The 576,716-nt window shown below is 41.1% G+C and overlaps 2 protein-coding genes across 2 annotated transcripts; both read right to left on the bottom strand.

Moving 5' to 3' along the window:
• Positions 1 to 129,146: 129,146 nt before the first annotated feature.
• On the bottom strand, positions 129,147 to 192,328 carry LOC126253223 (uncharacterized). Its single transcript, XM_049954409.1, has 4 exons — positions 192,193 to 192,328; positions 191,932 to 192,098; positions 129,497 to 129,849; positions 129,147 to 129,254 (listed from the first exon to the last, which is right to left on the bottom strand). Exons 1-4 carry the CDS (start codon positions 192,233 to 192,235, stop codon positions 129,161 to 129,163), a joined length of 657 nt encoding a protein of 218 aa, XP_049810366.1. The 5' UTR covers positions 192,236 to 192,328; the 3' UTR covers positions 129,147 to 129,160.
• Positions 192,329 to 266,759: 74,431 nt separating this feature from the next.
• On the bottom strand, positions 266,760 to 484,531 carry LOC126251849 (condensin complex subunit 3). Its single transcript, XM_049952524.1, has 24 exons — positions 484,326 to 484,531; positions 484,065 to 484,247; positions 476,037 to 476,174; positions 445,874 to 445,961; positions 425,354 to 425,581; positions 422,003 to 422,144; positions 419,067 to 419,258; positions 397,978 to 398,088; positions 397,597 to 397,810; positions 383,580 to 383,741; positions 363,112 to 363,252; positions 361,845 to 361,955; positions 349,427 to 349,532; positions 346,779 to 346,954; positions 332,220 to 332,337; positions 322,268 to 322,473; positions 322,014 to 322,178; positions 314,058 to 314,390; positions 313,353 to 313,451; positions 312,958 to 313,059; positions 293,699 to 293,797; positions 272,855 to 273,052; positions 272,150 to 272,262; positions 266,760 to 266,968 (listed from the first exon to the last, which is right to left on the bottom strand). Exons 1-24 carry the CDS (start codon positions 484,440 to 484,442, stop codon positions 266,839 to 266,841), a joined length of 3,672 nt encoding a protein of 1,223 aa, XP_049808481.1. The 5' UTR covers positions 484,443 to 484,531; the 3' UTR covers positions 266,760 to 266,838.
• Positions 484,532 to 576,716: the final 92,185 nt, after the last annotated feature.

Raw genomic sequence — 576,716 nt, 5'->3', positions numbered from 1 at the left:
AGTCTTCGCGATTTTTAAATGATATTTACGTTAGGAAAAATGCTAAATTGCAGTAATTTCCGAAAAGTTGTGAAACATACTCGGAAGTATAGCATGCTTACGTATGCACACTGCACTGTATAAATGGTAATTGTTTTGGTAATTTTGCATTTACAGGTTTTGTGAGTGTTGTGATTATCTTGTTTAAAACATTTTTTATATAAATTGTATATGTGAAAATTGTTATTGAAAATTTAGGTTTGTGAGAGCTGTTATGTTCAGTACTCAGGCATGTTGTATCATTTTGGGAACTAAATGAAAGGATTGCAGGTACTGTTTGATTAGTTTCATGGTAATTAGGAGTGTTTTGGGTTATTGGAGGTTATTTTGTATTACTTGCTTGGGCATTAAATATAAACCAAACATGTCTTCTGAAGATAGGCAGGTCTGTGAGGCAGTAGTTGAAAGAAAAGGGATAGGACAGGAAGACAGGGATGATTCAGGAATTAGTGATTGTGGATTGTCATTAGGAAGCCCATCAGCACATTCAACTAGTTACCCTGAGACACCGGGACAAGCGATGAGAACTAGGCCAGTTTCAGAGGATGCAGATATGCGGTCGATGTTGGCGGCCTTGCTAAAAGAAAGTAGAGAGAGGGAAGAAAGGTTACACAAATCAGTAGAGAAAAATAACGCATCATTAGAGAAAAATCTCAGAAAATCACTAATGGAAGATTTACAAACATCGTTAGAGAAGAGTTCACAAGAAACGAGAGAATCATTAAAGGAAGAATTACAAGAAAATAGAGAAGAAGGAAGAATATTCCGAGAAGCAGTAGAGAAAGGTTTACAAGAAACGAGAGAATCACTAAAAAGTTTACAAGAAAATAACGCATCGTTAGAGAAGCGTTTGCAAGAAACTAACGCATCATTAGAAAAGAATTCACAAGAAACCAAAGAAAGCCTGGAGTCATTTAAGGAAACTATAGCCCAAGAGATCCAAACATCGCAAATGAAGATAGAATATAATCTGAAGAAGGAGATGCAGGAATTGCAGGAGCGACTGAAGATGGACATCAACGAGAAAGAGAAGATGCTACAGAAGAGCATAGACCAAGTCCAGGGAGACGTGGAAAGGGTGGAAGGAGTTAACAAAAAAGATAGAAGACGATATTGAAGAAACGAAAGCCGAATTGGGAGAAAGGATCACCGAGGTGACGCAGATGCAGAAACAATGCAACGAGGCGGTTAAGGGGATAGGAGATAGGCAAAACCAACTAGCTGTCAATCTGAGAAATGCTATAGCCGTACAACGAGAAGAGGATAACAAGAGGGTTGAAATGGAGGTCAAGCAGTTACAACAGGGAGTGCAGCAATTGGAAAGCAAGACAGAAGAAATTGATAAACGAATTAGCAATGCCACCTTAGCCGTTGGGGGAGGTAAGGTCGTTACATTGATGAGCAGTGATAATCGGTGCATCCAAAGTAATACAGGGCAGAAATTTAGACCGAAAGGAGGATTGCACCCAATGATATTTATGAAATGGCTAAAAGGAGTTCTCCCAGCACATCTTAAGGACTCAGACAAGATTCAATTTGTAATAGATAGGATGGAAGGTGAGGCCTTCACTTGGGGAGTCAGGAAGAAGGAAGGGACTACGAGTTATGACCAATTTGAAGAGGAATTCTTGAAGAAATACTGGTCCAAAAGCCATCAATGTGCAGCAATTGAGGACCTACTCCATCGCAAGTCACTTAGTACATGGAGGGGAACGTTGAGAGAGTTTGCTGAACATTTGTGGGAATTGAACGAGACCTTGGAACAACCCCTGAGTGATGACGTAATGATATCTGCAATAAAAAGAAGAATGAGCCAGAGAATGCAAGAAACTATATCCGGGAGCCTAATTGAAGATAGGGAGGCCTTGATGAAGATACTGGAACAGTTGGAATCTGTTCGACCACAGGGACACAACCAACCTAATGATCAAAACCGAGGGGGAGGTAATGACCCAAGGAATCATTTCGGTAATTCGTCTAATTATAGAGGAAGTGGTGGCGGTCATGGATACAGGAACCATGGTGGTGAACGTCAATGGAGAAATGATTGGAGAAGGAATGAAGAACCAAGAGATCATGAGAGAAGATGGGATAGGCGAATGAATGACACGGTGCATATAGAAGAGGAGGAGAGACCGGAAAACTGAATGACACTCCAGATGAGGTCCGATCGGGAGTGAGACCTACGAGGACCAGAATAAACCTACTAAGACACGACGATGGTGGAGACCTCAGAGAAGATCTACTGGAGGAAAGAAGTGGGATTCCCAAAGAACCCAGGTTACCCATGATAGGGATCAAGTTATGTGGACTGAATATCGAGGCATTAGTCGATACAGGAAGTGAAGCATGTGCAATATCCAAAAGGTTATATGAACAGATACTAAAAGCAAATGTTAGCTTGCCTAGTTTCCCAGTGAGTGAAGTGAGAATCGTGAACGCGTTGGGTGCAAAGAGTAAACCTATTAAAGAACAAGTGTTAATTACATTCGAAATAGAGGGAGAAGAATACGAAGCAACGTTTTTGGTGGTGGATGGATTGAACACATCGATTATTTTAGGGATAGATTGGTTGAATGAAGTTGATGCAGTAGTGAGTTTTGATGAAGGTACTATCAAAGTCAAAGGAAGAAAGGGAGAAGAGAAGAGGTTGAAATTTGCTGAGGGGAATGCAATCGAAGAAGGGGAAGAGTTCAGAAGAATAAATTTGTGTCACGAAGAGGAACCCACCACGGGATACGGGGAAGAGGAACCAGGAGCAGAAGTATTAATATACCTTGAGGGACTAGCACGAGAGGATAGACATAAAGAGGACAAGATCAGAAAAAAATTGAAGGAGATTACGCACCTAGATGAGAGGACTAAGAAGAAATTAGCTACAGTATTATACAGGCGTTGTAAAGTATTTTCTCAACGGCCAGGCATCATGCAAGGAGTGGAGTGTAAGTTAAAGATAAAGAACCATAAACCGTTCAATATAAAACAGTATCCCATTCCCCAGGCGAAACGAAAAGCAGTAGATGAAGAAATACAGAGGATGATGGACCTTGGGGTTATCGAACGGGCCAATAGTCAATACAACAACCCCCTATTTGTTGTTGATAAGAAGGATGGAAAAGTAAGGATAGTTTTGGATGCCCGGACGGTGAACAAAATCATCGAACCGGAGAGGGACAAACCAGAAACTATAGAAGAACTGATTCAAAAATTCCGAGGAGCAAAGGTGCTTAGTAGTATCGATTTGACTGCTGGGTACTGGCAGATACCGTTGGCCACAGAGTCTCGCCAGTATACAGCATTTACTTATGGAGGAAGGTGCTATCAATTTAGAGTGTTGCCATTTGGACTTAATGTGTCAGTGTCTGAGTTTATAAGAGCGATGGATAAGATACTAGGCGAGGAGTTACTTAAGAAGGTCACCGTCTACGTAGATGACCTCTTGATAGCAAGCGAATCGTGGGAAGAGCATTTGGATAGACTGGATGCAATCTTGGCAGCTTTTGAAACCGTAGGGGTAACTGTAAATCTGGACAAGTCGGAATTTGGCAAATCAAAGATAAAATTTCTGGGCCATATAATATCCGAGGAGGGTATCTATCCTGATCCTAGTAAAATGGAGGCTATTAAAAAATTTCCGGCTCCTCATAGTAAGAAGCAGTTGCGAGCATTCTTTGGGGTTTGCGAGTTTTATAGAAAGTTTGTCAAAGGACCCATGCTTAATGCACCGAGTATGAAGGAATTGACCAAGGCAAGGATGCCGTGGCATTGGAGTGCAGAGTGCCAAACCGAGTTTGAAAATATTAAGAAGGCACTATATAATGCAGATATATTGTACCACCCGGATTTTTCTAAGGATTTTTATTTAGGAGCAGACAGCTCTGACTATGGACTAGGAATACATTTGTACCAAATAGAGAAGAACGGAAATGGTGAGAGTGTGAGAACAATAGCATTTGGTAGCAGAAGTTTAAATGCTTGGGAGAGGAAATACTCGATTACGGAAAGGGAAGCATTGGCAATTGTGTGGGGCTTTAAGCGTTTCCGGTATTATTTGGCTGGGAGACATGTGAAAGTCGTGACTGACCATAAGGCCCTGACATTTCTGACTACAAGTAAATTGAGGCATAGCAGACTAACGCGATGGGCCCTGGCATTACAAGACTATGACTTCGAGATAATTTATGAACCAGGAGCAACACATATAATACCTGATGCTTTGTCAAGATTACCAGCTGACTCAAGAGGAATGTTGGTGGACAGGCCGGAAGGAGAAGGAGTTAGAATTAACCTGATGAGGGGAGTACAGTATGAAGAATTCATAAGGAAGTTCCTAAGGAATGTGCGTAGGGAACAGAACGAGGACGAGAAATTAAAGACAATTAAAAACAAATACAGGTGTGCAGGAGAGGAAAGAATTCGCATATTTTATTATATTCACAATGGGATACTTTATAAAAGAAACAAGGAGAGTGAGGAGAACTGGAAACTCTGTGTGCCTGAGCATGTGGTAGAAAAATTAATTTGGTATACGCACTATAGTAATGCGCATTATGGACCGAAGAAGTGTCTGGAAAAGTTGAAGTTGGATTGTGCTTTCAACAACATGGGAAGGCGTATACGTAAAATACTGAGTACATGTGACACCTGTCAGAAATCTAAGACGACCACAGTACAGCACAAAGGATATATGCATCCAATTGTACCAACAACAATTAAAGACATAGTTGCAGTGGATCTATTTGGGCCACTTCCTGCCTCACGAGGGAATTACACACAAATCTTAGTAGCGGAAGAACTGGTTTCCAAATACATAAAATTTTACCCGTTGAAGAAAGCTACTAGTAGAGCCATCATTAACCAATTTGAGAAAGACTATTTCCAAAAGGTGTGTATACCTAAGCGAATATTGAGTGATAATGGGTCACAGTTCAGGTCAAAGGAATGGACGGAGATGCTAAGGGAGCACGGAATAGAGCAAATTGCCATTTCTAGGTATAGGCCAGCTTCTAACCCAGCGGAACGAACAATGAAAGAGTTGAACCGTTTATGCGGAACCTACTGTCATAGGAAGCATGGTTCATGGGAAGAATATCTGGAAGAATTTGAGCGGGTTAGGAATCACCTCCCACATGATTCTACAGGGTTTGCACCATGTGAAGTATTGCTCAATCAGGAACCCGATAGTATTTTTCGTGAGTTGGTAGTCTACCCACCAGGGAGTTCATTGACCTGGGAAAGAAAGTTGGAGCTGGTGGAATTAAGTATGAAGGAGAAGGCTAGGAAAAGACAGGAAAGACACGACAAACTAGTGAAACCGATAACTTACCGAGTGGGAGACCTGGTATTAGTAAAGGTTCATGCTAGATCAAAGAAAATAAAGTCTGAAATACATAAGTTTAACCACGTTTATAAAGGACCATACAGAATTATAAAAATTGGTCATCCCAACACTGTGGAATTGGAATATGCACGGACAAAGAGAGTGCATGGTAAAGAGCATGTGGAAAACATAAAAAGGTACTACTCGCACGAGAGTAGAAGTAACCCAGATGAGGAAGAGGGACTCGACTAGGGCAAATGAATGAACTGAGAGTGTCTAAGCTCCTTGAAGTAGTGTGTAGGACATGATTAGGACAATTAGCTGTAAATGGACATTTGGAAGAGGGAAGTGTTTAATTACATTGTGTTTTGTGATGTGTTACAATTAGAGTTGCATATTTCGTGTCGAAGATTGTCTCAGAATGAATATAAAACCTGTAATAACTAAAATGGTAGAGTAATAATTCATATGGTCTGTGTTTAGGTAATAATTTTTGAGTATATATGCTGTGTGTGTTGTCATTTTGAGATTGGACTAGAGAGGACTATTGCTGGTTGAGATGAAAAATTGTAAATTTGGACAATGCCATTTATGTGATGTAATAACCTTTTTGTAGAAACTATTGTGGAGGCAGCCCACTACCGGAGTCTAGGACTATTTTAACAACTGTAAATTCATTAATTATTTGTATTGTATGTTCTGTTCAAATGTAGCCATGTTTTATTTAAATCCCTTGCCAATTCTTTTTCACCTGCGGTTCAAAAGAAGTTTTTGAGGGCGGGGATGTAAGGGGTCCGCAGGCCCTTACTGCTAAGTTTGCGCTCACACAGGTCGACAGGGCAACTATCGAGTAGTGTGTGCAGGGCGCGAGAGCTAGAGGGGATTCACCGGAGTGCCGAGTGCTGCTTGGGTAGATTCCCGCGAGGCGGGAATAACTGGGCGGAGAGTAGTGTGGAGAGTGCCGAGTCAGGGTGTGGTAGGTTCCCGCGAGGCGGGCAGAGCTGTGCAGAAGCCAGCAGTTGAATTAAGGCAAATTACCAGCAAAAGGGAGTGGCCATCGCCGTGGTTTAACCCCTTTTGTGTTAGTATTATACGGGAAAGTGAGAAAGTTTAATTACAGAGTGATTTCAGTGATATTAAGTGCCGTTATTGAACTTCCGCGTCTACCGCGCCGGCATTACTTGGATTACAGTGATTGGATGTTGCGTGTGACGATTAAGAATAACTAAAGAAACCTGTGCTGAGATTAGCCGTCATTAACAGTGTATTGACGAAGGCAGTGGCTGTCTCCTTATTTTGTGCTTTTGCTAAGAATATAGATCTTGTTTGTGAAACTGTGTTGTGTCCTTCTTACCACCAAACAGTACTTATTACAGTATTTGCTATTTGCGAAGGACAATACGGAATGTAACATCCCCTGAGCAGTCCAATCCGATTGCCAGCCCATTAGGTACACGGTCACATTAATCAGTTATCTAATTTTGGGCTGCTATTCAGATCCCGAACGAGCGGATGAAATAAAAGGGCATGTTACACCCCTCCTGGGCTTACATATCACCAACATAATGCCCGTCCGCATATGGCGAGAGCTTCTGCTGCTTGTCTTTGTGCTTGCCAAACCCTGCCATGGTCATCAAGCTCGCCAGATCAATCCCAATTGAGACCGTTTGGAGCATTTTTGTCTGGGCTCTCCAACCACTTGGGATTTAGACGACCTAATTCGCCAACTGGACAGAATTTGACACGATATTCTCAGAAGGACCTCCAACAATTGTAGCAATCAGTTCCAAACCGAATAGCTGCTTGCATAACGGCCAGATGTGGACCAACTCAATCTGTGAAGCTCTTTCTTTGGAACAAGTCATCCAGTTTTTCTGAACCTGTAATAATTTTTTGGAAGTACCGTACACTGAAAAGCCAAAGAAACTGGTACACCTGCCCAATATCGTGTAGTGCCCCCCACGAGCATGCAGAACTGCCACAACACGATGTGGCATGGACTCGACTAATATCTGAAGTAGTGCTGGAGGGAACTAACGCCAAGAATCCTGCAGGACTGTTTATAAACCATGAATCCTGCAGGGCTGTCCATAAATCCGTAAGAGTACGAGGGGTTAGAGGTCTCTTCTCAACAGCACGTTGCAATGAATCCCAGATATGCTCAACACTATTCATGTCTGGGAGTTTGGTGGCAGCGGAAGTGTTTAAACTCAGAAGAGTGTTGCTGGAGCCACTCTGTAGTAATTCTGACATGTGGAGTGTCGCATTGTCCTGATGGAATTGCCACCGGAATGCACAAAGGACATGAATGTATGCAGGTGGTCAGACAGGATGCTTACGCACGTGTCACTGTCAGAGTCGTAACTAGATGTATCAGGGGCCCCTTATCACTCCAACTGCACACGCCTCACACCATTACAGAGCCTACAGAGCCTCCACCAACTTGAACAGTCCCGTGCTCACAAGCAGGGTCCATGGATTCAGGAGGTTGTCTCCATAGCCATACATGTCCATCCGCTCGATATGATTTGAAATGAGGTTCGACCGATCAGACAGTGTTCCCAGTCATTAACAGTCCAATGTCGGTGTTGACGGAACCAGGCGAGGCATGAAGTTGTGTGGCTTGCAGTTATCAACGGTACACGAGTGGGCCTTCGGCTCCGAAAGCCCAGATCGGTGATGTTTCGTTGAATCGTTCGCACGCTGGCACCTGTTGATGGCCCAACATTGAAATCTGCAACAATCTACCGAAGGGTTGCACTTCTGTCACGTTCAACGATTCTCTTCAGTCGTCGTTGGTCCCGTTCTTGCAGGATCTTTTTTCTGCCGCAGTGATGTCGTAGATTTGATATTTTACCGGATTCCTAATACTCACGGCACACTCGTGCAGTGGTCGTACGGGAAAATGCCCACTTCATCGCTACCTCGGAGGTGCTGTATCCCATCGCTCGTGCGCCGGCTGTAACACCACGTTCAAACTCACATCAAGCTTGCTAATCTGCCATTGTAGCATCAGTAACCGATCTAAGAACTGCGCCAGACACTAGTTGTCTTATATAGGCGCTGAGGACCGCAGCGCCGTATTCTGTCTACATATCTCTGTATTTGAATACGCATGCATATACCAGTTTCTTTGGCGCTTCAGTGTACATGTATGTCACATCTACCGAGTTCCGTTCCATTCAGATAATACCTTTGTGGTAAGTCGTTTTCTTCTGTCTTAGAGTGTATAAGTTGCAACGGTAGGCCGTGTCTGAGGCATTTCACCTTTTATTACATTGCTCCAGCGGTGACACATCTTGTCGAAGAGGGCCAGAATCCCTGGGCTGTTGACTGGCCAGGATTAGGTTCCTTTCAGATATATGCTGGTGCAATAGCTCCACACTTAACAACCATATACAACAGCTCGCTCGACGAAAGACAGGAACGACTGGAATGTTGTACAGGTCAAACCAATATTCAAGAAAGGTAGTAGGAGTAATTTATTAAATTACACGCCTATGTCATTAACCCCGATATGCAGCAGGATTTTGGAACATATAATGAGTTCTAAATTATGAATTACCTTGAAGAGATCGATCTATTGGCACACAGTCAACACGGATCTAGAAAATATCGTTCTTGTGAAACACAACTAGCTTTTTACACACACGAAGTGTTGAGTGCTATTTACAAGAGATTTCAAATTGATTCCGTATTTCTAGATTTCCTGAAGGTCTTCGACACCGTACCTCCAAAGCGGCTTGCAATCAAATTGCGTGCTTATGGAATATCATCTCAGTTATGCGACTGGAATCGAGATTTCCTGTCAGAGAGGTCATAGTTCATAGTAATTGACGGAAAGTAATCGAGTAAAACAGAAGTGATTTCTTGTGTTCTCCAAGGTAGTGTTATAGGCACACTGCTCTTCCTTATCTATATAAACGAGTTAGAAGACAATATGTCTTAGGCTGTTTGCAGATGATGCTCTCGCTTATGGTCTAGTAAAGTCATCAGAAGATCAAAACAAATTGCGAAATGATTTAGCAAAGAAATCTGTATGATGCTAACAAGGAAATTGACCCTAAATAATGAAAAGTGTGAGGTCATCCACATGAGTGCTAAAAGGAATCCGTTAAACTTCGGTTATATTATAAATCATTCAAATCTAAAGGCCGTGAATTCAACTAAATATCTAGAAATTACAATAACGAACAACTTAAATTGGAAGCTCACTTAGAAAATACTGTGGGGAAAGCAAACCAAAGACTGCGTTTTATTGGCAGAACGCTTAGAAAATGTAACAAATCTGCCAAAGAGATTGCCTACACTACGCTTGTCCGTCCTCCTTTGGACTATTGTTGCGCAGTGTGGGATTCTTACCAGATATGATTAACGTAGTACTTCGAAAAAGTCCAAAGAAGAGCAGCACTTTTGTATTATCGCGAAATATGGGAGAGAGTGTGACTGAGATGATACTGGATTTGGGGTGGGCATCATTAAAACAACAGCACTTTTCGTTACAGCGGAATCTTCTCACGAAATTTCAATCACCAACTTTCTGCTCCGAATGCGAAAATATTTTGTTGCCGTCGACCTTCAAAGGGAGAAACGATCGTCATAATCAAATAAAAGAAATCAGAGCTCGCACGGAAAGACATAGGTATTCGTTTTCTCCGCGCGCCCTTCGAGATTGGAATAATATACAATTATTGTGAAAGTGGTTCGATGAACCTTCTGCGATGCCTTAACTGTGGTTTGCAGAGTATCCATGCAGATGTAAATGTAGATTATTGTAAATAACTGCAGCTTCAAAAGAGCTCAACTAATCAAGATTTATTATTTTATTGTGAACTTTAGGTCTACATGATAACAGATGTTTGCGGGCAATTGAAGTGAGTTACGCTATTATGTAATTTTTGTTCCTATGTTAGGGAGCATTAACGATTTGATTTTGAGGAAGAGAGAGATGATTGAGAATTTTTTGAATTCGGAGGATAAGCCTTTTTTAGGTAAATGTAGTACATTTTAAATCTTTGTTTCATTGTCTCCGTTCTCAGAATAACACGGAGACTCGTATCCATTACTTCCATACGAACCGCAGCATACAGTGTGTTCAAGATGAATAGAAAATATTTTAGAAGATGGTACTATAAACTGTTTTGAATAAAATATTCCATACAACAAGTATCTAGTTTTTATGCGTTAGAACATAACAAAAGAAATATTCGCAGGAGGTGTTAAGCAAAGACAAATGATTAAGTACAAAGTTGATTTTCAAAAATTTCACCTCCGACTTCGACGTACTTTTGACCACACTACTTGTAGCTCTGCCGAGGTAGTCATGGTGTCCTTTTATGAGGGCTCCACCATTCACTACCCGAACGATCAACTCGTCTGTTTTGGTTACTTTTTCGTTGTAGACTTTGCCTTTCACCATCCCAACAGCTGAAAATCTAGGGGAACAACATTATATCTGTCGGTCCAACTTCCGTGGAATGTTAGATTTTGATGATGTGTCACCTGACGATTATAATACGCTGGAAGAACATACACGTCCTTGTAGCCAAAGGAACCTATTTCAATACTGCTGAAAGCTTGACGTCTAGAAAACAGTGCCCTGAAGACAATGCACAACAAGTCCAATCAACAGATTGTCCACGCCACACATTTACAGAGAAGCGTTCTTGAAAGTGGTTTTCTGCAAAGGCACACGGGTTTTTGTGGACTACCAATCTGAGTAATGCGTGTTATTGCCACGTCACGAGTGAAAATGTCTCATCGGTAAACAGAATTATAGGGATTACATGGTGATTTGCAATTAGACAACGACAAAATTCCTATCGTCTACCTTCCTAGTTTTCTCGAAAGTGCAGAATCTGCTGTAAATGATAAGGATAGAGGCCGCGCATACGTAATGTTCGTCACATTTTTGTGTGTGGAAAACCAATAAGCTTAGGAATTCTATGAGTTTTTGCTGAAGGACTACATTCCACTTCCTGAATAATGTCTTCTACTTCATCCCATACTGTCCTGCAGAGGGGGTCAGCATGGCGGATGTAATTAGATCTCCCGCTACAGGTTGCGATGACAAGGCAAGTCGATTAGCAGGGCACACACGTTCATGGAGTCAGGTGAACGTCCACCGACAAATCATAGAAGCAGTACACAGTAGGTTATTTATTCAGTGATTAAGGTACAGTGGTTGTATTGTTGTCTTGCTGTGCTCAGTGGTTAGAGACGGACGCTGATCCTGGGGTGTTGAGAGGGTGCTGAACGCAACAAGCGATCTTTGAAGACTTGACTAGTTAATAACGTTGCCCTGCCAAGCACGCATTAGCGAAGATAGATAGTTCTATGTTCCATAGATCATTTGAACGACTCTGTTATCGATGCCGGACCAGTCAGTTTACAGGATATGTATACATGATTAGTGTTAACATTAATGGTCACATTATTGTTTTTAGTCCTATTCATGCAACATTTTTTTCTTTTTTTCTACTTCTGGTTACCAGTTTTTAAGTATAAATTCGTCAGTGGAATAAAAACAGTTGCCCAGGAGAAATGATTTTAAATTAGGTTTTAAATTTGCTTCGCTGCCTATCGGACATTTTATGTTATTGATCAAATAATCAAAAATTTTATTGCTGCATGTTGAACTCCTCTCTGAGCCGCTGATAGCTTTAACAATGGTAATAAAGGTCATTTTTCCCTCTAGATTTTTAGGTAGTGCATCACCGTTCTTCTCAAATTGTGACTGACTATTTATGACGAATTCCGTAAGTGAAATTATGTAGTGTGACGGCGCATTTAAAATGCCTAGCTCCTCGAAGAGGTACCTACATGACGTCCGTGGATGAACACCACATATTATTCTTAGTGCTCGTTTTTGTGCAATCAATACTTCCTTTATAAGTGATGAGTTACGCCAGAAAACTACTGCGTACGACATTACTGAGTGGAAATATGCAAAACTGTCATGAGGTTGATAAGTTTGTTTCCAAGATTAGCAAATTACACGAAGCTGAACTTAATTGTTTGAGAAGCTCACTAATATGCTTCTTCCAGTTTAAGTTTTCAGCAAGATGTACACCAAAAATTTGGAGCAATTTACCCAACTTATTGACTCCTGCTCGTGTGCTACGTCAGTGTTGTACAGTATTGAATGTGTTGCGGTTTTTTGTTTTGTTTTTTTTTTTTTTTCAAAATTTATGGAGTGTCCGTTTTCAGAGAACCACTTAATAATTCTTTATAAAATATCATTTATCAACTCTTCTGCAGCTTTCTCTGTAATGGGATTTATTATCACAGCTGTAACGTCTGTAAAAGATAAAAATTCCGCTTGCTGAGTGTCATGTAGAGGGTCATTCGCACATATATAAGGTTAGGAGTGGACCCGAAACTAAATCCTGTGGAGATCCCTTTGTGATTTTTTTTTCTCTCCAGTCACTAAAATCTTCTGTCTTTCGGACAATGACTACATTATTCAGCACAATCTTTTTTATTCTGTATGATTCAAACCAGATGTATGTAAAAGGAAATGCCGTGTGGCTAGGGCCTTCTGTCGGGTAGACCGTTCACCTGGTGCAAGTCTTTCGAGTTGACGCCACTTCGGCGACTTGCAAGTCGATTGGGATGAAATGATGATGATAAGGACAACACAACACCCAGTCCCTGAGCGGAGAAAATCTCCGACCCAGCCGGGAATCGAACCGGGCCGTTAGGTATGACATTCCGTCGCGCTGAACACTCAGCTAACCAGATGTGTGTAAAGCCACCACTTTCATAAAATTTGACTTTTCTGAGAGAGTAACATGATCTACATAATCAAACGCCTTGGAAAAATCACAAAAAATACTAACTGGTGATATTTTATTATATCGGACTTGTACTATTTAATGAGTGCAGTCACCCTGTCAGCTGTCTGGCAAGTGACGAAGCGCACTGTCGGCTCCAGGCAGCGGGTTGGCACGCAGCTACAACGGTCTCTGCAGAAGTCGGTCACATTGGCTGGCACATGCGCGTCTCAGTATAGGAAGCACTCAAGTGTGCAGAGTTGAACCAAAGTCCACGGCTTAGGATGCATGGTCAGAGACCAGCAGAGGGAAGTCTGCAGTAGCAGAGTGTGCCGCACAGGGCACGCGACGCCTCGCCAGTTGCTCAAGCCAAGGTGTGGACCACGCTTCCCCAGCTGGGAGACACCAGTACAGCTTCCAGCGGCGTCAGGCCTAGCCGTAGCATGTAGTTCCGCAGCTGGCGGAGTTGGCGCCTCGTAACAGCAGCTATATTACCCATTACAGGTCGACGGCTGTCGTGAAGTACCTCTCGAAGCTGGCTAGGTGCCGACAGACACTGCATAGCTGAAATGGGCGGTGTTTGTGGTGGATCGACTCACCACTATTTGGCTAGGCCATCACTCTTCGTCGCATAGACCAGTGAAATGGCCTGGTGCCGGGTACGGACGTTTGGTAATCCAGGTCATCTTTGCTGCGGCTTGGCTTCGGTACTCTTCCTGAGTCAGCTTGTTCGCAGCCCTGACAGTGGTGTCGAGGCTGAATATGTGGTAACTTGTTCTACAGTAGGGCCTAGGAAGAGGTTCTTGCTGTGTCAACATAGCGCGCCTGTAGTTACACGTGAAAAAGGCCTTGCCAACTTCAGTATGCTTCACTTCTCTGAGTCTTCTTGCGCCATCACCTGGTGACGCTTTCTGTTAACTCGGCCACGACTTTCAACTGCCAAGTGAAGATGCAGTGGCGCAACTACACATCTGGATGCTCATATAAACATGACTGCTGGACATTGCAGCACGCTCTCACATTTTAGTGAAAATAAGAGTAAAAACTCCTCAATCTGGCACTCTGCGATTACAAAACGTCTACTGTGCTCTCTACAAACAGCAGAAGTGTTTCCATTACAAAATCCGTACACCAGCTACCGTATCAGTATACTCAGTATTTGTAAATACGTGTGGCTTCCTTAAATGATACAGAAGGAATTGGCCATTATTATTGTTTACAGTTTGGTGACATTTTGCACACTTTGCCTTCAAGACAAGAGGAAGATCACTGTCTACATACGATTTCGTAATCAGACTTGAAACATACATGTATGTAATATACAGTATAAAGGAGATATTTTAATCCGTGTTTCACAGCTTTTTAATTAAAATCCACAGTGCCATACAAATTTTAAGGCAGGTCGCGGATATAGTACCAACAAAAGTCACTAGATCGCGGGCCGATCAAAAGTTCGAAGAGGACCCCAACTGTGACGTAAAGAGTTCGAACAGTTCGAATCGTGCCCAAACAAAATCCTACACGAAACAGCGAAAACTGAGCTGCACCGTAGAAGAATAATTCCCCAAAAACAACGAAATATTAATCGGTAAATGTAAAAACTGATGGCGCAACTAAACAACTTTCCACACGGATGCAGACACATTCATTCGTCCATTCAGTTGACACCCAGTGATTCAAACATGCCCTTCGATTTAGAACGATTACAGTTTCTCAAGCGGCTTGCATTCGCTATGAGTATCAACAAGGCACAGGCACAATCTGTTTGTGTGGCAGGTATCAAACACCCGGGACAATGCCGGGCACAGCAGCTAGTAACCAATAAAATTTGGACGCATGCTATATGTAACGTTTAATTTAAATTAGTCTTTACTACCACCCTTGAAACAATTATTCTTCCCCCTGAAACAACCTGTATACAAAGATCCTGATAACCGAAACGCTATGACCACTGCACACCACGAGACTGAATGCCACTTGGTGGTGCTGCGGCCACGAGACGCGATAAGGAAAACATACAATCGTTGGAGATAGTGCTGGAGAATCATTCTATCGACATTACAGGTCGCAAATGGGGTACTTCATTAGCATGAGCGACTTTGAAAAGGTTCCGATAATTATGGCTCGTCGCTTGGGAAGGAGCACTTCGAAAACGGTGAACTTAGTCGGCTTTTCGCTCGAGCATCTATGGAAAGTGGCTGGAGGATCAAGGCGACAAGGTCCTGGACATTCACGTCTCATCAGTTTGTTGAAAATATGGTTACGCGGCGGACGACATCCACGAATTGCCATGTTGAGCCAACGACATCGTCAATTACGATTGCAGTGTATACGAGGTCATGGAGCTTGAATTGATGACCAATGGAAACGTGTCATCTGGTAGGATGAAGCATATTTCTTGCAACACCAAGTCGATGGTCGTTTGCAGATATGCTCTCACCCAGGCACACGGCTGCTTGAAACAAACACTACGTACAAGCGCAGGCTTATGGTGGCGGTATTATACTATGGGTGGGAGATATTCGCCTGGGCTTCCCTAGGACTTGTGGTAGTGATCGAAGGTTCCAGGACAGCAACGGTCTACATGAGCGATACTGCATCCGCTCACGCTTGATGTCTTCCCCGACGATAGAGAACTGACGTTTATGTCCTGGCCACCAAATTCGTCTGACCTTGACTTCGCCGGAACGCATTTGGGACAATATAGGGCGCGATCTCCATGCCTCCAAACCACCGACCTGTAATTTACGGGAACAGATTCACTTTTGCGAATACTTTTAGTGCCAAATACCTCCGGAAGCCCACGAAGAACTTATCGAGTTCATGCTACGCAGAACTGCTGCTGTGATTTATTCCAAAGCTGTGCCAACACGTAATTCTTCAGATGGTCGTAATGTTATGTCTCATTAGCGTCTACACAGGATGTTTCAATGTTTTGCATAAAAAATCTAGTGGTGATAAATCACGTCATGACAAACAACTTTTGTTACAGATAAACTGTTCGCTGACGCTTCCCGGAGACGCTAGGCGTCATTTTATTGAATTCGCCGACCCGCAGACGACGATATTTCACCAAACTAGCAGAACAATAACACCTTAAGAATGAGTATATGTAAGCGAATTAAAATATCTTAGAAACTCAGCCCACCCCCTTTCACTCGAAGGAGATGACTGGATTAAAGGCACTGCATACGAGAATGAAAAGGATGTTAATGTTTAACCTCCCATAGACAACGAAGTCAATAGAGACTGAGCACAAGCTCGGGTTGGGGAAGGATGGGGGCAGGAAATCGGCAGTGCCCTTGCAAAGGAACCATCTCGGCATTTGCCTGAAGCGAAATAGGGAAATCACGGGAAGAATAAATAAGGAGGTCCGGACGCGGGTTTGAACCGTCGTCCTCCCGAGTGCGAATCCAGTGTGCAAACCACTGCGCCACCTCGCTCGGTACTGCATATGCAGGGGCCGTAGATTGGTTTGGCCCAGCCGACTCGTAGGGGCATAACCAATTATAAAAGACGCCTAGTGACGTCAGAAAATCCCAGTGAACATTTAGTCTCTAATAAAACTTGTTCCTCATGACATGATCTGTTACGCCTAGACTTTTGATGCAAAGACTCTGAAACATCTTGCATACAGGGTGATTCTTATTAACGTCTAAAATCTCCAGAAACGATGTGGATGGCGCTGAGACAAGTAATTTAATATAAGACACAAGACGCCGAAAATGTCGGCAAATACGCCAAAAGTGGACATCAAATGTTGAACATGTGAAGTCACCAGGTGACGTACCTCCCCGCACGAGCAGCGTTTGTGCTTGTCGATCCTACACACGCCAGCAGAGGGCAGTGCCACACATCGCGCAGATAGGCTACTCTGTTTTCGAGCACCTTTCGTAATTGTGATCTGTTGTAAACGTAGAAGTTACAGAATTATTGTCCTCGATGTAACCAAGCAAAAGATGTTCTTATTTTGTCTTTCCTTTTGCCCCCTTATTTTAGACACTATTTTGTAAAGAACGAGTAGTTCATTTACTGGAAGCAAATTCTTATTTACTTGTGACGCAATGTGATAGATTTTTGTTGTACTGTACTTTGCAATTAGCTAGTGAAGGCCGCGAGACCAGTAAATAAAATAATGAATATTAAGTGAATATGATCTCATAAGTTTCTAATGCAACGCAAAAAAATACTGCCTGCCAGGCGCAAGACTCGAACCCTGAGCCCCACGAGCTAAAGACGCGCTTACAGGCCCTGAGCCACGCCGATGTGAATACTTCATATGGGTTTGCATGATCAGGTGTGAAGGACTGATGGGCTCCACCGCTGCACGTACGGCGAGGTACGTCATCTGGTGACGTCACATGTTCAACATTTTTCATCCACCTTTGGGGCATTTCCCGACATTTGCTGCCCCACGTGTCTTATATTAAATTACTTGTTTCAGCGTCATCTATGTCTCCAGAATGAGATTTTCACTCTGCAGCGGAGTGTGCGCCGATATGAAACTTCCTGGCAGATTAAAACTGTGTGCCCGACCGAGACTCGAACTTGTCATCTATGTCTCTTTGGTGTTTCTTAAACGTTAATAAGAGTCACCCTATACACACAATTTCCTTCAAAAGGCGTGCTTAGTTAGTTATTTAGTTAATTCCATGTGTCACGAATCGTTTGCAACATTTCAGTCGAAGTGATTACAAACGAGTCATTTGCTAGCTGCATTACTAGTTACTATTGTGAATGACTAAATGTTGGCAATTTACAGATAATTAAATAGCACAGTGGCTTAAATTTAATGAAGGTAACATACTAGTATGCAAAATTGCTAATGTTACTAATAAAATATAGCTAAACATAAAATAAAAGTTAAGTAAGTTCCCCATAGTGAACAGAATTCACACACTTAACATATACACTCATGTTTTGAACTCATAAACCATTCACACACAGAAATCTAGCTCAACTCAAGCACTCTATTTGCTATTCTGATCTCATACTTAAACATGGCAGTTACCTACATAGGTTTATTGCTTCCTGCTCCAATTTTCTCTGTTGATTAGTGTCATTTATCGTCAAAATAATATATTTTATTTGTAAGTGCCGGTAATAGAAGTATAATATTTTCTCTACTGGCTGCGAGTAGTCCCCAAATATTATTTGGAGATTCACTATTTCGACGGAGTTGATGAGACTGACTCCTCTTGTGATCTAGAAATTCTCCTGTTAACTTTTCGTACATTCGCAATGCTTATGAAAGAAGCGAATACAGCATAACCTATTTTTATCTGTTATTTTCCGTTTCTGATATTCACTTTGTATTTATTTTCACCTCTTGAACGTTAATGAGATGTCTGAATTAGATCGGCATTTGGACCACACGCCATGATTCTGGAGTAGTATCCTTTGCTTCGCCGTTTTCGGCTTCACATTTATTCTTAGATAGTGACTGGTGAGATTGCAGCTGGAGACATCTCGCTGGAAGCTTATTAACTTGGCATGTTGAGGTGTACCTTTAACATTATATACCTCCTATCAGTAATCTGGAGGTGATGGACAATCCACTCGGTCCGATTCTGCTTGACTTGTCTATAACGCTGCTGCAGCTGCCAGTTTTTTAAACAGCAGAACCGAAAGAAGTCATCAGGAAAACTCACATCTTTTTAATTTCCTTAGAGGTCTTTCGCACTTCGGCGCAAAGTATAAATCTCGTTATCTAGAGCTACTGGACTTTTCTCTCTTCTAGATAGAAAGAACGATTTCTATTAGAGAACAATTAAAGTAAGTTTGTGGAAGAAGAAAGATGTTTTCGTCTAGCGACTCGAGTTATAACGGTTCTTACGAAGTGGATGGTCTTCAGTAATAAAGCTACTATTTTGTAGGGTGTGGCAATTGAAGGAGAATAAAGGTTTCAGAAGGTAGTCAGGAAAGAAGTAGAGTTAATCATTCCAAAATGTACTTTGTCAGTGCGCATATGGCAAATGAAATGAAAAAAGGAGCTGACCTTTGTGCTGTATGCGCTCTTGTTAGATAGTCACCTCACATCGCCTTTTCGCCGTTATAACTCGGCAGGACCTTTTTGAAATATAGATCTCGTACTAATTGTAAGTTATCGTGATAAGAGTTCGATATTTTGGAATTTTCAGATGTTGACTTACCTTAGCCATACGAAAGGCTAAACAAACACACCTGTATTCTCTCGCCGAACTTAGTACCACTGAGGTTCAGCAACACATAGGGTTTCACATTTGGTGTTTCTCCCAAAAGCTGTATTCCTCTTCCAAGTATAGATCTTCTTGCAATTAAGATCCTATCACAGTCATCTTCATTCAACCATTTCAGCAATTAGCCAAGATAACTATCGGTAACATCCGTTGTTCCACGGCTCTGCCTAATCAGGGTCGTTTAAGTACGTGCGAAGTGTATGAACTGTCCCATACACTTGTCTTATGTAGGTGTTGCCGACCACAGCGCCATACTCTGCGTGTTTACATATCTGTGTATTTGCATACGCATGCCTATACGAGTTTTTTTGCCGATTCAATGTATGTTACAGTAACGCATTACACGCCGTGAGAGAACTAAAGCTGCATACATTTCTTTTACTTGCGCTGAGAACAGCCATGTTCACATTACAGTTTCTTTTTCTTTATTTAGGACGAGTACAGTCACTGTCAAGAATGAACAATATTTTTAAATTAATAATTCATATACAGGGCGTTTGGGAAACGTTTATAGGATTTCATAAAACTATATCTTCTAGTTTTATAAAGGAAGAAACGTAACTTAACCTTCGGAGGCAAAAGTGTATTTCGCCGGTTAATGTGGCTGCCAATAGGGATCTCCATGGTGTAGCCAGCTCGCTCGGTCTTTACGAAAAGTGTGTGGAGTCAAGATGGCGGTAACATAGCAACAAAAAGCATTTTGCGTTCCCTGTTTCATCAGGTTCTGTTCAGTTGCAACGGTTCAGCGAGATTTTCTTCGAAAGCACGGAACTGTACCTCCTACAGTTCAAAACATTCGGCTATGTCACCAGCAGTTTTAACCCTAATAATGTGCACCTATGAAACTGTCACAAGAACTATACAACAGGGTCACAGTGGTCCTTAGTAACTTGCTGGTGAAAATGCCTGAATATAGAACATTTTACAATGAAATTGGACTGTCTTATACAAAACGCATTTTATTTCGCCACTGTCAGGTATTTTCAGTCAATATTAGCATTAATGCATCCAATATTCGAGGCAAAGAACAAACTGTTTTGGAAGGTTTTCCATGGTCAAACTTTAAAGTGATCCGGATCTAAGGATTTTAATCACAGATTAATTAGATGAAAACGCTATTCATTAATTAATTTCACATACTACACAAATATTTAGAGATGTTCTCAGTTATTCATAAATTGAGTCACTCATTATTTCCACCCTCCTGGAATATGAACAACTAGCCAGTCTCTTCTATTAGTGACAGCTGTGTTCCAACAATGGCCATTGTCACTATGGACGACTGTATTTTATTCATCATTGTCTGAGACTCGGCAGGCTATTCAGTTTCGGCATTGTCCACAACTGCTGCACCAGCTTCAGAAACACATACTTCAGGAATGTCACTTAGGTCACTAACATGTTGTTTTAACAATGCTTCCCATACAGCATCTCCCAATAACGTCATTTCAGCCGGCCGCTGTGGCCGAACGGTTCTCGGCGCTTCAGTCCGGAACCGCGCTGTTGCTACGGTCGCAGGTTCGAATCCTGCCTCGGGCATGGATGTGTGTGATGTCCTTAGGTTATATAGGTTTAAGTAGTTCTAAGTCCAGGGGACTGATGACCTCGGATGTTAAGTCCCATAGTACTTAGAGCCATTTGAATAACGTCATTTCTATGTGCCATTTTCACATAAATGAACTTAAGGATACAGGGTAGTTTTCCATCTCAATATTACGTAAAAATCAACGCCTATTTCATTCAGGCACAAATATGGTTTACATCTTTTTTGTTGATATCAGTGATGACTGGGTGTTGTGTGATGTCCTTAGGTTAGTTAGGTTTAAGTAGTTCTAAGTTCTAGGGGACTGATGACCATAGATGTTAAGTCCCATAGTGCTCAGAGCCATTTGAACCATTTGTTGATATCAGGTAATGCAGCACACTTTCTAAACATATTAGAAGTATTTTGAATATTTTTGAACCCGCTTAGGGTTATTAAAAAAATTACAAAGAAATTGATGAATTTTTTTTTTCAAAAAGCTTCCTCAACTTGAGGTACCATTAAATCCAATGTTATACTTTTGAAGGAGACCAAATTTTTAGCAGATATGCGTGACATGATGGCTGAGGTACCAGACCTATTTAATTCCACCTATTATGTGTATTACAAGGATAAAAAATATCACATCTTTCAAGATTTATAACTTTTTCCTAATAAAAATGTTATTTTTCTATAATTTAGTTGATTCTGTAAAAAAGCTTAGGTCTACTACATAAGTTACAGAAAAAAATTAGAGCAGTGCTTCATAAACTTTAGGAAATACTTGTGCCTGAATTCTGAAAAATATAACATTCCTGAAGCATAGTCTTCATACTGCAGCATTTCCTCATCTTCAAGCGTCCTCTTGGCATTCCTTTCAGCACTTCTTGCTTCTTTGGTAACTTGAAGAGCGAAACTTTCAGCTTCATGCACCCATTGTCTGTCACACGCAAGCAATTGATCTTAAATGTTAGAGCCATATTTTATGCCTAAATTTCTCGGGACTTCCAACCTTCCTATCACTCCATCACTGAAACATATTACTGCGTCCAGTACACCAACTTTTAATGTATTTAGTCCTACAAAAACATTCTTGCGTAATATTTCCCATATGCAATGGTTGAAACTTTCATTTGTATTCTGAGTGCCCCCATGAAGACATTTACTAAGCAAAACAGAGTCACCCAGGTCTCTAAAAATTGGTTTTATTTCATTCATAACAGGCTCAGGAAGAGAATGCTTATGATGGTATATTTAACCTCTTTCTTTTGCTTTTTGATATCCACACCAAGAATCTGTTCGTTCAGGGCAAAGTCCGTGAACAGGGTGGTCATCTGTGGACAACTTATGAAAGTAGGTGGCCCATATAACTTTTCTCATTGCTGTAACATCATTCAGAGGTACAGTTCGTCTAAAGACCAGTCCACAATAACTCTGAAGAAGATCTATTTCAGTTTCTGTCAATCTGCCTCGGTCAGACAGAGACTTTGCATCACATAGCAACTTTACTTCATTTCTCTTCGTAGTTTCCTCAATCTAGCGCCCATCCTCTTTTGCACATGTCCACAACACTCCAGTTTCTTTACCAAGGTATCACCAAAAACATTGAACTCATTAATTTTATTGAAAGCTTAAAAGTCCCCATCACTTAAGTACTTCGTATATCTAACGTTATAAACGGGCACCGACATCTGAAATATTTGTAGAGCTCCATCACACCCCATACCTCCACTGTAACCACCATAATTCTTAGAACACTTATGTTCAATATGTCCTTCAGTGATACCATGGCAGGTGTGGCAGCACTTAGATAAGCACTCAACATCAACACCTTTTCCATTCTCCAGAGAAGTAGCACTTACAACACCATTCAACGAACGATGGCCTCGATGTTGCCATGTCCCATCAAGTGCAACAGCAATGACCTTGGTTCCACCAATATTTACAGTTTCTTCTATTGCACGTTTCATAAATGTTTCAGAAACAACCGTCAAGGCACCTAAAAGTATTTTTATATACTTTCTTAACCTACTGGGAGGAGGAGGAAGGTCCATCAAACCACAAAACGTTTGAGCAGCCTTGTTTTTTTTTTTTTTTTTTTTTTTTTTTAGCACGCATTTCATACACTAACTTCAAATTCACATCATATGAATTATGCACAATGTTCGAAGGCATTTTAGAGGTAGATTTATTGCAGGATCTACACAGAACAACAAATTTTGACGCTAAACCCTTCCTGCTACTTTGTTGCTCAGTTATTTCCAGACAGCCTACACCATTACATTGTTTACATTTCGCCATTTCCTTTATCAAAGAAGATAAGATGCCCATATCAACAACAACAAATCCACTACAAACAACGGCATTGTTAACAGAAAAATTTGAGTCAACAGGATGCGTGCCATGTGGGAGTTCCTTCCCTGAAGAACTGATACATAGGCTACTTTCAACAGTGTAGCCTGCTTTGTTTGTGTACTGGTTACCAAGGAATTTCCTTTTATTGGATTTCTTGATGCGTGGCATAGTTCGTATTGATTGCACACTAAGGGATATGAACTTCCACAAATATATGTAGCACTGGGGCAACAAACATTCAGTAACACGTGAACAAACTGCTTCAGCGAAACAAAAGTAAATACTAGCAAAGATAATCATTTACAGACACTAGGAACCTGCACTGTTACCAACATATACAATGTGTCATACGTATAATCGCTGGAAACAGAAAGTTCATAGTTCTTTTCGAACTAACACTGGTTCCTATAACAGAAATAAAGGAGGCGGGGTGGCATACATGACGGTAACTTTAAAATTTGGTATATATATATATATATATATATATATATATATATATATATATATATATATATATATATAGGTCATTTTTCATTTGAAACCGTATAATGTATATATCAATGTAATCAGGTAACACTATAGAATTTAATAAAGTCATAAAAAATTTCGATTTTTTTTTTTCACCATTTATAAGTACCCTGTATCCTTAACTCTCAGCGATGGAACAATCATACAATCTATACTCTAGGGTCACAGCGACCCTTCAAAAACTATTTGTGTCATATTAAGTAAACAAAAATCTATCTCAACTTTGAACGTCCATCCTCTACTAGGTCTCACTACATTCTAAATTTACATTGGTGGCAGCATTGTTGCCAAATCTCCATAACAAAATAAACCGAATATGTCTATAAAAAGAAGCCGAATTAAAATAAGTTCTATTATTAAAATAAGGTCCATTTTTTAATTTGGAATCTTCTGGACATTATAATAATACAAACAGTTAAATGTGAATGCATAACATTATTTGAAGTACATATCCCTAATAATAAAGAAACAATGACTGCATTTTTAAAAGAGGTAGGCACAACTGCATGAATTTCAAAAGCTTTTAGATATCAAAATTCATAATTATTGCATCCATTACAGACAAGATGACTATCTTCGCGGGCCATTGTAACGAGAATTTTAGAACATTGAAAAGCTTTGCGTCTTTATTTTGATTCAAAATACCTAGAGAAGAGGCTAACTGCGGCAGAAGAAATTCACCAATCGCTCAATGACAATTTTTTAAATTTATTTTTGGCCTATATTTCACCAAAATTAAAAGATTAAAATAAGCTTTTCCAAAGTGGTAAAGCTGGTATTACTGACTTACAGGAAAATATGGTAGAAGGGCGGAAAGAAATGTTGCTTTGCTACATGGACCAGCAGTATGTCGCAACCAATAAATTGGATAACTTTGACCCCAACAACAAGTAAAATTTCTTCCTTACAGTCAAATGCATTTAGGAGTTGAAGTACTGAAGGCAGTTCAGAAACCACAAATACGAAATGAACGGAATGTCATGATGACTTTTACCGCAGGTGTAGGGATTTCATGCAGACCGGATGTTCAAAACTGAAAAACATACACTCCTGGAAATTGAAATAAGAACACCGTGAATTCATTGTCCCAGGAAGGGGAAACTTTATTGACACATTCCTGGGGTCAGATACATCACATGATCACACTGACAGAACCACAGGCACATAGACACAGGCAACAGAGCATGCACAATGTCGGCACTAGTACAGTGTATATCCACCTTTCGCAGCAATGCAGGCTGCTATTCTCCCATGGAGACGATCGTAGAGATGCTGGATGTAGTCCTGTGGAACGGCTTGCCATGCCATTTCCACCTGGCGCCTCAGTTGGACCAGCGTTCGTGCTGGACGTGCAGACCGCGTGAGACGACGCTTCATCCAGTCCCAAACAGGCTCAATGGGGGACAGATCCGGAGATCTTGCTGGCCAGGGTAGTTGACTTACACCTTCTAGAGCACGTTGGGTGGCACGGGATACATGCGGACGTGCATTGTCCTGTTGGAACAGCAAGTTCCCTTGCCGGTCTAGGAATGGTAGAACGATGGGTTCGATGACGGTTTGGATGTACCGTGCACTATTCAGTGTCCCCTCGACGATCACCAGTGGTGTACGGCCAGTGTAGGAGATCGCTCCCCACACCATGATGCCGGGTGTTGGCCCTGTGTGCCTTGGTCGTATGCAGTCCCGATTGTGGCGCTCACCTGCATGGCGCCAAACACGCATACGACCATCATTGGCACCAAGGCAGAAGCGACTCTCATCGCTGAAGACGACACGTCTCCATTCGTCCCTCCATTCACGCCTGTCGCGACACCACTGGAGGCGGGCTGCACGATGTTGGGGCGTGAGCGGAAGACGGCCTAACGGTGTGCGGGACCGTAGCCCAGCTTCATGGAGACGGTTGCGAATGGTCCTCGCCGATACCCCCGGAGCAACAGTGTCCCTAATTTGCTGGGAAGTGGCGGTGCGGTCCCCTACGGCACTGCGTAGGATCCTGCGGTCTTGGCGTGCATCCGTGCGTCGCTGCGGTCCGGTCCCAGGTCGACGGGCACGTGCACCTTCCGCCGACCACTGGCGCCAACATCGATGTACTGTGGAGACCTCACGCCCCACGTGTTGAGCAATTCGGCGGTACGTCCACCCGGCCTCCCGCATGCCCACTATACGCCCTCGCTCAAAGTCCGTCAACTGCACATACGGTTCACGTCCACGCTGTCGCGGCATGCTACCAGTGTTAAAGACTGCGATGGAGCTCCGTATGCCACGGCAAACTGGCTGACACTGACGGCGGCGGTGCACAAATGCTGCGCAGCTAGCGCCATTCGACGGTCAACACCGCGGTTCCTGGTGTGTCCGCTGTGCCGTGCGTGTGATCATTGCTTGTACAGCCCTCTCGCAGTGTCCGGAGCAAGTATGGTGGGTCTGACACACCGGTGTCAATGTGTTCTTTTTTCCATTTCCAGGAGTGTATATAATTCTGATGATGATTTACTGCCATTGCTTGCAGTTTTGACCCCTAAAAGGGCTCTTTCAAACAAATTAAGAGGGAAAACGTCCTCTCTTATATGTCTTATGTCAAAACTGGCAAGAATAGTCTCTCTAGATCATGCTAAATATCTACTACAAATCTCTTATGACTGGAGGAAACTTACTGTCGTAAAAATAGACGAAAGTATTGAGAACTGCTCAGAAGTGGACGTATTTTGGGGGGAACATAGTCAACACAAAAACTTTATTTGGCGAGAAAAAATTCCCTGCCCTTCGAGAGTTTGTGCTCTCTTGTTTATCCCTCGCACATTCAAATGCTGGCTGCGAACGACTGTTTAGTAAGATGAATCTTATAAAAGTGAAAAACAGGAATAGGCTCGTTACTTCCACAGTAAATGGATGCTTGCTTGCCAGCCAGTGTGTGAGCATGAAGAAAACTCTTTCAAGATAACCAAATAACGAAGTAATTCTTTATATAATTTTATAAACTATATTCAACAGCATTAAAATGTGGAGAAGTTAACGTGAAATAATTGGAGACACCTATTTTTATGTGGTACCAGCATACAGCGCCGGCCGAGGCCGGACACGCGCTCTCCTCGATGCACTGCTACAATCATAACAGCGCTCTAATTCCGTTATTCTTGACGATAAGAAGGCAAGTGAGAAGGAGGTTAGAAAAGGGTTGAAATTATACTTTAAGTTTATTGGAAGTTGCTAAATGCTTTCATAACGAAATATTATGGGATAAGTAAGCTGCGCTCCTTTTCAAGCAGAAGCGCGTTCTTAACGCATTTCATTATTTCCGACGTCATATCTCCTGAACTCCACACATCACAAAAAGGTTTGCATCGCCCCCTTTCCCAGAAATCCTGAAGATAGACCTTGCCTGAAGATGGACGTTGACTGTGGATATTGTATCACAGGCACAGTCCCTTTGATGTTCAGAGATGTCAATAAACCCGCCCAAAGATGTAAACAATAGTGCGTGAGCAGCGCCTGTTAGACGGAGGGTGTCCCAACAGCCGAACAGTTTAAGTCATTCCACGAGGGAGGAGGTACACGGCTCGTGTTGTCTGTAAATCAACCATGCCTAGACGGTCAGTACCGCCGTTCGATCGCGTCCACATTGTTACTTGTGCCAGGAAGGGCACTCAGCAAGGGACGTGTCCAGGCGTCTCGGAGTGAACCAAAGCGATGTTGTTCGTAGATGGAGGAGATACAGAGAGACAGGAACTGTCGATGACATGCCTCGCTCAGGCCGGCCAAGGGCTACTACTGCAGTGGATGACCGCTACCTACGGTTTATGGCTCGGAGGAATCCTGACAGCAACACCACCGTGTTGAATAATGCTTTTCGTGCAGCCACAGGACGTCGTCTTACGACTCAAACTGTGCGCAATAAGCTACATGATGCGCAACTTCACTCCCGGCATCCATGGCGAGGTCCATTTTTACAACCACGACACCATGCAGCGCGGTACAGATGGGCCCAACAACATGCCGAATGGACCGCTCAAGATTGGCATCACGTTTTCTTAATCGATGATTGTCGCATATGCCTTCAACCAGACAATCGTCGGGGACGTTTTTGGAGGCAACCTGGTCACACTGAACGCCTTAGGCACACTGTCCAGCGAGTGCAGCAGGGCGGATGTTCCCTGCTATTTTGGGGTGGTATTATGTGGAGTCGACGTACGTAATGGCTGTACGATACGTGAGTGCCATCCTCCGACCGATAGTGCAATCATATCGGCAGCGTATTGGCGAGGCATTTGTCTTTATGGACGAAAATCGTGCTCCCATCGTGCACATCCTGTGAATGACTTCCATCAGGATAACGACATCGTTCGACTAGAGTGACCAGCATGTTCTCCAGACATGAACCCTATCGAACATGCCTGGGGTAGATTGAAAAGGGCTGTTTATGGACGACGTGACCCACCAACCACTCTAAGGGATCTACGCTGAATCGCCGTTGAGAAGTGAGACAATATGGACCAACAGTGCCTTGATGAACTTGTGGATAGTATGTCACGACGAATACAGGCATGCATCAGTGCAAGAGAACGTGCTACTGGGTATTAGAGGTTCCGTTGTGTACAGCAATCTGCACCACCACCTCTGAAGGTCTCGCTGTATGGTGGTACAACATGCAAGGTGTGGTTTTCATGAGGAATAAAAAGGGCGGAACTGATGTTTATGTTGATCTCTGTTCCAATTTTCTGTACAGGTTCCGGAACCCTCGGAACCGAGGTGATACAAAACTTTTTTTGATGTGTGTATTTGCTGTACAGTGTTATCACGCAGCAGGTGCATTCAGTGATTTATGTATGTATATACTACGTGCAAAAGTGTTACGAATAGCATTAGTAGTAAAAAAGTGATAAATTAAAAGTCACGTCTGATGTTGAACGCCAATGTAAGCAGAAGCTAGTTTTTGACACTTCTAAGTTTCTTATCACGTCATATCCCTCTGAACTATATGTCGTATGTGATATAATTTTGCAGGTGCATTTAGTGACGTTTTTAGATAATGTCTGCAAAGTGGGTTGCGAATAGCAGTAAAAATAAAGAAACAAAAAATTAAAAGATCATGGCAGATGCTGAAGATTGGCCACATAAACAGTGAAAATGTAGTCAGCAATTTTGTGGGGCCTGTCAGCGAAAGTTTCGTAAAAGTTTGAAGTTATACGTAAAGTTTGTTGGAAGTGTCATCATTTTCGTGTAATGGATGAACAAAGTTGGAATATTTGAGCGCCATCGGTTTCTAGACAAATACTTAGTTCCTAATTGTAAGACTTATCGTGTTAAACTTAACTCACTCTTAATGAGTAGATTATAAAAACATGTTAAATTTCTAAAATCGGTCAATAATTACGCGAAATATTGCAAATGAACTTTTTGTTACCCCTGGAATCCGTTAGACAGGACACCTCAACAAAAACCAGGACAGACACCCAAAAACGGATTTTATATTGTAGATAGTAGATAATTACGATCCCTTAACGAAACGTACAATAATTTCGATGCAATTATGCGCTCCAGTAAAGCTGAATGTTTGGCAACGCTGTTCCAGAGTCAGACTGAACCTAGTGTACCCTTGTAGAGTTATGACAGTGGTTGTTTACGTAAGCGGAAATCCACAGGTGGCCTCCGTGTGCTCATTCAAGGGACAGAGCGCATCTAACATAGCGCTCACATGTGTACTCACCGTGCCACTTCAGAACTGTCAGCTATGCCTGAACACACACACACACATATATATATATATATATATATATATATATATATATATATATATATATATATTGTACTATAGTGAATGGAAGGCAACTATAGTAAGTGATTGGTAGGCAATGGCGAATTGGAAACCTTTACCGAGGGATAACGTTTTCGTGCAGCGAAGCATTGAAGCTCAGACATGTCACGTCTGTAACCACTGGATTACCGAAATAGTGTTTAGAAGTATCCAGCAAATAGCCGTTCTTAAAAGGACTGCAACAAAGTCAGTCGAAACGTCGGCAGTTTAGTTACTTTAGTGTTTTATAACGATGCGGCCTAATACCCAAAATTATTTTACTCAAAATAACATTGACCGTGGAAGCCTAGAACTTACACCTATTGTGATTCACCAATCTCAAGCAGTTCACAATCCATCACACTGCAATCACCAACCAGACAACCTCAGAACCAGTACTTTCAGTATCTTCACGTCATAGCAGAAACGAAGATTACTGTCATAACGAGTAGCAGCAAAGAAGCTGTCCACACTTTGTATAAAACAATTTTATCTTATTTTGAATCTGCATTACTAAGTGCCTAATCCGGCTCATGGTTAATGGTGCACGGTCCCAGTTGTAGGTTAACAATCTAACTCCTTCCAGGAGCAACAAAAATTTGATTTTCAATATTTCATATAGTAATCGTTGTTGCGGTCCTCAGTACAAAGACTGGTTTGATGCAGCTCTCCACGCTACTCCATCCTGTGCAAGCCTCTTCATCTCCGAGTAACTACTGCAACCTACATGCTTCTGAATCTGCTTACTGTATTCATCTCTTTGTCTCCCTTGATGCCTCAGAACGTGCCCTACCAACCCATCCCTTCTTCTAGTCAGGTTGTACCACAAATTTCTTTTCTCCCCAATTCTATTCAGTACATCCTCATTAGTTCTGTGATCTACCCATCTAATCTTCAGCATTCTTCTGTAGTACCACATTTCGAAAGCTTCTATTCTCTTCTTGTCCAAACTGTTTATCGTCCATGTTTCACTTCCATACATGGCTACACTCCATACAAGTACTTTCAGAAACGACTTCCTGACGGATCTATACTGTATGTTAACACATTTCTCTTCTTCAGAAACGCTTCTCTTGTCATTGCTAGTCTACATTTTATATTCACCCTACTTCAACCATCATCAGTTGTTTTGCTTCCCAAATAGCGAGTCATCTGCCACTTTTAAGTGTCTCATTTACTAAACTAATTCCCTCAGCATCACCTGATTTAATTCAACTACATTCCATTATCCTCGTTTTGCTTTTGTTGTAGTTATTGACCGAACTTCAAAATTTAAAATGCTCGCATAATCTACTCATTAAAAGTTATAAACTTACGTTAAAAGAAACACTGTAAGACAAGTATTGCAGTTAGAAATTTTGTATAAGTCTTGAAGCAGCGCGACTCACCGCATGCAAATACTCAGACTACATTCATCTAGTATTTGAGAATGAGAACACGTAAGAAATTGCAACAAACTTTACACGTAGTTTCATATCCTCACGAAACATTTTTGCTGACATCTCCAACAAAATGATGAAAGGAAAAAAGGTTATCGCTTCGTATATGTTCGCTGTTTATGCAGTAAAACGCCACATCGGGCTAGACGTTTTATTTTGTTAGTTCTTTACTACCAATTCTATTCGCAACACATTTTGCAGACAGACATCTGCCTAGTTAGCAGGAGACCTGGTCTCAAGTCACAGTCGTGGTACAAATTTTAATACATTGCTTATGCTTCCATCCTCATCGAAGGTAACTATGTTGTCGGGCAACCACATCCATCACTGTCCGCAGCTCGTGATTTGGATTTTTAGTGTCGTAACTTCTAGATCGCGGTATCCCGGGTTTAGTTGCCGGCAGGGACAGCGATTTTCTTCGCTTGGAGCCTGGGCGTTTGTGTTGTCCTAATTATTTCATGTCATCTCATCTTCATCAACGCTCAAGTTGCCAAAGTGCCGTCAGGTAGAAAGATTTGCACCAGGCGGCCGAACAACTCCAGTCGCGATTTACTAGACAATACTGTCATATAATTATTGCATTTCATCCATCACATTGTAATATACAATAGGACATTCCCCGGCGGCAACGTAAAACTTCCTGTTTAGTTCCATTGTTTTGTGTAGCGTTTGCAATTTCATTTTTATCGTCGGATATCCTTCACTATCGACTAGCCATTCACTCGGCAATTTTATCTCTGCTGCTGTCTCACTTTGAGTTGCGTTAAAATAAATGAAAAAAATAGAAGCATCTCTATTTTGTCTTCTCCAGGAGGATGTTGAACTGAGATACGCAAAGAGAGTTGCACTCATCCCTTTGTAACAAACTGGTTTATATAAATGGTGAGTTTCAAAATATTTTGATGTGGTGTAGATTAATTAACAACCAATAAGTGATTTTATATTTAAGTTGCTGGGATGATGCAGAAAGAGAGTTATTCAGAAGGAACGAAAATATTTTTTCCGCCAGTTGCTGTAGGTTATATGAGAACATATGATACTATATGCGTACAAACTACACTTTAACTCGGCTACCGAAATATATGGTCCAGTCACATTAATGTGACCACCGCCTATGTTCGACATAAAGGTGCAATGACGCTCACAGACTGGAGATGGCAGCACTAGCAATGAAGAGTATACAAAGCTTGTCGGAGGGATGAGCAGCAACAATGCAGCCGTTGTCGCAATGCGGAAACGGATCGATTCATCTGAAGTCCAAAAGAGCACCATCATTGGCCTTCGGGCTAAGGGTGGAAGCATTTCCGAAATGGCTATGTCTGCACACTGTTCGGTGCTGCCGTGATTAAATACACCGTGCATGGCAAAACGGCGCTATCCAAGATTGGCGCCGAGGTAACTGTGGTGCACCACGGGCCATAGATGACAGGGGTGAACAACGGCTGCAGTGATGTGTACGGGCGAACAGACGAGCAATTGTTAAGCAACTGACCATCAAGATACACCAAAAGGCTACCAACAGTGTCTCCTCGACGACCGTTCAGCAAACGTTACACCATATGAGCCTCCGCAGCGAGCGCCTGATTCATGCACTCGCGCTGACTGGTGATCATCAGCGACGGAGGTTGGAATTTGCATCCTAGTACTGCAACTGGACGTCTACTAAGTGGCTACAGGTGGCTTTTTCAGATGAATCGCGTTTTGTGTTCCATCGGACAGATGGCCGTTGGCGTGTACGGCATGAGGATTGAAAGCAAACACCTTCCATGAATTACGATCTGGGGAATGTTTTCGTGGCATTCCCTGCGTGATCTCGTCCTTCCGGAAGGCATAGTGGATCAACACAAGTACGCATCTATTCTTGGGACCACGTCCATCCCTACATGCAATTTGTTTTTCCCCGGCACGATGGCATCTACCAGCAGGACAATGCAACGTGCCACAGCTCGCAGTGTACGTGCATGGTCGAAGAGCACCATGATCAGTTTACTGTACTCTCCCGGCCACCAAGGTCGAAAAGTCCTAAACAAGGGAATGATTAGGGTGTGACCCAAGGATAACGTCCTCAAAGTTTGCAAAGAAGGAGGGCATTTACATCATTCCTAGAAGAGGGTTACTAACTATTCCAAAGAACACTGAACCATTTCAGCTGTATAGTAAGAGTATGGATGAGTGGAAAATATAGAGGCATTCGAATATAGTAACAAAAGGTAGTAATAAAGAACTGGAAGCAGAGTTTTCGATAGACTGGTGAGGGGCGCGCTACAACTTTAATACGCTTCACTGCTGTGGTAGCAATCAAAGCGTGGCGAAAACTTTGAATAAATTTTGTTAGTTGGGCGCTGTATCCAGTTAACTGAAAAAATAAATGTCATTTTCTAGCCGTATTCCTATACGTGTGTTTCTTCTCCTGTCTACCCTTTTGATTACCATAAGTGTTTTCTATGCATTTTATTGGGGTGAGCTCATACAGTTGATAACCTGATTGCGTTTCATTGATTTAATGGACGAGCTGCAGCTCTTCTAGACTGGAGTAGTCAAAGTGCCTAACGAAGTCCCGTAGGCTGGTAGCCGTGGAATTTTGAATGTGGAGAGAGACTGACTATCCTAAGATTCAATCCATGAAGTATAGAGACAGTCAAACAGCAGTAAGGCTAGTTTGTATGTTTAGCAAGACCGATGATAGGTGTCTCAAGTGGAGGTGGCATCCGAGAACGGATGCGGGGTGGGAAGGAGCGGGTACATTACATGTGCACACAAGAACGCTAACTAGTGAGCTGATTATGACTACGTAAATAAGACTGTGATTACTGGGTAAGTTTCACACTTAAGTAGAATAATGAATATTTCAAAAGCTTTAATACGAATATTTCATACTGCTTGTTAAACGTTGGCTGTCTTTTCATGTACAAGCGACAAAATGATCGGTGTGAGAAACTGACCTGTCACAACATGAGTACGTTTTTCATTGCTGGATCGTGAGGCTGGGATCTTTTCGCATTTTACTCCTTCTGCTGGGAGAAAAACGTTCTCCCCCACCCCGCCAAAAAAGAAGTTCAGCCCATGTGTTCCCATGATCCAGATTGCATTTCTGTATCATTTACAAAATTCCTCTATATGTGCGTCACAAAAAAGCGTAACAATGTCATGGTACTATAGTAAGAACAAAATATAGTAAATGTCTAATTTTTCAACTGCTTTTCAATGCACATAGTATCCGGTGAAATCGACAAATAAGTGATACATAATTTAATTTCATTTTGAATGATACGAAAGTCTTGACTTCTTGTCTTGAGACTCTGGCGTAGTTGCTAGGTGTTCGCTGGTCTGAAAGTACTTGCAGCGATAAAAGACAAAATCGCATTTATACATTGAAGTGACTAAAGTCTTGGAATAGTGATATGCACATATACAGACAGTGATATGCACATATAAGTATCAACGTACACAAGGCATAAAAGGGCAGTGCATTTGCGGAGCTGTCAGTTGTATCAGGCATTCACGTGGCCGAAGTGATTATGGCCACATGACGGGAATCAACAGAGTCTGAAAAAGGGATGGTAGCTGGAGCTAATCGCATGGGACATTCCATTTCGGAAATCGTTAGGGAATACAATATTCCAAGATCCATAGTGTCAAGTGAGTGCCGAGAATACCATATCTCAGGCATTACCTCACACCACCACAGTGCAGCGAAATTTGGCGTTAATGAGCTACGACATGAGACAACCGATGAGAGTGCCTTTGCTAATAGCACGGCGTCGTCTGCAGCGCCTTTCCTCGACTCGTGTCCACATCGGTTGGACCCTAGACGACTGGAAGACCGTGGTCTGGTTAGACGAGTTCCGATTTCAGTCGGTAAGAGGTGATGGTATCCAAATTGTCAACAAGGCACGGTGCAAGCCGGCGGTGGCTCCATAATGATGTGAGCTGTATTTACATGAAATGGTCTGGGTCCTCTGGTCCAACTGAACCGATTATTGACTGGAATGGTCAAGTTCGCTAACCTGGAGACTATTTGCAACCATTCATGAACTCCATGTTCCCAAAAAACGGTAGAATGTTTATGGATGACAATGCGCCGTGTCAGGACATTCTGGACAACTCGAGCGAATGATTTGATCATCCCGACAGTACGACTTGAATCCCATCGAACATTTATGGGACATAATCGAGAGGTCAGCTCGTGCACTAAATCGTGCGTCGGCAGTTCTTTCGCAATTATGGAGGGCTTTACAGGCAGCGTAGCTCAGTATTTCTGCAGGGGCTTCCAACGACTTGTTGATGCGTGTCATGCCGAGTTGCAGTACTACGCTGGGCAAATGGACTTCCGACACGATATTTGGATGTATCCCATGACATTTGTCACCTGGTTGTAATAGGTGACGTCAAATTTTGTCGAAGAACGCATCTTACAGCACATTCCAATTATCAGGGCTTTCCTTGTAAAAGCGAGAAAAGATACGGAGGCAGAATTATGCGACTTTTTGTCTTGTCGTCACCATAAAAAGAACGATTTCGTCCAGACTCGTTAAGAACATTAAAAGATTTTTGCCTCTACTGCACGATGGTAAGGTATGTCTACAAATACTGGGTCTAAGTCCCCAAGCTAAAGATCTTTGAAGTGGAAGTGAGTGACACCCCTGGCTCAATACGAAATTCATGCAATGTACGGCATGATGTCGCCAAATTGCCTGGCGGGCTTTCAAAAACTAGTCGGCACACGGACCATGATTTCGAACATCAACGTAGAGCGTTTCGAGATCAATGTGATGCTGAACTCTCAGAAACGATACGACTTGTGCATGAGGTACGCGATCGCAGCACGCTCCATCGGCATTTTTCGGCACTAACTGGTTCGCAAATCACACTGTTTACGAAATGGGTGGACGTAAAATTCCTGAGTTAGCTCTATTAAGAAGCACACTTCCTCCCTTCTCCATACGCTAGTCACACTGTTCTGTCTGTAACATACATAAATAAAAATTTCAATATTCATGAACATGGTAAAGGCAAATAGTAAAGTAGCGTGTCCAGTCAGTAACGACATCGGCTTCTAAAAGTTTCATTACAAATAATGTGATGTAGATTTACAATAGTTCCCCACGTAATATAAACATTATTTCATCATTCTCACTTTTTAGTAAAACCTAAACGTCATTCTTACTCGATCACTGTTCCTTTTCAGTAGCAGAATCTTTTCAACATGTGAAATACAAAACTTGAAACAACAAAGTGCAAAAAAGATGTTACTGCAATTAGTGAAAGCTATGTTGTAAATAAAGGCAATCGAACAAACTCATTCCTCAGAAGCAGCGCACTTTTATGTACACAAAGTTGAATATTGTAGAATATTCTTCAAGTCAACTAATAAGAAAGCGCGAAGGTTAGTAAAAAAAAATGTTTTCATCCAATGCGATGTGAACCAACGACACAGCGTGTGATAGCATTACTAACTACCGAATCCGGAAATGCCTCACAATCGGTAAATGTATATTGGAATTGCATATCCATCCTAAATTCCTTGCCCCCCCCCCCCTCCATCTCTGCCCGTCTTCTCATCTCTCCCCTCTCTGGTCGTACATCTCTTCCTCCCCCCCCCCCCCCCCATCTCTCTGTGCAAAACCTCGTGGCACCTCTCTCTGTCCATCTCCTCGTCTCCCCTCCCTATGTCTACTTCCGTCTGAATGTTCATTAAGGTAAAATCTGAAGTTAAATCGTCAAGAACTTTTCACGATTTGTGGTAACTACGCTTCCTCTTTATATATTACAAAAAATATGTAGCCTACATCTGTTCAAACGTTCATTAGAGTGTCGTCTAAAAAGTCAAAGTGAAGGCAATTTCTTTTTTGTTTTCTTTTTCATGCCAATAATTCTACTATCATTCCCAATGAAAAAAACAACAAAAAATCAGCTAAATCAGTCGAGCCGTTCTCAAGTAAGATCTTTCACAGCTGATTTTAATTTCCGACTTTACTCGGGATTTCCCGAAAATTTTCTTTCATACAAATCTTGCCCTGACAATTACGAACACAACAAAGACAAAAATCAACCAAATCTATCAAGCCATTCTCAAAATGGTTCAAATGGCTCTGAGCACTATGGGACTCAACTGCTGAGGTCATTAGTCCCCTAGAACTTAGAACTAGTTAAACCTAACTAACCTAAGGACATCACAAACATCCATGCCCGAGGCAGGATTCGAACCTGCGACCGTAGCGGTCTTGCGGTCCCAGACTGCAGCGCCTTTAACCGCACGGCCACTTCGGCCGGCTAAGCCGTTCCCAGGCAACGATCTTTCATACATGCGGCAACTGATTTTTATTTGTATAGATCAGCGTCTCCACTCCTCACACAATACCAACCACGCATGATCAATGACCACACTTCGCATCTTAACATCTCCTGAAAGCCTTAATCGCAAATACCTTATTAACTGACATTGAATTAAGGCAAATTGTAGGAAGAACAATGCCTTTTTGATAGATCTTCAAAATTCTGTCTCCTTAAAACACCATACTTTCATAACACGCAAGTTATAATAATTCTGTAATCACCAACATGATGTATCCCATCATTTTATTACAAAAAAATACCGCAATTAATGACTGGTTTTCGAAAGATCCGTAAGTTGCTGGTGTCTCGATGTCTCGATATGACATGTGTCCATTTGGGCTGATTGAAAGACAAAATGGCGCCTCGCGACTCTGTACTGAAGAGAGATGGCGGCATCTGACCTAGGTGACGTTCTTGCATCTCTCTAGTTCAGAATATCTGACATGCTGGGTATTGTACTGGACGTTCGGCAAGACTTCCCAGCGTGCTTTTTTCATGCCTTGTATCAGAAACTCGGCACACTCAACCTGCCAATGCACGGTCCGTGTGCCGACGGCTTAAGCATCTGCCCGATGCACGATCGTGGATTCGCAGGCGTGCGTGACACAAAAGGCGAGGATGGCACAGCCTGGTACAGCAGTATGAATGTCTGTAGAATGAAGTTTTGTCCACGGGAGCATCGTTTTAGCTTATTTATTGAATCACTTTCGTACGTGTCACTAGGCACAGCAGTTCGGTGCAATGAAGCATGTGTACCATAAAAGAGGAAACTGTCGTTGGAGGTACGGAGAAGTTGGAGGTAGATATGAAGATTAACGGCGACTCTGAGGCTCGCAGCTCGCGCCGCGCCACCTCACGTCGTCAGGAAGCACGGCTGCGGTCATCTGAGACGAAGGCCGGCGCGTAGCCGGAGCGGCCGCCTGCCGCGGAATCAGCCGCGCGCCAAATGGCGCATGAATATCAGCCGGGCACAAAGGCGACCGCCCAATGAGGCGTGCCTGCTACCCGCGCTGCACGGCCGGCCGCCGCGCCCGGAATAGGCCCGTGCTGTCCCCGCAGGAAAGGTCCCGCACGGCAACATACCTTCACACTAACACCACTTTATTTAGTAACCTTTCGCCACTCCTAGCAATCAATCGCATTTTCATAAAAAAGCTACCCGATGTTTTGATGATGATGGTGACAATGATGAAGGGGATGAGGAAGAGGAGGAGGAGGAGGAAAAGGAGCAGGATGAGGAATGGGATTTCTAAGGGACAGCGTAGTTTTTGTTCCCTTTTTCCCTATCAACAGCAAAGTTTTGCAGGTAATAGAGGACAGATTCGAGTGAAGGACAATGACACTGCGACTGTCACACGAAACGACTTATATTAAGTGGATTGGGTTGTTTGGGGGAGGAGACCAGACAGCAAGGTCATCGGTCTCGTCGGAATAGGGAAGGATGGGGAAGAAAGTCGGCCGTGCTCTTTCAAAGGAACCATCCCGTCATTTGCCTGAAGCGATTTTAGGGAAATCACGGAGAACCTCTATCAGGATGGATGGACGCAGGATTGAACAGTAGTCCTCCCGAATGCGAGTCCTGTGTGCTAACAACTACGCCACCTCGCTCGGTACTTATTAAGAACAGTGACCTACACGAGGTCACAGAAGTCATGGAATATCGTGTTAGACCGCTTTTTGTCTGGTGTAGTGCAGCAACTCGACGTGGAATGGACTCAACAAGTCGTTGCAAGTCCCCTGCGGAAATATTGAGGCATTTTGCCTCTATAGCCGTCATAATTGCGATAGCGTTGCTGGTGCAGGATTTTGCGCACGGGCTCACCTCTCGATTACGTCCCATAAACGTTCGATGGGAGTCATGTCAGGCGATCTGGATGACCATAACATTCCCTCGAAATATCCAGAATGTTCGAACCAATCGTTAACAATTGTGGCTCGGTGACATGGTGCATTGTCATCCAAAAAAATCCATAGTTGTTTTGGAACATGAAGTCCAGGAATGTCTGCACACGGTCTCCAAGTTGCCGATCGTAACCATTTCCAGTCAATGATAGGTTAAGTTGGAGCAGAAGACACAGCCACACTCACTATTATGGAGCCACACCACCATGCACAGTGCCTTGTTGATAACTAGGATCCATGGCTTCGTAAAGTCTGCGCCACACTTGAATCCTACAATCAGCTCTTACCAACTGAAATCGAGACTCATCTGACCAGGCCACAGATTTCCAGTCATCAAGTCCATGAGAGGCGCTGCAGGCGACGTCACGCTGTTAGCAAAAGTTTCGTTGTCTGCGGTCATAGCCCATTAACGCCAAATTTCGCCATACAGTCCTAACGCATATATTCGTCGATCGTCCCATATTGATTTCTGCGGTTATGTCAAGCAGTGTTCATTGTCTGTAGCACTGACAATTCTACGCAAATGATGTTGTTGCTGGTCATTCACTGAAGGCCGTCAGCCACTGTGTCGTCTGTGGTGAGGGGCAATGCCTAAAATTAGGTATTCTCGGCATATTGACACTGTGGATCTCGGAATACTGAATTCCATAACGATTTTCGAAATGGAATGTCCCATGCTTGTGGCTCCGACTTCGATTCCGCGTTCAAAGTCTTAATTGCCATTGTGTGGCCATAATCAAGTCGGACTTCTCACATGAATCGCAAGAGTACAAATGACAATTCCGCCTACGAGGTCCCCTTTTGTACCTTGTGTACGCGATACGACCGCCATTTGTCTATGTTCATATCGCTATTCCATGACTTTTGTCGCCTCAGTGTAAGTCTACCGCTACCATATGATGTTTCTGAGGAGTATTTCTAACCTGTAGAATTCTCAGGCGCCCGGCTGGGTCACGTTGTAATTACTCCACGATATTTCCAAACATAATTGTTGCCATCTTCTGGTGGTCCCCTTTGAAAGCCGCTCCGCTCCTGTTGGCGACCTACGAAACAGGTTCTGATAAGAGGTTAGACATTTGTCTTTAAATAAGTCTTGGCTATGATGATGTCATATTCCACCAGATAGTTTACTTCAAAATCCTGATTACACTTTCACTACTGGTTACTGTATTCAAATGTGTTAGTGATGACAACAGTTTTTAGAGCGACCCTCAAAACACGTACACTTCCTACCATCCTGACGACCAACTGCGTCGTCTGCAACGAGACGTCAAGAACTTCGTAAAACCTCCAGATTCAGGCTGTAGTTGCTATTCTGTTTTTTGTTTACAAGCTTTTGAGACAGGTTAATATCCTTACAAAAACTAGAAAAATGTGGAACTTACAACTTGAGAATAATACTTAGAGTAAGTATTGACAATTATTTACGGCAATATTATGTTTATAAAGTGTTGACAATGGTACACTTAATTTGCCTCTGGCGTGTTTTCCAGTTTGATTGTCAAACAGGTGTTCTGCAGTTTTGTGTTTTCTACGAATAGATTACATCTGTTTTACGTTCCCTGCCAGGATTTACAAATAATAAAAGTAATTTTGGTGTGAATAGTTTGGAAAATCAACTATGTTTTTGAATTCAAAATTACGACGCAATTTTCATATTTCAAATTTGGCTATTTTCTGTTTTGGTAGTACTGACAAAAACTAGGAAGCATTTCATTGTCTCTGTCTCCTAAGTTTTCGGATGAGGCATAAAGTTCCAAAAGATGATTTAATTAATAATTTAACAATATTGCACAATCTGTATCGTTCAGCTTTTGGTTTGTTATTGAAATTAACATGTCTATTTCTGTGTTGTTAATGCTCGGATGTTTGTTTTCATGTGATATGACTTTTGACTGTTTCAGAATTTATATTTTCTCGATAATTGCACTGTTGCAAATTTGGTTGTAACCCTACATTGAAGATAATTTTCGATAAGCTATAAAATCCATTTTATGTTTCTTGTATATAGAACTTGCATGGTGTCTACAGTTGTTATCTGTCGAAATATTGTGTGAACAGGTTGTAAAGATGAACTAGAAAGTTTTACTGAATCTGCAGAGACCATCTCGATAATGTTGCACGGTGTGTAACACCCTCCAGATGCTCAGTCCGATCTTCAGTTAAATGCAGCCATCACGAGATTTTTGAGAGCGCCAAGAATGAAGTTGTGTTTCAGTTATTTTTTACGAAAATGGAATAGTAGAATTTAGAGCAACGTTATGCAGTAAAGTTTGATGCTAAACTTGTGGAATCTCAGAGTGTGACATTTGAATCGTTTAAACACGCCTATGGGGAACATTCCTTATCAAGAGCACACGTTTACCGCTGGTAAAAACCGTTTTTAAAAGATCTAGAACAGGTTGAACATGAACTTCGCTGAGGTAGACTAACTTAAAAAACCGACGGAAACATCGGCGACTCAGCATCTCCACTATATGGTGAGCAGCTGTCTGTATTTGTCGGAATATTGCCATTATTCCATCCTGAATTTCCAACGATATTGTCCCCTTCAAAGTAATTGTCTTGCCGTACTAGCAAGGGACTTGGTAGACTCCTTGTTGGCGTAGGCCTATACCCGGGCCGGTGAAACATGTCACTTGACAGCTCGCGTGTGGTTGGCTACACTGAGATTGCGAGGATGCAATAGCTGCCACCGCCCACGTCCACAACTCCAAAGTACGTTTTGCAAATGTAAGCTACAATCAGCGTTTACACATAGGTGCAACAAAGTATGTTTTTCTAACAATGGAGAGAACGACGACGGAGACTAAGCGTTTGATAGTATATTAAACCGTGAAATAAAAACACCCGAAGTTAATGACAATATCTGCGAAATGTCACAAATGGTTCAAATGGCTCTGAGCACTATGGGACTTAACATCTTAGGTCATCAGTCCCCTAGAACTTAGAACTACTTAAACCTAACTAACCTAAGGACATCACACACATCCATGCTCGAGGCAGGATTCGAACCTGCGACCGTATCAGCCCCGCGGTTCCGGACTGCAGCGCTAGAACCGCACGTGCGAAATGTCGTTCCAAATTGTTACAGTGATAGCTTCATGTAAAACGACGTATAATAATGTAATCTAAGTATACCAAAAAACACGCTATCCACACTCATAGAAAGAAATAAAGCAATACATGCATAGCCTGTCCGATTGCAGAGAGAAAAAGAATTCATTCTGTACACATTTACACTCACCAATTTACGATGTCAATGGCGCAATTCCATCCAGTTCTTCTTCACTGTCGTCGGAATCGGCGCCAAAACCGTTGTCTTCGTCATCATCATCGTTAAGAGAAATCATTGTTCACTTTAATTTATAATGTCTGTGCTTCTATTATTAGTGTAGCAACATGGTCTACTTTTTTCCTCCAAGAGGTAGCGTTTACAGTAGCAAGACCTTCACGTAGCAGTCTTTCCACTTTTTTTATAGTAAAAGTCTTGTTGTTACTTCTAATGTACGCCTTGACTTCACTCCTGACCAATTCAGTTGGATTAAAAGGACAGTGATAAGGCGGTAGCCTAATTACCAAGTTACCCTGTTCGCTTGAAATTTCATCTGCAACGTATGTAGGCGTCACAGGCTTATTTTCTTTCACTAGCGAGTATAACAGCAGCTTTGTCATGATCATGTCCGCAGCAATGTCTCTCGCCTGCAACCACTGCACCATTGTTTCTTTACGGTCACTAGTGGTGGGAGTTTTATCTAAAATCACGGAATGGTAAGGTGCATTGTCCATCACAAAAACTGTCGGAACGCTAAACTGGAGCAACAAATGTTTAAACCACTGTAGAAACCATGGGTGGTCCATATCCTCATGATAGTCACCGGTTTTTTTCGATCGATTCTTCAGGCACAAATCCGATTGAAGATCCTGCATTGGCCACAGTTAATCGGGATCCTCTTCCTGTTGGCTGATGACTGCTGCTATTCGGAGTATCATCTGTCCAGCATTTCTCAACATTCTCCAGCGTTGACACAGGTTTCGTCTAACCATGTGACTGAGTGTATGTCCTTTCCTACAATTTTGTGTAAGAAAATGGTACGAGCTGCAACGACACGAGCCTTTTCTAGTAACAGTTTTCGTCCATCTAACTTTTTAAAACGGATGCCCATACTTTTTAATATCACCTTAAGTCACGTTTTCCCCCCTGAGAAAAGTTCACTTTCTTTTAAAGAAATTAGCAACATCGCTATTGTGGGTTATTCTTTCCTTTTATAGTATCCGTATATGTGCCGACGAATTGCATCGGACTGGAAAGAATCAATATCTGTAACAGGACGAGGCTGCTTTTTTTCTTGTCCAGAGTACTTAAAAACACACTGTTTCTTCCACAGGGGCTTTCTTCTACACTGTTTACTTCACTGTCTCGTAAGGCTTGAAGTAGCACCCCTTTCCTTATAACTGTTCTTTCACTGAGTCTAAAACTTTATCGGCAGGAATCGACGTATGCCCATGAACAGAAACAAATTCTTTTTCTTGGTCGTAAAACTCACGCGTCCTCCTTAGCAATTCCAAAGCCTGACTAACGGCACTCCACGGCGCAACGGATTGTCGCTTGGTGAACGACATCGTTTTGGTGACATTGTTTAACAAACAAAGACTGTAGTCGAGGCGGTGACACAACACAACAGCAGGAGTTCGCGAACTAGCGTACAGTGTTTACATGGTAGCCGGCAACGTGGTAGCGTCGACGCCGGAACCGGCTTTTGTTCGGTGCTGTTATTGTTCAGAAGACGCGGCGCCTCCCGTTCCTCCCTTGTTTGTTTGTTATACTACCAATTCTACGGCGCTTGGGGAGTGACCTTGAAGTGACATGTTTCAACGGCCAGGGTATAGATAATCTTTCACAGAGCCTAGTAGTGTCGATGTTTTAGGGGGTGGATAAATTGCACATTTGACATTGTCACTCCAAGATAATGCCGATTTTTCTGGAGGTATTGGCGACAAACGCGACAAACGCGACACACGCCAGTGATTTGTGCACGTCTTTTTCTTCCTGCTGTTGTCTGGATACAGGCTGTCTAAACGCACGTCGTATCTGCTTGCTGGCGTACCCATTTCTTCGGAAAGTCACCTCGAGGTGCTTCAGCCCATTTGGAAGGCTGTCTTGGTCGCAGATGGATCGTGCCCCATGAACATTTGTGCGTTTAATGCTGTGAGTTGTGATGACTACTGGAGGCACGCACATATAGATCAGCGTTTCCGTTTCACTTGGACGTCAAGAAATGGGAGCGCCACCCTGTTCCACCTCCACGGTAAACTGTATGTTGGGGTGCAGCGAATTCAGGTAGCAGAGAAATACACTCCAGCTCTTCCATCCATGTAGCCAGATGACAAACGTGTCATCCGCAAAATGATAGAAACAAGTTCTGTTTTGTTGAGCATGTTCCAGGACCTTCTCCTCGAAATCCTCCACGAACAAATTCACAACCACCCACAGGGGACATCCCATGGCGACGCCGTCTGCCTGTTCATAATAATTTCCATCAAACAAGAAGTACGTTGAAAAGAATACAAGTCCTTCAGCGGTGCCCTGGTGAGGAAGGGCACCAGACCGAAACTTACCAACAGATCACCGTCGTTGAGTCGAAGTTCTAGTAGATGCTGTACAAAATGAATGGAATTGTGTGTGTAATGTTCGAATTTCCCCACAGATGGGCTGAGGAGGGCAGTCAGGTGTTTGGCATAGCCGTATGTTGATGATTCCATATTGCTAACTACGGGACGCAGTGGAATACCCTCTTTACGGCCCACGATAGAAGAGCGGTGCCGTGAACATAGACGCCACTTAATCAGTCCAGACCAACAAATCAGCTGTGGCCGACGGCAGTATAAAAACTGCCCATACGATGGACTACAAGAAAACCAAAATACTTAGGCAATCTTCCTTCTTCTGGGAATGCGTGATTAAAGCGGCCATTGAATCTGCGTTCAAGGTGGTCTAATTCATAAAGATATCAGCCTACGGTTAAGTCAGGCGTGGAACCCTGCACTTAGACTAGGAAAAGAAAAGCGTTCCCATACCCCGACAACGATAGCGCTGGCATTTGAGAGCAGAGCTCGGAGCCGGGCGCCGCTACCCCCACAACGACCACCATCCACTGCGGCGGCGGCACGGATAGCAATAGGAGAGAAATTGTGGAGGGAGCAACAGCCAGCATATGTAGGAAGCCCATGGGAGCGGAGTAACATTCATCAGGGACCACCTGAAAATGGCCGGCCGTGGTGGCCGAGCGGATCTAGACGCTACAGTCTCGAACCGCGCGACCGCTATGGTCGCAAAAATGGCTCTGAGCACTATGGGACTTAACATCTCAGGTCGTCAGTCCCCTAGAACTTAGAACTACTTAAAACTAACCAACCCAAGGACATCACACACATCCACGCCCCAGGCAGGATTCGAACCTGCGACCGCAGCGGTCGCGCAGTTCCAGACTGAAGCGCCTAGAACCGCTCGGCCACCTTCGGCCGGCGCTAAGGTCGCAGGTTCGAATCCTGCCTCACGCATGGATGTGTGTGATGTCCTTAGGTTAGTTAGGTTTAAATAGTTCTAAGTTCTAGGGGACTGATGACCTCAGAAGTTAAGTCCCATAGTGCTCAGAGCCATTTGAACCACCTGAAAATGGCAATAAGTCTGTTTGCCAAAATATAGTGGAGTAATTGCGACATAACCCGACTGGACAACACAGCAACTTCTATTTTGGGAAATATGGCTCTGCAAGTACTGCATGTGTTAACACACAATCCTTCAAGCAAATGATCTCGTGGTTTGCGTGATCTTGACGTGTGGGAGAACAAAAAACTCTCCGTATTTAGATGTTCCAGCTGGGTCTAATACCCTTGTCAACAGCGGTCGACCAGGTAGTTGTTAACATAGGAAACATGCGACCATCGAAGGAATGACGCTGCATGGTCACTTGTCAAGTTTGACAACCCCCGTTATTCCTCAAATGCCGATGGATATTTCGCTAGTTGGGATTGTGGTATAAGCGTAAGATTTCAGGAACTTTCAAAGAAATAAATCTTACGGTATCACATCACACGATTTTGGTGCACAATCCGCGTCATCTGTATGAGATTTCAGCCATTTCAGAAACCTCTGCAGTGAGAGACTCGATTTCTCTTCGACAAACTGTTCAAACCAAGTACATTCAGCGTTTCCAATGTCTAAATGTGATGATGTAAAAACTGTTACCATGTTCCAGTAATGATCATAGTTATTCTCTTACCAGGACATCTTAAAAATAGCACCGTTCAATCACGCCAATAGTCTAAAATTCACGCCCATCTGTGAATAATTGCGACTGCAGTGGATACTCAGAAATCCCTAGAGAGTTTCTACACCGCAAAATTTAATGTTTAGATTGTTTAAAGAACATTTAAAATCATATATGATGATGATATTTACGAAATCGTGGTCAACACTCTGTTTCTAAGGTATCTGATAGTCAAACTATCGGTGCTTTAAATAGACGGATTGCGTAAAAGCGAAATATGACCAAGTTTCTCCCCAGTCTCCCACACTTTATTTTCTTTACAATTTGCGTATGTTACAAGTACTTAAGATATAATAAAATGACGTCGTAGATTTCTCTAATAAATAACAGACATTTTTCATTCAACGTTGCAGGCTTACTAAGCTAAGCACCTAAAAATGTAAGAAAAGCCGGTAACGAGAGAGACCGTCTGAAATTAAAAACAACGGAGCGAACCAGAAACCATGCAGACATATCCCTGACACAGACACAGAATTGGAGACTGTTTCGTATACCATCATGAAATGAAAATATCATTTCTATAAAACGAGCTGCAATATGTGTAACGTACATAACCAATTCAGTTTCTTCTTAAACTGTCTAATAAATGTTAGAAAATACGCATCGAACAGATATTTATACTGATAAATATCTTTTGATTATACACAATGTCCCAGGTGGTAATGTCCGTCCTATCTGTACCAATGTCTAAATGTGCCTCTGCGTCATGCTAAACGGCGAGCATCTCAGGGAATTTTGTCAGCCTTCACTGAGGAAGGGTTTAACGAGACAAGAGTTTGCAAACTGGCGGATGGTCACCACTGCTAAGTCTCTAACCGTCGCCTTTGGGTATGAGTCGGCGACCACTGGTCGTCACGATGGTCGACTCTTATATTAGAAATGTATCAATAATAATACAGTGCAGTGGTCGTCAAACTGCGGCTCGCAGGCTGTATGTGGCCAAAATCAAGTACTGAGTAGTTTAAGTGTAAGCATCCTGTATCCGTGCCGCCCACGGTTCTCAGCCGTATTTTATAACAATACCAGCGACCCGGCCTGGCTTCACATGCGTAGCACTAAGTATCTACGACCGGATAACTTGTCTGGTGGTAAGTTCCTGTGGGACCAAACTGCTGAGGTTGTCGGTCCCTATGGTTACACACTACTTAATCTAACTCACGCTAAAGACAATACACAAACACCCAAGCACGAGGGAGAACTAGAAACTCCGACAGGGGGGAGCCGCACGACCCGTGACAAGGCGCCCTAGACAGAGCGCTACCCAACTTGTCTAGGGTAACCGTAATTTTGTTTAAGGCACACTGCGTAGAAGTAGGATTAAAAATCAGAGAACAACGCAAGGTAACTGAATATCATCCCTTTCATATAAATTAAACGATTTATACATTCATAAGAACTGACGACTCACTTTTTGTTTTGTTTTAGAATCTAGTACCATAACCACTTTTTTTTGGCACACCCGAAACACACCGAAATATACACTCAAATGGCAGCGTATTCCTTCAAAAAACGAAAATATTCACTTTTTTCAAAGCACTTATTGAAGGCAATCAATTAAAATACAACGAAGTCATTTCGACAAAAACAAAAGGGTGAAATCAGAATAACGCATATGAAGGAATGAGGTGTTAATTTTAATGTGCCCACACATTCTTTCCTCCGTCACTTCTACGTCGTGGAACATCTAAATCCATAGAAGTGTCCACAAAAATAAAAAGGGGGGAATGGCAACCCATCCAACGCCTTGTCGATGAAAAACAAGATACAACACATTAGAAAAAAATTCACGATAACGGGGCATCCTGAGCCACATCGAATGGGCGGTGGCCATATATTGGGAAAAGGCACACGGATCTGCGTCATATCCACTCACCATCACGTAGTGGACATAATGTCCAACAAGCCACATGATGGTATTGCTCTGCTGTAAGTGACTGGTGGTGGGGGTTGACATGTTAAAATGGTGCGACAGATGAATAAGGCAGAAACCTTAACCCGAATATCAGGGAGGCCCAAACCTCCCTGCAAACGGGGGGCGCGCCATACAGAGTGGCGCCAGATAAACCTGCCAGTTAAATTTTGCAACTTGCGGTACATCATCGCAGTAAGTGGAAAGATTTGTGCAATAAAATAAGCCTTACTTAACACATACGTTTCCATGGCCCGAACCTTATGAAGAAGTGAGAGGGAACGACGCTTGTGTTCAATGATTGCACCCTCAATCTTATCCGTGACAGACTTCCAGTTTATCGTAGCCACCTTTAGCGGACAACCGTCAGTTATAAAACCCAACTATCGATATCGGGTGACCTTAAAAGCCCATGGAATTCCAACAGCGTCAAATCCTCGCAAACTGAGTAAACGACATTTCTGGTCATTAACCCACGCTCCCGTAAGACGACAAAAGGCATCCAAAACTTCCTTCAACAGTGGTATATCATCATGGGTACAGAGAAGAACCATAACGTCATCGGCATATGCACGAACGGTAAACCTTTCACCCAGCAGCGACGAGCCACCCAAACGAGCAGCTATAGTTCGCAATAGGGGTTCCAGAAACAGCGCATAGAACGACATGGATAATGGACTACCTTGAAGGACGCTCTGACACACCACGATGGGGGAAGTAAGACGGCCATTTACGTCAATTGACGCCCGAATACCATTGATTACAGAGCTAAACATTCGTCGTGCAGCATCGTTAAAACCAACAGTCGCCAATACTCGCATAAGGAATCCATGATTAACGCAGTCGATCGCTTGGTGAAAATCAATGAGAAGCAAAGCGCTTGGCACGGAAATGGTGGAAGCAATCGAAATTAAGTCACGACATTCAGCAACGGGAGTCAGGAGAGTACGACCCGGAAGACAACTTTGATGGCTCGCGATGATGGTAGTCAACAATACCGATAGTCGGCTATTGACCGCTCGCGCCACTATTTTATAATCATAGTTGAAGAGCGTTATCGGGCGGACCTGATCCACACGCAAACGTCTCGGCTTTTTGGGGACCAGGACAATTTTAGCAACCTTAAAGCTGGGCGGGATAAGGTCTCCGTGGAACACTTCGTTCACCATGGTAAGTGTCCGCCCCCGGTAGCTGCGTGGTCAGCGCAACAGACTGTCAATCCAAAGGGCCCGGGTTCGATTCCCGGCTGGGTCGGAGATTTTTTCCGCTCAGGGACTGGGTGTTGTGTTGTCCTAATCATCATCATTTCATCCCCATCGACGCGCAAGTCGCCGAAGTCGCGTCAAATCGAAAGACTTGCACCAGGCGAACGGTCTACCCGACGGGAGGCCCTCGCCACACGACATTTCATTTTACCATGGTAAGTTATCGTATCTCCTGTTAGGGGCCAAAATCGAATATAAAAGTCTTTCGGAAGGCCATCGGGGCCAGGCGATTTGTGGGAGGGAGAACGAGCCCGATATCAAGTATATCATCGCGATGGAATACAGAGAAAAACTCTTCCTGGAGAGCTGGCGTAACTACACTATCAAGGAGGGAGATGAAATCAACAAATGGTGGACCGTCTGAGTCCACTTCAGTATAAAGCTCGGAATATTACTGGTAAAGTTCACGCATGATATCAGATTGGGAGGACCACTCACGCCCATCTAGAGAACGAATGGTAGAAAGACACGTCCTTTGAGATCGCTTGTGATGCCGGAGAAGATGATAGAGAGAGGTCAACCCATCCTGTACGATTGAACGAGGCTGGGAACGCAGTCGGACACTATCCATTTGCCTATGTTTGAATTGGAGAAGTTTTGCCTTCACACGGTGGACGTCGACTATCCTCAAGGGGGCATCACGAGCATTATTGTAATGATCGCAAAGTACTGCATAATAAAATTCCCTAGTGTGCCTTATTTCAGCCCTTTTTCAGCGCTAAAATGCTTGAGTGTATTTCGAATCCGGAGTTTAGCAAAGGTAACCCACCATTCTAGAAGGGAGGAATAACGCTCCTGGGACTGGGTTGTCCGCCGCCATACGTCTGCGATGATATCTTCCAGCCGGCCGGTGTGGCCAAGCGGTTAAAGGCGCTACAGTCTGGAACCGCGTGACCGCTAGGTCGCAGGTTCGAATCCTGCCTCGGGCATGGATGTATGTGATGTCCTTAGGTTAGTTAGGTTTAAGTAGTTCTAAGTTCTAGGGGACTGATGACCTTAGAAGTTAAGTCCCATAGTGCTCAGAGCCATTTGAACCATTTGATATCTTCCAGAGAGAGGTCCGTGAGATGTAGAGTGTTTAGCTTCCATAAAGGGCGCGAAAGATGGACCCGCTGAGGGACGTGGTTAAAAGTCATTGAAACGGCACAGTGATCAGTGAAACTGGCAGGAATTACATCAACCGATAGAAGCTGACTACATATGCAGGCAGATAAATAAAAGCGGTCCAATCGGCTACTTGAAGTGGCTGTAAAAAACGTAAACCGCACCAATGTAGGATATATGCAAACCCAAGCACCCTGGAGATGCAAGGACGTCACCATATCATTAAGTTCACGACAAAATGTATAATTCGGGGTCTGATCTACACGGTGTAAGATGCAGTTAAAATCGCCCCCTAACAAAACCTTGCGCGGGTTCCGTCGGAGTAAATAAACAACTTCCTTATAAAAGCTGGTTCAAATGGCTCTGAGCACTATGGGACTCAACTGCTGAGGTCATTAGTCCCCTAGAACTTAGAACTAGTTAAACCTAACTAACCTAAGGACATCACAAACATCCATGCCCGAGGCAGGATTCGAACCTGCGACCGTAGCGGTCTTGCGGTTCCAGACTGCAGCGCCTTTAACCGCACGGCCACTTCGGCCGGCCCTTATAAAAGCGCGCGCGATCAGATGAACGACCGGATCCAGACGGAGCATAAAGAAAAATTAAGGTGAGGTCATAAAAACTACAGCCTATACCGCGACCATCATCTAGTGTTTCGAAGTCCGTCAGCGGGATTCCATCTCGATAAAGCAAAGCCATACCGGTAGAATTTTAACGCGCGACATTGACAAATATAGAATATCCAGGAAGACAAAACACTTTAATACCTCTTGAAAACACACGGTATCAGCTTGGGAATCGTAAATAAACTGGCGTAACGCAGCAAGCCGTGACAAGGCGCCCTAGACAGAGTATTCCTCGGCGTCCGTTGGGGAGGACTAGAATTATACCTTCTTTCCCCCGCCTCCGGACGTTGAGACGGACGTGTTAGTGCTTTTTCCTTGGTGTTGTTTTATTGACATTACATGTGGTAACGGATGCAGGCGTATCCATTTCTAACCCTCAATGTTAATAGGATACGTTTCTTTTTACGACGCGCCGCGGCATGTGCAGGTTGAAAACGCTGTTTCACACCACTCTGTGGAAACTTACACTCTTGATGTGGAGGGGTTGGGGGCACGTCAATCTCCGATTTGACAGAGAAGCCATCGCCACAGCACTTATCGGAAATCGGGGAACACAACTCAGAACGACCAACAGCAACATCATGTACAGAAGAGACAGGTAATGCAGTGCCGGTGTAGGGTGGCATCTCTTGAAAATCAGGAAGAGAACCCGTAGAATCCTGTTGCTCTACCGTCTCGGGGTGGAGGAGGGGTGGTATTGCACTAGAACACTGTAAAGACTGGCCAGCAGGCGACGTCTCTGCGGGAACAGCGGAACTCGAGGGAAACGTCACGTCGACGGGTGAAGTGGGGGACGCAGATTCAACGCACATTTCAACATCAACAGAAGCAGCTACATCCTCTCTGGTAATACTGGAATCACAATTAACATCAGTAGACAACTCATTACCGCCAGAAGGTGCACCCTTTGTCAACGCCGTGTCAGGAGAACGAGACTGGAGTGGGGCGTCCTCGAAATCTGTACCGTCAGTCCGCTGACGTTTGACTTGCCCTGCAGTAGCCGTGCGCCGCGTGCGGGACCACGCGTGCTTCTCAAAACTAACGGAAAATGTTGTGTGGTACGAGCGTGAAGCTCTGGAGCGGCTGGCCTGCACGAGCCGTCGTCCCCTCATGGACAGAGGCAGCACTGGTATGCGCCGGTAACGGTGGAAATTCGCGGGGAGTAGGGGGTAATGTTGCCCCTACATCGCTTAAAGCTGGAGACTGACTGACAGCTGACTGCGAATATACTACGTTCGCTAACTTAACGTTTTTAATACGAAGTCGTTACAGAGAAAACATGTTCCTTCTTGCCCTGCATAAGCAACATGGATTCGGTAACCACAAACAGTTAAGTGGGAAGGAATATTCTTTTTAACGCACATGTCGACAGTCCAGATACCATTATAGCATTGGAAGCGATGTCGTGCTGACCAGCGTTCCCATCGGACATGCCGTATTACTCCAAACGGAAGCAACGCTGTTTTAAGAAATGAATCGTCCGCTTCAGGAGGAAGGTTATAAATTCGAACCGGAGTATACTGGAATGCCGCATTTTCAAGGAGGACTTGACTAATGGAACCATCGCGATGTGTAAACAACACTTGAGAACCAACCCGGGAGAGAAGTCGTTCTACTTGAACGGGATCATAAAACTTCACAAAGAATGCATACAAATGAGAATCATAGTAAGCAGTATCTAACCTGATCAGGTGTAACACGGATAATATCATCCAACCAACCGTGAATTTCTAAGGAACCAGGTTGAACATGGCGCGTAGTCATGTCAAAACTGAAACGAACAGTAGCTCGACGAGGAACAGATTTAGGAGACTCGACAGACACCATGGCGCGGGCAGAAAACACCGCCGCCAAGAGGAAAACGACAACAAACTCCGCTACGCAACTACGATGTGACTCCGGCCGATACACCAACAAGACTGAGTAGCTTCGACACAAGCGGCGCTGCGGCACAGGTGGAAGTTAATGACAACCCGCTCGCTCGACGCGCAAGGTGACACTATCATTAGGCCACCAAGCCCAGCTTCTAACTCTACTCCACAGTTAAACATGAAGTACTTGCTTCTGGCGTATGTCCACATCACTGAGACGTGAATGCTAGGTTAAAAGACAGCTAGAAAACCGGAGTCCAACCAGAATTGGATCCTGCGACCTTTCGGTTTTCAGGGACGCAGTTTACCGGTAGACCATCAGCCCGAATCGAATTCTACTCATACTGCGCTGTTGCCTGGAGCTGTGGCAGCTGTACCGCTAGATGGCTATGCCATCGTTTTCACAGGAATAGCGGACTTTAATTCATTAAAGTTCTTCCTTTTGAATCACTTTACCCGTTAGCCAAATCCCTACTGTAGTCCCTGAGATTAGACGAGACGTACAGACAGAAGCGAGGAGGGAACCTCAGTTTATGTATATAGCGAAGAAGATGATCTAGCAACTAACAGCCAAATCCAAAAACCTCAACTAACGTTCAGAACTTCAGGGTGTAATTTCCATGCTAACTAAAAAAAAAAAAGAAAAGCTACAGAGACGGTAATATTTTAAAACGTGTTTAATTTTAATTGATGTTTGTCAATTTGGATGTAAACCGAGTAAAGTTGGCTGCTTACCTCATCGGCAGAGGAGTAAGTAACGCAACCACTGTGGGGTTAGAGGCTGTCAGGAGGGGAATGTTGTATTGACTCCAGCCCTGACTACATCTAGGCATGTATGACTCTTACCAGTGTACTGCTAGCCACAGACTTGGGGGATGTTTCCAGAATTCTGGAAACATCCCCCAGGGCTGTGGCTAAGCCATGTCTCCGCAATATCCATTCTTTCAGGAGTGCTAGTTCTGCAAAGTTCGCAGGAGAGCTTATGTAAAGTTTGGAAGGTAGGAGACGAGGTACTGGCAGAAGTGAAGCTGTGAGGACGGGGCGTGAGTCGTGCTTGGGTGGCTCAGATGGTAGAGCACTTGCCCGCGAAAGGCAAAGGTCCCGAGTTCGAGTTTCGGTCCGGCACACAGTTTTAATCTGCCAGGAAGTTTCATAACGTTTAGGAATTTCGTATTCAGGATGTGTAAGTGGTAAGATTCTGATATCGTACGTGAAACATCCTACAACCATATTCAGTTCAAAAATAAATGAAAGCTTATTTAATTAATATCGTCACTACAAAGAAAATGTTTAACTCTTGTAAGTGGACCTGGTTAGGAGACCTTGTTCCTAATATGGCCCGTAGCCACATCTTGTTCATATCAACATTCTGGGGCATGTAAATGGCAGGAAAACTGTTTGAATACACTGCAAGAGTTGCAATGTAGTTTTAGTTTAGAAATGAGTGAAATGATATGATACTTATACTCTTATAATTACTTGTTTTTACAAACGCTTCATATAGAACTGTTGGTACTTACTGCTTATTAGCTCTTCAGACTATTAAATTTAATCAGCAATCAAAATTGCTCTGACAGCAGCTTTTGGCCACAGCTTGCTGAAGATTTTTCCGAACAAACGTCTATTAATTGTCCTGTTTTCTTCCCTTTCATTCTAATCATTGCATTTTCAATGAACACATGAATAATGATTCGTGAAAATGGTTTAGCTCATTTAAATCATTTTTTACACGTGGGGCAAAGAAAATTTTGCACTTTGTCTTTGGGTGTCAATCCTACACAATCTTCATGCACAAATTTCATACTTTTTTGGGAAGTCCCATTTCGAATATCTTAACAGCACACGTGACAAAACCAGCTAACCTCTTGCAACACTTTCTTAGATGCAGAGCTGCTGCTTACTTCAGTGGAGTCTTTATTTTTGCATTTTTTTCTGAATATTCTTTACTGACAGTGAAATTTTTTTGCTACGTGTATCTTCCTTAGACCCATTGCTTTCGTTGGTAGCATTTTTCTTTCGATTCTGCGTGAACAGTGCCTTACATACGACCTGCGCCTTGTTATTTAATGCCTTCTTCCGTCGTGTTTTGGTTATTTTTCTTCAGCTTTCGGGTTTGCAAAATTTCCTTGAAAGAACAATCGAGATCTTCAGCTGCGTCACTATCTTCAAGACTGAAATCACTTGAACTATCCTTTACTGAATATGCCTCGCTTTCTAATGAACTGGAATCAATGGACTGGCGTCTCTTTTTTCGGGAAGCCTTTGGGACTGATTGAGTCTCTGGCAGTTTCCCTGTTTCAGGGGCAATTGTCATGTGCTCTTCTGGGTCATTCCCCTCTGATAGACGAGAGGGAGCAAATGCAGTGTCTGGAATAGCTTCTGGGTCAAAAGGATAAATCCCTGTTGCACGGAGCCCAGACATGACATTTACTGGGATACTGCTTTTAGCCACATCTTGGTGATGATTTTTCCGAACACACGCCTATTAAATTACTCTGTTTTCTTCCCTTTCATGCGTATACCAGCACAGCTGAACTTCATCATCCCAGTAAGACTCAAACGGCTTGAATACTGATTTATCCATGGGTTGTAGCTCATGTGTTGTGTTGCTGAGCAAGCAGTAAAGTCTGATATTGTGCTCTTCAGCAACGTCACAAATATCAAGGTCCAAATGTGACGATGTTCCACCAAATATCGAAATAACATCTTTTTCAGGCTGTATTTGGCAAAATGATGTATCCATTTGATGATTGTCGCAGTATTCATTGATCCCTATCTGTCATTTCTACTGCTGTCCCAGGTGGCAAATAGTCTTCCCATTCTGACTTGCGTCGCTTTCCTTTCAAAGGCATCATAGAAGCAATATCCTGTCCAATTGCATTCCCACATGAGACAATGGTAACATTTCCCCATGTTCTGGGGCAACAAAGTGCAAGCGTTTCTCACCTTTCTTCGCTAAAACTTCACGAGACTTGTGGAGTGAGAGGCGACATCCCTTTTAGTCCATATTGTAGATAAGGTGGGGTTTGTCAAATAACTCCAATTCGGAAAACACCATTTTCAGTTTCTGAAAATGATCATTTACAATAATCTTGTTTTAGCTTTCCAGCTCTTCCTGGATTCAAGTGTTGTGCCTTCCTTCTTCCAATGTCTGGCTATCTTTGTAGGAAAAGTTTGAGCCACTTGTGTCCAGCCAATCTCTTCATCTCATTAAACAGATTCTGCACACTATTCTTTTCACAATATACATATACACATTTTCTGGGCACTTTTGCTGTAATTGGATACCCAACTTCAGCGAGTCGAAAAATTCTTCGGCATAGTTCTCTTCCTGAGCTTCGTCCAAACAGGTTTTTGGTTGTTAGTCCAGAACTTACGTGGTTGTGTAACGCACGTCGAGGAATCCTGTATGTTTTCGAAGCGGGTGTGACAGGCATCCCTTCAGCAACAGCTACCATAACTCGTTTTAAATTATCTGGATCCCATGTTGCTCTTTTTTTTCTATGGCTCCATCTAAAAACAAACATTTCCAGTCAGCCTGACGTTCCTGAATCAGGGATGTAAAACTGTGATTATATATATTTTTTAAAGTACCTTACTTCAATTATAGCTACTAAAAATTATTGACCTAAATGCAGAACGCCCTGTCACAAAGATTACCAAGCAGTGATTTGAAATGTTTTCTTTTGACTTTTCTTGCAACGGCCACAAATAGGTCAGTAAAAATGTATAAAATAATTTATATTTAATTTAGAGATAGTAAATACATGCTACATGAGGTTTTCCAGGAGACGCTAAAATTAAATATGCATTGTCGTTATGCACAGCTCTATACAACAGGGTGCCTAATAAGGCCCGCCCGAGCCTTGTTTTGACCGTAACGGATGGGCCTTGTTGGGAACAACCAGTTTCAAACACGTGTGCGTTTATTGTTTAAAAACAAACTCCTTGTTAGGAAGATAATGCCACTATCTTAATACAACACAATTTTCTGCTCATAAATACATATTTACTAGTAAAAATTATTCATAACCGAAACGATTGAATTAGACGAAACGTACCTTGAAAATAAGAAGCAGCCCTCGTTCGTTGAACGCCGTAGCACAACTGAAAGTAAAATAGCCGGAACGAGAGCGGGTGCGGAAACAGTTGTTGCCTTGGCCACTACATGTCACAAGCTACTATATACTACCGAAGACATTTAGCGCTGTTTTCAAACTTTCTATGCTAGAAAATGAGAGTGGGCCCTATTAGGTTTTCATCAGATAACTATGTACAGGTCACTTACTTCTCATAAATTACAGGCCAGTGTTTTGTAGGTGTGGAGCTGACGTCCTGCAGCGTCCCACATGTATTCCATTGGAAGGCATCACTGTGACTTTATTATCATGCTTCTGAAACCACTGCAGCACAATTGGTCCTCAACGCCCGAATCATCGTGGTGACCATATCGATAGGTCTGCTGTCACCTCCCTATTGTTAGCTGCAAATCTAGGAGTTTACGGGATGTGGAGCTGAGACGTTGTCCGTGCATCTGGGTAGGATTAACCACTAATACGGGCCATCAAGGTGATAGAAGTGGACGAAAAGTGACGAAGAGTAGCGGTTTTAAGGGCAGAGGGAAAGAGTGCCAAGGCAAGTGCCAAGGAGAAAAACCTCTGCGACAGTCTGGACGGATAGTAAGAGCAATAGCGGATTTCTTGCTAACTGCGAAAGATCATGTAAGGATAGGTTATGTTACTAGTGCGTATCATATCTAGATACCGTGTCAGAGCTAGTGTTCATCATAGTGAGGTCGGTCCCGTCTGGCAGCACAGTGCACTGATGTGAGCCTACAGCTGCGCCGTGTCAATGGTGACTTGGAGCTGCATCAGGCTGACAGCTCACTGGTGTTCCGCCTCTTCTCTTACTGCATGGCGCATTTTTTCTGTAGCTGGTTTTCGAGCAGGGCTGCACAGTGGGAGACCTGCACTATGTCCTCTTCGGTGAGCTGCATGCTGCTTTCTCGCACTTTCGCGATTAGTGCTGCTTTCTTCTCTTCCTTGAGCAAGTCATCCACGTGGCTTGTGGCGTCGCCGCCGTTGCCGATGGGGCGACGGGAGTCTTCGTGGCGCCCTTCTCCTTCGTTGCTGCTGGAGTGGTTGCAGGGTCAGGTACCCTTCCGAAGATTGTCTTCTCGGCGACGGCCTTCTGCGATGGTACAGGAGCGGTCGCCGGGGTAGGCGTCCCTGTACATGGTCTGAGGCGTGTAGTTGTCTCATGGCCTCCAACTTCTCAGCAGCCAGGGCAACTGTGAACAGGGTCCTCTCTGCCGTTATGGTGGCTTTAAGCGCCGCTGTTGCCTCCTCTGCGACGGTGCGAAGGTCATCGCTCATCGTCTTCTCTTGACGGGAGGTGCTTCCCGACCGATCCCTTCGGCGGGTTTTCCCCGCTGTCGGCGGGGAGGATTGCTTCCGTGCTGTCCCTCTGCTATGCCGGGCTCGTCTTCGCCCATCGACGTCGTCGTCTTCTCCGTTTATGCGTAGTGGAGGCCGCAGCATCCACGCCGCCGTCGGCCCGCCTGAAGCTTGAGAAAACTGGGCAGCCACACCAGCTGGCGACTTGTGGCTCGCCATATCGATCGCAGGTCGCTGAAACTTCTCTGTCGCGGTCACAAGTGCGGCTGTCGTGCTCGCCAGTGCACTTTACACACCGCGCTGCATAGCAGCAGTACTTGGCCACATGGCTCTCGCTCTGACACGTGTAGCACTTGGGCTGAGGGTCCATGCCGGTCGGGACAGCTTCCACCGTCACAGGGAAATCCAGCAGCTTTCGCAGACAGAAGACGTCACTTGCGCCGTCTGCTGTCTACACCGCTATGGCAGATAACGGCGGTCTCCTCCTGCTGGTCCGGTTATGCAGCCTTCCAGCTGCATTACCGAACCCTGTGCGTAACAGCCCTTCCTGGACTGCTGTTTCGTAACAGCACCAAGGCACCCCTCTCAGGAGCGCTTTGGCCGTCTATTCTCGCGCCGGTGGCGCATCAGCGATATGGGAGGCCACAGCGCTCTTGATTGCCCTGTGGTCGGCCATGCTCCTCGCTTGGACACAGATCAGTGATTCTCTGCTTCATTTAATTACTTTCCTTACCACAACGTAACCAAGCGGCAAGTCAGTTTCGCGATGGGCAGTGGTCACCAATGCGTTTAAAATGACGAAGTACCTGAGGCGTGGCGCCTTATATCGCTCCTTTCTAGAGCCTGTGTATCGGGAGAATGACTCATGCGCGCACAGTGACAGATGGTCTGAACCGGGTTCGGTCGATTATGCAGTTCTAATTTTCGTCTACTAGAGGACAGTAGCGGACAGGACTAAACAGAAAGAACTATATTGTAGTTAAGAAGTTTGACCATCAGAGTCCAGTAGTGCACAGAGACATTCACGAAAAAGGTCAAGAGAATGTTTTTGTGAATTGTTCTCTTTATTTCTTGAAGGCTTTTTTGTTTATTTATGTTTGTACAGTTTTGTATACGCTTTTAATATGTGAATGATGCATGAATGTGGTCTAAAGTAAATATGTAGCTCATTGCTCTACTGATGAACGCAGTACAAACTAGTGTGAGAAAGTTTTAAAAGAGTGTGAATGCAGACGAGGGGAATTTTGTATCATAAGAAGTTACGTAAGTTTATGGTAAAAGGAAAGCTAATTCGAGTGCAAATGAAAATAGTTAATAATGTAAAGTATAAACAAAATATCAGAATGTTAAATATTTATTTCGGGAAGAAGTACAGTTCGAAAATGTGTTATTTGTTGGTTGGTTAGTCACGAAAAGCGCGGACTAACGCGGAGAATAATGTTTTTCAATTGGCCTTAAAGAAAACTGACCAATCAGAACGGAGTATTCTTCGCGCGTCTTTTCTCTTGGAGATATTGAATGCTTACGGCAGTCTAAGGAATCGGAACCCAGCCTCTCAATGGTACGGTCGCGTGTAGTATCAGCTCCGAAGGAAGTTATAATTTGCCGGTTTTAGTTGTGCTAATGTTTCAAAAAAATTTTTTAAGTGAAGGCATATTGTGTATGAGAAAAAACAGTAATCCCGCGTGCCATATTGAGCAGATCGGTGACTAAAAACTCATTTGACACAGATAAACTTAGACTAATAGTATGACGAGCACTTTCATTTAATAACAATCCGTGCTTAGTAGCTGTTCAGATTTCGGGCAATACATTATCATAAACTTGCTAACGTGAATGAAAGGGTTTGTGCATGACCATGTTAAGATTAGCATGGGCTTGGCAGTGAACGTGTACATCTCAAGGTTCAAAATATACCGAAGATTTGCCAGTATTTCCACCTTTCATTCAAAATTAAGACCACCTCCCAATTCTTAGAATAGTACGTTGTATGCAGCCTGGTGGGAGTTGCAGCACGGTAGGTTTCTGTACGGCTTTCCTAGCGGCGATCTACTGCAACGAGTTCACAGGTAGGTGCAGGTAATGGAAGAATGTAACCGCGCCGACGCATACCCCCGAACTTCATGAAGAATGCAGTAAATCCAATATCGAAACTTCTAATGCTGGAAGGTGTAAATGTTATACAGTCATCGATTTAATAAGTCATACGTTCCAAATGATGACACAAATTATTTACAGAATTGGTAAAAACCGAGCTCAGGGACAATCGGTTTCAAAAATGTTCATGTATGTATGAATTCCTAAGGGACCAAACTGCTGAGGTCATCGGTTCCTAGACTTACACCCTACTTAAACTAACTTATGCTAAGAACAACACACACGCCCATGCCCGAGGGAGGACTCGAACCTCTGGCGGGAGGGGCCGCGCAATCAGTGACATGGCGCCTAAAACCGCGCAGCCATAATCGGTTTATATTTCGTAGAAATGTAGTGTCACGCAAGGCAATGTTGACCCTGTGACATATTCTTGGAGGTAGGTTAACGAAAGTCAACATACATTTATAGCACTGACTTAGAAAAAGCTTTTGACAGTGCTGATACATTCTTTAAAATTCAAGAAGCAACAGGGCACCTAGAATTTGTACAGAAATAAGATGCAGTTGTCAGAGTCGAAGAACAATAAAGGACATCAGTATCTGAGAAGGCATTGAGTCAGAGTTGTACCCTACTTTAATGCTATATGCATTGAAGCACCAAAGAAACTGCTATAGGCATGCGTATTCAAATACAAAGATATGAAGAGAGAACACGGCGCTGCGGTCGGCAACGCCTATATAAGACAACAGTTGTTAGATCGGTTACTGCTGCTACAATGGCAGGTTATCAATATTTAATCGAGTTTGAACATGGTGTTATAGTCGGCGCACGAGCGATGGGACACAGCATCTCCGAGGTAGCGAAGAAGTGTGGATTTTCCCGCACGACCATTCACGAGGGTTCCGTGAATATCACGAATCCGGTAAAACATCAAATCTCAGACATCACTGCAGCTGGGAAAAGATCCTGCAAGAGCATGACCCACGACGACTGAAGAGAATCGTTCTCGTGACAAAAGTGCAACCCTTCCGCAAACAGCTGCATATTTCAATGCTGGGCCATCAACAAGTGTCAGCATGTGCACCATTCAACGAAACATCGTCAATATGGGCTTTCGGAGCAGAAGGCCCACTCGTGTACCGTTGACGACGACACAACACAAAGCTTTACGTCTCGCCCCGGCCCGTCAACACCGACATTGGACTGTTGATGACTGGAAACATGTTGCCTGGTCGGACGAGTCTTGTTTCAAATTGTATCCAGCGGATGGACGTGTACGGTTATGGAGACAACCTCATGACCCTGCATGTTAGCAGGGGACTGTTCAAGCTGGTGGAGGCTGTGTAATGGTGTGGTGAGTGTGCAGCTGGAGTGATATCGGACCCCTGATATGTCTAGATACGACTCTGACAGGTGGCACGTACGAAAGAATCCTGTCTGATCACCTGCATCCATTCATCTCCATTGCGCATTTCGACGGACTTGGGCAATTACAGCAGCACAGTGCGACACCCCACACGTCCAGAATTGCTACAGAGAGGCTCCAGGAACACTCTTCTGCGTTTAAACACTTCTGCTGGTCACCAAACTCCCCAGACATGAACATTATTGAGCATATCTGGGAAACATTGTACCGTGGTGTTCGGAAGAGATCTCCACCCCCTCGTACTCTTACGGATTTATGGACAGCCCTGCAGTATTCATGGTGTCAGTTTCTTCCAGCACTACTTCAGACAATAGTCGTGTCCATGTCAGGTCGTGTTGTGGCACATTTGCTTGTTCGCGGGGGCTCTATACGATATTAGGCAGGTGTATCAGTTTCTTTGGCTCTTCAGTGTACAACCTATACACTAAGCTGTGAAGGAAACCAAAAATAAATTTGGAAAGGAAATTAAACACTGAGGAGAAAAATAAGAAACTTCGAAGTTAGCCGCTAACATGATAATTCTATCAGAAACGGCAAAGGACTTCGAAGATCAGTTGAACAGAATGGATAGGGTCTTGAAAACAGGCTATAAGATGAATATTCACTACAGTAAAATAATGGTAATGAATAGCAGTCGACTGAAATCAGACGATGCTGACGGACTTAGATTAGGAAATTAGAAACTAAAAATGGCAAATGGGATGTGTCATTTGTGCAACAAGATAACAGATGATAATCTAAATAGAGAGGATATAAAATGCAAACTTGTAATGACAAAACAAGTGTATTTGAAAAAAAAATTATTAAGGAATATACATTTAAGTGTTATGAAATCTTTTCTGAGAGAATTTGTCTGGAGTATAGCCTTATGTGGAAAGAAAGGTGGACGACAAGAAGATATTAACAGCTTTTGAAATTTGATTCTTCAGAATAATGCTGAAGAATGGACGGATAGAGCAGATAATTAATGAAGAAGAACTGAATTCAGTGTGAGAGACCGGATGGATATATTAGACAACTAATGAACAAGAACTGAATCCAATTTCAGGGAAAAGAAATTCAAGGCACAATGTGATTAACAACCTCTTTCTAAATGTAGCAGCAAAAACAGGATTAAATACATGCTGTCTACTTTGTTTCTCGGTCTCTCTTTTCCGCAGTTGCAGATATACACGTTGTATAGGTTAGTTACCGTCTTTTGCAGCTGTAATAAAAGTCTTATTAAGACCAGACGCTTTTCTTCTTATTCAAAAGCATCTTCAGTGATCAGGATTTTTGTTGTTTACTTCATTCTTCTTCCACTTGTATGTATTGGGGTTTTGAACATAGCACTTTCACAGCACAAAATATATACACATTTCTGTGTTGAGAAGTACCAGTGACCTCTTGCCACACGAAATGGCGAGAGACAGTGATACTTATCAACACAGAAACGTAAATTATTTTGTGCTGTGAAACTACTGTGTGCAAAACCCCAACATATAAAAAGAAGAAGAAGGCCGGCTGGAGTGGCCGTGCGGTTCTGGGCGCTACAGTCTGGAACCGAGCGACCGCTACGATCACAGGTTCGAATCCTGCCTCGGGCATGGATGTGTGTGATGTCCTTAGGTTAGTTAGGTTTAATTAGTTCTAAGTTCTAGGCGACTGATGACCTCAGAAGTTAAGTCGCATAGTGCTCAGAGCCATTTGAACCAAGAAGAAGAAGAAGGAGAAGAAAAAAAGAATGAAGTAAGCAACTGAAAACCTGACCACTGAAGATGCTTTAAAATAATGCTAAATGCGTCGGGTCTTAATAAAACTTGCATTACAGTTGTAAAACAGGTAATTAACCCATAGAATTTGTACAGGATTAAACGGCTCAGTTGAAAAAACATGAGAATAAATTTAAAATGTCATTTCACAAAACTTTAAGCAACTAGAAGTACCATCAACATCCTTCACTGAAATTAACAGAATTATAAAAATTCTAAAAACCAAAAGCTTAAGTAGTGTTGATGGAATTTGAAACAGAATTCCAAAACGTTGTTCCGACTTCATAAGTAATGTCCTTAGTGATATATGCAATGTATCACTGGCACAGCAATTTTTTTGGACAGGTAATGTGTGGTAATATGTCACTGATAAACGTCTTCATAGGAAATGTGAGAAGACAGACTTAAAGTCATAGTCCAATTTCCTTACTGACATCTTTTTCGAAAATATTCGAAAAAATAATGTACTTAGGAGTAGTCTTATACTTAAGAGGAAACAATTTACTTAGCATACCATATAACCGTTTGAATTCCAGAGGAGATGTTCAGCTGAGAATGCTATTTACACAGTCACTCACCAAATAGTACAAACCTTAAATAGTGAAATATCACCACTTGATATTTTTTGTGATCTTTCCAACGCGTCTGGTTGTGTCCCTCATGTTACCCGCTTAGAGAAACTCAAGTTTCATGGAATTGAACGGCTTTGTGCACAATTGGTTTGAATCATACTTAAGGTATAAGACTGCAAAAGGTTGTGCGGAATAATTCAAACAATACCGGAAGGGTGGAAAATTTTAGTGACTGGGGGGAAATCGCAAAGGGAGTCCCACGTAGTTCAATTCTGGGTCCACTACTTTTCCTTGTGTATGTGAATGACCTTCCACTTCACATTCGACAAGCAGCATTGGACTCTTTGCAGACGATACTAATGTTACACTACATCCCATCAAAGAGAAAGCAACAAAAGAGATGGTGAATGATATTTTCGGAAGAATTAGAAAGTGGTTATCAGAAAATGGACTCTCCCTAAATTTTGAAAAAACATATTGTTTCAATTCTAGGCAACGAGTCATACCAACGACTGAAGTAGCACTTGAGAAGGAGTCAGTAAATAAGGTAGAATGCTCCAGATATTTGTGTATACATATTGGTGGAAGCTTAAACTCGAGGAAGTATATTACTGAGCTTCTCCAACAATTAAGTTCAGCTGCTTTTGCACTTCATATAATTTCTAATCTTAAAATAAACAAATCAACCTACTGACAAATTCTGCATATTTCCTCTCACTAATTTCTTACAGAGTAATTTTCTGCGGTAACTCATCACTTAAAAAGAAAGTATTGATTGCCCAAAAACGAGTAGAAAGAATAATCCACTCAATAATTTCTTACGGTATACTTTTCTGCTCTATCTCATCATAATATGTGTTCACCCACGGACGTCATGTAGACACCTCTTCAAGGAGCTATGCACTTTAACTGCACTGTCACAATTCACATATTTCCTAGTGAAATTCGTTCTACAAATAATCCATTACAATTTGAGAAGAAGAACAACACTAGAGGGGAAAAATTACCTTTATTACTCATTAATAAAGCTGTCCGTGGCTCAGAAAGGAGTTCAGTTTGCAGCAACAATTTTTTTTTCCATTTGCTCAACAACAGAAAACATCTGCAGATAGCCAAGCAAGTTTTAAATCTACCTTAAACTCATTTCTCCTGAGCAACTAACTCCTCCTATTCCGCTGTCAAATTTTTGTTTAAAAACTGGTAGCCAGTAAAAAAACGAGAACAGAAAACAAGAAAAAGGTAAATCTGTTTTTACGTACAGTTGCAAACGTAGGACTAAAAAAATAATGTGTTTATTAATGTTAACACTAATCATGTATACATACCCTGTAAACTGACTCCTTCCGTATCATTTCGATGAAAGGATGGCTCAGATGACCTATGGAACATGTAACTAACTAAATAACTAAAGGAAGAATCATCAGCTCGTGGTCTTGTGGTCAACATTCCTGACTCTCGATCACAGGGCTTTGGGTTTGATCCCCGGCCGGATCAGCAATTTTCTCCACTCGGAACTGGGTGTGTGTATTGTTCTCAACATCATTTCATCATTTCCGCACAAGTCGATGAAGTGGCGTCAAATAATCAGACTTGCATCAGGTGGCCAAGCTCCCCTGAAGATGACTCGCAGCCATATGTGCCATTTGCAAATTTCACTAAACGAACATATTGGTTGATATGACACAGTCTGAAGCATCAGGAAATAATTAATTTGGTAATGAAGGGAGGCAGGAGGAAATAGGTTGCAGTATTTATGCAGAGATGAATGGACTTGCGCAGGATAGACTAGAATGCAGAGCTGCATAAACCCAGACTTCAGACTGAAGACAGCAATGACCACGAATAATCCTCACCTTGTACCTTCACAAGATGCATATAGTCCTTTTTTCAGATGATACGACAGGAGCAAAAACAAGTGCCCGTCATCTTACATCAACTTAAGATAGTGAAATATTTGAAAATATGAAGCCAAATGGTTTGTCATTGAATTTTGACAATCAGTAGTTACAGTTCAGTACTTTTCATCGAACACCGTAAGTTAAAATTACACTTCATGTAAACAATGAAACAGAGAAATTATATAGAGTACAACTTTAGAAACAGTAGATAGATCATAACCGAAAGAGGAAAACTGACAGCATAGATTTAATAAGGTCTTTATTCCATATATGTAAGTAAAAGATAGGTTTTCTAAAATACGAGAGTTGGAACTTCAATAGTGGCTACTATTTATTTACAGCTCATACAAAATAGATATGTGTTTCAAAGTTTTACTGACCTTCAAAGTAGTCGCAAGCATTGTGTGTAACCCGTTGCCAGCGATGTGGAAGTCGTAGGATACTCTTAGCAGTGCCAGTTGCGTTGGCAGTACGAACAGCGCGGTCTATTGCCCGACGAATTTGTAACAGTTCGAGAGCTGTGAAGTGTTTCCTTAAGTTTAGAAATCGAGTTGAACTTACGAGGGCTTAAGTCAGGGGAGTGCAGTAGGTAGTATAGCACTTAGCAGCCCCATCAGTCAAACAAATCAGTAACAGATTGCACTGTACGTGCTTGAGCACTGTCCTGCAAAATGATGGTCAGTTCCTGCAGAAAGTGTCATCATCACTTCAGTCTCTATGTTGTTCATTTTTGGAATACAGATCTGGAAGTCCACGGTATTGGTGATAAGTTGAGAAAACCGTCCCGAAACACAGGTGCTGCAAAACGCCACTGTTTCCTGCGCATGTAGCCCGACATCAATATGGTATATGATCACCATGCACACGTGCACAGGCCGCACATTAGGTTGGCATACTCTGGATCAGGTGGTCGAGCAGCTGCTGGGGTATAGCCTCCCATTCTTTCACCAGTGCCTGTCGGAGCTCCTGAAGTGTCGTAGGCGTTTGAAGACGTGCAGCGATACGTCGACCGAGAGCATCCCAGACGTACTCGATGGGGTTTAGGTCAGGAGAATGGGCAGGCCACTCCATTTGCCTGATATCTTCTGTTTCAAGGTACTCCTCCACGATGGCAGCTCGGTGGGGCCGTACGTTATCATACATCAGGAGGAAGGTGGGGCCCACTGCACCCCTGAAAAGACGGACATACTGGTGCAAAATGACGTCCCGATACACCTGACCTGTTACAGTTCCTCTGTCAAAGACATGCAGGGGTGTACGTGCACCAATCATAATCCCACTCCACACCATCAAACCACGACCTCCATACAGGTCCCTTCCGAGGACATTAAGGGGTTGGTATCTGGTTCCTGGTTCACGCCAGACGAAAACCCGGCGAGAATCACTGTTCAGACTATACCTGGACTCGTCCGTGAACATAAACTTAGACCACTGTTCCAATGACCATGTACTGTGTTCTTAACACCAGGCTTTCCGGGCCCAAGTAAGCAAACTGTTAAACGTCGCATCACTGAGATCTCTTTATGCTATAAGCAGAGCCAGTTTAGGTTAGCGCGGGGTTCGTAGCACTTAAGACCTGCGAGATCCCAAGGCAGCAAAACGTTCTTTCTTTTAAGAGTACTATTTTATTTCAATGTAACATGTGATGGTTTTATTTAACTAAAGTACTAACGAACACTATGTACTCTCATTTTTAATCATATACGACTAAAAATTAAAAAAAAAAACATTTATCAAGACAATAAAACTGTCCATCACAGTTGAGTTTTATTAACTCAATTCACATAGCAAGGAAAAAGTAATGTTTACACAATAATCTGTAAAACGTCCCTACAAGAAAATTGTTAACCTAATGAGGTGGCCATACAGTCAAGTGTCGAGACTCTCGGATTCGACGCCACGTCGATACGAGATCATTCCGCTAGTCAACCACAATGTTGTTTCAATGCAGTTACTCGCACTTATTTAGGCAATGGAAGAATACGAAAACGCACGTCTACATTAGAACACTGATGCGCAGATGGATTTGAACACTAGTAGATCCACCTGCGCATTCACCCGTTTAGCAGGGATGGGGAAAAGCGACCGGTTAAACCGATACGGGCATATTTGTTCTGAATAACCGGAATTTTTCGGTACTTGTTTCGTAACGGTTACAGCGTCCACCTGGTCGCAAGTTTGTTGTGTCTCCTCCCGTTTGTAATCGTTTACAGCAAATGGAACATTGTACTTCAATATTGCCGCACTTCGTTAAATACTTTAAAACTAGTGATGGTGCCATCTGCAATACTGACGTTTTTGATGATTTTTGAGTTGTGGGGCGCTCAACTGCGCTGTCATCAGCGCCCGTACAGAGTCCCAATTTTTACACAGTCCAATTTGTATATAATCCAATCTAACCATTGTCACGACTGATGATAATGATGATGACGACAACACAAACACCCAGTCCCCGGGCAGGAAAAATCCCCAGCTCGGCCGGGAATAGAACCCGCGATCGCGTGATCCAGAGGCAGCAACGCTAGCCACTAGACCGCGAGCTGCGGACATTACATTGAAGTGCTATATACTTGAAATAACAACTGAACGCTTACTTTTGTTGTTGCTTCAGGCTGAAAAATTTATACCACTCAAAAGCGACCTTTCGCTCTCGTCGTGGCCACTTTTGTCACGAGAACGATTCTCTTCAGTCGTCGTGGGTCATGCTCTTGCAGGATCTTTTCCCAGCTGCAGTGATGTCTGAGATTTGATGTTTTACCGGATTCCTGATATTCACGGAACCCTCGTGAATGGTCGTGCGGGAAAATCCCCACTTCTTCGCTACCTCGGAGATGCTGTGTCCCATCGCTCGTGCGCCGACTATAACACCATGTTCATTCCCTTCATTTTCACCATCTTTACTGGAGACAGTAAGACCGATTTCTACTACATCCTCATCCTCATATCGATCGAAATCTCTTACTTTTCCTATCTTCACTAGAATTTTTCAATATTTGTTTAAAATCTACGTTTATTGCTGGAAATACGAGCAATAAAAAAAAGAACAGCAAGGCGCTTATTAGAGAAACCGTTTATTTTTGGCGTTTTTGACAGTCTGGTTAAACCGGAGACGGGAAAAACAGTATATCCAAAAACCAATAGTTTCAGGTATAACCAGCGAGTTCTCGCTCTTGTCTTCAGTACGTGGGAAGTGAAAGGTAACCACTGTTACCATTAGGCCTACTCGAATTACCAGCAAGCAGAACTTTAATGTTGCCCGCCCATGCAAGGGCTAATCTGTACAGACTGTCTTGAAACTGATTATAAATTATTACTACCTACGTTCAACAGTAAAATTCCTCATAAACTTTTAAAATTTAGTCCTCTGGATAGAACACGCAATATAGTGACACAGGTTGTGGAAGTTTGATCAACGCTTGTTTAGTGGTGAAAATTGGAAACCTAACACTGCAACATTGGCGTATCTGAATGTGTTAAACATTGAATCAAGGATGAAAATTTTGCAGAAATCGGTAGAAACATGATAGAGTACACTAAATTTTCGCTGATCAGGCCTCTCAGTAACCCGACCAACATCCAGCCTCTAGTCGATCAATCAGACGCGACGCATACAGCAATGAATTTTGACGTGCTACAATGTTGCTAATTACAATGTTAAACAATGCTATACATCCTTCACAGTTCAGTATCATGACCTCTAAAAGAAGACACGTTATGCTAGACCTCAAGCAGAAACTCGTAATTAGAAATAAGTTGAACTGACTTTCTTCGCAGAAAGCCATCGCTGCTGAGTAAAATGTTGGACGAGCAACTATTTATGACCATACTTTAACAGACGAAGATATAATCAAAAGCGTACAGCAAAATAGTGATGAAAGTGATGAAGAAGACATAGGAGGAAAGAACATGAAGATATCACACACAGCTGGTGCTGAAGCTGCAGAGATCTTCTTGGAGTAAAATACACAATAGTCAGAAACGTACAGTAATGCTTGTAAAGCCGTTGTGTGATAAAGCATACTTCCGTCACGTATCATCATGGCGCCAGCTAAGAATTTAGGACATACTTCATAGTTAGATACTACCGTATATGTACACACTCATGGACTAAATTTTCTGTGAAAATGAATGTATCTTTGGATTTATTAAAGTATAATCCCTATGTGCACTAAATTTAAGACAGCCTCTCAATAATGCGGCACTTTACCTTATCCAAATGTGCAAGGAACGACCGCATTAGCAAGACTCGACTCTACTACAAAGGCGCAATGTGGCAGAACTTCAAATTAGTGAAAGAAACCGTAAACGTAAACAATTATTAACCTTAACTAAAACTAATGGTTGTCGGACTTTGGGAACAATGTGACCGACCTACTGTTAAATTCATATAGTTTCGGGGTGAATGACGAAAGAGTTTTGAGATTTCACGACGAACTGCTCGGGTACACTTGCTACTATCAGTATCAATTAAGTGTTCTTTTTTCACACTTAAATTGATAAGTCAGTCTGTCTGGTGGGGTATGACACGAGTTTGATTTACAATGATTTTTTAAACATGTACGGGGCAGCTGCCTTCCGTTTCCCCTCGTTGGGTACATCCTTATACGTGGGTGTATCAATAAACAATTTTCAGGCGAATTTTGTTAACAGCGTAAAGCAAACAGTCTCAGTGTGGAACACGACGTATGAATAAAAGTCTTGTGCGTGTGGGAGGGAGGGGGGAGGGGGAGAGGCAGTGCCCTTGACAGTGTGGGACACGTAGCGTTAGTCCAGTCAATGGAGTTAGGGGAAAAGTTCGTATAATCACAAATTTTCTACGGTGATAGGTAGGAGTGCCAGAATCGACATACCAAAAATTTAGGGAAGGCAGGTGTACGGATGGTACACCCCAGGTGTTACATGCTTCACCCACGGTCCCTGCTGTCGAGACATCTTCGCGGGTACCGGGCGCGGTTGGGCCACCCTCTCCCCAAGGGGAGTGGCGGGTTCAGCGGCGTTCGTGGCGCACGAGGCGGAGGGTCAATGTGGAGGCTGGCCGTGTGGCATCGCGCACTCTGCCTGTGAGTGGACATCTGGCCGCTCCTTCAGCAACGTCCGAGCAGGCACACGGGGGGAGGGGTTTATTAGTGATTGGGAGCTCCAACGTTAGGCGGGTGATGGAACCCCTTAGGGAAATAGCGGAAAGGTCGGGGAAGAAGGCCAGTGTTCACTCTGTCTGCTTGCCGGGGGGTCTCATCCGAAATCTGGAGGAGGCCCAGCCGGCGGCGATAGAGAGCACTGGGTGCACCCGAATGCAAATTGTTGCTCATGTTGACACCAATGACTCCTGCCGTCTGAGTTCAGAGGTCGTCCTCAGTTCATACAGTCGGTTGGCGGAGATTTTAATTTGCCGGATATAGACTGGGAGACTCAAACGTTTATAACGTGTGGCAGGGACAGAGAATGCAGTGAAATTTGTTTAAGTGCATTATCTGAAAACTACCCTGAGCAGTTAAACAGAGAACCGACTCGTGGCGATAACATATTAGACCTTCTGGTGACAAATAGACCCGAAGTATTTGAAACAGTTAACGAAGAACAGGGAATCAGCGATCATAAAGCGGTTACTGCATCGATGATTTCAGCCGTAAATAGAAATATTAAAAAAGGTAGGAAGATTTTTCTGTTTAGCAAAAGTGACAAAAAGCAGATTTCAGAGTACTTGACGGCTCAACACAAAAGTTTTATCTCAAGTGCAGATAGTGTTGAGGATCAGTTGACAAAGTTCAAAACCATCGTACAATATGCATTAGATGAGTATGTGCCAAGCAAGATCGTCAGAGATGGAAAAGAGCCATCGTGGTACAACAATCGAGTTAGAAAACTGCTGCGGAAGCAAAGGGAACTTCACAGCACACATAAACATAGCCAAAGCCTGGCAGACAAACAAAAATTACGCGAAGCGAAATGTAGTGTGAGGAGGGCAATGCGAGAGGCGTTCAATGAATTCGAAAGTAAAGTTCTATGTACTGCCTTGGCAGAAAATCCTAAGGAATTTTGGTCTTATGTCAAAGCGGTAGGTGGATCAAAACAAAACGTCCAGACACTCTGTGACCAAAATGGTACTGAAACAGAGGACGACAGACTAAAGGCCGAAATACTAAATGTCTTTTTCCAAAGCTGGTTCACAGAGGAAGACTGCACTATAGTACCTTCTCTAGATTGTCGCACAGATGATAAAATGGTAGATATCGAAATAGATGACAGAGAGATAGAAAAACAATTAAAATCGCTCAAAAGAGGAAAGCCACTGGACCTGATGGGATACCAGTTCGATTTTACACAGAGTACGCGAAGGTGTACCGTAGGTCTCTAAAAGAGCGTAGCCTTCCAAAGGATTGGAAAAGGGCACAGGTTATCCCCGTTTTCAAGAAGGGACGTCGAACAGATGTGCACAACCTATATCTCCTATATCTCTAACGTCGATCAGTTGTAGAATTTGGGAACACGTATTATGTTCGAGTATAATGACTTTTCTGGAGACTAGAAATCTACTCTTTAGGAATCAACATGGGTTTCGAAAAAGACGATCGTGTGAAACCCAGCTCGCGCTATTCGTCCACGAGACACACAGGGCCATAGACGCGGGTTCCCAGGTAGATGCCGTGTTTCTTGGCTTCCGCAAGGCGTTCGATACAGTTCCCCACAGTCGTTTAATGAACAAAGTAAGAGCATATTGACTATCAGACCAATTGTGTGATTGGATTGAAGAGTTCCTAGATAACAGAACGTAGCATGTCATTCTCAATGGAGACAAGTCTTCGGAAGTAAGAGTGATTTCAGGTGTGCCGCAGGGGACTGTCGTAGGACTGTTGTTATTCACAATATACAGCAGTGTGTCACGTAGCATAGTATCATTAATATCTCCGAACACGAAGCCCACATCCAGCGCAGCAGCAAAAAAAACTTGGTCTGGTGGAAAGTTACAAATGATATGATCTTGTTTCTAGCTGATAGATCTGCTGACAACCATGCTACTTACATACTGACGTCGAGACCTCCCTTAGAGAACTAGTGTGTCTCTGAAGTAAAGCCCCTTTGCCACCGTCACAAACCCCTTTGCTTACTGAAAAGATAAAAGGAAAAGGAAAGAGAAAAATCTTAGCATTTAGTTGCCTCCCAAACTAAAATGAAACATCAGCAGTTTCAAGAGACATGAAGCATACCCAAGTCTCCGTTAAACGCATTTTAAAATTTCTGACACCCCTGTGCCTAAAAGTGAGAGAGCTAAAGAAAGTAATCAAAATATCCACGGGTGTGCTGCCGGTCGATAGTGTCCAACGGGCACAGTATTTCGGCGATCATACATGTCGCCATCATCAGGTGAACTGACGGACTGAGCTCCTGTGAACGTGCCGGCACGGAGATCCGTACGCTATGGCTGCTCAGAGGGAACTGGGTTCGGTCGCGGCGGCGGCCGATTTAAATACCCTCCGCCCGCGGCGCGCTCCCTCCGCCGTCCGCGCCCCGCGCCACGGTCGCGCGGTGGAACAGATTGCGACGGCGTCTGAGATGACGTCGGTGTGATGGCTCTGTCCGCCGTGGTCGTCACAACTATACGTTTGCTCGGTTTACTCTTGATTAACCCAATCGCTGGTTCCCAAGCCTTGCTAAGATTATAGCCAGTCACGGTTTATGAGGTCGTCATTGGTGCGAATTTCGATGGCCTCTCTAACAACGCTGTCCCAGTATCTCGACGTCTGTACCAGAATCCTCGTGCGGTCATACTCCATGGCGTGATTTTCCGACAAACAATGTTCAGCGACCGCCGACTTGCTCGGATACATCAGTCGAGTGTGCCTCTAGTGTTCACGGCATCGATCCTCGACGGTACGCATCGTCTAACCAATATACGACTTGCCACATTGACACGGAATCTGGTACACGCCGGCCTTCCTCAAACCGAGGTCATCTTTGGCGCTCCCCATCAGTGCACGAGTTTTATTCGGAGGACAAAACACAGTTCCGACCTGGTGTTTCTTCAGAATGCGGGCGATTTTCCCCGAGAGTGCGCCTGTGTATGGAATAAATGCAGTGCCTACCTCCTCCCTCGTGACTTCATCCATCTCAACAGGTTGTGCTGCAGTGGTTGGGCGGAGAGCAAGTTGCCACTCTGAGTACCCATTTTTTGGAAATACAGTTCTCAGATGTTCCAATTCCTGGGGTACACTCTGTGCGTCGGAGATAGTGCGCGCCCTATGTACTAGAGTTTTAAGTACCCCATTCCTCTGTGAAGGGTGGTGGCAGCTGTCTGCGTGCAAATACAGATCAGTGTACGTTGTCTTCCGATACACCCCATGACCTAGGGTTCCGTCAGCCCTTCTCTTGACCAAGGCGTCAAGGAAAGGTAATTTACCCTCCGTTTCAGTCTCCATAGTGAATTTGATGTTGGGGTGTATGGAGTTTAGATGTGTAAGGAAGTCAAGGAGTTTATCCATAACATGTGGCCAGATGACGAACATGTCGTCCACGTAACGGAAAAAGCAAGTAGGTTTCCATACGGATACCTTTCCGTTTCCATACCGTGGCGCGGGGCGCGGACGGCGGAGGGAGCGCGCCGCGGGCGGAGGGTATTTAAATCGGCCGCCGCCGCGACCGAACCAGAGAAACAAGCAGTTCTGGCCGGGTTTTGCAGGTTTTCCTTGGCCGCTAAGGTAAATACCGGAACTGTCCCCTACAAACTCCTGCAAATAAATTCCCAATTGGGAGAAATCCCCTCCCCCCTTCCTTGCACCCCAGCAAAAAATAAACAGTGCCAAAACAGTACAACTTTAACCCCATGGCTGAAAAGAGCTCAACGCACGCTCTATAACAGCCCGCCCTTCTCCATCTGAGAAGGGAATGAAAAGTGCAAAAAAAAAAAGAATAAAATAAAATAAAAAAATAAAATGCGACCGAACCCAGTTCCCTCTGAGCAGCCATAGCGTACGGATCTCCGTGCCGGCACGTTCACAGAAGCTCAGTCCGTCAGTTCACCTGATGATGGCGACATGTATGATCGCCGAAATATTGTGCCACCGGCAGCACACCCGTGGATATTTTGATTATCAAATACGCCGGGAGAAACTCAAGAATCACTAAAGAAAGTACTTTCTTTTTTTTTTTTAACATGTCCACAGCTCGCCTCTTTCCCTCACCACCAATTTAATGTAAACACTATATCAATGCAGGTGAATCTTAGAGCAAGCGTATGTTCCCTACACTTGACTCCACAAGAGGGTTTAGGGGGGGACATTAAAAAGCTCTCTCATCCATTCCTCATTTAAAGGATATTTGTGACGCATACAAGCCGTTATGGGGCTCAGCAGTCGCCTATCCCATGGACAGACCTTCTGAGAGCCTTCTATTACAATCATTTATGTGTCTGAATAACAAGGGGCAGAACACGCACTCTAGCGCTGTAATGGAGTCGTTCTCTGACACCAAACTATTCAGTAGAAACAAGTAGACAACTTTGGCTCCAGTAGCCACTTTTCAATCTGGAGTCACCTGTCACTCCCCCTAAAATTATCCAGCCAGATGGGTGCTCGGCAAGGCAAACTAGACGCAGTATAGACAATCTGTTCACAAATGGATGGATCACATTACCAACACGATCTAGCACGACGCTGGAGCTTTCACCTGGTCGTCAGGCCAACTATGATTGCAAGTTGTATTCTGGTGGAGTAACAGGTGTTGCTCTGCAGTCGGGCACAATAGGTCATCCCTGCAAAGGTACAAGCGGCTGCACGTACAGAAAACTTTGCAGCCTTTTGGGTGGTGACAGTGAAGTGATCCGCAGCTATTAAGGAAAGCAAGACGAGATTTAACAACAATCCTGGAGATCGCTAAAATAGGCTTAGTCACTTTCAGGAAATGTCATTTAACCATTAACAACTAACGAATGGTGCTTCACAGGACACGTTCGTAAGGTTTGCAGTCCTTCTGTCAACATTATTTTAAACATTGAGTCGGAGAGGTGCAGTCGGAATGATTTTGCTTGAGGTAAAGTTTTATGCGTGATTTTCTTTACTGTCGTTCTTAACAGTACAGCATTAATAGCGATAAGTTCTGTATAGCATGTTTTATTTGTAGATTATTTCTGCGTCTTTTGTTCTTTCTCAGGGCGTCACAACACCAATCTGTCAGTTGCAGCTGATCCATAGAAGGTTGAAAGTACGGTCAGATAAGGAGGGTTTTAAGTTATAAACAGAGAAATCTGCTTGTCCTGTTTTTAATCATTCACTATCTGTTTTTAACTTTCCTAAACAGAGAATGAGGAGCACTATTTCAAATTTCTGGACCCTGATTTTAAGTTTGCCATACCCGAGGCATGTGGAAGAATGGTTACCGACAACACTGCTATATTAAAATGTGTTGCTCAAAGTCCATGGGAAACAAAGAGAACTTGTCCACTCCAGTTTCAATAAGCCTTCTTGTGCATGGTTTATGGGTCTATTACACTGCTGCCTTTAAAAACATTAGATGTGATGTACTATCATGGAATTAGGCTGGCTACCAGGGCCATTAAGACCAGCCCTATTCTCAGCATCTGTGCTGAGGCAGGAGAGCCACAGCTTTAGTGGCGACTCCTCATGATGTGACATGCCTGTAAGTGTAAAATACCATACACGCCACTGATACCTGTTTTTAGTCTCTCTCCATCTCTGAAAGAGATGACGGGCTACATCAGGGTGAAGCTCTTTTCAGATAGTTACCATTAATGTTGTAGTGCCACAATTTATTTTTAATCTTGGGTTCTTATTTGATTAACACGTAGTACCTTATGCTGGTGGGCAGGAGAAAGATGTTCTTACGCTTATTACTTAATCCCAGCACTCGCCTTACAATTGAGGAAAACTTTCCTGCAGAAATAAACCTGATCTGTCCACATGCTTTCTACAACTTGACTGTGATATTAATAATTCCCATGACATGAAGTCATCTCTCTTCTATTCCAACTAAGATGGTTCAAATGGCTCTAAGCACTATGGGACTTAAGATCTGAGGTTGTCAGTCCCCTAGACTTAGAACTACGTAAACCTAACCAACCTAAGGACATCACACACATCCATGCCCGAGGCAGGATTCGAACCTGCGACAGTAGCAGCAGCGTGGTTCCGGACTGAAGCACCTAGAACTGCTCGGTCACACCAGCCAGCTCCAGCTAGGACAATGATGTCAGTTCTCTCTCTCTCTATGCTTCATCATCCCACGTTCTGGCTGGAATAGTGGATCTACAAAGGATCTTGTTTATTTCTTCATTGTTTACAAGTGACTGGTGAAATATGTGTGATGTACCTTCGAGAATGACATGAGGAGCATACAAGTACTTGAAGTGTGGGTAGTTCAATGAGAGTCACCACGGTGGTGGATAGGGAGGAAAGTGTGCGTCCCCCCCCCCTTTCCCCTCAATATTTTCTGAAAAAGAACTGATTTTTTAGATTCTTAGTTGACAAAAAATTACACGACTGAATGAAATGTCCAAGCTTAACTAATTACACATACTAAATGCTCTCATGCAGTAAGAATTAATGGTCTGCAGGATTTACTAACGTTCCAGTAAATCAAATCTATACTTCTGTTGTTCACTAAAAAGACATTATTCCAAGTTTTAATGAACTGTGTTGATACGTCTACAAGTGGTCAAGGAAGGGGGTAGATAAGAACCAATCTGTTAGGTTTTGCTGTAAGTTTTTAGGAGCAGTGGCCTGGAGGCACACGGATAACAACTGAACTCCATGCAACAATCACTTACAGTCTGGTGTTGGTATAATAATAAAGTTATATTCAGTGCGTGTGTCAAGAGGAATTTCTGTGAGGAGAGCTCAAGTCAGTTCATCCATACTCTTTTTTTTTTTTAACACAATGGAATGATGGTGTGTAAATATTTATTACAAAATATATTCCAGTTTACTGAATTTTGCCACTATATGTAGTAGAACACCTAGTTTGGAGGAATTTATGAAATGTTTTGTAAACTGATCTACATATAACATACAGCCTATTAAGTTCCACAAAAAGGTTTGTAGTTCACTAGCAATTTACCCTTCGTATCTTTGCCTGCATTACACAGTAAAAGAAAACAAGACAGTGTGTATTTTTTTAAGGTGTTCTTGTAAAAGCATAGGTCTGTACTTTAAACTGTGAAATACATTTTGGTTTCTAGCAGATTATTTTCATTTTTGTTAAACTGGTTTTAGTAATCAAACTAATACAGTATTTAAGAATGCAGAGACCTGTTACTGTTTCACTTAAATGACTGAGCCAAAATTTTGCATGAACTAAGCTGTTATTTAGTTTGAAAAACAATTCAACTTTAAATAATTCCCATGGCTGTTTAGGATGCAAATATAATAATAATCACACACACACACACACAGTTGATAAATTTAAACGTTAATTTATATGACTTTTTGTACTTGGTAATCACAAAATACGTTGTAATCCAGACTTCCAAAAGCATGCTTTGGAAGTTTTATGTGCCAGTGAAATATATGGTCTCAGGCATCCAGATTGTTACAAAAAGTAAAGTGGTTTTAGATTAGAATTATTTCAGCCTTTTTTAAGGGAGTCTCACATTTAGACCCCCTTGTGATCTATATCCTGTCTCTGAGTCGACACACCTCCACACCCCCTCCCTCCCACTCCCAGTAATTTAGTGTTGGTGACACCCATGGCGCAGTTGAAGAGTTGAAGGACTGAGGTTTGTACTGAAGGGGAGATTTCATGGATCTAGGATTTTTTTTTTCATTTAGACATGCCATAGCATAGCTCACCAAACAACAGAACAACCTTTCAACAATTTGCCTGCAAGAGCAATGAGGTCTTTTGGGGTCTGCATCATGGTATGCCTTTTAGAGATAAGAAAAGTTCATATCAATGTTTTGCATCAAAATGGAGCATATCACCAGGTAAATCTCTTAAGAGGCTAAATTTTGTGTGATCAAAACTAAAAAGAATGGACTTTACATGCAACATATTAGGAAAGCACAAAGATTTTATAATGGTACGATATTATGTAGCACAGCCACTATTGTTTCGCACTACTTAGAAAATAGCAGCTCTGCCACAGCACTTGCAAAGAGCTTTAGAAGCTGGCAGAAGCTAAAACACTGTCACTGCAATTACGACAACAACCCTGTTTATGTATTTGGAACTGACAATATAAAAAAAGGACAGAGGTATTGCAGGATAAGCTGGACATAGATTTGTCTTACCATAAGTCTTTAGAAGTAGTACACCGGTACAACAAATGAGCACCTAACCTGTATAAATACCCGTCATTTCTGGCCAAAGGTATTCCAGTCTGTAAGCACAAAGGACTACATCAGATGAAACGGCAATATGGTTCTGTAAGCACCACGAGTTTGGGCTTCTACCACCATTGGTCCAACTGCAAGCTCAAGGTCCAAATCCTTGGACTTTGTGCCTTTCTGCTATGAACCACCTTCCAGCTCATTCTGGCCACGGCAGACCTGTCACATGGTGGTTGTTAGAGACCTGCATGTTGCAGCCGCACACCCTTCTACACTGGTGCGGGTTGTTCTGGAGCAGAGCAACTTTCCTGACAAAGTTAAGTTTCACTTCTGGGGGCTGCAGCACTAACACAGCTCACCACAAGTAGAAGCACCATGCATAGCTAGTGCATGTGCAGCTGCAAGGACTCCAGGCATCAGCATTCTTCTGGTTGCTCAAGTCACAGTTGACCTCTGGCTACATGCTGGCTCAGTAGTCCTTCACATGCTGCCCTCACCATGTGCCAAATGGGTTATGGTCACTGTGAAGCAGCACTGCAAGTGCTGCAGTTCAAACTTGAATAAAATGTTTGTCTACTGATGCTGTTTTCTTGTGTTATCAATGGCCAACACCCTGAAAATGATCCGCCACCGCTACCCCCAACCGTACAACCACAGAGGCCATCTACCCCTGACCACTACAGTTGTTGTAATGGTCACCACATGCAGTATCACATCACAGCTGCAGCTCACACTGTCAGCATGGTGGAATGAGTGAAGGTACTGTTCTGTTTCTCCTGTTTTTGTGTACAAAGGATGTGGGCTCCAGATGGGACTGTCACTAAAATTTAAAGTTAGCATTTGTGAAGCAATTAGAACCAGGTAATTAGTCAGAATTTCATGACAATGTCAGGGAGTGCTCCGCAGTGTCATCAGGTGCTCGCAACACAACTTACTAGGACACAGTGCGTCATGTGCTGAGTTTGTATCAGTAGAGTATTTTGTGTGTCACCATTATGGCCATACTGTTGGGAAGAGTACAGAGTCAAATTGGTTAATGATGAAGCTTCTGGGTGTGAGTTAGTATGCTATGGTTATGAGTGTGTAAACTATTGTTTTGTAGTACTGTTTTTTTGTATACATGGTTGTGTATTTTCATTAAAGGTACAACAACAGCAGAGTCCAGGACATAGGTTGTTACTAAGCTAGAGCTGATTACGTTGTGAGTTAATTATATAGTGCAGATGTCCACAGATAATGCAAAGCTGCAAAGGGAACTGGCAGCTAGAAAGGAAAAGGAGGTATTAACTAAGCCAGCTAATCCTCTAATACATTCGGATGCCATTAATTTGGTTACTCCTTTTTCTGGCAGGTCAACTGAGGCTGCAATGTTTTTCTTGGACATTCAAGAAGCTGCGTCAAAGATTGGTGATTGGGTGAATAGTCAGCTATTCCAACTGGCAAAGATGAGTTAGATAGGAGAAGCGAAAGCCTTTGAGAGATGCACAGAAGGCATAAAAAAATTCACAGACATTTGAGGAGTTGAAGCAGGGCCTCCAACAAGCTATAATACTAGAACACTGCAAGATTTTTCCCTGGAATACAGAATGGAGCAATGAAAAGTTTTAGAATATGGGAAGTAAATTTGCAGACTTACGAGCTGTGGTAAAGTGATGAAGCAGAGCATAAGGCACTAGACGCTGTCCTGAGGGAGGGGCCTGCCACCCGACAAGTCTACGAGGGTTCAGACAGGTTCACTGAAAGACCTATATGCAGCCATCAGGGTGGCTAAGGAGTTAGAGAAAAGTGGTATAGTGACAAGCATACATGATAGGCAAGTTGTGTTTTCCAATGAAATAAAGGGTTAAGGGTGTGGACGATCAGAGCATGCGAAGACACAATGTCATCAGCCTCAATGTGAAAAATGTGGTGAGGATGGACGCTGATGACAGGACTGTACAAGCAACAGACAGAGGAGACAAGGGGTAAGTGGACAAGCATTAGACACAATTGGGAATGTCAAGTCTGCCAGGTGGTGTTCTGACTAAATTTTGAAGCCACAGAAACATATGCAGAGGCAGAGTGTGATGGAGGAGGAATTGTGAGAGACAAGAAATAAAAATTTCTGTTGGATACTAGGTTGGTTGGGTGGTTTGTGGGATTGAATGGACGAGACAACTAGGGCCATCGGTCACTTTTACCATGAACTTGAAACACCCACAAGGAATAAAAACAAGCAATGGAGATGACAAGTGATGACAGCACAAGAAAGACACAGACAGACCAGACAAAAGGAATTAAAATCACACCAAGTGTGACACTGGTTCGCTGACCATAGACACAAAAAGAAAAAGCCAACCACCAAGAAATGCACTAAAAACCCCAGTCTAAAATCGTAGGCTAACGGTCAGACTCAACACAAAAAAACTCAAAACTAAATCTACCATCGCAACATCATCTGATAAAAGTGCAGGAAGCATATCAGGCAGCACAAACGTCTGCCTGAGCGGAGTTAAAAGCAGGCAGTCCAACAAGATGTGGACCACAGTCAAAGCTGACCCATAGCGACATAAAGGTGGGTCCTCTCGGCACAATAAATAGCTGTGCGTTATCCACGTGTAGCCAATGCACAGCCAGCAGAGCACAACAAAGTCCTTGCGAGAGACCCACAAGGAGGAGCGCCACACACCGATAGCCTCTCTGATGGTCCGAAGTTTGTTGGGTGAAGGAAGAGCATGCTATTCTTCACCCCAGGTGTGAAATATCTTCTGCTGCAAAACTGATCTGAGGTCACTCTCTGAAAGGCTAATCTCCAAGGCTGGTGCACCGACAGCCTGTTTGTCCAGCATGTCAACACATTCACTTCCCGGGATGCCTACATGACCCGGGGTCCACACAAAGACCACAGAGCGGCCACAACGGGCAAGAGTATGGAGGGACCCCTGGATAGCCATCACCAAACGAGGGTGTGGGAAACACTGGTCGCTAGCTCATAAACAGCTCAGGGAGTCACTACAGATAATGAAGGACTCACCTGAGCTGGAGCGGATATACTCTATGACACAAGAGATGGCGACCAGCTCGGCAGTGAAAACACTGCAGTCAGCTGGCAATTAGTGTTGTTCATAATGATCCCCTAGAGTAAGAGCTTAACCGACACGACCAGCGACCACCGAACCATCAGCATAGACAATGTCGGAGCCTTGAAACGTGGCAAGGATTGAAAGAAAGCGATGGCGGAGGGCCTCAGGAGGGACTGAGTCCTTCAGGCCCTGTGCCAAATCAAGCCAAATGCACAGGCGAGGCACACACCATGGGTGTATACGCAGAGGGGCCCAGAAAAGAGGAGGAAGAGGAGAAGAGCTCTGACACGAACCGTGATCGTACACCCTGACCAGGGCCGCTGTTCCGGAAGATGGACGACTGACTGAGAGAACAGGAGATGATAACTGGGATGCCCGGGCAAGCTACAAACATGTGTAGCATAAGCGGCCAGTAATCATTGGAGCCAAAACCACAATGGAGGGACACCTGCCTCCACAAGTATGCTGTTGTCAGGGCTTGTCCAGAAAGCTCCAGTGGCAAGTCGGATCCCGCTGTGAAGGATGGGGTCCAGCAATCACAATACGGAAGGGGATGCTGAACCATAAGCCAGGCACCCATAATCTAGATGGGACTGAATTAACGCCTGGTACAGCTGTAGAAGGATAGACCGATCGGAACCCCAGCTGGTGTGAATCAAACAATGAAGAGCATTTAGATGTCGCCAGCACGTTTGTTTAAGCTTCCGAATATGAGGCAGCCAAGCCAACTGGGTATCAAAAACCAACCCCAAAAACCACAGCAAGAAGTTCGCCATCAATCTAAAGCCGTGGCTCAGGGTGAACAGTGCGTCGCCGGCAGAAATGCATAATGCAGGTATTGGCAGCCGAAAACTGGAAGCTATGCGCTACAGCCCAAGACTGTGCCTTTCGCATAGCGCCCTGCAGCTGCCGTTCAGCAGCTGCAATGAGTGTGGAGCCTTAGTATAGGCAGAAGTCGTCAGCATACAAGGAAGCTGAGACAGACGTTTCCACTGCCGCAGCGAGCCCATTAATTGCAATCAAAAATAGGCAGATACTTAGGACAGATCCTTGCGGTACCCCATTCTCCTGAACTCAGGAGGAACTATGGGAGGCCACAACTTGCACACGGAAGGACCGAAGCGACAGAAAATTTTGTATGAAAATTGGGAGCAGACCCCGAAGACCCCAACCATGAAGCTTAGAGAGGATGTGATGTCGCCATGTTGTATCATATGCCTTCCGCATATCAAAAAAGACAGCGACCAGATGCTGACGGCGGGCAAAGGCGATACGGATGGCTGACTCCAGGCACACCAGATTATTGGTGGCAGAGCGGCACTTACAGAACCCACCCTGAGACCGAGCCAGAAGGTCCCGAGACTCAAGTATCCAGCTCAACCTCCGGCTCACCATGCTGGAGTGCCTGCCTGCGATCTTTAATCACCTCAGCGATCTCAGGCGACCACCAAGGCACAGTCCTCCGCTGAGGGGACCCAGAAGAACAGGGAATGGCAGATTCTGTGGCAGTAATGATGCTGGTGGTGACCGAGTGGACAACCGCATCAATGGCGTCATTGGAAAGAGGCTCAATAGTGGCAATGGAGGTGAACAAGTCCCACTCAGCCTTATGCATAGCCCATCAGCAGGAGCGTCCAGAAGAGTGACGCTGTGGCAGTGACAGAAAGATTGGAAAGTGGTCACTACTGCACAAGTCGTCATGCACATTCCATTGGACAGATGGTAATAGGCTAGGGCTGCAGATCGGAAGGTCGATGGCTGAGTACACGCCATGCCCCACACTGAAATGTGTGAAGCCACCATTATTTAAAAGAGAAAGGCCGAGCTGTGCCAATACTTGCTCAGTGATTCTGCCTCGGCCTGTTGCCACTGATCCACCCCACAGAGGGTTATGGGCGTTGAAGTCGCCCAGTAACAGAAAAGGTAGCAGCAATTGGGCTATCAGCGCTGCCAGGACATGCTGCTGGACGTCACCATACGGTGGAAGCTAGAGACTGCAGACAGTAACAACCTGAGGCGTCCACACCCGAACAGCGACAGCGACAGCCTCTAAAGGTGTTTGTAGAGGGACAGACTCGCTGTAAAGGGAGTGAAGGATGTAGATGCAGACGCCACCAGATACCCTCTTTTAAGCTACCCGGTTCTTATAATAACCCCGATAGCCACAGAGGGTGTGGGTTCGCATCACCGGAAACCAAGTTTCCTGAAGAGCAATGCAGAGGAAAGGTTGAAGGCTGAGAAGTTGTTGGAGCTCAGCAAGATGGTGGAAAAAACCGCTGCAGTTTCACTGGAGGATGACATTGTCCATGACCGAGAAAGGCGTGAAGGGACCGAGGAGGCAGATTACGCCACTAGGTCACCTGCTGCCACCGATTGAATACCTGTGCAAGTGACATCCATTGTATCTGAGAGTCCAGCGAGATCTAGGTTCTCAGCAGACGCCAGAATCTCTACCTCGCCCTCAGACGCAGAGCTTGTAGGTTGCGGTGGGGTGGGTGCCACTGCATGTTCCTTCGTCTTAGAGGTCTTCTTCTTGGACTTGTCTCACTGCTCTTTGGGTTTCACTCGCTGGGAGGGCTTCACTGATTCAGGATTGCGAAGCCCTACAACCAGCTGCTTGTGGGCACTTATGCCACTGCCGGGAGTCATCCTTCCCACTTGTGGAAACCTGGGAAGGGAGGGACCCAAGGGATCCCTTGTGAGCAAGAGGAGCCGAAGAAGTTGGACACTTCTCCGGCATACAAGCAGGGACGAGCATCCCTGATGGGTGGGGGGGGGGGGGGAGGGGGGGAGGGGTGTTGCTCCCAAAGTAGGTGGCACAGTAGCAACAGTGTGGGTAGTGTGCCCCCCCCCCCTCCTCCATGGGCAATGGGACACGTGGACTTGTACGGCTCAGTGAGCCGACTGGAGTTCGCTGAACTGATGGGGCTATCACGGTTGTCGCAGCGGCGGCATATGAAGAAGTCATTTGCACAGGATGGAGTTATTCATATTTCCTCTTAGCCTCAGTATAGGTTAGTCGGTCCAGGGTCTAATATTCCATGATTTTCCACTCTTTCTGTAAGATCCTGTAGTCTGGTGAGCAAGGTGAATGATGCTCTCTCCGCAGTTGACACAGATGGGAGGTGGGGCACATGGAGTATTGGAATGTGATGGGGGTCCGAAATCTCAACATGTGAGGCTGGAAGTACAGCGGGAAGACATATGGCCGAACTTCCAGCACTTAAAGCACCGCATCGGGGGAGGGATATAGGGCTGGACATCACAGCAGTAGACCATCATCTTGACCTTCTCCAGTAATGTATCACCCTCAAAGGCCAAGATGAAGGCACTGGTAGCAATCTGATTATCCTTGGGACCCCAGAGAACACGCTGGATGAAATGAACACCTTGGTGCTCTAAATTGGCGCGCAGCTCGTCATCAGACTGCAAAAGAAGATCCCTATGGAAAATAATACCCTGGACCATATTTAAACTCTTATGGGCTTGGATGGTAACTGAAACATCCCCCAACTTGTCACAAGCAAGTTACTTCGTGACTGGGCAGAGGATGCCGTTTTCATCAATACTGACCCAGAGAGCATTTTGGACAAGCCCTCCACCTCCCCAAACTTGTCTTCTAAATGCTCTATGAAGAAATGAGGCTTCGTTGACATGAAAGATTCCCCATCAGCACTCGTACAAACTAGGAACCGAGGCAAATAAGTATCACTGCCTTACGCTCCTCCCACAGTGTGGCCAGGGAAGGGAATGATTTGGGATCATATTTCTGAGCGTTGAATTGAGCCAGAGAACACTTAGAAACTGCCGGCAGCTGGCCACACACACTTCATTGCAGGTCATCTGCCCTGATGCCACCCATTCTGACCAAGGGCCCTCTCCACGGGTGCCACCCAGCTTCAGCAAGCGCCACCTGGCAGGACGGCCATCGCCAGGAGTCCCGATGCCCCAGGGAGATAAGCATCTACTCCTTGGCATACATGGGGAGTTAATGGCGCAGACATCAGCAAAGCAATCCCTGTGTTGTTAGGGGGCTACAACCAACAGGGTACATGGCAGCCCCACCACAATGGACTGGCTACCATGCTGGATTTTAGGTGCAAGGAAGTCCATGGTCGTCGTCTCCGCAAAAAAACAACACTGCACAGTGCATGGTGGAAATCACACCCAACAGATGGAGATCGGGAGGGATGGCAAAGTGCTGACGAGAAAGTTGGCTAAAGGTCTCAATGCACTATGGACACAATGCACCATGTAAGGCACCCTTCCCCAATTGGCTCACTCTTCAGAAGAATTTGGAAATATGGAGGTCAAACCAGAGAGGGGACCATCACAAATAGGCAGAAAAGTTTGAGACTCCTTTTAGTCGCCTCTTACGGCAGGCAGGAACATGGCGGCCTATTCTAACCACCGAACCCGAAGGGGGGACACTAGGTTGGTTGGTTGGTTTGGGGTATAAAGGGACCAAACTACAGGGTCATCAATCCCTTTTTCCTGACGCAAACAAGGTTCAAGGTACAAAAACCCCCAACACCACACCTAAAAAGAAAACGAATGGAATGAACAAAACACGGGGAAAACATATACCACAAGGAAAAGTAGAAGAGGGTATTAAAACCATAGAGCATATGGTCTGGGCCGGCTGATCACAATACTAAAAGAGGACGAGCCAGCCACTCTGCAACACATTAAAATGTCCACCCCAAAAAGACAAGGTGAGATGAACCCATGTAGGGAAAAGGCGACCACCAAGACAAACAAATTCAAATAAAGTGTGACCGAGTTAAAATGGAGGGGGGCTGGCGACCTCAGAGAGAAGGCTAAATGCCCACCCTTAATGGTACGATAAAAACATGAATAAAACGTAAAACTAAATATGCTGTTGAGGCATTGTCGCCCAACACCGAAGCTAGGGTGCTGGGAAGGTTAAAAGCCCGCCAAAGAGCGGCCAAAAGTGTGCAGTCCAGCAAGATGTGGACGACAGTCACATGCTAACACAGTGGCACCGAGGTGGGTCTTTGCGACGAAGGAGGTAGCCATGTGTTAGCCACATATGGCCAATCCGGAGCTGGCAGAGAACCGCAGAGTCCCTGCGAGAGGCCCGCATACAGGTCTTCCACACATTCATAGTCTCCTTAAGGGCACGCAGTTTGTTGTGCATACTAAGATTATGCCAGTCCATCTCCCAAAGCTGAAAAACCTTGCGGCATAATAATGATCGCAGGTCAGTAATAGGAATGCCGGTCTCCAGAAGCGGATCCCGTGTAGCCTGTTTGCCCAGCCTGTCGGTAAGTTCATTTCCTGGGATTCCTACATGGCCTGGGGTCCACAAAAACACCACAGAACGACTGCACCATTCTGGGGCATAGATGGACTCCTGGATGGTCGCTACCAAAGGATGGCGGGGGTAGCACTGGTTGATAGCTTGTAGGCTGCTCAAGGAGTCAGTACACAGAAGAAACGACTCACCAGGGCATGAGCGGATGTGTTCAAGAGCACGAGAAATGGATGCCAGCTCTGCACTGAAAACACTGCAGCCATCTGGCAAGGAGTGCTGTTCAATATGTCCTCCACTGACATACGCGAAGCCAACATGACCATCAGCAATCGAGCCATCAGTGTAAACCACTTCATGGTCCCAGTACATGTCAAGAATCGAAAGGAAGTGACAGCAGAAAGCTGTGGGGTTAACGGAGTCCTTAGGACCATGTGAAAGGTTCAGGCAAAGCTTTGACCTAGGTGTAGACCATGCAGGTGTACGTGAATGGACCTTGAGTATAGGTGGTAAAGGCAAGGGCTCCACTTCAGACAGAAGAGATCAGACGTGAACTGCAATCTTAAGCCCTGGCCTGGGTCTCCAATACGGGAGATGAACCGCTGTGGATGGGAAAGGGAGATGGTCATTCAGATGCTCAGGAGAACTATGAATGTGTGCAACGTAACTGGCGAGCAGTTGTGCACCCTAACCTTCAATGGAGGGACTCTGGCCTCCACCAGGATGCTGGTCACTGGACTCGTCCTAAAAGCTCCTGTTGCCAGTCGAATGCCACAGTAGAGCACTGGGTCGAGTAAATGCAACGATGAGGGCGCCGCCAAATCATAAACCAGACTCCCATAGTCAAAGCGGGATTGAACAAGGGCTCTGTAGAGCTGCAGCAGCATAGAGCGATCCGCACCCCAGTTGGTGTTTCTCAGGCAGCGGAGGGCATGAGGTGCTGCCAGCACTTCACTTCAGCTGACGAAAATGAGGAAGCCACGTCAATTGGGCGTCGAAAACCAGTTCTAACTATCGATATGTCTCCACTACAGTGAGGGGATCATCATTAAGGTAAAGTTCTGGTTCCGGATGAATGGTACGATGCTGACATAAGTGCATGACAAACGATTTTGTGGCTGAAAACTGGGAGCTGTGGGCTAGAGCCCATGATAGCGCCTTGTGGATGGCTCCCAGTAGGCGCCGCTCGGCAACACCAGTACTGGAGGGGCAGTACAGAGTGCAGAAGTCATCTGCATACAGAGAAGGTGAGATCACTGGCCTGACAGCTGCTGCTGGACTGTTAATGGCCACTAAAAATATAGATACACCCAATACAGAGCTCTGCGGGGACTCCATTCTCCTTGATATGGGGGGAACTATGGGAGGCATCCACTTGGACATGGAAAGTACGGAGTGATAGTAAATTTTTGATAAAAATGGGGAGCCCCAGAGACCCCACTCATATAATGTGGCAAGGATATGATGACGCCAGGTCGTGTTGTACGCTTTTCATAAATCAAAAAAGATAGCAACCACGTGTTGGTGGCTGGAAAAGGCTGTTCGGATGGCAGACTCAAGGGAAACTAGATTATCAATGGTAGAGCAACCCTGGCGGAAACCGCCCTGGTATGGAGCCAGTAGGCCACGTGACTCCAGGATGTAACACAACTGCCGACTTACCATATGTTCTAATAGCTTACAGAGAATGTTGGTGAGGCTCATAGGCCGATAGCTATCTGCATCAAGCGGGTTTTTACTGGGTTTGAGCACTGGAATGATGATGCTCTCCCGTCATTGCAACGGAAAGATGCCATTGCATCACATCTGGTTGAAGATGACGCAGAAATGTCGCTTGTAGTCGGCCGAGAGAGGTTTGATCATCTGACTGTGTATCCAGTCTGGCCTAGGAGCTGTGGCAGGGCAATGTGCAAGGACGCTGAGGAGCTCCCACTCTGTAAATGGAGCATTATAGGGTTCACTATGACATTCAGTGAACGAGAGGGCTTTCCTTTCCATCCGCTGTTTGAGGGTGCGAAATGTTGGGGGATAATTCTCTGACGCGGAGGCTCGAGCATAGCGCTCAGCAAAGTGCTCGGCAATTGCATTTGCATCGGTAGATAACACGCCATTGATGTTAATGCCAGTAACACCTGTTGGGGTCTGGTACCCACAAACACGTCTGATCTTCATCAAGACTTGGGAAGGTGACGCACGGCACCTTATGGTCGAGACGTACCTCTCCCAACACTCCTGTTTCCGCCTTTTTATAAGCTGTTGAACGCGGGCACAAAGCCATTTAAAAGCTATTAGGTTCTCTAGGGAAGGGTGCCACTTATGTCGCTGTAGAGCTCGTCGACGCTCTTTAATGGCCTCAGCGATTTCCAGCGATCACCAGGGTACTGACTCCCACTGGGGGCACCCTATGGAACAAGGGATCGTGATTTCCGCTGCAGAAAGATCGTTCTAGTGACCTGCTCAAATACCACATTTATGGTACTATGTGGGGGAGATTCAGTGGTGACAGCAGAGCTGAAAGCTTCCAAGTCTGCCTTGTTTAAAGCCCATCTTGGTAGACGTCCGGGGGATGCGTTCAGGGGTACTGCACCATCTGGAGTAAGATATACATTTCAGACAGTTATTTCCTGTGTCGTCCCTATCCTGACAGCCACAGCTTCAAGAGGGGTTTGAAGAGGCACAGGTTCACCGCATACTGAGTTCAGGTCATATACACAAACCCCACGTGACACTCGATTATAGTCTCTACAGTTCTTGGAATATCCCCTACAGCCCTGAAGGGCAGGGGTCCCCACTGCCGGCAACCATGTTTCCTGGAGAGCAATGCAGAAAGCAGGTGTAAAGCTTAATAGTTGCCGTAGCTCAGCCAGGTGGTGGAAAAAACCGCAGCAATTCCACTGAAGGATGACGTTATCTTGAGGCTGGGAAGGCATGAAGCATGCAAGAAGGCAGGTTACGCCTCAGCGTCACCTGCTGCCACTGATTGAGTAGTTGTATCCGTTCCTATTGTGGATGAGTGATCAGTGAAATCCAGGTCCTCAGGGGACACTGAGATCTCCACCTCATCTGCAGATACAGATGCAGAACTGGTAGGGAGTGGTGGTGTTGGGGCCACTGGAGGGTCCTTTTTCTTAGTAGACTTCTTTATTTGCTTGACCTCTCGCTTCTCTTTAGGGGCCTGCTGGGAGGGCTTCTCTGAAGTAGCTTCAGGCATGGAGGAAGACCGTGAAGCTCTTCGTCCAGCAGCTTTTGGCTCCTTTAACCAATGGCGAGTGTCCACTGAAGCATTAGTGGAGACCTTGGGAGAGAGGGTCCCAAGGGACCCCTACAGCATGAGAAGAGCCGGAGGAGGCTGCTGCGTCTCTGGCTGGGGAGAGAGGAGCGATGTCCCCTGCGTTTGGGGGTGGGAGGAGATTTTCCCCCTACCACCAAGGGGGCAGTTATATTCTGGAGGCCTGGAGGGCCCACTGTTTGTGGCACAGAGTGTGGTACAACTGGTACTTGTGATGGCGATGGTAATGTAGCTGCAGGGTATGTGGACGTCAACCAAATGGGGTGTAATCGTTCAAATTTACGTTTAGCCTCTTGGTAAGTCAACCGGTCCAGGGCCTTGAACTCCATGATTTTCCGCTCCTTTTGGAGTACTGTGAAGTCTGGCGAGCAGGGGGAGTGCTGCTCTCTGCAGTTGATACAAGTGGGAGGAGGCGCACAGGAAGTATCTGGAGCAGTGGATGTCCGCAGTCTCGACATGTGGCGTTGGAAGTGCAGCGGAAAGACATACACCCAAATTTCCAGCACTTAAAGCACTGCATAGGGGGAGCAACATATGGCTTAACGTCACAGCAGCAAACCATCACCTTGACCTTTTCAGGCAATGAATCGCCCTCAAAGGCCAAGATGAAGACACCGGTAATAACCCTGTTGTCTTTGTGTCCCCTTTAAATGCGCCGGATGAAATGAACACCCCACCATTCTAGATTGGCTTGGAGCTCGTCATCAGACTGCAAGAGGAGGTCGCAATGGAAAATAATCCCCTGGACCATGTTGAGGCTTTTATAGGGAGTGACAGAAACAGGAATATCGCTCAGCCAGTCATAAGTGAGCAACGCCCAGGATTGGGCTGCGGATGCTGTCTGAATCAAGACTACACTGCTTCTCATCTTGGACAGTGCTGTCACTTCCCCAAACTTCTCCTCAAGGTGTTCAACAAAAAATTGAGGCTTCATAGGTAGAAAGGAGTCACTGTCCATTCTGCTACAGACTAAATACCGAGGCGAATATGCTCTCTTCTTTCTGTAGCCCTACGTTCCTCCCATGGTGTAGCAAGGGAGGGAAACGATTTAGGATCATATCTGTCAGCATTGTACTCGATCTTGCCCTTCTTAGAGACTGCTGGCACCGTAAAGTCACCAGCAAGAGATGACTTAGTCCGCTTCATTGCAGGTCATCCACCCTGATGCCACCAACTCCAATCAGGGACTCTCCCATGGGCATACCCAGCCACAGCAAAGGCCACCTGTAAAGATGGTCATTGCTGGGAGTCCTGATGTCCCAGGAAGACAGGCATCTACTCCTTGGCATACATCGGGAGTTTACAGCTCAGGCATCAGCAGTTCGATCCCTGTGTTGTCAGGAGGCTACCACCAAATGGGTACATGACAGCCCCACTGCAACAGACTGGCTACCATGCTGGATATTGGATGCAGAGAAATCCAATACTGTCATGGGGGCGAAAGAGGGCAGGAGACAATGGAAGAAGATGACATACCCCACCCAAATAGTTGAATTACAGGTGGTGATGCAAAGCCATGACAAGAGGCTCAGGAGATCGAATCTAAGGCCACTATGTATAACTCATGCACCACATAAGGCATCCTTCCCATATGGCCTGCACTTCTGTAGAATTTGGAAAGTGGCAAGTGAAACCATAAAATGGAACCTGAACTTATAGGCCCAAAAAAAGTGAGACTCCTTTTAGTCGCCTCTTATGACAGGCAGGGATACCTCAGGCCTATTCTAACCCCCGGACCCGCAGAGGGATGTTAGACACAAAGAAACATAGGTCGTGGCAAGTCTGGACCTCTTAATGAAGACGCAATTAAACCCACTCTAGTTTGTGCTACTGGAGGACAGTAATGTAAAATCCCTAGGTTCAGCAGTATTCGGTTTTCAGGTTGAGACGGATCAATTTCAACAATATGTAGAGCAGTACCTTGTGTATGTTTACGTTACTGTGCAATCCTGGTGTTAGACTTTCTCCTCAAACAAAAAGTCAAAACTGACCTTCAGTGATGCACGGTAGAACCTAGAGGGACAATATGCCACCTATGGAAAGCTGTCACCAATGGAGTACTGTCACAAGGTTCATTCAGACCAATAATATAAACTGTGGGAAAAGGACACTGGAGTTAATTTGTGTGATATGGCATCAGGAGGCAATGGGAAGGCACTCTGAGTGAGAGTGGAGCCAGAGATGCCTACTGATATATTGTGCGTGCTGGACCCACTAGATGAAAATGATGTATTGAATGCATCACATTGTTTTGGGTGAAGACACATTGTACACATACAGGGGTAGGATGGCAGGAGAGTACTACCCGTCAATTTTTACTCTATTACATATGAAGGCAGAACATGCAAAGGGAGCAGACAGGGAGGAAATGGAAAAGTTGTTACAGGAATTCAAGGACCTATTTAATCCTCAGGGCCCATTGTCAGCAATGCCCATAACACGATATACAATTCCATTGAGGCACCAGTATATAAGAAACTGTATCATATATAGCCTGGCATTTACAGCCAAGTATGAGGACTTCATTAATGAGCAGCTAGCCAATTAAAGAGCACTAGTCCATTGGGGATTAAGTACCACCAATTAGAGGTGGTTCCAGATGACTGGCCAAACATGGTGTTCTCAGTTTCCTGGGGTTATTACCAATACCAAAGATGCCATTCTGATAAAAAAAGAAGTCCATCGCAACATTTCAGCTGTCATTTGATGTGCTACTAAGGGGTTTGAAACCTCAACAATGTATGGTGTACCTTGATGATATAATTGTGTTCCCAAGGCATATGATCTGTTTACTTCCTCATGGGTGATCAGCCCAATGTAGAGCTGTTTGTTGGGTCACCTTCCCCTTGGTCCAATTGGCCACCATACCCCAGGTATATGAGGTTAGCATTTAGGTATGTTTTTCCCACCAGTTCTCAGTTGGCTGATTATGTTGGTTTCTCACTGGGTGATGGGGTCACAAAAATACTTATGCCATGCAATTATGGCACCAATTACAGCAGATGATACGGAGAGTTTGACACTACAAGAGAAACATCTAAGTAGGATTACTGCCATATAATGAAGTTTATGGGAAGAACGGTAGGAAAAACCACAAGAGATCAAGTTAAAAATTAAAGAATTAGAGAAGAGACTGGGCAGAATAAAGCAATGAGTTTGATAGTTGAGGAGCATCAGCTGAGATGGTATGGGAACATTAAGAGAATGGGAGAAAAAAGAATAATGAAACAAGTATTTAAAATGCATGTGTAGTGAGGAGCTGGATGAGGAAGAACCTGTATCACATGGGAGAACAGGGTCAAGAAATTGGGACAAATGAATCAAAAAACAGTCATGGAAATGAAGAGATTGTTCAAGAGAAGAGTGGAATGCAAAAATAGAGCAAGGCTACCCTGACACTAGAAAGCACAAGGAAACAGAATAAGAAGAAGAAGAAGAAGAAGAATATGAAGAAGCCATGTACAATAGTTACGAAAGTTTTTAAAAGGATATGTGCCATACATTTTACGTTACACACTGAGAAGTGTCATTTTGTCCTGGAGGAGGTTAGTTATTTTGGACACACAATTAGTCTAAAGCGGATGAAGAACGACCCAAGGCTCATATAAGCAGTAAGAGATTTTAGAACCCTTAAGACAAGCAAGGAGTTACAGTCCTTTTTGAGGTAGGTCAATTGTTTTACAAAATTTATGAAGATGTGGCAGATCTTGCATGGACACTTAAGCAATTGCTAAAAGGAGGAGTGAAATTTGTGTAAGCAAAAGCATCAAGCCATATTTGAGAGCTTGACAGACAGTCTGATCTTAAGTACAGTGTTGATTTTTCCAGACTATGAGAACAAGTTTGTATTATCATGTAATGCCTCCAATCAGGCACTGAGGTGCATTTTGAATTGAGTAACAGATGGCAAAAAGCATTCTGTGGCTTATGCTACTCAACAGTTAAATAAGGTAGAAAGGAATTCTTTCGCAGTGGAGAAGGAGATGCTGCACTTAATACACAGGATTAACTATTTTCAGTGTTTTTTGTATGGCAAGAAGTTCAAGGTGGTAACCAACTACACAGTACTGAAGTGGTTTTGGGAGTTGAAAGATTCTTCAAGCAAACTCACACAGTGGGCCTAGAGACTAAGTGAGTTTGAATATAAAGTTATTCATAAGCCAGGCAAAAAGCATGGGAATGCAGATGAAACAAGCAGGACGATTACGGTGGTGCAAGCAATGGGCTATGACCTTGCAGAGTGGCAGGCAGCACAAGCTGCTGACACTAGTGCAAGCTGTACACAACACAGCCACAGTTCACTGTGCATGATGGCCTCTCATGTAGGTGACATAAGCTGGGACCACATGTGGTAGTAGCCACTAACATGAGAGAAAAGATGTTGAAGGAAGCACACAACCATGTGCTATCTGGGCAAGGGTGTCGTAGGGTGATGAAGGGTGGCAGTGTGTTACTGGTGGAAAAAAAGGAAAGTACTTTATAAATTGTGTACTGTATGTGCAATAAGCAGATACAAATCATCAGCAAGTACCACCACAAAGGTTGCCAGAGGCTACCAAACCTTTTGGAATTATAAGAATGGGTATTCAAAGAACTTTTAAGTGGACTCCAGCAGGGAACAACTGTTTTAATGATTATTGACGATTTCTCACAGTACATGGAAATATTCACCATTCCTCATCAGCACATGACTACAGTGGAGCATGGTGAACAACTAATTGCTGAGTTTGGCGTCCCTGAAACAGTAATGACAGACTAATGTACTAATTTCAAGTGAGCCCTGGTGAAGCAATTATATTACTTGCTACTGATTCAGAAACTAAGAACTGCAGCTGCAAGCCAGCAGTAAAACGGAATGCATGCATCTTATGATTGGTGGAATGTTGAGTTACTGTGTCAATTCTCACCATAATAATTAGAATACTTACTTGTCATTTGTTGTCACAGCATACTGTTCAAAGGTTTTCACTAGCATTGGGCTATCTCTCTTGTGAGGTACTGTATGGAAGGAAGAAGCCTTAAGCGTTTGACGTAATCAGACCAAGAATTGGGAAAGATGGGAAAACACCAAGCTCCTGGAACAATAGGAAGAAGTTGGGAAACATACAGGAATGTTTTCACATTATAGGATAGGACAAGGGGTGATGTCAAGCCCATATACCCTAATGGGTGAACTGAAAAACTTTATTACACGATACCAAGTGATAGAAACAAAGTCACCAGCAAATGTGAAGCCTCAGTTGCCAAGTATAACAAAGGTGAAACTTCCTGGCATATTAAAACTGTGTGCCGGACCGAGACTCGAACTCGGGACCTTTGCCTTTCATGGGCAAGTGCTCTACCTGGTACTGGGACAAACCAATTTCGACTCAAGATGTGACTAGGATATTGAATTTACGACTATCTAGTCACATCAAAGATATATTAATAAATCTATCAGAAGATGATCTAAAAAAGTATCTTTCTGTGTTAGACACCACTGACATGGCACAAGAGAGACAAAAGCAAGCAGAGAGCACAAGAATAATCAATTGTCTCCGTGCAAACATGAAAACCAAAATGCTCATTCCAATCAAGGAAATGATAATAGGAGGAAGTATGAGCAACGACAAGGTACAGGTGGACTGCCAAACAGAAATGGGCACACGCAGTTTAACAGAAAACAGCACTATAATGAGAGATTTAATCCAAGTTATAACAACAGCAGAGGAGGAATAACAGAAATCAGTGGACTAATAATAACAACAGTAACAGTAATTATCCAGTACAGTGGATCCAGAGCACAAGACCACCACCACCACCACCACCACCACCACAGGATAGTAATCACACTTATCCTAATGACAGTAGGAATTCAGGACAGAATATAAACCTCAACCAAGAACACTAGCCTGATCCAAATCATAACGTAAGAATTGTCGAGATGACAAATGAAAGCTATTCAGACCCCTCGCGGTCGTCAAACTAGAATCGACCCCAATAAGCTCCCAATTGTTGGTTGATGGGCAGAGAGGGGACACACCTCTTGACAAAAACATGAATACATAAATGCTGAGGTACAAAGATGGTATCGACATGCAGAAAGATATTCTAATGGAACCACGCAGGTGCAAGAGCACAGGAGTTTAGATGTTGCAAGCAATAGAGCACTTATATGTAGCATACCTGTGGATACATATATCGACACAGGAGCACCAGATAGTGTCCTGAGCTATGATTTGTTCAAAGCCATAAGTAATGCACAAAAATTGTCAATGTATACAGTGCAGTACTGTAAGGTGTCTGGAGCCATTGGTGCAAAGGCACAAGTATTAAGTACCAGATGCAGGTAGATATTTTCGTATGAGAAGAAGCCATGCAATGCTCTTTTCTTGTGGTTAAGGGATTAACGGTTGCCTGTGTCCTGGGGTGTGACTTCTTATGTAAAAGAAAGGCAAATATTGACCTATGGAACAAAGAATTAAGCATAGTGAATTTAGGTAGGTGAATTGTTCTGCATTTCGTGATTAACTCCAAGGTGTAAAAATCGGATTATTTGGATTTCGAGCAAAAAAAGCAATTGATTCAGCTATCAAATGGTTATTTAGATTTTTTTGGGGGAAACCAGGTATAATTAAAAGTTATTCATACATTATTGAGGTGGATCCCCACAAAACATTTTGTCACTCAACTTACTCTGTCCTGTGGACGAAAAAAGATGCAGTTACCAAAAAAATAAGAAAAATGATACAATGGGATAAAATGGGGTATAATAGAACCATCTTTATTGCCATATAGTAGTCCATTAGTTACTGTGGTGAAGTCGAGAGGGAAATTTAGGTTGATGTTGGACACCAGAGACATTAGCAAGATTGTTGCACCTGTACACACAAGGTCCGAGAATTTGGAACAGCAGATACAGAAATTCTATGGAGCTAAGTATCTAACCTTGACTTAAAATACAGTTACTGGCAGATCCCACTTTCAGAAGAATCCAGAAAGTACACTGCATTTATTTTTGGAGGCAGAAGTCATCAACTTAAGGTACTACCCTTTCAGCACAATGTGAGTGCAAGAGTATTTGTAACCACTTTCGATACAGTGTTAAGACCAGACCTACTGACACAGTGATCACATATATGGATGATCTGTTAGCAATCATCTCTACGTGGGAGGAACATGTTGACATCTTAGAAAGAGTGCTGAGAAAATTTGCAGATGCTGTGGTAACAATCAATCCAAGTTTGGGATGGAACAAATAGGGTTCCTAGGGCATACCATCTCTCTCCCCTAGGAATAGTTCCCAATAGTAAGAAAATGTTGGTAATTGAGAATTCTAAAGGCTGAGAACAAAAGGTGTTTATCGGCCTTTTAACATTTTTCAGAAGATTCATGCTGGACAAATTACTTAACAGCGATGCTTTACTGGGCCTGTTACATAAAAATACTACATGGTTTTGATCAGATAAATGCCACAAAGTTTTTGAGTGTATTAAACAGGCACTGATAAATTCAAACATACTATACTACCCTAATATGGAGAAGGACTTTTGTCTTGCAACAGATGCATCTTCCTATGTATTGACAAAGAGGGGGAGGGGGGGGGGTGTCTGTTTCAAGTAGAAGAAGGAGCTGGCAACAACAAGATCAGAGCTATAGCTTTCGCCATCAGAGTTTTGACATGCTGTGAGATATCTTACTCTGTTACAGAGTTAGAAGCTTTGACTGTCATGTCAGCATTAAGGAAATTTCATTATTATGTTTATGGAAAACAAATAAAAGTATTTAGTGATCATGAAGCTTTAAGCTTTTTATTAACATGCAAACTATCACATGCAAGATTAGCTAGGTGGGCTCTAGCCCTGCAGGAATATAATTTCCAGATAAAGTACATAAACTGAAAGGACAATGTTATAGCAGACACTCCATCTAGACTGCCACAGGGCATACCATAATTAGTGGAACTAGTAGACCGAGTATCAGAATACAAGATATTATCAATAAAGAACCAGTCACACAGACGTGAATATTTACACCTATGCAAAAACACTTACAGGATTCTGATCCCGTCTGGAGGAAGATCAAACAGTTCGTAAAACAGACCCAAGCAGTAACTTAAGTCCACATTACAAGGTAGAAAATGATGGGCTTTTTTATAGGAGGGGCATGAATTTGAAAATCTGGTGTGTGTGCACCCCCAACGAGTGCACAGAAGATTTTGTATGGTATACGCATGATGCTTAGGGTCACGTATGAATCGAAAAGTGTGTAGCCATCATTCAAAGCTACTTTTATATTCCAAACCTCAAATGCATCATACATAAAACTGTAAGAACTTGTAAAGCCTATCAAAAGGTAAATTTAATCAACAGATCATGCAAAACTGAGCTCCAATCCACTGTTCCAGCTTATCCACATCGGTTAACATCTGTGGATGTTGAAGGACCCCAACCCACAGTGAGGAGTGGAGCCAAATATTGAATGACTGTCTATGATACTTTCACCAAGTGTCTCAAACTTTATACCATGAAAACCACTACAGCGAACCCAGTAATTAAAAGAATCTTCAGAAATTATACCCCAAAAGTCAGTAAACAACCCTGCCATTTTATTTGATAATGTCAAATACTTTACTAGTTTCAAATGAAAACTGTTCCTTGAAGAACAAGGCATCAAGCACATTCTAGTTGCCAGATTTCACACAGAAGCAAGACCAGTGAAATAAATATTCCACGAGTTCAATTGCTTAGTATGCACTTATGCCTCTAAACAACACACCAGGTGGTCTGAATTGGTGCCTGTATTAAAAGCATATACAAAAATTATCACATCCAGCGACAAGTTACACACCCAATGAGCTTGTGTTTAATGTAATTGAATCAAATTAGTGGTTAAGCCATTGCCAAAATTACCAAGATGAAACAAATCAAGAGATGAAAAAGTGAGAGAAGCTCTAGTCAGTTTGACTAGTTGCACTCAACAGAGGAAAGCAAAATATGATAAGACTGTGAAAAAGACTTAACTACCAAGAAACCATCCTAAGTCATCCTTAACAAATAAGAGAAATAAGAAGTGGCAAATTCTGTATGTAGGACCTTACAAAATCATACATATTCCACACAACTGTAGCTATATGCTAGTAAATGTGGAGACAGACAAGATAAAGTGCTTGTATCCGTATAAGAATTTTAAAATGTACATACAATGAAATTTGTACAGTAGATGTAGAAAAGTTCTTCTCTTCTTATTTGTTAATATATATTAAGTATTCAATGAATCTTCATCATTTGACTGTAGTTGTAAGTTCTCATTGATTACTGCATTATTCATGAACAGTTTTGTGCCAATTGTGCAATGTATTTGTGCAGATAAGTGGCATTGGTCAACTGGACATAAGCCCTAATCATTTTTAGGGGACTTAATCGTATATTACCTTGTAGAGTAGTAATTATTATTGAGGATTAGGAACTCGATGAGTAAAAGGGACTTTATGTTTGTACTGAAATTTATTTGCTTACTATTTCCATTTCAAATGTAATTTTAGTTCTTTGATAGATATGGAAGCTACACTCCTGGAAATGGAAAAAAGAACACATTGACACCGGTGTGTCAGACTCACCATACTTGCTCCAGACACTGCGAGAGGGCTGTACAAGCAATGATCACACGCACGGCACAGCGGACACACCAGGAACCGCGGTGTTGGCCGTCGAATGACGCTAGCTGCGCAGCATTTGTGCACCGCTGCCGTCAGTGTCAGCCAGTTTGCCGTGGCATACGGAGCTCCATCGCAGTCTTTAACACTGGTAGAATGCCGCGACAGCGTGGACGTGAACCGTATGTGCAGTTGACGGACTTTGAGCGAGGGCGTATAGTGGGCATGCGGGAGGCCGGGTGGACGTACCGCCGAATTGCTCAACACGTGGGGCGTGAGGTCTCCACAGTACATCGATGTTGTCGCCAGTGGTCAGCGGAAGGTGCACGTGCCCGTCGACCTGGGACCGGACTGCAGCGACGCACGGATGCACGCCAAGACCGTAGGATCCTACGCAGTGCCGTAGGGGACCGCACCGCCACTTCCCAGCAAATTAGGGACACTGTTGCTCCTGGGGTATCGGCGAGGACCATTCGCAACCGTCTCCATGAAGCTGGGCTACGGTCCCACACACCGTTAGGCCATCTTCCGCTCACGCCCCAACATCGTGCAGCCCGCCTCCAGTGGTGTCGCGACAGGCGTGAATGGAGGGACGAATGGAGACGTGTCGTCTTCAGCGATGAGAGTCGCTTCTGCCTTGGTGCCAATGATGGTCGTATGCGTGTTTGGCGCCATGCAGGTGAGCGCCACAATCAGGACTGCATACGACCGAGGCACACAGGGCCAACACCCGGCATCATGGTGTGGGGAGCGATCTCCTACACTGGCCGTACACCACTGGTGATCGTCGAGGGGACACTGAATAGTGCACGGTACATCCAAACCGTCATCGAACCCATCGTTCTACCATTCCTAGACCGGCAAGGGAACTTGCTGTTCCAACAGGACAATGCACGTCTGCATGTATCCCGTGCCACCCAACGTGCTCTAGAAGGTGTAAGTCAACTACCCTGGCCAGCAAGATCTCCGGATCTGTCCCCCATTGAGCATGTTTGGGACTGGATGAAGCGTCGTCTCACGCGGTCTGCACGTCCGGCACGAACGCTGGTCCAACTGAGGCGCCAGGTGGAAATGGCATGGCAAGCCGTTCCACAGGACTACATCCAGCATCTCTACGATCGTCTCCATGGGAGAATAGCAGCCTGCATTGCTGCGAAAGGTGGATATACACTGTACTAGTGCCGACATTGTGCATGCTCTGTTGCCTGTGTCTATGTGCCTGTGGTTCTGTCAGTGTGAACATGTGATGTATCTGACCCCAGGAATGTGTCAATAAAGTTTCCCCTTCCTGGGACAATGAATTCACGGTGTTCTATTTCAATTTCCAGGAGTGTATGTCAGATTTTCAATTCTCATAGTTATAAGTATTTACGCTGAAATCATGCTAATAAAATCAGGAAGAGACTTTTATGAAAACAATGGAGGAAATGATCACACGTGTAATGCAGTGTAAACAGCAAATAGCATGAATCATCTATGATGCTATGATAGTACAACATGTAGCATCATTTGTTTTAGCTGTGTCATGCCATGTGAGCACATGTACCTCCTTAGTTGTGGCCTTATGATCTAAATTTAACTTCACGACGGGATCTGCGGTTCACTACTTAGGTAAAAAACAAAAACGTGTTTGGTGCTCCCACAAAGAAAAATATAATTACAAAAATATGACTTGCTTTGAAAATGAAGGAGAAATATTGTAAAGTCAGACCAGAGTCTTGTTACCAGTCTTAATGGTCTATTGACCACAAAATGATATGGGATGTTGTAAGTAATAACAAGGAAACACAAATAAATATGTATCTATATGTTCATGCAAAAGATGTACTGAAATTGTGAACTGTGGCACATAAAGGAACATACAGCTGCAAAGTCATTGCAACCAAATGTGCTAAGCTGACACGAACTTTAAAACAAAGTATGTTGGTGAAAGCAATTAAAAAGTGAACATTTGTGGTAACGGTGACTGTGAATTAACTATGGTTAGTGACAAGAGCATGTAATATTGAATGTTAGCCATACTATGTACAAACTGTGGCAAGACATCAGTATGCACGGAAAAACACAAGACGTTAAGATGGTGATATGAGTGTAGAACCAAAATGGTGAAGTAAATGTGTTTGGAATGGATGCGAGTTACAGTGCATCAACAATGTAAAATTCTGCTTCGCTGCAGACTCCAGCTGAAATGAACTGCGAGGGGGTGTGAGTGGAAATGTTTGTGCAACCCTGTGTAGGATGCAAACTGTCAATATAGACAAATGCTTATTAAGTGCCTATGTTGTGACATGCATCATAATTTCACATACATAATGAATTAATAGCTGTTTTACTAACTATATGTGAAACATTTGTGAACAGACTTACGCTGTACGAATTAAAGCAACCATGTTTTGGAAAATGAAGACACTAAATGCTCACGCAAGTGTAATGTAAGAGACAGTGACAGAAACTGAGCCTGTACGGAACAATAAATAGTAGATTAATTGAATTCTACCCTGCACCAAAATAACATCTGCCTGTAGTCAGAATCCTATACCATGTTTAAATTTATTTTCATGAACCTGTTCATGAGGACTCAATCTGTCATGCTGAGCGTCGGTGCGGAGAGAGTGAGCCTTCACGACTCCACCTGGCAATGTTCCAAACTAGCAGCATTATTTTTCTGGTTCAGACTTCGAAACCTGAACGCGTGTTCTGGCCGAGCATTCACCTCACCGACAACATCCCTTTCCAGCCAATGCACTGCCACTCCAGTCAGCATACGACGACTATGACGATGCATCAAGACAATGGCATTTAAGAAAATATTTATACACCACTGTGCAGAAGCTCATAGAAAAAATTGGACTTTGACTATTTAAGAACTTTTGGAAACAAATAACAAAAAACCTTTAATTAGAAAATGTAGTGGTCACCTTTGTGCCCACATTAACAAATTTTGAATAAACCGCCAACACAAAACAAAAACTAAAATCAAGAAAAATTAAATCTTAACACTGTAAACTGAAAAACTGTTATCATGTGGCATGTAATGTTATGCGATGTAGAGATTATATCTTTTGCATTATTCGTTATAGTATTTTCAATTCTGTTTCTGTAGAACTGTTTTAATTGCAACTTGACATATGGAAAACAAAAGCATGAAATGAATGAAATGAGTTATATAGTCTGCCTTCTCCACCACAGTTTTCTGTCAGCCCACATCCAAATGGAGGAGCATCCAACAAAAATTAATCCCCAGCAAACTGCAATCTACAGACTATACTCAATTGAACACATAACTATGTAGAAATATATAAAGATTTTAATCATTGTGACTATGTAGTACCAATGAAATCAAATCTAGATTCAAAGACACTATCAACTCAAATATTTTTCAAAAGTTGTGTATGAACATTGTAATGTATGTGAATTTTTGAACTTGTGGATACAAGAACTCATATTATTTGTGTAATAAAGTGACATTGAACGCTTAAGTGCACTGCCACACACAAACCATGAACCAGTGTGCTCCTGGCATCACAGTAAGTGAAATATCTGGACATTAAAGACTGCGAGATTTTTGTAACTTATTCTAAAATGTCTGAAGTGTACAGTAATCATTTTTTATCAGAGACATAGTCTGAACAAAATAGCTACCATCCCTGACCACTGCAATTACAGATAATAATATGTTTTCTTGTTCTATTCAAGAAATGGTTGTAATAGCCACTACTACTTCTGTCTATCTTACTTCTGTTTTCGCTGTTATTAAAGAAAGAGTCATTTACGTTGAGGAGGTGTGTATGTTGCAATTGTTAATATATGTATGCTTGCCTACAGAAGGCTGACTTCTATTATATAGAAGTTTACCTAATTTACAGGCAGCTTCGGTGTCGCAATATCTGGACTCCAATGGCACTACTAACAGCCTTTACATATGACCAGAATTTCTTTTGGTTTTGTGAAAGATCATTTGACAATATTCTACTACAGTAGTCACTGAAGGCTTCATGAATTGCTCTCCTTGACTGCCACATGCACTTCATTCAGCATCTCTATCTATTGCTCTATGGATTGTTTTATACCTATTTTGCAATAGTTTCTATTTCTTTAGAATTTTCTTTACAGTGACTGTATACCATGCAAGATCACTCCCATTATGAACTGTTCTACTGGGTACATATCTACACATCTATCCAGTGCATGATCAACTATTCCTTTGAACTAGAGCCATAGTTCTTCTACATGCTGCTGTCCTGAGCAAAAAGTTTCAAGTTTCTCACTGAAATATGACGCTACTGTTTCTCTGTCCAGTTTGCTGCAAATATAAATTTTTCTGCTTGTTTTAGTTGCCATTTGTATTCTGGTATTCACAGTTGCTATAACAGCCTCTTGGTCACCAATACCAGTTTCACTGTGTACTTCCTTAAAGAGGTCGGGTCAGTCTGTTACCATTAGATAAAATATATTTCCATCATGAGTGGGGTTCTGAACTATTTGTTCTAGGTAGTTTTCGAAGAAGGCATTCAGTACTGTTCCACTGGATGTCTTGTCACACTCCCACATACAAAACTGTAATTTCCACAACTGGATGTTGCACGATTTAAGTCTCCTCCAATGAATACAGTAGAATCTGGTGGTCGATAGAAGGACCCTACAATAATTTTACGCCCACCCTTTATGCGAATCTTGTCCAAACAATACCACATGTAGCTTCGATTTCTATCTCAGTGGATTTGACTTTCTTGTGTATTGTGACAAATACACCACCTCCATTTCTCATTAGTCTATCCTTTCAAAATACACTTAAATTTTCCCCAAAAATCTCAAAACTATCAATTTCATGTTTCAACCAGCTTTCTGTACTTAGTATTACGTGAGCTTCACTGCTTTTCAGGAGCACTTCGAATTCTGGCACTTTGTTCTGAATGCTTCAGCAGTTTACTACTAAGATTTTGACACTCTTGCCTGCAAGGAGCATTCTTTTAGATCTCAGACTTACACTTCTGGGTCTCCTACAGCTGTCATCTGGATTCAATGGAGAGTCACACAATCTAAAGAAACTTTGTGTGCACTCCACACACATTCAGCTACTTGGGTATCAGCCTCTGATGTGTAGTGCACACCTGACACATCCAGGAGCACTCTAAAGTTTTCAATCCTATGGCACAAGTCCAGGAAGTTGCACCTAGCTTGTCACAGAGTTTTTAGAGTTTCTGGTTCAGTTCTTCCACTCGACTCAGAAGCAAGTGGCCACAATCAGTACTGGGGACAATGCTGCAAATTGTAAGCTTCATTGAAACTCCATGTGCAAGGCTAGGCTCCTGAACTTTCTCTGCCAGTCACAGGAATGATCCAAATATGACCTCAGAGCCTAGACGACAATCAACATTTGTTCAAACAGGTGCCACAATCTGCAGTTGCTTGCACCTTCTTCACTCAATGGCTGCCGAAATAACCTCTTCAACATGTTGAATGAGGTCCCAAGACATACACAGTGAGTACACCTTATGTTCCTTCCTGTCAATTGCTACTATTTTCTATAGGAGTAGCATTATTTGCAATATGCTTGAACTGCCAGCGATTAATAGACTGCTGCCCTTTTGCATCTGCTTCCTTTTGACACAGAACAAAGCAGATTTCCCCTCAGATTTTGGGGGAATCGGTACAACACCCTGACTCCTCCTTGGTCGCTGTCTACCCTGTAGACCTGTAGAGGACACTTAGAACTACCACTGACATGCCACTCATAGTAAAGTCAACAATTAATGACAGATCCCGTACTTTCTGCAGACGAGACACAATCAACAGGAGAGGATAGTACTTTAAGTAACTTTGGTACCACAGGTCTCGACCGATATGTGAGCTCTTCCAACACACTGATTTGCAGCAGCTACCAATTGTTTGACAGTAGTTGGGGTGATTTCCAGCTGCTTATGAATAGCAACCGACTCATCCCCTGCTTCAGAACAAGCACAGTGGTGCTGCATGATGTCTGGTGCAATATTTTACAGAACAGTAAACAAAGAACTTTATACTAAGTTTCTGATTCTCTTTTAATTTATGAGCCCGACATACTCTAATTATTTTCAGTAGTCTTTTGGAATTTAAGTACTCTACAGACAGAAATGAGCTATCTGTTATAATAACAGGAAACTTGTTACAAGTTTCACTATTTCTCTGAAGCACTTTTCAGGTTATGATTACAAAGAAAATTTGACAGGAATGTTAATTAATGATAAATGTAGCTAATGTAAAATCCTATTAAAATAGAGAACTAATGTGACACAATACGTTACTCATTCACAGCAACTGTAAATTATAAACACCGATTTATTATGAAACACGTTTATTACTTTGTCTTTAAATATGTCTGCTTGTGTCTGTATATGTGTGGATGGATGTGTGTGTGTGTGTGCGCGAGTGTATACCCGTCCTTTTTTCCCCCTAAGGTAAGTCTTTCCGCTCCCGGGATTGGAATGACTCCTTACCCTCTCCCTTAAAACCCACATCCTTTCGTCTTTCCCTCTCCTTCCCTCTTTCCTGATGAGGCAACAGTTTGTTGCGAAAGCTTGAATTTTGTGTGTATGTTTGTGTTTGTTTGTGTGTCTATCGACGTGCCAGCGCTTTCGTTTGGTAAGTCACATCATCTTTGTTTTTAGATATATTATTACAAAGTAGGTTATATGAATTACACAAAACACACATAGGTGAATATGTAATTGTTTATTGGCAGTTAAATCTTAATACAGAAGATGTAATTACTTTTTGGCAGCTAATTCTGTCTGTTAACATCTGCCTTGTGTTATTTTAACATCCTGAAGATTCTACCTCATTACACAATGTTCAGGCAAATGCCAGGATGGTTCCTCTGATAGAGCACAGCCGATTTTCTTCCTGATCCTTTATTCAATCCGACCTTGTGCTCCATCTGTAATGACCTCAAAGTCAACATGACGTTAAACCCAATCTTCCTTCCTTCCTTCCTTCCTTCCTTCCTTCCTTCCACAATGTATGAAACATAAATGTCTCAGTTACACAAATAAGCTATCTCTCAGTTCACACTGCACTCTGTAAACATGAATGACAGGTTACCTACTCCTTTATGATTGTTTTGGTTGGTAGGTATTGATAATTTAGATTCAGTCTTTTGGAAATTCTGACGTTAAAATGTGTAAAAAGTTGATCTCGTGCATACAAGTAAATGCAGAAATGCAGCTTGTTAATACTGCAAAAATCTTGGAAATAATAGTTTATTCAATATTCATGTAAAACTAGTGAAAATACATGTTTTCAAAACAACACCTGAAGGTGTAATCAAATATCAAAGTCAAAATGTTGTAAATCTGCATTTGAAGCATAACCTGGTACAATCTGTGATCTACTATCAATCAAAATCTGTTGCAATATATTCATCTGTGACAGGATGAACTACAGAAAAGCTTGGACACAAGAACGGCACACAACAAAGTGGGCAATGGCTGCTACTGGGTGTCATCTCTAGTTGATCAGCAACCCTCAGCAGCAGCGAGAAGTGACACTATTCCTAGTGTCAACATCCTAGGGCCAGCCTTCAAGAAACGTATGGCATGGCCAACAAATGCAGTGACCACAACAATTTCAGCAGGGAGCCACAGTATTTAAACCCGACCAAACCAGCTCGTCATCATGGAACAGCTTAGACAGTTGCTTGATGCCCAGTCTGTGACAGACAGCACCATGCTGATGATGCAACTGTTTCTACCACTGTCAGGCCCTGAATACCTGCCTGTCGCCTGAGCACCAGGATGCCCAGGCAACTTGGTACCTTATCATCTCAGGAGTACAAAGTGAGGGCCCAGGCATCAAACTTCAAATTACTGCCACCTCTTAACATCACACACTTGCATTTGGGCCAGAACGGCCAGAGATAATGGCCGTGTGTGTGTGTGTGTGTGTGTGTGTGTGTGTGTGAGGTGTGCTTGTTTGTGTGACTGTTTTCACTGTCTCTGCTTTGCTATTGCTCGCGCAACAACTAATATATTAGATAAAATATGTTGCTACAAAAAGAGCCCTGAAATACTTTTTAGGGGTGCTGTGCTGTGACTTTCTTTGGATCATTAATTTTCAACAAAACAAAATATATTATGTTCTTATTATTCTGCATCTGGCTTTCTATAAAAAGAACATTGTTTCGTTACTGTAACTCACTATAAAGTTCATCATATCTTCCTTATTTCATAGTTATTGAAAAGGTTACTGAAAATTATTTCGTTATCAATACTGAGGTTACAGTACGCAATGTTTGTTCAACATCAAAATGTTGCAGTGGACTTTTGTTAACAGTAAAACACCAATAAGTACCACGACTAACACGAGAACATGAGACTATTATCAGAGAAAAAATGTTTTTACTATAATGTTTGCCAGACCAGAACTACGCACAGCAAGATTTCTTTTATGACATGAAGGTAAATTATCTTTTTGCACTGTTAATAATATATCATCCGGAGCCCGCATCCACCTGTAAAACAAATCATAAAATCTGCTGCTCTGCCCTGCAATCCCGAAAGCTGAAAGAAATAATTTTAGTTCACTATTACCTGTCCGCTTCTTTGCAGTATGATTGGTTTCATTTAATGCAGTTTGAATGCGCCGCGGCAGCAGCTCGTTCATTCGTAGCACAGCTCTGCACCACAAATAGTATTTAAATAGCTGAAAATGTCTTAAAAGGATGGGATAAAATACCAGGCAAGCTTATTACAAATCATAATGCAAGTTTTCACTAAGTAACTCTATTCAAAACATTTAGACAGATTAAATTCTTACACACCTTTACAAATCAATACCTAATGGCATCATTCTCTCAATCTTGACAAAAAATGCTACACAAGCATACAATATAGCATCACAGGTTCTTCCTACTCACATAACTCCAAAAAGATGACAGAGACATTAATGCTCGGTCACTACTACTTATAGGTTGACATGTTTTCATCTTTGTTTGATATATTAATAAGTATCGTCTGTGGCGGTTTCAGTACTCGCCGACACAGATATTATCTTTAAAAAAATCAGTACATAATTCTAAACAAGTATAAAACATGACACATAATGGTTTCCCTTTATTACATAAAGTTCACACAATCATTGTACACGCAGAAATAAATGCCAGGAGACGTTACATTGCCTTCTTTTGTGCCAGTCTGCAACTCAATATGACATCCCTCTGTTTTTTGATTGCCTTCCAAACCACAAATGCTCTGGCATCCAAGCACATGGAATCAACAATCTTGGCCGTGCGCAACACAAGGCTTCACTTGTCCATTTCCTGTTTCCTCAACGCCATCCCTGCCACAATGGACCCCTGCCCCATAATTCTGCACCATTTCCAGTATTCCTTTTCTTGGCTAAAACTCAGCCCCACATCCTGTTCCTTAAATGCTGCCTAAACCATGGAATCCCCCTAATGGTCTAACCAAAAAATTCCTTTCTCTGGATCACACCCCTCCTTTCACAATGACCTTCACCTTTTGACACTCTTCCTGTCCCTCTCCATCACAAGCCTGGTATTGCAAAACACACATCTCCAGGGCACAGGTATCCCAGAACCACCTCTGCTCTCTATGCAAGATACTGCAACTGTGCAATCCCTACTTCATACATCTCATCCCTGAAATTGAATGCCTTGCACTCCAGCACCTGGAAGAGCATTTCAGACACCATCTCCATAATGTATCAGTCGACTGACATCCTACTGCTGCCTTGTGGCACCACTATCCAACCCCTATTCTACTCACAGTGCTCCTCCTCGTTAACCCCTCGTAGTACCTAGACCCTGGCTACCTGTCCTTTTCAACTTGCTTCATCCCCCAAAACTCTCTGCCAACACTCCACTAAATTCAGAGCTGAAACAATCCCGGAATACTGTCATTAACTTTTTCAACAAAAACATCAGCCCCACAGAAGTTACAGTCCTATCCAAAACTTCGTCTTCAGCCCTACACCCAATTTAACTATGTTGGACTCGTCAAAAAGCTGTACTCTACTTCTCTCGATCCCAGCAATGGAAACACTTCTTTGCTACCAATCCCTCCAGCCAAAGTCAAACTAATCCATACCATGAACCCTGCTTCTCCCAGTTCATACCACCATCCAACCATGATCTTCTCCCTCCCACCTAACCACCCTCTGGTCAACTTCCATGAATTTCTCACCTCCAACTTGATCTCACCATCCTTCCCCAGGTCCCTTCCTCAGAACACCACAGAAGAAAGCACAGCCACACATAGCCTCAAAACAGATCCTGATCCAAACAAACTACCTGCAGACAGAGGTTCCACCACTGTTGTTATGAATCACAGTGGCTATATGGCAGAAGGAGTCTTCAAACTGTATGACTCCACCATCTATAAACTCTGCCAAAGTGATCCCATCCCAAAAGATCAACATAACCTCCAATCCCTGCTTAAAACCTTAGGCCCTTCCCAGAGCCTCTTCCCAGAATCTATTTCCATCCTCACTAAAAAAATAAAACCACAAACTCACCTTCTACATGTGTCTCAAAATCCACGAGACCAAAAATCCTGGACATCCCATTGTAGCTGGTTGTTATGCTCCCTCCGAAAGAATTTTGGCCCTCATTGGGCACCATCAACCAACTGCCCAAAATCAAGCCTCCCATGTCAAAGATAACAATCACTTCCTTCAACAACTCTCCACCATCCCCACCACTTTACCTCTTGGATCCTTACTCATCAATGCTGTCCCCACTTCTCTATACACCAACATCTGTAATGCCCATGGTCTTGTCACTATTTAACAATACCTCTCCCAATGTTCTTCAGACTTCATATCCACTATCTCTTTCCTCATACACCTTACTAACTTCATCCTAACACACAACCACTTCTTCTTTGAAGGGAAGGTATACAAACAAATCCGCATCACAACCATGGGCACCTGCATGGCACCCACCTATGCCAACCTCTTTATGGGTTTCTGGGCCATCTAGAGGAAACCTTACTAGCCTCCAAAAATGCCAAATGCTTGGTCTGGTTCAGGTTCATCGATATCTTCATGATCTGGACTCAGCACCAAGGCATCTTATCTTCATTCCTTCACAACTTCAAAACCTTCTCTCCTATTCATTTCACCCAGTGCTCCTCAACCCAGTGTGCCACCTTCCTGCACTTGACCTCAACCTCTCTGATGGCATCATCCACCCTCTATCCACATTAAAGACACTAATCACCAACAGTGCCTTCATTTCGAAAGCTGCTGTCCTTTCTGCTTCAAAAAATCCCTCCCGCACAGCCTGGCCACCCATGCGTAATGTATCTGTTGCGCCAAAAACTCCCTTGCCTAGTATGCTAAGGGTCTCACAAAAGCTTTCACAGACAGACACTATCCCCCAGACATAGTCTGCAAAAAGATTTTCCATACAATATCTAGCAATCCACCCACCATCCGCAAGAACCAGCTACAATGGAGCACCCCCTCAATCACCCATTCCACTGCAGAGTGGAACAACTGAACTCAGGTCCATGACCTGCCCAATACATGCACCCAGCACGTCCTATTCAGCCCTGTCACATGCTTATCTTACTTCATCAGACGCCTATGAAAGCAGCCATGTCACATACCAGCTCTGCTGAAATCATTGCACAGCCTTTCATATGATTACCAACCAGTTGTCCACCATGATGAATGGCCAACCCTGAAATGTGGCCAAAAGCGAAGTGTGGCACAACAAGCAGGTGATCATAACATGCTTGATTTCAATTGCCAGGTAAGAGTTATCCCTATAACACATTCTGCACTCCAAAAATGATCCCGGCTTCAACCTACTGTCCCCACACCTGACACCAACTGTTTCAGTCCTCTCACCCTATCGCCTCCTCCCAACTGACATCCCCTCACCCTCATTGTGCAGCACACTTTGCCAATGCACCCACCGGTCTTTTCCCCTTCTCTGTTCCTCTCCTTTTCTACTGCCATTACCCTCTCCCTACCCCACAGCCTCTCCTCATTACCCACCCCACTTTGGATTACTGCTTCCGCTTGATGCTACACAGTTGGATTCTAGCTGGAAACAACGGTCATGTGTGCATGAGGTGTGCTTTCTTGGGGTAAATGAGTATGCGTTTTCCTTTCTTATGGTAAGTTAGGTAACTTCTTCTTCTTCTTCTGCTTTTACGGCCTCATTGGACCACTTCAGTCAATCATTTCTGGTCCTCTTCTTTGGTATTTTCCCCTTCCGAGTGGCCCAGTATCTCTTCATTCGTTCCGATGCTTTTCGTCGTTCCTTATCTGTAAATACCCTTTTCATTGTATGTCGTTTGTCAATTTTTGGTTTAAATCTTATTTCTGTGTCCCTCAACTTCTTTCAATTTGGCGTTTTGTTCTGCAAATCATCCAGAGTTATTTCCAGTTCTTCCATATCCTCTCTTATTTCCTTAAGCCATCCTCCTTGTTGTTTCAAATTCCACAGTTTCTCAATAATTTTCCTTGATAATCTGGTTTCTGGTGTCCTCAGAATGTGACCACAAAAAGAGATCTTTTTCTTTCGTATAGTATCAGTGATGGGCTTCAGTTCTCTGTATACCACTTCATTTGGAACTATCCGCCATTGCCCAGCTTTTTGATATTTCTTATTTATGCATGTTCTAGCAATTCCTCTCTCTACTTTTAAAATTTTGTCAATTCTGTTTTTCTGGGTGACTTTAAAAAGAGTTTCACTTCCGTATGTAACCTCTGGTTGAACCACCGTCTTGTAATGTTTTAATTTTGTTTTAATTGATATACATTTTTTATTGTACGTAGACCATGTTAGTTTTTGAGCTTTTATCATTTTATTAGTTCTTGCTCGCCATGCAGGTTTCTCGTCCAATTTATGTGTTATAATTTCACCCAGGTATTTAAATTGTTTCACTATTTTAATTTCCCTATTGTTCACTGTGATGTGATCTATTACAAGTGGATCCGTTACCATTATTTCAGTCTTTTCAAATGATATCTGGAGTCCTAATTTTTGTGCTATATTTTGTAAGCTTGTTATTTGTTTCGTGGCTTCCTGAATATTATTAGCTAGTAATGCTGGTCATCAGCAAATCCCAAGCAATTTAGGTTTATTTTATCTTTCTTAGTTCCAATTTTAATATTCATAGGATTTTCCTTGTACATAGATAGATTATTTATTTTTTTTTATTTTTTTTTTGACAGCTGTAAAAGTTTTGCCAAGAGTGAGAAGTGTGGGCTTTATTGTAGTTTCACGACTGGTGGGTTACAATGTGAGATTTGTCAAAAATACTGGAGATTCTCACTAGGAATTGCAGGAAATGTACCAAAAATAAGTTAATAGAGAAGCAGGAGCTTCAGATCTGTGCCCTTAAGTGCATTTACAAAACGTAAGGGAGGAACTAGATAGGATAAAGAGAGAGGAGGAGGCTGGAGAATAGGAAATGGGAATTGGTAAGAAAACTGTTAGGTGAAGGATATATTCAGACAGTTTCACTTGGTACAAATACATTCGACCAACTTCAAGAGTTTAGAGGACAGGCATGCTAACTGTTGCTGCCCCTGACTAGTACCTGTAAACAGTCATCCACATCCCTGACCATCCTTGGTGGAAAGACTAAGCTGTTACTATCTCCACACCATGCCGAGCTGCTGACAGATCACCCGAGCACATCTCTTCCATCCCAATGACAGTGCTTTGGTAAAGAAACGGCCTCTGTCCTTGACAGCAAGACCTGTTGTATGGGTTACAGGGATCACCAACACAGTCTGTTCCCCCCACCCCCCACCCAACATTTCGGTTACATGAACCGGACGCTGCAGGACTACATCTGCCATGGATCGCTGAGACAGCATCAGCACGTTCCAAGGTCCAGCGCTGCACTGTTACTGGCTTCAGTGCTGACACAGAGAAGTATACGCAATTGTGAATCTTAATGTAATCAATTATTGTTCCACTAAAGCTGTATTATTAGTGGCAAGTGTGCCGACCGGCCTGCTCCACTGCACTTCACACTCCGTCAAACAATGTAATAAATTCTTTTTCCACTAATGCTATATTATTAGTGCGAAGTGTGCCGACTGGCCTGCTACACTGCACTTCACACTCCATCATCCCAGCCACAGTAGTGCTCTCAACCCAAGCCTCTATAGACCTGCTGACATATCAAAGCACTGCATGAAGAGGTCACCAAATGTTGTGCAGGAGCAGTTGAAGTCAGTGAAACTACACTTTTAATTATAGTTATCTGTGGGTGCCCTAATTCTGGTTTCAGAAATTTTTCACAAATTTTAACACTAAAAGGAATTTGTGCACAGACATACATGTTAAATATAATTACAGACTATTTAGAAGCACTAATCCACTAGTGAAAGGGACGTTTTTAAACCTAATTAAGGACAGCATGGCAATGAGTTTATAGTGCAGATAACATAGATGATAAATACATTGCTTTCCTCAACACACTTCTTATGCTATTTTAAAACTGCTTTCCATTAGAAAGTTTAAAATAGCATACTGTCACTAACAGGCAACCCGGATGGCTGACTAATGGGATAAAGCTAACATGCACAACAAACTGGAAATTATATCAAAATGATAGGAATAGTAACAGAGGAACTGCAGGAGTCCATTACAAACAGTACTGTAAGGTGCTTCAAATATCATAAGGAAGGCAAAAAGTGTGCAGTATGCAAACAGGACAGCTAATGAAACTTTATGGCAGATTAAAACAGTGTGCCAAACTGAGACTCCAACTCGGGACCTTCGCCTTCCGCAGGCTAGTGCTGTGAATTTTGGAAGGTAGGAGATGGGGTACTGGCAGAATTGAAGCTGTGAGAGTGGGTCATGCTTGAGTAGCTCAGTTGTTAGAGCACTTGCCCGTGAAAGGCAAGACTTCTTAACACTTTGCGGTCTAGCTGCGGGCTATGCCCGCAGTCCCTGTTGTGAGCACTGCCGACGAGTGATGAGCTATGCCCACAGTGATGTATAAAAATGCATAGAAAACAAACTATGGGTTATACTCGCAGTTCGTGTGTTCCGTTACACAGTGTTATGGTTTAGTTATGCGAAAAATCCGCTAGATAGCAGCACCAACTGGAGAAATGTTCGTTTCTATAGATTCTGTCACATCCATGCATTAGCAGTGGTGGCAAGATGTCACAGTGTAGACGAAGACTTACAGATGAAGAAATTTTGGATGTTCTGTTCAATGATTCGGGTCCTGAAGGAGAACTTAGTGACTATTCTGAAGATGACAGAGATACTACCAGTAATTATAACATATTTACTGGAATTTAGATTGTGATACGTTGAAACATGTAAGAAACAGTAGGCTGCTCATACCCGTTTACTATGTATATTTCGAGTAATATATTTTAGACTTATAATGATAATACAAGTTTATCCAGTTGTACATATGACATTTATTTACAGAAGAAGAGTTTCAGAACGATATTGACTTGACATTTCAGCAGGAAACACGTCCAATAGATCACAAATTTCGGTATGGTAATTGTCTCACTCCCTCTCTGTGCTTATAAATAATCAGTAGATGTAATAAAAGTAAACAACTTTGGCTGACTTGGATGGGATGACATTCCTGTGTCTGCACCTCCTATAAGGAACACTGTTTATGGAGAAGTTCCAAGAGTTACAGTTCCGCTTGATGCTACATCAACTGAATTTGACTTTTTTGAAAACAATTTCAGCAGGAATATGGCGAAGCTTGTGAAACAAGAAACAAACAGGTATGATGCAAATACCATTTCAAACTTGAGGCGTACCAATCAAATCAAGGAACACAGTTTGTGGTTGCACTGGAAACCTGTTACTTTAGCAGAGGTTTATAAATTTTTTTCTATAGTAATTCACATGTGCCTGGTAAAGAAGTCATCCATAGCAGATTACTGGTCCGCAGCTCCCATTCTTCACTCCACATCTGCAGCTAGACTGATGTCCCGAGATCGTTTCAAGTCAATTTTAGCAATGCTGCATATAAATAATAATGATACATACAAACAACGTGGACAGCCAAATCATGATCCTTTACATAAAATCAGGCCATATTTTGATTATCTTCTGCAGAGCTTCAGAGACTCGCTAGTGCCAAGTGAGAACTTGACCACAGACGAAGGAATGTGTGCCTTTAGAGGCAGGATACATTTTAGAGTCTACATGAAAAACAAACCAGAGAAGTATGGCATCAAACTGTTCTTTATGTGTGACTCAAACACTGGTTATGTTCTAAATATGGAGATTTACACAGGCAAAGGTGATGACTTCACAATTATTCCATTGTTTGAACGTCTACTTTCACCCTACTTATCTAAAGGTCACACTGTTTACATGGATCGGTTTTATACTAGCCCTAAAGTTATTGACTTCTTATGGAGCAACGACACTTTAGGTGTTGGCACTGTTATGCTAAACAGAAAAGAAATGCCTAAGAGTTTGGAAAAAGCTGTACTGAAGAAAGGTGAAATGACATTCAGACATAGACCACATATGATGGCTTGTAAGTGGAAAGACACCAGGGATGTGGCAGTGTTGTCTTCAAAACATGGAGCAACAGTATCTGACGTAACTGTCAGGGCTAAAGGGGGCCATATAAAAAAAATTCAAGCCTGATGCAGTCCTTGATTACAATATAAACAAGACAGGTGTTGATCAAAGTGATCAACTTGTTGCTTACTATCCCTTCAAAAAGAAAAGTATGAAAAGGTGGAAGCAGCTTTTCTTCCATCTTTTCATTCAGGGAATAGTAAACAGCTACATAATGTATAAAATGTCACACAGACAACCATGTTCTCTGCATAAATTCATGTCTGTGATTGGAGAAAAACTGGCTACAATGGCAGGGGAGGAACAAGTGGGAGTGAACCCTTCGACTGCAGGCAACAGACTAACTGGGCATCATTTTGGAAGAAAAATTCCTCCAACTGACAACAAAGCGAGGCCATGCAGATCGTGCGAAGTGTGTGGTGACAGGGATAAGAAAGAAACTGGAAAGTGGAAGAGGAAAGATACAACTTATTATTGTGCAATGTGTGATGTTTCGCTGTGCATGCCAGAATGCTTTGAACTATTTCATACCAAAGCCAATTACATATAGAAATGATTTATAGAAAATGTAATGTAATTTAGTTGTGTACTGTAAATTTTTTAAAATAAATACCTTTCATTTTGTTTTTGTAAAACATAATCCAGTGCCATATTTTTTCTACCAACAATAAATCCTACTATAAGATGTTTATATTTTCCTAGTTTCAGCTATCAGCTTGTGATAACAGTGTAAATTTAAGTGAAGTTAGTAAGTATAATGTGTTACTTCATTGTAAAGTTTAATTTACAGTGGTAAAAATGAAAAAAACTGTAATGATTTATCTCTAACCGTTTCTGAATTATGATTTTTTGAAAAACGACAAGAAACCCCAGTCTTGTGTACTAGAATATCGTACTAAGTCCCAGACCTTAAAGTGTTAAGTAATAGAACCCAGTACGTTGTCCTCGATGGTGTGTGTTCATCAGAGGTGAGGGTATCATCTGGAGTTCCACAGGGAAGTGTGGTAGGTCCACTGTTGTTTTCTATCTACATAAATGATCTTTTGGATAAGGTGGATATCAGTGTGCAGCTGTTTGCTGATGATGCTGTGGTGTACGAGAAGGTGTCGTTGTTAAGTGACTGTAGGAGGATACAAGATGACTTCGACAGGATTTGTGATTGGTGTAAAGAATGGCAGCTAACTCTAAATATAGATAAATGTAAATTAATGCAGATATGTAGGAGAAAGAATCTCGTAATGTTTGAATACTCCATTAGTAGTGTAGCGCTCGACACAGTCACGTCAATTAAATATTTGGGCGTAACATTGCAGAGCGATATGAAGTGGGACAAGCATGTAATGGCACTTGTGGGGAAGGCGGCACTGGTAGAATTTTGGGAACATGTGGTTCATCTGTAAAGGAAACCGCTTATAAAACACTAATACGACCTATTCTTGAGTACTGCTTGAGCGTTTGGGATCCCTATCAGGTCGGATTGAGGGAGGACATAGAAGCAATTCAGAGTCAGGCTGCTAGATTTGTTACTGGTAGGTTTGATCATCACATGAGTGTTACGGAAATGCTTCAGGAACTCGGGTGGGAGTCTCTAGAGGAAAGGAGGCGTTCTTTTCATGAATCGCTACTGAGGAAATTTAGAGAACCAGCATTTGAGGCTGACTGCAGTACAATTTTACTGGCACATTTCATGGAAAGACCACAAAGATAAGGTACGAGAGATTAGGGCTCGTACAGAGGCATATAGGCAGTCATTTTTCCCTTGTTCTGTTTGGGAGTTGAACAGGGAGTTGTGGTACGAGGTACCCTCCGCCACGCACCGTATGGTGGATTGCGGAGTATGTACGTAGATGTAGAAGGCAAAGGTCATGAGTTCGAGTCTCGGTCCGGCACATAGTTTTAATCTGCTAGGAAGTTTCATATCAGCGCACACTCCGCTGCATAGTTAAAATCTCATTCTGGAAACATCCCCCCAGGCTGTGGCTATGCCATGTCTCTGCAATATCCTTCCTTTCAGGAGTGCTGGTTCTGCAAGGTTCGCAGAAGACCTTCTGTGAAGTTTGGAAGGTAGGAGACGAGGGACTGGCAGAACTGAAGCTGTGAGGGTGGGTCGTGAGTTGTGCCTGGGTAGCTCAGTTGGTAGAGCACTTGCCCGCGAAAGGCAAAGAACCCGAGTTTGAGTCTCGGTTCGGCACACAGGTTTCAGTTTTAATCTGCCAGGAAGTTTCATATTACCGCACACTCCGCTGCAGAGTGAAAATCTCATTTTGGAGGACAGCTAATTCTCACGATAAAATTAAAACAGTATGGTCAGTCATCTGGCCAAAAGCACAAGATGGAGGATATAAACTCAATATATAACAAAAATGTTTTTGTTCCTGATAATTCAGATAAATGTACAGAATTTAACAACCACTTTCTGAATACCATAGATGAATTAAACAAAAAGTTAGTTTCTACTGGGAATCATCTAACTCCCTTAGAAAATGGCTGTACAACACTGCTACCTGAAACACATCTCAGTGACACTGACAAAAGATTGAGACAATAATTAAACTGTTGGAGACTAAAAAGTCTTGTGGATATTACGAGGTATCTAGCAGGATACTGAAGTATTGAGCTGTTTGCAACAACGTGAAGCTTTGTACAGTTGAGGCAACTGTGCTGCTGAGATCTTGCACGTCGTACCTTTGACACATATCAACTTGTGATGCAGTGTTTTACACTTAGCACAAAATATCCTACCCTCCTTCCTACATTGTGAAACTATGTCATTGGTTTAGGTGCAAAAAAACACCGTTTTGTACTTCTCAATTTCTGTTTTCATTCAGTGACATCAGTCCTTTTTTTATATCCTTGGGTCTAATGACAACATTCTTTACAGAATATGCAAAATAGAGTGTAATTGTTACTGTCTTTGGGTAAAGTTTGTTTCTGACCAGTAAAGATATGAAGGTCTGCTGCCGTTGAAAGTAAATTAACATTTTATCATTACACTGGATTTTCTGTGAAGTAAGTGCTGCATCTATTTCCATTCCTACAAATCCCATCAACTGAACTATGTCCCCATCAAAGACCTGTCTGCTTCAACACGAATAACACAGCATCAGCAGATATTGTCAGGAAAAGTTCTGAATAGTTTTGGTGCTAGTACACAACCACAAGCATTTAAGTCTTCACAATGCTTGGATGCGATTACTGCAATGGATAAATGAAAAATTGTGTAATCCTTAATTTGGAAAGTATGTGTGTTTAATACATTCCAAGTAATCCACGTGACCTTGTATAATTCTATCTGTGCTGTGAGAATTCTGTTGGTTTTCTCTTGTGTGTCAGAGATGACAGCACTACTATCATTTAAATACTTTGGCTCTCCGTCTAGGCAACCACGAAAAATGTGTGTTTATGAATGGTAGATATCTGTGACTCATGATCAGTTGGTTGCTAGAACTCTTCCCAAAAATGAGCCCAGGTCTCAACATCTCCAGAAAATGCCTCAAGTTTTATAATGGGCAGTCTGACATTAGCTGGTGAAGTTCTGGTCATGGAAGGTTGTTTATCATCAACAGTAGTGTGACCCTTGGTGTTCATCAATTTCTCTTATATGTCCTGTAATGTGCATCATACGGCATGCTTGACTGCGACTATATATTCATCACATTGGCTGTGCCATCAAGTAGATTGTAGATTTTTGTCATCAGTGTCTGTTAATGTACACAATAATTCCTGTAATTGATCTATAGAAAATCTGTCATCTCCAAAGGGGGTTGCATCATTAAAGTAGTGTATCTCATTCAAAATGCATGTAACATTAGCTCTTGCTCTCACCTATACCCATTTCAGATGCTGTAACTGATTACTGGTATCAGCATTTTCTGAGTCGGCCACCGTGAGGTGATTGGAATTGTCTGAGCAGGCCAAGATAGTACCTTTTTGCAAAACAACTAACAGATAACAGCATCAGTCATAAATAAGCAACAGGCATAGTGTAAAGATCTAATAATCCATTGAAGTATCAATGGAACAGTTACAATGGCAAAACTTCCTGGCAGATTGAAACTGTGTGTAGGACCGAGACTCGAACTCGGGACCTTTGCCTTTTGCGGGCAAGTGCTCTACCAGGAGAGCTTCTGTGAAGTTTGGAAGGTAGGAGATGAGGTACTGGCGGAATAAAAACTGTGAGGACAGGGCGCAAGTCATGCTTGGGTAGCTCAGATGGTAGAGCACTTGCTTGTGAAAGGCAAAGGTCCCGAGTTCGAGTCTCACCCCAGCACACAGTTTTAATCTGCCAGGAAGTTTCATATCAGTGCACAGTCCGCTGCAGAGTGAAAATGTCTTTCTAGTTACAATGGCAATTTAGTGCACAATAATGAAATCAACTGTGGGTACTAATGGAACTACAAAAACGTGATGATGTAGGGTGGTTAGAATTAGCAGTATATGTAGTCAGTCATCATCGAAAATCTTGTTACTTAGTGTGACAAATTAATGCAATTTATTCCGTGAGGGTGGCATCTGATATGGTCCTAAGCTCAAGGATGACAGGTGTGCTTATATTTGTGCCAACAATGTTATAACAGTAGATACCTCCACTAATGTGGGAAGTAATTCAACAACCATTTACTCCCACATTACCACTGCTTGTGCTGGCCTGTGCAGGACAGACCCTTGGTGCTTGTGGGGTCCCCCTAAGATTTGTTGGAAGCTGAGGCACAGAATCTTACTAGCTATGATTTTATGTTATTGAGGGGGTAACTAAGCCCAACTGTAGTTCATAACCGGCAGTGGTGGAAGTCTGATATGATTATTTGTGCCCTGCCATGATTTTATTAGGAAGTGTGACCCATCTGTTTTCATGGCATGAACTAATTTCAGCACCATGCATGTTGCCACTGAGTCACCTCTACTTCACATATTAGTAGTCTTCTAAGAGCAAAGATACGTCATCTGGTCCATCCCAATATACTGCTGAATGTACAAGCCCAGATGAGTAAGCCCATTAGATAATACGCGCATGGCCACAGACCCAGGTTTCTCAGGGTTGAGCACAAAGTTCTACATCTACATCTACATCTACATCTACACTCTGCAATCCACCATAGGGTGCATGCCGGAGGGTACCTCATACCACAACTAGCATCTTCTCTCCCTGTTCCACTCCCAAACAGAACAAGGGAAAAATGACTGCCTATATGCCTCTGTACGAGCCCTAATCTCTCGTACCTTATCTTTGTGGTCTTTCCATGAAATGTGCCAGTAAAATTGTACTGCAGTCAGCCTCAAATGCTGGTTCTCTAAATTTCCTCAGTAGCGATTCACAAAAAGAATGCCTCCTTTCTTCTAGAGACTCCCACCCGAGTTCCTGAAGCATTTCCGTAACACTTGCGTGATGATCAAACCTACCAGTAACAAATCTAGCAGCCCGCCTCTGAATTGCTTCTATGTCCTCCCTCAATCCGACCTGATAGGGATCCCAAACGCTCGGGCAGTACTCAAGAATAGGTCGTATTAGTGTTTTATAAGCGGTCTCCTTTACAGATGAACCACATCTTCCCAAAATTCTACCAATGAACCGAAGATGGCCATCTGCCTTCCCCACAACTGCCATTACATGCTTGTCCCACTTCATATCACTTTGCAATGTTACGCCCAAATATTTAATTGACGTGACTGTGTCAAAGTGCTACACTACTAATGGAGTATTCAAACATTACGAGATTCTTTTTCCTACATATCTGCATTAATTTACATTTATCTATATTTAGAGTTAGCTGCCATTCTTTACACCAATCACAAATCCTGTCGAAGTCATCTTGTATCCTCCTACAGTCACTTAACGACGGCACCTTCTCGTACACCACAGCATCATCAGCAAACAGCCGCACACTGCTATCCACCCTATCCAAAAGATCATTTATGCAGATAGAAAACAACAGCGGACCTACCACACTTCCCTGTGGCACTCCAGATGATACTCTCACCTCCGATGAACACTCACCATCGAGGACAACGTACTGGGTTCTATTACTTAAGAAGCTGAATAGTTTCTAAAGCCTACACTCACATAAATCTCTGCTGAGCTATGGCTGTGGGGCAATAGGAAGTGAAATAGCATGTCAGACACTCATCAGAGATCATTATAGCTTTTTAGCTAAATTTCAAATGCTTTGACCATCTGCTTTGTCTTAGAGTTAGGACACCAAGTGAAAAGGAGCCATAGACAGATTAGTTATGTCATTCCTTTGACATAAGGGAAAGAACATGGCAGATATGAATTGTGGTCTGTTATCTTACACTATAATGTGAGGTGCTTCATCTATATCAAATATAGTTGCCAGTGGCCATATTGCAGCTCTGGCCATTGTTGACCGCACCTGGGCAACACAATGAAAATTCTGAAGAGTTCCCACAATGAGTAACTACACAAACCCCATGAATGCATTTGTATCTTGTACTCATTCCTATAGATTACTGAGAAGGGTGGGGTAAAATCCTAGAGTCGACTGATTTTGTGTTCATAGTTGGCAGGCCTTGTGCACACCTTTGATATCTGGATTAATGCCTGGACAAAATACATCATTCCTTGCTAATCCCTTCATCCTAGACATCCTGTAGCGTACTTCATTGAAGAATAGTACGGCATTTGATCAGGAACGCCACCTAGTATTTTAAGACTCTTTTGTGTACAGCAATAGTACACCATAGCTCTGATTTAATCTGAGGCATGCTAAAAAGTAAGTCTGTAGTGTCATATTCTTAACTTTAGTAGGGCGTTCTGTCCATCTGTGACGTATATAATAACCTACTTTTACCACAGTTTGGTCCTGGTCTATTAATTTTGCCACATGAAGACCATTATTTCCAAAAACTTTGTGTCTACGAAGTAAATCTTTGAAGGAAGGAAGATACGAACTTAACATCACAACAACAATGATGTCATTAGTGACAGAGCACTATCTCAGATTAGTGAAGGATGAGAAAGGATATCAGCCGTGACCTATCAAAGGAACGATCCCACATTTGCCTCAATCAATCTACGGAAATCACAGCAAACTAAAATGTAGATGGTAAGGCAAGGATTTAAACCATCGTCCTCACGAATATGAATCCATTATGCTAACCACTGTGTCACCTTGCTCAATGCCAAAACTTCAAGCCCTCATTGCCTCATTCCCATATTATAAAATTAACGGTATAATCAGGATCAGTGGTGAGTATGGAAACAGTGTGATCGACACTAGTCCATTGCTTATGATGCCAAATAATGTTTCCTACAGAAGTCCACTTCCAAACAAGTTCATATCACAGAGCTGAACCTGCAGGTTCATCACTTACCACTCCTCATGGCACATGTTTACTGCAACCCCCTTGGCTTTTTACCACCAGCAGCAGAACTAAGGGCCATGAAACTAATACTATCATCATGAAAGTCCAAGTACATATCAATACTGCTGGATTCATCTTTATTCGTCACTGACCATATATATACAATGGAATAGGATTCATCTTTTATACATAATTCTGATATACAGTATACTCCCAATTATTCAGGGTAATGTGGGGAAGAAGACACATGACTAATTGAAAAACATGAGAAATCAAGATACTTTCAAACACATATTCAGAATGCTGTCTACTGGACAGGCAGAAGTGGCATCATCGGCGGCAGATATCTGCACTAGCTCAGGTGCAGCTTGGCACATTCATCTTCCGCTGCTGGTATGGCTTAGTGTCTGATGAAAGAGCTTAAGTTTTGTAGAGTGGCTATATATCTGCCATGTTTGAAGCAAAATGAATATCAGTTTGCCATTTTATCTGTAGTCAAGGACGTTGTCTGCTGTTTCACCCTCTTGAAATTGACTTTGACTAACTTCACATAGCTCACACTAGCATTATTTATTTTCAAAAAAACAGTAAACAGGGGAGATTTCTGTGCACACTGGCTGCAACAAGGAAAGTTTTAGTCAAAATATGCATTAAGTTATTGATGTAGATAAAACTGCAGGACAACTCAAAACATTTTCGTCCACCCTCAATAATTTCTTTTTGCTCGCAAACTGAATATCATTCAACACAAAATGAGCAGGCACCACGTGAAGATTATTGAGTAAACTTCAAAATGTGCATTGCATTAGGTAACAGAAATGGTATTTTCTTTGCATGAAAATATGGAGAACTCTGTCCGAACAGGCCTCAGAAGGCCCAATGGAACTGACCAACCGCCGTATCATTCTCAGATGATAGGTGTCAGTGGATGTGGATATGAAGGGGTATGAGCCACTAGTTCATAATCAAGTAGCTCCTCAATTGGCCTCACATAGGCTGAGTGCATCCCGCTTGCCACTAGCGTATAGCAGACCCAGGTGGTCACGCACCCAAATGCTAGCCCAGCCTGACTGCACTTAACTTCAGTGATCTAACAGGAATCGGTGATATCACCATGGCATGGCTGTTGGCAAATAATGTAAAAGCAGTATAATTATTAAATTATAGACTTACTGTGTGATACTGATGACTCATTACGACTATTATTATACAAATTGTCAAAAGTTCACTTTCTGGGTCCTGGTTATGGAATTTCACATTCTTTTTGTTGTTAATGTTGTGGAAAATTAAAGACAGTTGGGATTGCCTTGGACAAAAGACACCTCTGATCATTTGTGTCATCCACATATTTCTCTTCAAAGTGATCTGAGCAGACGTAGCTTGTTATAGTTCAAAACAATGTCCCGTTTCATATTTTCTGCCCATCTTTAAATTAGTTCATGCAACTGAATGCTAAATACACATTAGACATGTTTAATTTATATTTCACTGAACAAACTGCAAAGATAAATTAAAGGATTCACCAAATAAAGCAATTCACTTACCACACAGACAAACGACAGACTGGCTCCTCTCAATGTTCTGACAACTGTCAACATGGCGGCTGAATTAACACTGTAACTCATGTGTTAGCCATTCTATGAAATTTAAACTCATTGCGTCGGTCACTGCCCCTTGCGGCCGGCAACCTGTACAGTTGGTACCCCTGTGCAACGCATGTGCTTTTTTTTTATGCATGAATAATCCGCTAACCGAATATTCCACACATGAATAATCGGGAGTACACTGTACTTAATTACAGGCACAATTACTAACAGTTATTCACACATTTTGAATTTTAACATATCTTCACAATTGGTACTTAAAAAATTCTGTCATATTATAAAGTAGATTTTTCAGCCCAATAAATACAAATTGACCATGCTGAGAGTGGTGGCTTATTAAAGATTTTTAGAGGGCTAGCTCTGTGTGAGGGGGCTACTTTTAGCAGTCTCTGTCTTGGAATACCCAGTTTAATTTTCATCAAAGAGTTGTTCTGGTGAATCTCCTCTGATTTGAAATTATTTTACATTCAGTTTAATGTGTAGCAATGATTATATACATATACAGAAACACAGGCTTACAGTTGTGACTACATTATGGTTTCTTGACAGAGGTCAAGCATAGTCTTTCAGTCCAGCCCCACACATTTCTCATGTGATTTTTTTTTTATCTTCTATATATCACTTACATGTGAAAAAAGTCCCCATACCAGCAGTCCATAAGAACTGTGGGATTGGAACAGTCCAAAATATGTCAGTCTTAAATATTCGGAAGTGCTAATAACTATGTCTCTTAAGTTTACCCATGATATTCTTTTGCAAATATGACTGATGTGTCCTCTCTGTGTCAACTTTGAGTCAATATAGAATCCTGTAGGTTTAATTGTTCTGTTTCCTATATTTTTAGATAATTCTAACAGAAAATTTGCTAGAGGAGAACCATTTCACTGCAGATTCTTGTGATTCCAGTGACATTTTTTTGTAAGACTGGTGTGTCTTGATGGGTTGCAGTTATTCTTGTGTCATCTACATATGTAGTAATGCGGAACATGATGTGGCAAATTGTTGATTGCAATTATGAAAAAGAATGGTCCGAGAACTGATCCTTGTAGTACCTCTGTCTCAACAAATTTCGTCAGAGAACATATGTTTCTTATAGAGACACATGATTTCCTGTTAATCCAAGAATGAAGCAGTTACTTTTATTGGTGTATTATGTACCATATAAAATTCAGCTCCTCAAGCAATGTGGACACTGGAGATACAAAGTAGGTAATTTACTGCACCATAATTTGAGCATTTTTTTTTTAGTATTATTTGCTGGTCTAGAAGACCAACAAGATAGGATTAATTGAGAAATGATGAAAATTCACACAAACTGCAAGTTTTATCAGAGATTCATTCCAGTGAGAGTGTCATGCAGATGCTCCTCCCTTCTCTTGTGCCTGATATAGCAAGAAAGGGGTATCGTATTGGTTTATTTTTAAAATCTGAAGAGCACTCTTTCCAAGACAACTCAAACTAATATAATTTACTACTGCATATACTTCACAATATGAGTAATGCAGTTAAATAAAAGATACTTGAATTTATGAAGGAGCTTACTGATAGTTGCTCTTCATAAACACTATTTACTACTGGAACAGGAGAGGGACAATGGCAGTTGGGAATGATGCACCCACTACCCTCCACCACACATCACGAGATGACTTGCAGAGTAGACATGTAGATGTACAATGACGAACCATGCCAAATTAAGGTACAAAGTGTTTTAAAAACATTTAGAAAATACGGAATAACAAAAGAAGGAGCCAGTGGTGATATGTTTCATTATGATCATGTCACAAATAAGCTTTGAAGTTTTCAACCAATTATAGTCATGATAGACGCAAATCTTTCTATCATTGCTGCTATTCCTAACATTCTTTATGTAAACGGATTTTATGTGTCATGTAACTGTTCTGCATTACTTTCTTTCAATTAAATTATATGCAGTGTATCAGAAGTTGCTCCCTAAACTCCTTCTCAGAATACCTTCAAGATACAGCACTTCCCTTTTCAGTACTGAAAAATAAATATTGTGGTAAAACTATGTAACATAAGCAGTTGGTCTTGGGTTTGGAAACTGATTTACATTTCTTTCCCTAACAGTTTTCCAATCATAAAGTACAAGAAAATCCTAAAAGATTATAGATTTGTTTCCAAACCAGAAATTAGTATTTACTGTATTACCGAAATTGATGGCAACAGATTCACAAACTTGGCAATTTATTAACAATTGAATAATATCACCAGTGTCTCATCATATGAAATATTATTGAAACTATCACTCACTACCCTCATTACTACAGGCAATAATCAGGAAGTAATTAATTTGTTTCAGTTTCATTATAAGCAGATGAATTATATGAATAATAATTATAACTGACTGAGAAATATTGTGTGACATACAGTTCTATTGTATCACTTAGTATTGGACTGTTTATATTAGTAGTTCCCACACCTTCTGCTGGTGCTTTTCTACCTCTCCCCATTGATATTTCAGGTAAGAACACATCAGTCAACATATATACAACATTTAACATCACTATCTCACTACCCTTCCAGATGAAATTATAATCAGCAGAAACAAGCACATTCCCACAAACATTTATTGAATCATTGTAGAAAGTAGACAATAGCTGATCATTTACATCTTCACAATCAGTAGTATTGGAGGCATCACTCACTTGATAATCTGATTCAGCAGCAGCCTTCATGAATATATTCTTTGAAAATGTCACATAATCTGATCCATTTTTCAAACATACATACTTCGTTCTTGTTTCTGTTGAGTCTGTGGAAAACTTACCTTTTGCAACAGCAGGTAACTGAACTGTGAAAAAATCCTCATCTCCTAACAAAGCATATGGAGCAACACTCAAATAAGAACTTATATTATTATTGCATGTTTCTTTTGATATTTTCCTAACACATGTTGCATTACTATTAACTAGGTATTTTACTTCCTGTGAAAGAACACATGACCCACAACCCATGCTTAACAAATTTTGAGGTAGTTCAAAATAGCTGCTGTACCTGAGAGAAAAGTCTGAACCAATGTTCCATATCAGCTTAATTGGTTCCCCATACATGTACTGACTGTTCCTGATTACTGCATCTGATGGCAAGTTGGCATCATTGTAGAAACTGTTTTTTCTCTCCTTTTGTTCCACCAATGCATTCAGGACTGGGAGTGAAACAATTTTCTTCATTTCAATGAAGTATTGGCCCAAGTAAGGTGAATTAGCAGTAACATAGCACAGAAGATGAAACCATCCATTTTGCAGAGAATGTAGGTGATGCTTTTCACATGCAAGTGAATCATAATCTGACTGCACCTCATTGTTTGATGTGCAAATGAAGACTTCTTTGTCATGCTGACTGCAATCCTGAAAAATTCATAATTATTGTAAAAAAAATATAATAATAATAAATATAAGCCGTAATCTATGGCACCTAAGAAATAAAAATTATGAATGTATTCAACAGAATCATCTAGTCTCCTAAAGAACACCATTCTGGAATTCTCAGAGTATAGACATTACATTGTAAATACATTACTACACTTCACTGAATTTTAATACAGTTGGTGTGAAGTGATGTGTGTAAATACCAAAGCAGTTTATGGATGTAGGTCATCAATTCTGTCTGTGACAGTTGTGAAATGAATCCCGCAAAGCACTATTTGTTCAACAAGTGCTATTTTTGTTACATTTGATTAGTATTCTTAAACCCTTCTACCAACTACAAGTGTCAGTTGTCCTAAACTATAAATGGGTTGTTCTACACTGAAATTGTTACTCATCAACTTCAGATAAGGATTGCCTCCAACTTTGTCATACTTATGACTTCCTAACATTTTGCTCTTTTTATACCAAACAGACTTGAGTTTCTCCTCAGATTTGTTTTCAAAAACATGAATCTACAACACAGTGCCTGTACCCACCAAATTGGTGCTTTATCTATATGCCAAACTACTATCAGAAGCAGCTTTCTGATGCTCACCACAAGACTATCATCGATATCACAGTCAAGCAACACAATGAGGGTGTGGTTTCAGTTCTTAAAATAAGGAATCAATTTGGCACCAACACCTAAATCAGGCACAAGTACATAACAGCAATCTCAGAAAGGTACCAGTTAGTTGAATGTAGTCAATTACAGTCATTGGAAAAGGAATGGACAAGGTACAGGGACACAGTACTAGAAGTGGCTAAAGAATGTCTTGGAACAGCAGTGTGTAAAAGTAGGATGAAGCAAACAGATTGGTGGAATGACACAGTCAAGGCAGCCTGTAAAAGGAAAAAGAAGGCTTATCAAAAATGGCTACATACTAGAACTCAGGTAGACAGAGAAAGTTATGTTGAAGAAAGAAACAAAGCCAAACAGATAATTGCAGCATCCAAGAAGAAATCTTGGGAAGACTTTGGAAACAGGTTGGAGACTATGGGTCAAGCTGCTGGAAAACCATTCTGGAGTGTAATTAGCAGCCTTCGAAAGGGAGGTAAGAAGGAAATGACAAGTATTTTGGACAGGTCAGGAAAACTGCTGGTGAATCCTGTGGATGCCTTGGGCAGATGGAGGGAATATTTTGAAGAGTTGCTCAATGTAGGTGAAAATGCGATCAGTAATGTTTCAGATTTCAAGGTAGAATGGGATAGGAATGATGATGGAAATAGGATCACATTTGAGGAAGTGGAGAAAATGGTCAATAGATTGCAGTGCAATAAAGCAGCTGGGGTGGATGAAATTAAGTTGGAACTCATCAAATACAGTGGAATGTCAGGTCTTAAATGGCTACACAGGATAACTGAAATGGCCTGGGAGTTGGGACAGGTTCCATCAGACTGGACAAAAGCAGTAATCACACCAATCTTTAAAAATGGAAACAGAAAAGATTGTAACAACCACAGAGGTATCTCTTTAATCAGCGTTGTAGGTAAAATCTTCTCAGGTATTGTTGAAAGGAAAGTGCGAGTATTAGTTGAGGACCAATTGGATGAAAATCAGTGTGGGTTTAGGCCTCTTAGAGGTTGTCAGGACCAGATCTTTAGCTTACGGCAAATAATGGAGAAGTGTTAGGAGTGGAACAGGGAATTGTATCTATGCTTTATAGATCTAGAAAAGGCATATGACCGGGTTCCTAGAAGGAAGTTATTGTCTGTTCTACGAGATTATGGAATAGGAGGCAAACTTTTGCAAGCAATTACCAGTTAAGAGTTGACGGTAAATTGAGTTCGTGGCTCAGAGTAGTTTCAGGGGTAAGACAAGGCTGCAACCTGTCTCCACTGTTGTTCATATTATTTATGGATCATATGTTGAAAACAATAGACCGGCTGGGTGAGATTAAGATATGTGAACACAAAATAAGCAGTCTTGCATATGCGGATGACTTAGTTGTGATGGCAGATTCAATTGAAAGTTTGCAAAGTAATATTTCAGAGCTAGATCAGAAATGTAAGGACTATGGTATGAAGATTAGCATCTCCAAAACGAAAGTAATGTCAGTGTGAAAGAAATATAAACGGATTGAGTGCCAAATAGGAGGAAAAAAGTTAGAACAGGTGGACGGTTTCAAGTACTTAGGATGCATATTCTCACAGGACGGCAACATAGTGAAAGAACTGGAAGCGAGTTGTAGCGAAGCTAATGTAGTGAGCGCTCAGCTAGATCTACTCTCTTCTGCAAGAAGGAAGTCAGTACCAAGACTAAGTTATCTGTGCACCGTTCAATCTTTCGACCAACTTTGTTGTATGGGAGCAAAAGCTGGGTGGATTCAGGTTACCTTATCAACAAGGTTGAGGTTACGGATATGAAAGTAGCTAGGATGATTACAGGTACTAGTGGATGGGAACAATGGCAGGAGGGTGTCCACAATGAGGAAATCAAAGAAAAACTTGGAATGAACTCTATAGATGTAGCAGTCAGGGCGAACAGGCTTAGATGGTGGGGTCATGTTACACGCATGGGAGAAGCAAGGTTACCCAAGAGACTCATGGGTTTGGCAGTAGAGGGTAGGAGGAGTCGGGGCAGACCAAGGAGAAGGTACCTGGATTCGGTTAAGAATGATTTTGAAGTAATAGGTTTGACATCAGAAGAGGCACCAATGTTAGCACTGAATAGGGGCTCATAGAGGAATTTTTTAAGGGGGCTATGCTCCAGACTGAACACTGAAAGACAATCAGTCTTAAATGATGATGATGACCTAAATCCACACCTAACTTGATATCATCATCAGCACAGCGGAACAGGCAGCTGTATGGTTTCTACTTGAAGCAACTGAAGAAGTATTTCACATAACCTATTATATTCTCATTTGAACAAAACCTACAAAACTAACCATCTCTAGCAGGACAATGGCAGCCATAGAGGAACTACGAGAAGTTCTCAATATCATGGTGTAACCGGCCAACAAAGGTAACACAACTGTGGTCCTACCTCATCAGGATTACACTCAGAAAACAAGGGGCCTGCAAGAAAACTGTGCATACCAGACAATTGACACTGAACCCACCAAGAGGGGATCGAGGAAGACAATGGCCGTTCTCAAAGAATCTGGCTTGCCAGATGAGGTTATTACCAGGCTTTGATGGTGAGCAACAGATCCTCTGAGATTTTATGGACAGTCTATGCCCCATTGTTAACAACACTGGTACTCCAACATACTCACACTCTAAGCACCTGAAAAATTTGCTTAGCCCTTATGTCTGGAGGTTGTAACGGAACATATTAAAGGCTTTACTTTACCGAAGTATGCGATACCCTCCAAATTCAACCAGTTTAATGAGTATTTATGATTATAGAAAAGTTATTGTGTATGTTAACAATGATTGCATAACATGTCTCCATAAACAGTCAACCCATTAAATTATACTGAATAACTGACCCACACAAAAGTTAATATCACTTGATCACTGATACAGCAAATGTCATCATGTAAAAACACTAAGTTCATCTTAAATAATTAATATGAAGTACGAAAAATAGTGGCCAACTTAGGTATTTTGGATCTCCTTAAATAAAAATCACCCAGTGAAACCTATTTGTTCACTAGGAGCGTTTTCACTCAGTATTCACGTAATCAATCATATTTTAGACGAAAACCAATGTAATTCTTAATAATTCATGTTACTTACTTATTTATGCAAATTAGAGAAGTCAATTGACAAACTTCTAAAATACGGCCTTTTTGTAACAAAGAATTATTCTGTCAAGTCAACAAATCTGTCTGTCATTTTAATAACATGTTAAATTATGTCACTCGATGCAAATTAATAACTTTTCTGCACAAATTATGATAACAGAAGTACATGTGACTTATAAACTATATCTCTTTTTAGTAGTTCTTTGACAATGTTATAAATACAGGCAGTCGGAGGCAATCGGGGGCAGTCGAAATGTCACTTTGGTGAGGTGTGTTTCTATGTTATTGTTTGAGGTGGATAAACAATGCTAAGAACATGTAAAGGAAGTACGACTTTGTGTTGTGTTATGGTCTTTGATGGTCTGTGGAATTAAGATAGCCACCAAAGTAATAAATATTTGATGTTTACATATGTGTTGGTTTCGTTTGTTCTTTATCATCAAAAGCACATAAAAAACACGGGACCTCATATTTTTAACCCTAGACAACCAGATTTAGAGCATCGAGACACAGCAGCGATCCAGCAAGCAGCAGCGATTACTACAATGCATTTTAATGGCGCCAACCTAACATCAAGTGCTAACAAGCTCCGTAAATGGGAGTGAAATAGTGTGATTACAGCAATTAGCAATATCAACGACTAGGCGACAATTTACAAAAGTGGGGGCTCATCCGGGATCTTTAAGTGCATCGATGATAATAGTGCAGCGATAAATTTTGTAAGTGCTTAGCACTCCAAAAAAAGTTTATTTGTGCAGTGTAGCAACAGTGAAAATATGTCAAAGTGAAAAACAAAAAAAAACAAAAACGTGTGTTTGTGCGACTACGAAAAACTATCATCACACCGCTCGGAAGATTAACGTCTGGATTATGTCAATGGAATTCATCAATCAAGACTTCAGCTTCAATAAAACCGAATAGATGTGAAGAAAGCCAACAAGAACACCGCTCACGACATCATAGCATAGCTACATAAAGCAAGGTATTTTGTTGTTGTTGTTGTTGTCATTTACAAAATTAATAGTGAACATGTCTGTACCTGAGAGTGATGAGATCGTAGGAAATGTAAAAATTGAACCAGGGGATGGTGAACAATTAAACTTAACAGAGTGGCTAGCAGAGTTTGCAACTCAAATAAGCTCGCAACTTAAACAATCGAGTGAACAAGTAAGTTTGAAACTTAAAGAAAACACAGATAGACTGGATAAGTTAGGTTTGAATTTTGATCTATTAAGTACTCATCTCAATGAGAAGTGTGAGGAAATTAAAACTACCCTAAGTAAGGACACTAGAGAGCAGCTGATACACTTCAGAAAAGAATTTCAAGTTAAAGTTGAAAGCTTAAATGAAAACATACAAGCTAACACAGACAGCATTGCTGTCATCTACAACAGAGTAGATACTGAAGTTGAAAGATTAGATCAGAGAATAGACAAAACATCAGAAAACCTTAAACAAGAATACAATCTGTATACCACTAATGTAGACACAAAAGTAGAAAATATACATACTAAATATACACAATTGGAAGATGCACTGATGTCAAAACAAATGTTTTACAATCAAAATACAATGTATGGGCACATCCAAGTGAAATGCTTTCCTGGTGAAAATCTGCACCCTATTGACTTTATTCACCAATGTAAAGATATGTTTGTTGTAGGAATGTCAGATAACATAAAAATTAAGTTAGTAAAACGGTTTCTAGAAGGGGAGGCCCTATCCTGGGCAAATGGGAATAATGATTCTTGGAATACTTTTGAAGAGTTTGAAGCTAAATTTATTTGTAAATTTTGGTCACAGTCCATACAAGCCAGATTAAAGTCAGAATTTCTAAATGGACCAGTGTATAGAGGGAAAGTAGGGGGAATGCAAAAATTTTGCAGAGATCAATTGAAAAAAACTTGCTCACTTGAATAACTCTTTTGATATTATGACACAAATTGATGTTTTAAAAAGAAGATTACCAGAGAGACTGCAGTGGGAATTGGTCCATGGACCAGACGATTCAATGGAAGAGTTCCTGAAATTTGTAGATAGATTAGATAGGGCCTTGGAAAGAGAAAATAACCAAAGTTTTGGCTCTGGCAACAACCAGTATGGGGGGTGGAACAGGAATGTAAATAGAGATTATTATGGGAGGAGAGACTTTGAAAATTCTGGAAATAATGCTCCAAATAGGGGAGATAGGAGATATGAAAATGATTTCAGAAACAATACACAGGAGGGAGGATGGAGGAGAGATAACAGGAATGATAGAAATAGGTATTGGGGAAGAGAACAAGATAGAAGTAGGTTTGTTGAAACTAGTGAACAAAACGACAACTACAAACGGACAGACCAAGGGAACCAGCCGGGAAACGGTGGACAGTCCCACTAGATGTCCGTAGTTTTGGGGCTAGACAATATTATGACAGGACAACACATAACCGAAACTGGAAAAGGAGAGGATACAATGTAAAGAGTAAATACCATGAGAATACTGATGTTGTTAGAATGAATAAATTAGAATTTAATAAAAGGTTTTGGGATACTATGAGTAAAAGTGATACAGTTAATAAAAACAGTGTTCAAGCACAGGTAGTTAGTGAAAGTGCAGAAGTTGAAAGTATTGCAGAGTTCCATAGTTGGGCTGAAAAAGATACTGGTGTTAATAACAAGTCAGACACACCACAAATAGAATCTATTTTGGGGGGTTTATTTGATACGAAGGGGGATGATGAAGTGTTTAATGGAGCCAAAGACACAATTGCTGAGATTCAGATACATAGGGGGGAAACTGAAGATGGGGTTGTTGTGGAGAAGGAGGAAGAAGTAATAGAGGGACATTTAAATGATGATCCTAAATCAAGTGATGTTATTGATGAGAGTGTGGAGGAAGAAATAAAAGTATTTGTAGAATTGAAAAGTGATGATGAGATAAAGGTAAGCGATGTGACAAACATGGGTAATAATGAGGTTAATTTAAGTGAAATGCAGACTAGGGAATGTGTATCTGAGGACAAGCTATTGCCTATTGGGAACTATGAAACACTAATCTATGAGAATGGTAATAATAATAATATTAAAGAAAATATAAAGGGATTGAATGTAAATGTGTGTTTTCAAGAAAAAGAGGAAAAGTTGTTAGAAGTTTTGTGGAACAACTATGGAAACTGTATAAACAAAGATGCATTTTGGAAAGAATTAGCAAAGGTAAGTGCAACCTTGTATCCTACATGGTGGACAAGAATTCGTAGTGGACTTTATAAAAAATGGGGTGAAAACAGTAGTTTGTTAAGTGATAACACAGTGTTAAGAGGAACAGATGAAAACAAAGGTTTATGTTTAAATGTCAATGCTTTGCAAACAGAGAGGGATGTGTCTAAGTGTAGGAAAGAGACATTAGACTTAGGAACTAAAGAAATTGAAAATGATGTATTATATGTTAAAGCAAATATTGACATTTGTCCATTTGAAATAAAAGAAAGCCCACATCCTAATGCTTATAGACCTATCTTTCCCAGATCAAGAAGGTTATTTGGATTAAGAAACATCACTGAATTGAAACCATATAAACATGATTAAGCACATTTCCCTGTTTGAATACAGTTACTTACCCATTTTCCGTAAAGCATGTTATCAGCAAAGATTTTTACTGGGTGTGTCAAATAGCAACTACCACTCATCCTATAGACCCTGGAAAAGTTCCAGATCTCTGAGAGAATGTTTATATATTTTTATTGTCACTATTGAATATTAAATTTGGAGACATCTTCTTTACTTGCAAGGGGCAAGTTTAACCATGCACCCAAAGAGGTGACAAACATTTATTACTTTCTGTTTGTATTGTTGAATATGGGACATACTTGCACCAAATATAAAAGACAATGTAAAAATTTGTTGTGCAAGACCCATCATTTTGTTACTATTATTTACTTAGGCATAAGATTTGTGTACAATTTTCTACAGCTAATCAGATGTTCACCAAGTTTGATGTTTGTGTTATGTTGTGACCAATTTAAGTGTGCAATTTTGGTATTCATATGTTCTCGTACTATCTTGACTATGTGTCTCAATGGGAGACAAGTTTTTTAAATATTTTCTTTTTTTTAAATGCATATTATATTCATACAAGTGACTTCTCTAGTGTTTGTGTTTATATATCATGTCCATACTTATAATTATGTTCTTTGTTTTCATTTCCTTTATGTGGCTCAAAACGAGCAGACAGTTGCAATATTTTCCTATAGACATCTGACCTGTCCATCTATGTAATATATTTATGTTCCTTCTATTATCTTGATTATTCTGTGACTCAATGAGAGCTGACTTTGAAAAAATTTACATATTTTTTTATATATCTTAACATCGCATGTGATACATTTGTGTCTGTTTTTGATCATTTTCCATGTGGCTCACTGGGAGCAAAGATTAACAATTTTTTTTACTTCCATATATTACTAAATATTTTTATTATGCTGTCATACTGAGAGCCATAACACAAAGTGCATTTGAAACAACACAACTAAAATATTTGCAGGAAAAAGTCATTTTGAAACGGTGTAACGGTTGTTGTATACATACACATTATGCATAGTAAAACAAACAAAAAATATTAAAGTAGTACTTTTCCAAATTTTAACCATTTGACACATTTGTCCTAGTCGGCTAATATCATTAATATTCTGTAAATGATATTACCCGAGGGGGGTATTGTAACGGAACATATTAAAGGCTTTACTTTACCGAAGTATGCGATACCCTCCAAATTCAACCAGTTTAATGAGTATTTATGATTATAGAAAAGTTATTGTGTATGTTAACAATGATTGCATAACATGTCTCCATAAACAGTCAACCCATTAAATTATACTGAATAACTGACCCACACAAAAGTTAATATCACTTGATCACTGATACAGCAAATGTCATCATGTAAAAACACTAAGTTCATCTTAAATAATTAATATGAAGTACGAAAAATAGTGGCCAACTTAGGTATTTTGGATCTCCTTAAATAAAAATCACCCAGTGAAACCTATTTGTTCACTAGGAGCGTTTTCACTCAGTATTCACGTAATCAATCATATTTTAGACGAAAACCAATGTAATTCTTAATAATTCATGTTACTTACTTATTTATGCAAATTAGAGAAGTCAATTGACAAACTTCTAAAATACGGCCTTTTTGTAACAAAGAATTATTCTGTCAAGTCAACAAATCTGTCTGTCATTTTAATAACATGTTAAATTATGTCACTCGATGCAAATTAATAACTTTTCTGCACAAATTATGATAACAGAAGTACATGTGACTTATAAACTATATCTCTTTTTAGTAGTTCTTTGACAATGTTATAAATACAGGCAGTCGGAGGCAATCGGGGGCAGTCGAAATGTCACTTTGGTGAGGTGTGTTTCTATGTTATTGTTTGAGGTGGATAAACAATGCTAAGAACATGTAAAGGAAGTACGACTTTGTGTTGTGTTATGGTCTTTGATGGTCTGTGGAATTAAGATAGCCACCAAAGTAATAAATATTTGATGTTTACATATGTGTTGGTTTCGTTTGTTCTTTATCATCAAAAGCACATAAAAAACACGGGACCTCATATTTTTAACCCTAGACAACCAGATTTAGAGCATCGAGACACAGCAGCGATCCAGCAAGCAGCAGCGATTACTACAATGCATTTTAATGGCGCCAACCTAACATCAAGTGCTAACAAGCTCCGTAAATGGGAGTGAAATAGTGTGATTACAGCAATTAGCAATATCAACGACTAGGCGACAATTTACAAAAGTGGGGGCTCATCCGGGATCTTTAAGTGCATCGATGATAATAGTGCAGCGATAAATTTTGTAAGTGCTTAGCACTCCAAAAAAAGTTTATTTGTGCAGTGTAGCAACAGTGAAAATATGTCAAAGTGAAAAACAAAAAAAAACAAAAACGTGTGTTTGTGCGACTACGAAAAACTATCATCACACCGCTCGGAAGATTAACGTCTGGATTATGTCAATGGAATTCATCAATCAAGACTTCAGCTTCAATAAAACCGAATAGATGTGAAGAAAGCCAACAAGAACACCGCTCACGACATCATAGCATAGCTACATAAAGCAAGGTATTTTGTTGTTGTTGTTGTTGTCATTTACAAAATTAATAGTGAACATGTCTGTACCTGAGAGTGATGAGATCGTAGGAAATGTAAAAATTGAACCAGGGGATGGTGAACAATTAAACTTAACAGAGTGGCTAGCAGAGTTTGCAACTCAAATAAGCTCGCAACTTAAACAATCGAGTGAACAAGTAAGTTTGAAACTTAAAGAAAACACAGATAGACTGGATAAGTTAGGTTTGAATTTTGATCTATTAAGTACTCATCTCAATGAGAAGTGTGAGGAAATTAAAACTACCCTAAGTAAGGACACTAGAGAGCAGCTGATACACTTCAGAAAAGAATTTCAAGTTAAAGTTGAAAGCTTAAATGAAAACATACAAGCTAACACAGACAGCATTGCTGTCATCTACAACAGAGTAGATACTGAAGTTGAAAGATTAGATCAGAGAATAGACAAAACATCAGAAAACCTTAAACAAGAATACAATCTGTATACCACTAATGTAGACACAAAAGTAGAAAATATACATACTAAATATACACAATTGGAAGATGCACTGATGTCAAAACAAATGTTTTACAATCAAAATACAATGTATGGGCACATCCAAGTGAAATGCTTTCCTGGTGAAAATCTGCACCCTATTGACTTTATTCACCAATGTAAAGATATGTTTGTTGTAGGAATGTCAGATAACATAAAAATTAAGTTAGTAAAACGGTTTCTAGAAGGGGAGGCCCTATCCTGGGCAAATGGGAATAATGATTCTTGGAATACTTTTGAAGAGTTTGAAGCTAAATTTATTTGTAAATTTTGGTCACAGTCCATACAAGCCAGATTAAAGTCAGAATTTCTAAATGGACCAGTGTATAGAGGGAAAGTAGGGGGAATGCAAAAATTTTGCAGAGATCAATTGAAAAAAACTTGCTCACTTGAATAACTCTTTTGATATTATGACACAAATTGATGTTTTAAAAAGAAGATTACCAGAGAGACTGCAGTGGGAATTGGTCCATGGACCAGACGATTCAATGGAAGAGTTCCTGAAATTTGTAGATAGATTAGATAGGGCCTTGGAAAGAGAAAATAACCAAAGTTTTGGCTCTGGCAACAACCAGTATGGGGGGTGGAACAGGAATGTAAATAGAGATTATTATGGGAGGAGAGACTTTGAAAATTCTGGAAATAATGCTCCAAATAGGGGAGATAGGAGATATGAAAATGATTTCAGAAACAATACACAGGAGGGAGGATGGAGGAGAGATAACAGGAATGATAGAAATAGGTATTGGGGAAGAGAACAAGATAGAAGTAGGTTTGTTGAAACTAGTGAACAAAACGACAACTACAAACGGACAGACCAAGGGAACCAGCCGGGAAACGGTGGACAGTCCCACTAGATGTCCGTAGTTTTGGGGCTAGACAATATTATGACAGGACAACACATAACCGAAACTGGAAAAGGAGAGGATACAATGTAAAGAGTAAATACCATGAGAATACTGATGTTGTTAGAATGAATAAATTAGAATTTAATAAAAGGTTTTGGGATACTATGAGTAAAAGTGATACAGTTAATAAAAACAGTGTTCAAGCACAGGTAGTTAGTGAAAGTGCAGAAGTTGAAAGTATTGCAGAGTTCCATAGTTGGGCTGAAAAAGATACTGGTGTTAATAACAAGTCAGACACACCACAAATAGAATCTATTTTGGGGGGTTTATTTGATACGAAGGGGGATGATGAAGTGTTTAATGGAGCCAAAGACACAATTGCTGAGATTCAGATACATAGGGGGGAAACTGAAGATGGGGTTGTTGTGGAGAAGGAGGAAGAAGTAATAGAGGGACATTTAAATGATGATCCTAAATCAAGTGATGTTATTGATGAGAGTGTGGAGGAAGAAATAAAAGTATTTGTAGAATTGAAAAGTGATGATGAGATAAAGGTAAGCGATGTGACAAACATGGGTAATAATGAGGTTAATTTAAGTGAAATGCAGACTAGGGAATGTGTATCTGAGGACAAGCTATTGCCTATTGGGAACTATGAAACACTAATCTATGAGAATGGTAATAATAATAATATTAAAGAAAATATAAAGGGATTGAATGTAAATGTGTGTTTTCAAGAAAAAGAGGAAAAGTTGTTAGAAGTTTTGTGGAACAACTATGGAAACTGTATAAACAAAGATGCATTTTGGAAAGAATTAGCAAAGGTAAGTGCAACCTTGTATCCTACATGGTGGACAAGAATTCGTAGTGGACTTTATAAAAAATGGGGTGAAAACAGTAGTTTGTTAAGTGATAACACAGTGTTAAGAGGAACAGATGAAAACAAAGGTTTATGTTTAAATGTCAATGCTTTGCAAACAGAGAGGGATGTGTCTAAGTGTAGGAAAGAGACATTAGACTTAGGAACTAAAGAAATTGAAAATGATGTATTATATGTTAAAGCAAATATTGACATTTGTCCATTTGAAATAAAAGAAAGCCCACATCCTAATGCTTATAGACCTATCTTTCCCAGATCAAGAAGGTTATTTGGATTAAGAAACATCACTGAATTGAAACCATATAAACATGATTAAGCACATTTCCCTGTTTGAATACAGTTACTTACCCATTTTCCGTAAAGCATGTTATCAGCAAAGATTTTTACTGGGTGTGTCAAATAGCAACTACCACTCATCCTATAGACCCTGGAAAAGTTCCAGATCTCTGAGAGAATGTTTATATATTTTTATTGTCACTATTGAATATTAAATTTGGAGACATCTTCTTTACTTGCAAGGGGCAAGTTTAACCATGCACCCAAAGAGGTGACAAACATTTATTACTTTCTGTTTGTATTGTTGAATATGGGACATACTTGCACCAAATATAAAAGACAATGTAAAAATTTGTTGTGCAAGACCCATCATTTTGTTACTATTATTTACTTAGGCATAAGATTTGTGTACAATTTTCTACAGCTAATCAGATGTTCACCAAGTTTGATGTTTGTGTTATGTTGTGACCAATTTAAGTGTGCAATTTTGGTATTCATATGTTCTCGTACTATCTTGACTATGTGTCTCAATGGGAGACAAGTTTTTTAAATATTTTCTTTTTTTTAAATGCATATTATATTCATACAAGTGACTTCTCTAGTGTTTGTGTTTATATATCATGTCCATACTTATAATTATGTTCTTTGTTTTCATTTCCTTTATGTGGCTCAAAACGAGCAGACAGTTGCAATATTTTCCTATAGACATCTGACCTGTCCATCTATGTAATATATTTATGTTCCTTCTATTATCTTGATTATTCTGTGACTCAATGAGAGCTGACTTTGAAAAAATTTACATATTTTTTTATATATCTTAACATCGCATGTGATACATTTGTGTCTGTTTTTGATCATTTTCCATGTGGCTCACTGGGAGCAAAGATTAACAATTTTTTTTACTTCCATATATTACTAAATATTTTTATTATGCTGTCATACTGAGAGCCATAACACAAAGTGCATTTGAAACAACACAACTAAAATATTTGCAGGAAAAAGTCATTTTGAAACGGTGTAACGGTTGTTGTATACATACACATTATGCATAGTAAAACAAACAAAAAATATTAAAGTAGTACTTTTCCAAATTTTAACCATTTGACACATTTGTCCTAGTCGGCTAATATCATTAATATTCTGTAAATGATATTACCCGAGGGGGGTATTGTAACGGAACATATTAAAGGCTTTACTTTACCGAAGTATGCGATACCCTCCAAATTCAACCAGTTTAATGAGTATTTATGATTATAGAAAAGTTATTGTGTATGTTAACAATGATTGCATAACATGTCTCCATAAACAGTCAACCCATTAAATTATACTGAATAACTGACCCACACAAAAGTTAATATCACTTGATCACTGATACAGCAAATGTCATCATGTAAAAACACTAAGTTCATCTTAAATAATTAATATGAAGTACGAAAAATAGTGGCCAACTTAGGTATTTTGGATCTCCTTAAATAAAAATCACCCAGTGAAACCTATTTGTTCACTAGGAGCGTTTTCACTCAGTATTCACGTAATCAATCATATTTTAGACGAAAACCAATGTAATTCTTAATAATTCATGTTACTTACTTATTTATGCAAATTAGAGAAGTCAATTGACAAACTTCTAAAACACGGCCTTTTTGTAACAAAGAATTATTCTGTCACGTCAACAAATCTGTCTGTCATTTTAATAACATGTTAAATTATGTCACTCGATGCAAATTAATAACTTTTCTGCACAAATTATGATAACAGATGTACATGTGACTTATAAACTATATCTCTTTTTAGTAGTTCTTTGACAATGTTATAAATACAGGCAGTCGGAGGCAATCGGGGGCAGTCGAAATGTCACTTTGGTGAGGTGTGTTTCTATGTTATTGTTTGAGGTGGATAAACAATGCTAAGAACATGTAAAGGAAGTACGACTTTGTGTTGTGTTATGGTCTTTGATGGTCTGTGGAATTAAGATGGCCACCAAAGTAATAAATATTTGATGTTTACATATGTGTTGGTTTCGTTTGTTCTTTATCATCAAAAGCACATAAAAAACACGGGACCTCATATTTTTAACCCTAGACAACCAGATTTAGAGCATCGAGACACAGCAGCGATCCAGCAAGCAGCAGCGATTACTACAATGCATTTTAATGGCGCCAACCTAACATCAAGTGCTAACAAGCTCCGTAAATGGGAGTGAAATAGTGCGATTACAGCAATTAGCAATATCAATGACTAGGCGACCATTACAAGGTGTTCATATCATATTCACAACTCCAGGCAGTTTGCTGGATGCCTGAACAACTTTAGGCTTATGAGTACTGACATCCTTGTGAGCTTTCACGTTGCTTTTCTTTTACCAGAGTGCCTTTACAAGAATCCTTAGAACTTATTTGCCAGAAATTTGACACTGACAAGCAACCTTTTTCAGGCATGTCTCAATGTCGACATACTTTCTTACTGAAGGTGCCTACTACAAGCAGATCGAAGTAGTAGGCATGGGGGTCCCCATTTACCAGTTGTCACTGACATGTATATGAAACATTTTGAGGAGGAAGCCCTGGAATCAGCCCAAAGGAAACCTACCTTTTCTTCTGATAAGCAACAATGTCTTTGTCATATGGCCACATGGAAGAGAGATGCTCGATGACTTCTTCACACGTCCCAGTTCCATACAACAAAACATAAATTTTACCATGGAAGTCTGGATGTCCTGATAACAAGAAAGGGGACAGCACATTGGGAAGACCTATGCCTACACAGGGACAGCTGCTACCACCCTGTGCAGAGGAATGGCAAGCTAAAAATATTGATACATAGTGCTCGCTCCCTTTCTGACAATGAGACTTAACCAAAAACTTTAACATCTGATGATGGTATTCTGGAAGAAGGTCTACAACAAGTGGAAAATTCATAGAGTCCTACGTTCTACAACCCCTTTACAACTGGAAGAAACAGAAGAGAAGTCTCAGGAGGATGCAGCTCCTGCATTTATTCATTTTTGTGACAATTATCTGGCACCAAGCAAAGGCAGTCTTCTGTCTACCAGCTAAAACATAGGCACTGCTTGGTGGAGTCAAAGATGATCTCAGACTACAGAAATCCAGAGTCTATCACATATAGACGAACATCAAAGAAATCAGAATACCTAAAAATAACACTTTTGTAAAATTAAGTTATCTTGAGGAATACCCTAACAAGTAAGTCCATACAATTGATTTACACTGATAATTTTCACAGCTTTTACAATAAGCACATAAAAAATGAGCCAAAAATATTAACTACCAGCTAATTAACAGTCAACTCCATATTGCAATAAATTTCAGAATTCAATTTCTCCAGTTTTGTAGTCACTTCATCCATACAATTAACTGCAGAAACAGTTTGTAAGTTACACACTATCTCATATGAGAAGACAACTGTAGCCATCAATAGACATCTTGAATAATAACTGCTTGGTTGCTCTTGTAAAGTTTCGTAGCTTAGAAGCCACATCACCACATTAGATATTTTAAATCAGGGCATTAAGCTTGCGAGATGGGCAGGACCAAACATTCTTTGTCTATGAATAAATGACGCAGACAGCAATTCATCAGGTAAACATGCTTTCTGCTTATCTGACGAATCGTTAATTGCATCAGTATTTTGTAGGTATTTTCTGATGCGCTTTACCTTAGTGCAGTCTTACTGTGTTAATCATAGTGACTACAAACTATTCAACCTAAGACAACTCTCAGCCAGGTTGCTATGAGGAATAGCTGTGTTATAGAAGTCATATGGCCTCCTTTGGTACTGACAGCTTTCTCAGCACATCCCATCTACAACTGAAGTCACAAATGATAACATTGGAGTTTGGGTTTGTTCTGTGCACCTACATTAGACCTTCACCGACAGCCAGTGGGCATTCAGTAGTGTTCTGAGTGCTCTGCTGTGAATGTCATAGTCAAAGTGAGCCCTAAACTTGATCATAGTGAGTTATTTAGTGAATTATTATTTAGTTTGTAGCAAGTTGTCACGGCTGGTAGTGATAGTAAGCTAAAGTTCTACACAAGTGAAAGAGATAATTTGTAGAATACATGCTTTCACCGAGTGTACAGCATTTATATGTGCGAATCGCAACTATTGCTTGGAAATGGCAACAATGTAGTCCCCATATGCATGTCAACCTGCACGAACTGCCATTGTTCATGGATCAGCCTGTAGTCAACCTTAGCTAGCAGACAACGCCAACTCAGTGCTTCTATGCAGATGTAATGGAAGGAGTAAAAGATCACAGAAATATTATATGTAATGGAGTTTGAAATAGATTAAATATATTAGTATGTTCAATGAAGATTTGGACATGTTTCTGAAACATATTAATATCGCTTAGGCTATACATGTCTTCCAACTTCTACTGAAACAGCTACTCCCATCAGCCACCTTGCTGAGTCTTCTTAGGGAGAAAGTTTAATGAATATAATCTGAGAACTAGTTGTCTAACCAGTGAAACTGGATAACTATTGGCCACATGCATGAGTGAATTGGAAGCAGTGGCTACCACTTGTTTTCCTTTTACCATTAAGTTTTTTTATATTAAAGGGAAACATTAAAATATTTATTTTTATTTATGATGGTGGTGATAGCCTACACAAAAGCAAACAAGTCATGGACATATCTTCATTCAATGAACCAAGGAAATTTGAACATAAAATGTACATTTTCTTTTGTTTACAGTATAAATGAACTTGAAGACAATATCATGAAAAAGGAAGGCAATGCAGATGAAGAGGAAATCAGATGCACAAACTGCAGAAAGAATTTGATGGAGTTTTGAATCTAATTTGAAACAAAGCATGTGAAATACATGACTTTCCCCTCAGAATTATTGAAATCCATAGGAAACTTAAAATAACAAAACTATTACATGTTCCTTGTAGGATGTTAGAGACGAGCGAAGTACCCCCAGTAAATTTCTTGTTCCATGGCTCATTTGTACAATTAATCATAATGATACGGAACGAGTCATTTTACACTCACATACTACATTCATTTGAAAATATGACTACATGCTTACCAATTACAAGTTTTTAAAAAAAATAAAGATGTGAACTAGTAATCCCTACCCACCTCCTTTTACACATTGCAGTAGCAGAAATTCTTCTACAGAATAGAAGGGGCTGTCAAGGAGAAACTGTTGTGACTCGCCGATCATTCAAAGCGCCGCCGCGCAATTACGCGCGTCCTCTACGTGCGGCGCTATCTGCCTGCCATGCAGCAGCTGCGCCACCTAAGCGGCCAGCCGAGCAGCGGCCGCTAGACTGGGACTCAGTGCTCATTCGAATGCTAACGTGTACACATGTCTTGCTTGTCAACTTACTCTGTGACTTATATGTGTTGTGTCGTTCTGAAATATATGTGTTAAACTTGACATTATAACAACTGGCGACGAGGTAGTGGATTTTTCCTTTTCACCGTTGACCCACAGGTTTCCATGGCTACTGTCGAGCAACTATTGCAAAATCTCCTTGAACAGCAAATGCTTCTAACAGCGGCGATTCGCGATTTCGTCGCGGCGTCAAATGCGGGACGTTTCTCGTCGTTGGCTATACCTCCTTTTCCTCCTTACGATGAGACGGCAGAAGACTGGTCTGATTATGAAAAACGTCTTCGACAGCACTTCTTGGCATTTGATGTCACGGACAAACAACCATGTAAGTCTCTGTTCCTTTCCTGGATTTCACCTCAAATGTATCGGTTGTTGTCTCAATTGGCTCCTTTGAAGGATCCTGCGTCTTTGTCCTTTGCTGAAATGTGCTCACTTCTGTCTGTCTATTTTCAAAAGCAAACACATGAGGTAGCCTCTCTTGTTGCCTTTTATCATTGTCAAAAACAGCCACATCAATCCTATCGCGCTTGGGATGCTGAACTTCATGGCCTCAGTCGAAAGTGTCAATTTGTTACTGATGTTCACAAAGAATCCTATGCCGATTCCATGGTACGGGGTGCTATTATCCGGTCGGCGCCTGACAAAGAAGTTCGGCAACGGGCCCTTCAGTTGGCAAATCCGACTCTAGATGAAGTTCTCTCCATTGCGCAGGCTTTTGAAATTTCTCGCGCTGCTGGGGCGCAAATCGAGGCGTGGGGTGATGTCGCGCTCCCACGCGCAACCTCGGCCTAACCATAAACAACCCGCTAAGAAACTGCTGCAAAACCCCCGGCAACATCCTTCATGTCCGCGGTGTTTTACGAAACATTCACACGAGGATTGTCCCCAACGTTGGGCTGTGTGTCACAATTGCAGAAAGAAAGGTCATGTGTCTTCCGTTTGTAAATCCAACCGCATACATGATGTTCATGAACATGACGCTGATTCTGATTCTGTGTTGTCTGTCAATTGCACTTCTTCCCTTTCAGGGAAGTTATTCCTCACTGTCCAAATCCTTGGTCGAGATGTTCGCATGCAGGTGGATACCGGTTCTGCTGCCACTATAATTAATTCTCAGACGTATCTTCAGTTGGGTTCTCCACTCCTGTCACCTGTCACTCGGCAATTACGGACGTACAATAAACAGAAGATTTCTCTCTTGGGACAGTTTCATGCTGAGGTATCTTACAAATCCGTTGTTCGCACTGTTCCCATATTTGTGGTCGACCAGAGCAACGCAGAAAATCTTTTTGGTTTTGATGCCTTTCGCATTTTTGGGTTCTCCATAGATGACTCTGTCAATATTGTCTCTGATGCTATTCCTTATGCTCAACTGGATTCCTTGTCGATGACATTTTCGTCCCTTTTTTCTCCTGGGTTAGGCCATGCAAACGACTTTGAAGCTCATATCACGCTCAAACCCACTGCTCGGCCTAAGTTTTTTCGGGCTCGGCCCATTCCTGTGGCCCTTCGTGATCAGGTAAAACGGGAGTTGGATCGTCTCACTACTTCAGGGGTCTTGCTTCCTGTCACTTCCAGTGAGTGGTCCTCTCTTGTCGTTGTCGTTGCTAATCCAAATGGTGATATTCGTCTCTGTGGCGATTTCAAAGCCACTGTAAATGCTCAATGCCTCATCGACACTTACCCTATGCCCCGTCCTGAAGAACTGTTCACTAAACTTTCTGGAGGCCAGTATTTTTCTAAAACTGACCTGTCAGAAGCTTATCAAATTCCTCTCGATGCTGCTTCCCGGCAGTTTCTGGCCCTTAACACGCCTTTCGGCCTCTATCAATACCAACGCTTGCCATTCGGGGTTGCTAGCACCCCTGCTCTCTTTCAGGGATTCTTGGAACAATTATTGCTCCCTGTCCCTGGGTGTATCAATTACATGGACGACATTGTCACTGGCTCCACCACTGAGGAACATCTTCAAAATCTCCGCACACTTTTTCATGTCTTACAGACTGCCGGTCTTAAGTGTAATCTTCAGAAATCACAATTTTTTCAGGCATCTATCACGTACTTGGGGTTTCAACTCTCTCAGGATGGTATTCGTCCGCTTCAGCAAACTGTCGCTGCGATCGATGCCCTTCCTTGCCCTACATCTGTTATGGAACTGCAGGCCTTCTTGGGGAAAATAGCATACTATCACAAGTTTTTACCGTCTGCGGCTTCGGTGGCTCAGCCGTTGCATCGCCTGTTGCATAAAAACGTGCCTTTTCACTGGTCCGCGTCATGCGATGCGGCTTTCCAGAAATTGAAGACTATGCTGAAACAGGCCCCATGCCTGGCTATTTATCGACCTGGCCAACATCTTGTTCTTGCCACAGACGCCTCTCAATACGGGGTCAGTGCAGTCCTAACGCACCGTTTTTCTGATGGTTTGGAACAACCCATTGCTTATGCCTCCAAAACGCTAACGGATGCCCAACAAAAGTATTCTCAAATTGAGAAAGAAGCTTTGGCCATTATTTATGCTCTTCATAAGTTTGGTGTTTTTCTCTATGGCTCAAAATTTTATCTTGTTACGGATCACAAACCACTTGTTTCCTTGCTTCATCCATCAACATCACTTCCCGACAAGGCTGCACACCGCCTCCAGCGTTGGGCGCTTTACTTGTCTCATTTCAATTATGAGATTCATTTCCGGCCAATGGCTCAACATGCAAATGCTGATGCTCTGTCTCGCCTTCCCATGGGTCCTGATCAGGCATTCGATAGGGACGAACTTTTGTGTTTCCACCTGGATGTTGCCGAGCAGCGGGTTGTGGACAGGTTCCCCATCACTGGGAACAGGCTGGCGGCTGCTACGGGTTCTGACCCTACCCTCTCCCAGGTTTTACGCTGTATTCAGAAGGGTTGGCCAGATCACCCGTCCGCTAAGACTTCTGATCCGTTGCGGAACTACTACACTTTGCGCTACCGCCTCACGGCTAGGGATGGTGTTATCCTCCTTTCCACTGACAATGCTTCGCCGCAAGTTGTGGTACCTGCGTCTTTGCATGCTTCGGTCTTGCACCTCCTTCACCAAGGGCACTGGGGTGTGTCTCGCACAAAATCTCTGGCGCACCGTCATGTGTACTGGCCTGGCATCGACTCTGAAATAGCACACATGGTCGCTGCCTGCGGCCCTTGTGCGTCACAGGCCACTGCCCCGAAGTCATCTTTGTCACCGTGGCCTTCGCCTGAGAAGCCCTGGGAGCGCATTCATGCTGACTTTTCGGGACCCTTTTTAGGTACTTTATTGGCTTCTCGTAATTGACGCCTACTCTAACTTTCCTTTCATTGTCCACTGCACATCGCCTACCACCGCGGCAACCACCAGTGCTCTCACCCGCATTTTTTCTTTGGAAGGCCTCCCCTCTACTCTTGTTAATGATAATGGTCCGCAATTTGCCTCTTCCGAATTTGCGGATTTTTGTGCTCGTCACGGCGTTATGCATGTCACGGCCCCGCCATTCCATCCACAATCAAACGGTGAGGCTGAACGACTGGTCCGCACATTTCAGGCTCAGATGTGGAAACTTCTGACTTCTTCTGCTGCCGATGATGCGCTTCTCCAGTTTCTGGCGTCTTACCATTTCACCCCCATGGGCGACCACAGCCCGGCTGAGCTCTTGCATGGCCGACAGCCCCGCACGTTACTTCATCTTCTGCGGCCTTCCACCTCACAGCCGCGGGTGCCTTCACTTGGCCAGTTCACCGCCAACGACCTCGTCTGGGTACGGGGATATGGCAGGCAGCCAAAATGGAGCCCGGGCCGCATCTTCTGACACCGTGGCAGACACTTGTATGAAATCCAGACGGACACGGGTGTTGCAGTGCATCATTCGGACCAGCTTCGGCCTCATGTGCCGGCAACGCCTGTTCCGAATGCTGCTACACCACCTTCGGCTCTACCGGACGCTCAGGATCTTGGCATCTCTCAATACTCACAACGCAGCCCTCTCACCGTCATCGGGATGCCAGCACAAGAACGGACGCCACCAGGAGACATGCCCATGCAGGAACCGGATGACAATCATCTGTCAGAGCAAATCTACTCGCCTCCTCCTCCAACGGACGCCGACACATCGCCCATGTCTCCTGTCATATCAACTGGACTTGCCGCAACGGACAGATTGGTGTATGGGGCCCCAGCAGATTCGACCCCTACGTCTCCTGTCATCTCGACCCGTTATCATCGGGGACACTTCCGTCCGTACGGGAAGCCTCCTCCTCAAGACTTTACGGAGAGTCAAACAACGCCTATGGACGTTAGCCATCTCCAGGACACACCCATCAAGACCAGTGCACCGAGCGAGGTGGCGCAGTGGTTAGACACTGGACTCGCATTCGAGAGGACGACGGTTCAATCCCGCGTCCGGCCATCCTGATTTAGGTTTTCCGTGATTTCCCTAAATCGCTCCAGGCAAATGCCGGGATGGTTCCTTTGAAAGGGCACGGCCGACTTCCTTCCCCATCCCTCCCTAATCCGATGAGACCGATAACCTGGCTGTCTGGTCTCCTTCCCCAAACAACCCCCCAAGACCAGTGCAACAATTTTAAAGGGGGGAAATGTGTTGTGACTCGCCGATCATTTAAAGCGCCGCCACGCAATTACGTGCATCCTCTACGTGTGGCGCTGTCTGCCAGCCATGCAGCAGTTGCGCCACCTAAGCGGCCAGCTGAGCAGCGGCCGCTAGACTGGGACTCAGTGCTCATTCGAATGCTAACGTGTACACATGTCTTGCTTGTCAACTTACTCTGTGACTTATATGTGTTGTGTCGTTCTGAAATATGTGTGTTAAACTTGACGTTATAACAAAAACGTTTTTGGTTTCTTTTCAAATTTAATCTGCTGTCTATCAGACATTTTATGTCCCTGGATAAGTGATTAAAAATGTTGGTGGCAGGACTGTGCACCACTTTTTGTACTAGAGACAGCCGTAATATGGAGTAATGAATATCATTTTTTTCTTCCGGTATTGCAATTACGTACATCATAGTACTTTTTGGACTGTAGTGGATTATTTACAACAAACTTTGTGGAGGAATAAATTATCATGAAGCAGTAGTCAAAATGCCTAACTTATATCTACAAGATGATCATGGGTGAGCACCACATATTATTCTTATAACAAGCTTTTGAGCAATAAAAACTTTCTTTCTTAAAGATGAGTTGGCACGCAACCTTATTCCATAGTACATTATTGAATGAAAAGACACAAATATGTCAGTTTACTGATTCATCTCTCCCCAAGACCTGCAGTGATTCTAAGTGTAAATGTGACTGAAGTAAATTGTTTTAAGAACTACAATTTTTTTTTTCCACTAACAAGGGGAGGCCGCCAATTGTGAAATTCAGATTCGATTCATACTGCGCATAATAAAAGCTCATGGCCAGAGGTGCAATGTGGCAAAGCACCAAGATGCACTTCTCAGCCGTTGTCAAGAAAATCGACAGTTAAAATAAACCGTTCGGTGAAATACTCTCTACGATTATCAATTTTCTACAGCGTCGTGGCGCAGCGGTAAGCGCTCGGGTTCGTAATCCGAAGTTCGCTGGATCGAATCTCGCGCCATGCAACATTTTTTTTATTATTAGTTTTTTGTAATTCATTGCTTATGCATGTTGGTGAAGGCGGATCGCTCTCCAATTGTACCGCCTCCATTTTTCCGTTTGTTTAACTGGGTGTACCAAAGCTCTCACGTCCGCACTGATTTTCGACGATGTTTTAACTTGCGCTAGGGACCGCATCTACCTTCTTTCGAAGTTAGCAGGCAACTACGCTGTTATGCGGCGGCTCGTTTCGGCCCATTCAACATCTGTCCTTCAAGTGTAACGAGCGAGTAACGGAGTTTATATTTCATACCTGCCACAGCACATTTGTGTTCGTGGTGTTTCTATTCTAATTCGAACGTTTGACTAACGCTATACATATTCGTTTCGGAATATCGTTTCTACGTCTTCCGTTAACTATACGTGCTTAACATTATGAAGACAATTAATAACATTTGTGAAATACAACTTTGTTTGCGGAAAACATAATGATGTTCGAAGTTGCCAGTTTTTCCACGACAAACGACTTTCAACAACTTATTATATGTATAATTGTTGCAACTGATTGCCGGGAATGTGTATGTGTGTGTGTGTGTGTGTGTCTATATATATATATATATATATATATATATATATATATATATATATATATATACACACATTTGAATTACAAAAAACAAATTTAAAAAAAGTAGCATGGCGCGAGATTCGATCCGGTGACCTTCGGATTTCGAACCCGAGAGCTTACCGCTGCGCCACGACGCTGTAGAAAAATATTAATCGTAGAGAGTATTTCATCGCAACGGTTTATTTTAACTGTCGATTTTCTCGACAACGGCTGAGAAGTGCATCTTGGTGCTTTGCCACATTACACCTCTGGCCATGAGCTTTTATTATGCGCAGTATGAATCGAATCTGAATTTCACAATTGGCGGCCTCACCTTGTAAGTTCTCGTCAATATGAACACCAATTTTTTTAAGTTTCTACTTGTTATTATTACTTCACCAGTGTTACACTTAAATATCACTGGTCTAGTACCTCTAGAAGTGCACAGCTGAATATGTTGTGTCTTTTGAAACAGAGTGAGACTATTCACAGGAAACCACTCAATAAAACTTTTCTTCTGTTGCTATTAAGTGTGTTTGGATTGATTAAAATACTAGTCTCATCTGCCAAAAGAACTAATTCTGCTTGTTGCATATTAGAAGGAAAGTCGTTTACATATTCTAAAAACAATAAGGGGCCTCAGACAGAGCCTTGTGGGACCCCATCAGTGATTTCACTCCGGTTAGAATAAGCTCCACTGTTTACACCAACTAAATTAATAGGTACAACTTTCTACCTTCTTTTGGTAATACGTCGTCCATTGGTTGGCTATACCATCAGTTCCATAAAACCTCGGTTTATTTAGAATATAGACTTAAAGAAAAATGTAATAGTTCCATTCCAAGGTGTGAATATTACACAGCCAGCAACTGAACAAGTTGTGATTGCAAACTAAAAACACAAATTATTGACACAATGAAAGACTGGTAGAAAAAGAGGATGAGCAGTTTGGATTCTGGAAAAATGTAGGAACACATGAAGAGATTGTAGAAAGAGAAACCGATATTTATAACATTTTTCAAACCTAGTGAAAGCAAAACACATGAAGCGAAAAGTTATCTACAACTTCTGCAGAAACTAGACTGCAATTACAAGAGTAAAAGGACAAGAAAGGAAAGAAGTCGTGGAGAAGGGAGTGAGGGTTGTAGCTCATCCCCAGGGTTATTCAGTCTGTAGATTAAGCAAGGAGTAATAAAATCAAAAGACAAATTTAGAAAGATAATTCAAGTTCAGGCAGAAAACACAGAAACTGCTGAGACTTGCCAATGACATTGTAATTCTGTCAAGGAAGACATGGGGTTGGATGATCAGTTGAATCGATTGGGAAGTATCTTGAAAAGAGATTGTAAGATGAATATTAACAAAAGTAAAACAAGGGTACAGTATCCAAGTTAAATCAGATGACGCGTAGGGAATTAGATTAGAAAATGAGACACTAAAATTAATAGATGAGTTTTGCTATTTTGGCAGTAAAATAACTGATAATTGCTGAAGACAAAAGAATCTAAAATGCACGCTGCCAATAGCAAAACAGCATTCTGGAAAAGAGAAATTTAATAACACAAAGTGTTAGAAAGTATTTTCTAGAGGTATTTGTCTGGAGTGTAATCTTGTACAGAACTGAAACACAGACAATAAATAGTTCAGACAAGAACAGAATAGAAGTTCTTGAAATGTGGATTTTGAAAGTGGGTAGATCAGATAACTAATGAAGAGGTATTGAATCAAACTCAGGGAACAAAGGACATTTATGGCACAGGGTTCAGGCAGTAGGATACAGCCTGAGGCATCAAGGAATCATAAGTGCATAGAACAGACAAGTGTGGAAAGCTGCATCAAACCTAACTTTGGGCTGAAGACCATAACAATAACAATTAGATGGAGACATTGCTGTGCAGGTTCTCCCCAAAACAATCTGTCATTTTCACTTTCAGGCTCAAACATACACAATGATCTCAGCATCAACTGGGTGTTAAATCTCAACTCTTGTTCATTCAAAGACTGTGTGATTCTGCTAAATAGGGCCAAACTGCAGGAAACGGTCCGTGACAGGAGCAAAAACTTCATGTGGTCATATGGCAGGAAATGCGTTCCAAGGAAGGTGCACCCACATGAAAGTAGAGTTAAAAGATTTTTGATAATGACACAGTACCAGCAACAGGCAGTTGGCTTGCCAGCAAGGGGTAATCCAGACAACCATGTGAACCATTCTCCATGACAGCTGTCACAATCTTTATCATTTACAACATGTCTAGGCCTTATTACCTATGGACTTGCAACCACAGTGACGGATTTTGTACTGGCACCTCACACAAGCCACCCAAGTGCTGGGATTTCTGTCAGGCATCCTTTTCATACATGAGGCTACTAATGCGAAAGACCTGCCTCAAACTACCCTGCTACCCCCCCCCCCCCCCCCCGTCCCCGTCCACCTGAGTGTGCCCTCCCCACTTCTATCTACCTAGACAACTGCTTTCAATAATCAATATTTAACGATCAGTCTTTCCACTATAGTGGGCTTGTACAGTTGGGTGTCTGTGTGGTTGTGCATTTACTTTACTACGAAAAGACCATGAGCTCGAAAGCTTGTGATAACTGTTTTCAGCTAAGTGTTTCTGTGTGCGACACGCCACTCCTCCAAAGATGAGTGGTTGCCTTTCCCTTATTTTACATATTTTTCCATCCAGGAATTTCCTTTAATGTTATTAATATGTTGTGAAAGACCTTGACATGAAAACTCAAATACTTTTCTTTGTTTTATAAAAAATAATTTCCTTTAGGCCATAGAAGTAAATTTATTTTGTCAAATGACTGCCAGTTTTGATACTACGCACTATATCAGATGATACTACGATCAAAACAACATTGCAGTTCACAATTAAAACCTTAGGAAATATTTTTATAAAATATTTTTCTATATGATAGCTAAAGTATGGTACAAAGTGCGGTCTTATGATACAGACAGTACCTTATCTCTGGCACACAGTCATCAAAATTGTTTTCCCAGTTAGGTTTGTCAGTATACCAAGTCAATGCTTAGCTAAGTCAATGCTTAATCCAGTCAATGAAGATCAAAAATGATCGAATAGGGGGAAAAAATCATGTAGTCACAAATATTGTACAATGTTAGGAGGAAGTGTCATAAATAACATACCAAAAGTCCTCAACATTGGGATGTGAGCATGGGGTTTGGGGGGGGGGGGGGAGGGGGGGGCATTTAAAGATCAGTTTTTCATGTATTTCCTTTAATAACTCAAACTGCAGCTTCTAACAAAAATGTTTCCCAATACAAAATTAAATTACATTAGATGTCCTGCAAAAAAGGTACTGTTTATTTTTTCCTCAAGGACTAATAGCTCCTGTGTTGCAGAGGATGGAAAAAACGCATATAATTTTTAAAAAAATTACTTTTTATTGTTATATGAAGTGGTTTAAGAACACATATTAAATGTGTGTATGACATCTAAGTGCAACGGAGGCATATTATGGGATAATGTGTGTTCTGGAGGTGTAACTGGGTGGAGGGTAGAAGCGCAAGGGAAGGTATGTTGCTGAATTGTGGTCATGCCCTTCCCTCCTTCATAGGTCTGCAAACTGAAGAGGGAGTAGGTGATCCACACTCTGTACACGCCACTACGTCAAGAGGTGAGTCAGCTGGTTGATAGAAGAATCCAAGTTTATGCCCACCATGTGGTGCCCCATAACATTTCTGTTAGAATGGCCATGGCATACCATTAGGCTCTTCAAAGTATGGAGGACAGCCACATGAACAAAATTCAAAAACTATTTTAGCTTAGATGCACTTTGTAAAAATAATACACTGACCAGAGGTGTGTCTTTGTATAGAGCAAGGCCCTACCTGTGTGTGCACCCTGAACAGTGAATGAGTACCTACACTTGCTGATGGCGTGCACTATTCCAAGCTGCCACCTACTGAGGGTACTTTTGAGGGCCCGCCACAGAATACACAAGCAGACCAATTGAAGAATATAGTAACAGTAAAGACATGAAGGAGACTGGTTGATTATGGGTGGAGGTCCAAATTAGAAGTTATTGTTACATGGTTGCAAATTTTAATTGTGTAAGCTCATGGAAGAAAATACAGTATTTAAAATAAATGATTCACATAGCTAAAGATAGCAGAAACCTCATTCTCTTTCAGTGTGGCATTCGCAGTTCGGAAAAGAAGTTACCGAGCACGGCGAGAAGTTACATTGGAACTGATTAAAAGGTCCAGCTAATAACTGTTATTAAAGAGCAAGGGGGGTTACAACCGGTGTCAAGTATGGTGAGGCACAACAGCACTAATCAACATAACAAACGCCTAAACCACGGACACTGAATCTTGCCCAAACAATCTTTCACATAGTTTCAATTTCTATCTCGGTGGATTTGAGTTTCTTCTTTACTGCAACAAATACATCAGCTCTATTGCTCATTAGTCTATCTTTCTGATATATGCTTAAATTTTCCACAAAAATCTCACTGTTATCAACAGTTTAATCATCTTTCTGTACCTAGTATTCTTACACTTGTACTTCCAGGTTTCCTCTAGCTCTGTTTAACAACACTCGGGTAGATTTGGAGATTCACAAAAATGAAATTATGTAGTTTTGTCGCTAATTTGGAAAGAAGGCTTACAAGATCTATATTTGCATTTTGGAATGTTTAAAAACAGAGAAAGGTCAAGAAGAGTGAAAAATAGTATTAACAATAGAATAGTTGAGTTTCTGACATTCCATAACTGAGGAAATGGGTCATTTCGACAATGCATAAAATATTTTCATATCTGACTTAAACATCTACATCTGTACTCTGCAAGGGGTGCATGGCAGAGTGTATGTCCCACTGTACCAGTTAATAGGGTTTCTTTCTGTTCCATTCATGTATGGAGGAGGGAAGAATGATTGTTTGAATGCCTCTGTGCATGCAGTAATTATTCTAATCTTATCCTCACAACCCCTATCTGAGCAATACATAGGGGATGTAGTATATTCCTAGAGCCATCATTTAAAGCCAGTTCTTGAAACTCTGTTAATAGACTTTGTCAGGATAGTTCATGCCTATCTTCAAGAGTCTTCCGGTTCAGTTTCTTCATTACCCTGTGACACTCTCCCACAGACTAAACAAACCTGTGACCATTCATGCTGCCCTTCTCTGTATATGTTCAAAAACGCCTGTCAATCTTTTCTGGTATGGGCCCCACACACTTTTCTAGAACCAGTTGCATGAGTGATTTGTAAGCAATCTCCTTTGTAGACCAATTGCACTTCCCCAGTATTCGACCAACATACCCAAAGTCTACCACCTGCTTTAACCACAACTGAACCTAATGAGTTGGCTGATTCAAACAGTGACTCACTGATGTTATAGTCAAAGGATACTAAGTTTTCCTGTTTCATTAAGTGCAAAATTTTATATTTCTGAACATTTAGAAAAAGTTTCCAATCTCTGCACCACTTTGAAATATTATAAATATTTGGCTGAATATTTTGTGCTCTATGCACAGCACTCTTGCAATTTTTACTCATTTCACTGAAATCTACTGTAGGCACTTAGCACATGTGATTTCTATTTTATGTACAAATTTTCTGCACATAGCTTTGTGTCGCTCTATAGATTTGTCATTGGTCTTTTTGACTTTACAGAGGTTGATTTGACACTTCTTCCACTTCCTAGATGATTTTGGTCCAATACCCATGCTTTTGTCTGTTCTGCTTCCTGCTCTTTCATTCCCTTGAGTTCCCTCACCAGCTGAAGTATGAACTTGTTTCCATTTTCTTATTTGTTACTATTTTGCAGATGACCCACGTCTTTATTGCCACCATTTCCAAGATATTGTAAAAGGTACGCATCAGCCATCTCCTATATGCAATCTCTGTAGCATATTTACAAGTCATATGATCAATCACATCCATCCCACACTTAGTTGCATTGTAGAATGTTATGGTTTCAGGTTTCTTCTTTCCTTCTCTGCTTATTGCTACTTCAGCATGCAGTGTACTTAGAAGGATGACATTTTTATTCTTACTTCCTTGGTACACAGTCATGGTGCAGTATCTATGGCCAGTCTGGTGCAAGATGGTGGTGGAGTGTATTTCAACATTTAGCTTCTTTACCTCATGAGGGATTTCACAACAGTTCTTGTTCGTTGTATCAACTAATGACTTTATTTTCTTTGAGCTTCTTAGCAAGTTGAAGAGACCTGAAGTTGTCTGTCATCATGTTTCTTCCTTGATTTGCAAATGGCTCCATGAGACACAAAACACGTAGTCCCAAAGTGGTTACATCTCTTTATGTGTGTTCTCTTTTCAAGTTACGAGAAAGCATTACATATGTACTTTTTTGTTGCATTGGCTGTAATCCACTATTATTTGAGAGCACATTTGTCGGGTTTGTTGGGCATTAGTTGAATGAACCCACGTCTTGTTTTGCTTAGTAATGGTTGTTTGTCTATGGTCATATTTTCTCCATCGCAGTAGGAATGAATACTTTTTTTCTATGGACTTTCCCCAAATTTCAGATACAAGAGTGAATTTGTTGGCTACTAGGTATTCAGTCCAGGTTGATTTTTCATCAAAATGGAGAAATCTGAAAAGCTCCACACATCTGCCCCTAGATAAAAGTAGGGTCCAAAAATGCAACCACAAATCACCCGTAGACATACCAAGCACTGATGACAGAGTCATTTACTCATTAGCAAGCGTAAGTAGTCTGTCTTCTTCTGTCCTTTGGAATGTTTACAGCAGACCTCCTTCCAGAGTAAGAACAATTGGCAATCTCCCACTCGGTTCCATCCTTAGTGACCACCTGTTAAGAGGCATTCAACCACAGTTTCTGTGACAAATGATGTGAGGACTGATGAAGATCTGCGCCTGAATTTTCTCCCACTAATCCCACCTCAATCAAAGTGTCTTCATAAAGTGTCCTTGATACAAAATACTCATGTTCATCAGTGAAGTCAATTTCCAATTCATCATTGGAATTCTCAAGAGATGTAACATTGCTCCATCAAAAGGTCCCTGCAGCTGAGATTGTTCAAAAACATCTTTCATACATGAAGAATATATACCGAGCGAGGTGGCGCAGTGGTTAGACACTGGACTCGCATTCGGGAGGACGACGGTTCAATCCCGCGTCCGGCCATCCTGATTTAGGTTTTACGTGATTTCCCTAAATCACTCCAGGCAAATGCCGGGATGGTTCCTCTGAAAGGGCACGGCCGACTTCCTTCCCCATCCTTCCCTCATCCGATGAGACCGATGACCACGCTGTCTGGTCTCCTTCCGCAAAACCAACCAACCAACCATGAAGAATATTATCCAAACGACACCGTATAAACTGTGGCACACTTGAATATGCACTTTTTTTTATGGTTTTAGGGCGCACAACGTCAACGGTCATTAGCGCCCAGACTACTTTAGGAATGCACCGCGAGTCACAAGTTTAAAACAGCAACGAAACGGAAAACACGATGAAAGACATACTGACAGGCATAGGATTAAAAAAGAAAACAGCATAATCAAATGTCCTTTGAGAGGGTTGTCAAAATGATAAAATGAAGAACGCGAGCAGCTGCTCGTGGGTCATCCGCTAAAATGGCTGAATATGCACTTGCCAAGATGCAACAATGAGCAGCAAAACCTCCACATGATGGTTGACTGTTGCCACTTCATCATTGGATTGTCTACTTATGTTCAGAAAAAATGACAGTGGTGTCACATTGAGCCCCCTCTGCCATTTTAAGTAATCAAATGAAATGGCCAAGAAAATATAAACATTTTGCATATTATAATGCATCATTGTAAAGAGAAGAAAAAATTAGAAAAAGTCATAAGATTTCATGAACAAAGTAAAAAAAAAAACTTTATATGAAACAACCAAAATATGTGTCAGGAGTCATTTTGACCCCTTCCACCATTCTTGTGTTAATCCATCCACTACATGAGAAGGAAGACTAACAAAATGTCAGCTACTGCAGAGGAGTGTCACTTCTACCAATGTCACACAAAATATTATGAATAATTTTCCTGAAATGAGTTGAATAAACAACTGGAAGAATATAAGGGTCATTTTTGAAAGGGAAGATACTGCACAAAACACATTTTTAACTTATAACCGATAAATTGTCAAAGAATGTTAAACAGAAAACCCATAATACTATCATTTATTGCTTCCAAGAAAGTACTTCATTCTGCTGATAGAGAAATAATCGATAACATCATTGGAGAACGTATTTTTAAAGCAAAACTAGCATATAAAATTTGTGAAACTCTAACAACTACAATTTGTAAAGTGAAATTCATGGGGAAAATGTCTCACCGATTTCAAATTAAATCGTGTGTTAGACAAGGGAATGGCTTATCACCTTTACTGTTTAACTGTGTGTTAGAAAAAATTGCAATGATCTGGAATTTTGAAATAAAAACAGCAAAAAATGGAACCAATAATTCTGATAAGAAAACAAACGAAATTAGGGTAATCTGTGTAGCTTCGCAAATGATTTTGTGACAAATTCAGAAGATCTGACAGAATAAATCTTCTGGAATGAACAGACAGTAGAGCTGGACTCAGAATTCTATCTGGAATAAAATTTCATGACAAATATGTAAAATGCACCACAATACACAGAATTACAAACAGGTAAAAATAGAGCAAGTTAGTATATTTAAATATATTGAAGTAGCTATACAGTAAAATGGACTAGAAGAATTTGAAACAGGTTTAAGAGTTGGAAAAAATGGAAAATGCATGTGGTTTATTTAGTATCTGTACTCCAAAAACCATCCCGTTGGCACAAATGTAAAGTATATGATCCAGCAGCTCTGTATCCATCTCAATGTCTGCTGGCAGGGATACTAAACTTTAACTAAAAATACAAGTAATGCACCTCTAGAAATACAAAACTGGAACAGTATGCCATTAACAATTTACAATGAACAGAACAGAAACACTTGAAAGGTGAAATATTGGAAAAATAATTGCTGTAATACCAACTACAGATGGTTGGAAAATGAGATCTTCCAAAATACACAGCAAATATCAGAAGTAAAACCAAAACAAAGATTAATCTTCTTTAGGCACCTCTCCATAATGAATGAGTAAAGTCTATTGAAACAATGGTCCTGTACATATAGACTGTTTTGCTGCGAATCACTCGATCGCATCCACTTGTTACCGACAACAATAGCTAAGAAGGAACAATTCTTGAAACACAGTATTTGTCCCCATTTTGCAAATTTTTAGAAAATAACCCCAAAAAGGTCCCCTTCCTAACCTCTACCAGAAGGTATTCAGAAAAGGATAGCAGTGTTCTAAATGTAGCGATTTTTCACATGGCCAGTGTTATTCCTCGTAATTGATATGCACAGGTTCGGCTCTGAGATATAATGCATGCAGTAACTACCATGTTTTTATATTATTTGATCTTGCATATTTCGACACTTTTCATTCATTTTTAAGCATTTTTCACCCATATTGCATACATATTTTAAGGTTTTTATGATACATATAATCCAGTCTCTAGTTTATTTATTTATTTAGCCATCTGTGAACATTTGAAAATGTATGGATGTTGTCAGTTTGTGTACAGTCATATATTTATACAGTTTGCTGTTACATGTAGTTAAACATTGTGACTTATAAGTTATTTACAGTCCTTATCAAAATATTACATTTAGTTAAATATTGTGAAACAAGAGTTATTTACAATCATTGTGTACTAAGGAATTCACTTATAGTGTAAAAGCAGTGATCCTGCAAACGCAATTTAAGATTTTTCCTAAAGTGGTACATGTTATCTGTTTCTTTTATTTTTTGAGGCAGTTTATTATACAGTTTTACACCTTCATACAAGAAGCTATTTTGAGTCTTATGTTTATTCTTCCTGTCTAGGTGAAGACAGTGACTTGTTCTTGTACTATATGAAAACTGCTATTTGTGCTATAATTTTCTATGTTTTTCTTTATGTCTGCTATGGTTTAGAATATAAATTCACAAGGAACAATTATAATTTCTAATATTTTGAAAAGTTATCTGCAGTTGGCCCACTTACTGCTTTTTGTTATAATTCTTACTGCTCTACTTTGCATTTTAAATACTGTTTGTAAATTCTGAGCACTGTTTCCCCAGAAAATAATACCATAACTGATTACTAAATGAACATAACTAAATTAATTATGTCCACCGAAGCAATTCCTAATTGCTTTGTTTATACCTCAAACAGAAAAGAAAAAGGCTTCTTGAGCTTTAGCAACAGACAAGCAATGGGAAGCAATACTGGATACTTTTCGAGTACACATTGCTCAACCTAGATGAACACTCTCACTGATTTACATCTAGATGCATCCCATTATAATACTAATTATGACAACAGTCTTCATCCAAGTGTGGTTATGAATAATGGGTAAATTACGTGTGTATTACAGTGCCCTCAAATTCAACCCAAACCATTGTCAATAGTGGTATCATGTGACAAGTTAGCCTATACGTTTCTTGACAAACATATGCAAGTACAGTTTATGTCCCCAAATGACATATTTGGTGCAAGAAATATCATGCGTGAGAATTACATAAGAACATTCAAAGTACAATGGCAAATTTACAATTGTTCATTATCACTACCACCACCGCCAAAGGCAGACCACAAATTTCTTCAAATTTGTTTCACGGAAAATTCTGATGAACAAATCAATCAATGGTGTCAATTCAATATGGGTAATAAAAAAGAAATTGTCACTGTATTACAAATTCCATTCTATCAACACAACAAATTATTTCAATTGTCCAGAACTGTCCTTAAACAAATACCAGCTGATTCAAGCTGAGAAAACATCCGCTGGCCACCACAAAAGACAGTAGAATGCACCAACTACTGATGAAGCTGTGACATTTATAGTTGGCAAAGAAATCTTCTAAAACTGTTTCCAGTAAAACACATAGCTTATGACAGAACTGTGCTAAAACCAAAGCAGTGGACTGTATTTCCTAGATGCACCCAGAGCTACAGGCAAAACTTTTCTCATTTCATTTATTTTAGCAACCATATGATCATGAAAAGACATTGCACTGCCAATCGTATCATCTGGAATTGGGGCACCTGTTTTGGATGGTAGCCCAACAGTACAATCAACACTGAAATTGCCACTGAATATGCAAATCAATGAGATATCAACATGTCATATCAACAAAAATTCTGGAATGGGTAGTGCTCAAATCATGTCACCTCATTATGTGGGACAAACATAATCTACCACTCAAAAAAGGTTAGGAAGCACTTCATCATACACAGAGATTTTAGGGGAAATTACGAAACTTCTCTTTGGTGGGACACTCATTTTATCATCTAGCGATTTTCAACAAACTGCACCAGTTACACTGCATTCAGCAGCCACTGATGAACTTAATGCTTGTCTCAATCATCAGTTTTGAAGCAAAATCTGCAGAAATTCACTTTAAAGGACAATGTCTGTCTACAACTACAACACGACACATCTGCTGAATGTTTTAGAAAACAATTGCTGGATACTGAGAATGACAAAATAACAAACTACGAATTCACACAATATATCACAGTGCCAACAAACTTCTGTAAAATCACAGTAACCACAGACAAATTGACTAACAAAGTTTTCCCAAATATTGCAGAGAATTACAAAACTGATCAGTGGCTCACTGCATGTTCTATATTAACAGCCAAAAACAGTGATGTCAAAGCCATCAATTTCAGCATTCAAAATGAAATACCAGGAGAAGCAACAATGTATCAGCCATCAAAATGAAATACCAGGAGAAGCAACAATGTATCAGCCATCAACACTGTAATGAATCAGTCACTTTATTTGCCAGGTATGCCGCCTCACCTTTTAACACCAAAAATTGGCATGCCTATCATTCACCTCTGAAAAATAAATCCATGGTACAAGGCTTTCAGTGAAAAAGATGACATCATTGGGAGCTCCTATGTTAGGCTAGTGATGGAGCCCATCAGTGATACAGTGGGCAGGTTGGGATAGAAAGGCGATGTCAGGTTGCGATAGAAAGGCGATGTCCTCTGTGTTTTCTTTTTAGAGGCCTCGTCTGAGATGTGGAGGCTCTGTCAGCGGCAAGTGAGCAGACTGAATGCACTCAGCTGCAAATTGTGGTTCACGTTGGTATGAATGATGCCTGTCGCCTGGCGTCAGAGGCCATCTTCGGTTCTTACAGGTGGTTGGCTGCTTAGGTGAAGACATCTATCCTCATTCAGGGGGTGGAACCAGAGCTAGTATTCTGCAGCATAGTCCCCAAAATTGATCGCTGTCGTCTGGTTTGAAGCTGAGAGGGAGCCTTAAACCATAGGCTCAGATGATTTTGTGGCTATCTCAGATGTGGATTTCCCAACCTCCACTATTGGATGGAGAATTGTAGGAACTCATTAACAGGTTAGGCAGGCACTACATGCAGGAAGTGGTTACTAGGATAGCAGACAATGTATGGCGTGCACATGTTGGTTTTTTAGGATAGAGAAATCTCTCCACAAGCTTGATAAGATGCATTCCGATTAAAGGTAGCTTTCATCACAGTGTATAGGAGAAATAAAATGTTTATTTAGTATTAGTTAACTGTAGAACACATAATGGAAAAGTCCCAGAACTAGCCTTGTTTAAAAACAGTAACAATATTCAGATAATACTAGGGACAGAAAACTGGCTGCAACCAGATGTTAATAGCAATTAAACTCCAAACTTCGATTGGACTATGTTCAAACCATTGTAAGTACATCTGCTAGCCTGCAGGTGGCATATGCCATCATGGGATCAAAATTAGTGTCATCTTTCCAGCACCAGCAGGGTATATCGCAAAGACAAGTTGAACGCTGGTGGTGGAGACACATTTATAGCCATAGCAAAATAAAGCTAGAAAATGTTGGTGTCAGAGGCCCAGCCTATGAATGGGTAAAGTCATATCTACAAAACAGACACCAAATAGTTGAAGTCTTGCACAAAGAAGGAAAAAATTTAACTTCCTATCAACCAGAAAAACAGTGTGTTAAATACGGTGTGCCGCAGGGTTCCGTACTGGGACCAATCTTGTTCTTGTTGTTTGTAAATGACCTGGAACCATCCAGCCCTAACTATAAGTACATTAAATATGCCAATGATACAAATACACTTATCAAAGGAAAGACCCTAGAAGAGCTCCAAAATGAAATAAAAAAGAGCACTTCACATGTATCAGAATGGTTCGCAATGAACAACTTAATAATAAACACACATAAAACAAACACTACGCATCTACACACAGTGCAGAATAAACAGCCTTTAACTGCAACCATAGAACTGTTAGGCAAAAGACTTGAAATTGTAAATAGCACCAAATTTTTGGGAGTTTGGATCCAAGATGACCTAAGATGGCAGAAACACACACAACACCTATGTAGTAAATTAAATACCATTTGTTATACTATATAAATTCTTGCTGGATGCACATCAATGCAAGCCATAAAAAATATGTACTATGCCCAAGAAGAATCACTACTAAGATATGGTTTAATTTGCTGGGGAAATTCACCACCCAGCAAAAGCTGTTTTATTGCACAAAAAAGAATTATAAGAGCCATGGAAGGCTCAGCACCTCGATCTTCATGCAAACCCTCATTTAAAAAGCTTCATATTCTTCCATTACCATGCCTATATATCCTAGAAACAATAAAGTTTATAAGGAAAATCGTAAATGAAAATAGCAAGATTGCTCCAAAAAACCAAAATATCCATTCATACAACACAAGGAATAATCAAGATTTACATATGCAGTTTTCACATACAACACTAAAACAAAAAGGACCCTTGCAAGCAGGAAAAAAACAGTATAACAAACTACCCAAAAAAATTAAGGCAATAATTCGTACGCATAAGTTCAAAACTGCAGTGAGTGACTACTTGCTACAGAATTGCTACTATAGTGTTGATGAATATTTATCTACAATGTAAACATGTGAAAAATTTAAATAGTTTATACAATTAAGGCCAAAATAAGAAATGTGTACATGTAGATATATCTGTGTATTATATGTGGTCTATTACATATATGTGTGTGTCTGTATAATCAAGGCCGAAAATACGAAATGTGTGCGTGTAAAATTTATTTGTGTATTTGTGAAATGTTATTCCCATATGTTAGAGATATATTGCTATATACTGAAAACCATACAACATTTTTTCTGTTAAACTTATTTGACTTGACCTATATCATTATGTACCCCTGTACAGCGTATAATTCACAGGACCAATAAATATACGAGGGCTATCCACAAAGTACATTACGTTTTGGAATTAAAAATAAATAAAGTGTTGGAAATTTTTTTATTATATATAGATGAAAGACACACTTAAATACTACTTTTCAACATAGTTGCCATTTAAATTAAGGCACTTATTGTGGTGTCACCGCCAGACACCACACTTGCTAGGTGGTAGCTTAAATCGGCCGCGGTCCATTAGTACATGTCGGACCCACGTGTCGCCACTGGCAGTGATCGCAGACCGAGCGCCACCACACGGCAGGTCTCGAGAGACTTACGAGCACTCGCCCCAGTTGTACGACGACTTTGCTAGCGACTACACTGACGAAGCCTTTCTCTCATTTGCCGAGAGACAGTTAGAATAGCCTTCAGCTAAGTCCATGGCTACGACCTAGCAAGGCGCCATTTGTAACATTGCATGTATTTAAAGAGTCTCACTTGTATCGCCACAATCTCCAGATGTCTCATCAAGAACGATGTATACAAAGGATGGATTAAAAGTTAAGTAGTCCAGAAGCTATGTACTTTTCTTTATAACATTCATTACGTATCCTGTTTCAGACCTCACTCCATCCTTCGTGAGTTAGCGCGTTCATCTTGGCCGCCTCTTTCAATTAGTGTACGTAGTGTTGGCAAGTCTGCCGACACTACACTTATCATAGCGATGGACGAGCTTGGAAATTCCTTCGTCGTTAAATTCGGCTGCCTGTGCCTTCAACCACGTGGTTACCTCTTCTTGAAGCTGTGCGTTGTCATCAAAACACTGCATAGCCAACCACTTCTTCATTGCTGGGAATAAGTGGAAGTCGCTCGGTGCCATGTCGGGATTGTACGGCGGATGAGGAAACAACTCCCACTTAAAAGATTCGAGAACTTCACGAGTGGCATTTGCCGTGTGGGCCCGGGCGTTGTCGTGAATCAGCAAGATCTTTGAGCCCAACTTTCCCCTGCGCTTGTTTTGTATTGCTCTTCTGAGGTTGTGCAGAGTTTGGCAATACCTTTGAGAGTTTATTGTAGTGCCTCTTTCCAGGAAATCCACAAAAATCACACCTTTTCTGTCCCAAAAGAAGAGGTAACCACATGGTTGAAGGCGCAGGTGGCCGAATTTTACAACGAAGGAATTTCCAAGCTCGTCCATCACTACAATAAGTGCCTTAATTTAAATGGCAACTATGTAGAAAAGTAGTATTTAAGTGTGGCTTTCATCTGTATATAATAAAAAAAATTTCCAATACTTTATTTATTTTTAATTCCAAAACGTAATGTACTTTGTGGATAGCCCTCGTACAATACAATACAATAAAATTTTGGCGGAGACAAATGTTAAAGGTGGATCAAACACTATCATCAGATACTTTTATAGATGCTCCTGCCTCAACAGCAGTAGTGGCTGAATATTTAAGGGGAAACTTGAAGATATTTCATGTAATTTTCCTGGTTGTATTATAGTACTAGTTGGAGATTTCAACTTAACAAATGTAGACTGGGAGACTCAAGTGATTAGGACACTTAGTTGGGACAGTGAATTGTGTGAATTGTTCTAAATGCATTATCTGAAAATAACCTTGGGCAGTTAACCAGAGAACTGATTCATGACAATAACATCTTAAATACACTGGTGACAAACAGATTCGAACTTTTCCACTCGGCGTAGAATATGGAATCAGTGATCATAAGGCCATTACCGAGTCCATTACAATATCGCTGAATACAGCTGTAAATAGGAATACAAAGGAAGGTAGGAAAATCTTCCTGCTTAGCAAAAGCGGCAAGAAACAGATTTCAGCTACCTGAACAGCCAGCTAGGAAATTTCATCTTCAGCACTAACAATGGTGAGTATCAACGGATGAAGTTCAACAGTATTGTACAATATGCTTTTGACAGGTATGTGCTGCGCAAATTTGTGAGCGATAAAACAGACCTGCTGTGGTTCAACAGCCATGTTAGAAAGTTGCTACGAAAACAAAGATAGCTTCACCAGAAATTTAAACACAGCCAAAACCTCAAGAGCAAGCAAAAACTTAACAAAAGTCAAAACTAGCATAAGGAGAACCATGCAAGAAGCATTTAGCAATTTCGAAAGTAAAATTGTATCCATCACCTTGACAGAAATGGTTCAAATGGCTCTAAGCACTATGGGACTTAACATCTGAGGTCAACAGTCCCCTAGACTTAGAACTATGCAAACCTAACCATCCTAAGGACATCACACACATCCATGCCCGAGGCAGGATTCGAACCTGTGACCGTAGCAGCAGCACAGTTCTGGACTGAAGTGCCTATAACGTTCGGCCAAAGCAGCCGGCTCTTGACAGAAAATCCTAATTTTAACTCTCATGATAAATCAGTAAACAATCAAAGCCATCTGTTGAGACAATGTGACCGTAATGTTACTGAAACACAGGATGAAACAGAAAAGGCCAAAATACAAAACATCTTTTTACAAAACTGTTTCAGAGAGGAAGATTCTTCCTTTACATTGTCACATCAATGACAAAATAAAAGATTTCAAAGTAAGTGACCACAGCACAACAAAGCAACTGAAATCACTCAACACAAAAAAGGCCATCGAACATTGTGGAATACCAATACGTTTCTACATAGAGTAAGCAAAAGAACTTGCTCCTCTTCTAGCAGCAGTGTACCATATGTCTCTTGGGGAGAAAATGTTCCTAATTATTGGTAAAAAACACAGGTTATTCCTGTTTGCAGGATGCGTCGTCGAACAGACACATATATCTCTGATGTCAGTCTATCGTAGAATTTTGGAACATGTTTTATATTTGCCTATTATGACATTTCTGGAGACCAAAAATCACCTCTGTACGAATCATAATGGATTCCAGCTCACACTGTTTGTCCACAAGACACAGAAAGCAGTAGATACAGATGCCCAGGTAGCTGCTGTGTTCCTTGATTTCCAGAAGGCGTTTGATGCAGTTTCACATTGCCACCTAATGCATAAAATATGTGTGTATGAAGTATCAGATCAATTGTGTGATTGGATTAAGAGTTTGTAACAAACAGGCCACAGTATATCATCTCAATAGAGAGAAGACACCAGACACAAACATAACTTCAAGAGTACCCCAAGGAAGTGTTCTAGAACCATTATTTTTCACAATATATATAAATAACCAAGTAGATAACCTTGGTCCTGAGGCTCTTCATAGATCGTGCCATTATACACAGAGAGCTGGCAACACTAGAAAATCATGGTGAAATGAAGGTGGACATGCAGATGATTGAAGCTTGGTGTAGGGAGTGGCAACTGACCCTCAACATAAACAATTCTAACATATTCTGCATACACATAGATAGAAGGACTCTATTATTGTATGAGAACACGATTGCGTAACAACCACTGAAACATACTCTCAGTTCGAATATAATAAACTTTCTTGAGACAGAGAAGCTTCTGTGGATGAATCAGCATGGTTTTAGAAAGCATCACTCCTGCGAAACTCAGCTTACCCTTTCCTCACATCATATATTGAGAACTATGGATGAAGGGCAATAGACAGATTCCATATGTCTAGATTTCTGGAAAGCATTTGACATTGTGTCCTATTGCAGGCTGGTTAACAAAGGTACGAGCATATGGCATAAGTTCACAGATATGTGAGTCGCTTGAAGATTTCTCAAATAATAGAACCCAGTATGCTGTTCTCAGTGGCGAGTGTTCATTTCATCAAAGACAAGGGAATTGTCAGTAGTGACCCAGGGAAGTGTGATAGGACTGCTATATACATAAATGATTTGGCTGACAGGATGGGCAGCAATCTGCTGTTGTTTGCTGATGATGTGATGGTGTACAGTAAGGTGTCAAAGTTGAGTGACTGTAGGAAGATACAGGACAACTTAGACAAAATTTCCAGTTGGTGTGATGAATGGCAGCTAGCCCCAAATGTGGAAAAATGTAAGCTAATGGGGATGAGTAGGAAGATCAAACCTATAATGTTCGGATACAGTATTACTAGTGTCCTGCTTGACGATCAAATCGTTCAAATATCACACACAGATCTGTGTGTGTGTGTGTGTGTGTGTGTGTGTGTGTGTGTGTTGAAATTCTGTTTACCCCCCTATATAACTTTCTAGTTTCACCGTATACCACTCAATTCATGATTTTATGTTCTCCTAAATTTTTCTCTGCTTCCTCTACAGTAAAACTCCAGACTGTTCTGGAAGTTACATGTTAGAAATGAAAATACTCAAATATACCCAACACATACAGTGTCTTAATGGTATGAAGCATGTGGTTTGTAAACAGAATATACTACTGGTTCTTCTATAAATGTGCAAGATCATATTTGAAAATGGAATATTGAACTGAAAGAGGAGAAATGGCTCTGAGCACTATGGGATTTAACATCTGAGGTCATCAGTCCCCTAGAACTTAGAACTACTTAAACCTAACTAACCTAAGGACATCACACACATCCATGCCCGAGGCAGGATTCGAACCTGCGACCATAGCGGTCGCGCGGTTCCAAACTGAAGCGCCTAGAACTGCTCGGCCACACCGGCCGGCCGAACTGAAAGAGGAGAATTACCACTGGGTACCTAAACAAAACGTATTCACAATGTAGAGATCTGAATAGGAGACTTACATTTAACTCTATCAAGTCCTGGGATTCTTCAAGTGTGTAGTGTACGATTATGTTATAGCAAATGAAGTTTCCTGTACATAAGAAAGTTGTCATTGTTTATGACTTTAGGTTACTGTCTAATGGAATGAATTTCGTGATGATCAATGAAGATACCAATGACACGAAATCACAATAATCCTCTCCCACAAATATAGTCTCCTCTACAGAATATACCGTATCTATCAGCACTCATTCACTTGACAGTAAGTGGTGTACCAACGGCAGATCTAGGAGCCCTGTACAGGTGATGCACAGATCAGGGAGAACTCATGTTATTAATACTCATCTCCATAACTAACAAATCTGAGGTGCTGTCTCCCACTGAAACTGGCCCACTGAGATACACTTCACTGTTGGGAGGCCTACTGTGTCCCATATCAGAGGGAAACAAGTGTGAAAGTGTTATTTAACTGGCAGCAGTTTGAATGTACGACAAATAATGGTATCCCTTAGACAGCCAGTTACTGAACACACTATTTATTAAGTGTTCTATCTATCCATCCCCCAGTTTCCGTATTTGACTGTTGAAGACTTCCGGCCAAACTGTAGAAGATTCAGTAGAATATGCTCAAACTAAATTTTAAAAAATACCAGTTTTATGTACTTTGTTTGATTTATTATCTAGAGCACAATTTACTTTTGGAGTAGAATTATTTGCTGGTTCAGAAAATTTCTCCTCATCGGACAGGAAAGCATCAAAATGACCATTTGACAAATCTTTTGTAAACACCTTCGTATCTCCTTCAACAAATAGATTACTGTTAAAATAATCTACAAAAAACATACACAACATTCCACTTACTGCAATCAGTTCACGCAGTCAACACATATGTTGAAGGCTGAATAATATCATCATTATGCTCATTCTGTGTATTGCCATTAGCACTGCCACTATAGTGTAATGTGACTGAAAATTCATTCCAGTGATTTTCAACAAAATTGAAGATTTCACATGCATTATTCTGACCATTTCCTCATGTGAAACACAAAAAAGGGGAGGAAATGAAACAGTCAGGCTTCATTGCCAATAATGGAAAACAATATGTCATTGCACTTTGCCCATTAATATTTATCACTTCTACAGCCATTTGTAGTGCTTTCACACATTACACATTGAGTGTAGAGAGAACTATTGTGTACTAAGCAAGAGGTGTACATCAAATGCTGCGAGGGTCTGCCACCACACAGGTGCAACCACTCGCCTGGTGTGCCTCAGCTCAATGCAACAGCCTCCAGATGGCACTCACTAATACAGACCTCTTTCTGATTTTGTGCCCCTTCCTTTAGCATGTCTTGCACATCCACCAGTTGTGTGGACAGCCAATAAAGAATGCTATCAATCGCAGACTACATCACTCACACTTTGTGCTGGCAGATATGGATGTTCTACCGTCAACAGGCTTGGCACAAAGTGCCACACACACGTAGACAGTTCCAGGACAGCAATTAGTACAGACAGTACCTGCAGTCAGCTCAGTACAGTACTCTAAAGACTAAACTAGAACCATTGACAGGGCATCTGTGTAATTACATTCTGTTCCAAGAACAATATTGTAGACAAGAAACAGCAAAGTTATTTAGATTTCATCATATTAGGTTTAGGACATCAAGTGCCACACATCAAAATGTACCAGAGTTAAGTACCATTTTGTAACATACTCTTAATAAATGTAATTTGTTGTTCCTAACTGTATTGCCAGATCTCTTTTGTAGTGCCACCCCATCAAACAAGTGTTTACCTGCAAGCATACAACTCAGCTACCATTAAAAAACCATAACAAGGAAACAGTTTTCTACTGCCATGGATGTTTGGGCTGAATTAATAGTAGCAGTCAGTTATTCAATTCACAGCAAGCACAAAAGTCCACCTGGGTGTACTCCTCCTTTACACAAATACCAAATAAAAAGATTATAATAAAGTTGTTTACTTTAAACTCTTAAGTGCAAGACTAGCAACATCCGGACAGTATATTGTGTCAGTCAGCCACAATCATAAAAAAATGAGAATTTAGACTGCCCCGAGGGTAGAGGAACAGTGCAGGAGAATAAGCCCTCTCTCCATCTCAAAAGGCTGTCACCCTAAGTCCAGGTTCTGTGCTTCCACTAAAGCGTAACTGACATAATGGTCATAGGCATTGTTGATTCCCTTTGTTGTGGGAAGAGTCACATTCAAATCCCTTTATGCACCAGAATTACTTTCTTCATTCATTTCAAAATAAGAAAAAAAGGTAACAAGCAATCCACAACATAAAGCAAACTCGAGTACACAAAGCACTGGTAGTGGTTACAGTGCAATTGTTTGTGCAGTTGGCAACCCCTACCAGTCTCTACAGTTCAAAAAACTCCCCATCTAAAACTGCCACAGTGTAGTGTCCACATAATACAGTCTCCAATTGCTGTTTACCAACAAAATTATGAAGTAGTAAACTGCCAATACCTATCATATTCCACGAACAAATTTTTCTTGCTCCATCACAACCTGGTCCACAATGCAACCTACATTGTCAATTAGTTTGTAGTGTTTGCCACACTTCATACCCAATTTATCCCCTTGCGTATTGAATTACAGAAAAATGGTTTCTTGGATAGTACCTATGATGCATAATGAATATTCCCTCTAAATTTCATGTTTCTACAACCAGTGATTCGTGCCAGGCATTGAGCTGCACTACTGAAATGCAAATTTATCCTCATTGTAGGTTGAGTGTTACAAAACCTTCTGTAGTGGGCACCTTCATTACATAATGAATGTCCTCTCATACTTTCATATTTTTAAGTGTAATAGTTTAGACTGAGAATCAGAATGACAACAAAATTTTGAATTCCATTTAATACCTTTCGAGACTAAGTTTCAAAAAATCTGCTCCTAGAGAGCATCCACACAGTGTGGCCTCAGCAGCCAAAGACTGTGGTCATGTGTGTGTGTGTGGAAGGGAGGGGGCGGGGGGGGGGGGGGGGGGGGGCAGGGCAGGGCTATTTCCGATGAAGGCCTTGTTGGCCGAAAGCTCACTTTCTGACAGTCTTTTTGTTGTGCCTATCTGCAACTCAGCATCTCCACTATGTGGTGAGTAGAAGTATCTTTTTCATAATACTGTTGCATTCTGTGGGTATTTGGTGTATTTTTGTACAAGATGCTGCAGGGGTGTCGTGTGGCAGTTGAGGACCTCATTCAGTTTACTGACATCAACGCAAGTATTTACCAGGAGTCTGCAATGCCATACAGTATGCCACAGAGTCTGCCATGTCTGTCTGTCTGAACACGCTAACCTCCAAAACTACTTGACAAATTTTCATGGGATTTTCACAGGTAACTTGAGCATAACTTGGAACAACATATAGGCTTTATTTCATCAAAATAGGATCATAAAAAAGAAATGTTTCGTGTTTTAAAGCTTTATCTAAGACTGCTGTGTCTGTATGTTTGAACAAGCTAATCTCCAAAACTAGATGATTAATTTTCTTTGGGTTTTAACACGTAATGTGTAAGCTTTATTTCACCAGAACCGGATCACAAAATAAAAGACATCATAATTTAAAGTTTTATCTAAATTCGTCTGCTCAGCTTAGAAGTTCGGACATTCAATCATCATTGCGTAGCACACTAAGGAACCAATAGACGGCACTTTTAGTTTCGTAGTATGTTCAAGAACCAAAAGATGGCACTATTTTTTTTAACTAAGTAACAGACGTATTTTCCATAGTTTACATCGGTGACAGAACTAAATGCAGCAATCTTATCTTTATGAATGCAAACTAACAGACAATTTACTTGGCTAGGATATATGGATTTACTGATTTCACTTTGTGCATTAAAATATTTATGACAGTGCTTTGCTTCTTTCAGTAGGGTTTATTTATATTCTTTGCTCGTGAAAACAAATTTATTAAGTTTGCTTCATGATTTGGGTACCTACTGCCCAGAAAATGATTAAGTCTTTCTAAACACACCAGAATGGCTAAAAGACTGATGACTATGCAGTCTCAAGAATCTAATGAAGATCATGAGGCATGATTTGCTGTTGCCTGAGAGGATTAGGCCTTAATGTGCTCTTTGCAAACTCTTATTAGAAGTGAGGCACAATGTACCTGTGACCGAGAGCATCATGCATTCTCTCACTTCTCAGACTCCTTCATTCACGGAGGCTTAAAGTTACTTAATTCCAACATAACATCATAGAAACGGAAATTTTGTCAGGAAGTGGCACAGACAAGCGGGTTTTTATACCCTGAATCCTGCTTATTCCAAACAATTTACTATTTCGCTTTAAACTTGTACAATTCCCAGTCAACTTATGTTACGCTATGACCATAAAAAAAAACACAAGCCCAGACACTGCATGTTGTGCGCATGTGTGTCAGTTGCTTTACACACAGCCAGAACCACATGGCTCTTGTAATGGAACTGACAAATAGACGTCATTTTATTTTATGATACACTAATAGATGTCACTTTATTTTATTATACACTAAAGTCGTGTTATAAAAGCTTTTGCTTAAGATAATACTAAGTTAGGTGTTGCGATCAATAATCGATATTGGAATTGTATGTTCTTTGTAGCTTATGACCGTGATCTTTGGTCTACTACGGGTCTTCGGCCACTTGTGTGTTGGCCGCGGTTGAGTGTAGTTGTGCATATAGTTCTTGCAATAAATGTGTTTGATACAAAGAAACCGTGGAATACTGCGTCATTTTTCGATAGTCCAGTAATAATTAAAAAACCCGCACCTTTTCTTGGACCCAAAGCAGCCAAGGAATCATCGCCTAGACAACAAGAAGCCACAAGGACAACGCAGACACAGCAGCATCAACAAAGGAGACATCATGGCCAGCTCTACTAGATTCCTTTACAGCCATTAGCCACACCGTAACGGTGTCCTTATGGAGTTAGCTTTTCCTGAGAAGTAGAGCCAGTTCGTGACAACTGGTGGCTCGTCCGGGATCTAGTCATTTATATGTACTGGATTGACGAAATCTGTTGTGCAGAAGTCTAATGACCACGTGGTACGAAGTGCTATACATGGAAGGCATGGGAGACGAAACGAAGCAGTAAAGTGAACTGACCACACGCGTGAGGACCAAGACTGAAAAGATAAGTACATTTGTTTAGTGCTGTTTTTTTTTCCTTTTATTATTTTGTGTGTCTGAAATTTCACGAAGATGACCATTGTGAAAGAGAAAAGTGGTGCGGAATCTGAACAGGAGTGTGAAAATTTGTTAGTCTTTGGGGACGTAGACATACCGATAAAAACGGAAGATGAGTCAGTTAAAGAAACGGATCAGAGTCTTAATTCCTCAGAACGTGAGACGTCGGACATTAAATTACTGTTACAAATGATGAATCAATCGTTAGTTTTTAATCAGACTGTTGCAGCCCGCTTACAAGCTAATGAAGAACAATTGCAAAGCACGAATCAGACTGTTGCAGCCCGCTTACAAGTTAATGAAGAACAATTGCAAAGCATGAATCAGACGGTCGCGGACAATTTTCGGGTTATAAATCAGAAAGTGTCGCGTCTGGAGGGAACTATGAACAAAAAATTTGATAATGTCTTAGTTTGGGGTAATAAACTTCGCAACGATATTTTAAAGATAGACAAGAAACTTAGCAAGGCAGAAACAAAGATTTTAGTGGTAGAATCTAAAGTGGGAGAAGTAAATTCTAGTCTGAGTAACAAAATTCAGTCTGTAAAAAATGAACTGGTCACAGACAGAGAGGAAAATGCAAAATGTTTTGTTAATGTTAATAATCAAATAGATACAGTTTGTGTAAATGTAAAAGCTATGGCAGTAGATCTTGAAAGTAGAGTAGACTCTAAACTAAATGTTGTGAATGATAAAGTGGAAACAGTCAGTAACACAGTAAAACTCCACAAGATTGAAACTAAGACAGATGTTAGTGAATTAAAAAGTACAGTATCAGAGTTAAACCAAAAGTTTGAAATATTTAGCAATGATGTAGCTAACAAAAATTTTTCTATGAACACATGTACCTTATTATCCAATATTCCAGTTAAAAACTTTTCTAATGAGTGTAGTTTGCATCCTGTTGACTTTCTGCAGAGTTGTAGAGACAACTTTTTGCCCAATATGAGTGAAAGTTTCAAAATTAAGTTTGTTAAAAAATTTTTGGAGGGAGAATCTTTGTCATGGGCCAATCAAAATTTTTCTATGGACATGTCTTATGCAGAATTTGAAATTGAGTTCTTAAAACGGTTCTGGTCTGAAACTGAACTAGCCAGGATAAAGAGCGAGTTCCTAAAGGGGCCAAATTATAGAGAAACACAGGGGACTATGAAACAGTTTTGTAAAAATCAACTGAAGAAACTTGTACATTTGAGTAAACCCTTCGATGAGCTCACACAGGTAGATGCTTTAAAGAGAAGGTTGTCAACAGATGTGCAATGGGACCTAGTGTATGGACCAGATGACAACACTGGACAATTTCTAAACTATGTGGACAAGCTTGACAGGATTATAGACAAAGTGGGGAAACCAAAAAACTATTTCAATCACACACAAAGAGGTGGAGATCATAGTTGGGGAAACACTAATTCAAACAGGAGGGAAAATAGTAGGCCCAACAACCATAGTTTCCATCATAGGGAACAAAATAGTCACAATATTAATAACAATCTCCATTCAAGGGAAAACTATAATTTCCATTCGAGAGGACAATCTGGGAACAATTGGAACAGAAGTAATTACAGGGATTCTGAAAACAGGAATTGGCGTGAACATAGTGTCACCAGGGGTCAAAATGCTATGGGAAGTCCTGAAGCAAAAAACTAGTGTACGCTCCATTGTCGGTCCACAAGGTAGGGGCGAAAAGCATAGATAATAGAAGGACCAATAACAGTGACTACATTGCACCAAGAGATACATCTCAAGTAATGAGTAGTTATCTTATGAATGTGTACTATCCTCTAAACACAGTACCTGTTAAGAATGAACACATTGATTGTAATAAAGAGGCAGAGAAGATATTTAACTTAGTTGAATTTTATGAATGGGCAGAAGCTTGTAGTTTGTCAGAGGACCTGCAGATTAACGATTTATATAATCTAGGAATTGATGCACTGATGAGGGAACCAAGTGAGCAAATTGTCGACGCTGATTTAACGGGCAAAGAATTAAAAACACCTGGGTGTGAAAGCAACGTTTTAAGTTTTCGGGAGAGAGAGGTTGATGATTGTAGTATGTGGGGAAATGAAGATTTAATGATACATGATGATGGTGAAAAATATTTTGTTTGCTTGAAAGAGGAAATGCAGGCATTAGGTGTTGTGGGAGATACTGATATGCATGTTGTAGATGTACCCAAAGATGTTATTAACGGTTTAAGTGGTGTTAATGCCAGTGTCACAACCAATAGGCTCTGTAATCCAACATCTTATGAAGGAACCTGGGCAGTTGATAAAGATTCCCTGAACAGTGAAACTGACTGTGCAAGTAGGCTACCATGTACAATGAACAAAGGTGAATTATTTCTTTATAATATGTGGCTAAATAGTGATGCAATTAAAAATGATAGCAATTTTAGAAAAATGATTCTTAATATGTCTCAAATTTTATATCCTGATTGGTGGAAAAACACTAAACATATTATTGTTGAGCAACTGAAGGATAAATACCTTAGTGGTGAACAATGTTATATGGGTGAAAATATTTGGATTGAGGAAATTATAAATGCAAGTGACAGTGCTAATGATGTGTGTGTTAATGTAATGACCGTAGATAATAAAGGTGACAGTAATATAGGTACTTGTAAGTCAGAAAGTCATTGTTTCAGCGAAATTCAAAACGATTTATTGTATGAATACGTTCAGCATGAAAAAGGTGGTGACATAGGTAGTCCGTTCATTAGAGCAAAAGTTGGTACCTGGGAAGGCAAGTGCCTTATAGACACAGGGAGTCAGGTGTCAGGAATATCTGAAATTCTAAGAAAAAAGCTGAAGTGCGAGAAAGATTACATTGAAATGCCAGTCATTGGGGTGAAAATAAGAGGGGCTACAGGAAAACACAGGAAAACTGTGAAAAGACAAACTTTGTTATCTTTTACAATTGAGGGAGTCACATTTACACATGGATGCCTAATTATACCAGGACTCGGTGAGGACTGTATTCTCGGGATGTCATGGATTCGGAGTGTAGATGCAAGATTTGATTGGGGAGGACAAAAAAATTATCATAACAACACCAAATGGGGGGGGGGGGGTGTATCTCCACCAAGTTTGTCAGATCAAATACAGTTTTGTGCCCTTGAAAATGTTTATTATTTGTTTAATATGTATTCACTGTATGAAGTGTTCGCAATGAATTTTCTGTGTAATATGGCAGCCATGTTAGTTTTTGATATTTCTGTATGTTTATGCAATTTGATTGATGTTTAATAATTTGTGTACTTTTAGTTTGTGTAACTCTCACACCACACTTGTTGAGATGTCATTTAAAATGCAAGCCACTAATCTGCACTAAATCTGTCTTGCAACAATTAAGTTTTTTAAATTTGTTACTCTTAAAGGCAGAGTCCTAATTACTACACACTTAAGTGCTTGAAATGTCCAACTCTACAAGGAGACAATCATTTTCAGTAAACCACATGAATTACTGTATATTTCTCTCTCAACCACTGCAAATGCAAAGGCAGTAATATTTTTTAATTTTGATATATACATACCATACCAAAACTTTCATCCATGATTCTACCTTTGCACTTCTACTGTAAATATGAACCCTCGTAACAAACAATTGAATTTTTTATCCTTGGAGTAATGTCTCTGTGATAAAATATTTTACACCCAATATGTTAATGCATTTGTATTACATGTTTATAGAATTTATTAGTATTTAAAGAATCTTTTTTTGACCAGTTCACATCTGTGTAGTATTACTCAGACAGATACTGTAAACTTCTCCCACTAGATAAACATTACCAGAAGGTTAATTATGTATCCTAACCATGTACTTACATATAAACATTATGTAACCAAAAGGTGATCTCTGTATATGATTTTTAGATAACATGGCATTATAGTCAACAAAGCAATACAAACAGCTAAGCTTTGAAAACAGACGCACTGCAGGACTAGCAGGAATCAGACCTTTTAACGGACATCACCTATGTGCAGATGGTCAATGTGGGACAGACTGAGAGTAGTGTGAAAAGTGGGTACTTAAAGAAAATAAAACAAGCCTGCCTGCAGTTAAAAGTTACAGTCTTTCAATGGTTTCATGTGAAGTACTAAAACATTATGGACTCTTCTAAGTGAAAATTGTGAATCTTCTTTCGTATTTCATTTACTCTAAGGTTAAAAAATTGTATGTTTTCCTTTACTAAGTATAACAATTTCAGTGTTAGCATAACTCAAAGGAAACAGTCCTATTAAAAATTTTAATGTATTTAAAAACATATTCTTGGCAGTTCCATTATTCTGTTGTCAGAATTTTGTTCGCATTTTCATACGTACAAAATTCTTGGTGGGCTATTGTAATGGAACTGACAAATAGACGTCATTTTATTTTATGATACACTAATAGATGTCACTTTATTTTATTGTACACTCAAGTCGTGTTATAAAAGCTTTTGCTTAAGACAATACTAAGTTAGGTGTTGCGATCAATAATCGATATTGGAATTGTATGTTCTTTGTAGCTTATGACCATGATCTTTGGTCTACTACGGGTCTTCAGCCACTTGTGTGTTGGCCGCGGTTGAGTGTAGTTGTGCATAGAGTTCTTGCAATAAATGTGTTTGATACAAAGAAACCGTGGAATACTGCGTCATTTTTCGATAGTCCAGTAATAATTAAAAAACCCGCACCTTTTCTTGGACCCAAAGCAGCCAAGGAATCATCGCCTAGACAACAAGAAGCCACAAGGACAACGCAGACACAGCAGCATCAACAAAGGAGACATCATGGCCAGCTCTACTAGATTCCTTTACAGCCATTAGCCACACCGTAACGGTGTCCTTATGGAGTTAGCTTTTCCTGAGAAGTAGAGCCAGTTCGTGACACTCTTTTCGATGTTAGTGACGCAAACCAGCTCTTTGTTCAAACAATGTATACAAAGAAGCTTTTCAAGTCAAAAATAAATACACTGTCTCGGGCATGAGCATAAATAAATACTGGGCAAAGCTGTGTTTCCCAGCTAGTATAATCTATGCAGACATCTAAGAAAAAAAAAAAAAGATACTCAATGTAAAAAGGGGATTTTTTTTTGCAAGAACTCAAGCACTCAAAGTTATTTACTGAGCTGGAATAAACCAACCTTTCTTATTATCAATATGCCTCTTGTATAGAAAGTAGAGATTGGTATACGAAGGAAGTCTGGAAGAAGTAAAAATTCCAATAAAAATTACAAAAAAACTTACACAAAGAGCATCGGAGCCCTCACAAGTGGTGACTGCTCCAAGAAAAACCATGCATTTAGAAACAAAGTCTCAAGCCTTACATCAAGATTCAAATACAAAGCTGAAATATTTTAACAAAGAAGAAGACATGTCTAAAAAGTGTCAATTAGGGAGCCTGATATTTTCAGACACTTACTGACAATAAGAAACTATTAGAACAATGAAGAAGAATTATATTAAATCGAAGCTTTCAACTTGTACAGTTATAGTAACAGTGCTGCGATATTGTACTGCAGTGTTAACAACTACAGAACATAAACATTAGAGATACAATGTCTACACCGTACACAGGGCATCTCTCCCACAAACAAATACTGCTCATCATTTCTTTCATGCAATATCCAGTGTTGATGGAAAGCAGTGGTTTGTATCCCGTTTTAAACAAAGTTATTTTTAAAACAGAATTTCACATGCCCATTCAACAGAGCAGCTGAAAATTAGTTAAGTGTGACATTCATTTTATCTGCATGTATTAACAGGGACAGTAAAGCATGAAGAATAACCAGTACTCCAGCAGCGACAGCACTGGTTGGTTAGTTTGTGGGGTTGAAGGGACCAGACTACAAAGGCTATCAGTCCACGACAGCACTGTCCTGGCCTGTGCTGACAGCTACAACTACCTGTCAACACTGTTCAGTCACTGCGAACTGCTGGTTATTCTTAGTGTATTACTGTCCCTGGTAATACTTACTGATAAAACAAATATCACACTAGATGAATACGGGACAGCAATATCAAATGGGCACATAAAATTTTGCTTTACAAATAATTTTGTTTGCAACAGGAAACAAACCAACACTTTCTGTCAACACTGGGCATCACTTGGAAGAAATAATGAGCAGTATTTGTTTGGGCAAACGCTAGAGAAAATGCGCCAAACAACTCTTAGGAAAGACACATGGTATACTTAACAGTTATTTGTTAACCAAAAATTTACCTGAGTTAGCCCATGCTAAATTAATTTTGAACCAAGCACAAAGAAATTGAGATTGACAACAGCATTAAATAAGAGGCTGCCAGGCTATTAAACAACAATAAACAAGTTTTCCATAACAACGTATCGAGAATATTTAACAGGAGGAAACCACCTCAATTAAAATCAGGTGCTGTTCATAAAAGTAATTATTAACTGCAACATCTCTTTCCACACTCCCATCGAGAGTGAGTTATAACAGAAGATTCCGTGACTATGACTGTGTTCATACACTGCCAACATTCACAAGCACCTCAATGACGGTTATCAGCATTTGACAAGCTCTGTTCCATCCCAGCACAGCACCATGTCACAGTGCAATAGTCCGAGACCAATGACACAGCCAGTAGCTACCAATGCATCTGCTACACAGCTCACCCAAGAGCCCAATGGGTCTTATTAATATTAAGCTGTAATCAGTGAAGTCATTATGAATTATGATGCAGTGTTAATGAATGGCTTGCGATTTTCCCATGATTTATGAAGTGCTTGAGTAGCTACACTATTAGAGAACACTTAACCATCATTATTACTTATTTAATTTATTTACAATAACAATAACAAATTACTTCATAAGTATTGTTTTCACAGATGAGCAAATGATGAAGGAGTCATTTATGCAGATAATACTTCAACAATTAGCCCAAGTCACACAAAAAACAAATGGAGAAAATGAATCATAGGTTGCTTGACTTGACATCACACGTAAACAGCAGGATGGATCACTTAGAGCTGAAGAACTACACCTTAACAAAGTAAAGTACCTAGATGTGATATGGGAAGTACATTTGCTAGAAGTGATTATCAGCCACTTACCATGGAGAGTAAGGTACAAACTTTTAGGCAGTGACGATGATATGATGGTGAGCCTGCATGACAGCAAGGTCTTTAGCACCCGTCCTAATGTAGTGAGTGTGATAAAGCCGCGAAATTATTAAAATGGAAGTTGCAAATAAAAAGTTAACCAATGTCCTAAAAATGACTGGAGCAAGATCAGTAACTTATTAGGATATCTGGAACAGGTATAAATGGTAGAAAGACAGGCAGAATGATGGCAATCCAACAATAATAGCAATAATAACAACAGCCTAAATACTACATACAAATGATACTGATTACAATAAGGGATCATGAGGAATGACATTACCCATTTAGGAGACTGTAGAAGCAATGATCAGGAGTATAACAGATCAGCAACTAGGTGTAGAAAAGAAACTGGTAGCAGGGAACACCCAAATAGAACATTCAATAATAACAACACGATTACGGAAGGAGAAAATGAATAACCTCCCATGAAGGGTCATGTCCCTAGAAGCATTGGAAAATGAGCCACATCAGTAACTTCCAGATTAATTCATTACAATTACAAAAATAATTTGATAGAAGATCTATGAGAGGAAAATGAGCAATCCCTCAAAACGTATGTCCAATCAAAAATCAAGCATTTAGTAGGACATGTACCAATACACAAAATTCTAGATTCAGGCAGTGAGGTATGTGTAACAGACCAGAGCTTCTTGGAACAAAAAAACATATTACATACATTTCCCGGACTTCCCGTAAGCAGAGTCAAGGTTATTGGAATAATGAGAACCACTGTTAAACTGGTGCAAGAAGAATTATCAACTACATTTATTCTAAATGGATACACATTTGACTACCCGATATTCTTACTTGTATGATTAAACAATGGAAACTCCAGGAAGGCATGTCAACACTGTAGGAAAATATAAATTGCTACTTATTGTAATGATGATGCATTAAGTTGCAAACAGGCATAATAAAAAGACAATTACACCACAGGTTTCGGCCACAGCCTTCATCATTGGTTTCTTTAGGTTAGTTTCATCAGATAGTCTCTGAACCTTAGTCCCAACTGCTCTACAGTACTTTTCTCCAAATGAAATAGCTTAAATGACTTGTTATTTAACTCCAAGAGTGGGTTCACCCTTTCATAGAACTTGCAAGGAGCTCATTAGGTCTAGCCATCATCGTCCTCAGTGGACACATCTGAATGCTCAAATACTTGTTAAGTGAACAAAAGGAAACAATGTAATTAACATTTGCACAACAGAGGTCCAGAGAACTCGGAAAATGGATAGTATGGTATGGTTTCAATGGTATGGAATAGCATGGTAATGTTGTTATAATTATCTTTACGACCAATAAAGTAGAGAACGTAGTAACAAACGGGGGAAAAATTTCAAGAATTGATCTGTGTTAGCCAATGAAATGAATGAAACAGAATTCTGTGGTTAGCTTATTTCAAAATACTTGCTTATGTTACATTTATCAAAGCATGTGGAATTGTCATAGCAGTTTAAGGACACTTTTGGTAGTTAAAAATTTAATACGGATTGCATAGTTACTGCTACTCAAGCTGAAAGAGAACTTACATAACTGATGTTGAATCATTATTGGCTGCTGTCAAAATTCCTATAACTAACTGCAACTATTCTATTTTCCTCTCTTACTCTGCTGCTAAGTGTCTATAAAATGCCATTCAACTGATCAGATAAAATACGAGTCTTCTCTCAAGGGCTGTTGGTTGGTTGATTTGGGGCATAACGGGACCAAACTACAGGGTCATCAGTCCCTTTTTATTGATGCAATCAAGATTCAAGGTACAAAAACACCCAACACCACACCTAGAAAGAAAACGAATGGAATGAACAGAAAACGGGGAAAACACACCACAAAGAAAAGTAGGAGAAGGCATTAAAAACATAGAGCATATGGTCTGGGCTGGCTGATCACAGTAATAAAAGAGGATGAGCCAGCCATTCTGCAACACATTAAAATGTCCACCCCAAAAAGACAAGGCAAGATGAACACATGTAGTGAAAAGACGACCACCAAGACAAACAACCGCAAAGAAAGTGCGACAGAGTTAAAATGGAGGGAGGGTGGTGACCTCAGAGAGAAGGCTAAATGCCCACCCTTAGATAGTATGATAAAAACCCCTCTCACGAATAAAATGTAAAACTAAATCTGCTGTTGAGGCATTGTCGCCCAACGCCGAAGCTAGGGTGCTGGGAAGATTGAAAGTCTGCTGCAGAGCGGCTAAAAGTGTGCAGTCCAGCAAGATGAGGATGACAGTCGTATGTGAGCCACTGTGACACCGAGGTGGGTCCTCGCGACAGAAGAGGTAGCCACATATGGCCAATGTGTGGCCGGCAGGGAACCACAGAGTCCCTGCGAGAGGCCCGCATGAAGGTCTTCCACACATTCGTAGTCTCCTTAAGGGCACACAGTTTGTTGTGAATACTGAAATTATGTCAGTCCGTCTCCCAAAGCTGAAAATCATTGCGGCGTAATAATGATTGCAGGTCAGTTACAGGGATGCCAACCTACAGAAGTAGTTTCCATGTAGCCCGTTTGGCCAGCCTGTCGGTAAGTTCATTTCCTAGGATTCCGACATGGCCTGGGGTCCACACAAACACCATAGAATGACCGACTGTTCCAGGGCATAGATGGACTGCTGGATGATCACTACCAAAGGATGGTGGGGGTAGCACTGGTCGACAGCTTGTAGGCTGCTCAAGGAGTCAGTACACAGAAGAAACAACTTGGCAGGACATGAGAAGATGCACTCAAGGGCATGAGAAATGGCTGCCAGCTCTGCACTGAAAACACTGCAGCCATCTGGCAAGGAGTACTGTTCAATGTGTCCTCCATGAACATATGTGAAGCCAACGTGACCATCAGCCATCGAGCCATCAGTATAAACTACTTCATGGTCTCAGTACATGTCAAGAATCGAGAGGCAGTGACAGCAGAGATCCGCAGGGTTAACTGAGCCCTTAGGACCAAGTGAAAGGTCCAGGAGAAGCTGCCTAGGTGTACACCATGGAGGGGTACATGAATGGACCTTGAGTATAGGTGTTAAAGGCAAGGACTCCACTTCAGACAGAAGAGATCAGACGTGAACCACAATCTTAAGCCCTGACCTGGGCCTCCGATGCGGGAGATGAACCGCTATGGATGGGAAAAGGAGACGGTAATTCAGATGCTCAGGAAACTATGAATGTGTGCAGCGTAACTGGTGAGAAGTTGTGCACGTCTAACCTTCAATGGAGGGACTCCAGCCTCCACCAGGGCACTGGTCACTGGACTCATCCTAAAAGCATCTATTGCCAGTCAAATGCCACAGTGGTGCACTGGGTCAAGTAAACGCAACACTGAGGGCACCACTGAACCATAAAACAGACTCCCATAGTCAAGGCGGGATTGAACAAGGACTCTGTAGAGCTGCAGCAGCGTAGAGTGATCTGCACCCCAGTTGGTGTTGCTCAGGCAGTGGAGGGCTTCAGGTGCTGCCAGCACTTCCACTTCAGCTGACGAAGATAAGGAAGCCACATCAACTGGATGTTGAAAACCAGTCCTAAGAATTGATATGTCTCCACTACAGTGAGTGGATCATCATTAAGATAATGTTCTGGTTCCGGATGTCTTGTGACACCTGGACAATGAAGAATGGAATGGCCAGCAATGAGTCCTGATCGAAACCCCCATCAAGCATTTGTGGGACAAGCTTGGCAGACATGTTCATGGTCATCCTATTCAACCACTGACTATCCAACAACTTTCAAAGGTGACCTCCGTAGAGTAGTATAGAGCATGCCATTGTGAGAGTTCTCTCCTTCTTGAAGCGATCTTCTTACTAGTTTCGGAGGGATCCTGCCATCCATCAGACTTCTCCTGTGAAATGACTACTATCACGAAGTAACAGGCACTGATGGGTTCACAAACAAGGGTTTATTATTCCAATTACAATTTGGTTTAACTTCCAGTTGACAATAACTTTTTACAACCAACAACGAGAACAGACTGTCATTACACTTCTGAGTCAAATTTGGTTGTGTGTTATCTACTGGTCTCCCCAGTTACCAAGTCTCAGGATCACATAATTTTGCCACAGATGGAGCTCCAAGCATGCCGCACTTCTCAGCAGATGTTGAGCACCAGCCCGCTCTGATGTCACGAGTAGCCATCTGGCACCCCTGGAAGATCTCCAACATAAAGCACCATACCAACTCACACACAACCTAATTTACTTTTACCTATAACTATTATCACGTAAACCCAGCCACTCATAATTCAGTACTCAGCCTTATATATATTTCTGTAAACACCAACACACATGATCTCGCAATCTCAATTCAGCAGTAAGTGTGCATATCACTAACTCCCAATGTCCACCATATGTTTTTGCTGATAAGATAACAAATGAATACAGTTGTTGAGCAAAACTGCACGTGGATAGAATGAGATGAAAATATACAATAAAGTACAGAGATACAATCCAGAAGGAAAGGGAGAGACCTATAAAGTAGACAAGGAAAATGGTAATCCTAAGATGATGCGGTTATATAGTGCTCGCTCTACCTTTTCACTTGATGCAAGTTAAGAGTCCCTCCCTCTGATGTTTCACCAGTCCTGTGAAATTCATTGATTCCGAGTCTGTAAGCTCCTCGAAGTATTGCTTCCATATTTTTGCCTCTTTTTCCACTCCCATTATCCAATTACAGTTTGTCCCCAATGATTCTATGATGTGACCCATGAACAATGGCAATTTGCGTAGGTCAAGATGTGGACAGGGACTGCATTGTTGCCAGTTCCAGGCGACAGGTGCACTGCACACATACACATGCTTTACACTTGATGAAAGCATGTACCCTGCAAATTATGTCTCTCATGTGCTTGCGTAGAATTTGTCGCTTGCCACTGACATCAGCCATGATAACTTGCAACACATTGAATAACAATTCACTAAATAACTCATTACAATCATTTTCAGGTCCTCACACTAGCTACTACATTCACAGCGGAGTACTCAGGACACTACTGAACACTCATAGGCCGCCAGAGAATGCAAGACATAGTTGCACACAACAAGCCTAAACTTGACTGCCATTGTTTGTGACTCCAGCTATTGTTATCAGTGCAGTGTTTTGCAGTATTCTCCACCAACAAAACCATTTATGATCTACCCACTATGAATTAACACACAAATGAATTACAGACCATGACTGCGAGTGGGCACTGATTTGTAGAAAGTTTGTGCCGGACCAGGATTCAAGCCCCGGTCTCCTGCTTACTAGGCAAATGCTCTGACCACTAACCCAACCAGACACAGGCATGATAGGGTAGTCTTTGCAGTTGCCACTGTGTCCAATTATGGGTCAGAGCATCTGCCTAGTAACAGCAGGCCCACATTTGAATTCTGGTCCAGCACAAATTCTCAACGTTCCCTATTGATTTAAATCAACGCCCATTCACAGCCAATGACCATAATTCTTTTGTCTCTTTAACTCATAGTGGCTGGTACATCAAAATGGTGGGGCTGTTCTTTCAAACAAACAGACACACACACACACACACACACACACACACACACACACACACACACACACACACACACACACACACACACACAACAGCTAATGATCTCTCCAGTGCTTATGCACACCAGGCTTGAACTCTTACGGGATTCGGCAAAATGCCGCAAATAATGAGAATAATCGGCTAGTGGCACTCCACCAATAGTGTGTGGACAAGTTGAGAATTTGGGTCTGATGAGAAGCTTGCTAGGGTAGCCCATGCAGTTACGATGACTGCTGTGTGTAGATGGCTTAGTGGTCGGGGCATCTGTCTAGTAAGCAGGAAGCCAATCCTGGTCCAGCACAAATTTTCAACTTCCCCCACTGATTTAAATCAATGCCCACTTGCAGCCAACATTTGTAATTCCCTTGTGTCTTAACCAAATTTTGTAGATGACACAAAAACAGCTTATCCCCCAAGACAACTGGCAGTTATCCACTCACTTCTAGAACGTGTATGAATATTCTCTAATGAATCTCTGTATTCCAGATTCCAAGAGTATTACCTTTGCCATTTAAAATGGGAAAAGCCATCTGACACTGAACCAATCAGTTCAAAACAAGTAACAATGCTATTTGCATATAATAAATGGCATTGTTTAAACAGTGACATGTAGCTGCCTTCATCTTATTGTAGGAATTAAGCTGTATTTTCACACAGACACGGTCTCACCCTGTCAGTTTTCAACACAGCAGTATTTATATGTTATTCTCGATAAATAACAGTGCAGTGACATAAGTAACATGCTATCAGTGATAGATGAAAAGCACATATAAATGACTAAGCAGACGCCTTGCTGCAAGCTGTGGTTTCTGTTAATGTTACGATCTCATGTATCACATATAAGCACATACAGGTCTATTAATTCTGTATTATTTCATTTGTTATCCTGTTCCATCTAGATTTTTTTATGGCTAAAAATTTTGGCATTTCAAAACAAACACATGAATAATGTTGATTCATCATGATCCCTTGATGTTCTCTGCCAACAATAACATCTGCAAAACCATATACTTTCTTATTAACAGTGACACAAGTAATAAAATATATCAGAGTGTAACAGTTGAATGGAGCGATTTAAGATCTTGATCCGGTTTGTAGGGCTGAAATTAGACTCCCAGTTTTTCCAAATAAAAGCAGTACATGTGGGCTTTATGTGTCATTACTGAATCATTCGGCAAAATGGGACACAATCTTGTGCTAGAGGGATGCCTGATTACAAAATATCATTAGGATTTTAACTCTCACACTTCTATGCAACATTCATCTGTGGTGAAATGATCAGCATATAAATTTAGTTCCTTACTCAACATTTAATTTAAAATCCCTACACAAAATCGGAATACAAAATTAAAATTACATAAAAGTAAATTTGATAATCATATCAAAGCTGATTTAAAAGACGCTGGAATTTCTTACCGGATCACTACAACAGATATCACAATTTTCCGTTAAATCACATAAAGCTGGGATAGCTTCATTGTAAGCTGGATGATAACGCATTCGTTCTTTATTATAAATACTCTTAATTGGTGCTTTGCTCCAATCAATTGGTCGATATGAAAGCGCTGTTACTTTTTCAATGCCTGTAACAACACACAATCCCATACGTAACACAAGAAAATGGAAACACGACCAGGTTATTTTATAGTTTTATGTACTACAGTGGATAATACTCACAAAAATAAAAAATCATAAATCCATAAACTGTCTCGAAATACATTTTTAGAAGACTGACATTTTATAACAGTTTTGGACGCAAACGTTTTCTTCCTTAATAAACTCTCTACAAATGCAGAACTGTCCTCAATGCGTCGTTGCCTAGCAACGGAGATTCAAACATACCGCGAAATATTACCAAAGAAAACTAGCAACGAAGCAAAAACTACACACCAACATTCTTTCACGATAAAGATCGATTTACACTTGTCGGAACGAAATGGGCCGGAACTTCGTCGGAACATCCCACAATGCATTCAGTTAGTTGGTTACTTTCCATGGATCATTTTGCATGATAAATCGTCATGATGTGTAACGAGTCATTTTACATTAGTATTGAAAATTAATTTGTACATCTATTTGTACTCTTAAACATCACCGTATAATTTTTCTTATTTTTTTTTTTCAAATGGCGCTATTTAAGCAATCCATCAACACAACGGATTGAGAATGGACGGAACGTCAAAGTTTCTGGAGAAGTATGTTTTGACGTTGACCAGAAGAACGGTGATGCAGTCTTCTTAACATCGTTAGTTTCGGCCAATTCACATTGGTCTTCGCGTCACGTCTCGGCACAGTCACGTCAGGATGAACTCCATGGAGTAAAGAATTTTATACTTCCATTGCGTATTCACTCTGCCTGTCATATCACATCAATTCACATAGCCCAGTATTGAAAGGTGAAAGTCAGATTCTGACTTACCATCTGTGATACCAAAAGTCTGTCTGTATTGGAATTCTCGGTAAAGTTTAGTAATGGAAAAGCAAACTTCATAACGTATGTTCTTGAACAAGTTTGTGTGGTAAAGTGCCGAGAAATGAATTAACATTTCAAAAGAGCGACATTTGTTTGCTAGTGAAAATATATACACACAGACACATCAATCAGTACTTATAGGAGAATAAGTAGAGCGTCTTTATCTCATCCATCATATTTTTTTCTTACATAATGATTAACGATACACACAATTGTATTTTTCTCCTTTCTTAGAGATGACTTTTTCACTTAAAATGTCGTTTATGTTATCAGCTTACGATATTTTTATACTATGTAGGCATCAGATCTGTTCTGTTGCTGTAAAACGAATATAATTTTTAACTTTCAGATATTTGATCCCACTCGTGGAAGAACGCTCAATGGTAAAATTATCCAAGTTGCTATGGAAATTTTCCATTTTTGCCACGAAAGCAAAGCACAATAAGACACAGATTAAGGAGAAGTACGAAATCCACTACCATTAAAACGAGTGAGCACATCGAAATTAAGTTACTTTCCTATGTTAGCAGGCTATGAGACAGCCAAAAATTCCTTTCGAAGAAAACTAGGCGTGACACGATGTACCGTTACAGCCTATATGAATGCCAGCAGTTGAAACGCAGTATGGACTGTTTCGACGTGACGTGACGGCTATTGTGAACTGGACTTTAACTTGTAGGCCATTTCACACTAGCTATCACATCACGTCAGGTCAAACTGTTCCACAATGTATTTAAAATAGCGACATTCAAACGGGTCATTAACGGATTGTCACGTAACGTCGAGACAACTAGGGTAGAAAGATTTGACGGTGCCATCGCCCGCTAGCATCGAAAGTTGACCTTCTTTGGTCACTCTCACTCATTTTATAGATAAGACTAACATAGCTAATAGTTGCTGTAGAAAACTGTAAATAAGAGGTTGTGAAGCAATCTATACTAACCAGTCACTCAGTTATTCCATTAATATGTTGGATCTAGAGTACCTGTGTGACAAACAGAATTTTTAAGTTAGTAATAATATCCTTGTACAGATCACCAAAGGGTAACATCAGTGTATTTCTAGAAAAACTGGACATGCCGTTACATGTATTTAGAATGGCAAAATGGTTGCATTATGACACTGTAATAAGTGGAGATCTGAATGCGGATTTTGATGTAACAACACACAAGCATTGTGCCACTGTGCTGAAAAATGTTCTACAACTGTGCAATTTACATTTTATCAATAACAGACCCGCAAAAAATGAAGCAAGCCTTGTCAACATTTCTGTCAATTTTAAACTACAGAAGAATCATGTCATGCAACAGTATTTGCATTTTTGGACCATGAGTCTGTATCCTTAAGTTGTAAAACTAGATTCTCTGCTCATAAGAGTAACACTGCAAGGCCTTCCCCAAAAGTTGTAATTACCAGGCCTGTAACAAATGATAAAATTGTAAGGTTTTGAAAGTCCCTTGCAAATAGAGACTGATTTGGCGAGAGTTAGGGTGACATGCATTACAGCTTATGTAATGATTTGTCAACAAGGCTAACACTTGAAAGGTTCTTTAAAGTATTTTTGAAACTATTTAATGACAGCATTCTAATAAAGCAATGCAAAATAATTGACAAAGGATTCCAAACCAAGGCCACAAATAAACAAAATCGATGTTGTAGTGAAGACCTATCAAATCTGAAAAATCAAGTTATGTTGTTGCACAATGTATATAGAAGTCTCAAGATTGACAATGCCAGATCAGTCTACCTTTAATATGGGTATGAGTATAAAAAAATCCATTGTGGAAGCGAAAAAAGCACACAATTTCAGCAAAATTGGGAATTTCACCAATAAGTGCAACGCCACTTCAAAAATAATAAATAGTAGTGCTAAAAAAGAAAGAAACAAGAAAATTAATATATGTCCCCAAAAACTAAACCAGTTGAGGAGGTAGGAAATTTTATTATGAAACCTGATATTAGTTCATCAGAGATTCTTGCAAAAACTGTTTGTAAATACCAGCTAATACACACGTCTGCCTTCTCCAAGGTCTCTCCTACTCTTATCATAAGAATAGTAAAACAGCTAAAACCATGAAACAGTATAGATATATATGACATATCTTGTAACATACTAAAGAAAGTAATAGAGTGTATTGTGTATCTCTTAACGTATTGTATAAAAAAGTGCAAAGCTGAGGGACATTTTCCTGATGAGCTTAAGGTGTTTAGGGTAGTTCTAATACATAAAAAAGGAGATACAGGCTCACCTTCAAGATACAGGCCAATTTCTATAGTCCTGGCTTTTTCTAAAGTACTGTAATGTGTAATTTACCAACAATTATATGCTTACTTTGAAAATCTATGAATCACAGTATTGTTTTAGGGAAAATTTGTCAGCAGTTGATGTTATAGACTCTGTTGTCAAATACATCAAGTTTTGAGGATAAAGGCTTTTCTCAAGCCACTTTTTGTGATCTAAGTAAAGCTTTGGACTTTGTAGTGCATACACTCCTTCTGGAAAAAATTGAATTCTATGGCATTGAAGTTAACAGCCTTAAACTATTGAAGTCGTATCTACTGAACTTGTCTGTGTTGGCAAGGAACTGTCGAGAGTAGAACAAGTTAAGGTAGGTGTTCCCTAAGGATCTGTATTTGGTCCTTTTTTTGTTCCTAATAATGATCAACGATCTGCCATCATTTATAAAGTCTAGTACAGCTCTAAATGCAGATGGTACAACCTTTCTTCATTGTAGTAATGATATCAGCAGCCTTAAAAGTTATGTTGCAAAGACAATGGACCAAGCTTCCAACTGGGTTAAAGCAAATGGCTTCTTATTGAATGACGATGAAACACTGAACATGTTTTTTTGTCTGAAAGACAAACTTCTGTCAGATGATCTGATTATGTTAAGTTCTTGTGGATATATTTAGATAATAAATTATCTTGGAGTCAACATGTACAATCTATTAGTGGTAAGCTGTCAAGAGTAATTTATCTGTTAAAGAGACTTATGGATTGTGTACCCGAAAAATATCAAATAAATGTAGACACTCTTTGATAGTTAATATCTTTGGAACAAAATGACGTAGCATTGCAATTTTGCACGGTAGCATAGTCCATTGTTTCTCAACAGATCTTGGTGCACGTTTTCCAGCAGATGACAATGCAGCAGTGAATGAAGTAAGCTTGTCATTTGAGCAACACAAGATCAAATTGGAGTGGTACTGCAAAGACGAAAACATGATAGAGGTACAACAGCAATGGAGTAATGGGGACTACTGCAGATAACCAATCTATTATCTATGGCTCGAAAGTAAAGACATTGATGTCTATGAGTAAAGGCTCTAAAATAAATACATTAATATCCATGAGCAAACTATGATGTCATTGGTCAAAGCTGATGGGTTGTATCCCTTTCTTCAGTTGACCCGCGTGATGTGTACAGAACTCGGCCACCAACAGCTACAACAATTTATCATGTTGGGGATAAATTTGAAGCTGACGATAATACTTAGGATGTGCATAAGGCAGGTCTGTCGACCAAGAAGGGATGTCGAACAGATGTGCAGAACTACAGACCTATATCTCTAAAGTCGATCAGTTGTAAAATTTTGGAACACGTATTATGCTCGAGTATAATGACTTTTCTGGAGACTAGAAATCTACTCTGTAGGAATCAGCATGGGTTTCGAAAAAGACGGCCGTGTCAAAACCCAGCTCGCGCTATTCGTCCACGAGACTCAGAGAGCCATAGACACGGGTTCACAGGTAGATGCCGTGTTTCTTGACTTCCGCAAGGTGTTCGATACAGTTCCCTACAGTCGTTTAATGAACAAAGTAAGGGCATATAGACTATCAGACCAATTGTGTGATTGGATTGAAGGGTTCCTAGATAACAGAACGCAGCATGTCATTCTCAATGGAGAGAAGTCTTCCGAAGTAAGAGTGATTTCAGGTAAGCCACAGGGGGAGTGTCATAGGGCCGTTGCTATTCACAATATACATAAATGACCTTGTGGATGACATAAGAAGTTCACTGAGGCTTTTTGCAGATGATGCTGTGGTGTATCGAGAGGTTGTAACAATGGAAAAATTGTACTGAAATTCAGGAGGATCTGCAGCGAATTGACGCATGGTGCAGGGAATGGCAATTCAATCTCAATGTAGACAAGTGTAAAGTGCTGCGAACACATAGAAAGATAGATCCTTTATCATTTAGCTACAAAATAGCAGGTCACCAACTGGAAGCTGTTAATTCCACAAATTATTTGGGAGTACACATTAGGAGTGATTTAAAATGGAATGATCATATAAAGTCGATCATCGGTAAAGCAGATGCCAGACTGAGATTCATTGGAAGAATCCTAAGGAAATGCAATCCGAAAACAAAGGAAGTATGTTACAGTACGCTTGTTCGCCCACTGCTTGAACACTGCTCAGCAGTGTGGGATCCGTACCAGATAGGGTTGATAGAAGAGAGAGAGAAGATCCAACGGAGAGCAGCGCGCTTCGTTACAGGATCATGTAGTAATCGCGAAAGCGTTACGGAGATCATAGATAAACTCCAGTGGAAGACTCTGCAGGAGAGACGCTCAGAAGCTCGGTAGGGGCTTTTGTTAAAGTTTCGAGAACATACCTTCACCGAAGAGTCAAGCAGTATATTGCTCCCTCCTACGTATATCTCGCGAAGAGACCATGAGGATAAAGTCAGAGAGATTGGAGCCCACACAGAAGCATAACAATCCTTCTTTCCACGAACAATACGAGACTGGAATAGAAGGGAGAACCGATAGAGGTACTGAGGGTACCCTCCGCCACACACCGTCAGGTGACTTGTGGAGTATGGATGTAGATGTAGATGTAGATGTAGAAAAACATCAACAAGTGAAGTTCCCAGCGCTGCTGCATTGCAGCATTTTACTAGGTCACTGCAGAAATCTGTGAAGCAGGGTACACATGAAAGGGGGTAAGGCGAACAAGTGTACAACGAGTTCTGAAGACTGCAAAGTGGACAGTGTACATACGAAGATCGCTGCGTGCTATGAACAAGGACCACCCAGATTGAAGGATGCAGTACTGTGAGTGATTTGTCTGATGAGGCGCAATTCAAACTTAACAGGACTGCAAACTACCACAGCTGCATGTATTGGGTTCCTGAAAATCCTCGCGTTCACGCAGATAAACCGTTAATCTACTGTGTCTTAACACGTAGTGGGGACTGCCATCATGCAGTCTGCTTTGAAAGTACCGTAACCAGTGACATGTAGCTCCATATGCGGGAAACATAGATTTTACCTGCCATCCTAGAGTTGTTTGGAAAGGAAAGATTTTACCTACAACAAGATGGCGCTCTGGCGCACTACCAAAGATATGTCAGAGCCTACGTGGATGAAAATCCATGTGGATGCTGGATATATTGAAGAGGAGCTTGAGTACTCATCACAGTGTACAGACCTTACACCTCTTGACTTCTACATATGGGGGGACCTTGAAAAATGAAATTTATCAACACATGACAGCGACTCTAAACGAGTCATGAGAAATCATCATGGTGTCCTGTGCAGCTATCACACTTGCAACACTAGCAGCCATAGTTCAGTGTACAGTTCAGTGGCATGATCGTCATTTAGCTGCTAATGGGGGTCACTTTAAACACATAAAATAAACATCCCAACCCCCCCCCCCCCCCCCGGTGCAAGAATTGCAATGGTATGTCATTTTCATGGACCCCTCTGTATTGTGTGATGTATTTGTATTTATAAATTTCTGTTTGCAGATAAATATCGATGTTTCGAAATATTGTTTCACTTCTCAGCACATTATCACACAAAGACGATCAAGAACATACATTATGAAGAAGCTTGACTTGGCCATTAAAAAACTTTATCATCATTGGTTTCTCAATTCCGATACTATACTCCGACTTTTTGTATCACAGACCGTAAAGGCCAGGTCACATTGGCCTCACGACATGTGCCATCATGTCTGTAAAACCATTCTGAATCCACTTCAAATGGTGAAATCCACACTGACCATCACACCACATCACATCACATCAGGGTAACATCAAGGTTTCTTTGGAAGAAAGTTGTGATGGCTGACGTCATCGTCTGACCCCAAGCTCATTTCCTCTCAATATCCAGCCATGAGCTAATCTCAATATTTCCTTTTGTCTTGGTTTTTGTGGTTGAAATCACTTTTTGTGTATGTCTTTTTTACTTGTTATGTTTGTTATTTGTAATCAACTGTTTCATTTTGTTGTTTTTTGTTCAATTTATAACTTTATATAATGTGTGGTGAAAGATTAACGGAAGCAGTGACGCAGCAGTCTAAATTCTATGACATGAGTGTAATAAATTACTTGCCGTCTAATCCACTCAACAAATGAAATTTTATAGATATCGGTACCATATTGAATATTTTGTGATGAAGTGCATTGCAATATGTTTGCAATTTGAAGTGAGAAACGGACTCTGGATTGTATCATATTGATTAGTAAGTCGAATTTATTAGTGTTCCGGCGTAAAGTCAAGCGCCGGCACGCCGGTTGGGAAAGTTGAGCAGAGACATCTGTGAAGAAGACATCAACCAATTGTACGCAAACTGACCCCTCTCTAGAAAAACAAACAGACGGCCACTGCCCAGTTGAAAACTAGCAGATCTGTGACTTCCACAGCGGCATCAAGAATAGATACTTGTATAGCAGCTACTTAGGAACTGTATTACTCATCTTGTATTACGAATTATATATACTGAAGGGATTTCTTGTTTGTCCATCGCCCTTAGCTCGCCACACGTCTGTATCTCACAAAGTTAAGTATTGTAATCCTTTTCTTTTGTAATACGCCACATTAATAGTATTTGGTTGAATTGTTGTCTAGCAATCCGAGAAAGCAGGTTTCCTGGCACCCCATATTTAATGAGTAGGCAATATACACTCCTGGAAATTGAAATAAGAACACCGTGAATTCATTGTCCCAGGAAGGGGAAACTTTATTGACACATTCCTGGGGTCAGATACATCACATGATCACACTGACAGAACCACAGGCACATAGACACAGGCAACAGAGCATGCACAATGTCGGCACTAGTACAGTGTATATCCACCTTTCGCAGCAATGCAGGCTGCTATTCTCCCATGGAGACGATCGTAGAGATGCTGGATGTAGTGCTGTGGAACGGCTTGCCATGCCATTTCCACCTGGCGCCTCAGTTGGACCAGCGTTCGTGCCGGACGTGCAGACCGCGTGAGACGACGCTTCATCCAGTCCCAAACATGCTCAATGGGGGACAGATCCGGAGATCTTGCTGGCCAGGGTAGTTGTCTTACACCTTCTAGAGCACGTTGGGTGGCACGGGATACATGCGGACGTGCATTGTCCTGTTGGAACAGCAAGTTCCCTTGCCGGTCTAGGAATGGTAGAACGATGGGTTCGATGACGGTTTGGATGTACCGTGCACTATTCAGTGTCCCCTCGACGATCACCAGTGGTGTACGGCCAGTGTAGGAGATCGCTCCCCACACCATGATGCCGGGTGTTGGCCCTGTGTGCCTCGGTCGTATGCAGTTCTGATTGTGGCGCTCACCTGCACGGCGCCAAACACGCATACGACCATCATTGGCACCAAGGCAGAAGCGACGCTCATCGCTGAAGACGACACGTCTCCATTCGTCCCTCCATTCACGCCTGTCGCGACACCACTGGAGGCGGGCTGCACGATGTTGGGGCGTGAGCGGAAGACGGCCTAACGGTGTGCGGGACCGTAGCCCAGCTTCATGGAGACGGTTGCGAATGGTCCTCGCCGATACCCCAGGAGCAAAAGTGTCCCTAATTTGCTGGGAAGTGGCGGTGCGGTCCCCTACGGCACTGCGTAGGATCCTACGGTCTTGGCGTGCATCCGTGCGTCGCTGCGGTCCGGTCCCAGGTCGACGGGCACGTGCACCTTCCGCCGACCACTGGCGACAACATCGATGTACTGTGGAGACCTCACGCCCCACGTGTTGAGCAATTCGGCGGTACGTCCACCCGGCCTCCCGCATGCCCACTATACGCCCTCGCTCAAAGTCCGTCAACTGCACATACGGTTCACGTCCACGCTGTCGCGGCATGCTACCGGTGTTAAAGACTGCGATGGAGCTCCGTATGCCACGGCAAACCGGCTGACACTGACAGCGGCGGTGCACAAATGCTGCGCAGGTAGCGCCATTCGACGGCCAACACTGCGGTTCCTGGTGTGTCCGCTGTGCCGTGCGTGTGATCATTGCTTGTACAGCCCTCTCGCAGTGTCCGGAGCAAGTATGGTGGGTCTGACACACCGGTGTCAATGTGTTCTTTTTTCCATTTCCAGGAGTGTACAAAAATTTGTATGTTGTCAGGCGTTTGTCATGTTTCGTAAAGATAAAGACTGAAACCTTCAGACACCACAACAGTGGCAAAATGCTTTTCCTGTGAAATATGCATCAATTAATATGTGATTGTGGCACGCTTATTAATTGTTAAGTAGCTACCTGGACAGTGTGTGAACCAGTTTTGCAGGCATTAGTGGTCAATATTTGTGTGGCTTCACTAGCTGAACCCAGAACAAATAAGGCTCTTGAATTATTAAAAGCCAAATACAAGAGGTAAAGAAAACCTATACACCTTGAAGCGACAGGTTTTGAGGGAGTAATGACTATTGCATAAAAAATTGCTCTGAACTGGTAGCTACACTGAAACAAAAGAATTTGTGATGGGATGTGACCGCAGCTGATAACACTGTGCTCCTTTTGGTAATTCTGGATGCAATTTCACGTAACAAATGAAAAAACAGGTGCTTCAACTTTCTAAAATACTTCTATAATGTCTGAAAGTCCACTTCAGTACCATATAATGACATTTTACGGACCCACTCTCATTTTTGTGTTGGATTGCATTTATGTCTTCCTTCTCTAATACGCATGCTCTCCCTGCAAGCTGCAAACCATCTGAGTCCATTAAATGTCACTTTCATACAAATGTGGACTGCAGTATCCACATATATAAGATACTGTATTGTGTTAATGTGCACTTCACACATAAAAGCAGCTGAAAATCATCTTGCGAAAATCGCAGTTCCCATGAAAAAACAGTAGAGGACAGCCATGTGAGTTGAGATCACATGACCTGAATTAAATTGACATGCCATGGCGTGACATACTGTGTGAATACACCTTAACATGATGATGCCATCATGTAGTGGTGCTGCTATGGCTAGTCTGCATTAGCCTTATCTCACTACCTCACTGGCTTCATTAGATATGGGGCTAAGTAAAGTGATGTAATGGCCAATATGAATACACCTTCGCATAATTGTGCCATGACATGACATAGTGGCAGATGACAATGGCATGCAATGGAATGGGGTGCGAAGCAACATCAAGTTTCTCTGGAAGGAGGTTTTGATATTGACGAGGAGAATGGTAGTGTGGTCTCCTTAACATCGTTAGTTAGTCAATGTTCGCCTCATTCACTCGTGTTCTAGTGGTAGATACTTTTGTTTTGCTTATCCTCAGTTTCTATTTTATTATTTTGCTTTGCCTACATAGCACAGTGCAAATATTCAGTGACAACTTAGATATTTTTTTCATTGATTGTTCTACCATAAGACAGGCCAGATATCTGAAATCAAAAATGATTTAGGTTTTATAACAACTGGCCAGAGGAAAGACCTACTCTGTTTATTAATAAGAATTCATATTGATGAAGCAATTTTCAGTAATTAATTTTTTTGAACAGTGAAAAAAATACAGTTGCTTTTGACGTTATGTCGTACATTGAAAAAGAAAACACAGTAGATGTGATAAACAGGTTCTATGTGTTCTCTTACAAATATCGTATGGTGCCTTTCATGTGTTTCTAGGTATAAATTTTGAGTATTACAGAAAATGTCTATGTTTTGAAATGTTTGGATGACACATTTCCCGTTGCCGCACTATTCAATAGTTTAACTTAAGGGGAGCCGGAACGATGAAAATGACACAATTAAGGTTTTTTGATTTTTTCATTATAAAATTATTTGGAGTTTTCTGAATGAAACAAATCAAGTTTCATCCTTCTAAGTGAAATCTAAGTGTGTTTTTTATCGCTGCAAAGTTGACGCACCGCGTAAACAGTTGAAGTGAGTTGGTGTGTCACCTCTGATGATGCCGCTCGCTGGCTGCAAGCAGGGTATCTTTGAGGAATTAGACAGTGTTCTGTTTTCCAACGTTGTATGGCAGGGGCGGGCAGGAATCCTGCACATGTGCGGTGCACTTGCACGCGTGCAGTTAACAGGTGTTCCGCGTACACACAGGGGCAAGCTGGCCACCTGCTTATCTCCCATCCCCACCATACCTTCTCTCCGCTCCTTCCTCTGTAATGCATTTTGTTTCCTAGCTTGCTTTATTGAGTGAATCAATAAGGTTAGTAGGAGTGCTTGAAAGAAATCATGGTTTGAAAGAGTACCTATTACCTACGATACGTTTTATTTAATTATCACAGGTGGAGTTTACAATACGTTTAATATCTGGAACAAAATTTCTAAATACAGACACACACAAACAGTTACGTAAATTTTCATCACTGATGTTTGCTCTTAACCGAGACTTATTAATTCAGCAAATGGTTTTCCAGCTCTCGCTGTATTAAGCGCAGTTTTATAACTTGCACATACTGCTGGGCTATTATTGTTGTCGTCCTGAAAACTTGAAAACAGTGCTCCATAAAATGTTAGATCAGTTAGATGAGAGACATGACGAGAGTAAGTCGCAGATCTCTCGTGACAACAGCAACTACGACAAATTCAAATGGCTCTGAGCACTATGGGACTTAACTGCTGTGGACATCAGTCCCCTAGAACTTAGAACTACTTAAACCTAACTAACCTAAGGACATCACACACATCCATGCTCGAGTCAGGATTCGAACCTGTGACCATAGCGGTCGTGCGGTTCCAGACTGTAGTGCCTAGAACCGCTCGGCCACTCCGGCCGGCCAACTACGACAGATTCATCTGGTATCGTCAGATCAGTCTTCTTAAGCTCAGTCAATTCCCCATCCGCTCAGAATCCGACAATAAATTGTACTCGCCCTTGTGAAATTTATTATAATTGCCTTCAATACTAAACTTCCGTTGACCAGCGAGAATACTGCCACATATTAAACATTTCGAATTTTCATGTCTTTGCACAAAGAAAAAATGATTCTCCCATTAATTTCTAAAATATAGCAAATCTCCACTTCTCCGTTTCTTGAAATACAACGTTCACTACATAGTGCTCGCTTCGCATCAACGTCCGCAGCTTAGCCTGGCACTACACTGTCGCAACCTGCCGGCTGCCGCCACAGCCCCGGTCGACGCCTGCATGCGAGCAGCACACGTGCAGCGCTGTGCGCTCATGAGCCGCGTGCAGCGTTTGCCCGCCCCTGTTGTATGGCTTTATCTCTGACAAGTGACTATTCATATCGGTAAACATAAACGCTATACCGTGTGTGTTGGCATGTGGAGTTTGCTTTGTGTTGTTTAGCTGTTCAATTTTGCATATTTGACGAATTTTGCTTGTACCTGTTTTATGTATTTGGTTTGTGGATATCTGTATGCCCCATTTCAGCAGTCAAGTGTTTAAGAAAAGGCACAATGAGTGGAAGAAGAAATCTTTTGTTGTTTCACAGGGAGATGCTACTGAGACTGCTTCACCGACTACACCAAATGAATGTGATAGAACTTCTTCCAGCAAGAAACTTTGTGACAGCAAAGAAAAATTTGAAAACTATGGAAGTGACAGTAATGATGTGAATGAAATAATTGACATTTCCTTGCTCTCTAATATTTTGAAACATAACGTATTATGCCAAGTTTGCAAAGAAAGAGGACTAGAATTGAAAATAATTTCACACATTGGTTTGGCATGTAAAATGTTATTGAAGTGTAGCAAATGTGCTGCCAAAGTTTCGTTTCTAATTCTAACAGTATTCCTCGCAGTGATAATAGTAGAAAGAAGGTGTATGATATAAATGTTAGGCTAGTGTATGGTTTTCGTTGCATTGGCAAGGGCAGTGCTGCAGGGACAATATTATGTGGAATTATGAACTTGCCAAAACCACCAACCAAGTTTGCATTTTATAATGAATTGGTGGGATCTTCTGCTGAAGAAATTGCTCAAGCAACAATGAAGAAAGCAGTTGAAGAAGCTGTGACAGATAATGGGAATTGTAGAGATTTAACTGTTGATTTAGATGGATCATGGCAACATAGAGGTCATACATCGCTATGTGGAGTTGTGACAGCTACCAGTGGAGACAGTTGCAAAGTAATTGATGTTGCTATTCTCTCAAAACATTGTAGATGTAAGGGCAATACCAAGGACGAACATAGCGAAAGTTGTGAAGCAAATTTTCATGGCACGAGTGGAGTGATGGAAGTAGAGGGAGTGAAAGCAATTTTTTCCAGATCACAGGAGTGGTATAGTGTACGATACACCAACTGTCTAGGAGATGGTGATTCTAAGGAATATAAAGCTGCAGTGTAACTCAAATCTTATGGCAATGAAATTCACATTAAAAGACAGGAGTGCATTGGATATGTGCAGAAGTGCATGGGGGTTCTCCTGTGCAAACTAAAGCAGACATTAGGATCCCAGAAACTTAGTGAAGGTAAGACCCTTGGAGGAAGAAGAAGATTGACAGGTGAAGCACTTGATAGATTGCAGAGGTATTATGGGTGTGCAATTAGGCAAAATACAAGGAGCATTGAGCATATGAGGTGAGCAGTATGGGCATAATTTTTTCATACTGCATCAACAAATGAGCACCCACAACATGCATTGTGCCCCACAGCTAATGACTCATGGTGTAAGTACCACTCAGGAAAGGAATATGCCCATAAAACAGTTTGCCCAAATCTGTAATTGATGTAATTAATCCGATATTCAGAGATTTATCACAGCCAAGTTTATTGGAAATGTGTTTACATGGTTAAACACAAAATCCAAATGAACGTGTGAATAATTTAATTTGGATTAGGATTCCCAAAAGAGTGTTCGTACAGATAAAAACATTGCATTTTGGAGTGTATGATGCAGTGGCAACATATAATGAAGGAAACATTATCAAATGTGATGTGCTGAAACGTTTAGGTTTCCAACCAGGACACAACACCATTTCCACAATGCGCCTAATTGATGAAGAAAGACTAAGAGTTGCAGGAAGAAGAGACAGAAGGCTACAACGTGCAGCAAAAGGGAAGAAAAGACCAGTGAAAAGTAAACTAACACTGAAAAAAGAGGAGGATGCTGATAATCTATTATATGGGGCAGGAATGTATTAAAAATCTTTGGAAGCCATTTCCCGTAACTTTAAAATTTTCATCTTTGAGGAACACTTTCTCAAAAAATGCTAACAATAGATCAATGAAATTTATACAGAATATTGTTAACTTCTTATCCTTCATTTTTATAACAAATTGTAAAAAAATATTGTATAATTCAAGAGCTATAGAAGAAAAAGTGTAAAATTTTAGAGAAAAAAATCAGCATCTGTTTAAAAAAATTGTAAAACAAAAACAAAAAATATTTCTTAACATGGCATTATAACTTTGTAGAGAAATACTCACTGAACATGTAGTCCACATTTCAGAGCAATATGTTTAATGGTTTTAGAAAAAAATGTTCCTTCTATATGCTAAAATTAACATGGAAGAGATGGATCGTTCCAGCTCCCCTTAACATCCTTATCAAGGACATACATTATGAGGTTTGCTCTGCCATTAATAAATTTTATCGTTTCTATCTCTTAAATTATGACACTATATTCTCGTTTTTTGTGTCACTGTTGTTACCATGTAATCCTCACTTTTACTGTTCAGTAATGGGCTTAGTTATGGACCTGCATTGATGTTCCATCTACAGGGCTATTACAAATGATTGAAGCGATTTCATAAATTCACTGTAGCTCCATTCATTGACATATGGTCACGACACACTACAGATACGTAGAAAAACTCATAAAGTTTTGTACGGCTGAAGCTGCACTTCAGGTTTCTGCCTCCAGAGCGTTCGAGAGCGCAGTGAGACAAAATGGCGACAGGAGCCGAGAAAGCGTATGCCGTGCTTGAATTGCACTCACATCAGTCAGTCATAACAGTGCAACGACACTTCAGGACGAAGTTCAACAAAAGATCCACCAACTACTAACTCCATTCGGCGATGGTATGCGCAGTTTAAAGATTCTGGATGCCTCTGTAAGGGGAAATCAACGGGTCGGCCTGCAGTGAGCGAAGAAGCGGTTGAACGCGTGCGGGCAAGTTTCACGCGTAGCCCGCGGAAGTCGACGAATAACGCAAGCAGGGAGCTAAACGTACCACAGCCGACGGTTTGGAAAATCTTACGGAAAAGGCTAAAGCAGTTTACAATTGCTACAAGCCCTGACACCCGATGACAAAGTCAAACGCTTTGAATTTTCGGCGCGGTTGCAACAGCTCATGGAAGAGGATGCGTTCAGTGCGAAACTTGTTTTCAGTGATGAGGCAACATTTTTTCTTAATGGTGAAGTGAACAGACACAATGTGCGAATCTGGGTGGTAGAGAATCCTCACGCATTCGTGCAGCAAATTCGCAATTCACCAAAAGTTAACGCGTTTTGTGCAATCTCAAGGTTTAAAGTTTACGGCCCCTTTTTCTTCTGCGAAATAAACGTTACAGGACACGTGTATCTGGACATGCTGGAAAACTGGATCATGCCACAACTGGAGACCGACAGCGCCGACTTCATCTTTCAACAGGATGGAGCTCCACCGCACTTCCATCATGATGTTCGGCATTTCTTAAACAGGAGATTGGAAAACCGATGGATCGGTCGTGGTGGAGATCATGATCAGCAATTCATGTCATGGCCTCCACGCTCTCCCGACTTAACCCCATGCGATTTCTTTCTGTGGCGTTATGTGAAAGATTCAGTGTTTAAACCTCCTCTACCAAGAAACGTGCCAGAACTGCGAGCTCGCATCAACGATGCTTTCGAACTCATTGATGGGGACATGCTGCGCCGAGTGTGGGAGGAACTTGATTATCGGCTTGATGTCTGCCGAATCACTAAAGGGGCACATATCGAACATTTGTGAATGCCTAAAAAAACTTTTTGACTTTCTGTATGTGTGTGCAAAGCATTGTGAAAATATCGCAAATAATAAAGTTATTGTAGAGCTGTGAAATCGCTTCAATCATTTTTAATAACCCCGTATTGTGAACATGCATCCATTTGATGCTGACTTCATCTACCATTCCACTGATTATTATGAATCGACCTTAAATGACTTTGTTTGTTACACTTTTACATGGTCAAATTCTATAACGATAAACATCACATTATTAGCGGCAATTTTGCAGAAATTATTTTAGTTGCAGGATAGTATATGTACTATTAATACAGTAGATCTCTTAATTGTTAAAGTCAATGCTTTATTTAATCTATAAATGAGAAAAACTGTCTTTGTGACATCCACAAGCCACAGTGTGTAATGACAGAGCTCAGACTTATTCCACTCAATGATGTTCTATTCCACACATTAAGACCAGTGTACTTTACTAGCTCTTACTTTATCTGAGATACTTGTTACAAACCACTAATAGTAAGAGGGCAGAAAGTAGTAACAGAGTAAAGTTGGGTCATTTGGACACATGACATTTGCGATGATTCATTGTATGCATCACAGAACTGAAGCGAAGTAATCTTGGACCCTTGGCAGAACTGCCAAATCTGTACCTCCCTCCTCCCTAAAATTGCCTTTCCGCAATTTTTATTTGGATATTTACAAATTTCATAATTTCTTAAGTAAGCTTAATAAAAATGAAGCATTAATGGAAGATATTACTTCAAATTAACTATAATTTTGAAAAAATTGCACATATGGCAAGAAATTAACAGTATCACTGTAGTAAATAAATTACAAACAGTAAAAACTTCCTAAAAATTGAAGAAAACAAAATCGTATCTTATTGTTTATGGCAACTACTGTACATTGGTTTTATAACTGATGCATAACGAAGAGCAGGTTTTATTTGTTCATCATAAATAATCGAAGTCTACAAATTATTCTACCAGCAACATATTATTAACTAAATTGCACTCCCTGTTTTCACACATACTTAGTCTTAAATGTTTTTTTATTATCTTTAGTTTGCTAAACCTATGTTCACAGTAATCACTGGCAGTGTCATAAATATTCTCAAAGTTGTTTCCATGTTTGGATAAGCATCTCTTAACCCACAACCCATATTTTGAAAAAAAGTCTTCAAAATATCAAAATGGGAGACCTTATTAATTCCTTAATCATTCTATTCACCTGGAGCTTGAAAGCAGATATTTTGTTAACTAGTTCTACTGTATTAAATCCTTGGTGTATTTGACACGAAAATAAACTGCACACTTTTCAAAATAAGATAAAAACTTTTCATTTAATATGTTTCCTGACAGGACATTTAGGTCTGATGAAATTGTGAAGTGTATGTGAGATCTGCATTACATTTGACTTATTAATGTATCAAATAGTTGAAGCACCCTATCTCAGGCAGTTTCTTAGCACAAATTAAGTGTGCCTCTCACCCAGCCAGCCCTCCATTCAACCCCTTCACCTTTCACAAACTCTGCTGCAGAGAGCTGCAAATTTAGAGAGAATCCATTTTCAGATAACCACTTAATAATTTTTGAAAAACATTAACAGAGTCTTCTGTTGCTTTCTCTCTAATGGGCTATATTGTACACGGTCGTCAGTGTGCAAAAATTATTATCAGCTCTCAAAATCAAAAACACTACATCCCTTCTGTTATAAAACCTAACACACAGTTAAAGGACGTGGTTTTTAACATAGACAGGAAGACGAAAGAATATACGAAAAATGACAGTGTCGTCATTATAGGTGGGACAAACGACATCCTAAAGAAATTTCAGGATTTCAAATGTGCCTTAACAGATTCTCTTCATAAGAAAATCCACACAAAAGTTATCTTGTGCACAATTCCGTACAGATACGCTGTACCAAAACTGAACAACAGAACCGATGCTACAAACGAATTCTCAATGAGCACTGCAAAAAATTATGAGCATGTAATGGTAATGGATGTCAATACACTCCTCAGCAGAAGCGATTATACAAAGCATGGACTTCCCTTGCGAATGGAAGGCAAAGAGAAATTATGTAGACATTTACAGCTAGCAGTAGGTGCCAATCTCCAAATACCAGCTCTAACATACATACAATGTGAAGACCTTTCAGCAAATATGACAGTGAAAACACAAGAAAAATCAGCAGCAAAAAAGGAACTTATCCAACTTGATAGTTATGAAAGATAAACGAGGAGATGCAAAAAAGAACTGTACTACACCTTCATCACTCAAAGTCGACACAGCAAAACAAAACTACCATCGACAAAACAAGGCTGTGATACCGGCAAAAGCATCTAACCCAAAAAAAGCAACTGAACCAAGTTCCACACCTGAAGATATTCAGGATACAACAAGAACTGGGCCCTGGAAACCAGAAGCAGTACCCACAGGAGACCCACTAAGGACATCAGCAGATCCAGTCTCAAAAGTATCACAAAGGACATCTAATTTTACATGTATCAGTGAACACCAACAATCAACTACTAACACCTCACCAACACGTGGAAGTTCAGCAATTCCAGTGAGAAGAAATGTAAGGCGACCATGTCATCTACAAGATTTGTTACTCCCAAAAAGACTCAAGACCAAATTAGGATAAGTAGTGCACCTATCAACACCACCTCCAGTAGCAGTCCTTGCAGCAAGAACAGAAGCCACCTCAACATCGACCACACAAGTAAAATGACCAAAGAGATGGAGATCTGCCCCTTTTCACCTCAGGACATTTTCTTATGTCCAATGGAAAAACCAACTCATGTTTCAAGATGAGAATGAAGACTTCCCACATAATTTAAATTCAGGAATAAAGGTAAGTGGCCAACCAAGTACAATCATAACAAACCTAAAATCTCACCAGGTCACTTTTCTTCATCAGAATCTACATTCACTTAGGAATAAAGTAAGAGAGCTGGAAATCTTGCTATCAAGTGAACTCAGAAATGTTAAAATACTTTGCTTAACTGAACACTGGCTGAAAGAAAATGAGTTAAAGACAGTGAAAATAATGGGTTATGTGTTACCGGCACAAACTTGTAGAAATCAGTTTCCACATGGAGGGAACTGCATATACATATAGAAAGATACCAAATTCAATAATTTAGACAATGTTGAATCCTTAAACACTGAGAAAGATTTTGAAATATCAGGCGTAGAAATTCCAGCATTCAAATTAATTGTAATATATTTATATAGATCTCCAGATAGCCACCTAAAAAATTCAACACTCGGCTTGATACATTACTAAACAAATTAGTAGCAAATCGAAAAACAGTTCTTAAATGTGGAGACCTAAATGTAGACTTTAATAAGCGAAGCAATTCAAAATCTGAGCTGATGAACATACACTCCTGGAAATTGAAATAAGAACACCGTGAATTCATTGTCCCAGGAAGGGGAAACTTTATTGACACATTCCTGGGGTCAGATACATCACATGATCACACTGACAGAACCACAGGCACATAGACACAGGCAACAGAGCATGCACAATGTCGGCACTAGTACAGTGTATATCCACCTTTCGCAGCAATGCAGGCTGCTATTCTCCCATGGAGACATTCATGAATATTTTTAAATATTATTTTGATCATGCTTTTCCATTGAAAGCCAAAGCATGCCAAACCACTAAAAGTAACAAGTGGATTACTAGTGGTATAAGGAAATCTTGTGCTAGAAAACAGTACCTTCACAATAGCGCAAGAAGTTACCACACAACTCAGGAGTTCGATAGTTACTTTAAAAAATATAAATCTATCTTAAATGAAATAATAAAGGAGGCAAAGTAACGAGACAATGACAAATACATGGAAGATGCTTCAAACAGAACGAAAGCAATCTGGTAAGTCGTAAAAAAAGAAACCAAATCTTACAAAAATGGAGTTAATAATATAGTATTAAATGCTGGCTTGGAATACATTAATAACCCACAGAAAGTAGCTAATATGTTTAATAACTATTTTATAAATATAACTGAGAAACTACTAGCACAGACCTTTAATAAAAAACAGCATACAGAAACAGGGAAAAAAGTCTCAAGGAAATGAATGTTTCTGTACCCAACAAATGTAGAAGAAGTACAAGTTACAATAAAAAGTCTCAAAATGTAACACTCTGCATGTGTAGATGTTATACCTGATTTCATTATAAAGAAAAGTAAAACCATTATAGAAGAAAGGAATCAAAGATGATATTACCAACTACAGACCATTGGCACTTCTGTCTGTTTTCTCAAAAATATTAGAAAGGTTCTTCAATAAGAGACTAACAGACATCTTAGAGGACAATGGCATTCTGTCAGAATCTCAACATGGATTTAGAGCAAACTGTTCAACCGAATCAGCAGTTCACTCCTTTTTATTAGAGGCACTGATAGCATTATACAACAAGAAACTTACCATGGGCATATTTTTAGATTTGTCAAAGGCATTTGACACCATAAATCATGACAAATTGCTACACAATCTAGAAAATCTTGGCATTAGGGGAACAGCTAACAACTGGCTCAGCTCTTATCTTAAGAACAGGGAACAATATGCAGAAATACACTCCTGGAAATTGAAATAAGAACACCGTGAATTCATTGTCCCAGGAAGGGGAAACTTTATTGACACATTCCTGGGGTCAGATACATCACATGATCACACTGACAGAACCACAGGCACATAGACACAGGCAACAGAGCATGCACAATGTCGGCACTAGTACAGTGTATATCCACCTTTCGCAGCAATGCAGGCTGCTATTCTCCCATGGAGACGATCGTAGAGATGCTGGATGTAGTCCTGTGGAACGGCTTGCCATGCCATTTCCACCTGGCGCATCAGTTGGACCAGCGTTCGTGCCGGACGTGCAGACCGCGTGAGACGACGCTTCATCCAGTCCCAAACATGCTCAATGGGGGACAGATCCGGAGATCTTGCTGGCCAGGGTAGTTGTCTTACACCTTCTAGAGCACGTTGGGTGGCACGGGATACATGCGGACGTGCATTGTCCTGTTGGAACAGCAAGTTCCCTTGCCGGTCTAGGAATGGTAGAACGATGGGTTCGATGACGGTTTGGATGTACCGTGCACTATTCAGTGTCCCCTCGACGATCACCAGTGGTGTACGGCCAGTGTAGGAGATCGCTCCCCACACCATGATGCCGGGTGTTGGCCCTGTGTGCCTCGGTCGTATGCAGTCCTGATTGTGGCGCTCACCTGCACGGTGCCAAACACGCATACGACCATCATTGGCACCAAGGCAGAAGCGACTCTCATCGCTGAAGACGACACGTCTCCATTCGTCCCTCCATTCACGCCTGTCGCGACACCACTGGAGGCGGGCTGCACGATGTTGGGGCGTGAGCGGAAGACGGCCTAACGGTGTGCGGGACCGTAGCCCAGCTTCATGGAGACGGTTGCGAATGGTCCTCGCCGATACCCCAGGAGCAACAGTGTCCCTAATTTGCTGGGAAGTGGCGGTGCGGTCCCCTACGGCACTGCGTAGGATCCTACGGTCTTGGCGTGCATCCGTGCGTCGCTGCGGTCCGGTCCCAGGTCGACGGGCACGTGCACCTTCCGCCGACCACTGGCGACAACATCGATGTACTGTGGAGACCTCACGCCCCACGTGTTGAGCAATTCGGCGGTACGTCCACCCGGCCTCCCGCATGCCCACTATACGCCCTCGCTCAAAGTCCGTCAACTGCACATACGGTTCACGTCCACGCTGTCGCGGCATGCTACCAGTGTTAAAGACTGCGATGGAGCTCCGTATGCCACGGCAAACTGGCTGACACTGACGGCGGCGGTGCACAAATGCTGCGCAGCTAGCGCCATTCGACGGCCAACACCGCGGTTCCTGGTGTGTCCGCTGTGCCGTGCGTGTGATCATTGCTTGTACAGCCCTCTCGCAGTGTCCGGAGCAAGTATGGTGGGTCTGACACACCGGTGTCAATGTGTTCTTTTTTCCATTTCCAGGAGTGTAGATCAGGAAAGGGATAATGTCATTAGGAAAACTGAATGTTAAATATGTTGTGCCAGAAGTATCAGTAATGGGTCCTGTTCTGTTCTTACTTTATGTAAATGACATAAACATAAGCAATGAAAGTGAGCTGTAGTTGTGTCCGGCTCTTCGAAAAGCTCGCCAGGCGGAGTGCTTTCGCTTCGTGTCTAGTGGTTGCAGTGGCGCTTTCGGTTTGGCGCTCTGTTTGGATCGCTACAGCCCTCTGGCAGGAGGTGGAGCGAGTGTACGGTCACGTGACGATCATGGAGTACGTACTGGGGGGTGACCGAGAGAGGTGGTGGCACGAGCGGGGCCCTGTTGTTGGGGGTCGTCAACCTCACGCCACGTGCTTTGGCCGACCTCTTGGCTGTCAGGGGTTAAGTCTGCCCTACCCGAATGTACATGGATTATGAAGCTTAGAAGCCATGTCGCAGGAGATCAGCGCATGGGATCGTATGTCTTCTTATCAGCCATTGAAACCACTGGCAGCGGTTGGCTCTGATGAACATAAGGAAGTGCAATGTGTTCCTGGCGCTGGGGTGGAGTGTAAAAAGTTGAGTACTGTTATAAGTAACAGAGTTATAAAAGAGAAGATTTTCAAGTTCTAGTGAAGTGTATGAGTTTCTTCACCAGTGGTTTTTTTGGGGTCGTCCCACCACAGTTTTCATTTGCCTGCCCGGGGGAATGTGGTAATTGCTTGTTGCTCGGGCCGTTTTCATTCACACCTTGATTGAGTGATTTAGGGTCGGTGTCATGGGTCTCTGTGGTTCGGAGTCTGTGCAGGCACCGCCCTTGCTACATCTACTGGTTTTGAGTGACTCTGGGAGGTGGCAGCTTGTAATGGAAGTTTTGGGGCTGATCTGCTATGGCCCTGTGGACCACCAGTAACTATTCCACCTATTGTGATTTGGGCCCCTTTGCGCATGTCACTCCCTCACCGTGCTAAGAAAAAAGTTTGTTTTTTGGGAACAGCCTTTAATGTGAAGGTTTGTGTGCTGGCTTATGCACATTTATCTTGTAACAAATATAAGTTATGTAACTGGCAAGAGAGAACTATTTTTGCTTAGTACAAGCTAGCTACTTAACCTTTTTGGGAATTGTTCCCTTATTGATATAACAAGTTTAAAATCTTATTGTTAACGTCAAACCTTGCAGTATCCTTTACATAGAGCTACGTTTAAAAGAGTTTTTTAACTCTTGTCTTATATACCGGGTGATCAAAAAGTCAGTATAAATTTGAAAACTTAATAAACCACAGAATAATGTAGATAGAGAGGTAAAAATTGACACACATACTTGGAATGACATGGGGTTTTATTTTAACAAAAAAAAACAAAGTTCACAAAATTCCGACAGATGGCGCTGGACAGCAAAACGTCAGTGACTGTGCATGACAATCGTGTATAAAAGGAACTGTAATGAGAGAGAGAAACAGATGCGCCATAAGTCGCAGCATGTTGTCGTTGCCTGAAAAGGCGATTTTAGTGAAGCTGTATTATCAGAATAAGGAATGTGCTAGTTCAGTGTTACGATCCTATCGCCATAGGAAGGGGATTCGAATGGGTAAAGGTCCGTTGACAAATGCAGCTGTGGCGAGAATGATTTCGAAGTTCGAAGCCACGGGTTGTTTAGACGATAGACCCCATAGTGGCCGACCGAACACAAGGCGTAATGCTGCTGAGACAGTTGAGAAAGAAATGGAGACTGTAGCGGGTTCGTCTATGCACGGGGTAGTCAGCGCTCATGCAGTCGCACGTCGCACCGGCATTCCATACTACTGTTTGGTTGGTACTGAGGCGTAACCTCCGCTGCAATCCGTACAAAATCCATCGGCATCATGAACTGTTACCTCGCAATTTAGTGAAACGGAGGGCATTTACGGTGTGGGCGTTTCAAAAGATGATGGAAGATGACGATTGGTTGAGTAACGTGTTGTAGACCGACGAAGCTCATTTCACGCTCCGAGGGTCTGTCAACACCCACAACTGCAGAATTTGGGCTACCAAAAATCCTAGAACTGTCGTGGAAATTCCATTGCACGACGAGAAAGTCATGGTATGGGTTGGATTTACCACATCTACCGTTATCGGGCCTTTTTTCTTCGAGGAAATGCGTGATTCTGGTTTTGTAACTGCTATCGTGACGGGTGAGAGGTACGCCGATATGTTACAGAATCGCATCATCCCCAGGCTGGCTTATGAACACCTGCTGGAACGTACGATGTTTATGGAGGATGGCGCTCCACCCCATATTGCTAGACGCGTGAAAGATCTCTTGTGAGCGTCGTTTGGTGATGATCGTGTGCTCAGCCGCCACTTTCGTCATGCTTGGCCTCCCAGGTCCCCAGAACTCAGTCCGTGCGATTATTGGCTTTGGGGTTACCTGAAGTCGCAAGTGTATCGTGATCGATTGCTGAAAGACAACATCCAACGTTAATGCCTCACCATAACTCCGGACATGCTTACAGTGCTGATCACAACATTATTCCTCGACTGCAGCTATTGTCGAAGAATGATGGTGGACATATTGAGCATTTCCTGTAAAGAACATCATCTTTGCTTTGTCTTACTTTGTTATGTTAATTATTGCTATTCTGATCAGATGAAGCGCAATCTGTCGGACATTTGTTGACTTTCGGAATGTTTTGGTTCTAATAAAACCCCATGTAATTCCAAGCCTGTGTGTCAATTTGTACCTCTCTATCTACACTCCTGGAAATAGAAAAAAGAACACATTGACACCGGTGTGTCAGACTCACCATACTTGCTCCGGACACTGCGAGAGGGCTGTACAAGCAATGATCACACGCACGGCACAGCGGACACACCAGGAACCGTGGTGTTGGCCGTCGAATGGCGCTAGCTGCGCAGCATTTGTGCACCGCCGCCGTCAGTGTCAGCCAGTTTGCCGTGGCATACGGAGCTCCATCGCAGTCTTTAACACTGGTAGCATGCCCCGACAGCGTGGACGTGAACCGTATGTGCAGTTGACGGACTTTGAGCGAGGGCGTATAGTGGGCATGCGGGAGGCCGGGTGGACGTACCGCCGAATTGCTCAACACGTGGGGCGTGAGGTCTCCACAGTACATCGATGTTGTCGCCAGTGGTCGGCGGAAGGTGCACGTGCCCGTCGACCTGGGACCGGACCGCAGCGACGCACGGATGCACGCCAAGACCGTAGGATCCTACGCAGTGCCGTAGGGGACCGCACCGCCACTTCCCAGCAAATTAGGGACACTGTTGCTCCTGGGGTATCGGCGAGGACCATTCGCAACCGTCTCCATGAAGCTGGGCTACGGTCCCGCACACCGTTAGGCCGTCTTCCGCTCACGCCCCAACATCGTGCAGCCCGCCTCCAGTGGTGCCGCGACAGGCGTGAATGGAGGGACGAATGGAGACGTGTCGTCTTCAGCGATGAGAGTCGCTTCTGCCTTGTTGCCAATGATGGTCGTATGCGTGTTTGGCGCCGTGCAGGTGAGCGCCACAATCAGGACTGCATACGACCGAGGCACACAGGGCCAACACCCGGCATCATGGTGTGGGGAGCGATCTCCTACACTGGCCGTACACCACTGGTGATCGTCGAGGGGACACTGAATAGTGCACGGTACATCCAAACCGTCATCGAACCCATCGTTCTACCATTCCTAGACCGGCAAGGGAACTTGCTGTTCCAACAGGACAATGCACGTCCGCATGTATCCCGTGCCACCCAACGTGCTCTAGAAGGTGTAAGTCAACTACCCTGGCCAGCAAGATCTCCGGATCTGTCCCCCATTGAGCATGTTTGGGACTGGATGAAGCGTCGTCTCACGCGGTCTGCACGTCCAGCACGAACGCTGGTCCAACTGAGGCGCCAGGTGGAAATGGCATGGCAAGCCGTTCCACAGGACTACATCCAGCATCTCTACGATCGTCTCCATGGGAGAATAGCAGCCTGCATTGCTGCGAAAGGTGGATATACACTGTACTAGTGCCGACATTGTGCATGCTCTGTTGCCTGTGTCTATGTGCCTGTGGTTCTGTCAGTGTGATCATGTGATGTATCTGACCCCAGGAATGTGTCAATAAAGTTTCCCCTTCCTGGGACAATGAATTCACGGTGTTCTTATTTCAATTTCCAGGAGTGTATATATATATATATATATATATATATATATATATATATATATATATATATATATATATATATATATATATATATATGTGTGTGTGTGTGTGTGTGTGTGTGTGTGTGTGTGTGTGTGTGTGTGTGTGTGTGTGTGTATGTCAAGTTAAAATCTCATTACTGGCAAGTTGTTAATATCATATCTGGTAATCTCCTTTTCATAAAGAAAATTGTCAAGCTATTTGAAATTGTTTTGATATCATTTTTTTAAAGAAATGCCAGACTTCAAAATTTTTACTGAGAAAGCCTTTTAAAATAAAAGATAACCTTATCAATGTGTGTTTTTTCGCCAGCACCTCCTTGCCCCTACTTCCACGATAACGTTTTTTAGAATAACATATGTACTTAAGTTGTTGTTTGTAAATTGCCTTAGTTGACGGTTCAGACAGTGGTAAAATATTTCAATTTGCTGATGATACGAGTATTCTAATTACAGAAAACTCAGAAGAAACTCTTGTAAAAAATCACAGGAGATGCAACTGACAGGTTAACATGTTACTTTGATGACAATGACTTAATAATAAACACTGGAAAAACTGTATCTATGGATATAAACAAAGCACAAACAAAAAATCTGATATCACCTAATCTAGAGCTATATGGACAGACAATTGACAAAACAGCCTGTACCAAATTTCTTGGACTTCATCTACAAGACAACTTGAAGTGGAAAGCACATATTGAGCAAATGAACAAAAAATTAAGTACTTCTTGTTTTGTGTTACATACATTAAAAAATGGACCAGCTACAACACTCTTCGGTGTGTGTATTATGCAGTTGTACACTCTCACCTCCAGTACAGGATAATGTTCTGGGGAAATTCTGGAGATGCCATCAAACCATTCAAAATTCAGAAATAAATTATAAGAATAATGGAGGGGGTGATAATCGCAAATCATGTAGACCATTGTTTCAAAAAAGGATGATCCTGCCATTTTCTTGCATATGTATACTTGAAAGTATGATGTATTTGAAGCAAAACTTACATACAAAAAGACCACTCATCACTCAAAATCACACAATACACAGCTATGATACAGGACAAAAATTGGATGTACATGTTCAAAGCGCCAACACGAAGTTATTTCAAAATGGTCTTATTCATCCTAGTATCAAACTATACAATGCCTTACCAGATACCATTAAACACATACAAAACATTGGTCACCTCAAATCTAAATTGGAGTCGTACTTGGTTGATCACTGCTTTTGCACAGTAAATGAATACTTGCAAAAAAAAATTTTTCTGTGTGAACCCAATGTAGTCTCATTCAGAAGAATATCTGTATTGTATCTCTCTGTATATAGTGTAATAACATGTATTTAAGTATTCATCATTTATTAATGTATTAGAGTGTGTCATTATGTACAAAGGTATATTACATGCAAAACTGTTAATATTAACATAAAAATCCAAATATCTCTTCCACATTGTGCAGCTGTAGATGATAATGGATCAATAAATCAATAAATCAATCAATCAAATATTATCTATAAAAAATACTATTTCTGCTTGATGAATGGAGACTATTACTTCAATATTTATAACTGAAAACATTTTTTGTAAGATTAAAGACAGGCAATGATGACTTGCATGCACTTCAGAAACAGAAATTTTATCGAAATTGCAAATAATTACTACCAAAGTTTTCACTGGAACACAGAAACAGCAGTACTTCCACACTACATGAAATGTGTCATCAGCTGTAGAAGGAAACGACGAAAATGAAAATTTATGGTGGATCAGGACGCAAACTTGTGTTCCCCACTTGATGTGAGCAGTCGCCTTAATTGCTTCGGCTATCCATGCACGACTCTCGACCAGAACAAAACTTCCACCTGTCGTCGTTCCTACCTCACAACCTGTACCTGTGAACACATTACTCAATGCCCGTAAAGTGAGGAACGTTTTAAGTGAAAGTTGCTGCTTACTATTGGTAGAGAAATCCAATATTGCAGTGTGTTGTTAAGAAGAACATTGTAATAATCACTCAGACATGTATGCATGTCTAGAGAATTAAGAAATACATTAAATGTATTCACTGTTGTGAATATGAGCAACCGTAAGCTGTATAAGGGAATGAGAACATGTATGCATGTGCAAAGGAACACTACCTCATTCTTCTTAACAACACGGGCATTGCAATATCGTATTTATCCAACACTACTAGGCAGCGACTTTGAACTAAAATGTCATTCCCTGTTAGGGGATTATATAATGTGTGTTTGAGTATAAGGTTTGACACAGGAACTACAATATATGGACGTTTGGGTCTGCCCAGAAGTCGTGCATGGATAGCCAAAGTGGGTAAGGAGACCGCTTGTGTAAGGTGGGAAATCCAGGTTCGAGTCCCAGCCCAGCACAAATTTTCATTGTCACCATTCCCTTATACAGCTGATGGCTGTTTTTAGTTGCAACAATGAATACATTTCATGTATTTAACAATGGCTGCAGTTGCTACAGTTCATGTTTCTTCAGACATGCATACATGTGTTATGGAACACTGCTTCGTTCTTAACAACACAGGCACTGCAATGTCATATTTACCTGCGGATGCTGGGCAGCGATTTTCAATTAAAATGTCCTTTCCATGTGGCAATTACATAATGTATGTAGGAGTACAAGTTGTGTTGCAGGAATGATGACTTATGGCAGTTTAGGCCTGCCCATAGGTCGTGAACAGGTAGCCAAAACAGTTAAGGCGACTGTTCGAGTAAAGTGGGAAATCCGGGTTCGAGTCCCAGTCTGGCAAAAATTTCCATTGTCATCATTCCGTTGTACAACTGATGGTTGTTCGTATTTGGCAATAGCAAATACATTTCGTGTATTTCATAACAGATTTAATCGCCACATGCATATTCGAAGGAACTTTGCTTCGTTGTTCTTAACAGCATAGGCACTGTAGTATTTTTCTTCCATACCATTGTCTGACCTCTAATAAATGAAGCACATGAATAACAACAATCGAAGAAAAGGGGACGAAGGGGAGGGGCACTGTTCAACAGCAGTGCAGTCTTGCAAACTTGCGTCTTTGGAGGTAATGGGACACAGAGACTTACGGATATGGGAGATTTGCAGACACATAAGGTTATGTAACAATATGCAGGTGGTAGTAGCTCTAAGTAGTATTGTTTAAGCTACAGACTGCAGCGACTTGCAAGCTCTCCTCCTTGTGACTGCTTTGGATATGAAAGTGTGCGGTGGCTAAGTGTGTATGGCTGCACATTTAATAATTAATGTGTTACATATCAGAAAGAAACATTGCCCGATTCAACGTTTTTTAAATAGTATGCTTTGATAGCAAAATCGGAAGCAAATTTGGTAGTATAAGCTAAGTATGTATATCATTAACACGAATAAAAAAAATCACTATTTTGATTTAATGATCTAAAATCACATCACTTTTACTGTTAATGCTGGTATATTCGACGAATTAATCACAAGAAATATTTTTGTTAATACACCAATGATAGATTGTCACTATAATTAAAAATCTGAAATAGAAACGAACGAACAATGGAGGAAATGGTGTTGGAATGCAGCAAAATCAGTCAGGAAAAATACCAGGTTCTAGACATTACAAAAAAACCACAGTGTTTCTCATTGTACCAATGCTAAATAAACGGTTTAGTAGCAGCATTGACAATCTTTGCTAAAACTGTGCATGATTATTGTAATAAATCCACTGACAGAAAAAATCACAACATCAAGAAGGAGTTGTGTGATATAAACGAAAGTTGGTAGGCATGTTTCTACACCTGAAAGATGAAATCTAGTCAAATTTCGCACCAGTCACATAATAGTGGTGTTAGCAGGTTTGCTTTAAATCTACACTATAATAGCCACAAGCATTAATTACCTTTGAGACTGGGTGTGGTGAGGTATGTTAGTCAAGAATGCCTTAAGGCGACAAAGACGCCATTATCAACACCTCTCTGAGTTTGAATGGAGTCGTGTAATATGGTTACAAGAAGCTGGATGTTCCTTCTACAATAATGTAGAAAGTCTTGACAGGATTGTAGAGAATGTTGATGATTGCTGGCAGCGGTGGTCACGAGAATGTACGGCCACAAGAAGACTGGGCTCCAGATGGCCAAGTGGCACTACAGAAAGAAAATACCACTGTATTTGGCGTATGGCTGTGGCAGATCATACTGCATCTCTAGCAGAAGTTGATTTGCAGTTGGCACGACAGTGACACAACAAACTGTTGCCAATCAGTTATTTCTAGGACAGCTCTGAGCCAGACGTCCTGTAGCGAGAATGCCACTGACTCCAAACAAACGCCATTTGCGTCTTGTGTAGTGTCAAGCAAGAGCTCATTGGAGGGCAGGTTGAAGGTCTGTTGTGTTTTCCTATGAAAGCTGGTTCTGGCTCGGTGTCAGTGATGACTATATGTTGGTTAGAAGGAGGCCAGTTAAGGGCCTACAACCAACCCATATGTGTCCTAGACACACTGGACTTACACGTGGAGTTATGGTCTAGGTTTCCATTTCATGTGATAGCAGGGGTGCTGTCGTAGTTATGCCCCGATCCCTGAATGCAAATTTATATATGTCTAGTGATTCGACTTGTGCTGCCAGTCATGAAGAGCATCCAAGGGATTGTTTTCCAACAGGATAACGCTTACCGACATAGCGCTGTTGTATCCTAAGGTGCTCTACAGAGTGTCGATACGTAGCCTTGTCTGCTTGATCACCAGATCTGTTTCCAATCCAATACATGTAGGACATCAACGGGTGACAACTCAATTGTCATCCACAAACAGCATTAACCATCACTGTATCGATCAACCAAGTGCAATAGGCATGGAACTCCATCCCACAACTAACATCCAGTATATGTGCAACACAATGCAGGCACACCTTCATTCTTGTATTCAACATTCTGGTAGCTACTGGCTATTAATGTACCAGCATTTCACATTTGAAATGGCTTATAACGTGCAGAGATTAACTTGTGATCTTGCAATCTTAATCACTTAAACATGATACCCAGACAAATCTAGTCCCAAAATTTTATTACTCTACATTCATTATTTGTTGGTGCTGCAATTTTTTCTCCATTAGTGTATGGAAAAGAAACAGATAGGAAAAAAGTAAGTAAACTATTTAGCATTTTAAAAGTAATCACTATAACCGTTTCTAGACTCATCCCGCTGTGAGACCAGAGGATCAGTGCCATCATGGAAAAATGTTTGTGGTTGTCTGCAGAACCATGATTGGATCCAGGTGTGTCCCTCTTCATCTGAAGCAAATCAACAGCCATGAATTTTTTTCTTGTTGGTCTTAAAAATATGAAAATCGGATATGGAGAGATCGAGATTGTATGGAGCATGTGTGAGGGCTTCCCAGCGAAATTAGAGCAGCATACTCGAAACAACCTTGGCAACATGTGGATCATGGCAAAAAATACGTTAGTTTGTATGAGGGTTCAACTTAGTTGAACAGAGTAGTCACAGCGACTAACATTACCTCCAATATTATTAATCAGCTGCACAAAGTTTATTCTTGAATACTTTATTATTTACATAGCATGTCAAGCCATCCAAAACTTAGGAACAGCAAAATTACTGGCTGTAGGGGCAAGTAAATTACATATCCACTTCACCTTTTGTGCTTGTTTTTTCCACCATCGCGCCCCACTCCAGTCGTCCATCGGAAGAAATCAAGAAATTCAGAAGGTTTTGGTCAAAAAGCACATTTGTTTCAAAAAGCACTTGCCAAAGTTTGAGAACTTACAATACATAGAACGTCACTGTAGCTGAATATTCGCAACAGATATCTCGTCCGTAGTCATCGTTTTTTTATCGTGCTACTTGGATGGAATGAGACCACACAAATGAAACTGTAACTGCAGCGTGCATTTACAGTCTCAGGTTGAGAAAAGGCTTCTTCTCAGTTAACTATTGTCGTGTTTCCGTGTTGCAGCAATTAAGGGGGCATCCTTGCGGGGACAGGGGACTAATTATGGGCATTTACTGAGTACACATATTTACTTGGTCCCTGAATGGACGATGCTGGTTGTGGAAGCTTGCGATTGGCTCGTAGCACATTGGCTGCTGAGAATAGCCCAACCTCCTTCTCCCAAAACAGCCAGCATATAGTTTATAAAAGAAACGAACATTTAATGGACTAATATGTCGGAAAAGCGATACAAAAAGTGAAGGCGAAACGCTAGAAGGGTTGTGTACAGCCCATTCACCCATTTCGGTAAATTGTATTAACAATCAGTAAGAACAATATCACACTCCCATCAACTAAATTCACAATGGCTACTTATTGTTACAGCGCCCATTACTGTTATGCACCTAATGGTGGCAATTAGCATAAACATTCCAGAGTGGCACTAAGTTAGGCAACTGACAGTGATCACAGAGGGGCCGAATAAAGGTGGAGACCAATATACCGCTGCCATATTTATGTTGTGCAAGGAATCCACACAGGTTGTTGGATAGATCCCCTTTTGCAGCTAGATGAAGACCTGTATCAGAAAGTGAGAGAAGAAAGAGTGGGGCCCTATTCTGTTATTCACCTTGATTGATTCCTAAAGTCTCAGAATTACTCGCCGCGCTCAGCAATGTCAAATCTGCAGTTCTGTAGGTGCACAGACAATCATTGCATGAGAATATTGTTATGAGTATAAAGTCTATTTCTCCAGATTCTGGGAGGGGGCAGGTGCCTCCTCTTGCAAACGACTATGGTGACAATAATTCTGAGCATGTGACAGCAGCTTGTAGTCACACTGTACACTGCAGATTACACATCTTGTCTATTTCTCGGAAAGCATATAATATTGCTTTATTTTCCGTCCACACCAAAGTTCTTAGGCCAAACAATTTGACAATGTTACTTATAGTCCGTCTTGATTGCAAAATGTTTATTCATAGACCAGTTTCGGTTCCTCTAGAACAATCTTCAGATCTGTAACGATAATGATACTAATTTACTATTTCACGAATGCAAACCTTTTTCATCCTATCTAATGAACATCAAATGTATCAGAACATACCTGATATTTCGGTTACAGGAGTAACCCATCCAAACACAGCAACTTTCACATGTTGCGTCACATAAAATTGGTTGGCAGCATGCACATCATTTATATTAATTATAACGCTATTACCGACAGATAGCGTCTGATACATTTGTTACATTACATACGCACTTACTATATTCAGTAGATTTTTGTAATTAACTTTTATCTCTAATAATACTTAATTAAAATCTGTAGATGTCAAGGTTAAAATCTATACTTATCAAAATTAAAAAACACAGTAAAATTATCATTTTCATATGATCTAAAAACAAAGGGCGATTTCTATATCTATGGCGCTGGTGTAGACTTCTTTTCCTCCATGGTCTGCTTCTGTGGTTCCCGCCATTTCGGTGTTGTGCCGCGGTCCGCTCAGTCGTCTGACATCCATCGCTATGGGCAAGAGGGCTGCGCAGGAGGGCCCCGTCAACGACGCCAGGTGCTGCACGCATCTTCCAGCTTCTCCATCATGCACCATCTCTCATCCCTCGGCCTGGACTTCCACATGAAACAGTTGTCATCTTAGTAAGTCGTCATAAATACTAAAATAGGCGTTATGATTGAACTCGCTTTGGTTGTTGAGGATTAAATCCGGATCTTTCTTTTTGTGGGTGTATATTTCAATTTCTTCCAAAATGTTAAGAAACCGGTGTGACACCATAGCTCTAATGCTGTACGGATTTATTTTTCCTTTTCTTTGGTTTTATGTTATTACATTGAGTATCTGTAAATGTGTTTGAATCGATAACCTAAAACTGTATACTGCTTTCTTTGTTAAAACTTTGATGTCATGGTTTGATTCTATGCAATGTAGTATATCTGTCATTTAAATTCTTTGTCTCAATTGGAGGCAGACAAAACTTACTGTATATATTTGGAATTTGTTTAAATAATTTTGTTTAGAACTACCTATATGTGCAAATGTCCTGTTTTAATTAATATGTTTGGTTACTGTTATGTAAACTGCTGACCTTCACTTAGGGTTCTTAGTTAGTTTGTATGTAAAAGGTGTAGTGGTTCCCCTCGGGAACGGAACTGTATAGTGCACGCAAATTGTGGTGGGCCTAGGTAGAAAAGGTGGAACAAGAGTCAGTCGGGGACGAGCTACCAAACTGTGCACTGCCACGTAAATGTTGCATTTTGTGCTGGTTCCGTGAGAGGCTTTTTCTGCTACTTTCTAATGCCTCGGATGGATGGATAAATAGCTGGAACGATTCTGGAATTGGTATTCATCATCGCGACCAAGAAGGGCCAGAGTCCAGCAATGCTGTCTGCAAATCTGCCTACCAACATGCAGTTGCCACCACATTGTGCAATCACTGTAAAGGAGTACTATAATAATGTACAGTGAAGGATCAGCTTATTGGGCGATTTAGAGTGCACAAATATAAGGTAACTTATAACTGAATTTATGTACCTACCTTAATTTTTTCCTCATCATAACACTTCTCAGGTTCCTCTCCGTTTGAACTAAAGTGATTACCGAGTGTCCCTACTGAAAGAACTTTAAAGACCAGTGTTTTGCTAATTAATGCCACTTGAACATAGTAAAAAGAAAGTTAAAGTAAAGTGGCAAGAGAGTGAGTTAAAGTAAATGATGCTTACTGAACATAATTTTCCTATTAAAACTGCTTATTAAAGTGTTGTTGCTAACTTCAAAATTAAAAGTTCTTAAGACTGAGGCTTATAAAGTTTTGTTTGTAAATGATCACATTGCTGCCTGTTGTAAATCGCAGAAGGTGAGTCAGTATCTTGCAAATTTTGTTAACATTGTGTCTCACTGTAGTAAAAGTCGTGAATTGCATTTATGCAAGGTTATATACTCGTTTGCTAAGTGTTTGTCTCTCTTGTGTATTGGAAGTGCATATTAATAGTATAACAGGATCCACAGTTCGTCTATTGTGTTAATGGGAAGACCACTATCTATGAAAACATTAATTTCTTTATTCAAAAGACTGTGAGAAGTAACCCGTTGATGAATTCCATATAACCTTCATTCTTAATAGAAAAGTATTTAGCTGAGAGAGACTTACCCTGTGATCAGTTCATAATTTTGCAGTGAACTAGATTTATAATTTTATGTCAGCTAGGAAAATATTTGAACAATAATACTGAACCTATGTCCAATTAATGATTCTGCAGTGAATAGTAATAGCAATGTTATAAATACCATTCAGTTTGAATAAGCCTTGAAAGTAATAGTGTGTTTTGGTATCTGTTATATTTTTGCAAATAGTTTGTTCTGCTCTAGTTGTTAGTTCCAACCTTAACGTTAACATAGGCAGGTGTCAGAGTTCATTGCACTCGCGTATGGTAAATTATAGGTTGTGTTATCCATTAAAGATACTCATACCTAATTTCTAAAAAAGAATGTTAATCATTCTCTTGCCTAATTAGGCTGGCGACCGTTTTCTTTACTCTCTAAACAGTATAGCTAGATAAAATATTATTTGTTACTGTTTAAATGCTTACGTAATTCTGACTTTCACTTCCGATAAGCCACTTCCATTAGGTACAATACGGTCAACATAACAAAAGTCCTCTCAGAGGGTAACACTGTTCTGTTGCTTTATACCATAATTGCTTTAACAAGATAGTTTTATTTCACGACCTGCCTTCAACTTTAAGAATATGGTATAGCAGTAGCAGACGGGAGTGTTATACCGTCGTTTATGAGCTCTGTGCAGGATGTCTAAATTTTGTTCAATGATCGGCACGAGCAGAGGAGGCACGAGATGTGATGGGGGGCTTTAGGGCTGCAGAGGAATGGCAGGAGGTGTGAGGGATGGGAGGGACTGGGATGTGGCAGGAGGTGGCAGGTCTCTGTGACTGTGTTGGTGCTAGAGGAGGGGCAGTGTGGACCGTGGCCCTTTGGGTGAGTACCCGGCTGGCAGTCAGTAGAGTTGACATTGAAGGGGGAGGAGAGGAGGGATGGGATAGGGAGTGGGCTTGGGAGTGTGCTGAGTGGAAGTAGGAGCCGGCCGCGGTGGTCTAGTGGTTCTAGGCGCGCAGTCCGGAACCGCGGGACTGCTACGGTCGCAGGTTCGAATCCTGCCTCGGGCATGGATGTGTGTGATGTCTTTAGGTTAGTTAGGTGTAAGTAGTTCTAAGTTCTAGGGGACTGATGACCACAGACGTTAAGTCCCATAGTGCTCAGAGCCATTTGAACCATTTTTTTTGGAAGTAGGAGGGGGAGCAGTGAAGGGCAAAGCAGTAGCAATGGTGGGTAGGGGGGATGGACTGTGGATGGGGTGACTGGGCGCACCATGTTATTGTGCTGGCGGCCACAGATGGGGAAGTATAAACAATGGCGGTGGTGGTGGTGGTGGTGGTAGTGGTCGTAGTAGGGGTGGTCATAGGGAATGGAGACAAGAGGACAAGACAGGTGAAGTAACAGTTACAAATGGACAATGACAAGATGGACGAAGGCAGATGCGCTGCTCACTGGACTTGAGGGGCTACTGCGAACGGGGCTGTACTGCAGGCAGACAGGGCCGAAAGCGCGTCTCAGGTGCTGAGCTGGGTCGAGTTGTAGCTGGGCTGAAGCGCTGCTATGGCTGCCAGGGAGAGTCTGGCTGCTGTTCCTGTTGGGCTAGGCCACTGCTGCCGGGGAGGGCTGGGCCACCATCAACTGCTATGGGGCTGCACCGCTCCGCTGCTGGGCTGGACCTCTTCTGCTGCCAGGCTGGACCACCGGTACTAGGTCTGGTACCGTTGCTGCTGCCGCAGGACTGAACCGCTGCTGGGATGGAACTCTGTTGCAAGCGATGACACATCGCTGCTGCTGCTGCCTAATACTTCGAATCGACACAAGTTTGTTTGAGAAACAAACAGAACTAAAGATATTACAAAAAGTGGCTATTAACAATGGGTTTGAAGCCAAATTAGTTAAGGACCTATGTGAATGCAGAGTTAAAAGAGGAAATGGATGCCTAAATAGTGAAATTACGTTAGAAAGAGAGTACAATTCGCGCAAAAAGAATAAATATGCTACCTTGCCATACACAGGCACAATATCAGATAAAATTGTGCAGGCTTTTAAGAAAACCCCTGTTAAAGTCAGCTTTCACACCAATAACACCTTAGCTAAAAGATTAATACACAATTACTATAATACTAACCAATTTACAAAATCAGGCGTTTATAAAATAGAATGTGACACTTGTGAGAAATATTACAACAGACAACAGGGAGAACATTTACAGATAGATTTAAAGAACATGGTAGACAAACAGAAAAAGCACCTCTACGAACACTTAAGGGAAAACAAACATAATGTTAGTAACATCGATACAGCCCTGACAATATTACACGCTGTACCTAAAGGAAGAGTTATGAGCGTTCTTGAAGACATGGAAATATACTAGCATGTCAAAAATGATCCTGACAATCTTCTAAATGACCAAACCGACTTGAGAAATAAACAATTCATAGATAATTTTTACTCGATATTACGATACACATGCTAATAGTAAAAATGACTCTGAGCACTATGGGACTTAACATCTATGGTCATCAGTCCCCTAGAACTTAGAACTACTTAAACCTAACTAACCTAAGGACATCATACAACACCCAGTTATCATGAGGCAGAGAAAATCCCTGACCCCGCCGGGAATGCTAATAGTAGCTCAGGCTTAGGCTCAGGTTAACGTAATAATTCAGTGTATTATGAGTTTTATACAACGACGAATATTAATGCAGGTAGTATGAATTTTATAAAATAACGAACTCCCGTCAAAACGATATTGTACTCTTTTTTTACGATTTATTATTTTACTCTTTGGTGCTGGCAGCGTGTTTTATATGATTGACATAGAGAAGACGTGTTGTATTTTCATATTACTTTCGTTTGCTATGTCGATGTTAATTTATGTATTTAAAATGCATATAAAGCTGACAAAATATTACGCCAGCTGTGTTATTTGAGTGAGGGTGGTTCCATGGAAGCTTGCTACTGATTTGGTAGTACATGAGGTACTGTGTGACATCTCTCTGTGTCTACTAGTTTAATAAAATAAACCTATGATGTAATAACATACATTCTGGACAAATTTAACAGCAAGAGTGGGGAAAAAAGAATACCTACAGTTATGTGTAACGGTGTTTAACCCCTATGTGTATAATTCGACGTATAATCCTCATGTTTATTCATGATTTAAAAAAAATAAATCTCATAAGATTTTATGTATAATGATGTATAACCCTTATGTATGTAATTCGATGTGTAATTCTCACGTATGCATATGATGGTTTAAGAATATATCACGTAAGATTTTACAGCATATTTCATAATCGTGCAACGAGGGCATACTCTTTGCTTCCTAGTACAATCGCTGGACTGCAATGGCGCTCGACACATAGCAAAAAAATATCTGTAATCCGTTTACGCTCCTAAACGTTCATTAGTAGTGTAGTGTGGTCCCAGTCGCCTATGGTGGACTGGATGGCCGAGCGGTAACCTCTCCAGTTGTCAGGATGCTAGGAAATGGCTGTAGAAGCGTCAGAAACGCCAAAGAAACATTATTAACTCATAACATCTTTATTCCTGCCGAGTACAATGTGGCTTGGTGATATCAACGACCTTCCCCGAGTCCTCGCTGACTCGTAGCGATGACACCAGATCGGGCCGCGCAGTCTTGCTAGCGCAGCGCCACGTGCTGTGACGTAGCGGAGGAATGTCCTTACATCGGCCGCGCGTGGCTGGCGGCGCCCGGTTGGGCGGCGGCACGGCTGCGGACAGCAGGCCGTTGCGCGTAGATGGCTCCGGGTTGGAGTCCCCGGCGCTGTCGGCACCAGAAGCGTTCTCGTAATGCGGAGTGTACTCTATCCCACCCCGTCTTCTTCCCTGCTCCTCCTGATGGCTCGTCCGCGGTGGACGGGTGGAACGGGCTGCAGTCCCCCAGCGTCGTCGGCTCACCCGGTTGTGACGGCGGATGCACATGGCCTAGGCCCCACACGGTCTCGACGACGGCTCACTGATGTCAGCATTGGCGGCGAGCGAGTCTGCCGCGATGTCTGCTAATCCTGGGTTGATGATTGACAGCGGCAGCAGAGAGGACCAGAGCTGGTACTGTCCCCTCATGTCTGCTGCTGGATGGGCCGCCCTTACAGCAACATCTCCTTAATACAGATTAACATATCGATCACCAAGCTGAGCACTTCGCAGCGACCCAGTACACATCTAACTGCAAGTCTAACTGCGAGTGCGAGTTCTTTGTTGCTGTCAAAGCTGGCGTATTTAAAGGAAGCACGAGCGACGTCCTGACGTCATGCTCGTTTGTAATGACCGCATTCGTTCCACTTATACTGCTGATTCATCTGTCGTACTCGCCCCTTTGGTGTTCTTGCGACAGAGTTACGTGTTGTTACGGCAGACTTAAGCGAAGTTGTGAAATGCAGTACAGCTGACGCTATACCTCTGTCTTGCACTCTACGACAGTCTCCGTCTAACACAAACCCGCGTGCTAAGCAATTCTCTCTCGCCTGCTGTGTGTAACCAGGCCATTGCTCCTGCACGACGACACATTCCATACATGTGCAATCCTCTTAGCTCTTGCCTCACCTACTGCCTCTGACACTCGTCATAGGCAACGAAACTTTGGCATTATTCCATGTTTCCAACTCTTTACTATTCCGCGACATTACAGTAGCCTGCAAACAGTAGTCTGCTACTGTGGTCTAACGCATTTGTGACTAGTGGTGGTTTAACGACCATGTACATGTACAGATTATGTTGTTTTACGATGTTTGAATATGTGTGCTCGCACTGTGTAACAACGTCACGAGTGTCTTTAATAGTATTGACAACGACACACAAATGTCCATGACTACTGTTGTGCCAATTAGGAAGCCTACCGGGAATCCATCGTCACCCTGACGACATCATCCACATCTCGTCCTTCCTTCAGAAGGTAATTACTGACGCCGTAGAGGGCCATGTTCCTACTAAAACCATCCACCCCCACCGTCCCACTCTCCCTTCGCAGGCTGTCCTCCTCCCCCACGAATGCCGCCGCCTCTATCCCTCATTCCTCGTGACAGGGACACACTCAAACGCCACCGGCAAATACAGCGACATGTACAGAACCTTATTCCAGCAAAGAAACGCCGGGACTGGCACCAGACCTGTACACAACTCAACATCACCCTCAGTATCAACTTTTCCAAGCACTGGCCCCTCCTTCCATCGCCTTACTGATTCCCATTCCGCACTCCATTACCCCCTTCTCCATAACGACCGCCCCCTTCCCGACGACCTCAGTAAGGCCAACCACTTCACTTCCCACCTTTCCGAGGTCTTCTCCATACCTGATGATCCCCACTTGATTATTCTCTTTTCCCCACCGTCATGGAATGCGCTGATACCTTGGTCGCTACACTTGCTCCTAGTCTCCAGTACTTGGGACAGTTGCCCCCCCTCTGACATCAACACTCCAATCACAGCACAGCTGTTATGCCAGTGTTGCCTGGATCTCTGCACCCACCTGCTTTTACAAGCCCCTCCAAATCCTCGAACTTATCCTCCAGTCCAAACACAACATGGCCCCTGGTCACGACAGTGTCACCTACCGCCACCTTAGAGAAAGCCCCTTCTCCTTCCTGACTGTTCTTGCTCATCTCTATAACGTCATCCTCTCTACCGGCTTCTACCCTGACCTGAGGAAGACTTCCCACGTCCTCTTATTCCTCAAACCCAACAAACTCCCTTCTGTCATCTCTTCCTATCGTCCCATCTGCCTCACCTCCATCTTCGAATTCATCCTCTCCTGTCTTATCCATCAGCACCTTAATCAACACCACCTCCTCCCCCTTACCCAGTGTGGCTTCCAACCCTCCTTCTCTGCTGAAGACCATCTCCTTACCCTAGTTTGCCTTCTTTCCCTACAGCTTAACTCCCGTCACTCCACCATTTTTGTTTCCCTCGACCTCCAAAATGCCTATGATCGTGTATGGCATCCCAGTCTCCTCTTTAAACTCCAAACCTATGCCCTGCCTATCAATTTTGTCCATCTGGTCCCTTCCTTCCTCTCATGCCGTCCTTCCTATGTCACCCTCCACAACACCAACTCCCGTATCTTTTATCCCACTGCAGGCGTCCCCCAGGGCTCCGTCCTCTCCCCTCTCCTCCATCTCCTGTACACTGCTGATATGCTCAAGCCACCTCCACCTGTCCTCCTTCTCCAATATGCTGATGACACCATCTTCCTGGCTCTCTACCCTACCCTTCAATGGTCCCAACACAACCTCCAAACCCACCTTGACCAGCTCACCACTTGGTGTAACCAGTGGTTCCTTCATCTCAACCCATCCAAAACCCAGGCAATCATCATAGGCTGCAACACCCGCTCCTTCCGTCTCCATGACTTCTACCTCACCCTTTATGGTCGTCCCATCCAGCTCACCCCCACCCTGACGTACCTTGGCCTCACCCTCGACCGTCAGATCACCTTGACCCCTCATCTCCTGACCATCCAGCAGAAAGCCCATTCCCGCCTCCATCTCCTGAAACTCTTGTCCGGCCAGACATGGGAATTACATCCCTCCACCATCCTCCACACCTACAAATCCCTCATCCATCCTATCCCCTGTCATGCTTCCGTTTCCTGGATCTCCACACCCACCCGCTTTTACAAGGCCCTCCAAATCCTCAAATGCCACGCGCTCCACCTTGCCTTCTGTGTCCGCCTTCCTTCCCCACATGGCTCCGTACGACCTCTCCCCCTTCCTTCACCTCCAGCTTTTCCTCCAACAACTCCGCATCCTTTACATTGTCCGCAGGCTTGATCTGCCAGACCCCCTGGTTTCCTCCTTCCTCTCCACTCCCCACCCATTACCACGCCTCTATCGCTGTATCCCTCCCTCTCTCCATCTCCACACCCTCCATCTCCTTCATCAGGGCAATTTCCAGCACCTCCCCCTCCCAGATGTTGAACTTTGCCATGACATCTACCCTTCCTTCCAACTGTAACCTGGCCTTGTTCCCTCCTCTCTCCTGAGCCCCCCTTTTCCTCTCCCCTCCTTCTCCCAGAGCGGATATTCCTCCTTTCCCCATTGAGTCCCTGCACCCCCTCCTCAACTGTGTCCCTCCCACGTCCTTCCTTCCCCAGCCCTCTTCGCCCCCCCCCCCCGACCGTTTCCCCCCTCTACCCCCATCTCTCATCTCCATGCACCTGGCAGAGCCTCTGTTTTGGTCATTGTCATCCATGTTCTAAGTCAGTGTTGTGTTTGGTGCTGTTCCCTTGCGTGTCAAGAGTGTGATTTTAATTGTGTGCTGGACTTGTACATAGTGTTGCTGTCAGTGATCATTATGGGCTATGCTGTCGATCGATACTTTTATGCTGTAGCCATACTTCGCCTTGTATTCTTTTAATTGTCCCACTGTGAGGGTTTTTGTGCACAATACTTTTTTTTAACATTTTGATCTCCATTTTACAGTCGCCCCCTTTTTTGTCTGTTCTCTTCCATTATGATCCCCCTTTTTTATATTTTTGTCCGCCATATTGTCTCCTTTGTAATTTTAAATGTCTTCTGTTGTATCATTATTGTCTGAAGTAACATGACTACATAGTTAAAATGTCTTGTATAATCGGCAAAATGTCGAGATACATAAAGAATCGGTAAAATAATTTTTAAACATTCTGTATTTTTCAGCAGCACTTGATAATGGCCTAAGGCCGAAATTGCAATAGTGTAATAAAAACTTATAACAGTCACTGGCGTAAAGATGATGTCCTTCAAAAAGTCTGAGAAAGAATAACTGCATAACTTTGTCGGCTCTTTTGCAATAAACACGTATCCTTTTCAGGGTAAGATTTGGAACATTAATATATACCCTATCGCCCCCCCCCCCCCCGTTTTGTCCTTGTATTCTGAGGATGAGGTACATCAATTTTCTCTACTTCAGAATTGTGCCAGATTTCTAGAAAGCGATTGCCAGTCATTCTAATAAACCACAAGCTTAACATTACTGAATATGGCAGGAAATATTGCAGGTTTAGTCATCAGTATCCACTGAAGAGCCAAAGAAACTGGTACACCAGCCTACTATCGTGTAGGGGCCCCACGAGCACGCAGAAGTGTCGCAAAACGACGTGGCATGGACTCGACTATGTCTGAAGTAGTGCTGGATGGTACTGACACCATGAATTCTGCAGGGCTGTCCATAAATCCTAAAGAGTACGAGGGGGTGGAGATCTCTTCAGAACAGTACCTTCCAAGGCTTCCTAGATATTCTCAATAATGTTCATGTCTGGTGGTTGGGGTGGGGGGGGGGGTTGGTGGCCAGGGGAAGTGTTTAAACTCAGAAGAGTGTTCCTGGAGCCACTCTGTAGCAATTCTGGACATGTGGCGTATCACATTGTTCCGCCAGAATGCACAATGGACATGAATGAATGCAGGTGATCAGATAGGATGCTTACATACGTGACACCTGTCGGAGTCATATCTAGCCGTTTCAGCGGTCCCATATCATTTACATGTCCCGCACCATTACAGAGCCTCCACCAGCTTGAACAGTCCCTGCTGACACGCAGGGTACATGGATTCGGGAGGTTGTCTCCATACCCGTACACGTCCATCTGCTCGATTAAATTTGAAACGTGGCTCGTCCGATCAGGCAACATGTTTCCAGTCGGTGTTGACGGGCCCAGGTGAGGTGAAAAGTAGCGTGTCGTGCAGTCATCAAGGGTACACGAGTGGGCCTTTGCGGAAGAGTTGCACTTTTGTCACATTGAACGATTCTCTTCAGTCGTCGTTGGTCCTGTTCTTGCAGGATTTTTTTCCCGTCTGCAGCGATGTCGGAGATTTGATGTTTTCCAGGATTTCTGATATTCATGGTACACTCGTGAAATGGTCGTAAGGGAAAATCCCCACTTCATCGCTACCTCAGAGATGTTCCATCGCTCGTGCGCTAACTATAAGACCACGTTCAAACTCACTTGAATCTTGATGACCTGTCATTGTAGCAGCAGTAACCGATCTAACAACTGCGCCAGACGCTTGTTGTCTTATGTAGGCGTTGTCGATGGCAGCGCCGTAGTCTGCCTGTTTACATATCTGTATTTGAAAATGCATGCCTATACCAGTTTCTTTGGCGCTTCGGTATATAACTTGGGTTTGTTCGGTTCTTATGTAGCCAAGCCCTTGGATTGGTAGTTTTCTGCGGTGTCTTGCAATCATGACTGGTAATTATTCACATACATAAAAAACAGTGAAACGAAGCAAGCGTGATAAACAAGACAGTGCAAAGATAAAAGGTCTCCAACCTTTTCACTTCACTTCCCTACATTCGCCGTTATCAAGCTGCAAGAAATTGACTAATACGTTGGCATGGTGAGACTGTTGCCAGTTCCCTGGACACACCTCTTTTCCCTCGACGGTACAGCGCTATCATGACTGTAGCAAACCTGGCCGATATACAAAGCGAATTCTTAAAAAGACACCTACCCCCCCCCCCCCCCTGCTGCAAAACTTTATCGCAGTAGTTGTTTACTTCTCACTAGTGCATAAACGAGATATATGTCTGCTTGTTAGGACTACATTCAGTGTTACATGGCAGAGCAGCTAAGGTGGACTCTGAAGTGGTTCTGGCACGTTTATTGAGATATGGTCACAAGTTTCGACATGTGTTGAATATCGTCTTCTTACTCAGCAACCGTAACATGGTGCAATCGGCAGTTGTTAGCAGCATATCTGGTGTAATCCCTGATGGACACAATCTTTCAGATATCCCTACAACCAGAAGTCATATTGGTTTAGTTCAGGGGATCTGAGAAGCCCACACATTTTGAAATTGCCTAGAGATGATGTAGTCCTTACCGGACGTTTCTCGAAGCAAATGTTTCACCTGGCAAGCGACATGTGGTGTCGCTCCATCTTGCAACAAATCAGTGGTGTGGACACAGTTGCGTTTTTGCAAGGCTGGAATCACATGTTGCAAATGGACATCCTTATAACATGGAGATGTTTCTGTACATCTAACAGGCCCATGAGATGGCATCTCCTCAAAGAAAAATGGACTGAGAACGAAGAATTTATGAAACTACACTGCACTTTCATACAACCTGAGTGCAGCGGATGTTCCAGCACAATACGTGGTGGAGTGAAACCATATATGCGACAGTTCTGAGCATTCAAAGGACGATGCGGAGTGAAATATGCCTTGTCTATCCCCGGCCACATTTTATCCATATTCATGAATGCCAAAAAACGAAGGGCAAAGTCACATCATTGTAGCGTATCTTGGTGTTTCATCTGGTGCACATTAGGAATTTCTAAGGGATAGCAGTTTAAAATACGCCGCAAAATTTTTTGAACTGTGGACCGGGAGAGAGGCAATTCCTGACAAGGCTCAAGCACTGGCTGCATAATATGGTACATGTGCTGCACAGTCGGCTAGAGCTACAGCAGTTTCATCGACAACAGCAGTGGGAATGGGCCATCTCCCTCTCCCTACTGCCGCGTGATCCACTTGTTTCTTCAAATATCTTGAGCACATTCTTTAGCCCATTTACTAACATGAGGCATCTTTGCAGTTGTTTCTGTTGGCGATATTCCGGTAATGCAGCGCTACTACTGCTGCTGTTTTGAAAAAATAACTTTGTCAGAAGTGCACAGTCTTTTTTCTCAATAGCCTTCGCATTTCGTATGATAAACTTAAACTAGAACAGTCACGTCACAAAAGAAATCAATACATGTCGCCAAGTGATAAACGATATACTGACGTCAAAACAGGAAACATTTCACATTCTGATGGCTTACAGCGCCATATTTTCACCTGGTGGCTAAAAGTGGAACCGTTAACTTTTCCAGCATAGGCTACTCTGCAAGTACACCAGTGATGTTTCAGACCTGTGATGTTTCAGCGTCGTGCAATGTAAACAGACCACAATGCATTACTCAGTACATCGTCAGTTCAGTTATAATCACCCAGTTTGTAATATACATCTAAATACTCGTCAGAGACATCTTTAATATCTCATATAAGTTTTTTGAATTTATTCCTATGTTTAGCAGTGAGGTAACATTTGCGAAAATATTAGTACACCAAATAATACTAAAAATTATGGTTTTCAACAATACTGCTTTTGCATTCAGACTATTACAATGAAGGCTAATTCTAGGCATTAGAAAAAGCAAAGTATGTAACTGGTTGCACAATAGAAGTCGATGTCTGAGTCCATTGAGTGAGAGCTAACAGAAGCAGCAACCAGTAGTAGTATAGTAAAGTACAAACCTTGACAGCAGCGCTTCAAGTTTGTGACAATTACACAGTGATGGCATTCCAACTGTCTGACTAAGAGCTCCTCTGAATACAAAAATCATTGGTTTTTAAAGCACTATTTCACCCTATCTACACTCCTGGAAATTGAAATAAGAACACCGTGAATTCATTGTCCCAGGAAGGGGAAACTTTATTGACACATTCCTGGGGTCAGATACATCACATGATCACACTGACAGAACCACAGGCACATAGACACAGGCAACAGAGCATGCACAATGTCGGCACTAGTACAGTGTATATCCACCTTTCGCAGCAATGCAGGCTGCTATTCTCCCATGGAGACGATCGTAGAGATGCTGGATGTAGTCCTGTGGAACGGCTTGCCATGCCATTTCCACCTGGCGCCTCAGTTGGACCAGCGTTCGTGCTGGACGTGCAGACCGCGTGAGACGACGCTTCATCCAGTCCCAAACATGCTCAATGGGGGACAGATCCGGAGATCTTGCTGACCAGGGTAGTTGACGTACACCTTCTAGAGCACGTTGGGTGGCACGGGATACATGCGGACGTGCATTGTCCTGTTGGAACAGCAAGTTCCCTTGCCGGTCTAGGAATGGTAGAACGATGGGTTCGATGACGGTTTGGATGTACCGTGCACTATTCAGTGTCCCCTCGACGATCACCAGTGGTGTACGGCCAGTGTAGGAGATCGCTCCCCACACCATGATGCCGGGTGTTGGCCCTGTGTGCCTCGGTCGTATGCAGTCCTGATTGTGGCGCTCACCTGCACGGCGCCAAACACGCATACGACCATCATTGGCAACAAGGCAGAAGCGACTCTCATCGCTGAAGACGACACGTCTCCATTCGTCCCTCCATTCACGCCTGTCGCGACACCACTGGAGGCGGGCTGCACGATGTTGGGGCGTGAGCGGAAGACGGCCTAACGGTGTGCGGGACCGTAGCCCAGATTCATGGAGACGGTTGCGAATGGTCCTCGCCGATACCCCAGGAGCAACAGTGTCCCTAATTTGCTGGGAAGTGGCGGTGCGGTCCCCTACGGCACTGCGTAGGATCCTACGATCTTGGCGTGCATCCGTGCGTCGCTGCGGTCCGGTCCCAGGTCGACGGGCACGTGCACCTTCCGCCGACCACTGGCGACAACATCGATGTACTGTGGAGACCTCACGCCCCACGTGTTGAGCAATTCGGCGGTACGTCCACCCGGCCTCCCGCATGCCCACTATACGCCCTCGCTCAAAGTCCGTCAACTGCACATACGGTTCACGTCCACGCTGTCGCGGCATGCTACCAGTGTTAAAGACTGCGATGGAGCTCCGTATGCCACGGCAAACTGGCTGACACTGACGGCGGCGGTGCACAAATGCTGCGCAGCTAGCGCCATTCGACGGCCAACACCGCGGTTCCTGGTGTGTCCGCTGTGCCGTGCGTGTGATCATTGCTTGTACAGCCCTCTCGCAGTGTCCGGAGCAAGTATGGTAGGTCTGACACACCGGTGTCAATGTGTTCTTTTTTCCATTTCCAGGAGTGTATAGGGAGCCTGGTAATCTGCCAGGACTTAACAGGCATTGTTCAATTTGACATGGACCTTTGCACCTTCTTGATGCAACTTGCCAACCATGTTAGGTCCTTTCCGCCCTCCTACTCGTTTGTGGTGCTGTTTATGGTCTTTATATTAACAAACTCATAGTTTGCTAGCAACACAGTTCCGCCAAAAGAAAAAACATCACTTCCTTTCCTATTACAGATATCAAAAACAACGTTTTACGTCACTAGCCCCTGCACTAATGCCCTTCAAGGGGGGGGGGGGGGGGGAATTGTTGCAGCAGTTCTACCCATTTCCCATCTCACTGTAACCTGTGTAAACCCATTGACATTGCTGTTATCAGGGGAAAGTATCAAGCTCGCAGCCAGTTCTAAAACGTGTCTGTTCAGGACCATCCTCTACTGTGATATCTTACAACCTTACAACAGAGTCTAGGTGGCAGATAGAGTTACAAGTTAATTAGCTGCAGTGAAACTTATACTCTGGGCCAGCTGTCAAGGGCGTCTGCATTCACAGGCACCTCTCACTAATGTTTACATCTTGTAACCTAAACACTAACACATTTGCCTGCTCTCTGCGTTGTGTCTGATTTCCTATCTTGGAGTGCTTCCAAAACAATGTACAAGTCAATGTACCATCAGCATATGACGCATTTCCCCCATAGGAAAAATTAGTTGACTGTCCCTTGGCAACAAATTTATAACCTGGCTTCTGCTGTAGTTAAAACATCTTAGTTGTAAATATGACATTAAGAACATTTTGGTTAATCACCTGAGTTCCATTTACTTTTTACATTTTCTTAAGTTCATTTTTCACTTTACTTTTCAATGTACAAGTAAACATCAATGTAAAGTTTTTTCTTTTATCAGCACTTACATGTACATGGCAACATCGATATAAATTATTGGTTAAAAATAATTGTTTTCCACATTATATGTACATATACACATCAGCATTTATTCATCCATTTTTCTTCAAATTATATGTACATAAATACATCATTACAGAAAATTGCATATCATGATTACAAAAATCCACTTGAAAAAGACTATATCATTACTGTCAATGCTGCTAAGGTCGATGAAGCATTCTAAAGTCGATCGTTTTCATTTGATTTCTAATTTACACAATCTGAAATCTACTGTCTGCAGATGGAACTACAAATTCTGTGACAGTGGAGGAGGAGGAGATTAGTGTTTAACGTCCCTACAAATTCTATGTTGTTGTTAGCAGGGAGAACAAAACTTTATAGCTTCTGTGAAGCAGGCTGATATTGTAATAAAAGTAAGAGGTCGAGATATCAGATGAGGTCGATATGTATTAATGTAAGATATTGATATTCTTAGAGTGATGAAACAGCATTATTTGTTTGTGATAGGCCATGTCTTGGTTTCCAGATGATTTTTATTTTGTTTTTGTTCCACCTTCTGTTTTTAAATGTAAATGAGATCCACATTACTGTCACAAAATTCTGAAGTCAGTTTCAGGCTAAAGTCGATCACTGTTATATCACTTAATATGTATCGACAGTAACAGACATGCACTTAATTTTTATTGTGTTACAAAATAGGACAGTGGGTTCTAAATTACACACACACACACACACACACACACACACACACACACACACACACACACACACACAACACTCATTGTCCATGCCTTTCCAAACATACTTAAAACAACAGTATCTGCACAAACAACGTTTAAACAACGGTATCTGCACAAAAAACATATAAATATACTGTTAAGTATTACACCAGAAAGAATAATGATACCAAGGCATCTCTGAGAAACTGTGCTGCTCTTGGAAAATTTCCTCTTCAATTTCTGCTATTTCTTAACCTCCTACTCTAAGATCATCTAAATGTTGTGTGACATGCTCCACTGGCATGTCTAGCCTTAGCTCAGAAAAGTTGCATTTCCTTGGTGTGCATTTTCAACTTTTCGGGCGTAATGAACAGTCCATTAAATTTTGGGCATACAGCGCCGTAATTAAAATTCTTCCACTGGTATTTCGGCTGCGTACCATCCAGCCATCCTCAGAGTAAGTCGCAAAACTGACAATAAGGTGCCAAGCGCGGCCTTATATGTTCCACTGCGGCGGTACGCGCCTGCTAGTCACACACGTTGGTCGGTAGCAAAGAGATACACTTAAACATGCGTCGCCTGTGGCGAAGGCATACAGACTTTCGATTCGCTTATCGATGTATGTTCGGTGGCGATGACACCATGACGACTTCTTTACAGTTTAAATATCCCAAGAGCCGGATTCCATGCTTTGTCCAAATTATTTTGTCAAGGAAGCTATAGAGATTAGATTAGCTAATAATTTAATAAATAGATATAATGGTTTTAATTTGTACAAAGCATGGAATCTGGCTCTTGGGATAATTAAACTGCAGCGAAGTCGTCACGGTGTCATCGCCGCCGAATATACATCGATAAGCGAATCGAATGTCTGTACGCCTTCGCCACAGGCGGCGCGTGTGTAAGCCTATCTCTTTGCTGCCGACTAGCGTCTGTGACTCGCAGGCGTGTACCGCCGCGATGGAGCAAATAAGGCCACACACTTGGCACCTTGTCGTCAGTCTTGCGACTTACTCTGAGGATGGCCGGACGATACACAGCCGAAATATCAGTAGAAGAAATTTTATTTGCGTGGCTATATGCCCGAAATTTAATGGACCGTCCCATTCCCTTATTTGTTATACATGAATCAGTCTCCATGTTTATAGCTGGCACTATGTTTTCCCTGGTCACATTGATTCCCATTATCTGTATCTACATACACACTCCCAAAGCCTCTGTATGGTGTGTAGCAGAGGATACCCTATAGCACTACTAGTCATTTACTTTCCTGTTCCACTGGCAAATGGGGCAAGGGAAAACAGACTATCTATATGCCACCATATGAGCCTTAATTTATCATATCTTATCTTTGTGTTCCATATGCAAAATTGTATGTTGGCGGCAGTCGAATCATTCTGCAGTCAGCTCCAAATGTCGGATCTCTAAAGTCTCTCAATAATATTCCTCGAAAAGAACTTCTCCTCTCCACGGATTCACAGTTTAGTTCCCAAAGCATCTCTCAACACTTGATTCAACCTACCGATAGCAAAAATAGCATTGTACTTCTCAGTTGCTTTGATGTCTTCCTCAATATGACCTGGTACAGTACCAAGCACTCGAGCACCTTTGTTAACAATCTCCAATGAAGCACAGTTTCAAATCCTATCTGGAAATCTGGAGTCTGCGTGGTGCCCTTCTTCCATAGTTTGCAGTACGTCATATGAGAAAAGGGAAAGCTGAATTTCAAGCGAGCAATGCTTCCTAAAACCATGTTGATTCATGGACATTACCTTCTCAGTGTGCAGAACATTTTTTATAGTCAGACTGAGAACATGTTCAATGAATCTACAGTAAACGGATGTTACGGATATTGGTCTGTAGTTTTATGGGTGAGTTTTTCTGTGCTTCTTATATACAAGATTCGCCTACGCTTTTTTCAAGTTGCTTGGGACTTTGTGCTGGGTGAGATATTCGCGATAAATGTAAACTAGGTAAGGGCGAATGCTGTAGAGTACTCTTTGTAAAACCGAATTTGATTCTGTGCAGATCTGGTGACTTATTTGTTTTCAAATCTATCAGTTATTTCTCCTTGCCAGAGATATTTGTTTTTATGTCTTCCATATGGAAGTCTGTTCGATGCTAAAAACGTTGCTATGTTTGTACGATTCTCCAGTGTTAACGATTTATTAAACGTGAAATTCAAAACTTCGGGTTTCGTTTTGCTGTCTTCAACTAGCACATCAGACTGATCAACGAGTGACTAGACAGTAGCCGTAGACCTGTTAGCGATTTTACGTAGGGCAATAATTTTCTTGGGTTCTCTGTCAGATTTTTTGCTAAAGTATGACGATGGTAGTTGTTTGCTTCAAGCATAGATCTTTTCACAGACATACGAATCTCTATTAACCTCTGCTGTCGTCAGCAGCACTCTCTCTTTTGAACTGAGACTGAAACAGCTTGTGTTTCCTCAGCCTTTTCCAAATTTCGTTGCTAAACGACGGTGAATCTCTTCTATCCTTATTCTTCTTACTAGACACAGTTCTCCAAACCATGATTTACGATCTGCTTAAGATTTGTCCATAATTCTTCTGCGCTCATTTTACTGGAACTAAGTGATTTCACTGTCTAAGTGAGATGCTAACAGTTACTTACGTACCATTTGTAGCAGAAACACTCTCCCTGCCTTCATGACTGATTTATTAAGTCTTGTAACCACAGTTTCTATAACACTATCATGATAACTGATCACCATCACTATACTGAAGCTGTTGATAAGGCCCAGTTATAGCTACAGTGTCTAAGATATTCCCATTGTGAGTGGGCTCCCAAACTAGCTCCTCAATACAATATTCAGAAAATGTATTCGAAAGGACTTTGCATGACTGTCTGTAACACCCCCCCCCCCCCACACACACACACACACGTGCAATGAATCCATAGACATCACAGTCTGTGTATTTATGTGTTACTGATTATACATCATCTTTTTCTGACGCCAGAACTGTGGTCAATAACACGCAATTAACTTGGTTTCGCTTAGACCTGTTACATGCGACCAGACAATTTCACTGTCATACTCAGCTTAGACCCGAATAGAGACAATACTATCATCAGCTGCAACGTACACTCCCCCCCCCCCCCCCCCCCTATGGTGTCTAATCTCTCTTTCCCTACATAGGTTCCACGACTTGCTAACTACCTCAGTTTTTTCCACTTAAGGTTTCAGCCAGCTCTTGGTCCCAAGAATAATTTGAATGTGAGGACATACCTGGAGGGCAGTAAATTCAATTACTGAAATTTTGAGAATCTGATGGTGGTATGACTTCCCATTCAGTGTATCGACTAAGTATATCCTTCACATTTGCCATAAATGTTAGCTTGCCTGTACCCTTGACCAGTACATACGTTGGCTTGTCATAACCCAAAACTGTCAAGCCTTTATCTTTCAGACCAACAACCAACCATTGGTCCTGACTCACTGAAGTAGAAATATTATTATTTAGTTTTGCAAACTTCTTAAATCAATCACTGAGAATTTCTCTGAAATCATAGCTTCACAAGTTTCATTATCATATGTGGGCATTAACACAAACTTTTGTGAATATGATCTATCCCTTTCCATAATAGTTGTTCATTACTCAGTTTTGCATAATATCACTTGGATTCATCGGTTAACAGATATTTTTTTTCTATTTTGAAACTTGCTGTCTGTTGTGACAGACTTATCTGACAGAACAGAAACTATATATATATATATATAACAATTCATTAACAGTACCAGTCACAGCTAAGTGCTGTATCTTCTGTTCAGTGCTATAAACATATTCATTCATGTACCTATGAAGCGTTTCCATGTTTTTAAGTAAGGCTGGTTACTGTTTGAAAAACTCATTAAAGTTGATTTTACTACTGTTAGTTGCGCTTTGGTCAACTTAAGCAATTGCCTCTTTCCATTTTGGGCTAAATCAATCTTTGATTTGTAATAAGAGGCATCCTGTTCATCTAATGTCTCAAACAATATTTTACTAATTTCAACTATTAATTTTAGATACCCTATTTCCTATATGTCCCATGCCTTGTTAATTTTCCGGTAGCACCTTTCGAATTCACGAACTTTTTCATATGCCATTCTAAGGCTTGCTCTACAGCTGTACATTCTTGATCGCTTATTCCCGAACTTTTAACTTTTCTTTACAATATCCTACTGATAAATGTGTCAATTTCTCTGTCTCATCAGCTTTTGCCTGAAGTTTCCCCAGTTTCATATAACTGATGATTTTTCCATGTCATACTGTGCGTTTGTACCTTGCCAATAGTATCATAATCCAAGCCCCTAGTTAAAGGGCACGCCACCACATGTCTAGCTTACGGTTTCTGCTTCTTCTACTGATTTCATCATACAACAGAACTTGATCATCCATGTTAAAGTCTTGTGGATTCTGGCTCTTACCATAGTACTTATTATTGTTTTTCTTACGCTATTTATCATAATCCCTGGTACACTGGTTCCTCTGTCTCATTTTATTTTTTAATTCGAGTACATAATCAACATAGTTATAAGTAACACCTGAGGGATCTCTCTGAAATATACTCACTGTGTTACATGTTCTACCAAAAAACAACTTATGTATAATTCATGGCATTAAGGGGTGAGGTATTGTACACAAATATTGCGAATTGAAGCCATTTATCCCAATTTCATCGAGCCCTACTGACATAATGTATCGGGAATTCCATTATAGTATGGTGTAGTCTTTCCAATGCTTCATCTGACTGGAGATGGTAACATGTTTGTACCCTACCAATCCTTAACAATCTGCATACTCTCTTTAGCGTGACACTCAAAAAATTGCTACCATTGTCACAGAGTATTATCAAGTTAATCCAAATCTCAGAATTATTGTTTCCACCAAGGCACAGATGTATCAGAGTCCTGATTTTCTATCAGTTCTGCTACAATTAACTGTGTTAGTGTATCCTGGAATGTAAGTATATATTTATTGTTTCTCTCTGTTACCGTCAGGGGACCGACGATATTAGTATCACACATATCAAACACTCCTTCTGTTATTCATGTTACAACCAGTGGTATTTTTATTTTAATTTGCTTCACCTTTTTTTGACAACTATCACATCTTCTGGTATAATCCTCATTCTTCTTCTCTGTACCAGCCCACAGTCGTGATATCCTAATTCAATCAAATGTTCTCATGATCCCTTGATGACCACCTAGATGTGCATCAAGCAATTCCCGATTTTTCATCGTCAGATACCTCCTGTGGTCCATCTGTGTCGACTATAGGATTTTCCTTGCTTACATTTACCCTGTTTTGATATGAGCTGACTGTACTTCCCTTATCTTAGTCATTGCAAGAGCTAATAACTTATTCTCGTCCTTTTTCTGTACAATTTTGTAGTCACACTCCTAATTTCAATCTGAAATTCATTAAACATGAGGACGGCTAATATTTATGAGCCATTGCAATGGTTTATGATCTGTGCAAATGGTAAAGTTATGACTATGGCCTTTGCTAGGTATCTTGCAGCCCTAGGCAGAGACCATTAGTCTCCCCAATATCCCACCCCCGTCACAATCGCCAACATACAATGGCACAACAATGCAAATCTATTATAATTTTAATCATTAAACTAAGGTGACCAGGTGTCTTCATTTCTGAGGACTGTCCTCAATTCAACTGATTCAGGATAAATGATCTGCAGAGACAAAAACAGAAAGAGGGATCGAGAGAAGTATGGTATCAAGTTGCAACATGATCATAAACCAGCACATGAGCCTTTCTCCAGCACTCAACATAAATGAGTCAAGGTCATGTTTGTTTCCATTTTGTACTCAGTAGCAGCTGCTTTAGTTTTGAAGTAGAGGCACTGTGTTCAATTTTGTCAAAGTAAGTAAAGACTTACTAAGTAACTGTTGCATATAATTTTCAAAACATTTGTTTTAATTTTTCAAATTTTGCATTTTTTTCCTAATTTTCTCAATTTTTTCTCTCTTTAATTTAGAATTAATTTTTTTTCTCCCTTTGCCGGCCCCTAAAATTTTGGCACCCTAGGTGGCCACCTAGTCTTGTCTCATGGCAAAACCAGCCCTGCTTATGACTAAAGACATATTGTCTCAAGTATTTGACTGCCCGAGTGACAACCAGTAACTCACTCTCAATGTATTATAATTTCACTCTGCATTCTTCAGAGTACTGGAAGTGTATGCAGCTGGAAGGTCCTTATCTACCTCCTCTTGGCTAAGAACCATGACAACTGCCTCCTGGTCATAACTATAAACCTTTAGGAAAAATCTGGGGTTGGGTAGTTTCTTTTGTCACTTCAAATTCATTCTCTTGCTTGGCATCCCATTCATATTTAACAGCCTTCTTCAACAACTAATGTGGTGGGTTCTCCAGTTTACTAAACTACTAAGGAAGCGTCTATAATATCCGGTTAATCCGAGAAAACTTTTTAATGCTTTTATTGTATTGGGCTGGGGATATTCCACCACTGCTTTTAGATTGTTTAGATCTGGGTTTAACACATCTTTGGTGAAGACATGTCACAAAAATGGTTCAAATGGCTCTGAGCACTATGGGACTTAACATCTATGGTCATCAGTCCCCTAGAATTTAGAACTACTTAAACCTAACTAACCTAAGGACAGCACAGTACACCCAGTCATCACGAGGCAGAGAAAATCCCTGACGCGCCCGGGAATCGAACCCGGGAACCCAGGCGTGGGAAGCGAGAACGCTACCGCATGACCACGAGCTGCGGACAAGACATGTCACAGATATGTGTGATATTTCCTTAAAAGTTACCTTTATCCACCTACAACTTCAAACTGTGTTGACTCATCCTCTCGAAAACCTCGCACAGTCTGCCATTATGCTTTTCCAGAAATGGACCAAAATTGCTACATATCTCCATAACATTTTTTGCCGCATAAGCCCATTAGAATTGAATTCATCAGTTTCTGGTACGTGAAGTATGCGTAACGAAATCCAATTGGCATTCTTTTAAGATCCTGCTACAGCTACCTTGGCGAGCCCAGCAGAGAGATTAACAACAAAAGTACTAGCCACTGTATGTGGCGAAGACTTGCCTGCTGTCCAAACAGGCAGATTTAAATACGTCCAATACAGGGCGAACCATTGCGACCTGAAAGTCAGGCCTCCACCTGGCTACCACACACTGAACCAGTAGTAAATACTAAATGCAGCCTTATTTAAACAAGTAAGCAGACTGCTGCTGCCAGTTCGTCTCACTTCTCTGTTACCAACGTCAGCGATCGAGAGCTACGACCAGGCCCCGAATTCTGGACTATATTCCCTTCATCATAAGAATAAACCTGATGTAAACAAACACAAATGCGATGATTGGTTAAGAAGCCATAGATCCAGAAACTAGAAAATTTCATATGTAACTGATTTAGTTATTAAAACCGAACAAAATTTACACTTTATTTTTGTTCGGTTTGAATACCTAATTTATCAAATATGTGGTATTTAACTCATACTTAACCATAATTTTTGCAAGAAAAATGTGTCTTCTAGTTTCAAATAATTTTTATGGAGTCGAGCACACTGTACAAATGCTGCATTTTTACAGTTGTCACCTTAACACTGCAATCTGAACCCAACAGATTTGATCTGGAGCAAAATTAACGGACATGTCACGAGAAATAGCAGGACATTTAAGCTGCCAAACTTACTGGAACTACTGCACGAAGCATTGACACGTAACTGCCGAGCAATGGCGAACTGCAGAACAGCACGCCATAAAAGAGGAGGAGGAAATGTGAATTTTTTGGTGCCTTTAGATTCTATTGCTGGTAGTCTCGTTTCAACATAGCAGTACTGAAATATACCGCATTCCTCGGAGTCCGATATGGAAGAAGTCCGGAGGTTACCAGACGACTGGCTGTAATACTTCAGTGACTCCCGTATTTAACTAGACGGTGAAATTCTAGCAGTGCATTTTCACCATGGAGGTAAAAATTTGTTTTGATAAAAAATTCCGCCTTGCGTCGCTTACAGGGGTACTAATCGTTCTGATTGTAGTCTAAAGTTTAAACAAATCACATTTCATTCGTAAGTGGACTTATTTAAGCGCTATTTTCTTATATATACGTAAAATTCTGATGCACTGTAAAGTTTTACAGTATGTTTTTATTTCTGCGATTTGATTTTACATTTCCTATCAATCCAACGCGAAGAGCTCTCTGGAGGTGAGCAACAATACACTTGGTTTTCATTATTTGGTTATTCCCAAGTAACTGAAATGGGGACTACTGTTTTAAAATGCAATAATTTAATATAAATGTAACTACAAGTAGTTAGTTAAATCTTCAGTAAAATGTGTGGAATACCTGTTACAGTGGTTAAATTATAAGCACTTAATGGGTTACGTATTTGTTAAAGCAAAGTTCCCTACGTCCAGGCTATTTAGATCATTACATTAAATCACTGCGTTATCGTGTTGCCCTGTAAATTGCTGTTATTTGCCACACTGAATGTCACTTGGTAGGTACAATTTAAAAACAAAGCAGATGTGTAAACTACAATGGGCCTGGCAATCTTATATTCGGTTCTTTTCCTTCGTAATTTAACGAATCTTTCACTTTGTTGACATGATAGCTGGCTTGTTTATATCATCCCTGCATACATCTATGGGACACCAAAGGAATTAAGGTAAGCTTCTTGCAAACTTGAGTATTTAAAATTTGCATTTGACTTGAAAATGCAACGAATACAAATCGGTGCCTCTAAACTATCAAGCATAGCTTTTGGAGTTCTGGCTTTATCAATTATCGTCACAAACACAATGAAAATGCATAGAAATGGACTACGAAAGCACGTTTTTTTTTATAGCAGATGCTTCTCGGTTATTCGAAGTGCATAAACAAAAAGGAATTAAGGTACTGAGGCCAGAAGCGTCATATTTTCGTGTCGTATTACTGTATCGAATACGCATTTAAGACCAGAAAAACGTTTGAAGTTGCGCTCCTTATGCTGTGTTGTTCACTAAAACAGTGTTAACATTTACTATATTAAAAAAAATATCGCGTGCACACGACAGTGCCGGCCGGAGTGGCCGAGCGGTTCTAGGCGTTATAGTCTGGAACCGCGCGACCGCTACGGGCGCAGGTTCGAAACCTGCCTCGGGCATGGATGTGTGTGATGTCCTTAGGTTAGTTAGGTTTAAGTAGTTATAAGTTCTAGGGGACTGATGACCTCAAAAGTTAAGTCCCATAGTGCTCAGAGCCATTTTGCACACGACAGAAATAATGAAGAAGAAGCAATTGTAAACACTCGTCTGCTAATGTTTCCTTTCGGGGAACCCAAGATGGCGGCAGCGCCCGCCCAATGGCTTCAAAACAACGTACAGCGTCTGTAGCATGGAGAATTCTTACCTCCATGGTCTGTAGGGCCATCTCCCCTTATTCTACCTCTCTGATTTTTACGCTGCCCTTAGCTCATGCCGAAAAGTTACTTTTATTAAAGTCAGAAATTTTCATTAATCTCGCTTTTAATTACACTACTATGTTAGCTAAGATCGAAAGCATGTTACGTTTTCCATCAGATCACCCAAGAAGCGTATCGCCTGAGTTTTACCATTATTTCCTTCTGTTCAAAATTCAAATGACAGTCAAGGCTACATTTATCTCATCTCATCTCTTTTTGCGTCTTTATTACAACTGTTCATATCAGTGTACATTAGTTGGACCAGGTGGTTGGCCAGTGCTTTCCAAGTTACATGCGCCGGTGAAGTTATTGTTCCGTATTATCGCTGAATCGATGTACACGAAACGCACAGCATAAAACGTATCCACATTATCGTACTTACTTGACTGTACTCGAGACAGCTTGGCTTCTGCTCTACATGAAACGAAATCCAATGTTGTTCCACCATACGCTTAAGTATACATAGTGCAATGTTTACATGAGGTTTATTGTTATTACGAACGTAGTATAGCATTTTGGTACATTCATTCAACCATAACAGTATCCCATTAGCCAAATCAAGCATTGAAAAATATTTTCTCTTGTCAAATCCATCCCAAATTTCATCGTTACGTGGGAGATTGTGTTTGAACTAAAGTCACTTAGTTTCCCGTGATCAGCTACCACCCAAAATCTCTTTTTGCGAGGTGCATCCATCTTTTAGGGAACCATGGTTAAAGGAAAAACCAAGACCCTTGTTAAAAGGTACTACTGCATCGTCCTCCAATGTCTGATTTATCTCCTGTTGTAATGCATCTTTTTGTGATTCTGGTATTCTGTGAAGATGAGAGCAAATTACTCGACCCACTGCTTCAGACAGCAATTTTATTTGATGCCGAATTGTATCTGTACATATCAGCTTATCTCCTGCAGATGAAATATATCATCATAAACTGAACACACCTCTCTTATGGACTACTTCTCTATGGTATTTAAATGATCTAACCATAGGTTTTCATCTTACAAACTGGTTCTAGTTCATTTCTCACTTAAGACCTTTTCTACCTTGTGCTAAATTGCTGAACTTCTTCCAGCCTAATATGAGGCATCCCAATGGAAACTGCCTCTTCTTTTGTATTTAAACAAGAGCTTTTTCTTTTTCTAATCAGCACCTCTGGTAGGTACATGCCTTCCAGCAACTCTTGCTTTTCAACAATGCCTTCTCTTTGACTAGTATCTGCAACCTTCACTTTCAAACTCCTTTCCTCATGAGGAGCCAACGTTACTTTAGCCACACATAGTGCCTTAGGTTCTGTAGCATACATCTCCTATCAATGACATGTCTACCTGTCTGTAACATGTTTACTTTCCATTTCCCCAGTGTATTTTTGTTTACTGGCTCCTCTAAGCAATTCAAGGAATTGCAGACTCTACTTTCTACATGTTTTGCAGTTTAAAAATATTTTGTGACTTCCTAAGCTCCTGCTCCTGTGTACTTGCACTTCTATCTCTGCACATATTTAATGGGTCCACTCCTGGCCCACAGAATTCCCTTTACTACATCATGCTTTGTAAACAAGTCTCTACCAATAAAACCAGGATGTAGAATATCCAATCCTCCTCCTACTAGATGAAACTTACGTTGCACCCTTATTTCCCAATCTAAAAGTGCCATCAAATGTGTGTCACCAGACTTGTAATACATTTAATGTTTATACTTTCTTCAGGTCTACACTTGACCTGGTTTTACAGATGTTTCATACTGAGCACATTAATCAGTGCTCCACTTCCTACAAGCAGTTTTAATGGACTTTCTGTACTCTGCAGGCAATTCAATCCTACCAACTCATTTCTACTTTCACAATCGACTTTAAATAGCTTTCTCAATTCAGCTTAAAGCAACTGTAATCTTATGCTTTTTTTTTTTTTGTTTGCCTGCTTTTTATGTTTCACAGAATACTTCCCATTCTCAGTGCAGTCTCTAGCCACGTGCCCTTGTCTACAACACGCAAAACACACAACTGGTTTCACTTTCTTACAAGGCCCTCTATGTCCCAAAAAAATGCAACTTTCGCACGACTCGCTTTGGGCCTCCAACTCTAGACACATGTAAGCTGATTCTACTTTACGAATTCTTTTCTCAAGTTGGCAGTCTTGTGTTAAATGACCTGGGTTTGCCATGTTTTACACTTAATATGACTTCTGTAATCCTTGGATGTGGCCCCTGCACATCCACATGAAAAACACTTAAGGGAAATCTTCCCCATATTGTCCTGATGATTTATCACCAAATCCTTTTTCTTTGATAGACATAATTGCAGATTCTTCCGTGAAAGTTACCTCAATGGCCTCAGTTAGGGGAATGTTTTCACCCCTTGCACACACAACTGTCTGTATGCACTCATCATAAAGCCCCTGAATGCTTTGCTTAATTTTCCTACCAAGGACAAAGATCCACCAGTTCTGATGCTGCCACTGCACCATGGACAGCTTCATGAGGCTGATGTTTAAGTGAATTTACTTCACTGGCTTAGTCTGGACCACAACGCTATAGCATGTCTTTTCCTTGCAGTCCTTTAAGGACAGCACCTGCCACTCTATCTCAGTCGCTCAGCTGCTTCTGTGGTTATGTGTAGTTATGAAAACAGGCTGCCATGGCCGCATGTTCCCTCGTCGTGTTGATCTCCACACATCTGCTTCTTTTTTCTGCTCTTATCATTCCACCTGCTCTCAGTGGAGAGCATAAGCTGTTTCTCTTAAGAGCCTCAACGCCACCAGTCCAGTCATGACATTAGGCTGAATATGGAGCATTTATCCATTTCAAAAATCATGAAGGAAACCCCACACCTGGCATCAGAAAATGCTGCTTATGTTATGTCCTAACAGGGTAGAGGGATGAGGAGATTATAGGTTAGTCAGCGCTTCTTCACTGGTTAGGAGTGATTGCAGAAAAACAAGTTCCAGTAATAGCAGGTTGATTGCTTGTATTAGCAAAAAATACTGTCACACAGCACCTACGAGAGGCGTGAGTTTTAGGACTCGATTGGCTACGTGTAGCAGGGAACTTGAGGAACTCAGGGGTCTAAATAACACTATTTATTTGCAATCAGACTACCACACAAAGGCTAATTCCAAACATAGAAAAAGCAAAGGGCGCAACCAGTTGCTCAACAGAAGGCAAAATCTCAATTCATTGGTTGAGAGCTAACAGAAGAAGATATCAATATCAGCATCATAAAGTGAGAGAAATGGCCTTATCGGAACTTACCAGAGGCTGGTGACAAGTAAGACAGAGCTGGCATCCCAACAGTCTGACTGAGAAATCCCATGAATACACAAAACAATGGGGCTTTAAGGATTTTGGCAGTGCACTATTTCCCCCTATCTTTAGTGGGCCCACCAATTTGCCTGTACTTCACAGGCACTGGTCAATCTAATGTGGGACACACTCTGCCTCCCTGATGCCTCTGGCCAACCTCCTATTCTGTAGGTGGGAATGTTCATGGCCTTTATATTTGCAAACTCCTACAAAATACTCAATTTAACTGTTACACTGCATTAAAGATCTCTCATAAACATGTCTTTCATAGTGCTATTTGTCAAGCTGAAGTGTTGCAAAAAATAACATTGGCAACTGAACCTAGTACCTCAAACTCATCTGTCCTAGATTTTATAATGAAATGTGCATTAAATGTAAAGCACAAACATAGAGACTGTGCTATGCTACAGATCACTGTCACCATAGCCTTTATTTCACATTCACATTTGTTGGCTTTGCCAACTCCTGTTAACACAACTAAGATTTCCAAGACCTTACCAAGCAGATGATAATGTGTTCAGTGTGTACACAAATCATAAATGGAACTATATTGTCAGTTAAAAATACTGAGTAGGGATTTCTCTGCATACAGGACAAGGAGCCACAGTGGAACTTGAAAAAGCTAACAAAATATTTGGAAAGTGTGATTAAAAGGTGAAAAGTTATTTCAATACACAGATATAGCAAAAATTACTTGTTTTCATTTTTGACAGTCCTCTACCAAAAAGGCCAGTTAAGATCATGATAAATTTCTCTATTATGATGCTGAACACGTTACTGCCATTTTTTCCCTTTGTACAAAACTTAATATACACAGCTACATTGTTAATTCAGTATTGGCAATCTTAATTTGCAAACAAAACCTAGATCACAATAATGACACTCTACACTTCACTTTCCACTTCCCTTTCTTTCACTCTATCTTCTACTTTTAGGAATTGTGAAGCATCAGGCATATCCTGGGGCATTTTTACTGCCTTTAAACCTCTTTTGCCTGCTTTGTTTAGTTAGCTGAAGCTTGAGAAAATTCTTCTCATTCCTCCTTAGATAGTTGGCATTCTTTTTTTTCTTTTCTATTTAGAGCAGCTCTGTCTCTGTCAACTGATTTCTTCATGTTATTCATCTTTTTTATCTTCTCTTCAAGATGTGTCTGGTTTTGTGCATCTTTTTGCTTGCCTTCTTTTTCAAGTTTTCTCTTCCTTTCACATACTTCATTATAAGCAGTACAATTTGCATATGCTTGCTGTCCGTATCTGACGAGCTGTGAGTAAATGACGGCATTGTCTCAATGCATCCCTCACTGCCTTGTTTTCTCCTAATACATGCTCTGAAATGCACCGTCATCACTCTACACCCATATTTCCATGTGAGAAAGTAAGAGAAGCCTTAATAAGTTTTGAAACATTTGGATTAATTAAGGATGACGAGTCTCTCTTTGAGATATACTGCTGCCAATAATTCTCAATACCTTTGTTGTCTAAGGCTGGGTGTTGTTTTTCAAATTGCAGAAACTTCCAGTCATCTAACTTATCTTGCCAGATATCCAACAGCATAATTTTTGCAACTTTAACATCTAACTGCAGCTTCTGTTCTTCGTTCTTCCTTTGGGGGTCTGATAACCTAAAACTTTTCAGTGGAGCACTTGATAGGCATGACTTTTTCCATCATGTTTGCAAGCTGCAATGTAATATTTTTGGGCGTTCTTTGTAAACCACAACTCATCGTGTTCTTCCATTTTACTAAGCTCTTCAGTTACATGCCCACTAACAACTAGTTGTTCAATAGGAAGCAGTAATCCAATCTAAAAAGCTCATTATGAAAATCTTCAGAAATAGTTCCATTTTTCCCGAAGCAGAAATCTTCAAACTACGAGCCAAAAAGGTTTGAAGTATCTTTTGTGTTTATGTACGCAATTTATGAATCAATGTGTGTAACTTTGAAAACATTGTGTGAACTTACTGAGCAGTTCTGCAGATCAGATTAGCTATGAAGTTCTGCTTTCATTCAAGATTTTTGAAAAGCATTCACAGTGGAATTGTCAGATTCGGACTCAACAGTAGCAGAGTTCTTTTTAGAGGTGTATGCTTAAGAAAGCAATATTGAATACCTTCCCACTGTTTCAAATTTTATTTGCTGAAGGTTGTAAAGTAAGCCATCTTGTGGTTGTATGCTTCGAAACCTTGTGATATGGAATTTAAACTTAGACTAATCCCTCCAAATTCTTCCCAGCAAACAGGCCACCCATCGAAGTAACAGTAAATATTATCCAGAAATTTGGATGCTTCTTCACCTATAACACTTCAAAGCCTTTATATAGGCATTATATGAATGTTGCAGGTTTCTGATGTTCACAAGTTGTCTGCCTCTCGTCTTCTGGGCACCACTATTTGAAAACCTAAGCATTTTATTTATTGACATTGAGTCTGTCTGATCCCAGCATAAGGCATTTATTTAGGGGCAAGTTAGCTTCAGAAAGTGCCTCAAGTAATTTCTGATGAAATGTTTCACCATCTGCTTTGCTGATAAAGTTCTTAGGTGACACATTTTGTGCAACACTTACCCTAACCAAAAAGTAAAGGGTGTTTGCAATTCTTTTTGCTCTTTAAGACTGAAAGTTTCATTGAAGCTCAATGTGTAATATGATGGAAATGCTTCTTTTAAGATGTGTTCCCAGAAATATGGTGCCAGTGCATCAATTATTACATATCTGATCCTCTTAGATGAACTTGAAAAATATTCAGGAACACCATCAGGGGACACATTCTTTTCATGATTCCACAGAGAAATTGGTGGCCGAGCAGTTCTAGGTGCTTCAGTCCAGAACTGTGCGACTGCTACAGTCGCAGGTTCGAAGCATGGATGTCTGTGATGTCCTTAGGTTAGTTAGGTTTAAGTAGTTCTAAGTTCTTGGGTACTGATGACCTCAGATGCTACGTCCCATAGTGCTCAGAGCCATTTGAACCACAGAGCAATTGGAAGTCACTGATTTCATTGCTCAGATCAATTCAGCAGTGGTGGAACTGTCTTTGGTTCTTAATTTCTGTATTGTTGGCACACATACCATACTTGCAGATTGTGTCTGAGCTGAAATTCTAAATGTAACTGATGTGGTCCATATTTAATTTCCAAGTAACACAGACATTTTGTTGAAAGTGTAAGGTTATAAACTGCCTTAAAACCCGTCCCAAAATTAACACAGCAAGAACATACACAGCAAAGTGCTTAGTTTTCACTAAATTTTCCCCTATGCAGAGAGGATACTTTTCAAACTCAATGTCTTCAAGAATTTGCATTTTCTCATCTAGAAAAGTATATTTTCAAAACTGAACAAAGTATCACAGAAGCAGTTTCATTACTGCAGAAAAATTGTTAACTGGAACAAAAAAAGAAGCAGTTGTAATAGAGGAGTATTTAACACTAAGCAACAGTTACACAAAAAATACAAAAAACACTCAAAAAATCAGAAAGGAACCATATCCCTCAAATTTAAGAAGCCCCTCAGGTTAGCTTTTATATTTTTCATTATTGGAACCCTCCAAAAAGGTAAATGAATGAACATGAACACAGAAACTTGGAAACAAAGGTACATAACTTCTTTCCTTCATAACAAAGGAAAAAAGATGTGAAAAAAATTTAAAACGGTGTAATCATTAAAAAAATATGACTAAAGTTGAGAAAGATGACTGACTTCTCATCCTGAGCATATGATTATAATCACAGGGTAAAGATAACACTGAAACAATACAGCTACATTATCAGTACTATACTATCATTTGTATGGTACACAGCATTGAAAGCAAAGGTTTGTAGTGGCATGAAACAAGTGAATGTTTGTCTGACAGGAGGAGCTGATAGTAAATTCTAACTCCATTGGTCTGAAATCATCATCTGACTTGTATCGAAAGAATAGCTCCTGTCTGCCACCAAGTCAAGTAGAGCTTGGCAGTGGCAGGAGACGAAGCACTAGTGCCATGGACTGTTCTGACTTGCCAATTCATTTCTACTGACAAGGGAACCTCCCCATCGCACCCCCCTCAGATTTAGTTATAAGTTGGCACAGTGGATAGGCCTTGAAAAACTGAACACATATCAATTGAGAAAATAGGAAGAAGTTGTGTGGAACAGTGAAAAAAATTAGTAAAATATACAAACTGAGTAGTCCATGCACAAGATAGGCAACATCAGTGGAAATGTGAGCTTAGGAGCGCTGTGGTCCCATGGTTAGTGTGAGTAGCTGCAGAATGAGAGGTCCTTGGTTCAAGTCTCACCTCGACTGAAAATTTTACTTTCTTTATTTTCCCAAAGTTATGATCTGTCCGTTCGTTCACTGACGTCTCTGTTCACTGCAATAAGTTTAGTGTCTGTGTTTTGCGACCGCAACGCAAAACCGTGCGATTAGTAGACGAAAGGACGTGCCTCTCCAATGGGAACCGAAAACATTTGATTGCAAGGTCATAGGTCAACCGATTCCTCCACGGGAAAACACGTCTGATATATTCTATACGGCACTGGTGACGGCATGTGCGTCACATGACAGGAATATGTTGTCGACCCACCTAACTTGTACACTTGGTGAATGGGTAAAAAGATTCTTCTACCTTGCCCGATTTAGGTTTTCTTGTGGATGTGATAATCACTCCCAAAAAAGTGATGAAAACATAAGAGTTTGTCACATAAACTGAAAATAAAAAATTAAACTTTTCACTCGAGGGAAGACTTGAACTTAGGACCTCTTGTTCCGTAGCTACTTCCGCTAACCACGGGACCACGGCGCTCCTAGACTCCCAGTGTCCTTGATGTTGCATATCTTCGCATGGACTACTCAGTTTGTATATATTACTAATTTTTTTCATAGTTCCACACAACTTCTTCCTGTTTTCTCGATTGATCTGTGTTCAGTTTTTCAAGGCCTATCCACTGTGCCAACTTATAACTAAATCTGAGGGGGGTGCGATGAGGAGGTTCCCTTGTGAGTAGGGCACCATGGGCTCAAGAAAGTAAACTGTGTAACATTTGGGAACACTGCTTTAAGACCAATGTCATTTAACGCAGCTGTTCTCCACAAACATTGTTTCATAAGTGTAAATTGTGGGAATATTGTAAATATGTTAATGCAAAATGTGTGTAAATTAACATTGTAAACATAAGAAATCTGACAAGTGCAATAAAAAATGCTAACAGTAGAAAAATGTGAATTCCTGGAATGTAAAAGCGGGTTTCTACTGTATTTTGTATGTATTAATATAGTATACTTACCCAATAATTACCAAAGGAACTAATGCAGCATCAGAAACTCCATTTCTTCAACTGATTGTCCGCTTGTACACTTTTTAGGTCATCTTCCAAGTAAGTCAACAGAGCAAAGATACAGCACTCGCTGCTGTTCTTTTAAACCAGGGAGCTAAAGTCAGTCTGCTCACTTTTAAGATTGCCAAAAGGTATATAGCTGAATTATCAGTAGAAGAGGCAGCGTTTCTGTGGCTGCAAGTCAATGTAATGAATATTTATTAATTTGCCACACACACATTTGTGATACCCATATTTTAAGACCTTTTTCAATAAACTTGTAACAATTATATGTAAATACATATTCTAATAGAAGACCATCCATACCTGTCATACAAACACCCTTTAGCTTCAACCTATTACATACATGGATCTTGTAACACACACTAGCACAATGTTGGTATTTGAAGGAATAAGAAACCTTTATTGTGTAACAAAATTTTATTTTCTCTCAGATATTTTTCACGTAATCAGATAAATGATTTCAACAATAGACTGAAAAAATCTTTAATGAAAACATTAAAATAAAGAAAAATTATCATTTACAACACAGGCTGCCCTCGACTGCTATCTATCCTCCAGCTGATCAAGATGTTGGTTTCAATATAATTACATCACGCATTGTCTATTACGTCTCTGGTCTGCGATGAAATGAGACCAGAGCACAGCTGAGTTTCACTGAAGATAGGGCTTAATTCAGCGTATGTCAATATCATCATTCAACACCCATTTCAGTGGCAACAGTCGGTAGAGCTGAGAATGTAAACCTCATAATATATTCCTTTCACTAAAATGAAAATATTGTGTTTTTGGCCACTTATTCAACATGTATCAAATTGTGTTAACATGTCACAGTTATTAGAGGTCAAGATGTGCCAGGCAGTTGTCAACAGTAACTGCGACGTAACACTTTTCTCACAAAAATCACTCATCTGAAGTGAAAATGCATTCAGTGAACACAACTGCTACAGTTCATTCTATTTTAATGTTGTACATTTGTCTGGTACAGTAACTTCTGACTGGTATGGTAATGTTCTCTCATTTTTAAAACGCCATGATTTTAACATTTTCTCAATGACAAAGTAGTTTTTTAGATCAATCCAAATTACATCCTATTAATATTGTAATTTCTTCCCTAGAGATTTTCTTTCCTGGATATGACAGCCCTTTCAAAGAAATTTTATTGGGTAAGCAGTGATAAAATAAACCAGTTTTATTGGCACTGACGAAACCTTACATATCATATTGTATAAGCACTGAAGGCAATACAAAGTGCAGCCAATTGGTCAGCTTACCTGGAACAATTTTTTTATTAGTAAAACATTCCTTTTCTTGAAACACTCCAACATGCTTGGCTATGCAGGAAATTGAACACCCATTTCTTGCATAATTTCATCAGCTCTTCCTAGTAATGGAGATCCTGATAATGGAGCATTTTAAAACCTAGCTTATTTGAACCAAATATGCAATGCAGTCTCTGTACCCATTTGTAAGGCACTCGTGTTTTCTCTTAGGCTCTAACACATTGCATTCAAGCACTGCTGTAATTTGATCTATGTTTTTAATTATTGTCAACAGTGGAGAGTTAACAATGCCAAACTTTTTACAGATGGTCATTTTTTATATTTGTTCATCACCTGCTATAAGCAGTTCCTCCTCCTTTTTGAGCAAAATAGCATGACATAAAACAATTTTGACAAGATACACATTGATTTTCACACAAAGTTATCAATTTTGACACACCTAGTACCAAGTACAGAAACTAACTAAAGTGTTTTGACAGTGCAAGTACACAAAGACAGAGTCATGCTATTCCAACACTGTGTTGGTACAAGAGCCAGTAACTCTATTTATTCGTCATTTATTAGGATTTCCACCATAATTGCTTATGAATGTTTCTATTGGTGACTAGTTCTGAACAAACAACTGAAAGTGCCTACCAAATTCTGACTGCATAAGTAACTAAAGATGCCTGTCCAGTTTTGAATATACAATTGGAATTATATTACAATCAAATCAAATTTGTTACATTGATCTACTGCACAAACAAATGTTTTGAATATGCCATTCAGATTATGTGCAGTCAAGCATTAGAGATGCAGGTACTGGTTTTAAAATTAATGCAAGCATTTGAGCCTAGATACCAACAAAAACAATTTTACGCAATTGTGATGGAAACCTTAATAAATTATAAGCAAAGACAAGTAGTTGCATAGAAACTGAACAAACTTTCTTTGGTCTGCTTGAGAGATCAAGGGGTGGGGGGTGGGGGAGAAGCCAATACAGCTGGATCATGTTACTACATTTGGGTCATACTGACACCCGGAAGCACGTATCCAAGAAATAAAGCCTTTGTATGATAAATAATTTTTGTTCTATTATATACATAAAAAAATCTACTCAACAAGCAGGGGCAGAGCACACACATAAAAGACAGTTGTAATTGGTAAGCTTTCAAAGCCAGTGGCTCCTCCTTCAGGCAGGAAGGTTGAAGGGGAAGGAAGAAGGGCGAAGGAAAAGGACTGGAGAGGTCTAGGAAAAGTGGTAGATTTTGGGAAAGTCTCGCACAACTGTAGGTCAGGGATGACTTACCATACAGGATGAGAAGGAAAGATTGATTGTTGGGGGCTGCATTGGACAAGATCTGAAAGGCTTTCAGGTTTTCAAATCTTATCCAATGCAGTCCACAACAATCAGTCTTTCCTTCTCATCCTGTATGGTAAGTCTCCTCTGACCCACGGTTCTGGGTGACTTTCCCAAAATCTACCCCTTTTCCTAGGTCTCTGCAGTCCTTTTCCTTCACCCTTCTTCCTTCCCCTTTAACCTTTCTGCCTGAAGAAGGAGCCACTGGCTCCAAAAGCTTGCCAATTACAATCGTCTTATGTGTGTGCTCTGCCATTGCTTGGTGAGTAGATTTTTTACCTATCCAATTAAATAATTTTGTCAATAACTGATTGTTTTCATTGTTATAATTTTTGTTGTGTGTTAAAGGGAAAAACGTGTTTGAAATGACACAGTAATTTGTGAGGAATGCAGAATTATTTTGTGATAAAGTTTGTTGCATGAAACATTTTCTTATTAAACATTTTACATTGTATAACATTAACTGCTCATCTGTTTCTTCCACAAACATTACTGTCATCTGCGGAAGTGTGACAATATTTAGATAATTTCTTGATTTTTAATCAAAATATTTGGTAATAAACTAACTGCTGCCGATGGCTAACCGAAGAAGATGAACTGGTCTTCTTCCATAATCATTAAATTTATATAATTATTCTTATAATAGATGGAAACATTCCACGTAGGAAAAATATATCTAAAACAAAGATGATGTGACTTACCAAATGAAAGTGCTGGCAGGTCTTTCCGCTCCCGGGATTGGAATGACTCCTTACCCTCTCCCTTAAAACCCACATCCTTTCGTCTTTCCCTCTCCTTCCCTCTTTCCTGATAAGGCAACAGTTTGTTGCGAAAGCTTGAATTTTGTGTGTATGTTTGTGTTTGTTTGTGTGTCTGTCGACCTGCCAGCACTTTCATTGGTAAGTCACATCATTTTAGATATATATAATTATTCTACTACATACTACTTTATAAATCAGAAAGTTTCAACTTCAGCAGCATATAGTCATCTTGAGTGTGCTCAGTATACCTTCAGCACTATTATATTTTGAAACTATTGTGAGCAACAAACAAAGATTATACACAATGGAACCCCCATTTTACATTTTTGTGGGATCCAGACTTAAAAACCATAAAACTGAGGAAAATACAGAACTGAGAAATACATTATAACACCCAAAATATGAGCAAAAGCATAGGTAATTGGCACATATGATTAAAAATTATAATCCTCACCAAATGTATAAAATCTGTATAAGTAATATCTTATAAGTAATGAAAATTAAATGTACAATACGATGTTTACAGAGTAATTTCTGGTAATCAGTGTCAAAACCCACATTTTTGGGACACCTTTCCTTCCAGTTGATCCAGAAAAATAAAAATTTAATGAACATGGTGATTTAAACCAAAAACTGTGAAGTGGTGAAAGGCATTAAATTTAACATGTGGTGGTGTGTTTTCTTTCTGTAGCCAATGGCTGCTTAATTGGATCAAGTAGACTTCAAGCCACATACACACTAAGCTTGAAACATGGTTCTGGCTACTTGATGTGGCCACTGTTTGGAAACACCTTTCAAAGGACAGAAACCTCTATTATATCCGTAGCAGTGTCAGTACAGATCAAAGGAAACAATGTTTCCTGCCAGATACTGCATGTCACCACTGCAAGGCACTATTGTATGTTTATACGTCGCATTGTGTCATCCGCTGTATAGAGTTGTTAGGTGTTTTGTTTTCTCTTGCTGAAGTAAGTTTTTCTGGAAAAAAAGGGATGCTCTGCAGAAAACTGCTACATTTGGTAGAATACTGAGAAGGACTGTGTAGAAAGCAAAATAATGTCGCTTGTCGTAGCTTGCTTCGAAATGTGAAATAAAACCTCAAGGCTCTGGAATGAATCTCCCGTTGACAAAAAAACTAATTGCTTTCCTGAAATTTCTATCTTTTTTTAAGAAATGGTGATACCACACTTGCCAGAAATTCAAAATCGTTAGATGATATCAAAGCGAAATTACGGAAACTAGAGCTGTCTTCCACATTTAGTTCGCATACGTTGTTAGTTTTTCCCCACTCAGTAGTTCTATAGAATGTTTTCGCTCACCAAAGATGACGACTGTATCCAAACCAATAAATCTCTCTCTTACAATAACTAATTCAATTTTATCAACCATTACCAACTACTTTACAACTCTCCAACAAATATCATCGTAGCTTTAAAAGCAATTACGAAATTCTTTCATAAATGCAACCTTATTCTGTAAAATCACGAAACACTGATAGATGCTTATGACTTTCAGGTCACAAGTCACAATAAATAAATACAGAAACACTGAATGACGAACACATCTTTCACTGTATTTCCTTCAACTTTGAGTATTAATAATGCAGCAGCACTTATCACAGTTTCCTCATCTCTAGACATGGCATGGCAAACAATACGAAAAACATGCAACAAATAGCATTGCAGACAATGCAAATACACAGAGAAATGTTTACTTCCAGTGTGGACAAAAACAGAGACAAGGAACAAAGTGAGAAATAGATTTGATACACTACAGGAAATGTTTCCAGTTGCAGTGTGGACGCAACTTCACACTTCTCTTTGCAGTTGTGACATCACTAGTGGGCTTTCAATTTCTGACATTTGTGAGCACTCGTGAACAACCCATGTGAACTGCATGCATTTCAATTTTTCATTTCCTTCGTAGTGTGCAACATATGTGCATAGTACGTTAATTCAAAGTGATGGTGCATTGAAAGTATATCACGAATACGTCACACAAACCTTTAAATGTCTATTAATAAAGCATCAATGATGTAAGCTTAAAGTGATTTTATGACAACTAATGCATGATAAAAATTCAGATGACTGACCTGTAGCATAATGAATTACATCTTGGTTATAAGTTCACCGCATGCCAGTATTTTGTTTCAACTTAGCGTTGTTATCACGTTATGATTGTAATACAATATGTTCTGAAATATTCGATGTTGTTAAACATTTTTGTCTGGCTAGAGAACAAAGGATGAAATAAATATTTGCCTTTTTATTTCTGAATGTGTGACGATTCCCGAGAGTGTGGTACACATAAACCTAAGAGGATAGCTTCCATTTCAGCGAGTGAAACGAGCAGCAATAAAATTCACATGGTTCCTTGTCACAAATACTTCACTGTTCATTTCTGTATATCTGGGTATTTCCGAGAGTGTGGTTAGACAAGACCCTAAGAGGATGGCTTAAATTTTTGCAAGCAAAACGATGAGCAATAGCAATGAAAAAGCAATCAACAAATCTATAGTCTCGTTCCTGGTCGCCTACACAGCATCACCACGTTACAATTATGTCAGTTTATGCAAAAAGGAGTGTGAAACATACTCAACCCATCATCACAGCACTGAAACTCAATGTTGCAAGTTGTCTTGGCAACACCAATAGTGGATTATTTCAGCGTTGCCTCTCTCATCTCCCCTCTCCACAGTGGTCTAAAATATTCCCTTAACTCTGCCCTCACCCACAGTGAGAACTGTGCCTTGTGACACTTACAACTCGTAGAATTGAGTAAATCTTGTTAGTAAGAAACATAAAAGCAGGAAATTTTTAGCATTGATCTTACGGGTTTTTCACAGGGGCTATGAATTTATGGTGCAGAATTACGAAAAACATATAATCGGAGAAAGTAAAACCGAAGTTTCACTGTAGTCTTTTCAGCCTCAAATGAGGAACTATTTTTTTCAATCTTACTATTATATTTAAAAAAGTCTCACAAAATAACCAGCTGCCTATCTGTCAAGCACATTTGAAATGTGTATAGCCTTCATGTTGTTGTGACCAGAATGTTTCTTATCAGGCCTTCCAGAAAGTATCCCTCTCTCTTGGAGATCACACAGAGTTAGCTGCTCATTATTTCCCTAGCACAATATTGTTACTCTCTGGATCTTACAATAAGGATTCAAACAGAATAAAAGCTGACGGTCCACTGTGGTTTACTAATTGCACTTTCTTCCTTTCCCCCCAATCATCATCATCATCATCATCATCATCATCATCATCATCATCGTCGTCGTCGTCGTCGTTTATCTTCTTCTTCATCTTCGACAATACTTGGGGCAATTTCCCATTTAAATACCTTAATTCCAAAGGACTTCTTTCCTTGGGAAGCACGTATTTACAACACCAAACAGTCCATATCTAACACATACATGGAATACAATAACAACTCTGCATCCAGCAAAAATATTTACTTTGAAAGCCATTTCACATTTAGAAAATGCTGCAAATAGAAAACATTAATAAAACACTTTTGAACAATCATTATGTGCCACGATAGCTGTACATCAGTTTGTTTAAAGTACAAGTTCCAGTCAAATATAAAAGCTGCAAATCATTGGCTCCTTAAAATATTGTGGATTCATTAAATACTTTTAATGAAAAATCTGTAATAAAATGGGATATGCTTCTTAATTAGCTCGTCATCAAATCACTTCCCCAATTTCTTGAATTTTTCTTGCACTTTCTGAACTTCCCGGTCCACTTTAGAGTGTTTCTTTGATCTTGTTGTTTTCTGCATCGTGAACTCGTCTGAATCACTTGCGTCATCATCACCATCACTGTAACATAGCAGTAAATACTTTTTTAATCTACTTAACAGACTCTTGTGCATAAAGAATGAATTTTTACAACTTCAGTTGCAAACTAGAATGGATAAAGTGGAAACAAATCTATGATATTTACACACACGGAATAAGAAGCTACTATTAATCTTTTATTTGCATTATAAATATGTCTTAACGAAACTGTTTTTGAGAATGTGTTAGTGCTTTGTTACATAATGTAAAGCTGTGTGAAAGGTGTTCATTTCTTGCTGCCTCAGCAAGCATATGTCTACGAATAATGTTACAAGTGGTGATAATGAGCAAATTAAGACAAAATTATGTACTTTATTGCAGCTGTCTGTGAAAGCTTAATGAAACCAATTATCTTTTTACACCAGACTGTTCCAATCCACCCAACTGTACGAATGCTGTGCATGTAGGACTTTTTTTGGCCACTTACAGCCACCTGAGCTCAGCTAGTGGAATACTATATGTTAAAAAATTCTTTCAGTATAGAATTGCAAATCACTTTTTCATTCTTATTTTTGTTGGTTTTTAGACATAGAAATAAATATATCATTATATTCCCTACGTTAGTTGCTTGACCAGCGTATTAATTTAATGTTTTATTGAACTGCAACTGATAATTGAAGACATAATATCCATTGGGCACCCTGAGAACCTCTTATGTGCAGAACAGGCATTCCAGCTTACATGTCTGCCTGGAAACAGTTGGCCGGGCATGAGCAGAGTGACCACAGTTTAGTTTTTTCGCCATTCAAGTGCACACGCAAATAGTTGCTTGGCAGGGATAGGAACTACAATATTGACTTTATTGTCATATTCAACACAATCACTACCATCATCTACAGCAACATGAATTTTTGAGTTCTGAATGATCCCCAGCACTCAACCGTTTTAACTGGAACTGTACCCACACCATCAGTGACTGCACCAAATTTATCATTGGCAACATGGGACAGTTATATATGTTTCACTAATGTCAGCTCAGTTTCAATATCCACCAATTCTTGCAGCACCAAATAATCCGATACTTTGGAGAAACCTGCATCGTGAAAAAAATTTTCAATTGTCTTTGACATGACAATATTCCACAGAAAATGCAACAAATGTAAAGCATCTAATAAACTGATTACATGTTTACAAAGCACTTGTGTTTGGAGACCAAACATAAGCTTTTTGCTATTAATACCAATGTGTGACTGATGTGGTGATGTTGTCTTCAGTCCTGAGACTGGTTTGATGCAGCTCTCCATGCTACTCTATCCTGTACAAGCTTCTTCATCTCCCGGTACTTACTACATCCTTCTGAATCTGGTTAGTGTATTCATCTCTTGGTCTCCCTCTATGATTTTTACCCTCCATGCTGCCCTCCAATGCTAAATTTGTGATCCCCTGATGCCTAAGAACATGTCCTACCAACCGGTCCCTTCTTCTTGTCAAGTTGTGCCACAAACTCCTCTTCTCCCCAATTCTATTCAATACCTCCTCATTAGTTATGTGATCGACCCATCTAATCTTCAGCATTCTTCTGTAGCATCACATTTCAAAAGCTTCTCTTCTCTTCTTGTCCAAACTATTTATCGACCATGTTTCACTGCCGCTACACTCCATACATATACTTTCAAAAACGACTTCCTGACACTTGAATCAATACTCTATGCTAACAAATTTCTCTTCTTCAGAAACGCTTTCCATGCCATTGCCAGTCTACATTTTATATCCTCTCTACTTCAACCATCATCAGTTACTTTGCTCCCCAAATAGCAAAACTCCTTTACTACTTTAAGTGTCTCATTTACTAATCTAATTCCCTCAGCATCACCCAAATTAATACGACTACATTCCATTATCCTCATTTTGCTTTTGTTGATGTTCATCTTATATCCTCCTTTCAAGACACATTCCATTCCGTTCAGCTGCCCTTCCAGGTCTTTTGCTGTCTCTGACAGACTTACAATGTCATCGGCGAACCTTAAAGTTTTTATTTCATCTCCATGGATTTTAATTCCTACTCCAAATTTTTCTTTTGTTTCCTTTACTGCTTGCTCAATATACATATTGAATAACATCCGGGATAGGCTACAACCCTGTCTCACTCCCTTCCCAACCACTGCTTCCCTTTCATGCCCCTCGACTCTTATAACTGCTACCTGGCTTCTGTACAAATTGTAAACAGCCTTTCACTCCCTGTATTTTACCCCTGCCACCTTCATAATTTGAAAGAGAGTATTCCAATCACATTGTCAAAAGCTTTCTCTAAGTCTACAAATGCTAGAAATGTAGGTTTGCCTTTCCTTAATCTTCCTTCTAAGATAAGTTGTAGAGCCAGTATTGCCTCAAGTGTTCCAACATTTCTACGGAATCCAAACTGATCTTCCCCAAGGTCGGCTTCTACCAGTTTTTCCATTCGTCTGTAAAGAATTCGTGTTAGTATTTTGCAGTCGTGGCTTATTAAACTGATAGTTCGGTAATTTTCACATCTGTCAGCACCTGCTTTCTTTGGGATTGGAATTATTATATTTTTCTTGAAGTCTGAGGGTATTTCGCCTGTCTCATACATCTTGCTCACCAGATGGTATAGTTTTGTCATGATTGGTTCTCCCAAGGCCGTCAGTAGTTCTAATGGAATGTTGTCTACTCCCGGGGCCTTGTTTCGACTCAGGTCTTTCAGTGCTCTGTCAAACTCTTCACGCAGTATCTTATCTCCCATTTCATCTTCATCTACATCCTCTTCCATTTCCATAATCACCCTTTTATAAACCCTCTATATACTCCTTCCACCTTTCTGCTTTCCCTCCTTTGCTTAGAACTGGGTTTCCATCTGAGCTCTTGATATTCATGCAAGTGGTTCTTTTTTCTCCAAAGGTCTCTTTAATTTTCCTGTAGGCAGTATATATCTTACCCCTAGCGATACATGGTTCTACATCCTTACATTTGTCCTCTAGCCAACCCTGCTTAGCCATTTTGCACTTCCTGTCGATCTCATATTTGAGACGTTTGTATTCCTTTTTGCCTGCTTCATTTACTGTATTTTCTCCTTTCATCAATTAAATTCAGTATCTCATCTGTTACCCAAGGGTTTCTATTAGCCCTCAACTTTTTACCTACTTGATGCTCTGCTGCTTTCACTATTTCATCTCTTAAAGCTACCCATTCTTCTTCTACTGTATTCTTTCCCCATTCTTGTCAATCGTTCCCTAATGCTCTCCCTAAAGCTCTCTACAACCTTTGGTTCTTTGAATTTATCCAGGTCCCATCTCCTTAAATTCCCACCTTTTTGCAGTTTCTTCAGTTTTAATGTACAGTTCATAACCAACAGACTGTGAGACTGGTAACTATCAACAATAATTACATCTTTACATTTCTCTCACAAATATCACTTATTCAACAAGAGTTTCCAATTGTTGACTAGTACAGTGATTTTCTTTCATTTTAAAACTCCATGGTTTGAAACTGATCCCTACAACAATAGAGGGCTTATCGACATTACGTCCTACTAACACTACCTTTTCCTTAGAGATTTTCACCTGTGAACACCATTGTCTTTGAAATAATAAAGTTTTTAAGAGCAGGCAGTGGTAAACTGATCCAATATGTAGAACGCCCACAGATAAAAATGTGGAATCAGACAATAACAGCAGCTGAAGAATAATAATAGGTGACACGGAATGGCTTTTATGTTTTATTTTACATCACGTTACCATGTATCACATGAAAGCTGTTGTAAATAACTGTAAGATACTTTAAGATGTCTGGAGACTGAAACATGAAATAAGACTTTTCTTTGTAGCTTTGTTAGCTCCATTGTAAGCAACATTCAACAATGCCGTTCCTTTTATTGATACCACTGTTTCCATTAATAAAGATCTTATAAGAGAATCCTAGCTTGCTTGGACCAAATGAACAACCGAGTTTATTCTTTGGGTAACTGTTACCAAATGTTCTCTCTCTGTTTCGAAACATACTGCTCTCAAATATTGTTCCAATTTGAAATTTATTTTTAATTGCCATTGATAGTACAGATTTAGTAATGACACTCTAATTACAGATTTCTGTTTTTGACCTCCATTTTTCATCAGCTGCCTCAAGAAGTGCCATCTAAATTCTAAGTGAAATAGCGGGTTGGTTGCATCCCGATTTCTCAGCCACTGTGTGTAATAAAATGAATTAAGAATATCTATATTTAAAAACAAAAAGCCACAAAATGATTATGACACAAAATTCACTAATTCAAACACACAATTGGCAAATTTCAACTCCCCTATATAATTCAAAAACTGACTTAAGTGTGTTGATAATGGAAGTATCCAAGGACAAGCAATAACATAGCAAAAGTAGAAACCAGTGTTTCCTTTGTTTGGTGAGTGGGGTGGGGGCGGGGGGAGGCAGAAATAAAAAAGAAATGGTCACAGATTGGAGAATGCAGGAATATTTGTTCATATCAGAGGTGAAATCTTTTAGTGATAATTTTTATTTCATGTTAAAAGAAAAAAAACTTATATGAAGTATTTTGTTGGGACCATAGTATTATTTCTTGTTAAGTGATGTTCCGTACTAATTGTTTAACATGAATTTTTTTTATTTTACATTGAACTGTTGCACAAGTTTCCAGAGTAAACTCTGGACAGCTGTAGTCTATAGGGATGACAACTGTGCAACAGAAGAATGTTTATACCTTTTTGATAATGCATATGGAACTGGGGTACACATCTGGTCAGATAGATGGCTACTTGCAAAATACGCATATAGTAGACAGTCAGCTTCCTGGATTTGTATCGAACTGAAAGTGCATGGTATACTTTATGCTGTAGGTCTACATCTGTGACACAGCCACCATGGACAATTGCTTATCTCCAGAGGATGCACCTTCATCAATGGGTGGCATAATCGAAAACCACGCTGGATAGTCTGACCTACAATAAGTAGAGAAGCTGTACATCTTACACTGCCATGTGAGGGCTGGGAGCTTTGTATCTTATATTGATGCTCTATATGCCACTGTGGAAGGACATCACACACAGTAAGAGCCACCCATTCTCCATGAATGGTTTTCCTGCATACCCTCTATTACTGGATCACGTGTCATGATGCCTCGGCACTTCCTTTCCTTATGATGTTCCGTAGATCTCCATTCCTCAGCTTATGAACACAAATGTGCAATGTTCATCTCACCTGCAGGAAAATTCCGAATCAGAGGTCTCCGAGATAACTACGTTCTTCTTGTCTGAATCTGGAGTAGCTAGTGATTCATCAGTAGAGTCATCGAAGGTCTGAAGTACAGATACCTGCAAGCAACACAGCTTTTAAAAATATAAATCTGTTTCTGGCAAATGATTTACCAAACCCAGAATACCAATAACAAATTCACATTGTAAATTTTGAAGTGTGTCATTAAAACAGGAAGGGGGGAAAAATACTATCGGAAAAAATTTAGCAGTGTATTTAGTTGAAACAAATTGTGAAGCAGCTATCAGAAACTATCTTGTTATGAAGTATCAAAACTTCACAAGCATTCTAAGTGATATCCAATCACTGTAGGTCTTTGAATATAACAGGTTCAACATATTTAACATCTAAATATCACTCTCTTTCAATACACGTCTTGAATGGATGTATAGAAATTAATAACAGGGCTAGTATGCAAAGTGATTCCAAGTGATGCTTAACGGACATTTCATGCAAATGCCAAAATTTCCTAAATATTCATCACACTGAGACATGAAGCACATTAAAACATGACAAATGGATATTATTACTCTATTTACATAAGAATATTAAGTTAAACTGTACATTAAGCAACAGAAGCAGCATAAATTATGTAATGGGCTTGTCTTATGCACCAATCATTTACTACACTATGGCTTCAATGGTTCTCACCTTGACGTTTCTTCTTGGTCTGCTCTTGGCTATGCTTTCATCTGGGTTTGGTGAAGGGGGCTCCTGCTGAGGTGTCTGCTCACACACGGTATTCTTTGTACGTACTTTCCTGGGTACAGACATCATAGCTACTGATCTTGAATTAGCTGCAGCTTTTCGACCTCTTCCCCTTTGTGGTTTAGTGACAGGTGCCGTTGGCTAGTTAAAAAGGAAATGTATGAGTATAAAATACCTTCAAGACCCATAGTAAGAGTATTTGTATTATTATTATTATTATTATTTTTTAAAGTGAATATAAGGTGACACTGTAAGACACCATACTTTTCACATGGGATACATACACTGTAATTGGGACAAAGTTACAAGGAGAAGTTTAAGATCCGCCGTTCTGGCTTTAGGTGTGCCTATTGGGACCAACTGACCGCTGTGTAATACTCAGCCACTGACTTCATTTAGATGCAGTGTGGGGTCAACACATCATTCTCCTGGATGTTGCAGACCTCTTAGCCGCTACTTCTCATTTTGTCCTCCCACCATGGAAAAATTCCTGGCAGTATGGGGAACTGAACCCAGTTTCTCAGTGTGGCAGTCAGTCACAATGACCACTCAGCAACGGAGGTGGACAGACGTGCGGTGCATGAAGCCATAAAATAATGATTGATTCTATTCTTAGGTCTTAGATGTATTCAGTAAATTAGTTCAGTCATGATGAATGAGAACTATGTAACTGTTTGAGACTAGAACAACAAGAAAATAATTTCACAATATAACCCCATGAATGTTTCATTTGTCTGCAATTAGTTTTGGGACCAAGCCTGTCTTTGGATAAAACATTCTCACCTTAAACATGATGTAGATTATGCGGACTCAAAATAATCTGGTACGTAAATAGCATTCTGTACAGGTGAAGATGCTACCTAGGAATGTAAATCCTGAGTTAGCGTCTTCTGAAGTCATCCAGACACACTAAGAATTTTTACTGAACATCAACATCGATACTCCAAAACCCACCAGATGGTGTGTGGTGAGAGTACTTTTAGACAACTAACTGAACCCCCTTGCTTGTTCCATTTGTGGAATGGCTGCTTGTAAGCCTCTGTATTAACGCTAATTTCTTGTTATGGTCGTAGGAAATAATGCATTGTTCGACTCTTCACACAAAGTACTCTTTCAAAATATCAGTAGTAATAGTCTTCTTCAGTCCAGAGATTGGTTTGATGCAGCTTTCCACACTACTCTATCCCGTGCAAGTTTCTTCATCTCCAAGTAACTACGGCAACCTACATCCTTCTGAATCTGCTTAGTGTATTCATCTCTTGGTCTCCCTCTACGATTTTTACCTTCCAGGCTGCCCTCCAATACTAAATTGGTGATCCCTTAGTGCCTTATAACGTGTCCTACCAACCTGTCCCTTCTTTTAGTCAGGTTGTGCCACAATTTCCTTTTCTCCCCAATTCTATTCAATACCTCCTCATTAGTTACGTGATCTACCCATCTAATCTTCAGCATTCTTCTGTAGCACCACATTTCGAAAGCTCCTATTCTCTTCTCGTCTAAGCTATTTATTGTCCATGTTTCACTTCCATACTTGGCTACACTCCATACAAATACTTTCAGAAAAGAGTTCCCGACACTTTAAACAGTTCAAATGGCTCGAAGCACTATGGGACTTAACGTCTGAGGTCATCAGTCCCCTAGACTTAGAACTACTTAAGCCTAACTAACCTAAGGACATCACACACATCCGTGCCCGAGGCGGGATTCGAACCTGCGACCGTAACAGCAGCGTGGTTCCAGACGGAAGCGCCTAGAACCGCTCGGCCACAGTGATCAGCTGCTGACACTTAAATTTATATCTGATGTTAACAAATTTCTCTTCTTCAGAAACGCTTTCCCTGCCATTGCCAGTGTATATTTTATATCCTCTCTACTTCGACCATCATCAGTTATTTTGCTCCCCAAATAACAAAATTCATCTAATACTTTAAAGTGTCTCAATTCCTAATCTAATTCCTTCAGCACCACCTCACTTAATGCAACTACATTCCATTATCCTCGTTTTGCTTTTCACTTATGTTCATCTTATGTCCTCCTTTAAAGACACTGTCCATTTCATTCAACTGCTCTTCCAGGTCCTTTGCTGTCTCTGACAGAATTACAATATCACTGGCAAACCTCAACATTATTATTTCTTATCCATGGATTTTAATTCCTACTCCAAATTTTTCTTATGTTCCCTTTACTGTTTGCTCAATATACAGACTGAATAACATTGGGGATATACTACAACCCTGTCTCACTCCATTCTCAACCACTGCTTCCCTTTCATGTCCCTTGATTCTTATAACTGCCATCTGGTTTCTGTACAAATTGTAAACAGCTTTTCGCTGCCTGTATTTTAGCCCTGCCACCTTCAGAATTTTGAAGAGAGTATTCCAGTAAACGTTGTAAACATTGTCAAAAGCTTTCTCCACGTCTATAAGTGTTAGAAATGTAGGTTTGCCTTTCCTTAATCTATATTCTCAAATAAGTCGTAGGGTCAGTACTGCCTTGTGTGTTCCAACATTTCTACGGAATCAAAACTGATCGTCCCCCAAGTTCAGCTTCTACCAGTTTTTATATTCATCTGTAAAAAATTCGTGTTAGTATTTTGCAGCCTTGACTTACTAAACTGATAGTTCCGTAATTTTCACACCTGTCGACACCTGCTTTCTTTGAGTTTGGAATTTTTATGTTGTTCTTGAAGTTCTGAGGGTGTTTCACCTGTCTCATACATCTTGCTCACCAGACGGTAGCGTTTTGTCTTGGCTGGCCCTCCTAAGGCCATCAGTAGCTCTAATGGAATGCTGTCTACTCCTGGGGCCTTTTTTTGACTTAGGTCTTTCAGTGCTCTGTCAAATTCTTCATGCAGTATCATATCTTTCATCTCACCTTCATCTATGTCCTATCCCATTTCCATAATATTGCCTTCAAGTAGATCGCACTTGTATAGACCCTAAATATTCTCCTTCCATCTTTCTGCTTTCCCAACTTTGCTTAGGACTGGTTTTCCATCTGACCTTTTGATATCCACGCAGGTGGTTCTCTTTTCTCCAAAGGTCTCTTTAATTTTTCTGTAGGCAGTATGTATCTTACCCATAGTGATACATGCCTCTATATCCTTGCATTTGTCCTCTAGCCATCCTTGCTTAGCCATTTTACACTTCCTGTCTATCTCATTTTTTAGATGTTTGTATTCCTTTTCGCCTGCTTCATTTACTGCTTTTTTTATATTTTCTCCTTTCACCAATTAAATTCAATATCTTTTATGTTACCCAAGGATTTCTACTAGCCCTCATCTTTTAACCTACTTGACCCTCTGAGGTCTTCACAATTTCATCTCCGACAGCTACCCATTTTTCTTCTACTGTATTTCTGTCCCCTATATTTGTCAATCATTTGCTAATGCTCTCTCCGAAACACTCTACAACCTCTAGTTCTTTCAGTTTATCCAGGTCCCAGCCTCCTTAAATTTCAACCTTTTTTGCAGTTTCTTCAGTTTTAATCTACAGTTCATAACCAATAGATTGTGGTCGGAGTCCACATCTGCCCCCTGGAAATGTCTTACAATTTAAAACCTGGTCCCTAAATCTCTGTCTTACCATTATATAATCTATCTGATACCTTCTAGTATCTCCGGGAGTCTTCCTTGTATACAACCTTCTTTTATGATTCTTGAACCAAGTGTCAGCTATGATTAAGTTATGCTCTGTGCAAAATTCTACGAGACGGCTTCCTCTTTCATTTCTCTCCCCCAATCCATATTCACCCACTATGTTTCCTTCTCTCCCATTTCCTACTCTCGAATTCCAGTCACCCATGACTATTAAATTTTCGTCTCCCCCTCACTATCTGAATAATTTCTTTTATCTCATCATACATTTCATCAATCTCTTCTTCATCTGCGGAGCTAGTTGGCATATAAACTCGTACCACTGTGGTAGGCGTGGGCTTCGTATCTATCTTGGCCTCAATAATGCGTTCACGATGCTGTTTGTAGTAGATTACCCGCATTCCTACTTTTTTTATTCATTATTAAACCTACTCCTGCATTACCCCTATTTGATTTTGTATTTACAACCCTTTATTCACCTGACCAGAAGTCAGGTTCCTCCTGCCACCGAACTTCATTAATTCCCACTACATCTAACTTTAACCTATCCATTTCCCTTTTTAAATTTTCTAACCTACCTGCCCAATTAAGGCATCTGACATTCCATGCACCGATCCGTAGAAGGCCAGTTTTCTTTCTCCCGATTACGATGTCCTCCTGAGTAACCCTGCCTGGAAATCCGCATGGGGGACTATTTCACCCTCGGAATATTTTACCCAAGAGGACGCCATCATCATTTAACCGTACAGTAAAGATGCATGCCCTCAGGAAAAATTACAGCTGTAGTTTCCCCTTGCTTTTAGCCGTTCGCAGTACCAGCACAGCAAGGCAGTTTTGGTTAATTGTACAAGGCCAGATCAGTCAATCATCCAGACTATTGCCCCTGCAACTACTGAAAAGGCTGCTGCCCCTCTTCATGAACTACACGTTTGTCTGGGCTCTCAACAGATACCCCTCCGTTGTGGTTTCACCTACAGTACGGCCATCTGTATTGCTGAGACACGCAGACCACCTCACGAACTGCAAGGTCCATGGTCCATGGTAAACCTCCATAATGCACAATGCCTCTCTTGTAGCATCTGCCACTGGAGTTTGCTGAGCATCTCTGTAATGTTCTCCAGCATTCAAATGTTCCAATGACAAAATGTGCCACCTGTCATTGCATCTTTGCTCTTTTCTATCACTCCTACATGGTAAAGGTCCCAGATTGAAGAACAATGCTCTTGAATTACTCAAAACAAGTGTTGTGTAAAGCCACTTCTTTATTGGATGAATTACATTTACTTACGGTCCTTCCTACAAATCTCAACCTGGCATTATCTTTTGCTATTATTTCTTTTATGTGGTCATTCCACTTAAGGTGCTCCGCCTACACTCTCCCTGATACTTTACGGTAGTTACTGTTTCCAACAATTTGTCATCAATAGTGTAGTTTTACTGTAGTGGATTTCTTTTCCTATGTGCATGCAATGTGTTACATTTCTTTAAGTGCATCGTCAACTGCCAGTTCCTGCACCATTCATCTATACACTTGTAAGTCCATCTGCAATCATTACTGTCTTCTGGCATTGTTACCTTCTTGTAGACAGGCACCATCTGTGAACAGTCTTTAAGAGCTTCCGACACTTTCTAATTGATTATTTATGCACATTCTTTACAGTAATGCTCCTTACATTCTTCCTAAGGGTACACCTGAAATTACTTTGACATCAGTTAATTTTGCTCCATTAAAAGTATTGAGCCCCATCTACAATGAAGTCTAGAATCCAGTGGCAAATGAGGTCCAATACTCGGTAGGCTCATATTCTTTTCACTAAACAGCAGAGTGAGAAAGTATCAAACGCTTTCCTGAAGTTGAGGAACATGGCATCAATCTCAGCACAGATGTCTATGGCACTGAGGATCCCACAGAGGAACAGAGTGAGCCGAGTTTTGAAAGATCTCTGTTTATGGAGTCCATGTTTATTTTTATGCAGGAGATTTTTGTTCTCCAAAAACATCATAATAAATTAACATAAAATGCATTCCATAATTCTATAGCAGATTAATGTCAATGATATAAGGCCTATAATTATATACATCTGTCCTACAATCCTTCTTGAAAACTGGTACAACCTGAGCTTTTTTCCAGTCACTAGGTACCCTTTGCTCCTCCAAAGATATATGATAAACTGCTGCTAGAAGGGTAGCAAGTTCTTTTGCATAATCTCTGTAGAATCTTAAGGGTATCTCATCTGGGTCCTGACAACTTCCCACTACAAAGTGATTGTAGTGGTTTTCCTATTCCATGATTAGTTATCTGAATATCTGCCATTTCAAAGTATGTGTGGTGACTGGAAGGAGAGACCATACAACGATTTTCCACACTGAAACAATTTCAGAAGACCAAATTTAGTGTTCCACTTTCTCTCTATCATTTTCCACTTGAATGTCATTAACAGAGTGACTGAACAGACGATTTTGAAGCGCACACTGATTTTACTGAGACCAAAACGTGTTACTTAACGTTTGTAGTCAGAAAGGTTGACAAAATTTTACTTTCAAAGTCATTGAACGTTTCTCTCATTGCTCTCCTTATACTCATTTTCCCTTCATTCAGCTTTTTTCTATCAGCTAGGTTTCAATTTCTCTTGAATCTATGATGAAGCTCTGTTTATGTAGTGGGTTTGTAACAGGGCTAATAAGCCACAGTGGTTCTTTCCCATCCCCTAAGGCCTTGCTCAGACTATACTTGTCTAAGCATATTGAATGACACTTTTGTATTTTTTCCATTTGGACTCCAAATCTTCATCCCCGGCACTGAATATTTGATGTTGACTATTCAGATACTCTCCAATTTGTATCCTGTCACTCTTGCTATACAGGACATTTTCCTACCCTTCTTAACATTCCATGTAAAACCCAAAGTCATAGATGCTGTCACAGCCTTACGATCACTGATACCCTCCTATATGCCAACTGATTTGGGGAGTTCAGATGTGTGTGTTGCTAGGAGATTTAAAGCATTACCTTCATGAGCTGGCAGTTTAATTGCTTTTTAGAAGTAATTTTTGGACAAGACATTCATAATAATGTCACACAAAACCTTGTCTCTGGCACAAACTTTGATAGCGAGACTTTCGCAGTCTATACCTGGGAAGTTGATTAATCCATTATTAAGACCGCATGATAAGGAAACTTATTCACAAAATTCTGCAAGTTCTCTCTGATGTGCTCTATCACTACAGCTCCTGGTGCCAGTGCTCTATAAAAGCATGCAATTACCATTTCTAACCCGCCTTTGATGCTTAATTTTACCTAGATTAAACCACATTTGGGATACATGATAACCACAAGTACAGTCAGAGCTACGGCACAGGGAGCACTGAACATTGTGAAAAATTAGTGCAGCAAACAAGATGGGTCAGTCCTAAGAAGACTGTTTTAGTACCATTTACAAGGAAGCAGATACAACACATACTGGAATCTCAAGCTTCTCGATGGAACTCTACCAGTGAAGGGGATAATGAAATATCTAGGGTAACGTTGAATGAGAAACTATTGTGGACCCCTCATGTAAGGAGCACCTGTTTCAAGGCGAAAGGTACTCTAATGAGTACCCAGAGAGTTTTGGCAAAAACTGTGGCTTAAGCCCCAAGAGTATGAACTGGATATACACAACAGTAGTAGAGATTGGCCTGCTTAGCCATTAAAGGTAGAATTAGCAGCACACCTGCTGCTGAGATGGAATCCATGCTGGACAAGCTCCCATTACACTTGTGGGTAAAGATGGAGGCAGCAGCTGGAGCGCACAGGTTAAAAATTGGCAAAAACTGGGACTCACTGGGGTATCCAGGACTTCGCACTAAACTACTGAGTGAGGTACATACAGGTTTGGTTGGGGAAATGCCAGCCGCATATAATAACTCCCAGCTGCTTCAACAAGTCTTTGAATGTAGTAATTGGCTCTGAGCACCATGGGACTTAACTTCTGAGGTCATCAGTCCCCGAATGTAGTAATTGGAAGTAGAGAGCTCTGCAAGAATGAATTTCGACACCGTACTGGGGACATAGTCTGGTTCACTGACGGTTCGAAAATGGACCAAGGTTTTGGGGCCGGTGTATACGGCTTGCAGCCAAAGGCTGGAGAGTTCAGTCTCTCTAGGGAAGATGGCCACTGTGTTTCAAGCAGAAATATTTGCTATCAGAGTGTGTGTGGAGGAGAATTAGCAGAGGTGCTACAGAGGTCATGGCATTTTCATTTATTCAGACAGTCAAGCAGCCTCTGCAACAAGATCAAAGATTGTGGCAGAATGCCACAAAGTCCTTGTGGAGCTACGGGAGTGTGTGTGTGTGTTTGAGGTTTACCGGCGCTAAACAGCGTGGTCATCAGCGCCCAAACGCATAAAGACAGGAACAGATGCAGTGAAGGGACTAAGACGGACAGCGAACAAGGAGAACGGCTAAAAGACACAGACCTGACGCAGTTCCACATCCTCACAGACAGAAGCAAAACAAGAGGAGAAGAAACACACTAAAAAAGGAAAGGAAACACAAGGAAAAGAGAACAGAAACCGAAGGGAAACAAGGAGGTATTCGTGACTGGCGGACCTCTTACCTAAAACCTGGTTGAACCAGTCACCCAGCCACCCAACAGCACATTAAAACCCTCTCCGAGGCAACAAATTGGACAGGACACAAAACCGTAAGACCTTAACCACAGTCCTTGCGTCGTCTTGCAAAATAGAGGGCAAATCTGGTGGCAAAGAAACCACCGCCCTCTGGTCAGAGAATAAAAGACAGTCAAATAAAATGTGGCGACAGTAATCTGGATGCCACAAGCACTGCAGATTGGGGGGTCCTCCCGCCGGAGTAAAAAACCATGCGTTAAGGGACTGTGCCCGATGCGGAGGCGAGGGACTGCATGACTGGTAGGACATACGCCATGGCCGCGTGGTGCCCTTCACCAGACGCAGCTTATTTTCACCGACTGCCAGCCACTTCTCTTCCCATTGATGCCTAACACGAAAATGCAGGAGGGAGGTAACAGCATGGAGGGGGACGGCACAATCAACAACGTGAGGGAGGGAACATGCATCTTTGGCAGCCACATCCGCCAGTTCGTTTCCCCTAATACCCACGTGCCCCGGCACCCAGCAGAAACAAACCTCCTTCCCCTGCCGTTGCGGGTGGAGTAGGGCATCATGGATGTTCTGGACGACCGTATCCGCTGGGTACAAGTGTTGCATGGTCTCAAGGGCACTCAGGGAGTCAGAACAGATGAGGAACTTAAGACTGGGAACACATCTCATCTGCTCCAATGCCCGCAAGATCGCAAACAATTCAGCATCAAAGATGGTAAACGCCGCAGGAAGCCGTAACTTGACGACTCGATCAGGGAAAACAACAGCACAACCAACAGAGTCCCCCCGTTTAGAGCCATCCGTAAATACTGGTACATGGTCCGGATGCTGGTGTAAAATATCGGAAAATAAGGAGGTAAAAACAAACGCAGGAGTGCAGCTCCTCCGGTACTCCGACAAGTCTAAAAGGACGCTGGGCCTCTGGAGCAACCAGGGAGGCAGACGAGTAAAACCTTGTCGTTGGGGGGCCACACGCTCCACACCAAGGGACTCAAGCAAATGCTTGGCACGAATCCCAAATGGTCTCGTTGCCCTGGGACGACTGGAAAAGAGACGTTCCATAGGCGGTCGGGCAACGGTAGGGTATGCAGGGGAGGGAGGACAGGCAAGGAATTGACACACCTGTCGCACCATGAGGAGTTTCCGACGGATGGCGAGCGGAGGTTCCCCTGCCTCAGCACACAGGCTGGGGATAGGACTGGTACGGAAGGCACCAGTGGCCAGCCTGATACCCTCATGGTGTACTGCGTCAAGAATCTTCAGATACGAAGGCCTTGTTGACCCATATACAGTGCAACCATAGTCAAGACGCGATCGGACGAAAGCCCTATAATACTGCAGCAGACGCGCCCGATCTGCTCCCCAGGACCGATGGCTCAGACACTTCAAAATATTCAGTGCCTTCAGGGCCCGCACCTTGAGGTCTTTAAGGTGAGGCAACCACGACAACTTGGAATCAAAAGTGAGGCCCAGGAACCTCACAGTGTCTCTAAAAGGAAGAACGGTGTCCCTCAGATGCAATTCAGGGGAGGTAAAAAGACGTCGAAAACGATTAAAATGAACACGCACACATTTGTCTGCAGAAAAGGTAAAACCCGTCTTCGCAGTCCATGCCTCTAAGCGCTTTATCGTAAGCTGCAACTGCCTACTAGCAGTGACAAGACTGGATGAAGAAGAGAAAACAGCAACATTGTCCACAAACAAGGAGCATTGGGCAGGACTCCGGATAGTGGACGTGATACTGTTAATGGCGACGGCAAAGAGGGTGACACTTAAAACGCTTCCCTGAGGAACACCATTCTCCTGCATGTACAAATCAGATAGCACATTACCAACCCGATATCGAAAGAGGCGATGGGAAAGAAAGGACCGAATGACGATGGGGAGACGGCCATGTAAGCCCCACTCATGGAGTTGATTGAGGATAAGGCAGCGCCAAGTAGTGTCATACGCCTTATTAATGTCAAAAGAATACACCTAGACAATGCTGGTTACGTAGGAAGGCCTGCTGGATGGCTGCCTCAAGCAGGGTCAAGTTGTCTATAGTTGAACGACATCTCCGAAAGCCACACTGAGAGGGGCTAAGGAGCTACCTGGTCTCGAGCAGCCAAACCAGGCGACGGTTGACCATGCGTTCCAACGTCTTCCCGACACAGCTCGTCAAAGCAATACTTCGATAACTACTGGGATGCGTTTGGTCCTTCCCCGGTTTGAGGAGGGGAATCAAAATCACCTCCCTCCACGAGTCAGGGTATGTGCTGGATAACCATATCATATTAAAACAATTCAGGAGAACTTCCTTGGATGGCAGCAACAAGTGCTGCAGCATGCTGTACCGGATTTGATCATGACCAGGCGCAGTATCATGAGCCACAGACAGCGCCGAATCCAGTTCCCACATTGTGAAGGGGCAGTTGTAGGGTTCAGAATTTGGAGACCGGAAGTCCAAGTGACCCCTCTCGATGGCAGTGTGGTAGCGGCAGAAATCTGGATCACAGTTAATAGTGGCGGTAGATTCCGCAAAATGCATGGCCAGTGTCTGGGCAATGTCTCTCGGCGCCGTGAGGAGACATCCCTGATGCACCGATGCCGTGACAGGTAGTTGGCTGAGTTTCCCGGAAATCCTCCTGATGGCTTCCCATACTTTCGTAGAACTAGTGGAGCGGGAGATGGAGTTCAAGAACGATTGCCACGACCGTTGTTTGCTCTCTTTAATCACTCGCTGCGCTTTGGCCCTTGCCACCCGAAAGGCCGCAAGAGTGTCAGCTGAGGGACGGCACTTAAAACGGCACAGAGCTGCACGGCGGGCTCGGATGGCTGAGCGGCACTCAGTGGTCCACCAAGGGACAGGACGCCTCTTGGGATGACCGGATGACCGTGGGATTGACAATTCAGCAGCATGGGAGATCACGGCTGTAACATAGTCTACCCATTCGTGGACACTGGCACGGTGTTCCAAAACAACCAGTTGGCTGAAAAGTGTCCAGTCAGCTCTGCAGAGGTGCCACCGGGGCGGCACTGGTAATGCCACAGCCTCATCCAGGAGGCGAATCCAAAGGGGGAAGTGGTCACTAGAATGGAGGTCAGCAGCAACCTCCCACAGAGCAGAATCCGCGAGTGCTGGAGAGCAAAAGGAAACGTCAATAGCCGATGACGATCCGGAAGCAGTACAGAAATGAGTGGGAGCACCAGAGTTGAGGATGCACAGTTCTTCAGACATCATGAGGCTTTCCAGAATGCGACCCCTGGGGCAAGTAGTCGGAGAGCCCCATAAGACATTATGAGCATTGAAGTCCCCCAGAAGAAGAAATGGGCGGGGGAGTTGGCTAATAAGGTCTGTGAGAGCCTCAGAGTCTATCGCATCCTGAGGTGGTAAGTAAACTGAACAGACTGTGAGCCTCCGACCCACAAGAAGGTCAACTGCAACTGCTTGCAAGTCTGTAACGAGAGGGAGCTCAGATGAGGGGTGCATGTCACGGACAAAAACTGCAACACCACCCTTTACCCTTTGCCCCGTCAGATCATCTTTTCGATATACGGTATAGCCCCATAAAGAAGGAGCATCAGTGGCCGTGGCCCAAAAATGTCTCTCTTGGAGACGTAAGCACAAAGGGCACTCTCGTACAAGGAGTTGTAATCTGGCCACATGCGTCCTGAACCCATTCAGGTTCCACTGTAATATGGGAGCCAGTGATCAGGGTGGCTGAACTTTCACCCTACCTCTGTGCTTTGGAGGAGAGCCCGTACTGGCCGGAGATTTATTCCTGGGGCGAGAAGATCGCCCCCGGTCGACATCAATGTCCATCAGCTCCGATGACGACCCACGGGAGATGTCGGACAGTACGATGGCCTCGTCATCGGACCGACCCTGACTAGTCTCCTCAGGTGGCAAAACCTTCACCTTCGGCGTCTTCGCCTTGGGGGGCTTAGAAAGCAGAGCCTCGTCAACAGTGGGAGCTTTACTCGCCTGGGCAGAAGGCGCCATATGGGGAGAGGCAGGAAGTACCCCAATGTCAGCAACCACGGCCTTGTCCGACGTTGCGGGGAGAGCCGCAGGTTGCAAAACAACCACAGCAGCACAAGTGCACTGGCAAACGCAGGTATTAGTGCTAACACTAGCAACCTCCGTTTGTGTAGCAACAGTGGCCATTTGTACCAGTTTTTTTCAGAGCGGAAGCGAAAGATGTTGTAAACACAGGAGGTTGCATGGCCTTAAAGAGCTTCTTGGCCTCACCATAGGGGATGCGCTTAGATGTTTCGATCTCCTGTATCTTCCGTTCTTCGAGATAGATGGGGCAGACCCGGCTCCAGACAGGGTGACTCCCAGAGCAATTCACGCACTTCACAGGCGATGAACAATCAGCTCCTTCATGGGCAGGCTGACCACATTTACCACAAGTGGCTATCCCATAGCACCCCAACGTAGTATGCCCAAAGCGCTGACATTTAAAACAGCGCATTGGGTTGGGGAAATATGGCCGTACTGGCAAACGAAAGAACCCCGCTTTAACATTCTCTGGGAGTCTCGGGCAACTGAACGTGAGAATAAACGAGTCGGATTTGACTAGGTCCCCATCGACTCGTTTCATAATATGCTGCACATCAACAATACCTTCGTCAGCCCACTCATATTTTAACTCGTCCATGGGGATATCCACCAAGTCCTTACATGTCACAACACCCTTACTATAATTCAGAGTGGAGTGGAGCTCGGTCTCGATAGCATACTCTCCGAGACAGGTTGCTTTCCGAAGAGAAGCGACTGGACGGGAACTAGAAGTCTCAACTAACCGAGTCCCATTGCGCAGTCGCTTCACAGATTTCAGTGTTCCTGCAATTCCCTCAAGACCCTTGTGGATGTAAAAGGGAGAAACCCTCTCAAAGCTACCCTCCTTCCGTTTAATAATCAAAAACACATTCTGATCATCAGCATGTGCTCTACTACGACAGTCTGATAAATCTCTAGCAACACCAGGCGCTGGAGGACTCGCAGCACGAAGTCGCTTTTTCGATGGGGTGTGTTTTCCTACCAGTGGCCCACCCAATCCACTGGTAGGGGGAAATGTAGAGGTCGAAGGGTCCATTGCGGTCCCACGAGCAGCTAGGGAACTAAAGGTCCGCTCAGACATAGCCCCGCGTGCCTGAGTAAGCCTTATACAACTGGGGTGCGGCAGGTGCCCCAGAGGTTGCCCGTTTGCGACTGTTCCACCCCAACAGCCATGCATCTAATAGGCGCGGAGCACACCGTAAGATTGAGGGTTTTTTATAGAGGTTGGCCTTCCTCGCAATCCAGGCAGTCAAGCCAAGATTACCATTCCCCGCAGCACACAACATTCCACCGCTGCACCATACGGTGGTCGCTGAAGCATGTCCGGGGGTTACGGTGACAGGAGACTGGCGGCACTGACCAGTCCCCAGCTCAGGACCCCGGGGTCGCCAAGCCCGTACTCAGCAAATGAATGCTGAGCCCCTGGGGGCGGAGCTAAGGGAAAGCAATAGGGTAAACATATTGTGGGTCCCTGGTCACTCAGGGATTAGTGGCAATGAGCAAGCCGATAGGTTGGCCAAGTTAGGGGCAATGACACCATTTACTGGACCAGAACCTGTGTCCTGACAATCACCAAGGCAATGATCAAAATAAAACTATGAGGCTAGACAAGGAGACAGCATGTAGAATATTGGGCTAAGGTCCAAAAGCAGAAACATGGCAAGGTATTGATGCCAAAGCCATGTTCTAAGAGAAGTTTCTCAATCCTGGGCTTGAACAGGAGAGAAATGAAACTCATGGTTGGGCTACTGACAGGCCATGGGAATTTCAAAAAGCACCAACATATAATGGGGATAATAGAAGAAGACCCCAAATGTAGGATGTGTGTTGTGGGCGAGGAAACTGCATTACATTTGACCTTCGAATGTGAGGTATTGGAGATTAAAAGACACAGGATACTCAGATCAACTAGACCTGAAGAAATTGTGTCTAGCAAAGCACTGGTTAAGGATCCCCTTGCACTGTTCAAGGGCTTGGTTGGCTTTACTAGAGACGCAGGGAACGATACCGCAAAATAAAACCTGTTTCGGTGCGGGCAGCAGTGGGCTTGCTTCCCCGATAAAATCAAATCAATCAGTCAATCAACTTGACGATAATTATCAAATTCTTTACTGCAATAAATGTGTCATCACCAATGTTGACTAACCTACCCTCATAATAAATTTCCATTCTGGATTTACGATTTTGTTGCTATTCACTTCCTGTTTCAACCAACTTTGTGCTACTGATACTATCTGGGCAATATACCATTCAATGAATGATACAAATTCTGGGACCTTACCATGGATGCTCCTGCAGTTAGCTAATATCATATCACTCTTTTCTATTTCTGATCTATGGGGATGAGCATTCTCTGGGAATAATTCGGCAGAGGTATATTTGATTTTAGCGGGCAATTCATCTCTTATCTCGAGGGGGGATTCTTCTAACCTAAGAAACCCCAATGTGCACGCCACACACACACTGCTACACCAGTAGCCTCTTCCTGTATGTAGTGCATGCCTGACCTATTACGGAGAGGACTACAACTCTTCACCTGATAACGGAGGTTGAGAAATTCTCATGTAATACATTCACCAAATCGTTTGAGCCCCTGACTTAGTTCTTCTACTCTGCTCCAAACGAGAAGACCATGATCAGCCCTGGGAATTATGGTACAAATAGTGAGCTTAGCCTACACCCACGTGCTCTACTTGATGCCTTCACCAAATAAGCCATCCATCTGTAGGAACTGAGGATGGCCTCACAATCCAAGCGGTAGGCATCATTTGTGCTGACATGAGCCATGATTTGCAGCCAGTTACACCCAGTGCACTTGACCGCCACCAGCAGAGCCGCCTCCACATCTAGGACAATACCCCCAGCAAACATACTGAGTGCACACTGGCATTCTTTCCTGACCTGCCTGCTATTTCCAGAGGCGCTCCATTACACACCTAATGTTGGGGCTCCCAATGACTAGCAAACTCGCCTTCTGCACTTTTCAAAATTGGATAAGATAAATAGACCACTGGCCCAAAAGAAGAGGCATCTCACACTGGTTCAGAACTGTTAACAACGCTGGGTAGAACCTCGTACCTGTTGCTAAGGTGTAAGGGGTCAGCTGTGCAGCCAGTTCACACTTTCACCGTTCCACCCAGAGAAATGCGAACCCACTAAGTCTGCCACTCATTCTTGACTGAAGACAGACCGGTTAGAAATTCTTATCTGGAATCAAAGTGATAAATGGGTCACCAGAGAATTCCAACGGCATCAAAGGAATCAAGTCTCGTCTCTGGTGTCCTGATGTTGCAGCTTTGAACAGTGGCCAAAATCCGGTTGACTGTGGCCAACACAGCTTCCATCTGTTTATGGGCAGTGGCCAATTACCTTTGCATCCGCACATGACAAGACATATTGTTATGTGTAAAATCACTGTATGAAATTTCAAAAAATACAAACAAAACAATCTTGACTAACTGAGAAAGAACAAACAGATCTCGCAAAGATGGGGTGGACACAAGACTTAAAAGAGAAGAATAAACATACACTGAAATCTGCTGCGTAGAGTTTCCATTATGGCGTAAGATTGCAATATCCATAAGTTCTTAAAACAGACTTAAATTTCTCTGCTGGCAACAGATGTATAAATAGTTACTTGCCACTAGAGATCTGGCTTTCACAAAAGGTACTGCAGGAAGTAAATATGCAGGCTCTACATGTAAATAAACACTAGTCAATCAGACAAAAATACAAATAATATTCACTCCTTGTCAGAAGCTTGTTTAGAACAAAGGCATTGAGCTAAACTAAACACTGTGTGCTAACACTACATGCTGGCGCTGCTGTTACTGGTTGCTCCGCTTGCCTGCGTGCCTAACCTTAGGCCGACTAATAAACAAGTGGTCACAACACACAACAGTCACAAAATCAAAGGGAATCAAGAGGACACTAGTGCTCATGGTAATTTTCACAACAGCTAATGTAAGAAATGAATTCGCAAACCACATTGTTTAAAAAAAGAACCACCCAACAACTAATTGTCAGTACTCTTCCAAAGACCAGACTGAAGGATGCTACACTTTCTATATATTTCTTTATACACAAATATTCCACACGTCCAGGGCCTCGCTGTGATGGAGCACTTCCTTTCACGCCAATCACCTGCCACCCTACCTAAAACCTCTTTCCTCATTACCTTAGCCAGCTTCATCCTGACCCACAACTTCTTCACTTTTGAAGGCCAGACATACCAACAATTAAAGGGAACAGCCATGGGTACCAGGATGGCCCCCTCGTACACCAACCTATTCATGGGTCGCTTAGAGGAAGCCGCCTTGGCCACCCAGGCCTGCCAACCCCAAGTTTGGTACAGATTTATGATGACATCTTCATGATCTGGACTCACAGTGAAGAAGAACTCCAGAATTTCCTCTCCAACCTCAACTCCTTTGGTTCCATCAGATGCGCCTGGTCCTACTCCAAATCCCATGCCACTTTCCTTGAAGTTGACCTCCATCTGTCCAATGGCCAGCTTCACACGTCCGTCCACATCAAACCCACCAACAAGCAACAGTACCTCCATTATGACAGCTGCCACCCATTCCACATCAAACAGTCCCTTCCCTACAGCTTAGGTCTTCGTGGCAAACGAATCTGCTCCAGTCCGGAATCCCTCAACCATTACACCAACAACCTGAAAACTGCTTTCGCATCCCGCAACTACCCTCCCGACCTGGTACAGAAGCAAATAACCAGAGCCACTTCCTCATCCCCTCAAACCCAGAACCTCCCACAGAAGAACCACAAAAGTGCCCCACTTGTGACAGGATACTTTCCGGGACTGGATCAGACTCTGAATGTGGCTCTCCAGCAGGGATATGACTTCCTCAAATCCTGCCCTGAAATGAGATCCATCCTTCATGAAATCCTCCCCACTCCACCAAGAGTGTCTTTCCGCCGTCCACCTAACCTTCGTAACCTCTTAGTTCATCCCTATGAAATCCCCAAACCACCTTCCCTACCCTCTGGCTCCTACCCTTGTAACCGCCCCTGGTGTAAAACCTGTCCCATGCACCCTCCCACCACCACCTACTCCAGTCCTGTAACCCGGAAGGCGTACACGATCAAAGGCAGAGCCACGTGTGAAAGCACCCACGTGATTTACCAACTAACCTGCCTACACTGAGCTTTCTATGTGGGAATGACCAGCAACAAACTGTCAATTCGCATGAATGGACACAGGCAGACAGTGTTTGTAGGTAATGAGGATCACCCTGTGGCTAAACATGCCTTGGTGCACGGCCAGCACATCTTGGCACAGTGTTACACCGTCCGGGTTATCTGGATACTTCCCACTAACACCAACCGGTCAGAACTCTGGAGATGGGAACTTGCCCTTCAGTATATCCTCTCTTCTCGTTATCCGCCAGGCCTCAACCTCCGCTAATTTCAAGTTGCCGCCGCTCATACCTCACCTGTCTTCCAACAACATCTTTGCCTCTTTACTTCCGCCTTGACCGACATCTCTGCCCAAACTCTTTGCCTTTAGAAATGTCTGCTTGTGTCTGTGTATGTGCGGATGGATATGTGTGTGTGTGCGCGCGCGCGCGCGAGTGTATACCCGTCCTTTTTTCCCCCTAATGTAAGTCTTTCTGCTCCCGGGATTGGAATGACTCCTTACCCTCTCCCTTAAAACCCAAATCCTTTCGTCTTTCCCTCTCCTTCCCTCTTTCCTGACGAGGCAACCGTTGGTTGCGAAAGCTAGAATTTTGTGTGTATGTTTGTGTTTGTTTGTGTGTCTAACGACGTGCCAGCGCTTTCGTTTGGTATGTCACATCATCTTTGTATATAAAGTTACTCTGAAGTGGAACAATATAATGAAAAGGATTGTTATTACTCACCATATAGCGGAGATGCTGAAGCACAGATAGGCACAAAAAACAGACCGTCAAAGTGAGCTTTCGGCCAACACAGCTTCCATCAGGAACACACACACACACACACACACACACACACACACACACACACACACACACACACACTCTCCACCACAGTCTCTGGCTGCTGAGGCCAGAATGTGAGCAGCAGCGCATGATGGGAGAGGTAACTGGGTGGTAGGTGTAAGCAGGGTAGGGGTGGGGGGACGGTAAATTGCTGATAATGGCAGCATTCAGGGACGAGGTGGAGAGAGGGTACGACAGCTAGGTGCTGTCAGGAGTTTAGATGGAGGGTGGAGGAGAAGGGGAGCAGAGAAGGAGAGAAGTAAAAAGACTGTGGATATGCTAGTTGAATAGAGTGCTGTGTAGTATTGGAATGGGAACAGGAAAGGAGTTAGATGGGTAAGAACAACGAAGGTTAGGGCCAGGAGAGTTACGAGAACGTAGATACATTGCAGGGAGAGTTCCCACCTGTGCAATAAGAAAAACTGGTGTTGGTGGGAGTGACCTCGATGGCACAAGCAGTGAAGCAGTCACTGAATGAAGGACGTCATGTTGGGCGGCATGCTCAGCAATGGAGTGGTCCAGCTGTTTCTTGGCCACCTTTTGTCAGTGACTATTCATGCAAACCGACAGCTAGGTGGCTTGTCATGCCCATGTAGAATGCGGCACAGTGGTTGCAGCTTAGCTTGTAGATCATATGACTGGTTTCACAGGTAGCCTTGCCTTTGATGGGACAGGTGATGCTTGTGACTGGAATGGAGTACATGGTGGCGGGAGGATATATGGGACAAGTTTTGCATCTAGATCTATTATATTAGCCATGAGGCAAGGCGGAGGCAGCAGGGTTTGTGTAGGGATGGGCAACAATATTGTGTAGTTTCGGTGGGTGGCAAAATACCACTGTGGGGGGGTGGGGGAGGGATAGTGGATAGCACATTCCTATTTTCAGCGGAAAATGAGAGGTAGTCTAAACCCTTGCAGAGAATGCGATTCAGGTGCTCCAGTCCTGTGTGGTACTGAGTCACAAAGGGAATGCTCTTCTGTCGTCAGATGGTGGGACTTGGGGAGGTGCTGGGTGACTGGAGAGATAAGGAATGGGAGATCTGTTTTTGTACATGGTTTGGAGGGTAATTACAGACTGTGTAGGTCTCAGTGAAACTCTCGGTATATTTAGAGATGGACCATTTGTCGCTAAGGAAGATGGCTTGTTGAGTTGAGTAGGACCAGGTGAAGCGAATGGGGGAGAAGGTGTTAAGGTTTTGGAGAAATGTGGATAGGGTGTCCTCATCCTCAATCCAGATCACAAAGATGTCATCAATGAATTTGAACCAGATGAGGGCTTTGTGATTCTGGGTGTTTAGCAAGGCTTCCTCTAGATGGGCCGTGAATAGGTTGGCACAGGATGATGATACGTGGGTGTCCATTCGTTAGTCATTGTCTTTATCCATCTAGCCCCTTCCCTGACCCCATTCCAATATTACACAGCCCTCTATTCCACCAATGCACCCACACTGTTTTGACTTCTAATCTTTTCTGCTACACCCCCCTCCTCTCGCTGCCCACCGTCTAACCTCCTGACTGCACCTAGCAGCCCTAATCTCTCTTCACCTCGCCCCTGCATGCTCCCACAAGCAGCACTTTACTGTCCCCCATGCCCACCCTGCTATCCCACCCCACTCCAGCCGCCTCCTTACCCCCACCAACCAGTGGCCTGTCCCATGATGCGCAGCTACTTGCAGTCTGGCCTCAGCAGCCCGACACTGTGATCATGCATGTGATGAGAGCTGTGTTTGCATGAGTCTCTCTCTCTCTCTCTCTCTCTCTCTCTCTCTCTCTCTCTCTCTCTCTCTCTGTGTGTGTGTGTGTGTGTGTGTGTGTGTGTGTGTGTGTGAGAGAGAGAGAGAGAGAGAGAGAGAGAGAGAGTGAGTCTATTTCTGACAAAGGCCTTTTTGGCCTAAAGCCCACTTTCTGACATTCTTTCTGTTATGTCTGTGACCCATCATTTCCACTATATGGTGAGCAGCAACAATCATTTTCATAATATTATTCTGAAGTTGACTACTCATAGCATTTGTTTCCTGGAAAATAACGTCTGGGCAATGAATGGTTATGGGATATTCTGAGGCAAACTACTACTGTCATTTTCATAGATACCAGGCTGCGCCCTTGAAAGTATAATGAGGCTGATTCTATTTCAAACCCAAGGAAAATGCTCTATGCAATCTTATACATAGACTCACCTAACATACTGACTCATTTGTTTCAGCAAGAAATGAGACTTAATTATAGCATGCCATGGAACAGGGCACGAGAAGAGAAATATTCACCTCTTCAAATCTGACAATTAAAAGCAGTGACATTCTGATACATAATTTTGGACTTGGTAGAAGATTTTGAACCTGTCATTTCCATGTAAGCTCTTCAGTGAACTCTAACTTTACTGTACATAATATCTCAATTCAGACTGGAATGTCAATTTTAATACAACTGAAAACAGGGCACATTATAAAGCTAAATATTTTTTATGGTTTGAAGAAAGACAGTACCTGATCTTAATATATAAGAGGCATATTGCAAAGTGTTGATTTGTAGTTAACTTACAGTCTCCAATGATTTTAGTTTGCTAGCTCTGGTTTCTCTTCCAGTGACTTTCTGTCCATTGACATCAGAAAGATTAGATTCCAAGGTTTTCTTCTGTTGCTATGACAAAACAAAAAACTTTGTAATAACAGTACAGAGGGCATGTAGGTATGTGTGGTGAACAGTTAAGGTTGTGTAACAAGATAGGATCCAGAGATGTCTCCAGTCACAGAAAATTTATGTGGCACAAGAAAAGGGTAAGTTATGAATGGATATAAACTTCTGCCTCTGTAGCGCTAATAAGTGTAAGGTAGAAAATATTAATTTAACTAATTTTCCTATAAAACAGCAAATGGGAATAAAATTATAACCACAAAGGTTGGTTTATTTTGTGTCTATAAGTTTACAGATGATGTGTAATATCATATTACGAAACCATGCTTGTTATGAAACTTCCTGGCAGATTAAAAATGTGTGCCAGACCGACACTCGAACACGGGGAACTTTGCCTTTTGCGAGCAACTGCTCTAGCATCTGGGCTACCCAAGCATGGCTCACGATCCATCCTCACAGCTTCAATTTTGCCAGTACCTTCCAAACTTCACAGAAGCTCTTGTGTGAACCTTGCAAAAGCACTTCTGGAAGAAAGGATATTACGAAGACATGGCTTAGCCACAGCCTGGGTGATGTTTCCAGAATGAGATTTTCACTCTGCAGCAGAGCTTGCTGATATGAAACATCGTGTGCTGATATGAAACTTCCTGGCAGAGTGAAAATCTCATTCTGCATGCTTGTTCTGCTTGAAGCAAGAAATTTGGCTTCTGTACGAATGCAACCATTAAACAGGAGATTCGGCTTTCCTGCAAGTCATTTTGACATGGCAGCTCAGGTGGGCACTACCATCCAGTATTTTTTTTTAAGCTAGTAGTAGGTCTGATGGTTCGCACTGTTGGGGCTTGTCGCACAGCATGCAATAAGAGAGGTCACATCTCTGTGATTTGCCAGAACAAGCGAAGTGCCTGCCTCATTATTTGGCATGTTCCAAATTACAGCACTGTCTCCTGAACATAACCTGCTCAACAACAAGCTATTCATGATGCTATAGATTCAACAGCAAGAAGCTAGATTCCAAGTCAACATAGAAGCGTCCATCACGCATATAAATTTGGATACATATTTTTGCCTGAGTTCACCACCATTGTTCCCAGCTCTATGACAATTAGTCATGTATGATAACCAACAGATTTTATAAATGAACAATTCGAGGGAAAAGTATAATACAAACAGGTTCTCCATACAGTGCCCCTCATTGTTATAAACAGGCTGGCAGCAGAAAATGTATCCCCTCTTCAGCTTTTCAATTCCAGACAAAGTAAATATGGTTTCCAGTGCCATTTCTTTCCAGTAAACTGACTGTATCCACAATGACACTTATATTCTTGTCTACACTAGGATGTGTACACAAAGTTCATGTAATGTTTAAAGAATGCAAACTAAGTTTGTTCTGTGTGACACCACTTTGTTTTTATGATAAGCCAATGTTAAGTACCAAGTCAGGGTGGTGTGATTTTCTAATGTCCAGCAACTAGCCCTCATAACTAGTAATTGTAAAGAAGCTAAATAGTGCTCTCTATTTACGCAGCATCTTTAAAGCAATATTGAACACCCAGTCACACATCGACAAATTTATGACTCTAAACGTTGTGTAAATTCTAACAGAATTACTGGGCAGTGAGTACTTTTTCAAGGTTGGTGTAGCCGATACGTTCCGTTATTTTAAAAATCTTCACAATAATTAATAGTAATAAATAATACTCGTCCTGGTAGGTACCAATAATAGATATTCCCATTGGGTATAGCCAGCATTCCCATATTATTCTGGAGATTCTTACAACAAATAACAGAACAAATTGTTTTACAAGCAAACCACATTGATGATCAAGTAGCAACAGGAGTCTCCTTAGAAACATTTACAAAATACATGTACATTACTCAATTTTTTGAAGAATTCAAGTTTACATTTCAAATTGGATAATTTCTTTTTAATCATATAAAGTCTCAAGAATAAATACTGAAAAAGATGGTGTCCTACCCACAACAAACCACGAGGAGACAAGAGAGAAAAGCTGAGTCCTGCAAAACAAATGAATTTGAACTATCAGATAAATATCAACTGCTGTGCCAAGCTCATTCCACGAGTCACCCACCCAAGTCATTCATCTTAGTATTGGCTGCCAACATCTCCCAGTATCCCATTGGTGCAGTGCTGGTGCACATGCACCATGACAGCCAGCAACTCACAGTGTACATGTCAAAAATGTTATCCGCATCATTATAAACCCACTCAACAGCACACAAATGCTGTTACACTTTCCCCAGTTACTTCTGATCTTAATATAACATGCAATGCTCATGAAATCTCATGTATTTGAGCTGACAAGGCTGGAAATAGGCTCTTCAGCTCTTGAATTGCAGGAGCCAACAGTAGACACACCACTTTGCAAAAAGAATGTCATTTCATGAACGGGAGTTTTACAGATGCCAACCAAAATTTAAGCTTATCAACTAGCTCTCCTGTTTGTTATATCTGTTTAGGTTACTGGACAAGGTGATAAACATAAAGAGCAACAGCAATTACACTAACTATATTTGCTTAACCCAGAAGTTGTGTTTATGTTTATTTCCTCTGCCTTTTTGGCTAATAACACTCTGAGGGAAAGCAACTAACATCTGCCACAATTTGTTTACATTGTTGTTAAAATAGCCACCTTAAAAACTGATTTTTATTCATACTAAAATGAGGATTTTGGATGAAGAAATAACATACTCTTTGCAGATGTTTAAGAATAAGACGTATTTTTTAGAGGACATAAAATTCTGAGATATCCAATGTGACACTGAACTCTCTTCCAGGCATTCCAACAGTGTTCAGAAATCACACATCTGCAAATGGCAAAGACAAGAGTGCCCATTATATCAAAATGTCAGTGAAGCATTCACAAAGTAATCTCTGGCAAAACAAGTGTGTAGGAAACATACACTCAGCTGTAGACAGCAAAACTTTTGGAACTGTTAAAAACACTATTGTCTGGTGACATTTAGTGTAGATCACTCCACGCAAAGTTAGTGTGATACACCTGCTAGTGAACACTGGAAGACTGTTCAAAGATGGTAGTCTTCATCCATTTTGTTTAGAAAAGTCCTTGTGTATGTAATTACATAATAAAACTATATGCAATGGCACGTGTGATCAGCCTGGTGTAGAGGAAGGTCACAATGAGGTAAAAAGGATACGAATTTACTGTAGAATCTTTACTTTTGTTTTTAATTTCCTATCTTCATTGTTTTAGTTTGCTAAGTCACAAAAAATGTACGTTTTTGGTCTGTGATTGTAAAATACTGATCATATGCTCCAACTCGTTCATTCGAAACTGAATTGTCCTTTGCAAGGAGCTGGGAAAATTAATTGCAAGTATACAAACTGAGTAAGCCCTTGTTGCAGCACACTGAAACATGCGTATTAGAAAGTAATTTTCCAAGAGCTGCACAGAAGAACAGATGGGACTATAGTTCAAGTTTGAACATTAACTGCCATGATGGTGCAAAAATTCTGAAAATGTTGTGTAGTAGAACTCAAGAAAATGGGATTCAGAAGTTCACACAGCTTTATAACTATCAAAGGTGGTATGCACATGCACTGGACAATCTTGGAATTGTTTGGATAATTTTATTTTTTCCCTTTCAAGTGAACAACCTCATCAACACAAAGAAATTAAAAAAGTATCATGGTGTAGTTTGCAGCAGTATATACATTCAGAGTGTATGAAAATTAATCTGAGAGTGATAAATATAATAAATCAATCCACCCTCCCCTCTTTTTTTCTGCACTGTAATGAGTAGCTGGTCTGATAAATCTACACTGCGCACTGCACCATGTGACAAGCATCTGTGAAACAGTCTTTACTCTACTACTGATCATGCTGGGCAAAGGAGATGGATGTGAACCTAGAGGCCTTTATTCCTGTGTTCTACCATAAAAACAATTTTTGTGAAGTGAGGAAAGAATAATAAATTAATGTGGATATTTTCCTCTTCTTTATTACTGATGTGTAGACACAAATACAGTGCCTCTTAAATTATTTTGAGCCTTGCAATTTAATGAAAACAGGCAGCCACAAGAAGTCTTTCAATTCGCACTCTTTGTTGGAGCACATGCATCTGCACATTTACTGTCTCTATACATGTACTAACGACATTGCCAACCTGGCAGTTTCAGCATATTGCATACGAGGCGTCAACACTGCTGCCCTGCATTTTGAACAGACCCGTAAAAAGCATAGCAGCAAGCAACCAACTTGATTTATAAATCAACAGCCTGTGACTGTGATGATGGCTCCTCCAAGGTACTCCCATTAGGCATTGCTGGCACAGCAGCATGACACCTGATAAAAATTAATGGGTGCTGAACTTATCCTCACAATAGCAAATAAAGTTATGCAGCACACAAGTCATTATTTTACTATTGTTACAATACAGTCCTTGTTTTATGCGGCTGACCCCTCAAACACACTAAATTTAATTTGGATGTTAACATCCCGACACTGCATTTGACATTTCTGATCTGTACACATTTGAAAACTAGATATTGCATAATTCAACAATTTTAGGAAATGGCTGCGTTAAGTATGATAGTAAAGGAGAAAGTATCTTCCACAATGAGGTAGTAGAGAAATAGCTCATCATTCGAATTTCCTGGCGAAGAAGTACGATATGGAAAATTCAGTTTATGTTCTTTGAGCTACCAACCAAATGAAGAGTGGTAAAATATCACTTCGTTGCTGTTCTTTCCATGATTCCCGCCATCGGTCAGCATAAACATGCCATAAGCATCAGCGACAGCCATCACCACAATTGCAAAATAACCTTTGTAACTTATGGTTCGAGATTATTTGATAGTCTGGCAATTCCACAATTCGGCATACTGATCTGCAAAAACTTTCCACATACATTGATCCTGAACAGGCATAAATAATGAATGCAGGCGAATCCAGAAATCTTCAGATGTTGATCAAACAATGTTATTGATGGCACCTTTTTCTCTGTAAAACTGAAGAGCTAGGTCTTGAAAGCTGCCTGCTGAAGCCAAATACCTGCAATGATAGTTAATGAGTATTTGTGAGACGTTGTACTAAAAATTAATATAGTAATACAAATTACTGGAAAATTTGCAGAACTTCTACATGTTACAACCCCGCTAACTTATATGACCACAAACATGTCATGTTTTGCAAGTACAGAAACAGATATAAACTTAAGTCATTTTTAAGGACATATCTTCTTTGTGTTTGCTTTAGTTTGCATTAATTTCAAAACAGATTTGCCACAAACAAAGGAAAACATCAGCACTTCTTTTGGAAGGTTGTTGAAGCCTCAGAAATCTGTCTAGGAAAAACTGAAGAAACCCATTATTTGTCACCCCTCTACCCCAACCTATCGTTCTTTCGCTTGAACACGAAGGGGCCTTTCTCTTCTGGAAATGTACCAAACAAGTAAAATATGGACAGTATGGGAGCCTCTAGTGAACAACTGACCACCACAGAAACTCAAATTGGCACGTTGTGATACATTGGAAGAAATATGTGATGTGGTTGAATATGACACGGTACAATTAAACTTCCCTCGGAGACAGAAGCCAATAGGAAAGATGTCAACAACGTATTTGACAACTGACTGAAAAAAAAGTGAAAATATACTAGCAGTCACTCATTGATGATGCTGAATGGGTGACTATAGCCTACGCTCTCTGATTTCAGAAAACTTTACGACATGTAAAAGAACTGAAAGCTAAATTCCTGTTACTTCTGAAAGAGCAGCTGGATGAAGCCAAGGAGGACACATTAGGTTTGTCCTTATAATTGTGGGGTTCTTCGCGTTCTTCAAACACATTGTCTACCCCTATGCATAGTTCACCATCCACCATGATGCTGTTGATGACAATTTATCTCACTTCAAATGCATCAGTGTTTTTTCTGACTACCACCCCAGATGAATCTTATACTACCTTGTGAAACCGAACAATTGTCCCCTTATTAATTTGTAACCATTATTTATATTCATTACATTCTTTGTTTCAATGACTGCTTCATAGCCTGTGCCATATGGATCCTATTCATCAACACCACCTTTTCTGAATTGTGCAAGTGGGAACTCTCCCTGCAATATATTCTATGTTCCCGTAACAATCCTGTCCTCCTCAACCTTTGTTAGACACTGTCCTCACCCATCCAGCCCCTTTCCTGTTCCCATTCCAGCACTACACAGCCCTCATCCCACCACTGCACCCAGTCTTTTTACTTCCTCCTTTTCCGCTAACCCCCATCCCCTCCCCACCCTCCGTCTAACCTCCCGACTGCACATACGTGCCATACCCTCTCTCCACCTCGTCCCTGTGCACTCCCCAGCACTTCACTTCATTCTCTGCCATCCCTGCTCTACTATCCCTCCGCCTACCCGCCCCAGCTGCCTCCTTACCCCCACCCAGTCACCATTCCTGTCATGCACTGGTGCTGATGCTTGCAGAGTGGCTTCAGCTGCCTGAGACTGCAGTCGTGTGTGAGTTGTATTTGCACGTGGGGGGGGGGGGGGGGGGGGGTCTATTTTCGATGAAATCCTTACTTGCCAAAAGCTATATTTGTGACAGTCTTTTGTTGTGGCTATTTGCAACTCAGCATCTCCACTTTATGATGAGTAGCAACATTCTTTTTCATGCTATTGTTTTTTTTACATATGTGCCATATTGAATGAAGTAACTTTCTGTTGTTGTTGTGGTCTTCAGTCCTGAGACTGGTTTGATGCAGCTCTCCATGCTACTCTATCCTATGCAAGCTTCTTCATCTCCCAGTACCTACTGCAACCTACATCCTTCTGAATCTGCTTAGTGTATTCATCTCTTGGTCTCCCTCTACGATTTTTACCCTCCACGCTGCCCTCCAATACTAAATTTGTGATCCCTTGATGCCTCACAATATGTTCTACCAACCGATCCCTTCTTCTAGTCAAGTTGTGCCACAAACTCCTCGTCTCCCCAATTCTATTCAATACCTCCTCATTAGTTATGTGATCTACCCATCTAATCTTCAGCATTCTTCTGTAGCACCACATTTTGAAACCTTCTATTCTTTCCTTCCTAAACTATTTATCGTCCACGATTCACTTCCATTCATGGCTACACTCCATACAAATACTTTCAGAAATGACTTCCTGACACTTCAACCTACACTCGATGTGAACAAATTTCTCTTCTTCAGAAACACTTTCCTTGCCATTGCCAGTCTACATTTTATATCCTCTCTACTTCGACCATCATCAGTTATTTTGCTCCTCAAATAGCAAAACTCCTTTACTGCTTTAAGTGTCTGATTTCCTAATCTAATTCCCTCAGCATCACCCGACTTAATTCGACTACATTCCATTATCCTCGTTTTGCTTTTGTTGACGTTCATCTTATATCCTCCTTTCAAAACACTATCCATTCCGTTCAACTGCTCTTCCAAGTCCTTTGCTGTCTCTGACAGAATTACAATCTCATCGGCGAACCTTAAAGTTTTTATTTCTTCTCCATGGATTTTAATACCTACTCCGAACTTTTCTTTTGTTTCCTTCACTGCATTCTCAATATACAGATAGAATAACATCAGGGAGAGGCTACAACCCTGTCTCACTCCCTTCCCAACCACTGTTTTCCCTTCATACCCATCGACTCTTAACTGCCATCTGGTTTCCGTACAAATTGTAAATAGCCTTTCGCTCCCTGTATTTTACCCCTGCCACCTTCAGAATTTGAAAGAGAGTATTCCAATCAACATTGTCAAAAGCTTTGTCTACGTCTACAAATGCTAGAAACATAGGTTTGGCTTTTCTTAGTCTAGCTTCTAAAATAAGTCGTAGGATCAGTATTGCCTCACGTGTCCCCATATTTCTACGGAATCCAAACTGATCTTCCCCAAGGTCGGCTTCTACCAGTTTTTCCATTCGTCTGTAAAGAATTCGTGTTAGTATTTTGCAGCCATGACTTATTAAACTGATAGATCGGTAATTTTCACATCTGTCAACGCCTGCTTTCTTTGGGATTGGAATTATTATATGCTTCTTGAAGTCTGAGGGTATTTCGCCTGTCTCATACATTTTGCTCACCAGATGGTAGAGTTTTGTCAGGACTGGCTCTCCCAAGGCTGTCAGTAGTTCTAATGGAATGTTGTCTACTCCCGGGGCCTTGTTTCGACTCAGGACTTTCAGTGCTCTGTCAAACTCTTCACGCAATATCATATCTCCCATTTCATCTTCATTTACATCCTCTTCCATTTCCATAATATTGTCCTCAAGTACATTGCCCTTGTATAGAACCTCTATATACTCTTTCCACCTTTCTGCTTTCCCTTCTTTGCTTAGAACTGGGTTTCCATCTGAGCTCTTGATATTCATACAAGTGGTTCTCTTTTCTCCAAAGGTCTCTCTAATTTTCCTGTAGGCAGTATCTATCTTACCTCTAGTGAGATAAGCCTCTATATCCTTACATTTGCCCTCTAGCCGTGCCTGCTTAGCCATTTTGCACTTCCTGTCGATCTCATATTTGAGACGTTTGTATTCCTTTTTGCCTGCTTCATTTACTGTATTTTTATATTTTCTCCTTTTGTCAATTAAATTCAATATTTCTTCTGGCACCAAAGGATTTCTATTAGCCCTCGTCTTTTTACCTACTTGATCCTCTGCTGCCTTCACTACTTCACCCCTCAAAGCTACCCATTCTTCTTCTACTGTATTTCTTTCCCCCGTTCTTGTCAATTGTTCCCTTATGCTCTCCCTGAAACTCTGTGCAACCTCTGGTTTAGTCAGTTTATCCAGGTCCCATCTCCCTAAATTCCCACCTTTTTGCAGTTTCTTCAGTTTCAATCTGCAGTTCATAACCAATAGATTGTGGTCAGAATCCACATCTGCCCCTGGAAATGTCTTACAATTTAAAACCTGGTTCCTTAATCTCTGTCTTACCATTATGTAATCTATCTGATACCTTTTAGTATCTCCAGGGTTCCTCCATGTATACAACCTTCTTTGATGATTCTTGAATCAAGTGTTGGCTATGATTAAGTTATGCTCTGCGCAAAATTCTACCAGGTGGCTTCCTCTTTCATTTCTTAACCCCAATCAATATTCACCTACTACGTTTCCTTCTCTCCCTTTTCCTACTTCCGAATTCCAGTCACCCATGACTATTAAATTTTCGTCTCCCTTCACTACCTGAATAATTTCTTTTATTTCATCATACATTTCTTCAATTTCTTCGTCATCTGCAGAGCTAGTTGGCATATAGACTTGTACTCCCGTTGTAGGTGTGGGCTTTGTGTCTATCTTGGCCACAACAACGTGTTCGCTGTGCTGTTTGTAGTAGATTACCCGCATTCCTATCGTTTTATTCATTATTAAACATACTCCTGCATTACTCCTACTTGATTTTGTATTTATAACCCTGTATTCACCTGACCAAAAGTCTTGTTCCTCCTGCCACCGAACTTCACTAATTCCCACTATATCTAACTTTAACCTATCCATTTCCCTTTTTAAATTTTCTAACCTACCTGCCCGATTAAGGGATCTGACATTCCACGCTCCTATCCGTAGAACGCCAGTTTTCTTTCTGCTGATAACGACGTCCTCTTCGGTAGTCCCCGCCCGGAGATCCGAATGGGGGACTATTTTACCTCCGGAATATTTTACCCAAGAGGACGCCATGATCATACAGTAAAGCAGCATGCCCTCGAGAAAAATTACGGCCGTAGTTTCCCCTTGCTTTCAGCCGTTCGCAGTACCAGCACAGCAAGGCCGTATTGGTTAGTGTTACAAGGGCAGATCAGGCAATCATCCAGACTGTTGCCCCTGCAACTACTGAAAAGGCTGCTGCCCCTCTTCAGGACCACACGTTTGCCTGGCCTCTTAACAGATACCCCTCCGTTGTGGTTGCACCTACGGTACGGCTATCTGTATCGCTGAGGCACGCAAGCCTCCCCACCAACGGCAAGGTCTATGGTTCTATGTTGTCTTATTAAAAATAAACCTAGTGACCTTATACACCTGCATCCAGTTACTTTATTCTTCTGGTCATGTGAACACAGCATTATAAATACACAATCAAATAGGAATAATGCAGGAGTAGGTTTAATAATGAATAAAAAAATAGGAGTGCGGGTAAGCTATTACAAACAACATAGGGAATGCATTATTGTGGCGAAGCTAATGCCTGCTACAGTAGTACAAGTTTATATGCCAACTAGCTCTGCAGATGACGAAGAAATTGAAGAAATGTATGACGAGATAAAAGAAATTATTCTGGTAGTGAAGGGAGACGAAAATTTAATAGTCATGGGTGACTGGAATTCTATAGTAGGAAAAGGGACAGAAAGAAACGTAGTAGGTGAATATGCATTGGGGTTAAGAAATGAAAGAGGAAGCCGCCTGGTAGAGTTTTGCGCAGAGCATAACTTAATCATAGCTAACACTTGGTTCAAGAATCATCAAAGAAGGCTGTATACATGGAAGAACCCTGGAGATACTAAAAGGTATCAGATAGATTAAATAATGGTTAGACAGAGATTTAGGAACCAGGTTTTAAATTGTAAGACATTTCCAGGGGCAGATGTGGACTCTGACCATAATCTATTGGTTATGAACTGTAGATTAAAACTGAAGAAATTGCAAAAAGGTGGGAATTTAAGGAGATGGGACCTGGATAAATTGAAAGAACCAGACGTTGTAGAGAGTTGCAGGGAGAGAATTAGGGAACAATTGACAAGAATGGGGGACAGAATACAGTAGAAGAAGAATGGGTAGCTTTGAGAGATGAAATAGTGAAAGCAGTGGAGGAGCAAGTAGGTAAAAAGTTGAGGGCTAATAGAAATCCTTGGGTAACAGACGAGATACTGAATTTAATTGATGAAAGGAGAAAATACAGTAAATGCAGCAGGCAAAAAGGAATACAAACGTCTCAAATATGAGATCGACAGGAAGTGCAAAATGGCTAAGCAGGGTTGGCTAGAGGACAAATGTAAGGATGTAGAACCATGTATCGCTAGGGGTAAGATATATACTGCCTACAGGAAATATAAAGACACCTTTGGAGAAAACAGAACCACTTGCATGAATATCAAGAGCTCAGATGGAAACCCAGTTCTAAGCAAAGGAGGGAAAGCAGAAAGGTGGAAGGAGTATATAGAGGGTCTATACAATGGCGATGTACTTGAGGACACTATTATGGAAATGGAAGAGGATGTAGAAGAAGATGAAATGGGAGATACAATACTGCATGAAGAGTTTGACAGAGCACTGAAAGACCTGAGTCGAAACAAGGCCCTGGGAGTAGACAACATTCCATTAGAACTACTGACGGCCTTGGGAGAGCCAGTCCTGACAAAACTCTACCATCTGGTGAGCAAGATGTATGAGACAGGCGAAATACCCACAGACTTCAAGAAGAATATAATAATTCCAATCCCAAAGAAAGCAAGTGTTGACAGGTGTGAAAATTACCGAACTATCAGTTTAATAAGCCACGATTGCAAAATACTAACACAAATTCTTTACAGACGAATGGAAAAACTGGTAGAAGCCGACCATGGGGAAGATCAGTTTGGATTCTGTAGAAATGTTGGAACACGTGAGGCAAGACTGACCCTACAACTTATCTTAGAAGCTAGATTAAGGAAAGGCAAACCTACATTTCTAGCATTTGTAGACTTAGACAAAGCTTTTGACAATGTTGATTGGAATACTCTCTTTCAAATTCTGAAGGTGGCAGGGGTAAAATACAGGGAGCGAAAGGCTATTTACAATTTGTACGGAAACCAGATGGCAGTTAAGAGTCGATGGGTATGAAGGGAAAGCAGTGGTTGGGAAGGGAGTGAGACAGGGTTGTAGCCTCTCCCTGATGTTATTTTATCTGTATATTGAGCATGCAGTGAAGGAAACAAAAGAAAAGTTCGGAGTAGGTATTAAAATCCATGGAGAAGAAATAAAAACTTTAAGGTTCACCGATGAGATTGTAATTCTGTCAGAGACAGCAAAGGACTTGGAAGAGCAGTTGAACGGAATGGATAGTGTTTTGAAAGGAGGATATAAGATGAACGTCAACAAAAGCAAAACGAGGATATTGGAATGTAGTCGAATTAAGTCGGGTGATGCTGAGGGAATTAGATTAGGAAATGAGACACTTAAAGCAGTAAAGGAGTTTTGCTATTTGAGGAGTAAAATAACTGATGATGGTCGAAGTAGAGAGGATATAAAATGTAGACTGGCAATGGCAAGGAAAGTGTTTCTGAGAAGAGAAATTTGTTCACATCGAGTGTAGATTGAAGTGTCAGGAAGTCGTTTCTGAAAGTATTTGTATGGAGTGTAGCCATGTATGGAAGTGAATCGTGGACGATAAATAGTTTAGACAAGAAAAGAATAGAAGGTTTCGAAATGTGGTGCTACAGAAGAATGCTGAAGATTAGATGGGTAGATCACATAACTAATTAGGAGGTATTGAATAGAATTGGGGAGAAGAGAAATTTGTGGCACAACTTGACTAGAAGAAGGGATCGGTTGGTAGAACATATTGTGAGGCATCAAGGGATCACCAATCTAGTATTGGAGGGCAGCGTGGAGGGCAAATGTCATAGAGGGAGACCAAGAGATGAATACACTAACCAGATTCAGAAGGATGTAGGTTGCAATAGGTACTGGGAGATGAAGAAGCTTGCAAAGGATAGAGTAGCATGGAGAGCTGCATTAAACCAGTCTCAGGACTGAAGACAACAACAACAACAACAACAACAACAAAACCATCTTTTGACCATTTCCGGGGAAAATTCAGTATGACAAACATGAAATTTGTAACTGCACACCAGAAAACATAAATGAGAAAATTTCCAGAACTTCTCCAAATATTTCCACAGAGATCCCTTTGTATACACTTGATTACTGGATAAATACGACCTTAACAGGACAGACATATTAGAAATCATTGCAGTGGATGCTATAACTGGGTAACACTCTCATCTTGTTAATATTACGATATAGTTAACTTTAGAACAGAAGAAATTCCATATGCAATTAAATGGAATTTACCACGAAGTCTTCCCCCCCCCTGAACCATGGACCTTGCCGTTGGTGGGGAGGCTTGCGCGCCTCAACGATACAGATAGCCGTATCGTAGGTGCAACCACAACGGAGGGGTATCTGCTGAGAGGCCAGACAAACGTGTCGTTCCTGAAGAGGGGCAGCAGCCTTTACAGTAGTTGCAGGGGCAAGTCTGGATGATTGACTGGTCTGGCCTTGTAACACTAACCACAACGGCCTTGCTGTGCCGGTACTGCGAACGGCTGAAAGCAAGGGGAAACTACAGCCGTAATTTTTACCGAGGGCATGCAGCTTTACTGTATGATTAAATGACGATGGCGTCCTCTTGGGTAAAATATTCCGGAGGTAAAATAGTCCCCCATTCGCATCTCCGGGCGGGGACTACTCAAGTGGACGTCGTTATCAGGAGAAAGAAAACTGGCGATCTACGGATCGGAGCGTGGAATGTCAGATCCCTTAATCGGGCAGGTAGGTTAGAAAATTTAAAAAGGGAAATGGATAGGTTAAAGTTAGATATAGTGAGAATTAGTGAAGTTCAGTGGCAGGAGGAACAAGACTTTTAGTCAGGTGAATACAGGGTTATAAATACAAAATCACATAGGGGTAACACAGGAGTAGGTTTAATAATGAATAAAAAAAAAATAGGAGTACGGATAAGCTACTACAAACAGCATAGTGAATGCATTGCTGTGGCCAAGATAGACACGAAGCCTACGCCTACTACAGTAGTACAAGTTTATATGCCAACTAGCTCTGCAGATGGCGAGGAAATTGAAGAAACGTATGATGAAATAAAAGAAATTATTCAGGTAGTGACGGAAGACGAAAATTTAATAGTCACGGGTGACAGGAATACGAGAGTAGGAAAAGGGAGAGAAGGAAACGTAGTAGGTGAATATGCATTGGGGTTAAGAAATGAAAGAGGAAGCCGCCTGGTAGAATTTTGCGCAGAGCATAACTTAATCATGGCTAATACTTGGTTCAAGAATCATAAAAGAAGGTTGTATAAATGGAAGAACCCTGGAGATACTAAAAGGTATCAGATAGATTATATAATGGTAAGACAGAGATTTAGGAACCAGGTTTTAAATTGTAAGACATTTCCAAGGGCAGATGTGGACTCTGACCATAATCTATTGGTTATGAACTGTAGATTAAAACTGAAGAAATTGCAAAAAGGTGGGAATTTAAGGAGATGGGACCTGGATAAATTGAAAGAACCAGAGGTTGTAGAGAGTTGCAGGGAGAGAATTAGGGAACAATTGACAAGAATGGGGGAAAGAAATACAGTAGAAGAAGAATGGGTAGCTTTGAGGGGTGAAGTAGTGAAGGCAGCAGAGGATCAAGTAGGTAAAAAGACGAGGGCTAATAGAAATCCTTTGGTGCCAGAAGAAATATTGAATTTAATTGATGAAAGGAGAAAATATGAAAATGCAGTAAATGAAGCAGGCAAAAAGGAATACAAACGTCTCAAATATGAGATCGACAGGAAGTGCAAAATGGCTAAGCAGGGATGTCTAGATGACAAATGTAAGAATGTAGAAGTATGTATCACTAGGGGTAAGATATATACTGCCTACAGGAAAAATAAAGAGACCTTTGGAGAAAAGAGAACCACTTGCATGAATATCAAGAGCTCAGATGGAAACCCAGTTCTAAGCAAAGAAGGGAAAGCAGAAAGGTGGAAAGAGTATATAGAGGTTCTATACAAGGGCAATGTACTTGAGGACAATATTATGGAAATGGAAGAGGATGTAAATGAAGATGAAATGGGAGATATGATATTGCGTGAAGAGTTCGACAGAGCACTGAAAGACCTGAGTCGAAACAAGGCCCCGGGAGTAGACAACATTCCATTAGAACTACTGACAGCCTTGGGAGAGCCAGTCCTGACAAAACTCTACCATCTGGTGAGCAAAATGTATGAGACAGGCGAAATACCCTCAGACTTCAAGAAGCATATAATAATTCCAATCCCAAAGAAAGCAGGCGTTGACAGATGTGAAAATTACCGAACTATCAGTTTAATAAGTCATGGCTGCAAAATACTAACACGAATTCTTTACAGACGAATGGAAAAACTGGTAGAAGCCGACCTTGGGGAAGATCAGTTTGGATTCCGTAGAAATATGGGGACACGTGAGGCAATACTGATCCTACGACTTATTTTAGAAGCTAGACTAAGGAAAGGCAAACCTACGTTTCTAGCATTTGTAGACGTAGACAAAGCTTTTGACAATGTTGATTGGAATACTCTCTTTCAAATTCTGAAGGTGGCAGGGGTAAAATACAGGGAGCGAAAGGCTATTTACAATTTGTACGGAAACCAGATGGCAGTTAAGAGTCGATGGGTATGAAGGGAAAGCAGTGGTTGGGAAGGGAGTGAGACAGGGTTGTAGCCTCTCCCTGATGTTATTCTATCTGTATAATGAGCATGCAGTGAAGGAAACAAAAGAAAAGTTCGGAGTAGGTATTAAAATCCATGGAGAAGAAATAAAAACTTTAAGGTTCGCCAATGAGATTGTAATTCTGTCAGAGACAGCAAAGGACTTGGAAGAGCAGTTGAACGGAATGGATAGTGTTTTGAAAGGAGGATATAAGATGAACGTCAACAAAAGCAAAACGAGGATATTGGAATGTAGTCGAATTAAGTCGGGTGATGCTGAGGGAATTAGATTAGGAAATGAGACACTTAAAGCAGTGAAGGAGTTTTGCTATTTGAGGAGCAAAATAACTGATGATGGTCGAAGTAGAGAGGATATAAAATGTTGACTGGCAATGGCAAGGAAAGTGTTTCTGAAGAAGAGAAATTTGTTCACATCGAGTGTAGATTAAAGTGTCAGGAAGTCATTTCTGAAAGTTTTTGTATGGAGTGTAGCCATGAATGGAAGTGAATCTTGGACGATAAATAGTTTAGGAAGGAAAGAACAGAAGGTTTCAAAATGTGGTGCTACAGAAGAATGCTGAAGATTAGATGGGTAGATCACATAACTAATGAGGAGGTATTGAATAGAATTGGGGAGACGAGGAGTTTGTGGCACAACTTGACTAGAAGAAGGGATCGGTTGGTAGGACGTGTTCTGAGACATTGAGGGATCACCAATTTAGTATTGGAGAGCAACGTGGAGGGTAAAAATCGTAGAGGGAGACCAAGAGATGAATACACTAAGCAGATTCAGAAGGATGTAGGCTGCAGCAGGTACTGGGAGATGAAGAAGCTTGCACAGGATAGAGTAGCATGGAGAGCTGCATCATCAAACCAGTCTCAGGACTGAAGACCGCAACAACAACATCATGAAGTACCTTTCATTAACCAGGCTGATGACAGTTCTCATGCCCTGTAACTAGATGTTTTGTATATATCATTCTTAACGTCTCTATAGTTATTCAATGATGATATTTCCTGTGAATGACTACTGCTTTTTAAGATGTCAGACCTATTAATGCTCACACAATGTAACTGTGGTGCAATATGATCAATAATCAGTTTTTGACACAACAGAGAAGGTACTTAATTGTCTGTCACATAGTCATGTATGTGTCTGCACGATTGCTTTATGGTAACTGTTGAAAGAGGTAATCACTGGTTTTTTAAGTATTTACTATTCTCCATGTTATGAACTAATCGCATATTGTCAGTCTGACCATCAAGCTAGTGTTACTAATCCACAGGTGACCAAACAACTATCTCCTCATACAGAACAAACTGCCTTCTGCAGTGCTGAAGGAGAGTACTCTACAACTAACTGCTGGATTCAAGTCTTAACTAAAGTCAGTATCATTCACAGAATTTCGCCTCACGCAGGCCATCAGCTGAAACCATTTAAAGGTATTTATTATCGAGAGTGGTAAGATGCTTACAAGTTAAAATAGAGGTCACTCTGTGTGGCAAACTGCCTCGCAGAGTTTCTACTTTTAGTTAAGCACCCAATACAAGGTGTGGCTATAAAATAACTTCACACAAATTTTCCTTTCATGTAAACCATGCTGGAGGTCCTTCTCTGTGGGCTCCTCGATGACACGCATAGCTTTTTCTTTCGCTGCTTCAGTGGATTGAAATCTTATTCGTTTTAATGCAGATTTGGCCTTGGTGAATACATAGAAGTCACATGGCACTAGGTCACACAAATAAGATGGGGGGTCTAACACAGTGATACTGTATGTCACTAGAAACCTCTTCACAGACTTTGTAGCATGAGCCAGTGTGTTGCCTTGATGCAGAACCCATGACACATTCTTCCACATTTCGGATTTTCTTTTTCCCCCTCTCTCATAGAGTTGAGCAAGAACCTCAAGGTAGTAATACCGATTATTAGTTTGACCTTCAGGGACTCTGAGCTACACAATATCATTGATATTGAAAATAACTACCATCATTGCTGTGAATCTTTATTCGCCATTCGAGGTTTATTCATTGAATTGGGCCCTTCCAGTGCATGGATTGGCATATAGTTTCTGCATCATCAATGAAAACCCAAAGTTAGTCCAATATCATCACTCTCTCCCAGAAACTACGATAATTTTCAATGATATTCAAAGTATCAATACAAACATTTTCATGAGCTGCTTTTTGTTTAATTGTGAGAATTTTTGACACCAGTTTCGCACACACTTTCCTCATGTGAAATTGACTACGTAAAATCTGCCTTACGCATTCTTTGCCAATTCCTAAAATTTTAGCAATTGATGAGGTACTTAACCGACAGTCAGATCGAGTCAAATTATCTACTTTTTCGATGTTTTCATCTGTTTTTGATGTTGGAAGGCATCCTGAGCATGAGTCATCTTCATCATAATCTTGGCCATCATGGAAATGCTTGAACCACTCGAAAGCCCATGTACATGATATACAGTCTTCACCATGGACTTCTTTTATTAAAGGCAGGTTTCAGCAACAGTTTTTCCAAGTTTCATGTAAAGCTGACGACAATTTGTTGTTCTATTTTTGCACTTATAATTTTTTTGTGGCAAAACAAAATAACAGCTCTTCCACAAATGAAAGTCACTGTTACAATGATTTGTCTACGGACAACACAGATGCCACATTGGACTGAGGAGGATTCACAGCTATTGGTCTTTCATCTCTGGTATATGCGTGACATTGGTCACGTTATTTTATAGCCACACCTCATTTATTGAAAAAAAAGCTGTCCTACCACAGGTCTTTGGGACACACTGGTAACTGTACAGTTGCAGATTGAGTAAAAACTTTTTAGGACTATAAGCTTTCCAATTATGGCCAAATAAAAATTCTGCACCATATTCCTAATGTTACTGCTTTGCTAGCATACTTATGCAGTGCCCCATTCGCCACCAGTTTTCGTGCTAGGTCTTCCACTGTTCTTATGATGGACAACTGCAACATTTTCCAGTTGCAGACACCCATGAACAAATTCATATGCAGATACGTATTTGTATTCATATGACTTCAACTGTCTTCACCCACTGCAGTGTGAAGGTGTACTAAATGGACTACTATACGGGGATTATGAAAGCTCTCATCAAACCAGACTGGTTACAGAGTTAAAACACCTAAAATCAGTTTTCTGGGAGCAAGGACATAACAATCTCCAAATCTGACACCAAAGGAGAATATGCTTCATGCTGTTGGAAAAACAGGAGTAAAACACCTATACTAATAGTGTATTTAATGTTGACGAGAAACACATTTGCTAAAACTGGAAGAATTTTCTGTGAAAACAATATCGTGCATAATATGCACAACCAAAGCTTTCAAGACTCTGAAGGACAATCTGGTATTCAGAACGAAAGTAGCCCCCGTATTCCATGTGAGAAAATTTATGTAGGCCGGACCACCTGGTATATACGGGAGACGTGCACAGAACACAGGCAATACAGAAACAAGTGCCAGCCAAAATTGCCAGCTGCTGCAGAGCACTGCCTCTCTATAGGACCCAGTATGAAGTATGACAGGAACAAAGTGTAAGAGCAGGCCAGCACTTTCTGCAAGTGTATTTGAAAGGAATCGATTGAGTTCTGAGCTGCATATGTAAGAGCAGTTCAAGATCATTGTATGCTGGGAAAACCTATCATCAAATTTCAGTGTGCCTACTGAATCACACACAAATGTGAGTGCATTTTATCAAACTTACTTGCTGTGAAACATTTTTTTTGCTTAGGGTTTTGCTTTTCTTGCTAGTTTCAGTTTCATTACCGCCCTCAGGATGATCAGCTACGACATTTTCTTCTGCAACCTGAAAACCAACAGAAATACTTTATTGAGAAATACATTATATCTTTACTTAGTTCCAACTGTCTTCAATATACTTAGTAAAGGAAGCTGGTTATGTAAAACAGCAGTCATTCTTATTCATATAAATGCATGTGTGAATGTGTATTTGCAGTACAGATATTGTGCATTCACTTAAATTACTCTTAGAACAATTTAAATTATTTTACAAAAGTAAGTCACTTTAAATTTAAAGATATTTTCATTTAATACATCTGAGTCATAGTCTGAAGAAATTATAGATGGATATTAACTCACTTGTGGCGAAATTACTTCTGGAGAAATGATGTTTTGATTTTCTGTCAACAATTCCTCATGAACAACAGGCAGATTACATTCACTATCCAGCTCCCTTTCCTGTAATAAAAGTTATGAAGATAATGGTAAACAGAACTTATATACTAAATTAGAGATGTGATATACATATCTTGTCATTTCAAGAATTAGTCCATGGGCCCACTTTTATTTCAGATTTCAGTAGCAACAAACTAAACTGAGAGAAAGAAACTGAAAGAATTGCTACTCTTCACTACACAGAAATCACTAACTACAATATTTTTATCTCACACACAAAATGAATCAACAAATCTGGTATGCTACAGTTAGCTTTAAAACTTCTTACTATTACTGGTGACATTTTGGACAATCACAACACCAGTTTAACAATGACATTACTGAAACCAACCGGCAGATAAGTTTGGGAACCCTCTACAGCACAACTTTCAATTACATCAGCAGTTCATCAAAAGTGCATTACCACGGTGTTCACTGACAAATCTCCAACGCCTCAACAGGGGGCTGGGGGAAGGTAGCAATAACCCAAAGTAAATAATTATTCATTTGTTCTCATTTTGGCAACTGTTTCTTCATGTCTGATTGATAACACACAGATATTTGGGCACTTATTGGTACAGTAGTTTCAGTTCAAAATATTCCAAATATCACTTATGCTCAAGAACTTACAGCGATGAAGTCTCCATCTTCACTATCAAGACTCAAGGCTCGTCTTGCATCTCTAATTGCAATTTCTAGGGGTGAACTCTGTGTTTTCCTAGTTTTCTTTTTTCTGTTTGTAGTGGCATCTGCAGTGCGTTTTGTCTTCTTCAGCGTTTTCCCCTCTTCCTCACTCATTTCACCATCTGAGCCACCACTGAGTGAGAGAAGATCATTGCCTTGTGGGTGTTCCATATTTCCATTTACTTCACCACCAGTCAATTTTGATTGGGAGTCAGGACCTCTTTCCAAAATTTGCTCAAACTTCTTCACATAATTTATTAGTGACTTCTCAAGAACAACCTGAAAATATAAATAGCAGAAAATAGTTCACATAAATGTGCAACTATCTACAATTTGCACTAAACTATAGCTGAAACGAATAGTTTTTAAGAAAATATATTTGCTGCACTAAAGTAAACAGCATTAGGAAAACACTGAACACAACAGCAAACAAATATTTTTAATAATTTTAATAATATTAATAATTTTAATAATAATAATAATAATAATAATCCCCGTGGAGGCCTGGGAAAAGAATAGGCCTCCGGTATGTTCTGCCAGTCGTAAAAGGCGACGAAAAGAACAAACCACTAATACGGCTAACCCCCCTTTTAGTGTGATGAGTTGGTTCAGGACAGAACTAAAGAAGCCTCGGACAAGCGCCGTCATGGTCGGGGACAACGTTTGAACCCTATGCCCGTCCACAATGGTAACGACACTGCTAGCCAACTGGAAAATGATTTAAATCCAAACAGAGGTGTTTTGCAGGATATGCTTCCTACAACCACCCTAGAAGGAAAACAAAGGCAGAGGATAAGATGGTCAGATGAAGTTAATCGACACCTCATGTTCTGTTACTACCAAGCAACAAACCTAGGAACCAACACAACTGGATACAGATCACAAGTATACACAACATTTATTACCAGATACCCAGAATTAAAATTTTTAACAGAACAACGACTAGCTGATCAGATCCGTGTAATAATCAAAAATAACAGGATACCCCAGTCAGAATTAGAAAACATCAAACAACAAGTACAACAAATACTGGAACAAAATAATGTGCAATCAGAAGAAGAAGAAGAAGAAGAAGAAGAAGAAAATACAGTAATGGACTCAAACATCCCAGAGCAAACAAACAAAGAACAACACGCATCAATTAAACAATCAGAGGAAAACGAAATCTTACGACAGCCACCAGAACAAGCACAAATAGAACACGAAGTGACACACCATGTTAGATATAGAAGAAAAATTTCAGCTGACATATATAGAATACAAAGACACAAATACAGACATTAGACCATTCTTGCATAGACTGCCAAGTACCCCACAAGTCGAAACAACAATAAAAACTATCAACACAATCATACACAACAAAATAAATGAAAACACAACTATGGAAGAGTTACAACTACTGGTTTATATAGGAGCACTCACTACACTAAATATACACACTAGGCAGAGATCAGAACCAACCATCACACAGAAGAAACCCACAAAACCAGCATGGAATCACAGGCTACAGATCAGAATAGAAAAACTGAAAAAGGACATCGGACAGCTAACGCAATTTATAAGAAATGATATGTCAGGGGGGGAAAAAAAAAAAACGAAAAAGGTTAGGTAAAATCTCACAACAAGAAGCGATAGAGCAATTAGATGAGAAGAAGCAGAAATTACAAGCACTGGCCAAACGACTTAGGAGATACAAAAAAAGTGAAAATAGAAGGAAACAAAACCAAACATTCAACGCAAACCAAAAGAAATTTTACCAGACAATAGATAACACACATATTAAAATAGACAATCCACCTAACATAACAGACATGGAACACTTCTGGAGCAACATATGGTCAAACCCGGTACAACATAACAGGCATGCACGGTGGATACAAGCAGAAACAGACACATACAAGATGATACCACAAATGCCTGAAGTGATAATTTTGCAACATGAAGTCACCCAAGCTATTAATTCTACTCACAATTGGAAAGCCCCTGGAAAAGATAAAATAGCAAATTTCTGGCTAAAGAAGTTCACCTCAACACATTCACATCTAACTAAATTATTTAACAGTTACATTGCAGACCCATACACATTCCCTGATACACTTACTCATGGAATAACTTATCTGAAACTTAAAGATCAAGCAGACACAGCAAACCCAGCTAAATATTGCCCCATAACATGCCTACCAACAATATACAAAATATTAACTTCAGTCATTACACAGAAATTAATGACACATACAACACAGAACAAAATTATAAATGAAGAACAAAAAGGCTGTTGCAAAGGAGCACGAGGATGTAAAGAGCAACTGATAATAGATGCAGAGGTGACATATCAAGCTAAAACTAAACAAAGGTCACTACACTACACATACATTGATTACCAAAAAGCTTTTGATAGTGTACCCCACTCATGGTTACTACAAATATTGGAAATATACAAAGTAGATCCTAAATTGATACAGTTCCTAAATATAGTAATGAAAAATTGGAAAACCACACTTAATATCCAAACAAATTCAAATAATATCACATCACAGCCAATACAGATTAAGCGTGGAATATACCAAGGAGATTCATTAAGTCCTTTCTGGTTCTGCCTTGCTCTGAACCCACTATCCAACATGCTAAATAATACAAATTACGGATACAATATCACTGGAACATACCCACACAAAATCACACATTTGCTATACATGGATGATCTAAAACTACTGGCAGCAACAAATCAACAACTCAATCAATTACTAAAGATAACAGAAGTATTCAGCAATGATATAAATATGGCTTTTGGAACAGACAAATGTAAGAAAAATAGCATAGTCAAGGGAAAACACATTAAACAAGAAGATTACATATTGGATAACCACGACTGCATAGAAGCGATGGAAAAAAAAAAAAACAGATGCCTATAAATATCTAGGATACAGACAAAAAATAGGAATAGATAATACAAATATTAAAGAAGAACTAAAAGAAAAATATAGACAAAGACTAACAAAAATACTGAAAACAGAATTGACAGCAAGAAACAAGACAAAAGCTATAAATACCTATGCTATACCAATATTGACCTACTCATTTGGAGTAGTGAAATGGAGTAACACAGACCTAGGAGCACTCAATACACTTACACGATCACAATGCCACAAATATAGAATACATCACATACATTCAGCAACAGAAAGATTCACATTAAGCAGAAAGGAAGAAGGAAGGGGATTTATCGACATAAAAAAACCTACATTATGGACAGGTAGACAATTTAAGAAAATTCTTTATCGAACGAGCAGAAATCAGCAAAATACACAAAGCAAACACTCATATAAATACATCTGCTACACCACTGCAATTTCATAACCACTTCTACAACCCTTTAGATCACATAACATCAACAGATACGAAGAAAGTAAATTGGAAAAAGAAAACACTACATGGCAAGCACTCGTACCATCTAACACAGCCACACATCGATCAAGACGCATCCAACACATGGCTAAGAAAAGGCAATATATACAGTGAGACGGAAGGATTCATGATTGCAATACAGGATCAAACAATAAACACCAGGTATTACAGCAAGCATATTATTAAAGATCCCAATACCACAACAAATAGAAACAGTAGATCACATCACAAGCGGATGTACAATACTAGCAAATACAGAATACCCCAGAAGACATGACAATGTTGCAAAAATAATTCATCAACAGCTTGCCTTACAACATAAACGTATCAAACAACACGTTCCTACATACAAGTATGCACCACAAAATGTACAGGAGAATGATGAATACAAATTATACTGGAACAGAACCATTATAACAGATAAAACAACGCCACATAACAAACCTGACATCATACTCACAATAAAAAGAAGAAATTAACACAACTAATTGAAATATCCATACCCAATACAACAAATATACAAAAGAAAACAGGAGAAAAAAATTGAAAAATACATCCAACTGGCTGAGGAAGTCAAAGACATGTGGCATCAGGATAAAGTTGACATCATACCAATTATATTATCATTATGATATGAATATAACAGAGGGAAACATTCCACGTGGAAAAATATATCTAAAAAGAAAGATGATGAGACTTACCAAACAAAAGCGCTGGCAGGTCGATAGACACACAAACAAACACAAATATACACACAAAATTCAAGCTTTCGCAACAAACTGTTGCCTCATCAGGAAAGAGGGGAAGGAGAGGGAAAGACGAAAGGATGTGGGTTTTAAGGGAGAGGATAAGGAGTCATTCCAATCCCGGGAGCGGAAAGACTTACCTTAGGGGGAAAAAAGGACAGGTATACACTCGCACACACACACATATCCATCCACACATACAGACGCAAGCATACATATGTCTGCTTGCGTCTGTATGTGTGGATGGATATGTGTGTGTGTGCGAGTGTATACCTGTCCTTTTTTCCCCCTAAGGTAAGTCTTTCCGCTCCCGGGATTGGAATGACTCCTTATCCTCTCCCTTAAAACCCACATCCTTTCGTCTTTCCCTCTCCTTCCCCTCTTTCCTGATGAGGCAACAGTTTGTTGCGAAAGCTTGAATTTTGTGTGTATATTTGTGTTTGTTTGTGTGTCTATCGACCTGCCAGCGCTTTTGTTTGGTAAGTCTCATCATCTTTCTTTTTAGATACAATTATATTATCAACTACAGGAGTCATACCACACAATATCCACCAGTACATCAACGCAATACAGCTACATCAAAACATATATATACAACTACAGAAATCCGTAATTATTGATACATGTTCAATTACCCGAAAGTTCCTAAATGCAATGTAACATATACCGTACAGTTAAAAGGAAGTCACGCTTGATCAAGGTCCGCGTCACTTTCATTTCGAACCAGAAATAAGGTCTGAGAAAGGAAAGAAATAATAACAATAATAATAATAATAATGCTGTGACAAGAACAAAAAGATGGAAGAGGAGGAGGAAGAAAAAATGACTCTACTTAATTAGTAACAAGAAGAATTTATGATCTGTAAGTTACCACAAATTTGTTTAATTACTTTCATCTCAGACTGTAAATCTGACTATCCCAAACATGTTGAAACAGTTTTTATAATATGTATCCATTGAAGTTAACTTGGGAAAGCTGCACACAGGAGTGGAAAGATGAAGAGCTTAATTAACCCTCTAACAAACCGCTTTTGAAAGACTGTCTATATATACCCTACCTACATTTCCTTTTTTAACAGAGATCCTCTACAATGTCTGAATTCCAATCCTCTACAATCTTTGAATTCAGATCATATTTTCAGTAAAGGGCTTCTATTCAACTTAAAAATTTAGATATCATTTTATGTTCCCCTCTGTATCACTTCTACAGATGTGACATTATCTGCTTTGCATTAGACCCACACTACACACCCAAGCACACTGCATGTGTCAAGATGGCAAATGTCACGTAAACAACCTGACGACAGTCTGTGGAATACAGACAATACAAGCTACTTCAATTGTCACTTACATTCAGTAGGATAAAAACACCGATACTCATAAATTTTCATGGAAACTTGATAATAGTTTCAATAAACAGGGCTCCATATGCTAATTTTGAATTATTTGTGAACAATTTGATGGGCTGCTTAACTATTCAACTTCCAAGCAGAAAGATGCAATATTAAGTAGCTAAATGGGTCCTCCACTTCATACAATCCAGCTCCCCTCATACAATTTGCACCTAGAGTTATGGGAAACAGCAGCTCTGCTACTGACAACATTTTTACACTGAGACTGCGAAGTGTTAGTTTAATTCCTATAGTTAATGATTTGTCAAACAACAGTGGTAATGCTCCCCCCACCCCCCTTGATGCAATAATTTACCAACAGCTGTATGTATTGTAGAAATTTATTTTATTTTATGAACTTCTATGTGAGACAGGGAGAGACAGAGGGGGGAGGGGGAAGGTGGGGGGAGAGGGGGAGAGAGGGGGAAGGGGGGAGAGAGGGGGAAGGGGGGAGAGAGGGGGAAGGGGCGAGAGAGGGGGAGAGGGCGGGAGAGGGGGGAGGGGGGAGAGAGGGAGAGAGGGGGGAAGGGGGGAGAGGTGGGAGAGGGGGAGAGAGGAGGGGGAGAGAGGAGGGGGAGAGAGGAGGGGGGAGAGAGGAGGGGGGAGAGAGGAGGGGGGAGAGAGGAGGGGGGAGAGAGGAGGGGGGAGAGAGGAGGGGGGAGAGAGGAGGGGGGAGAGAGGAGGGGGGAGAGAGGAGGGGGGAGAGAGGAGGGGGGAGAGAGGAGGGGGGAGAGAGGAGGGGGAGAGAGGAGGGGGGAGAGAGGAGGGGGGAGAGAGGAGGGGGGAGAGAGCAGGGGAGAGAGAGGAGGGGAGAGAGGAGGGGAGAGAGAGAAGGGGGAGAGAGAAGGGGGAGAGAGAGGAGGGGGGGAGAGAGGGGGGAGAGAGAGGGGGGGAGAGAGAGAGGGGGAGAGGGCGGGAGAGGGGGGAGAGAGGGGGGAGAGAGGGGGGAAGGGGGGAGAGGGGGGAGAGAGGAGGGGGGAGAGAGGAGGGGGGAGAGAGGAGGGGGGAGAGAGGAGGGGGGAGAGAGGAGGGGGGGAGAGAGAGGAGGGGGGAGAGAGAGGAGGGGGGAGAGAGAGGGGGGAGAGAGGGGGGGAGAGAGAGGGGGGAGAGAGAGGGGGGAGAGAGAGGGGGGAGAGAGAGGGGGGAGAGAGAGGGGGGAGAGAGAAGGATACTCTTTCTACTGCAGCCTATTTAAGTGCTAAGGCAACTTTTCAGATCTTTCATTGAACAACAGTGATTTGGCAGTCACCATCAGGTTTCTTTCCTCGCTCTGTCTCTCTCTCTCTCTCTCTCTCTCTCCTCCCACACACTGTATTGTCAACAAAGCTGGCTTCAGCACATATTTCTTTCGTTGTCATTAGTATCTCATCTAAACACTGTGATGTACGAGTGTAACTGCTGTCAAGGTGCCCACAGCTTGAGTAATGCACATGCTACCTCTGTTAGAGACGCTATCTGCTGCTCGCAAGTGTAGTGTTTCTGCACCATCATCCTGGCCTGACTACATGAAGCCTTGTAACTCTCCTGCCTTGTCCTAATATTTATTTCTCTTTTTCCTATGCACATGACAACTTTATTTCCATCTACCTTTCAGCATTCTCATTTTGGTTAAAACCTACATTAAATTACCTTTCTAAAAACAGAATTGACATTATTTTTTCTCTATAGCACTCGGTGGTCTTGTGGTCAGCAAAATACGTTTAAGCCAGGAATGTCAGTAATTTTTAAAACTAGGCTTATGAGTACTGTTTTTTAATTCCACCAATTTTTGTTTGCAATTGGACTTAGCAGTTCAGTACGTCTGTCACCTTCAACTTCCATCTATTTTTATAATTTCACTATTATGTATATAACTAACCAATTATGTAATTGTAAGTGGTGAAATTAAAGTTGTGGGAATGGGTCATGAGTCGTGCTTGGGTAGCTCAGTTGGTACAGCATTTGCCCGCATAAGACAAAGGTACTGAGTTCGAGTCTCGGTCCGGCAAACACTCCGCTGCATAGTGAAAATTTCATTATGTAACTGTATATTAATTTCTAACAACACTATTCTCTTATTTCATTTTGTTTCCCCAAAATAACTGAATTTCTACTCAGTTTCCTTGCTATTTTTACAACAGCTGGCTTCCTAATGTGGGATACGCTTTCCAAGTGCTTTGGAGACAAGGTCCAGTCATCAGTAACATACAATATGAAATTAATACTGTATATGCAAGTTCTTACAGCTGAGATAGCATCTTTAGTGGGGGGTACTTTTAAATTTCATAGTTTGATTTTATTTTACATGTTCTTACAACATCAGTAATACTCTGAATGTCGTTCTGGCCATAGCAGACAGTAACAGTTAACCATCATCTTACCTTATGCATCTGTTCAGCAAGGTTCTTCAAATCTTCACGAAGAACATCATTCAAGGACAATGAAAGGTTGACAAGTGTCTTAAGGTAAACTTTATTATAATAGTTTTCAGGATGTTTTAAGATTTCAGTACACAGTCTCACCGCCAAGCTGTTGTGTACATTTGCCTGTTAAAAACAAAACAAATATTAATCAAAACCGGTCATACTTGCACGTAAGGAGTTATCTGCAATCCATGAAAGTAATTATCTCTTACCTGTCCTTTAGACTTCATAATGTTTATAAGAAGTGACACCACCTCATTTTCATCCACTTCAGCTAAGGGACTATCCTCTGGTGCATCTAGAATTACTTTAAGAACTGGTAAAAATGCTTCCTCTAGCAATTCTGCTGCCTCAGGAACATGTGAGGTAAACATTTCTAGAAAGCACCCCAACATCTGGCGTACAGCTGGATCATGTTCTGAAAATTTAACAAAAGGTGTGATATAATACACAAGTGTAGTATTGGACAAGTAAGTAAACAAGCAAGTAAGTATCTGCACATCGATGCAATGTCGAAAACATGATGTAGACTTAAAATAGTCTTAAGCTTGGACTAGTACCATTGTCACAGTCCAAAGTATTAAATCAAAAAATAATAATAAAAAATCATTACTATATTATTTTTTCCTTGTTTCACAATCTCAACAGACCATTTCCCAGACAAGATGTTAATGGGCATTGGCAAAAATTACTGAAACTACGGAAATGCTTAAGGGTGGAATATTGGAGAATTCAACATGCCTTTAAGCTAAAACTGAAAGACTAAATGGGGTGTAAATTATGCTTTTTGAAATACAATGTAATGAGCAAAGAAGAAAGTAGTGTTGCTGAAATAGCAAGCTTTCTTCTGTTAAACAGCTAAATTTTACCCAAACATTTCTGACATTGTGGTGTTACTGGTGGTATAGTTGAAAGGATAAGAAGATAGGAAGAATGGGGAATTAGTAGAAATAAACAGTGGTAGGTTTTATAGGGGGATGGGTACAGGAACTGACACAGGATAGGGTAACAGGACTGAAGTGATGGCAGGCAGAAAGATGTGAGTGAAGGCTGCTGCTCTGTTGTGTGTGTGTGTGTGTGTGGCGGGGGGGGGGGGGGGGGGGGGGGAGACAGGAATGAGGACAAACAAAAAGTGAGAGAGTAAGAGAAAAGAGAAAGGGATAATCAGACTGAACACCGACTGATGCTTATGTCTACACAGAATGCTGGAGAATGATTGCTGACCTTAGGATTTCTTTGTGTGTATGAAAAAAATTACCACATCACAGCTACCAAATTTTTTTTATTTTGCGTACCAGTTTCAGAGCATTATAGCTCCATTTCCAATGCAAACAATAGATTCCACACTTATTTGGAGTTGTACACCTCATACACTAACACCACATCAGAGCACTGTCCCTCTCGAAATCATCAGGAAGGCAATTGCACTCTTGATTGATGGCACATCATGATTAAAGTACAGACAAGAAAGAAAATAGAGAAACAAAATCATGACTGTTGTTGTTGTTGTGGTCTTCAGTCCTGAGACTGGTTTGATGCAGCTCTCCATGCTACTCTATCCTGTGCAAGCTTCTTCATCTCCCAGTACCTACTGCAACCTACATCCTTCTGAATCTGCTTAATGTATTGATCTCTTGGTCTCCCTCTACGATTTTTACCCTCCACGCTGCCCTCCAATGCTAAATTTGTGATCCCTTGATGCCTCAAAACATGTCCTACCAACCGATCCCTTCTTCTAGTCAAGTTGTGCCACAAACTTCTCCTCTCCCCAATCCTATTCAATACCTCCTCATTAGTTACGTGATCTACCCACCTTATCTTCAGCATTTTTCTGTAGCACCACATTTCGAAAGCTTCTATTCTCTTCTTGTCCAAACTGGTTATCGTCCATGTTTCACTTCCGTACATGGCTATACTCCATACAAATACTTTCAGAAATGACTTCCTGACACTTAAATCTATACTAGATGTTAACAAATTTCTCTTCTTCAGAAACGATTTCCTTGCCATTGCCAGTCTACATTTTATATCCTCTCTACTTCGACCATCATCAGTTATTTTACTCCCTAAATAGCAAAACTCCTTTACTACTTTCAGTCTCTCATTTCCTAATCTAATCCCCTCAGCATCACCCGATTTAATTTGACTACATTCCATTATCCTCGTTTTGCTTTTGTTGATGTTCATCTTATATCCTCCTTTCAAGACACTGTCCATTCCGTTCAACTGCTCTTCCAAGTCCTTTGCTGTCTCTGACAGAATTACAATGTCATCGGCGAACCTCAAAGTTTTTACTTCTTCTCCATGAATTTTAATACCTACTCCGAATTTTTCTTTTGTTTCCTTTACTGCTTGCTCAATATACAAATTGAATAACATCGGGGAGAGGCTACAACCCTGTCTCACTCCTTTCCCAACCACTGCTTCCCTTTCATGCCCCTCGACTTTTATAACTGCCATCTGGTTTCTGTACAAATAGTAAATAGCCTTTCGCTCCTTGTATTTTACCCCTGCCACCTTCAGAATTTGAAAGAGAGTATTCCAGTCAACATTGTCAAAAGCTTTCTCTAAGTCTACAAATGCTACAAATGTAGGTTTGCCTTTTCTTAATCTTTCTTCTAAGATAAGCCGTAAGGTTAGTATTGCCTCACGTGTTCCAACATTTCTACGGAATCCAAACTGATCTTCCCCCGAGGTCCGCTTCTACCAGTTTTTCCATTCGTCTGTAAAGAATTCGTGTTAGTATTTTGCAGCTGTGACTTATTAAACCGATAGTTCGGTAATTTTCACATCTGTCAACACCTGCTTTCTTTGGGATTGGAATTATTATATTCTTCTTGAAGTCTGTGGGTATTTCGCCTGTCTCATACATCTTGCTCACCAGATGGTAGAGTTTTGTCATGACTGGCTCTCCCAAGGCCATCAGTAGTTCTAATGGAATGTTGTCTACTCCCGGGGCCTTGTTTCGACTCAGGTCTTTCAGTCCTCTGTCAAACTCTTCACGCAGTATCTTATCTCCCATTTCATCTTCATCTACATCCTCTTCCATTTCCATAATATTGTCCTCAAGTACATCGCCCTTGTATAAACTCTCTATATACTCCTTCCACCTTTCTGCCTTCCCTTCTTTGCTTAGAACTGGGTTGCCATCTGAGCTCTTGATATTCATATAAGTGGTTCTCTTCTCTCCAAAGGTCTCTTTAATTTTCCTGTAGGCAGTATCTATCTTACCCCTAGTGAGACAAGCCTCTACATCCTTACATTTGTCCTCTAGCCATCCCTGCTTAGCCATTTTGCACTTCCTGTCGATCTCATTTTTGAGACGTTTGTATTCCTTTTTGCCTGTTTCATTTACTGCATTTTTATATTTTCTCCTTTCATCAATTAAATTCAATATTTCTTCTGTTACCCAAGGATTTCTATTAGCCCTCGTCTTTTTACCTACTTGATCGTCTGCTGCCTTCACTACTTCATGCCTCAGAGCTACCCATTATTCTTCTACTGTATTTCTTTCCCCCATTCCTGTCAATTGTTCCCTTATGCTCTCCCTCAAACTCTCTACAACCTCTGGTTCTTTCAGTTTATCCAGGTCCCAACTCCTTAAATTCCCACCTTTTTGCAGTTTCTTCAGTTTCAATCTGCAGTTCATAACCAATAGATTATGGTCAGAATCCACATCTGCCCCTGGAAATGTCTTACAATTTACAACCTGGTTCCTAAATCTCTGTCTTACCATTATATATTCTATCTGATACCTTCTAGTATCTCCAGGAGTCTTCCATGTATACAACCTTCTTGTATGATTCTTGAACCAAGTGTCAGCTATGATTAAGTTATGCTCTGTGCAAAATTCTACGAGACGGCTTCCTCTTTCATTTCTCTCCCCCAATCCATATTCACCCACTATGTTTCCTTCTCTCCCTTTTCCTACTCTCGAATTCCAGTCACCCATGACTATTAAATTTTCGTCTCCCCCTCACTATCTGAATAATTTCTTTTATCTCATCATACATTTCATCAATCTCTTCTTCATCTGCGGAGCTAGTTGGCATATAAACTCGTACCACTGTGGTAGGCGTGGGCTTTGTGTCCATCTTGGCCTCAATAATGCGTTCACGATGCTGTTTGTAGTAGCTAACCCACATTCCTACTTTTTTATTCATTATTAAACCTACTCCTGCATTACCCCTATTTGATTTTGTATTTACAACCCTTTATTCACCTGACCAGAAGTCAGGTTCCTCCTGCCACCGAACTTCATTAATTCCCACTATATCTAACTTTAACCTATCCATTTCCCTTTTTAAATTTTCTAACCTACCTGCCCGATTAAGTGATATGACATCCACGCTCCGATCCGTAGAAGGCCAGTTTTCTTTCTCCCCATTACGATGTCCTCCTGAGTAACCCTGCCTGGAAATCCGAATGGGGGACTATTTCACCCTCGGAATATTTTACCCAAGAGGACGCCATCATCATTTAATCATACAGTAAAGCTGCATGTCCTCGGGAAAAATTATGGCTGTAGTTTCCCCTTGCTTTCAGCCGTTCGCAGTACCAGCACAGCAAGGCCGTTTTGGTTAATGTTACAAGGCCAGATCAGTCAATCATCCAGACTGTTGCCCCTGCAACTACGGAAAAGGCTGCTGCCCCTCTTCAGGAACCACATGTTTGTCTGGCCTCTCAACAGATACCCCTCCGTTGTGGTTGCACCTACGGTACGGCCATCTGTATCGCTGAGACACGCAAGCCTCCCCACCAACAGCAAGGTCCATGGTTCATGGGGGAAGAAATCATGACTATTTGGAAAAATTTTCAAGACAGATCTCACGTGAACATTATCTGTTATTCAAAAAACAAAGATGATGTGACTTACCAAACGAAAGCGCTGGCACGTCGATAGACGCACAAACAAACACAAACATACACACAAAATTCAAGCTTTCGCAACAAACTGTTGCCTCATCAGGAAAGAGGGAAGGAGAGGGAAAGACGAAAAGATAAGGTTTCCGAAACTAACTTTACAATGTGGCTGAAACTGAAAGTTTAAAGCAGGGCTTAACAACTGGCTGGTTTTGAGCGCGAGTACTCACGTCTGCTCAGGCACGTGCTCGCGAGCAGGTGCAAGGTCGCGGAGTAATGAGGGAGGCGAAATGCGCGCGCACGTTTGAATGTGATCTCGCGTTCTTAGCAGATTTAACTAGCCATCTGAATGCTTTGAACATTTTACTACAAGGTAAAGATCTGCTAATTACTCATTTCATAGATCGAATACGAGCTTTTAAAATGAAATTGACACTTTGGGTGAGTCAGCTGGAAACAGGAAACCTAGCTCATTTTCCTAAATTATCATCCATGCAAGATGTTCACAAAGACTGAACGTTATTCACATAGTTTAGTTGATCAGCGCTTTCAAAATCTGACAGCACTAGACAGTGATTTTGATCTGTTCTCTCCATATTCAGCGAATATTTGAGAGATTCGTCCTGAGCTGCAGCAAGAAACTATTGACCTGCAGTGTGACAGAGAATACAGAGACAAATTTCAGAACAAGAAAAACATTTTGGAATTCTACAGACACTTCCCTCACGATAGATTTCCTCGTTTGCACAAACTGGCGGCTACAATAATATCAATGTTCGGTTCCACGTATGTTTGTGAACAACTGTTCTCTGCAATGAAATGTAACAAGACGCGCCTGAGAAACGCATTGTCTGATTGAAATTTAAACTGCACGCTGCGCCTAAAATGCACAAGAACAATTACTCCGAACATAGACGCAATTGTAAAGGGCAAAAAGTACAAGATAACCGAGAATCCCACACTTCAGTGACACCTTTTATTGTGTAACAGTTCACAAATTAATGCGAATGTAGAGGCATACACTAAGCTAATAAAATTATGTGGCATGTGTACATTCTCCTTTATTTGTTTCATTTGTCGCAGTAATAATTCGTGAGTGATATCCCTGCAGGTGGCCGCGGATTTACATCGACTGGCGGCAGCTGTTGTGTGCCCCACGTGACTCTCCCCACTCTCCGCTCTGGTCCGGTAGTGGGGGTAGCGTGCTCGCGCTGCTCCGTGCTCGCGCCTTGCTGCTCACAGCTTGCTCCACGAGCACGTATGTTGTGAAGCCCTGGTTTAAAGTCTACGTCTACTTACTGTCAGTTCTGGATTCTGGCAGAAAGAGACGGACTTTTAAAATGAGAACCTTTCAAAAGCTGAGGTTTGTCCATTGAGCAAAGAAGATATTTATGTTAGGAATTAGTACCAGAGACATGAAAACATCCAAATGGATCAGGGAACAGACTGAGGTAAGAGAGATAATTGTGACTAATAATAATAACGACAATAACAACAATAAAGGCATAGTGGGCATGTCCCTAGGTGAATGGATTGTAAATGAACAAAGGAAATGCTTTGCTGGGGTCCAATAGACAAGAAAAGATTAAGAAGATGACAAGACAGGTGCTGCACTAGTCCACAGAAAATATCAAGGTGAAATCTGTGTAATTTAATTCTTCAAGAAAGTACCAGTGTATTTAACTAGTACTCACTGTAGTGAGCAGGGACCCAGTGTAGAAGCAAACTGGTTCCTCAACTTATTCTGACAGGGTTTGGCATACTGCACTAACTTGTTGGAACATTCCTTAGGATGACAAAATGACACAGTAGAATTGTCCACCTTGGAGACATTCAGTGCCTAGTTGCCAGTGCTCTACTCTATTATGACTCCATAGAATTGCTGCCTACTATAATGCATGGGTTGTTCGTCTCCTCAAACCCAGTACTAGTTTCCCTGTATTCCGGAGATGAGTACTTCCATTTCAACGTAACCTCTCATCCCACTGCCCATGACAACAACTTAACAACCACCACACCCCTGTTTCTCACAGGACAAAAGTTTGTAGTTTACTTAGATATATTTTTATTTAGCATGGTTTACACTTCCACTTTGGCATTTACTTCCCTTATTTCCCTAATTTTTTCCCATTTTTCATGATTCGATCAATAAATTTTCCCTGACCCTCAATGCTTACAACACACGTTTAGTAACTTTCTAAAGAGAATTTTTTTTTTAATCTAATGGTTGAATACTACAGTGAAATTACCATAAATCTTGTGCAGTAGCTTAGCTTAAAAACACACTGTTAAAATACTTATTTTAAGTTAATTAGAAAAGCAGGGAGCAAGACCATAATTTTTAATGTACTTTAACTTTGTTGCACACATTCTGAACTGACAAGCAAAAATTATCTGGAAATATGTTTGAATGAATCTCTAACATCAGAATACGAGGTCAATGAAAACTTATTATGTACTCACTAAGCAGCAGCAGGAGAAAAAAAAACACACACACACAAAAAGTTTTGAAGCCAGTGGCTGCTCATCCTTGCAGAAGCATTGAATGGTATGGAAGAGGGATGAAAGAAAAGAGCTGGCAAGGATAAGGAAATGATGAGAGTCAAAGAAAAGTCTGCCCCTTCCTCTTCCTCTTACAGGAACCAAAAGCAATGATGAAAGGAAGATTAAGATTTAATATCCTGTTGATGGAACAGTTATTAGAGCCCAGGCTCAGACAGAACAAAGGGCCAGCCTAGTTTCTCATTGCCTTAAGCAATTTTCGGAAAAAAAGGGAAACTTAAAATGAGATGGCCAGAGGGGGAATTTGACCTCCACTCCTACAGAACACAAGTCCAGTGCCTTAACCACTGGCCACTTCACTCAGTAGAAAGTAAAGAAAACACACAGGAGAAGCAAAGGCCTCGTATTTCTCTTTATCGTGTTGTCTCACTGACATATTTGCCTTATTTATCCAGGCACAGTTCACTGTTCCCATACATTTCATCATTGAACACATGAAACTATAATAAATCCAGTTCTTTGTTGTAAATGGAAAAGAAACTTAGTGTAAGCCCTTCTATAATGGACTATGAGCTAACACTAAATCTAGCAGTACATGAGCCCAGAGCAGCTATGGAGGCTGATGCAGGACCTATTCTACACAAAGAGGGGGAGAAAATACACGTGACAGCTGAAGGCATCCTAGCGCATGCGCGCGCCACACACACACACACACACACACACACACACACACACACACAATTTTTTTGACCTTAAGGATATAAGAAACAGATCTTTTAATGGGTTTCTAAAAGCTAAATTTCATTGTGCAATCTGCTACAGTGTTACAATCCACATTTTTAACCGAACAAAATATGTTTTGTGAAGAAAACTGCATTATTACAAGGCTAGAGATAAATACTTGACCTATTAATCAATTTTAATGCAACTGCAGACACAATCATACAAACAAAAGAAAGACCAGTAATGAATACTTACATATTTTACAATAAGAAAACCACACTATTGTCTTTGTTGATGCAGATGACGAAGTCTACCAGATTTATAACGAAAGGCTCCATAATTGTGTCCCTACCAATTTCTCTGTTGTAATCTTCAGCCTGCATTTTCTCTGCATGTCTTACACAAGCTGCCCATGAAGAGGTTGAGATGTTGTCTATTGCCTCATGTGTAAGACATTCAACATTCGCAATTTTACATGTATTTTTCTTTTCTGAAATGTGTTTCACCTGAGCCCATATCAGCCTGACAATGGTATGGAGTTAATCTAACAATACAGTGTCCATGCTGCTTTGCAATTTCATTTATCTCCAACTCTATATCTAAGGTTGTGGGCACTGACAAGAACTTGCAATGCTGCTCAGATATATGATGAAGTATGAGGTATTTCATTAGAGGACAACACTGTAATAATATCAGACTTTTTGAAATTCCTAGTTGGAGCTTTCTTCACTTGCACTGAGTGGACGCTCACATTATCCATGACAATAACCGAACACATAGGATGCACAGCAACAACTGTTTTTAAACCACCATTAGAAGACACTGAACATCATTTCAGAAAGGTGATTTTCAGAATTCTTAGCCTGCTTACTCTGGGGAATGAAGCCAGTTTTTGCTGATCCAGCATGAGGCATTGTAATTCCAGTACTATTACCAACTGGAACTTTGAGTCCATTACACCCACCTCTTAATTTCCAGCATATTGCCCGAGTGGATTTCAATGATGAAAATTTCACCTACATAATGAATTCAAGATGTGCCAACTTTACGCTCTTGTGCATCGTTTTCAAAAACACAGTCCATGCACCTAAAACATTGCTACATTCAATTAGTAATTTCTCCTCATCATTCACTTTATAATACCTGAACTGTATGGGTTTCAGTACCCTCAACATGGTCCATTTGCTTCTGTTAAAATTTTGAGCTTCTTCCATACAAAAACTAATTTTTCTGCTGTTGAATATTTGCATCTAGCACACATGCTGAGCACTATGCAGCACGAAATGTTTTTCGTGAAATTTTCTAGGTCGCGCAATTCTTTTTTGTGGTTGCATTGCTTGTCTGATGACTTGGAAACAGCTGAGCCACAGTCTTGCACAGACATTCTAGCTTCACTTGGTATCCTCTGAATGGTCTTCAAACCAATATGACAAGCTGCTTCTTCAAGCTTGGATTTAACAGAAGACTATCTTTTAAAGTACCAATACACACAGAACACTATTCCTCTGGCTTGCTAGTATTGCACTTGTCATTATTGCTTACCATCACTCATAATGAACACTATGAGAAAGTAATCACTCAGCACTGTAATAAACAGCAAGCTTTACAAACACAGTACGAACTGCACAGAACAAAGCCCAGAACGTCATCAAATGGTTCAAATGGCTCTGGGCACTATGGGACTTAACATCTATGGTCATCAGTCCCCTAAAACTTAGAACTACTTAAACCTAACTAACCTAAGGACATCACACAACACCCAGCCATCACGAGGCAGAGAAAATCCCTGACCCCCGCCGGGAATCGAACCTGGGAACCCGGGCGTGGGAAGCGAGAACGCTACCGCACGACCACGAGATGCGGGCAGGACGTCATCGATGTACAACTGACACACTTCTACATGCTTCTGCAAATCTGACCTTGACCTGCCCTTTTAACTGCTTTGGACTCTACTAATGCCTCAGACCAAGCCCTAATTCCCATAAAACCAAATTCACCACGGACTTAATTTTTATTAATTAATATGGACAATGGGCAAAGAAACAAACAGCAACCAGACTTAAAATAGGAACATACCAGTGACAGGATTAAACCACACCAAGAGAAGGTGAGTTAGAATCCTGCTAGATGCTATTCTGCCCGTGAGCAGAAGCTTGCATAAACCTTCCGCTATAACTCTGCGTACTTCTCCAACCTGAAAAATTTTCAGTCACATCTATTAATACCAATGTCATCTGATACTACACACAGCAATTAAAAAATAAACAAGATGAACTCTCAGAACTGCTACAGACAATGGTAAAAATTCTATAAAGAATGTTAAATTCAATGCTGACATCCAAACAATAATCATGACAATGACACTGTTCTACAACTGTAATTTTTCTCATATGGAAATGAGTGTTTACAAAGGTTTTCATGTGAGAAATTCAAATTTGAAATCAGAAATTCGCTAGCAGGCATAGTTTTTTTGTTATATGAGGATATATGGGTAATTTAACTGAAACTTTTTAGGTATGCTAAGGTAGGTGAAATTTGTTTTGTAACTGTCGGCAATAATCAATTTGGTATTTCACTTTCAATTTTTAAATGTTTCCATACCTGCTGCCTATAGAATTATGTCAGTATGCAAGTCACTGTTACACTAATGTTTATTGTTTAAAATTGAGTCTTAAACTGTCTTATTTAACTGATGGAAACATTTCTTCTGTGAGTAAATACTGATATTTAAACTATATTACATATATAGCTGTAGTATATAAAAATGTACAACTGTGCATATTTCTCTGTGAAATGAAGATCTTCAGATAAAGAAGCAGACTAGACAGATTTTAATACACAGAGCATGTGAAATGATAAGATTATCCTGACTTTCTTATTGGATGACACGAGTAGTTTATATTAATTTATATTTAATATTATTTCTTTGTTTCTACGATCCAGCTAATAGAAATAGTTTCACAAACACATACCTTTCCTCTAGAAAATTCCTCCTCACACAACCTGTAGCCTGATAGTTTCTGCTTTATCTGCAGAGAGTTCATGTTTGCCAGGCATAGGAAGAAGATTTTGCTCATTGTAAAGGAAGCCCAAAAACATTATTTGGTAATGGAACTTCCAAATCAAGAGGACATTTGTTGCGCAACTTGTTATGCTAAACTGATAAATTGGTGGAAAGGTAACTGCACAATGTTAGCAGTACCAATGGTATGGAGGGAACGGAAGGATCACATAAGTGTTACACCAGCATGAATGGCCATCGCCAAAACAGTTGCCAAGAATAAAGTTGATCACCAGGTGGCACAACATGCAGCTGAGCAAACATGATCAATTTCAATGGCCTCTTCTCATCCCAGGCCATCTGGATCCTTCCCTGCACCACCAGCTTCTCTGAATTATGCAGATGGAAATTATCCTTACAACGCATCCTCTACTCCAGTAATCGTCCTGCTCTCAATCTCAGGTAATCCACAGTTTCTGCAATCCTCATCCAATAGTTTCTCCTTTCTTTATCCTGTCACACCCTCTCAATTCACGTTCTCACATGGCCTTCAGCATGCATCACTGCCCACTGTCCCCCACAATACATCACATACCAGCCTCCACCCCAACCTCCCTCATTCCTTGCTGACAAACCAACTGCTTCCTTCCAAGCCACTAACCACCAATCCCCAAGCCAACTCCCTGCCTCCCACCTCCCCTCCCTCTACCCATTTCATCCAACACTACCCCACCACTGCAACTAGTATGCCTGCCAAGAAACAAGGCATTGCAACTTAGTCTGTGTTTTCTGCGTGTATTTCACTCTAGCTCGTCAAAGGATAACTCTGAAAGCTAGCAAGTTTTTTTCTTTTTTTTTGTGTGCCTATCGACAACTCGACACTTTTGCTTCTCAGTGAGTGGTCTCCTTTAATTCAAAATTATTTACTTTCTACAAGAACTTTCCTACAACATTTATACCGCCTAGTGGCTCTCTTCCTTGTAAACCTCATGTTGTCCCTACTTTGCTACTATCCTTGATCTACATCCCCTCTTTCTCTATCCTGTATTGTCTGTCTGCATCTTTTTCTACCTTCTCCCACGCGCCTTTGTTGCGCACACACGCGCTTCGCTGGTGCCAACCAGTGTGATTGTGTGTGACTTCTGTGACTTCCTACAGCAAAGGCCGTGGCAGTTATGAATGTGACACACGCTGTTCTATGTACCACCCATCCACAACTAACCACTACATGTAACCATTGAATCCCCACCACTCCCTACTCATATTTTGCTCCCACCAGAATTTTACATCTTTCCTTTCTCCTGCATGTGACAATAACTTACACATGGTCAAATATCCTCAGACCACAAAAGCCTCTTATCTCCCCCAGCACAATTTTTTCCATCCTTTTCACTTTTCAGCTCACACTATATTATCCGGGTCTCCTTATAACACTAACACTTTCTCTTGCCCATTTCCTGGTGTCATTTCCCGTTTTCTAACACCATCCCTGTGCTAATGAACCGATTTCTGCACCAGTTCAGAAAAGTATCCCTTTCCCTAGCCAAAATCCAGTCTCACACCCTGTTCCTTAAATGCTGTCTAAAAAAATTTCCACGTGGGAAAAATATATCTAAAAACAAAGATGATGTGATTTACCGAACGAAAGCGCTGGCAGGTCGATAGACACACAAACACAAAATTCAAGCTTTCGCAACAAACTGTTGCCTCATCAGGAAAGAGGGAAGGAGAGGGAAAGACGAAAGGATGTGGGTTTTAGGGAGAGGGTAAGGAGTCATTCCAATCCCGGGAGCGGAAAGACTTACCTTAGGGGGAAAAGAGCACGGGTATACACTCGTGCGCACACACACACACATATCCATCCACACATATACAGACACAAGCAGACATATTTGAAGACCAAGTGTAAAATGAGGCTGAAATGAAAATAAAAATAAAAATATATGGGGAGAGATAAAGGTGAACTGGAAAGTAACTGGAGATCTGGTGTGAAAAAAGGCGAGAAGGTGTTGGTTACAGCTGGGCTATGTTGGACTTGGGTTGGTAGACAACGATGTGCACAAAGGTTAGGTGGTTGTGTTGCCGCAAAAACACGTTAAAGGACGGAGAAATTCGGGTTCAAATATGTCTGCTTGTGTCTGTATATGTGTGGATGGATATGTGTGTGTATGCGAGTGTATACCTGTCCTTTTTTCCCCCTAAGGTAAGTCTTTCCGCTCCCGGGATTGGAATGACTCCTTACCCTCTCCCTAAAACCCACATCCTTTCGTCTTTCCCTCTCCTTCCCTCTTTCCTGATGAGGCAACAGTTTGTTGCGAAAGCTTGAATTTTGTGTGTGTGTTTGTGTGTCTATTGACCTGCCAGCGCTTTCGTTCGGTAAGTCACATCATCTTTGTTTTTATATATGTATATAAATAAATAAAAACAAAGATGATGTGACTTACCAAATGAAAGTGCTGGCAGGTCGACAGACACACAAACATACACACAAAATTCAAGCTTTCCCAACAAACTGTTGCCTCATCAGGAAAGAGGGGAAGGAGAGGGAAAGACGAAAGGATGTGGGTTTTAAGGGAGAGGGTAAAGAGTCATTCCAATCCCGGGAGCGGAAAGACTTACCTTAGGGGGAAAAAAGGACAGGTATACACTCGCATACACACACATATCCATCCACACATATACAGACACAAGCAGACATATTCCCGGGATTGGAATGACTCCTTACCCTCTCCCTTAAAACCCACATCCTTTCGTCTTTCCCTCTCCTTCCCCTCTTTCCTGATGAGGCAACAGTTTGTTGCGAAAGCTTGAATTTTGTGTGTATGTTTGTGTTCGTCTGTGTGTCTGTCGACCTGCCCGCACTTTCATTTGCTAAGTCACATATATATATATAATCAATGTCCTTTTTCTGGATCTCAACCCTCCTTTCACAATTACCTTTGGCTTTTCAGATTATGTCAGTCCTATCCCTCACAAATGAGGTACTGCAGAAACACCTCTTCATGGCACTGGCACCCCAGAACCACCTCTACTCCCCCACAAGATACTATTACTGTACTACACAACATCTTTGAAATAGAAAGCCTTGCACTCCAACATCTAGCAGTTCCTGAGACAACCTGCATATATTGTCCAACTTGTTGACATCCAATTCCAACTATGTGGCACCATTATCCATCAACATCCATCTTACCTACAGTGAACTCACTCATCAGTCCTCCATAGCAGCTAGACCTCTTCAATTTACACACCTTCAAAACTGCCTCCTGACACTCCAAAAAACCCAAAACCCTGGGAAAGCCAAAACAAGTGTTAAACTTTCCATCAAAAACATCAGAAGTTTCAGTTCTACCCAAAGGCCTCATGTTCAGCTCTACATTCAGGTTTAATAATGTTGGACTTGTCAAAGACCTCGTCTCCTTCTCCCATTCCCTACAGTGATGTCAATTCTTTGTGACCAATCTCTCAAACTAAAGCCAACCTAATCCCAACACTGAACCTTGCCTCTCACAGTTCAACCATCCAACTGTGATCCTCCCCCTCCTACCACCTACTCACCCACTGGTCACCTTCCAGAAATTCCTTATCTGCAGCCTGGTTTCACCATCCTTTTTCAGTCCAATCCTAAGAACACAAATCTTTCAGCAGAAGAAAGGACAGCTATACACAGGTTGAAAACAGATTCTGACCTAATCATCCTTCCTGCAGAATAAAGCTCCACCACTGTCATGATGAGCCACAGTGACTACTTGATGGAAGGCCTCCACCAACTGTCTGACTCCTCCACTTACAAGCTCTCCCAGTGCGGTCCCATGGCAGAAGTCCAACATAACCACCAGTCTCTACTAAAACCCCTGAACCTTCCCAGAACCTCTTTCCTCAGTACATATCCCTTCTCACCCCAGTACCCACCTTTTACATGCTCCCTAAAATCCAGAAACCCAAAGATCCTGCAAAAACCATTGTAGCTGGCTACTGTATTCCCACTGAAAGAATTTGTGCTCTTGTTGAATAACTCCCTCTACCAGTTGACCCCAACCTGGCTTCTCACATCAAAGATACTAACCACTCACTTCACCAACACACCAACATCCCTCATGCCCTTGGCCTTGCCACTGTCTAACACTACCTCTACCAATGTCCTTCAGACTTCAAACTCACCATCTCATTCCTTAAAGACCTTACTGGGTATGTCCTGACTCAAAACTACTTTTCCTTTGAAGGATAGGCATACAAACAAATACATGGCACAGCCATGGGCATCCACAGGGCAATTCCCTAAGCCAATCTGTTTATGGGTCAACTAGAGGAATCCTTCCTAGTCTTCCAAACCTCTCAACCCCTAGTCTGCTAATTGATCTGGACTTAGGTCCAAGACATTCTATCCTCTCTCCTTCATAATCTCAGTACCTTCTCTCTCATCCGTTACACCTGGTCCTCCTCTATCCAATATGCCACCTTCCTGGATGTTGAGCTCTACCTCCCTGGTGTGTTTAATGTGACACAGATATGGATGGAGCCATCAACCACCAACAGTACCTACATTTTGACAGCTCTCATTCTTTCTGCACAAAATAATCCCTTCCATACAGCCTGGCCAAATAGGAACAGTGTATCTGTAGTAACAAGTACTTCCTTTCTAAATATTCTGAGTGTCTCACAAAGGCCTTCACAAATATCCCCAGAAATAGTCTGCAAACAGAATTCCTGTAGCAATTCCCCCACACACTCCCAATCCTCCCACCAACACCAAAAGCTAGTCACAAAGGAGCACCCCATCTGTCACCCAATAACACACCAAACATGAACAACTTAACCACAATCTCCATCAGGTCTGATTACACATCTTCATGTCCTGATATGAGGGTCATCCTACCCAAGATCCATCCCACCCTCCAAAGCTTATGTTCCATTGTCCACCCAACCTCATCATCATCCTAATCCATACCATAACATACTAGTTTATGCCTAAGCAAAACCCCTTGCCACAGGGATCATGTCGCTGTGGAAGACCTGCCAATCCACCCACCCAGCACTTGCTATTCCAGTCCTGTCACAGGTTTATTCTACCCTGTCAAAAGCTGGGCCACCTGTGAAAGCAGTCGTGCCATATACCAGCTTTGCTGCAATCATTGCACAGTTTATTACATTGGATGACTATCAACCAGCTGGCCCATCATGATAGATGGCCACCGCCAAACTGTTGCCAAGAGCAATGTGGATCATCCTGTGGCACAACATGCAGTTGAACATACAATGCTCGATTTCAATGCTGGTTTTGGAGAAGAAAAATATCTCCCATAAATAATCAACATGGGTCCCCAAACACAGAAAACAAAACCCAGTTTACTATGTTTACCCATGAAAGTCAAAGCAAAGTAGACAACAGTGCTCTTATTGCTATGTTACTTGACTTCAGGAAGACATTCTATACAGTCTAGCACAGCAGTTTAGTGAACAAAATGAAAGTTTAAAAAGTACTGCACGAGCTTTGTAACTGGATACAGAACTTCCTAGCAATTGGAACTCAACATACTCTTTTTAACAGGGCAAACTCAATGGTTGTGAATGTAATTTTGGGAGTGCCCCAAGTTAGTGCTGTAGGGCCCTTGCTTTAAGATGATCCATTTGAGATGTCTGAAAGGTGAAAGACTACATAAAAGAAACTATCCAAACTTATTGCCTGTTAATAGTACATAAATGTATAGGTTAGTCTGGAGTTTCTTTCACAGCAGATTAGCACGCAACATGTCCACTACTGTGAATACGGCACACCGTCATGCCTCCCATCAAGGTAGAGCCTTGTGGCGAGCAGCATTTCTGGTGTCATTTGTCGAAAGGCCCCTGTATGTTCCTCCATTGATGGGCCAGATTCTGTGGTCTTTGTTAACATGACACAGCCTCACATAAAAATTGTAGGCGTTAGGTTGGAGCTGTTAGGAGGCCATGAGACAGGTCCACCACAGCCGCACCAGCGACCATAGAACATCTGGTTTAATTGTTCTCCCTATATGAGGGCCCAATGCGGTGGAGAGCACTCCTGTTCATAGATAATGATGTCCAGTATCCCGCCTTCCCGTAACTGAGGGACCACATACTGCTCAATCATTTCAAGGTTACACACAGCACAAATGGTCTTTTCCGCAAGAAAGAAAGAGCTGATAATGCTGTAATGACACCTGAAAGCTCACTCATTCTCTAGAAGACTCAAATATTTTACAAACCATATGACACACTGAGTGCATAGTTTTAGTATAACAACAATTTTCACTTAACAATTGAGACACATTGAACACACTAACTCATGCTGCCCCCATACAGTATCTTTCTGTTTCTCACATCTGGTATTTGTGCTGTAAATTATGCACAGCTGGCTTGCCTCAGATAGTGTGGTCACTCACTGTTAACTACCATCATTTCCAAGTACATTACAGAAAATTGCTCAGAGATACACACATTAACTTACTAAATATAATGTTATACTTTTCCAATATCTGAAGTGGATCACCCTGTATATTAATCACACAGTGAATAATGTCGACAGCTCTGTGAGGCTGTTCATGGAAGAACTGTTGTCCATAGGAAGGCTTAATACCACAAGACTATAGTGAAATGTAGGAAGGTTTGCTGAGGATCAATGACTGGTGTACGGACTGTCAATAGCCTCTGAATGTAAATATGTTTAACATCTTTCACTTGTGTAGGTCAAGAAATTTTATAATGTTTGATTACATTATTGATAATAAATTGCTGGACACCATAACAACCTAACATGACCTAGGAGTAAATCTCCACAACAACCTACAGTGGAATGATCACATAAAATTAGTTGCAGGTAGAGCAGATTTAGGATGTGAAGAAAACATAATTCACCAGTGAAACATATGGATCATGAAACACTTTTTCAACCGATTCTGGAATACTGATCATCAGACTGAGACAATTGGTTGGACTAACTGGGGAGGGGGAGAGAAAGGGGGAGGGGGAGAGAGAGAGAGAGAGAGAGAGAGAGAGAGAGAGAGAGAGAGAGAGAGAGAGAGAGAGAGAGAGAGAGAGAGAGAGAGAGAGAGAGAGGGGGGGGGGGGGAGGGGGAGGGGGAGAGAGAGAGATGGGGGGGAGGGGGAGGGGGGAGGGAGAGAGAGAGAGAGAGAGAGAGAGAGAGAGAGAGAGAGAGAGAGGGAGAGAGGGAGAGGGAGAGAGGGAGAGAGGGAGAGAGGGAGAGAGGGAGAGAGGGAGAGAGGGAGAGAGGGAGAGAGGGAGAGAGGGAGAGAGGGAGAGAGGGAGAGAGAAGGGGGTTCAACGAAGAGTATTGCTCTTTGCCAAAAGCTCATTTAGTAAGCATGAGAGCCGTAGGTACCAATTCAACCAAATCCAATGGCAGATGCAACAAGAGAGCTGCCATACATACTAGATAGGTTTACTGTTTGAATTTTGAGAGCACACATTCCAAGAAAAGACGGGCAAAGTATTAATTCCTCCCAAATACATCTCATGAAATAACCACAACCGACAAAAATCAGAGAAATTAAAACCAAGCACCATTCAGGATATGAGCATGAAAGGGGGACTACAGTAGCTGTACCAAAAGTACCATTCCACAACACACTTTAAAGTGAATTGCAGAGTATAAAGTTGCTAGGTACACAGTTTCTAAATCTGAGAAGGATTAATCTGCTCTCCCCCTTAGGGCTGGTGTCTGACAATCTGGTGAGGTATCTATGTTTCAAAATCAAGTAACAAATTAGGTAAATTGAAGATGGAGGGGTAAAAATGAAAGGAAAAGGCTGGGATTTCAACCCGAGATCTCATGTTTTCTGGGAAATGTTTTTAACAGTACACCATCTGGGCATGGTGTTTATTGTAACTGAGCAGTCTATCTTGGTACGCCTCTGACCAGTCCACATTCCCGAGTGCCACCTACCCACAGTCCCTCTCCTGGTCCTCCACACTTGCAACTTTGAGATTCCCTCAGGGGGTTGGAACTATTTGTGCACCTGCACTGAAGGAGGTGGATTCATGGCTCAATGAGGTGAATCAATTATCTAAATGCCTGGCGTCTGTTCTTTTCGACAGGTTCGGAAGAACAGACATCACGTATTCATACAAGTGAGGAATAATATGTCAGCCCATCTACTATGAATGATAAAGGCACTTAATAAGCCTGTGTGAGATTACAATATATTGTCTGCACTAGAACAACACGTCAGCTAATGTATTGTATTTATTGTTGATGTCAAACTAATGTTACCACAAAGAAAAGTAACACAGACTTTCCAGAAACTCCATTTATTAACTTCTGTAATTTAGACCTAAAAATGATTTTAAAGGTTAAAATGTAATTATACAAATCATCCACAGAATTATTAACCATTTATGTGAGCAAGTGGAATGCACAGAAAGAAATAAAGATAGACTTACAGCTTGAGAAATTAACCACCTGTCACCTGTTTACAGCATGTAGTATTTCCCAACCTGACTGTATAAGATGCGCGGTAATAAGAGAAAGGGCAGAGTCCCATTATAAGACTGCGAGAAGAGAAAAAAGATAGCTTGGATGGTTAGGAAATGTCAAAAGAATGGAAGAAGGCAGATAACCGAAGGAGTATTCTCATGGCAACCTCCTGGAAGAAAAAGAAGAGGAGGACCTTACAAAGGTTGGCTAAGGGATGAACAGGAAGAGATGGAAAGAGGAGACACAAAAGAGAATGTGGAAGAACTGCCAGATCAAGACATCTGGCGACGACAGCTGTAGATCCCTGTGGCAGGAAGAAGTGTTACAAGTACCTCCAAGCAGCACTGGCAAATATATTACAACACTTATATGCCAGACCTCAGATTTCAGGAATTATATCATGTACATATAAGCCAATTTCGGACATACAGTTATTATGGTAGTGTGTGTGTGTGTGTGTGTGTGTGTGTGTGTGTGTTGGGGTTTATGGGCACTCAACATCGAGGTCATCAGCGCCCTGACACACATGAAAAGGAACGAATGTGGGGAGACCTAATAAAACTGAAAAAACACACTCAAAGAAAGCAGAAAAAGAGGGAAAATACTACATAAGTATGTAAAACCTAAGGAAAGGGAAAACATAGCAACAAGAATGACACAGGAAATTGTCATTGGCTGGCCACTTACATAAAATATGGGCGAGCTTGTCACACAGTGAGCAAATTAAAATCCTCTCCCTAAAATCTTTGTAAAAACATTTGACATGGCACAGAACTTTAAAACTTTAACCACATTCGTCCGAGTATTGCCTAAAAGAGTTGGCAGGTCCGCTGGCAAGTCAGCCGCGGCCCGCTGGTCAGAAAATAAAACGCAATCCAGTAAAACGTGGCGCACAGTAACCTGGACGCCGCAAGCACCACACAATGGAGGGTCTTCTCGCCGGAGCAGGAAGCCATGCGTCATAGGGCTGTGGCCTATTCGAAGCCGAGTGAGGAGAACCTCGTCCCGTCGATGGGGCTGAAAGGAAGTACACCACACACGCGTTGTGGGCTTGACTAGACGGAGCTTATTGTCAGTCACTTCCAGCCACTCATCCTCCCACCGACACATGACTCGGGAGCTCATCAGCGAGGTGAGTGCGTGCAAGGGGATAGCACACTGAGATATGTGTGGATCAAGACACGCCTCCTTGGCTGCGAGATCTGCCCTTTCATTCCCAGCAATGCCGACATGCCCCGGAACCCAGCAGAAAGCTACAACCTTCCCCAGTCGCTGTAGTCGGAGGAGGGCATCCTGGATGGTCTGGACTACTTTATCTGCCGGATATAAATGGTGCAATGATTGAAGGGCACTGAGTGAATCGGAACAGACAAGAAATTTAGGAGAGGAAGAACGTCTCATCTGCTCCAGCGCCCGCAAGATCGCAGACATTATGGTAGCTTTACATGGAATGTCCTTGAAACTACTTCATATGTTAAAACAGAAACTAACAAGGACCTATAACAGGGTGCGTGGTTTTAACCTGTCAGGATGTTCCACAACTGCCCATACTGTACTGTAGGAATTACCCCTCTGAAATACCATTTCTTGCAGAGTTGTTAATCGAATAGGGTATGCATTAGAGAGTTTACGTCAAGTCTGGAAAGTAAGAGAGGCTCTGGTAGAATTTAAGCTATGGGTCATGAGTCACCACTTCTGGTGGTAAGAGCACTGCCCACAATACCCAAGCTCCTAGACCCAGGTCCTAGTCCTGGTCTGACACATTGCCAGTCCGAAATTTTGAAAACAGATTGGTCTTAATTCTGTTGGATGCACACTGTCTGTACCTAACACTAGAACCCTTTTAACTGCTGAACACTGTAAAGAAGATTCTCACTTTTACGAGCCCCACTATTCTGGAAATCTGCCTAACCCAGAGTTAAAAAAATACCGATCTTTTAAATCTTAAAAACAGGAGAAATTAAAAAGAGATTCATGAAAAAATGTACATTTATTTTTATTATTATACAAAGAACTTAAAGAGAGACTTACATAGTACCTAACCTTGATGAAAACTCCTGAAACAATATTGGAATGGAACCTGGTTACTTACAGCACAGTACATACAGTCCACGTCAGCTCCATTTATACAGTTATGTCAAATCATTTTTAATCACTGCTGAACATAAAAAATAACCAATTTACACACACTTGAGAAGCAACGTCAGTCATTTCTTTTCTGACAAAAAGCACTCAATTGACCTGAGGATGCAATGTTCCACCATCTTGCATGAACATAATATTATTTAGTGTTGATGAAGTGTGCTCTTAGAAGTAATGTATGGCAAGGTCAAGGGTATTTTCCACATCTGTGTGTGGTACGAGTTCAAATTGAGCGTTCACATCCTTGCTTTCCTCCAAGTCAGTCAGAGCTGATGAGCCCTACACCATTGCTACAATGTCTTTGTCTCTGTACTCCTGATGGTCACTGTCATCAACAGCAGTCCACTCCTCAACGCAGCTTTCTTGTGTCTGCACAGCCAGGGATTTTCCTGACTAAAGGAAGGAGGTCACAACCTTTCACTAATGTAAAAATGGTTTCAAGAAATTCCCATATAGGCCAAAGATTTTCCCATAATTTTTGTAATGTGCCTTTAGTGGTGTTCTCATGCTTCAGCCAATCAGTAAATCACATCTTTTATTGTAATTTCCTTAAGATTTTACAGGATTGTGATTTCTTCTTCTTCTTCTTCTTCTTCAAGTAAGATGTGTAACAGCCTGCAACACACCATGGTCCATAGGCTGGAGAACTGAAGTTACATTCGGTGGCAGAAAAATGTTTTAATGTCTCCACATAAAGTTTCGTTTCTTGTGGGTGAGATGAAACATTATCTATAAACTGAAGAGCACGATTAGGCAATCCATTTTCTCTACTGAACACAGTCATTTTAGGGACAAATTGGTGCTTGAACCATTCCTTGAACAAGTTGCGCTTCATCCATGCATTTTTTAAATTATTATAATACAAAGGAAGTGAGATGGTGATAATGTTTTTGAACGCTTGTGGTTTTGCCAATTTGCCTCTTACCATCAGCGGAAGTTAGTTTGTTGCTGAGGTGTTGCTGCATTCTAAGACAGACATTGATTGTCCATTTTAAACCCTGGGGCAGAATTCTCTTCTTGTGAAGCAAGACTTTCAGTACACAAAGCTTTATAATTCAATCCAGTTCCATCCATATTATGAACTTGCTGAGGTGAGCAGTTTTGAGAAGAAACAAGGTCTTTAAATTCTTTTAGGTAATTGGCAGCTGCTTCGCTATCAACTGACAGCTTCTCCACAGCAATCTTGAGCTGTCTAGTACCGAGTCTTTTCTTTCAACATCCAAAAAACCACATCTAGCTGAAAATGATGGGTCACCAGCCATAAGCTTGTTCAGTTGAAGTACCTTTTCTTTCACCAAAGGTCCAGACATAGACGTTTCCCTTCTGTCTTTCTTGAGTGAACCACAAGAATAAGGCATTGTCAAGTTTTCATATGAAGATAAAGTCTTGTTTTTGCCATTTTTCGAGAGATATTTCACTTGAAGTAGAACAAGACTGCTAAATTTTAACTATTTTTTCCAGTCACTAATCACTGACTTTTTGACAACATTTTTGAGTGATAATTTAGTAGCATTTTCTCCCTTGTCCAGTCTTTTTAACACTTCAAGATTTTGTTTTAAAGTACACAAAAAATGACTTCGTTTACTTGCCATGTTTAATGTTTAACAGCTGACTTCAAAATAATGTGTTTGGAATGCAGGAGGGAGAGTGACAGGTTGTGCACCTGCATTGTGAGTTGTTGAAGGTCACTAGCATATGACCCTGCATTTATTTTATACCTTAACAAGTCAATATGTTGATATTATTCATAAAATCTGTCTATCCCGAAATCCCACTAAACCAAACAGTGTTTGGTCCCAATTAGTTCGGAACAACAGGATTCTACTGTAGTCAGTACTCATTACACGCTTCCTGTAAGATAACATTTCAGAAACATGCTTCTTTTAGCCAAGCATTAAAAAAGTATATTAGATCATTGTTATCATGTTCAATCAAGCCTTTTCTCTATACTATTTTATACTCTTACATAAAGTGCAAGTTTCAGTTGTACCTGTTGGAAACTTCAGAATGCATTTAGTGTTATTCACAAGGGAACCTCCCCATCGCACCCCCCTCAGATTTAGATATAAGTTGGCACACTGGATAGGCCTTGAAAAACTGAACACAGATCAATCGAGAAAACAGGAAGAAGTTGTGTGGAACTACGAAAAAATAAGCAAAATATACAAACTGAGTAGTCCATGCGTAAGATAGGCAGCTGTGGAACGAGAGGTCCTTGGTTCAAGTCTTCCACCCAGTGAAAAGTTTAATTTCTTTATTATCGCAAAGTTATGATCTGTCCGTTTGTTCATTGGCGTCTCTGTTCACTGTAATAAGTTTAGTGTCTGTGTTTTGCGACCGCACCGGTAAACTGTGCGATTAGTAGACGAAAGGACATGCCTCTCCACTGGGAACCGAAAACATTTGATCGCAAAGTCATAGGTCAACCGATTCCTCCACAGGAAAACGCGTCTGGTATATTCTATACGACACTGGTGACGGCATGTGCGTCACATGACAGGAATACGTTGTCGACCCACCTAACTTGTACACTTGGCGAATGGGTAAAAAGATTCTTCTACCTTACCCGATTTCGGTTTTCTTGTGCATGTGATAATCACTCCCAAAACAGTGATGAAAACATACGAGTTTGTCACATAAACTGAAAATAAAAAAGTAAACTTTTCACTGGAGGGAAGACTTGAACCAAGGACCTCTCGTCCCGCACCTGCTCACGCTAACCACGGGACCACGGCGCTCCCGAGTTCACCTTAGCCTTGATGTTGCCTGTCTTGCGCATGGACTACTCAGTTTGTATATTTTGCTTATTTTTTCATAGTTCCACACAACTTCTTCCTGTTTTCTCGATTGATCTGTGTTCAGTTTTTCAAGGCCTATCCACTGTGCCAACTTATAACTAAATCTGAGAGGGGTGCGATGGGGAGGTTCACTTGTCAGATATTGCAAAGCCTATTTATTTGTGGAAAATATAGTTTATTTCATCCCAGATTTTGAAGCAATCTTTGTCAGTTATTTTACTGCAACACTATTTGTTACTTACTGTGCTGTTCAGCAAACTGCATAACTTTGAGAGCAAGCTGCGACAGGATTCATTACCAATTATAAAATCTCCACTGGATACAGCTGCTGCAGTAGTATCGAGAATACTTGTGCTGTCTAAAACTGAAGTGTTCGTCTTGAAAGCTCCTCTTTTAACTGTCTTCAATCTGACGTCAGCTAGAAATTATAATTTTTAAATTGTAATTAAAATTTAACAGACAATATACTGCTGTGCCAAACATCACAAACCAGTCATTAAATTACTAGAAAAAAAAGCATATAAAAAAATGCAACCCTGTGACTGCAGAGATAATTGTGAATAGAAAAGGTAATGGTATATTCTGTACATCTAGACTACGAGGGCTATTCAGACAGTAGGGAACGTTTCCATCTGATGCTGCTAGGCATGTGCCGATTGCATATATTTTGGTATGCGCGCGCTCGGCAGCTCAGTCAGCATCCATCCGTGACAGCGGGAACGTCTGTGTGTGTGTGTGTGTGTGTGTGTGTGTGTGTGTGTGTGTAGTTTTTTCAATATTCGAATTTGTGCAATCGAAAATGCCACCAATTGTGAGGTGTGATCTGTGACATGATTTTTGTTGGCAGAAAATCAAAAACCTATAGAAATTTATCGTGAACTGTGTGAAGTGTAAGGAAACAATGCAATGAGTGAATGTTCCATCTGGAAATCGTGCATTTAGTTTAAAAATGGCCGAACCAACATTCATGATGAAGAGAAGAGTGGATGCCCGAGCAATGCGACTGATGATTTTATTGCTAAAGGTGATGAAACAATTCGTGAAAACTGTCGCTTCACAATAATGGAGCTTTTGCTTTCTTTTCCACAAGTTTCACGGACTTTGTTGTTTGAAACTGTCACTCAAAAGCTGGGCTACCACAAATTTTGTGCATGATGGGTACCCAAAATGCTTACAGAACATCATAAATAATAGCGAATGGGGGCAACGTTGACATTTCTGGAGGCCTACCACAAACATGGTGATTCATTACTGGATTGCATCATAACCAGTGACAAAACTTGGGTGAAACATGTCAATTGCGAGACAAAATTACAGTCCATGGAGTGAAGGCACACAAGGTCCCCCCAAAAAACAAGAAAATATTTGCAAACCTAGTCAGCAAGGAAGTTGATGGCGACAGTGTTTTGGGATAGGCAAGGTGTGCTTCTTATTGATTTTCTGGAACCTGGAGCAACCCTAAATTCTGCCCGGTACTGTCAAACTTTGCACAGCCTTAGAAGAGCAGTCCAAACCAAACGCCGAGAAAGACGACGTCGAAAATTTTGTTTTTGCACAAAAATGTCCAACCTCACATGGCAAACCACACTAAAGAACACCTTAATTCATTCAAATGGGGAAATTTTCCCTCGTCCACCCTACAGCCCCAATCTTGCATCAAGCGACTTCCACTTGTTCCCCAAGATGATGAACTGGCTTGCAACGCAGCACTTTGATGACAACGCAGAACTCCAGGCGGGTGTGACTCACTGGCTGAAGTCTCAGGCGGCAGAATTTTACAACGAAGGTCTTTCGAAGCTTGTCCACCGATATGATACGTGTTCGGTGACTACATGGAAAAGTAGTACGTCAATCACTTTTTCAGATTTATATAATAAAATGCATTTCTTGTACTTATTTTTTTTTTATTTTAAATGCCAAAACGTTCCCTCTTTCTGAATAGCCCTCGTATTTATGAACTATACAAAAACCAAAAGAAAACACTAAATGATAGTGGATATCAGAATGTAGTCTGTTTATTCACTTTTCTTCCATTTGTAGTCAAAGATTACAATTTTCATACTGCAGCAAACCAACCAGCCACTAACAATATCAAATTTTCTGCCAGTGCTGGGATTTTGCTGGTAACCTGTGACTGTCACACTGGCCTCAGTCAAAACAAATCACTTGTAATTAATGTTGGCCTCCATAAATGAACGTTTTTAAGTTGGCAGTGCAAATACTGCCAATAATGCTTCTAATTTGTAACTGGATGTCATGAAGTAAAACCTTGTCATATAGGCAATAAAACAAGATTTACAATACAATATTAATGATTATTTTATACTACGCAGCTCCTATAGAAAATGCTTATCTGTGCATTGGAACAACAGAGGCTTGGAATGCCTTCTGTAGCCCCAGCACCTATATTCTCAGGCAAATATATTATGAATGAGTAACAAAGCAAGTTTTTGTTTAACTTTAATTTCAAAAATTTCTGATTTCCTGTCATATTTGTAAGCCACATTCCAGATTCATTACAAACATACAGGATACCATTCTGTGATTTAGATAAGGTACTAAATCTAATAACTCACTGGGTTTACTTGCTTTCAACTGTAATGCAACTGAAAATTAACATCAGTTGCATTACAAATGAGTCAAATAAACCTAATGTCCTATAGCAAGCAACTATGAGTATGCAAAGCAGGACTTGTATAGCAGCTACCCAATTCTGAGAAACAAGTAGAAAAAGACTTAACCATAAGAGTTTTCAAGACAATGATCAAATTACAACAGATAATAATTTCAGTATATGCCATATCGAAAGTAATAAAAGCCAACAACAGATTTCTCAATTTCATTAACTATAATGGAAATTAGTCTATTTTTGATATAATAAATTTCTTACCTATCTCTGTATCCACTTGGAAAGTATTTATTCCATGTACAACGAACAAATCAAAAATGGCTTTGATGACTGTTAGGTAGATTTCTTCATTTTCCTGAACCTCCAACTGTTAAAAAATGCATTTAAAAGCCTTCCATTCAAATTAAATATTTTATACAAGCCAATCTTCTTTTACTTATCTCAAAAACATAATTTAAAAATGTCATTAACTGAACTTTTGTGTGTATATTACCACAGTGCTCGATTTATTATTATTATTATTATTATTATTATTATTAATATAAGTGGAGCAGTGATTTTAATCGAACAAAGATTAAGTAGAAATTTTCAGTGACTGATAAGAGAGCCAGCTGGGTATTCAGATGGAATGCTTTAAGGAAATTACAGAAAGTCCACGTCAGTATGGCAACAAATGGGTCTGAGCTCTTGTGGAATGCAAGTAAGCAATACAGGGTGATTCAAAAAGAATACCACAATTTTAGGAATTTAAAACTCTGCAACGACAAAAGGCAGAGCTAAGCACTATCTGTCGGCGAATTAAGGGAGCTATAAAGTTTCTATTAGTTGTACATTTGTTCGCTTGAGGCGCTGTTGACTAGGCGTCAGCGTCAGTTGATGCTAAGATGGCGACCGCTCAACAGAAAGCTTTTTGTGTTATTGAGTACGGCAGAAGTGAATCGACGACAGTTGTTCAGCGTGCATTTCGAACGAAGTATGGTGTTAAACCTCCTGATAGTGGTGTATTAAACGTTGGTATAAACAGTTTACAGAGAATGGGTGTTTGTGCAAAGGGAAAAGTTCTGGACGGCCGAGAACGAGTGATGAAAATGTAGCATGCATCCAGCAAGCATTTGTTCGCAGCCCAGGAAAATCGACTCGCAGAGCTAGCAGAGAGCTGCAAATTCCACAATCAACTGTATGGAGAGTCCTACGAAAAAGGTTAGTTATGAAACCTTATCGTCTGAAATTGGTTCAAGCACTGTCTGCAGCTGATAAGATTAAAAGAATCAATTTCTGTGATTTTATCCTTGCTCAAATGGAAACAGATGAATCTTTCGTTTCAAAGATTGTGTTTAGTGATGAAGCAACTTTCCACACTAACGGGAAAGTCAACCGTCACAATGTCTGTATATGGGGCACTGAGAATCCGCGGGAAACAACTCAGTATGAATGTGACTCGCCTAAGGTGAACGTTTTCTGTGCCATTTCAGCCAATAAAGTTTTTGGTCCCTTTTTCTTCGAAGGTGTTACTGTAACTGGACTACAGTATCTGGAGATGTTAGAGAATTGGCTGTTCCCTCAGCTCGAACAAGAAGCACAACAATTCATATTTCAGAAGGATGGAGCGCCACCACATTGGCACTTATCTGTCCGTAACTAACTGAACGTCAACTACCCGAGGCGATGGATCGGCCGCCAGGCAGCCCGTGACAGAGCACTTCATCACTGGCCTCCAAGAAGCCCTGATCTTACCCCCTGCGATTTTTTCTTATGGGGGTATGTTAAGGATATGGTGTTTCGGCCACCTCTCCCAGCCACCATTGATGATTTGAAACGAGAAATAACAGCAGCTATCCAAACTGTTACGCCTGATATGCTACAGAGAGTGTGGAACGAGTTGGAGTATCGGGTTGATATTGCTCGAGTGTCTGGAGGGGGCCATATTGAACATCTCTGAACTTGTTTTTGAGTGAAAAAAACCTTTTTAAATACTCTTTGTAATGATGTACAACAGAAGGTTATATTATGTTTCTTCCATTAAATACACATTTTTAAAGTTGTGGTATTCTTTTTGAATCACCCTGTATAATAATTTCTCAAGCAGGAAGTATCAAGACGCAGAAATACATTAGTTCAATAATAAAACATTTCAGATGTAGAAGTGGTTACAATGTCATTAAATGACTGAGGTACAAGATAAACACCTAGTATCATAAACAATGTTTGTACATCTGAAAAATAGTCACAAATACAGATATAAGGAAGTGGAAAAAGGCTAAAACAGCACTGTTTTGCACACACAAAATTTACATCCAAAATATTATCAATATTGTGGCATGGCACATTAGCTGAGGAAATACATCTTTAACATCTACACGTTGGGAGGTATTGCTAGTTCGAGTGTTGGGAACTGAAGACCATTTAAACTTGCAAATAATGTACGAATGAAATTTTGGTTATAACTTTTATATTTGCCACTACTACCGAAACACAACAGGATTGCAAATTAATAGCACTGAATATGTTTGGCTTGGATGAAGGCTAAGTTAAAACGAAGAGTGACAAATCTTGGAGACACAGATTTGATGGCGCAACCTCTTGGTTTCCAGGCACACGCTTTACTGATAGAACACCAGTCCTGACATAGCACTGACAACAGACATGTGGAAGCATATGCAGCATCTTGGCTTTTGGAATAGGACAAGAGAAATCCTCCTGTTGAGAACTCTCCCCATTCTCTTTCTCTTTCCTCCCCGAGGAAGGCAACATTAGTTCCAAAAGCTAAGACAGTGTGTGTTCTTTTGTGTGTGTCTATTGGCATTACCAATGTTTCTTCCGAAGATATGTATTGGCCAAAAATCCTGTGCCATCATTTTATAGTTTTCTTGAGACTTTTCCTTTAAGTGCAGCTAACTTATCTACTCAGACCATTTCACATCCCTACAAATTGTTACATGTAAGTACTTTTCCGAGATGACTGATTCCAAATGTGATTCACTGATTTTATACTCATAGGATACTAAGACTGGTGTTTCGTGAAGTACACAATTTTACACTTCTAAACATTTATAAAAAGTTTAGAATCTTCGCAACACTTCTGAAATCTCATCAAAACCCGGAAAGAGCACTAATGCCTTTGTCATTCGACTGATTATTATTTCCTTCTGGACACACAATTGCAATTCAGATTTTGTATCCAATGACCTGGCACTCCCTGCATCAGTATATATAAATACAAGGGATAGTCAAAATAATGTGAACAGTGGCAGCAATGGGATGGTTGTGTTGGACAGTCAATAACGCTGGTAAGGCAGGTGTCGCGCTGGACTGTGTGTGTTCAGTACGGACTAGTCAAGACATTAGTGCAGGTTGTTTATGAGTAGTGCAGACTTCGTATTTGCATTCAGAGGCCAAGGTCGACGTGCAATGAAAGACTTAACAGAGTTCCAAAGAGAGCAAACTGTTGGAGCATCAGTAACCGAGACAGCCAACTTTTTGAAAGTTTCAAGAGCAACTGTTTCAAAAAGTCATGACAGCCTACACAAAACATGGAAAGACATCATCGCGTGAACGTAATTAAATCAAAACTAAATGACAGACATTGTTATATGCTAACATAATTGTGTCAAAAATAAACCACAGCGGGTAAAGTGACTGCAGCGCTCAATATTCATCTTTGAGAGCAGTATTTATTGACACTTTCTGCCAAGAACTCCATAAATCAAATATTCATGGACAAGCTGCTATACCGAAACCATTAGTGATGACAACCATTGCTAAGAAGCATAAAACGTGGTGTCAGGAGCATAAATTCTGGACAGCTGATCAGTGGAAACACGTCATATGGTCCGACGAGTCAGCGTTTTTGTTATTTCCAATACTGTGCCGGGATTACATCTGGAGTACACCAAAAGAAGCCTACAATACCGATTGATTAATTCCAATGGTTAAGCATGGAGATGGAAGAGTGGACAGCCACATCATGGTATCCTGCTTGTCCCATCATTACTCTCAGAGGCCGTGTTACAGCCAATGATTATGTGAACATTTGGTGATGAGGTGCACCCCATGATTCAAATGTTTTCCCTCAACAATGATGCCATATTTCAGGACAATAATGCACCCATTCACACAGCTAGGACAATATAATCATGTGAGGAGCATGCAACTGAACTACTGACTTTGGCAGCACTGACATCCTTACATATGACCAGAATGTCTTTGAAATTTCAATGAAATCCGGACCATTAGCTTCATACAGGCATTGATAAATATCAATGGGGACATATTAATAGAATCTTCCGTCGGTTCTTGGTAGAACAACATTATAATAATAAATGAAATATTGTAGAACAAAAGCAAACTGGTGCTTTTCCTTTATTATCAATGGGGACAGTTGAAAATACGTGCCCCGACCAGGACTGGAACCCAGGATCTCCTTACTTGGCAGATGCTCTATCCGACTGAGCCATCGAGGACACAGGATAGTGCGATTGCAAGGACTTACCTCTTGCACACTTTCCATGAGACACCCCCCCCCATTTCCAACTTACTGTCCACACACTACATTTGTAGTGCCCTGTTTTTTGCCCACTATACTCACTACTCGCGGCAGTCAATCTACCGATTCCCATAAGAGTTTGAGCAATGTGAGGGCGTCCGCACTGAAGATCACTGGCTGGTAAGCCTTATGTATATGATGATGGTATCTGTTCTTTTGGACACGTCCGAAATCCATTGTCTTCAATAAAAAATAATTTTACGGCTGTGTATTGTACAAGGTGACACCCAAAAGTTCTGGGACTACACCAGTAAATAAAATCATGCTTTACCTGGATCTTATATATCACCACCTTCAAAGTAGTCCCCTTGTGAGTATACACACCACTCTCAAGAGTTTTTCTACAAACTGAAAGCTCCTTGGAATGCATTTCTCATTAGCCTGTTTAGTACCCCTTGCAATTCTGTCCGACTCTTCGACTGTGTGAAATCTTCATATTTTTAACTTAAGTTTCATTCTGGGGTTATAAACAGAAGTCACTCAGTGCCAGGTTGGGTGAATATCGTGGATAAGGAAGAACTGTAATTTTGTTTTTCACCATAAACTCCTGGGTGATCAACGTGTGTGACTTCGAACTGTCATGACGGAGGAACCATTTGCCCATGCGTCAGCTCAATCTGACAAAATCCTCTGATATGTCCCGTACAACATCCCCACAATATTTCGTATGTCCTGGTCGGTCTGCCGCCATCATATTCTAAACAGCAGCGACATTTTCAAGAGTTAAAACAGTCCTAAGTTTGACTGAACTAAGACGTCTTCAGTAACTGCATGCTTCAATATGTCATGTGTTTATGCAGCAGTTCTTCTGAGTCTGAAACAAAAGTTTATGCACATACATAGTTCCCAGGTACCTACCGCTGTCAATTTGCAAGACACACAACACATGAGAATGGGGAAATGCGCATGAAAATCTAAATGTGACCACCTAGCACAACTCTACCTGAGCCACTAACTCTCAAAGGATGTATGACGTGCCACATTGCAGCATTTCACTCCACTAGCTAGACTTCACCATCTACACATGCATTCCAGGAACTTTTGGGTAGCACATGGTATAAGGTAATTTCTGACCTTCCTAAAAGCTCTTCAACATCACCTACACAAAAAATTACAAATAAAAGCGTAACAAACAATGGAAGGTCCAGGTTGGAATATAAACAATTATGAGAATAAAAGATGCTAAGTTGCAGACAGGCACAATGATAGGACTGTTACACATTATGCTTTCTGCTAAAGCTTTCTTCAGGAAAAAAAGGAAAACACACAGGCATGACCCCTATCTCTGGCTGCTGAATGTGTGTGTGTGTGTGTGTGTGTGTGTGTGTGTGTGTGTGTGTGTGTGTGTGTGTGTATGTGTTTTCCTTTCTTTTCTCAAGAAGGGTTTGGTGAAAGCTTAATGTGCAACAGTCTTTTCGTTGTGCCTGTCTGCAACTCAACAAATATAAGTGTGATATTACCCACAGTTATTTGATAATTTGAAGCACTCTCAATGAAGAGGGACTTCTTTCTCTTTCATGTTTATCTTTCTATTGTAGAAGTCTGTCAACATTTTAACTTAATTCAAACAAGTACAAATGGATAATAAATCAAGTAGAAATACTTATATGGTCAGCAACCTAGGTAAAGAAGCAACAGTGTCATATCTTACAAAAGAAATCCAAACCTTTAGCTCTGGGTAGGAGTGTATAGAGCAACTGTGGCTAAAGTTTAGAATAACAGTTGAACATGCACTGAAAAGAGATTTACCAAGCACAATAGTTCGTGATGGGAGATATCTTCTATAGTTTACAGTTTCTGTCAATGAAACACCTAAAGGAACAGCAACTAATGCTCAACAAGGGTAAAACAAAGGACAGTTCTATAGACAAAGAGATGGTTGTAAGGAAATCATTTCACTGGCAAAAAGGCAATGTATGGCATCTTCAGTCACTACTGCAGCTGAATTATCTTACTGAAAGATCTTTCACGATGCCTGTAAAATTTCTGCTTACAAGTGAACATTGTCAGTGCAACTAAAGTTAGTATCCAGACACTCATTGATGACACACAAACCAAAATTGAGAGAATCAAAAGAAGAAATGTTGGGGTTGTTTTTGGGGAAGGAGACCAGACAGCGAGGTCATCGGTCTCATTGGATTAGGGAAGGACGGGGAAGGAAGTCGGCCGTGCCCTTTCAAAGGAACCACCCGGCATTTGTCTGGAATGATTTAGGGAAATCATGGAAAACCTAAATCAGGATGGCCGGATGTGGGATTGAACCGTTGTCCTCCCGAATGCGAGTCCAGTGTCTAACCACTGCGCCACCTCGCTCGGTAAAAGAAGAAATGCTGAACTCCATTTTCAGATACTGCTTCATGAAAGAGGGGTACAGAAATACTGCCCCAAATTATTACTCATACTATATCAGAAATGACCAACACAAATTTTACTGTTGGTGATGTTTAGAAAAAGCTGAAAGTGCTAAAACTGAAAGTGGCTCGTGACTGGGAGAAAGCACACATCATACCTGCATACAAGAAGCACAGCAGAGTTATTCACAAACCTACCATCCAATAACAATTATATTCACCCTTCCAGAATATTAGAATCTATTCTGAGCTCAAATCCAATGATGTATCTTGAACAGAATGACATCCATACAGAATAATTGGGCATGCAAAACCGAACTTGAGCCTATCTTTCACAATACCATGAAAGCCACAGATTATGATAATCAAGAATGCATAGTATTTCTTGACTGAAAACGATCTGAATCATTACCACAACATTTATTGATTAATATATAATCATACGGTGTATCAAACATTTGTGACTGGATGGAGGATTTCTTGGTAGAAAGGAAAGAACACTGTATCTCAGATGGAGGGTCATTGACAGAAGTAGAAATATTTTTAGTGTATCCCCAGAAGTCTGTTGGAACCTTTGCTGCTCATGTTGTACATTCATGACCTGGTGGACAATATTAAAAATTCCCTCGGACTTTTAGCAGACAATGCGGTTACTTGTAGTAATGTACTATCTGAAGACAGCTGCACTAACGTCCAGTCAAATGTTTCTAAGATTTCAAAATGGTGTTTCCAGGTTGGCAACTCAGTTTAGTTAAATAACTTAGAAATCTACACTTCACACAATGCAGATAGCAAGCAGACTACAAATCAGTCACAGCTACAAAGAGTCAACTCATACAAATGCCAGGGTGTAACAATTAGCAAGGATTAGAAATTTATTAATCACATAGGCTCAGTTTTTGATCTAACAGGTGGCAGAAGTTCTTTAGTGGGATACTGGATGTATGTAATTAGTCAGCAAATGGGATTACTAACTATGAAATTATCCTTGAATACTGTTCAAGTGTGTGGGACCATAACCAACCAAGACTAACAGGGAAATTTGAACACAGACAATAATAGCCCCTCTTCTAACTATAATATATCCTAGATCTCTCCAACAAAAAGCCACTCACAGTTCCTGGGAAAAAGCACAGGTCACACCTGTCTAGAAGAAGGGTAGTAGAAGAGTTCCACAAAACTACCATCCAGTATCCTTGACACTGATTTGTTGCAGAATCTTCGAACCTGTTCTGAGCTCAAACATAATGGGGTATCTTGAACAGAATGACATCCTCTATGCCAACCAGTAACAATTCCAAAACCAATCAATCATGTAACCCAACTTGCACTTTTCTCACATGACATACTGAAAGCTTTTGATCAAGGCAGGAGGTAGATGCAGTGTTTCTTGATTTCCGAAAAGCATTTGACTCAGTACCATACTTATGCTTATTGTCGAAAGTACAGTCATCTGGGGGTACCAAGTGAAATTTGTACCTGGACTCAGGACTTTTTGGTAGAGAAAACACAGCATGTTATCTTGGATACAGTGTCGTCCTCAGATGTAGAAGTAACTCCGAGTGTGCCCCAGGTTGGCATGTTGAGAACCTTGCCTTTTACGTTGTATATTAATGACCTTGCAGACAATCTTAATCGTAACATCAGGCTTTTTGTAGATGATGCAGTTATCCAAAATGAAGTACTGTCTGAAAGAAACTGCATATATGTTCAGTAATTTCGTGATAAGATTACAAATTGGTGCAAAGATTGGCAACTTACTTTGAATGTAATTGGCCAACTCATACAAATACATGGTTGTAATACTTTGTTGAGATATGAAATGGAATGACAACATAGGTTGAAACAGGGGTAAAGCAGATGGTAGACTTTGGTTTATGGGCAGAATAATACTGGGGAAGAGTAATCAGTCTACAAAGGAAATTGCTTACAAATTACTTGTGAGGCAGTTCTAGAGCATTCCTTAAGTGTGTCAGACCAGTACCAAATAGGACAAACAGGAGATATTGAACTTTTAGAGGGAAGGGCAACATGAATGACCAAAGGTAGGTTTGACCCATTGGAGAGTGTCACAGAAATGCTGAAGGAACTGGAATGGCAGACTGTTGAAGACAGACAAACTATCTGAGAAAGGCTATAAACTATCCCCAGAAACGCTGCTTATAAAGTTTCAAGAAGTGGCTTTAAATGATGACTCTAGGTATGTACTACAACCCCTGCATAATCACTTTCCAAGGGATCGTGAGAATAAGATTAGAATAATTACAGCACACACAGAGGCATTCAAAAAATCATTCTTCCCACACTCTATACATGAATGGAATGGGAAAAAACCCTAGTAACAAAGGGCTATATACTCTGCCATGCACTTTATGGTGGTTTGCAGAGTATAGATATAGATTTAGATGTAAAGGCAACACAAATGATGATATGTTTATTTAACCCATGGAGTGTGTCATGCGGACACTGGAAAATCTTAACTGGCATATACTTGATGGTAGAGTCAATCATGCCTGAAAGTCTACTTCCAAAGTTTTAAAGATCAGTATTGAGTGAGGAAATTAATAAGTAGGGACTGGAAATATTCCATTTTGCAATAATGCAAATTAGATGTGAATTCAGCCTCAAAATGCGAAATTACTTAATAGACACTGTTTCATAGCGAATTGCATCCAGATGAGTTATTTATCAGAAATAGTTTGAAATAGCTTTATTTTCTGCAAACAATATCGAAAATTTAAGTAGTTACTGGCATTGTTCATTATCTGGTGAAGCCCAATTTGACAAGAAAATGTGCGCAAGAGCCAACTTGCAACATAAAGTATACGAACACAATGATGTATCAATGCGGTCAATGGTAACTGTGGATGGTTGAATTGTCTTTTTTAAAGATACACGTCACGTAATGCAATATAGTACTTAGCCCTGGTCATCAGACCTAGCACTTTATAAGAAAGAAACACGTACATTTGTTTGTAAGCTAACACTCAAAAGATACGATAATGCAGACAGTTTTAACATTGCAAATTAGTTGGCAGATATTTTAACTGAAGTGGTATCTAATACCGTCAGAGGTCGGGCCTGAACTACATCGTTAACAGTACTCTGCTTACTTCAGCAATCAATTATGCATAGCCATTCAGGAATATTTTGTATTGGGTGTTGCTCATTTTTTTCTTATTTTGAAATAAGTGAAGCGAATAATCCCAGTCCTCCATGGATTTTGATTACACACCTTACAACACCAGACGAGACATGTGATCCCTGTGACAATGTGTCAGTTCTGCTGTAGGCTGTTGCCCAGAAATGGAGGCGTGGTTGGTCTTCCAGCACCACTCCTTCCCTTGGGGTGGTCAAAATTCTAATCTTTCTACACTCACGGCCATCTGCAACTATAGACTGTAACAACAGCCCTCCGCACTATAGCGATTAGAAAATAAAATCTATAACTTCTCTCGATGGTGCCGAAATTTCCCTAACGTTAAAATCAAGTTGTCATACACTTGGTTCTACTTCTATGCTAAGTGCCTCATCAGTTATCTGTAGTGTTGCCAAGCATGGGTGGTAGGGCTACAAATGCCAAAGAGAGGTCAAAATTAGTAGTCTGCAAATTTTTTAGTTTTCAACTTGGGCAGGAAAAGATAAATAATGTTCAGAAATACTTTATATCGGAGACACACTCACTTAACTGGCGGGAAAATACTGCTGCTTTCCAACAGAACAATCAGTTTTGAAAGTTTAAATACAGTGGGGGTGGGGGCGGAGCCATTTAAAAAGAAAAAGGTGTTGAAGTTTTTGCAAAAGCAAACATTCCAGTCAAAAAGCTCCCTACGAGCACTTTTTTTAACATTCAGTTTCAAAGAACTAATAATCTGTCTGTCTTCACTCGTGTAATGTGACAACCTTTTAAATTTGTGCTTTCTAATAATTCACAAACAAAGAAAATGCATGTGAATTTCAACAAAAATAGATGCGAATTTTGCGACAAATAGCTGTGAATTTTCTAGCCCCTACTAATAAGAATGTATTGTAAGTCCCCCATATTGGTTCCGTAGCGAGCACGGAGACTACTACATGCACAGAGGCACTAAGGCAAAAGAAGCCTTAATAAGAGGTACAATGTGAAATACCCTGTCATGCACTTCATGGTGGTTTGTAGAGTATGGATACAGATATGGATTAGAGTGTCATGTGTAACTAATCTTTAAATTAATGGGAAATTATTTCAAATGCTTGTTAATTTGTCACATCTGTCCCCACAACGAAATCTAAAGATTTCTAAGTGTAAATACGAGTACCTTGGCTTCAGTCCTGCACGTAGTGTACATAACCTGTTGGGGGCAATGAATAGCAAAACTACCCTCTGAGATTTCAAATATTAACAATTTTAAACAGATGAAATAATGATGATAATACTAATAATTAAAAATATATACAATAGAATAATAAAAATAAAATAATGTGAAATGAATGTGTGTGCACTTGTGTTCATGATTCTATTATCAATATAGGCTGAATAAAATCATGATAATGGAAGTAGTTTGTGTTGGCATACATATAACTTCAAAACCTTACCTCAAGAATAAAAACTGATTCATTTGTATTGTTACAGGTATAGCTACAATTTAAACATCATTTACATTATGAATATACACCACATAAAGTTCAATGAAATCACATCTCAATCCACACCTGCCACCAAAGGTTACAAACCGCAGTGGCAGGGGCTTGGCACACATATACGAAGGTTGGAACTTAAAGAGTGGCAACTATTTATTCACAATTGATACAAAAGAGTTACATGTTTGCACCTGTTACTGTTCTTCAAAGTAGCCACAAGCGTTGTGTTGCCAGTGATGTGGAAGGTGTAGTATACCATTAGCAGAGCTTGTTCTGTTGATGGTGCGAATGGAGCGGTCCACTGCTTGTCGAACCTCTGGAACAGTTCTAAAGCAAATGCCACAAAGTGGTTCCTTCATCTTCGGAATCAAATCAAAGTCACAAGGACTTAAGTCCAGGGAGTATGGTGGATGGTACAGTACTTCCCAGTTCCACTGGCCGAACAGAGAAGCCACAGCTTGTTTTGTATGCACCTGCGCATTATCGCTGAAAATGATGTGTGGGTTGCGCAGAAAGTGTCGCCGCTTCTTTCGCAAAACTGATCACAGGTGGTGCTCCAAAAACGAACAGTAATACTGTGCACTGACAGTCTGCCATGGAGGAATGTAATGCGTTAGGATAACACCATCACAGTCGTACATGAGAATCACCATAACTTTAGACCACTGCATTCGCACCATCAACAGAACAGGCTCTGCTAACGGTATACTACGTCTTCCGCATCGCTGGCAACAGGTTCTACAGAACGCTGGTGACTACTTTGAAGGACAGTTACTAGTGCAAACATGTAACTCTTTTGTATCGGTTGTGAATAAATAGTTGCCACTATTTAAGTGCCAACCCTTGTAATTTTTTTGTTAAATAGATAACTGGATACAACACTTCTAGGGGTAGTGCTAACTAGCTACTCCATTCTAGAACCCCATCTGCTTTACACACAAAACAAAATTCATGACCACCCACTCACTTTCATTAACTTTTCATTACTTTCATGACCAGCAGTTATATCATGAGCTGTAGGCACTTTGGTTATCGACACCTGGTCTATCCACTGCTCAAATCTGCTTCATATCACTATATTTCAGCCAGGATTTTTAACCATCATATTAAATTCAATCAAAATATTTTAAAAATTAGGTGTAGCAATTTGGTAAAATTAACGTACATTGAAATAAAACATGAAGAGATTCATGTACTTTTTAGCAAGTTCTACATCCCACAGAGAATATAAAGCCAAAGTACGAATCCTTGCATTCAGGACTTCCACATCTGGCACCTGAAATAAAGAAAGAAACAGAATGTTTGAAATTTTTCTTTGTAAGTCTACAAAGTAATAGTTAATGAATACATAACAAAATATCAGAGACAACTGATACTAAAAGACATGTGAAAGAGGGGCAGGAATCTTAACAACATGAAATCAGTACAGACTGCTCTTCTTCACTACATTTGTTGGGGTCATTTTATAACATGTGCCTCAATTCATTTCATAATTTTTTACATTTTATCTTGTTGTTCCAATTTATTTCCAAACAGAATGATATCAGTGGACCAATAAATGGGGTAATAATTGCAATATACTGACATCAAGTTATATTTTACAGAAACCACAGCAGTTTGTTCAGGATCTGAACCTGGATCCTTCTGTATACAAATTAAAAAGTTAACCAGTGTTACTCACTCAGCTAAATCACTGCAGTAAAGAAATGGAACTCAGTTATTTGGAAAATTAAATGACTAGCTCTTACTCTGTAACATTATATTTGGTCGTACACACAGAACCCACCTTGTAGAGTGTCATATGTTCTAAATTTACTCCACACTCTGAAAGTAATGCAGAGAGAGTTTTATTTGCTTATCAAATGGTTCAAATGGCTCTGAGCACTATGGGACTTAACATCTTAGGTCATCAGTCCCCTAGAACTTAGAACTAGTTAAACCTAACTAACCTAAGGACATCACAGACATCCATGCCCGAGGCAGGATTCGAACCTGCGACCGTAGCAGTCGCGCGGTTCCTGACTGCGTGCCTAGAACCGCGAGACCACCGCGGCCGGCATTTGCTTATCACTTCCTTAAATAACTCAGCCCCAAAATCTAAAAGTTTATTACTGTTTTCCCACTTCATTCACTCACTGATGGTTTATGTACTGGTTCCCACTTAATAATTCTAACTACCCCGTGCTACTCTCAGTAAACTAAAACTAACGTTAAGGCATTTAAACAGATGTGTGTAATCAATTAAGCAAAATTAACAAGATATCAAACTACTGACCATATAAAGAAAACTCTAATCATCATGCACCATTTCCTTTACCAGGGAAACAAGTTATTCTCCGTTCCATTTATCTATTCAATTCCAAGTGCTTACCAAAAATAAATTACTGTCACAAAATAAAAATACAGAATGAAAAATGATTGTGATGCAATACCTCTAAATTGTTTAAAACAAAATTGTCCAGCAGACTGCGTAGCTGTGGTGTCAGGCCAGTTACATCTGGAGACTGCATCATTTCTGACACAATTGTTAAACACTTGGTGAGTGTGAAAGGATCATTTTTCACTTGGCGTACCTGAAAACATTAAAAATGTTCTTTGGCTGATCTTCAGCAGTTTATGAGGAATTTAAAATTACTGTATGTTCAAACAAATTAAGACAAAACCATTTTCCACAAATTGACAGATCAAGGGTGGGTGGGGGGGGGGGGGGAGGAAAAAAATCTGTGTGATATAGCTGTTCAATTAACATTATTCACAAACCCAGTCTGAATCATAGTGACCACAAGTTAAATGTTAAAAACAAGATAATTTTGAAGATAGTATAATTTCTTTTAAGAAGTCTCATCCTATAAAAATAATTGTTCATTGGCGATCCTTCTACACGACAATTTTAATTTTGGAAACATCTATTAAATGTCAAAACAAAAGTCCTCTTGGTCTTACTTGCAATACAGTATTTTTATACAGTAATTATTTCATGAACATAAAATTCACTGGTGTGCAATAATTCAACCTTACTAGCTGAACAGAAAATCTTCGTCCAAACTACATGAATGACAACAGTCAATCACATTTTAAAAGAACATCTGCCTACAAATTTTACATTTTCTAGAACAACACACTTGCATTTTATCAAACAGTATCAGCATCTGCTTTGAACATATTCCCCCAAAAGCTATTCATTGAATTTTTTAATTATAATATATTATGCAGTAATCCCACCAAGGCCACTGTCCTTTGCCCTGTTTTTCTATCATTCCCATGTTATAATGTGACGATGGTTCATGAGAGACACTGTTTCTCACACTAATTGTGTATGCTACATTCAAATTACTGCATTTACTTTGTCACAAATTTTCATTAACTTTTATCTATGATTCATACTGATATATTATTTTGAGTAGCAATAGCCGGCTTAGAGTAACAACAAGAAAAGGCTAGAAATCAATGCTGTAATCATATAATTTATCTTGCTTCTCACAGTGCTACTGTTCAGTTTTACATGAAATACCACGTCGTCATATCTTCAAAAGCAATTTGAGTAGTCATTTCCATAGCTTTCACATACTCCAATGGTTTACGAAATTCTTGATAGATTTTGCAAGAAACTGTGTGAGGGTCCTGTTCTGCGTATTTCTTTAGAACTGAAATCTTCACTTGAGAGATTCACTTCTTGACAGCTAAAAACAAGCACGTGGAAAAAGGGTTCAAAAAGACACCATACTGAAATGGAGGTCTAAAACTATAACTTAAATGGCCTTCGCCATATTGCTTTTATGGACACAAAGCAAAACACTGAGAACAGCCTGTGCATCATTTGCTAAAACGGCCTACAACTCCGACGGCAAACCCAAACGGGAACATAAAACGTCAAAAAATGGACAGTCCATCGGTAAGTGGCGGACAGTTAAAACTTGGGTGCAATGTGTACAAAGCGGTGGGTAGCGCCAATTAGCAAATGACAATGGCTAAAAAGGCAGTGCCAAATACGCAGCCGAGTTAAAATAACCTCCTCCCGGCAAGAGGGCCGAGAGGAGGTCATCCTAGCTGCTGGAAGAGGCTTAATCAGCCGGAGCTTATTCCCATGGAGGCAGGACAATTGGCGATGCTAAAGGGACACCATCTCCTAACAGACAGCAACAAAGAGATCTTCGGAGAGAATGTAGGTACTCACCGGCTGCGGTACTAGGACCGCAGCTTTGGTAGCAGCATCAGCAGCCTCATTTCCTGGCAGACCGACATAACCAGGAACAGACAGAAACATCACCCTGGCTCCACCAAGAGTGAGCAGTTGACATTTTTCCTGGACCAGCTGCTTTAAGGGATGGACGGTGTACAGCAAACATAGACAATGAAGCGCACTGAGTGAGACTGTAAAGAGGACACAACTGAAAAAGGTAGTGTCACCGGATGTACTCTGTGGCCTGATACAAGGTGAAGAACTCGGCTGTAAATACTGAGGAGTGTGCTGGAAGCTGATATCTAAAGATACGGGTGCCAATGACAAAGGCACACCCGACCCCACAGTCAGTCCGAGAGCCATCAGTGTATACAAAGGTACTATCGCGAAGTTCCATGCTAAGGTCGTGAAACTGAAGGCAACAGACTGAGGCTGGAGTAGTGTACTTAGGAAGCAAATGATGGCCAAGGTTAACACAGGCCGATTCATGAACCCAAGGTGGCGAAGGGTTCACACCCACCAGGAACGTTGCAGGTAGTGAGAACTTAAGTCACTGTAGCAAGTGCCAAAAGCAGACTCCAGTAGGTAACAGAGAAGAAGGATGAGCCCCATACTGACTATCAAAGGAATCATCAAAGGAGGAGGAATAGGATGGGTGGCCAAGCACGACAGACAAACAGCGTGCATACATGCTGAGGAGGAAGTCACGGCGGTAGGACTGTGGTAGTTCAGCAGCTTCAGCATACAGACTCTCAACTGGGCTGGTGTAAAAGGCACACGTGGCCAAATGGATACCACGGTGCTGGACAGTGTTAAGACGGCATTAGAGGGATGGGTGTGCAGATGCATAAACAAAGGACCCATAGTCTAGTTTTGAACAGACAAGGCGCAGGTACAAATGGAGGAGGGTGGTTTGATCGGCACCCCAGGAAGTACCATTGAGGACATGTAGGACATTGAGGAACTGCCTACAGCAAGCTCCCAGGTAAGTTTGGGTGGTTGGTTGGTTTGAAAGGGGGGGGGGGGGGGGGGGAACAAACTGCCTGGTCATTGGTCCCTTGTTCCTGTTAAAATAATCATACTGGGAAAAGAAGAAAACAAACGAGATGTAAAGCACAATACCGAAAGGAAGGAAATACGACAAGAACGACAGAAAGGCAACAAACACTACAAAGAACAAAAGAGGACAAGAAAACCACAGAGATATGCAAGAAAGAGGTAGAAGAGATTACAACAAGAAAGAAGATTACCATGGCTGGCTGACCATGAAAATAGGGAAAAACGACACGCATTAAAACTTAGATCTAATGATAAAACCCACCCTCATGAATAAAACAGAAAACTAAAGAAGCTGCTGTTGAGGCATTGTCACCCAACAAATGAAGGTAGGGTGCTGGGAAAGTTAAAAGTCCGCCGCAGAGCGGCTAAATGTGGGTGGTCCAGCAAGAGGTGGATGACCGTCATTTGTGAGCCACAGTGACACTGAAGTGGGTCTTCACGACAGAGGAGGTAACCATGTATTAGCTACATATGGCCATTGCGAGCTGACAAACAACAACTGATTCCCTGCAAGAAGCCCGCAGGGAAGACTTCCACACATTTGCAGTCTCCTTAATGACAAGCAGCTTGTTGTGCTTACTGTTATGCCATTCCGTCACTCAAAGCCGAAAAACCTTGCGGCGTAAGACAGAACGCAGGTCAGTTTCAGAGATGTCCATCTCCAGAAGTGGTTTCCGCATAGCTTGCTTGGCCAGCCTGTCTGCAAGATTGTTGCCTGTGATTCTGACGTGTCGTGGGGTCCACTCAAACACCACTGAATGACTGGACCATTCCAGGGCAGAGATGGACTTCTGGATGGTCGCTACCAACTGTCCACGAGGACAGGAACGGATGTACTGAAGTGCACGAGAGATGGTCGCAAGCTCTGCGGTGAATACACACCAGCCAGTGGGCAAGGAAAGCTGTTCAATATTGCCTCTGTCGACATAGGCGAAGCCAACATTACCATCAGCCATCGAGCCATCGTTGTAAACAACTTCAGAGCCCCGAAACACATCAAGAATTGAGAGGAAGTGACAGCGGAGAGTGGCGGGGTTAACAGAGTCCTTAGGGCCATGCAAAGGGTCCATACGAAGCTTCGGATGAGGTGTACACCATGGAGGTGCACAGGAAGGGACCTGAAATAGAGGTGGTAAGGGGAAGGACTCCAGTTCAGACAGAACGCGAACTGCAATTGTTAGCCCTACCTGGGCCACCGTTGCGGGATTGAACAAGGGGCTCTGTAGAGCTGCAACAGTGTAGAGTGATCTGCATTTTTGTTGGTGATGTTCAGGCAGAAGAGGGCATTGAGATGCTGCCAGCTCTTCTGCTTAAGCTAACGAAGATGAGGTAGCCAAGTAAATCGGGTGTCTAAAACCAGTCCTAAGAATCGATATGTCTCCACTACAGTGAGTGGATCATCATTAAGGTAAAGTTCAGGCTCAACGGTGCGACGCCGACATAAGCGCAAGACACCCGACATCGTGGCTGAAAACTGGCAGTCGGCGGCTACAGCCCGTGACTGCAACTTGTGAGTGGCTCCCTGCAGGTGCCATTCAGCATCACCAGTACTGGAGGAGCTGTACAACATGCTGAAGTCAACTGCATACAGACAAGGTGAGACGACAGTCCTACAGCTGCTGCTAGATCGATAATAGCCACTAAAAATAGAGACACACTAAATAAGGAGTCCGGCAAAATGCCATTCTCCTGAATAGGAGTGGAACTATGGGAGGCACCAACTTGGACACTGAAAATACGGAGCGACAGGAAGTGGATAAAAATGGGGAGCGGGCCTCAGACACCCCACTCATACAATGTGGCAAGGACACGTCATCGCCAGGTCGTGTCATATGCTTCACATAAGTCAAAAAAGATGGCAACCAGAAGTTGGCATCTGGAAAATGCCGTTCAGACGGTAGGCTCGAGGGATAAGATTATGAGTGGTAGAGCAACCCTGGTGGAAGCCGCCCTGACATGGAGACGGTAGGCCACGTGACTCCAGTACCCAACACAACTGCCGACACACCATTCGTTCCAGCAGCTTACAAAGAACGTTGGTGAGGCTGATGGGCTGATAGCTATCCACATCAAGCGGGTTTTTACCAGGTTTGAGCACAGGAATGATGGTGTTCTCCCTCCACTGTGATGGATAGACACCATCGCACCAGATCCAGTAGAAGATGATGAGGAGATAACGCTTGTAGTCAGATGAGAGATGTTCAGTCATCCGACTGTGGATCCAATTTGGCCCAGGAGCTGTGTTGGGGCAATGTGCAATGGTGCTGAGGAGCTCCCACTCCATAAATGTGGCGTTACAGGTTTCACTGTGGCGTGCAGTGAACAAGAGGACTTTCCTTTCCATCCGCCGTTTGAGGATGCGGAAGGCTGGGGGTAGTTCTACGACACAGAGGCTCGAGCATAGTGCTCAGCAAAGTGCTTGGCAATTGCGTTTGCATCTGTAGATAACAAGCCATTGATGTTAACGCCAGGGGCACGTGTTGGAGTCTGGTACCCAAAGAGACATCTGATCTTCATCCAGACTTGGTAAGGTGATGTATGGCAACCAATGGTCGACACGTACCTCTACCAAGACTCCTGTTTCCGTCGTTTTATAAGCTGGCGAATGCGGGCGCGGGCACGGAGCTGCTTAAAGGCTATTAGGTGCTCTAGGGAAGGGTGCCGGTTATGTCGCCGTAGAGCTCACTGACGCACTTTAATTCCCTCAGCAACTTTCAGCGACCACCAAGGGACTGTCTTCCACCGGTGGCACACTAAAGAAGAAGGGATTGCGTTTCCTGACGCAGAAACTATCGTTGTAGTAACCTGCTCAATCACAACATTGATGGCACCACGTGGGGGAGATTCAATGGTGACAGCAGAGGTCAAAGCTACACAGTCTACCTTGTTAAAGCCCATCTGGGTAGGCGTACGTGGGCATGATGGCGGGGGAGTGACAGGAAGATGGGGAAGTGGTCACTACCGCACAGGTCGTCATGACCTCTCCAGTGGATAGATGGGAGGAGGTCAGGAATGCAGACCAAGAGATCAATGGCCGAATAGGTGCCCATGTGCCACACTGAAATGTGTGTGGGTACCTATATTTAAGAGACAGAGGCAGAGGCCGAGGTGGGACAGCAAATTATCGACATCGCTACCTCGGTCAGTAAGCACAGTGCCACCTCACAAGAGGTTATGAGAGTTAAAATGTCCCACAAGTAGGAAAGGTTTAGGGAGTTGATCAATCAGTGCAGCCAATATGTTCAGGGGTACTGCACCATCTAGAGGGAGATATACGTAGCAAACAGTTATTTCCTGCGTCGTCCGTATCCTGACAGCCACAGCTTCAAGAGGAGTTTGAAGGGGCACAGGTTCACTATATACTGAATTCAGGACATAGATGCAAACTTCACCTGACACACTATTATATTCGCTACGATTCTTGTAATATCACCTGTAGCCGCGAAGGGCAGAGGTCTGCATTGCCGGGAACCAGGTGTTCTGGAGGGCAACACAGAAAGCAGGTGTAAAGCTAAACAATTACTGTAGTTCAGCCAGGTGGTGAAAAAACCACCGCAATTCCACTGGAGGATAATATGATCAGGAGGCTGGGAAGGCAGGGAACATTCAATGAGGCAGTTTACGCCTAAGGGTCACCTGCTGCCACTGATTATTTCCTGAGCAGTCTATAACCATTGTGTCTGAGGGTCTGGCAATATCTAGGTCCTCAGCGGACACCAGAATCTCCACCTAATCCTCAGACACAGAGCTTGTAGGTAGCGGTGGTTTGGGAGCCACCGCAATTCCCTTGGTCTTGGGGGTCTTCTTTTTGGATTTCTCTCACTGCTCCTTGGGTTTCTCTGGCTGGGAGGGCTTCACTGATTCAGTCTCCCGCACTGAGGCTGATCGTGAAGCCCCGTGACTGGCTGCTTTTGGGAGCTTCAGCCACTGGCAGGTGTCATCTTTCCCACTAGTAGAAACCTGGGAAGGTTTCTAGCGAGGGGAGCAGAAGAAGACTGACTCTTCTCTGGCTGAGAAGTGGGGACTGGTGTCCACGATGGTTTGAGAGGGGGGCAGTGCTCCCGAGGTAGGTGGTGCGGAAGCAACAGAGAGGAAAGTGCCCCCACCCCCACCATCAAGGGGGCAGGTGTAGTCTTCCGGCTCTGAGAGGTGACTGGTGTTGTCGGAACTGATGGGGCTAGAACTGTTGTAGCAGCAGTGTAAGACAATGTCATACGTACAGGATGTAGGCACTCAAATTTCCTTTTAGCTTCAGTGTAGGTCAGCCTGTCAAGGGTCTTGTATTCCGTTATTTTCCTTTCTTTCTGGAGAATCCTGCAGTCAGGTGAGCGAGGTGAATGGTGCTCTCTGCAGCTGACACAGATGGGAGGTGGGGCACAGGGAGTATTGGGGTGTGAAGGACATCCACAATCCAAACAAGTGACGCTGGAAGTACAGCGTTAAGACATATAGCCAAACTTCCAGCACTTGAAGCACCTCATCGGGGAAGGGATATACGGCTTTACATCACAGCAGTAGACCATCACCTCAACCTTCTTGGGTAATGTGTCACCCTCGAAGGCCAAGATGAAGGCACCGGTGGCAACCTGATTATCCCTTGGACCCCAGTGGACGCGCCGGACAAAATGAACAGCTAGTCACTCTAAATTGGCACACAGCTCATCGTCAGACTGCAAAAGAAGGTCCCTGTGAAATATGATGCCCTGCACCATATTTAAGCTCTTATGGGGCATGATGGAAATAGAAACAACCCCCCCCCCCCCCCCCCCAAGATTGTTACAGGCAAGTAGAGCCTGTGAGTGGGTAGATGATGCTGTTTTGATCAAGGACGACCCAGATCACATTTTGAACAATCTCTCCACCTCCCCAAACTCGTCCTCTAAATGCTCAACAAAAAACTGAGGCTTCATTGTCATGAAAGATTCCCCATCAGCTCTTGAACATACAAGGTACCGGGGCAAATAAGATTTGCTGCCATCCTTAGCCTGGTGCTCCTCCCATGCTGTGGCCAGTGAGGGGAACGATTTGGGGTCATACTTCTGTGCATTGAATTGAGCCTGTGACTGCTTAGAGACTGCTGGTGTTTGACCACCAGCAAGTGATGACTTAATACACTTCATGGTGTGTCATCCGCCCTGATGCAACCCACTCTGACCAGGGGCCCTCCCCACGGGTGCCACCCAGCCTCAGCAAAGGCCACCTGGCAGGATGGCCATTGCCAGGAGTTCTGATGTCCCAGGGGGATGGGCATCTACTCCTTGGCATACACGGGAGTTAACAGCGCAGGCATCAGCAGAGCAATCCCTGTATGGTCGGGCACTACAACCAACAGGGTAAACGGTGGCCCCACCACAACGGACTGGCTACTGTTTGTTTTGTTTTGCTTTAGGGCACAAAAAACAACTGGGGTCATATGCACCCAAGTCAAAACTATGGAACACGAACACAGAGAGGAGTTAAACAACTATACGTCAGTCCCAATGGACAGAATAGGAGACGCTAAAAACAAGCACATGGAAAAGGGGGGGAGGGAGGGGGGTATCACTCAAGTGGTAAACATGGCCTATCTATCTCTGTTGATGAGCAACAATGATCGCTTCATGCTGTTTAGATGCACTTTCTCAATAACTTAAGTGTCAGTCACATAGTCCTCCCACTTAATATTCAAGATATGTCAAATTTTCTGTTGGTGCACGCATTCGATTTTTATGATATCACTGTGAGAGAGAGAGAGAGAGAGAGAGACCAAGTTCCACAGACATAAAGGGATGTGGAAATCATGACAGCTTCATACACTGCAAGTTTGGTATGCAGCTTTAGGTCTTTATAACTCGCACTTTTCTCACATGACATAATAAAAGCTCTGGATCACGGCAACCAGGTGGATGCAGTGTTTCTTGATTTCGGGAAAGCATCTGACTCAGTACCGCACCCATATGCTTATTGTCAAAAGAAAGATCATATGGAGTATCAAATGAAATTTGTGGCTGGATTCAAGACTTTTTGGTAGGGAGGACACAACATGTTATCTTGGATGGAGAGTCGTCCTCAGATGTAGAAGTAAGTTCGGGTGTGCCCCAGGGAAGAGTGTTGAGACTCTTCCCATTCATGTTATATTAATGAGATTGCAGACAATATCAGTAGTAAAATCAGGCTTTTTGCAGATGATGCAGTTATCTATAACGAAGTACTATATCTATAATGAATAATCTGAGAGAAGCTGCATAAATATTCAGTCGGATCTTGATAAGATTTCAATGTGGTACAGAGATTGGCAACTTGCTCTAAATGTTCACAAATGTAAAATTCTGCACTTCACAAAACGAAAAAACGTAGTATCCTATGACTATAATATCAATAAGTCACTGTTGGAATTGGCCAACTCATAACAATACTCATAACACAATATAACAATACGAAACAGAATGATCTCACAGGTTCAGATGCGAGTACAGCATGTAGTAGCCTTCGGTTTGTTGGTAGAATACTGGGGAAGTGCAATCAGTCTACAAAAGGGATTGTATACAAGTCACTCGTGTGGCCGGCTCTAGAATGTGTGGGGGACCTGTACTAGATAGGGCTAACAGGAGATACTGAACATTTACAGAGAAGGGTAGCACAAACGGTCAGAGGTTTGTTTAATCCCTGGGAGATTGTCAAAATGATACTAAAGGAACTAAACTGGAAGACTCTTGAAGATAGATATGAACTATCCTGAGAAAGTCTATCAAAGTTTCAGGAACTGGCTTTAAATGATTATTCTAGGGACATACTACAACCCCCTACGCATCACTCACACAGGGATCATGAGGATAAGATTAGCCTAATTACTACACCCACAGAAGCATTCGAATAATCATTCTTCCCACACTCCATACATGAACGGAACAGGAAGAAACACTAATAACTGGTACAAGGGGACGTACCCCCACCCATGCACCTCATGATGGTTTGCAGAGTACAGATGTAGATGTAGAAGAGTCTGTACAATAATCGTCAGAACATGTGGGTAGCCCTAATTATTGCATCAACATCCTGTTTGCAAGAATACCATTTAGATAAGATGCTTCCAAGAGATATGAAAAGAGATCAACCCATTCCAGTGTTGTGTCTAAGATGGAGATATTTAACACAAAAAGTGTTAATCCTGGGGCAGGTTGCAGCAGTAAAATGATTTTTCTCGCCATTGATTTTTTTTATATTGTGTAGTTCTGTTACCTGGGTAATCTGAGTACATCTTTGTGAATGAACTCTTGCCAGATGGAAGAGATTTCCATCAAAATGAAACGGTCCCCACGCCTTGGTTGTTCAAAGGCAATTAGTAATAATGAGTACATGTTCAGCACATGGATCAAGGAGCAAAACACTATTGGCACTGCAGTTGCCAAGTCCTTGTGTCCCCATCACTCTGCTGCATAACTCACATCCTTTACTTTACCAACTCTGCTCTTGAAATCATTAAGTGGTAACAGAGCCCCCAAGGTGCACACAAAATGTGTTTTATAAATTAATTCCCAGAGAGGGGGATTTTGGGGGGGTGGGGGCATCCCTTCCAGAAGATAGCAATATCTATAGTCATTCAGCTAAGGTCATGGGTGATAAGCACTATTGTTCTCTCTGGCCTGCTTGTGTTTTTCAAATCAATTAAGATGCAACACCTTAGGTTCCTATTATCAGATTTCTGGTAACCTATGTCTTTCAATAACACAAAGGGTGACCCAATGGATGTGGCTTCCCAGCTGGTTGACAGTGTGACTACCGATGGTTAGTCCACAGTTTCTAGGGCCTTCCTAAATTAAGGAAGGCAGTGATGATCCTACACAGACCTGCCCAAACACAGTTGCAGCACTGAATTCCTAAGTCTTCACAAGGTCTCAGAAAGACAATTTTCATACATCTGTTGCCTAAATGCAGAAGAAAGAAAATCCCAATAATTCCAGATGTGAGGAGGAAAACTGTGTCAAGAAGCTAAGAAGCTCCTGATAAATTAATGGTGAGCAGGATATTGGGTGGAGGGGCACATACCACAATGATGACTTCTCTTTCCTCTCAGCTGAGCTATATACCACCAAGAGAAGTAGTTTAACTGCAGTTTTTAAATATCAATAGTTCATATGGATAATATTCATATAATTATCATACTTTGAGACACCAAGTATTTTAAAATTTTTGATTTGTAAAACCCAGTATAATTAAATTTTAATACTACTTTAAAAGTGCAGAATTCCCCGAGATTTTCAGAAATTCCTGAAATTCCTTGAGATTTCCCTGGTTTTTCCAAGTAAGATTTAATTACCTGAGAATTCCAGGTTTGCCAGACGAATCGCCAGTCTGATGATATACTAACTAATTAATATGCAGTACTGTGAGACTGCTATCAGATTCCTGATGGGGTAGCTATCTTGAGACCCAAAAACTTTATTTTATTTCAATATTCTCTTCAGAAATTCATTTAACTAAATATGTGGACAGTTAAAAAGAACACACACAGATCTCAGAATTTATAACTTACTATTTCCTACATCCATTGCATCCACATTCTAATTTTGTTTGTTGTAACTGATAGGTGGTTGTTAAGCTGCAGGAAGATCCAGATCAAAATCTTAACAACTGGCAGGGCACTCTACAGTGGATATTACTCCAGCAATTGCAATGACAGTTACACTTCAACCACTATCTTGAGGGAAACTCTCCTACTGAATGTGATCAGACAGGACATCACTTAATATTTAAAATACTGTGAACAGGGAAGAAATTAAAAAGCCGAGATGTTGCCCATAAAGATCCTCTTGTAGAGTTGTCCAAGAATAGTATGCACCCAAGTAGGATCACAGTTCTCCACACAGCAATAAAAAAATGTTGGAAAGCTGAGGTTTGTTGTGTAACTGCCCCCACCAGGAAAGGACGATATTATCGGCAGTAAAATGATATGTCTCAAACCTACAATGAAAGCATCTCGAGTCATCCGGATTCTGAGAGAGTCTAGGTATATTGCCTATGCAGCTAGTAAATGCTACATTAGTGGAACTATTAAGGTAGGTACATTCTTTTGCAGTTAGCTATAGGGATTTAAAAGAGCAGCTCTTCATAAGTCAGAAAATTTTATTGTCAATAACATAAAATTGAGAAAACAGCAGCAGAATTTACTAATTCTCCCTCCAGGCACCACAGCATGCTGTAATGGGCCTATAATGATATATGCTGTGTCATGAGTAAGACAACACAGAATCGTGGAGGAGAAAAGGCAGTGTTACGTTTGTTGGCAGAACAAAAGTCCCAACCACCACTCCCAGTGAGCACTCTGTGGGGCTGGAAAGCTGTTTTCTGACTGACAGTGGCGATATTTTTTGCTACTGCCTGGGATGTGTCCTGTGGGTTGGTAGCGAGCATTCCACATAACGTGTAGGAAAGTATTGTGATAGTTTTGGCAGCTGTAAGATGCAATGACATAAAATGGACAGTAGAATGAACTTTCTTAAAGTTCTGTAGAAGATAGAGAGGAATGAGCATAGCACCATTAACAAAGACCCAAGTCATTGTTACACAAAATGAACGAGCTTTAATTCCAACAGAAGTAAACAGTTATTACTAGACCAAAGACAAAAAACTTTAAGCAGCAAATGTAAAAATTCCTGTCTTCAGCTAGACGACAAATTAACTTGGACAGAATACATCAGTAAAATCAGTCACAAATTAAATTTGTATCGCTATGCTTTAAAGAAATTTGTTGAAATAGATAGGGCTTTCAAAATGTTTTACTCTGCACATTACCACCCCCATTATACTATATGGAATAAAAATATGGAGGAGTTGTGTAAGTAAATAAATACTTAATGATACATTCCACGTGGGAAAAATATATCTAAAAACAAAGAAGATGTGACTTACCAAACGAAAGCGCTGGCAGGTCGATAGACACACAAACAAACAAACATACACACAAAATTCTAGCTTTCGCAACCAACGGTTGCTTCGTCAGGAAAGAGGGAAGGAGAGGGAAAGACAAAAGGATGTGTGTTTTAAGGGAGAGGGTAAGGAGTCATTCCAATCCCGGAAGCGGAAAGACTTACCTTAGGGGGAAAAAAGGACGGGTATACACTCGCGCGCGCACACACACATATCCATCCACACATATACAGACACAAGCAGACATATTCAAAGACAAAGAGTTTGGGCAGAGATGTCAGTCGAGGCGGAAGTGCAGAGGCAAAGATGTTGTTGAATGACAGGTGAGGTATGAGTGGCGGCAACTTGAAATTAGCGGAGATTGAGGCCTGGTGGGTAACGGGAAGAGAGGATATATTGAAGAGCAAGTTCCCATACTCCGGAGTTCAGATAGGTTGGTGTTAGTGGGACTTCTTGTTGAATGACAGGTGAGGTATGAGTGGCGGCAACTTGAAATTAGCGGAGATTGAGGCCTGATAGGTAACGGGAAGAGAGGATATATTGAAGAGCATACCACTCATACCTCACTAACACCAACCTATGCGAACTCCGGAGATGGGAACTTGCTCTTCAATATATCCTCTCTTCCCATTACCCACCAGGCCTCAATCTCCGCTAATTTCAAGTTGCCGCCACTCATACCTCAACTGTCATTCAACAACATCTTTGCCTCTGCACTTCCGCCTTGACTGATATCTCTGCCCAAACTCTTTGTCTTTGAATATGTCTGCTTGTGTCTGTATATGTGTGGACGGATACGTGTGTGTGTGCGCGAGTGTATACCCGTCCTTTTTTCCCCCCTAAGGTAAGTCTTTCCGCTCCCGGGATTGGAATGACTCCTTACCCTCTCCCTTAAAACCCACATCCTTTCGTCTTTCCCTCTCCTTCCCTCTTTCCTGATGAAGCAACCGTTGGTTGCGAAAGCTAGAATTTTGTGTGTATGTTTGTGTGTCTATCGACCTGCCAGCGCTTTCGTTTGGTAAGTCACATCTTCTTTGTTTTTAGATAAATAAATACTTACTTTTAAAAAAAGTGGGCTAGCAATGTAACGACCAATGTGAGAATGAAGAAATCCACCTTGTCACACATGGGTTTCAACATTGTTTCGGTATTAATGGGTGGGCTGGTATTATCCATGGTCACCAGATTGGTCCGTATATTCTACCTCCTTTTCTAACGGCCACAGCTATTTGGCCTTCCTGCAGGATGTACTGGTGCAGCATTTGGAGGATTTGGCACTGTATGTCTGTCAGATGATGTGGTTACAGCATCATGTTGTGCAAACCCACTTTTCACGCGACGTCCATTAGCACCTACACCAAACATTCGGACACAGATGGATAGCTCATGGTGGGTAGATTTGTTGGCCACCAAGATTATGTGATTTAGCACCTCTGGGCTTTTTCTGTAGGGCTATATGAAGAGTATTGTTTATGAGACTCCTATGGAGTTGCAGGATGATCTCCTTGCCCATGTAGTTGTTGCATTGGAGGTCATTCGTGACACTCCAGGACTTTTGGAGTATGTGTATGAACACTGTCTGTAGGTACACTTTGTGCAATGAAACTCGTGGACGGCACTTTGAGCCTATGTACTGATCAGCCAGAACATTATGATCACTGACCTACTGTCAAAATGAAGCCATAGTATCAGTGAGCATGATGTTCATGTGTAGAATGGGGAAGGCACATGATTTGTCTGAGTTTAACTGAGGGCAGATTGTGATGTCCCGGAGACTCAACTTGAGCATTTCGGAAACTGCACGACTTTTTGGGTATTTGAGGAGTGCGGTGGTGAGTGTCTTCAACACATGGCGAAACCCAGGCGAAATCACATCCAGACATCATAGGGTAGGTGGCCACCCCCCCATTACAGGTGTCTGACGTTATAGACTGGGCAGACTGGTAAAACAGAACAGGTGGTGAACTGTGACGGAACTAACATAACACTTAATGCTAGGCAGAGTGAAAATGTATACACACAGCGCAAAGAACACTCCTAATGATGGATCTTCACAGCTGATGACCCATGAATGTGCCGAAGTTAACAACAAATTGGCAACTATGACCGAAATGGACATGTGAGCAATGGCACTGGACACTGGCACAGTGGCAGAGCATTATATGGTCTGATGAATCCCAACACCTCCTTCATCATACCGATGGAAGGGTGTGAATCCATTGTCTTCCAGAGGAACAGCTCCTTGACACTTGTACTGTGGGATGGTGACAAGATGGCAGCGGCTGCATTATGCTATGGGGAACATTCACATGCACATCCATGGGTCTAGTGGACCTCGTCTAAGGCACCATGACAGCCAAGGAATATCGTAACCTGGTTGCAGACCATGCACATCCCTTCATGACAGTCACCAGCTTCTTTCGAGACACTTCTTCGTTATTTTATAGATAATTGCATCATCTGCAAAAAGTCTGAAGTTACTATTAATACTGTCTGGAAGGTCATTAACATAAACAGGAACAGAAAGGATCCAAACACATGTCCCTGGGGTACACCAGAATTTACTTCTACATCTTTGGATGGCTCTCCATCTACAACAACATGCTGCATCCTCCCAACCAAAAAGTCATAAATCCAGTCACAAATTTCACTTGGTAATCCATGTGATTGTACTTTTGACAATAAGTACAGGTTTGGTACGGAATTAAATATTTTTCAGAAATCAAGAAATACTGCATCTACCTGCTTGTCTTGATCCAAAGCTTCCAGTATGTCATGATAGAAAACTATGTATTGTTTCACATGATAGATCCACACTGGCTGGCATGGAGGTCATTCTGTTAGAAAAACCTCATTATGTTTGAGCTCAGAATATGTTCCTAAGTTCTAAAAGTATTGATCTCTCAATTACTGTATGATCGTGTTGTGGATCACTTCTACTACCCTCCTTGAAGATGGGTATGACCTGTGCTTTCTTCCAACTACTGCCACTTTTTTTTTTAAGGATCTACGACAGATTATAGTTAGAAGATGGGCTAACTCAGCTGCAAATTCAATATAGACTGATAGGGATTTCATTGGGCCCTGGAGATTTGTTCAATGTTAACAATGTCAGCTGCCTCTCCACACCATTGACATTAATACTTATTTCTCTCATATTTTCAGTGGTACAAAGATAAAACTGGGGTTGGAAACAGAGGTAAGCATTTCAGCTTAAGCTTTGCTATCCTCAGTTTCAGTTCCTGCCTCATTCGCTTGGGACTGGACATTAACTTTGGTGCTACTAACAGCATTTACATGCAGCCAGAATTGCTTTTGGTTTTGTGAAAGATCATTTGACAATATTTTACTACGGTACTCCCTGAAGGCTCCATGCACTGCCCTCTCGACAACCAAATGTGTTTCATTCAGCATATCTCCAGCTATTATGCAGTAGTCTCAGTTTCTTTACAGTGACTGTATACCAGGGAAGGTCCCTCCCATTATGAACTGTTGTACTGGGTACATACCAACCCAGTGCCTGGTCAACTATTTTTCAAACATGAGCCAGAGAGAGAGAGAGAGAGAGAGAGAGAGAGAGAGAGAGAGAGAGAGAGAGAGAGACACTTGAATAACTAAGCTGAACCTCAGTAAGTGCTGAGGCAACATCCTTGTGGGTACATTAGTACTAAATTGCAAAAATATGAAGCAAATGTCATTGTATTTTATTGTGTACTAGTTGTACTTGGCCATGCTTTGCAGTAGCTCAGTCTGCTTAAATGGAAAAGAAAGAAAAGAGAAAGAACACATTTCTAATATGTATTTATATAAATACATATTTAAAATATACAATAGCAAAATATTGTCAGCAAACAGGAAAGTTGTATCTATGAATTTGCAATAACAATAAACAACACTCAAGATCAGAGAAAGGGGGAAAGAGGAAATGGGCAGAGGGGTAGGAGGAAATGGACATAGAAAATGGAAAGGAAGAGATGGACAGAGAGAAGGGGCAGGAGCACGTGAAGACAGGGTCTGACGATGGTGGTGGTGGACAGAGAATGGGGATCAGATTGAACAGACACAGGAGAGTAGAACGTATATCCAATTTCTACACTTATATCTAGAAACAAATATGCTGTAACTTACCAAACGAAAGCGTTGGTATGTTGATAGAGACAAAAAACACACACAAACACATACACAAATTACAAGCTTTCGCAACCCGCGGTTGCTTCATCAGGAAAGAGGGAAGGAGAGGGAAAGACGAAAGGATGTGGGTTGTGTTTCGTCTTTCCCTCTCATTCCCTCTTTCCTGATGAAGCAACCAACATAAGTTACAGCATCTTTGTTTCTGGATATATTTTTCCCATGTGGAATGTTTCCCTCTATTATATTCATATCATAAATTTCTACAAATATTAAAAATGTGTGCTTTCTTTTTATTTTTCTTTCCATTTAAGCAGACAACCACGGCAAAGTGTGGCTGAGTACAGTTAGTTCACTTTAAAACAAAATGCCATTTGCTTTCTACTGTTGCATTTAGTTCCAAGCTACTCACAAGGTTTCCTCAGCACTTACTGAGGTTTAACTTATTCGAGCATCACTAACTCTGTCTCCCTCTCTGTCAGTCTGTCTCTACTTATAGTACACTCATTTAAGTAAGAGTCTCACCAGTAATATTCACAGTAGCTATATTCATTGCTTTACATGGCATCAAAATTATAAATTTAGTAGATATTCTTAAAAAATAAGGAACAGACCTCATAACACGGTACATTACTCATCATTAATAAACAGACCTCCACATTTTAACAGTGCAAAGTACTTTTGTTATCAGAGATATACGTCCAGAATTCTACTATACTATTACTTCTGTATCAAATTTCCAGTCTCGCCACTGTGTGGTAATGGCCATAAATTCGGAAGGGGAACTGGGGATTGGGTCAATATAATTTTGCTAACTTATATTTTAGAGCCAGTAATGGGGGATAGGGGGAAGGGAGGTTGTTACATCACGGCATCAGCATTACCGAATGTCTGGGCATCTCTTATCATTGTCTGATACATCTCAATGCAGTGACAGATGCATCAGTATGAAGCATTGATTAACCTACTCAATGTTTTTTACTTTTCCCTTTTTGCCACCTGTCACATTTAGATTTTGTCCATGCCAAATTTATTTATTTGTTTATTTCCATTAACCACTACACAACCAGGATACAGATTGCCAGGTTTAAATACCAGTCCAGCACACATCTTCACTTGCTGCCACCGATTCCGCAAGAAGTCCTGATGCAGCCACCCTCCCCCTTCAATTTATATAACTGAATAAATACTGCAACTGAACTGTACAAAGAACATTGTGTTAACAATGATAGGACTTGTTTTAGAACTGACAAATCAGAAAGAACAAAACCATTCAAACAACTCTTACATCTACCATATCTTGAGTGAAGTTGTTACTTGAAAGTGAAAATTCATAGCAAGTCAGAAACATTGACATTCATAACAACTTTCTGCTGGGTAAGGATATGACAAATGGTTCAAATGGCTCTAAGCACTATGGGACTTAACATCTGAGGTCATCAGTCCCCTAAACTTAGAACTACTGAAGCCTAACTAACCCAAGGACATCACACACATCCATGCCCAAGGCAGGATTCGAACCTACAACTGTAGCAGCAGCAACAGCGCGGTTCCGGCCTGAAGTACCTAGAACCGCTTGGCCACAGCGGCTGGCGAGTATATGACCAGTGACTTGGGTTTATACTCAGCATTGTAGCACATATGCATTGTACCATGACAAACACTGGTTATTGTTATCTGAAAGACACAGATCAGAGAGGAATTTAATTCATTTATGCTATTTAAAGAAAAGATCTCTCTCTGTTGAAATCACAATACTTTACATTCACTCAAGTAATTCCAAGAATATCTGTGCAAGGGGAATAGTTTCATGTGCAACACCAGCTACCTGACTGCTTCAGAGAATGTTGTCGTTTCACATACTTTTTGCTACTGAACAAAGAAGCTGCAGGTGCTTTTCAGTAAGCCATGATGTACACCAAGTGCACAAACTCCTAGCAAAGAACAGACTGTTAAAGGTATGAGCATAAGGAATAAGTTCACAGATATGTGAATGGCTTGAAGACTTCTTCAATAATAGAACCCACTATGTTGTCCTAGACAGCGAGTGTTCATCAGGGACACGGCTATCATTATTTGACAGACAGAATGGGCAGCAATCTGCAGTTGTTTGCTGATAAAGCCATAGTTTATGGTAAGGTGTCGAAGTTGAGTGAGAGTGACTGTAGAAAGGAAGATACAAGGCGACTTATACAAAATTTCCAGTTGGTGTGATGAATGGCAGGTAGCCCTAAATGTGGAAAAATTTAAGTAAATGCTAATGAGTAGGAAGAAGAAACCTGTAATGTTCAGATACAGTATTACCAGCATCCTGTTTGACACAGTCAAGTCATTTAAATATCTGGGCACAACACTGCAAAGCAATATGAGGTGGAACGAGCCAAAGCAATATGAGGTGGAACGAGCGTGTTAAAACTGAGGTAAGGAAGGCAAATGGTCGACTTTGGTTTATTGGGAGAATTTTAGGAAAGAGTGGTTCACCTGTAAAGGAGACCAAATATAGGACACTGGTGTGACCTATTCTTGAGTACCGCTCAAGTGTTTGGGATCCGCACCAGGTCAGACTGAAGGAAGACATTCAAAATGGTTCAAATGGCTCTGAGCACTATGGGACTCAACTGCTGAGGTTATTAGTCCCCTAGAACTTAGAACTAGTTAAACCTAACTAACCTAAGGACATTACAAACATCCATGCCCGAGGCAGGATTCGAACCTGCGACCGTAGCGGTCTTGCGGATCCAGACTGCAGCGCCTTTAACCGCACGGCCACTTCGGCCGGCAAGGAAGACATTGAAGCAATTCAGAGGCAGGCTGCTGAATTTGTTACTGGTAGGTACAAACAGCACAATTGTTACAGAGATGCTTCAGGATCTCAAATGGGGATCCCTGGAGGGAAGGTGACACTACTGAGAAAATTTAGAGAACCAGTATTTGAAGCTGACTGCCAAACAATTCTACTGCCAACAACATACACTGCATTTAAGGACCATGACTATAAGATAGAAAAAATTAGGGTTCATACGGAGGCCTACAGACAGTTGTTTGTCCCTCACTCTGTTTGCAAGTGGAACAGGAGGGGCAATGACAAGCAGTGGTACAGCGTACCCTCCGCCACACACCATAAGGTGGCTTGCGGAGTATCTACGTAGATGTTTATGTAGACGCATGTCAAACGAACACTGTACTGCAAGCGGCTCATACCGTCTTTATTTTTGTGAGAGTGGTCCTATTTTGTACTACTATGGCGGTGTCAACTGGTGTATTCAAGGTCCAGCTTACATTTTTTGTTTTATGACAGATGGATTATATATCCAGTTACTGTTGCGTCCACTTTCCATTTTATATGGCTATATGACAGATGGGTTTCATATCCAGCTACTTTTACACCTCAAAAGGGTGAAATGCATCATTGACAATAAATAATTTCACAACCAAGACTGTTTTTCTTTTATAAAAATATTACGTTAAAATAAATTACAACTGCCTGATCCGCATGTGGAGAATAGTGTAAACACTTGGTACTCTAGCACTTTCACGAACTAAAAACAAAGTACTGTCTGCAACTCTCATAGTAATGTAGAAATATAAATTAGTGTTTTTCATTACATCATATACAGTGGTGCTCACCTCTTGAGTCGGTACATCAGGTTGTGATGTAAGTTCAGCTATTCTTTTCTCTAATGCCTGTATCTCTGGTTTCATAGCTTCAGCTTCCATGAAATCCTGTCTCTTGATTGCCTCTTCTTGAATTTCCCGTTGCTCATAAAGTTTAACACACAGTTCTGCTCTCTGTGGAAATAATCAGTAGTAGTAGTAGTAGTAGTAGTAGTAGTAGTAGTACCAAGCAATTATCAATGAAATGAGTAATGCAATAAGTAGCCATCTGAGTAAACTCCCAATATTTAGTTTAAAAGTAGAGAGTAAATTACACACATTAATACAGTACTCATTACAAGCAAAGTAAACTAAAGTGATTAATATGACATCCAAACACAGGTGTATCATTGTTGCGAGGGAGCACGCACACACACACACACACACACACACACACACACACACACACACACACGAGAGGAGAGAAAAGGGGGAGGACTGCATAACTGTCACTGTGTCACAACGATACTGAAATTGAGTACACAGTTAACTTTAGTCACTCAAGTATTACTAAGCTGAGAGACTGGCCTATCTATAGCCAATTGTCAATTCCAAGAAAGCTATGATCAATGAAAATTTAAGAATAAACTATTACTGCTATGTTCAATGTTGAAAAATTATCTTGACCAGTATTCACATTTTGACAGTAATAATGTTTGGAATTTTGTACCCATTCACACAAGTGACAACATAGTATGAAACAAAAATTGTGTGAAAACTTTGTTGTTACAAAGTCATGGGAACTCCCACTATTTTATTCATCCGTGATCACAGTCTTCCTTCCAGACAAAGCAAGTTATAGTATTTCAGCAGATAATTCTGATCAATTCTCAGCACCTACTTTAAAAGTAAACTCAACATGTAAGCATAAGACAGCATATTGTTAAGGGATTATATAATGATGCTTTCGACACATTATTCATGAAAACCTCAAAAATAGAAAAGTACAGAAAACTTAACTACAATAGCCATATTAACAATCATCATGCCAGAATATATATGGTGATCCTCAGTGTCATCTGCTAAATGTGCAGTATTTTATGAAGTATGTAGAGATTATTACTTAAATAACAGATACAAAGTTCATTACGAGTTTGTTAATTTAGTGTGAAAGTGCACAGAAGTCATCAACAATCTTCCAATGGGAGACCTAGTGTAAGTCACAAAGCGCTATTTGTTTGGCTTGAATCTCATGAGGCAAGAATTATATAAGGTAATATGTATTCAGAGAGGTGCCAAAAATCCCCCCCCTCCCCCATCCAACATACTGTGTACCATGAATAGAAAGAGGGGCATGGGGATGATGTTTCTAATTCACCATACAGCACCACACAGAGAACACAAGTACATATATTTTGGTAAGTGATTTTTTTTTTAAAGCTGAGAAGTTTCTTTTTTATTAATAATAAATTAACAAATAAAAAAAAGAGTGAAGAAGAATTAAGAAAAATGCTTTATCACTTAGTTATCCACTTATGATGCACAAGGTGTCATAAGGTAACAATCTCTTTAATCTCTCGAATTATATGTACATATTTTCTAATCATACACTTTAATAAATTACCATCTCTTTCTAACAGAAAATGACTATTCAGCTGTTTGTCCCCTCAATTACTTACCTTTTAGAAGTCTGTTTAAGTCTCTACTTTTGAACTAACTATAGTGCATTCTTTTAATTAAAAGTAATTGTTCTACACTCAGTTGCGCAAACTAGAGCAATCTCTGGCAGCCCCATCACCTAAATACAACTACACTATTTAAAAATTTTCCTTTCTATTTCTTCACAGTAATTAACTTAGCAGCATATCTGTAATGAGCCATATTTTCCTTCTAATAGTTGCTTGTTCAAATTTCAAGTTACAAATCAGAATACTGGGGTTTGGATTCAACAGCTGCTTGGGCTTTTTATGTCCCATGCATTAGCATAGAATTAAAACATAATAGGTTTCTGCACCCCGTAACAGTCCCGGCCACCAAAGCAATTCTTTGCAGTACAGGGAAATGCAACCCAGGTCCTCTGCGTGATAGTCAGCCACACTGACCATTCAGCTACTGAGGTGGAAATTTTATTTATGTTGGATCTTCTTTTATTTATTTTTTTTTAACTATCCAAAAAAGACCCATTTCACTTTATCTCTATTTTCATCTGTTTTCTGATAAAATTCCCAATTACTCTACAACACTTACGAACAACGTAAACATGAACTTCTTAATAATGTTAGTATTTCATGCAAAAACATACTTTCTAAACCTCAAAAAGAGTCTCAAGTACTCTTAAATATACTTCGATATTTACCAATACATTTGATTCAATTTGTCAATGACAACATGTATTTGTTGTAATCTTCAGTGGGATCGTAACAGAATGATGCACCTGCAAAACCCTAAGCATTGCTTTTTCTGCTCTGCACTTCCCATACACTGTTCTGTTCACACACTTGTGAGTGTAGTCTTTCTCAAACACTATTTCACTCATTGTTAGTCTACTTACTTAATTTTGTAATCTTGTTTCTTTAGCAGTTTCTCCATGAATGCTTGCTGAATGTCTCACTCGAGCCTCTTCTCTAGTTTCTTCTCGTGGTTCGTCTGTTAAGTTTTATCTCAATCTATTCATTCTCTTTGGTTATGAAGCTGAACATGCTTCTTGCTCCTCATATGTTTCATTTCATTGCTGTTCTTTTTGTTTCCTTCTTTTCAGTTCATGACTTGCAAGATTCTTCCTCTATCATATTTCAGCATCCTGTTAAATTTAAAATCCCTACTCTATTCTGTAACCACTCTCTATAGCACTATTAATTATTACTGTAATATAGCTATGACAGCCGAATTACTACTACTTCTTGTTACAGGTTCACCTTTGAAATTTGAATTGAGCTGCATGGCACACGACGTCTAACATTTATACTTCGGTGTAAGAATACTCTAGAAATTCTAGTACTTACTACAACAATTCTAGAAATCTGCACTGCACAGATCAAACCTGGAACTGGTCCAATTTTTGTTTTCTTTAATACCATCAAACACCTTTCTTCGTAACTGTGGGACATCTATTACCAAGCAGTGATATTTATATTACATAAACAATGCAAATAGTTTTATGGTGAATTCATAGATGTCACCAAATCTAATGTCACAAGTAGCTGCCCTCTTTAGACATCCATATCTTCATAAGTAACCTGTGCAGTTCAAAAACAAAAACTCCTTCACGGATGGGAGATGGAGGTTACTACATCAAGTGACCTCCAGGGGGCTGCAAAATTTGCTTGTGAGGTTTTGCAGCACGCACAGACACACCACACTTACTTTTACTATATACGATTATTATTATTATTATTATTATGAGCAGTCACATCACTACAACGAAGAGAAAGAGGCATTGTTGACTCATTGTCTTTAATCTACAATTTTTGGCACTTAAACTCACTGAATTACAAACTACTAAAATACAATGGATCTACTGACTCCATAGTTTTAACCAGTCTTGAGCTCTGTAATTCACAACCAGTCACAAATCCTGCCAAATAGCTCTTTTAAATGACACTGTATTTGCCTTTACCTACTACCATTTTCATTTTATTGTTGAAATTTCAGTAGTTTGGCCATTCTCATGCATTTACGAGTCTTAATACAAGTATCAAGAACAATGTAGTATGAGATTAACAGTACATACAATCAATTTTGCAGTTTGTTAACACTCATATTCTTAAAAGATTTTTGACATGCAGGCTGATGCTAGGTAGGGACAACACCGTGAAACGTATACTAATCAATGAACAAACAGTCAGTAGAGCATTATCAATAATGACACTGTCTTATGTAGTGTATTTTTGAGATGATTATGTATATCATAACAGGTTTACACATCTAAAGTGTGGACTTGTAACACATTAGAGTAGATACCCGAGACAACCAAGATAATTTTTATTTCTGATGTCTGTTAGTTCACTGTGGAGACACTGTGGTCATTCTTTGAAGACGCTAATACCTCAATTTTGTCTATATCGTCGATTAATCTGCCCTATATAGTATCTTGATAAATTCCTCAATGCTGCTGGTGTTATGATTGTAGTTTTGTAGTGTGCACTAAATGAGAATTTACAGTTCTTGCTTATTTTTGAGTGCTCTCTGAACCTGACAGAAAAGCATCTAGCAATTTGCTCCACATATAAACTTTCACATTCAACACATTTGATTTTTTTACATTCCTGATTGTGTAAATGGTTTTGTTTTGTGGGTGGTGTGCCTGGCTACTGTACCCATTTTCTTCAGCTGTTATTCGTGCAGGACAATGTTAGTTTAGTCATGAAGCCATGAACTCACACTCCATCCAGCTTAAATCCTGGACTTTAGTGGGGCAGCACGACAGAGCAGAGTGGAGCTGTCGCTGAGCTGCTTTGTCTATTCGGTACAAAAATTTGACTGTCATGCATCTCATAGCTTTATTCGTCAGCTTCAAAATGAACTGCTTATCATTTCGTTAATAGCCATATTATTGTGATACCTCAAAATTAATTAAACTACTGCAACAAAGTCGAATAGTTTGCAAAGAAGAATAGAGGTCACTATGAATTTCCATTTGATGCACGTTAAGGTCATACGTTGACGCATACCAAATGTAGTTAACATACTGAACTACTCTTTAAACTTCGGATGGCATCCATAACTCATTCCACTCTGTAGAAAATTGACTGTATATATCACACTCCATTCAGCTCATCTGCCCAGACAATAAAGCATCATCATCATCATCATCATCATCATCATCATCATTTAAGACTGATTATGCCTTTCAGCGTTCAGTCTGGAGCATAGTCCCCCTTATAAAATTCCTCCATGATCCCCTATTCAGTGCTAACATTGGTGCCTCTTCTGATGTTAAACCTATTACTTCAAAATCATTCTTAACCGAATCCAGGTACCTTCTCCTTGGTCTGCCCCAACTCCTCCTACCCTCTACTGCTGAACCCATGAGTCTCTTGGGTAACCTTGCTTCTCCCATGCGTGTAACATGACCCCACCATCTAAGCCTGACTGCTGCATCTATAGAGTTCATTCCCAGTTTTTCTTTGATTTCCTCATTGTGGGCACCCTCCTGCCATTGTTCCCATCTACTAGTACCTGCAATCATCCTAGTTACTTTCATATCCGTAACCTCAACCTTGTTGATAAGGTAACCTGAATCCACCCAGCTTTCGCTCCCATACAACAAAGTTGGTCGAAAGATTGAACGGTGCACAGATAACTTAGTCTTGGTACTGACTTCCTTCTTGCAGAAGAGAGTAGATCGTAGCTGAGCGCTCACTGCATTAGCTTTGCTACACCTCGCTTCCAGTTCTTTCACTATGTTGCCATCCTATGAGAATATGCATCCTAAGTACTTGAAACCATCCACCTGTTCTAGCTTTGTTCCTCCTATTTGGCACTCAATCCGTTTATATCTCTTTCCCACTGACATTACTTTCGTTTTGGAGATGCTAATCTTCATACCATAGTCCTTACATTTCTGATCTAGCTCTGAAATATTACTTTGCAAACTTTCAATCGAATCTGCCATCACAACTAAGTCACCCGCATATGCAAGACTGCTTATTTTGTGTTCACATATCTTAATCTCACCCAGCCAGTCTATTGTTTTCAACATATGATCCATAAATAATATGAACAACAGTGGAGACAGGTTGCAGCCTTATCTTACCCCTGAAACTACTCTGAACCATGAACTCAATTTACCGTCAACTCTAACTGCTGCCTGACTATCCATGTAAAGACCTTTAATTGCTTGCAAAAGTTTGCCTCCTATTCCATAATCTCATAGAACAGACAATAACTTCCTCCTAGGAACCCGGTCATATGCCTTTTCTAGATCTATAAAGCATAGATACAGTTCCCTGTTCCACTCATAGCACTTCTCCATTATTTGCCGTGAGCTAAAGATCTGGTCCTGACAACCTCCAAGAGGCCTAAACCCACACTGATTTTCATCCAATTGGTCCTCAACTAATACTCGCACTTTCCTTTCAACAATACCTGAGAAGATTTTACCCACAACGCTGATTAAAGAAATACCTCTGTAGTTGTTACAATCTTTTCTGTTTCCATTTTTAAAGATTGGTGTGATTACTGCTTTTGTCCAGTCTGATGGAACCTGTCCCGACTCGCAGGCCATTTCAATTATACTGTGTAGCCATTTAAGACCTGACATTCCACTGTATTTGATGAGTTCCGACTTCATTTCATCCACCCCAGCTGCTTTATTGCACTGCAATCTATTGACCATTTTCTCCACTTCCTCAAATGTGATCCTATTTCCATCATCATTCCTATCCCATTGTACCTCGAAATCTGAAACATTACTGATCGTATTTTCACCTACATTGAGCAACTCTTCAAAACATTCCCTCCATCTGGCCAAGCAATCCACAGGATTCACCAGCAGTTTTCCTGACCTGTCCAAAATACTTGTCATTTCCTTCTTACCTCCCTTTCGAAGACTGCTAATTACACTCCAGAATGGTTTTCCAGCAGCTTGACCCAAAGTCTCCAACCTGTTTCCAAAGTCTTCCCAAGATTTCTTCTTGGATGCAGCAATTATCTGTTTGGCTTTGTTTCTTTCTTCAACATAACTTTCTCTGTCTACCTGAGTTCTATTATGTAGCCATTTTTGATACGCCTTCTTTTTCCTTTTACAGGCTGCCTTGACTGTGTCATTCCACCAAGCTGTTTGCTTCATCCTACTTTTACACACTACTGTTCCAAGACATTCTTTAGCCACTTCTAGTACTGCGTCCCTGTACCTTGTCCATTCCTTTTCCAATGACTGTAATTGACTACATTCAACTAACTGGTACCTTTCTGACATCATTGTTATGTACTTGTGCCTGATATCCTTATCCTGAAGTTTCTCCACTCTTATCCTCCTACATATCGACTGACCTCCTGCACTTTCGGCCTCACAATCCCTATCTCACTGCAGATTAAATAATGATCAGTGTCATCAAAGAATCCCCTGAATACACGTGTGTCCCTCACAGCCTTCCTGAATTCCTGATCTGTTATTATATAGTCAATGACATCTGGTTCCCCTGCCTTCCCAAGTATACCGGTGAATGTTCGTATGTTTAAAAAAGGAGTTTGTGATTACTAAGCCCATACTGGCACAGAAATCCAAGAGTTGTTTCCCGTTCCTGTTGGCCTCCATATCCTCTCCAAATTTACCCATAACCTTTTCATAGCCTTCTGTTCGATTTCCAATCCTGGCATTAAAATAACCCATGAGCAGAACACTGTCCTTGTCCTTTACTCTAACAACTATATCACTGAGTGCCTCATAAAAACTATCCATCTTATCTTGATCTGTCCCTTCACAGTGCGAATATGCTGACACAATCCTAATTTTCTTGCTAGACACTGTCAAATCTATCCACATCAGTCGTTCGTTTACATACCTTATTGCAACTACGCTGGGTTCCATTTCTTTCCTGATGTAAAGCCCTACACCCCATTGTGCTATTCCTGCTTTGACTCCTGACAGGTAGACCTTGTATTCTACCACTTCCTCTTCTTTCTCACCCCTTACCCGAATGTCACTAACAGCTAAAACGTCCAGCCCCATCTTACTTGCAGCCTCTGGCAGCTCTACCTTCTTCCCAGAGTAGCCCCCATTGATATTAATAGCTCCCCATCTCATTACCATTTGTTTGCCAAGTCGTATCTTAGGAGTCCCTGGTTTGTCAGTTAGAGGTGGGACTCCCGTCACCTCCAAAGATCCGAGGCATTTTGCTCTGATTGTTGCCAGCATCGTATTTAAAGTACCAGGGAAGCAGGTTGCTAGCCTTACTTGCCCCGAGTCCCATTGAGTTTTACCCCAAACAATTGAGGGACTAACCGATGGATTTGTTAGTCTGTGCCGTATGAGCAAAAAGGTGACCACGCCTCAGAATATGTCCGAGATGCCCAGCCTTATTCCAAAGTAACTGGTATCCCGAGTGTCGGGACCACTTACTTGGCCACTCATACGTTGCCCGTGGTTCATGAACTAGGACATGACTACAGGAACCCACACCATGAACCACAGACAATAAAGCAAGACTGAAATATTCGCAACATCCTTTCTCATAAAGGATTTGAGATATGTAAACAAGATATTGGCAAATAATAGCAAACATGTGGTTACTGTGCATAACTCCCTTGTTTATAGCTATGAAATACGAGTAACTACAGACTTTTTTCAATGGAATAATGTAATTTCTTAAGGGTCGTTGTCAGCTGGTGAAACGAAAATTCCTTCAAGTTCGTAGAAACCAGAAGAATTTTTTGAGACATAGTCCTGACGTTCACAATAGGATTCAAAACCATTTTGAATTGTGGAGTCAATTATGAAAATGTGGGATTGCCTCCAGCCTCTCCACATGCAAGAGCCTTTTTGAAGACGATTTTCTAAATACTGTAAATGGTTTATATAACATACATAACTTTCCAAATGCAGTCAATGATGTTGACAGAAAACACATTTCTCTAAAAGTCCAGAAAATTCAGGTACAATGTTTTATATATACAAACATTTTCATTTACTCTCACTACAAGCAGTTGCAGATCCTCAAGGCGAATTCATTATAAGAGTGTTGGGGGTGATATGGGAAGGAAAGTGGAAGTGTAGGTTTCATTCTTCTAGTTTATTTTGCATGATGCAAGTAAGGGAGCTTGATTTACCACCAGAGTCTCCACTACCAAAGACATCAGTTGTATTGCCTTTTGTATTCATTGGATATTAGTTTTATCCATTGTTGACACATTTTATCAAATATTATAGTCTGTGTGTTTTAGATACAGGGAAAGAATATTTCAACAAGTGCTTTTCCATGGCATGACAATTAACTGAGTGTGCTTTTGCAAAAATGAGCGCTACATGCAATCCACTTTGGAAGCCAACAGAAACTTCACCTGAATTTGCAGACAATATTGTAAACTGTACATGTTCTTCGCATCATCATCATTGATCTGGAAGGATCCCTAAGTGTCGATGAGCAACACACAGTAGAAATCTAGCGTTCCATGAGCACGCTTCTCAGACAGAACGAAACCGTGAGCTTCGAATGAAGCTGTCAAAATGACAGTTTCGATAGCTTTTTCACACATAATACAACATAATTTTTGTGTTTATTAGCTATGCTCCTGCACCTTTATCACCACCTCTCATTTTACGACAGTAAAAGAAATAGAAGATTAAGAAAATTATATGCTTCTAGTTTGTAATTCTGCTGCCATCACAAGTATCAAAAATTGACTGACTTCATATAAAACATTGATGAAACCTTATTCTTGTGGATCACTCAAGACAGAAAGGAATCCCATTTCTGGAGCTTTGGTAAAAGGAAAGGCACTTCAACTGAACAAGCTTATGGCTGACGACCCATCATTTTCAGCTAGATGTGGTTTTCTTGGATCATTGGAAGAAAAGACACTGAATTATACAGCTCATGTTGGTAGCTTTATATTGGTAATTTTCAGTAGTTGAAAAAGATACTGGCAGTTCTTCTTAACAGCCTATTCTGAAGTATTCTTTCTGCTTAAAAATAAAATAAAAAGAGAAAGCATGGCAGGTTTTGATATTACAGAACTGACTGTAGCCTTGTGTGTGGTATAGGATAGCGAATAGGGCATTTCAACTCTTATTTCATTCTGTACTTGCTGACCTTCATGACTGACAATGGATAAGTGAAACCCTTGAAGCAACCAATAATTTTTTCTGTCTTTGACTCTCAACGAGAGTTCATAGCCCGCCCAGTGCAATGCTGCTCAGAACCCACTTGTAGGTTGTGACCCAAAGGCTGGGAACAGCTATTCTAGACTCTCCTCATGAGCAGAATTCTTCACATTCAGTATTTCTCCAAATACTGCTTCTCTCTACGAATTTTCTTATACAGTTTCTGCTGGTGTTTTATTTCAATCTTGCTACATAGAGCCACACCATAATATCTGCCTCTTCCAGATCAGTCTTCTTTCTTCAATTCTAGGGTAAACCTATGTTGACTTTTCTGTATTTTCCTTACTCCTAGAAATACTGTTTCCGAATTTGTTTCCTTCCAATATTTTACTGCTGTTTCTCGTATTCTTTCAAGTCCATTTCTTCTTCTCATCATGATCTTATGCTGCTGCACCCCCCCCCCCCCCCCAATTTGTGTTAGTCTGATTTGGATTCATAGTCTCCTGGATCGTTGTTTGTCTACTCTTCCCCCGTTCCCTGCTTTCCAGCATTCCCCCCTCTCCTCTGTGATCTGATATGTCCATCTCCCCGATGGACTTTATTCCTTCTGGTTTGGCAGTGTCTCTTTGTAGTGTTCCCAGAGATTTTTGTGCTGCATTCTTTATTTCTCCTGTTATTATCTTCTTCTTGTTTCAAATATCTTTCATCATGGACTGTAATTTATGGCTGACTTTTCCCTTCCATTTCTGCATCTGTGAGCAAGGGCGTACCCAGGATCTGAACTGGGGGAGGGGGGGCAGGTCATACTAGTCTCGGAAAACAAGGACTTGAGACAACATACAGCACTTCTTATTAAATAAAACAGTAAACCAGTGAAAAACTGCTTTTAATAAACATTTTAAATACAAGAATGCACTTGTACAATCCGAGAAAACATGCAGCATTTCTTATTAAATAAAACAGTAAACTAGTGAAAAACAGCAAATATCTTCGGGGGGGGGGGGGGGGGGGGGGGGGGGGCAGCTGCCCCCCCTCCCCCGCCGGGTACGCCCATGTCTGTGAGTGATTTATGAAACTGGCTAGTAGCTCTCCACATACTCATTGTTGCCTCCTGATATGCACCAATTTTTGCTTGCAGTCTTGTTCACTGGCATGTTAGATAGCATCCTTAGTTCTATGCATGTGTGTGGCTTGGGTTTATAGCCAATAAATGTTTCTAGGCAGCAATTGGTGTTCTGGGTTTCACTGCTGTCATTTTTGCTTTGCTGTGCTCTCCTAGGTATCTTTCAGCTCTGGCTGCTGCTTCTTGTTTTGTATATTGTGCTAACAGATGACACCACTTGATCCAGTGTCCAGCTGTCTTCTCTCCTTAGTGTACATCCATTTGTTCCTTCCATAACATCTATCTAGGTACCTAGTTTTCCTGTTTCTTATTCTCTACGGTATATTTAATTGTAATACAATGTTTTCTGATAACACTCAAGGCTTTTTTAATATCCTCTTTTCATTTTCTTGCTGCAACTTGTGGGGTCCTGCCCACTCATCTCATATAGGGTGCCTGAAGAATGTTGCATTCTTGGAATGCTATACAACAATTCAAGTAAATACTTTTTATTACAAATAAGAAGACTGGCAATAGGTAGAGTCCTTGTCAGCAGGACATTGGCTGACGTCATCTCACTGCCTTCTTTGCTCTTGCGATCTTCGTCCTGGTGCCGGCACTTGTTGGTATGCCAGAACATAACTAGTTCCTGTTATAGCCCGTACTTAAGTAACCCAATTTGTACTTGTATTGCTATTTCATGCCAGCTTATGAGGCCAGATGTGTGTGCCTTAAAGAAATATAGAGTTAGTTTGATGCTTTAGAAATCTAAGATCAACGTATATTTCTAGCGTGCGTTGTAGAAATAAATCTGATAATGCACACAGTTATTTCACCCCAGTGCAACTAACAAACTCAGTTGGGGCCATGTGATAAACAATTTTTTTTTTAAGTCTAACAAATGGCAAGACAATCTGTACTTATTGTAATACGTTATTCCTAAACTATCAAAATATACTATTATACTATCAAAGTTGGGTGAAATACTAAGTGGGTCCATGAACTAAGGGTCTTCAATGCTATTCCTTTCAAATCCCCAACAACCCGAGCTCACTACAACACTCAGTTCGCGATGAAGCAGCTCCTCACTCCTCCCACCAGGTGAGAGTTGCATGCAGTGATCTGTGTTTTGGGAGCCAAGGGTCCTATCTTCAGTGCCATTCGTCTTCTGTTATACAAAATCTATGGATGTCAAAAATGCACGAAAGTGGGTCAGTGAGTTTACGATGAACAGCATTCTGGCCAGCTTTCAGTTTCAGGCAAAACAGTTGCAGAAGAGGAGAAACAAATGCTTGGATATCTGAGTGAGACAGTTCACAAGCTGTGCAAATGGATCCCTGAAGTCCGAGTATAACTGACAAAATTTTGACCATACATTTGCATTATTACCATGTGTGAGAGTGAGGTGGCTCCCCAAAATGCTCACTGACGAACATAAATAGCAATATAGCGCAAGTAATTTTTGGATTCAGTTTTCACTGGCGACGAAACTTGGGTATCCTACACACCACCTGAAACTAAGGAAAGTCTCGTCATTGACGGCATACAAATTTTCCGAAGCTCTGAAAGTTCAAACAAATATTTTCTGCCATCAAAGTGACAGCCGGCATGTTCTGGGACAGAAAAGGTGTTTTGCTGTCTCAATTTATGTCTATTGGCACAACACTCACTACTGTGAGACTTTGTTAAAACTGTGTCATGCCATTCAAAACCGAAGGAGAGGAATGCTGATGTATGGTACGCATTTTCATCTCGACTGCCCATGCAACAGCTGACCTCTTGGGCCAATTCGGATGGGACATCCTCACCCATACCCATCCCCATCCCCATCTCTCCCTCCCCCCACCTCTCCACCCCCGCACACACAGCCCAGACTTACCAATAGTGATTTTCATCTGTTTCCTGTGTTCAAGTACACCTGGATGGAATGTATTTCTGGACCAATGATGAATTGAAAAATGAGGTCAAGCGCTATCTGCACAACACAACGGGAGAGTTTTATGACAAAGGCATATGAAAAATAGCATAGCACATGCAAATGTCCATCAACAGTGAAAGTGACTTTGTAAAAAATTGCTGAAAGTCCAGCCTTCCCAACAAAGATTCATTGCAAATAAATGTGTTTTCCACGGGGCAGCGGGAGGCCTTATTGTACAGACATCTCATACTTAAAATGCTATGCAGCAACGCTACTGCAATGAATAAACAAAAAATATGGAAACTACACCATCATGTACTGTGGACTGTGAGATGCCAACCAGCTGCTATGTCATTCATTGTCATATGGTGTCATTTGGATGTGGTATGGAAGGGTATAGAGCTGCCACACTACTCTTCCAGCTGTAGTCAGCTTTTCGACTTCGTAGCCACAGCTTCTCATTCAAGTAGCTCCTCAAATAGCATCATGAGTGAGTGAATGCCATTTCAGTCCTACCACCTAGGGAAACTCACTGGCAATGCCAGGAAATGAACACACGGGTCATCGACAAGGCAATCAGTGCCGGCCCCTTAGCTATAGAGGTGGATGCAATGAATGAATAACTTCTTTAAAGTTGTGAAATAGTGTCTCCTTTCATTTGCATGCAGTATATTCACAAGAATAGTCACACTGGGTCTCAAGTAACAAAAAGGATAAAGAAGGTGGTGCTCACACATCATCTTACATTCAGGGCAAGAATGTCTCTTTTCAAACCTTTACAGAATAAAACTGGCATAATCTTGTACTGGATAATACATTTTGGACAGTTAAACAACATAAACATACATATTTAAAATCTTCTAATGCCCTCTGCACTGTCACTTTTAAAAGGGGCAAGTGCAGACGTAATTTATGACTGTCCCTCCCTTTCTTCAAATTTTAGGATTTAATTGTAAGAAAATGGAGGGAGAATGGTGGAGGATTAATTCAGCTGTGGCCTTGACATGACAAACCAATCCAGAAGACATAATATAACTGAACCATTACTCTCATGAGAGGGCGTAGGTTTATTATTATATTGCCAGGACCATTATATTTAAAATACATATCCAGCAGCTGTTATACAGTCATATTTACAGGAATACAATGGGTAAGACAGACAGTGGAATATTATTAGTATGCATCACTACTACATAATCAGAAATAACATCTGAGGAAAGAAAGGAAGAAGTTAGAAGACCTACTTACTTTTATTTCTACTACTTACTTTTATTTCTATCTTCCGTTTTTCTTCTACTGACATTTCTGAACAAACAACTGTAAGAGGTTCATGCATTTCTGACACAATCTCAGCCAATGTCTGAAGTCTGATAAATGTATCAGGGATTGCACTACACAGTAGTGATACAATAACTGGCACAAGTGGCACCTGAACGTCATCATTGAGGAGCAGATCTAACAAAAGCTGCCTGAGGTTAGCCCTACAAAACATCACGTAAGATTAGTTTTCTGGACAATAATCTAATAACAAATCAGAAGCTTATGCACCAATTATTGTTTCTTATTCCTTTTTATGATACATTTAGTTCATTAAAATGAATTTGTCATGGAAGACCAAAGTAGCTTACAAATAAACTAAATTACGTACCTGCCTGCCTCATCTGAAAGATCAAAGACAGGTATAATTTCCAGAAGTTGTTTCAAAATAAATTCTTTTTCATGATCTTCCCACTGATCCCTTTCCTTGCTCTTCATAAGGCTAATAAATGAAAAAAAAATTAATTAATTAATAAGAAACTAAATCATAATATTTGTCAACAATTAAATTAATTAGGAAAGTAAGCGAAACTACCAACAAACAAAACATTATGTTTCACATGAACTGATATGAACTGGTGATTATTACAATCTGCTCAGTGCAATGTTCTGCAAACCGTATGAAAAAAGACATCCTTTGGTGACAGCTGCAATCTTACACTCTAACACACATATTAATACGATCTACTTCCACCCTGCATACCTGCAGGCAAAGCCGCATGAAAATGTCTTCTAATATGTAACTGAGTGACAAATAACATTTCACATGTAAAGAGCTCAGTCTGTAGAGGGATATTTTGATAGCAACTGATCAGGTTGAATTCTTTCATGGCACTTCTACAGTTCTTTTATGAGAAACAAAGGCATATCAAATGGTAAGTTTTCCCACAGTTTACGTATCTGAAAATGGAGAAAGGGAGAAGAATGGGATTTAATGCTCCACCAATGATGAACTTATTAGATACAGAGCACAAGCTCCAGTTGGAAAAGGACAAACAAGGAAATCTGTTGTGGCCCGCTTTAAGCAATTTCGGAAAATCGCAGGAAACACGGAGCTGGATGGCTGGAAGAGAATTTCAATTTCTATCCTGCCAAATTCCATCCAGTGTTGAGGTGGAGGCGAGGGGGGTTGGGGGAAGGTTGCCACTAGAAAGTCAGCCACACTTGACGAAGGTCAGCATATATCCTACATCCTACAATTTTGCTCAAACCAAATGGGACTATAATAGGGCACACTGAATGGATATGAAGAAGGGCAGCATGAGTGGTAATAGGTTTTTTGACCAATGGGGGAGAATCAAGAAGATGCTGAAAGAATTGAACAGCCACCCTATCTTGAGAAAACCTACCCAGAATGTTTTTACAACTACCTTTAAGTAGTGAATCTAGGACTGTATTACAACCCCCAACATACTGCTCCCATAGGAAGTGCAAGGACAAGATTAGACTAATTACAGCATGCACAGACATTTATGCAATCATTCTTCCTGTGCTCCACACATTAATGGAATGGGAAAATATCCTAACAACTGTGACAATGGGATGTACCCTCTAACAAGCACTTCACAGTTGTTTGGAGAGTATAGATGTAGTTATAGATAACTACCAACCAGGAAACACTGCGATTCCATGGTAGTAAAGATAAATTACAATTCGATGGCAGCTGATTCCTACCACTTGACTTGCTGATACCGAAACGTCAATCATGAGGTTATTTTAATCAAAATATAATACACTGAAAATTGGCATGTATTAATACAGGGTATTTCTAATTTACCAATACACATTTGGAATGGTTTCAGGGAGGACTGAGCAGATAATGAACTCGTGTATCACCATATACTTTCACAACCAACATCAGTTCCATAAAATTCTTCTGAATACACAATTATGTTATAAAATGGAGCTACTTATCATACATTACTATAGTTGATTACTAGCATGCTGTAGTAATATTTCATTTTACAAAGAGGTGAAGTTATAAAACCAAAATAAATACATGAACATAAGAGCAGGTTGAAAGAGAGCAGCAGTTTACTACAATTCTCGTAAATAGGTAATAAATTTGGTGCCAATGCCCAAAGTTAAGAAACAAGCTAAGTAAGTTAAGAAACAAGCTAAGTAAACATTATTAAAATAAAACATTTTAGAACTGTTATTTTATTCCACAATAGTCTGCATCTTGTTCTGTTACACTGTTGCCACCCATATGACAGGACATGAATGCTAGTTAAAGCATCATCCAGACTTCTCCATGAATCACGTCCTTAGCTATGTGCACATGTTCTAAGGTAATTTCAGCACAGAACTTCCTATGGTGCAATTGCATCAATGACCCATTTTTGTGAAGCTGTCCGATTGCAGATAGTCTGTAAATAATTTTGCACATTCCTTTAGTACTGCCTTCAGTCTTGGTGTTTTCATTTCAATTGAAACAATTATAAACTGGAATCTCTCCGTTTCCCACAGAGCAATATAAACAGTTCAAAAAGTTCTGAATTCCCTGCATGTTTCAGAGTTACAAAAACCAACTGTAACACTGACATCTTGCCTGCCTGAGCAATTTCAGGCAAACATTTATAAATTTTTATTTCAGTAGTATTTGCTTTGACTTTCTTTAAAAAATCAAACCATTTGTCACTTTTCTGCTTGAAGTAGAATCTATGATACTGTGATAACATAGTATAGCTTCTCTCAATGGACGCTGAGCTTCGCAGTGCTGGTCACCATGAGGTTTTACCTGATAGCCAATGACAGCAAGAAATTGGGATCCGCTTTCTCAAGAACCTCTTGCTTTGTTAGGAGGATTATAATAAAAGGTAACCTAAAGAATTGTTAAGTGGGGGAGGGGGTGGGTGTCCCCATATATGTCTCCTACAATCAGCTAACTGCGATACAAAATGATTTATGGAACTAAATACAACAGAATGGCATTTTTTAATTTTAACTGCATTTACTGACTTGCGGCACTGAGCTTGAAATTACTGGCAATATAGTCAAAGGAAAAAAACGACAAATATTCAGAGAGAAATACTGAGGTTTTATTATCACTGAATTCTTGTCCCAATGACTTAATAACAAACTTTTGCAAAGTGTAAATATTTAATCTGTCAATTTTCTGGTTTTCCCCCTATTTTTTCAGTTTTTTGTCTGTTTCCTGCACTGAATGTATGATAAATATACAAATAATGAGAAGATAATTTAAGATTACAAGAAAAACAATACTGTTATACTTAATTTCATATCATTATTTTTATTTAACATTTGACAGACAAATGTGAGGAATGTTGTGCACAGCTACGCATTTATAGAGTCAAGTTCCCAACAAAGAAAATGATTATATTCACAAGTGCTACCTGTAATCGTTAAGATGGATAATATTAGAATAATTTTATGATAAAGGAATACATTCAGAACTGTGGAGATCCTTTTGCTCTTATTAAGTGCAATGCAATTATCAATATACAGTCATAATTTATCAGCATAACTGCAACATATGAGGATTGCTGCAGTATCTGGGAATGTGTGTGGGCTTAGATTCAAGGAATGCTGGTAATAATTGTATAAACTTTGTAAAACAAAAACTTTGTCAAAAATGAAACAAAGAAATATGATAATTTTAAAGAATATTTTACGTTAAAATTAACTAATGTAACTCATAACAAAGAAATTATGTAAGATGGATAGGTTGCTACTCAGCACACAGAGCAGGGGTTTAGTGGCAGACAGGCACATTGAAAGAAGACAGCCTATACAGGGTGTCCCACTCAAACCTCCCTGATTTCAAAGACCCAAGGGGAGGAGGTGGGGAGGAACAACCACAGTACATACGACAATGAAAAATGCACCACATTGTAGAGCATCTCAAAGAATTTATTTATTTATCATCAATAAACCTCTACATCTGAACCATTTGTAGCACAAAGAATTTGAGTCTATATTCAGTTTCTTGCCAAGTTCTTTGTAAGAATTCCTCTGTTATTGTTGCAATTGCATTACTGATACAATGTCGCAGCGTAGGAATATCCTCCACTTTGGTCGCATACACGCGGTCCTTCACGAATCCCCACATGAAGAAATCAAGCGGCATAATGTCAGGTGAACGCAGCCGCCAGGCAATGGGTCCTCCGTGTCCGATCCAACGATTGGGAAATTTACTATTCAGGAACTTGCGAACGGCCGTTGACCAACGCGGCAGAGCTCCATCTTGTTAAAAAATGATTTTGGGTTGCAAGTCTTGTATCTGAGCGTACACAAACTGCTCCAGCATGTCCAGATACACTGACCCATTCACTGTTTGTTCCGCAAAGAAGAAAGGTCCAACAATCTTGTCGTGCATTAGCCCGCACCAGACATTTATTTTAGGGCTATCACGAACATGTTCAATAACAACATGCTAATTTTTCAAACCCGAAATCCAAATATTATGCCTATTAACCCTTCCTGATAGATGAAAGGCTGCCTCATCTGAGAAACATCTTTCCATGAAGCTGGCATCCATATCAATACGCTGCAGCATGTCCACAGCAAATTGTTGTCTGCGTGGTTTGCCGTTCGGTGTCAGATGTTGCAGAATTTGCACTTTGTAAACACACAGACGAAGATGCTGGTGAACTACTCAATTTAATGTTGATCGAGGTACACCAAGTTGCCTAGATGCTTGATGAATTAACTTACGTGAGCTTCTGAGAAATGTTTGCCTGATGTCCTCCACTGTCTCTTCTCAAACTTCATGACAAGCACCGCCAGCATGTTTCAGAAACACTTCCTGCTGTCTGAAACTTCCTATACCATTCCTTAATTGTTTTCACATCAGGTGAATCACATTCATACACAAGATAATTTCTTTGCACAGTAATCTGCGATTTTGTTTCTGCAAACCACACTACTGCTTGCATGTACAGCTGTGGAGTCGCCATTTCCACTTCCTGCGACCATGCTACACTCTGGCGCTGGTACTTGACACTTCTGCTGACGTGGGAATATAAACCCTTTGAGCTGCTCTACAATGTGGTGCATTTTTCATTGTCGTACCTACGGGTTTTTTTTTACCTGGGTCCTTGAAACCCGGGAGGTTTGAGTGGGACACTATCGGATTAAGTGCTTCATCAGATGCAGATGAAACACACATGCCTTAGCACCCAGATGGCAGTGGTTTTATGTTTCACGTTATGCATGTGTGAAGATTTGTATGTTTTGCCTACATCTGACGGTGGACTCTGATAGCTGATAATAATATCTAGCACTCTTCTTTCCATGTGCCTGTCTGCCACTCAACACTTCCGGGTATGTGGTGAGTACCAATCTACACATTTCAGTTTTTATTTCAGCCTGGATTTTCAGTGCTTGAAATTATGTAAAAAGATATGTGACTCTGCAGATGTGACCTGTCTCTATAATTTTAGTAGTCAAATGTCACACCTGGTGTGCAGATGACATGAATTTGAAAGATATTATTGAAATAATCACTCTGTTTATAACACTTTGCATGAATTCGTGTTTATACGTCTAGTTTAACAATCTTCTCAATAAATGACGTGCTAGGTTTGTTTGAATAAATGATGATGACTCTTGTCTTATGCATGTGGACTATTTTAACACTAGAGCAGTGTGCTTAAAAAACTGCTTACAACTGTATATTGACACATTACAGTGATAAAGGAAGAGGTATAATTCTTAAGAACAATATTTTTGTTGAGAACATAACGTATGCTTAAAGTTGAAGTGGTTACTGGTTTATAAGCATCTTATACTGTTACAGATGTCGCTTGAGAATGGCATAATAAGCCAAATTCTTGATTGTGGATAAAAATATTTTATAGCAGTCCAGGTGCAAAATGTAGCAATATCTAAAATATTGTAGGACTGTGGATGTACGTAAACAGAAAATAAGGTCTCCATTCTGTAAATAGAAACATGATTGTATTCTCCTTGGCATTAAGTACACAAGGTGGTTGAGATGATGATGCTCGAACATACGCTCTCTTCTAGAACAGCCTTCCCGAGGTCCTATGATGATGCATTGTAAGTTTCAACTGGTACCAAACAGCTCTGTCAGGTTCACAGCATGTCATCAGATGCCACAGGCCATTTCATAAGTTTTCCTGACTCCTGAAGGAAGGTTTTCATGTGATGAGTGTGATGTGCTCATATTGTACTGTCTTGAAAGACAAACTCAGTGACAAAATGTTGACTGCAAAAACCAACATGTTGGAGGATTTTCCCCTGAAACTGTGCAGCCCTCAAATTACTATTGTAGTGATGAGCAGCATTCAAAATCTGTATGTGATACTGACTCAAAACATGGTGGACTCTCCTCTCTGCTAAATCCACAGAACAGCACATCTGAGAAATGCAGTAGTATCTGGTCTCCTCTACCCACTTCTATGAGTCGTGCGGTGTAAGAAATCTTGTTCTTGCTGATGAAGAGAACATGACATCATTGATCCTGGTCCAATGCCAGGACTTCCTTGCTTACATTTCTCGCACACCACGAAGTTTTGTTCTCTCTCTCTCTCTCTCTCTCTCTCTCTCTCTCTCTCGCTCTCTCTCTTTGTGTGTGTGTGTGTGTGTGTGTGTGTGTGTGTGTGTGTGTGTGTGTGTGTGTGTGTTGGTGTTGGGGGGGGGGCGCGTTTGAGGGGGTGGGTTGGTACATAAGTGAGACAATGGTTAGGTGGCGCAGACGATTTGAGCTTGTTCAAACAAGTGTGAATGACAAATAATAAAGTACTTGTGAATATGGGCAACCATCAGCTGTAGAATGGAATGACAACAACGAAAATTTGTGCAGGACTGGGACTCGAACCTGAATTTCCTGCTTATCGCGAGCTGTCACGTTATCATTTGGCTATTGATGCTTGACACTCAGCCAGATGCCAACGTACATGTCATCAACCATGTGTCTAAAACTCGCATTCGTACATCCATTATGTATATTCCTGTACACGAGAGAGAGAGATTTTACTTGAAAGCTGCTTCCCCGGTGTTGGTGGATAAATATGATATTGGAGTGCCTGTGTTATTCTGAATTACAGTGCAAAGTTCCTTCAGACATGCATGCATGTTCAAAGGAACGTTACATCATAATTCAGAATAACACAGGCAGTACAATATCGTATTTATCCACCGACACTGGGCAAGTGACTTCCAAGCAATATGTCTCACCTGTACAGGAATATACATAATAGATGCATGAGTACAAGTTGTTGTCACATGGTTGATGACATACGGAAATTTGGGTCTGGCCATGAGTCTTGCATGCAGGGTGTATACATGAACAAGGAAAAAAAATTCCCGGATTTTTCCCGGATTTCCCGGTTAAAAATACACTTTCTCCCGGGTGACAGTATATTTTCCCTTAACAATCTTTTGAATGGTTATGGTTTTATACACGGGCTTACAATTTCCCGGCACTTTAGAAAACGAAACTCAGGGAAAAAGACATGTTTTCGAAATATCTTTGATGTGCTGCAACATGTATGCTGCGTATTTTTGTACTACGAAAGCATACATTGGAATTCCACCAAACACCACATGTTACTTTCCGAATCAAATCGAGATTTCGATGCGCTTTTGTGAGCCGTTCGTATCTCATGTCACGTGATCTCGCCAGCCGATGACAGCAGATACTCAAGAGCATAGGACACGTGATGTAGTCAGCCAACAGCATCACTGTTAGGTAGCACAAACACCCAAACAGGAAAAGTTAATAGTTTAATTTAATATACACAGTGCTGCTACAAGAAAAGCAAAGCTTTCACATATAATATTGGTCTCAAGCTGCAAGAGAAGCTAAGCTTTCGCATACACTGGATCTTTTTTGCGCGTGTTACACTTTAAGATATATCACACAAATGTGCCAGTAACATTTTTAATAATGACATCTCCAGGGTTCGAAATTCTTCTAAATGGCTCGTCATCAAAGATTTGATTTTTAAATGAGAGTCAAACGCTCTGTGATTTAATAAATTCATGGTCAATTCTTGCACATAGTTTAACTTACGTAAAGGGACATTTACTTTGAAATTAACGTTTTTGAAATCACTATTCGCAATATTTTCCCGCGACCTATTAGAAATAGGTTCGTTTCAGCAGTTGCCACAGTGCGCAGATAACAGCTGACACCGCGCCTGCGCAGCTACCATGACGTAGGAAGCCCGTATGTACATACGTGTAAAACATTGAAAGATCATACACTATGTCATAAAAGAAACAAGACATCAGAGTATACTGCAAGAGCATCAGAATTTCGTGAACCATATTAAAATGTGCACATTTAAAGGGCATACTTAAAGGGCACATTCATATGTCCAGATTCTCAATGAAGTACATCTCGACCTGATATTAAGCTTTTCAGTGTGGTTTTCGGGATGCAAATTTTCTTGGAGCACCAGTACTGTATTATATCATGTTTGGTTCTTTATTATGGCATAATGCCATATGTGCTGGAAAATGAAGAAGTGCACTTGAAATGCAGCAAACAGTTGAAACAAGCCAGTACTGTGGAATTAAACATTTCGTTTCAAATACATTGACTGCCTGTCCGGAAAAGGTTAACCAAAGTCAAATTTCTTTAGCAAACAGACAAAAATAACTTCATTGTGCCGCAAGGCGATTAATGCTCGACTGTCAGAAAGGTGGAAATAAAATAAAATCTGAAACTAATGACATACACTCCTGGAAATTGAAATAAGAACACCGTGAATTCATTGTCCCAGGAAGGGGAAACTTTATTGACACATTCCTGGGGTCAGATACATCACATGATCACACTGACAGAACCACAGGCACATAGACACAGGCAACAGAGCATGCACAATGTCGGCACTAGTACAGTGTATATCCACCTTTCGCAGCAATGCAGGCTGCTATTCTCCCATGGAGACGATCGTAGAGATGCTGGATGTAGTCCTGTGGAACGGCTTGCCATGCCATTTCCACCTGGCGCCTCAGTTGGACCAGCGTTCGTGCTGGACGTGCAGACCGCGTGAGACGACGCTTCATCCAGTCCCAAACATGCTCAATGGGGGACAGATCCGGAGATCTTGCTGGCCAGGGTAGTTGACTTACACCTTCTAGAGCACGTTGGGTGGCACGGGATACATGCGGACGTGCATTGTCCTGTTGGAACAGCAAGTTCCCTTGCCGGTCTAGGAATGGTAGAACGATGGGTTCGATGACGGTTTGGATGTACCGTGCACTATTCAGTGTCCCCTCGACGATCACCAGTGGTGTACGGCCAGTGTAGGAGATCGCTCCCCACACCATGATGCCGGGTGTTGGCCCTGTGTGCTTCGGTCGTATGCAGTCCTGATTGTGGCGCTCACCTGCACGGCGCCAAACACGCATACGACCATCATTGGCACCAAGGCAGAAGCGACTCTCATCGCTGAAGACGACACGTCTCCATTCGTCCCTCCATTCACGCCTGTCGCGACACCACTGGAGGCGGGCTGCACGATGTTGGGGCGTGAGCGGAAGACGGCCTAACGGTGTGCGGGACCGTAGCCCAGCTTCATGGAGACGGTTGCGAGTGGTCCTCGCCGATACCCCAGGAGCAACAGTGTCCCTAATTTGCTGGGAAGTGGCGGTGCAGTCCCCTACGGCACTGCGTAGGATCCTACGGTCTTGGCGTGCATCCGTGCGTCGCTGCGGTCCGGTCCCAGGTCGACGGGCACGTGCACCTTCCGCCGACCACTGGCGACAACATCGATGTACTGTGGAGACCTCACACCCCACGTGTTGAGCAATGCGGCGGTACGTCCACCCGGCCTCCCGCATGCCCACTATACGCCCTCGCTCAAAGTCCGTCAACTGCACATACGGTTCACGTCCACACTGTCGCGGCATGCTACCAGTGTTAAAGACTGCGATGGAGCTCCGTATGCCACGGCAAACTGGCTGACACTGACGGCGGCGGTGCACAAATGCTGCGCAGCTAGCGCCATTCGACGGCCAACACCGCGGTTCCTGGTGTGTCCGCTGTGCCGTGCGTTTGATCATTGCTTGTACAGCCCTCTCGCAGTGTCCGGAGCAAGTATGGTGGGTCTGACACACCGGTGTCAATGTGTTCTTTTTTCCATTTCCAGGAGTGTATTTCAGCCTTCCTTAATTATGTGAATGTGTTTTAATTCACTTGATAGCTCCCGGCCACAGATATCCATTTTGTTTTCATTTCACGTGTGAGTAAACGAAGGGGAAACAGCACAATCACTAAATGTAAACACGGGTCACTTGGAGACTACCCACTATCTCAGACTGCTCTGCGCATCAGCCCCGGATCTACGACATTTGCGAACCGGGTCAATACTGAAAAAAAAAAAAACTGAATTTTCAAATTATGTACATCTTGTAGCGCACATCTTTCTGGAAAGTATGACATATAAAACATATGTATTCGAGGAAATGTATGATATATTATTTGGTATTAAGTATGCCAAAGTGCAGTGCCACGCCTCTTCATAAAGCATTTTTCTACCGCACGTCCAAACTATATTCAGGAGAGTGGAAACTGAAATTTTCTGTGGTGCCTCTCCTGCTCCCAGTCGGCCGGCTTGACAGCCTGCCCCTCTTTTTTTTAAAAAAAAAAAAAAAAAAAAAAAAAAAAAAAAAAAAAAAAAAAAATCGCAATTAATAGCAGATGCGATTATTTGTAATCAAGAGAACAAGGACTCTTCAGAAAATCTGAACTCTTTATTGCCTATTAGTTAATAACTTGCTGTTTGGTGTGACAAAGTTAAATATAGAATATATAAAACCAATACTGACAAGAGATAAGCACGAAATTACACATTTCTTCAAACCTTAGCTCCTAACATTTTTTTTCTCTCTAATCTTGCTACAGCTTTACATGGCGTGCTTTCCTTTCTGCGAAAGAATCTATTACCTCATCAAAGTGCGTCAAACGTTTTGCTACCTGAAAAATCGAAATGTCGCTATCTAATACTGAAAAAGCTGTTAATACAAATAATATCCAAGACTGGTGTGGTTTCTCGATCTGATTACGTCCATTTTGTCACTCTCTGCTAGATAAAACAAAATAGGCCTTTCTAATATGGCAGCTATTTTGAAACACACCAAATAAACGAGACTGTTTTGGCACAAATGGCCATTTTTATAACACAACAGAATATAATCCAATAAGTACCAATATCAAATGCCTATTAGGCATACTAAAAGCTTTTTGCTTGATGTTAGGAAATAGTTTCACATTTCATTCATACGCACCAGCTTCTCAAGCATGAGGTCGAAAAGTAGTATTATGAAATTTTTATATAAGTTTGGAATCGTTTTATTCTTCCATAATTTGTGTGATGTCCCCGTTTCTTCTCCTTCCTCGTTCTAACGGACAATCTTGTCATCACCAACTCTGTAGCTATTGCTGCCACTGTCAAAATTTGTACGCCGATTAACTTCACTAAGCCTGCCAGAATCACAGGTTTAGTTATCCCAAGATTATTTTCCGGTTAGGCGTTATTACGTGTTCATACAACACGATTTCTGCGTTACTTCCAGAATAGAACTTACGCACTGCTAGCCGGGGACTGTACTATTGGTCCTTATTAGTGTAGCAATCTGGCCAAAAATTTTCTGTCAAAATTTCGTTTTCTTGGATACACCTAGAAGATAATACATAATTTTTCTCACCTGTTATTCCTGTCAGTCGTTTATTTCCATTCTGGTAGTCTGAATCTATGGATTTTGCTAGTAATTATAACAACAATGATCATTCGCAAACCAAATCAACCACATAATCAGACACCGATTGGCATTCATCCGTTCGGCTTTACTCCCTCAGCTCGTATAGCCCCGTCACCTTTTGTCTGCGGTAAGTTTATTTCTAGATGCGACGAGGATTCTCCTAACAGAGACATCACGCACACTATGCATGCATTCAAAATTCAACTTATGATTCATTCAGAAATCAACTTAAAATTTGATCGAAATGTTCAAAAACCACAGGGAAGCGTTTCAAAATCATATGAATAATCGATAGGCAAACGTGCGCTGGATGCTAGGTGCTTTGTGAAGCAAGTTTTTTTCCTCAAGAATATGAATTTGGCACCGCATTTTCCTGGTAGCATCTATCTGCTTGTTGCGACTGCTTGCACAGCTAACAGCCACATTCCTGTTGCCAGAAGCGGGAGAATCTACTACTCAAACGTGACTCAACTGCGCATGCACATGAGCCCGCGCGTAACTGCTAAAACAAATCGAATGCAAACAGTTGCGACTTCACGCTAATTAGAAGCAATTTGTTGCTATGCAGCACTGCATAGTCTTCCTAAAGCCTTTGACACATTTTCAATTGGCAGACGCTTGCATGAGCACTGTGTGTCGTTCTTGTATATGGCGCATTTCCTTTGCAATTTAAGTTATTTTCGTTTTTTTCTCTCGTTTATGTTTTATTCCAGAATGAGATTTTCACTCTGCAGCGGAGTGTGCGCTGATACAAAACTTACTGGCAGATTAAAACTGTGTGCGCCGACCGAGACTCGAACTCGGGACCTTTGCCTTTCGCGGGCAAGTGCTCTACCAACTGAGCTACCGAAACACGACTCACGCCCGGTCCCACAGCTTTACTTCTGCCAGTTTTCATATGTTTTATTGTTGAAGTATTATTCTGCAGTAGCGGGATACAGTAATATCCATTGTTAGAGTATCGGTTCTTACCAGTCAAAATTACAAAAATTTAACTGAAAACTAAAACAATGAAAAATTCCCGGAATTCTAAAAATATCCCGGGTTTTTCCCGGTTTTCTCCCGGATGAAAAAATTCCAGGGTTTTTTCCCGGATCTCCCGAGTGGTATACACCCTGTGCATGGATAGCTAAATGGGAAGGCAACCACTCACACGATAAGCGGGAAATCTGGGTTCGAGTCCCGGTTCAGCAAAAATTTTCATTGTCATCATTCCATTCTACAGATGATGGTTGTACATATTCGCTATACCAAATATGTTTAATGTAATTTATAGATGGCAGACCACCTCCCTGTGAATAGCAAGAAACTGCAAAAAAGAAGTTGAGGACAGAGGAAAAAGTGAAAAATCAGTCATGGATCAGTTTCCTACATGTTGCACAAATTTTGAAAATATAATGTAAAAATTTATGAATCCAGAAAAGTTGAATAATGCTCCATGTTGGAACGTCAGGATGTTCAAAATGACTAATTTATTACTAGCAAAGATTGTTTCTTTGGGATTAAATACTCTTCAGGAACTGAAAATGGTTAAAAACATTATGACAACCAAACAGCTTCCATTTTGAAAATAAGGTGAAGTTTCACTTGAAAAAATTCCTGTGTAAAATATCTCCCCAATGTCCACTGAATTAAATGTTTGCAACAGCTGCAAGCAGTCTTCATTCTAGCTTCATCTGTATTACTAAATAGCTGTCCTGGTTCACAGTTTATGATACATGGTGCAAGGTGCAGGTTGCTTATCTAACACCTTCCAAGGACAACAAAAATTTGATTTTCTATATTACATACAATTACTGACTCAATTATGAAAATTTAAAATGCTGTCGTAATCTACTCATTAAGAGGTGTAAGCCCGCCTGCTTTCCGGGCGGCAAGACATGCCGGTCCCTGGCACGAATCCGCCTGGCGGATTAGTGTCGAGGTCCGGTGTGCCAGCCAGTCTGTGGATGGTTTTTAAGACGGTTTTCCATTTGCCTTTGCGAATGCGGGCTGGTTCCCCTTATTTTACCTCAGTTACACTATGTCGTTGATTGCTGCACAAACACTTTCTCCACATACGCGTACACCATAATTACTCTACCACGCAAACATTGGGGTTACACTCGTCTGGTGTGTTACATTCCCGGGGGTGTTTCCACTGGGGGCCGAACCACACAATAACCCTGGGTTTGGTGTGGGGCGGCGGTAGAGTGAGTGGACTGCTGTAGCCTGTTATGAACCAGGCAGGGACAAAGCCTCACCATCGTTTCTCGGTCCCCAGTTCCATACAATACAATACAATACAATACAACACAACATAAGACAAGAGGTATAATCTTACGTTGAAGATTTGGCAAAGTAAGGCAAGTATTAGGGTTAGGAACAGTGTAATTCATAGTAGGCCAATTATCCAGAATTTATTCATCCATTATTTAAAAATGAGAGCAGTTAGTAACTTCCAAAAATAAGTTTTAATCATAATTTCTATCATTTGCTATCTTTTTCTCACCTAAGTATTTCAAGGGCAGATACCATTGTAACCTAATACATATGTAGACAGTTTGCAAAGGCAGTGGTCACTGTGTCTGACCACGTATTTTTCAGTTTACCGCTCAGCAGCAGTATATCTCTCAACAAACCAACAATTTGTTGACTAGATTTTTGACCTGATGGCAGGAGAATCACAGTATAGTACTTTTGCCACATATTTATGACACGGGCTGATATTCCATGCATTGTTGGTGTTGTATGCGGAAGTGTTGTACATTTCTCTCCGTAGCTCTTCTTTACACAACTAATGTTGGTAAGTGATGAAAGTGATGACAATGATCCAGTCCTAGTCTTTTTTACTGTCATTTGTTGAGCAGTAGTGACTCTGAGGATAACAATGAAAGTGATGAGACAAGTGAAAACAATGCAGTGCCACTCACTGAACCACCAACAGTCAAGATAAAATGGAGTCAAGAAACAAGTGTTGACCAAGTGCCATTATTTACTGGACAAGACTGTGTGGTTCCACAAGCAAAGCACAAATTAAACCTAAAGACAGTTGGCATATTTTGCATGTTTTTTGATGAAACACTTATAAACAACATATTGTTTCAAACCAATTAGTATGCAACACAGAAGGGCAAATCTTTTGTCCCCTTAACCAACACAAAATATAAACTTTGACTGGAATAAATCTTCAGATGGCAATCACTAAAAAACCTAGCTACAGAGATTACCAGAGTACTGATCCAGACCTCTGTGAAAGTTATAAACCAAAGTTAATGTTAGTAAAAAGATGTCATTGGTTACTGGTTAACTTGCACCTCAATGATAATTCTGTGGCCACTGACAGGAACAGTCAGAATTATGACAAACTACACCAACTACATTCGTTGCTAGGTAATTTGAAAAAGAAATTCCAAGATTGCTACATACGACATCAGCTTCTTGCTACTGATGAAACACTGGTTAACTTCAAAGGCAGATCATCTCTCAAACAGTGCATGAGAGACAAACCTATAAAGAGAGGGTACAAAGTGTGAATGTTATGTGATGAATCATCATCATATAATTGATATTTTTGCAGGAAAAGTTTCGTAGTCTCCAGTAGTAGAGTTAAGCTCAAAGGTGGTTCTAAATTTAACCAGTGACTGTTCATAGGAAGAATCATATCACTTTATGGACAATTATTTAACATCATATTCTCAGCTCAAGAACAAAATAAAATGGTATGTACACTTGTGGAAAAATAAATCCCAGAAGGAAAAATCTGACAAAACTCACGAAGGAAAATGAACTTGAGAGAGGGGTATTTGATTACAGAATAAGCAATGATTGTGTAGTTATCTATAGAGGGAAGGATAACAGGGCAGTCAACATGTTTTCTATGTGATGTGCTCCATCAGATGCATCCACAGTGTCACAGGTCGAAAGACCGAGAATAACCAATATCAATTGCCCTCCAGTGTTGAAAGATTACAATTCCAGTATAAGCTATGTGGATAATTTTGACTGACTGAAGTCAGACTACACTAGAGTCAGAAAAAGCAAGAAATGGTGGATGAGTCTGTTCTTTCACTTTGTAGACTGTAGTGTAACAAATGGATTCATAATGCACAAGAAGACTGAAATGGAGCAGTTCTCCAATAAAGACTTTTGTCGAGAGCTGTACTCATAAAAAAATTTGTAGGCTCCAACAATAGCTTCAGTGGCTGCTGCTTCATCCTCTGCATACAAAAAATAATTTATCATCTCAGACAAAGGCACCCAAGCCACACGCATACAAAAATATTGCCATGAAAGCAATAAATATCAGCCCATTCACTAATCATCCAGATGATGTGCAGTTTGCAGTTCAAGAAAAACACCAGTCCAAACTGTGTGGATGTGTTCAGTGCGCAAAGTACCTTTGTGCTTGAGAGCAGGCAAGAACTGTTTCAAGAGACAGCATGAAAACTAAAAGTTACGCGAAAGTTGAACCACCAACTATCGAACTTGTGCTTAATGGGGTGATGGTCAGCTGTGGTGACCACATTAATGCTAATGGTTTGTTGCTGTTAAGGTGAACTTTTACAAACCTACTGTATAAAACATATCAAAATAATAAATTACAATGTTATAAGTGGATCAGATTTTTAAAATGTAAATAATTGTTAATGCCCCTCTTGGGTAAATTTTTATGACGTTTGCCTGGCACTCAGAGTTAAATGCTTAATGTCAAATATTACACACATTAAAAATGTAAAATCCAAAATAGACTAACAATGTAATGAAAAGGATAGTTGCTACACACTATATAGCGGAGATGCTGCATCGCAGAAAGGCACAACAAAAGTGACACACACACACACACACACACACACACACACACACACACACACAAATGCAACTCACACACACATGATCACAACCTCTGGCAGCTGCAGCCAGACTGCGAGCAGCAGGACATTATCGGAATAGAGGAGGTAAGTCTCCCCTGACTGGAGGTTCTGGGTGATGTTTATGAACTATACCCCTTCCCCTAAACCTCTCCAGTCCTTTTCCTTCACCCCTTTTCCTTCCACTTCAACTCTTCTGCCAGAAGAAGGAGCCACTGGCTCTGAAAGCTTGCAAAAGTTAAACCCTTTTGTGTGTGTGTTCCCATGCCACTTTGTGAGTAGATTTTTTATCTTTTCATTATATTGTTATATTTAACACATTAAGTCATTTGTAAAGTAATCAGATGTTCAAAGCTGTTTTGTACATGGGAGTTCATTTATTTAAAGAATACACGGTTACCTGGTTGGTACCACCTCCAATTTGAGCCACAAGCATCTGGATAAACACCTTTCAATATTTGTGGAAAAAAGTCAACTTTGCTGTCTGTAGTGATTCCATAGATTTTCCTACAATCTTACATGTTTGTGCTCTTCACAGGTATGCTTCCAGATACGATCGTCTTCACTACACTTCACTACACTCAGTGATTGCACCTGAAGATGGCGGCCAGATGGATCGCCGAATTATCATGTAGTGAAGATGATCATATCCAGCAGCATACCGTGAAGAGCATAAAGTTTGCTGTAGGCACATTATACAGTAATGCATGAGTCCCACAAACAGAATTTCTCTACAAATGTGTGATGCAATTAACATACAGTGATGAGCTAAAGCAGTTTGATCATTTCTGGAAAGACCCTCTGGATGGAAAATTTGTGAACTACTTTTATGCAGTTAAAATGATAGCCTGTCCATCTCCCAACAATGTGATCGAAGAGCAAGGCTTTGCTGTTAATGCAGAGACACTGTTTGACAGTATGAAAGGAGAATTAGGTGTCACATATAGTCAAGTCTATGATCCAATCATACAACAGGGTGTGATAGGAAGTGTAATCTTCCCAAAATTTCTTCTACTCAGTATGAGAACTGCACATTTTTTCCACATCCCAGATACAAAGTGTTTTCGTCAAATATTGCATACTGCAACACAGAATGAATGGAAAATCAGCTGGATGTTACTAGAGCGGAAAAAAATCTGTAGGCAAAGGTATCAAAGGTTTAGGCATTGTGCAACGAGTAACAGAAGCAATCCAAGGATAAATGAATGAAAGCTGAATCTGTCAACAAATGAACCAGTGAATGACTGCTTGTTCTACAACGAAGAAAATAACACGAATATTCATTCTGACAACAAAGTATTTCTCCTCCTTCAGCCTCTCCTCACACTCCATCTCTTTTTAACACTGACGAATAAAATACGACAAGAAATTTTCAATATGAGATACATTCTAAAGCCAAAATAAAGGAGTAAGCACTTGGGAGCATGCAGCAGCACTGCCAAATAAAGGTGTACATGACACATTTGTCAAAATAAAGCAATGGTTGTTCCCAACTCTGTTGTAGAACACACTTTCAATCTAAGCAAAATTAATGAACTACAGAAACAGAACAAAAAACCCTATGGCTTAAATATTCTGAGTGTACTGACTGAGATGTTGGTGGCTGAGCTAGAAACCAAAACAGAGAAACTATTTATAATTCTGTAAATAGTGGTGGAAGGTAGTATAGGCTTTTGCCTTCACTGTGAATGTGATTGTTACTTTCTACCTTCACCATTCCATGCTGTGCCACGAGACTGAGCAACAATTTCAAGTGTTTATGAGAAACTGTTGCAGGAACATACTACAACCTTTCACATCCAATGCTCTTCACATTCTAGTCATTGCGAATTCTAAACATGATACTGCAAAAAAACGAGAAAAATACTACTTTGCACTGAAATTAGTAAATGGAACCAGTTAGAATATTTTATGTTGATCTACAAAATGATTGTCCAAATATGGATCCCTGATTACATTTTTTAACTAAAAAAGCCTCCCATGGTTTTGTGTGAATGACAAATTCACAGCTCCTCGATAAATTTTCACGTGGATGTTACACATCATTGCATTTACAATCATGTCCTGGAAGACGACTTTGAGCCTGTAAGACCTACGGGCACCAATAAAGATTCCAGCAGTCAGTGAGTGCATGGTTAAACTACTGATGCTGAGTAAGTGTTTAAAGAGAACAAACAGTGAAGTTCATCAACCTCCTATTCACCCCCAGGACAGAAGCAGCATACCCAATCTATTTGCATTTAGAGTAAATCCTGTGCGCAAGTGCGAGAAAGTGTTCAAAAAGCTTGCATAACATAGCATATGTCTGACGTGGAACAAGGGACACAGCACAGTATTCACCTAATGGGATGTGGGAAACTGCATAACAGCCACATACAGCCTGGCCAGCACAGTGACCCTTCGTCATTAATCTACTGGGCAGATTCAATTCAGGGCCGGCATACCTTTCCGACTCTATTAAAGTGGTCATGTTAACACGAGGCTACCCGAGCAGGTCTGTGATTGAGCAACAAAGATAACAAGACGTCAATGCATTTCATTGGATTGTTTATGAAGCCAAACATAGGTCAGTCCACACACAAACGATCGGTTTGCACAAGTCTCTGCGTATGTCACTTCTGCACAGACAGATCATAGCATGTGGACAGAAGATCACCACAAATCTGATGGGTGAAACGTGTTTCAACCAACTGTTGTTTTCACTGTAGTGTTCACTGTCTCTCATCTAAGTGCACAAAATGAAACCTAAAATGGTTGATATGTCAGTGCTTTAGGGAGTTCTTTATTGAACTTACTGAAATAAATAGGCCTCTCACGTGCTTCTGTAAAGTCAAGACCAAGGATTACAGCAACCGATTTAAGAAGGCAGCTTAGAACTCTCATTACGCAAACATGAATAAAGGATTGCAAGTATACTTATATGGAGTTCTGTCCTATGCCGTAATCTTTTTCGGCAGTAAAGATAAATTACAAGTAGTTATTCTACACAAGTATGCAGTCGGAATATGGTGTTAAGCTGATAAAGAAGTATGTTGCAGCACTTTCTTTAGGGACAGAAGGATTCTTATACTTGTGTGTCTATACGTTTACTTCCTAATGGAATATATGGTTCGTAATAAGAGTGAATTAAAGGGAAACTATACAATTCACTACCACAATGCTACAAGTAAAACTCTTCATATATGCTGTGGAATCCACACTATAGTCCAGAATGGAGTTTTATATTCTATTTATAACAAGTTAATAAGGGACTTCAGACAAAGAATTGAAAATTCCCACACACTCATAAACAAAGTAAAAGATACTTCATTGGCCTCTTCTATAATTTATTAGAATTTATGGAGTTGAAAACACATTCAAAAATGTAAAAAGATGATCTGTAACTTGTCATAAATGATGTATTACATAGTTTCATGAAATCCTTGTTCAGGACAGCCACACAGCATGTGTGCTTTGTATTGTTTAATGCTTGTTTGGACATTGCTGTCAAAAATTCTAAATCTCTGTTAACTTCTTCCTGTTGCTAGGAATTGTAATGTCTCTATCAGTTGTTCGTGTGGTGAAATTGTTCTCCTCACAGAAGTATTTTGCTTTGTTGCACAAGGAATTACAAGCATCAATAGATACTTGTACATCTCCATTTGCATTTGCATTGGGTTTATCGTGTTAACTTGCAAAGTAAATTATGTGAAAACTGCATTGCTTTAGGAGCTACTGTCTTGACCAGTTAGATTGTTCTTTCTGCCTCTGACATTTTACTACCATTCTTAAGACTAGCTGCGAACAGAGGCCACAGCAAAATTTTCGGCGTTATTCAAGTCCTGAACTGAAATATCCTTTGTGAGAGGGTTGGCACTTGCCACTGTAAGTTTTTTCCTACACCAATAGGTGGCAGGCCAGCAGTAGATTGGAACGATATCGTGAAATCACGCGAGATATGCAGAGATTTATTAGATGCACAGACATTTGTGCAGGCATGTTGTTGTGCCCCCAGAATTTTACGAAAGTCTGGAGACACTTGTGTTTCAGCCGTTTCGAACACGCGTTATTTTAAAGCAGGGCATAAGGATGAGCATGGGATACTGCACCCATTTATTGTTTGTGCAGGCGAAACTGGAAGGCAGATAATTCGTTGGCACTGGCAAGTGTTCAGCGCGACCTGCCAAGAATAATTAAATACGGCCCGGAAGCTCCGTGGCTGGCTGCAAAGAGTAATGTAGCTTTGTATTGTTGAAAAACAAATGGAGTTACTCGATATAGTGACTGTTTATTAGATGTTGAACTGCTGTTGAGAGTATGTGGACTGGACGTGGATAGTCAGCCACGATAAAAGCTTATGTGTTAATTGTGTTCAAAAATGTGTAATTAACTGATTGTGGGTGCCCGGTAATGTGTGGGCTTACGTCAAAGTTTAGTTGCTTTTTTTTGTACAAAGTGGAAATAAATATGTTCGGGTGCACTGAATGATATTCCAAGAGTAGTGTATTTTTTAAATAAGAAGAGAGATAAAGAGCGAGAGAGTGAAAATTTCCCCTTCCTAGCAGTGAAATCTTCGGAGAAGCGTCCGGTGCTAGCAGAAGACATGGGCGCTGCAAGAAAGCAGAACCAGCATTCTTCAACAAGTAAGTCCATGAAAACGCTTAAGCTGTATAGAGAGAGCTTAACATTACACCGGGCCACCACAATGTCATGTGTGAACTGGCCTCAAGTTTGGTTTGTAGCAAAATGGCTCAGTATATTTTTTTCCTTCAACGAACACTTCACCTTCTCCCGGTCTCTCTCAGAATTCCCAGAGTCTTATAGAATTCCCCAAGATTTTAGACTATTCCAGGAAATTCAGTTTCCTGAAAATTACTGACTGATCTCTCACCTTGCTATGTATGAACAATAATGAGTCAGTTCTGGAACAATTTTCTCTAGGTCTTCAGCGGCATTATTGTGCAAGTGAACTGCCACACTACGCCAATAAAATGAAACTGCTGGGTTTAGTTTGTCATGTGGGATAAGGTGGGTAACACTGTCCACAGGCACTCCACTAATAACATCTGTCAGTGGCTGATGTCTGTAACAAAACAGAAAATTACATGCTTTTTCAATAACAAAAAGTTAAACGAACAGTATTTTTCATCCTCAACAAGCATCAGCTATTATAGTAGTAAGTTCATTTGTTTTATTAGTAGATATAAAGACGCATATAAAACATATAGTATTTTAGACATAGGATCATATCTGCAGAAGAGTTGAATGGCATACATCAGGATTCTTACAGTAAATATTCCTAGTAACAAAGAGATTGCCTGACTAATCTCCAATTAATCAGAAACTAACTAGTGCAGGTGCTGTATGTATACTATGTTTCTCACTTTGAATACCACAACTGTTCCGAGACTTTGAAACCACAGATGAATGTTTCGCAATTTGCTCTGTAAGCAGTTTCATAAGGGTTGTGATTTATACATCACTGTCTATGTCAGGATTTATAAGTGAAGTTCCACTCATCTGGCATTATATCTCACATTTCAGTTAAGTTGTTTGTTTCAGTTCACTATATTGTGAAACCTGCAATTCGAAGTTCAGTTTTTGCTGCTAGGATGAGAAGCAACATCACTTCTGCACAATGCAAGTATGTTTGCTGAAACCAAAGAGTTGGAGCAGGTCAGTGGACATTTCAGGATTTTGATCATTTTTCAAGAATTTTATTTTATTATAAAGCAAATACAGCAGTAAAATTTGTCCACAGGAAAATTCTCTTAAGCAAACTACGATATTAGATGGACACAAAATGGTTGGTTAGTACTAACTCCAAGAGCCAAAATTCTAAACACTGCTGATAAACACATGTGGTCCATAATGACAGTGGTGGAACTTTTAGTCTGCAGGTAGGATGACTAGGTGATGATATGTTTTCAGGCGGTGTATAGTTGTTCTTTCTCCTGCTGAAAGGTTGGTGTTCTCAGGAAGGGGGGAGGATGGTGAGGTCTAGTTTGAGGTAATAAATTTCTGGAGGGTGACCAGGGGATGGTTAGGTCAGAGGGGGGGCAGGACCACAGATGGATGATAATATGCAGTGGGAGAGGTGGGTTTTGATGTTGGGATTAGGTTGGTGATATTGGTTTCCACTGCAAGGATTAGGAGAAAGAGAATAGGGCTTTGACAAGTCCAACATTTTTAGATTTGGGTGAAGGGCTGAAGGCGACGCCTTTGAATATAACAAACTTCTGTGGGGCTGAGGATTTTGTTCGAAAGGTTAACGAGAGAGAGAGTAGGATCATTTCAGGTGTGAATTTGGTGGAAAGTTCTCAGATTTTTATATTTTTGTGACTACCAACCAGCTGATCATGAGAATGAATGGCCACCACCAAACTGTGGCCAAGAGGAAAGAGGACCACCCTGTGGCACAACATGCAGCTGAATATAACATGCTTAATTTTGATGGCTGCTTCACAGCTCGGGCCATCTCAATCCTCCCTTTCACTACCAGCTTTTCTGAACTGTGCATATAGGAGTTATCCCTGAAACACATTCTCTACTCTCAAAACATCTCAGCCTCAATCTAAGGTAACTTAGTGTCCCCACATTCTACAACCAATTGTTTCCCCCCCCCCTCCCTCCCCCCTTCCCACCACTCCTATCACCTCCAATTCATGTCCCCTCGTCCTCATTGTACACTGCTCTTTTCCAATACACTCACCAGTCTCTTCCTCTTCCCTGCTCCTCTCCTTTCTGCTGTCCTTTTTCAACCCCCATTCATCCCCTACTTTTCCAGCCTCCCAACACTGTACCTGGCAGCCTTGTGCAGACACCTCTAGTCCCTGCATGCTCTGCCAGACAACACTGATTCCTCTTCCCCCCCCCCCCCCCCCACTTCTACCCTGCCATCCCCCCTCCTCCTTCATCCCACTCCATATTGTTGCTCCCGTTGTATATGTTTCAGTTGCATTACTGTTGGAGCAGACACAGATAGCGATCATGTGCGTGTGAGATGTTCTTGCTTATGTGAATGTGCGTGTATTTTTTCTCTTTTTTGATGAAGGCTTTGGCCGTAAGCTTAGTGTGTAACATGCTTTTTGTTGCACCTGTGTACTACTCAAATGTAATCTTTTCGGTGAGTAGTAATCTATCCTTTTCATAATTACTTTGATGAGAAACACAGTTGCTTGTGTGTGGCAATAACTGGAAGTGGGCTGGTGAATATACTGGTGAATATAAGTATGGCCATGCAACCGTTTAAGTTTATGAGCGCCAATATGATCTGAAAACGTATGACTAACAAAGTAATGAAAAAAATTTGAAATGCTACACTCAATGACACCCAAATAAAGGCAACCAAGCTCACTGATGTTGGAATGGTTTTGAAAAATAATAAAACATTATCTTTTAAATATTGTGTTTTCTGTGTCAGAACAAGAACTTTTTAATACCACCTGTGCCTGTATTTTTTTATAACAGGGAAACTGCTTTTCTTGTTTTGAGTATGGCAATGATACAATAATTAATAGAGTATTGAAGTCTGCATATATTCCACCACAAATTCTCAACTGTGATCAATAATACACTATACTCTCACAGATGTGTGTGTGTAGCATACTGACATCACAACAAGGGTACTTGCATAACAGCTGAAGCTGTGAGTTTGAAACACAAATTGAAGTAAAACGTTATTGAAGAGACAATACAGCAGTTTTAATATGAAGTTAGAGTAGAAGAACTGTTTAATGTTTGAAGTGTTAAAATACTAAAAGGAAGCAGGGCCTCAGAGATACATAGACCAATACAAAGGTTTAAACTAGTGAAATCTGTACTTACTCAAAAAGAACATTAAGTGCAAGGGTACATGTTTCAGTTGAGGTCTCAACATCAAGTACAGTAAGAAATTCAATAAAATTTTTGTTTGTACTTGTAAACCAAGTATTCAGCAGTTCTTTAACCACACAAGCTTTCACTTTATCTGAAAAAGAAATTAATAAAAGCCATTAAAGTTTAGACAAATTCATAACTGATTAAGAAGTGCACGACACACACAAAGGATTGAAAACAGTTTTAAATTATACTTTAATGATAGGAAACAAGCACTTGTTTAGTAATATGCCCATCACACAACACACAAAATCTGCACAATTCCTACTTCTTTGAGAATTTTTAATTTATATACAACAACTTAAACTCCAGTTAAAGAAAACATTTGAAGCCCTAAGTACACTTATTATTCGTCAATAAGCAATACACTAACACTGAACTTAAGAAACAAGCAGCATCGATTTCAGCTAAAAAATCATTGGTTTCAGTTTCAAAAGGGAAAAAAAAGCAATAATTCTACATTCGTTGTCATTGTTAATTTTTCACTCCAGTTGCCTGGGTAATGTTTACAAGTGCTCCCCACTTGTGTCAGTTCCTGCACCAATCTCTCCTCCAGACTTTATCCCAGCTGACTCCTTTTGTTCCTATATCCTCCTTCACTTGGCCCATCCATCTTTTCATTGTTCTTTCTACTGGTCTTTTACCAATCACATTTGTGTATACTGATTGTTTTGCTATCCTCCACTCACCGATTTGTTTGATTTGTCCCTAACAATCTTAAATACGCTCTTGTCAGTTTCTTTCGAGTTTATTTCCTTATTTCATTTTTTATCCGATCCTCCCTATTCCTCTGGGGTTTGTAAGAACTTCATTTCTGCAGCTTTCAGTTTTTTGTCAAGCTGTTTGGTTGTTGTGCTGGTCTGTTGGTCTATGTTAAGGGGACTAGTTCATTCCAGAACAGATTCTAAACTTGATGATAGAACTGGAATGATTTCAAAAATCAGCCCAGTTATTGATCTCATGCTTTATCCTCTTATTGCTTGAAATGATGCACCCAAGATATTTGTACTGTCTACTATTTTTAGCTTTGTACCTTCCAGTCTTATTTTTCTTTTCTTGTTCTGCCTACTGATTCAGCAACTGTTTTTGATTTATTTATTGTTAATTCATGTGCTTTTAGATGTTCATACCAGGCGACTCTTAGCTGACTGGAACAATCAGAACTTCCTACCTGTTCGCAACTGCAACCTGCCTTCCCACAGCCATTTCACCTTCTGAATAAGCCTAGTAGGTACCTTTTTCTTTCTGGAGCTTTCACATATGTTCCTCCTCACGACATTATCAAGTTTTTTCAATCTAAAAAGGTAAGTGTAAAGTCTTGCCCTTCTTCCTGTACTCTTCTAGCCAGCGTTTTGAGATGTATAGTCATACGGTGTTCTTGGAATCCATACTGCACTTCCTGTGGTTGCAGTTCTATTATTTTCCTTAGCTTTTCCTCAAGTACTTTTTCAAGTATTGAGAAACCAAAACAGAATAAGGTAATTCCTCTCCCCCCCTTTTTTTTTTTGAGAGAGAGAGAGAGAGAGAGAGAGAGAGAGAGAGAGAGAACTAATCAATTGCAATTTTCCCGTCCTTCCATGTTGTAGCTGTAACTCTATGAAGCCACTGTATTCCTAGTGGCTCAGCTGCTTCAATCGTGTCTGAACGGACTTCATCAAAATCTGCCTCTTTGCTTTTCTTCAAGAATAATATTCTATTAAATGTGGTTTCTACTTCCTTTAATGTTGTTGGAACCTTTTGAGCAGGCTCGTCATTACAACTGAAACTAACCTGTGTGGTTACATCATTGGGGTATTTTCCTGTTCTGCTGTACATGGTTTCAAAATAGGATTTCATGATTTTGCTCATTTCTGTCTCTTCCCCAACCATTTTGCCATCTGGTTTTTCTGTTGCTGTTAAGTACTCATTGTCTCTTATTATGCTTGGTACAGTAGCATATGAGTAACTTTACTGTCATGTTCTAGTTTGTGTGTGAAATCAGTCCTAGCTTACTATTTTTCTTCAACCACAATTCTTTCCACTTTTGGCTTCTGATCTTTGTATTTCTGCTGTAATTTATTTACCCTGGAACTGTTTGCATTTCTTTATCTCTAGCTTTCAGGGCTTCATCTTTCCTCTTTCACAGCAAATCCACCCTATCGTTCCATGTAACGGTTTCTTTTTATCTTTATTTTGCAGCTGGTATTACCATAAACATCTACTGGAGTTCCAACAATGCTTGCTTTGAATTTAATTCACTCAACATTTCTTTCTTGTAATAAGCCATATAGTAACTTACTGCCAACTACATGTTCAAATTTTTCTCCGTCTTCACTGAGCGAACTGGTGCAGCGGTTCACATTCAGGAGGGTGATGGTTCAAATCCGCGTCTTCAGAGATAGACAACATCTACCAGATAATATCCCAGACATATTAGTTCAGGATAGAAACGGTCTGCTTAGGATTGGATTAAATGAACAGGTGCATAGTGAATAACAGTTTATAAGGTGTTTTGGTGAACATTTTTCTACAGAATTTTTACATGTTACATGCAGTAAGGCACTTTCGGATTTTAGAAGCTAATTGACAATGTGGGGAAAAGTATCAGCTGTGTACCTGTAGGCCACTATGGAAGCCCTTCAACTTTTCATAAACAGTCTTAACTGACAGTAATGGTGATTGGGATCAAAGAAAAGAAGAAGGAGGTAGGGCCATTTTAACATGACAAATTCTCACTCACACATTACACTCTAATGCACACTCAATCATGCAATGGGAAGCAGAACTGGAACCCAAGAACCAATGGACATACCAAAGATTCCCAAGGTTGGCAAGCAGGCCCATGGCACCCACGATCAAGCAACAAACATTACAACAATTCAGTGCACTTTTTTGTCTTATGTGAATCCACAACAGATTGTTTCTCAAGCAAAATCTCTGAATGACCTATAATTCCATGATTCTCACCATATCATTCTGTCAACAAACAGTTCCACTTCTCCTATAATCTCTTAGAGTTCTGTAGGGTTTCCTGGCTTTTACAGTAAATTCAATTTTTGGAAGAATTCCCAATTTTCCTGGTTTTCCAGGCAAGACACCACTACGATAACAGAGTTTTAAAAAAGACAGTAACATTATTACAAGGTAATCATTACAATATGTAAAATGATATGGAATCGAGAAGTCTTACCTCCAACGAAACTAATTCAAATAGATCCTCTCACTCAGTGTCAGAACATCAATATCCTTCACAAATCCAGTGGTCACCTCACTTGGCAAATTCAATTAAATATTGAACAAACAAAACTCCACCTTACTTACCAAAACGGTCACGAAGGCCTTGGTTTAACAGCAGTTCACGCTGACCAATACTGAATGATCGAAGATTTATACGAGACAATGTTTTATAAGCAGCACAACGCACAGTCTCACGTATATCAAGTATTCTTTTAATAATGTGAGGGACTGTGACCTGGTTCAGTGCAATAATTCGAACCACATTTGTCCGTACATCAGCACTTGGATCCCTCCCCATGTGGAACAAGAAGGCTAGAAAAAATAAAGATTAATTTCAAGAATTTGAATGCCACTGAAACACTAACATTTTTATTAATTTACATGACTGGAAAAAATGGTATACTTAAAGAAATAACAGTTGGAAGTAAATCCCAGAGACATTCCAATACAGACAAATTTTAAACATTATAGACTCAAACTGTAAAAGGAATAACCAGTGGGGTGTTAGAAAGACTAACACTATTCTAACAGCTTGATGAACTTCATTTTATCATTTTTAGGCAACATCCATGGGAACCTGAGATGAATACAAAATAAAAATTGAAATCATCTGGCAAAGGCTTAAGCCGAATTACACAGAAAGAATGCAGCATTACAAGACAGTATACAGCCATTTCAAAAGAATGGCATTTTATTGCTGACGAAAGTAATTGACTAAATCTTTTACTCTACTTTCATTTGATATTCGACAACACTGTTTTCATTTGGCACATTCATAAAATGTGTCATTTTGATCACCATTTGCTGCTTTCAGAGTACAGTTCTTATGATGGCCAGTGTAGGTCAATATCAGTTAACATTTTGAAGACTTGGCGGTGTCAAATGAAAAACTCAGTCAAAACACACACACACACACACACACACACACACACACACACACACACACACACACACACACACACTCTATGAACAGGTATGCACTCTGTCGCTATGCTGTAAAAAAATTATGATACTGGTTCAGGTTTTAATATCAATATTCTAATTACCATATACAGGTAAATAGAACTACAAACCAAAGGTTTTCATACACATCTTGTAAGTAACAAAATAAATTTATTCAAAACACCTGATTATGAAGTACAATCCAATATTTTTAGACCTAAATAACTTCATTAGCAATGAGTTCCTGGCACGGAATGGACTCCACTTGAATAACCTGAATTGTGAAAGTTGCAGTAAAGTATATTCCCGGTAGGAATATCAACAATGTAGGAAAAGAGATTGCTACTTACCATAGAGAAGATACGTCAAGTAGCAGAAAAGATCAATTAAAAGACACTTACCTAAACCTTTCGGCACAGCGTTCATCAGTAACACACACACACACACACACACACACACACACACACACACACACACACACACACACACTGGCCCGAGATGCTGGAGTTCGCAGTTTTGTTTGTGTGTGTGTGGGGGGGGGGGGGTCCTTGGCCCCCCCCCCCTTTTTTCTGATGAACATGGTGGCCGAAAGCTTTATGTACGTGTCTTAATTGTGCCTGTCTCCAACTTGACGTGTCTTCTTCACAGTAAGTAGCAATCTATATAAACATTGTCATATATACCAATTTGTGTGAAATTGTAAAAAATAAGGCCATCAGGTGTTTAGTGAAGGGTGCATTACCAGGGGTTCAATTCATCCTGCCGTTCTGTTCTGGTCAGTAAGAAACAGAACAGAATTTGTTCTTCCAGTACATTTGGTATTTAAATGCTTGTGCTTTAAAACATTTTTTCTGTACATTCTACATAGCTTAAGTCTTTAAAAAAAATTAACCCACCTGTTATTGCTTAATTTGTTACTTGCCTCACTGGTATCCCTAGGATCTTTATGATCTATGTATTTAAAAATTCACAACAGGCACAAAAAATTGGCAGTAAGGTTATTTCCACAGACCTGGAATACATGCTTAATTGATTTTTATTACAGTGGAGGTCTTTGCTTATTGTTGAAGTAAGTGAAGTTACAGCAGTGCAAGTCACTATGTTCATACAGCAATATCACCACCAGTAACATGTCACCAACTGTTTAGTGTGGAAGCTGTTCACATATCTTACGCAATTTCCATGATGAAATGATTTCTTTCTGATGAGCAAGTGGAAGCATTAGTAAATGCTTCTCAAAGTGAGGAGAATATTTCTGAAGAAGAAAATCACACCACTGATAACAGCATTCACCATAAAACTTATTCAGAGGACACTTCAGACATTGACACCTAGCATGGCAACAAGCAAGCAGTGCAAGTGGTGCAGTCAAAAGACGAAAATATCATGTGGAGCTTATAATCTTTCCACAAACTGGAAGATCATCCAGTGCAACCATTACAAATCTGACTCTTAGTTCGACAAAATATGCTGTATCCAGAGTAAATGATATAAAATATGATCAAACTCTTCTTAACAACAATATTCAAAGAACTGTGCTGAAAATGACTGCCACTGAGCATCAAGGAGTTTATGGTGAGAGTTGGAAGAATTACATAAAATTAAACATGGAGCCTATTTTAAACTGCTATAATTACTAGCTGGTAACAATAAATCTTATGATGGATCAAGAAAGAGCCCAGAGGATCCAAAAACATGTAGCCATCTTTCCAGCTATAATGGAACAGAAACTATTCTCTTATATCTCACAAGTGTTACACTTTGAGGGCAGGTCTGACCGAGAAGCAAAGAAGAGCAAATAAGTTAGCACGTACAGGAATTCTGTGGGAATAGTGGTGCAAACACTTTCGCAACGGTACAATCCTCACAAATACACATAAATAAGTGGAACTAAAATTTAAAATTCTAGCCACTTTTAATAATTTACGAACGTTGTGTCCTTAATACTAATCGGGTCACTTTGACCTGAAAGAGAATCTGTGTACAGCTTTTTTTTTTTTTAAAGAAAGGAGCGAACTTAAAGCAGTCTGAATACTTCAACTAACAAGGAATCCCTCGAGTGCGAGGTCACAAGTTCAATCTTTAGTAAGCTTCATTTGAAAGTGTTGTGTTAACAATTATGACATGAAAATACTAGTTGCTAATGGTTTGCCACACAGGTCAGGAGGGCGATAGAAAATGAGTGTCTGGCAGGTGCAGGTATCAGCTTTCTTTGAGATGCATGTATCACCTTTCACAAAATGGACATCGTCAACATTCAAGAAATGTTCAAAGCAAACCATTAACTTGCACCATGAACACTGAATGAAAAATGGCACACCACAGTGATCACAAAGGTTGACACCAACAAGATCAAAGACGAACTCCGTGGGGTTACAAACTGTGCAGGACATTGGACGTTCAGCTAGGTATCCCCTCTTAAAGAATGTATACAGAATCATATTGGTGTAACGGGGTGAACAAAATTAGTTGAATGTGATAGCCCACAACCGAGGGCGAAACAGTCTGTCTTAAGTTTATCATGAAATTGGCTATCCTGGAATGTGTAGCAACAAAATATGTTTTATAGGCAACCAGGTGGGGGAGGGAGGGGGGGGGGGGTCATCCAGTGCCTGAATTTGTCTGATGAATCCAGTTGGTATAATCTGCAATGTCACACACTTTTCAGTATGGATAGTTTTCTCTAAAGGAATGTAATTTTTTTACGTAGGCCAGGAATGAAGCAAAAGCAAGTTATTTTGACCAGCTATTGGCCAAAAGCAGCGTACATACCATAGCTGTAGTTCACAAATGTCTATGTTCCCACTCTTTCTTACTGCGACATAAATATTCCCTACTGTCTTTGCAAGATCAGGCACACAAGAAAGAATCATAGGGGGCAGAGCATCTCCAACTCCTAGTAGCACAATAAATAACATTCCAGTCAATTTACCATCCATATTAATAGTTGGCTTAATTGTATAAAAATGTGTTAAGGCACTGATGTTAGTTGATTTGATACAACTCCCTTGGTACCTCCAGTTTCCAGGGTTCCTATCACGCACATTTCCTCTTCGCATCTCGATTGGTCGGAGTTGAAAACAAATTTCTTTCTGAATGATGAAACAAGTTTGTTTACTTCATCTATACATTTTTGGGCCTATTCTGCAGTTTCCCGTGCATTGTCAAGTTGATGCTTGCTTGAAATTATGTTATCTTACATCTTCAAATTTTGTGGCACTTTTTGAAGTTATGCAACCAGCCACTGTTTCCCCCAAAATCACTGTAATCTATATCACACACAATTTGAGGTGCATAACATAGTAGGTCATTGTCATGCACATCCTGTAATTTACATCGAGCATCCTTGAAATGTGCAAACACCAGTTTTTGTAAGAAGTGCACCTAGTCCTCCCTTTAATATCTGGTTCTTCTCATGCAATTCCCCGGTCATATTGCTACAGATTTGTTAAAAATCTGTTCATAATTGCCTTTTACTATGCTGTGGATGACCTTCCATGTATGTATTTAGAACTTGCTCTTTGGACAGTGATTGTTCTCTACTACGTTTCACAAGAGATAGGATTTGTGGCTCCCTGTCCACCAAGGACGATAAACTACATGGCTCCACACATGTTTCAATTTCGATATCACTTTCACTAGTTAAGCACGTATAGTCATCACTGTACTCCTCGTGTACATTGTCTGCGCAGTCGCTGACTCAACCTGCAGAAACACTAACATTTCATCTGCCACTTCTTTTTCACCCTACAAAATTGCTTCAGTTCCTTTCTGATGAAATGTCAACCTCAGCAACTGCTGTTGTAGATATAATGCAATGTTTGCTTTTTTATCGTTGCCATTGCTCTGTTTTGTATCAGCACCACTGGCACTGTAGCTCCGTTGTGAGTTACTTGTCGACTAAGCCGTGCAACTACGCTGTTGCCTCCTGCTGTGCTCACCATTGGATACCTCTAGTCATGCCTCTGTTACCATTAGCAGCCAATATTGTGGTTGAATGTGCAAAGCTTCTCTCCTTCTTGATATGATCTTCTTACTAGTTTCAGAAGGATCCCGCCTTCCACCACACTTCTCTTGTGAAATGATTGCTATTACGTAGTAACAGGTGCTGGTAGGTTCACAAAGTGTTACCTGGCTGAATTCCCGGAAGTTATTTGAAAGGGTTTATTATTCCAACTACAAACTGGTTCAACTTCTGATTGACAATAACTTCTTAAAATCCATAACAAGAACAGGTTCTCATGACACCTCTCAGTCAAATCCAGTTCTGTGTTTTCTACAGGTCTCCTTAGTTACCAAGTTTCATGATCACAGAACTTTGCCATGGATTGAGCTCCACGGCACACCACACTGTTCTGTTGATCTTTTCTAAGAATTTCATACAAACTGTCACAGAAAATCTATTGGAATGCATATGCATAGTGCATTAACGTAAATACTCCACTACACTTAATCTCTGTATCCCTTCTGAACATGTGATATCTGTTTGGAGAATCTTTCTCATCCCCCTCTCCCTTTTCAGCTACGATTATGCTCCTGTTGCAGCATCAAACTGTTACCTCAATTTACTGAATTCTGTTTAGTTTCTGACAAAATTTGTGCAGATTACCCAAAGACACATCAGTGATGTAAATACCCTCTTGTGAGGAACTCCTCGAGTGTGAGGTCTCAGAAGGCCAACAATTTTTATGACATTTGACACGCCACATATTGTCTACCATGTGTAAGAGTGCAAATGCACATCATGGGAAATGGGAGTTCATGATTTGAGACTGCGAGATTTTGTGTGTTTTTGTTTACAGAAATATATATAAGGCAGAGAATTGAACTGCAAAAGACTAGGTTTAAGTTCAAATGGTTCAAATGGCTCCGAGCACTATGCGACTCAACTTCTGAGGTCATTAGTCGCCTAGAACTTAGAACTAATTAAACCTAACTAACCTAAGGACATCACACACATCCATGCCCGAGGCAGGATTCGAACCTGCGACCGTAGCGGTCGCTCAGTTCCAGACTGTAGCGCCCAGAACCGCACGGCCACTCCGGCCGGCTAGGTTTAAGTAATAATATGTAAAAGTAAATTAAGTTCTGTTTGGGTTGGTGTGGTAATTTATGTTGGAGATATTCCGGATGCACCAGATGGCTGCTCGTGACTTGAGAGAGGTAAGTTTTCGATGTCTTTACTGTGGCCAGCGATCGTGTTCCACCCACAAAGTGTTGTGTGCATTGAAATGGCCCAAGATGAGGAAAGGTGGAGGACATTGAGAAACTAATGCAGATAATACATTCCGAGGCACTCCATCATCTGAGGGAGATAAGCATTAAAGAGGGAAAAATCCTGAAAGGCTCTTACCCGAAAAGCCACAGCCTCCAAAGCTATATCAAGAGGCACATATTTGCTATATATATCTTTTAAGACTTATTTTCGTCTTTCTCCTCACAGGGTTTGGATGACTGGGACGGCTTACCTGGATTAGTTTCAGGAACTGAGGAAGATCGTGAAGCCCTATGGTGTGATAACTGTAGCATATGACACTATCACGCATGCAGGATGTAGACACTCATAATTTTTCTTGGCCTCTTGGTGTGTTAGTCTGACCAGAGTCTTATATTCCTGTGTGTTTTTTTTTTCCTCTCTCTGATATACAGTGCAGTCTGGTGTGTATGGAGAATGGTGCTCTCCATGGCTGAAGCAGACAGGGGGAGGATCACAAGGAACATTTACATGTCACAGTCATTCCCACAGACTGGGCCAGTGTTGCAACGTGAAGACATATGCATGGATTTCATACATCTGAAGCACTGCGTCGGGGGGAGTGGTGGTGGTGGTGGTGGTGGTGGTGGTGGTGGTGGTGGTGGTGGTGGTGGTGGGGAGAGGGGGGAGGGGGGGCAAGCAGTATACAGTTTCATGTCTTATGGGTATACCATTACCTTCACCTTCTCAGGCAATTAATCACCCTCAAAGGCGTAACTGAAGGCCGCAATACGAACCATATTGTCATTTGGTCCCCTATAACATGATAGGCCAAATGTACATTCCATCGCCCCTCCAAGCTGGCACACAGCTCATCAGACTGCAAGAGGAGGTGATGATGCCTTGAACCACGTTTAGACTATTATGGGGAGCAATAGTCACCAGAATGTTATCCAACATGTCACAAACAAGCAACACCCAGACTGGGCAAGGGATGATATTTCAATCAAAATCTATCCCCTCTTCATTTTGGAGATGGCTGAAACTTCCCCAAACTTGTCCTCTATAGTATCTACAAATTATAAAAGCTTTGTGGCCAAAGAGAATCACCATCTGTCCTTGTACAAACAAGGTATTGGAAGGAGTACTTCTCTGCTTGTAGCTTACGTACATTCCTCCCACGGCATAGCCAGGGAAGGAAACATTTGAGGTCCTATCTCTCTGCGATGAATGAGTTCTTTCCTTCTAGAGAGACTGCTGGGTCGTATGACGATCAGTAGGAGGAAGCTTCATCTTGGTGCCACCCACTCCAAATGGGGGCTCTCCCCATGGGCACCACCTGGCTTCAGCAACAACTACCTGGCAAGTAACCCGTTGCTCAGAGTCCCTGTGCCCCAGTCACGATGGGCACATACTCCGTGGAATACATGGGAAGGTTTTCGCACAGGCACCAACAGTGCATCCCTGCATGTCATGGGGTTGCCACCGTGCAGGTATTAAACCTACATAACCGGGTGGTTACCGTCCTAGGTTGTGGGTGTATTCATGCGGACAGACAGAATGTTGGTTGCCCTGGTCAACTAGAGTGCAGCACAGTGCCTGCAGCTTAGCTTGTAGATCTCAGCTGCTTTCACAGGTAGTCCTGCCTCTAATGGAATAGGTGATGCTTGTGACTGGACTGAAGTAGGTGGTGGTGGTGGTGGTGGTGGTGGTGGTGGTGGTGGTGGAGGAGGATATATGGGACAGGTCTTTCATCTAGGTATATTACAGGGATATGGGCCATGAGGCAAGGGGGTTAGGAGAGAGAAGGCACGTGAGACCTGTTTCTGCACAATGTTGGGAGAGTAATTTTGGTCTATGAAGGCCTGAGTGAGACCCTTGGTATATTTGGAGAGTAACTGCTCATCACTACAGATACGACAGCAATGGGTGGTTAGGCTGTATGGAAGGGACTTCTTGGTATGGAATGGGTGACAGCTAACAATTTGGAGGTATTGCTGGAGGTTCGTAGGTTTATTATGGGTGGAGGTACTGATGTAACCATCTTTGAGGTGGATGTCAACAATGATGAATATTGGGTTGAGGAGGACCACGTGAAGGAAATGGGGGAGGTGCTGAGATTCTGGAGGAATGTGGATAGGGTGTCCTTACTCTCGATCCAAATCATGAAGTTCTCATCAATGAGTCTGAACCAAGTGAGGGGTTTGGGATTCTGGGTGGTTAGGGAGAATTCCTCTTGATGGTCCATGGATAGGTTGACATAGGATGATGCTATGCAGGTGCCCATTGCCATACCACAAATCTGTTTGTAGGTGATGCCTCTCACCAAAGCAACAGACATCCATGAATTGCCTGTGACTACTTCATTTGTAGTACAAGAAAAGGTAATTTTACAGCCAACAAATGTTATTGGCCCTGCTAATATCTCCTGTTGAGACGTTGGGTTTGGTGTCTCGTCAAAACTTAAAACAGTCTTGTAAACAGGCATTCTGCTCCTCCTAGAGTATCTCCTGCGGCGGTACGGCATGGCTGTGTGCTGCGTGCTGCTGCCTGCAGTCGACTGACGCACTATGGCTGTGTGCGCCGCCTTATAGGCGGGTGACCTTGAAGGGGACTTAGCCGCTGAGCGAGGCTGCTGGGAGCCGCGGGCCCTAGTATTACTAGGCCCGCGGCGCGCTATAATCAAGTTGCCGTGAATGGGTTGCGCAACATCCGGCCGGTGATAAGCAGCGCTGGGGTCTGGGCGCGCTTCCTGTTTCTGCGTCAGTCGACTGCAGGCAGCAGCACGCAGCACACAGCCATGCCGTACCGCCACAGGAGATACTCTAGGAGGAGCAGAATGCCTGTTTACAAGACTGTTTTAAGTTTTGACGGATTGTGAGTGGGGATGTAGTTGGTCGTGATGACTAGGAAGGAGACTGCAATTTTAGAACTAATCAGGTGTTTGGTCTGCCAGGATTCCTACTACCTCTTGTCATGCCCTGTAATGAGAAATGTCCTGCCCACTATCCTTCACACCCCTCCAACAGTGGTACTCCACCGCCCACCGACCTACACAACATACTCTTCCATCCCTACACAGCCCCTGTTCCCAACCTCTTACCTCATTGCTCATATCCCTGTAATATGACCTAGATGTGAGACCTGTCCCATACATCCTCCCACCACCACCTGCTCCAGTCCAGTCATTAACATCACCTATCCCAGCAAAGGGAGGGCTACCTGTGAAACCAGTCATGTGATCTACAAGCTAAGCTGCAACCACTGTGGTGCATTGTATGAGGGCATGCCAACCAACAACCTGTCTGTCCACATGAATGGCCACCAACAAAATATGGCCAAGAAACAAGTGCACCACCCCATTGCTGAGCACACTGCCAAACATGACATCCTTTTTCAATGACTGCTTCACAGCCTGTGCCATATGGATCCTTCCCACTAGCACCAGCTTTTCTGAACTGCACAGGTGAGAACTTTCCATGCAATATATCCTATGTTCCCATAGCTCTCCTGGCCTCAACCTTTATTATTCATTGTCCTCACCCATCCAGCCCTCTTTCCTGTTCCCATTCCAGCACTACACAGCCCTCATTCCACCATCGCACCCAGTCTTTTTACTTCCCTCCTTTTCTGCTACCCCTCCCCCACCCTCCCCTGCTTCCTCCTCACCTCTCCCCTACCCACCGTGTAACTTCCCAACTGCACATAGCTGCCCTATCCTCTCTCCACCTCGTCCCTGTGCACTACCCAGCAACACTTTACTGTCCACCACCCCTACCCTTCTATCACTCCCCCTGCCCGCCCCAGCCTCCTCCTTACCCTCACCCAGTTACCACTCCCATCAAGCACTGGTGCTGCTGCTCCCAGTGGGGCTTCAGTTGCCTGAGACTGCAGTAATGCATGTGTGAGTTGCGTTAGCGCGCGCGTGCGCATTGTGTGTGTGTGTGTGTGTGTGTGTGTGTGTGTGTGTGTGTGTGTGTGTGAGCGTGTGCGAGAGAGAGAGAGAGAGAGAGAGAGAGAGAGAGAGAGAGAGAGAGAGAGAGAGAGAGACGAAGGCCTTACTGGCCTAAAGTTTTATTTGTGAGTGTCTTTTTGTTGTGCCTATATGTGACTCAGCATCTCTGCTATATGGCGAGTGGCAACTTTCCTTTTCATAATATTGTTACATTCCATCCTAGATTTTCCAGTGTTTCTTATTTCTTATTGTTGTTTATATTCATCATAATGGTCCCCACCTCAAACAGCCCCTACTGCTTCTCTGGACAGTCTGCAACCATGCAAAGAGGCATCACAGGGATGCTGTAGAGATCAACAAAGATGTTTTAGATAATGGTTTGTCTCCTACTGCACAAGTATCAGCCGTAACATTAATTTGGTCAAAGCGGTGTGAAGTAATTAGAGGTTTCATAGACATCAAGCAATCTTTTACAGTATCACTGCTGGTTTCAGTACATTATTAACACATTTTTATAGACCCTCTTGGGGAAATATGCCCTCTACGAATTCTTAAATTTCCTAAAAAATTATCTAATTTGGTAAAAAGATTCATCTTATGGAACAGCTTATACTCAATCGAACTGAAGTACTGCCAAATCTACAATTTGATATTTGCCTTTTTTAAGAACATCTCTTCAGGTAAATTCATTCAATGAAAACAGCAGACATCAATCTGTGCTCTCTGGATCCATTTAGTAAATATCTGCAAAATTGTTTTTGCATTATGCCACCAAATTTACAAACTGACACTTCCCTCGGGTTTGCACAATAAGATCTCTCTCCTTCCTCACTCAGTCACCTTTCCAAATCTGAACTGGTTTAATAAATAATTATTTAAGTATTCTCTTTCAGGCATGGGTTAGTGAGTTTAGTATACAATAGCCTTCACATTTGACTGATGCATTCTCTTTAGGTACTGATATGAGGAAAGATTTTTTTTTTAATATCTGGGGACTTCTTTTTCATGCATCACTGACAATCTAATGAAGAAGACATTGTTGGTTGGTTGGTTTTGGAGGAAGAGACCAAACAGTGAGGTCATCGGTCTCATCAGATCAGGGAAGGAAGTCGGCCGTGCCCTTTCAGAGGAACCATCCCGGCATTTGCCTGGAGCGATTTAGGGAAATCACGGAAAACCTAACTAAATCAGGATGGCCAGACGCGGGATTGAACTGTCGTCCACCCGAATGCGAGTCCAGTGGAAGACATTGTTTTGTTGGCATTTAATGCTTGGAATATTTCTCCAGTTACTGGCATACTCCCATGACCTGTTTTAGGCTTTCATTCTTTAACTACTTCTCTGAATTTTGTTGGTCAATATCCATCTTGTGAAATACACACATCAAAAAAGTTTTGGATCACCTTGGTTTTGAGAGTTCCAGAACCTGTGCAGAAAATTGGAATAGAAATCAACATAAAAATTATTTCTGCCCTTTTTATTGCTCATGAAAACCACACATTGCGTGTTGTACCACCATACAGCGAGACCTTCAGAGTTGGTAGTCCAGACTGCTGTACACACCGGTACGTCTAATACTGAGCAACCCGTCCCCTTGCACTGAATCATGATTGTATTTGTCGTGGCATACTATCCACAAGTTCATCAAGGCACTGTTGGTCCAGATTGTCCCACACCTCAACGGTGGTTCGGCCTAGATCCCTCAGAGTGGTTGGTGCGCCACGTCATCCATAAACAGCCCTTTTCAATCTATTCCGGGCATGTTCGATAAGAGTCATGGCTGGAGAACATGCTGGCCGCTCTAGTCAAGCGATGTCATTATCCTGAAGGAAGTCATTCACAAGATGTGCACAATGAGGGCGGAAATTGTTTTCCACGAAGATGAATGTCTCACCAATATGCTGCCGATATGGTAGCATTAACTGTCAGAGGATGGCATTCACGTATAATACAGGTGTTATTGCACCTTCCATGACGACCAGCGGCGTACGTTGGCTCCACATAATGCAACCCCGAAACAGCAGGGAACCTCCACCTTGCTGCACTGGCTGGATAGTGTATCTAAGGCGTTCAACCGGGTTGCCTCCAAATACATCTCCGACGATTTTCTGGCTGAAGGCATATGAGACACTCATCGGTGAAGAGAACATGATGCCATTCCTGAGCAGTCCATTCGGCATGTTGTTGGGCCCATCTGTACTGCGTTGCATGGTGTCATGGTTGCAAGATGGACCTCGTCATGGACGTCGGGAGTGAAGTTGCGCATCATGCAGCCTATTGCACACAGTTTGAGCCATAACATGATGTCCTGTGGCTGCACGAAAAGCATTATTCAACATGTTGGTGTTGCTGCCCGAGTTCCTCCGAGCCACACTCCGTGGGTAGCTGTCACCCACTCCAGTAGTAGCCCTTGAGTGGCCTGAGCGAGGCATGTCATCGACAGTTCCTGTCTCTCTGTATCTCCTCCTCCTCCTGAACAACATTGCTTTGGTTCACTCCGAGACAAGTGGACTTCCCTTGTTGAGAGCCCTTCCTGGCACAAAGTAACAATGCAGACATGATTGAACCGCGGTATTGACCGTCTAGGCATGGTTGAACTACAGACAACACGAGCTGTGTACCTCCTTCCTGGTGGAATGACTGGAACTGATCAGCTGTTGGACCCCCTCTGTCTAATAGGCGCTGCTCATGTATGGTTGTTTACATCTTTGGGTGGGTTTAGTAACAGCTCCGAACAGTCAAAGGGACTGTGTCTGTGATACAACATCCACAGACAACGTCTAACTTCAGGATTTCTGGGAACTGAGACAATGCAAAACTTTTTGATGTGTGTATTTATTGCTTCTTCCAGTAACTCATTCACCATTCCAAGTTCATATGCATTTTCTTTATGTAATCCGTAATGTTCCACCATTGTCTCCAATATACACCAAATCTAGGTTTCCAAATGTGTGTGGATCCATTAAATTTCGGGCGTGCAGTCTTATAAATTCTATTTCTTTTCCTTATATTTTGGCTGTATACGTTTTGGCTATCTTTAGAATAAGCTGACAATCTAACACTACAACACTCGCCCCACCCTCTTAAACCCATGGATCACATCACTACGCAGGCAGCCACATACACAAGCATCAGACATGTTGATTGGCAGCAAAGAAGCATGCACAATTTAAACCTGTGGCTTTGCTGTCAACTGATGCTGGGATATGTACGCATCATTATGAGCTGCACTGTAGTGACATCATCAACAATGTTATGAAAAGGAAAGTTGTTACTCGCCATATAGTGGCGATGCTGAGTCGTAGATAGGCACACCAAACACACCAAACACACAAATAAGTTTTCGGTCAATGAGGTTTTTATCGAAAATAAATACACACACACACACACACACACACACACACACACACACACACACAAAACTTGCGCACGCGTGCATGCATGCTGTCTATTCTCGACAAAGGCCTCATTGGCTGAAAGCTTATTTGTGACAGTCTTTTTGTTGTGCCTCTCTGCAAATCAGCATCTCTGCTATCTGGTGAGTAGCAACTTTCCTTTTCGTAATACTGTTACCTCCCATCCTGGATTTTCCATTGTTTGAGTTTTGTAGGGACACCTCCACGATTTTAAATTTTCAAATTCCATGTGCCCAAGCTCAAACTAACTCTCTTAATTCTTTACAAAACTTATTTCAAATGCTTCTTTCACCACTTTTCAACATTTGCATACCATGCAGTGATCAGTGTTGACACAGTGCTCTGTCACGGGCTATTTATTGAGCTGTAAAGCTGTAAGGGTCAGGTGTATCTACAGTGTTCCACACACCTTTCAGGGACTGTACAAGGCATTTGCCTGATGTACGGATGTCTGTACTTGCAGGGGATCTTGTAAACCCCAGCATTGCACCTTTGACGGAAGCTGAAGATGCTGCTGTGTTCTTGGAGGACCTAAAATCACTTTCACATTGTGATTGATGAGGTTCCGCCATTTTTCTGACAACAGGCTTTCCACATATGGCAGGAAAGCCACAGACTTAATCTCTGTCAACTTCCTTTTCCCTTATGTCCACTGTAGGTTTCATTCATTATGCCTTACGTACCTGTTGCGTAAAATATTCATTCGCTTGAAAAACCAAGTGCTGAAGCTCATCCTGCAGACTGTTGTTGTAAACAATGATACTTGTTCTAGTGATCAAGGTTCTGAGAACATTTACAATATGTGATCAAAAGAATTCGGACACTCCCAAAAGCATACTTTTTCATATTAGGTGCATTATGCAAGATTTTCACACTCCTAAACATCCCTAGGTCCACTGTTTCCGATGTGATAGTGAAGTGGAAACGTGAAGGGACACATACAGTAGAAAAGCATACAGGCCGACCTTGCTGTTGACTGACAGGGACCAGCGACAGTTGACGAGGGTCGTAATGTGGAATAGGCAGACATCTATCCAGACCATAACACAGGAATTCCAAACTGCATCAAGATCCACTGCAAGTACTATGAAGGTTAGGCGGGAGGTGAGAAAATTTCGATTTCATGGTCAAGCGGCTGCTCATAAGCCACACATCATGCCAGTAAATGTCAAACACCACCTCGCTAGGTGTAAAAAATGTAAACACTCGACGATTGAACAGTGGAAGAAACATTGGGTGGAGTGACAAATCACAGTACACAATGTGGCGATCAGATGGCAGGGTGTGGGTATGGCAAATGCCCGCTGAACGTCATCTGCCAGTGTGTGTAGTGCCAACAGTAAAATTCAGAGGCGGTGGTGTTACGGTGTGGCCATGACCAAAGGACTGACGGAGGCCTTATGTCCATCTCTAGCAAAGAAGAAAAGAAGTACACTCAATACGGAACCCTGTGGTATGCCATTCTCCTGAATCCGTGGAGAACTAAAAACAGTACCAACCCGAACCCTGAACAACCAATGGAACAGGAACTGGCAGATAAAAATCGGGAGTGGGCCCCGAAGACCCCACTCATGAAGTATAAGTACGATATGATGGCGCCAAGCTGTGTCATAGGCCTTGCTAAGGTCGAAAAATACTGCAACCAAATGGTGGCGCTGGGAAAAAGCCTGCCGAACTGTGGATTCCAAGTGAAGTAAATGATCGATCGGAGACCGTCCCTCTTGGAAGCCACACTGGTAAGGGGATAATAGATCTCGAGATTCAAGGAATTGAGCCGACGGACTACCATCCGTTCAAGTAACTTGCAAACAACGTTTTTCAGACTAACTGGCCGATAGCTTTCAACAAATAGGGGGTTCTTACCAGGCTTAAGGACGGGAACCACAGTGCTATCCCTCCATTGAGAAGGGAAGTCACCCTGGAGCCAAATACGGTTAAGCACCCGGAGAAGATGATGTCGTTGTGGAGCACTGAGATGTTGAAGCAACTGGTTATGAATGGAATCTGAGCCAGGTGCCTTATCATGAGAAGAAAAAAGTGCGGAAAGAAGTTCCCATTCAGTAAAAGGCTCGCTGTAAGATTCTGACTGTCAAGGGGTAAAACATAATGCGGAAGCTTCGGCCTGCTGTTTCTGGCGAAGGAAAGCAGCCGGATAAGAGGTTGATGCTGATGCTGTTGCAAAATGGGTCACAAGATGTTCCACGAGAATCAAAGGCCATACAAGAGGGCAAGGCCCGAGAGGGTAGACAGCTGAAGGCAACCTCGGAGAAAGCGAAGTGTAGCCCATACCTGTGACATAGGGACAGCAGAACCGAGGGAAGAAATGAAGTGCTCCCAACACATTCGTTTGCTCCATTTGATTAAGTAACGGGCCTAGGCGCAAAGGTGTTTCGAGATAATAAGATTGGCAGCGGATGGGTGCCTCTTAAGGTGTTGCAAAGCTCGACGGCTATCACGGATGGCGAAGGCAATGGCTGTACTCCACCACGGGAGTTTCCGGAGGCGAAATGACCCAGATGAGCGTGGGATAGCAAGGCTAGCAGCACGAACAACCGCATCAGACAAGGCACATACGACGTCATCAATACAACCCGACAAAGAGGGAGAAAAAATGACCTGTGCAGTATATAGAGGTAAATCGGCGCGTTGGAAAGACCAACGAGGTAACCTGTCCATCGGGGAGCGGGAAGGGAGCGAGAGAATCAATGGGAAGTGATCACTATCGCAAAGGTAGTCATATGGCAACCAGTGGAATGAAGGGAGGAGGAAGGGAGAAGATAGAGAAAGATCAATGGCAGGAAAGGTACCATGACCGGCACTGAAATGGGTAGGGGAGCCATCATTAAGAAGGCACAAGTCGTGGTCTGCGAGAAACTGGTCTATGAGAAGACCCCGGCTAGAAGGAAATGCACTGCCCCACAAGGGATGATGAGCATTAAAATCCCCGAGGAGGAAGGGAGGAGGAAGTTGCTGAAGAAGGGCAGTTAAGGCATCAGGTGTAACAGTCCTGTCAGAAGGGAGATACAGATTGCAAACTGTGACCCCAGAATCCAGGTGGTGATGGGACCTTTGGCGACACCAGATGCTCCTTGTCCCGGGACTTATGTTTCTTCTTCTTTTCTGTTTGAGATTGAAGAGGGCTGTGCTGCAAAAAGGAGCCAGCTGCAGCAAGGTCTGGAACAGAAAGAGAGCGGGCAACCTGGGGGCCCACAGACTGGGGTTCTCATGGGCGTCATGTGGTTTCTGGAGAATCCTGCAGTCTGGTGAGCAAGGCCAATGGTGCTCTCCACAGTTGACGTAGATGGGAGGTGGGACACATGGAGTATTGGGATGTGAAGGACGTCCACAATCCCGACAGGTGACGCTGGAAGTACAGCGGGAAGAAATATGGCCGAACTTCCAGCACTTAAAGCACCGCATCAGGGAAGGGATATAAGGCTTTACATCACAGCAGTGACCATCACCTTGACCTTCTCGGGTAATGTGTCACCCTCGAAGGCCAAGATGAAGGCACTGGTGGCAACTTGATTATCCCTCTGGTGGATGCTCTGGACAAAATGACAACTCGTTGCTCTAAATTGGCACGCAGCTCATCGCCAGACTGAAAAAGAAGGTTCCTGTGAATACACTGGACCATATTTAAGCTCTTATGGGGCGTGATGGAAACAGAAACATCCCCCAGCTTGTCACAGGCGATTAGTGCCCAAGACTGGGCAGAGGATGCTGTTTTTATCAAGACTGACCCTGATCACATTTTGGACAAGCCCTCCATCTCCGCAAACTTTTTCTCTAAATGCTCCACAAAAAACTGAGGTTTCATTGACAAGAAATATTCCCCATCAACTCTCATACATACGAGGTACCGAGGTGAATAAGCTTTGCTGCCATCCTTAGCTTGGTGTTCCTCCCATGGTGTGGCCGGGGGAGAGGGTGATGGGGGGGGGGGGGGGGGGGAGGGGAGCGATTTTTAGTCCTATTTCTTAGCATTGAAGTTAGACCTTGATCACTTAGAGACTGCTGGTGTTGACCACCAGCAAGAGATGACGTACTACGCTTCATGGCGTGTCATCCATCCTGATGCCACCTACTCCGACCAGAGGCCCTCCCCACGAGTGCCAAAGGCCACCTGGCAGGATGGCCATTGCTGCGAGTCCCGATGCCCCACGGTGACACACATCTACTCCTTGGCATATGTGGAGAGGTCATGGCGACAACCAACACGGTACATGGCAGCCCCACCGCAACGGACTGTCTACCATGCTGGGTATCAGGCACAAACGACCTAAGAAGTCCATTTTCGTCGACAGCGCAGTAAGCGATAATGCACATAGGATGGGGGAAAGCGCACCCTGTAGTGTGATCTCACCCAACAGTTGGAGAATGAGTGGAAGTGGAGATCCATGTCGACGAAGGATGCGAGGAGTCTCAGCACATGGGGCACCTTGTAAGGCACCCTTCCCAAATTGGCTCGCTCTTCAGGAAAATTTTGAAAAATGGAGGTCAAACTCTACAGGGGACCATAAGAAAGGCCGAAACATGTGAGACTCCTTTTAGTCGCCTCTTACAACGGGGGAGGGGGCTCCAAGAACCCGCTACAAAAGAGTGCTCCCCCCCCCCCCCATCACCCAGTACCACCACAGACTGGGAAAACTGGACAACATTCTTCGCCGGGGCCTTGATTATCTATCATCATGCTCTGAAACCCTCCTGAAGTGATGTTCCATTGCTCATCCAACCCCCGAAACAACCCATTCTATACCTATGCCACTCCCAACCCCAACCCCTTTCCATAGGGCCCAGCTGTAAGACCTGCCCAATCCAGCCCACCTAGCAGACTTATTTTGCCCCCATCAAAGCATTTCTTTTTATACTGGCATGACCATCAACCAGCTGTCCACCAGAATGAATTAATGGCCACCGCCAAACTGGCCAAGAGCAAAACAGACTACTCTGCAGTACAGTGAGCAGCTGGAAATAATATGCTTGATTTCAGTGGCTGCTTCATTACCCAAGCTATTAGGATCCTCTCCTCCTCCACCAGCTTTTTTTTTAACTGCGCAGGTGGGAGTTATCCTTACAACAATGCAGATGGGAGGCATCCTTACAATATATTCTCCACTTCTGGAACTATCCAGACTCAACCTACGGTAACGCCAGGCAGCTCTCTTCTCTCTCCCACCTACACCCACACCCTGCTATGCCTCCCCTTCGTCACCCCACTCCAGATTTTTATTCACATGACACTTGCTTTCCGAATGGAGCTGCTGGTGGTAGCAGTTGCGTGCATGAGGTGTGCTAGCTTTGTGTGTGTGTGTGTGTGTGTGTGTGTGTGTGTGTGTGTGTGTGTGGCAAGGATGCACATCTTGCTCACTTTCCAGTCGTACAAAATAGGTGTGTCGATAAGAGATTCCTACCATACGACACACGTACTGTCACTAATGCCATGCATGACACCAGACATGTTTTCCAGTGGAGGATTCAGGTCACTTGTCACCAAACATTTGCAATTCCCACTCAAAAGCTACTTCCTTTCGGCTGCTAATAGAGTAATTGTGCAAAATCAACTGAAATTAAAAATCCCGACCTTTCACCTCGCTGTCGCAAACAGACCTTACACCACGACAAAGACAAATTTGAATAAATCAAACAGCGAATGATGGAAGGGGGGAAGGGGGGGGGGGATAAAAGAAAAAAAATTGTGCGAGGGAGGTTAGAACATGGCTCGCCTGCTTGGCAGTCCAAAACCATAACCACTTTACCATGGTGCCATTTCTCTTCCCAGCTTCTCTACACTGCACTTCTTGTTCTTGGACCATTCACGGTTTATATTTTGCCTTACAGTCCAGTACACCTTCTTCCTGTTTTCACGCTTAATCTGATTCAGTTTAAGATGGGCTGACCACTGGGCCCTCTTACCACTAAATCTGAGGGGGGTTCAGTGGAGAGTTTCCCTTTTAAGCGGTTATGTAAACAGCCAAAACAACAGATACTGGAGCTTAGAAAATCCTAATGTTTTCTACAAGACCCCATTATAGTCACAGAAAATTAGAATTTGGTGTACAATTGCATGCAACATAATAACAGGCCAAATTTTTTTCTCAAAAACAATAACAACTGAACGTCACCAAGACACCACTATGCAATTTGTAGCAATGTTAGAAACTAATAAAAGACACTGCTCGCTGAAGTGCGATGGTGCAATAGCACACACAATGAATAGCACATGTTACACAAGTTCTTCTGGGAACACATCATTTCATGTGACCTGTGGCCACCTAGACCCCTCCCGCAACTTTTTCCTTTAAGACATCTGACAGGTAATACCTATAAGAATAATTCTTACACAATCAACCAACTGAAGTGCAACACTGAAGACAAAATATACCACACAAGTGTAGTGCCCAACCAAAAAGTAACAGCTAACACGGAGAAACATGTTTTAGCATATGTTGCAGCACATGGAGGACATTCCCAGCATCTACTATGAGAAAATGTATAATGTGAATATATACTTTACACGTACATTAATAAAAATTGGATTTTTTTTAATTTCGGATTGTGTAACTTCTGGCTCACCTTGTACTTGGGGATATGAGATAGTTTTACAATGCCTTAACTCATCACCATGATATGACCAGTGGATCAATGTTGTCAGGATAAGCCGTAGAGTCACCACTGGCTCCTGTACTGATCTAACACCCACCTAAACTACCATGAACTAAACTTGTCATAAAACTGGAACCAACAAATATATGCAGTTGCTTCCACTTTGTGTGTGTTCTTGTCCCCTCCATGAAAAATTAAAATACCCGCTCAAAAGACAAATCTTTTCCCACATAAAAACAAAACTTTTTACACAACTATCAAAAATAATTTTGGCAGATTTTCATTAAAATATATATTTTTCCTACAATCTTATAATCAAAAATGAGAGAGAACATTTGTCCACAAACACCATAAAAACATCCACTGGTCATTACAGAAAAAACGTATCCTAAACAGCAACAATACTTAGAGAATAAACTTTAATTTGATTTGGATGTCATCACATTTTTCTCATTTTAAAATTTCTATTTTTTTCTTTACATGGAACTTACCTCTTATTATTGGACAGTCTTGATCTTCAGGTTCCTGCAGGCGGTAAAGTGCTTTAACTGCTTCTGCTCTCACTGATGATACTTTATCCTGTGTAATATCAAGCAAGGAGTAATGCAACATAAGAATGTAATTTAACTAGCCAAACAGTGAAAAAATTATTACTGTAACACATCAATAAAACTGTCAGTTTTTTAATGCGTAATTTAAAAATACTGGACTTCAGTGTATAAAGTGGATGCATATTGTCATAAAACAGAACAATGTAGATTTGCTCTTACTGCATTACTTTATTAATACATTTTTTACAGAGAAAGATAACCCTTGTCTCTGGGGGAGGAACCCTTCCATCACTTTTGATTTATGCCTGCTGTTCTTATTTGCCAAATCTGATAAAAAAAAGTGAAAGAGTAACAAAGCTGCATGTCCTCGGGAAAAATTACGGCTGTAGTTTCCCCTTGCTTTCAGCTGTTCGCAGTACCAGCACAGCAAGGCCGTTTTGGTTAATGTTACAAGGCCAGATCAGTCAATCATCCAGACTGTTGCCCCTGCAACTACTGAAAAGGCTGCTGCTCCTCTTCAGGAACCACATGTTTGTCTGGCCTCTCAACAGATACCCCTCCGTTGTGGTTGCACCTACGGTACGGCCATCTGTATCGCTGAGGCACGCAAGCCTCCCCACCAACGGCAAGGTCCATGGTTCATGGGGGAAGTGCTGCCTGAGCACTGTCAGCACTGTCTATTATTGATAAGTGACCTCCTATGCAGCAGGATAGGAGGTCACTTATCAATAACATTTTCATAGACAGTGCTCAGGCAGAAACAATGTGAAATATTTTTAAAATGTCATACCTCAGAACTTTAGGCCTTTAGAAATAGCACCAAATCTCCCACTGAAATTAAGGGAATTAAAAATATACTGAAAAACAAGAGCTCATGTGATGTTGACCGAGTCTCTAACAGAATTTTGAAGTGTTGTTCTAATTTAATAAGTGGAGTCCTTAGCGATATATGTAATGCTTCTCTAGCATAGCGAATTTTTCCAGACAGATTGAAATACGCAATTGTCAAACCTCTTGATAAGAAAGGGGACACGAGTGACTTAAATAATTATAGACCAATCTGATTGCTAATTTCATTTTCTAAAATATTCAAAAAAGTTATGTATTCAAGAGTAGTCTCACATTGAAGTGAAAATAATTTACTCAGCATGTCACAGTTTGGATTACAGAAGGGTTACTTGATTGAGAATGCTATCTACACATTTACCCATCAAATAGTAGAAACCCTAAATAACAAATTATGGCCAGTTGGTATTTTTTGTGATCTTTCCAAGGCATTTGACTGTGTGGGTGATGTCACACTCTTAGAGAAACACAGGTTTTAAGGAATTGAGGGTTATACACACAGCTGGTTTGAATCACACTTAACGAACAGAAAGCAAAAAGTAGTGCTGAATAACACAAATAATGTTGGGAGGGTGGTAAATTGTAGTGAATGGGGAGTTGTCACAAAGGGAGTCCCACTGGGTTCTAGGTCCTCTGCTGTTCCTTATTCATGTGAATGACCTCTCACTTAACGTTCAGAAAGCAGAACCAGTACTTTTTGCAGATGAGACGAGTGTTATAATAAATCCCATTCCAGAAAAAGCAGGTGAAGATATTGTTAAGGATGTCTTTCAAAGAATTATTAAGTGGTTCTCAGAAAATGGACTCTCCCTTAAGTTTGAAGAAACTCACTATATCCAGTTCTGTACACCGAATAGAGTCATACTGACAATTGATGTAGCATTTGAACAAGGCTCAGTTAACAGGGTAGATTTCTCCAAATTTCTGGGTGTTCACATTGATGACAACTGGTAGAAGCATATTACTGAGCTTCTCAAACAATTAAGTTCAGCTTCTTTCGCTCTTTGTATAATCACTAGTCTTGGTAATAAACAGATCAGCCTCCTAACGTACTTTGCATATTTCCACTCAATAGTGTCTTAAGGAATAGTTTTCTGGGGTAACTCACCACTCAGACATAAAGTATTGATTGCACAAAAGAGAGCAGTGAGAAAATTAGTGGTGTTCACCCAAGCACGTCATGTAGGCACCTATTCAAGGAGTTAGGTATTTTAACTGCACCATCAGAATACATAGTGATGTTCATACGTACAACACTAGAGGGAAAAATGACCTTTCCTATAAGTTATTGAAGATGTCAGTTGCTCAAAAAGGAGTACATTAGTCAGCAACAAAATACTTTGATCATTTGCCTAACAACAAAGTTTCTGGCAGGTAGCATATCAAGTTTTACATCTAGCTTAAAATAATTTCTTTTGGACAAATCCTCCTATTCCATGGACGAGTTTCTGTTTCAGAACTTGGAAAAAAATTGTAATTCTAAATTTAGTTGGACGTGTAGAACTAAAAATTTCAGTAATAATAATTAGCACTATGCATATGTGTGTGTGTGTGTGTGTGTGTGTGTGTGTGTGTGTGTGTGTGTGTATCTTGTAATCTAACTTAAACCACATCATATCGATAAAATAATCATGAAAATGATCTACGGAACATGACCTAACTAAACCAAACCAAACTTGCAATGAAGGTTCATCCACAAAGACAATGTAATAGATGGAGAATGCTGGATTATCACAAATTTTGTATAAGGTGATTCCTACAGATGCATAAACAGCAGCGGACTGATCAACAATTATAGCTTATCTGACCAGCACTAAAATGAAAGTAACTATTTCCTACGCAACATTGTCATCTGGGATGGATCTTGTGTTTGCATCAGTAGCTGCAACCCAAATGAAAATCCACTGAGATTTAACATATAAATTTCCCAAACAAAATGTGCAAGACACATCAATCAATAGGAAAAGTGATGGACAAACCTATGGGGTGAAGCCAAACAGTTTACTTCAATGTCTTAGATCTTTGAAAAATTATAAATTCAGGAGGTTTGATAACAAGACTAAACAGGAAGAAAAATTCGAGAAGCTGGCTAGAAACTAGGAAAGAAATTTCCTTGTGTGTAATAAAAAACACACTAAATGTTACCTAATTAAACTAGGTTGATCCACAACACAGTTCAGACTCAGAATGTTCAGACTTCCAGCTCCCTGGGTCTTTAAAAAAAAAGGGAATATATGGACAACATCTACCAATAAAAACGTACTGTTCATGCTGCTGAAGTAATTGGCTTCTCTATCTAAAGATCTACATGAAAAATAGGAGAGCTTAGCATAAGAATAATCCACACTTAATTACACACTGCCACAAACAAAGTGGTTCACTAAGAGCACTATAGCTGCTGTTGTGTTCAAGTACCATCTGACAACAGAGATTTACAATTGCTACAGCAGCTGTTTCCAAAGAGCCCATACATTCAGAAACATCAGACTAAGTCTAGTGGTGAAAATAATACATGTAGATAATGCTAAATCGGCAGTATGCCAAATTCGACAAAATTTTCCAGGTCTGAGAAATGTGACATCACGACAGAGTTTTGAGCTCACATTTTTTAAACATAGTTTTGATTCTACCTGCATTGTTCTGCTGCTCGGCCAGAGTAGTAACATACAGATAATTACATTTCGGGTATCCAGTCACACAATTTCATCTCTTCTATTAATATTTTGGTCAAGTACCTTCTGTCATCTGACAGACATTCATCCTATGTAGCAGATGTTGAAAGTCCTCTTGTAGTTAAGTTTTAACCAACAGACATTCGGTGGCAGGAACACTGTACTCAATTCTCTAGGACTTTTGCAAAGACCAAGTTCCATATTCTGTCGAAATTAAAAACTGCCAGGTCCGCCAATCACATGCATTATGGATTGCTTACCTCCATTTTGTGACAGTCTTCAAGGAAGCTGTGGAAATTTCATTAGCAAAACATGAAATAAATTGTGATAGTTGTTTTAATTTAGACAAAGCATGGAATCTGGCCCCTGCTAAAATTAAACTGCAGAGAAGTTGCCACTGTGTTGCTGAGTAAGGGTGCAAGACAGTGTTTCCTACACACAAAAAAGTGAATCATGTCTTCATCTCCAGAGCCATGACATTTTTGCACAACGGTCGTAGGCATATATAGTCAAGAGGTTAAACAGAAAAAGATTTCAAGTGTGATGATTTAACAATGGCTGATGGAAAGCAAATTTAACATAACGATTTTTCAGCTATTGTTATGCAAGAGCTCGCTGCACAGCAGAGCACATCTAAGTTTAATGTTGTTGTTGTTGTTGTTGTTGTTACTAATAATGATGATTATGTGAATGTTATTTATCAATTTTGCCTTTGTAATCATTTGTACATCAAACGAAATATTTAATTTGATTTCAACTGAAGATAAAGTAAATGAACGAGGTTCCAGAATAAAGGCATTAAGTAAGTTTAATTAGGAAATGTAGTCTGAAGTATAAGTCAAGAAGTACACCTGTAATCTAGGTGTTAAATTCTAAAGTAATACTCAAAAAATATGACTATTACAGCCATCATCAAATGTGATGACTCAATCACATGAGTGCTTTCCCTATCTACTGCAGTGAGCATGCATCTGCAAATACGGATGTCTTTCCTGCCCTACAGTATTTGTGGCACTGGCTCATGCATAGTGCTGCTGTGGTGCAACATATATGGCCACACTCTGCATTGTGTCAATAGTCTTTTGGCTCATTCCAAGGATGGCCAGGAGATATGTGGCTGAAATATTAGAGAACAAAATGGATTCTGCATGGTTGCATATTTAATGGCGCAGAGCTGCAGAAGTGTGTGATACTGAGACCACCATATGTAGATGGATTAACGCCTTGTTAAGCAGAAGAAAGGTAGAAGTCACCATGATAAATCAGAAAATAGTTATCAAGATTACCAGAGGGTGTTCACAAGGTGGGGTTTTGGTCCCACTATTGCGGAACCTGGTGATGAATTAAATCCTACATACTATTTTTCCCATGGATACACAGACAACTTAATCATAGTAACACTTGGCAAATTTGTTTTTATTGTTAGAACAATGGCCAGATTACTGTGTGGCCTGATACAGGGCAAAGAACTCTGCTATAAATACTGAGCAGGGTTCCGGAAGCAAATACTGAAAAACACCGGTGCCAATCACAAAGGCACACCCAACACTATGGACAGTCCGAGAGCCATCAGTGTACACAAAAGTACTATTGTGAAGTTCCGTGTGAAGGCCGTGAAACTGAAGGCAATAGAGCAAGGTTGGTATAGTGTCCTTAGGAAGCAAATGAAGCCAAGGTGGTGAAGGGTTTACACCCACCGGGAAAGTTGCACATAGTGTGAAGTTAAGCTGCCGTGGCAAGAGCCGAAAGCAAACTCAAGGAGATGACAGAAGAGATATGCGTCCCATACTGGAGACCAAAGGAATCATCAAAAAAGGAGGCGTAGGATGGGTGGCCACGCACGGCAGACAAACGGCATGCATATCTGCTGAGGAGAAAGTCACAACAGTAGCACAGGAGTAATTTGCCATCTTCTGCATACAGACTCTCAACCAGGCTAGTGTAAATGGCGCCAGTGGGCAAACGGGTGTCATGAAGGTGTATAGTACTGAGGCGGTGTAAAAGGCACAGATGTGCAAATGCATGGACAAAACATCTATAGCCTAGTTTGGTGCTGAAAGGGGGTACAAACGGAGGGGGTGGTTTGATCTGCTCCCCAAGAAGTACCACTGAGGACACATAGGACACTGAGGAACCACATACAGCTGGCCACCAGGTAAGACACATGGGAGGACCAATGAAGTTTCCTATTGAGTAAGAGCCTCAGGAATTTTGTAGTTTCAACAAATGGAAGAGCAACAGGCCCAAGATGTAAAGACGGTGGAAGAAACCAACTGAACTGCCAGAAATTCATACAAACAGTTTTGTCGGTGGAAAAACGAAAGTGATTGTCAATGCTGCAGGATTAGAAACAATCCAGACATTGCTGAAGACACCGCTCAAATACACACATCTGTGGAGTACTGCAATAGATGGCAAAATTGTCAACAGAAAGGGTACTGGAGATGCCCAGCAGGAGACAGACCATTACAGGGTCATAGTGAAGGGTCTCTGCCTGAGCCTCTTCATGATTCTGCCATACCACAGAGCTTCATTTGTAGGCCTCTGGCACCTCAATTGTTGATGCAAATAGTCTATTATCCTCAATGTAAAGAAGAAAAGGGAAACGACTGAGCAGCTGAGGTGTTTGTGGTGGCCACAGTATATTATCCATATTTCGTTTTAACATTTCATTAGGTAATTTGTACTTGTTTGATACATTTAAGTGGTATATTTCAATGTATCTACTCTTTCCTCTTCTTGTCCGATCAGTTGAATGTATGAATAACAGTGTGTAAGGATTTCAGTGTGTAGATTCATGGGAGTGTAGTAGTCTGCCACTGTGTCACAACACCCAACTGTAGGAAACACGTACCAGGTAGCAAAGAGGTTTCTGTTTGCCTTAGACGAACCTTTTATATAGTTTGGCACCACAATACGGGTTCCTCTGGCCACTTCCATAGGTACAAGGAGTGGTTTGGTTGGAGAGCGAATGCGAGACGGTTGAGACCTACTGGAGGTAAGTGTGCCTTTTTGATGAGAAGCTAATGTTGTGTTTTATGTAAGTTTTTCAAAGCTAGTCAAAGTAGATGCTTCCTTTCATTGTTCATAGTTTATCATCATGTGTGACAAATTTTATTTGCTAATTTGCAAGTGTTAAATGCGTTAAAATCCAGGGACGGTGTAGGCTATTGTTCAGTTCAACTGTTAAACAAGTGGACCCGTGTTGAGTTTACTGTGATTCAGTTTATTTTGTTTAGTATCCCTGTGAAGTGATCGGTAAACTGCATATGATTTCCATGATTTTATGACTGAATTTTGTGCAATTCATCTCACTTGATAACTTTCTTTGTGCACACTTGTTTGTGAGGACCACGTGGTCATGATTTAATGAGAAATCATATGGTGCCAAGGCCATAGTGATCTTCCGCTGGAGAGTATTTGAATTAATTGTGATTCTTAATTATGCTTCATTTTTATAGCAATTCACTTCAAATAGAAATTTTATTCATGTACCCCACATGTTGAAATCAAGGGAAAAGCCCCTCTTGCTACCCATGTGTACTGTGGTGAAGGTTTTCAGTTCTTTTCCTTCCTTTTAGTCTCTCAAGTGTGTGTGAATGTAAGTGTTCGTAATTGTGAATGTAAGTGTTCGTAATTAAACCATCCTTCGAACATTCCTCTTCCATAGATCATAGAACTTGCAAGGGGCTCCGAAGTAAAGTTCTAGGGTTAATTAATATGCGACATAATAGATTGCAGGCAACAGCAACCATATTACTCACATTACTCGTTCATGTGTGCAATTTACCGATCTAGTGATTGTTCTTTTGCCAAAATTTTTGTTTACGCTCTCACTGCTAAAATTCCACTCCATGCTTCAACCAGCTGGGACATGTGGCACATTCTACTGCATCCCATTTGCGCGACAATTCTATTGAGGCCACACTTTACCCCCACATTCAGATTAATTGTAAAGATACCCCATAATTGTAAAGATACCTTTCAATAGGCTTTCCCCAAATTAAAAAACATGGCCACAGTCTTCGATTTCTGCAGAAAACCATTCACAACATGGGTGGACAAAGTGACGAGATGATCAACTGCAGAATGGTGTGCTCGAAATCCACACTGTACAGTGATCAATAAACTGTGAGACTCGAGCCATCATACCAGCCAGACGTGTATTATACATTCCATCACCTTGCAAACACAGCTAGTGAGAGAAATGGGGTGGTAGCTAGAAGGAAGGTGTTGTCCTTACCGGGCTTAGGTATGGGTATGACAGTGGCTTCGCACCTGTGTCTGGGAAATATGCCCTCTGCCCAGATGCAGTTGTACGTACAAAGGAGAAAATGCTTGCCCGCAAGAGAAAGGTGCTGCAACATCCGAATGTTAACATCGTCTGGCCCTGGGGTGGATGATCGGGATGAAGTGAGAGCATGATCTAGCTCCCTCACAGTAAAAGCGGCATTGTAGCACTCACTATTGTGAGAAGAGAAGGGTATCGCTCGAGCCACCTCTGTTTATTTCTGAAGGAGGAAGGCAGGGTGATAGTGGGAGGAGCTTCAGACATCCACAAAACTGTGGCCCAAGGTGTTGGAGATAGCAATAGGGTCCACTATGACATCGTCTGCGACAACCAGGCCAGAAATTTGAGTTTGGCCCATATGACGGAAGATGGAGTGGAACTGTTAAAAGACCTAGTAAATGAAATCCAACTAAATGTTTTGCTATCCTGAAGAACGTGATGACACTGTGCACACAACCGTTTGTAATGAATGAAGTTTTCCATCACAAATGACAGTTAAAAATGTGTAGAGCACGTCTCTGCGTTACGGTAAAAACGAAGCATGTGGTATGGAATGTTATGCACCGGTAAGGATAACATTTGTAAGATATTCGAACTGATCATCACAACTGGGGAAATAATGTTCATCGTAGGTCGGCAGGGAGAAGTAAAGCCGCCAGTCGGCCTTAGAAATCAGTCATTTGCGTTTGCACGTAGGTGGAGTAGGAGTCAGCAAACAGATAGCACACGGGGAATGGTCACTCGAGTACCTGTCAAAGAGAACAGACCACTAGAGATGACTGGCAAGATGGGCAGTGCAGAAGGACAGGTCCAAATGCAAATAGGTGTGAGGAGTCTGAAAGGAATGCGGTGCTCCCATGTTAAGACAGACGAGGTTAAGGTGATTGAGAAGGTCAGCAAAGAGGACACCTCTGACAGGTTCTGGTAGAATCCAAGGGGGTGGTGCGCATTAAAGTCACTGAGCAGCCAAAGGGGTGAGGGAGTTGCCCAATAAGGAAGGAAATCTGTCCTGGTGACACCAAATGACAGAGGGATGTAAACGGTAGAAAGGGAAAAGGTCAAGTGAGGAAGGAAAACGTGGACTGCAACAGCTTGGAGCCAGATAGTCAGGGAGATGGGTTGACAATGATCATCATCTCAGATGAGCAGCACGACTCCCTCACGAGATGGAATGCCATCCTCAGGGGGAAGGTCAATGCGGACAAGGAATAAATGTGAGAGCTCAATGCAGTTCTGAGGGTGCAATTTTGTTTCCTGGAGGCAGAGTACAAGTGGAGGCTGCAAGTCAGAGTAGGCCATGAATGCTTCATTGGAGGAGTCACAGTGAGGAAAAAACGAATGTGTGTCACTTCGGCGACTGCCGAGTGCCAGCCTTCAAAGACTCGGTGCTACAGGGCATCGACTCGGGAGGATCCCGCTCCACGAGATCTACAGAGACATCGGCATTCTCCTCTCTCAGTCTACAGAGTCCAAGGCAGAAAAACGTTTGCTGTCGCCCGCCAATAACACGGAGGTACCCCGGGCTAGGGAACCACATAGCAACACCGTCTAAGAGGACCTCCGAGTCGGCGAAGGAGAATACCGTTTCCGTTTGTTCGACTACTTGGAGCCTTTCCATTTGGCAGAGGAAGACTCAGATCCTGGTTGGTTGGAGGGACATTGGAAGTCTTCTGTCTTTTCCAGCCAGCCGGTTGCGTAGTAGGTGACTTCACCCGGTGAGGCAAAAGTCTGGTGGCTCGTTGCACAGCTGGAGGAAGACACAGGGACACTACCACAACGCTGGCCAATTTTACAACCGCGGTGCTAAATTTGAGGTCACATGTCTGTGTGACCGTGTCCTTCAGGCCCCAGGTGTAGCGAGAATAATGTAGGTGCCAGGTGGTAGAACTCAGGGTTTCTGACAAGCCAACAACTTGTAAGTGACAGTAAGGCACTTTTTCCTTCACCCAAATCTCCCGGACAGCTCATTCATAGAGAAACATGGCATAATCGTGGAGGAAGGTGGCGCGGTCACCACTGCAACTGATACAGGATGGAGGAGGAGGCAGACAACAGTCCTCGTGCAAATTCATATCACAGGTTACACATTTGGCCGGGTGTCGAAAGGACACTAATGTGGTTGTTAAGATGACACTGGTAGCAGCACATCGGGTTTGGAATGTACAGTTATACTGTGATAACTTCATAGCCTGCTTTGATCTCTGACGGAAGAACCACTCTATCAAAAGCATGTGCTGATTATTCTTATATCAAAATCTTCATCCTTAAAACACTTTCATTGTCCTAAAATTTCTTTGTATTCAGAGTTCATATTATGTAGTTAGACCCTCATAAACTTTATGAAAATTCTTACTGTTTTTCCAGCCATTCACTAGCAAGTTTCCTTAAGAGAAATGTCTGTTTTATTCTGTTCTGTTTTAAGAGTGAATTTAGAGATGACGTACTGGTCCATGAATTCAGAAGAGATCTGTACACTCACTGTCGTAAATGTTAATATACATAGGAGACAAGACATAGAAGAGTTATAGAAAAGTGTTTATGTTATTTAGTAGTTTGAATAGTTCAAAACTCTCTTCCAGTCCTCAACTCTCTGCAAAGTTGACAAAGTCAAATGGCAAGAATTGGTGGCACTGCATAGCAAATCCACTACATCAGGAACTTCAAGTATGGTGGCAGTACAAGAAAATAATTAAGATAAGAAGTATCGTGGGTAGTAACATGGTGACAGCTCGTTTGAAAAGTAACTGATCTTCTTGATGCAATCCAGATTCCAAAGCCTGCCCAGCACCGTAATATTTCAGTCCTGTCACAAACACATCCTACCCTATCAGAGACAAGAGCACTTGCAAGAGCACTTGCAAGAGCAATCGTGCGCTCTGCGCAACCATTTCTGTGGGTGCAATGGCAAACATGCTGTTCACCCAAATAAAGGGCAACCAGCAAACTTTGACCAAAAACACAGGTGACCATCCAGAAGCTGAACAAGCTGCAGAGGACAACAGTCTCAACTTCAATCATTGCTACAACTCATGCCATTTAGATCCTACTCTTAGCACAAACATTTATGATTTACGTAGGTGGAAATTGTTCTTAAAAGACACATCTTTCGATCCCACACTCGTCATTGCCACATACTCCCACAATTACACCCCCTCCCATATCTTGACTTCCACTTCATACTATCATTTTTTTTTAATTTTACATGCCTAGTTCTGTAGAACCAAACTTAGGGCCAAATCTCCACGGTCATAGAATAAGCCAGTACATGAAATCAATACCCAAAAAGTTAACAACAGACTAAATAAAATTTACACAAATCCCCTCAAGGCGACAAACTGTTGACTATATATTTGCATAATCAACTATGTAAGAGAGATATTAGTTTAAATTTTTCCAAGAATTCTGACAGAACAGAGGAAGTGGACCATGAGGAAATTCTTTCGTTTAGAGTTGACAAACAAGGATCACTCCTAAGATTTTTTAATGTCTGTGGTTACTTACCGAAAATGGATGCAGCAGAATACTGCACACCTTTCTGCACAAGAGTCAAGAAGGTGTGATTTGGTTTTCTGCCTAGTACTGACTGAGTGAAAGCTGCTAATTCTTGGGAATACACTCATATCGGTAACAACATACTGAGAAGCCAATGTCAGAATACCCAAACTCTGGAACAGGGATCGACAACATGTTCACAAACTTGCACCACATATTGCTCAAACAATCCATTTCTGAACCGAAAATACTTTTTGTAAATGGAAAGAACTGCCACAGAACATAAAGGCCTATTTCATAAGCAAATTAAAGTAAGCAAAGTAGACTTATTTTCATGTAGGACCATCACTTACTGCAGATACTATTCTAATGACCCATTGCGGTGGTGTTCTTACGATGAAATTCATGTCAGTTGTGAGTCAGACATTAGACATGATGATCATGTGTGTGTTTGCTGGTTTGTGTGGCTGAGTCATGAGTAATTCAGTTTTAAACTGGATGCTGAAACCCAGTTAGGTCGGATTACATGTAGTGACCAGCATTCCTACACCAAAATCTAATCCCTATGTGGAAACAACCCAACAGAAATTTATAACACAGATACGTGTGTGAGAGTAGTGTAGTACAAGGTTGTCTGCTCATTTCCGTGAAGGTCAAGTAAGTGCTGAGGACAACCAAAGACATGGAAAACCATCAAATGCAACAGAGTACACCTCTCAGTTTACTGTTAATGATATTTACAGAGATGATCGAAGAAAAACACATGAAGAAATTGCATAGGAGGCCAGAATATCCGTCACTTCAGTTTACAGAAGCATAATTGAAAAATTAAAGATGGGAAAAGTTGCTGGAAGATGGCTTTCACATGAACTGAGAGAAGAGCACAAAGCGGGTCACAAAAGTCTCACAGAGGAATTCCTTCAACATTATCTAAGAGGAGGAGAACAGTTTCTGAAAGGTATTTTTCCATTTCCTGAAAATGGGATTCGAGATTTTGAGTCAGAACTGAAGTCTCAATCATCACAGTGGAAAAGTTTCAACTGTCAATCCTGAGCATGGGCTTTCTGTGACAGCTTACCATCTAACTGACCACCTATGGATTTTGACTGTTCACGACTCTCCAATCATATTCACATTCCGTACAATCAAAATGACAGTTTTAGTTGAAATTTATTTTCCTCAAACCATGAATTTATCTCTCTAACTGCACTATTCCATAGATTGCCTTTGATGCACTCAACAGCTTCACTACCAAACTAATGTCATCAACAAACAGATATTTTTAGAATCACCTGTCATATTAGAAGATCCCAGCACAGACTCCAAAGGCACCCCCCACTTAATCATGCCCCAGTCAGTGGAGAATGACCTTTTGATGTCTATTCTTGAAGTATGAGAGGGACCAATTTGTACTACTACTCTTATTCCATAAGATCCCAACTTCTGCAGTAATATTTTGTGATCCAATCAAATTCCTTAGTTAAATCAAAGAAGACACCTAGTGTTTGCAACTTTCTTTTTAAACTGTACAGTGCCTCATGAAGAAAAGAGGATGTACCTAGTGTCTACATCTACATTTACATGGATATTCTGCAAATCATGCAAGTACCTGGCAGATGGTGCATCGAACCACCTTCGCAAAAATTCTCTATTATTCCAATCTCTAACATCGTGCAGAAAAAACAAACACCTATATCCTTCCGTGCAAACTCTAATTTCCCTTATTTCATTATTGAGATTGTTTCTCTCTAGGTAGGCCAGCATCAACAAAATGTTTTTGCATTCCAAGGAGAAAGTTGGTGACCGAAATTTCGTGAGAAGATTCCACCACAGCAAAAATTGCCTTTGTTTTAATCATGCCCACCCCAAATCCTGTATCATGCCAGAGATACTCTCTCCCCTATTTTGCGATAATACGAAACCTGCTGCTCTCCTTTCAACTTTCTTGATGTACTCCGCTAATCCTATCCAGTACAGATCCCAGACTGCGCAGCAGTCCTCCAAAACAGGATGAACAAGCATGGTGTAGACAGTCTCTCTAGCAGATATGTCACATTTTCTAATTGTTCTGCCAGTAAAGCACAGTCTTTGGTTTGCCTTCCCCACAACATTTTCTGTGTTCTTTCCAGTTTCAATTGTTTGTAACAGTAATTCCTAATTATTTAGTAGAATTTACGGCTTTTATATATGACTGATTAATCATGTAATCTAAGTTTAACAGATTCCTTTTAGCTCTCATGTGGATTACCTCTCACTTTTCATTATTTATGGTCAATTGCCAATTTTTGCACCCTTCCGATATCTTTCCCAAATCATTTTGCAATTTGTTTTGGTCTTCTGATGACTTTGCCAGACAATAAATGACAGCATCATCTGCAAACAACCGAAGACAGCTAGTCAGATTGTCTCCTAAATCATTTAAATAGACGAGGAACAGCAGAGTACCTATAACATTACCCTGGTGAACGCCAGAAATCAATTCTCATTTATATAGAAGAGGAACAGCAGAGTACCTATAACACTACCCTGGTGAACGCCAGAAATCACTTCTGTTTTACTCAATGACTTTCCATCAATTACTACAAACTGTGACCTCTCTGGAAGGAAATCATGAATCCAGTCACATAACTGAGATGATAGTCCATAAGCACGCAAGCCAATTCTGTAGAACAGTGTCCAAAGCTTTTTGAAATCTAGAAATATGGAATCAATTTGAAAGCCCTTGTCTGTAGCACACAACACTTCATGTGTGTAAAGAGCTAGTTGTGTCCCAGAAGAACGATGTTTTCTAAATCTGTGTTGACTGTGTGTCAATAGACTGTACTCTTCTAGGTAATTCATAATGTTCGAACACAATATATGTACCAAAATCCTGCTGCATCTCGACATTAATGATACACGCCTGTAGTTTAATGGATTACTCCTAATAACTTTCTTGAATACTGATGTGACCTGTGCAACTTTCCTGTCTTTGGGTACAGATCTTTCGCCTAGCAAGGGGTTGCATGTGATTGTTAAGTAAGGAGCTATTTCATCAGCATACTCTGAGAGTAACCCAATTGGTATACAGTCTGGACCAAAATACTTGCATTTATTAAGTGATTTAAGTTGCTTCAGTACTCCATGGATATCTACTTCTAAGTTACTCATGTTGGCAGCTGTTCTTGATTAGAATTCTGTAATATTTACTTCATCATCTTTGGTGAAGAAATTTCAAAAGGCTGTGTTAAGTAAACCTGCTTTCGCAGCACTGTCATCAATAGTATTTCCATTGCTATTGTGCAGAGAAGGCACTGACCGTGTCTTGTCGCTAGCATACTTTACATACAAGCACAATCTCTTTGCATTTTCAGCCACGTATTGAGAAAAGGTTTCATTGTGGAACTGTTGTAAGCACCTCACATTAAAGTCCACACTAAATTTAGAGTTTCTGTAAATGATCACCAATCTTTGAGATTTTGCATTCATTTAAATTTGGCTTGCTTTTTCCTTTGTTTCTGCAGCAGTGTTCTAACCCATTTTGTGTACTAAGGGGGATCAGTTCCATCATTTGTTAATTTATTTGGTGGAAATCTCTCAATTTATGTTGATACTATTTCTTTGAATTCAAGCCACATCTGATCTATACTTAAATTGTTCATTTGGAAGGACTATTATAGTGTCTCTGATGTAGGCATCAAGTTAATTTTAATCTGCTTTTTTTAATAGGTATACTTTTAGTTTATTTTTGAAGGGTTTGGGGTTACAATATTCAATCCTGTTACAGCAACCCTGTGTTCACTAATCTCTGTATTCAGTTTGACACTCGTTATTACCTCAGGATTATTTGTTGCTAAGAAGTCAAGTGTATTTTCAAAACCATTTACTATTTGTGTGGGCTCATGAACTAACTGCTCAAAATAATTTTCAGAGAATGCATTTAGCACTATTCGAATGATGTTTTATGGGTGCCTCCGGATTTAAATGTGTATTTTCACCAACACTTCAAGGGTAAATTACAGCCACCGCCAACTATAATTGTACGAGTTGGGTACGTGTTTGAAATTAAACTCAAGTTTTCTTTGAATCTTTCAGCAATTGCATCATCTGAGTTGGGAGGTCAGTAAAAAGACCCAATTATTATTTTACTCTGACTGCCAAGAATGATCTCTTGCCCAAACTAACTCACAGGAACTATCTGCTTCAATTCTGCTACAAGTGTATCAGGTCGTTAAACCTATTTCGAAACCAAACTACATTTGACAGCAAATGTGTAAACCGAGACAATTAATTACCCTTAAACTTCAATAATTTTTTTAAACTCTGATGGCACAGAAACAGGTCTAAAACTGCCTACATTATCCCTACCTCCTTTTTTTATAAAATGGTTTCACTACTGAGTACTTTAGTCATTCAGGAAACTGACCATTCCTAACAGAAAAAATACAAATGTTGTTAAGTACTGGCCTAACATATGCAGCACAGTATGTTAATATCCTGCTAGGTACCTCATAATATCCACAAGAGTCCTCAGTCTCCAGCAATTTAATTATTGACCCAATCTCCCTCTCCTGTGTCAAAGAGGTGTACTTCAGATAGAAGTTTTGAAGAGCTGTTTTCAGGGAGATGTATATGAGTTCTTGCACAAATTAAATTTCATCTGTAATATTCACACTTTACCCTCTAGAGCCTCTGTCTACCTCTTTTCTATCTATGCCCCTTCCCCCTCCCAACCTACTGCATGGACCAGGCCAAGTTTTTCAGTAACATATCCACACCCCATTACCTCGCTGCCTCTCCCTTCCAGCCTTCAGCCACTCTCCAATCTTCAACCCTCCCCTTCTTCTCTCGTCTATCTATCTATCTCTCTATCTGTCTGTCTAGAGCACATACACTCATATTGATTAGCTCTGAAGAACAACTGTCAGAGCTCCCCAACATTTTCAACCTTACTCGGTTAACTCTCCAGCCGCATGCAATGCAGGCATTTGTGCTCAACACTGCTATTTGCAGACAAGTTTACAGGGGCAGCAATTACTGCATCAGACATAATTTCTACTCTTTTTGGACATAAAGTCACAGTATTCCTGTTGAATACTTTTCTGTTGCTCTGGAACATCGAAAGCTGTTACATTTTTTGTTTGTTTTGCTTCAGGACGCAAAAAACAACTGGGGTGATACGCACCCAAGTCAAACCTACAGAACACAAAAACAGAGAGGAGTTAAATGACTATACGTCAGTCCTAATGGACAGAATAGGAGACACAGGCAAACGGAAAGGGCTAAAAAACACCATACAGAAATGGAGGTCGAAAACTAAAAATTAAATGGCCTTCACCATATTGCTCCGGCGGATAAAAAGTAAAATGCTGTCGACAGCCCATGAATCATTCACTAAAATGGCTGATAAATCAGATGGCAAACCCAAGCTGGAGCGTATATTGTTAAATAAAAATGGGCATTCCAGCAGGAAGTGGCGGACAGTTAAAATTTAGGTGCAGTGTGTACAAAGTGTTGGGGTAGTGCCACTTAGCAAATGACGATGGCTAAAAAGGCAGTGACCAACATGCAGCCAAGTTAAAATAATCTCCTCCCGGTGGGAGGACCGAGAGGAGGTCGTCCAAGGTGCTGGGAGAGGCTTAATACGCCAAAGCTTATTCCTGTGAAGGGATTACCATTGGTGATGCCAAAGGGACACCACCTCCTGACAGACGGCAACGCAGAGATCATCGGAGGGAATATAGGTACTCGTGGGCTGCAGTACGAGGACTCCAGCTTTGGCAGCAGCGTTAGCAGCCAGGTTGCCTGGCAGACCGGCATGACGAGGGACCCACAGAAACATGACACTGGCTCCATGAAGAGTGAGCAAGTGACAGTTTTCCTGGACCCGCTGCACTAAGATTCTGAGCAGAGCACACAACTGGAAAGGCTGTGTCGCCGGATGTACTCTGTGGCATGATACAAAGTGAAGAGCTCGGCTGAAAATACTGAGGAGTGTGCTGGAAGTTGATATTGAAAGACATGGGTGCCAATGACAAAGGCACACCCGACCCCACGGTCAGCCCGAGAGCCATCAGTGTAGACAAAGGTACTATCACCAAGTTCCATGCGAAGGTTGTGAAACTGGAGGTGACAGACAAAGGCTGGAGAAGTGTCTTTAGGAAGTGAATGAAGGCCAAGGTTAACATGGGCCACTTCATGAAGCGAAGGTGGTGAAGGGTTCACACCCACTGAGAAAGTTGCAGGTAGTGTGAACGTAAGCCACCATAGCAAGTAGTGAAAGCAGACTCCAAGAGGTAACAGAGAAGAGGGACGAGCCCCATACTGATGATCAAAGGAATCATCAAAGAAGGAAGCTTAGGAGGGGTGGCCATGCATGGCAGACAAACGGTATGCATATCTGCTCAGGAGACAGTCACATCGGTAGGACAGTGGCAGTTCAGCAACTTCAGCATACAGACTCTCAACTGGGCTGGAGTAAAAGGCGCCAGTGGCCAAACGGATGCCATGATGGCGCATAGCGTTGAGACGGCGTTAAGAGGGATGGACGGGCTTGTAGATGCATAAACAAAGCACCCATAGTCAAGTTTCGAACAGACAAAGGACCGGTAGAAATGGAGGAGGGTGGTTCGATAGGCACCCCAGAAAGTACCATTGAGGACATGTAGGAGATTGAAGGCCACGTACAGCAGGCTGCCAGGTAAGACACATGGGAGGACCAAGAGAGTTTCCTATCGAGCATTAACCCCAAGAATCCCATAGTTTCAACAAATGGAAGGGCAGCAGCCCCAAGATGTAGAGATGGTGGAAGAAACCATTTGCGCCACCAGAAATTCATAACGACAGTTTTGTCAGGGGAAAAGCAGAAGCCATTGTCGATGCTCCAGGAGTAAAGATGATCAAGACAGCACTGAAGGCGCCACTCAGTGAGACAGGTCCATGGAGAACTGCAATAGATGGAAAAATCATCTACAGAAAGAGAGCCAGAAATGCCCAGTGGGAGACACTCCACTACAGGGTTAATGGCGATAGCAAAGAGGATGACGTTCAGGAAGGTACCCTGAGGCACACCATTTTCCTCGATAAAGGTGTCCGACAAGACAGAACCCAAACGCACCATGAAAACTTGGTCTTGTAAAAATGCCCGAAGAAAACAAGGCAGGCGTCCATGGAAGCCGCATGTCTAAAGAGTACGGAGGGTACCAGTTCTTCAGTGGGTGTCGTGGGTCCTCTCCTAATCGAAAAACATGGCCACAGTCTGGGATTTCCACAGAAAACCATTCACGACATGGGTGGACAAAGTAATGAGATGGTGAACTGCAGAACGCTGGGCTCGAAATCCACACTGTGCATTTGTTAGTAAATGTTGAGACTTGAGCAACCACACCAGCCAGGTATGAATCATATGTTCCATCACCTTGCAAACACAGCTGGTAAGAGAGATGGGGCGGTAGCTAGAAGGAAGGTTTTTGTCCTTACCAGGCTTAGGTATGGGTATGATGGTGGCTTCACGCCAGTGTCCAGGAAATGTGCCCTCTGCCCTGGGGCGGAGGATCGGGATGAACTGAGAGCATGATCTAGCTCCCTCATAGTAAAGACAGCATTGTAGCACTCACGTTTCAGAGAAGAGAAAGGTATCACCCGAGCCTCTTTCACTCTTTTCCGATGGAGGAAGACATGGTGATAGTGGAAAGAGCTGAAGACTCTTCCGGAAATGGTGGCCCAAGGTGTTGGAAATAGCAAGAAGGTTCACAATGACATCATCAGCAACTGTTAGGCCGGAAATTGGGGAGTGGTTGGTTGGTTTAAGAGGGAGGGGGGGGGGGGGGGGGGGCAAGGGACCAAACTGCGAGGTTATCGGTCCCTTGTTCCAAGTAGAACAATTACCCAACGGAAAGAAGAAAACTAACAAGACGTACGGCACAATAACAGGAAAGAGGAAGAACCAGAAGAACAACAGAAGGACAACAAACACTACAATGGACAAAACAGGACAAGAAAAGTCAGCCACTCTGCAACACATTAAAACATCCACATTAAAAGCCCTAGGGTGGAGGACACAGAGGGACAAAGGACATGTGCTAAAACTCAGATCAAATGATAAAACCAATCCTCATGAATAGAACGTAAAAGTAAAGCTGCTGTTTAGGCATTGTCACCTAACACTGAATGTAGGGTGCTGGGAAAGTTAAAAGTCCACCGCACAGCAACTAAAAGTGGGCAGTCCAGCAAGAGGTGGACGACTGTCATTTGTGAGCCACAGTGACACTGAGGTGGGTCCTCGCGACAGAGGAGGTAACTATGTGTGGGGCACATATGGCCAATGCGGAGTCGAAAAAGGACAACTGACCCTACGAGAAGCCCACAGTCTCCGTAATGACACGCAGTTTGGTGTGCATACTGTTATGCCACTTCGTCTCCCAAAGCCGAAAAACCTTGTGGCATAAGACAGAACGCAGGTCAGTTTCAGAGATGCCTATCTCCTGCAGTGGTTTCAGTGTAGCCTGTTTGGCCAACCCGTCAGCAAGTTCGCTGAATGGGAATCCGATGTGTCCTGGGGTCCACACAAACACCACTGAACGACGAGACCTGTCCACGGCATAGATGGACTCCTGAATGGACGCTACCAAAGGATGGCGAGGGTAGCACTGGTCGATAGCTTGTAGGCTGCTCAAGGAGTCAGTACACAGAAGAAACAACTCCTCGGGCATGAACAGATACTGAAGTGCACAAGATATGGCCACCAGCTCTACACTGAATACACTGCAGCCATCAGGCAAGGAATGCTGTTCAGTATGGCCTCTGTGGACAAAGGTGTAGCCAACACTACTATCAGCCATCGAGCTGTTGGTGTAAATCACTTCAGAGCCACGGAACACTTCTCGAATCGAGAGGAAGCGACAGCAGAGAGCTGCAGGGTTAACGAAGTCCTTAGGGCCACACAAAAGGTCCAGGCGAAGCTTCGGCCTACAGCTACACCACAGAGGTGTATGTGAATGGACCTTGAGGAGAGGTAGTACAGGCAAGGACTCCAGTTCAGACAGAAGCGATCGCACATGAACTGCAATCGTTAGCCCTGACCTGGGCCGCCGATGGGGGAGTAGAACCGCCGTGGTTGGGAAAAGACAACAGTAATTAGGATGTTCACGACAGCTATGAATGTGTGCAACCACATGAATGTGTGCAATGTAACTGGCGAGCAGTTGTGCACGTCTGATCTTCAATGGAGGGACTCCAGCCTCCACCAGAACGCTTGTCACTCATCCTAAAAGCTCCTGTCGCTAGTCTAACTCCACAATGTTGGAATGGGTCGAGCAAACACAAAGCTGAAGGCGCTGAAGGGCACTGGGGAGCTCCCACAGTCAAGGTGAGATTGGACAAGGGCTCTGTAGAGCTGCAGCAGCATGGAGCAATATGCACCCCAGTTGGTGTTGCTCAGGCAGCAGAGGGAATTGAGATGCTGCCAACACTTCAGTTTAAGCTGATGAAGATGAAGCAGCTAAGTCAAACTAGCATCAAAAACCAGTCCCAAGAATCAATATGTCTCCACTACAGGGAGTGGATCGTCATTGAGGTAAAGTGCTGGTTCCGGATGAACGGTACGACACCGACAGAAATGCATGACACACGTCTTCATGGTGGTAAAGTGGAAGCCATGGGCTAGAACCAATGACAGAATTGTGGATGGCTCCCTGTAGGCGTCACTCAGTAACACCAGTACTGGAGCAGCTGTACGAAATGCAAAATTCGTCTGCATACAGAGAAGGTGAGATGGAGGGCCTGACAGCTGCTGCTGAACCGTTAATGGCAACTAAAAATAGTGAACACACAATACGGAGCCCTGCGGAATGCCATTCTCCTGAATACAGGGGTAGCTGTGGGAGGCACCGACTTGGACACGGGAAGTATGGAGCAATAGGAAGTTTTGGATAAAAATCAGGAGTGGGCCCCGAAGACCCCACTCATACAATGTGGCAACGACATTATGTCGCCAGGTCGTGTCTTATGCTTTACGTAAGTCAAAAAAGATGGCAACCACGTGTTGGTGTCTGGAAAAGCTGCTCAGATGGCAGACTCGAGGGACACAAGGTTATCAGTGGTAGAGCAACCCTGGCGGAAGCCGCCCTGACATGGAACCAGTAGGCCACGTGACTCCAGGACCTAACCCAACTGTTGACACACCATATGTTCCAGCAGCTTACAAAGAACATTGGTGAGGCTGATGGGCTGATAGCTATCCACATCAAGCGGGTTTTGACCGAGTCTGAGCAACGGAATGATAGTGCTTTCCCGCCATTGCAATGGAAAGATGCCATCGCACCAGCTCCCGTTGAAGATGACAAGGACATGTCACTTGTAGTCAGATGAGACGTGTTTAATCATCTGGCTGTGGATCTGATCAGGCCCAGGAGCTGTGTCGGGGCAATGTGCAAGGGCACTGGAAAGCTCCCACTCTGTAAATGGGACGTTATAGGATTCACTGGGGCATGTAGTGAAAGAGAGGACGTTCCCTTCCAGCCGCTGTTTGAGTGTGCGAAAGGCTGGAGGGTCATTCTCTGACGCAGAGGCTCGAGAAATGTGCTCGGCAATCGCGTTTGCGTCGGTAGATAACACATCGTTTACGGCAATACCGGGAACACTTGTTGGGGTCTGATACCCGAAAAGACGTTTGATCTTTGCCTAGACTTGGGAAGGTGACATACGGCACCCAACAGTCGAGACGTATCTCTCCCAACACCCCTGCTTCTGTCATTTGATAAGTTGGCAAATGCGGGCATGGAGCCGTTTAAAGGCTATGAGGTGCTCCAGGGAAGGATGCCACTTATGCCGCTGTAGAGTTCACCGACACTCTTTAATTGCTTCAGCGACTTCCGGCAACCACCAAGGGACTGCCTTATCCTGGGGGCACCCTAAAGAGTGAGGGACCTCGTTTTCTGTCGCAAAAACAATTGTCGTAGTCACCTGCTCAACCATCACATCGATGTTACCGTGTGGAGGAGATTCAACAGTGACAGCAGAGGTGAAAGTTTCCCAGTCTGCCTTGTTTAAAGCCCATCTGTGTAAATGTCCATGGGCATCACACCGGGGGAGTGACAAAGATGGGGAACTGGTCACTACCACAAAGGTTGTCATGTGCTAACCAGTGGATAGATGGGACGAGTCCTGGGCTGCAAATTGATAAATCAATGGCCGAGTAACTACCATGAGCCACACTGAAATGTGTGGCAGCCCCAGTATTTAAGAGGCAGAGGTCGACCTGGGACAGTAAATTTACGAATTTCTGCCAAGGCCAGTAAGCTATCCCACAAAAGGTTATGGGCGTTCAAATATCCCAAAAGTAGGAAAGGTTTAGGGAGTTGATCAATCAGTGCAGCCAATACGTTCAGGGGTACCGCACCATCTGGAGGGAGATATACACTGCAGACGGTTATTTCCTGCGTTGTCCTTATCCTGAAAGCTACAGCTTCAAGAGGGGTTTGGCGGGGCACAAGTTCACTACATACAGAGTTCAGTACAGACACAAACTCCACCTGACACACTATTATAGTCGCTATGGTTCTTGTAATAACCCCTGTAGCTGAGAAGGGCAGAGGTCCGCATGCCGGGAACCAGGTTTCCTGGAGAGCAATGCAGAAAGCAGTTGTAAAGCTTAACAGCTGCCGTAGTTCAGCCAGGTGGTGGAAAAAACCGCCGCAATTCCACTGGAGGATTACGTGCTCGTGAGACTGGGAAGGCATGAAACACTCAATGAGGTAGTCTACAACTGCTGCCACCGACCTATTTCCTGAACAGGATATATCCATTGTGTCTGAGGGCCTGGTGAGATCTATGCCCTTAGCAGATGCCAGAATCTTCACCTCATCCTCAGACGCAGAGCTTGTAGGCAGCAATGGTGTGGGTGCCACCGCAATTCCCTTGGCCTTGGGGGTCTTCTTTCTGGATTTCTCTCACTGATCCTTGGGTTTCTCTGGCTGGGACAGCTTCACTGATTCAGTCCCCGGGGCTGAGGTTGATCGTGAAGCCCTACAACCAGCTGCTATTGGGCACTTCAGCCACTGGCGAGTGTCATCTTTCCAACTAGCAGAAACCTGGGAAGGGAGTGACCCAAGGGACCTGTTCCTAGTGAGAGGAGCCAAAGAAGACTTACGCTTCTCCGGCTGAGATGTGGGGACTGGTGTTCACATTGGTTGGGGGGGGGGGGGGGGGGGGGCTCCCCAGATAGGTGGTGTGGGAGCTACAGGGAACGAAGTGCCCCCCACCATCAAGGGGGCAGGTGTAGTCTTCCGGCTCTGAGAGCCAACTGGAACTCACGGAACTGATGGGGCTACAACTGTTCTCATAGCGGCGGCATAAGAGGTGGTCATAGCCACAGGATGGGATGTAGGCACTCAAATTTCCTCTTTGCCTCAGTGCAGGTCAGTCGGTCCAGGGTCTTATTCCATGATTTTTCCTTCTCACTGTAAAATCCTGCAGTCTGGTGAGCAAGGGGGATGATGCTCTCCACAGTTGACACAGATTGGAGACAGGGCACATGGAGTATTGGGATGTGAAGGACGTCCACAATCCCAACAGGTGACTCTGGAATTACAGTGGGAAGACATATGGCCGAACTTCCAGCACTTAAAGCACTGCATCGTGGGAGGGATATATGGCTTTACATCACAGCAGTAGATCATCACCTTGCCTTTCATGGGTAATGTGTCACCCTCTAAGGCCAAGATGAAGGCACTGGAGGCAACCTGATTATCCCTCCGACCCCGGTGGACACGCCAGATGAAATGAACACCTCATCACTCTAAATTGGCACGCAGTTCGTCGCCAGACTGCAAAAGAAGGTCCCTGTGAAATATGATACCCTGGACTATATTTACGCTCTTATGGGGCGTGATGGAAATTGAAACATCCCCAGCTTGTCTCGGGCGAATAGTGCCCGTGACTGGGCAGAGGATGCGGTTTTGATCAAGATCGACCCTGACCACATTTTGGACAAGCCCCCCACCTCTGCAAACTTGTCGTCTAAACCCTCCACAAAAAACTGAAGTTTCATTGACAAGAAGTATTTCCCATCAACTCTCGTACATACAAGGTACCGGGGTGAATAAGGTTCGCTGCCACCCTTAGCCTGACGTTTCTCCCATGGCATGGCCAGGGAGGGGAACGATTTAGGATCGTACTTCCTTGCATTGTACTCAGACTTTGAAAGCTTGAAGACTGTTGGCATTTGATCACCGTCAAGTGATGATGTGGTACGCTTCATCACGCGTGATCCGCGCTGATGCCACCCAGTCCAACCATGAGCTGTCCCCACGGGTACCACCCAGCCGCAGCAATGGCCACCTGGCAGGATGGCCATTGCCGGGAGTCCTGATGCCCCAGGGTGACAGCCATCTACTGGTTGGCATACATGGGGAGTTAACGGCACAGGCATCAGCAGAGCGATGCCTGTGTAGTCGGGGGTAAAACCAACAGGGTACATGTTGGCCCCACCACAACCGACTGGCTACAGTGCTGGATATGAGGTGCAAAGAATTCCATTGTCGTCGTCTGCACAGAAAACGACACTGTGTAGCGGGTGGAGGAAAACGCACCAAGGAAGGTGTCCTCGCTCGAGATGGAGAATGAGCGGGACTGCAATGCCACGACGAGAAAGTGGGCTAAAAATTTCAATGCACGATGGACACGATGCATCATGTAAGGCTCCCTTCACCAATTGGCTCGCTCTTCAGGAAAATTTAGAAGAATGGAGGTCAAACTCTATAGGGAACCATCACATACAGGTCGAAAGCTGTTGGACTCTTAATCGCATCTTATGAAGGACAGAATTACCTAGGGACTATTCTAACCCGCGGGCCCGAAGCAGGGGAAATCAGGGAATGGATCTTGGTTCCAGAGAGCCATCAGAGGTTGGCCCACATGACAGAGGAAGGTGTGGAACTGTTAAAAGGACTAGTGAATGAAATCCAATTAGCTCTTTTGCTATGCCAAAGGACACTAAGACACTTTGCATGCATCTGTTTATAATTAATGCAGTTTGTCAGCGTAGGGCGGAGGTTACAACCGCGGAGAGCATGTTTACGTGCACAAATTGCATTGTGGCATGCCTCAGTCCACCAAGGGACTGGGTCACGATGTGGTAGAGAAGAAGTGTGAGGAATGGAATGTTATGCAGCAGTAAGGATAAAGTTTGTGAGATATTCCACCTGGTCATCACAATTGGGGAAATCTTGTTCTTCAAAGGTCGCCAGGGAGGAGTAAAGCTGCCAGTCAGCCTTAGGAAGCTGCCATTTAGGAGTGCATGCAGATGTGGTAGTGATCAGCAAACGGAGAGCACACAGGAAATGGTTGCTCGAGTAGGTGTCAGAAAGAACGGACCACTCAAGACAATGGGTAAGCTGGGCAGTGCAGAAGGATAGGTCCAAATGGGAATAGGGGTGGGAGGAGTCGGAAAGGAAAGTGGGTGCTCCAGTGTTAAGGCAGAAGAGGTTAAGTTGGTTAAGAAAGTCAGCCAAGAGGGACCTCTCTGACAGGTCCTGGAAGAACCCCAAAAGGGGATGACATGCATTAAAAGTCACCGAGTAGCAAAAATGGGGGAGGTAGCTGCCCAATAAGTTGAAGGAAGTCTGCCCTGGTGACAGCGAATGATGGACGGGCATATATGGTACAGAGGGAAAACGTCAGGTGGGGAAGGAAAAGGCAAACTGCCACAGCTTGAAGATTGGTAGTCAGGGAGATGGGTTGACTACAAATGTCATCCCGTATGAGCAACATGACGCCTCATTAGAGGGATTGCTGACCTCAGTGGGAAGGTCAAAATGAATCGGTAAGAAACGTGAAAGCTCAAAGCTTTCGTGAGGGCGCAATTTCATTTCCTGAAGGCAGAGTACAAGGAGACACTGGGACGCTAAAAGCAGACGTAAATCCTCTTTGTGCGACCGAAGGCCACGAATATTCCATTGGAAGAGAGTCATGAGGAAGAGACGTTGGGGTGTCACCTTGGCAGCTGCTGAGTGACAGCTGGGGAAGAGGCGCTACTACAGGGCACACAGAAGCAGGAGGATCCTGCTCCAGAGGGTCCACAGAAGCATCAGCTTGCTTTTGTGGTCGGACTGTTGAGTCCAATGCCGAAAAATGGTTGTTGGTGCACACCGGCAACACTGAGGCTGGCCAGACTAAGGTATCACATGCTGACACCATCGAAGAGGATCTACGAGGTGGCGAAGGAGAAGACCGTTTGTCTCGGGAGGACTACTTCGAGCCTTTCCGGTTACACGAAAACTCTCGTGTTGTTTGTATGGAGGGACGGAGGATGTCTTCGCAGGAGTACTCCTGTCCTTTCCAACCTACCGGTTGTGTAGCTGGTGGTTTCACTCCTTGAGGCGAGAGTTTGATGGCTTGTTGCACAGCTGGATGGAGGGATGGCAATCCTACCTTGACACTGGGCGATTTCACAACCTCAGAGCTGAATTTGAGGTCGCATGTATGCGTGGCCATGTCCTTCATGGCGCGAGAGTTAGCAAGAACAGAACTATAGGTATCAGACGCGAGAACACAGGGTTTGTGATTAGCCAGTAACTTGCGAGCAATTGGATAAGGCACCTTTTCCTTTACCTGGATCTCGAACAGCCAGCTCATCAAGATACACTGGACACTACCGAGATGAGGTGACATGGCCGCCAATGCAGCAGGGAGGAGGAGGTGGACAATCGTCCTCGTGTGCATCCCTACCACAGGTGACGCATTTGGGTGGGTGTCGACAAAACGTCCTAGTCTGCTTAAAACAATGACACTGGTAGCAGCGCATTGAGTTCGGAACGTACGGCCGGACGGTGATAATTTATAGCCTGCTTTGAGCTTGGGCGGAAGCACCACTCTACCAAAGGTGAGAAAGAGTGCGGTTGGGCACTAAGGAGGAATCCACCTTTTTCATTACACGATGAACAGCAATGACGCCCTGATTAGAGAGGTAAGTTTGTATGTCGGCCTCAGCTGGCCCATCGAGCAGCCTGGTGTAAATTACACCACAGGCAAAATTCAAAGTTCTGTGGGCCTCGACACGAACAGGGTAAGCATGGAGAAGCAAGGCAGCAAGCCGTTGCTGTGCTTGAGAATCAGAAGCGATCTCCAAGATCAAAGTGCCATTCCATGAATGAGAGCAGGATTTCACAGGGCCAGTAACTGTATCTACACCTTTCTGAATAATAAATGGATTTACCGTGACGAAGGACTGACCGTCTTCAATATGCGAGACCATGAGGAACTGTGATGCGGCGGGAAGGGTCTTGGAATCATTAGCCTCGTTGCGGCTATGTTTTGTAGAAGTTGAGTGGGAAGATGATTGACTCATCATGAAGTAATCCACCATGATTGTCAGCGTCTCCGAAGGTGCACTCCTTCCAACTGGGGGCTCCCTTCACTAGGGGGCGCACCCGCCTTAGGCGATTGTTCACACCTCCCGAACACCTGATGGAGGGATCAATTGGCAATTTGGGAAGGTGTGGGCTGACCTTCAGGAGCGCACAGGGAAAAAGAGGATCTTCAAATGCAGAAGTGGAGGAATGAGAGGAGAAGGGAAACAAAGAAAGGAAAAGGAAGCAAAAAACAAAGGTGAGACCGTTCGCACATCAGCAACAGAATGCAGAACATTCCCAGTAATACCCAGACACGTTCCCCAAGGGAGGGGAAAAAGAACAGCAAGAGGATAGACACGCAGCACGGAAGGGAAAAAAATGCTGCGAAGGCTGGGGCCTCACGGTAGCCAAGCACGAACCGGCCAGAGTGGAGAGCCACCTGGGGTGTTAGTTACCTGTCAAATCCTTTTCGGTTGCTCTGGAACATCAGAAAATCATCCGCAGTTACAAGGTTAACCACTCAATGATGTGACTACATTGTGAGTGATTTACCTTCTATTTTTTGTATTCAATAGTTGGACACAAATGAACACTAAAGTCATGTGAAACGTAACTACACTGTTCAGCTGTGATACCAAACTCTTTGCCTTTACAAATGTCTGCTTGTATCTGTGTGTGTGTGTGTGTGTGTGTGTGTGTGTGTGTGTGTGTGTGTGTGTGTGTGTGTGCGTCGCACACGAGAATCAGAAGTGGTCTCCAAGACCGCGCGCGCGAGCAAGCGAGTGTATACCTGGCCTTTTTTCCCCCAAGGTAAGTCTTTCCGCTCCCGGGATTGGAATGACTCCTTACCCTCTCCCTTAAAACCCACATCCTTTCGTCTTTCCCTCTCCTTCCCTCTTTCCTGATGAAGCAACCGTTGGTTGTGAAAGCTTTGTTTGGTAAGTCACATCATCTCTGTTTTTAGATATATTTATTTATTTTTTATTGCTACATCTTGTGTGACCAAACTAATGCGATGTTTTCATATTTTATAAACTTCTTTGTGCCTGCAAGACTTATTCCAAATAATTGTAGCAATGTTACCTTTACTTGGATTGACTGTCCCACACATTCAAATCTGATCACAGTAACCTAACAAATGTGCTGACATTGTAAAATAACAAAATATGTCACATTTAATATATAGTTACCAAAGTTCCATGAATCATTTATTTCCAAAACTTGAGTCAAATAACTAAATTTTAAAGACTGAAAATGAACAAGGAAAACACCAATTAGTTTCTTTTTATTAGTCGTCAGTCATTTTAAAAACGTAATACAATTTAATATTAACAACAAAATTGATTACACAAAGCTGTCCAGTTCAAAAACAGAAAATAGGTTTCCTTTAGAGACTTTGGTTTATTTTGCACAACATCCTCCCAGTAATAATTAATCTCAGTATCCAGAATGAGATTTTCACTCTGCAGCGGAGTGTGCGCTGATATGAAACTTCCTGGCAGATTAAAACTGTGTGCCCGACCGAGACTCGAACTCGGGACCTTTGCCTTTCGCGGGCAAGTGCTCTACCATCTGAGTTACCGAAGCATGACTCATGCCCGGCCCCACAGCTTTAATCTCAGTATCGATTGAGTATTTCAGATAGTTACTTCCTTTTTCCTTTCTACCAATTCTAAGAATACTTCTCCTACCATGTCAACTTCATTTTTATTCATTGGCTTTCACCTGTTTACTGGGACAATTCCACACTTTTCAAACGCAAAGATTAAGTTTTGGATCACTGACCATTTTAGACTCTTTATCAGTTCATTTACTAGTACAGGAAATACTTGTTACCTTGACAGAATATAATTCTATTTAAAAGAGAAAGACTTTTTAATATAATTAATAGTAAGTAGCAAAATAAACAAAAGCTCAGACTAAAATTTTTTTGAGTCAAAGTTACCCCAAAACATGGACCAATATTACGTCACTGTGAAATATAGTCTATTTTGTACCAAAATCAAGTCTTAGAAATTTCTTTTTTTGCACCTCAATCCAAAAAAGGAAACAATAACAGGATCTCGTTATCAACATTAAAATGACTTCTGTAACAGATGAACAGATGCAAGATCGAACACTAGTATTCTCCTTTGATTAACACCTCACACGTGACAAGTGCTGCTGCAGTGGCAGATGCATGAACTAAAGAAACAGTGCACAAGTAAAGTAGATAGTGCTGCCACCTATCATTAAAAACAAATGGATGTTCACTGATGTCCCCTATGGAGCAATGTTACTTCAGCTGATGGCACTGCTAGTTTCATTTTAAATTTAATTATAACTGCAGTACAATTCTCATGACATTCTACAGTCCCCTACTGAAAACACCAATAAAAACTGAATTTTTTGTACCTCGAGCATAAATTTTGCACAGCTTAGCTTAATTTCATGAGATGTTACAACTTTCAGAACTATAGAGGACTTAAACTCACCAGTAATCGCTGCAGCATGCACTCCGTTATTTTCTCACAAATATTGACATCCAGCTCAGCTTGGCCTAATCGATTCATAATCTTGTCAATCATCTGACAGATTCTGTAACGTACAGCTTGGTTCTTTGCCTCATGATGCTGTAACAGCACAAAGATGTGAAAACTGTGGCATAAATTAGTGCAGAAGATGCAATTAAAACACTTGTTCATCACCTAATATTACATACTACAAATCTCAACAGCACATGGAATTTGTAATGTCTCTGCCCCATAATGTACATTTGCAAGGTATGCACTACAAATAGGAAGGCACTTAATGTGTGAGCTTTCAGCAAGACTGCTGACATTATTTCATTTCTCCTTTGTTGCTTTCCTCACCCTTCCTCCAATATTGTAAATTTTTCTTGTCTCCCTCCTACTCTTAACATAAAATTAACTTATGGTCTCATTAGGCAATGATGCAATAAGAGGTGAACAATGACTGTCCTTATTGGGAATCTGTAGCATTACTGTTCAAGAAAAGGTCTGAATGTTCAATACTGAAGCAGAGCCTACAACAGCTATTTTCCAAACTATGTTAAACTGGTTTTATGTGACAAGCCAATCTTCAGCAGCTCAAAATCAATAGCCCCTCTGGTGTATGATTAATCTATGATCCACTGAAATTGTACGCTGTTTTCTCTGAGACCAGTATAATAAAGAAAAGTTGGAAAGATTATCCTGCACTTTTTTTAATGTAAATAACAAATATCACAGAATGCAAAACATTCAACGTCCATAAAACAATACTGGTATTTTCTGCAATAATTAAAGCAAAGCCCTGGAAAATGTGGATGAAGGTGACTTGACTGTCATCCATACCCAGATCACATTAATTCCAAGATAAGAAACCTCGCACTCATACCAACTACACTACACATTCATATCTCAATCATGTGTCAGTTGCCTTTACACAGCACATTTTTATGATGCACCACAATCAGTATCATCAATTTCTCAAAAAGCAGTATTTCTATCAATTACTTACACAATATTGAATGATTTAGGTACCTGGCAGATTAAGCATTAAGAAGTATAATAAATTAATTCAGAAACACCAAACAAAAAAAAGTGCAAAGAGTAACAATCTTCTTTCACTTTCAACTTATGCTGCATTGTTGTAATTCAAAAAATTGTAAGTTACTTCCAGTACAACGCAAAAGTAATTTTATGCCTCAAAACACTTATCGGCTCTGTTCCATGTGACTTCCAAATTACAAAAACTGTCCACATACAATAATCAATTTTTTTCAGGATTGAAGACTGACTTATTGATCCATCTTCAAGCATTTTCCATGCAACTGATGTATTTTTTACACACATAATACAGCTGTAGAATAAGTCATATGTTTTGAACATGTTAACGGAATATATGTGGTTGATACTAGACACGTAATAATCATTATATATAAATTCATCACTCAGAATGGAAAAAGGAGAAACAGCACGTGTAACACATACAATGCTGAGAACAATAGTTTAACAAATATACATCAGATATGTTTGAATGCGCGAATCATTAAGTATCAATGCGTTGCAAAAATAAAGCATAAGAGTAAGACACAAACATTTTAAAAAAAAGCTCAAATAATACAGTGGTCAGAACATTCAGCAGGTTTAGAAAATTGGATCATTTTTACTACAAATTTTAACTGCTTCTATGATACAGGAGGCTTTTTGTTCAAAACACCTTCTTGTAATATTTCTGAAGACATTCAGTGATCCACTCTTTATATTATTTGGTAACATATCAGATAATTGTATCCTTATGTATATATAACTTTTCTTTTCTTTTTTAGGCCTAGTAACTGGATGTCAATCAACTGCCTTTAATATGTGTCATACTTTTGTACAGACACTCACAGTCCATGGCTGTCTTGGTTCTCCTTGATATGCACAAAGCAGCAGAGCATGAACAGGGATCCAATTGTCTGTATTTTGAGCATTTTCTGAGTATTTCCTACATTATATGGTGTTTCTTACTTTAACAATCCACCTATTGGCCTTTTTCTATCAGATGAAAATTCTTTTCACTCCAGACGAATTGCCCCATAAAAGCATTGCTCACATGAGGTGGTTGTGAAACACAAAGAGTTCAGCAGTATCTTGTCAGTCATACAAGTCCTAGGTTTACTTAGCCAATAGGTGACCCAGGCTTGCTTTGAGCGTACACAGCGAGTTTCCCAAGTTCATTCTGAACCAAGATGAATGCCAAGAAGCTTAACTGTGGTATTACCGTTGTAATTGTTACAAAGGGCAAAAGGAATATTTACACTTTTAGAAAGGCTGACTTGTAAATCATTTACTCTGAATCGTATATAGGATTTTCCGAGTTATTGTACACCTTTTTGCTCAAGTGTATCCAACAGCCTTTCAGCTATAACAAAGGTGGTGTTACCTGCATATAATATGGATTTACATAGCATCATACTGGGCAAATCACTTACAAAAATTATGAAAAGCAAAGGAAAGTTCTGGGACACCTCATGTGACACAAAGTGTGTCAGATTTGTTTTTGTTAAAATATAGTGTTTTCTCTCACTAAGTTAAGTTGTAATTATAGGTAGTACTTTGCCTTTAAAACCACAAAAGTAAACCTTTACTCAGGTCTATGAGTGTGGCACTTACACGAAGTCTGGCTTCAAATGCAGACAAAGTGAAAGAAATGATATTTTCTGTGGTTTTAAGAGTTGATAAACCAGGTCCAAAACCATATTGTGAATCACTAAGAATCTTGTTAGCAGACAGGTCTACATTTTCATCCACACTCTGCAAACCACCGTGAAGTGGATGCAGAGGGTATGTTCCACTGCACCAGTTATCAGGGCTTCTTCCCATTCTGTTCATGTGTGAAGCACCAGAAAAATGACAGATTGAATGCCTCTGTGTGTGTGCTGTAATTATTCTAACCTCGTCCTCACGGTCCTCATGTGAGCACTATGTAGGGGGCTGCAGAATATTCATAGAATCGGCTTTAATATTCACAGAATCGTCATTTAAAGCCAGTACACGAATTTTGTTAGTAGACTTCTTGGGATAGTTTACATCTATCTTCAAGGGCCTACCAGTTCAGTTTCTTTAGCATCTCTAACACTTTCTTGTGGGTCAAATGAACCTGTGAGTGTTCGTGCTGCCTTCATCTGTATACTTTGAATAGTCCATGTTAATCTTATTTGGTACAAGTTCCACATACTTGAGCAATATTCTAGAACAGTTTGCACAAGTGATTTGTAAGCAAACTCCGTTGTGGACTGATTGCACTTCCCCAGTATTCTACCAATAAACTGAAGTCCTCCACCTGCTTTACCCACAACTGATCCTATGTGATTATCCCTACAAAGTGTTACACACAGAGTTGGGCAGTATCAACAGTGCTCACCGATATCTTAGTCATAAGAATACTACACTTTTTCATTGTGAAGAGCACATTTTCACATTTCTGAACATTTAAATCAAGTTGCCGATATTTGCATCAAACTGAAATCTTATCAAGATCTCACTGAATACTTCCAGCCCCTTCCAGACAGTACTTCATAATTGATAACTGCATCATCTTTAAAAGCCCAAGGTTACTATTAACATTGACCACAAGGTCATTATTATACAACATCAACATCAAGGGTCTCAACACACTTCCCCGAAGCACATCCGAAGTTACTTCTACATCTGATGCCAACTCTCCATCCAAGATAACATGCTGCAACCTCCCTACCAAAAACTCTTCAATTCAGACACAAATTTCACTTTATATACCATAAGATCAAATTTTTGACAATAAGTATAGGTGTGGTACTGAGTCAAATGCTTTTTAGTAATCAAGAAATACTGCATCTACCTGCATGTCTCAATTTAAAGCTTACAGTAAATCATGGGAAAGAAGTAAGAGTTGAACTACACAGGATCAATGTTTTCGGAATCTATGCTCGTTGGCATCGTGGAGGTCGTTCTGTTCAAGATACCTCATCACGTCAGAGCTCAGAATATTTTCTATGATTCTACAACAAATCTATGTCAACGATGCTGGACAGTAGTTTTGTGGATCATTTAATTTTGCAACTGATTGCTTGATATAATTTAACTGGTCCTCTCTCCATTCACATGTAGAAGAAATGTGTTCACGTAGGAAAAAGAAAGCATCCTTTGGATTCTTTTAATATTTGTAGTTCGACTCAGTTGCTGTCGAGGACCTGATGACAGAAAAATTAACAAACTAGGCACTGTATTCATTTGGTGTGATGTTAACACTATAATCATCGTTTTTATTTTCTTTGCTTCTCCCAATTCAGTCTTTACAAAATGCCAAGCAGCTTTACACTTGTTGTGGGACTTATTAGTCTAATTATCATTCGCTTACACTTCGCAAACTGGATTTCTCTTCTGTATTTACTCTTTAACTTTATGTAAGTGGCTTTGTATGTAGCACACTCTTTATCATAATAAATCTACCTTGGGAGAGTGGGTGTGAACCACTTACAGCTGCTGCCTTATTTCTTTTCAGAGCCTTTGGACATCAGATCTTAAAAATATCTGGGTGCACACTGATAAAAACTGCAAATGCATCCCAACATTCACTTTCAAGCAGAACGTCATGCCATCTAATCATCCACAACTGTGTTACTGCAGCTGTCAATATTTTGATTGCATATTGGCCCAACACACTTTTCTTTGATGCAGTCAAATATAGGCTTGTTAATTTTTGATTTTAACCATCTACCTTCATGGTCTAAAAGAATAAGTATTGAATAACCCTATCTCACATAGGTGTTTTTCAAAATTGCTGACGACATCAAGACAGGATGTCAGCCTTGTTGAATTGTTATTAAAACAACATAGATCATGTGATCTTTTTAACATATTCAATAGGTAAAGCTGCTTCATGTCTCTAGCCTTATATCAATGTTTATGCCTCCAAACACTAACATTATACGCGTGCACAGTTTTTCAAAGTATAAGATCACTTTTTCTAGAACCTCTGTAAATAATTCAGTCACTATCTGAAGTACATTGCACTGATACGAGTTTTCACATTGGAAGTAGCACTGCAGCTGCTTCAGGCACATTTTTGTACAGTAATCAGCACTGTTAAATACACATTAAAGACATATTGCACATCTAGGTCATTACTACAATATATCGAAGCTCCACTATGCTGTTGCGTTCTTCTACAGAACTACTACTACTACGTGATCAGGCCCAGTGGACCGCACACATCTACAAGTTTCCTCCTCCACTGTATTCTGTCCATTGCTGCTATCCGCCATTCGCCCACATCTATTGACATTTGTTTTAAATCTTCATGGAGTCCATCCCTCCAACACTTCTTGGGTCTCCCTGGCGGTCTCTTTCCCGTAGGTGTGAAATCCAGGAGCTTCCGAGGCCATCTGTGATCCTCCATCCGGGCCACATGGCCGGCCCACTGCATTCGTTTGGCTTTGACAGCTCCTGCTATGTTGGGCTGCTGGTATAGTTCCTCAAGCTCTTGGTTGTATCTGATCCTCCATTCCCCTGTATCTGCATCCAGAACCGGACCGAAGATCTTCTGAAGCACTTTTCTCTCAAAGACAAGGAGCTTATGGAAGTCCTGTTTCCGGACACTCCATGTCTCACAGCCATATAGAACAACAGGCTGGATCAGGGTTTTGTACAGTCGAATATTGAACTGTCTGGAGAGAGATTTGGACCGAAGCAGTTGTGCTAGGCTGTGGTAAGATCAGTTTCCTGCTTGTATTCTGGCATTGATCTCTGCTTCACATGACGAGTTCTCAGTGAAAAGTGCCCCTAGGTATTTGAATTCTTGTACTCTCTTGTAGGAATGGTCCCCAACCTGCAGTGATTGTAGATGATCAGCAGTCTGACAATGACCACGCATCATAACGAGGTACTCTGTCTTAGCTTCGTTTACGTTTAGCCCAAATTTGCTGGCAGCCTCCTTTAGTTCTTCTACAGAAACCAGGACTAAGTCAAAGCCAAGTGGTATATACAAATCTGACTGATCTTCACTTAGGCCTACTCAATGTTCATTAACACATAATATGATGTTTTCATTCTTTCCAAAAAGAATACCCAGATCATGAATTTTATTTGTTAAGGACATGATTTTTATATGCATGAATAAAAGCAATTCATTGTTACATAACGGTTGCAGTGAACTGTTCAGCAGTTGTGTATCATTTTGAGAACTTCCCTTGTGAAGTCTTATGTTCCTTGAAGCCGGCTTTCTCAGACATGCTGCTAACTTGTTGATGGTGCTGGATCTGGATGCTGGTAACAAAGGAGGTTCCCTGGGGGCTAACTGTGAGAAATCATTACTCCATTTTGACAGTTTTCTTGCCCCCAAGGACACGCAAACTGAAGCTTGTTTGCTGCCACATAGGGTCTGGCTGCTTGTTCTTTGCATCATCTTAGCAAAAACCAAAGAGATATCAGTTTCCATTTTCAGTTGATGTGTTAGCTTCTGCAGTCTTCCTTTTCCGCTAGGAATTTTGTGAGGGACTAGAGGACGGGTAACAGCCTCAGTGCATTCCATGGTCTGATCACTATGGTTCAGACCTCATTTCAAGCCTTTTTCTGAACTGAAACAACGTTTATTACATATATTTATTTTTAAGTATATTTAACTGAATTAGCAAGGCTTTTACACAAATTACGTTTTCCTCTTGCATTGAGATGTAACCCAAGTTTTGTGTAATGATAACTTTGTTGTGGTTGGTTGATATTTATTTCATGGACATTATCACTCATACCAGCCATTAAAATGTTACCGAGATTAAATACAGATTTGGTAAAACTTGGCTTGTCATATCAATATGGTATTGTACATAATATCAGCACTGGATGGTTCATCACCAAGAACTGTAGCATTGAAATTTCTTCTTCATTAGTTAATATCATTAGCACCTGCAACAACTATCAGTAAGTCACTCACTACGAAGTCACCAACGAGATCGTATGCTTCCTTCACTACATCTTCAAAATGTGCATTTTTTAAACTATTGCTGATGCTCTGTAGTCCAAGTATAAAATCTCATTAATGGCTCATGCACAGCCACACCTAAGGCTTTCACTGAACAGAAGTATTTTATTAGGCCTACTACACTTCAGCTCCATTACATGATCTGGCGTAGTTGTCACATGCATGCGAGTTCTACTGGTCTCATAAGTAGTGTTTTTAATCATGAATGTGATTACTGAGACAGACTATCTCACTGGTGTACTGCTAGACTAAGGTTTAACACCTTGTTGACAAAAGGGTCATCAGAAACAGTAAAAGATCCAATTATGTAGTAAAGGATGGTGAGGATCATCCGATTTGTAAAGCCAAGCTTTCACCTTGAGTGATTTAAGAAAATTATGGAAACTTAATCTTTATGGCAAGACAAGAATTTGAACTGCTCAATCAAATACAAGTCCAGTGTCGTCCACTGCACTACCCCACTGTGTGTTTTCATGAGCAAAATTCAAACTATCCAATATTCACCACATTTGATCCATTAGTAATCAGCAAAGAGGTTCAGAAGATTCAATTTCACCTCTCATTCAAGATAGTAGGTTGTCTCTTTTCATATTTCACTACCAGTTTCCCATGGCTATGTGAAAAACAGTGTCACCAATCTAGGGACCACGGAGGAGAAACACCTATGCTGACACCATCTGCATGCACTTTGGCATAATCGTCTGTTTCCTTGCAATAAATCTCTCAATCACGTAGACCTATTACAAATGACGACCTCGAAATTAAGGCTGCTGCTTGTCACATGATACACCACTCATCGCTTTTCCTGAAACAAGTGCAGCGAGCTAAGTCAAATCATGCTTAAACATTTCTTTTTCAAGTCATGGAGCGACAATACAAGTCTGGATATAATCGCAAATCTACAGTTGTTTCTTTGATCATTCCTTGTGAATGCTCACACAAGGTCAAGGACATAGTAAATGAAGTTCCTCCTCGGACCTAGCTATGCGACTATATATTAAAGGATTCATTTTTACCTCTAGCATGAAGTTGAATACAATTTTCAGTAAATCGTTCATTTCTTCTTCGCCATCATCATTCATTGCTGCACAAAACGTTGCAACGAAATCCACTGAACGTTCAACAACTGGTGACTTCTCATCCTGGACTAGTATTATCTTCAGACACTGAAGAAATTCTTGACAGAAGGTCTCCCCTTCCTGTTTCAGAAAGTTCAAGCTTTTAGTATACAGAAGTGTGAATTTTAACTACAGTGGTGACGAAAAACACAAACTTACATCATTATACTTCTGTATAAGCGTCTTCGCCAAAGTCTGATGATTTCTCGTGCTAAACTGAGCATTATTGAAAACTTCACGGACCGATAAGTCCACTACTGTAGTCCTCGGTCCCATATCGTAAACAAAACGTATACAAATGACAGCACGAAAAGACAACTTTTCTACATACAACAACGTTCGTCAAAGACTTCCATTGACACACTTCCCGCCTTTAGTTCAAGAACTTCAAACAAGTCAACGACATTAATAAAGTTTCAGAGCTGCCAACATTAAGGGGAGTGTTCCGCGCCAGTGAAACGTCTGGCTGAGCTGACATTTCGGACAGGAAATTGACATCACGTGAACATACTCATCCGGCTGCAGAGAACACCTGACTGCGCGTGTTCTGTCATTCTGAAAGTAGCTCAACAACATTGTTGTGGTGACGACTGTCACTGTTTAAACAATGCTTTTCCTTGCTGATTGCCTTAATTTTAAAAAAATGAGAACCTCCACAATGTAAACACATGGTAAAGGTAGACTGCCTAAACTCTTAACTGGGGGCTTACATGAGTTTCTGGGTTTACATTGTTTACGAGAAGCGGCGCGGGTAAGCTACTACGAACAGCACAGTGAAAGCATTATTGTAGCCAAGATAGACGTGAAGCCCACTCTTAACACAGTAGCAGAAGTTTACTTGCCAACTAGGTCCGCAGATGACGAAGAATTTGAAGAAATGTATGATGAGATAAAAGAAATTATTCAGATAGTGAAGGGAGACGAAAATTTAATAGTCATGGGGGCCTGGAATCCGCTAGTAGTAAAAGAAAGGGAACGAAAAGTAGTAGGTTATATCGTCCCCAGCGAAATAAAAAGAAAATACTTAAAAAAACAGTATTTATAAAGAAGACACATTCAATAATTGAATAATATACATTTTTCTCATGTATCCGTATTATAATAATTTCTCTGTGTAAGTTTCGAGGGCAAAGAAGTATAACAAAATGATCTAATGAGACGACAAGATACGCTCTTTTGTTAATTTTTTAGTCATATTCACTTCTTCTCTTATTTTGGTTGCGTGTAGACGGACATCTTTCGAGTGCTGGCAAATGTAAGCGTGTTTGTACTAATTAAGCAGATAATATATTGATTTAATATCATTGTTCGCTTTTAATTTTAAGAGGTGATCCCGATTTCATGTCCGCCTTCCTTTGAATTAACCTGCATTCGAATAATTTACAGTTCAACAATCGCAGCGGCCAATGCAGCCAACGACGCCATTACGTGGCGATATTAACTTATAAAATTTAGCGGAAGCGAAAAACTCGACCGCTTTTAACATAATATACATCTTTCTCCACAGCCGCCCGACGCTGAAGAAAATACGCAGCTTTAAGATTCTTATTTTCAGTACAACAGCCGACAGCCAGAGCCAGGACTCCGACTACAATGCAATGGTTAACGGAGGTAAGAAAAAATACTCTCGCGCGTGTGTGGACCGCAATTGTAATTAATAACTAAACATTTTTTGCTTTAAAGTGGACTGACTAGCCGAGCAAATTAATATGAAAAGTTTATTCCATTATTCAACTTATATGTTCATGTTTTAAGATTCAGCAAGTCTAACATTCATTAACTTAACAAATAATTTAAGATTAATATTGTTAAAAAGGAGAACTTCACAATAGCATTTAATTGTAAATCAAAATTAAATGAAATATTTTGATTAAGGCCCACCACGTAAGTCGGCAACAATTAACGTTACCAGTAAATAATATATTAAATTACGACGGCTGACGGACGCGAGATTGGCGCCGCAACTTTGGGGCCCAATCAATATGATACTTTCTATTGTAATGAATGTAATTATGTATGTGCCTAATTGTTGTAAAATATTAACGCCTATATGAATTCTTTTACATGCATAACAACAAAACCACAGCTTGAGGAGATCTGGAGAAGAAAAAGTGTAGAAAAGGCTGGTTGGTTGGTTTGGGGAAGGAGACAAGACAGCGAGGTCATCGGTCTCATCGGATTGGGGAAGGAAGTCGGCCGTGCCCTTTCAAAGGAACCAACCCGGCATTTGCCTGGAGCGATTTATGGAAATCACGCAAAACCTAAATCAGGATGGCCGGACGTGAGGTGTAGAAAAGAAAAAGAATTACGTGAAAGAGAAATAACAAAGGTAAGGCCTATTGTGCAAGCATCCTGCGTAGCTCTGTGCGGAATATCGAACCCATATGCACATGAGATACCTTCGGTAAAAAAATAGTGAGTAAAGTTCAAATTAAATTGTGTGTATTTGTGTATTTATATGTTTATTTTTGGAGGGCACAATTATTCATGTGTGTATTGTGGCAAAGATTTGTCAGTGGCTTAAAGTGAATTACGACGGCCAACAGACGAGAGAAGGTGAATATGGAATGGGGGTAAGGAATGAAAGAGGAAGCCGCCTGGTAGAATTTCGCACAGAGCATAACTTAATAATTGCTAACACTTGGTTTAAGAATCATGAAAGAAGACCGTATATGTGGAAGAGACCTGGAGTCACTGGAAGGCCTCAGATAGATTATATAATGGTAAGACAGAGATTTAGGGACCAGGTTTTAAACTGTAAGACATTTCCAGGGGCAGATGTGGACTCTCACCACAATTTATTGGTTATGAACTATAGATCAAAGCTGAAAAAATTGAAAAAAGGTAGGCATTTAAGGATATGGAACCTGGATAAACTGAAAGAACCAGAGATTGAAGAGGGTTTCAAAGAAAGCATTAGGGAATTATTGACAAGAACAGGTGAAAGAAATATAGTAGATGAAGAATGGGTAGCTTAGAGGGATGAAATAGTGAAGGCAGCAGATGATCAAGTAGGTAAAAAGACGAGGGCTAATAGAAATCCTTGTGTAACAGAAGAAATATTTAATTTAATTGATGAAAGAAGAAAATATAAAAATGCAGTAAATGAAGCAGGCAAAAAGGAATACAAACGACTCGAAATTGAGACTGTCAGGAAGTGCAGATTGGCTACACAAGGATGGCTAGAGGACAAATGTAAGGATGTAGAGGTGTATATAACTAGGAGTGAGATACATACTGCCTACAGAAAAATTAAAGACACCTTTGTAGAAAACAGAACCACCTGTATGAATATCAAAAGCTCAGATGGAAAATCAGTCCTAAGCAAAGACGGGAAATCAGAAAGATAGATGGAGAATATAGAGGGTCTATACAAAGGCGATGTACTTGAAGGTAATATCATGGAAATGGAAGAGGACGTAGATGAAGATGATGGTAGATATGATACTGTATGAAGAATTTGACAGATCACTGAAAGACCTAAGCAAAAAAAAGGCCCCAGGAAAAGACAACATTCCATTAGAGCTACTGATAGCAGCTACTACACTCCTGGAAATTGAAATAAGAACACCGTGAATTCATTGTCCCAGGAAGGGGAAACTTTATTGACACATTCCTGGGGTCAGATACATCACATGATCACACTGACAGAACCACAGGCACATAGACACAGGCAACAGAGCATGCACAATGTCGGCACTAGTACAGTGTATATCCACCTTTCGCAGCAATGCAGGCTGCTATTCTCCCATGGAGACGATCGTAGAGATGCTGGATGTAGTCCTGTGGAACGGCTTGCCATGCCATTTCCACCTGGCACCTCAGTTGGACCAGCGTTCGTGCTGGACGTGCAGACCGCGTGAGACGACGCTTCATCCAGTCCCAAACATGCTCAATGGGGGACAGATCCGGAGATCTTGCTGGCCAGGGTAGTTGACTTACACCTTCTAGAGCACGTTGGGTGGCACGGGATACATGCGGACGTGCATTGTCCTGTTGGAACAGCAAGTTCCCTTGCTGGTCTAGGAATGGTAGAACGATGGGTTCGATGACGGTTTGGATGTACCGTGCACTATTCAGTGTCCCCTCGACGATCATCAGTGGTGTACGGCCAGTGTAGGAGATCGCTCCCCACACCATGATGCCGGGTGTTGGCCCTGTGTGCTTCGGTCGTATGCAGTCCTGATTGTGGCGCTCACCTGCACGGCGCCAAACACGCATACGACCATCATTGGCACCAAGGCAGAAGCGACTCTCATCGCTGAAGACGACACGTCTCCATTCGTCCCTCCATTCACGCCTGTCGCGACACCACTGGAGGCGGGCTGCACGATGTTGGGGCGTGAGCGGAAGACGGCCTAACGGTGTGCGGGACCGTAGCCCAGCTTCATGGAGACGGTTGCGAATGGTCCTCGCCGATACCCCAGGAGCAACAGTGTCCCTAATTTGCTGGGAAGTTGCGGTGCGGTCCCCTACGGCACTGCGTAGGATCCTACGGTCTTGGCGTGCATCCGTGCGTCGCTGCGGTCCGGTCCCAGGTCGACGGGCACGTGCACCTTCCGCCGACCACTGGCGACAACATCGATGTACTGTGGAGACCTCACGCCCCACGTGTTGAGCAATTCGGCGGTACGTCCACCCGGCCTCCCGCATGCCCACTATACGCCCTCGCTCAAAGTCCGTCAACTGCACATACGGTTCACGTCCACGCTGTCGCGGCATGCTACAAGTGTTAAAGACTGCGATGGAGCTCCGTATGCCACGGCAAACTGGCTGACACTGACGGCGGCGGTGCACAAATGCTGCGCAGCTAGCGCCATTCGACGGCCAACACCGCGGTTCCTGGTGTGTCCGCTGTGCCGTGCGTGTGATCATTGCTTGTACAGCCCTCTCGCAGTGTCCGGAGCAAGTATGGTGGGTCTGACACACCGTTGTCAATGTGTTCTTTTTTCCATTTCCAGGAGTGTATATGGCAGTAATCTAGATTTTGCTTTTAGATTGAATAAATCCTAATACGGTAGTTCTAACGTCGCTGGGATGATGTCAACCTTTCCTAGTGATACAGAAGCCTAAAAAAATACGAGAGTTTCGTGTCATCACAAAGCGCTAACACAGAAATGTTTATAAAATCTTAAGGTTTTTTTACTTGGTTTAGACATAAAAGAGAGATGGGGCCCCTCCACGCCCACACCAACGTGGTGACCAAACCAAAAGTTCTACTGTCACCTCCATAAACATGTTAGTTATTTAGTAAGTGGATCACAGGATCCTGGGCTGTGATGTTGTCCGTGCGTCTGGGTAAGACTACGCATTAACACGGTCCATCAGGTGACAGTGGACGAAACGCGAGTGAGGGTAGCGATTTGAAGAGCAGAGGGAAAAAAGTGCCATGGCTCGTGCCGTGGGAAAAAAAACCTCTGCGACAGTGGGATGGGTAGTAAGAGCAGTAGTGGCTTATTAGCTGCGATAGCTCATGCAAGGTTGGAATTGTTAGTATAGGTATCATGCATCATTACCATGACAAGCGATGGCGATGTGTCCCAGTTGCTGCAGCTGCTACATTCCTGGAACAATCAAGATCGTTATACAGTAGTAGGAGATCGGCCATAGATCATCTCACTGTGTGGGGGATGTGTGGAGCTTGTTTGCATGCAGTATACGGTACGACTTCCCTGTGTGGTGCGTTATTCGGCAGTGTATTTCAGCTGGATATCCAGTAATGGCGTCTGATTAACAGGGGCTCGCCTGTGCCGTTATGTTTGCGTATGCTTGGCCATAGATGTTATGTCCTTACAAGTATGGTCTTTTATGTTTCCATCTATGGCTGTGGTCGTAATTCTCCAGATTCAGAGTAAACGGGTTCTGCGAATGTCTGGAGTTTCTGTATAGTCTTGTGGTGAGTTCGTGGATTACCTCCGTGAGAGTCTCAAGTCGGTATTCCCGTTGAAGGTCCGCGATGCGTGTGTATCGTGGAGCATTGCTTATGATTTTGAGTACTTTATTTTGTATGAGCTGCAGACGGCGCAGGCGTGTAGGCGCAGCGTATCCCCAGACAGGAGCTGCGTACGTCATCAGGGGTCGGATAAGTGTCATGTACATGGACCTCGACACCCTTCTGTTCAGTGTGCTACGCCTGTTGAGCATAGGATAGAGCTGTTTGAGCCTCGCGCGAGCTCTGTTGGTCATGTGTTGTATGTGGTCCCCCCAGAGTAATTTCCGGTCCAGCCAGACATCGAGGTATTTGACTTTCTCGCGGAAACGTATTGGACGTGCATGTAGAGTTATTGGTCTGCAGTAGCGGTGTTTGCGCAGTTGCTTCGGTCTTCTAGTGAACAGAACGGCTTCGCACTTGTCAACGTTTACTCTAACACGCCATTTCTCCAACCAAGGCTCGGCCACTCTGAGTACAGTCTGTAGGCGTGACATAATGTTTGATGGTTTCCAATCTTGCGCAAGGATGGCTGTGTCATCCGCGTAGATTGCCATCATTGTGTTGTGTGTGGTTGGGAGATCGTTTATGTAGAGGTTAAACAGTAGGGGCCCTAGGATGCTTCCCTGGGGTACTCCCGCGTGTATACCGTGTCGTGTTGATTGTTTTCCCTGCACGTCAGTGTTGAAACTCCTGTCTGTGAGGTATGAGTGTATTAGGCGCAGCAGCCTGTCGGGGAATCCCGCGTCGATGAGTTTGCGGATGAGGCCGTTGTGCCATAGACGGTCGAAAGCCTTTTCGATGTCCAGGAACACTGCCCCTGTAGCTTTGTTTATGTTGAAGCCATGTGTTATATGTTCAACGACCCGTAGGAGTTGTTGTGTTGTGGAGTGGTGATTCCTGAAGCCGAATTGCTCCGGTCTCAGGATGTCATTTGTTATGCAGTGCCTAGTGATGCGTTTGAGAATCACCTTCTCAACAATCTTACTGAGCAAGCTCAGAAGGCTGATGGGTCGGTAATTTTGTGGGAGGCTGTGGTCTTTCCCCGGCTTACTGAACATCAGGACCTTGGCCGTCTTCCAAAAGGCGGGGAAGTGTTGGTGTTTTAGTATAGCATTCGTTATGTGTGTTAGGTACTCAGTTGCTTTATCCGTGAACTCCTGGAGGACACGGTTTTGAATGCCATCATGACCAGGGGCTTTCCTAGCAGCGGAATGCATTATAGCCCAGGAGACTTCGGCTGTGCTAGCATGTCGAATGCCGTCGCGCGATGGTTGGGCTAGAATGCGTGTAACCTCTTGGTCAGTAGCAAGTGTGAACACTAGATCTGATGGTACCAGGTTCGGTGTGAATGACGCTGCGAGTGTTCGGGCCATTAGTTCTGCTTTCTCTTCCGCTGAGTATGCAGGTCCGTCAGGCCCTTGAAGCTTTGGGGTGTATATTTTCTCCCTGGTGAAGTGTCGGGCTAGTTGCCACACGCCAGGTCGTGCGGTGTCCAGCCCTTCGAGTTTTTGGTTCCTCTGTTGTGTTCTATGTGTTTGTATTTTATCGTGTATGATGCCCTGTAGTCTGTTAATGTGCCGTTTGAAGTACGGACGCCTGGTGCGCTGCCATTGTCTCCTGAGGCGATTCCTCATTGACACTGCGTTGTTGTGAGGTGCGATCAGGTATGGTGCCTGCCATTGCGTCCTGGATGGCGTTAGTGAGGGTTTCTACTGCCTCGTCAATTTGTGCTGTTTCATTAATTTCGTGTATAGGTGGGATGTGGCTATCGAGCGTTTGCTTGAACAATGTCCAATTCACACGCCCGTAGTCCAACATCTTGCGTTGTTCCATGTGCTGCAGTGTTTCCTCAATGTATAGTATTACAGGTTGGTGGTTTGAGGGCAGATCGTTTTCAACGGCAACGTTGAGTGTCGCTGTAATGCCATTGATGAGGGCCATGTCTATCACGTCTGGCCTGTGTCCCCTCTGATAGGGAATGTGCGTCGGTTCGGTCGGCGCTAGTATAATGTAGTTTCTGCCTAGTGAATGTTCGTACAGTTTTTTGCCGTTGGGATTTCGTATGAGTGAATTCCATTCTGGGTGTTTTGCGTTCAGATCTCCAGCGACTATTACTCGCGGTGAAATGTTGAGTAATGTGCTGATATCGCGTGTTGAATTGCCTACAGGGCTGTTGTATACCGATATCAGTGTGGTGTAGGCTCCGTTGAACTTGACTCTGACGGCCGTAGCCTCGATTTTTTCCAGTTCAGGGAGCTCTATGTTTGTGTGCTCAATGTCTTTGTGTATGACGATTGCAGTTCCACCTGCCACGGCGTCGCCCGGTCGGTCGGTACGATAGACACAGTAGCCAGGAAAGTTTAATTGTTTGTGCGGTTTAAGCTTAGTCTCGCTCAGTAACGCGACAAGGATTCCCTTGCACTCCATGAACGCGGCAAATTCTACCCTTTTGTTGTGGATCGAGTCTGCATTCCAGAACAGGATCTGTGATAGTGTGTGCGGGTCTGCGTTATGGGCCGGGTGTGGCATATTATTCATGTGAGAGTGTGAAAGAGTGTTGTGATGGCAGTGTGTATGACACCCCAGTATTGCCCGGGTTCGGCGCTCATGAGCTGGGTGATGAGTGTAGTGACGGCCGTCAGCACCTTGGTAAGGATTTGAACGGTCGTGTGTCGAGGGAATAGTGTTTCCAGTATTCCCCCAGGTGGTGTGTTGTTGTTGGGTGTGGCAGCCTGAGGTGCTGTTGTGGAGTTAGCGGCCGCTTGTGCGGGTATTGGTGTGTTGCTAGGAGCGGCATTTTTGTTTTGTGACAGAGGTTGTGGCGCCTGTGTTACTTCTGTGGTGAGGGGGACGGTAGTGTGAGTTACAGTCTTGATGTCTTGTTGACTGTTTCCCTGTGTGTTACTGTTCTGTTGTTGCTGCGTGTCCTTGTTGTGGTGATTTCGTGTTCCCCACCCTGTATTTGCGTGTACGTCTATTCTTCCTCTGGGCTTGGGGTTCGGGGGGTTCTTGTGTGGATGTGTTTTCCTGTATATGGTGTGTTTCTTCGCAGCACGTGATTTCCGGGAGTGGGGTCGTGTTGTTTGGAGGCATAGGTGTTGGTACCGATGCTTGTTGGGTTTCAGGTGTCGTCTGTGGCTGTTGTGTGGCTGTTGCAGCGGTTGTTTCGCGTTTGTGTGTAGGGCGCTGAGGTTCCGCGGCCTGTGCCGTTCCGCCAGGGCGTGCAACCGTGGCAAACGTTACGCCGTTCCTTACTGGGTTCGGCGCTGGCCTTGGGCGTGGTATGTCGTACAGTACCCTGCTCTTGTCTTGTTTACGCTTCAGCGCCTGTTTGTAGGAGCTGCACTGTCAGAAGTTTGCCGCATGGGGCCCACCGCAGTTGGCACAGCGTCGCTGGTTTGGCTGTGTTTGTGTGCAAGTGTTGGATCTGTGATTGCCAGCGCATCCGCGGCAGCGAGTTGCCAGGCCGCAGCGGAGGGCCGAGTGGCCGAACCGCTGGCATTTGTTACATTGTTGGGGGACGTTGGGTGGTTCGTAAAGTTCTACACGTACGTCCATCCGCAGAAAGCTCTTTATCTGCAGGATGGCGCGGGAATCAGCCGTGTTGGCTAACTCAACCATGTAGTGTGGTAACGGTGCGTGTGTACGGAACACTGTCATCCGGGAGGCACTTTTACAGTCGAATCCCAGATAACAAAGGGCCGCCTGTACTGTCTCGTTGGGGGTACTGGGATCCACTCCCTTGATCACGTACTGCTGGGTTCTCTCGTCCAGCGTTCTGTACGTGTAATGTTCGATCTTCCGATCTTTGAGGAAGGTCAGAAGATCTTTATATTCGTTGTCTGTGGCAACGTACAGTGAGGCCCTATCCCTCGAGTACTTTGCATGTAATGTGCTGTTTATGTGCCTTTCCGCGAATGCAGTGTTAAGGGCACTAAGGTTCCCATAGTTTTGTATAACGATTGGGGGGAAACCAGCCATGTGTTATGTGGGCACCGCTGTGGCTTTGTGTGCTTTGTTGTTGTTCGCCACAGCTGTGTTTGCGTTTTGTTTTGTGTTAATGTTGCTAGCCTGAGATGAGCTAGTGGGTGTAGGCAACAGTGCCTTTCGGTTGCCTAGCGAGTTTGGTAGCTCACTTGTTTGTGCTGGTGTTTTTCTGGGTCTGCGTTTTGGGCCCTCCACCTGCCAGGGCTCTGTGTAGTGGTTTTCTGTGTCCACATCCGCCGCCGCTGCCTCGATCTCTTGAGGCTGCGGCGTCGGTGGGACAATGGTACATTACTGTCCAGTGACAGGTGAGTGTAAAGTGATGTTGAGTGTAGTTGTTTTGGTGGGTGAGACGTCCGCCCCGAAAAGTTCGGTGATTAGCCGGCGCGACTCGAGCTGCTTTTGCGCTTTCGCGCCAAGCTGTCGAGCGTCGCCAGCTGGCGCGCGGCCGGCTGGAGGGGGTAGCGGGCGACTCACGCTCCCTTGCCTTCGGTAGCGGGCGGGGCGCGAGTTTCGGCGGGTGCAGTCGATCCTCGCGCCTCGTGTGCTGCAGTCTTGCTGCGGGTGACAGCAGGGGAAGTGCTAGCAGCGTCCGCCATCTCGCACTTAGGATTATTTATTGGGTGGGAAGGGGGAAACGACAATTTTGCTTTCCTCGATAGGCGAGAGAAGTGTCTCTTGTTCCCTATTGAAGTGGGTGGTCCCTACTTTACGCTAACATGCGCTGTTCGTGCAAGCGCCGCACCTAAAGGAGGTGCGGAAGAAGAATGGCCTGCAGCACGCGGGTTTGGTCCCGTGAAGGAGCCCTGGTACTGCCTCAGAGTCCCTAAAAGAACGTGAGAATCACGTTGGAGGCGTTGGGTAACCGGAGGCTACCGGGAGCTGCGAGCCGAAGCTCTTTCGCGGCAGTCCGCGACTTTGTGTCGAAGGGGAGCGAGCTCAACCCTTCGGCACTCGACCGGTTGCCGCTGGGCGGCTGCGCCGGAACCGACTAATGCGCACTCCCCGGGCGCTGCCGGGCGACTGGCTGCAGAGCGCTGGTAGCGGCCGGCTGGCGCGCGGCCGGCTGGAGGGGGTAGCGGGCGAGCTACGGCTGCTGGCGGTAGGCGGCTGCGCTGCGAGGTCCTCTCCGCTCGGCGTCCACGCGACGACTCACGCTTGGTTTAGACAAACAATTATACAACATTAAAGTAATTTCTGCGCATAGAGTAATAATTACATTTAAAATATCTGATTAATGTACTTAAAGTAATCCCCAATGTGGCAGTATTATCTTGTTGTATTAATTTTGCGAGAAAAGCTTCAGTACTAACACATTTCTCAGTATTTAATGTACAATGATAATTAACTTGACCGTGCGTGTTACGACAAACGTTGACCGCTTTTTCATCTTGAGTGTACTTCCACAAAGGAGTCACTCATATGTTACGAAAATAGCAATTACATGCTTTCTTTCTGTCAGGCGAAAGTTCTTAAGCACAACTGAAATGTAATTAGCACCATACTTTTCTCTTCAGTAGCTCGCTAATCTGTTTAGTGTCCATTGACAATTCAGGGATCAAAATGAGGAAAAGAGGAAGAATCTTATAGATACGAATATACAGTCAGATTCCACTCGAGTATAGAGTTCTGCACTAGCTGTTCATGTGTCGTTGCAGCCAGGAGTGTGCAATAGCTAGTGATGTGATGACAGTTTCTGACGTTTCCAAAAAGTCAATGCAGCCAGGTGTTTTACTAGCATGAGACACTCCCCAACATTAGGGTAGAGACATACCAAATCTCCTTAGTCCATATGCAACGGTTCGTCCAGGCACATTGATAAGACCAGTTCACATTGGCCATCATAGAGCTCCTATGTAATAGAGTTTTAGACCATCACATCATGACATGTCACATCACGACATGTCATTCTACAGTGCATTTCAAATGACGGCATTTACGCTGACAATCATATCAAGGTTTCTCAGGAAGAAAGTTTTGTTGACTCATCATCTGCTAACATTGGAAGTTAATCTATTTTCGCCACACTCACACATTTTGTGGTAGTGGAGTTTGCGCTTCTGTGTCGTCTTGATCTTTATTTTATTATTGTGCTTTATTTTTCTACCAAATTGCAAACGTTCCATGAGGATCTGGATATTTTTTTGATGAAATGTTATTAGTTACCTAAGAAAAAATTATAATGAATGAGATGAAGGCTCTATTTATTTCCTTATAAATGCAGAGTGGTCAACTGTTAATGTAACCACTTGAACAGCATGTAACTAGCTGGCAAGACTACATGCTTTGCCCATGATGAGGGTGACAGGAAGTCAGCAGCATAGTATAGTTTGTGGCATAAGTTATTCCTAACACACACAACACAAACATCTAAAAGTAAAAGTAAATTACTAATGTATATTAAACAAGAAGGTGCTGGATCTGCCTCCCTTCGTTGGTCAAACATTTCTAACATCTGTTTAGGAAATTGCATAGTACACTCTGCTGTTCCCTCTGAGGAATGGCAGCAATTTATTGACGAATATTAGTTTTAAGTTCATCTAAAATGTGTGGATGTGATTTGTAAAGATTCTCTTTTAATGTTAGCCAGAGATGAAAACCACAGGGAGTTAAATTGCGGGAATAGCAGGCCATATGTTGTTAGTGAAAACTTTTTATTGAAACACATAAGGAATTTCCTGTAATGGGAAATTGGTTGTATATGCTGCCACAGAGTCCTGCTGAAAGTTCAGGAAAGAATGTTCTCTCTTCATTAATTGGCTGAAACAGGCCACGATATGTTTCCTATACATTTATCACAATTAACTCTTTCCTGAAAATATAGGGCCTATTATTCTTTCATTGTTAATAGTGCACTAGGCTCCTATTTTTTGATCTTGCAGGGGTACTTGTGTATTATATTAGGCTTTGCAGAACTCCAACGGTTAATTTGTGAATTAACATATATGCTTTAGTGGAAGTGTGATTCATCCAAGAAGAAAGTTAGGTGAGGATCAATTTCTCCATTATGCACCCTACTCAAAATTCATTCATAAAACTGCAACCTTTTTGCAGGGTCACCTGGTTTAAGTTCTTGCAGTGCAGTTACTTTATAGAACTGTAACTTCAGCAACTTTGTAGCTGTTTGGACAGAGCTATAGAAAATTACCGTTTACTGAGAAAGAAGTCGAACTGATTTTCTAGGAGGTATTTCCAGAGGATGCCCAGTGTTATACAGTGTTTCTTCTGTGAATGTTGTTTGGGGTTTTCTGTGTTTCCTGTGAAGAGAACTCCTCCTGTTTCACGAAAGTTATTTATCAATTGATGAATCATACTCTGTTTATGAATTTGAACATCAGAAATTACCTCTTGACATAATCTCCTTTCTGCATGTGCTGATCCTGTGTGCATGTATGAATTCGACATGAATATTCGACTTTACCCCAAAAAATGACCAAGAACAAACGTTATGAAGTTTACTTTGGCTGTTCATAAACTCTGTCGCTGTTAGTTCCTTATACTCTGACTTTTTGTATCACAAATGGGAGCTCACAATCTCACTCTCGCCATTCGGTACTGGGCTAAGTGAATTAATGTGATGTGGCGTGATGGCTAGTATGAATTGGCGTTTAAGCCCTGTACCCACAGGCAATGGAAACTTGTACGTGCATCCCCTCACCATAGCATTGAATAGTCAAGTGCCCTGCGAACAGCCCTACCGACTTAACTGTCATGGCAGCTGGCCTGCCAGTCAGAAAACTGAAGATCGAAAGTGTACTGGCCAACTGCATCTCCCTCACCACCGTCCTAGAGCTTCTGCAACTGCCTGCTGTCGTTCATGTGACAGAAAAATTCTTGAAATGTTTGTTTAGGCACTTAAATTGCTACTGTCATAAATATGTTGCAAACTAGCAAAACTTTTCTTAAATTTTGTGATAGGAATCTCATTCTAGCCTTCAGTAATTCCTTATAATCACTTATTTGTTACAAAGTAGTGTAGCATCTTTCGAAGTGATGAAATTGATTTCTGAGAATATGAACTTGCTCAAGTTCATATAACTGCAGAATAGTCAGTATATTGAATGTGTTTTAATTTTATTATAATTAAAATAAATGTTTACGTTAGATATTGAGTGAGTGGAAGTCAATTATACTGCGACTACAATATACAGGTTATTGGAAGAATATGTACACAGGTAAAAGACACATCATATACAACACTGAAGACAAAATCATCTAGCTGTTCAAGACACAGATATTGCACTCACATTATAACAGCGATGTATATCGCAGTGGACGTCCACATAAGTGTAAATGTGACAATAAAGTAGACGCACAAAATTCATTTGTGCCTTTAGAAATTTAAAGATACTCTTGATCCAAATTGAAATTGTGATATTTTGGCACAGAGACTGAATAATTATTTGTAATTTATTAATTAAAGTTTCGATATTTTGGCACAGAGACTGAATAATTATTTGTAATTTATTAATTAAAGTTTCTGTCAGAGTTGCATAAAATATTTTTATTAATGACTAGTTTCGAACATTCTCGTCATTCTCAAGCTATTACCTACATTAGAAGGTACTATTTTATCAACAAAACACTACATAAACGATATATTTATTGTAATAAATTGAGGGAGAGAGATCTGCACGTCCTGTGCATAATTTTTAAGCAGCTGTACCATAGTATTAAATTCACTTTAGAGAAACAGTGTGAAATGAAAATTAAGGACAGAAAAGGAGTTGAAATCCTCTGTTTATCATAAATCAAGACACTCAGATGCAATAACAAGGGATGACTCCAACCAATCACAACAATATAAAAAACACATTTCTTTTTATGCTAGCTCACCCATTTAAGTTTTCATTAGCTGAAACAGTGGTCTGCAAGAAACCCACTACCCATAGTTTCGTTGTGTGGTGTCACTCCAAACTATGCCACGTTGAAGTTCTACAATGAGTAACCTTGCATGTTAGGTTGGTGTCTTCTGAAGACTTTCATCGCCAATGTGTTATTAACTGACCCAACCAAGCACAATACATTTTTGGTGAATTTTCAATGTACTATTGCCTTAAAACAGCTTTCTTCCATAAGTTACGAGCAATAACACGAAAATAAGTTAATGCAAAAATTCTTTAACCACCAATATGAGGTTTCTCATCATTTTATTTCAACAAATCATGCCAGTAAGGACGTGTTCTCTAGAGATCCAATGTGCTGGTGGTTATAAACATCGTATATTTGTACCCATAGGATGTAGGTTATAACATAAAACCAACCATGGGCTTCAGTTGAACATGTCAAGTACAAAACGGCATCTCTTAAGTTCTGTTTGTGACATGGAGTGCGTTCTTGCTTCTTATTGTTTCTACTATACATGGCACTTTTTCGAAATATCACATAACTTTTTTGTGTTTCACATGGCGAACTGGCTCCTCAACATGAAATAGCAGTGACATCGCAAAATTCATACAATGCCACATCAATGTTACCTAAATTGTTCCATGTGATGATGGCTTCAAAGATGATCCACACGCAATGATCCATCTGTCCAAATGTCTGCACACATCCATCTGTGCAAACATATTGTAGCATGTGGACAGGTGATTTGCACAATGTTAAGATATGTACAAAATAATGAGTCGGAGGTTTGAGGAAAATTGTTCAAATCTGTGGGTGCAAATCAAATCTGTGCAGGCAAATCAGAATGTATGAACAGGACATCGGCCCAAGTCTCCCACCCATAACATGTTTAAACCAGTTGTTTTTTCCATCTAGTGTGTCTCGTCTTTGCATACACAGTGATTTCTAAAATAGTTGGTATGCTTCAGTTCTCTATGGAGTTCAGTGCAGAATTTATTAACTTGTACAGGAGTCATGTATGATTGTGGAATGTTAAAACCAATAATTAGTGTGACTGAGCTCAGAAGACAGCTGCTTATGATTCTTTAATAGAGACAAAAATAGCAGTTGACCCAGTGGCAAACAAGGAAAATGCAATTAAAAAAAATCGTTGCAGACATAACCAAAATTATTAGTCCGCCTGCTTTTCACCTGTAAATCTCCCTCGTTTCCCGAACATACAGCTGTCAGCATACTTTCACTTACTGCTGTCCTATGCTATAATTTTTTGTTGCAATGTTCGTAAAATTAAAATTAAAGGTTTTGTTATACAGGTGATTATAGAGAAAATATTGTGATAAGTTGTAAAGGAACATCTTGCAGCTCTGACTTCAGGGACTCAAAGAAATTTATACTTGCATGTCAATACATTTAATCTCTAAGACAGGGTTTCAAACTTTTCCTCTGATGGAACACTAAGAATACTGGTACATTGATGGAAAATCTTATTTATTTTGAAGATTAATAAAATTAGTAAAATTCTAAAAATGAGAAAAACTTGTTTTATTCAATGATTTCTTCAATTTTCAGTCATAACAAATTATGCAGAAATAAAAATGAAATTTAAGAAATAAGAAAAAATTAATTATTTATTTCAAATCTATTTAGTTTCTTTTGTCCTTAACACATAACAACAAAGTGGAATAAGCTTTTCCATGACTTCAGTGATTTTGTTCTTAAATTTTAAATCTTCTTGTTACAAGGTACAATGGTAGGAAGTTGAATTCTAATATCTGAAGCACAATCAAGCCTGTTCTTGAACTTTATCTTCTTTCCAGTTTAATACAAAAATCTTGATTCACTTAAATATGCAATGGTAAATAATTATAAAAAATAATGGCTTGTTTGCATACACTCACATATTCTTCAGATAAATTCGCCCTGAGAATACAGAATGGCTAATCTTCGTGTTTTTGGTTTAAATCAGAGTTTTTCGTACTCCCTTGTATTTAAGCTTTCTGGCTTAGCTGCTACAAAAAAAAAAGTTTTGAACCCAGGAATTATCCTGATTAATCTTTGGAAAATATTTTGAACAGATGTTTTCAGTCATGTAGCACTCTATAAATAGCTTAGAACCTTCCTCATCCACTTTAAAATTGTTCTAGTTGACCATTGATGTAAAGTGGGAAAATAACAATGTTTTCTTAAACTGAAAAAATACAAACTTCTAAATTTTTCGCAAAAGACGCAATTTTATCTCTTGTATTAGAAATTGTGACACTCTTTTCTCGAAATGAAAAGTTAATTTCGTTGCTTTTTGTAAAATGTGTGCCAGATATGTAAGTTTTATCAACTATAAAAGATTGTTAAAGAATTCAATAAAATTTTGTAATAAATTATTTTGCACATTAAAGAATGCCAATAACTTACTACAAAGTTCATAAAGCTTCAATAGTAGTTTGCTTCTGGATAGCGATCTCACTTCTGTATACAATAAAAGTGTGTTGTGTTAGCTATCTACTTTGTCCACAAAATTTTAAACAATTTGGACTGCAGTGTTCGAGATCATACATAGTCCACTATTTTGACTACTTCATCCACAACAAACTTTAAACCATTTGGCATTTGATTTGTTGCTAGAGCTTGCCTATACAAAATACAGCGACTGCCGGTGGCCCTTGTAGCTTCCTGCAGTGTACATGATAGAGTTCTCTTCGTTTTTCCGACCATAACTATCGCTCCATTTCTGTAAATATCAATACACTTCTCCCAAGCGATCTCATGCTTCATAATGTAATCGTTAATACAATTAAATATGTCTTCTCTGGCTTCTTTTTCATGTAAATATGTTCTCATGAGTAGATCTTCTGCAGTAGTTCTAGCAAATGTATAATGAATAAATATTAGTAATACATCTAGTCCTGTGACATCAGTGGCTCCATACATTTACATATTGACTGCAAAGCCTGAGTTGCAAATTAACAATAAGTTGATAAATTAAAGCAGAAATAATTTTGATATGTCTTGGAATGTATTATTAGATAATTGTAACACATAGACATTTTGGCAGCCAGCTGGTTAATAAGACATTATAGTATGTCTTTTACACATGGCTCAATCAATTTTTCTCCAGTTGCATGAGCTTCACCGTTAGTTACCATATGGTAACTTACACAGTAATAGTTTCAGTTACATTTTCAGTTCACTTTTTGAAAAAGTAATTATTTGATGTTTAGACTTTACTATTGAGTCACACTGTCTTTTAAAAAAGTCAATACTTTTCTCTTTGTGATCAGGACACATTTTTTCTAAGTGCCTAAGAAGTCTGGCTGAGGACAAAGAACTGTTTGCGAGTTTTCGTTTGACATAAAAGACACACTGAAATAGGAGCATCTGACTTGCCCATGCATGGGGATACAAATTTTAAATACCTTTCATCATGCTTCAGTTTAGGTCTATTTGTATGGGACACATGTTCCTTAATATCATCGTCCGCAGCTCGTGGTCGTGTGGTAGCGTTCTCGCTTCCCACGCCCGGGTTCGATTCCCGGCGGGGTCAGAGATTTTCTCTGCCTCGTGATGACTGGGTGTTGTGTGATGTCCTTAGGCTAGTTAGGTTTAAGTAGTTCTAAGTTCTAGGGGACTGATGACCATAGATGTTAAGTCCCATAGTGCTCAGAGCCATTTTTAATATTATCATTTGAAGAAATCCTGGTTTGTGTATATATTTCTTCTTTAGTAACATTTGTACCAGTTTAATTACCATAACTTCCTTCCCCAAAAGTGCCTCTCTTTAACCATGAATCCACAGATACTTTTTAGAGATACATAAATTCTGTAAAAAGAAAAACAGTTTCGTTGAGATGCCTTCTGTACACTTTGAATAATATATTTCAATAAGTATACAGGCCCTATTACTTGTCAGTGCTAAGCTGAGGTTCAGCATGCCAGAAGTGGAGGAAAAACAAGGCCACTGTGTGGTGAATGGGTATGATAGGAAGCCGTAGCTATGTTTTTCTTTCAGTAGTGAGCACCTCAACAATATAAATTACAAATTGTGCTGTATGCGATACAACTGCCTATTTTGATATTAGCAAATATTCGTTGGCTGTAAAGTGTGTTTATAAATTAGTTATACAAACGTAACCTTTACTTATGAAAAAGGTAAATAACTTACAGAAAAGTCTGATGTAGCATTGAATCCAGAATGTCTTCCAGTATCTAAATTGAACATATAGCTACCTCTTGTAGCACAGGACATGTTCCATCTGTAATCAGTTTCCTGCCAAATCCTATGAAGCACCTCTTGGTGTATGGTGGCAACTGCTTATGTTGTCGACGCTTCTTGGATGTGGAGGAATAAACACTTTGTCTTGAATGTCTTCAATACACAGATGTCCTTGGGTTTAAATCAGGTGATTGTAATGGTCAGGATTTTGTTCACCACGTCCAATCCAAGTTCCTACTGAGATACCCAACAGCTTCACAATGATAGTGTAATGGCACGGCATTTTGCTGCAAAATAAATTCTGTGCCAATATCCTTTTGTAACTGAACCATTAGATAATGTTCAAGCACATCCAGGTACGATATACAAGTTACATTTGACTTGGCAAGAAAGGAAGGACCTTAAATCTTGTAAAAACTTACAGTGCAAAAAACATTTACCTTCGGTGAATCTCATACATGTTCGATTATGTGACGTCGTTTCTGATCGTCTCAAATCCGAACACTATGCCGATTCACTTTATCGCAGGTATGGAAGGTGGTTTAGTCACTGGACCCTAATTTAATTAAGAAAATCATCTTCAGTCTCCGTTTTGTTATACAAAATTCATCTCGTTTTCTTTGTCACTTCCTCTTAACACACAAGTGTTCCAGTTTGTAGGGTTTGAATGACAGGCAGTTCGTAATACCTTCCACACTGCAATACTAGGCATATTCAGTTCGAAGTTGGCACACCTCATTGATTTACCCAGACTACAAATGTAAGACTGCCAAGGTTGTTCAACTGCTAAATGAGAAACTGCTGGCCGACCCTGAGCCGGCTTCCTACGTGATACAAAGCCAATTTCGGTGAAACGATTCTATCAAATAATAATAGTTTTTTTGATGTGGTAGCTTGCGATAGTTAGGTATGGTTTATCTCTTACCTGTAGTTGCGGATTTGGATTCATGAAATTATAAATAACACTGCATACACTCTTTTCCATTATACGACTCCATGATGACTGTTGAAACTACACATACAGGCATGCCACCTACTGGGGACGTCGGGAACTAATAGTGTTAGGCGGAATAAGACTTGAAGATATAACACATTCAGTATTGTATCAAACATTTCTGTACGTTATTTACCCTTTTCATAATTAAAGGTTACTTTTATACAATTAATTTATAAACAGTCTGTACTCCCTAGTGGTTTGTTGGGCTTGGGTTGTTTGGGGGAAGAGACCAAACTGCAAGGTTATCGGTCTCATCGGATTAGGGAAGGACGGGGAAGGAAGTCAGCGGTGCCTTTCAAAGGAACCATTCCGGCATTTGCCTGGAGTGATTTAGGAAAATATCAGAAAACCTGAATCAGGATGGCCAGACGCGGGATTGAACCGTCGTCCTCCCGAATGCGAGGCCAGTGTGCTAACCACTGCGCCACCTCGCTCGATAGTGGTTTGTGCTCTTTCTTCTGTGGTAGTGGAAGTGTTTATCTGGGACTGGACCAAACACAGAAGGGGTCAGCTGATCACTGACCAGAGCCACAAGAGGAAAGGCAGTTGTTTTGCTCACTCAGGAAGAACTATTCCACAAGCCACCAATGAGGTTTGTCTACAGACTGGCCACTGATACTAAGCGATCTCAGAACTGCAGTAGTGTGAAGTCTTGAAGCGGTGCACCCTGAACTTGTGCCAGTAACTAGAGTGTGTCTACTCAAGTTTCGGTCATGAAATTAATCCATATCTGCTTCTGATTGAAACAGGTACTGTGTCTCGGTAAGGACATATCGCGATTTTCTAGTTACCATTTACAGACTCTGCACCGAATGAGCGATTTAAACAGTGTTCATGGATTTGACTACACATTTTGTTCTGTGGTACTATAAAATAACATAAAGTAACATTTTCTAGTTACCATTTACAGACTCTGCACCGAATGAGCGATTTAAACAGTGTTCATGGATTTGACTACACATTTTGTTCTGTGGTACTATAAAATAACAGACATCACATGATGGATAGTTGCATGGCTACCTTTACGTTCTATGAATCGTACAGATATTTTAATGTAGTTCTTTAAATGTTAGATACTTGTTCTATAACTGTGGTCTCGTAGGACAGAGTGTGGTTAGTGTGCAAGTAGCTTGTTAAATTTGTAGAAGCTGTGCTATACTGTCTGGCCATGCCAAAAATTTCTAGTGCCCTGTTGTTAACCCTCAGCTGTTTCAGGGTAGCCTGTGACCATTTCTTACTTGTGTATTTACTGGTGGACTGACGTTCCAGTACCAAGACCTACGTGAAAACTCTTTTCTGATTGGAAATATCTGTGCTCCTGTCGAGACAAACCAAATCCCTAGTTATTGTCTTTATTGTAATTATTCTCCTTAGTCAGTTAATATTTTTCTTCACTGTTTGATTATGCACAAAGCAAAAATTGATGCTGTCAGTTCTATCCTGTTCTGCTACTGAGGCACTGGTTTGTCTCCTATGATATAATATTGAACATGATGCTAAATTTTGAAACATCATAGCAAGTGTCTTGTTAGATCTTTAATTTTGGACTAATGCTATGTATGAATGTAACTTCTGTTTTGAGTCTGCTGCAGCAACTTATTGTTTAATGCTATAATATTGAACATATTGTTAATTAACTGCACATTTTTAATTAACTAGTCTTTGTCATTGTCATTCTTTCTTTTAGGGCTATATTTTCATGAGATTGAGGAATGTAATACACTGTAAATCAAATCAAACTTATGTGTTACCAATAAATGAATATCGTTGTACTGTTAACTCAACCAATCGATTCCACCATTTTGTTTTTCCTATGAGTCAGTCTACCACCACATTTGATAGCAAAGCAAGCTTGATTGATTATGTTTTTCTCGTTACTTTGCCACATGGGGTACTGCACAGGTTGAGGTACCATCCCACAGACTGTGTGGCCCCTCCTGTCAGAGGTTTGAGTCCTCCCTCAGGCAAAAAAATGGTTCAAATGGATCTGAGCACTATGGGACTTAACATCTATGGTCATCAGTCCCCCCTCCCCCAGGTATCGGTGAGTGTGTTGTTCTTAGCATAAGTTAGTTTACGTTAGTTTAAGTAGTGTGTAACTCTAGGGACCAATGACCTCAGCAGTTTGGTCCCTTAGGAATTCACACACATTTGAACATTTTCTTGTTACATATGTTCTTGTTATTTTAAGAATGCTTGGTGATGTAAATGATTAGGCGTATTTAAGACATGGAGAATTACTGTGTGAAAAACAATAACAAAATTTAGAGGCTAAAGGGCCCATGGGAGAGTTGGTTGAATAAGTATGTCAAAACTGTGTATGTGTAGAAAACTTACTAGAATTAGTACTGCATTTGAAGAAATGATACAGGCACTGAAAATTGAGTATAGTTGCTTTCTGAATCAAATGCAAAGTTTGCAAGTAGATTTTAAGCATTATCTGGATAGAATGAACTCGTGCGTGTGGACAAGGAATAGGCACAGGGTTTAGTAAGATGCAGTTATACTATTCAAGAATGGTTCCAGACCAGTAATACAAGAGAAAGAGTCCTTGACGGTGGGTTCATTAGTGAAATCAAAATAGTGATGCGAGGCAAACAATGCTTGAGATATTGCTTGTGCTGGATAACCCACTAGAGGAAATTCTAAATGCATGTCTCACTTTTCATTGGATTCAGCTGATTTTTGTGATTTACGGTGGAGTTTCAAAACAGAGCAAGAGCCATGGAAATGAGTGATTTAGATGCCTTGAGACTGATTGCTGATAAAGTAAAGGATAACTGGCATAATGAAGTTTTGCAAACAATACAAGAAAGTATTATATGGAAACAGTTTAGAACTAGAATTTGCAAGTTTATTCTGCCCAGAGCCTTGCAAGAGTTGATTTATCGGCAGTATGGGCGTGAACAGTTGACTCATAAGCCAGTAATAAAGTATATGTAATCAGTTTCACTCCAGGCAAATGCCGGGATGGTTCCTCTGAAAGGGCACGGCCGACTTCCTTCCCCATCCTTCCCTAATCCGATGAGACCGATGACCACGCTGTCTGGTCTCCTTCCCCAAAAACCAACCAACCAACCAAAAGAAAAGTGGGTAATCTTGGAACTGGCTCATAGTGAAGAGCAGATAATGAGTCATATGTTAGGAGGATTGAATCCCAGGAGTAGACAGCACATGGTATTTTATCAAATCCCCACATAACAGGTTTCAGTTAGGTGAAGTGTGAGTCACAGCCCACGGAATTTGTGAATTTGTACAGAGGTATCCAATACGAAAAAGATGGAACTTGGGGGAGTAATGAGTTAGAGGGGAAACAGAAAGAGTAAGGCTTCCATGGAAAGGCATATCAAGGAATCTGTGATTCACAAAGCAGGTAGCTAGGAGCTCATGTAAGATAATTTGTTGGATCTGTGGTAAGCAGGAACATGAAAGAAGTGAATTCAGGGAAGGCAAATTAATTAGTGTGACTCAGGATGAAGGAATTCCAGGTTGCCATTTGTATCCACGGTGCTGAATGGTGTGCCTTTTGGATGTATGCACTACGACCTTGACAGTTAATTGTAAAAATTGTTTTGGAGCATAAGGGAATCTGTAAGTGGGGGAAGTTGCTATCAGATACCAGACGATATTTGATAACTAATAAGTCGAAAACAATCATCTAATGTTAATTATAAATCAAAGTGACTTTTGGAAAGTTCTCTTGGAAGGTCAGGATGATAGTTATTGAGAATTTAACCACCGACTGTATTTTGGGGTCTGGCTCGATTGGAAAGGTGGACATGACTCCCATTTGGTTGAGCCAGAAGTTTCATTTTAAATTTAGGCTATAAAGAATTTTTCAGTTTTTTCAGCACAGGCAAAGAGGTACAATGGTGGTGGCTTATGAGGAATCCAGAGTTAAGATGTATGTGAGTTATGTGGGGAAGTCTGATTCATTAGATGATAAGTTAGCTCTTCTTCTTCTTCTTCGGTTATCAACCCACAGGTTGGTTGGCAGCAGCACGCCATTCCGTTCTTTTGTCAACTTTCTTCTTCATATCTGCATAGGTCTGGCACCCGATGTCATTTATTACTTGTTGAATGTAGCTTAATCTAGGTCGTCCTCGGCGAGTTCTTCCTTCAATGATTCCTTCTAATATTCTCTTAATGAAATTGTTATGCCGTAAAATGTGACCTATGAAGGTTATTCTTCTTTTCTGTATATTTCGCCAAAGAGATCTGTTTTCTTTCACTCTTCTGAGGACATCTTCGTTTGTAGCCTTGTCTCGCCAGCTGATTTTTTCCATTCTCCGGTAGCACCACATTTCGAATGCCTCTAATCTTCTCTTTTCTTCTTTTCCACTAGTCCAAGTTTCACATCCGTAAAGGGCTGTACTCCACACATAGGTTTTCATGACTCTCTTTCTTACGTCTAAACTAACATTTCTACTCGTCAGTAAGTTTCTTTTTCCATTGAATGCTATTTTGGCAAGTTGTATTCTGTTTTTAATGTCACTTTTGCTCCTTCCATCTGCTGTTATTTTGCTACCTAAGTAGTTAAATTCTGTAACCTGCCCTAGTTTCTCTCCCTTTATTGTTATTCGTATGGGTTCATTGTAGTTCAGGGCGCCACTCACCATCACTTTAGTCTTTTTCTTATTTATTTTCATTCCATACTGTTCTTTTAAGGTGTTTTCCATTTCATTGAGTGCGGCTTCTAAATCTTCTTTCCTTTCTGTAATTATGGCGATATCATCTGCATATCGCAACATATCTATTTTCATTCCGTTAAGTTTTATTCCTACTTCAATATTCTCTCTTATTTTATCTATTGCTTCTTGGATATATGCGTTGAAAATTACTGGAGATAGTGGGCATCCCTGTCTCACTCCTTTCCTTATTCTTGCTGTTTCTTCTTTGTTTTCCTTCTTAACTAAGGCTGTTTCATTTTGGTATATTTTAAAGATTATCCTTCTGTCATTATATTTCAGACCAGCCTTCTTCAGAATTCTAAACATTTCTGGCCATACAACATTGTCAAATGCCTTTTCGAGGTCTACGAAGGCTATAAATACTTGTTTGTTTTTGGCTCATTTAGACGAATTTCTGAAAGGTAAAATCAAGGAAGTCTGTACAGATTTTTCGAGTGTATTAACTGACCAATTGGTGGTTATCAGATTATTAGAATATTGGATCGAATTAATGCATCAGGTTCCAGTCAAGGAACCAACCTAGAGTTTGTCACCACCAAGGATGAAGGTGAGAGATTCTAAGAAAATTTGTAATTCAACTATCTAAATCCCCATAGTGCTTCCATTTTCTTGGTTCTTAAATCTAATGGTGGGCAGCATTCTGCAGCAGACTACCACGGACTGAACAGAAAGGTGATACTGAAATCAGTCTGCTAGCAGATTTGCATTGATGTTTTAAATAGTTAAAGGGAGTGAGGGCTTATAATCAAGTACCTTTGGAGGAGGCTTCAAAGACAGTTACCATGTACATCATGGATTGGAACTTATTCGAAGTTAGTCCTGTACCTTTTGGATTGGCTACATAGATGGCAGCTGATGGATACTGTGTTTTCCGATACAAAATTTAAGTAAGTTTTCCATTATCTAGATGATCTTTTGATTTATAGCAGCTCAATTCATGAACATTTACAGCACTTGCATGAGGTGTCCAGGCAGTTACCAAAATCAGGGCTAACAGTCAATCCTCAGAAAGGGGAGTTTCCACGTTCTTCTACGAAGTTTCTAGGACACATAGCTTCAGGGGAAGGAATCTGTATTGACTCAGAAAGAGTAGAAGCTACAACTCAATTCCCACAACTGCACAATGTCAAGCAAGTTACTGTATTTGTGTCAGTATCATCCACACATAAATTTAAGCAATTCTGCTTTGGTAGGGTAGTGCAGCAAGTTATTACAACACGTTATTATTCAAACCTGTCATTGGTTGAACACATTAATATAAATCTTAAGTGGGCCATGATAGCTTGTCATAGTGACAAGACAGGTATACAAAAAAATTAAAGTTGTCTCTATTCTTTAAAAAATCCAACCAAACTGAGGTTGAAGAACAAGAATATGAGACTAGAAATTTTTGTTAGCTCTTGGTTCAAAGATATATATACAGAGTGAGTGGCGTAAGATGTAACACCCCTTTCATGTAGTGATGGTTACGTATATCGAAACACGGTTTTCGGCAATAGTTAGTGTTGAGTGGCTTGTATGTTTTGCTTTGGTTAATGTTTATAGCGCTGGTAGCAACTCAGATATTGAAGTGAATGCGTTTATTAGATGGTAAGATGTAGTTCTTTAACTGTTCAATAATTGTTCTATTGCTGTAGTCACATAGGATGGAATGTGGTTGGTGTGCAGTTGGCTTGTTAAATTTGTATGAAGTGTGCTACGCAGTCTGGCCATGCCAAGAATTTGTAGGTTCCTCTTGTTAATACTCGCTTGTTTCAGGGTAGCCTGTGACTTTTACTTACATGTGTATTTACTGGCAGACTGATGTTACAATACCAAGATCTATGTGACAACACTATTCTGATTGGAAATATCTGGGCTCCTGCCACATCAAGCATAATTCCTAATTATTGCCTTTATTGCAATTATTCTCCTTAACTGGTTAATATTCTTCTTCATTGATTGATTATGAACAAAGTGAATGCTGATGGTCTCAGCACTGTTCCAACACTGAATCACTGGTTTTGTATCCTACCACATAATACTGAACATGGTGCTACAATTTAATTAAATGTATATAAAATTGTCACTGGAGAATCAAAATGTGGATCAGCTAATCCACTTTGTCACTCACCACTGACTTGGTTCAGCCTGAATAATACAGGGTGTATCAAAAACAATCATCCGATTTTTTTAAAATGGTAACAATTATGTTATTTGAGATATATGTGTGAACAATGTACTGTTGGAAAGAGCACACTCTCGAGTTTTATATGGTATCCGCTAGGTAGCAGTAGTGTGCACCCACTTCAGTTCAAGTAAAAATAGTGTGGTACATCAGAAAGCGTTTTGTGTTCTACATTTTGTGGAGTGCAGGTCGTAATAATTGTTCAGCGTGACTTTCGCACTAGGTATTGTGCAGAACCTCCTACAGCACAGAGCATTAGATGGCGGCATGAACAATTTCGAGGAACAGGTTGTTTGTGCAAAGGCAAATCGCCTGGCTGTCCTCGAATATCTGACACATACGTAGAATCATCCGCCGTAGTCTGACGAGAAGTCCACAGAAATCCATTCATTCTGCAGCTCGACAGCTCGACATGACCCCGATGTCCATCGAGCGTGTGTTGCGTCGACGTTCACACAAGAAAGCATACAAAATTCGGCTGCTGCAAGCTCTTCATGAAGGTGATCAACAGCAACATGTGGAGTTCTGTAATTTCGTTCTTGGCAAGATAGAGGATGACAGTTTTCTTGCACGCTTAGTGTTTAGTGATGGGGCAATATTCCATTTACATGGAAAGGTAAACCGTTATAATGTGAGAACATAAGGTATGGAATACAATGTGAGAAGGAGTCTCCAAAATTTAATGTGGTTTGTGCAGTTCCATGGGAAAAGGTGTATAGTCCATTTTTCTGTCCCGAGAACACTGTTACAGAAAACACATATCTCGATAGCTTGAGAACTTTCTTTTCCCACAGTTGGAGACTAAGTCGAACGACTTCATTTGCCAACAGGATGGGCACATTGGCATCTGGCAGTTCAGGAATTTTTAAATCAAAGGATTACTGAATGATGTATCACTCACACTGGACCAAATGATTCAGCCTTACATTATTGGCCTCCTGACTGTGTGTAAATATTTCTTGCTGAGGTTTATAAAAGACTCTGTTTATGTGCCTCCATTATCAACAACAATGAATGAACTGAAACATCACATAACAGGAGCTATGGAAGCTGTAACTGAAGACATGCTTGCTGCAGTGTTGGATCAGTTTGAATACCGCACTGATGTGTGCATGCATCTCAAGGGAGGCATATTGGATACCTTTGAAAAGGTATGAAAAAAATCTTTTTGATTTTCTTGTTCACCAAAAAACGAAATTCATTGTGTGATTCTTTTGGATACACCCTGCATATTCGGCTACATTCATATCAGAAGCTCAGCAATAGACAGCAATAAAATGTTACATATAAATGTGTTATTTACTAAGTCCTGCTCCAAACAATAAATTGCTTAGTGGGTTTGCATGAGATTTATGTAAAGTATTTGGTGCTTAATTTTTCTGTCTTTTAGTTAACTATAATTCACTTCTGTTTCCTCATGAGTTTAGACCTATGAGTGTCAATTTTATTCCCAATTACATTATTTAAAGTAGATCACTAACCTGTCTTAAAGTACTGAATATTGTATCAGGTCTGAGTGTAAGTGGGTATAATTCCTGTTGCAAACTCTGGGTGTAGCATGTTGAGACATATTATGCTGACTTATGACATACAGATACAAGCATAAGGAGCTCAATTGGCACTGGGAAAAGGAACATATGTTTCCCTGCACTTTCAGACTTACCAACAGTTGATATAATTATTTCATAGTATTTATTCACCATGATATGGTTGTGGAGTGCCAAATTTTAATTATAACAAGTGAACATACATCTCCTATATTCAATCGCTGTCTCATGTCATTGTTGTAATAGACATCACTAAAGAATAGGGAATGTCTCCTGAAGACTAGACCTTGGACTTTTAGGATCTAAAAATCTTAAATTAGGTACCTAAAATAGGTTCTATCACTTACAAAAATAGGTGACCAAAATCTGACATTTTATTGTCTAGAAAGACAAATAGAATGCACAAAAATCCACACTATATTATTGTCCTTGTCCATAATTACAGCCACAGTAGATAACTAACACTTTCTCTAGATTTTCCGTTGAGAAACTGCATCTCTAGTCTGCAAATAGCATCTTATACGTCGAGAATGAGCGTTCCACATCAACAGATGCCACTGGAGTATATTTAAATGATGGTATTAGGCGCAATGGGACTGCACACTCACGTTCTGTTGATTTACCTTATAAGCACTGTCTTTAGTTTCTCAGTAACTTTCATACCAATGGAACCTGGGACTAAGTTGATTTTTTTTGTCACCTCTTCTATCAATCGCAGTTGCATGTAGACTGGTATCCCTGAGCACTCTAGAGCTTTAATAATACGGAGCAAAAATGCATAATGAGAGTTTATGTATGCAGTGTCGTTGGAAATTTTTTGGTTCCTTACAAGATCTTTATCTGAAGTAATGTTCACTGCTTACTGCGGTAATTTAAGAACAATGTTCTTAATGTCTTCCAAACGCTCACTGTAATATTCCATGGCCTCTAGACACTTTCCCCAGCGAGTAAGTATGGGTTCTGGAGGAAGTGGTATGTTGGGAAGTTCCTCTCGAAATACCTGGATTCTTGTAGGTGCCTTAATAAAAATCTTTTTGATGGTTGAAACTAGCTTATTTACATGTGGAAATTTGAGTCGTATCGTCTCAGCTATACGATTCATGGCATGGGCAAGACGTGAAATGGAGCCAGGCTGGGTAAAATACTTCCAACAATTTAACAACAGCAATCACGTATGCAACTGCATCAGTGTAGATCACAAGTACTTTATTTTCATCTAGATTGTTGAGGAAAAGTAATTTGAGTGCTTTATTAACAAAGTGAGCAGTTGTTTCCTGGCAAGTCTTTTTTATCTTCTTGCTGCAGATAATATGAGGTACAGAGTGAATGTCAGGATCTAACTTTCCAACTTTCAAATTAGCCACATTTCGACCTTGTCTGTCAGTTGTCTCATCGGCAGAGTTCCACATTTATGAATCGCCTATATCTTCCCTTATCCTGCTCAATGTATTTTCATATAAAGTATGTAAATAGTTCTTTCTCAGTGTGGATTCTGACGGAATGCTGCGGTGACAGTACTTCTGTAGGAAACTTATGAACTGGCTATATTCAGTTGCATTGAATGGTGTGTTTGCTGCAACAATGGCTCAACACAGGTCAAGGCGAAATTCATTTTTGTTTGGTGCATTTGGTTTAGTTACTAACATTTGTTTCAAGTTTGATTTATTTTTTAAAAAATTGTCTGGTCTTTAATCCCTGCAACATGCTGACTCAAATGCGACCTCTGTTCAGAACGTACCTAAAAACAAAAAGAAATGAAAAATTCTTTGTGGCAGAATTTACATACGAGATCTAGGCTATTTAGCAAAATTAACCTACATCAAGGGTTTAGAAACAATATTTTTGAATTTGCATGTGTCTGGTCCAAGTTAACTCAGGAAACACAGTGGTGTGACTGTCCTCCAAGTGGGCTAGCAGATAAAAGGTTAACATTTTACTTACATCTTTGTTGCACATGTTTCAGTGAACAACTCTTCTGTCTGTAGAAAAAACAGGAAATTCTTGTAACCACTGACGAATGAGAGATGATTTGGAGCTGGCTACTTTTGACATGCTTGACTTCCCACAAATACACTGACACTATGAAACATTTCACCACATCCAAGCAGCACACTGACCGACTGAATGAAGACAGTGCAGGTGTTTTAAACAGGCTGTTCTGACAGGGCAGGAAGGCACCAGAGGCAGATCACAAGGCTCCTCTGTGCCCTGCCAGCCCATTTCACTGTTCACTGCGAACTACAACACTCTGTGGAGCAGTGCAGGCTTGAACAGCCTGGCATATGCTGTCATCATCTGACTCATATACTGTTTTCTAAGTAGCTGGGAAGACCAAAAGAGTAGTTTTAGTCATACGAATTTTTAAAAATTTATATAGTCAGGTTTTAACATGAAATTAGGTATTTTTAGGATTTTTAAAAATAAGGTACAATAAGGTTTTAACATGAGATAAGGTATTTTAGGTACTGGAAATTACTATTTTAGATAAAATATTTGCGAAATTCTTAGCTGGGAATACCATGAAAGAATGTTAGTGACAAAAAATTTTATTTAGTTGGCTTTTTAAAATTACATACAATCAGGTACTAACCTGAAATTAAGTATTTTAGGTGCTATAAAACTAATGTTTTCGATAATAAATTGGCGTAATCCATGTAGGTAAAACTTTTATTGCCTTTATTTTATGAGGAACAAAATAGGTTTTTACCTAAAGTCTGAGGTCTACTAATGAGCAAAAATTTATATAGTGAACATACATGTCTTCTGGTCATCCTACTCCATGGATAAAAGAGAAATAAAATATCAAAGGAAAATTATTACTACCATCCAACATTAACTTATTTTAGTTTTGATGAGTTTATTAGCCCAATCTTTTCACATGTACTGATCACAATCTGGGAATCGATGTTCAACTTAGGAACATGAATACAGAGATTTGATTAATTTTAATCAATAAAACAACATTTATTTATTTGTGAATATCATATTATTCCTGCAGATTAGTTTCCTCCAGAATTTAGAGGTGTGCATGCTGAATATGTAACAAGTATTTCACTGATGTATTTTGATCAGATTTATGATGAATGTGTCAGCAATACTGTCAACAGTATTGTGCTGTAGCGATAACTAGCCCTCTGTTGCATAGAATCCTGGCAACAGAGGAATTAGAAACAAAGTGATCGTAATTGTTGAGTGGTTTGGAGCTGGAACGACTTTCCGTCATCTTTATTCTGTACCAACAGCAAAATCTCACCATGCAGATCAGCTGGGTTGTATGAAACTGTGTTACAGTGACTTTCTTGTTGAAATGTGATATTTATTTGTAGTAATGGTTATGAAATGAGTTATGCAGAGGCTGTCATAAATTACTCTAGGAGTAGAAGAGGGATGATATTTTCAACAACTGTCTAAAAGGCAATCAGGCAGTCAGCTTGTAACCACACTCTTAGATTGCGAAGGTAGCCAGTTGCTCCAACAATGAAGAATTCTACTGGCCATTATTAATACTAGGATTGGACTAAGTTAATGCTGACATCACAGTGTAAGCTATTTTCTAGAGAATGTAAACTGGAAGAGGTGCCTAATATTACTGGAAATCATGCACGCATGATTCGTGGCGCCAACCATCGTTGCTTATAAAATCTATATCCATTAAATTAGTATCGTCTAAATGTCGGGAAAACGCTATGTTATTAATACTTTTTCACAGAGTACTTATCCACTTCATGCAGAACAGCAGTGTTCTGCAGAACACATTTTGGGATACCAAGTCCTAATGGAATATTAGTACACAACAAGGCTGATTTAAAGGTAAACTGTACAGTTCACAGCCATGACATTAAAACATTTTATAAAGACAATGAATCCCTATCAAAGGATCAGAATGGAGTTTTATATTCCAGTGCAAAAAATTTGTATCTGTGTGAATGAAAAACGTCTTTATACATTACTATCTTGTGGCAAAATTAAACAAAAAGCAGTTAAAATTAAACTCAATAATGATCAAATACATAGTATTAAAATTTGTTAACTGATGAAAAACAAAGTACAAGAGACAGAAACACAGTTTCAAAAGGCTATCAGGGTGATAAGAAATCTGTCGGTAATTTACTCATAAAATTAGATATATCTGTTGTGAAAAAATTCTCGGTTACCTAACAAAAAAGAAAGGAGGTAAATTATTAACAAAACAAGAAGCAGAATTTTTTCCTTTGGCAGCATTATCATATCTAGCAACTATTGGTTCACTAGCTGGTGGACCAGCTGGTATTGCAAAAACAGTAATGGACAAGAAAAAAATTAATGCAGCATTAGAAGAACAAATAAGACATAATTTAGTGAAGATGAAGAAAGTTAGCACTGGAATGAAAAGAATTGCGAAAAAAAAATTATGTGCACACAAATGCATTCAGCAATTTCGATATATTAAAACTTGCTAAACAATTAAAAATGAAATACTTTCGTGGTGTTTTTTCGATTATTGAATCATCTAGATGGAGCCCTAATACTGCTTCAGCTGTCGTTTATAATCCTAGAGAATATGAAACTCGAATAGTTAATTTAGATACATATGATCATACTGGCTCACACTGAATCTGTTATCATGAGAATAAAGATAAAAAATTTGTATTTGATTCGTTTGGAAGAAATATTCCTGAAAAAGGGGTTAAATATCTTGATTACGAAATTTTACAGAAATAATTTGTGGCAATTTATGTATATTTGTTTTAAAACTGTTGTCAGATAATTATAAGCATAATTATATTTTAAATCTAATAAACAAACATTTTTGGAACTAAAGCATGGCCTAAAGACAGCTGCTATATCAATAAACTTAGAAAAGATCAAACATGAATTTGAATCAGAAACCGAAAAATTTCAAATTATGTTAGAATGGAAATAAATTTTGAAACAAGAAATTTAATTAATAACTTCAATAATAATCTAAGTGATGTTCATAATACATGTGCAGGATTAAAATCATTAGTAGATGGGAAAATATAGAGTATAATTAAGCAATTTCAAAATGAATTTGGTAACATTTTAAAGCATCTAAAAGTTATATTTAGATTAAAGGTAGAAGACTGGTAGAGATAAAGGATCATGATGCATTTAGCAAACACTATTTAGAAAAAGAATTCACTAATCTTGTTACAAAACCTGAATACACCAGCACTGTCATAGGTTTTAAGCAAAGAAATGAGATTTATGATGGGTTCATGGAACATCAAAATAAAGAAACAGATAACATCAAAACAAGCTTCCATCGCCCCTTAGAAAAGATATGTTTATTAGAAAGTCGACTTACATCATTAGATTCGTTATTTAATACGAATTTTGACGTAAGAGCTGGTAAAGATCTATAACTACTGAAGTCTTTAGAATCAAAGAATTGAAATTTAAATTTAGTAAATTTAATGTTCCATAAATTAATAACCTTCCAGACATACACATTTGATGCCTAAAATGTAAAAAAATTTATTGACACACACCATCCAAATAGAACAACAGCAAAAAATAGAAGACAAAGAATTTAAGGAATTTGTCCAATATGAAAAACTAAAACAAGTAAATTCGTTAAAATTTTTTTATTGGTGATGGTCTGAACATTTGTGACGAAATTATTAATGAAATTCATAAACCAGTGAGAAAAATTTTGAAAGAAGAAATTTAATTTCTCTAGATATAGATGATTTATGGAACACTGACATAGTTGAAATAGTTTCTGGTAAATTGAAAGGAATTTCAAAAATAAATAAAGGATGTAAATAATTATTAACTGTAATCCATGTTTTTTTCAAATTACACTTAGTCTAATCCAGTTAAGGATAAAACTATTAAAAATGTAGTTGATGATTTGGAAATAACCTTTAGAGAGAGAACCCCAAGAAAATGTACAAACACATAATGGTAAAGAATTGTATGATAAAGATTTTCTAGAATTACAAAAACGTATAATATTCATCATAATTCGACTTTTACAGATTTAAAGGAATCTGTTGTATGACGATTTAATAGAACACCTCAAGAAAAGATATGGAAAGAAATTGGTGTTCAGTTTAGTTACAAATGTATTGGATGCAGTTCGAGGACTGACACTGAACAAGTTGAAAAATTGATTGATGAATACAATGATACAAATCATTCAACAATAAAACTGAAGCCAATAGAAGTTCATGAAAAAATTATAATCCAGCTGTCTTTGTACCTTATGCTAAACCTAAATATGAAACTGGCAATAAAGTTAGACTTAGTAAACTAAAAGAAATTTTTGATAAAGGTTGTACAGCTAATAGGTCAACAGAAATTTCTGAAATTGACGATGTTATTCATTCTAATCCAATCACATATAAATTAAAAGCGTTGGACAGAGAAAAAATAAAAGGAAATTTTTATGAGTATGAATAACAGAAGATAAAATATCCAGCTGCATATCTAGATCTATTTCATTTTGTATATTTTTTCCTTGGTAAGTACTCTCTGAACCTCTTCCTCCATAATGGGATCAAATTCAGACACTTACTCGACAATTTTTAAAAATGTTCTATTATTGTACTCAAAGAGCTAGTCGCTTGTGCCTTGAATAGCTTAACAACTTTTACCAAGTATCTTAATGATTGATAATTTGCGTAGCAGCGCTTGGTTCCAGCGATTTATTTCTACATTAGTGATTCTTTGAGCAGTTGAATCTATAGTCTGACTGGTTTTTTAACCTTTAACTGAATTCCAACCAAGATTTTAGAGCCTGAATATGATTTTTAGAAGTTTCATCTTCTTTTAAAATTTCAGTGACGTGCTTCCAACTCATAAAATCTTCTTTTGAAAGAGGACAATACATGCAGCCATGAAGTCAGCAACAGAAACAATATATGCAGTATTTTGATATAGAACACACTAACAGTCTCTTATGACTTGCTCTACATTTCTTAAAAGACGAAAATAATACTTTGAGCTAAATTTACGACCAGTGACATCATACGGAAATCTCTAATCATAGAAAGGTTTAGGTTGACCAAGTGTCACCAAAAAACTCCTGTCTACATCTCCTAAAATTCTAGGCCACAGTGCAGGAACCGAGCTCAAGGAAGGCAAAGTGCTTTCAGCAGAGGTTTAAAATACTGCTTCAGTTGTAAATTACAACTAAAGTGGTATTTTCAACCTCTGCTATAACGCTCAGTTGCGTATGTTCTGCCAACAGGATTGTTTATAAAGTGCTTTCAGTCGGTGACAATGTGCTGACAGTTGGTTTGGAAATACGCTTCTTTAGTTGATCACCACAACTATCTGAAAGTAATTTACCTTCATTTCCTTTCTGTCCGTCCAGATTCGATGCTTGAGCTTCACACTTCGTTGTTTTCGGTCCCCCCCGAGCTACCTTGTAAATAACTAGCTAAAGCTCCAGCTTGTTTCTTTGTATTGACTTGTTTTTCCATCCTTATCCTTTTGTACTGACAGCCAGACAGCCTTTTACGCCCATCAGGTATTCTGAAATAATAATATCCTAGTAAAAATGTGTACTAATAAAGTGTTAGACGAGGAAACAAAAATAACTTCGTACCTTTGTACTTCTATAAACTAATAACTGAATGGGCTTTTGTTAAAAGGGTAAATGTGCTATTTTTGCCAAATTCTTTTTAATTAACTATGCATATACTAAGAAAATTGTGTGTGTTTGTGTTCAGCTTCATACGAAATCTCCTGAAATAACAGATCCTGAAAAGTGTTCTGCAGTTGCAGAGTTGGCAATCAGGAAATCCGAAAAAGTAGTAAATATTCATGTAGAGTCGTTGAAGAGGGAGTTATAAGTGCAGTATGTGTAAACTACAAGTAGTAATGTGCTTTCGCTACCTTTTGATTTCACGATTAACATATCACTGTCAAACGTTATTGTAGATTAACTTATATATATATATATAAAAATTTTTTGCGTGGATGATGCAAGAAATGTAAAGCTGTTCTCCATATTTACCACTAAAGAAATGCCAACAAAAAGGACCAGAGAGGTTCTTTTATTATTTGAGAAGTATCCAAACCCATCCACTCTTCAGTAAGAGCTGTGCTAGACAAACAAAAAAATGCATTGTCTAAACTAGACCAACATTCTTATAACTGTCATCCACGGACCGGAAATCCACGAAAAATTCGTGCCAATCCACCAAGAACTTTTCTCTTGGTGCCTACAACTACACTAACATTATTTTCTAAAATTGTGTTTCTCTTTTTTGCCGATACTACTTACATCGATTCTGGAGTTGTACGACCAAACTTTTTTAGTGGTATGAAAAAGAGTATGAGAGCTTTAACAGAGATTGATCACAGCAGGACACGACGTTCACTCCACATCTTTCTTCGGTCGCTGTTACGACCAAAATCACAACTGTAGCGTTGAGTTCTGTCGAGAACGAAGACTTAAATAGTTCTGGTTGTTGCAGCCGTTAAAAAAACGGTACGACAGTTCTATGTACAGAAAGAAATCTGGAGAAAAGTAATGATGATATCAAAAATATGCCCTGAAAAAGTTATACCACTGGATGCACTAAGTAAAGTACTACCTGCATTCGCTTTCGCTTCTGTTTTCGTCTTAGCCAGTCCTCTAAAAATTTTGCGTAGTTTCTGCGAAACATGGAAATAAGTTTGAAGAACGCTGGTCTACATTCCTTTTACCATAACAGACATCGAATATTTTCGTGAAAGCTGGCCGCCGTGGCCCGAGCGGTTCTAAGCACTTCAGTCCAGAACCGCGCGACTGCTACGGTCGGAGGTTCGAATCCTGCCTCGGGCATGGATGTGTGTGATGTCCTTAGGTTACTTAGGTTTAAGTAGGTCTAAGTTCTAGGGGACTGATGACCTCCGATGTTAAGTTCCGTAGTGCTCAGAGCCATTTGAACCATTTTTCGTGAAATGATTCAACATTATTCCCCACTTATGATGTTACAAACATCTTTCTGGCTTGGTATTGCTAATTTAGGGATACAGATAGAATTTATCTCATTCACATTTAAGTTTTAGGGGTTGTACTGCAAGCTGAGCTATTATAGAACGCCAGTATCGTTTATCTCACAACAATGAGAGGTGTGAAGACTCAATAATCGTGATTTTGTAGTTTCCTTACAGTTTAAATCAGACGTTCAATCCGGATATAATGCCCAACAAGTTAACTGATTTTTTTTTTTTTTTCAGTGGTGTAGCCTTTGTAGTGGGACGCGAAATTGAAGCGTCACCTATCCACCAGTGCCAGCCCAGTTTGCAGATGAATATAAGTTTAATTTAGTGTTTTGTTTATGTATTTTGTAATATTTGTAATGTTTGTGAATTATCTAAAGTTTTGTATTTATTTTTATGTTTCATGTACAGAGAGGGCGGCGCAACGAACGGAGACAGCATCTTCACTGCCGGGACCAGAGAGAAAATTGCTGGCCACTATACATCGCGGGTCGATAGCCAAAGAGCAACAGAAGATCCTGAAACCGAGTTGTTGCGTCGTGCTTCTAAAAACTGAAAAAATAAGAATTTGTAATGTTTCTACAACAATGACGTCATAGAAAGTTTAATCATGTTGTAAATGTTCAGTCTTATCTTTTCAAGGCTCAGGTTCACGTCTATATGCAGTATATAGGAAGATAATAAACTAGTGCATACTACAAAAGTTTAAATACGTGTTCTGAGAATTTATTTATGAAGAATTATATTAAGGAAGAAGCATTACTGATTTATTTGACAAGATTATTAATTTTTGACAATGTTAATCGCGAGTTTGAGTCTTGAAAGTTTATTCAATGTGGTTTTAATATTTATTAAAGCAGATAACTTGCATTAATATAATTTCTGAGAAGAAACAAACGACATCTAAATTGAAAAACGTTTGCGCAAACCAATTGGACTGAGTGACGAAATTCTGCGCATACGACTCAAATGATGATGTTTTAATTACAGTTTCGTTCAAGAACCATTCAGCGACAACTTTAAAAAGAGTTTAAATAATTTTGAAGTGTTTTGTAACTGACATTGGTGACGAAGTCTGCACATGGTCATATGCCAAAGAAAATAATTTATACAAAACTTACGTCGTTACACTACACCGTGGCGAACTTATAAACAGGACGTGTGTGCAACTAAGGCACACAGGTACGAAACAAAACATTTAGAGTCCTTCGGAAGTCAACGCGAGTCTTCATGGAGCCTTCACCTGCCAGCAGCGACTTCGCGGGTGTGGGCATCTGAAGGAGCGCAGCCAAGCAGTACGGTCACACAGTTATTCCGTGAGAAGGCGCATCTGTTGGGCAGCAGCTGAACGCTGCAAACCCCGACAACCTTTTTCTCCCTAAACTAACAGGCCCAGTACGTCGGCAGGGGGGCGTTCCTCCGGCTGGTATTAGAGGTGTTGCTGAGGGCTTTGCCTGTCTACGGTGCGGGCAGGCGTGGTTGCAGCCAGTGACGTCTCCGGTGTTCGACTCAGTGTCCTGCCGGTTGCGGAAGCGGGGTCGCAGCATCTCAGCGGCTGCATCGACGGCTGTTACTTCTGCAGCCCATAGCAGCACACTGATCACCGAGAACTACAAACTGCAATATTAGTGTCCGGTGAGTCTGTTTTAAGTTGGAAGTGGAGTGTTGTACATATGGAGTGTGCTTTTAATAGGATTGTTGATTACAAGTCTACGTGTGTTACTAGTTAATATTTTACAATAATGTCGGGAAGTGAAATGTCAGACGAAGAGCAATCTGTGTCCAATAGGAGCATAAGATCCCTTTTTAGGGCGATCGTTAAATTAAAACAATCTAACGGGGATTTTTTAGCTGAATGAAAACAATCTAACGAAGAATCTACTGCCGGATTAAAACAGGAACTAAAACAATCTAACGAAGAATCTACTGCTAGATTAAAAGAGGACCTAAAACAGGAATTAAAACAATCTAACGAAGACCCTACTGCTAGATTAAAAGAGGAACTAAAACAGGAATTAAAACAATCTAATGAAGAATCTACGACTAGATTAAAAGAGGAACTTAAAGGGGAGCTAACAAAATCTACAGACAGGTTACAGGAACATCTTAATGAAACCAGTCGTGAATGTAGTGATAAAATAGAGGCTTCTAAAGTTGAAACGCAGGAAAAACTAGTAGGACTTAGTAATAAGATTGCTGATAATTGTAAAAGGTTAGACGAACGTATCCAGGAATTGCGTGAGGAAAAAGCTCGCATGCGAAATGATATTACTGACTTAACGAAGAGACTAGATAATGTCAATGTCTTAGTTGTAAATGAAATAGAGAAAAATAACGATAAGTTACGAGAAGAATTTTCTATGCAAACAGAAACCGTCCGTAGAGAATTATTAGAATCTATTAAAGAGGTTTCTACCAAACCAGTAGAGATTTCTTCAATAGATAATGTAGTATTAGAGACATTAACTCATTGAGTAGAAAAAGATCACACTGAAATAGAATACATGAAATTTTTAATTACCGAAATATGCAGTAACCTTGAGACTTCCAAAGATAATAACATTGACGAAGGTACAGAGCGTTCACATCGTGAACACAGTGAAGAATCGATATTAGCTAACCATGTATCCAATACAGAAATGCGAATACAGGAAATTACTAAACGATTATCAGAATTAGATAATAAGGAAAAAATTTCAAGTAGTACAAGTAATAACGTAATCAGAGACAACAGTCGCATCGTGTTTGTTAGCTCGGATGACAACAATAAAAATAAAGAAATCACAGCAAGCATATCCGACGCAACTCCATCTCTGCAATCTAAACAAAATCCAACTATGTCTCTCGCAGAATGTTGGGATGATATAACAACAAAGTCAAATGTAGCAAGTCGATTTCCTGTATTCAAACCAGTAGGCGAACTTCACCCTATAATCTTTATAAAAGCTTTTGAAACTTCATGATCTCCTAAATGGAGTAATGAAAAACGGATTCAATTTGTAATAGGACATTTAGAAGCAGAAGCTGTGGAATGGGCAGTACTGCATAGAACTGAATTTAGGGACTGGGATGATTTTGTTAAGCAGTTTAAACAAAATTATTGGTCAAGAGGAGAACAACAACACTTTAGAGTTGTTAGACCCTCCTCTATATTCTAAATGGTGGGGAGGTTATAGGAATTATTTCGAATGGCATTTAAACTGTGCTAAATTAATTGAAGAACCAATTATTGAAAGTCATCTAATACGAGTCCTAATTAGTCGGTTACCGTATTATGTAAAGGAAAGAATGACAGAAAGGGAATGGTCACAACCCTGCAAATTATTAGGATATTTAGAACAGTTAGATATACTTAATAGAGAATGGGAAAACGAGAAATTTAGATTTGGTAGAAATGACAATTCTCGAAATAATAATAATTCAGAACCACGAAAATTTAACAACAACAATCATAGCCGGTTTTGCTATATAAAACGTCAATCTAAAGATAAAGAGAGCCAACAAAATCGGGGTAATAACTCTAAAATGCGGAAATTACACAACAACGATAATGAGATAAATCATCCTCAAGTAATTAATGAAGGACAAGTTGTAGGTGACGTTATCATAGAAAGTTCGGAAAACTAGAAAAGTCCTTTAGTACGGGTCGACTAAAGGGAACTGTTAGTCAAAATTATGCAAGCCCCAATTGCATTTTATCATTAAGCTGCCGAAAGGAAGGTCACTGGCAACAAGATTTACTTCATGAAGATTAAAGGATTATATAGTGTCGATCAAATTAAACCCTTCATTCCTAAATAAGTTAATATTTAGTATATGTTACATACGGACGAGCGTTCATAGTTTATTCATGTGAAGTTTTTCATGATAGTTACGTGTTGTTTTAAAGAAATGACAGGAAGTTTAAACAAGTGTTCTACAATAATCTACTGGTACTTCAAAAAGGGAAAGATAACTAAAAAGGGATTTATATGGAAGAAATTTTTGTTATTAGGTCAGAAGGAATTTTGTATATTTTATATTTACTCAGATGGTAGGAATCAAAGGGGATGGTTAATAATTTTAGGGACCATGGGCGTCCAGAGCTATATGGCTCACCAGAACATAGCAGAGTGCCTTTAATAGAGATTTGTAATAGTGTTAATATAGAACACACCAAACGGGGCTCTCTCGCTTGTTTCTCCTAAATAAATTGCCATTACCCAACGAAGTGTCTAAAGGTAAAGAAAGCCGTGCCAAGATTCTAAAGAAAGTTTTGCTTGATTTCTTCTTGACCTCAGGCATAAATAAAGCTTTATGGAAAAGAACGATATAAAGTAAATAGTCCTATTAGCTATTGTGAGAAACTTATTAGTAATATATATTTTGGAAAGAATAACTCTAGTAAATGAATAAAACTGAAACTAACCTATCACAATTTGAACGCTCTGTCCTAATATAACGACGTTAAAGAACATACTAAATTATTATTTACTAGCAACCATTAAATGAAAAGGAGTAATCTCCATATATTCGTTTATGAATTACCATAATAGCATAATTAAAAGTAAATGACAAATAGTCACAACAATATCGTCATAAAAGGATTGAATCTATCTAAGAGCAAGGAATTTAGATTACGGAAAATGTGAGAAAAATGTATAATATTAACAGTTATATATTGTATATAAAAGAAGTTTTATTTTCGGGTAAAACCTGACAAACTGAACTTGTGGGTGGGGTATGTAGTGGGACGCGAAATTGAAGCGTCACCCATCCACCAGTGCCAGCCCAGTTTGTAGGTGAATATAAGTTTAATTTAGTGTTTTGTTTATGTATTTTGTAATATTTGTAATGTTTGTGAATTATCTAAAGTTTTGTATTTATTTTTATGTTTCATGTACAGAGAGGGCGGCGCAACGAACGGAGACAGCATCTTCACTGCCGGGACCAGAGAGAAAATTGCTGGCCACTATACATCGCGGGTCGATAGCCAAAGAGCAACAGAAGATCCTGAAACCGAGTTGTTGCGTCGTGCTTCTAAAAACTGAAAAAATAAGAATTTGTAATGTTTCTACAACAATGACGGCATGGAAAGTTTAATCATGTTGTAAATGTTCAGTCCTATCTTGTCAAGGCTCAGGTTCACGTCTATATGCAGTATATAGGAAGATAATAAACTAGTGCATACTACAAAAGTTTAAATACGTGTTCTGAGAATTTATTTATGAAGAATTATATTAAGGAAGAAGCATTACTGATTTATTTGACAAGATTATTAATTTTTGACAATGTTAATCGCGAGTTTGAGTCTTGAAAGTTTATTCAATGTGGTTTTAATATTTATTAAAGCAGATAACTTGCATTAATATAATTTCTGAGAAGAAACAAACGACATCTAAATTGAAAAACGTTTGCGCAAACCAACTGGACTGAGTGACGAAATTCTGCGCATACGACTCAAATGATGATGTTTTAATTACAGTTTCGTTCGAGAACCATTCAGCGACAACTTTAAAAAGAGTTTAAATAATTTTGAAGTGTTTTGTAACTGAAGTTGGTGACGAAGTCTGCACATGGTCGTATGTCAAAAGAAAATCATTTATACAAAACTTACGTCGTTACACTACACCTTCCAGTTAAATACCCACAAAGGGAAAGATACTCGTTAAATGATTACATATGTTAAGAAAACGCCTCCTTGTTTTATCACGACATTCTACTATGGATAACTTATGACTGAAAACTAAAACTAAATTAACATCAATTTGCGTGTCGATTCAGTCTGATAGAAATAATAAAACAGTTTTTTTCATAAATCTCACTTCCTCTTCAACTGTTTTAATACAACACATAACCAAAGATTTTAGAAATTAAATAATGCAGCCTATCTGTTCTTAGAGAATAATGGACTATATAAAAAGCGTCACGTACTTACCTATTTTAAGGTCTCTGTGACCCGGTGTTGGTAAGTACGTACCACAAATAAGCTGCATTTTGGAACACACATGCAGGTGTCTGGTAGATTCCTAATACTTAGATGTAGCGCAAGTTAATAGCGATTTATACGTACGATGAACACAAATCGATGTAGGCACTTTAATTTCGCTAGAAAATTTTATGAGAGTTCTACAACTTGGGATCAAACAAGAGAACCAGTCACGTGCAGTAAAGAAGAAAATCAGTTTTTTGCTTATTTCCTACGGTTTGCCATAATGGATATTTGCACTTTTAACGGATACCTATTCACAAAAGAAATATATTTTCGAAATAATTTTACAGATACAGTATCATTAGATTTACTTACAAGTAAACTTAGTGTTCCGACCGACACGGTGGACGTTCCCAGAAATCACTCCAGGCCGATACGGGCTCGTCTTCATATGTTCGTTCCATCCGAAAGTGATACTACTGTGAATGTTGTTGAGATGAGCGAGCGAGAAAGGGTAAGTTTATTGGAGGAAGCGGTGGGGATAAAGGTGTACGTAGTATGTGGGAACACAAAAGCTTAACTACAAACTTCGGTTCCCAGCTCAGGTAGGAAATGGATTTTCAGACCCAGAGACAACAAAAGATTCCGCCACACTGGCGGACGGACTCTTCCTACGAGACTCCTCGCAGCAGACCGAACTCTGTAGTTTGGAAAGCATGTGAAGCGACCGAGTTCTGCCGACTAGCCGAACAAACGGCCATCACGAAGTAAAGTCTGTTATAAACTTGATTCAGCTTTAAACATGTTTCCCACGTACATCCAAAATGCCGCCCCTCAAATTTGCCGCCTCGGGCAAAAGTCTGCAATGTCCAGTCCTAGAGCGGGCCCTGACCATGGGCATGCTAAATATTAAATGTATGGTACTTGCCTTTGGCGCAGTGAATGTAGATGATGCACTGTGGTCCTCCTCGACGGCCAAGATAAACGATGAAGTGGAAGTGAGTGTAGGTACTCCATAAGTGCTTCGGACGCTGCACAAAGCAGGGTTTACATGCGCGGCCTGCTGCCTTAGCGCGGCGTGGCTACTGGACGCTGTAACGGCGCGTAGCGTGCGCCCTGGCAGCGGCGTTTTCACACCTGTTATCTTTCACACATGGCGTTTCATTAGCGTATCAGTCGTTCTCACAGCACCATGAGTTTTGATACTGAGCGTTTCATTTATGGGGTAGAAATGCGTCCTGCTATTTGGAACTCAAGATGTAGCGAACACGGCAACAGGATTGTGAAACGCAGAGCAGGATTTGCAAACGAAACAACAGATTCGAAAAACCAAAAAGGTATGTATTTAGAATTCTATGTGCAATATGTTATATTATTATGTATAAATCGTAGAAGTACCCAGATCGAATTTTGTTCAATTTCCATTTCACTGCACCTTCTTCACTTGCAAAGAATTCAGCAAATTTATCTCTGATAACAGCGACTGATTTGTTCCTTGTTCTCGGCATTTGGGCTTCCTCGACTCCATCTAGTCCAGTAATGTTCAGCGTGTCTTCGAATGTATACCCATCTCTACAACGAACGAAATTATGTAATATACAGCATGCTTTTATTATTTCTGAGGCCAAATCAATTGAAACATTGAGTGGACGATGGAATGTTCTCCATTTGTTGCTGTGTATTCCAGATGTACACTCTATTAAACGTCTCGCTCGTGGTAAACGATAATTATATAGCTTTTTGATGACTGGCAAATTATTTCCACCATTGGGTCTTTGCATATATTCTGCCAAACCAAATGCTTCATCACCAACGAATGTAAATGGCAGTGCCTCTTCTCCAGCACATATTGGTGTCGGTCTAGGAATGTTCATTTTGTTGTCTCTTATCTTATTGAATAGAGTACTGTTTTTGAAGATCTGTGAATCTGAACTTTTACCATAAGACCCGACATCTACGTAAACGAAATTGTAATTTGCATCGCAAACTGCTAATAACACAATTGAGAATAAGTGTTTGTAGTTAAAGTAAAGTGAGCCACTATACTGGGGCTTAATCAAACGCATGTGTCTACCATCTATTGCCCCTAAACAGTTTGGAAAATCTGCATTTGTCTTGAAACCTTCTGCAATATTCGACCAGTCCTCCTCAGTAAGCATCGGAAATGTAGACTCGTTCAGAGCATTCCAAATATTTTGACAAGTGTCCTTTACTATGCTTGAGATGGTGGAAACTCCACATTTATATGTGTAATGTACATCTATGAATGTATTTCATGATGCAAAATACCTGAAATAAGAAAAGAAATCTTTTTATTTCAGCAATACAGTTGCAAAAGAGGTGGAAAAATATAAGAGATTCGTACATTCGAGAGCTGCAAAAACAGAAAAAACTGAAGAGTGCTTCAGCGGCAGAGGCCAGAAAGCAGTACATTTTCATCAAGCAACTTTCGATTTTAGCGCCTATGTGTGAAACTAAACCTCCTGTTGAGAAAGACACAGACAATATGACAAATGAAGAGTCAAGCACTTATCAAGAACCATCTGCTAATGTCTCAGGCTCTAGCGTTCCCAATAAGAGACCTTCAGAAGAGCAGAAATTGTTTAGGATACTTGCAGAAAGTGTTCAAAAGAAATAAAAATTGATAGAGGAAGACCCTGATAGATTACTTCTCTTGTCTCTGCTGCCTCATTTCAAGGCCATACCTGAAGAAAATCGATTTAATGCGAAATTCGAACTTATGAGTGTGCTGCAAAAATACATTACAAACGATACTGCTCATGGAAACGTGGCTGTATCACAGGGAAATGTAAGTGGAACGCACTATGTGGAAGATGGCCCATCTGCTTCCGTGGCCACTTATGAGGAACAGCTGGCTCATTGTTTTAGGATGTCTACACATATTGTAATTTTCTTACGTAATACAAACTGCTAAATTAAAATCATTTTTCATCAACTAATTGTACTTACCTTAATGTCATGGCCAACCTTTCCTCTGCAGAAATACTGTTTCTCATGAAAGTGTTCTGGCGTGAAGTATGTGTTTTCAGCAAATGTAGTAGTTCGTCAAAGGTCGGTACTGACATCCTGAAATAGTTGAAGAACTTGGACTGTCTTCATGTAACTTACAATATACAGTATAGAAGTGTCCACATATTATACGAGTGGTGTACATTGGGTGTTAACAGTATTTACGTTACAACGTCCGCGCCTCAATTTTCTTTTGACCAACAAAGCCAAAGCCAATACTTTTTCGTCATTGTTGTTGGTGTGGTCTTCAGTCCTGAGACTGGTTTGATGCAGCTCTCCATGCTACTCTATCCTGTGCAAGCTTCTTCACCTCCCAGTACCTACTGCAACCTACATCCTCCTGAATCTGGTTAGTGTATTCATCTCTTGGTCTCCCTCTACGATTTTTACCCTACACGTTGCCCCCAATACCAAACTGGTGATCCCTTGGTGCCTTAGAATACGCCCTACCAACCGATCCCTTCTTCTAACCAAGTTGTACCACAAATTTCTCTTCTCTCCCATTAGTTATGTGATCTACCCATCTAATCTTCAGCATTCTTCTGTAGCACCACATTTCGAAAGCTTCTTTCTCTTCTTGTCTAAAATATTTATCGTCCATGTTTCACTTCCATACATGGCTACACTCCATACAAATACTTTCAGAAACGACTTCCTGACACTTAAATCTATACTCGATGTTAACTAATTTCTCTTCTTGAGAAACGCTTTCCTTGCTATTGCTAGTCTACAGTTTATATCCTCTCTACTTCGACCATCGTCAGTTATTTTGCTCCCCAAATAGCTAAAATCCTTTACTACTTTAAGTGTCTCATTTCCTAATCTAATTCCCTCAGCATCACCTGGCTTAATTCGACTACATTCCATTATCCTCGTTTTGCTTTCGTTGATGTTCATCTCATATCCTCCTTTCAAGACACTATCCAGTCCGTTCAACTGCTCTTCCAAGTCCTTAGCTGTCTCTGAAAGAATTATAATGTCATCGGCGAACCTCAAAGTTTTTATTTCTTCTCCATGAATTTTAATACCTACTCCGTATTTTTCTTTTGTTTCCTTCACTGCTTGCTCAATATACAGATTGAATACCATTGGGGAGAGGCTACAACCCTGTCTCATTCCCTTCCCAACCACTACTTCCCTTTCATGTCCCTCGACCCTTATAACTGCCATCTGGGTTCTGTACAAATTGTAAATAGCCTTTCGTTCCCTGTATTTTACTCCTGCCACCTTCAGAATTTGAAAGAGAGTATTCCAACCAATACTTTTTCGTCACAGTGCATATTATCGACCGAGTGGGATGTACAAGGTGTGAGCAGCTCTGCTAAGCAGAGTAAGCGACCGATGCATGCACTAGACTCTAGCGACAGCGAAACACGGGAAGTGACGCAGTTCACAGAAGTTACCACATCCAGTTGAAGTCATTGCGAGTATTGTCTTTGAAGACGAAATTTTTAAATTGTCCATTCTAACACTGAAACTCTAATTCTTACATCCTACACCATTTACTCCCTAGTGGAACTTATGATTAATAATGAAGAGTGAATTCACTAGACACTGATTATTTTGATTTACGAATTTTATGAATGTCAGGCGAGACAGTCATATTAACCCTTACCTGCTACTTCAGCATCTTATTTTGCAAATGAGAATTTCCAACAGTTTCTCCAGATTTGCTGCATTTCTCTTTCTGTTTTAGCGGGTTTCATCGCTATATACTTCAGTGACTAAAAGGAAAGTCCTTCAACTCCATTGATCAACATCTCAACATGTTTAAACGAGAGTTACATTTGAAGAAGCCTTCCAACAGCCACTACACAGTACTAAATTGCATACAACACAGCTATGAAACTAAATCTGCCGTTTGTAACGTTAATGAGTACAACACTACACGTGCAACTTGAGTACACACGTCACATAAATCCTATACATTTATATTCTATAGGAAAATACGATATTTCTAACCACAATCATTTTAACCGATCTGCTTGTTTGCCTCCCAGAATGCGAATGTATATTATGTTTCCTGTTTTCTCTCCAACAATTTTGTGTTCCGCTTTTCGTCTCTTAGAAATCACAATACCACAAAGCCTATTACAGAGTTATTATGAAAGTTCCACGCGGCATCTACCACCTCGACAAAAACAATAACAAACACAGATCTTTCTGTCCATCAAAAATTTCGTCTTCAAAGATAATATTCGCAACACCTTCAATTGGATGTGGTAACTTCCGTGAACTACGTCACTTCCCATATTTCGCTGTCGCTAGAGTCTAGTGACGCATGCTGCTCAGCAGCGCTGCTGAAAATCGCCCGGGTGTAAGAGGCCTAATGTTGCGTGTGCTTATCTACAGCTGACGCATTATCGGAATATCGAGTGCTACTAGTGGACACTTTGAATCACCAGCAAAACATAACTTCTTACGGACACTTACCACAGTGACAAGATGTAAAGCGACAAACACCATGACCCGTTCAACAATAGGACATACAAGTGTCGCTCATGATCCAGGCCCATCGAACAAATAAAAAGCTACACCCAAGTTCTCTGAACAAAAAACTGAACAGCACCTATGTTTATTTTATGTAGTAGAATTAAGCTTGACTAAGTATTAATCCTTGTAAATTTTCTTTTGTTAAATGCTTACCATTTGTTCTTGATTAGACACCTAGAATCCAAATGGAGGGGAATATACTGGGATATATTCGAACAGACCCAAGAAGTAAGGAGGAATGCGTGGAAAAGACAGCAACCATGATGGAAGAAGGTACCACTACTGCCAAGCCAGGTGTCTTCCCAAATTAAAGAGATAATTTGGAATTCCCAGACCAAGACAAGCAGCGTCCTTGAAAAATTATATTGTTATGCTACCCTGCATACATATGTAACTGTAAAATGTAATCCTGTAAGGTGTAATTTTGTTTAGTGAAAAACTGATGTAAGAAATGTATTTGTATGTTGTTGTTGTCGTTGTGGTCTTCAGTCCTGAGACTGGTTTGATGCAGCTCTCCATGCTACCCTATTCTGTGCAAGTTTCTTCTTCTCCCAGTACCTACTGCAACCTATATTTTGTATTTGTATGTAACCACGAAAAGTAAATGGAAAAATAATGAAAGACTAACATGTAAAAGAGAAAGGAAAGAGAGAGAGAATGCCATGACCTAGTAATATTTGTATTGTAAGTGGTTTGTAAGGTAGAGTATTACTATATGATTTTTTCTTTATGCACAATGTGTAGAACTTTGCTTCCGCCGTTTTTTCCCGAAAATTCGAGGCTTTAATGAAACAAATTGGTTACACATGTATCATTCAAAGAATTTTCAATCACTGGCCACTACTTTCTCCCGTCTTTCTGGCAGCGTACGAATCCGGCATCGAAAAAGTTGTTCATCTTTTGAAGCAATCCACGAATCAACTCAATTTGTGACTTCTTCGTGAGATCAGAAGTGTTGGTTAGCCAGGCCGTGCGCCATTGATCTAAACAGGTGATATAGGAAGCAATGTCTGGAGAATACGGCGGGTGGGGTACAACTTCCCATTTTAACGTTTCCAGGTACGTTTTGACCTCTTTTGCAACGAGGGGTTGAGCGTTGTCATGCTGCAAATTCACTTTATCGTCCCTATCGCTGTTTGTCTTTTAATGCTCTGCTCACCTGTGATTGTTTCACTTGGTTTTAACACCTCATAGTACACGAAGTTGAGCGGGTCAAGCCAAATGCACAACAAGATCTTGGAGCCGTGAATATTCGGTTTGGCCGTCGACGTGGGAGCATGGCCGGGATATCCCCATGATTTTTTGCGTTTAGGGTTATCGTAATGAACCCATTTTTCGTCCCTGGTCACAATTCGATGCAGAAATCTCTTCCGTTTTTGCCTCTGAACCAACTGTTCACAAACAGACAAACACTCTTCAACATCTCTTGGTTTCAGCTCACATGGGACTCAAGTTCCTTCTTTCTGAATCATGCCCATAGCCTTGAGACTTTTTTAAATAGCTTGCTGTGTCATTCCCACTAATCGTGCCAATTCTTCTTGAGTTTTACGCGAGTCTTCACTCACCAATGTCTCCAATTCAGCATCTTCGAAAACATTCTCTCTTCCACCACTATGCCGGCCTACGTCGTTAAAACCACCGTTCTTGAAGCGTTGAAACCACTCACAACACGTTCCTTCACTAATAGCGTCCTTACTATACGTCCTTGAGAGCATTCGATGAGACTCAGCCGCTGTTTTCTTCATACTGAAACAGAACAGTAACACCTCCCGCAAATGACGAAAATAAGGTTTGTAAGCCAACATTCTCAATCAAGAAGAACTTTATGATGCAGACACAAATCGACTAATGTTTGAATGAGGTTATGTTGACCGAGGTTCAAGCTAACTGTTTGATGTCTGCGATCTGTTTCTTTCGACCGCTAGTTACCGTTGTCGCCACCTATCGGCAAACGGCGGAAGCAAAGTTGTACACCTTGTATTTAAACAGAATTATGTAAATAAGTGTATTATGAAGTCCCTGAATTGACAAAGATACTGCATCTTGTCACATGTGAAATGGAAAGTGTAAACGAGACAAGCACAGTGTAAATGGAACTTGCGAAAGCAAAGTGATAGAAGTACCTCTTGGGGCAAAGTGATCGGGCTCATTCCCCACAAATGAACTAATTTCACGCGCAGTTCGTCCAGGGGGGTTATATGGAGATACTTTTTCAATATTCCTTGATAAAACAAAATTAAAATATTTGACAGATACCAATGGGCCAATCAAAGATAAGTAAAAGCACTGATAGACTCTGAGATCAATGACGTAATTACGCTCGTCAATTATTAGCTTTACTAGTAATCTTCCAGTCTGTCTGGTCATCTAAAGTGTAGACGTATATGTGAAACCTGGTACTATATTTATGAAAATTTATTTGAATAATCACTTGTTTAAGTCAAAACGAAATCTCTACGTTTGTCATTATTTATGGATGCCTAATAAAACATTCTTCTGGAACAATATTGTTATTATTTATATGAGATGGATGCAGATAGCAGCAGTGATCTTCACGACAGCACAGTAGAAAAATGGAGGTAGGTGAACGTGTCCTTTTCTTCCTTTGTCGCCGCCATTTTCATTTCTTTAATTTGGTCATTTGCCACGACGCTAATGCCTGCAATCGTCATCGTTCTCTTTTCCCAGCGAAATCCGATTCCTTTTGTTATAATTTTTATCTAATTCTTATTTCCACCACAACCGATATTCTTTGCAACCAGGCCACAAGGAAAGGTAAATCTAAGAAAATACGCACGTCTACCTCTCCCATATATTCGTCATACTTGAGTGACTTTTATAACAATGAGGGGAAAGTGGCTCAAAATGACATAGTAGGGCAAAACGACATAGTGGCTTTTCTTTAAGTTTGGCAGCTGACAGGATCATAATTTTTGGTTTGCTTGATAGCTTGTGGTGGCTACACTTTGGCCACAAGCCATTAATCTTTGCCTGCTTCCGTTTGGTGACGTGAAACGCTGGAAGCCATTTTTGAAGTCAATGAAACCAACATTTATATTAGCAAACTTTCAAATTTGTGCAGTGTTGATTATTTGCGTGAAAAATTTAGTGCCAGGAGGACATCTTATAAAGGTAAGCCTTTAAACCTGTGGCGATATTTTGATGGTGTCTTTGCTAATTTTCGAGGTTAGGGCCAAAGATTACGCTTGTGTTGAAGAGGGCAAAATGACACAGGACTATGTCATTTTGCCCTGCTCTATTACATAGCTTATCGCTTACTGAAATGCAGTGTGGCTGTTTATAAAAAGTGTATTAGAAATTAAAACAATAACTACCAACAATAAAATACTATTTTTTGTAACTTTCTGATACATTTTTGCAGACAATGGTGAATAAATACAAACAGACGTCAAACAGATTGTCTTGGAATGAAAGTGACATGAAATCTGCCATTGCTGTCATTAGGGAAGATAACATGGGATGGCTTAAAGCTTCTTTAGTATACAATGTACCTCAACCTACGCTAAGATGACACTATTCGGGAAAAAACAAGATGCCAAAATACGGCAAGAAGGCACTTGGTCGATTTCGTACTGTATTTGATCACAAGATTGAAAATCTGCTAGTTCAATGCATTTTAGAATAGCAACTTTTTGGGTTAACCTGTAGTGATATCCGACGCCTAGCATATGAGCTGTCTCAGAGAAAGAGCATTGCTTCTCCTTTTAATGATGACAATGAAATGGCAGGCAAAGACTCGTTGATAGGTTTTCGAAAGAATGACCCTGAGATAAGTCTATGGCAGCCAGAACAAACCTCTACAGCATGCCACAAGCTTTTAACAAGCCACAAGTCTTACAATTTTTCTGTCTGCTTGAAAGAGTGACGAAGGACTATAATATCCTTACAACACGAATTTACAATATGGACGAATCAGCATTCACAACAGTTCAGAAACCTCCAAGAATTTTTGCTGAAAAAGGAAAAAAACAGGTTGGTGCTATAACGAGTTCTGAGCCTGGAATTCATGTGACTGTTGTAGTGTGTTGCAGTTCCAGTGGACAGTACTTTCTACCTGCATTAATATTTCCTCAAAATAAGCTGAATCCAACCATAGTAGCCATACGAGCATACATGCCATTGAACTGGCCAAAGAAAATGGGGCTGTTTTGTAGTGTCTTCCACCACATTGCACCCACCTGCTTCAGCCTCTAGACTTGTCATTCTTTGGACCACTTCACACATACTATAACCAGGAAGTGAGGAAGTGGGTGAAGAACAACCCAGGAAGAGTAGTTTCAGTTTACCAAATTACTAAGCTTTTCTGGGAAGCCTATTTGCTAGCAGCAACTCCAAAAAAGGCCATAGCTGTCTTCCAAGTTTCTGGAATATTTCCGTTTAACCCAGGTATATTCCAGAGCATTTTTATGCACCTAGCAGAACAACGGATCAGCCATCTCCTATAGCCGATCGATCTACCTTATCAACATCTGAGCTTTCTTGCACTCATGGCATTAATGATCCAGTCACAGAAAGTGCAGAGACAATCCTCCAGGAGATTTCTCCAACTCCTTCCAGTTCTGGTATGTCTAAGAAACGCAGAGCTGATAAATGCTGCCAGTAGCTCACTGCAACACCAAATCTGCAAGTTCTGAAGGAAAAGGAGCTCCAGAAAAGCGAAAAGGAGCTGAGAGAATCAAACTGGGCTACTACGAAGTGACATTTGGCCGTGGTTCCCCACCCCCTACCAGATGAAGAAGTAGCAGATACAAACGTCAATAGTGATGAAGAAGAGGACACAGCTTGTATTTACTGTTGTGATTAATACAGCTGATCAAAAGAAAGCGAAATATGGCTGAAGTGTATGAGCTGCTCAAAATGGAGCCATGCTGACTGTGTTGGACTTTCCAATCGTACAAAAAAGTTTGTATGTGAGTTGTGCCAATAACATATTTTTTTCTAACTAATTTAACTGAAAATATCATCCATCAATTGAATACTGTTCAAATTTTAAATGTGATTTGTAAGATTCTAAGTTCCTGGAAATAATTTGAATACATTTTGTTATATTTTATTAATGCACATCCTTAATTTGGTAGGATTACAGTTCTAAGACTTAATTAATCTGTAATATCTGTTTATGCTATAATTTATGCCTATACTAGCAATTTATTAGTAAAAATAAAGGAATTATCCTGCAAAGAGAAAAGGTGTGTCATTTTGCCCCACCTGGTAGACCAAAATGACACGTTGGCAATGTTTTTGAAATTGTGACTTCATAGCAAAACTAAACTAATTATTTTATACTGAATTCTTCATGCATATGCTACTGTAAAAATCCCAGTGACATTTAAAATTGCATTTACGTATATAATTTTAATTGGCAAATATGAGTCGAGAAAGGCAAATTAACTTTTTTGTATGTCGTTTTGGGCCACCTTCCCCTACAATTTCTTACCATCCTCCACAAATGCATTAGTTATTAGACAGCCCACTCACTCACGAATATACACGCCTTTTCTCGTTGTTGCAACTTGTCTGGTGTTGAATATCACTAATATTTTATTAATATTGGGTGGCATAGTTTCCACTTGTGTATACTACTATTGCCGCAACGCTGCTTCACGGCGAGAATTATTACGCGACTTCATAATTAAACCCATTTTCGAAATTATTGCACCGCCTGGCGAAATAATCAGAAAGATTAAAAACAACAGAGAAGACGACTTACAATTTCTAATAGCAACGAGTTGCAGAGAAGATGAGTGTTCTGCGTGCAGAGGTAGATCAATAAATTTAATTACAATAAATGTCATGTCAACTGTAAGACAGCCGGATAGTGTGGCCGAGCGGTTCTAGGCGCTTCAGTCTGGAACCACGCAACCACTACGGTCGCAGGTTCGAATCCTGCCTTGGGCGTGGATGTGTGTGATGTCCTTAGAATAGTTAGGTTTAAGTAGGGGACTGATGACTTCAGATGTTGTCCGATAGTGATCAGAACCATTTGAACCACTGTAGGACACCGTGATTGGCGGAGTGTATTTGTGAAAATAATATCAATATCAGTTCAGAGGTTTAATACCAGTAAAAGGTTTGAGTAAAGTGCTATGCTGTGAATTTTCAAGCAGCTTATCAGAAAGTCAGGTGCGTTAATTTTTATGTTCATTTGAACAGCTCTGGCAAAGTGAATGTTTGCAAGACTAAAGATAAAGTTTAGGAATATTCAGAGCCAACTGACCCATTTGGTTTTGCAGTCAAATGGCGTATGTACATTTAACTGAAAAAGGATTGTTTTCTCGCAGACAATTGTTTGATGTACGAGCTAGTTTGGATTTTGTATCGTGTAGCATGAGCTCCACATATGCCCGTTCAAAAATAAATTTTCACATAGTTCTGTTGCCACAAACTGAGATTTACATACTGCTATACCAAAAATAAATGTCACACATTTCTCAGATACCAACTTGATACTTACGAACAGGAGTTTAAATATATGCAAGAAACCTTCACTGTATAAAAGCAGAGGTGCACAAGGTTAATTCTCATATGTCAACCGAAATGAGGAAATTAAAAGCGGACTTAAAAACATTGTATTGAAAAAGAGTTCGCCCAATACTGAGTAAAATAGGAGAATCAAGCTGATGTTAAGCTGAAAAATATGGTTTCAAAAGTAAATTCACTTGCTATGCATGAGCTGAGGATTCTGAGGGGAAGATTGTGATAAGGTTGGGAGCTAACGAAACTGTCTGTTCCACTTTTAATGAGAAAATCTTGCACCAGTGTTTAGAACATGAACAGTCGGTGGTCCAAGAATTAAGGAAGAATTTTAGGGAGCATGCAATAGAGACTGGTCACATGCTGGTCACTGGGGAAACAGCACACAGCTGGTGCATGATAAATTGTTGGAAGAGAAACTGCTAAAAACCGATGAGATTTCAAAGTTGTTACGAACCGTATTACAGTATTCGCCCGCTACTTCAACGGAATCTGCCTTTATTTATTGTCTAAAATTTAATTAGTTCGATCTGTATGTAAAAGAGCATCCCAAACTATTCATACAGGCATTTATGGACGTGTTACTGAGATACAGGTCTCCGCACGAACAAATTTCTTTTGTAGCAGGAAATTTTCAGGGATTATGCTATTAGGTCGGCGAATTAGATGGCTAACGATTGAAATGATTTACAGAAGTTCAGGGAAAAAATTTTAATAGTGTATTGGGCTGCGCAGATTAAGTGAGCATTGCTCGTAGATTTCTGGTGTGGGAGTAAGTACCAACCAGATAGTGGAATAGTGAAAGGATTCTGTGACTGCTGTGAAAATGCATCAAGTTTCCTGATGTGGGAATGACAATAGAACTCCTTTCCATGGATATTGAACGTATGTTGTCATTTAATATTCAATTAGAATTGGTTGCAGCGCTGTGAGATAGTTGCGAGAATTATGTGAGTTTTCTCGAAAGAATCGAAGGCTTAAATGGTAATCATGGCGGACTGCTGAATGAACAAACGAGGCCGCTGGAAGGTGTAGGGTAGGTGTGTCTTAACGCGTTTGGAGCCGCGCTTCTGACGCACAACAGGTGACACACTAGCAGCCTTTGTAACGACAGTGCGGAATATGACAATGAGCATATTCCACATGACCTCTAGACAGTGTTTCGGCTCAGAATCGGCCAGAGACAATGAGATCTGATGTCCCAAGTTTTAATTCGAAAACTGGTAGATAATGTGTTAACGAAGTGCCCACAGTTGACGACTCCAGTGACCTAGGTGGCGCTGAGAAGCAATCGGTGGCGGTAGCAGATGTCCAGACTCACTCGTCCAACCAGTGGCTGGGGGTGTTCCAACAAGTTTGGTTGCCGTTGGAGAGATTCGTCTACAGTACTGGGTGACCTTCACAGCAGTAGCTCAAGCCATCATGAGATTCTTGACGAATCTGCCACAGCGGAAAAGTGCAGGATTGCACAGCGATGTGACAAGGAGGAACCCACTGTACCAGATACGGTAAGGTATAACAATTCACTGAGCTGGCAAGTGTGGAAACTTTGGGCTCCAAAACAGAATATTAAAGAACATCAGGATGCAAGTACTTCTGAAATGTAAGCAAGAGAACAGAGACGAGCAATCAAAAGCGAAAGCCAAAGACTGTCGCCACTTTTAGCAATTTTTCTTTAAATGTTTCCATCATACACTCCATTTTACCATTGGACGATGGATTAAACAGGTGTTTGACGCCATTGGGCATGCAGATCTACTGGAAAGCAGTCGCCGTGAATTGGGGTCCATTGTCTGACACAATGGTACAGGGAAACCCTATGGTGGGTACAGTCTGAACAAGTGCATTGACAGTAGTGTCAGTGGAGTGGACGCCATGCTAATCACATAGGAGTAGTTAGAATAAGCGTCCACAGCAGTGAGTGACATACAGTCCAGAAAAGGGCCAGCAAAATTCAGATGAATGCAATCACAGGGGCGATTGAGGGTGGGCTAGAGGGCGAAAAATCGTGGAGCAGCCTAGCGCTGGATCCAAGCAGAGCAGCTGTGCACCAAAGCCTCCATGTCTTTGTTTAGCCATGGCCGATAGACATGTCGTCTTGCAAGGGCTTTCATCCATAGCATACCCTAATGCTCATGGTGGAGGAGTTTAAAGTATGAGGGTGCTGGGTGGATAGAATGACGAGACTTCAATTATCTGCCTGCATGTCAAGCAAGAGAACATCAGAGATGACTGACAGACAGTGGGAAAGGCGAGCCTAGACCTGGAGTTTTGGACTGGCGGACTTGGAAAAATAAGTAGGCCAACCATGGAGCACATAGTGACACTGGCGTTTGTTGGTAGAAATGTGTTTAGCTGTAATGGGAAACCTGTCCAATTTGTGTTGTCATTCCATGTCGATGTGGAAACAGGAGGTTTTGTGTCAGTCATATGCCAGATCAGCTCCTAACGGCAGACAAGAGAGAGTACCAGAATTTGCGTGTTGTGCTGTGCACCTACACATAATGGTATAATTGTAGGAGTTGAGGAAAAGTGCCCAGTGCTGGAGCTATTATGCTATCTGCTCCAGAAGCCAGGAATGTCGCCCAAAGTGTGCTACCGGTGGTTTGTGGCCTGTAACGGGGTTAAACTTGGTCCCAATAGGTAAACAAGGAAGTTCTTAATGGCAAAGATAATTCCAAAACCTTGCTTTTCGATTTACAGGTAGTTCTTTTGAGCAGTTGTCAGCATCTTTGATACAAAGGCAATTGGTTGCTCACTACTGTCATCCTGTTATCGTTCCTAACCATCAGCACTGCACCAGTGTCATTAAGGGAAGCATCAGCGGTCAAAACCAGGAGACGTGATGGGGAAAAGGTAGTAAGGCAGGATACCGAATGCAGCACACACTTCAGCTGTGTGAAAAAAAAAATGATTCAAATGGTTCTGAGCACTATGGGACTTAACTTCTAAGGTCATCAGTCCCCCAGAACTTAGAACTACTTAAACCTAACTAACCTAAGGACATCACACACATCCATGCCCGAGGCAGGATTCGAACCTGCGACCGTAGCGGCCGCGAGGTTCCAGACTGTAGCGCCTTTAACCGCTTGGCCACCCCGGCCGGCAGCTGTGTGAAAGCATGCTCACATGCCAGTAATGAACATCATTCTTCCGCAACTGGTTGAGCAGATGCACAATGTGGGTCAGCTTTTGGAGGAACTTGGAATACTAATTCACCTTTCTCAAAAACGCCTGCAGCTCCTGAAAGTTTTGTGGTTGTGGGAAAGAATCAATAGCAGAAACGTTGCAGTCAGTGGGTTGGGTTCCTTTTTCGTTGAACAAGTGTCCGAAATATTCCACTCCCCAAAAAAACTGCATTTCTAAAAGCAGGGCCTGAGCCCTGCATCACGCAATGTAGTAAAGAGAGTGCAGAGGTTACGCAGGTAGTCCTGACGCATAGTGCCCGTGCCAGGTAAGTCGATGAGGCAGTTAGTACATGCAAGGATGGACGCTGTTAACTGTTCAAGGTATCTCTGAAAGATTGCGGGAGTGGAAGAGATCCCAAAGGGCAAGGAGTTGTATTTATATAAAACAGTGTTGAAGGCCATAATGCCTTACCATTCCTCATTCATTTGGATCTGCAAATATACATCAGTAAGACGTATCCAAGAAAAATATTCACCTCTGACAAGCTTCTTGAGGAGGTCCTCTGGACCTGGTAAAGTATAAGTTTCCACTTGTGACTGGGCATTGATTGTCCATTTAAAATCTCCACATACCTGGAGGAAGCAACTGGGGCTTCTTAAACATAACCAAGGGTTTGGCCCAATCACCGGTTTTAACACCCCAACTCCGTGAAGATGACCTAGCTCTTGCTTAACGGTCATCCACAAGAAAGACTTGGACATAAGTAGACATAGGCCTTGAAATCTGTGGCTCATCTCAGACCAGGTTCGAATACAGGCGCGAACACAGCATAGGGGTCGTCGAGTTCCTGAGAGGGAACTGTGTCAAACACGACCTGAACCTCATCAGTGATGGAAAATCCAAACAGCGAGAAGGCATTCAGACCGAAAATATTGCAAGCCGAGTGACAATTTACCGCAAAGAGCGTTATCAGGTATGTGACCTCTTTGCAAGCTGTGGTGATTGTGAATTAACCACAGAGAGGAATCAAGATGTCACTATATCCGACCAACTATCAGGAGGCAGGGGCAAAACCAGGGGAATACAGGCGAACATACATTTAGAGTTAGAGGTTTATTAAGGAAACAGCATCTCCAGTGCCCACCCGAAAAATGGACATCCTGGTTCACAGTCACGAGATTGATAAGTAACTTAGTAGCAGGAGATTGCCATTGGGAATAACCACCTGAAGTTCATGCACCATCCCTTGACCCATGTGGAGTGTGGGATCCGACTGTCCTGGCGGTTTATGATAGAGTTCGGAGGTGCCAATCTTTCCCACAATGGGTGTAGTGCGCCAAGTGGTCCAAACAGCCCACACGTGAGTGTGCTGTGAAGTCTTCAGGACATGATGGGAGGCTCCTGTAGCTTATGCTGAGGGTTGACTGAATATTCGGAGACCACTGACGCATCCGAAATAGATGAATCACGACGCCGCCGTCGGGAAAAAGACTTACGAGAATTCCGTCCCCCTAGGTGCCACCTGGATCACAACTACCTGTGAGCGATTTGCAAGGTTTTCATTTGCTGCCTGCATGTTCTAGAAAAAGTGCACGGTCTTCAACATTTCGTCCAACGAATGGTTGTCCAGTTTGAGGGGTGCAGTGTGTTCTTCCTGATCGCGAGATAATTTAACTACTACATATCAAAGAATCTGCATATGTTTTGAAGTCACATTTGTGGAAGTGAAACTGCAATGGCGACGCAGGCATTGCATGTTTATCACCCACGAGCGATCTGACTGACCAGAAGGCACGTGTGATGGAACTTCAGGCACGATGAGACCACATGGAATCGTTGTACACAATAATTCAACAACAACGAACACTCCTCGAACGTGAGCGCGACAGGATTCGAGAGTGGAGCCAACCTTTTGGAAAAAAATGTCTCTATGGAAGCCCAAGAAAGGGTACGACCATTGGAGCGCGTCATCAGAAACCTAAAAGCTGCGAAGTGCTGTTTTTACCACGGCAAGTACATGTCCCAATACTGTTTGGAATCGTTAAACAGAAGAAACGTGGGTAGGCGGCTTTCTACTTGGGAACTTACTGCACCCTGGAGGGGTTGGGTACCCTGAACCTGCAATTGATACCTCAAAAGCTGAATTTCCCGATGGAACAATTCCGTCTGTTGTGATGTTGCTGTTGCTGTATTTAATTTGTTTTTGTAACTGCTGTTGCAACTGCTGCTTCAGGAGCAACATCTGCTGCTGCAGTTTCGCGAGATGCATGAGCTTTGCGTCCATCGGACGCCGCTAACCTCTTACCTCGTCGCCAGTTATAGTGACCAGAAAGGGGGTAGACTGGAAACGGCTGGATAATCAGTGGAAACAGATCGATCGGCAGAGGGCGTCACAGGAAACCACCTGAGAGTAAACAGGTGTACAACAACCAAAAGAAAGGAAACAATGGAGATGATACGGCAAAATAACAATCCCAGCAAGTAAACCAAGGTTGAAATCCTAAGATGTAGAGAACTCAGAAACAAGACAATGATGTGTAGTGAGATCAGTATAACAGCGCAGAGAAACCACGACTGACTGCAGAACTGCTGCGCTGCTGACTCTAAGGGGCAACCATAGGCGCTGATAGGCCAGCAGAGTGGGCATTTCCTTGCAGCGGCACTCGCGGCAGCGACACCAGGGCCCACAGATTTAGAGCACTGTCCAGTGGCAGTCGTCGAGTTTCATACTTTCTGGTGAGCCTTCAAACTCATAGGGCCAGAATACCACAAAAGTGAATTAAAGACTGAGCAGCAATAAGCAACAGGAAAGATGGATTAAGTGGTATACAGACATGAGAGTCTAGGGATTAAGTAAACATAGCAAAAACAACCAATAAAATGTGATATTAAGAGAAAATTCGATGGAGTCATGTGTGGTAGTCGTTGGCCATTGGTACACTGTGAAGAAAAGCAATGGTAGCTTTCCATCATGAGTAAAGGCATTCTAAAACTATCTGGATAAATTAAAGTTTGATGGTCATCAAAGACCTTTCTGAGGCCAAAATTCTAAGATTTTTGAACTTAGACCCTAGCTGAGAAAGAGAGTGCACAGGTGCGGGTTGGACTGGACGACGGTAGCCACGAGGAAGGAGGCAGTGTCATCACACATATGGCGTGCAGGAGTACTATCTTTTGTTCCATGTGTATTGCTAGATCTCATGGTGTAGGGCCAATGTCACCTCTAAAGGATGCACCATGTAGGAATTATCCGAATGGAACTCAAATCGATGGTCAAACAAGTGATTACAGTTTCAAAAAAATTAAATGATTTATTCAAGAGAAAGTGCTCAACGAATTGAACAAGTCAATAATGCGTAGGCCCACCTCTGGCCCTTATGCGAGCAGTTATTTGGCTTGGCATTCATTGATAGAGTTGTTGTATGTCGTCCTGAGGGATACTGTGCCAAATTATGTCCAATTGGTGTGTTACATCGTCAAAATCCCGATGTGGCTGGAGGGCCCTGCCATTAATACTCCAAATGCTCTCGATTGAGGAGAGATCTGGTAACTTTGCTGGCCAAGGTGGGGTTTGGCAAGCACAGAGACAATCAGTAGAAACTCCCGCCGTGTGCAAACAGCCATTAGCTTGCTGAAATGTAAGCCCAGTATTGCTTGGCACAAAGGGCAACAAACGAGGAGTAGAATATCATCGACATATCGCTGTGCTATGAGAGTTTCGTGGATGACAACCAAAGGGGTCTTGCTATAAAAAGAAATGACACCCCAAATCATCACTCCTGGTCGTCAGGCTGTATGGTTGGCGAAGCCAGGTTGGTTGTTGGTTGTTGAGTTTGTTCCTGTTTTCAAGGGGTATGATCGACGCCAGTTGAACAGCTCTGTGAAGAGGGTCAGTGTGGAGTTGGATTGACTGCTTCAGGCTGGTGCTGGGCCAGGGATTGGTTTGGTTCCTGATGACACTACTGGTAGGTGGTGCTTTACTACTCATGGCCTGTATCTCAATAGAGAAGGGAAAGATATACTGCCTACGTTGATAGCAAATTCTTTAAGGGGGAACACTGCAACTCATGGAAGTAGCTCTTTTTTAGGATAAGCTCATTATCTACACATTCAATATTGAAACAAGATGTATCTGAAAATGTTAAGCTAATACTTTTGATGACAAAAAAAGTAACAGGAAATTTACTATATCAAAATATCACAGGTTTAAAAAACAAAAAGGTTTAAAAATCAAAATTAATGAATTTCAGATCTGTTTAGATAAGCTACATTCTACAAATCCTGTTTATATTATTTGTATTTCTGAACATCATTTGGGTAGTGAAATTGAAATTTTTAATACGGAAGGGTATATCTTAGCTTCAAAGTATTGTAGAAAAGAGATGGAGAAAGGAGGACTTGCCACTTACATTAGAAAGGGTCACAATTATAAAAACATTGACATTCTTAAATACTGTAATGATCAGCAATTTGAAGCATGTGCCTCACAAGTAGAAACACACAAAAGAAAAATAATTGTACAAACAATATACAGGGCTCCAACTGGTAATTTCCAGCTATTCGCTAAACAGCTTGATGCAGTATTACATTTCTTAACTTCTAAAAATAATGAACTTATACTAAGTGCAAATTTTAATTTTAATTTTCCAGAGGATAGTTACTCAACATCCATACTAGAGTCTCCTAGGACTTCTTATAATCTCATTCCATTAGTACAGTTCCAAACTAGGGTCATGGACACCAGCAGCACTGCTATTGATAACATTTTCATAGATACTACCACACTAGCAAATCATAGTATAAATCCAATATTTAGTGGCCTTTCAGATCATGATGGCCATTTGCTTACATTTAATATAGTGGGGTCTGATTTAACTAATAACAGGAAGTGGGAAACTGTATGTATAATAAATGAAACAGGAATTAAGGTATAAAAAACTGTTTGAGGAATACAGATTGGAAAGATGTATACAGTTCACCCAGAATAAATGAAAAATATAACTGTTTCTCTAATACAGTCATAGGTCATATTGAAAACTGTTCCCCTAAGAAAGTAATCAAAGCAAATAGATTAAATGTTGCAAAACCTTCGATTACAAATGGAATGAAAGTATCTTGCAAAACAAAAAGAAGACTATACTTAATGTCAAGGGAAAACGATGACTACAGAGCTAAATCACATTACAAATTATATTACAAAATTCTAAACAAAGTAATCAGGACCTCAAAATGTATTTATTTTCAAGAAAAAATAAATGCCTCTAATAACAAGATAAAAACTATATGGAACATAGTAAGAAGTGAAACAGGAAAAACTAATCAGTCAAATGAGGAAATTATGTTAAATGTAAATAATGAGTTGATTAAAGATACATCCAGAATTACAGACACTTTCAAGAACTTTTTCCTTTCAATAGCAGACAACCTAGGTTTGCACAGTTCCTCAGAAGACAGCTTAAAATATTTTAAAAAATGCAGTTCCGCATAAGTTTCACAAAATTCAACCATTTCCTACATCACCAAAAGAGATTTCTAATATTATTAGCTCTCTTAAAAACAAATTTTCCAGTGGTTATGATGAAACCAGCACTATCATAATTAAATGTTGCTCCTCAGAACTTTGTGGCATACTGAGTTACTTATGTAATGAAACCTTCCACAGCAATACTTTTCCAAATAGGCTTAAATATGCTATTGTCAAACCATTACACAAAAAAGGAGACAAATCATCAGTGGAAAACTTCTGTCCCATTTCATTATTGGCAATATTTTCAAAGGTGTTTGGAAGGGTTATGTACAATAGACTTTATAAACACTTCGTATAGAAAAACATTCTCATTTGTGAAACTTCCTGCCAGATTAAAACTGTGTGCCCGACCGAGACTCGAACTCGGGGCCTTTGCCTTTCACGGGCAGGTGCCCTACCATGTGAGCTACCGAAGCACGACTAACGCCCGGTCCACACAGCTTTACTTCTGCCAGTATCTCGTCTCCTACCTTCCAAAGCTGTGAGGACCGGGCGTGAGTCGTGCTTCGGTAGCTCACATGGTAGAGCACTTGCCCGCGAAAGGCAAAGGTCCCGAGTTCGAATCTCGGTCGGGCACACAGTTTTAATCTGCCAGGAAGTTTCATATCAGCGCACACTCCGCTGCAGAGTGAAAATCTCATTCTGGATTCTCATTTGTAATCAGTTTGGATTTGAAAGGATTGTCAACTAATCAAGCTATATTCACTTTTACAGAAGATATACTAGAATCGATAAATCAAAAGTTACTACCACTTGGAATATTCTGTGATCTGGCTAAAGCTTTAGATTGTGTTAAGCATGAGATCCTTATAGAAAAGTTAAAATATTATGGGATAACAGGAGTAGCAGGCTCATGGTTCTCATCCTATCTTTTTAATAGAAAACAGTGTGTGTCTGTTTGAGGCTTAGCACAATAGTCATTCAGAATATGAAACCATCAGACAAGGGGTGCCCCAGGGTTCTATTTTAGGTCCCTTGTTGTTCCTATTATATATCAATGACCTTCCATATGCAGTGACACAAAATGCAAATTTTGTCTTATTTGCAGATGATTGGTATAAAAAACAGTACCCGTGATCTCACTGAGCAATCAGCTAATGAATTATTTCTAAGTATCAGTGGGTGGTTCACAGCAAATGGATTGTCACTGAATTTTGACAAGACCCAGTACATACAGTTCAGTACTTCACAAAGAATACCTGGCGCTATAAGTATAATGTATCAAACTATGAAATTAAAGCTGTCGACAGTGTCAAATTTTTAGGGCTACAAATTGACCATAACCTAGGCTTAATCAAATCCCTTAGTTCAGCTACATTTGCAGTATACATGATAGCGGAAATAGGTGACTTAAAAATGAAGAAGTTAGTTTATTCGGCCTACTTCCATTCACGAATGAGTTATTGAATCATCTTTTGAGGAAACTCCTCTCACAAAGAGCAAATTTTCAAAATTCAGAAACGAGTCCTTAGAATTATATCTGGTGTCAGTCCTAGATCATCATGCAGAGACCTCTTTAAGAAACGTGGTATTCTAACTACTACTTCTCAATATGTATACTCATTGCTGTCCTTTGTCATTTCCAACATGTCTCTTTTTAAACAAAATAGTGCAAAACATGGTTATAATACCAGAACCAAAAACAATCTGTACAAGGAGTATAAAAGCTTAACATTACTACAAAAAGAAGTCAAACACATGGATACTCATATATTCAATAACTTACTACAGCATATGAAAGGTATTGTAAGTGATAAAGATCGGGTTCAGAGTGAATTAAATAACTTCCTGTTGGCCAACTCCTCCTACTCTATCGATGAATATCTTCACAAGGATTATAGCTCATAACTCTGTCTGCATTAAAATTGTACAATATCCATGTATCTGAATTAAAAAAAAAACTTTTGACTCTTTCCACACCTCAGAGACTCCTCTTCAAGGGGTCTATGGAAAACGATAAAAGTAATGTAATGTAATAATGTATCCCACTGCTATCTGAAGTACCTCCAGTCATGTCTTCGGCCTAGAGTCTCATTAACTGGGATAGTATTGTCTTCAGTGATGAGTCCCACTTCGAACTGAGCCCTGATGACCAACGAAGATGTATCTGGAGACGTCCAAGACAGCGATGGGATATCATGCTGACTGTCGCCCGCCATAAGGCCTGAAACCAGCAGTGATGGTCTCGGGTGCTATTTCATTTCACAGCAGGACCCCTTTGGTTGTCATCCATGGCACCCTTGCAGCACTGTGGTACGTCGTCGATATTCTTTGCCCAGTTTGGTTACCGTTGATTGCAAGACATGCTGGACTTATATTTCAGCAAGATAATGCCCACTTGCACACGGCGAGAGTTTCTACTGCTTGTACTCGTGCTTCCTAAACCCTACCCTGGCCAGCAAAGTCGCCAGATCCCTTCCCAATTCAGATCGTTTTGGAGCATTATAGGCAACGCTCTCCAACCAGCTCAATATTTTGACGGTCTAACGCGCCAATTAAACAGAATTTGGCACGATATCCTTCAGGAGGACATTGAACAACCCATTCAATCAATGCCAAGTCGAATAATTGCTTGCATAAAAGCCAGAGATGGATCAGTATGTTATTTACTTCCTCAGTTTGTGAAACTCTCGACACCATTTGTATAATTCCTTTGTGGTGCGTCGTTTTTCTGTTTCAAGGCGTATTAGAATTAAGATGGTAAGGAAATTGGTAGTATTAACTATCAGTCGATGCTTTTTTAAAAGCAACAGTTTTAAGTATTGGAGGAACTTCTCAGAAGTTCGTAGTGCTTATAAAAGAAATGAAAATGTCAGACTAAAAGGTTGGAAAATACACTAAAATATTGGGTGTTGGAAGAATATGGATGAATGCGAAATTTAGCTACATGGTCCAGTAATAACAAAAAACTGAATTACTCATTCTTCAAAAATCAGGGAAGTTTTAAGAACAGTGGGATGAGGTGAGACATGGCAGTGGTATCTCTGTGTACTGTGCACACTTACTGCACATCTTATCAATAAATTAAAACAATGAAGGAGGGAAATAATGAGTTGTAATCATATCTAGATGTATAGAAAATTTTCGCAGAATACTTTTGGTTAAAACAGCATTTTATCTTAGTGGAGAATCACAATATATTTGAATTTTAATCCCGCTTATTAATCTAACTTCACGACCGCCAAAGGCGACCAGTGCCCTCCATTGTTGAGCAGCAAGGCATTGTTGGTCACAAAAACTTGAGTCAGCAGTGATGTGGGCAGCCCACACCGTCATGAAGGCTCAAATCCTGGCCACGTTATACTGACAGTGCCCTAAGCAAAAATACTGCATTGTTTGCGGAAGCGGACTCCCCTTTGGTACGACCTGGTGGAAGACTCCAAGGCAGCATAAAAAGAGAAAAGAAAAATAGGGCAGGGTGAAGTTACTCATTGTTATAATATATAGTAGGGGAAATTCAGTTAGGTATCATTTTGCGAGGGTCTCCCATGGAGCAATCGATGTAAGGAATTATGATCTTAAAAGCATTAACATTTCTCAAAGTGGATGGGATGACATCACCCGGGACGGGCAGCAGTGGGGAGTGAAGCGCCTATCTTAGGAGAATGTGGATAGTGGCTGAAGTGATCATGCATGCAGTGTACGTCAGCTCCACAGGAAATGCTAAGCGTTCTTTTTGTGCTTATTAAGTCAATAATGTCTCAGCAAGTGCAGTCGAATAGGAAATGCATTTGCTTGGTGTTGCAAAGTAAGTTTTGGTTTCTGACAACTTACACAGATTTAGACGACATCAGTCAATGCATAAAGCTTATGCCAGGTGCGATATCAATACTATTGATCATCTCGGTAAGTTGGATACTATGATTACTCCACTGGACCTGTCTCAGTGCTGTGATTTGATTTTATCATCGTCGATGCTCATCAGGTTGCAACAGTGGGATAATTTTATAATTTTGTGCCAGGGAGGATATTATGGGAGGTATAATGAGAAACTGCAATCTCTCCAGGATCGTCTCCGTGTACAAAGGCCGGTAACTGAGAGAGTGAGCTGGCTCACAGATCTGCTCTAGATAAAACTCGCACAATCTGATTGAGAAAAGCTCATTGGTCATCTGGGAAGCGCCGCCCCATCGGCTCTGACACTGAAGCATCAGCACTAACAGAAAGGCACATGGGCCAAAGCCTTCCTGCCACAGTCTCAGGAAAAGGGTGGATAATATTGAGGCTGTTACATATTTAATAATAAATATTCATTGCACACTTCTCCCCCTTCACAAAAATTCACCTGATGATTTTGCTCTGTAGTCTGGAGCTAAAGTTAAACTGTGTCACCATTTTTTTCAGTCATGAGTTTCCTGACTGGTTTGAAACGGCCCACCACAATTTACTCTCCTGCGGTAAACTCTTCATCTCAGAGTAGCACCTGCACTCTATGTCCTCCTCTATGTCTTCTCATACAGTTTTTACCCTCTACAGCTTTCTCTAGTACCACGGAAGTTATTCCCTATGCCTTAACACATGTCACATTAATCCTGTTCCTCCTTCTTGTCAGTGTTCTCCATACGTTCCCTCCTTCGCCAGTACTGGGGAGAATCTCCTCATTCCTTATCTTACCAGTTCACATAATTTCCAACATTCTTCTGTAGCGCCACATCTCGCAAGCGTCGGTTCTCTTCTGTTACGGTTTTTCTGCAATCCATATTTCACTATCACACAATGCTGTGCTCCAAACGTACATTCTCAGAAATTTCTTCCTGAAACCAAGGCCAATGTTTGATATCAGTAGACTTCTCTTGGCCAGGAATGCCCGCTTTGCCTGTGATAGTCTGCTTTTGATGTCCCTCGCAATTTTGCTTCCACGGTAGCAGAATTCCTTCACTTCGTGATCCTCAATTTTGATACTAAGTTTCTCGCTATTCTCATTCCTGCTACATCTCATTACCTTTGTCTTTTTACAGTGTAGTCTCAGTCCAAGTTCTATACTCATTAGGCTATTCCTTCTACCCAACTCATGCTGTATTTCCTGTTCACTTTCATTGAGGACAGCAATATAATCAGCGAATCTAATCATTGATATCCTTTCAACGTGAATTTTAATACCATTCTTGAACCTTTCTTTTATTTCCTTCATTGCTTTTTCGGTGTGTAGACTGAGCAGCGGAGTGGACGACTGAATCCCTGTCATACCCTTCTTAATCTGAGCACTTCGTTCTTGGTCTTCCAATCTTATTGTTCTCTCTTGGTTCTTGTACGTATTGTATATTACCCATCTTTCCCTACTGCTTACTCCTGTTTTTCCATGTTACACCATTTTACATTCTCGAACGTTTTTTCTAGGTCGACGTTGCTATGAGGGTATCCTGACTTTTCTTCAGCCTTGCTTCCATTATAAAATGCAACGTAAGAACAGCCTTTCTGGTGCCTTTACCTTTCCTAAAAACAAACTGATTATCATTTAACTTTTCCTCTAGTTACTTTTCCGTTCTTCTATACATTATTCTTATCAACAGCTTACATTAGATGCTTACATTAGATGATGCTGACTATGCGATAGTTTTCGCACTTATCTGCCCTTGCTATCTTTGGAATTGTGTGAAAGATATTTTTCTGAAAATCTCACTTCAATGGTCATTTGGTAGCCGTTCTCCTAATGATTTTAGAAATTCCGATTGAATGTTACCTATCCCTTCTGCCTTATTTGATCTCAATTCTTGCAGGGCTTTTTTTTTTAGTTTTCTAGACATGCAGCTTTACTGTATGATTAAATGATGATGGCGTCCTCTTGGGTAAAATATTCCGGAGGTAAAATAGTCCCCCATTCTGATCTCCGGGAGGGGACTACTCAAGAGGACGTCGTTATCAGGAGAAAGAAAACTGGCGTTCTACAGATCGGAACGTGGAATGTCAGATCCCTTAATCGGGCAGGTAGGTTAGAAAATTTAAAAAGGGAAATGGATAGGTTAAAGTTAGATATAGTGGGAATTAGTGAAGTTCGGTGGCAGGAGGAACAAGACTTTTGGTCAGGTGATTACAGGGTTACAAATACAAAATCAAATAGGGGTAATGCAGGAGTAGGTTTAATAGTGAATAAAAAAATAGGAGTGCGGGTTAGCTACTACAAACAGCATAGTGAACGCATTATTGTGGCGAAGATAGACACAAAGCCCATGCCTACTACAGTAGTACAAGTTTATATGCCAACTAGCTCTGCAGATGATGAAGAAATTGATGAAATGTATGACGAGATAAAAGAAATTATTCAGGTAGTGAAGGGAGACGAAAATTTAATAGTCATGGGTGACTGGAATTCGTCAGTAGGAAAGGGGAGAGAAGGAAACATAGTAGGTGAATATGGATTGGGGGGAAGAAATGAAAGAGGAAGCCGCCTTGTAGAATTTTGCACAGAGCATAACTTAATCATAGCTAACACTTGGTTCAAGAATCATTAAAGAAGGTTGTATACCTGGAAGAATCCTGGAGATACTAAAAGGTATCAGATAGATTATATAATGGTAAGACAGAGATTTAGGAACCAGGTTTTAAATTGTAAGACATTTCCAGGGGCAGATGTGGATTCTGACCACAATCTATTGGTTATGAACTGAAGATTGAAACTTAAGAAACTGCAAAAAGGTGGAAATTTAAGGAGATGGGACCTGGATAAACTGAAAGAACCAGAGGTTGTAGAGAGTTTCAGGGAGAGCATAAGGGAACTATTGACAGGAATGGGGGAAAGAAATGCAGTAGAAGAAGAATGGGTAGCTCTGAGGGATGAAGTAGTGAAAGCAGCAGACGATCAAGTAGGTAAAAAGACGAGGGCTAATAGAAATCCTTGGGTAACAGAAGAAATATTGAATTTAATTGATGAAAGGAGAAAATATAAAAATGCAGTAAATGAAACAGGCAAAAAGGAATACAAACGTCTCAAAAATGAGATCGACAGGAAGTGCAAAATGGCTAAGCAGGGATGGCTAGAGGACAAATGTAAGGATGTAGAGGCTTGTCTCACTAGGGGTAAGATAGATACTGCCTACAGGAAAATTAAAGAGACCTTTGGAGAGAAGAGAACCACTTGTATGAATATCAAGAGCTCAGATGGCAACCCAGTTCTAAGCAAAGAAGGGAAGGCAGAAAGGTGGAAGGAGTATATAGAGGGTTTATACAAGGGCGATGTACTTGAGGACAATATTATGGAAATGGAAGAGGATGTAGATGAAGATGAAATGGGAGATACGATACTGCGTGAAGAGTTTGACAGAGCACTGAAAGACCTGAGTCGAAACAAGGCCCCGGGAGTAGACAACATTCCATTAGAACTACTGATGGCCTTGGGAGAGCCAGTCCTGACAAAACTCTACCATCTGGTGAGCAAGAAGTATGAGACAGGTGAAATACCCTCAGACTTCAAGAAGAATATAATAATTCCAATCCCAAAGAGAGCAGGTGTTGACAGATGTGAAAATTACCGAACTATCAGTTTAATAAGTCACAGCTGCAAAATACTAACACGAATTCTTTACAGACGAATGGAAAAACTGGTAGAAGCGGACCTCGGGGAAGATCAGTTTGGATTCCGTAGAAATGTTGGAACACGTGAGGCAATACTAACCTTACAACTTACCTTAGAAGAAAGATTAAGAAAAGGCAAACCTACGTTTCTAGCATTTGTAGACTTAGAGAAAGCTTTTGACAATGTTGACTGGAATACTCTCTTTCACATTCTAAAGGTGGCAGGGGTAAAATACAGGGAGCGAAAGGCTATTTACAATTTGTACAGAAACCAGATGGCAGTTATAAGAGTCGAGGGGCATGAAAGGGAAGACACTTAAAGTAGTAAAGGAGTTTTGCTATTTAGGGAGTAAAATAACTGATGATGGTCGAAGTAGAGAGGATATAAAATGTAGACTGGCAATGGCAAGGAAATCATTACTGAAGAAGAGAAATTTGTTAACATCGAGTATAGATATAAGTGTCAGGAAGTCGTTTCTGAAAGTATTTGTATGGAGTGTAGCCATGTATGGAAGTGAAACATGGACGATAACTAGTATGGACAAGAAGAGAATAGAAGCTTTCGAAATGTGGTGCTACAGAAGAATGCTGAAGATAAGGTGGGTAGATCACGTAACTAATGAGGAGGTATTGAATAGGATTGGGGAGAAGATAAGTTTGTGGCACAACTTGACTAGAAGAAGGGATCGGTTGGTAGGACATGTTTTGAGGCATCAAGGGATCACAAATTTAGCATTGGAGGGCAGCGTGGAGGGTAAAAATCGTAGAGGGAGACCAAGAGATGAATACACTAAGCAGATTCAGAAGGATGTAGGTTGCAGTAGGTACTGGGAGATGAAGAAGCTTGCACAGGATAGAGTAGCATGGAGAGCTGCATCAAACCAGTCTCAGGACTGAAGACCACAACAAACATCTGAATCAGTCGTCCTGACATTCATTTCTTTTTCGATTCTTCCTGCAGCCATTTCGCATAGGCTGCTCTGAATTCTGCTATTTATTTCATTCCTAAGAGATTTACGTTGCTGTTTTCTTGTCTTTCCATGAACATTGTTGTACTTTCTCTTTCGTCGATCGATTGAAGTATTTTAGATGTTAAGGCCCGTCCACACGCAACGATCTGTCTGTGCAAATGTCTGCGCACATCACATCTGCGCAGACAGATCGTTGCGTGTGGACAGAAGATTTGCACCAACCTGAGGTGTGTGCAAACCTGGAAGTTGGAGTTGGAGGTTTGAGCGAAACCTCTCAAATCTGTGGGTTCAAACAACATCTGCGCAGACAAGTTGGAGCGTGTGGACAGGAGATCGCCGCAAATCTGGCGTGAAACAGCTGTTTGCTCAGTCTAGTGTTTGTATTTGTGCGCACAGGGCATTAAAATGGCTGATACTCTTTAGTATTCTCGAGAGTTTGTAAGTGAATTCATTGAAATATATAGAAACCACCCATATTTGTGGAAGATTAAAAGTAAAGAATATAGTGACCGAGACAAAGAAAGCAGCATACAACGTTCTAATTGAAAAATTGCGGGCAGTTGACGCCTCTGCAAACAGAGAAACTGTAATATATATTTTTAAAAAATTCGTTGCGAACTGTTTACCGAAAAGAGTTATCCAAAGTTCAGAAATCTAGAAGATATCTGTTGTAGGAGTAGATCAAGTATACCAGGCAACGTTATGGTATTTTGATCTGCTTGGCCAGCCGTTCGTGAGGAGAAAGTGTCCTTCTCATATAAGTATTTTTTCTCATAATATGAGGGGTTACAAGCTTTAAGAGATAATTATAAGTTCGACATCCATCCGCAAATAATTTCGCCAGTCGTTAGGTTCGCCCAGCAACTCTCGCAGTAAATTTACGTGAGTAAACTGCTTTCGCTTTAGCAGCCACTGTCTACACCATTTTGACCGCTTTCTCTGTTTCCTGCGGTTGGTCTGAATGTTTTTTCCAACACAAGTTGCGAACGCAGACCACAACAGAACTTTTCCCATTTCTATATTTCAAAATAACTGAACTAAATTTTTGACGTTTACGGGGAGCGTAGTCGCTTGCCACTGATATTTCTTTTCTACACCGACAGATAGCGGGCGAGTAGTAGATTTGGGTTTGTGTCGTGTGAACACACCACATTTGCAGCGATCTTTTGCATGTACAGACATCTGCGCCGATGTCTGCGCAGACAGATCGTTGCGTGTGGACCGGGCTTTAGCCAAGGTTCCCTCAAAGTTACCTTCCTTGCACCTCTGTTTGTCTGTAGAACAACTTTGCGTGGCCTTTTTAGAGATGTCCACTCTTCTTCAACTGAGCTGCCCACTCTGGTGTTACTTATCGCAGTACCAACAACCTTAGCAAACTTCAAGTACGTCTCGGCGTTCCTCGGTATTTCATATTTCACGTCCTTCCACACTAATTCTTTCAGACGATTCTCTTGGGTGTCCATCTATGCTTCATGAGTACTTAGTTGTGATCTGGGTCTATATCTGCGCGTAGGCACACCTTAATATCCAATATCTGATTTCTAGCATTCAATGTCATCTGCATCACGAAATATGTCCGTTTCTGTACAGTTATTGCATGGAATCATTCCATTGCTATTAATTACGTTTGGTGTCTTAACATTTTTTACGTTTGTCACTGTGCTTTGTTGATTTCGTTGAGCAATCTCTGTGTTCCAATATTCAGTTTTAGTTTTGAGACCGTCATATTTCATGAGATTTATTTTATCACGTTTTTAATTGAATGTATCCATAAGCTCAGTTCACGCATTATCAAGTGCATCACACAATTTGTTGTAATCGTCCTTCATTTATCTCTTTATTGCCTGAAGAAATTTTTCAATTTTCTGCTAAGATTTCGTAATTTCCTGTTTAATTACTTGACCCATTTTCCAATTTTTTTTAAATTTCTTGACTCATTTCCTGATGCGAATTTTCCATTTTTTGTATTATCTGCAAGAGTAAATGATTGGTAACAATACCCATTTTCCTAACTGGCTACTGGTGTTGAACTAGGCATTGTCAAACCTAAATAACAAACATCACTCTTGAGAATATTTTTGTTCTGTCGTTGCAACTACAAAAATGTGTGACTTTTTTTTCACCAGACGCGTTTCGCTTTATTGAGGTAAAGCGTCATCAGTGGTCTGTAATTATGTTATTTACATTCTGATTAGCTTCTAGAACAAAAAACAGTTCTTCAAGAATATGTTGATTTGTACTTACGGTGATTTTTCGGCTGATTTCTCGCTTAGATCGGGAAATGCCGTCTGCTAGCACATCGTTGTTTTTCTGTGTCAGACACTGATAACTTTGGTATAATTTTTAGATGTTCTGCAGCACTACGCAGTTATTATGTTTTCCACAACACTCTTTTATGCACACCATTGTATTCTGTCTGTTTTTGTAGTCCAATTATGTGTTGTTGGTTTGAAGTGTTGCCAACATAAACTTTCCACTACTTTGTCTTTGACCTACAACATTTTTTTAAAATTAGATTATTGTATGTGTATAATTCTAATTACTTATGTTTCTGTGCATTTATGTACTGTGTAAGACTAGAGAAGGAATAGCGACAGAGGGATTATTTTTGAATGGGTGGGTGAAACCATGATGAATGGATATAAGTATATAGCAGTGTGATGGTGTGTGAGTTAGAGGAGAAAGTGAGGAGCGAGAAGTGATATGGTTTACATTATTTAACTGGTCATTGAGTTACTATTTTGTGTTCATGCTTTTTGTATGTGGAAATTTTCTGTGAAAGGGAGGAGGTGTCTGTCTTTACTGATTTTTATGATATTCATATCGTTTACAATATTGCTTAGTTTATGGTGTTCTTCTTTTAGATGATCTGCAAATGTTGAATGATTTGTACCATATTTAAATGGTCTGGTGTGTTTTTATATCTTGTGTCGAATGTCCTGCCAGTCATTCCAATGTATATCTTCTCGCAATCTCTGCAACTGAGCTGATATATACCACATTGTTGGTATCTGTCTGGTTTTGATTTCAGTTTTTGGGATGTGCTTTTGTATGGAATTGTTTGTTTTGTAAAACAAACATCACTGTCTTATACAATTCACAGAATTATGAACTTCAAAATTCTGTTCTACATTAACTCAATTGTCAGACTGTCTATCTTCATTACTAATATTGCTACCGTTTTGCTCTGAGTAAGTCATTTTAATAATGTTCATAACAGTAACTGAAATCTATATGCAATTTAATAGCTCCTTTGCGAAATTAAAAAGTACTAACTCATTTCACAGTTTCTTCCCTATCCTCTCGTAAACAGCGTTGCACCCAGTTCTTGTTTTCTCAGCGGCCTTCAAAGACGGCACTTGTTTCAGGCCCTGGAGCTGCTCATTACAACATGTCTAACTAATACGACCAGAAGCACCGATAATCCCATGCATACATTATGGCCTTCATTACATCTAAGATGAAATGACAATACTCCTGCTGAATATAGTGATGAGCTTTGTTGACTAATAAACATTGACTACGATGAATAAGTTTCCTTCAGTTACGAAAATATTCCACTTAATAGACACTGAACACTATTTATTAATGTCAAACAACTTTCCACCACAAAAACATTTCAAATTAAACATTATTTAGCGATACAGTGTACCATAAGCTTCATGACTGCACGTAGTCAGCATCAGCGATATTACATTCAAACGTATATGGGTAGTGTTCCCTTGCAAATTTTCAACATGAGTTACGGACATTAGCCATACCGTATTTGATTACAGTTACACAGTCACTACTATGTGCAATGTGTCAGTGATTAAAGTTCCAGTTTCAAAACACTGTAGAAATCTCAGAATGATGTCATATTTGAAAGGCATATTATTAACGAAAATTTATTGTTATTGTAGCATGTAACAAAAAGCTTTAATGAAAATTTTAACGATAGATGATGCTGTAAGCGTCTTAGCGTAATTGAGGCCGGCTAATTGGGGCTGACAGATGACTCGCAGTATGACAGCTAAGGTTTGATTTGCACATCATACCATCCGCAATGTTCACTGTACACGACCGAACAAGTTTTCAGTCAACAGCTGTGGCACTATCCACTACTGCCGAGTCGTATCACATCAGATGGGAAAAATCGTATTTTATTTGTCATGGCGCTAAAAACCGGTCGATTTCTAACTGTCGCGAGACTGGTGTAAGACGTGTTCAGTAGCTGACCACCGTTTTGTGCCACAAGTTGAAATCGCGAAACAGCATGTTCCACAACAGAGCGTAGAGTCTCGGGGGTCATGTTCAGAATGCGTTTCGCACTGCGTGCCTTCAGTTCAGCTACGTTCGTAACTGGAGCACTGAACTCATCTTTCAGATAACCCCACAGCCAGAAGTCACACGGATTAAGATCAGGTGATCTAAACGGCCAGGCTTTAGGGAAACGACAGCTGACAATCTAGCATTTCCGAGTTGCCTCTGCAGCAGCTGCTTCACTGGCAGTGCAATGTGTGGAAAAGCGCCATCTTGCATAAAAATGATAGTACCGCAGATCCACGCTGTTGAATGGTTGGAATGACATTGGTGTGCAGAAGTCTCTCATAGTGTTTACAGTGATGGTGCCGGTAACTGGACCTGCAGGACTCACCTATTAAAAAAATACGACCCTATTATAATACCGTCAACCCGTACCAAACAGTTAACTTTGGAGAATCAGGGTGTCGGTTGATGTGCCTGCAAATTTTCTGTTCCCATGATACGTAATTCTGCGTATTGTCATGTACTTGCAGATGAAAATGACATAATCCTGAGCAGTGGTTCTCATTCTACAGCATTTTGAAACAGGAACTTTAATTACAGACACTCTGTAAATAATTGCATTTAACCTTAAAACCTAACACATGCAAAGGAGCTGATGAATTTAAGAAGTGTTTGCGAAATACAAACAGAAAACTGTACACAGCACACTTGATGTCAAAGAAAATGTATTTTCAAAACAAGTTTAATAAGTACAGTTTCCAGTTTTTTAGTTCTAGTTTAGCATTTAATTTTACATATCAGAATTTCATGGGAGAGAAATTCGAAATACTGGATCAAATTGCTTGGTAAATCGTTTGTGTGTGGCGGGGTAGAAGTGAGTGACCAAATGCAGGTGATACTGCCAGCAATCCATTGTTCATGTGTGAAGTTATTAAAGCTTCTGTGGTATTTAATGTGTCACAAAAATTATCCAGTGCTCCACAAACATTATTAACGACCACAAAACCGGGCACATTATAGCTGAAAAATTGAAGTTAGAAGTGAAAAAATTTATCATACATGAATTAAAACGAACCAGACAGCAGATTACCTGCTAAACTGCAGTATATGAGTGTTGCTGTTTGGAAGTGTTGCTCCTAAGCAACTTTCTGTTTTCATTATTTAATTAATAAATATAGGCTAAAATCTAAAGACTTTACTACCATTATTCTAAGGCTATTTAATAAACAACCATATGTCTCTTTCTGAATTTTATCTTCGCGAAATAAGGGGATGAACATAATTCCATGGGCAAATGAAACTACCACTACTGCTACTACCGCCTGTTAAGTTCCCCAATCATACTGCAATCATCAGATGTGATTTAACTATCCAGCAACAGTTGGGCTAGCAGTGATTAGCACACTGGACTCGCATTTGGGAAGACGACGGTTCAATCCCGCTTCCAGCCATCCTGATTTAATTTTTCCATGATTTTCCTAAATCGCTCCAGGCAAATGCCAGGATGGTTCCTCTGAAAGGACACGGCCGAATTCCTTCCCCGTCCTTCCCTAACCCAATGAGACCGATGACCTCGTAGTTTGGTCTCTCCCCCCAAAACAACCCAACCCAACAGTTGGGCTAATTATAGTTTTGTTAGTAGTCGGCTTGACAAGACATCCTGTAAAACACAACTAAATGCCTTCTCTTGAAACTATCTAGAACGAATAGATATGAACCCCTTTCATCATGAAAATGTATCACATCTAATTTTAATAAATAAATCTGAACTCTCTTCAGGATGTATATATTGAAAGTAGTGTTAGTGATCATGAGGCAGTTGTAGCAAGAATGATTACCAAAGTACAAAGGGGAAATAAAACAAGTTGAATGAATAATAGGTTCACTAAACTAGATAAAGAAGCAGTAGTGTCATATCTCAATTAGGAACTAGAAACCTTTAGCTCAAGACAGGAGAGTGTAGAGGCACTACGGCTCAAGTGTAAAAGTATAGTTGACCATGCACTGGATAGATATACACCTAGTAGAACAGTTTGTGATGGGAGCGATCCTTCATGGTACACAATCACTATAAAGAAACTACTAAAAAGCAGGGATTATCGCATAATAAATGTAAAACAAGGCAAAGGACTATAGATAGAGAGACGCTGAAAGAAACATGGTTGGCTGTCAAGAGAACAATGTGTGATGACATCAAGAACTACTGTAGCAGAATATTGTCGCAAGATCTCTCAGAAAACGAGGAAAAATTCTGGTCTTATGTAGAGGCTGTTAATGCCACTTAAGTTAGTGTACAAACACTCGTCGTCGAGACAGGAACTGGAATTGAAGGCAGCAAAGCAAAAGCAGAAATGCTTAACTCCGATTTCAAATGCTCCTTTACAAAGGAAAACTCAGTAGTACTGCCTCAGTTTCATTTCCATGCCACTGGATAGATGAGTGAAATAGATACCATACTGGACGTTTATATAGAAGATTAGCACGGAGGGCGACGGAATTATATGGCCTATGGGAGAGTTTCATGGAGATGCTGAAAGAATTGAACTGGCAAACGTTTGATTACAGAAGAAAACTATTTACAGAGTTTCTAAAACCAGCTTTCACTAAGTAATCTGGGAATATACTACAACTCCCTACATATCCCTCCCCTCCTCCCGCAAAAGGGATCGTAAAGACAAGATTAGATTAATAACAGCACACACACAGATGTTTAACCAATCATTAACCCCACATAAACCAGTAGAGATAGCTCTGAGAAAGGCTTGCAGAAGCTGGAGTACTTTTGACTTTTGGGTATGTAGTATGTACTACCTCGTGAGAAATCTAAGTTTTTGGTCTTCTCCTCCTTTTGCGTTACCCACCATCTTGAGAAACCTCTAAGAAACGGCGCTTTTTAGTTTTCCCTCGATAACTCGCTTCCAGTGCGTTTTAGGCGAAAATATGCAATTATCAATTTTAAAAAGCATTAAATTTCCTGTAAGCTGCATATATAACATGTTGGAAAATTTGGAGTGGCTACTGATGCCGTAAAAATCTGCAAAAAATCAATAAATCACAAAACCTTAGATGTGTCACTAGTTTCGCCTTAATAACTTTTTAGTACAGTTTTAGGTACAATGCATAATAACCAGTGTTGTAAAGGATTCACTTTCATTCAAGATTTAAATAAAATATTTGAAATTACTCCCTATACACGTCGAGAAATGTTATAATAACAATTATAGTGAATGTTGACTCAAAACTGAAAATACTATCCTCAGTCAAAAATAGTATTCCTGAATGTAGTAGCATCATTAAGCTTAATCTTTACACTATTCAGAAATTATTCCATATTTTCACCCTAGTGCATGCTTCCACTACTCCAAATGTGCTCAACTATATGTGCAAGATATGCTGACCTTGAAGATACAGCTGATCCATTAGAATTTAAAAAAATTCGAATTCACAATTCGAAACATAAGAGTATGAAAAAGTATCTGAACTTCTTGTTTTTCTTTTTGGAAGATGCTTATTTTCTAGAAATTACACGAATCTCATGAATTACATGTATATGCAGATGATACTTCATTCAGGAATGCTAGTTTTGACTGCAGATGATATTTTCAGTTTCGAGTCCACTTTCCCAGGCTTGTTAGTTGTACTTTTTAGGCGTGTATGAGGAGTAATTACAAATATTTTATGTAAATCTCGAAGGAAATTAAATCCTCAGTAACAATGATTATTACGCATTGTGTACTAAAACCGTTATTAAGGCGAAACCACAGACATCTCTAACGCTTTGTGATTTCTTGACTTTTTGCAGATTTTCACAGCCTTGTACTTAGGTAGCTGTTACGAATTTCTCCAACATGTTATGTATGAAGTTTGCAGGAAATTTAACGCTCTTTAAAACTGATAATGTCAATTATTTGCTTCAAATGCACTGGAAGCAACTTACTGAGGGAAAACAGAACAAGTGCCATTTCTTAGTGGTCTAAAACTTGTATTTTTCACGAGAGGGTAATACATTAATACATATAGCATACCGGGAAATCAAAATTACTCCACCTTTACCAATCCGAAATGCTGTCTCTGCTGAGTTAACAGTATTAGCTGCCACCAACAACAGAAGTGCTTCATTGGTGCTGCAGAATTTTCCTAGTTTTGACTGAAATAAATTGATGTTGCAGTGTTCAACTTAAGCATACCAGGGTAGAAGTTGTCACATATTCATCCAAGTGAAAAAATCTCTGTGGTTCACACCATTATTGACACACAGAAGTTGAATTATGAATTTTCCTTTGTATGAGAGCGCATGTGTTAGGTCCGATTCAAAATTCTAGAATCTAACAGTCTATTATTCATGTTATTTTCACCTAATTATACATTGATTATGTCAATACTTGTGTGTGACGTGATATGTTGTGTATTTTCCTACATTTGTGAGTGCCGCGCAAAACTCATATCTTACAGTCAATTGTAAACTGTTTGAGACAGTTTGTCTACTCTATCCTCATTCAAGACCAATCGTTCTCTAATTTCATTATATGTTGTTGTTGTTGTTGTGGCCTTCAGTCCTGAGGCTGGTTTGATGCAGCTCTCCATGCTACTCTATCCTGTGCAAGCTTCTTCATCTCCCAGTACTTTCTGCAACCTACATCCTTCTGAATCTGCTTGGTGTATTCATCTCTTGGTCTCCCTCTACGATTTTTACCCTCCACACTGCCCTCCAATGCTAAATTTGTGATCAAATGGTTCAAATGGCTCTGAGCACTATGGGACTTAACTTCTAAGGTAATCAGTCCCCTAGAACTTAGAACTACTTAAACCTAACTAACCTAAGGACATCAAACACATCCATGCCCTAGGAAGGATTCGAACCTGCGACCGTAGCGGTAAATTTGTGATCCCCTGATGCCTCAGAACATGTCCTACCAACCAGTCCCTTCTTCTTGTCAAGTTGTGCCACAAACTCCTCTTCTCTCCAATTCTATTCAATACGTCCTCATTAGTTATGTGATCTACCCACCTAATCTTCAGCATTCTTCCGTAGCACCACATTTCGAAAGCTTCTATTCTCTTCTTGTCCAAACTATTTATCGTCCATGTTTTACTTCCATACATGGCTACACCCCATACAAATGCTTTAAGAAACGACTTCCTAACACTGAAATCTATACTCGATGTTAACAAATTTCTCTTCTTCAGAAACGCTTTCCTTGTCATTGCCAGTCTACTTTTTATATCCTCTCTACTTCGACCATCATCAGTTATTTTGCTCCCCAAATAGCAAGACTCCTTTACTACTTCATTATATGAAATAACGTATATTTTTGAGAATTTTCCGGCTCTTACCAATGTACATTTCGAGAATTTGCGTAAGTTACTAGTGTTGTGCCAGATAAATTTGCGTCTGTGATTTACAGTTACTGTAAATGACCAACCTATCGTGTCACATTAGTTTTATCTTTCAACAGGGTGTATGGTGCCTATTTTTATTGTAAATTAACGCTGTTGTCTAATTTTTTAGTGGCCATAACATCAAAAACGTTTCAGAGAAACAGTAAATGTTGTACCTACCATGTTTTTCCGTTGTAATAGATATCTTGCTTTTGGCTTCAGTTCTAAAAGTTTACTGAGAAAACTTGTTGCATAATATTCCTATAAATTAAATAAAAAGGGTGTCAGTAAGCTTAGTTTAAAGTCATTAGTTTACTGTCCTGTAAAATATTGCATCAGGCACTGTGTATGCTTTTCTTGGACACGGGATGAACTAGTTGCTCTTGGTAAGTAGACAGAAATCGCCCTGAAGCAATTGGAAGCTGCTGCGGATCGGTGTATTGGGAAGCTACCTAGAGTCAGGTACCAGAGTTATCAAAAACACCTCAAGTACTCTCTTCTCACATGGATACTGTGTCTTCTGCAGGAAATACAGAATCTGTTACTACTCGACCACTTGATTGTGAGTGGCAAGCCAGTGGGATGTCTAGACGTCCGGTACACGGGAGACAGGGACAAAGGGAGCTCAGAATCCTATACCCATCACACTAAACAACAAGTTCCAGGAGCTGTGTGCCACTGAAAACGAAACAGAGCCAGTGAGGCTAATTTCACCTGTTGGGAAACATGCTGAGTCCCATTTCAAGGGTATGGGTCTATTAATCGTTGGCAGTTCAAACATACAGCGAGTAGTGGTACCATTACGGAAATGGTAGCGAGGAATAGGAAGAAACAACAAGTGCACTCAGTGTGTGTGTCTAGAGGTTTCGTTCATCATGCTGAAGAGGTTATTCCAGTAGCCACTGAGGAAGCAAGATGCAACCAACTACAGACACTGATGCATGCTGTAACAAACAATGCCAGTTGTCACAGCTATGAGATCATACTCGAATTATTCCAGTGACTGGCATGGAGAGTTCAGAATACCAGCATTCCTCATGGGATTTCAATGAAGCTCACAATCTGCAGCATCACTCCCAGAACAGAATTGGGCCTGCTGGTTCTGAGTCGAGTGAAGGACTTGAACCAGAGACTTCGAGGGTTCTGTGATAAGACAGGCTGTGACTTTCTTGACTTACGCCATAGGTTTGAGAATTGAAGGGTGCCACTAAATGGATCAGGTGTGCACTACATATCAGATACTGCTACGCAGGTTTTTTAGATTGGGCGGCTCTGCATCCATTCTAGATAGCGGTAGCTGTATGAAACACAGCAATAACAGTTTAAGATTGAAAAAAAATGCCTCACACAGGTGACAGTACTAAAATCCTAGCGGTTAACTGACGAAGCATTTGCAATGAAGAACCAGAGTTCAAAGTTCTCATGAAAGACAGTGAAGGTCACATAATACAAGGCACTGAAAGATGGCTGAAACCTCAAATTGATAGCAGAGAGATTTTTGGGGAAAATGTAAGTGTATATCGAAAGGATAGGCTAATGGGAAACGATGATGGTATATTTGTCACATAGACAAGAAACTCAAATCCACCGAGATAGAAATGGAAACTGCATTTGAGATTGTTTGGGCAAGACTCAGTATCAGGGATGGGCATAAACTGGTGATTGGAGCCATCTATCATCACCAGATTCATCTCCTGATGTAACCAAAAACTTCAGAGAAAACCTCAGTTCATTTGTATGTCAGTTCCCCAGTCATACTGTAATCTTCTATGGAGATTTTAATCATCTAGCAGTCAACTGGGAAAATTACACTCTTATTAGTGTTGAGTGTAACAAGGTATCCTGTGAAATATTACTAAATACCCTCTCTGAAAATTACTTAGAACAAATACTTTGGAACCCTACTCAAGATGGAAAGATACTACTTCTAACAGCAATAAAATTCTTGACCTCTTTGAGGAGGTCCACATGTAAACTGGTATCAGTGACCAAGAGAAAGTTATAGCAATAATGGACACCAAAGTACAAAGAGCAGCTAAAACAAGTAAAAGTAGCTGCAAATTCAATAGACTAGACAAAGGAGCAGTAGCATCATATCTCAATGAGGAACTTGAAACTTTTAGCTCAGGAAAGGAGCATGTAGAAGATTTCTGGCTTAAGCTTAAAAAAATGGTTGTCCATGATCTGGATAGATACGTACCTAGTAGAACAGTTCATTATGGGAGGGCCCTCCATTGTATAATGTCTCTGCACTTGTAAAGAATTTTCTAAAGAAGCAGAGGCTACATCATAATAGTTATACAACAAAGCACAGGACGATAGAAAGATGCTGAATGAAATGTGTTTGGCTGTCAAAAGAGCAATGCCTGAAACCTTCAGTGACTACAGTTGTAAAACACTATCAAATGGTCTTAACAAACCAAAGAAATTCTGGCTGTATGTAATGACTGTTAGTGCCACCGAAGTTAGTGTCCAGACAAACCTAGATGAGACAGGAACTCAAACTGTGGTTAACAAGACAAAAACTAATATACTTGACTTTGTTTTCAAATGTTCCTTTAAAAAGGAAAACCGAGGATTATTTCCCCAATTTAATTCTCATGCCTGAATGTATCACTGCGTAGGACATGAAGTGGAACGATCATGTAGGCTCAGTCATGGGTAAAACTGGTAGCAGCCTTCAGTTTATTGGCAGAATACTTGCGAAATACAATCTGTCTGTAAAGAAGATTGGTTACAAATCACTCATGCGACCCATCCTAAAAGATTCCTCAAGCGTGTGAAACATGTTCCAGATGGGACTCACTGGGGCATTGGACAAAGCAGAGAAGGGCAGCACAAACGGTCACAGGTTCTTTGACCTCTGAGAGAATGCCACAGAGATGTTGAAAGACCTGAATGGACAGACTCTGTGATATTACTTAGTAGGTGATAACAATTCTGTGAAGAAAGATCATACTAAAAATTTGCAAGAAGAAGCATGTACTTATTAGAGAAACACAACTACCATTTTATACAACAAACACAGTATAATCACTGAAATATGTCAGAGATTCACTTCTGGAAAAGGAAAAGTGAATCCACACGATTTTTTATTACCTTTTCGAGACCGTCTCTTCTGATGGTCTTATGAAAACAGGTCATTCTAAAAATTTGTAATAAGAAGTGCGTATTTATTAGAGAAACATAATAACGATTTTACATAACAAACAAAGTATAATCACTGAAAAATGTCATAAAATCATTACTGGAAAAGGAAAATTGAATCTATATGATCTTTTCTGTTACCTTTTCGAGATGGTCTTTTCTCATGTTCTGATGAAACAGGTGTGAGCCTTATAATCCTCTTCACTTGTATGAGTAAATAGAACCAGACATTGCATGTTGAACCACTACACAGTGAGCCCTTCAGAGGTGGTGGTCCAGATTTCTGTACACAACGGTACCTCTAATACCTAGCAGCACATCCTCTTGCATTGACGCATGCCTGTATTCGTCATGGCATACTATCCACAAGTTCATGAAGGCACTTTTGGTCCAGATTGTTCCACTTCTCAACGGCGATTCGATGTAGATCCCTCAGAGTGGTTGATGGGTCACGTCGTCCATAAACAGCCCTTTTCAATCTATCCCAGGCATGTTCGATAGGGTTCATGTCTGGAGAGCATGCTGGCCACTTTAGTGGAGCAATGTCATTATCCTGAAGGAAGTCATTCACAAGATTAGCACGATGGGGGCGCGAATTGTTGTCCATGAAGACGAACGCCTCGCCAATATGCAGCCGATATGGTTGCACTATCGGCCGGAGGATCCCAGCTAGCACTCAAGCTTATTTCAAGGTGGATATTGAGTTTAGGTTCAGTTGAAAATTCAAGATTGAAAAATCAACCTGTTACACAGCTTATTTCAAGGTGGATATTGAGTTTAGGTTCAGTTGAAAATTCAAGATTGAAAAATCAAGCTGTTACACAGTTTACATCAAGCTGTAAAAATTTAGCTTGAATTAAAATAATTTTCCCAAGCTTGAAATAAACTGTAATTTCCCTGGAAGGCTGTACAGCAGATGCGCGCGCGTGCATAGCTTCCATAGACGTCCACGGGAAGCGCCACAAGCGTTTATAAGCCTTGCAGTTACACTGACTCTGCTAGGTTGACGGCCATTTTATTTTTGTGACGTGCGTTAATGATTGTTGACTGTTGTGAAGTTTGTTTTATACTGGAAAATATTTCGGAAAGTGTGTGGCGTCCCCTGCCTTACTGCTACACCGGGTCTGAAGAAGATATATAGTGTATTACAGGTACGCTGGTGCATTTTTTCTCTAGTGGTACGTTAATATTACAAATGTTAAATATTATTACGTAACGTAAAGAAATATCATATTCTTTTATGTAGAAAAATTGAACCTGGATGAAAGTGAAATGGATTACCAGCTAAGGAAACATATTACAAGTTGTTCAGCAAAAAGAGGTCGTTTTAAACTAGCTCTCTAGTACTTGGCACCAATAAATTAAAACTTAGTGTTATTTTACCTTTTTAAAATCTCGCCTCTTTATATATATCGCCCTATTACATTTGTTTACTTGTAAATACTTGCGTGTGTCACACCATGAATGAATAATCATGAAGTGTGAAAAGTTTCTTTGCTAATACAAATAGTAATGACATGGTGAATGGGAAAAGTGCATCAAGAACCAGTCACTACATAGGTGTCAGTCTTTTTTATTTACATAGCTTTGACTGGTCTTCAATTGCTCTTAATTTTGTTGTTCCCTAGGTGAAATAATACTGCAAGGCCTACTGGTATTTCTTACTTTTATTGTTAGGCTATTTGTAATGTGGCTGAAATTTAATAAACGGCAATATTAAAATATAACAAGGAGAACATTTTTTGTTCTTTTACATTTCAGTTCCACTGAACTGGTAATTTCTTAGATTCATTTCAATTTCATCTTTTATTTCATTTTGATTCAGTTTTACTCACCAAAATATAATTGTGGATAGAATAATACGTCTACATTTTTCTAAACGGTAGTTTCCTTATAAGCTTACAGTATGAGGTGTATATGATTTCAAGTAATTGCTTGTTTATAATTCAGATTAAATGGTCCTGAAACTGTTAGAAATAGTGATGTGTGGCTTCTTCATGAAGTCATCGCAAAATTACCCAAATGTCATCTTTACTTTCAAAATTTCAAACAAAAAGTTATTTCAAATTACTTTAAAAACTGTTTGGAATGAAGTCACCAAAAGCAGCTGCTTACTCAGTGACGTTTATACTAGTTAATGATTCTTACTACATCAGTGAGTTTGAAGTTATTTTGCTAATCTGGGGCATAAATTATATTTAGGTTGATCAGTTTCAACATTTTACATTTTTTATGTTTAGGTATGGCTAACATTTTCTTTTACCTGTTACAGGAGCATTATACCAGCAGAAGTCAGCGATATTTGATCCTGCTCTGGTCTGTGTGCTGGGGCCGGAGGGGCTTCAGAATAATTAAATTTTAAAATAAAACAATTTTAAACACTTTGAAAATAGAAAAATTTAAACATGCATGTCTTGAGAATTTTTTCTCTTACACCATTTCCATTCCGATATTTATTTAATTAATTAGGTTCAATAAATTCAGATTAATAATTATGTAGCTTAAAACAAGCTGTAAATACCAGGCTGTATTCCACGTGTGTAGATACAGCTGGAGCCAAACTTGATAAGTCAAGCTTGAAATATAGCTTGAACTCTGCCAACTTTGATGTTTGTTTCAAGCTTGAATCCAACTAACAGGCCGGAATATTCCAGCTTTGATCAAGCTTATAAACTTGAACTTTACATCTGGAAACAAGTTTGAAACCGGCTTACTGTGCTATCTGGGATGGCATTGACGTATCGTACAGCCGTTATGGCGCCTTCCATGACCACCATCGGCGTACATCGGCCCTACATAATGCCACCCCAAAACAGCTGGGAACCTCCACCTTGATGCACTCGCTGGACAGTGTGTTTAAGGCGTTCAGCCTGACTGGGTTGCCTCTAAACACGTCTCCAACGATTGTCTGGTTGCGACACTCATCAGTGAAGATAACTGGATGTCAATCCTGAACGGTTGTTGTTGGACCCATCTGTACCACGCTGCATGGTCGCAAATATGGGCCTCACCATTGACGTTGGGAGTGAAGTTGCGCATCATGCAGCCTATTGCGAACAGTTTGAGTCGTAACACGACGTCCTGTGGCTGCACGAAAAGCATTATTCAACATGGTGGCGTTGCTGTCAGGGTTCCCCCAGCCATAATCCGTACGTGGCGGTGACCCACTGCAGTAGCTGCCCTTGAGCGGCCTGAGCGAGGCATGTCATCGACAGTTCCTGTCTCTCTGTATCTCATCCATGTCCGAACAACATCGGTTTGGTTCACTCCTAGACGCCTGGGCACATTCCTCGTTGAGAGCCCTTCCTGGCACAAAGTAACAATGCGGACGCGATCGAACCGCGGTGTTGACCATCTAGGCATGGTTTAGCTACAGACAACACCAGCTGTGTACCTCCTTCCTGGTGGAATGACTGGAACTGGTCGGCTGTCGGACACTTTCCGTCTAATAGGCGCTGCTCATGCGTGGTTGTTTACATCTTTGGGCGGGTTTAGTGGCATCTCTGAACAGTCAAAGGGACTGTGTCTGTGATACAATACCCACAGTCAACGTATATCTTCAGAAGTTCTGGGAACTGAGGTGATGCAAAACTTTTTTTGATGTATCTACAAGTGTTTTTGAGTTACTTAACTGTCTTACATTTCGATCCAAGCCAGTTCTGAACCAAGTAGACTTAGCAACATTAACGTCTGATTCATCTCCATTACAGCTAACATGGGAATAACTACTGAAAGGAGTGGCAAAGTAATAGACCTCACACAGATAACAAAAAACTAAGAGGTAAAAAAAATCGAGGTCTAAAATATTTAGAGACAATGGACTATGTGAGTGTACCAATAAACTAATATAGAGAGCTTCTCAAGATAGATGGCTCACCATAGCCTCATAATATTATATAAAATAAAATTTTAATTAATAATTTCCATTTGCACATAAATCTTTCCTTGTAAGGTCATCTAAAACTGTTTTATTAATTTATTATAACTCTTGAAGATAGATGCAAACTATCCTGAGAAAACTCAGTTACAAAGTTACAAGTATTGGCTTCAAACGATGACTCTAGGAATATTCTACAACCCTGCATACGTCACTACCATAGGGACTCATTCCTCCTTCATTCCATATGTGAATAGAAACGGAAAAAGCCATAATAAGTTGTACAACTGGGCGCATTCTCTGCCATACACTTCACAGTGGTTTGCAGAGTATGAATGTGGGTGTAAATATGAATGGAATGGGAAAAACCCTTATAACTGGTACCATGGGAAGTGCACCTTTTCATGCACATCACAGTGGCTTTCTGAGTACAAATGAAGACATAACTATAAACAACCGAACGAGCTTTATCATGGACAGGGAAGAAGATCTCAAGAACATATATATGTGAGCAATAAGCACATATTGTGTTCCTGCTAGAAGATGGACCCTCTTTACTTCGTTATTAGCAATGTATCTGATTATAATGGAGTCTCATCACATCTCTAAAAGAGGAGACATTTGAGTACCAGAAATATTTTTATTAAACATTCACAATACACTGAGATGAAAAAAGTAATCGGACAGTGATACCTACATGTGCAGATGGCGATAGTATTGTGTTTGTAAAATGGCAAAATGTTCTTAAAACCAGTGATAGGAATCTCATACAAGCAGTCAGCAGTTCTTCAGAATCTACATCTACATCTACATTTATACTCCGCAAGCCACCAAACAGTGTGTGGCGGAGGGCACTTTACGTGCCACTGTCGTTACCTCCCTTTCCTGTTCCAGTCGCGTATAATTCGCGGGAAGAACGACTGCCGGAAAGCCTCCGTGCGCGCTCGAATCTCCCTAATTTTACGTTCGTGATCTCCTTGGGAGGTATAAGTAGAGAGAAGCAATATATTCTATACCTTATCTCGAAACCTAGACAGCAAGTTACACCGCTATGCAGAGCGCCCCTCTTGCAGAGTCTGCCACCTGAGTTTGCTAAACATCTCCGTAACGCTATCGCGCTTACCAAATAACCCTGTGACGAAACGCGCCGCTCTTCTGTGGATCTTCTCTATCTCCTCTGTCAACCCGATCTGGTACGGATCCCACACTGATGAGCAATACTCAAGTATAGGTCGAACAAGTGTTTTATAAGCCACCTCCTTTGTTGATGGACTAAATTTTCTAAGGACTCTCCCAATGAATTTCAACCTGGTACCCGCCTTACCAACAATTAATTTTGTATGATCATTCCACTTCAAATCGTTCCGCACGCATACTCCCAGATATTTTACAGAAGTAACTGCTACCAGTGTTTGTTCCGCTATCATACGTATAATCGTACAATAAAGGATCCTTCTTTCTATGTATTCGTAATACATTACATTTGTCTATGTTAAGGGTCAGTTGCCACTCCCTGCACCAAGTGCCTATCCGCTGCAGATCTTCCTGCATTTCGCTACAATTTTCTAATGCTGCAACTTCTCTGTATACTACAGCATCATCCGCGAAAAGCCGCATGGAACTTCCGACATATGTGATAAAATAACTCACTTGAAGTGAGTAAAAGGATTCTAAAAGTATTGCAACTGACAGTGCATCCTTGCTGATGGTCATATTACCAGTACTGCAGAACAGTACGTATTGTTCAGGTAGCTTTTTTTAATATAATGATAATAATTTTTTGCTTTAGCCACTGAATGTTAATGTTATGGTGAAAGCTATTTTTGACCCTCATTAAAACCCTACATAAGTAAATCAGTGTTGGTACTGCTGATATCACTGAGTAAAGGATAATTCACACTGGTTTTCACATCACATCATGGCACCACCACTTCATAGTGTATTCATGCTGTCCATCATGTCACGTCACATCAATCCACTTAGCCCAGTACCTAACAGTGAATGTGAGGTTATGAGTAACCATTTGGGATAAAAAAAGTTGGAGTGTGGTATTGTAATTGAGGAATTAACTATGATAAAGTTAATTAATGACCAAAGCAAGCTTCATAACGTACGTTCTTGATGAATTTTATGTGGTAAAATGTTGAGAAGTTAAATATCATTTCCGAACATCGACATTATCTGCTAGCGAAAATATATACATGAAAACATTTCAGACAATATTTATATGAGAATAAATAGAGCCGCTTTATTTTATCCATTATGTTTTTTCCATTACATAACTAATAACACCATAAATAACTCTACTTTTCGTCATCATTGCAGCTGATTGCATCATCATCTTATTTTCTTATTTATATGCAATGTGGGTATCAACTCCGTTCTGTTATCGCAAAATGTAAATAATTTATCGCTTTCAGATATCTGACCTAGCTTGTGGCAGAACACTCAAGGGAAAAAAAAACAAAAAAAAACTAGTCGCCATAGGAAAATATGCGATTTACCACGAAAGCAAAGTACAATAATGAAATAAAGATTACAAAGAAACAAATGCATGACATCCACAACTATAAACTGAGAGTGCTTGGCGAAAATAGGTTAACTTCCATTTCTAGCAAGCGACGACACCGTCTAATCTTTCCTTCCGAGAACCTTCACGTGACGTGACGTGATGTGGTGGTCCGCTGAGGGCCTGTCTCACGTAATACACTCCTGGAAATGGAAAAAAGAACACATTGACACCGGTGTGTCAGACCCACCATACTTGCTCCGGACACTGCGAGAGGGCTGTACAAGCAATGATCACACGCACGGCACAGCGGACACACCAGGAACCGCGGTGTTGGCCGTCGAATGGCGCTAGCTGCGCAGCATTTGTGCACCGCCGCCGTCAGTGTCAGCCAGTTTGCCGTGGTATACGGAGCTCCATCGCAGTCTTTAACACTGGTAGCATGCCGCGACAGCGTGGACGTGAACCGTATGTGCAGTTGACGGACTTTGAGCGAGGGCGTATAGTGGGCATGCGGGAGGCCGGGTGGACGTACCGCCGAATTGTTCAACACGTGGGGCGTGAGGTCTCCACAGTACATCGATGTTGTCACCAGTGGTCGGCGGAAGGTGCACGTGCCCGTCGACCTGGGACCGGACCGCAGCGACGCACGGATGCACGCCAAGACCGTAGGATCCTACGCAGTGCCGTAGGGGACCGCACCGCAACTTCCCAGCAAATTAGGGACACTGTTGCTCCTGGGGTATCGGCGAGGACCATTCGCAACCGTCTCCATGAAGCTTGGCTACGGTCCCGCACACCGTTAGGCCGTCTTCCGCTCACGCCCCAACATCGTGCAGCCCGCCTCCAGTGGTGTCGCGACAGGCGTGAATGGAGGGACGAATGGAGACGTGTCGTCTTCAGCGATGAGAGTCGCTTCTGCCTTGGTGCCAATGATGGTCTTATGCGTGTTTGGCGCCGTGCAGGTGAGCGCCACAATCAGGACTGCATACGACCGAGGCACACAGGG

The sequence above is a fragment of the Schistocerca nitens genome, chromosome 4 (assembly GCF_023898315.1).
Source record: "Schistocerca nitens isolate TAMUIC-IGC-003100 chromosome 4, iqSchNite1.1, whole genome shotgun sequence".
Classification (NCBI taxonomy): Eukaryota; Metazoa; Arthropoda; class Insecta; order Orthoptera; family Acrididae; genus Schistocerca; species Schistocerca nitens.
The sequence above is the reverse complement of the archived record's forward strand: the minus strand, read 5'-3'. Positions and strand labels throughout refer to the sequence as shown.

Excerpts from the sequence above, each read along its gene's own strand:
- LOC126253223 (XM_049954409.1), bottom strand. The coding sequence starts at position 192,235 with ATGTATTTCGAGACAGTTTATGGATTTATGATTTTTTATTTTT. Across the intron at positions 192,099-192,192 it reads ATTTATGATTTTTTATTTTT|GCATTGAAAAAGTAACAGCG; the intron begins GTGAGTATTATC and ends GTGTTGTTACAG. Across the intron at positions 129,850-191,931 it reads ATATCTGTTGTAGTGATCCG|GATTGCAGTCAGCATGACAA; the intron begins GTAAGAAATTCC and ends TGAATTTTTCAG.
- LOC126251849 (XM_049952524.1), bottom strand. The coding sequence starts at position 484,442 with ATGGGACCGAGGACTACAGTAGTGGACTTATCGGTCCGTGAAGTTTTC. Across the intron at positions 445,962-476,036 it reads GCATGCTGCAGCGATTACTG|GATAAAGTATCATCAGTGAG; the intron begins GTGAGTTTAAGT and ends GATATTACACAG. Across the intron at positions 349,533-361,844 it reads TCTTCATGTTTTATTTCAAT|TTGGAGGTTCAGGAAAATGA; the intron begins GTACGTTAATTT and ends ATTTTTTAACAG.